Source organism: Phacochoerus africanus, chromosome 10, assembly GCF_016906955.1.
Source record: "Phacochoerus africanus isolate WHEZ1 chromosome 10, ROS_Pafr_v1, whole genome shotgun sequence".
In the NCBI taxonomy this organism is placed as follows: domain Eukaryota; kingdom Metazoa; phylum Chordata; class Mammalia; order Artiodactyla; family Suidae; genus Phacochoerus; species Phacochoerus africanus.
Window position 1 is genome coordinate 71,832,637 of NC_062553.1, and position 576,716 is coordinate 72,409,352.

At 44.1% G+C, this 576,716-nt stretch overlaps 4 protein-coding genes, 1 non-coding gene and 1 pseudogene across 12 annotated transcripts; 2 read left to right on the forward strand and 4 right to left on the reverse strand.

Annotated features, from left to right (window-relative positions):
• The first annotated feature begins 12,068 nt into the window (after positions 1–12,068).
• On the forward strand, positions 12,069–15,208 carry STBD1 (starch binding domain 1). Its single transcript, XM_047799160.1, has 2 exons — positions 12,069–12,369; positions 14,244–15,208. Exons 1-2 carry the CDS (start codon positions 12,162–12,164, stop codon positions 15,101–15,103), a joined length of 1,068 nt encoding a protein of 355 aa, XP_047655116.1. The 5' UTR covers positions 12,069–12,161; the 3' UTR covers positions 15,104–15,208.
• A 3,460-nt stretch (positions 15,209–18,668) lies between these two features.
• Positions 18,669–104,603, reverse strand: CCDC158 (coiled-coil domain containing 158). The gene is given in 23 exon segments (XM_047799399.1): positions 18,669–18,862; positions 22,396–22,503; positions 24,721–24,879; positions 28,024–28,091; positions 30,599–30,658; positions 33,412–33,569; positions 65,783–65,908; positions 66,703–66,795; positions 68,017–68,058; positions 68,060–68,176; positions 70,462–70,574; positions 75,176–75,328; positions 77,287–77,476; positions 80,471–80,953; positions 82,260–82,457; positions 84,496–84,615; positions 91,219–91,333; positions 91,990–92,100; positions 93,303–93,379; positions 93,734–94,061; positions 94,178–94,287; positions 98,805–99,022; positions 104,468–104,603. Coding segments are annotated over 23 exon segments (3,294 nt in total). The 5' UTR covers positions 104,538–104,603; the 3' UTR covers positions 18,669–18,785.
• Positions 74,450–74,556, reverse strand: LOC125110405 (U6 spliceosomal RNA). The gene has a single exon (XR_007130595.1). It is a non-coding gene; the product is annotated as a U6 spliceosomal RNA (small nuclear RNA).
• Positions 104,604–127,790: 23,187 nt separating the features above from the next.
• SHROOM3 (shroom family member 3) lies at positions 127,791–475,406 on the forward strand. 8 transcript variants are annotated; one of them, XM_047799667.1, is made up of 11 exons: positions 127,791–128,063; positions 246,608–246,762; positions 409,152–409,283; positions 430,321–430,452; positions 436,631–439,856; positions 446,657–446,730; positions 451,739–452,545; positions 454,075–454,578; positions 458,285–458,435; positions 470,469–470,741; positions 473,967–475,406. In XM_047799667.1, the coding sequence occupies exons 1-11, from the start codon at positions 127,899–127,901 to the stop codon at positions 474,333–474,335; spliced, it is 5,988 nt and encodes a 1,995-aa protein (XP_047655623.1). In that variant the 5' UTR covers positions 127,791–127,898; the 3' UTR covers positions 474,336–475,406. The 8 variants fall into 8 exon arrangements, with proteins under 8 accessions (XP_047655623.1, XP_047655622.1, XP_047655626.1 ...); XM_047799666.1 differs by having other exon boundaries at positions 127,792–128,063; positions 454,072–454,578; XM_047799670.1 differs by lacking the exons at positions 127,791–128,063; positions 246,608–246,762 and adding an exon at positions 277,974–278,226 and having other exon boundaries at positions 454,072–454,578.
• LOC125138269 (40S ribosomal protein S3a-like) lies at positions 133,778–134,579 on the reverse strand (annotated as a pseudogene).
• Positions 475,407–569,638: 94,232 nt separating the features above from the next.
• On the reverse strand, positions 569,639–574,270 carry SOWAHB (sosondowah ankyrin repeat domain family member B). Its single transcript, XM_047799319.1, has one exon. It carries the CDS (start codon positions 573,896–573,898, stop codon positions 571,505–571,507), a length of 2,394 nt encoding a protein of 797 aa, XP_047655275.1. The 5' UTR covers positions 573,899–574,270; the 3' UTR covers positions 569,639–571,504.
• Positions 574,271–576,716: the final 2,446 nt, after the last annotated feature.

Below are 576,716 nucleotides of genomic sequence, written 5' to 3' on the forward strand. Positions count from 1 at the left end.
CTTTTCTAGGGCCGCACCCGCGGCAGATAGAGGTTCCCAGGCTAGGGGTCGAATCAGAGCTGTAGCCGCCGGCCTATCCCAGAGCCACAGCAACGCTGGATCCGAGCCACATCTGCAACCTACACCGCAGCTCACGGCAACGCTGGATCCTTAACCCACTGAGTGAGGCCAGGGATTGAACCCACAACCTCATGGTTCCTAGTCGGATTCATTAACCACTGAGCCACGACGGGAACTCCAACCTCAAGATTTCTTTTAATCAAACAATAGAGCATCTAAGAAACTGGAGGCTGTTGTTCCTCAGCAGATTCTCAAGGTAGAGAAGGACTTATCTTAAAGAGATTTGTGGGTTTGGCTTTTGAATAACGATGTGGACCCAATAATATTCACAGGAGACCTGCAACGTTTTTTGAAGAATTATCTTGCAATAAACATTGTCAGCTTGGACTAAAAGGGGGTGTCTAGAATGAGGATACATGTATTTTGCGATGTGAGAGTCATGTAAATAATTTGTGACAGGAGTTCCCGTCGTGGCGCAGTGGTTAACGAATCCGACTAGGAACCATGAGGTTGCGGGTTCGGTCCCTGCCCTTGCTCAGTGGGTTAAGGATCTGGCATTGCCGTGAGCTGTGGTGTAGGTTGCAGACGCGGCTCGGATCCCGTGTTGCTGTGGCTCTGGCATAGGCTGGCGGCTACAGCTCCAATTCGACCCCTAGCCTGGGAACCTCCATGTGCCATGGGAGCGGCCCAAAGAAATAGCAAAAAAAGACCAAAAAAAAAATAATAATTTGTGACTGATGGTTCTGGTCTTAGACCAGGTCCACAAATTATCTGATGCTCTTTCCTTCAAAGGAAATTTGGAGGCGTTTAGTTCTTAGCCGCTTACTCCCAGTGAACAGAAGGTAGCAGAAGTGGTGATAAGTGAGTTCCAACACTAGGTTGTAAAAGGCCTTGTGTTTCCCCTTTGCCTTCTCTTGGATCACATGCTCTAGGGTAGAGCTTTTCAACCACAGAACTCTTGATGTCTGGGGCAGGATTATTCTTTGTTGCGAGGGACTGTCTGTGCATTTTAGGATGTTTGGCAGCATCCCTGGCCTCTACTCATTCAAAATACCTAGAAATTGAATTGCTGTGTCAAAGGGTATTTACATATGTACACACACACACACACACACACACACACACAAAGTTGCTTATTTATTCTGCTTTTTAAATGGCTTTGGATAGCCAAATTGCCCTCCAAAAAGTTTGTATCTTTTCTCATTTTCACAAGTTGAATCTGTGTACCTTTTTCTTCACCTTTGTGCCAATATCAGTTTGGTCTTAAAAAAAAAGTCTTTGCCAATTTAATAGACAAAAATTGGTATCCTGTTTTAATTTGTATCTCTTTTACTATTGGTGACCTTGACCATTTAAGAAATGCTTTTGCAAGAAAAGATGCTCTACATCACTCATTATTAGAGAAATGCAATCAAAACTACCATGAGGTACCACTGCACATCGGTCAGAATGGCCATCATTAAAAAGTCAACAAATAGCAAATGCTGGAGAGGGTGTGGAGAAAAGGGAACCCTCTTTCACTGTTGTGTGGGAATGGAAATTGGTATAAACACTATGGAAGACGGTATGGAGGTTCCTCAGAAAACTAAATACAGAACTACCATATGATCCAGCAATCTCACTGCTGGACATATATCCGGACAAAATTATAATTCAAAAAGATACATGCACCCCTAAGAAATGATTGTGGTTTGCGTATTTCTTTGTGACTTAGCCCATGTTTCTTCTGGGGCATGAGCAAAGGTGCAGGCATAGGAGCTACTTTCTATGTGAGCAGCGCAGTCTCCACATCCTAGTGGAGACTTGGAGAAGCCCTGCTTCCCTCACCAGCCCTCCCAGGCAGGGGCCCAGTGTATGAAATTCTTCTGTTAGAAATCCATTCTTTTAGTTCGTTCTCCCACTAGATCTTTATTTTTATTTTTTTGTCTTTTTTTTTTTTTTTTTTGTCTTTATAGGGCTGCACCTGTGGCATATAGAAGTTCCCAGGCTAGGGGTCCAATCAGCTGTAGCCGCCAGCCTACACCAGAGCCACAGCAACGCGGGATCCGAGCTGAGTCTGTGACCTACACCACAGGTCACACAACACCAGATCCTTAATCCACTGAGTGAGGCCAGGGATCGAACCTGCAAGCTCATGGTTCCTAGTCAGATTTGTTAACCACTGAGCCACGACGGGAACGCCTAGATTTTTAAAATATCAGGCAAATCCACTCTGAGGTATTGGTGACATGTCAACTTTCTTTTTGACACACATTAACAAATAATAAGAGTTAGGTGCCGTGGTTGGATGGGGGGGTGAGATCAGGAAGCAAAATAATACTGAAAAGAGGAAGAAGGCAAAAAACGGGATAATGGTCCCTCAAAATTTGCCCTTGTCATGGTTTTGCTCAGCTACGTCCTCTTCTAATCTACCTCATTCTCTCCCAAGGGTTAGAAAAAAATTTTCGGGGTTCCTGTCATGGCTCAGTGGTTAACGAACTTGGCTAGCATCTGTGGGGATAAGGGTTAGATCCCTGCCCTTACTTAGTGGTTAATGAACCCAATTAGCATCGGTGAGGACGAGGGTTCCATCCCTGCTCTCGCTCAGTGGGTTAAGAATCTGGCGCCACGGGCTGTGATGTAGGTTGTGTAGGTCGAAGACGTGGCTGGGATCCCATGTTGCTGTGGCTCTGGAGTAGGCTGGCAGCTGCAGCTCCCATTAGACTCCTAGCCTGGGAACCTCCATAAGCCACTGGTGTGGCCCTAAAAAGGCAAAAAAAAAAATTTTTTTTTTCTTCTGGACATTTCCCTCTTATATTTGGGTAATACATTGCTTGGTGCTTTACCATTCCTGATATTCATGCATTCATTCATTCAGTCAATAAATGCATAGTTGGACCCTGACTACATAGGACTCTAGACACTTGGCAGGACATTAGGAAAAAGCTACAGATTCCCTGCCCTCATGAGCTTGTACCCTGATGAGCAAAACACACCATTAAGGGGCAATCAAAGATAACATGGTGAGTGCAGGGCAATACAAGGGGCATCATGAGGCTCCAGGACTGAGCATAAGCTGCAGCAGGTCTGCTGGGCTGGTGGCGAGGGCTTGGCTCCGAATAGGGGAGGTGGAGGAAGAATTCTGACCTCACGTGCTCTTTGATATCAGTTTGCACCCGTGGGGAGTGGGCATCTTTTGCTCCTTACTGCAATTCTTTGAATTGTTTCCATAAGGGTGAAGCGTCAGCGTGTGTAGCCCGGCGGATCAGGGGAAGCAGAGAGTGTGTGCTGTTCTTGCCCTTCATGTGTTCTAGATCCGCTGCCCTGCCTTGGATGCTCCCAACACCACTGGCAATTTCCGTTCTTCTCTTCCTGATTGGCTCCTTCCCTCTTTAAACCTAGATCTAAGTTTACTGTACTCTGTAGTCACCCTACTTGTTTAAGTGGGGTCCACACACCTGCAGCATCAGCCTGGACTGGTAGCTTATTCGAAAAGCAGAATCTCTGGAGTTCCTGTCGTGGAATCCGACTAGGAACCATGAGGTTGCAGGTTTGATCCCTGGCCTTGCTCAGTGGGTTAAGGATCCGGCATTGCTGTGAGCTGTGGTATGGGTTGCAGATGCGACTCAGATCCCTCATTGCTGTGGCTCTGGTGTAGGCTGGCGGCTGTAGCTTGGATTAGACCCCTAGCCTGGGACCTCTGTATGCCGAGGGAGCAGCTCAGGAAAAGGCAAAAAGACAAAAAAAAAAAAAAAAGAAGAAGAAAAGCAGACTCCCAGACCTGCTGACTAGAAATCTGCACTTGGCAATATTGTCAGTGCTTCTCTGAGCATTTAAGTTTGGGAAGTTCTAGTTCAAAGCTGCCGTCCTCACTGGTCTGTGAAGGCCTTTCTGTGGCTATTTATTTATTCATTCCCCCTTTACCCAAAGTCCATGCCTATCCTTTTGCCCAACAGACATGCTCTAATCTGTTTAAGAACTGGCCTTAAACATGTATCTTTGAAACCTACGTAGTGTTCGTATAAGTATGTATGTATTTTCAATGTACGTAAATGTTATTGCACTAGAAAACTTGTTTTCACCTTTCAGTCACCCACATGTATTTAAGTTTTTATTACGTTGCCGGGTGTGGGTCAAATTCATTGTTCTAATACTTCACAGTATTTCATAGGCATCCACATGTTTTACTATTTCCCCATGATGGGCAGCTAGGTGGCCTTGAACTTATGTTGCCCAGATAATGCCATGTGTCCCCTTTACAGTCTTGTGCAAAATTTTCTCTGGCCTATACACGCTCAGGAGTAGGATTGCTGGGTCATGCGGTGAATTTGATTTCACCAAATTCTTCCAGCTTGTTTGTACCTGCTTACCTTTCTATCAGCAGCATCACATCTAATATTTATGTGCCTTTCTGGTCAGTATAAAATAGTGTATTATCATTGTTTTAATTTGCCTTTATCTGACTATCAGCGAATTTGAACATTTCTGAATTTTTTCGCTAGCCATCCATTTATTCAACCAAAAATTACCACGAATTCTTAATATGCTCCAGGCATTGTTCTAGGCACTGGGGGAAAGCATGCCCTGTGCATTTTATATTGGATCTCATTTTTTTAAATTTGTACAAGTTCATCATGTATCTACATATTGATGCCTTGTCAGTTTTAACAACAAAACATCTGCCCCCATCTAGATCTACCTGCTAACTCTGTCTACAGCATCATCACTCACCAAGTCGCCTTATTTTGATAAAGTCAAGACATTTTTGGCCTCCTATGTTATTCAGCATCACAGTGAGAGTCTCCTGGATTTTTTTCTACTAGCTCTGTAGTTTTACCATATACTTTTAGGACTTTATTCCACCTGGACTCCATCATTTTATGCGACACAAAATAGTAATCTAATTTTATTTTCCTCTATACAGTGAGCTCCTTCTCCTGACACAGATTTTCCTTTGCTCTAAAGATTTCATCATTCAGTAAGAGATCTTGGGCTTGAGTCTATTCTGGAACTAAGATGAGTCAGAGGTTTGTAAACAGATGCATTTAGAAAATGTCTCTGTGAAATCTGAGGCTGGGCAGCTCCAATGTGACTGCTGTGCTGAAAGGTTTGACTTGTGGTTAATATTATGTGGAGTAGCAGGAGTCAGAGGCTTGACAGCAAGGAACAGGTGCTGGTGGTGAGTGCAGTTCCCTAAGGAGGTGAGGGCTTGCGAAGAGAGGTATTACAAACCAAGAGCAAGGCTGAAATTCATCATAAATGCTGGAATACTACCAGAGGGATTCTCTGGTATCACATCCGAATTTTGCACACTCGCTGTTAAAAGACTTGCTTTGAAATTTGGACATGGTTTAAAGGCCCTGGGATTCAGTGGAGCTCAAGTTTCAAGCATTAAGTCCTGGGAAGTCAGAACACTGGGTTCAAACCCCAACTTGGTCACTCACCAGCAGTATGACCTTCAGCAGATTGCTCACCCTCAGGAATTGACACAAGCTAATCCGGATCAAGCACTGCCTTTAGGGTCAGTGTATATTAGGTATTCAATAAACAAAGGCAAGAAAAAGTCCTATGACACAACAGACTTTGCATTCTGGGGAATGCAAAAAATAAAGAGGTTCTGGCCCTTAAGAGATGTATGATCTAATATGGGCATGAGATGAACTACAAAAATAATTATACCAAAAGAGAAAATCTTGCCTTTTGCTCAAAGAGAGTTTAGAAGTAATATATGCAATTAGAGGTCAAAGAAAAGAATGGCGTATCTATTTGAGGGCTGCGGGCGGGGAGCGGGCTGGGTGTGGGTGGGAAAGTTTCACGGTCGGCAGTGACTTTGGGGAAATGTCGCGAGCAATGAGTGAAGGCTCCAGTGGGAGAGTCCCCTTCCGGCCCGGAGGGCAGATAAATGGTAAGAGAGGCTGATGGGCTTTAGCTTTGAAGGCTAAAATGGGGCTGAATTTAATCCGTAGACAGAGGAGGTGCCCTGCTTGGGGCGGTACTTGGGCAGGACGAAGCCTGGAGCGGTTGCGGAGCGGATCGCAGCCGGAGTGGGGCGCCATGCAGAGGATGGCAGTGTCTGCACAGGGTTAGCGGGGTCTGAAGAGGGGGCGCGCGGGCCCTGGAAGCGACGGAAAGGGAGCAAAGCAACGGCCCGCGATGCAAGAACCCACAGGACCCGGCAGCAGCCTCTTCTCCCAGCGGCCACGTCCTCCCGGCTTGCTCTGCTTTCCTTCAAACCTCAACTTCACTTCCCTTCTCCTCCTCAGTTGATGCATAACCCCACTCCGGGCTCCCTTTGTATCTCCCAATGTTTCTCTTGTTCCCTCCCGTGTCCTTCCCTCTTGCATCCCAGGGCGCCCCTTCCACGGGCTGCTTGACCCACCGCCTCCACTTCCTCCTCCGCGTGGAACCGCCCAGAAGGATTTCCCGTCCTCGCCGCTCCCCGCAGGCCTCCCCGAGCCTTGTGCTCTTCTTAAGCGACACGTCAGTTTCCGCTGCTCACGTTGGCCTCCTCATTTCTCAGGAGAGGGTTCCCTCAACGTTGGCCTTCAGAGCCCTCACCACGCTCCCAGTTCAACCCCAAACGAGCTCCCGCTCCCCCCCACCCACAACACTGCCGAGCCCCTGGGGGCCTCTTATCGAATCCAACCACTTTTTTTCACTTAAACTCTGCTGAGCGTCGCTCCCATTTTTCGCCCCCCGCCACCTTCTCCCACTGTACCTGACTCTGCAGACACATCTCCCGAGGTTTTCTTTGCCGAGCCCTTCCCTCCCACCTCTTCAGTCCCCCTGCCCTGCAAACAAAACTGCAGTTCGTTGTCCCCTCCCTCACCTCCACACCAGGAATAAGCAATCTTTTCTTGCACAATTGAAAGGGGAAAACAATTGCATACAGATACATGTATATTAACGCATGCCCAAGAGTCAGGCCCCAGTAAGGGTCCTTCTGCCCAGTGTTGCAGCCACCAGTAAGACTTTAGCTCAGAAGCAAAGATTTAGTTGAGCAAAGAATGGAGAGAGGTAAACCCCCGCCCTAGAACAAAAACACTCCCCTCCAGGCGGTGGGGCGGGGCTGCTTTATAGGGACTTGATCTTGGGGAGGGGGCGGAGTTCTCCCAAGGTGGCCGCAGCTGTGCAGCTCGCGCTCTGCCTTGAGTTCACAGTGCTGGGTGCAGCGTCTCTGCGCACAGGATCAGGGGCACCATCTTTTTCTTTTCTTTTCTTTTCTTTTCAGGCTCGTACCTGAGGCATATGGAGGTTCCCAGGCCAGGGGTCAAGTTGGAGCTGCAGCTGCTGGCCTGCATCACAGCAATGCCAGATCCAAGCCGGTCTGTGACCTATACCACATCTCATGGCAACTACAGATCTGAGGCATACTGAGCTAGGCCAGGGATCCAACCGCATCCTCATGGATACTAGTTGGGTTCATTCCCACTGCGCCACAATGGGAATGCCATTTTGAATTGAGCGTCTTGCATAGGGCTTCAGCTGGGCCACAGTGGGAACTCCATCTTGAGTGTCTTGCATAGGGCTTCAGCCCAGGGCTGCATGGGAGGTGTCTGGGGCAGCTATTCTGCGCCTGGAACTCTAACCCCACATGTGAGGTGCAGAGGATCTGCAACCTGGCCCTTTATAGGCAAGTGAAACTAGACTGAGCACAAAAGAAGAGGTTAGACTTTATCTTATCACCTGGATTCCATCTTTCTTATTTTTTCTGGACCCCAGTGGGCTTTGCTGGTGGTATATGTACATAATAAACGTATGTAGGCTTAAAATATCCACCCATATCTGTATCTATCTATTTATACTCCACTTAATAGAATAATAAACAGTTAGAAAATGGGCCCTACATTATGGCCCCTAAAATATAACATGAAGACATAATTGCAAATGTAGCAATATGGAGGCAGCTTTCTAGTCTTCCTTGAAGTTATGCCAATGGCTGAAGTTAGGCTCATTCTCGATTTCCCTTTGGAATATTAATTTCTACCACTTTAATTTAATGCCACTTCCTTGTAAGGAATTTCTAATATCTCCAGCCCTGACCTTCTTCTTAAACTATAGATTCCCCAGACCCAACGTCCTGCTAGTGCCTTAAATTAAACCCATACCAGCAGAACTCATTATCTGCTCCTTCATCTCTACTGAGTCTGCTTCCTTTTTGTCTCCATGTTCCTAGGCTCAAAGACCTTCCATATAGAAGCAAAGAACATTATTTGCAATTGTACACTGATAAACACGGTACTGTTAGAGCTATAAGGATGTTTTTAGAATATGTGGGCTGTAGACTTTTAACAAATATAATAGTGAGTGGAGTATTTTTTTTTTTTGAAAGCAGCAGCCCAGAAATCAGTGTGTCAACATTCAAGTTTAGAAAAGCCAAATAAATAATGCTCTTCAAAAATGTTGCATGATAAATCTGAAACAATGTAAAAAGAATTCTAAGTTGGGAAGAATTAAATCTTTGTTATATTTTTAATAAATGAAATAGCAATTGATGACAGTAAATCTTTATGAAGGGCCTTCCAGTTATCAGAATTGAATTGTGGGGTTTTCACTCCAGGATTTTACAGAGCTTCTGGAATTTCATTCATTAGCACGTCGATAAAAAACTTTGCTGAAGCAACAGCTCAAGTTATCAGTAAGGAAATAAAGAGAAATGTTCAAGGATTTTCACATTATTTATATAATCACTCTATTGGCTTTAGAGTTTGTGAAATTTAAGGACACCCTATGTTTGACATTAAGTTTTACTGTGACAAAAGGAGATGAAATAATTCTAAATTTTTCTACAAAATAGAGACTTAAAAAATTGGATCTAGATTTCCTGCTGTGGCGCAGTGGGTTAAGGAGCCACTGTGCCACAACTGCAGTGGCTCGAATTGCTGTGGAGATGAGGGTTCAGTTCCTGGCTTGGTGCAGTGGGTTAAGTATCTGGCATTTCCACAGCTGTGGCTCAGATTCATTCCCTGTGCTGGAAACTTCTATATGCTGTGGGTCTGATTGCAAGTTGCTGTGTCTGTGGCATAGGCTGGCAGCTGCAGCTTCCATTCAGCCCCTAGCCCAGGAACTTCCATATGCCACAGGTGGGGCCCTAAAAAAGAAAAAAAAATAAAGAGAGAGAATGTTATTTTATATAGGGACATTCATTTTTTTAAAAACAGCTTTGCTACCACTTCTTATTTCATTCATACTCATCTCAAGATTAATTTTATTATCATAAAGCTGCCTGGATTGAAATGTACGTCTGGTTGTCAGTGGTTTTAAATTTTAGAGGTCTTTAAAAAGTTCATCGTCAATTCCCTAATTAGTTTAAGAAAAGAAATCTGGGAGTTCCCATTGTGGCTCAGTGGGTTAAGAATCCAACTAGTACCCATGAGGATTTGGGTTCGATCCCTGGCCTTGCTCAGTGGGTTAAGGATCTGGTGGGCATAGGTTGCAGATGCAGCTTGGATCCTGCTTTGTGGTGGCTGTGGTGTAGGTTGGCAGCTGCCGCTCCAATTTGACCCCTAGCCTGGGAACTTCCATATGCCACAGGTTTGGCCCTAAAAAAAAAAAAAAAATTTACTTGACAAAAAAACCCAAATCTGCATCTTCATTGTACTTTAAAAATGCAGGTAAAATCCATATAAAGAGGTTAACAGTACTGCTTCAGACTGGGACCACGTGAAGCTTTTAATTCATTTACTCAATCTGTACTTTTTTTTTTTTTTTTTGCCTTGCCCCCAGAATGTGAAACTTCCTAGCCAGGGATCAAACGTGAGCTACAGCAGTGACCTGAGCCACTGCAGTGACAATTCCAGATCTTTAACCCGCTTCACCGCAAGGGAACTCCTCAACCTGTACTATACTTTTTGAGGGATGGCTTCAGGAGTGTTTCCGGTGCCAGGAATTCAGCAGAAAACAAAGGATAATACATCCTGCTGTCAATAAACCCTGCTTTTACATTTTTCTTTTCTGGCTTCACCCTCAGCATAAGGAATTTTCAGGGCCCGGGACTGAATCTGGATCCTTAACCCATTGCACCAGGCCGGGGATTGAACCGGCAATGCCACAGACACAAGCCAGATCATTTACCCACTGTGCCACAGCAGCAACTCCTAGTACATTGTAAGGAGAGGAAAGAGGAATTAGGCAGAACAAATCCATGGCTTCTACACTGTATTAGATTTGATGTCCTAAATGGTAAGGAGAAAAATAAGGCAGGGAAAGGGCACACGGAGAAGGGGATGTAATTACAATGGGGATTATCAAGGGCAGATGACATTGTGCAAAAAAGAAGAGGGAGAGGGAGAGAGGCTGGATGTCTGGATGGCTATCTGCAGGAAGGATGACTCAGCCAGGGAGGAGGAGATGGAGACGAGCTAGGAGAGGACCTGGGGGACAGATGCTATCTTTCTGAAAGGTTTTTGCTAGGAGATGTAGAGCAATTGGAGAGTCTTGAGCAGAAGCCCAGAAGATGGGAGTGTTTAAGCAGGATCATTCAGACTGCTGCTTTGAAACGATGTAGGGGCTCAAGGGTGGAAGCGGGGAGCCCTGGGCCAGGTGATGGCAGTAATCCAGGAAAAAGATAATGGTGGCAGAGCAGGGTGGCACTTGCTACAGGGAGAAGTAAAATTCTGAATATATTTCGAAGAAACAAGACTAGAATTTGCCACTGCCTACAATGAGTGGGGGTAAAAAGAGGGTCAAGATGACACTTTTTAGCAATGGGAAAGGATGTGGTTGCCACTTCCTGGGATGAAGTGGGAGCAAGGAGCAGTTTTGGGCATGTCGGATTTGAGTGAGCTGGGTTTGAGACGTCTGTTAGCATCGAGAAAGCGGGCCCAGGCTGGCTTGGTCTCCTTCCCCACTTTCCCTCTCCCCCTGCCCTTTTGATGATAGGGGCTGTGACCTGAGCCAAAGCACCAGCATCAGCAACTCTACTGGCCCAGTCTTGCAACCTGTCAGGGACTGCTGTCTGCTCGTGCACGGGGCACATTTGAGTGATCTGTTTTACCAGAGAAGCCATCGTAGTAATTACTCCAAGGCGAATATCTGCCAGCTGTGGCCTTAGCAGTTGGATGTAGGAGCGTGTAGGTCAAGGAAATGGCTCACCCTGCAGATACAAATATGGGGGTCATTAGCTTGAAGCTGGTGGGTAAAGCCACCAGATTGGCAGAAGAGTGAATTTAGAAAGCAATGTATATAATTCTTAGTTCCCAGGGTGGTGGTGGTTGTGTGAGAATCAAACTAAATAAATACATTAACACCAGGCACACCGACAGCACTTAAAAGGCCTTTGCAATTTTTATTAATAAACCCATCTGCAGAAACCTGCCTCCGGGCAACATCCAGTCCAGTCTGGAGGGCGCGCATTTTGTGACAACCACGCACCCCAAAAAGAGGTCGAGGAAGAAGCAATGACTGGATGTGGTTGAGATGACTGGCATTTACTGATGGATGGATCTCAGCCCAATCCCTTCCTTTTCCGGGTGGGAAGGCGGAGGCTTGCGGAGACCAAGTGCAGCTAACGGGCGGCGGAATGGAAGTTCTACCGCACCCGCTGTGCTCTGGATCTACCCCAGCTCACCCGGCCCAGCCCCGCTCGTCTCCGACGCACATCGGCGCTTTCCGCGTCGAAGTTCTAGGAAGCTCCGGCTTCTATGTGGCCGCGCTGCTGCTGAATGTTTGTAAAGAGGAGGCGGCGAGGTGCCCGGAACTGCCCCAAGCAGGGCTGGGCCTGGCGGGCAGCTGCAGCGGGAAGAGCAGGCGGCGTGGCCGGCGCGGGTTGGCGCGCGGAAGCCGTGCGCCCTGGGGTCCTCAGCCATGCGGGACGCACTTGGACCCGGACGCCCAGTGCTCCCGGCCGCCGGCGACCGGCGGGGTCGGGAAGGGAAGAGGTTGGAGAAGGAGGGCGCTCGCGTATCCGCCGGGCTGGAGCCTGGGGCTGCAGCCCCGGGGCGGGGAGTGGGGCGGGGCTGGGAAAGTTGAGTGTTAGTCGCGGAGGGCTGGGCTCCGCGTGGGAGCGCCTGCGGCCAGGGACCGTAAAAGGCTGGAGCGGGTTGGGTAGGTGTGGCTCTGCCTGCGTGACCTGAGCCCCGGCCTTGGTCGCCGTCGTCTCCCGCAGCTGCGGCCTCTCAGCCATGGGCGCCGTCTGGTCTGCCCTGCTGGTCGGAGGGGGTCTGGCCGGAGCGCTTTTCGTTTGGCTGCTGCGGGACACGGGAAAGGAGGGGGACGCGGAGCAGCGGAAGGACGCTCCTTCAGGGGAGGCGGCGGCTCCGGGAGGTGATCAGGGTGGCGGCGGCGGACTGAGCCCTGGACCTTCTAGGCGGGAGCCGGTCACCAAACCAGGTATTCTTCCTCCCTGGTCTTGAGGGCAGATCACCTGGGGGGTTAGAAGTTCCCCGAGGGAAGGAAAACCCCGTCTGGAGTTCCTTGGCGGCCCATACCCGGGGGCTGGCTTCCCCCACCCAGGGGTGGACCCTCCCCGCGGCCCGATTTTCCCCCAGCTGGTGTGCACGCGCCGGGCGGGTTCTCGCCTCCAGCGAGGCAGGGCCCGGGAGATGCCCTGGCGGTTCGTCCAGGACCGCGCCCCGCTGAGTCGCTGCCCTCGGCTCCCGCCCGCGGGGACCTGCCCCTGCCCCTCCGGCGGGGTTGGGTTCCTCCGCTTGGCGGCGCTTGGTGCAGTGCAGGCGGCTGCGGCGGCGGCGGCGGGCCTTCCGGGCCTTCGGAAAGGAATGCTTCGGGTTAGGGGATCCCGCCACCCTCTCCAGTATCTGACGGAGCAGGAACCCAGTCTCAGCCCCAATCCCATAGCCTCATGACCTCCCCTCCTTCGCCTCAAAAGAACCGCGTTTGGGGACGCCAGAGCAGTGAGCAGCCCCCGCTATCTGGATGCTTCTGTTGGGGAGGCAAAGTTCAGGTTGGACTCTGGCCACGAAGGCCTCGGCTTCATGAAGCCCTGAGGCTGCGAGTTGTCCGCCCTTCCCCATGATCACACGAACAGTGCATGGTTGTCTAAAACCCTGGGGAAGAGACACACTTGGCACTGGACCCAGCTCCCAAAAGCAGACCCAAGTCCCATAAGCAGGACTGACGCCTAGGTTTACATCGCCACATTTTAGACCCTGTGCACCAGGCAAAGAGCCCTGGCAGAAAACCTCACCTTCCCGGTGTCTGGACTCCAGCCTAATGGTGAAAATGACATCTGCGAACTTTATTTTTAGTGGAGTGGTGTCTGTGTGTAGCCACTTGAAAGTCGGCCCCTGTGCCTTTCCTGCGATTGGTTTGGGATGAGCAGAGGGCTCATTTATCTTCTTTTTCAGAAAGTCAGCCTCATGTTTCAGGTGGAAAGATTGGGAATTCAGGGTAATATTTGTTTACATTTCACTTCCAACCCCACCATTAAAGAGGCAAAATGAAACAAGACGGCTCTCTTCCCATCCCCACTTCCCCACATCTCCCTCCCCACACCCACACCTCCCATGAGGGCATGGCTTTTGAGATTTTGATCTTGTAGGGAGCTATTTGGACTATTAGGTGGCTAAGAAGGAAAGAGAGTCTTTAGCGAGCTTGATTGTGTACTCTTAAGAATAGTTATTTGGGAGGGGATGTAAAAGGCCTGTGTTTCTTGAAGAGGTTCCTGAGACACCAGGAGGGGTTGGCAAGGAGAATCCAGCCCTCTCCCCCTACCCTCACCCCTATCTCTCTGCTGTGGACCAGCCATACACTGCCTTCCTTTGTAGTCTCCCACAGTGACAGGTGCTCCTGGTCTGTCCGCATCTGTGAGAGCCAATCCCTGGCCTGCACACAGTTCCTGGGAGTACAAATGTCCTCTTCTGGGTTGCAGGGTAACCATGCAGCTCTTCGCCACACAGGCTGGATGACATTTTTTGATGACAGGAGCCAAACAACTTGACTTGGTTGCATGCCAGGGTGGCCTGGACTGCGGAGATCCAGGACCATGGCAGGGTTACACTTCCGCCTCTACAGCTTACCACCTCATTTACACTCCTGTGCTGGTATATTGCACTCCTGCGTGTGCCTTTTACTATTGGATATGCATGCATTATTCTTAGCGCACAGTGTTGGGATTTAAATACCAGATTTAACAAAGACAGATTTTGTGTACTGTGGATAGATTAGCAGCAAAGTCTTTAGTAACTAAAGCTGTTTTCTCACATGAACTGCCTAACACTATTACATTTTTCTTTTTGTTTTTCCAGAGCATCCTCAAGAAAGCAATGGCTGTTTGGTTTCTGAGACCAAAGGCCCTGGTGACCTGCAGGAAGCAGCACAGAGATGGCAGGGTCCTTCTGGAGAAGGTGGTAACTGTGATAGCTCAAGAGCACATGTTCCTTCTGGAAAGTTTCCAGACACAGGATCTCTAACTACCTCTGAGTCTAGTCACGCTGGAAGTTATTCTGACGTTTCAAGCACCGAAAGCCTTGGATCTCCTGTAGGAGCATGGAGATTCCAGAAGGGCCAAGAGACACCCACTAAAGCAGCTCCATGTCTGGCAGAGAAGTTGCCGTCTGGCAATCTCCTCCTGGACAGAGGGAAGGAAGTGAGCCTCGCACAGTCGGACAGTCAGGCCCGGGCTGACCATGAGGACTGGGAGATGGTGGCCCGGCACTCATCTTGGGGAGATGTTGATTTGGGTGGCAGTCTGGAGGCTCCGGTGTTAAGCTCTAATCAGGGAAAGGACTATGGCAGACGCACTCTCGTGGAAGCAAGAGCTCAGGAAGTGGATGTGAAAAGAAAAAAGGTAGCAGGGGTGTCTTGGGAGTCCCGGCAAGTTAGCATCAGGTTCCAGGTCCATTATATCACAGGCACTGGTGTGCAGTTCATTGCAGTAACTGGAGACCATGAGAGCCTTGGGAGATGGAAAGCGTACATCCCACTCCAGTGTAGCCAGGATGGGCTCTGGTCTCGATCGGTGCCCCTGCCGGCAGACACAGGGGTGGAATGGAAGTTTGTGGTGGTGGAGAATGGGGAAGTTACCCGTTGGGAAGAGTGCAGCAATAGATTCTTAGAGACCGGTCACGAAGATCAAGTGGTTCACAAGTGGTGGGGGATTCACTGATTCAGTCTGCAAAGTCTGAAAGAGGCTGTTGCAGAATATGAAAGAGGCCGAGGGTGGGAAGCATCCTGAATAATTTAAAATAAAAGAAGTGTACCTTCAAATCTAGCCATCAGAGTTGTTTCAGATTTGCTGTGGCTTTGGTCTAATGTGTAGATAATGCTTCCAGGGAGCATGGACTTCTTTTCCTGTGGCACCGATGGATGGATTTATCCTGAGCCATCCGTTACTTTGGGGCCTGATGGTGTTCAGGGGGGCTTGGCTGCACTTCAGAGGTGCGCTGGTCAGGGAGCCCAGGAACTAACCATCTGCACAGGGCTCAGGCTTGTGCCTTTGGGTGATCCTTAAACCAGGGGACTAAGACAAGCCAGGTTCAAAAAGAGCTGATTTCCTATTGGTCCAGCTGGAGAAGTGCTCTCTTTACTATATACACACTTTATATTTCAAAATGGTTAATACCATGTGGAACTATGATTAGAAAATCTTTGGTCACTAGATGTGGTTAGCAAGGATATGTGGGAACACATCAAGCCTTCTCACTGTTTTTTGTTTGGTTTTGCCTGCCATGTATAGTCAGTCGGAAGTTAGCAAGTATGTTTTTGTCTCAACGACCAGAGGCTGGTGCAGACCTAAGGGGCCTAAGCAGAGTCTTCCCCCCGGAGCAGCCCAAGAGGGAGGGGATCAGGTGTGGGCTGAGCAGGGTGGCCTGAGTGATTCCTCTTAGAGGACTGGGAGGTGCAGGCCCGGCCCCACGGCCTCTCCCCACTGTCCTGCCTCTCAGACCGGATCTGGGCTGATACGTGGACTGTCCCACAGCAACTGTTTTACCTTCTTCCTTCTCCCTTCCTGCCAGCAGCATCCCTGGTAACAAAATTGTAACAGAATAGTGATACAGAAGTACATCTATGCTTTGGGAAGAAATAAACATTTAAACTTTCCATTATAACTGAAAAAAATAATAAAAACTGAGTTTTAATATCCTTATTAAATGTCTAATTATTTGTACAAATCTTAATAACATAATAGTGTAGACATAAAATAAAATACTAATATTTTTCTCTACTAATGACACAGGAGAAAAGCACACATCAAGAGGCACAGAAATCTGTTCTCTTCCCTTGAGAAGAAAAGGTTTAGACTCTTTCTTTTAAAACTTTTCCTTTGTTTGGAGGGCTATTATGTATATGCTTGTACTTGAAAATTAATCTTATGTTAAAACAACTTTTAATGGGGTAACATCTATGGGCAAAACGACATTTAATCCTGGATTCAGGCAGTCTTGGCTGAAAAGAGCGTAAACCCAACTGAAAATAGAAAGTACATGAACTGTTTTTGGCTCATAGCACTTTGATGTTAAATTCACATACACTTGGCATACTTTGTAATGAATTTTATGTTCTATGGGGGGGGTGGTTCTCGGAAGGCATTTACCATTACTGCACAGAAGGCCCAAGCATTTCTATTAGGTAAAATTAAAGGGAAAACCATTTACAGTAAAACTGTTTAGAGTTCTGCCACTAGGCATTTTATTATTTCTGAATGAAATAGAGATCTTTGAGTGAAAACAGCTGATTTAAGAGATGTATATAACAAAAAGCTTTGCTTTTTTTTTTTTTTTTTTTTTTTTTTTTGCTTTTTAGGGCAGCACCTGTGGCACATGGAGGTTCCCAGGCTAGGGGTCTAATTGAAACTACAGCTGCCGGCCTACACCATAGCCACAGCAATGCCAGGTCCGAGCCACATCTGCCACCCACACCACAGCTCATGGCAACACCAGATCCTTAACCCATTGAGCAAGGCCAGGGATCGAACCTGCAACCTCATAGTTTCTAGTCGGATTCGTTTCCACTGTGCCATGACAGGAACTCCAAGCTTTGTACTATTAAAACTGATTTAAAATCAGATGTGCTTAGAGTGAGGTGCAGGCGGGCCGTGGGAGTACTTATGTCCTACTTAGCACTGGTGGGCCCAGTGCCACCTGCTGCTAGTCACCATCCCTGTGAGAAGGCTGAAGAACAGTGGGTGCTCCTGGCAGGAGGGCAGCCGGCCTTCAGATCATCACCCAGGCTCTGCCATCCCCTAGGACTCACTGTCCCCTGCAGCCAGCCCATCGAAGGGGAAAGAGTTAGGAAAGACAACACTAGAACTTTGGGCCAGAAAGTGCCACATACTGCTGTGTCCCCATGCCATTCCTGAGAACTGGCATGTGGCCACATCCAGGTGTGTGTGGGGGGGGCAGGCAGGCTGGGAAACAGAGCCTTGAGCCGGGTGGCAGTTTCTCAGTGTACAGAACGGAGTACAGACTTTTTTGGACAGCTTGGCTTCTGTGACGTTGTTCCTGTTGTCCTTGGCACGATTTAAACATTTTTATATCTGTTCTTCTGGTCTCCTCTTATTTGGTTCACATCCTGTAGTGTAATAAAGACATTTGGTCTTTGTCCCCGGTTCCTGGCACAGAGCTCCCCAGACCCTGGGCATCTGCTGAAAGACAGGAGTGTCTTTTCTTATCCACAATGAGGCCTTTAGATCACACCCGAGTTTCTGCTAGTGAGGTGACTTAGGTAGGGCCCCTAGAGAGCCTCAGGCTGGGGCTGGCCACCTTCAGCCCTCTACGCTGATCTCAGGGATGGGGAGGGGCTGGAGATGAAGCTCCAGGTGAAGTGATGAGATGGGATGGGCTTCGGGGCTGCTGGGAGCCCTGACGGGGCCTGGGGGCTCCACCCTCACCCCATTCCTCGCTCTGTGCCTCTCTTCCACCTGGCTGGTCCTCAGTTACATCCTTTAAAAGAAACCGTAACAGTGAGCAAAGCGCTGTCCTGAGTTCTGGGAGCAGGCCTAGCAGATTATTACACTTGAGAGGCAGATGTGGGAACCCCCCACTTTATAGCCAGTTGGCCAAAGAGTACAGATGGCCAGGACTGCTGACTGGCATCTGAAGAGGGCAGACTTGGGGGACTGAGCCCTTACATCTGTAGAATCTGACACTAACCCCAGGTAGGTAGCATCAGAACTGCACACGCAGTTGGTGTCCACAGAGAAGTGGTCACTGCAGTTGGAAAACACTCCACATACAAACCTCTCATTCAGGCAGACTGAATCCACCCAATCTGCAGAAGTTACCCACTAGCTGAAGAATAACAAACAGTCTTTCTTTTCTAGTTGTTAATGTGTAAAAAGAGAAACTTTTCGGAAAGTTTTGATTACAGGCCCGGATGTTCTGTTACAAGATTACACTTGCTGATATTGACAGAACAAACAGTTCAGGGTCACAAAAGGAGTCCCTGTCAGTAACCTGGAGTTTGTCCTTCTGTTCAGGGCCTTGGAGCCCATCTTTCACTTTCATGAGAAACAAGTTTTTTAAGCTGAAGAAAAAAAAGAAAAAAAAAAAAAAGACTATTGCCTTAGCACCGATCAAGATAATAAAAAACTCATAATTATTCCAACACACTGGTATTAGCACAATTAAGACCTACAAGGTGTGAATGCTCTCACATCTGGCTAGTGCTGCTTGGGGTTTCACTGTGAAAGCATTCAAGCATAGTTTATTTCAAACTAGAGTTTACAGGACAGGGTATCATTTATTAAATTTTCACATAAAAAGAAAAAAGTACACAGGGCACTAATTATAAGTAACACCACAATTAATTGGGCATCATTTCTCTGTAAAGAATAGGCAAGCAATGTATCATTTTAGTAACATTTTTTCCTGGTCTTTCACTTTCTGTATCCTCTTTTCTTGATTTCTGATCATCGAGGACATTGCTGAAAACATTGATAAAGCAAAGTTAGAAAAGTAACATTTACCAGGCTTATATTCTGTCAGCTTGCTGCTACAGCAGAGACACATTCTGAGCTCAAGAAGTTCTTAAAAATTGCAAAGTAGCAGGTTTTTTAAAAAACTTCAGTCATGGAACAGCTAAGGGTAAGTCTGATTCTTCAGTTGTTTTACATGAGTATGGTAACTATTAAACAGAAGTAACACATACTAACTATAAATAATGAGAACACCTCAGAAGGGTCATGCTTTGTTCCCTGAGTCTGCTGAACGTCTCCCTCCCAGGTCATCACTGTAAACCCCTTGGTGAAAATATTTCCATGTGTACACACACACACACACACACACACACACACACACACACAAACACACATACACACACACACACACACTCTTCTTTACATAAATGGAACTATGTGATTTAAATGGTTCTGTAGCTTGCTTTATTCACTTAACAAAATGTCAACGTCTTTTCTTTTCAGCTCATGTTTGGTTATGACTGCACAGTATTCCATTATGTGGGTGTATCCGTATGTTAGTAAATGAATTTTTTAAATTGCTTTCTTATTTTTATTTATAAACAGTGATATAGGAAATACTTCTGTAAACAGACTTTTATGTGTGTGTGCAACTTTTCTTGCAGAATAAATTGCTAAGAGTGGAGCTAATGGGTTAAAGAATATGTGTACTTTAGAAAAGATGCTCAACATCATTAATTATTGGAGAAATGTAAGTGAAAACTGTAATGAGGTGCCACCACACACCAGTCAGCATTGCCATCACTAAAAAGTCGACAAATAACAAATGCCAGGGAGGGTGTGGAGAAAAGGGAACCCTCCTACAGTCTGTAGGAATGCACAACCACTACAGAAAACAGTATGGAGGTTCCTTAAAAAAACGGAAAATAGAGTTACCACAGGATCTAGCAATCCCACTCCTGGAGAAAACTCTAATTCAAAAAGATACATGCGTCCCAATGTTCACTGTAGCACTGTATACAATAGCCAAGACCCAGAAGTGACTTAAGTGTCCACTGACAGATGAATAGTTAAAGATGTAGTATGTATATACAATGGAATATTACTCAGCCATAAAAAAAGAATGAAATGACACCATTTGCGGCAACATGGATGGATTTAGAGATTATCATACTAAGGGAAGTCAGAGAAAGACCTCATATGTAAAATATCATACGATACCTCATATGTAGAATCTAAAATGACACAAATGAACTTATTTACAAAACAGAAATAGACTCACAGACTTCAAAAACAAACTTAGGGTTACTGAAGGAGAAAAGGGCTGGGGGAGGGATAAATTAGGAGTTGGGGATTAGCAGATACAAATACTATATATAAAGTAGACAACAAGCTCCTACTGTATAGCATAGGAAACCATGTTCAATATTCTGTAATAAACCATAATGGAGAATATGAAAAAGAATATATATATAATATACATATTTTATATATATATATAAAACTGAATCACTCTGCTATACAGCAGAAACTAACACAACACTGTAAATCAACTACACTTTAATAAAATACACTTTAAAAAAGAGTATGTGTACTTTAGGTTGATAAATGTTCTCAAAATTTTCTCCAAAATATTTGTTTTCATAATTTCCAAGATATGTTCCATCCACACTGTACCCAGTAAAAAAGCTTTTAAAAAATTTTTTAAACATTGGAGTTCCCGTTGTGGCACAGTGGTTAACGAATCCGACTAGGAACATGAGGTTGCGGGTTCGATCCCTGGCCTTGCTCAGTGGGTTAAGGATCCGGCTTTGCCGTGAGCTGTGGTGTAGGTTGCAGACATGGCTCAGATCCTGCGTTGCTGTGGCTCTGGCATAGGCTGGTGGCTACAGCTCCGATTAGACCCCTAGCCTGGGAACCGCCATATGCCGCGGGAGCGGCCCAAGAAATGGCAAAAAGACAAAAAAAAAAAAAATGGGGCCAGTATTAAAATCAAATGTTTTTCTTTATGTTTCTATACAGAGGGATATGGAGTTGTCATAAATAATTTATAATTCTCTTTAAAAATAATTCTGCTTAGCTTTAGTACATTAAAAAAAAAAAATGTGCTGACTCACAGACATTGAAAAACTTATGGTCTCCGGAGGAGACAGTTTGGGGGGTGGGGGATGTGCTTGGGCTGTGGGATGGAAATCCTGTGAAATCAGATTGTTATGATCATGATACAACTACAGATGTGATAGATTCATTTGGGTAATAAAAAAAAAAATAAAGTTAAAAAAATGTGGATTTGGAGCCAGAAATTGCAGAGATCAAGTCTCAGCTACCCCACTCAGTGTGTGACTTAGAACTTACTGTCATCTTCAGCTTCCTCATTACCAAATGACATTATGTTAGTACCCACTCCCCCAGTGTAGGGAAGCTCATGAGCAAAGCACTGAGTACAGGGCCTGGGACATGGCTGACGAGGGCCCAATAAATGCTAATAACAACTATTATTATTAATAAGATTAAATTATTTTATAAGGATTTAATTCTGAAAAAAATATTTATTATTCTCCATCTAATAACTTACATTCTCTAGAGATGGAAAGATGAAATAAAAGTAACATGTATATGCCAAAATTAATTTCTCTCTGACAAAGGCTCCCGGATTCAGGAACTTATATCAGAAAATCACAAAACAGAGTTCCTGTCGTGGCACAGAGGAAATGAATCTGACTAGGAACCATGAGGTTGGGGGTTCGATCCCTGGCTTTGCTCAGTGGGTTAAGGATCTGGCATTGCTGTGAGCTGTGGTGTAGGTCGCAGACACAACTTGGATCTGGCGTTGCTGTGGCTCTGGCGCAGGCCAGCAGCAGCAGCTCCAATTAGACCTGGAAACCTCCATATGCTTAAGGTGTGGCTCTAAAAAGACAAAAAAAAAAAAAAAGAAAATCACAAAACATGATAGTTTCCTATATTCCTGGGAACATCCACTTAGACTGTATGCCCCCAAAGTTGCCCATCATCTTGAATGAGAGTACAGCAGTTTCTCATTCAAACAGCTCTAGTATATTTAGAAGTAGTTTATCCTTTTATTTAGTGGTTCACTGGGCGGAACAGTCTCTTAGGGCTCTTGCTAATTTAAATCCTCTGTAAGACTAAATACTGTAACTTTTATTTCTGACTATTAAATTGCAACCTCACCCTGGTTACTGTCATATAAATGCTTGCCACAGACCTACCAGGGACAAGAAAGATAGTGTGCTGGGACATCTCTTGTGAAATCAGCCACTCAAAACATGTGTCCCACTGCGAGCTGGTCAGCGGTATTATCATCCCTATTAGATGAAAGAGGTGAGTAGGGCCCAGGCGACCTGCCCAAGGCCACACTATTAATCCAGGGGTTGGTCATGGTTAGGACTCTCATATTTTGACTAAGGTTTCTGAATTGCTTGTTCAATCCTTTCCAGTATATATACAGATAGGAGGCTTAACCTGAAAAGACAGCTGAGTATTCTTATGAGCAAGTAAGATCTTTCCAAGAATGTACACTGTACCTTGGTTCTTCATCTGTAAATCTTCTACCAGAGTCTGCAAGCTTTCCAGTCTGTTCTGAAGCTTCCTGCATGTTTTTCCGGTTGTTTCTATTGGCTGAGACTGTGAAGCTATTAGAAAATTTCTTAGATGTGGTATTAAAAGTCTAGTCAATACTTCTTTTTAGAAATCTTCCAACTATGGGTTAAACAACCTGTCCTTTGAGACAATGGGAACTTTAAAACACCACTTAAAAATAAAGAAGTGTCGTGTTTAAACACTGTAATACTAGCTCGCGTGATTTTGTTTCAAACCAACCTGATTTACTATTATTTAACTACATGGCATTAAACGGGATGAGCAGGAGGAATACTTCAAGATTAATGATAATCTGCACTACAAATGACAACTTTTTTTTCTCTTTAGGGCCACACCTGCGACATATGGAAGTTCCCAGGCTAGAGGCTGAATTGGAGCTGCAGATGCCGGCCTACACAACACAGCCACAGCAATGCGGGATCCGAGCTGCGTCTGAAACCTACACCAGAGCTCACAGCAATGCTGGATCCTTAATCCATCTAGTGAGGCCAGGGATAGAACGTGCAGCCTCAAGGATACTAGTTGGGTTTGTTACCGCTGAGCCACAACGGGAACTACCTAAATGACAACTTTTTACACCAAACCTGACTAGCTTGGTATTAATTTAGTGTTTGGAAGAGCAAGATGTAATACTGACACTGGCAACATTTTTGAATGTGTGAAAGGCCAATGCCTACTTCAGTTGTCACTGGAATGAAGGGGGAGGGAAGTATGGATGCTGACATGGCTGCAGTGGACACCAAACCTAGAAAAAATGTGGCAGCAACTGAGGAGGGGCTAGAAGCACGTGAGCCATTCTCTAGTAAGTATGTTAGGTTTTGTCAACCTCTAAAAAATACCTGATTGCAATCTCAAGATTATAACTTTGAGCTTAGTCTCTAACTTGCTGTATAATCTTGAAAATATTTTTGATGGCATATCTTCCTATCAAAAATACTCTTAATTAAAGGCAATCATCTAGGAATTATTTTAGTTCAAGGAAATAATTTCTCAGAGAGAGATTTTTAACATAAGTAATGTGAAATATGTGATGTTGATGAGTATCTGACAATAGGGAAAAAAAATACTGTGCTGTGCTGTAACCACAAATTAATAATAAGGTCACCAGCAGCACTGCTCTATTCCTGTAATAATCAATGCTCTAATAAGGAAATAACTTGCTATTCTAAATTTTTTAAAATATCAAATAATAACCTAGAAACACAGGAGATGAAGGAGGACACAAATGCAGAAAAAGATGGTAAAAAAGAAAATGTACTAAAATCTATGATTAGGTGCCAAATCTTTTTTTTTTTTTTTTGGATCTAAAAATATGTTAGGCATAGAATTTCAAGAGGCTAGGAACTAACTTAACAATGATGCAACAAGTTGCCTAATTCATCCGTTATCAAAGGGAATGATGCCACCCAGCCTGGGTCACAGTCTTAGAAGATGAAAAATATTCAAGTTCAACCCAACATATACATATTTAATGTCCACTTATTTATCAGGCATTATTCCAAATCAAACCACTTTCACCATCTGTCTTAGTGAATAACAAATTAATTTAAAATTTTCAAAATGAGAACATTTTCCAAGTTTGTATGATAGATACTTGGACTTACAAAGGCAGAGGCTGAAGAGAGCCATAATTTTAAAGAATGTAAATAAGAAAGAAAAGTCATTCTCAGTATTGAAAAGAAGGCCCAAGGAATTTTCCATTGTGGCTCAGTGGGTTAAGAACCTGACTAGTATCCATGAGGAGGTCTCTTGCTCAGTGGGTTAAGGATGCCATGTTGCCATGAGCTGAGGTATAGGTCACAGACGCAAGGCTCAGATCTAGCATTGCTGTGGCCGTGGTGTAGGTCGGTAGGTGCAGCTCCAATTTGACTCCTAGCCTGGGAACTTCCATATGCCACAAATTTGGCCTTAAAAATAAAAATAAAATTAAATTTAAAAAGGCCCCAAATCTCATAATAGAGAAGATAGTTCATTATTCAAGTCAGAGAAAGAGATAATACTTATCTATAATATCTATGTATATTTACTAAGGGGTGTGTGTTTATGTGTCTACACAATAGCTATCCTATTTAAATAAGACTCACTTAAAACTAATAATAAAAAAGACCCACTTAAGTTACACAGCATCAATCAGAGTATGCATACAGGAATATGTGTAAAACCTTATTAATTCCAATTATGGAAAAGAACTTTTATTTGCCAGAATAGGAAATCAATTAATCTCATCACTAGTATCAAATCACTCTTACCTTTAACAGAATCAGGTGAATGAACAGGCTTGGTGGATCTATATTGTGATGTGGAACCTATAGAGTCTTCAACTGAACTAGTTAGGAGTGAATGAACTGGAGACTTCTTTGGAGAAGAATGGAATGAACGAGGAGCTGAATTTTTTACAGATGGACTTCCTAAAATTTTATAAGAACAGAAGTAAAAGGAGAGAATTTATCAAAAGTAGTATACTGCATCTCTAAGAAAATCAAACTTTCATGAGAAAGTGTTCCCAATGACGGGGGTGGGGTGTGTTCTGGTGAATACTCAAGGCTTTAGGTTGAAACTGAAAAGGGCTATATGTTTTAGGAATAAGAAACAAGAACTTCCCTTGGGCATCCTGAGGTCTATCTTAAAATCATCTTAATTCCTGATTGGATTAAACTGATGTGGGATTGCTGGTGTCCATGGCTTGTGTACTGGAAGCAAGCATGGATGCTCTCTGGAGGAGGGTAACATCATTCTAAGCTGCAAACCATCTGTACAATTTTTCATATATGTTTGTCATACAATAAAAATAACCAGGAGAGTTCCCACTGTGGCACAGAATCAGATTGCAGTGGTTTGCATTGCTGTGGAGGTGCAGGTTTGATCCCTGGCCTGATGCAGTGGGTTAAAGAATCCAGCATCGCCATGGCTGTGGCATGGGTCACAGTTGCAACCCGGATTCAATCCCTGGTCCAAGAACTTCCATATGCCTGGGTGCAGCAATATATAAAATAAAATAAAATAAAAATAAAATAAAATAAAATAAAATAACCAGGCATGTGAGGAGACAAAATGACATAGCATAAAACCAAGAAAAAAAGTACAGATAATAGATATAGAGCCACAAGGTCTGGATAATGGAAGCACAGACTACCACAGATTCAACAGCATTATTCCAAACCCCAAACGAGATCTTCATACCTAGAAAACATATCAATAAAAACTACAAAAGAAAAAAAACAAAACAAAACAACAAACCAACCCAAAGACAAAAACAGTCTTAAAGCTGTCAGAAAGGCAAAAAAGATAGATTACATTTAAATGACCAACAATTAAAGCTGGTTTTCCCTCTGTTTTTTGGCCATGTCTGTGGCATGCAAAAGGCCATGGACTGAATTCATACTACAGCAGTGACCTGAGCCATAGCAGTGACAGTGATGGTTTCTTAACCCCCTGAGAGCTGACTTCTTAATAGAGACAATGGAAGCCAGAAAACAATGGAGTATTTTCAAAGTGAGGGAAAAATATCAGCCTAGAATTCTATACTCAGGAAAAATCATCCTCAAAAATACGGATAAAATATGGAGTTCCCTGGCAGCCTAGTGGTTAAGGATTTGGTATTGTCATTGCTGTGGCTCAGGTTCCATCCCTGGCCCAGGAACTTTTGCATGTCTCAGGTGCAGTCAAAAAACAAGTAAATAAAATAAAATAAACCAAAGACAAGTTCATAAAAACAGAAACTAGGAGAATACATTAAAAGAAACATTAAAGGCAAAAGTAAAATGATACCTGATAGAAAGTAAAGTATGAAAATGTGAGTGTATCTAAGTAAATATTAACTGTACAATACAATGCAAATGGGCCATTATGGTATTTACATTTTTAATTAAAGTAGGTGACAACAACTGGATGTAAGTTGGAAGGAAAGTGGATGGAGTTAACATGTTCCAGGGTACTCATGATTTATGAGAAAAGGTAAAGGCATTCATTTACATTAATCTAATCAAACAAGGAGGTATGTTGTATTCTCTTGGCTAAGCATTAAAACGACAGTATAAAGTAAAGTAAAACCTGAAGGAACTGTTCAACGTCAAATAAATGCTGTTTTCTTTAAAATATTAATTCTTGGAGTTCCCGTCGTGGCTCAGTGGTTAACGAATCTGACTAGGAACCATGAGGTTGTGGGTTCGATCCTTGGCCTTGCTCAGTGGGTTGAGGATTCGGCATTGCCGTGAGCTCTGGTGTGGGTCGCAGACGCGGCTCGGATCCTGCATTGCTGTGGCTGTGGTGTAGGCCGGTGGCTACAGCTCTGATTAGACCCCCAGCCTGGGAACCTCCATATGCCGCAGGATCGGCTCTAGAAAAGGCAAAAAGACAAAAAAAAATATTAATTCTTAAAAGTTTTCCAAGTTAAAGATAATTTAAAAATTAAGATTTTGCATCTATTTTAAGAACATTATGTTGATTTATACATACATACATACACACACACACATATACACACTGAGATTCTTCTACAAAAGATGAGAAAATTTGGAAACTTAACTTCTTCTATCTCTTTTACCTCACACCTCAATTTTCCCTATTTACGCTATTCCTGTCCAGATTTAGCCCTAAACGTGTGTTGAATAACCACCATTTTCACAGTATCATACTGTTCCCTGCATTTGGTTCTCTTCCACAGGAAAGCTGATTATGTGTCTGCTGACTTGCCTTTGCCTTCTAAATCTAACATATTCTCTATCATCTTTCATCTTTCTTAGTTTTAAAAATTCCTTTTCTGTAATTTTCTCCAGGGGTTCATCATGTTCCTGACTATGATTTCAGCCATGTCTATCCTATCCTATCCTATTTTTTATTTTTCTAAGGCTTCCCCCTGAAATATTTTTATTTTTCCTTTTCCATTTCTAATCCGAGTTGTGCCATTTTTCTTTTCGACAGATTCTGTTACCTCTCAATCTCTTCCTTGACCTCCTTGTTTTATAGAGAACATTTTGTTTACTTACAGTCTTTGGAAAATATATGGAAAACCATCTATTTCATTTCTACCCTCCCCTCCATTCAATAAGTACTTATTGAGCCTGGAAGATTCTAGGTCCTGGGATACATCAGGGAACCAAACAATTAAAGACAAAGGTCCTTGTGCAGCTTTTGTCTAGCAGGAGGTGACACACAATGGACCACATAAATTAGGAAGCTACATATATAAAATAATTGCTGGAGTTCCTCTGTGGATAAGTGGGTTTAGGACCCAGTGTTGTCACTGTTGTGGCTTGGGTCACTGCTGTGCCATGGGTTTGATCTCCAGCCTGGGAACTTCCACATGCCTTGGGTGCAGCCCCAGATAAATAAAAAATATGTAAAAATAAGACAAAGATAAGGAAGACTGGGACTATAGGAGGGTTATAATTTTTACATTCAGTGGTTGACAGTAAGTCTCACTGAGAACGCGACATCTAAGCAAAGGCTTTAAAGGAGGTAAAGGCTGAGCAATGCGGAGGAACAGCGAGTGTGAGGGGAGTTGCTGCAGGTTCTACGCAGGCCCCAAGCCTGTGCTTTCACTGAAAACTCACCTGCAGATGGGAATGTGAAGCAACTGGCGGGATCTTCCAACTCTTCTGTGTGTAACGTGACGGGCTCTCTGGAAGCATAAGAATGGTCATACAAACATTCCACTTCCAAACTCATGGCTAAGGTTTACGGACAGAGGTTAGCTAAGAAGGCAAGGATGATGGCTTAAAATAGAAACCCGAGATGGCAGTCATAGCCCTATGCTGCCGAAATCCTAAAACCGTCCCTTGAGGGAGAGCCAAAGTTGCATCAGCTTTATGTATTCAGTGCCCATGAACATTTGGTAGAATGAAATTGTAGTAATATATAATCTTGGTTAGAAAATTTGTTTTTGTGTAGTAATAGCTATGAAACCCAGTATTTCTCTCATGGATTCTAAGAGATGCAATCATAAGGATTCATTTAAAAATGAAAAAAAAAAAAAAAACCAAAGGAATTAAAAAAAATTCTCTTAGCAATAATAAGTATTGCTTTACAAAACTATCAGACCTATTTAAATAAATAAGTTGAGATAAACCACACAGTTCTCTGTGGGTTGGGTATCAGTATGAAAATATTATGACTGTAGTTCTCAAAATGGTGCCTTTGCAACGGGGGTTTGTGAGGTCAATACTAATACTATTTTTATTATAATGCTAAGGTATTTTCTTTTGAACTCTCAGTCTCTCACCAGTGTACAGTGGAATTTCCCAGAGGCTCTGTAATATCTGCTATCACAGCATATAAATGCAGAGTTAGATAGAATCCAGCTATGTTATTAAGTCACAATTAAACTGTAAAACAATGTCTTCTCCATGATTTTTTGTTTGAAAAATATTTTTTCATAATAAAATACATTGTTATGGTTACACGTAATTTCACATGTAACATGTACTTTGTTATTTTTAAGTGAAGAAATACTAAAATCTTTTAAATTTTTTAATGCTTAAAATTCAAACTTACTTTCCAATACTAAAAAATAGAAATGACCTATATAAACAAAGGCTTTTTGGAATCTTCAGTGATATTTGTGAGTGCATAGGGGTCCTGGAAACCAAAAAGTTTGAGAATATTAGGAGAAAAGCCCTGGAAAGGAAGGTCACGACCATACTGTGGCTAGTCTTAATTATCGAGGCAAAGAGTTTGTTCTTGCTACAGGAGGCAATGGGGAGCCTTTTAGGGTTTGAGGGCTGGGAACATAGTCTGAGGTGTGCTTGAGGCTGATCAATTTGAAATTTATTCACAGAAGTGACTGGAACTTGCAAGAGACTGGAGATTTAAAAAATCCATCCTGAACACCGTAGAGGCCACTACAATTGTCCATGAGAATATGGTACCATGGCCGAAAAAGCAATGTGGTAAGATGAACGACGCTGCCAAATATATCTGTGTCCAAATGCCAAGACCCTATGCGTGTGACCTCATATGGTATTAGAGACTTTGCAGATGTGATTAAATCAAGGATCCTGAGGTGGGGAAATTATCCTGGGTTATCTGGAGATATACCTGCATAATCTAAATGCCATCACAAGTCTCTTTATTAGAGGAAGGCAAGGGGAGGTTTCACACAGCAGGGAGAAGGCCATGGAACAAGCAGCAGAAGACTTGAGGATGCTATGTCCTGGGCTGGGAGCTCGGAGGGAGTCACAAATCAAAGAGTGAAAAGAATGAGGCTCTAGAGGCCCAGAAGCTCTAGAAGAGAAGAGAAGAAAATGGGCTAATCCCAAGGGCTTGTGGAGGGAGGGAGTGTAGCCTTGCCAATGTCTTGACTGGGCTCTTTTCCTGGTAGCTCAGTCCAGGTACCCTGAGGCAAAACACAGGAGTGGTTACAAACCTGAGCTCAGGAGCCAGCTAAACCTGAGTTCAAATCTAGCTCCTCTGTTTACAAGCTGTATGATATTGGCAAATTGCTGGACAATCTGTCTTCATTTCTAACCTATATATGGGGATAATAGCGCCTACAGCATAGATTTGATTAGTTAGACTAAATAAGTCTATAACACCCAGATAATAAAAATAAAAATATGCAGTAGTTAGTTACAGGTATTACTATAGGAAAAATGTAATATACACTCAGGTGAGCAGAAAATCAAAAATTGTTTCTTTGAGGCTAAGAGAAAGCTCTATTTAGAAAGATTCCATTTACTGAATATTGATAAAACAGCAGGGACAGAAAGGAAGTATTTATAATCTGTCTTAATTCCCTGAACAGATACTTTCTCAACAGCTAGTATATGGCAGGCAATATGTCTGGTGAAGATACATGCAGCAATGATTAAGTCTTTGACTAACTGGAATTTAAATAGTGGGATTCAGTTTCATATTCTTATGATATGAAGAGAGCTCTCCGTTATCTTTATTTTTCATAAGTGGTAAAAATAGCAAAGATAAAAGCTTTTTTTCCAGGCAGTCAATAAATAGACCCTAGGACTGTAAGCAGCTTGAGGACAGGGCCCACGTCCATCTTGCTCACTGCTGTTACCTCCTCAGGGCCCAGCAGAGTCAGCACATCAGGCAGTTAATGATCTTTTGAATTAATGAATGAACAGCAGTAAAGGGGATGTTTGGAAAGTCAAGGGCTGGTCAGATGTTTCTTACCTGCTAAGAGTTTCACTTGATTTGCTGCCTTCAGTGGATTCCCTTAGTGAGTTGTTGCTTCTGTTGCAGAGGGTTGGAGAAGTTAAAGACTACGTGACATAATTTTAACTCAGTGATAAGACAAAACTGTTCCTCTGACTATAGCTCTTAGACAAAAGCAGATTCAAAGGAATAAGACTGGGCACTGGCTCTTCCAGTGGAGGAAGAAGTATAGAGAAAAGCTTGAAGACAGAAGGAAATGAACTTCTTTTGGGAGTCAGGAGTAGCTTGTCTGGGTTAGAGCACAGCACAGGAGGAGAGCTGTAGGGTGGTGACTGGTTAGGGAGGCTCTTCACTGTCAGCCTGAGACCCACGTACTTAGTGCAGAGACAGTGAGGAGCTACTGCAGGTCTGCAGGCAGTGGCTTCTATGTCTGACACCAGGAACGAATTAATGTGAGTTTTTTCTCTTTTCGGCTAAAGTCAGTTCTCAGAGGCTGTCTTTGTTTAGGGGCTATGGATTTCATTCCTGTATGCTCTTTTTATAATTTCACTAAAAATTCAGCTATTCAATTATTAATAAAAATAAGATTGTTTTCAGTGAGGCTCTCAAAATCCTATATGGGAGTTGTTCTACTTTCCTTTCTGACCACCCTCCTCTCAAAAGTTATGTAAGCTATTGTAAATATATGTAAATATAGAAAAATTCCATTTTTTTGGAATGGCATGCCATATAAATATCTCCATCTGGGTAAACAATGGGAAAATTTAAAATAAACAAAAAAATGCCTATTAAGTTGACTTCTAAAAAATAAATTACTGTAGGATATTTCACTGAAATCCTTTTTGGTTTCAGTTAAACACTGTAACAGTTTTCCATCAACTCCCATGTAAACTGTCCAAAGAGGCTTTCCAAACTACCCAGTCACATATAAAATTCTTGGACAACTGAGATTCAGAATCTCAGATTCTTCTTATCTATGGCATATCTCTAATCTCAGGCCTGACTCATTAATGCAATCTATTATCTCTGCCCAGATAAACAGAACTCTCAGTTAATTATACAAAGAACAATTTGCAGATTCCATGTATTTTTAGAGTAATCAATTGCTCACATGTATTTAACTCTTCTATAAAGTGCAAGAGTAGATTTTAGGCCTCCTAGCAAATTTTGCAAAGGGTTACCCTTGGAGTTCATCAACTTAGAAATACTTTTGTTCCTAAACTCTTAAAAGCTTTAGGCTGAATTTAGACTTAGGTGACAAGGTCATTTGTAGGATTACAGAAAATTAACATAAACCCTCTAAAAGCAGGGATCAAATATATTCATCTTCAGTATGGTCCTTTAAAGTCAATCCCATAATCAGAGGTTGAAGTGATGGACATTTGATGAGGGAAGCCACGGTAATCTTCTGGAATGATCGATCGATTGATTGATAGATCGGACTGGGAGCAGGGGCTCTGATGTTTACTTCTGACTTTGCCTCTTTGCCTCATAGGAGGCAATTCAATCTATGTATAAATCTGTCAAATGAGCTTAATACTACTGCCCTGGCTTAGAAGGCTTATTACAGAGTTATGACAAAAATGAAAGTGCTCTGCACATATAAGTTTTCTTGGATGGAGTGACAATGCAATGTTTTTGACATGTGATTCAGAGACTGCAATGTTATGCTAGCTAGATAACTGTTACTAGTATTTTACTACTACTATTAATAATATTAATACAAAACAGACAAACCCAGCTAACATTTTGCTACCTCAGGTTAATAAACACTAACTGAACATCTTAAGAAACTTCAGATTGTTTATATATAAGTATTATATCAGAAAGCATTATTTCGAGGTATTTGCCATATAGCTAGAAAATAAATATTATAATAATGGGTTGTTATAATACTAACAACATACAATTAGTATTATAATGCTAAGAATATAGTATATACCATGTTAAAACACTCTTAAGTTGGAGTTTCCATAGTGGCGCAGTGGAAATGAATTCGATTAGGAACCATGAGGTTGCAGGTTTGATCTTTGGCCTTGTTCATTGGGTTAAGGATCCGGCATTGCTGTGAGCTGTGGTGTAGGTTGCAGACGCAGCTCGGATCTGGCATTGCTGTGGCTCTGGCGAAGGCCAGCAGCTGTAGCTCGGATTAAACCCCTAGTCTGAGAACCTCCGTATGCCACAGGTACAGCCCTATAAAGACAAAAAGACGAAAAAAAAATATATATATATATATAAATATACACTCTAAGTTAATCTAATAATAGCACAGAATAATAATTTAAAACATTATTTATAAAAGAAAATGAGAATCTCATTGATTTCTGCAGGTACGAACAGGGAGTGGCTGGCAGACTACAGAGTTCTTTTTGGATCTGATCTCTTATTAATTTGATATAAGTCATTGGCATGGATGCCTAGAGAACCAAGGTTTTCCAATTATCTCATACCTGGAGAGGTATGTAGCTCTCTGTGTTCAACCTTTTGGAACTTGTGGTTTGCTCATTTGTAAAATGGAATAAATAAATCCTGCTCTGTCTTGTCTCAAATAGATATGATAATTAAAGAAGACTACGGATGTGAGATCTGTTGGGAACTATAAATTACTACATGAATGTAATTTTGGGTAACACGCTGCCTTAATTTCTGAATAGAACAATTATTATTTTCTCTTGATGTCAAGCTGTTTTACTTTTGCTTAACTCCTCTGTTTTCCTGTTGTCTTCCTGGAGATGTCAGACACCCCTTAAAGTTACTAAAACCTCAGCCTCCCAGAGGTTGTCCCACATAGACAATGTGATGGCCAGCTGCCCTGAAGCACCCAGGCTTACACGGCCACGTAGGAGACACCCAGGGACGGTGCTCTCTCGTCGTCCTCTGTCTTGCCCAGAGGCACGGCCGGCTCCTCGTTGATCACACTTCTCAACTCCTGCAGAAGCTGTTTCAAGTCCCTCGTGGGGTCTTCCTTCGGGTTAGGTTTCAGAGAGTGCTGAATGAAAACAGTTTACAAGACAATGACACTGTGTTTATTCAGGTTCAAATTCCATTTCCTATCATAAAATTAATTCAACCAGTGAACAGAAATCATGGACGAGAAAGAAGCAGAAATAAAAAAACCTGTAATCGTACTACTCGGGGATAATAATAATATATAATATCCAATCAATAATCAACATAGTGTTCTAATTTACAAATATACATATACCTAGTTATACATATATGTAAACATATTTATAAATTAGTACATACATGTAGGATCAGACTATACACATCTATTTTTAAATATTTTTTATTTTTTAACTTTAACAATGTGGTATGGACATCTTATCATGCCATTGAATATTTGCAACTACATCCAGGCAATATAATTTCAATACTTTGATAAGGGCTGAACTAATTTTATAAAGGTATAGAAGCTTAGAAGCATGGAATTCTCTAGTGATGAGTTAATCACACTCCACACTTTACTGATGAGGAAAAAGATTATCCAATATTTTCAAACTATGTTTGTTGGGGAGTAATATAAACAGATTTTCAGATAGGTAGTATTCTTCAATGAATACTTATAATGTAAGAAGGAGTATAGATGTTCCCAATAGGCACAAAAAGAGAGGAAATCTACTGACAGGCAGAAGGTGCCCTGGTGAGCAGGTGGACTTAGTGGAGGATGTTCATGGCTAGAGAGGCAGCGAGCATCATCAGGCTATTGCACCCCAAAGCGTCTGTCCCAATGGAGGGTGAGTTATTTATTTATTTATTTTGTCTTTTTGTCTTTTCTAGGGCCGTTTCCCGTGGCATATGGAGGTTCCCAGGTTAGGGGTAGAATCGGAGCTGTAGCCACCAGCCTACGCCAGAGCCACAGCAATGCAGGATCTGAGCTGCATCTACAACCTACACCACAGCTCATGGCAACGCCAGATCCTTAACCCACTGAGCAAGGCCAGGGATCGAACCCGCACCCTCATGGTTCCTAGTCAGATTCATTAACCACTACACCATGACGGGAACTCCCCAATGGAGAGTTAAAGCTGCCACACAGACTGGCTGCTGAAGGATGAATACGGCATACTTTTTGTTCTTTGGGCTTTACTTTTCTAGGTTCCATGTCGACCAAGTGTCGATGTGACTGGTGACACCCCCACGATCCCCTCCCCTTCCTACTCCCCCTGATAAACCACATAAAATATCCAGCTGAAGATGTCAAGAGCTCTAACAAACTGAATGTGAAGTAAGTATGATCTTTTCAGTTATGATGGGCACCTTACCCCAAAATTACCATGATGAGTCCAGAGTTTCATAAATTAGACTCCATTAAATTATTAAATTTGATGTCATTAATTTAAAACATATGAAGGTATGAACCGTTTTTAAGAGACTTTATTTTTTAGAGTAGTTTTGGGTTCACAGCAAGAATGAGTAACAAAGGTACAGAGATTTCCAATGTATACACACACACTGATCCCTCACATACTGAACTGGTTTGTCTCTGAGCAGATCCAATTTCACCAAACGCCGGTTTTGTTGTGGCCCTAAGCCCTGGTGGGTATCATATTTGATGTGGAATAAAACTTCAAAAACATTATCATACTGCAATATTTGGCCACTTTAGTTTTAACCTTGAAATCTCAATATAACACCTGGAACTTCATATCTTCTGCCCCCTAGAAAGTTTACTTAATAAACTTTGTCAATTATTAAAAAATTTAAGCCTTTGGTATTTATTATAAATTGTCAGTATAATAACCTACAAACAGGAGTTCCCGTCATGGCCCCAGCAGTTAATGAACCCGACTAGCATCCATGAGGCCTTGCTCAGTAGGTTAAAGATCTGGCGTTTCCATGACCTCTGGCGTAGGGTGCAGACATGCCTCGGATTGCTGTGGCTCTGGCGTAGGCCAGTGGCTACAGCTCCCATTTGACCTCTAGCCTGGTAACCTCCACATGCCGCAGGTGCGGCCCTAAAAAAGACAAAAAACAAACAAACAAAACAAACCAGAAAAAAAACCTTACAAACATATACATGTGCTTCCCTCCCACTCCCCAGGATCATGGCACTCAGGTTCTTTGACAGCAACTGGTGCTTTATGTTAAAGGAGGCAAGAATATACAATGGAGAAAAGACAGCCCCTTAAATAAGTGCTGCTGGGAAAAGTGGACAGCCACATGGAAAAGAATGAAATTAGAACACTTCCTAACACCATACACAAAAATAAACTCCAAATGGATTAAAGACCTAAATATAAGACCAGATACTATAAAACTCTTAGAGGAAAACATAGGCCAAATGCTCTCCAACATAAACCACAGCAGTATCTTCTCAGATCCACCTCCTAGAGCAATGACAATAAAAACAAAGATAAACAAATGGGACTTAATTAAACTTAAAAAGTTCCTGTACAGCAAAGGAAACCTAAACAAAACGAAAAGACAATCTATATATAATGGGAGAAAATATTTGCAAATGAAGCGACTGACAAGGGATTAATCTCCAAACTTTATGAACACCTTCTACAGCTCAATACTAAAAAAACAAACAAGCCTACCAAAAAACAGCCAGAAAATCTAAACAGACAATTCTCCAAAGAAGACATACAGATGGCCAAAAAACACATGAAAAGATGTTCAACATCATTAATTATTAGAGAAATGCAAATCAAAACCACTATGAGGTACCACCTTACACCGGCCAGAATGGCCATCATCAAAATGTCTACAAACAATAAATGCTGGAGATGGTGTGGAGAAAAGGGAACCCTCATACACTGTTGGTGGGAATGTAATTTGGTGCAATCACTGTGTAAAACAGTATGGATTCCTCAGAAAACTAAAAACAGAATTGCCGTTTGATCCAGCAATCCCACTCCTGGGCATCTATCCAGAGAAAACCATGACTCGAAAAGATACATCCATGACTCAAAATGATACATCCAGTTGGATCCTGGCCTAGCACAGTGGGTTAAAAGATGGGTCGTACTCCAATGTTAACTGCAGCACTATAATACAATAGCCAAGACATGGAAACAACCTAAATGTCCATCGGCAGAAGAGTAGATCAAGAAGGTGTGGTACATATACACAATGGAATATTACTCAGCCATTAAAAGGAAAGAAATAATGGCATTTGCAGCAATATGGATGGGCCTAGAAATTATCATGCTAAGTGAAGTTAGTCAGACAGTGAGACACCAACATCAAATACTATCACTTACATGTGGAACCTAAAAAAAGGATACAAAGAACTTCTTTGCAGAACAGACACTACTCACAGACTTTGAAAAACTTATTGTTTCCAAATGAGACAAGTTGGGGGGTGGGGGGATGTGCTGGGGGTTTGGGATGGAAATGCTATAAAATTGGGTTGTGATGATCATTATACAACTATAAATGTAACTGAGTAATAAAAAATGCTATAAAAAGGAAAAAAGAAAACAGAAATATAAAAAAAATATGTAAAAGCTTGAAAAGCATTCAATTAATATCAAGATTCATTTAACAATTGATCATAATCAGCCCCATGATATTCTCTTACTGTGATTTCATCCTAATATTCTTTAAAACTTTAAAATTTGTGTTGTTCCTTCAATTAAAATGTAAATTTCATATAGACAAGGACTGGTTTATCACTGTCTTTATATACTGAATTTCAAATAACCCATTCTTGGCTTGTGTATAAAACCATGAAAATATAAAGTTGGAGGGGTCTCTAAGATCAATTAGTACTAGTCCCATCTCCAGTCAGAAACGATGATGAATTTTCTCTACGGGATCCCAGCAATATACTTATCAGTATATTGGGATCCCTTGCTTGTTCACCAAAAGCCAAGGAAGGCAGTTTAATTTTTATATGGTTTTAATCCTTTGCAAGAAAGGCTTAAACTGCATCTTCCTTCATACAAATTTCATCCCCCTCATGAAGGAACAAGTCTAACACCATAACCCTTTAGAAACAGATACTTATTGCATTACTCCAACTTCCCCTCCCCAACTACACTTTCTAACACACACCCAGGCTATAGCTTCTCAATTTATTAACGCTTTGAAATGACTTGGGGGTGTTCCCACTGTGGCTCAGTGGGTTAAGAATCTGACTGCATCAGCCTGTGTTGCTGTAGAGGCAGGGGTTTGATCCCGGGCAAGCACAGTGGGTTAAAGGATGGGTCGTTGCCACAGTAGCAGTGAATGTTGCACATTGTAACTCAGATTCAATCCCTGGCCTGGGAACTTCCATATGCCTTGAGTGTGGCCATAAAATAAATAAATAAATAAATAAAAATTAAAAGCAATGACATGGGCTCACAATTTCTCACCACTTGGCTGTGCTTCTTTTTGCCAGACTTTGGTTAGTTGATGATTCTCTTAAATGCTCATGTCCGAAAATGAAATAGAGAATCCAGCGAGAGTCTGAGCAGAGCAGAAGGGAGGAGAGCTGTCTCCTTCCTTGATCCGACACTATCCTTAAAACCTTTCCTGCTGCAATGTAACACTGCTGACTCAGACTGAGCAGGTAGTCAGCTAGGCTCTGTTGCAAGACATGTTTCCTTGAAAACTCCATCTTGTCCTTCTTTACTTTATCCCATCTTCTTGTCTTACTTTATCCCATCTTCCTTCTTGGAGAAACAGTCACAGTGCTGGTAAATGACTTAAGCTTAAGAGCAAAGACCTAAAGGCATAAGTGACTTAAGCTTAAGAACTGTTATGTGCCTAGAGGTCAGAGTAAGAGCTTAACCCTTTACCACCTAAGTGGCTTTCTAAATAGTAAAAGAACATATAATAGTAAACAAACCCTGTATCAACCACCCATAGCGACTCCTCACTTGATCTCAGAATAAAAGCAGTGTGGTTTCTTGAGGCAGGGCGCTCTTGGTCCCTGGGACCTTGAGTTCCCTGGCTCCCACCTTTACTTAAGATAAATGTCTCTGTGTCTTGTTTTGTGTTAACTATTTTTCCTTAAGTTCCACAGCACCCGTTCTCCAGCTCCATCCTGCTGAGCTGGCCCCGGCAGGCTCCCCAGGTCTTTTCCACAAATTATTGATGAGCCACATTTTCCATGTCCTGTAACTTTGTATTTTGTGTATTTAGTATCAAGTTCAAGACTACACCTATCCCAACCAAACCTTCTCTCATAGACTTGGCCCATAATTTCAACTATCATGATAAATAAATAGAGGCACCATTTATCAAGTGCTTGTCATGTACTAGGCACTCCATATATGATTTCATTTAAACTTTAATCTTCAAACCACCCAATAAGGTAGAAATCATCACCTCCACTTTAGAAATGAGAAAACTGATGTACAGAGAGGTTAAACAACTTGCTCGAAATCACACAAGGGGTAAATGGCAAAACTGGGATAAAAAACACCATCTGTTTGTCTTGAAAGTCCATGATCTTCCTAATGTGATACACTGACTAATTCTCACTGGTATAATTATTAGAAAATATGATCAGTTTCTAATGAGATGTCCAAATATAGGGTCATAAAAATCACAAAATTACAGAATATGGACAAGGATTAAACTATATAGCTGAGCATCTGACCTCAACATACTTACAGTCTAGTTATTACTACAAAGAGCAAATTAGATCCAAAACAAGCAAAGAAAATAGATAATAAAATTTAAAGCTGAATTCAAAATGGAATTGAAAACCGATAGAGATAATCAATGACCCAAAAGCAGGTTCTTTGGAAAGATCAATAAAATTAGTAAGCCTCTAGCCAGGCTAAGAAAAAAGAGAATACAAAAATTACTAACATCAGAAATGAAAGAGAAGTTTTAACATTAAAAGCATAGTAAATGAATATTATGAACAACTCTGTATACACAACTTTGAAAACCTAGATGAAATGGATCAATGCCTTCAAAGACATAATTGCCAAAACTTATATAAGAAGAAATAGATAATTTGACTAGGTTTCTATTATAGACATTAAATCAGTAATTGATGATCTTTTAAAACAGAAAGCACCAGGCCTAACTGGGTTCACTGCTAAACTCTAACAAACATTTAAGGAAAAAATTACACCAATTCTTTATAATTTCTTCCAGAAAACAGATGTAGAGGAAATATTTCCTAATTCATTCTATGAGACCAGCATTACCCTGATACCAAGGCCAAAACACTGTAAGAAAACTATAGCCCACTATCTCTTGTTAACATCGACATAAAAATATTCAACAAAATATCGGCAAATACAATCCAACAATTTATTTTAAAAATTATATCCCACAATCAATTGGGATTTATACCAGCTATACAAAGCTAGTTCAACATTCAAAAATCAATTAGTATAGGAGTTCCAATTGTGGCACACTGGGTTAAGAATCCAACTGCAGCAGTTTGGGTTGCTGTGGAGGTGTGGGTTTGATCCCCAACCTGGTACAGTGGGTTAAAGGATCTGGTGTTGCTACAGCTACAGCACAGGTCACAGCTACAGCTCAGATTCACTCCCTGGCTTGGGAACTTCCATATGCCACAGGTGCGGCCATAAAAAAAATTACTATAATCTATCATCATCAACAGGCTAAATCACATGATCATTCAATTGATGCAGAAAATGCATCTGACAAAATCCAACATTCACTCATGATAAAAACTCTCAGCAAAGGGCCACTTACGACAAACCCATAGACAACATGATACTCAACAGTGAAAAGCTAAAAGCCTTCCCACTAAATTCAGTAACAACACAAGGCTGCCCACTCTTGCCACTTCCATTTAGCATAGTATTGGAAGTCCTAGCCATAGCAATTAGATAAGGAAAAGAAATAAAATGTATCCAAAAAACCAAATTCGAAGAGAAGAGGTAAAACTGTCACCATGTGCAGATGACATGATACTCTATATGAAGAACCCTAAAGTCTCTACCCAAAAACTGTCAAAATAAATTAATTCAGCAAGGTTGTGGGATACAAGATTAATATACAAAAATAATTCCATTTCTATACATTAATAATGAAATACCAAAAAGAGAAAGTAAATAAAAACAACTCCATTTAAAATTGCATCCTTGGGAGTTCCTGTTGTGGTGGAGTGGAAATGAATCAGACTAGCATTCATGAGGATGCGGGTTTGATCTCTAACCTTACTCAGTGGGTCAGGGATCCAGTGTTGCTGTGAGCTGTGGTGTAGGTCGCAAATGCAGCTTGCATCCCACATTGCTGTGGCTGTAGTGTAGGCCAGCGGCTGTAGCTACTATTTGACCCTTAGTCTGGGAACTTCCATATGCTATGAGTGTGGCCCTAAAAAGCAAAAACAAAACAAAACAAAACAAAATATATATATATAAACACACACACATATAAACATATACATACATAAAAACATATATACAAACACAAAAACATATATATACACACACACAAATATATATATATATATCCTCCCAAATAAATACCTGGGAATAAACTTAACCAAGGATGTGAAAGACCTATACTCTGAAAACTATAAAACATTGATGAAGAGATTTAAGATGATTCAGATACAGAGTTCCTGTTGTGACTCAGTTGGTTAAGGACCTGACATTATCTCTGTGAGGATATGGGTTTGATTCATAGCCTTCGTTAGTGGGTTAAGGATCCTGCAAGCTACTGCATAGGTCGCAGCTGCGGCTCAGATCTGGTGTTGCCATAGCTGTGGTGCAGGCTTCAGCTGCTGCTCCAATTTGACCCCTAGTCCGGGAACTTCCATATGCTGCAGGTGCGGCCATAAAAATTAAAAAAAAAAAGATTCAAAAAAATGTAAATGGTCTTGGAATGCTCTTGGAATGGAAGAATTAATGTTATTAAAATGGCTATACTATCCAAAGCAAAGGAGATTTAAAGCAATTGCTATTAAAATACTCATAACAGTTTTCACAGAACTAGAATGAATAATCCTAATATTTATATGGAAACACAAAAGACTCCTAATTGCCAAGGCAATTCTGAGAAAAAACTACTATAAAGCTATCAAAACAAATCAAAACAGTGTGACGCTGGTACAAAAAAAGGCACATAGATCGATATAACAGAATACAGCCCAGAAATAAACCCATGCACCTATGTCAATTAATCTACAACAAAGGAAGCTAGAATACACAATGGAGGAGCTCCTGCTGTGGCGCAGTGGGTTAAGAATCCAAATGCAGCAGCATGGTTGCTGAAGAGGCATGGGTTCAGTGGGTTAAGGATCTAGCATTGATGTGAGCTATGGTGTAGGTCACAGATACAGCTCAGTTCTGGCATTGCTGTGAATGTGGTGTAGGCTGGCAGCTGAGGCTTCAATTTGATCCCTAGCCTGGGAACTTCCATATGCCTCAAGTGCAGCATTGAGAAAAAATAAAATAAAATATAAAGTTCATATGGGAAGGCAAAAAGTCCAGAATAGCTAAGACAACACTAAAGGCCAACAGGGTTTGAGAACTGGCACTACCCAAGTTAAAGATTTACTGTAATAAGATACTGGTAAAAGAATAGACAAGTAGATCAACGGAACAGAATAAATAAAGAGCCCAGAAATAGTCCCGTACAAATACAGTCCACTCATCTTCAACAAAAGGGCAAAGATAATTCAATAGAGAAAGGGCAATATTTTCAACAAGTGGTGCTGGAACAACTGGACATTGACATGTAGGAAAAAAAAAGAAACCAGATGCTGGCCTTATATCTTTCACAAAAATTAACTCCAAGTGAACCACAGACTTAAATGTAAAATTCAAGACTGTAAAACTCCTAGAAGATAACACAGGAGAAAATTTAGATGACTGGGGTTTAGTGATGGTTTTTTTAAATTTATTTTTTATTAGGGTATAGTTGATTTACAGTGTTGAGCCAATTTCTGTTGTACAGCATAGTGGCCCAGTCATACATATATATATATATATATATACATTATTTTTCTCACATTATCTTTCATTATGGTCTATCCCAAGAGACTGGATATAGTACATTGTGCTATACAGTAGGACCTCATCACATATCCATTCTAAATGTAATAGTTTGCAACTACCAACCCCAAACTCCCCATCCATCTCACTTCTTCCCCTGCCCCTACTCCACCCCTTGGCAAGCATGAGTCATGAAATAAAAATAGTAAGTTGGATTTTATTAATCTTAAAAACTTTTTTTTTCTTTAGAATGATAATGTTAAAAATGGAAACGTAAACCATAGACTGGCAGAACATCTTTTCAAAACACATAACTGATGAAGGACTGGGTCACAAAAAACAACAAAAAAAGAGACTCTTATAACTCAAGAGTAAGAAAACAACTCAATTTTAAAAATGGGCAAATGTTTGGAACAGACATCTCACCATAGAAAATATGCAGATGGTAAATAAACATGAAAATATGCTTAACACCATCTTTCACTAAGGAGTTTCAAATTAAAATGACAAGAAATCACACTTTACTCCTATTAGAATGGCTAAAATCCAGACACTAACCAAATGCTGATAAGCATGGGGAGCAACAAGAACTCTCATTCACTGCTGGTGAGATTGCAAAAATGGTACAGTCACTTTGGAAGACTGCTTGGTAGTTTCTTACAAAACTAAACATGCTTGGAGTTCCCATCGTGGCTCAGTGGTTAACGAATCCGACTAGGAACCATGAGGTTGTGGGTTCAATCCCTGGCCTTGCTCAGTGGATTAAGGATCCAGCGTTGCCATGAACTGTGGTGTAGGTCGCAGAAGTGGTTCGGATCCCGCGTTGCTGTGGCTCTGGCATAGGCTGGTGGCTACAGCTCCGATTAGAACCCTAGCCTGGGAATCTCCATATGCCGCGGGAGCGGCTCAAGAAAGCAAAAACAAAAAACAAAAAAAACCCTAAACAAGCTCTTACTATACAATCCAGCAATCATGCTCTGTAGTATTTATCTCACAGAGTTGAAAACGTGATACCCAGGCAAAACCCGCACACAGATGTTTATGGCAGCTTTATTTATAATTTGCCAAAACTTGGAAGCAATCAGGATGTCCTTCGACAGGTGAATGGATAAACTGTGGTACATTTGTATTATGGAATGTTATTCAGTGAAAAAGAAATGAGCTATTAAAGGATGAAAAGATATGAAGGACTCTCGCAAGCATATTGCTAAGTGAAAGAAGCCTATCTGAAAAGACTGTACTCCATGGTTCCAATTACATAACATTTTGGAAAAGACAAAACTATGAAGACAGCAAAAAGATCACTCATTGACAGGGGTTCAGGGGAAGGGAAGCAGAGAAGAACACATGAAGCACAGGGCATTTTTAGAGCAGTGAAATTATTCCGTATAAACCTGTAATGGTGAATACATATCACTACACCTCTGTCAAATCCCACAGAATGTATAACACAAGGAATGAATCCCAATGTAAACTATAGACTTTAGTTAATCATGGCGTACCAATAATGGCTCTCTCAACTGTAACAATGTACCACACCAGTGCCTAGTGTGAGCTGCTGGTAATAGGGGAACAGGTGAGGGAGGGGCAGAGCAGAGGGATCTCTGGGAGCACTCTAACTTCTGCTCAATTTTCTGTAAAGCTAAAATTATCCTTAAAAAATAAAGTATATTAATTTAAAAGGAAGAAAGAGAAACTGTGAACTTTGGAAGCAAAAATGACAACAAAAGTCTTATCAAATTTATGTATTTATCAGTAGGGTACGACACAAGAGTGGTCATTATGCTACACTCTTCCCATTACCATTTGACCATCTTATACACAAAATTGGCAGTATGTTTTTGCTTTAATATGTAGTTATTTTTTATTTATAAATGAGTTTGAACATTTTTTCATGTTTACTGGCTATCTCCATTTCTTACGTGAATTTTGTATCCATAGCTTTACTATACTTTTCCAGTATATGCTATCTTCATCCAGGTATATTAAAACTCTCCATATTATATGTTAACCCTTTATTTACTAGAAATATTTTCTAGTATGTGATTTCATTTTGTTTGTGGTGGTTTTGTGATTTAAGAAGTCTATTTAGGAGTTTCATCTTGGCTCAGGGGAAACAATCTGAATAGCATCCATGAGGAGGCAGGTTCGATCCCTGGGCTCGCTCAGTGCATTAAGGATTTGGCATTGCTATGAGCTGTGCTGTAGGTCACAGATGTAGCTCAGATCCTGTGTTGCTGTGGCTGTGGTGCAGGACAACAGTTGCATTTCCGATTCAACCTCTAGCCTGGGAACTTCCATATGTGGCTGGTGAGGCCCTAAAAAGACAAAAAACCAACCAAACAACAAGCAAAAAATATATTTTTTTGTCTTTTTTGTTGTTGTTGTTGTTGCTATTTCTTGGGCCGCTCCCTCGGCATATGGAGGTTCCCAGGCTAGGGGTTGAATCAGAGCTGTAGCCACCGGCCTACGCCAGAGCCACAGCAACGCGGGATCTGAGCCGCGTCTGCAACCTACACCACAGCTCACGGCAATGCCGAATCCTTAACCCACTGAGCAAGGGCAGGGACCGAACCCGCAACCTCATGGTTCCTAGTCGGATTCGTTAACCACTGCGCCACGACGGGAACTCCCAAAAAATATGCTTTATATACAACTCTTGTCTGGCTGGTAAAGAAAGAGTGACATACAGTTCTTCCTGAAGTTACTGGAACCCGTTCAAAGGATCTTGCTTTTCCCGACTCCAACCCTTTGACTCTCAGGATACACAATGAGGCTATTTCTAGGGGACACATATTTTCAAGTCAAAACTTCTACAGGCTTTTTGGTTTTAAGGGAAGAATATAACCTTATACTGGTGTTATTAAACTTAGGGTTTACTTTGTGATTTTATTAGCTTCCTATTACATTCTGACTCTGAAATTTGTTTCCGAAATAATTTGCAAATTATATCTCTAATGCACCTCCATCTTCTCCAAATACTGCTCTCTAATGGCCTTGAGGCCATTACAGGCAAACCATGAGTTACAATGTAAGATAAGTAATGTCTAGGGAGAGTGTGGCCTTCTCCGCTGGTCCCACCTCCGTTCTCCAAAGATAGAAGATAAATGTAAAAGCTAAAAATAAAAGCTTGATCTCATTCAGTTTGAATTAGACTATTCTATTTTGAGAATGTCTGACCAAATCCATCTCTTATAGTACTTATATTCCTGTCAGAGGACTGTAATAAAAATGGAATATAAATATACTATTTGAAATATAAATATATTATTCATATTGCGTACTAAAATGGTTGAGTAGGAAATAAGACAAAGGTTATAAAGTCTTGTTGAAAATTCTGTTCACATTATAGGTACTTCAGTGACAAAGATCAAGCACAACTAGTAAATTACAGTGCAAGCGAATAGAATCTGATATATAAATAAAATAAATTATATTATCCTGGAAAAATTTTATTGTCATATGCTAAAATACCCTTTAGCTGAAACATTAATCTAAAATACTTCTACATCAAGCTACCAATTATATGCATGTGTACCAATGTATATATGTGTATATACATATACAGACATATATGTACATGTTGTAGGTGTTTGAACTTGGACCAAATCATATAATACAATTTTTCTGGTTCTACCATTTTCTCACCTATAAACACTAGAGTAATCAACTGGATAATTTTTAACGCCTCTGGACCTCCAAAACACTATGATCCTCATTTACAAAGACCTTATTCACTATTAGTTAAGGTAGAGTATCTATTTACATCATTTATTCATTTTTTTATGATCAGCACTCAACAATGTGGTGTAGAGAATCGGTATGTATAACTGGTTAAGAAGACAGGTTCTAGGCTCAGGCTGTGTTGGTTAAGTCTTGGCACAAACACGTTCTGGGGGTGTGAGCTCTGTAAGTCACTTATTTAGCTTCTCTAAGCTTCGGTTTCTTCCACTGTAAAATAGGTATAATGCCAGCACTTACCTCGTGTGGGCAGTTGTGAGGAATAAATTCTATAATCTATGGAAAGTACATTGTCCAGTGCCTGGTGTTTAGTAAATAATGACTATCAGTACAATCACAGAACAAGATGACTAAACTGAAACGAGATAAATGAAGGGACAACGCAGAACGATGCACACAGGAACATTCTTTTTTTTCATTTTTTTATTACTCAATTACATTTATAGTTGTACACTGATCATCACAACCAAATTTTCTAGCATTTCCAACCCAAACCCCCAGGAACATTCTACTTTTAAACATAAGACTTGACATTTATTTCTGCTCTGAGGCCCCACTAAAATGACACTAAAGAAATGAACAAGGATAAAGAGGAAAGGAGAGATAAGATTAGATGAGTAATGATGATAATATTTTGGGAGATGGAAAGCAAATGGGTAATTCACAACTAGTTTAGCAGAACAAAGAAAGCTACAACATCAAGTACCTGCACAGAAGCAGCCAAGAAGCAGCAAGCTGTTCTGCAAGAGTATTCCAGCAAGACTGAGGACATGGAGGCCTGGGTATTTTCAAAGGCCGGGGCAAGACTGGGTGGCAAAGGGGAGGATTGGCTAACAGTTTATGGCAGAAGCTGTGAGAATCCCAGATATGTTCCCCATGTAGTCAGGTTAGAGTTCATTCTTTTCCCCTAAATAAATTTATAATCTCTGGGTGAGGTTGAACCAAAGGATGTTAGGTTCCAGGATATCTGGTACAGCAGGAGTAAGACTGCAAACTGAAAATACAAGCATTAAGTAAGAATGTTACCCCAGATTCCCTGCCCGACTCACCCCTCAGAATACTGGCAAATATTTATACCTGTTAGCCAGTAGTAAGAGAATCACTCTTTAAGGGAACTGACGGAACCGAGAAAAAAAAATCTAGAGATAATTTTTGGGTTCCTCAGTTAAAAAGTAATATCTAACCATCTACTAGTTGACAAATCCTATGAACCTTACAAAGTGCTTTTAAGTGGCTTTTTAGGGCCTCAATCTTAAATATGAATGGACAGCCAATAATCACTAAACACTGAAGGTAAATCTCCAACATAAAAGACAGATATCAAAACAAACAGAAAAAATGAATTTAAAGGAGCTCCTGCTGTATGTAGCACAGTGGGTTAAAGATCTGGAGTTGCTGCAGGTGCAAAATGGATTCAACCCCTGGCCTGAGAATTTCCATATGCAGCAGGTGCAGCCAAAAAAGAAGAAGAAGAAGAAAAAAAAAAAAGAATTGAAAGAAATAGCAATAATTCAGGTAATAGAGGAAATTTTGAAAAACTGAAGTTAATAATTATCCTTAAATGGAAATGAAAATATAATGTATCCACAAAAGAACATAAAACAATACGAAGAGAAGATTTAAAAAGAACAATAACAAAAAAGCCTTCTGGAAATTAAAAAAATATATGATATCAGAAAAAAAAATTCAATAGATGTTTGGGAGACAGAGTTGAATTTTCTTAAAAGGTGGAAAGAAAATATGAGAAGATGGAGATTAGAAGTCAAAATTAAAGAGCAGTTCCCTGGTGGTGCAGCAGCAGGGAAACAATTCAGCACTGTCACTGCAGTGGCTCAGGTCAATGCTGTGGCACAGGTTTGACCCCTGGTCTAGGAACTTCCACATGCCACAGGCAGACCAAAAAAAAAAAAAAAAAGAGAGAGAGAGAGAGTAAAGAATAAATCGAGGAGTTCCCGTCGTGGCGCAGTGGTTAACTAATCCGACTAGGAACCACAAGGTTGCGGGTTCGATCCCTGGCCTTGCTCAGTGGGTTAACGATCTGGCGTTGCCGGGAGCTGTGGTGTAGGTCGCAGACATGGCTTGGATCCTGCGTTGCTGTGGCTGTGGTATAGGCCGGCAGCTACAGCTCCAATTAGACCCCTAGCCTGGGAACCGCCATATGCCGCGGGAGCGGCCCAAGAAACGGCAGAAAGACAAAAAAAAAAAAAAAATCAAGGAGGCCTAACAGGTGACTTGACTGGAATTCCAGATTGGAAAAACTGAAAAAAAATGGAGGGAGAAAACAATCAAATAAATGATATAAGAGAATTACTGAGAAAGAACTTAAGCTCCTACACAATGAAGGGAAAAAGGCCCCCTAGCAGAAATCACCCTGAAATGAATACCAGGGATTAAAAAAAAAAAAGACTCTCAAAGCTTTGAGAAACAAATTAGTCACATAAAAAGGTCTTAGAATCAAAATAGCACAATAGCAACAACATTTCATGCACCAATCAAACATAGTGAAGAGTAAAGATATTTTCAGACATGCAAGGTTTTAAAACACTTAATGAAATGCACCTTCACGGTAACTACTACAGTATATGTGCCACCAAAAAAGAGCAATAAAGCAAAAAAGGGAATTAAACCTAAAAAGCAGAAAACAAAATGAAAGGAATTCCCTTGATTGCAGTAAAAGGAAAATCACAGAAGGTAAGCAGGCAGTAGTCCTAGAGAACAACCAATGGGAATGGGGAGAGGAGGGCTCCAGAACAGACTGATAACATATTATATACACAAAGAAAGCAACTGATAAAGTATGACTATGCCACGCCAAACTGTGCCACTTTGGTATGTGGATTATTTTGAGCTGAAGGCAATCAAGACCCAGTAGACTCAGTAAAAACTTACATCGTTCCCTTAACCGCCTAAAAGAATTTAGATAGAGAGCCTGTACCAGAGAGTTATTAACAGATAACCTTTTTTTTTTTTTAATCTGAAAGACTTACCCACATGGCTGGGAAACTGATTACCAAACATCTGCTCTTCTAGACTCCTCGGGAATGATTCCCCTCCCCTAAAGCCCCAGGCCCGATTCCATTCCTCAGCACAGGATGGAATATAAACCTCAACTGCCTGACCTGCTCTTGAGTCTCATTGTCTTTGTGGGGCTCCCATACACACAAAAGGAAATTTGTTCTTCTCCTTTTTTTTTTTGGCCACACCCGTGGCATGGTGGAAGTTCCTGGGCCAGGGATGGAAGCCGAGCTGCAGTTGGGACCTAAGCCACTGCTGCAGTTCACTCTGCCACACGGGAACTTTTTGTTTTTCTCCTGTTTTCTTTCTGTTTTCTCCTGTTAATCTGTCTTATGCCAATTTAATTATTAGACCAACCAAAGGACTTCGAAGAGAGGAAATTTTTCACCCCCACACTTTGCTCACAGCAAAAGTTTTATAGTTTTTTGGGGAGAATTTTAAGGGATAATTCTAGATATCACAGTTTTACATATGTAGAAAATAAACAGTAAAACAAAACCATTACTAAATCTAAGGGCAAAGAGGAAATATAGTTACAGTTCACTGTACAATTCAGCTAGGGAATATTTATACAGTTAAAATAATTTGAACACTCAATATGACTTCACCAAAAGATATGATTATACAGAGGGAATTAAATAGGGATTGTGTGTGTGTGGTGTGCATGCACATGTGTGAGGTAAAAGAAAGGCTACATTTTTATGTTTTATAGTAGTTTACAGATACTATCTAAAACTGTATGAGCAAGGAATAACAGTAGAAGAGTTCTTTTTCTAGTAATGGCAGACAAACCCTTCTTTCAGAATCACTAGAAAGTACACAAAATATATTTGTAAGTATTTCTGACAATATCAGAGAATTACCAACACAGTAAAGAATTACGGGGCCAAAGTCTGGACAACAGAAAACCCAGAGAAGGCAGGCATTTGGGCCATTTTTTCTGTAGAAACATTTGCCAATTCTAAAAGCAGCAGCTGAAAGGCTAACAAGGTGAAATTTTGGCAGAATCAAGGAGCTAGAGGGATAAAAACTGGAACTGTATCAAAGAAGTGGAGAATAACTGGTAAACTAGAGACTCTAGGATAAGAGCCTTGGTCCAAATAACCTCAATCTTCAGATAAATTAGGGTGATGTGGGACTGTTACTGGCCTTAACATAGCTACCATCCAGGAGAAAATGAAACTCCTCTATGAAGGAAGAAAAATCACCTAGAATCCAAAATTATCTCTGTAATTTTTCACAGTCAATTACCAGAAATTAATTATTTAAAAAGGAAGCAAATGATGGCGTTCTCTTGTGGTGCAGCAGGTTAAGGATCTAGTGTTGTCACTGTAGCAGTTTGGGTTGCCACTGTGGCATGGGTTTAATCCTTGGCCTAGGAACTTCCACTTGCTGTAGCCATGGCCAAAAAAAAAAAAAAGCAGCAGCAGCAAATGATTTAAAAATGGGCCAAAGACCTTAACAGACACCTCACCAAAGAAGATATGTAGATGGTAAACAGTGTAGGAAAAGGTGCTCTGCAGCATATGTCATTAGGTAAATGTAAATTAAAACAATGAGATACCACTACATATCTATTCAAATGGCCAAAATCCAGAACAAAGGCACCATCAAATAAATGCTAGTGAGACCATGCAGCAACAGAACTCTCATTCATTGCTGGTGGGAGTGCAAAATGGAAGACAGTTTGGTAGTTTCTTCAAAACTAAACATATTCTTACCAAATGACCCAGAAATCATGTGCTTAATATTTGCCCAAGACATTGAAAACATGTCCACCCAAACACCTACACATGGCTGTTTACAGCAGCTTTATTTACAATTACCAAAACTTGAAAGCAACCAACATGCCTTTCAGTAGATAAGCAGATAAACTGTGGTATCTCCAAACAATGAATTACTATTCAGTGCTAAAAAGAAATGAGCAATCAAGTCATGAAAAAACATGGAGGAAACAATACACATTATTTAAGTGAAAGAAGCCCAGCTGAAATGGCTACATACTATATGATTCCAACTCAGTGATATTCTGGAAAAGTAAACCAGGAGACAATAAGATCAGCGGTTGTCAGGAGTGGAAGAGGGGGCAAGGATCAACAGGTGTAGCACAGACTTTTAGGGAAGTGAAAATACTGTGTATGATATGGTAATGATAGATGTATGTCAATAAAGACATACACACAAACGCTTGTCCAAACCCATGGAATGTACCACACCAAGAGCAAACTCCAAGGCAAACCACAGACTCTGGGTGGTTATCATGTGTCACTGCAGTTTCATCCTTGATAAACATGTATCATTCTCATGGATCAAGATGGTGGAGGAGTAAGACATGGCACTCACCTTCTCCCACAAACACATCAAAATAAACCATTTATATGAGGAATGATTCGCACAGAATATCTACTGAATGCTGGTAGAAGACATTAAACCTACAAAAAGGGCAAGAAACACTCCACATAACTGGGTAGAACAAAAGGAAAAAAGAGAAAAAGAGAGAGAAGAGAAAAAGAAAAAAGGGAATCTGGATGGAACCAGCACTCCTGAGGGGGAGCTGTTAAAGAGGAAAGGAACCCAAACCCTGGGGAGGCACCTAACTGATAGGGAGGATCAGCCAAGATGGAGGGATCTCAAAGTCTTGGGACGAGCACAGCAGCTGGACTGAGAAGGGCAAAGCAGACAGAGAGCTGCACAGACCATCAGTACCACCTCCCCAGACACCACAGCCTGGATGCTTGGGCAGGGGCTGGGCACTGAGACTCAGCCACTGGAGGTCAGTTCTGGGGAGAAGACTAAGGTTGGCTATGTGGACACAGCCTGAGGGTCTAGGGAGCAGTATGGGCTGGGCGTGGAGTGCGACAGCTGAGGAAACTCGGGAGGAGGTCTGGGCCTGCAGAAGAAGCAAGGTGCCACTGTTGGGGAGGGCAAGAGGAGGAGGGGTGGACCACCATGGAAACATCTTTCTCTGTGCACATGTGGGCTCTCGGCTGCGGGGGACCTCTTGAGTGGGCTACAGGCAGCTGGGGCAAATCGCCACAGCCATCTCAGATTCCAGAGGTGGGTGTGGTCTGCCATCACTAGTTGTATGAGAAAGGCACCACCTACAGTCCCAGTCATATCAGAGGTTTGCACAGATGAGGGCACAGCAATTGAGTGCCCCTCGTTGTTGCTCTCACTTCCCTTGGAATGCACATGCTCTGCGACTACCACTGCCAAATGCTCTGGGTGCTGCATACACCTGCCTGAGGATAACTGCCACTTCCCAGAGCCCTGCAATCTGGAGCTGCCTGCACCACCTCCCCGCAGGTCCTTGCCACTGTCAAGGGCCCAGCAACGAGGCACTGGCTACTATCCCCGCCCACTGCCTCCATCTCCCTGGAAGCATGGGCAGGCTGTACACCAGCACCCCCTATCGAGGGGATAAGAGCCTGCACACACTGAGGAAAGAGTCAGCAAGCATCTAAACCAAAAGCAGTCCTCATTCCAAAGTAAATAGTAAGCCTTCACAAAATACCTAGGGGTAGTCTTGCATATAAATAGCCCTATAAGACGACAGCAGTTGTTCTCCCTAAACTCATAAAATAAGAAAAATATAAGCAAAATGAAGAAAGAACCATTCCCAGTTAAAAGAACAGGAAAATTCCCCTGAATGAGCAAACAATGAAACAGACCTCTGCAGTCTAACTGACACTGAGTTCAAAAAGGAGACAGTGAAAATACTGAAGGAATTAAGAGTGAATATGAAGGAATTAAGAGTGGATATATGAACAGTAATGCATATTACTTTAGAAAGGAACTAGAAAATATAAGGAGGAGCCAAGAAAAATTATAAAATTCATTTACAGAAATGCAAGCTGAATTAAAGGCACTGAAGAGCAGAATGAACAATGCAGAGAAACAAATTAGTGACCTGGAAGACAAAATAATGGAAATCACCCAATTAGCAGACAGAAAACCAAATGGAAAAAAAATGAAAGCAATATAAGAGATCTATGGGATAAAGTAAAGCAGGCCAAGCTACATATAATAGCGATTCCAGAAGGAGAAGAAAAAGAAATGGGGATTTAAAATATAGTTGAAGAAATCATGGCTGAAAAGCTTTCCAAATCTTAATGGAAACAGGTATCAAGATACAGGAAGCACAGAGGGCCCCAAACAAGTTGAACCCAAACAGGCCTGAACCAAGACATAATACAAATGGCAAAAGTTAAAGAGATGATTCTAATGGCTGCAAGAAAAAAACAAAAGACTTAATTATAAGGGAACCCCTGATCCCGACTAGGATCCATGAGGACATGGGATCAACCCCCGGCCTCGCTAAGTGGGTTAAAGATCTGGTGTTGCCATGAGCTGTGGTGGAGGTCACAGACACAGCTTGGATCCAGTGTTGCTGTGGCTGCAGTGTAGGCTGGCAGTTCCAGTCCAGCCTAATGATTTCCCAACTAACCTGGTCTGGAGTGGCTGTCTTCATTCTTAACTGTGTTGTCTTCTGTAGGGCTGGCAGCCATATGAAAAGCTGAAGTTCCCAACATCATCTTCCTGCAAATTATTACACTGACTTATCTTTCTCTTTGCTGCTGTTATCCTCAGGCAGGGCAAAGTTGTGATTTGTTTAGACCCTTTGTGCTTGCAGACCCCCCTGGAGCTCAGTAGTAGAGTACCTTATAGAACCACAGCAGTGGCAAAGTGTCCACTTTCCCCCTTATTTCTGAAGATGGAGTAACTGCAAAAACTCCCTTTTCCTGCCCCCACCTTTCGGCCTGCACTAGACCTGGGAGCCCTCATTCTCTCTCCATAGTGGGCCTTGATTTATGCTCAGGGTCAGCTTTTGGCTTCTTTTTCCTAAGACAGAGGAAACAATGCCAGCTCTGTGGTCACTCCATGGGGATTGGGAGTGGGGCTTTGGGTAGCCACTGCCTGAGGGTTGTTGGCTTAAAGGAAAATTCTATTCATTGGTCAGAGCCCAGGGTCTTTGGCACCCACACAGTGTAACTGAAAGAAGAGAGGTGGGGGTAGAGGAGAATTAGCTTGTACTGGATGGAGTGAGATAAAGAGGGTAAGTTGGCTCTTGGAGCAGGTACTTTGTGGGGGGAGAAGATATATAGCTTTTGATGCAAGAAGAAGATCTGGAAAATGATGGTTGAACCTATTAAGGGTTGTTTCTCTTCTTTACATTTCTAGAAAAACTAAGGCTCATATGTTTTCTTTTTTTTTTTTTTTTTTTGGTCTTTTGCCTCTTCTAGGGCTGCACCCGCAGCATATGAAGGTTCCCAGGCTAGGGGTCTAATTGGAGCTATAGCTGCCGGCCTATGCCACAGCCACAGTAATACCAGATCCAAGCCGCATCTTCGACCTACACCACAGCTCACGGCAATGTCAGATCCTTAACCCACTGAGCAAGGAAGGCCAGGGATCAAACCCACAACCTCATGGTTCCTAGCCAGATTCGTTTCCGCTGTGCCATGACAGGAACTCCTCATATGTTTGTTTGTTTCTTTCTTTCCTTCCTTCTTTTTATTACTCAAATGAATTTATCACATCTGTAGTTGTATAATGATCATAACAATCTGATTTCACAGGATTTCCATCCACAGCCCAAGCACATCCCCCCACTCCTCAAACTGTCTCCTCCAGAGACCATAAGTTTTTCAACGTCTGTGAGTCAGCTTCTGTTCTGCAAAGAAGTTCAGTCTGTCCTTTTTTCAGATTCCACATGTCAGTGAAAGCATTTGATGTTGGTGTCTCATTGTATGGCTGACTTCACTTAGCATGATAGTTTCTAGGTCCATCCATGTTGCTAAAAATGCTGGTATTTCATTCTTCTTAATGGCTGAGTAATATTCCATTGTGGATATGTACCACATCTTCTTGATCCACTCCTCTGTCGATGGACATTTAGGTTGTTTCCATGTCTGGCTATTGCAAATAGTGCTGCAATGAACATCGGAGTACATGCGTCTTTGCGAGTCGTAGTTTCTCTGGGTAGATGCCCAGGAGTGGGATTGCTGGATCAAATGGTAGTTCTATGTTTAGTTTTCTGAGGAATCTCCATATTGCTTTCCACAGTGGTTGCACCAATTTACAATCCCACCAACAGTGTACTAGGGTTCCTTTTTCTCCACATCCTCTCCAGCACTTATTGATTGTAGACTTTTGGATGATGGCCATTCTGGCTGGTGTAAGGTGGTACCTCAGAGTGGTTTTGATTTGCATTTCTCTAATAATGAGTGATGTTGAACATCTTTTTATGTGTTTCTTGGCCATCTGTATGTCTTTTTTGGAGAACTGTCTGTTTAGATATTCTGCTCATTTTTTGATAGGCTTGTTTTTTTTTTCTTTTTTCTTTTGGTATGGAGCTGCAGAAGGTGTTTATAAATTTTGGAGATTAATCCCTTGTCAGTCGATTCACTTGCAAAGATTTTCTCCCATTCTGTGGGTTGTCATTTTGTGTTGTTAGGGTTTCCTTTGCTGTGCAGAAACTTTGAAGTTGAGTAGGTCCCATTTGTTTATTTTGTTTTTGTTGTCAATACTCTGATAGATGGATATGAGAAGATGCTGCTGTCATTAATGTCAGAGTGTTTGGCCTATGTTTTCCCCTAGGAGTTTGATAGTGTCTGGTCTTATATCTAGGTCTTTAATCCATTTGGACTTTATTTTTGTGTATGGTGTTAGGGAGTGTTCTAATTTCATTCTTTTCCAGTGGCTGTCCAGTTTTCCCAGCACCACTTATTGAACAAGCTGTCCTTTCTCCACTGTATATTCTTGCCTCCTTTGTCATAGATTAGTTGGCTGTAAGTGCATGGGTTGAATTCTGGGCTTTCTATCCTGTTCCACTGATCTATATTTCTGTCTTTGTGTTGGTACCATGTGGTTTTGATGACTGTTGCTTTGTAGTATAGTCTGAAGTCCAGGAGCTTGATTCCTCCAGCTCCATTTTTCTTCTTCAGGATGTCTTAGGCTATTCTGGGTCTTTTGTGCTTCCAAACAAACTTTAAAATATTTTGTTCGAGTTCTGTGAAAAATGTCCTTGGTAATTTGATACAGATTGCATTGAATCTGTAGACTGCCTTAGGCAGTATAGTCATTTTGATAATATTAACTCTTCCAATCCACGAGCATGATATATCTTTCCATCTATTTGTGTCATCTTTGATTTCTTTCATCAGTGTCTTATAGTTTTCAGAGTACAGGTCTTTTGTCTCTTTAGGTAGGTTTACTCCCAGGTATTTTATTTTTTTTTGGATGCAATGGTAAATGGGATTGCTTCCCTAATTTCTTTTTCTGCTCTTTCATTGTTAGTGTATAGAAATGCCATCGATTTCTTTAGGATTCTCTAGGTATAGTATCATGTCATCTGCAAATAGCGATAGTTTTACTTCTTCCTTTCCAATTTGGATTCCTTTTATGTCTTTTACTTCTCTGATTGCTGTGGCTAGGACTTCCAGAACTATGTTGAAGAGTAGTGGCGAGAGCGGACATCCTTGTCTTGTTCCCGATCTCAATAGGAATTCTTTCAGCTTTTCACCATTGAGAATGATGTTAGCTGTGGGTTTGTCATATATGGCCTTTATCATGTTGAGGGTAGGTTCCTGTTATGCCCACTTTCTGAAGGATTTTTATCAGAAATGGGTGTTGGATTTTGTCAAAGGCTTTTTCCGCGTCTATTGAGAGGATCATGTGTTTTTTATCCTTCAGTTTGTTAATGTGGCATATCACACTGATGGATTTGCAGATATTGAAGAATCCTTGCATCCCTGGGATAAATCCCACTTGATCATGATGTATAATCCTTTTAATGTATTGTTGGATGCAGTTTGCTAGTATTTTGTTAAGGATTTTTGCATCGATGTTCATCAGTGAAATTGGCCTGTAGTTTTCTTTTTTTTTTTTTTTTGTGGCATCTTTGTCTGGTTTTGGTACCAGGGTGATGGTGGCCTCCTAGAATGAGTTTGGGAGTGTTTCTTCCTCTGAAATTTTTTGAAATAGTTTCAGAAGGAGACGTGTTAGCTCTTCTCTAAATGTTTGATAGAATTTGCCTGTGAAGCGATCTGGTCCTGGACTTTTGTTTGTTGGAAGTTTTTTAATCACAGTTTCAATTTAAGTTCTTATGATGGGTCCATTCATCTTTTCTATTTCATCTTGGTTTAGTCTTGGAAGATTGTATTTTTCTAAGAATTTGTCCATTTCTTCTAGCTTTTCCATTTTACTGGCATATAGTTGCATATAGTAGTCTCTTATGATCCTTTGTATTTCTGGGATGTCCGTTGTTACTTCTCCTTTTTCATTTCTAATTTTATTGATTTGAGTCCTCTCTCTTTTGCTTGATAAGTCTGGCTAGGGGTTGATCAATTTTGTTGATCTTTTCAAAGAACCAGCTTTTTGTTTCATTGATCTTTTCTATGGTTTTCTTTGTTTCTAGTTCATTGATTCCTACTCTGATCTTTATGATTTCTTTCCTTCTACTAACTATAGGTCTTGTCTGTTCTTCTCTCTCAAGCTGCTTTAGATGTAAAGTTAGCTTGTTTATTTGGGCTTTTTCTTGTTTCCTGAGGTGGGCTTGTATTGCTATAAACTTTCCTCTTAGAAGGGCTTTTGCTGCATCCCATAGGTTTTGGAGTGTTGTATCTTCCTTGTCATTTGCTGCTAGGTATTTTTTAACTTCCTCTTTGATTTCTTCAGTGATCCATTGGTTGTTTAGTAGCATGTTGTTTAGTCTCCACGTGTTCGTGTTTTTTGAAGTTTTTTTCTTGTTGACTTCCAGTCTTATAGCGTCATGGTCGGAAAAGATGATTGATATGATTTCAACTTTCTTAAAGTTACGGAGGTTGGATTTGTAGCCCAGGATATGATCAAACTTTGAGAATGTTCCATGTGTACTTGAGAAGAATGTGTATTCTGTTGCTTTTGGATGAATTGTCCTATAAATATCTATTAAGTCCATCTGGTTTAATGCATCATTCAGGGCCTATGTTTCCTTATTGATTTTCTGTCTGGTTGATCTGTCCATTGCTGTAAGTGGGGTGTTAAAGTCCCCCATTATGATTGTGTTATTGTCGATTTCTCCTTGTCAGGTTGTTAGCAGTTGCCTTATATATTGTGGTGAACCTGTGTTGGGTGCGTAGATATTTTAAATTGTTATATCATCTTCTTGGATTGATCCTTTGATCATTACGTAATGTCCTTCTTTGTCCCTTAAAATATTCTTCATTTTAAAGTCTATTTTGTCTGATATGAGTATTGCTACTCCAGCTTTCTTTTGATCCCCATTTGCATGAAATATTTTCTTCCATCCTCTCACTTTCAATTTGTATGTGTCCCTAGAAGTGAAGTACTCCTGATAATGTTTTCTAATCCAAATTCATGTGACAGCTTCTTCTGAAACTAAAATTATCATTTTGACTCTCTTTGAAAAAACAAATAAATAATTTTTTTTTGTCTTTTTGCCTTTTCTAGGGCCGCTTCCTGAGGCATATGGAGGTTCCCAGGCTAGGGGTCCAATTGGAGCTATAGCTGCTGGCCAGAGCCGAGCCAGAGCAACACGGGATCTGAGTTACGTCTGCAACCTACACCACAGCTCTCAGCAATGCTGGACCCTTAACCCACTGAGCAAGGCCAGGGATCAAACCTGCAATCTCATGGTTCCTAGTCAGATTCGTTAGCCACTGAGCCACAATGGGAACTCCTCAATAAATAAATTTTTAAAAATACCTCAAAACAAATGATAATGAAAACACAACCATTCAAAAAAAATCTATGGGATACTGCAAAAGCAGTGCTTAGAGGGATGTTCATAGCAATATAGGCCTTCCTCAGAAGAGAAGAAAATTCTCAAATCAACAACTTAACCTACCACCTAAAAGAATTAGAAAAAGAACAAACAAAACCTAAAGTCAGCAGTGTTGCAAGACATGTTTCTTTGATAACTCCATCTTGTCCTTCTTTACTTTATCCCATCTTCCTGCTTGAAAAACAGTCACAGTGCTGGTAAATGACTTAAGCTTAAGAACTGTTATGTGCCTAGAGGTCAGAGTAAGAGCTTAACCTTTTACCAGCTAAGTGGCTTTTAAAATAGTAAAAGAACTTATATAATAGCAAACAAACCCTATATTATCCACCCATAGCCACTCCTCACTTAATCTCATCTAAAAGCACAATAAAAGCAGTGTGGTTTATTGAGGCAGGGCTCTTGGTCCCTGAGACCTTGAGTCCCACAGTTCCCACCTTTACTTAAGATAAATGTCTCTGTGACTTGTTTTATGTTAACTTCAGCCCCATCCTGCTGAGCTGGCCTCGCACAGCAGAATACAGGAAATCAATAAAGTAGAGATTCAAAAAACAATAGAAAAAAATCAATAAAACCAAGAGCTGATTCTTTGAGAGGGTAAACAAAATTGACAAACCTCTGGCCAGACTCACCTAGAGGAAGAGAGAAAGAACTCAAATAAACAAACTAAAAAATGAAAAAGGAGAAATCTCAACTGCAGAAATACAAAAAAACACAATGGAATACTATGAACCACTGCATGCCAACAAATTTGATGACTGAGAAGAAATGGTAAGTTTCAAGAGACAGCCTGCCAAAACTGAATCAAGAAGAAACATATCAACTGAACAGACTGATCACTAGAAATGAAATTGAATAGATAATAAAAACACTCCCTACAAACAAAAGTCCAGTCAGGACCAGATGGCTTCACAGGAAAATTCTACCAAACATGCAAAGAGGAACTCACACCATCCTTCTTAAACTTTTCCAAAAGGCTGAAGAAGGAACACTCCCAAAAACATTCTATGAAGTCATCATCACCCCTAATAACAAAACCAGACAAAGATACCACCAAAAAAGAAAGTTACAGGCCAATATCTTTGATAAATATAGATGCAAAAATTCTCAACAAAATTTTAGCCACCAAATCTAACAACACATACAAAAGATCACACACCATGACAAAGTGGTATTCATTCAACCACAAGTATGGTTCAGCATATGCAAATCAATGTCATACACTACATTAACAAAAGAAAAGTCCAAAACTACATGCTCATCTCAATAGATACAGAAAAAGCGTTTGACAAAGTCCAACAACCATTCATTTATAAAAATTCTCACCAAAGTGGGTACAGAGGAAACATACCTTAACATAATAAGCCATATATGACAAACCCACAGCCAATACAATACTCAATAGAGAAAAGCTGAAAAGCCTTCCCACTAAAATCTGGAATAAGACAAGGATGCTCACTCTCCCCACTTTTTCTTTTTTGGTCTTTTCTAGGGCCACACCCTCGGCATATGGAGGTTCCCAGGCTAGGGGTCTAATTGGAGCTGTAGCCACTGGCCTACCCAGAGCCACAGCAACACTGGATCCAAGCTGCGTCTATGACCTATACCACAGCTCACGACAACACCAGATCCTTAACCCACTGAGCGAGGCCAGGGATTGAACCCACAACCTCATGGTCCCTAGTTGGATTAGTTAACCACTGAGCCACAATGGGAACTCACTTTTATTCAACATAGTGTCGAAAGTCCTAGCCACAGCAATCAGACAAACAAAAGAAATGAGGTATCCAAATTGGAAGGGAAAAGGTAAAATTGATACTGTATGCAGATAACATGATACTATATACAGAAAATCCTAAGGACTCCACACAAAAATTACTCCAATTGATCAATGAATTCAGCAAAGTAGCAGGATATAAGATTAACGTTCAGAAATAGGTTACATTTCTGTATAATAACAATGAAATCTTAGAAAAGGAATATAAAAATACAATACTTTTAATATCACGCCCCAAAAATTAAACACTTAGGAAAAGCCTGATCAAGCAGATCAAAGACTTATATGCTGAGAACTATAGAAATTAAGGAAATTGAAGGGGATTCAAAGAAATGGAGAAATATTCCATGCTCCTGGATTGGAAAAATTAATATTGCTAAAATGGCCATACTACCCAAGCCATCTACAGATTTAATGCAATCCCTATCAAATTACCCATGACATTTTTCACAGAACTAGAACAAACAATTCAAAAACTTATATGGAACCATTAAGGCCCCAGAATTGCCAAAGCTATCCTGAGGAAAAAAAACCCAAGCAGGAGGCATAACTCTCCCAGACTTCAGACATTACTGCAAAACTACAGTAATCAAAATAGTGTGGTACTGGTAGAAGAACAGACTTACAGACTGATGGAACAGAACAGAGAACCAGAAATAAACCCAGACACCTGTGGTCAATTAATCTTCCAAAAAGAAGGCAAGAATATAAAAGGGGAAAAAGATAGTTTCTTCAGCAAGTGGTGCTGGGAAAACTGGACAGCTGCATGTAAATCAATGAAACTAGAACATACCCTCACACCATGCACAAAAATAAACTCGAAATGGCTTAAAGACTTAAACATAAGACACCATCAAACTCCTTGAAGGGAACATGGGCAAACATTCTCTGACATTAACTGTACAAATGTTTTCTTAGGTCAGTCTCCCAAGGCAACAGAAATAAAAACAAACATAAACCACTGGGACCTAATCAAACTGGCAAGCTTTTGCACAGAAAAGGAAACCATAAAAAAAAAAACAACCAACAACCAAAAAGACAACCTATGAAATGGGAGAAAATAGTTTCAAACAATGCAACTGACAGGGCTCAATCTCCCGAATATACAAACAATTCGTACAACTCAACAGCAAAAAAACAAACAACCCAATTGAAAACTTGACAGAAGACCTGAATAGACATTTCTCCAACAAAGACACACAGATGGTCAACAGTCACATACAAAAATGCTCAACATCACAAATTGTTAGAAAAATGAAAATCAAACTACACTGAGGTACCACCTCACACTAGTCAGAATGGGTATCATTAGTAAGTCTGCAAATAACAGATGCTGGAGGGGGTGTGGAGAAAAGAGAACCCTCCTATGGTGTTGGAATGTAAATTGGTACAGCCACTATGGAAAACAGTATGGAGGTACCATAGAAAACAAAATATAGAACTACCATATGATCCAGAAATCCCATTCCTAGGCATATATTCAGACAAAACTTTCACTGAAAAAGTAAACATGCACCCATATGTTCACTGCAGCGCTATTCACAATAGCCAAGACATGGAACAACCTAAATGTCCACTGACAGATGAATGGATTAAGAACATGTGTTATATATACACGGTGGAATACTACTCAGTCATAAAAAGAACAAGATAATGCCATTTGTGCCATTTGCGGCATCATAGATGGAACTATGGATTCTCATGCTAAGTGAAGTCAGAAAGAAAAAGACAAATACCATATGATATCCCTTTTATCTGAAATCTAATATATGGCACAAATGAACCTATCTATAGAAAAGGAACAAACTCATGGACATGGAAAATGGAACCTGTTGTTGCCAAGAGGGAGGGGGAGGTGGGGGATGGACTGGGAGTTTGGGGCTAGTAGATGCATTTGAAGTGGAAAAGCAATGAGATCCTGCTGTCAGCACAGGGAACTATATCCAATCACTTGTGATGGAACATGATGGAGAATAATGTGAGAAAAACTTGGTGACTTTGCTGTACAGCAGAAATTGACAGAACATTATAAATCAACTATAATAAAATTTTAACAAAAATCTATGCAAAAAAAAAACCCATGTATTATTCTGGTGACTAATGTTGATAATGGGAAGGCTGTGCATGTATGGCGGCAGAGAGTACAATGAAATGAAATCTCTGCATCTTCTCAATTTTAGAGTGAATCTGAAACTACTCTAAAAAATAAAGTCTTTTAAAAAAGGAAGCAAAATGACCAGATGGAAAAATGACTAGAAACCAAGAAAACAACAGTGACAGGTCCATAGGGGATTCAGATAATGGAGTTATCATATACCAACTAAAAAAATAAAGTTTCTTAATAATGCAAGTCTCAGAAGGAAATAAGAGAATGGGATAGAAAAAAATAATAGAGAATATAAAAGATAAAAAATTTTCCAAAATTGATGAAAGATATCAATCCATACATCCAAGAAGATCAGTAAATCCCAGGAAAGATAAATACAAAGAGGACCATATGTAGGCACATTACACTCAACCTACTTAAACCAAAACAAAGAGAAAATCTTTCAAGTGATCAGAGAAAAAAATCACCTCCGAAAAAGCAACAGTAAGATTTAAAACTGACTTGTCAGTAGAAACAAAGAAAATCTGAACACAATGTTCTACAAGAAATTCATTCACCCATTAGGCAAATATGCACTAGATACCCACCATATGCTAGATACTGTTCTAGTACTTAGAACATATCAGTGAACAAAACAAAGAATGCATATGACATTTAATGTGCAAAATTATATAATAAAACATTTTTAAGGGAAGAAAGTAATTGTGTATAACATGTTTAATGTTCAATTTAAAAAATACACTTCATTACTGCTGTTAGAATTATAATTAAAATTTTTAATTTAATAGATTTATGACTTAGTACTTTTTCAGTGATGGAGACAAATATTTATAATCAGTCTATGTATTAAGAGCCTATTTACTATGCTGGCTTTTGGGTAACGGCAAGTCATGGAATTTCAACGCTGGTTTTCTAGACAACCCTAGAGCTGGATCTACAGTCCAGACTCCTTATTAGAGATGAAAAGGTGCAATACACTTAACTCATTTTCCAAGATCACACAAATAAGTCCCAAAGACCCCTGGTCAAATGTTCTTTGTTGGTGTTCCTTCTTTGCTGTTTGGTTCATGGGGTATTTTGGGAAGAGGGGTTTAATTTACTTTTATCAGTGTAATATGCATATAGTTTTAAAGGTAAAATGACTTTATAACACTTAAAACAAAAAGCAGTGGCCTCCTGCCCTTCCTCTGCCCAAGTCTCCAAGTTCCAGTCTCCAGAGAGAACCACGTAGAACTTCTAGTATGAATATTATTCTTTCGTTTGCTAGAATATTATTTGTTGTATGATAGGTAGCTTACTAGTGCACATATCTTATGCGTGTAAGAGGACTCCATTTCAAGTTTTACATTTTGTAGTACCTGCTTTTATTTAAATGCACAAGCAGAATAACTGGTAGGTTACTGGCAACGCTGATGTAATACATACAATAAGACCATTAACTAATGAAATTGACTTTCATGTGTGATTTATGAAATAAGTCTCATTTCTTTAGCATTGGCACTGAATACTAGTTGCAGGGGATTAGTGGTTCCATAAATACATACAACTTCAGAAGAGATAAAACCTGAATTTTAAATTGCACATACTTTTCCCCTGTCTTAAAAGTATGAAAGTCTAAACTAAAATTTTTCCAAAGTCTCCAATATTTTAAAGTGAATAAAAAATTTAAATATTAATAAAGTCTGTGATTATAAATAAGTCCACATATAGTTCATGAAGAGACAATAAACAGGAAATCATTTTCATCTTGGCAGAGAACTAAATATACAGGTAATTTGCCTTTGGCATCTGAGGCTTATTTTTAGCCATCTTAACATTTGCTTTGTCAAGTGAAAATGCTTATAGTGGAAAAAAATGAATATAGGGCTATTAATATATATATATATATTTTGGTCTTTTTGTGATTTCTTGGGCCGCTGTCGCGGCATATGGAGGTTCCCAGGCTAGGGGTCTAATCGGAGCTGCAGCCACCGGCCTACGCCAGAGTCACAGCAATGCGGGATCCGAGCCGCGTCTGTGACCTACACCACAGCTCCCGGCAACGCCGGATCCTTAACCCACTGAGCAAGGGCAGGGATCGAACCCGCAACCTCATGGTTCCTACTCAGATTCGTTAACCACTGCACCATGACAGGAACTCCAGGCTATTAAGTAACTTACCCTAACAATTATTGTTAATATTAATCTCATTGAGTATTTCAATTTGTTTTTCCCAGAGAAAACACCAAACAGGGAAGAAAAACATTTTCATTCACCTGGTCTGTATAAACTAAAGTCCAGTGATTGAAAATATCATAACTATAGAAATATTTTAAAAATGAAATTTTTGGAGTTCCTATTGTGGCTCAGCGGAAACAAACCCAACTAGCATCCATGAGGATGTGGGTTCAATCCCTGGCCCCACTCAGTGGGTTAATAAGGTTCTGACATTGCTGTGAGCTGTGGTGTAGGTGGCAGACATGGCTCCGATCTGGCATTGCTGTGGTTGTGCTGCAGGCTGGAAGCTGCAGCCCTGATTCAACCCCTAGCCTGGGAACCCCCATATGCCACACCTGTGCTCCTCCCACCCCCCAAAAAAGAAAGAAAAAAGAAATTCTTCTCAATTTAAAATTATTTACCTATGAGTTCCCATTTGTGGCTCAGTGGAAACAAACCTGACTAGTATCCATGAGGATGCAGGTTTGATCCTGGGCCTTGCTCACTGGGTTAAGAGCGGTGAGCTGTGGTGTAGGTCACAGATGCGGGTTGGATACCACATTGCTGTAAGTGTGGTGTAGGCTGGAGGCTACAGCTCCAATCTGACGCTTAGCCTGGGAATCTTCACATGCCATGGGTGTGGCCCTAAAAAAAAGACCAAAAAAATTTATCTATTATGCTATTTGCATCATAGAACATATGGCCAGTTACTTACATGAGACAGGAAGCTGGCTGTGGATTGGGAAGATGGTATATTAGAATGAGAACGGGCAGCAGATGACGGCTGTAGAAGGCGTGGTTTCACAGAAGAATTTGAGGTATATCCAGGGCCCTGAAGCTCCTGGAAGACGATATACATGTAAGCAAAACAACTGTCAATGTATAGTAAGAACTGTGAAATCCAAATGTACTTTTGCAAGTACAATTTCGGTGTTACATGTTGAATTTCTACAAAGTTATAGGCCAAAGATTTAAGCCAGATGATTCTGGATGCATGCTATTACTCTCTGGGGACTAATCATGGGGCTGGAAAATGCCTTCACACTTCCGACTGATAAAAGCATTCCAGAGGTGAAAACGCACCTAGATAGGATGCTAATAGGTTGGTTTCTCACTTTGCCAGAGACTGCACGCTGGTTCTGACATCCTACAGAGAAAGATCCTCTCTACCTAGAGAGTGCTCCTGCCTGTGAAAGTCGCCAGGACTGAGGCTTTAGTGTGTGTCTGAAATTTTAAAATATACTCAAAAAATAGACACATACTTCAGCGGAAAATATACTATTTTTAAAGAACACGTTTTGCCATGCAAACTAAATCGTTTTTGTTATTACCCAAAGAAGCCAAACATACTTTGGGCTGGCCTGACCCCTTCCTGTATGCAAACCCCCAGTCCCCCAACTTAGGTACTTCTGTGTTTCCCTCACTCAATGTAAATTTAACCTAAAGCACATGGTGCTTCAATTTGTTACCATGCACGAAAAGGACAGGTATGCTATGTAACAATGTTTGTGTAGATTTGTAAATAGCTAATATCAGATAACGTCAATGTGTCTAAAGTACATGAGGAAAATATAAAATATCTCAAAGGTATAATTTTTGCTTAAACTACTATTTATGATGGAAAAAAGACCTTACTTTTACATCCAAAGTGTGTTGAAGTTTCAGGCGCACAGATTCTTGCTCCTGACGCTGTATTATATCCTGACATTCTGCAAACTGCAAAGATGCCTACAATCAAGCAACCACATGTGGTTTATCCTCCACTCTTTATGCAAGTTTATTTTATCAACCTATAATGCAGAGTCACCGTCTCTTCAAGGAAACTTGTCCCATTCTTGGCACGCTTGGCATTTATCTATTTATCTGTTTTATTCAGGAAACAGAGTAATTGGAGGCCATGTCTTTATCCTCCACAGCCCCAGCATCTACATGGCATTTAGTATGTGGAAAGCACTCAAAAGAATGAATGAATTACGGAAGAAATGAACAACAGTTTTAGCAACGTAAAAACACTTACATAAAAATAACCACAACTGAAAATCTCTGATTCAAACTTCGGATTGAAGTTTGCATAGCTGGGATCACAGATCATTTTGATTACGGCGAAGGCTCTGATTTCTCAAGAATCAAGGACTAGCTTTGGTATACGTTCAGGATTCTAGAGTTTTCAAGTGACACAAAGAGAGATTTACTCCTCTACAATAAATGTTAATGACAAATATAGTGCCGTTGATCCTTCTCATTCTTAAGCTGTATTTTCTACCTGTACTTTCTGGACTCCACAAAGTGCTGGACTTTAGCATTACTTAATCTTTTTATTGATATTATTAACAGACTACATTCTACCTAGTATTCAAGTCCTTTGATGCTAAGTTAAATTGGTGGCATTTTTAATTATTCAGGCTGTGAAACATCTTACATCATGTATCTTACAGCCCTTGTGACCATGTCAGCCTGAAAAAAAGATAATTTTGGAGTTCCCGTTGTGGCACAGTGGTTAACGAATCCGACTAGGAACCACGAGGTTGTGGGTTCGATCCCTGCCCTTGCTCAGTGGGTTAAGGATCCGGCGTTGCCGGGAGCTGTGGTGTAGGTTGCAGACGCGGCTTGGATCCCATGTTGCTGTGGCTCTGGCGTAGGCCGGTGGCTACGGCTCTGATTAGACCTCTAGCCTGGGAACTCCATATGCCGCGGGAGCGGCCCGAGAAATGGCAAAAAAGACAAAAAAAAAAAAAGATAATTTTGTACAAAGTATGCATCATGACTAAGTTTTTAAAGCTCAGTCTTCTCTACAGGACACAGTACTTTCTTTCCTGTGTGAGGGGACTGGGATACAATACAATTTGACAGATTTTGTTCCTATCAACATGGAGCTTTCATTCAGAACAATTCTACTAGGTTAATAACTATTTAGTTGATAATTACTTTATGTATTTAGTTAATAACCACCTTATCAAGAGCAACTTCCATATTAGCAACCTTTTCTTTCAAAACGGCGTTCCTGGGATCTCAGGACCTCTAGTTCTCCAGCCATCTTGTTTTTCTCTGTTGCAACAGTACTCAATTCCTGGCTTAATTTAGTCTTCTCTTCTTTTAGAAAATGCTTTTCCTACAATTATAAAGGAGCAAATATGAGAAATAATATGCTGATGTAGATGCTGCGTTGTAATGGAAATACAAAACTATTACATAAAGATCTGGACTATAGTTTTACTTGATACGACATTTAATTTCTTCTGAGTTGGAGTTGGAAGCTGCTAGAATTATGTTACCATGTACTCTCTTTTTTTATCACTACTAGTACAATTACTTCTTTCTACACTCAATACATCTTTGATAAAATCTATGAAATATATAATAACTATGTTGTCATAAAAACAGACGTATATGGTGACTGAAATTGAGTAATCATATTCCAAATATTATTAAAACTTGTTTAAAATGACAAAAGAAATTTAAAGAACATGCATTTAGCTTCCCTGTCAAGACTCTGCAGGTTAAAGACCTGATGTTGTGTCTGTGAGGATGTGGGTTTGATCCCTGGCCGCGCTCAGTGGGTAAGGATCCGGCATTACTGTGACCTATGGCATAAGTCATAGATGTGGCCTGGATCCTATGTTGCTGTGGCTGTGGTACAGGCCAGCAGCTGCAGCTCCAATTTGACCCCTAGCCTGGGAACCTCCATATGCCACAGGTGCGGCTGTAAAAAAAAAATAATAATAATAGATAAAAATGAAGAAGATGCATTTGAAAGCTTTGTGGGCTTTCTATTTTGTTTCAAGGTTGAATGTTCATATCACAAATGCCTACTGTAGAGTCCTCCGGCATAAAAGAAATAGGACACACGATTCCTGGTTTTTATAAAGAAAATGTTTAAGGTAAACCAGGCAGTAGTTACTGCCACTGTGTAACACATTTCAATGCCAAGAATTGTTCCTTTTCTGATTAGTTAGGCAGAGGAGGCTTAAGAAATTAATTCCACAAGTTGCATTGTTCCTATCTGAGGAAGTGTCATTGAGCTTTGATGAACACCTTCCTTCAAGGGGGCAGGGGTTTCTGATGCCAGCAGGCAGTAACATCTTAATGCTTTAGATTCCAAATAGGCAAATAATGGACGTAAAAGACAAAGGGCTGCTGTGGCACAATAGGTTAAGGCTCTGACTGCAGCGGCTCCGGTTACTGTGGAGGTGCAGGTTTGATCCCGGCCTAGTGTAGTGGGTTAAGGATCTGGCATTGTGGCAGGTGTGGCACAGGTCACAGCTGCAGCTCAGATTCACTCTATGGTCTGGGAAATTCTATATGCTGTGGGTATGGCAAAAAGAAAAAAAAAGAAAAAAAGAAAAATTTAGAATAAGAGAAATGGATGGGAGAAAAAAATGGGAACGAACAAAACCAGAATAAATAAATAAGTCCTTGTGATGAGGGGTATGTACATTTTTGCTAATATTTAGCCTCATTATAAAAAAGTATTTCAGCAGCTCATTTTGGATATGGGGAAAGCAATTACTTTAGTTGTACTTATTTTCTGTTTATGCTTTTTATCTTCTCATCTCCATTATAGTCAGTTCTGTTATACCTCTTCTTCTGAAAGTGCAAATTTGTTCCAAAGTGATTGATACATGAGAGAACATCAGAGCATGACACAAATTTCATATTTACTTATGCACAGTTTCATTGATGAGAAATACCAGGTCAATTCAAAAAACTATACCCAGCTCAGCAGAGCTGCACAGAAATACACAAAAAGCACACAGGCACACTCTTCAAACAGCTCTGGTTTGCTCTGCGTTAGGAGCCACGTGCATGCACACTAGCTGTTATAGAAAGATCACCTTCTGCTCCTTCTTAACGACTCCCACACCGCAGCTCTTTCACGCACACATCAACAAGCAAACTTCAGGTCTTGTTTAAGATAAAGGGCCATCTTCATTGCAGTATTTATGTATCTCTTAAGCATTTAATGTGTGTAAAACTGTGCTACCATTTTCATTAGGTTCCTGTTTTTCTTGTGTCACTGATGAAGTTCCTTTGTGTGGTGCTCCTAATTCCGTTGTTGCCATAACCCTGTGGTGGTTTCTACTGAACAATTTTGCATAGCACAGTGCTTTTAGGAACACATATCTTGCATGAAACAGAACTAAATATGCTTTCTTTAAAACCATTCTGTCTTTACAAAGAATAGCCTTTGCCCACTTCCTGGACTTTTAAAATACTAGCTCTTTTGAGGTCCTGCTCAAATGTTTCTTCAGGAACTTCCCCCTCATTCTCTCAGTCAGAAATAACATCTTGTCTTTTCTCTACTGTACCTTGTATCTCTGCTAGGTTTCATCCTTTCTTGTAGTTTATTAATGAGTGACCATATCAGCCTCCCCCACCTGGAGGACAGGCACTCACCTTGTTTGCGTTTGTCATTGCCTCTTCCAAAAACTGTATCTTGCTCTGAAGGGCATCTATCTGACCTCTTTTAGCTGTAATTTGCTTTTGCATCCCCATTGCCACTTTCATAGCTGTAAAAAAAAAGAAGTAAATTGGGCCTTAGGTTTTACAGTTTTTAAATTTTTAGGGGTGACTATAATTTGATGGAAAACATGAGAGGATGACAAGTAAGATTCCTCCAAGGCACTCGGACAGTTTCAAGGAAGCATTCACACACACAGAAAAGGTCTTCAGATTTCACAATACTGGGATATAACAATTTTCAGCAAGTACTCAAAGATTTTGAGCTGAGAAATGAATGTATATATGATGATGTTTTGTGATTCCATGATGTAATTAATTTCATTGCCCTTTGTAATCTGCCACATCTCCAATGGTAGTAACTAATACTGACCAAATCCATACTTGCACACATAGGAAATATACGCGCAAAAATATAGAGTCATACAATGAAAAATGTGTATAGAATTTTTACTAAAATAATTTTTCTAGAAACCCATATATAAAATATCACATAATGCAGATGACCTGATACTATATATAGAAAACCCTAAGGACTCAACCCAAAAACTACTCGAACTGATCAACAAATTCAGCAAAGTAGCAGGATTTAATAAGATTAACATTCAAAAATCAGTTGCATTTCTGTACACTAACAATGAAATATTACAAAAGGAATAAAAAAATATAATACCTTTTAAAATTACACCTTAGTCAGGTGTAATAAACCTGACTAAGGAGGTGAAAGACTTATATGCTGAGAAATATAAAACATTATTCAAGGAAATTAAAGTGGATGCAAAGAAACAGAAAGATATTCCAAGCTCCTGGGTTGGAAAAATTAATATTGTAAAAATGGCCATACTACCCAAAGCAATCTACAGATTCTATGCAATCCTTACCAAATTACCCATGACATTTTTCACAGAACTAGAACAATCCAAAAATTTATATGAAACCACAAAAGACCCAGAATTGCCAAAGCAATCCTGAGGAACAAAACCAAGCAGGAGGCATAACTCTCCCAGAAGTCAGGCAATATTACAGAGCCACAGTCATCAAGACAGTGTGGTACTGGTACCAAAACAGGCATACAGACCAGTGGAACAGAATAGAGAACCCAAAAATAAACCCAGACACCTATGGTCAATTAATTTTTTTTTTTTTGTCTTTTTGCCATTTCTTGGGCCGCTCCCACGGCATATGGAGGTTCCCAGGCTAGGGGTCTAACCAGAGCTGCAGCCGCCGGCCTACGCCAGAGCCACAGCAACGCGGGATCCGAGCCGCACCTGCAACCCACACCACAGCTCATGGCAACACCGGATCATTAACCCACTGAGCAAGGCCAGGGATTGAACCCGCAACCTCATGGTTCCCAGTCGGATCCGTCAACCACTGTGCCACGACAGGAACTCCTATGGTCAATTAATTTTTGACACAGGAGGCAAGAATAAAAAAAATGGGAAAAAGACAGTCTTTTCAATAAGTGGTGCTGGGAAAACTGGACAGCCACATGTAAATCAATGAAACTGGAACACACCCTCACACCATGCACAAAAATAAACTCAAAATGGCTTAAAGACTTAAATGTAAGATAAGATACCATCAAACTCCTAGAAAAGAACATAGGCAAAACATTCTCTGATATCAACCTTACAAATGTTTTCTCAGGTCAGTCTTCCAAAGCAACAGAAATAAAAGCAAAAATAAACCAATGGGACCTAATCAAACTGACAAGCTTTTGCACAGCAAAGGAAACCATTAGAAACAAACAAACAAACAAAACCAAAAAAAACCACACACATACACACACACCAAAAGGACAACTTACAGAATGGGAGAAAATAGTTTCAAATGATGCAACTGACAAGGGCTTAATCTCTAAAATATACAAACTTATATATAACTCAATAGCACAAAAGCCAACAACCCAGTTGAAAAATGGGCAAAAGACCTGAATAGACATTTCTCCAAAGAAGATATACAGATGGCCAACAAACACTTGAAACAATGCTCAACATAACTAATTATTAGAGAAATGCAAATCAAAACTACTATGAAGCATCACCTCACACCAGTCAGAATGGCCATCATTCATAAATCCACAAATAACAAATGCTGGAGGGGGTGTGGAGAAAAGGGAACCCTCCTGCACTGTTGGTGGGAATGTAAATTGGTACAACCACTATGGAAAACAGTATGGAGGTACCTTAGAAAACTATATATAGAACTACCATATGACCCAGCAATCCCACTCTTGGGCATATACCCAGACAAAACTTTCCTTGAAAAAGACACAAGCACTCGCACGTTCACTGCAGCACTGTTCACAGTAGCCAAGACATGGAAACAACCTAAATGTCCATTGACAGATGATTGGATTAAGAAGATGTATGTATACACAATGGAATACTACTCAGTCATAAAAAGAACAAAATAATGCCATTTGCAGCAACACGGATGGAACTAGAGACTCTCATATTAAGTGAAGTGAGTCAGAAAGAGAAAGACAAATACTATATGATATCATTTATATCTGGAATCTAATATATGGCACAAATGAACCTTTCCACAGAAAATTATGGACATGGAGAACAGACCTGGGGTTGCCAAGGGGGAGGTGGAGGGAGTAGGAGGGACTGGGAATTTGGGGTTAATAGATACAAACTATTGCCTTTGGAATGGATAAGCAATGGGATCCTGCTGTATAGCACTGGGAACTATAGTCACTTGTGATGGAGCATGATAATGCGAGAAAAAAGAATGTATACATGTATGTGTGACTGGGTGCAGTAGAAAATTGACAGAACACTGTAAATTAGTTATAATGGAAAAAATAAAAATCATTTTAAAAATAAATAAATAAGTAAATAAATAAATAAAATACCGTATAAGACATCTATTATTAGTGATTTTTTTAAAGATACCAGTGATATCAACAAGCCATTCAATTTCCATTCTCATGGGTTGTCATGTGCTAGGAATTCACTACTGTTTCAATAGTCAAAATGGCAATGTAAGCATATATGTAATTATTTTACTGAAACTGGTGACAGGATGAGAATGTTCTAGACAGTGAGTAGGCACTGAATACTTAGGACATGGCAGGCCACTGAAAAGATAAAGCTCATCCTTGCTTGGAAATTCAGAGACCCTGTGTTGTTTATCATAGTCAGCAGAGAAAAGAGGTTTGAAAACACCATTAAGAAAAAGAAAATGTGTCATTCTTTAAAATCAAACTATCAGAGACTGAAAGATCTAACTTCTTGCTAACAAGATATAGTTCCTACAGCTAAACTGTCAAAAACAGAGTTAATACAGATACAATACACCGATCTATTAACAGATTAAAAGTCTTACTCACCACTCAAGAATTCTGCTCTGATTAAGTGGATCATGTTTGGCCCAGAGGTAATTTTCTTAATATATATATATATTTTTGTCTTTTTGCTATTTCTTGGGCCGCTCCCGCGGCATATGGAGGTTCCCAGGCTAGGGGTCTAATCGAAGCTGTAGCCACCGGCCTACACCAGAGCCACAACAACGCGGGATCCGAGCCCGCGTCTGCAACCTACACCACAGCTCACGGCAACGCTGGATCGTTAACCCACTGAGCAAGGGCAGGGATCGAACCCGCAACCTCATGGTTCCTAGTCGGATTCGTTAACCACTGCGCCACGACGGGAACTCTCTTAATAATTTTGAAAAAAATTTAGATGATTTTAATCAATGAATACACATTTGGAAGCAAATACAGGATTGCCTAGTTAATTTAACAACTTCTGTGACTGGGGCAGTTGTGGAGTAACCTGGAGAGCAGAACAAGGATCTCTGCCTGGTGGAGGGGGAAGAGGGAACAGACCCCAAATGGGTCTGAGGGCCCTCTCCAAGCCCCACTGTTTTCTTAGTGTTAACCAGGAAGAAAGAGCTCAACCTCTAGAACTGCACAAAATACGGATGCTTCAAGAATCTGTGTGCCACCTTTGTGCAGGGGCCATGATTATCTTTTCAGTATCATGCCAATTCTGGTACACATGCTGCTGAAGTGAGCACTCTTTTGACATTGAAAAATATTGAGAGATAGAAAAATGCAGACTTTAGTTAAGTATTTATTCTCACAGTCAGCTAATATAGCCATACCAACAATGATATGAATAATATGAAACAGCAACTTCCTTCTCCTTCCAAATAACTATGGGCAGCAAGCTGGGAACAGAGTGGTGAGAAGGGACTCCTCCCTGAGCAGTTTGTTTCCCGGGACTCCCTCCCATTTTTATCTCAGAGAAGGAATCAGGAACTGGTAAATAGCCACAGACACACAGTTTACGTAGATAATGAACATGTGAAAAATAAGGGGATGAATGAAAATGATTAGTAACCAGTACTTGTATCACCATTTCCTTAAAAACAATTAATTGGCATTGAGGTCTATTAGAAATTATTAAAATAGCTACAGAAAAGGAAAGATGCAGATATTTCAGAAGTAAAGTAAGCAAATGGCAATTTCTCTCAGGAAAAAAAAAAGAGAACTACTGCTATATAATACTGACTGTTGTATGTCTCTCACATTATGTGCACTGGGAGGAGGTGAAAGGCAGTGTTCGTTCTGGGTTTTATTAAATCTAGAACAAGAGAATTAAAAATAAAAGGAAAAAAATCTACTAAAGCATACCATGACCATCAGATCCTTCCATGGACTTTAATGTATTTCTTGTTTGTTCTAGCTCAGACTGTGCAGATTTTAATTGCATTTTCAGCTTATTTGTCGTAGTTTCCATTTCTTCACTTTTGTTTCGAAAATTCCTTTTTAAGACTTCATAGTCCTCTGTGCAACGTGATAACAGACAGTTACTCCTTTCTATCCCATTGTTATACAATATATTTTATTTGTAATTCATGATCACAGGACTCTATTTGCTATATCATCATTTGTTACAGAACTCACATGTATGTACGTATTTCTGGGGATATGACTCTTTTAAATCTGCTTGGGTGGGTCCTCCTCTTTATTACTTATTAGTCACTGCTTTCTCCCAGCCAGTGTAATTGGCTCTTATGGATTTCATCTTAAACCTTCCTGGATAATCACATCCACCTCAACAGGTTTAATCATCCTCAGCAGGAAGATGAGTCTCCATAACACTCCACGTAACTTGAGACTGCTATGTGTCTTACCTGATTTTTTATCTCCACTAACTATCAAAACACCTGACATTCACCATTCACATACAAGAATACACACATCAGAGTTCCTGTCACGGCTCAGTGTTTAACGAACACGACTAGCATCCATGAGGACAAGGGTTCAATCCCTGGCCTCGCTCAGTGGGTTAAGGACCCAGTGTTGCCGTGAGCTGTGGTGTAGGTCAAAGAGGCGGCTCGGATTTGGCGTTGCTGTGGCTGTGGTGTAGGCTGGTGGCTACAGCTCCAAATTCAACCTCTAGACTGGGAACCTCCATATGTCATGGGTTCGGCCCTTAAAAGACAAAAGACACACACTTACTCAACTAGCTACTTATTTACATTTAGATGTTGATATATGATAGGCTTACATATAAAGGGAACAGAGACAAGACCTCTGTGCTGAGCTCTAACTGCCTATCCAGACACTTCACATGCACGTCCAGGGGCCCCGAGACCAACCGTCTCACACGGACATCTCGCCCTCCCGCCCTCAAGCCTTCCTGTCCTGCTTTTTCGGCTCTCAGGTGTTCTCTTCTCCCAACACTGCAAATTTAAAGCCTGGAACACACACAACCCCTCTATTCATCAAGTACTGCTGATTCAATCTCCAAAAACATTCTTAATTCTTCCCTCTCTTCTCATTCACTGCCACTGCCTAGTTAAAATTCTCACCAGCTTCCCCTGGGACCACTGCAAAATCTTCCTTAAGTGGCTGGCCTCGTCCCTTTAGGCTGGCCTCTTTTCACCTGCTGACACTGTCCTTCTAAAATGTAAATTTGGTGACATCAATCTCACAATACCTTTTGCTGGCTCCACATTGTCCAGCTCTGCCTCGCACTCTGCCTCATTTCTCAGTGCTCACAAGTACTCCTGAGGTCACATCATGTTATTTGTGCCTTCGTGCTCTGCACACCATGTTCTCCCCACCTGGATTGCCCTTCTACCTCTTTTTCACCTGCTAAATTCCTTTTTCTCATCAAACCTGGTACAGATGTCACCTCCCATGGGAGGCTGATACTCCATCCTCTCCCACGTCTGCATACAGCACTCGTCCACTGTCCCACCCACTGTACTGTTTCCCCAGCTCTGACTCCCAACCAGTCAGGAGCCTCACTGTTGTTTCTAGGGCCTGTCTTGGCCTGTGGCATAGTATGTGCTCAGGAATCAATGATGGGGTGGTGTGTGTGTGTATGTGTGTGGCATACTCATGGTGAACTCGGAGAGTTTCATTTTAAAATTTAAGGTCTTGGATTCCTCCATTTCAAGAAGCTTGCATAAGCCTGTTGACAGGTGCTGCTTCATTATTAACCCTAATCAAGCTACTTGACTCAAAGGACTCAAGGTTTCCGCTTCCCTCGCCCTTCTCATGGACCCTGAAGGCTGACTAAAGCCAGTGGTGAGTGAGCCCAAGCCACGGAAGCATTGCACAGAGCAGTATCAGCATGTCACATGATGAACCGTCCCCACCCAGGCAGCATCATTATCCACATCTGTAATGTGGGATTAGGAGCCATTCTGCTGTGATGGTTCTACCATCCGCAGTGAACTCCACTCATAGCACTCTGATGTTTCAGCAGAGTTTGAACTGGAGCAACATACCTGTAAGATTGTTTAACTCATTCCTACTGGTTTTCACCTCACTTAATAAATGATCTCTCTCTTGTTTGATGTCCTTCACTGCACGGAGCCGCTCAGAACCTGCATTCACCAGCTTCACCTTTTCCAGCTCCAGGTCACTCACTCTGGCCTCAAGCTCCCGTATCTTTGCATCTTTTTTATCTTTCAAAATCTAAATATAGGGATAAATACAAAGGATGGAGTAAGAAAAACATGTAGCCTTAAATGCAATACCAGCTAATGCAGTTTATTTATTTATTTTTTTGTTTTGTTTTTTTTTTGTCTTTTGTCTTTTTGTTGTTGTTGTTGTTGCTATTTCTTGGGCCGCTTCCGCGGCATATGGAGGTTCCCAGGCTAGGGGTTGAATTGGAGCTGTACCCACCGGCCTACGCCAGAGCCACAGCAACGCAGGATCCTAGCCGCGTCTGCAACCTACACCACAGCTCACGGCAACGCCGGATCGTTGACCCACTGGGCAAGGGCAGGGACTGAACCCGCCACCTCATGGTTCCTAGTTGGATTCGTTAACCACTGCGCCACGACGGGAACTCCCCTAATGCAGTTTAAATACACAGGCCAAGGCTATATTTGAAATGTAACACATGACAAGCTTTTGGCTGTTTCAGAAAGGACTGGTGGAGCGCTGTGGGCTTGTCTCACTCTCACCTGTGATGGGCTTGGGCGGGAAAGGCCCTAAATATGGCCCTGATTCCTGCTCATCAAGCCACTCCTGCTGTCACCCTAGATCCAGCTGGTGTCATGGGGTGTGGGAAGGGAATGGGGCCTCCTGGGACAGGCTGTGCTGGGCATATGCTACTCCTGTCCTCTCAGCGGGGGGAGAGGGGGGAAAGGCAGCTCATGCACCTGGCAGCTCATGCACGTGGATGGGGTATTAAAGCTCAAGTGTTTAACTCACAGCCTTTGCATCTGTGTGAGGCTCTTCTCACCTAGGTTGACCTTTGCCTGAAGCTGCTCTGTATCTGGGAAGCGAAAATTAGTTTCTACCCTCTCCAATCTGTTTTTGCATTCTTTATCCAAACTTCCTCAGATCAACCTACCCCCAATGCTGCCTTTTTCGTGTCACCTCCTCCTCTCTACCCCAAACCTGTCATGGCTCCCACACCATCTCCAGGATAAAATACAAACTGAGCCTTCCCAAGATAGGAATGCCTTCTTTCCTCCTCTTTGCCTAGTTTTACCCATTTCAAGTCCCCACTTCTCTATGAAGTCTTCACGGGCCACTCTAGTCACAGGAACCCTTACTACTCTGGGGCGTGCTCTCCAGACCAGCATCAGATGGAGACTTGTTCAGAAACACTAACTCTCAGGCCCCATCCCAGACCAACTGAATCGGAAACCCTGGGGCTGGGGCCCAGGGTTAAAACACGCGGTCTGTGTTTTAACAAGCTCTCCAGCTGATTCTGGTTCTCAGTCCAAGTGATTGAGATCCACTACACTATAATATTTACTTGTACGCTGCCTAGGGTCAGATCCCAAGGCAGTGGTGCTCTCAGGCAGAGCTACGGTCTGTTTCCTCTTCTGCAAAATGTACCCACCTCATCAGGTTTTCGTGAAGGTCAAATTATTTAATTTCTGGAATATAAAACTCAAAAGAGTCTTGCATTTGTTTATACTCTTAACAATACCAGAAATCCATCTCTTTTAACAAGAACGTTGAATAACCGCTTTTATCCTCTAACATGTTCTACAAACCTATTCTAAAGTTTCTATGGTAAGGACTGGCCACCAAGAAGCCTTTTAAAGGCTTTTAAAGTCTCTTTCATGGTGACTTTGGCTATTTAAAAAATTATGATATAATCAAGTAAAACTTAAGCACTAGAAAATTCCAGTTCTTTAGGCAATGAACTTGTATGTCTCCATAGGATAGGTAATAATCCATCGGCCTGATTTTTAGAAGGAGCAAACACGACCATCCAAAGTTTATTCAAGATATGTGGTTCTCAGAGGCAGGGAAAGGAGGGGGGGGGGGAATTGGCTGAAGGTAGTCAAAAGGTACAAAGTTCCAGTTACAGGCTAAATCATTACTAGTGATGGAATGTACCACGTGATGACTACAGTTACTACTGCTGTATGCTGACAGAGTAGATCCTCGAAGTTCTCATCTTAAGGGAAAAGACATTGTTTTATTTATTTTTTGTACCTATATGAGATGATGGATGTTAACTTAGTGGTAATCATGGCACAATATATGTAAGTCAAGCAATTACACTGTATACCTTAAACTTACACAGTGCTATATGTCAATTTTATCTCAATAAAACTGAAAGAAAAAATGGTATATGATTTGTCTCCTACTAGTTACTAGAGAAGATACAGGTGATATAAAGCTTAGGAAATCAAATTTTTAAAAGTTAGTTCAATAATTTAAAATTTTGAGAAATATTTACTGAGCACCTGCTGGGTGCAAGGCACAAGGTCATGGGGCAGGGGTGCAAAGATGAATAAGATGTGTACCTGCTTGAAGAAGTCTGCAGTCTCACAGGGAAGAGGAGGCACTGGCATTCACATAAGAACACACATACACCCACACCCACACACACGCTGCGATACAGAACGGGATCCAGGTTAGAACAGGTACAAATAAAGTGTGATAAAGTGCGGGTGGAGAACAGAACTGATATTTTCTAAACATCTTCTACAGGCCAGGAACCAGGCTAAGTCCTCAGTATATATTTTCTCATTTAAGCCTCAAGTAACCCAATAAGGTTTTGAGATGTTTTTTGTTTTGGTGTTTGGTTTGGTTTTGGTTTACAGACCTTGAAGCCACCATTCAGCAAACGGTCCAGTGTTTTACAATTACTGAGTGGTAAGAGATGGGGATGAAATTTAGGTCTGCCTGAAAAGGGAGAAAACACTTTTTCAAACTGTGGGTCAGGAAAGGCTTCAAGAAGAAGCTGGGCTTTCTGATTTTTCTCTTCCGAATCATCAGTTCTGAACCATTTGGGAGCCACGTCTTTTGGAATCTAATCAAAAGATGGATCCTTTCTTACAAACACACACACATGCGCACTGACATAAACATTTTCCAACCATTTCCGAGGGTCCACAGTCTTCCTTGCAGGAGCCCTGTCCAGTAAATCAGGTCGTCCTTGCTCCTAGGAACACAGCTATTTCTGAAGCTAGACTGCCGAGGGAGCCCACAGACCTTCAGCTCCTGCAGCTCCAGCCTCCGGTCGCCGACCTCCTTCTCCAGCCGGGCCTTCTCCACCTGCATGGCGCCAGCCGTCCGGCCGTGCTGGCCCACCAGCTGGGTCATGTTCTCAATCTGCTGCCGCAGGATCTCGATGACTTTGTCCTTCTCTGCCATCTGCAGCTTGAGGGCCTCGCACTCGGTCTGCACGTCTCGGAGGTGATCCCCCTCATTCTTCAGGTGCTGCAGCTCCTGCAGCTTCAGGTCCACCCGGGAGCGCAGCTTCAGGATCTCCGAGTTGGTGGCCTCGATGGCCCTCTCTTTTTCCTGCAGAGAAGCTGTCAGGTCGGACACGGTCCTCTCGGAGCTCTCCAGGGTCATCTTCTTGGCTGTCAACTCTTCCACTACTTTGCGGAGCATCTCTTTGGTGGATTCCAGTTGGGCAGTCAAGGAGGACACTTTCTCTAGACTTTCATTCTTTCCCTGAATTGCTGCCATCTGATTGTTAAAGAAGAGAGAATTTCGTGGATTTGGGCAGACAGATCTGAGACAGAACAAGTTAGCTCAAGAACATGCAATCATGAATCTGATAGGACCTCAAATTGTTTTGCTGGCAGAGCTTCATACATACCAGAGATTGATATCTGCTAATTAGACCAAGGTGGAGAGGCCTTAATTAAATAATAATGTTTCTCCGGAGTGGCTTTCTGGGAGGGGGAGGAGCTTGGCAAGTTTCCCCTGGGGCTGTTTTCTCTATCAATTTAAGCCAGGATGACAATGGCAACAGGGGAAGCATGGCAGGGTTGAAGATAACTGCCCTATTTCCTTCCAACCAGCCCATTAATTCTGCTTCTGAGGGAAAAATGACTTTTATCCAACGTACTTTCATATTCTCTGGTCGTTGTTTGGAAAAGAGTAAGATTTTAACATCCAATTACTTCTTTCATCTTTCTTCCCATCCTGGTTGCACCAGAGAATAGGAAAATGATTCCGCCTGGTCTAAACCAAGACTGGCCCTTTGGTTTGATTTCTCATCCTGGGAAGCTTATTTTTTTTGTGGGATGCTTTTTTTTTTTTTTCTTTTCTTTTTAGGGCCACACCCTTGGCATATGGAAATTTCCAGACTAGGGGTCGAATCAGAGCTGTAGCTGCTGGCCTACACTACAGCTACAGTGACACCAGATCTGAGATGCATCTGTGACCTATACCACAGCTCAAGGCAATACCAGATCCTTAACCCACTGATCGGGGGCAGGGCGGCATCCTCATGGATACTAGTCGGGTTCTTAACCCACCGAGCCACAATGGGAACTCCCTGTGGGATGCTTTTATGTCTGTATGGCGACTACCGGCACTGGAACCATGTTCTTGCAGGACTGAGGCTACACTGCTGTTAGCAGAGCCCTCCACGGGGTTCACTACCAGTGCCCTGAAAAGGAGGGCACCCCACCTGCATATATATCAGTCCTAACAGGCCTGGGGGGAGTGGAGGGGAAAGCCTCTTTCATAGGAAAAACAAAAACAAAAAAACCTCTGTCAGAAACTTCCATCCCTCTGTTCCTCAGCTCTCCCTATGGTTTGATGCTTTTCTGAAACAAGCAATCATTAGGTGACCCATTTCTAGGTTGAGAACGAATAGGCAATTGGACGGGAGCTTCGTTACTCAATGATGGACAAAAGTGAGATAAAGCGTAGTGTTTTACATTCAGCAAATGGTCAGAAATACAGAAATCAGCAGCAGGTTCTGAGCTCGCTCAGAGAACCCCCACAGCTCTGCTCTGGGAGAGGCCGCCCCCTGCCTGACCTGCCGCTCCATCTGGCCCTGGCACTCGCTCTTCATGGCCTTGAGAAGGGCCTCCAGGCGCTGCACCTCCATGTTCCTGTCGTCCAGCTCCCGCCGCAGGTGGTCAATGGTGATGCTGTTGCCTGTGTCCCGGTCCCACAGACGCTTGTTCTGCTCCTTCTCCAGACTCAGCTCCTTCTCTCGCTTATGCAGATCAGCCTACAAGAAGTGAGGCAAGCTCTCTTTATCCTTGGTATTCAATAATGAAAATAAAACTCCTCTCTTCGTTGCATCATCTTTGGAGTTTTTACGTAATTTGAGAAGCCTTTGATTTTTGGAATCTGACTCCTTTATAAAGGTATGATTAGGAACAATGACTTCCTAGAAAAATAACAGCTTACTTGTAATTTCTAGCTTTACAAGTAAATTTCAACGGACCAGACCCTGAAACTATATAATGAAAAGGAAACTACAAATCATCCTTTTTTTTTTTTAGTTTTAAATTTTCTAACGAAGGTATTATGCATCACATCAGGTGCGCTCCTGTGATAAGGAAACGCTCAAAAGCTTAAAGGAATAGTAACAATAAGCTGGACTTCTACTTCAGAAAAGGCAGAAGAGAGTCAGGACTGGGCCTGGAGCAGCCATGGGGCTGTGGATAGAATGACCTCCCTCTTCAGTCACTCAAAAAATACACTGTGAGTGTTCACTGCTGGCAAAAACTCCTTAGTCAGAGAAAGACAAAGGCACAAAGGTCTTCAGAGGGCTTCTCACTCCAAGAGAAAGATAACACACAGACACAAATAACTGGAGGTGGCTTTTCATTAAAGAGACAGAGCTGACGAACAGCAGAGAGAAATCACTGAGATCAAAACGCTTTAAGGTGGCATTTGAGTTGGACCTTGCGAACAGCTTGGAGATGCAGGAATTAGCAAAAAGAGACTAGAAAAGGGCACCCGTGGCTTGCCTGGAGCACTGGGTGTGTGGCGGGGGGAGAGGAAAGATTGGAGAGGTAAGGTGAAGCCGGGTCAGGAACGGTCTCGAAAGATAGGGAGTCAGACTTTATGGGAGAGTAATTTTTCAGTGGAAAAGAGAGATAATCAGAGCTATACTTTAGAAATATGAATAGAGGCTGGGCTGAAGTGGGGAGAAACTGGAGTGGGAACTGAGTGAGGAGACGCTGCCATGCTGCAGGTGGAATGAGGGGCCTGGATGAAGGGCAGTGGCAAGAATGAAAAGGTGGGGACAGGTCTGAGGATCTTTCAGACATTTAATCTCTGAAATTTTTCTTCCTTTCTTTTTTTTTTTTTTTTTTCTTTTTCTTTTTAGGGCCACACTCAAGGCATATGGAAGTTCCCAGGCTGAGGGTTGAATGTGAGCTACAGCTGCTGGCCTACACCACAGCCACAGTAACGCCAGATCAGAACCATGTCTGGGAACTACATCACAGCTCACAGCAACACCAGATCCTTAACCTGCTGAGCAAGCCCAGGGATTGAACCTGTGTCCTCATGGGAACTCCCTGAGCCACGATGGGAACTCCCTCTCTGAACTTTTTAAGTGAGATGTGTGGACACTGGGGCACCTGTAATCAGAGGGAAAGAAGTGAAGGACTATCCCAAGGTTTTAAGCTTGTCTCACAGCTGCAAACTCTCCCTTTTGCGCAGGCTCCTCAAGCCCCTTGTAGCCTACAGAGGGAGCTCTAGCACAGCGAGCACTGTGCCCAGGGATGGGGTTTGGGGGGAGAGAGAAGCCTATTTTACAGTACCTCTAATAAATATCACACCAAGGGTACCGAACACTTCCTGGCCTAAATTTCTCATCTTATAATACCTCTAACAGAAGACAAAAGCTGGTTCACTACTAACAGAATCCTATTTTTTTTTTCTAAATTTTTTTTACCTGAACTTGCATTTAAATTTTCTTTATACATAGTTTGTCTGTATTTTGGATGTAATTTGGCTTTAAAACAAAGTCAATACTACTTCAATTTAGCAGAACACAGTATGTAACTGAAAGACTATCAGCTTCACCTAACTTTTAAGCCATAACAGTTCTGCTTAGGAAAAAAGAGGTAAAGTGTAAAATATTATATTTTATATGCAAAACTGGAATCGTGTCTAGATATTGTGTCATGTATATATGTACAGATATGTTTTAAGATTTGTTAATTTTATAAATGAAACTAATTTTATGAAATACTGTGGTAAAAAATCTTCTCAGTTAATCTCATTCATATCTTAGAGCATCACCTTACCAAGAGCTTTTGAAGTTGATCGTCCAGATTTCCAGATTCCTGACTGAACTGATCACGCTCTGTCCGTGCTTCTGTTAGCTCTGAGTTCGCAAGAACTAACTGCTTCTCCAGCTCTTCTATCTAAAAGGAAAGCACAATCAGTCTATGTCAGTGAGTCATAGAAAATACCGTCTTTGGAAAACAAATGGTATTATGATGGGACAAGGGTATCATTGGGGGGGGCAAAAATAAAATATTGTGATGTTTTGCAAAGTTTTCTAAACTTAAGATCTACATAGAACTTAGCCAGAGAAACTAAGATGAAATACTTGGTCCTGTTTGATTTGGCCACTGTCTGTAATGTGTTGCTCTCATTTTCACATTATTCAAGATTTATCTTCTGTGAGTATCTGTTTTATAATCTGGTAGCTAAAGACGCCTGATGTGGCATAAATAACATTCTGCAGAGCCTACAGAAATGAACTATATTGTACTGAGAAGAGCTATTTTGTTTCAGCATTATCAGTTTCAATAATAAAAGGCAATGAATAGAAAAGAATGAATGGCAAATTTATAGCTGTCATTATTATATAGTTACTCCATTTTGAAAGGGTGAGTTTATATATATGTATTATACATATATTAAATATATTAACATATTTAATACATATTATATATTACAATCCTCATTTTCTTCCAACTATAAAACGGAATGAGACTACCAATTTTAAAGGACTGTCATGGGTGTAGTTTTCTCTTACAGACAGGGCAGCTGTATGATCTGTGTGACCGTGTATTTTTATGACACATGCCAGAAGGGCCATCGCTGGTAACAGTGTTCCTACAGCTCTTAAACTGTAGGTGCAGGTAGGCTAAGAGGTTAAGATCTCAGTTAGTGGAGATTCTGGGCTTGGATTTAAGCACAGCTATACAACTGAAGAGCTTAGACACAAATATTAAAATGATGAAAAACTACTGATCCTTAGTGTTGTGCAGTGATGCCTGATCTTTAATGCGATACCTACAATATTTCATCATCTACTTTCTAGTAATAAGAAATCTGTCATGTCTCTATAAATGCTACATATTTCTTTTTAGGCATCTATTCAACAGGCTTCCAAATATACTACCAAGACTTACTGATTGATCTGGAGGATTAAACCTTCTTAGAGAACATATGAGCAAAGCTAACTTTTCCTTGATGACTATTCCAAATTGGACTAAGTTCATCTGAGATCTTCATTTATTAATTCAACACATATTTATTAACCATATTGTATACAAACGTATATATATAACCATCTCATTGATAAATGCTAAGAATGAATACATAGAAGTTATATATATATATATCTTTATCTAAATATACATATGTAACTTAAGAAAATACTAATATAGGCCTATCAGTTTCACATTTATCAACAGAGGAGTATCATAGCCTATAGGAATATAAAGTTTAATATTCACACTGGATGTATATTAAAACTGATTTTGTATTTGTGTTATATATTTTAAAACTATTTCACAGGAATTAGATAAAATAAAACATCAGATGACTGATAAAAATGTGCTCATAGAGTCTAATAATCCTGTAAGGACTCTTGTGCCGCTCTGGGGCACAGACAGAAAAAAACCCTAGAACAACTCAACCTCTGTAGCACAGATAGTCTCCGAAGAAAAATGACTGAATAATATCAGTTGATACAACCTCTTTAGCTCTGCTATTACTGGGAAAGACTAAGTCAGAACACTCGGTAAGGACAGTAGGAATACTTAAGAAAAGCCCAGAAACTTTTTTTGACCAGAGAGGTGATGTGATCAGGCTGAGTCAAACACTGCGTTCTGAACTAGCTTCTATCACATAAGCGGAGTCTATAATTTGAGTCTAAATTATAATTTTTTCATCTATAATTTGAAAAGAGTATTCTACATGATCCTTCAAATTCCTTTCAATTCTGCCTGTAAGCCTTTTTTACACCAGATGATCCGTATTAATGAGCTGAAATTCTATATTTTCCACCTGTCTTTGGAAATAAAATATGGTCAAAGAAACTATATTTTGAGCTATAAATTTAATAAGAACACTTTCTTTTTTGATTTTATTTTATTGATTTTTTAGGGCCGCACTCGTGGCATATGGAAGTTCCCAGGCTAGGGGCTGAATCTCAACTAGAGCTGCCGGCCTACACCACGGCCACAGCAATGCAGGAGCTGAGCCGTGTCTGTGACCTACACCACAGCTCACAGCAACACCGGATCCTTAACCCAGTGAGCGAGGCCAGGGATCAAACCCGCATTCTTATGTATCCTAGCCCGGCTCACCAACTGCTGAGTCATGAAGGGAACTCCAAATTTAGCAAGAATACTTTCAATTTGAAAAGTTACTCATATGACTAAAACAGACATTTTCTACTCCTAATCTGGCATAAAACCATTTGTCTTTGAGCAAAATATTTGCAGATGAGCTTTAAAAGTCTAAATTAAGACTTGTTACTTTATGTCTGTTTTCACTTTTTTAAAACATTCTGGATAACCATTTGATGTTAAAATTAATGAAACCAAAATTTCAAAAACAAAAAAAAAAAAGAAAAGGAAAAAGAAAAAGAGGGAACTCTTATCTTTCCGTCTAAGTGTCAGAAGTTCCTCCAGACCCCTGCAGGAACATGTTTTGTAGTTGTCAGTACTGACTCAACTGCTATAGCTCTGCTTTTACCTTTCACTTTTTAGAATAAAAATATTTATATCAATTAATCAATCAAAAAGATAAATGGAGAGTGAAAGGGAAAACCATTGAAGTAGCAGCTGAGCTGATACAAACAGCTGTAAAAGACAGTATGAAGAAAATGTCCAGAATAAATAATGACATCTGAGATAACATAAAGGTTTTTTTCTTTTTCTTTTCTTTTAAAAATAGCAGCACTGGTTTTCCCTTTCACCATCTATGAATCGACTTTTTGTTGTGGATCACTGAACAAGTAAGTACTGGGATTGCATTCTAATCTTACAGTGATTTTAGATATTACCCATCATGCCAAATTGAATCTTTTGCATTCTGTGCTCAGATAGACACAGTTATGGAATAACAAGAGATGCCGCAGGTCAGCACAGAGGTGCATGGGCAGCACTATGCAGAGGTTTGCACAGAATCTTCCCGCAGAGCATATGGCTCCAGCCAGTGCTACTAAATCTTCACTTTTGAGTATGAAATTCAGCCCCAAAGTCTTTCAAAGTAGGAAAAATAAACTTAAAATCAAGATCATGACATATTTTTGTTGTCAAAAAGCGAAAGTTAAGAGTAAAGCCAAATCTACAGAGCCAATAGTGACAGCTTCTACTGGTCCAAATTCGTAAAGGGGAATTCTGGAGGTTCTCCTAAAATGGAAAGAGAAGAATAGAAAAAAACATTACAGTAAAACACTTTTGTATGTCAAAAAGCTATCTCTAAAATCTTCTTTGAAACACAATTTCTATTTTCATCAATATGAAAATACTTTTGTTTACAGGAAGAGAAACACTGCCTTCCTAAACCAATTTTCTCTTAATTTCTGCATTCTGGCTGGGAAAGTTTTGTTCAGACTTGCCATGTCATCAGTTTTTAAAAATAATAAATACTTTTTTCCTCAAGGAATATGACCCCAGAAGAAAATACTAATGTTGCCTGCCTCTCATAAAAGATGCTGATATATATTATCAACGGACCCTCTTAAGTTTCTTTCCCCCAAGTCTCACTTTTAATCACAGCTTTTAAGTAATTTTTCCTTACTGTTATTTGAACAGTATACACTAAAATGTACACTGAAGCAGTGGACAATAGATTTAAAAATTTTAATAAGCTTTAGCAATGTAAAGTCAAGGTACATGAAAATGAAAGAAATTAAACAGAAGAATCTTGTATTTTAGATTCTATATTCAATTTATTCAACACAAACACTTCATAACAATAGAAGTTTTCATGAACGCAAAATGCAATCCTTTTGTTAACCTGCTTGGTTTTCGATGGTATTTCCCCATGTATTGATACCTTTCAGGCCAAAGTAATCCACAGTAACATGGCAGGTTAATGATCTCTTAGTGCTCCTTGACTAAAGGGAGTCACTATTATGAGAGCCTAGTTAACATAAACTAGGTGCCAACTCAGTTAGGTTCAACATGCTTTATTACAAGTCTCACTGATCTGGATTAAAATTAATTAAACTAATATGCTCCTCTTATTTCCATTAAATGTTGCCTGTTGAAGACTGTCGAAATTCTTGGTGATCCATTGTTTACATCAGAGCAAATAAAACAATAATCATCGTATTGTATCTGAATCTATACGACCTCAAAACACTCATATAAAAGGTTTGCAGTCATTTGTCTGGTTGCTCATGCTTACACAATGCTAAAGAGATAGATGTTTATAAAAACAAAAACAATTTTTGTATTGCTTAGATGTATTTGTTAAAATTTCCCACCATGCCCAAAATCTAGAGTTGATTAGCACAATGCACATGTAGATAAGCAAACAGTGGGTGACAGTTTATGAAAGGGTAATTTTTTCCAAGCAACGTTACAATGGAAAGCCATAGCAATTTCAAATTGCATAAGACAAAAAGGTGAGCCAAATTTTATTCAGTAGTTCATGGCTTTTCAAAGGGTTTAATTTGTCAATAAACAATCAAAATTTAGTTGTTCCAAAATGGTTTAAGTTGTGATGAGTATCAGTTACAGCACTGGACTATAATACAGCAGCTCTCCTGGTTCCTGTCTCACTGTCAGCACTCAGGTCTGCCAAGAAGCCTGCCTCCACTAAACCTGAGGAAGAAAGCATCTTTCTCCCCTGTGCTGTACTGAAATCATGACCATCCTGCAGGGTGAGATCAGGCCTTTTGTGGGGCATGATCTGCTCCAAATGGGGTGGATATTCCTGATGCCAATCTTCAGGGAGAAAGCTCATCCTGAGCAAAGAAACTAGAACACAAACAGGAGGCCTCTGAGAAGCAAGAAAGAAGAAATGTTTCTCTCTGGGCTTTTGTTTCTTGAGTTTAGCCTTTAAGAAGTCTGTGGTTCCTTAAAGCTGCTTCTGGGTGGCAGTGGCTGATATGACCTTTGACCCAAGGATCTAGGCCAACAGCCAAGGAAGAGGTTTTGGAGGGCAGTGTTATTCATGCTGCAACCCACTAATGAAACATGAAATCAGCTCAGTGAGCATCAGATCAGTATCTGGAGAGAACAGAAAAGAGCCAGCATCATAAGCGATACAGGTAAACACTGTTTTGTGAAGCGTGCTTGGGCGGTATGTGTGTAGTCGGCAGATGTAGTGTATGTAAACTGCATTTCCTGCTGTGGGTGGTGATCAAAAGTGTTTGAAAGCCCCTGTAGATGATACAGGTCTTGTAACTGAGGTTATATAGTTTCACGTCACTCTTTATTGTTTAGACTTTTATAGCAAAGTCATACCTTAATTTTTCATTCTAGGAGTTTCCCGTCGTGGCTCAGTTGTTAACAAATCTGACTAGGAACCATGAGGTTGTGGGTTCGATCCCTGGCCTCACTCGGTGGGTTAGGATCCGGCTTTGCCGTGAGCTGTGGTATAGGTCGCAGACGCAGCTCAGATCCAGTGTTGCTGTGTCTGTGACATAGGCTGGCAGCTACGGGTCTGATTAGACCCCTAGCCTGGGAACCTCCATATGCCGTGGGTGTGGCCCTAGAAAAGGCAAAAAGACCAAAAAAAAAAAATTTTCCATTCTTTCAGCTGTACCACAACAAACTGAAGTTGAGGTCTTATAGTCCATGCTTAAATTAGAGGATAAAGGAGAAAGAGCCCCCTCCTGTGGCCAGCATAGTGGTCCTTATAGGAGGGGTTGCCCAAAGGCAGGAAAACAACTGGAAGAAGTAGTGCTGCAATATTCAACTGCCTCTTTCTATAAGGAGCTTTTTTCTTATACTATTACCCTGTAAAATTAGGTTATTTTATAAAGAAAATCTGGCATCTTTCCTAAACTCTATTTTTTCCTAATTAATTAAGGTGTAAGAAATTGGCTACAAGTGGTTAGAACTGTAGGTTTTCTTGGAGGTAAGATGGTTATATGCGGATTTTGTCTTCCAAACTAGGATATTTTAAAGACGAAAGGTGGCATTCATAAAATAGGATACTGTTTTGTGCCCTAGAAATTAACAAAAACCTAAGCTCTGGAAAGACGGTTGATAATGAATAGCTTTGGACAAGAGGACAGGATACAACAGTAAATATTAATACCTGGTTTTAATAGGACCTGTGTGATGAGAGATGAAAATTTACGTCCTCAATTATGTCTTATTTAGACTAACCTTAAAGTGAATTTAGTTTGCTAGTCATACAATGATTAGAAGTAGGAGTTGAAGTAAGAGAAGAAGTAGGCCCTAAAGTATTCATTGGGGGGTGGGGGGAACCAGCTGGTCCCAAATTACTTGCTAAGGGTGAGCCTTGTAAAAGTCATTAAAATGACCTTATTCTTCATTTTTAGAAACTTACTTGAAGTTTTCTAAGAATGAATTAATTTGAGCAAACAACTTAAAAACTGTTTATAATTTAACATAAAAAATATTTAGCATCTATCTTATAAAATGCTTTTAATTTTAAATAATTGCTTTGATTCTTTATTTTCAAATAAACTATATAATTTATATAAACTATGTAATATATACACTATATAAACTATATAAAAAACTACATAATTGATTCTGTGTATAATAATCTCTGGAAGCAGCAAAAAATAAACTCACCTTGTCTTCATACATCCTTTTGGCTTCTCTTAATTCAGAACGTAGTTGAGAAACAGTAGATTCTAGGTCACTGAGTTGACGCATATACATTGAATTTTGGTTTCTTGCTTGTTCTCTAAGAACGGTTAAAGGGGGAATAAGAGCAAATAGCAAACTATGAATAAATGTGATTGCCTAAGGGTGCTCCAGCTTTAGATACTTCCACTAATTATTTAATATGGCATTAGTAGACCAATAGTCTTTTATTTTCCAAAACTGCTTCTTAATAGCTTAAGTTCAAAAATGTTAACTATTAAAGGTAGGTGATAAATACACAGGGGTTCATTATATAATTTTCTTCTCTACTTTTGGATATGACTGAAAATGTCCACATAAAACACAAGAGCTCAATTTATTAAATTAAATTATTTATATGATATATATACATAATATATATTATATATATAATATTGTACATTGTATATATATACACATAATTTATATATATTTACACACACATATATAGTGTTTTATCAACTGAAATATAAAAAATATTTGAAACATCCAATCCCAAGAGACCCAAATACTTGCAGTAATATTTCTGATAGGGTTATAAGTTATTACCTACTATATGTTAAATAATCTTTTTTGTTCATTTGAATGTTAGAAAAGTTTTACCTTCTTGTAGAATCAATTATGAAGCAATTTTTAAAAAGATTTTAGAACGAAAAATTAATTTAAAAAAAATGATGCCAAGTGACTATCCATTTCAAAGCACCAGGACACACATACTGAATGATTTCCAGTTGACTCTGGATACTATTAGCTTGGCTCCGAGCACTGCTGGCTTTCTCAGTAAGTCCTGTTATTTCAATTTCATGTTCATTTATTAACTGCTCAATCCTACAAAAAGAATTGTTATTATGATTGTTATTTGATACAGATTGTGCCTCACAATGAATTATTCTAAAAATTAATGATTTTCAAACTCTCAAATTTAATGTCTTGTTTTGGCTTTTTGGTCAGGGGGAGCTATATCTGCAGCAGATGGAAGTTCCCAGGTTGGTTCCTACACCACAGCAGTGACAACAGTGGATCCTTAACCCACTGTGCCATGAGACAACTCCCTTGTTTTGGCTTTGAGTATGCTACTCTTTTTTTTTTTTTTTTGGTCTTTTTAGGGCTGCACCCATAGCATATGGAGGTTCCCAGGCTAGGGGTCAAATTGAAGCTGTTGCCGCTGGCCTATAAAACAGCCAGATCCAAGCCAAGTCTGTGACCTACACCACAGGTCACAGCAACATCAGATATTTTAACCCACTGAGCGAGGCCAGGGATCAAACCTGCATCTTCATGGATACTAGTCAGATTAACTTCCGCTGAGCCATAACAGGAACTCCATGCTAATCTTTTTTTTTTCTGACAAGTATCTAAGTTAGATCCAGAAGCCTTCATCCAAATCCTCTGGGGGCCAGTTAGGTTTTGGAATTCAGAATTTTTAAAAAATATTTAATAACAGTCCTAAACATCATGCGACAGCTCCAGAGAGCTCTAGGAAAGTGTCCCATACTAATGCAATATTTTTAAATAGACACAGTAAATGACAACGACTATAAAAAGCTTTATGTTAGTTCAGATCAGGTTTTGCCAACAAATGAGGGACAAAAGACTCTCATCTTGATGGAACTTTAGTCAGACGTCTCTTGGCGATCCCCCCACCCCCCGCCACAGTAAGAAGCTTAGGCTTAGTAAGACTCTCCTAAGTCAGCTAGTGAGAGTCCCCCCACCCTCTTGCCTCCTAGGCATTTTGCGGCACTGACCCCCTCATCCTGCTTCTTGGCTATGAATCCCCATCTGTCCTTGTGTTGAGAGTTGAGTCTGATCACTTTTCATTCAAACTCCTACCCAACAGACTTGAATCAAGTCTTCCCTACTTTTTAAACAAATGTCAGAATAATTTTTCTTTAACATAAGTTTGTCACAAACCTACGAAAAAAAAAATTCTGCGTTTTAGAGCTTTTTAGATTTTGGAATTGCTAATGAGACTGCAGACTTGTGATATAGTTTCACTATGACCAATTTCTATTCCTCAGTGTGGAACCTACCTATCTTGATGTTGTTGAAGAAGTAGTTCCATTTTGTTCTGTGATTCAGATTTCAGCGCTTCGAGCTGATCCTCTACCTGAGTATAAAAAAAGAGTCATTGATTTAGGAACTGGCAAATCTAAAGCTTAGAAAATTTAAAGATTTTCTAACAATGGGAATGCTTTAGAAAGACAAATACAACTAATACTAAAGTCGAATATATTCTATCACAGTATTTTATTAGGTCTTTCATTTTGGCTATATTCTGATGAAACTATACAGGTAAGTCAGGTTTGTTCCCTTTATTGAGAGTACACTGTAGAAGTTCCTTTGTTATTTTAGAGAAAAATGAGAACCTGGCTTACTGTGAAGAGTATTAAAAATTACATGCCTAATACTACTGTCTTAATGAATTTTAATATAAAGCTGATGTAGTGTTCTCACCACTTACTGGAAATATCCTCCCTTTAAGATAAGAAATCTCTGTGTCTAATTCTCTTAGGATTTTACTAATAGCTGAGCCCATGCTGCGGAAGTGGAGGGTAGACATGCTGTCGTGTTCATATATTTTCTTGCCTGAGGCCTCTTCAAAGTCAACTAGGATTGATCGGATTTCTTGAAGCACTCCCTCATGACCAAGCATCATCTTTCTCAGCTGCTCTATCTGGGTGTTGCTATCTTTCAGCATATCCTCCTTAAGGCATTTGGCAGCTTCGAGTTCATGAACTGTATTTTGAAGCTGATTTCTTAAATCCTCCTGGGACTGACTCTCCCTTCGTCTATGAAATAAATGACAGAGAAGAAAGAAATAATGTGGATAAAACTCAGATTCACACAAGTGATTTTACACTTCACAGAGTACAGCCTAAGATACTTTTAGGTAAGGAATTCCAACCTGATGTCAGCCATGGCATCCCTCTCCATCTGCATCTCTTGAAGTTTTGTTTGCAAATCAATGACTGACTGTCTTAAGTAAAACTTTTGTTTCTCATGCAATTCATTGCTCTGGAAAAAAAAAAAAAAGTCCTGCAAATTAGTCTTCATCAGAGGAACATATTTCCTTACAGGTAATAATTTCCAAATATCTACATATCGATGATTTATTTTTATGTACACTTGCCTCCCCTTCACCATTGTTCAAGGCCTACTTAGTTATTTCTCACCTAGATTTCTGGAATACCAGAGTTTCACAGTCTCAAACTTTCAATCTCAAACTTTACAACTAAAACATTGTTTCTCAAACAAATCTGACTTCTGGCTCAAGACAGACATAAGAATAAACTCTATTCCCGAAGACAGGAAAATTGGTTAAAATTATGTATATAGAAAAGTCAACCCCCCACCTTCAACTGACTTAAAAAATTTGGCAGCAGACAACCACCATTCAAAAATCAAGGTGCTCTACTACAAATGAAGTCACAAAGATCTCTAAAATCAGGCACTGAGAGATTTCCCAGCCTAACAGTTGATGCCCCACCTAATTATTCCAAAGTAAAGCCACTACGTGCTGCCCACAGAGAGACTGCCATCTGTTTTGTTGTTGTTCATCCTTGAGTGTGAACAAAAGGCCAAAAACCATCGAACACTTGAGGGAATGTTACAAAATAAAAAAAAGAGACCAAGATTAAACAAATGAGCAAATATCCAGAAAAAAAGACCTAGAGAAACAAAATGAGGGAAGAGACAGATGGGCTCCAGGACAGTCACTTATAACCAGACACCTGTTTGTACTTCAAGATAGAAATAACAACAGGAACAAGGTAAGTACCTGGAATTCATCTTCTGTGGACACTTTAAACAAAGGTACTGGCAGGGGCAGAGAGGGCTAGGCCCTGCTTAGGGAAAAGATCAGGGGTCTTTTGGGGTCAGGGTGACCCCCAACTCCACATGTGCAGAGAGACCCCTCTGGGTCAGAAAGGGAGGGGGTGCCAGGCCATAATAGGTCCTGATAACTGTCCCAAAACCCTTTGCTCTGGAATCCGTCTTGGTCAAAAGATGCACACACATATCAGGGAGGGCCCTGGGTCGGATCAGGGATGAGAAATAAAACAAGATAACCGGCCAAAGGGAAACAAAGGCCCAGAACTGCCCCATAGAAGTGGTTTAATCACTTCTCTGCTGAGCTCCTCATTCAGGAGAACACCTGCACCTGCTCTCCTCCTTTGGGTGTGTATTCCTGCTTTTAGCCTCTGTCTGGTCTAGTGGCTAGGATTCTTGGTTTTCACCCAGGCTGCCCAGGTTCAACTCCTGAGCAGAGAATCAAGATCTCGCTTCAAACCAAGACTCACCGCTGTCTCTCTGAAATCCAAAAGAGATAACATAACAATAGAAGAACATTTCCAAAACTTGTATTACAGAGAAAATTGAGAGATCTTTTAGCTCTAACAGACACCATGACAAAGAAATGATCAGAGGAGAAGAAAGAGTTCTTAGAAATTAAAAATATGGTTGCAAACTAAAAAGTTGCAATAGAAATCATGGAAGTCAGGAAAGAAAGGCACCTGACTGAAGACAAAGTAGACAAAAATTTTGAAAGTAAAGGTAAGAGATTTAGAGGTTCAACCTAGGAGATAATATTTAACTAAGAGGAGATTCAGAAAGAGAAAACTAAGAAAACAGAGAAAAAAAGAAAAAAACAAAGCAAAACCCCCACACGACCAAATTCCTCGGAGCTGAAAGGCACAAATCTCAGACTACAAGGGTCCACTGAGTCTCTGGCAAAGTGAATGAAAAAACAAAAATCCACACTTATGTACATTATAGTGGAATTTCAGAGGTAAAGACCCTAAAGTTTCCAAGGTGAAGCCTTAATTAAGTACAGATACACCATCTACAAAGGAACATGGGTCCAGTTGACATCCGACATCTTCTTAGCAGCAGTGCTGGGTGCAAGGACATGATATTTCAAAGGATTGAGAGGAAATGACTTTCAACTTACCCAGTGGTTTTTTTTTTTTTTTTTTTTTTTGGCTGTACCCATAGCATGAAAAAGTTCCTGGGCCACGGATTGAACCCAAGCCATTGTGGTGACAATAAGGCACAGCAGGGACAATTCCAAATCCTTAACCACTAGGCCACAAGGAACTCCTCAACTTTACCCAACTTAAGTCATTCTCAGGAAGAAAAAATTCATAAAATGTATGTTCCATATACTCTTTAAGAAGCTCCTGAGGATGTGTTTTGACTAAATGAATCCTGGAAATCATGGATCCAACCAAGAAAGCAGTGATAGGAGTCTCAAGAAAACAGTTGTACAACAGGCCTAAGAAGAAAATCATCTAGACTAGATAAAAGAAGTCCTGGGTTAAAGCAGAGTTTCACAGAAAACCTACATGATAATTTTTAAAGTGAGTATATGATGAAGATAAATAGTATAAGGAAAAAGAAAGGCAATTAGGAAGCACAGGAAAAACAAAAACTACTCAAGAAAGGAAATATAATAGGATAGAGAAGAGGACGGACCTGGGCAAAGGCATGAAGGTCTAGAAAAGTATGGCACATCAGGGATGAGCAAGCAGCTTGATATTGTGGGATGGAGGGTATGTATAGGAACAGGTAGCAGAAGAGGCTACAATGCGCAGGGAAAGATCAGATCACAAAGGCCCTTGTTTAAGTACGACTTTTAGGCTATAGACTATGAGGATCCAACATGCAAGGGCAAAGCTGACTAAAGACAGCCTGGTTCTACATAAGGTACACTTGAAATTTTTATCAATTAATTTCTGTACACCATTTAGTCATCATGCATACACATACACCTAAAAGCTTACTCTCTTAACACTGCTTTGTAAAGAAAAACTAGGTATCATGATAGGAGAGCAGCCCTGAACTAATTATTAATTATAATTACAGATGAGTATAATTAATTATAACATTTTCAGCTACTCCAGTTTCCCCAAGATTATATCAAAAACACAGCAAAAGAAACAATTAATAAAACAAACAAAAAAAACCTATGGAATGGGAAAAAAATGGTATGTGCACCTCATATATCTGATAAGGGGTATATTCAAAATATATTTTAAAAACTCAATAGTAAAAAAAAAACAAATAATCCAATTAAAAATGGGCAAGGGACCTGACATTTTCCCAAAGATGATATACATGAATGACCAACAGGTACATGAAAACATGCTCAATATCACTAATCATCAGGGAAATGCAAATCAAAACCACAATGAGACGTCACCTCACACCTGTTAGAATGGCTAGCATGAAAAAAATAAGAGAAAACAAATGCTAGATGTAGAGAAAAGGGAACGTTGTCCACTGTTGATGGAACTGTTAACTGATGCAGCCACTATGAAAAATAGTATGGAGGACCCTCAAAAAATCAAAAATAGAACTACCATGTAATCAGGCAATTCCACTTCTGGGAATATAGGCAAAGGAACTGAAAATACATCAAAGAGATATCTGTGCAAAGGACCATTCTTCATAACAGCCGAGACATGGAAACAACCCATCCATTGACAGGAGAATGGATAAAGTTGTGATGTATGCATATATATTCTGCCATTTATGACATCATGGATGCAAAATGAGGGCATTATGCTAAGAGAAATAAGTTAGACCGAGAAACACAAGTACCATATGATGATCTCACTTATATATGGAATCTAAAAAACCAAAAAAACTCACAGAAAAGGAGGTCGTATTTGTCATTACCAAAGGCGGGGTAGGGAGAGGGGGAACTGGATGAACGTGGTCAAAGGTACAACCTAAGCCCTGGGATGTAATGTACAACATGATGACAACAGTTAACACTCTGTGTGATATGTCACAGTTGTTAAGAGAGGAATCCTAAGAGTTCTCATGACAAGTAAATTTTTTTTTCTTTTTCTTTTTTTAATCTATATGAGACAATAAATGTTAACTAAACATATCACGGTAAACATTTCATGATATATTTAAGTCAAATCATTATGCAGTACACCTTGAATGCACACAGTGCTGTATGTTAATTATACCTCAATAAAACCGGGGAGTTCCCATTGTGGCTCAGCAGTTAACGAATCCGACTAGGAACCATGAGGTTGCGGGTTCGATCCCTGGCCTTGCTCAGTGGGTTAAGGATCTGGCTTTGCCGTGAGCTGTGGTGTGGGTCGCAGACGCGGCTCGGATCCCCCATTGCTGTGGCTCTGGCATAGGCCAGTGGCTGCAGCTCTGATTGGACCCCTAGCCTGGGAACCTCCATATGTCGCAGGAGCGGCCCTAGAAAAGGCAAAAAGACAAAAAGACAAAACAAAACAAAAAAATAAAATAAAATAAAGCCGAGAAAAAATTACACCATTAACCAAAGGCATTATGACTAATTATTAACAAAAGATAAATAGGTATGTAGGCTTTTCATCAGCCCAATATGGAATACTGAAATAAAAGGCACAGGCCAAATTAACACGTTTAACCAATGAATCCACTATTAACTCTCTTCCAGAAAGTCTAGGTTCTGTTCCAAGGCACCATGCCATACTGTCTTCCCAAAATGGCAGCAGGAACCAGAGGAAAAGAATGCAACTCACTTCATTTAGTCTTCTCTGCAAATCTTTGACTTGATGTGAATATTCTTCCAAAACACGTTCAATGTGTTCTTTTCCAGGGTAAGGAATGACTTTTCTGTGAGAATCAAGTTCCACCTCATATTTAGGGAAAAAAGGAATTTGCGTCAAAGTCCCGGTTGAAGATGTGTTTTCAATTATTGTTCCACGGATAGATGGCATAAAAAATGGACCTGAAGAACCTAAAGATTAAAGGATTAACTAATTAATTACCTAAACAAAATAATCTTGTGGCACACATTATCCCAGGTAATTCCCTTTTCGAACCCCAAAGGAGCTCAAGGTCTCACGGGGAGAGAGGCAGTCTCTGGGAGGAGGCACAAGGTAAAGGGAGAGCAGGTTAGGGAGGCTAGTGACCGAGGGACACTTGAGCTGACAGAGCCTCGCAGCATCTATGACCAAGACGGCTTCATCTGGAAGATGGGAGGAAGGAAGGACATTGCAGGCAGAGGGAGTGCCATCATCACGAGTGAGGAGCCTTGAAGTGGCAGGGCTTATGCTGGATGGAAGGAAAGTAGTGCCCAGATAGGAGATTAAGCCTTGTGGTCATGCCAAGGAGCTTGGACTTCACCTTGGAAGCTCTAGGGAATTATGGGAGGGGGTATCTAGCACTTGAAGGGAGGGGATAGTAATGACCAGGTCTGGGTTCTGGAAAGGTTCCCTGGCTTCTATGGGGAGAAAGCACTGGATGGGGGTAGAGGAGGAAGAGAACCCAAGTAGGAGAAGGCCCTTCCCAGTGCAGCAGGACAGGGTGAGGGCCTGCCCTAGGGCAAAGGCCAGGAAGACAGAAACAAAGGCCTGGATTTAAGCAACGTATGTGTAAGTAACAGAGAGGGGCCGTCAAAGATTGCTCTTCAGTTTGGGCCTGCAGAAACATCCAAGTAATGATGTCGACTTGCAAATACTGTACAAGGACTTGAAGTCTGGGAGAGGGCTTTGCTTTAGGAATAGGACCTGGGAATGAGCAGCATGAGAGTTCCAGTGATGCCCTGGAGTCAACGGGACCATCAGGGGTAAGGAACAGAGTGAAAGGAGAAGAGGGCCAGGAAGAGCACTCTGGGCAAATATTAATGCTTACAAGGAAGGCAAGAAAGTGAAACCCAGTGAGAGTCATGGAAGGCTCCCAGAGAGTACTACATTCAAGCCCGCACTGGCTCAGACTGAGGAACAGAGGTGGTGAGAGAGAGAGAGAGAGCAAGGCTTTTTCACGAGCAGCCTGAAAGAAGCCCCTCAGATAAGAACATGTGCCACCTTTCAGGCACAAGGAGGAACTTGAAGTCAGACCCAAGGGTCCAGCAGCTGGTACCAGGGGCTGTAGGTAATGTAGTGCTGAGCTGTCAACCAGTGCTCAGCTCATTTCAGAATTGTGATGGACACGTGCGCCTGTTTATCACTTTCTGAATAGGCATGTGCCTGCCCACCATTGTACCCTGGGTGTCACAGGCCTTCTGAGTGTCCTCACACTTGAACCTAATGTACATAAAAAGACACAGCATTTTATGTGTCTTTTCCTGTCGTGGTGCAGTGGAAATGAATCTGACTAGGAACCATGAGGTTGCAGGTTTGATCCCTGGCCTTGCTCAGTGGGTTAAGGATCCGGCATTGCCATGAGCTGTGGTGTAGGTCACAGACACAGCTTTTTATGTGTCTTTCCATGGCCTTTTCATGGCCTTTCCATGAATGCTGTGTTGGATCAGACTGTTAGAGGCCTTCTTAGCAGAGTGAGTGTACTTTTTATGTGAGAGAAATACAAATATAGAAGACAAACTGTAGAGGTTTTAAAACATGCTCACAAATTCTTTGATACTCCTTCCTTTAATAGGTGGCGGTTAATTTCCCTTGCTGTAAGAGAGGAGAAACAAGAGTGTCTGCGCATATCTATGTGTGTATGTGTGTGGCATCTGCTTAATTTTGCATAAAGGAAACACTGGAAGAATAAGACAGACTCCCATGACAACTGCCATCAACAGAGGTACAGGGATGTGTGGCAACAGAACAGGAAGGACACATGGCAGCAAGAATCCACTGATTACACCTTTTTATGAAGGGTTCGCTTTTGAAGCATATACATGTTATACATATTCAAAGATAAAATGAAATTGAATGCCAACAGAAACAAGCAAATCGAAGTGTACAGTAAGTTGACAACATAACTTCAAGGAGAAAACCGTTTTGTCAAATAACTTTAGAACACAACTCCTGACAGCACGTGAACTTTACTTAGTAGGTAAGTGGTTAATGTAACAGTGTTGCTGTGACGCTGGAATGATTTTGTGTGTACTGTAGAACAGAGGAAATAAGTGAACACACGGAAGTTTCTGGAAACTTGAGTTTTCACTGTAAGGGAAATACAGATATGAAATGGGAAGATAAGGAAGAACTCGATGGTACTGGATTTGAATTTGAGTTACTAGTGTGAACTTAAGATAAAAAAAAAACTAATTCCTTGGAGTTCCTGTCGTGGTGCAGTGGAAACGAATCTGACTAGGAACCATGAGGTTGCAGGTTTGATCCCTGGCCTTGCTCAGTGGGTTAAGGATCCGGCATTGCCATGAGCTGTGGTGTAGGTCACAGACACAGCTCGGATCTAGTGTTGCTGTGGCTGTGGTGCAGGTTGGCGGCTACAGCTTCAATTTGACCCCTAGCCTGGGAACCTACATATACTTGGGGTGCAGCCCTAAAAAGAAAAACAAACAAACAAAAAATCTAATTCCAAGCTTTAGACACTGAACACTCCTAGACACACCCAAATACACTTTAAAAACAATATGCACTCAAGATCTGGTGTCTGAGTACTATTTACTACTAAAAGGAACCAGGCTCCTTAGCCAATTGATTCTAGGCCTGGAGGAATAGGAGGACAACATGAGCTTAGAACATTCTGTTGTGCCAGAAAGCAGTGAAGTGGGCTTATGTTTTAAAAAGACACAGAAAGAGTTCCCTGATGGCCTAGTGATTAAGGATTCAGTGCTGTCACTGCTGTAGCTCAGGTTCAATCCCTGGCCCAGGAACTTCTGCGTGTTGCATGTGTGGCAAAAGAAAAAAAAAAAAAGATAAAAGACATAGAAATTGGCTTAAAGTGGCTGGCCAAATTTGGTACAATTGAGCATCAAAAGCAAAGTGACTACAATGCATTATAGCACTTTGAATTTAAAAGCAATCTATGGATCTATAGTGATAATAATAAAAGTTTTTCTTTCGTGAAAAATAGAAGCTAATAACTATGGCAAAACTAGAAAATCATCAATGTAATAATTGATTTAGGCAAGGAATGTCAATGCTAAAACTACTGAGTGAAAGATTATTTAGTACTAGGACATTCAGTAGGTCTCAGTAGGGCCAGCCTGGTAATTGATAGGTTACATATTAATTGTAAAGGGGAAAGTCTAACTTTAAATCAGCAGGATCTGGCAATGTGTGCTCCCTAAAGTTTGATGTAAAAATAGACAATGTCACTTAACGTAAAACTTGCCCAATTATTTTAATTCGAATCTAAACACAACAATCGGAAAAGTCTAGAAGGTGCAACGTTCTACAACACAACAGGTCTGGACTCAAAGAAATGCCATCAGAAACAACAGCAAAAGGACAGAGGCTGCTTACAGATTTAAAGAGAGTAAAGGGACCAGACAACCAAATACAGTACATGATCTCTGACTGGATTCTTTGAAAAGTTTACTAACTTTTTTTGGGAACAACTGGGAAATTTAAACATGAATGCAAATTAGATGATAGTGCACTGACAGTAATTTTCTTAGATCCAATGATGTGGCCATGTATAAAATCACCCTTATTCTAAGATGATGCACATTTAGGTTTTGAGGCAAGAATCATGATGCCTTCAACTTCAGCAAAATGAAATATAAATTGTAGGTATAGAGATAAAGAAAATACAGTAAAATTCCGACAACTGGTGTCTCAGTTGAAAGGTATTTAAGGTCTTCAGAGTACTATTTTTTTCAATTTTTCTGCCATTTTGGAAAAATTCAAAATAAAATGTTGGGCAGGGGGAGAGGTCACTGGAGTCAGCAAAAAAGAGAAAATCTAATCGTTTGGGCCAGAGTGATTTCCTTGGAACACTAGGTTCAAATGTCCGAGGGCAATGGTGTTACGGGATGATGATGATGTGTCTGGAGAGGGAGTGACAGCCCCTGAGCTCAGGGCCTGTGCCCCTGATGAGAATGAGGGAGAGAGGGCAGGCGGGAGGTGAGCGAGGGCTGATGGCTATAGCAGGGCGGAGGTGACGATGACATGAGCATCCTAATGAGCAGAAGCTTTTACAAAACAAGGGTGCTAACATAAAGATTTTTCAGCAGGCTGGTGAAACCACAGGCCTGGAACTGAGAATGAACTTGGGATGCTTTCTTCCCGAGGAGAGAGACAAGGTAGGGGAAGCAGGCAGGGTACAGGTCACCTGCCCAATGGCAGGATAATCCTGCCTCCTCTGTGCTGCCCTGTTCTGGTTCTGTCGTGTGGTAGAGAACTAGTCTTCCCAGGCTCTGTTCCTTCCGGTTTCCTGGCAGGTTCCCAATGGGAGGTGCTGGTGAAAGGTCAGAGGCAGGAGGCAGCATCGAGAGGTTACAGAAGGATGGCTCCTCTCCCAGGCCCTTGGTCTGTCTCCAGCTGCTCCTCTCCCAGCCTTGGAAGGGCTGCTGGCAGTGAGTGGTGGCTCCTGCAGGCAGCTCTCTCCGTGGTTCTATGACAGTTTCTGTTTTCAGGGTCCTTCTAGTCCCAATCTGGTAGCAGCTTCCTGCAGTGTCTAATCTCTGAGTTGTCTCATCTCCTGTGAGGCTTCTCAGCTTTTTTTTTTTTTTTTTTGTCTTTTTAGGGCCAAACTCATGGCATATGGAGATTCCCAGGCTAGGGGTTGAATCAGAGCTGCAGCTGCCGGCCTATACCACAGCCACAGCAACAGCAACATGGGATCCAAGCCGTGTCTGTGACCTACACCAGAGCTCACGGCAACACTGGATCCTTAACCTACTGAGTGAGGCCAGGGATCGAACCTGAATCCTCATGGATACTAGTCGGGTTCGTTAACCTCTGAGCCATGACAGGAATTCCCTCCTCAGCTCTTTCAACACCCGTGTCACCAATTCCCTGTATTAAGTGCCACCTATTTATTACACCTGTTTCTGTTTTCCTACCTGCTGTTGACTGAATTAATTTCCATCAGTGTTGATGGGAGCCTGAACTAAGACAGTGGCAAGGGGATGGAAAGAGAAGATGCATTCAGGAGACATTTCTGACAATGGAGGGAGCAGAGGGTACCTGACTGGACCTGGAGGTATAGGGGAGGGGATTTAAGGTAAAAGAAGTCAAATGATGTGGAATTCGGTCTCGGAGAGGACAGAGGAAGAGAAGGCATTTAGAGAAACATGGCCTGTGCTGAAGGGCCGCAACATGGAAATGATCTTGAAACCAAACAAGTAAACATCTGCTAAAAAACAGATATGCTATTTTAAAAGACTAAAAAAAGCAGAATTATAAATAATCTGGTAAACATTCATGACCAAGGTCTGTACCCTGCAGAGTTAAAACTAAAACAAAAATAGGAGCTTGAACAAATACATGATGACTGCATATTTCTCATTTTTTTCCCATTTTGTTTTATAAAAAACACATACCTGCATTGGATGTGATGCCACTACCTGACAAGAGCTCTTCATTATTTGATTCACAAGGTTTTTGTTCCATATTAAATATGTGCTACCTCTTCTTAGAGATCTTGAAATATGAATGCTTCCCTATTTAGGCTTTTTGTTCTTATCTATAAAAGACAAGGATTAAAAAAATTTTAATTAAAAAAATAAAAGACAGGGATTCAATCTTTATTAATAAGGTATTACATGCAAAAAGTTCATAGAGGAAGAATTGACTTTGTTCATATTTGAAATTCAGTAATAACTTTTCACTTAGGAAATACACAGAAATATATTACCTAAAATTAATAAGTGAATAGAATCTTACTGTATAACTTGTTGATTTGAATAGCCAAGTGGCTTATTAAAGACAATCTGAAAATAAAAAATGAATACTTTATTTATTTATTTTTTTTGTCTTTTTGCTATTTTTTGGGCCGCTCCCGCGGCATATGGAGATTCCCAGGCTAGGGGTCTAATCTGAGCTGTAGCCACTGGCCTATGCCAGAGCCACAGCAACGCGGGATTGGGATCCGAGCCGAGTCTGCAACCTACACCACAGTTCACGGCAAAGCGGGATCATTAACCCACTGAGCAAGGGCAGGGACCGAACCCGCAACCTCATGGTTCCTAGTTGGATTCGTTAACCACTGCGCCACGACGGGAACTCCAAAAAATGAATACTTTAATCACTATGACTATTAGCACTCTGATTTGGGACAGAGTTTTTTTTTTGTTTTGTTTTGTTTTTTTGTCTTTTCAGGGCCACGCCCGTGGCATATGGAGATTCCCAGGCTAGGGGTCTAAGTGGAGCTGTAGCCACTGGACTATGCCACAGCCACAGCAACTCGGGATCTGAGCCACGTCTGTGACCTACACCACAGCTCCCGGCAACGCTGGATCCTTAACCCACTGAGCAAGGCCAGGGATCGAACCCACAACCTCATGGTTCTTAGTCTGATTCGTTTCTGCTGCGCCATGATGGGAACTCCTGGGGCAGAGTTTTTTTTTTTCCCTCTTTTGTTTCTCTCAGAAAATTACATTGTCAAATAATGGAGAAAATATTTCCTCAGTAAAATTACCACAATTTATGAAAAAAGAATCACAAACCAGCAAATTGGGAATCACTAGCAAAAGTTATAAAACCTCTTTGATATCAAACAGTGCTCATAATTTCAGGTTAGGCCAAGTGGGAACTTCTGGGTTTGGATAACAATGCGGTGGCCTGATTCCAAACCTCCCTTCATCCTCTGAATATCCGTAAAGTCAACAAGAACAACAAATAAATAAAACCACGTGGGCTCCCAGCCTTCAGCATTGCCAGGAGACAGAGAATGCTGCAATTGTCCAATCACCTGGAAGTAGAGGAAAATGTTTTTCCAAAAGGGCTCCCACCTTCTACTGGCCAGCACTGCAGGCCCGTGGGGATGCATGACGGGAAAGAGATTGAAAGGATTGAAAGGGAGCAGAGGGCTGAGGACAAGCACAAGGTCACCCCAGAAAGTAAACAGAAAAAGCTGGCTACTCAGAACAGGCTGGAACTTGACAGTCTGCAGCCTTGGATGTGCAGAGAGGATGTCAACGTGGGCGTGGACCAGAAGAATCAGCCTCCGAGAGGGGCTTCCGGGGAGAACTGGATGTGGGGGGAAGAGGTGGGCTCCCCTGGAGGTGGGAATCAAAGGAAGAAGGAAGGGAGAGAGGAAAACTCAGGAGCCGCAGAACCAAAGGGAAGCAAGATGCGCCAACGCTCCTTTCACCCTCATCACCTGCCACTTCCATCGTAAGAGAGAACAAAGAGAATGCACAGAAGACGGCTCTCTCAGACCCGGAATCTGCCCACGAAATGAACAGGACAAGATAAAAGGAGCCCTCATCCACACAAAACTATCACAAAATGTCAGACAATGTGAATAAAATCTTTTCTGCTCCTGAAGTCTCCCTCAAGCCTTCCCCCCAACAAATACAAAGTCAAAGAAACCTGAAACGCCACCCTCCAAATGGAACTAAATATTCTCAAAACAGGCATTTGGGGATAATGACAAATCACCCTTGACTCAGAATTGTAAAATACAACAACAGAAGCAGAAAGAGAAATAAAACAAGCAAACAAACAGGAAGAAATGAAAGAAGAGGTGATACAAGTCAGGAATGAATGAAAAGAAAAAGATAAACTTCTATGAGAAATGAAGAGCAAATTACAAAGTGCCCAGGGAGGACAGACTATAATGTGAACTTCGTGAAGGCACTGAGGAAAATCAGGAAAACATCCAAGAGAAGGAAAACAAGCGAGAAGGGCGAGAACGAGAAAGTGAAGGAGATGGAAGACAGGCACAGGGAGTGGAGCACACCTGAAGACGAAGTCTACACCCAACAATGAAATAGAACTATTACTTAAAACCATAATCCAAGGAAGTCTCCTAGGAATAAGGTAAGACCCAAATTATACATTTTTCCTACTAGGGAAGATCAAGAGTGATCAACTCTGAAATATATCCTAATAAAACAATACTAAGAGACTTTAAAGATTATGAAAAAAATCCAAGGCCTTCAGGGGAAAAAGGATGAAATAATTTACAAAGGCAAGAGGATCAGAATGGCAATAGATTATTCAAAAACAGCATACAAAGCAAGGCAACAGTACAGCAGCATTTTCAAGAAATATAAGGAAAGTACAAACCAAAGATATTATATCTAGCTAAGACCTCCTTCAAAAGAGCCAAAGGCACAGAAAAGCAGTTCTGAACCTGCCAGAACACTGCACACATGTGTACCCTCTGAGGAAGCTACTACCAGGGGTGAAGCTTTGTCCAACCAGCAAAGGTGGCAAAGGGGTAACAACTGATGAAAAGCTTTGGCTTTTCTGTAGGTTTTATTTTTTAATTTTTAAATTTTTTTTGCTTTTTAAGCCACACCCACGGCATATGTAGGTTCCCAGGCTACCGCTGCCAGCCTATACCACAGCCATAGCAACGCAGGTTCCGAGCTGTGTCTGCGACCTGCACCACAGCTCACGGCAACACGGGATCCTCAACCCACTGAGCGAGGCCAGGGATTGAACCCACAACCTTGTGGTTTCTAGTTGGATTCATTTCCACTGTGCCACAATGGGAACTCCCAGGTTTCAAAGATTTCAAAATAAAATCTGGGGAAAAGGTAAGGATGAACATTTTTTTAAAAGGTGACTAGGAACACTGAAAAAAGACTGATGTAAACATTTAAATATTCAACTGCAGGGCTGAGACTAAAATATGGGTGCAGTAATACCATTAAAGAACAATATATAAATATTATATGTGTGACAAAGGAGAACAGATTAACCAAAGATGGGAAGAGAGAAAAAAAGGGAAAGTAGAAGACCACTGGTTGTACCATTTAAATCTGACAAAAAGCAAAAGGTTAAGTAAGAAAAAAAGGGGTTTATAGGTACAGTACAGAAAGCATTTAGGCAAAGCTAACCACTTTGAATAAAAATGCAAATCAAGTGACAAAAGAATTTTAAAAAGAAAAAGAATATCAAATAAACAGAGTAGACATAATACATGGAGTAATTACACCACAAGACGACAATGTAATTATTGTAATTATAACGTGACAAAATTTAGAGCAAACACAACAGTCTTGTCATTAAACCTGAAGGGACTTAACTTGCTTATTCAAAGAAAAGGATTTTCTAACTGGCTCTCAGAAAATTCAGCTCTGGGAGTTCTCACTTTGGCACAATATGTTAAGGATCTGGCATTGTCTCTGTGGCAGCTCAGGTTCGATCCCCGGCCCTGCACAGTGGGTTAATGATCCAGTATTGCCGCAACTGCAATGCAGCTACAGCTCAGATATGATCCCTGGCCTCAACACCTCCATATGCCATTGAGGCAGCAAAAAAAAAAAAAAAAAAAATCAACTCTGTGCTGTACCCAAGAGGACTAAAGGCACCAATTTTAAAAGACTATAAATAATGTCACGGACAAAGATTCACTAAGCAAATGAAGCAATAAGAAAGCATGGGTTAGGAGTTCCTACTGCGGCTCAGCAGTAAGGAACCAACTGCTATCCATGAGAAAGAATGGATTAAAATCCTGATCCCAGACTAAGTCGTTTTCAAGCCAAAGAGTATTAAATAAGACAAAGGGCACTTAAAGTAAAAAACAAAAAAAAAAGCAAAAAAACAAAAAACAAACAAACAAAAAAAAAACCAACTGACAATATGGTTCCACTCTTCTGTATAAAACAAAAAATGTTCTGTCACCTATTTTATGATGGTTTGGTATTTCCTTACCTTTTAATTATAATAAATGACCTCTAACATGTTTTTTAAAAAAATAAAAAGCAACATTCCACAATAAAGATATAGTATCTCTGACTCTGTGTACTGTGTAACACAGCAACCACTTAGATAAAACATAAGTTATAGGAGATGCAATAAGAACTATAGAAACAGGGAGTTCCCATAGTGGCCCAGTGGTTAACAAATCCGACTGGGAACCATGAGGCTACGGGTTCAATCCCTGGCCTTGGTCAGTGGGCTAAGGATCCGGCATTGCCGTGAGCTGTGGTGTAGGCCAGTAGCTACAGCTCTGATTAGATCCCTAGCCTGGGAACCTCCATATGCTGCAGGTGCAGCCTTAGAAAAGACAAAAAAAAAAAAAACTATAGAAACAGCAATGAGAGACTTTAATAGGCCGCTCAGTATGAGATAAGTCAAGTGGCCAAAAAATAAATAAGGATATAAAATATTTAGGTGAAACAATCATTAGGGTAGAATTTTTGGATAAATATTGAACATTACATTTTGATAACAGAGAATGTACCTGCCTCTCAAGTGCACATGGAAGAGTAACAAACCCAATCACACCCTAGGACACAAATAAAAGATCAGTAGGTTCCATAAAGTGGAAATGTTATAAACATCCCCCTCTGGTCACAATGTAATAAAACTAAAAATTAAAAGTAAAACCCCAAAGCAAAAAGGCCCTTCCAATTGGAAATTAAAAGGCCTTCTATTAAATAACTCTTGTGTGATAAGAAAAATACAAACAGAAATTTTAAAAATAATGACAATGAAAGCACTACATATCAGAATCTGAGATATATTAAGGCAATTCAAAGAGAAAAATTCCTAGCCTCAAACACCTATTTCGATTTTTAAAAAAGAATGAAAATGAGTGGATTAGATTTCTAACACAAAAAGGGAGGGGACAAAAATTATAAGAAAGGAAGCGCCTGGTAGGAAATAAAGTTAAAAGCAGAAATTAATGAAGGAAACAGAAAAACGATAGATCAAATAAATGAATCAGAATCCTTATTCTTAAAAAAAATAGACATAGACAAGGACCATCAAAATGATGGAAAGAGAAAGATCACATAAAACATAGTGCTTATCATTTCTATATTAATTCACAATGTAAGTATAGTGTTAGAATTTTTTTCTGAAAATTTTGAAGGTAAAAACAATTTTTGTCGAACAGAATTCCTTTTTATTTCACTCACAGTTTCTCCCTTTAGATTACTGAGGCTCCATGTGTCAAAACTACAATTAGATAAACTCTACCTTAACATGTTTAGGTAGTAGGGTAGAGAGATTCCATAAAGAATGATAACAAATGGAATGTTACCCAAGATTGCTAGGCAATATAAATGTTCTAAATAGAACAAAATTGCTATTTGGAAAAAAAAAACCTCATTTAAACAAGTTTTATCATGGATGTTTCCTGTAGGACTTAACTTACACACTAAAATGATGCATTTGGGGATTCTTTAGAGTGGTGAAAGACACTCAGAAAGTATAAATTACTGAGTAATGTTATTATCATAAATTACGGCTAGATTGAAAGCATGAAGGAATGAGCAGGACAGGGGGAATCAAAGCCCATCACCAGGAGATCACACACTAATCACTCTGCTTGGTACCAGAGGTTTTAGTATCAAGAAGGAAACAGAACCTACAAGCAAGATAAGCAGAATGGGTACAAGAAGTTGGAGAAGAGAAAAGAGAAGGTTTGACTTTAGAATATTCTGATATGGAAACCATGTTTTACTTTGGCATAAGGTGATGATAATAAACTCATTCATCAGTATCCACTGATTGGTGGTAAGTCACTGAAGAGCCACAGTGCTTCAGAGGGAAATTATTTTTTTAGAAAATTAACAGTTTAGGAGTTCCCGTCATGGATCAGTGGTTGACGGATCCGACTAGGAACCATGAGGTTGCGGGTTCGACCCCTGGCCTTGCTCAGTGGGTTGAGGATCCGGCATTGCCATAAGCTGTAGGTTGCAGATGCGGCTCGGATCCCGCGTTGCTGTGGCTCTGGTGTAGGCCAGTGGCTACAGCTCTGATTCGACCCCTAGCTTGGGAACCTCCATATGCCGCAGGAGCGGCCCACAAAATGGCAAAAGAACAACAACAACAACAACAACAACAAAATTAACAGTTTAAAGAGAGCATAAGTTTACTTACACAAGCATTTTAAAAACAACAATTTATTTGTAAAGATGCTTAGCACTTCCGTTTGCCAGTGCAGCTAGTTATTTTATGTACCTTAGAGTAATGAAATCCATCTTTTAAAAAATATTTGTAATCTAGATGTTCATTATTTTAGACTGACTATATAGTCAAATCATTCAGTGTTCCTCTACTTCCATTACATTGTAAGAATTGCAGCATTATTCCTATTTTCAGGCATAAAACTTAAGGTATATGGATTCCTGGGAAAACAGAGGGGTTTTCTGCCTCGATAAGTCATAAAATCGTGAAAATGCTGCACTTTGTTGGTTTGGGGATCATAGCATGAACTTGTATGTGTTTGATTTAAATCTCTGAGTAAAGTACACGGATGAGACCTCGGCCTCTTCTAGTGTGCCCGAGATTTATTAAGAACATCTCTGCCTGATTTAAAATCATGAACGGGTTCACATGGAAAGCAGCCTCAACCTTCGGACAAGTAATAGCTAGGTAACGATTCTACTCTGGATATTTAATCGGAATGTTGCAGAGAAGACCTTAGAAACCATAGGCTACAAAAAGATGCCTTTTGAAGAAAAATAGTTTATAGGCTTTAGTTTTTGTTACACCAAATAAACTGAAGCTAAAGGGCTTAAAAAGTGTCTCCTGGGTTCTTATACCTTCTCCTTGGCTCCCAAAAGGCCAAGGTGATGTGTGCCTATACCTTCCCTAACACGACCAGCCCTCAGCTTGATTTTTTTCCTCACGGCTACGTAATGTGAGCTCTCCTACGACTGGAAGGATGTAACTGTCTCCACAATAAGCTAATTTAGAACCCATACTCTATTTTAATTGGGAAAGGCTACTTATAATCTATGTTAGATTACTGGATTCATCAACTAATGACTCAAGCCTCCAGGATGCTACCTTTCGCAGAAGCCTGAGACTGAAAATTTTATAAAACTGGTCCACACTCACAGAATCAGTCTGCGGGTATAAGTTTTCCTTAGGAAATTCTAAGGTACCCCAAGATTGATCCAAGGACCACATATATGGGCCAGTACAGTCTCTGAACACAATGAGAAAGCAGGTATTACTGAACAACCCTTTCCTGCCTGAGTTATTGTTAATTGTTAGTATTAACTTCACTAAATCACATTCTCTCTGGATGTCATCATTGACTCTCAGGGCTCCAGTCCTACTAGTTCTGTGATCTACCACCCGTGTGGCCTTGAGAACAATATTTAACCTCTGTAAGACTATAAGATGGACAAAGAGCACATACCTCAAAGGAATAAGAGTTAACTGAGATAACTCAGACTTACCATAGAGTACATAGTGCCACGTAACAGGAGAGTAAAACATGGGTAACAATACTGTCTTTTTAATTTAAGCAGTGTATGCCAGCTCACTTTTCCGTAATAAATGCCTGTATCTTTCTATTTATCTAGAAATAAGATATAAGTTGCATATAGGTCCACTAGCACAAGAGAAAGTGGCTTTAAACTGCATTGAGTAAATACAGAGACCATTGCAATGTAATGTCGAATTAAGCCATTTAAGATCATTTAAGATCATCCTCTACCAGCACACAATACCATCTTGTAGGGAGAAACTATGCACAAAGTACAGAACCTAGAATCAGGACATGTAATTCTGTTCACTGGTTCCCTATGAACGCATGGCCAAATCTTTTCTGAGCCTCAATTTCCACCATTACTAAAATGAGATGACAATTGTGTTTTCCAAACCTTATGGAGTGGAAGCCTTTCTTTGAATATTCAGACCCCTGACTACACACCCTCCTCTCTGCCCTCCAAACACCTTTACGGGATGCAGAAGGCTCCACTGAGCAGAGTTTGAAAATGACAGAGATAAACCCCATGTTAACTTTATTATCTTAGATATTCCAGCCTAGGCATTCATCAAGTTTAAGACTTCAGGCTCTAATATTAGATAGAGATATAATAAATTAGTGTTACCAGTTGTATATATCCACAATTCTTAAATATAACTCAAACTACCTTAATATCTGGATATTCTTATTTTCATTTATCCTATGAAGACCTGAAAAAAATAAAATACTTTAAAATCTGCTTTTACTATATAATATTTCATTATCCAAAATTTATTATTTCTAAAAAGTTCAATTCGCAAGTTCACTTTCATCACTTAAGATCTTGACAACACCTAAAACATACACACACAACAACAACAGCAACAACAAAAAAACTTTAAATTCTTTTTCCTTTGGGCTTATATTGTAAAGCATATTTTTAACTTTAGCCTATGGAATTTATCTAGGCTATGTTTATACAACAGAACATGTTTGATTATATGCTCTGCATTGGTCCAGTGCTAATCTTTTCGGTACAGGTCTCACTGACATTATCAAGATAACATGGCAAGTAAACTTACAGGTGCCCCCCAGCTGGTATCTACAAACCCAGGCCTGATCTTTCTCCAGAGACAGTCCCAACTGACCTAAATGGACCCCCTGCATGTCTTCTGACCATTGAAACTGCTTTTTACTGCTTGGAGATGCTCTGATCAGGTAATAGCTCTTGTGCTCAGTTAGAAAAGTTACTGAGTAGAGGAACTTCTGTCTATAAATCAGAAATAGGTCTATAAATCTTAAGCAATGGAGCTGAGATAAACAACTAGGATTTTTGGAATAGCTCAGTGGAATCTAAGTGAGCGGTTGCCTGACTGGAAAAATGAATGACAATACAAATATAAAATCATTATGGGAGTTCCTGTTGTGGCTCAGCAGAAGTGAACCTGGCTAGCATCCATGAGGACGCAGGTTCAATCCCTGGCTTTGCTCAATGGGTTAGGGATTCCAAGTTGCTGTGGCTGTGGTGTATGTCAGCAGCTGCAGCTCCAAGTGGACCCCCTAGCCTGGGAACTTCCATATGATGTGGGTGTGGCCCTAAAAAGACAAAAGACAAAAAAAATCATTATGTAATACCCCTTAAACTAATATAATGTTTTATGTCTATTATGCCTCAACTAAAAAAAAACAAAAACAAAAACAAAAAAAACTTCTATGTGCAGAATTAGGACTAATGAACAGAAAGAAAGGGAGGCGGGTTCTAGCTCAGGATGGAGATGGACATTCTAAAAACCAGAGCACCTTAAATATATATAGGGTGGCCTTCCCTGAGAGGCGCTCAGGCTGAGAGTGGCTGAGCATTTGTTGGGATGGCACCTGCTACTGGCTGTTCTCTTAGGCAGAGTGCTGGAAAGATCTGTAAAACTGTCTCCAACCTGGACATTGTATGATTTTGTATGAAGAATATTCAGCAAAAAGATGACCAGAAATACAATGACTCACAGGTGATTTCAGTCAATAGCAAAGGGACAATTCTATTGCTTACAACAAGTTTCACACTCTTCTGTTCAAAAATTTTGGTTGTAGATAAATTTTGGTGAGTATTTGTTCCTGTAACACCTCTGCGTATATGTTTACAGTCACCTTAAGTTCATCTTGTCCCGAATCTGGTCTCTTCACATTTCCACCTAAACTGCTGTCTAGGGTTAAATACAGTGACACACACCAGTTTCCCAAGTCAGACATTTCATTTCAGTGTCCTCAGCTGTTACTCATCTATTCAAACTCAACATCCTGTTGGAGTCTATCTCTGAATACCTTTTAACTCAGTGGAGGAGACTTCGACTGGTCATAAGTCATAAGGAAGGAATCCTTGAATATGTTGTTTAGTTAATTTTAGTCCTATTGTATTCTTTCATGATTTAATCAACTCTTGCTAGAACTATGATCCTTCTAGTTTCTAACACTCTTCCTTTAAAATCAGAGCCATTTTGGAGTTCCCGTTGTGGCACAGTGGTTACTGAATCCAACTAGGAACCATGAGGTTGTGGGTTCGCTCCCTGGCCTTGCTCAGTGGGTTAAGGATCCAGCGTTGCCGTGAGCTGTGGCTCTGGCGTAGGCTGGTGGCTACAGTTCCGATTCAACCCCTAGCCTGGGAACCTCCATATGCCGCAGGAGTGGCCCTAGAAAAGGCAAAAAGACACACACACACACACACACACACACAAATCAGAGCCATTTTGCCATACCTTGTTTGGAGATGAAGGTGTGAACTAAGAGCAGATGAAGGTGTGAACTAAGAGGAGCGGATGAAGGTGTAAACTAAGGGGAGCACTCAAAGCCTTTACAGTCTGCCTGACCAACCTCCCAGCCTCCCCACTCCCCTGACTCACACTGGGCCCCAAGCACATCTGGCTCTTTCAGGATCCTGCTTTTATTTATACTCTTCTTTTTCGTCCTCTTTTCTTTACAGCAAAAAATTCTCCAGTTTAGTTTTTAGGGATGTGAAGAAAGAGATTCAAAACTATGCAGCAATGTGCACTGATCCAGTCTTTAACAATCAATGTTCTAACATTAAGAGAAAGAAAACTCAGTATATCTCCTACCCAGCTGCTGGAGGTCTGCTCATGGACAGCCACCTGTGTACTGAGCCCAAGGAGATGCTGTGCTTATGACCAGTTCCTTTCCTAAATCATCCTGAGAAGTTGCTGGTGACATTGGCAGGGGGTAGAGCTCACAGGACCTTGAAAAGGCCTTGCTAAGGACTTTGGGGTTTTTTCTAATTTCAGGAAAGCTACTGGAGGATTTTAACCAGCTAATCCTCCAGCAGCAGGGTAGGAAATATACTGAGGAGAAGCAGGAGCCAGTTATGGATTGGTGCTGGGGCTAGGAACTGATTACAAATGAGTAAGGGCGATCTTCATGGGGTGATGAAAACGTTCCAAAACTGAATTGTGGTGATGACTGTACAACTCTAAACTACTAAAAAATCACTGGATTTTATACTTAACATTTGTGAATTTTATGGTATACAAGATTTCCCTCAAAAAAGCAGTTCAAAAAGAGAGTGGATTTTTGTGATGTTTTGTGGGGTAAGAACAGGAGAGTGCAAATTAGCTGCCTGGAACCCAGAAGTCAATCAAATAAACCTGAATGCTGGTTTTTATCCTGCACCCCGAAAACTCGAAAGTGTTTTCATTTCCAGTTGACTAGAGGTTGCTTTGAACTTCCCTTCACAAGGAAGTGCTTCTGCATTGCCTCTTTTCCCCTGGATTGAGCCTGGCACTCAGTCCCCAGGTGTCTGCAAATCTGATTTGATATACACGCAATGGAGAGCCAACAATCCAAGTACTGGCAGGGTTGTGCTCCCTCCAGAAGATCTAGAAAAGAACCCATTCCTTGACTTTCCCAGCTTCGGGTGGCTGCTGGCATCTCTTGACCTGGCCCATCACTCCAATCTCTACTTCTGTGGTCCCACTGCATCCACCTCTTCTGTCTGTACTGCACTGCCTCTGCCTCCCTCTTATAAGGACATTTGTGTTCACATTTATTTGTTAATTTTGGGGGTTCTGTTTTTTTGTTTTTGCTGTTCAGGTCCGCACCTGTGGTATATAGGAGTTCCCAGGATAGGCGTCGAACCGAAGCTACAGCTGCCGGCCTATGCCACAGCCACAGTGATGTGGGATCGGAGCCACATATGTGACCTACTCCACAGCTCAGATCCTTAACCCAACAAGCGAGGCCAGGGATCAAACCCGCAACCTCATGGATCCTAGCTGGGTTCGTTAGCCGCTGAGCCACGAAGGAAACTGTTTATTTTTTAGGGCCACACCTGCAGCATATGGAAGTTCCCAGACTAGGGGTCAAATCAGAGCTGCAGCTGAGGCCTACACCACAGCCACAGCAATGTCAGAGGTGAGCCCCATCTGCGACAGCTTGTGGCTACACCAGAACCTTAACCCACTGAAGGAGGCCAGGGATCGAACCCACATCCTCACAGATACTAGCCGGCTTAAGCCACTGAACCAAAATAGGACCTCCTGTGTTCACATTTAGAACCTACTCAGATAACCTCCCCATTTCAACAGCCTTCACTTGATCAGATAAGCAAAGACCCTTTTCCTTAAGCCATTTACAGGTTCCAGGGATTAGGCATGTGATGTTTTGGGTGGCCCTTATTCTGCCTACCATACCATATGATTTGGGGCCATCTAGTTTGGGAACAGGTGGTTCACAGAGGCCCTATTTAATGAACTGTGGATTATTACAGTGAGTGACCCTAACACACCAGATAGACAACATTGAGTTCTCTTTGTAAAACACAATATAAGAAGCTTTGCACATACCAAATAAATTGTCAATTTCTGCCTTCAATTGAATGGAGCCTAATACTATCTCTATGGCATAAAGCCCATTTTATCCACAATACAAAGATCACTGTATAAGTTTAAAAAGAATAAAAGTGGTACAGAGATGGGAGGACCAGACCTCTCCACCATTCCTCTACCCCACCTTCGGGACTTTACAGAGAAACCGTCCTGCCTCGCTGGTCTCTGGGACGGTGGAAAGCTCTGGCCCTTTCTTTCCTGAATCGGCTGCCAGTCCAGTCAAAAACAAAAACAAAAACATAAAAAAAACCCCTGAGAAATAGCCAACTCCACTTTTCTTCGACTTTCCCTTGCCCTTAAGTACATCAAGATGCACCGGACAAAAACCTGGAACAGCCTCTATGGGGACTTAAGAGTTTTGTGAAAAAGAATCGACTCAGCTGAGAAACTGTTTCTGATGGATGCTGACAACATGCAGAACCAGACCGCTCACGTAACAGGAAGGGCTCCAGCTGAAAAGGCCCTTGCACAGCATTTAATACAATCTCATTCAGGCTGAGGCTGCCCAAAGGCACACGTTTCTCTTTATCTCCGTGTCTTCCCCATCCCTCCCCCAACTCGCCGGAAGCAGGGTAGGAACAGGAGTTGTTGGTAAAGTCGGGACAGGATTGCCTGTTATATTTCTAAACAGCTGTCCATACCGGCATACAATTTATTGGGCATCTACCATGTGCAAAACACACAGAAAGGTCTGGAAGGTTCCAGAAGTGAAGACGCACTGCTCCGGGTCAGCCGGAGAATGACCCACGCCCTCGCCCCGTCCCCGAGTCACGCCTGCCCCAGTACCTGCGACCAACGCCTCATCCTAAGAGACCGGCCCCATCCCCGCGGGGGCGCCGGCGGGCGCGGCGGCCGCACCTGCGTCTACCAGGCGGCGGCGGCGGCGGAGACGGGGGCGGCTCCTACTCGGTGGCGGCAGCGACAGCGCCCGACGCTGCCCCGCCCACGCCCGCTCCTCGGGCCCCGGGTCTCTGGCCGCCGCTGCTCCACGCGAGCCGCGCCAGCAACCGTTGGGCACCTGGGAGAGGCGTGAGGAGGAGGAGGAAGAGAAGGAGGAGGTGGGTGGGGCAGGGCTCCCCGCGGGGGCCGACTCCGCCCCCAGACTCCGTCGCCTGGGCAACGGAGCGCATTCCCCCCCACCCCAAGAGCCCCGCCTGAGGGGGGCTTTCACCCCGCAGACATCAGATCCTACCAGCCCTACCCCAGAAACGACACCGATTCTGGTCTCCACCAGTACTCTCTGCCACCAAAGGCCTCTTCCTTTTTTCCTCGGCCTGCTAACCGGTCTCCGCGTCCTACTCTTGCCCCCGACCCCAACACCCCAGGCTATTCTTGAAGTTGTTTCTCAGATGATTTTCCCCCACTCTTAGCGACCCGCACACATTCTATCTCTACCTGCTCTCTAAGAGTCAAGCCCAGTCTTGGTGTTGCCAGTCAGCCTTCCCACGCCCCCCACGATCCGCCTTCTGTCGGTGTCCCCACCTCTACCCTCAAGTCCCCCCTGCTGTCTCACTTAACAGAATACACACGTTGCAGCTCTGCCTTGGCTTCTGTCGTTCCTCTACCTGGAATGTTTTCAGGGGTCAGACGTGTTCTCATCAGGGTTGCTGACTCTCTTGCCTCCGGAGAGTTGTTTCTTCCGCTGGGCTTCAGTTGCTGTCATCATCTCCAATGTAGAATTTATCAGATTGCGTGGTTACCCAGACCTCTGGGGGCCGCCCAGATTGGTGCTCAAATGGAAGGAATCCAGAAAGGCCTGAGTGTAATAGATGCGACCAGTCGTGTTAATACTATTAGCAGTCGAGTTCTGCTGACACCTAGAGCAAATAACTATGTGTAAATTGGAAATATTAATAAAACCTACCTTATATAATGTAGTTATGTTTTGATAAAACTAGCATTAAAGACCACTAAAGATTCCCTTTTCCATGCCTATAATTTAAATTAATCCGTTTATTGACTCGGAAGATATAAGACTGCCTGCCTATAGAATCAAGTACCTTAACAGAGAATGAACTAAGCATTAAATGGGAAGGTGAATGGTTTTAAGGTTTGTGGCTAGACAGAAAGCAAATTTTAATTATTTTGTATTAAACTTCGATTCTATCAAACGGTGAGTGTGTTCCTATGGCAAGAAAATATTTTAGTTAGCTAATACGTGATTTCCATTGGTGTCTCAATATTTGTAGTGTGGGACCTGAGAACCAAGAAAGTTCTTTTTTCTTTTCTTTTCGAAGTCTTTAATTAAAATGTTAATGAAAATACTATAAAACTATTTAAACCCACATATATGTGTGAAAGTTAGTCTTTTATTATAATTTTATTATAAAATTCTTTGTATTTTGAAGTGTCTTGCAGTTTTACTTTATGGTATTTAAAAAAAAAATACTGAATTAAATGGAATTTCCATCGTGGCGCAGCAGAAATGAATCTAACTAGGAGTCAGAAGGCTACGGGTTCGATCCCTGGCCTTGCTCAGTGGGTTAAGGATCTGGCGTTGCCGTGAACTGTGGTGTAGGTTGCAGACACCTCTCAGATCTGGCGTTGCTGTGCCTGTGGCATAGGCCAGCAGCAATAGCTCCAATTAGACCCCTAGCCTGAGAACCTCCATATGCCGTGGGTGCGGCCCTAAAAAGACAGGAAAAAAAAAAAAGCTGAATTAAAAAGAGCTTTTTAGGAGTTCCCGTTGTGGCGCAGTGGTTAACGAATCCGACTAGGAACCATGAGGTTGCGGGTTCGATCCCTGCCCTTGCTCAGTGGGTTAACGATCCGGCGTTGCCGTGAGCTGTGGTGTAGGTTGCAGACACGGCTTGGATCCCGCGTTGCTGTGGCTCTGGTGTAGGCCAGTGGCTACAGCTCCGATTAGACCCCTAGCCTGGGAATCTCCATATGCCGTGGGAGCGGCCCAAGACCAAAGAAATAGCAAAAAGACCAAAAAAAAAAAAAAAAAGAGCTTTTTAGCTTTTAAAATAAAAAATTGAGAGATAAAGGAAGGGGTCCAGAGTTCCTTTACCATTTATGCAGTCATTTCACATTATTTATAGAGCACCTGACATATGACTTGCAAAGGTGTCAAAACCAAAAAAGTTCCCTACCTTCATAGAGTTTACATTCTTGTAGAAGATGAGCAATGTGCAGAGAGACAAATCCAAGTATGTCAGGTGGGGACAAGCGTTTTGGAGACAGGGAAAGGAGCTTGGGGAGTGTGGGTAGCATATCACAGTGTGGTTGAGGAGGCCTCCTTGATAAAGTGACCTTGAGCAGCAGCCTGGAGGACTGGAGGGAGGGTGCATATGGATGTTGTAGAACAGAGCTTCCCAAGCCAAGTACCTGGTGTATTTAAGAATCAGCCAAAAGGCCAGTGAAGCCTGAGCAGGGTGGACCAGGGAGATGAGGTTGGGGGCTCTGGTCCCAGAGGGCCCAAGTCACCAAGAGCTCGTTAGAAAGAGTCATGCCTGGATCCAGGGTTTTTATTTGTCTCCCTCCCTTAGGTTCTTCCTCTGGACCAGACTGGGCACCGGGAGAGAGGCAAAGAAGCTCCAGTTTCTGCTCTCAAAACCCCCTTCTTATATTTGTCAGTGCAATTGGCTGCTGGCCTTTATGAGGTGCAGTTAAGGGCAAGTGGTTGATTAGAGGATGGTTTAGGAATAAGGAACCCAGGTCTGCTCTGAGCTTTGTTACAAACTATACAGCCTTGGCCAAGCCATTTAACATTTCAGAGCGTTTTGTATTTTCATTTGCACAATGTTAGATGTGGGAACTATCACAAAAAATATTTTTTTCTGACTGAAAAAAAAAAAAACTAAAAAACTATGAGTCTATAAAACTAAAGACTAGAACTTTATCTTAGTACAAAAGCATATGTTAAAAGTGTGGCAGGAGGAGTTCCCATCATGGTTTAGTGGAAATGAATCTGACTAGCATCCATGAGGACGCAGTTTCGATCCCCGGCCTCACTCAGTGGGTTAAGGATCCCGGGTTGCTGTGGCTGTGGTATAGGCTGGCAGCTACAACTCTGATTGGATCCCTAGCCTAGGAACCTCCATATGTCGAGAGTGTGGCCATAAAAAGACCAAAAAAAAAAAAAATGTACAAGGAAAGCACTCCAGACATCACATACATGATGCAGGGACTCTACTCTCAGTTTAATTCAACCATTTGCTTAGTTTAAAAAAATCTTGTTTCACCCAACGCAATTTTGTGAATGAGTAATAGAAAAAAATACGTCAAGTCAGATCTGAGCCATGTCTGCCACCTACACCACAGCTCACAGCATTGCCAGATCCTTAACCCACTGAACACGGCCAGGGATGGAACCAGAAACCTCATGGTTCCTAGTCAGATTCGTTAACCACTGAACCACAACAGGAACTCCTATATGAAAAAATTTAACCATGGGGTTTCCCTTATAACTTAAACTTCAAAAATCTTTTTGCCAAAGATCTTCAAAACTAAATGCAATGCTAAATCAGACTTAGAGAAGCCTGGATTTTTAAATTTTCTATTATAATTGTGATATGATGGCCATATTTCCCCAGAACCTGGTGGAATGCAGACAGAGAAGTGACTCAATATATATTGGGGAGGAAATAAATGGTAAATCACCTCCAATAATTTTGCAAGGAGATAGGGCATAAAACATTACAAACTGTATAGTTAACGTTCTAACATTTTCTTTCCACCAAGACTATGAGAAAAGAAATATATTTAATAAGGAAGTTTGAATTCATTCAACAAATACTTATTAAATGCCTACTATGTACCAGAAACATCAGTGAACAAAACAGACAAATCCTGCCCTCATTGGACTTATTCTAGTTGGAAGAGACAGATCATAAATCATCATTTGTCCTAATTAACATATTAAAACTTAGTAGATGCTGTATAGCACAGGGAACTCTACTCAATATTCTGTAATAACTTATACATGAAAAAATCTGAAAAAGAACGGATTGTGGTTAAAATGTACAAAACATAAAATTGACCATTTTGACCCTTTTAAATGGATAGTTCAGTTATATTCACTTTGTTTTACAACTGTCATCACCATCCATCTCTATAACTTTTCCCCAAACTGAACTCTGTACCCATTAAACTCTAACTCTCCCTGCAGCCCCTAGCAACTACCATTCTACTGTCTCTACAAATTTAACTCTTCAAGGTACCTCATACAAGACTAATTATAACGTATTTATGAACAGCTTATTTCACTTAGCATAATGTCCTCAAGTTTCATCTATTTGGAATATGTGGCAGAATTTCCTTCCTTTTAAAGGCTGAATAGTATTCAATTGCTATGCTATATATGTGTTTGTGTATGTGTATACATATATGCTCATATTTTGTTTATCCATTCATCTATCAATGGAATTCTTGAGTATTTTTTTTTTTTTAGACTAACTTTATTGGAGTTCCCGTCGTGGCTCAGTAGTTAACGAATCCGACTAGGAACCATGAGGTTGCAGGTTCGATTCCTGGCCTCGCTCAGTGGGTTAAGGATCCGGTGCTGCCGTGAGCTATGGTGTAAGTAGAAGATGCAGTTCAGATCTGGTGTTGCTGTGGCTGTGGTGTAGGCCGGCGGCTGCGTCTCAGATTCGACTCCTAGCCCAGGAACCTCCATATGCTGTGGGTACGGCCCTAGAAAAAGACAACAAACAAACAAACAAAAAACAACAAGAAAAACAAATGCATTAGACTAACTTTATTGAGGCATAACTTCTGTTAATTAAACGGCATCTGTTTAAAGTGTCCCATTTGATGTGTTTCGGTATACAAACACTTGAACAACAAGGATTTAAACTGTGAGAGTCCATTTATTCACAGATTTTTAAAAAAATAGTAAATTCTACAATACCACACCATCTGCGGTTGGTTAAGTCCTCAATGCAAAGTCAGGGAAACAGAGGGCTGACTATAAAGTTACATATAGCTTTTTCAACTTAATGGATTGGGGGGAATCTGTGCCCCTAACCTTCATGTTGTCAAGGATCAACTATATACACCTGTGAAACTACAGCCTCAATCAAGACATAACATTTTCATCATTCCCAAAAGATTTGAATTGCTTGTGCTCTGATAGTTTTGTGATAGTCCTTATGATAGTGAAGCAGATGCTGGAAACTGCATCCCCAGCGTTCCCCCTTTTTCAGAGAATCCCACTTTGTAGATTCAACATAACCCTTCTACAGAGCCTTGACCTTGTTCAGGAGGAGTTCTAGCAGATGCATCCTGATGATTTTAAACTACTCTTTGGGCTTTCAATCCTCTTTCAAGCGACTGTTTTCAGGTGAGACTTCTTGGCATTTAGCAGCGAGGGAAGGTGGGCTTGGAAGTTTTCCTCACTCTTAAGGAGACACATGAAGAGATGATTCTTTTTGCCTCTGAAAGGTGGCCCCAAGAGGGTGTGCAAACTTTAAATTAAGGTTGATTTTTATCGGAATGGTTCCGAGACATTCTTTCTAAGAAAGACTAAGTAAACTTCCAAGCCTACAATTTAACAATTTATTGTCTAGTTACTTTAATGATTATTTAGTGAGCCAGAAGAGCCACTAGATGTCACTCTGACTTTGTTGTTTTTCAGAGCCGATCGAGTGATGTTTTCAATCTTTGAAATATTCGATTTAAAGGCATTCAAAAAATCCAGTAAACTAAAAATCACATTTAAGATGCTTAAAAAGATGAAAAGAAAGACATACATGTTGCTATGAAAAACTCAAATTAAATCAGAATTTTGAAAAGAACAAATTTTTCCTTAAGTGATGTTAAATAGAGTAATACATGATTTCTAAGAAGTCATAACAGTGATTAGGCAAATGATATTTAAGCGAATGTTTGGGAGTTCCCTTTGTGGCTCAGCGGAAATGAATCTAACTAGCATCCATGAGGTTGCAGTTTCAATCTCTGGCCTCATACAGTGGGTTAAGGATCAGGCATTGCCATGAGCTGGGGTGCAGGACACAGACGTGGATCAGATCTGGCATTGTTAATGGCTGTGGCATAGGCCAGTGGCTACAGCTCCAAATGGACCCCTAGCCTGGCAACCTCCCTAGGCTGTGGGTGCGGCCCTAAAAAGACAAAAAATAAAAGAGCGATTGATATAAGCATTCCGGTAGAATAGGAGAGTCAATATGGTTGAATATTTTTTATGCTCTGGGATCATCTTCACAGTAACAGAACAAAATGAACTCAGTTACAACACTGGGGATTTTTTTCATATAAAGAATGTAAAGTTGTAAGCTGTGTTGGATCTATTTGTCACACAGGGAAGAACTTAATAAGAAAGTAGGAGTAATTCTAAATTAGAGGTAGAAGGAAGAAGGGAAGAGGAAACAAAGAGAGGGAACAAGATTTGAAGCCACTGCTATGAGACTGCACTAAGCTTCCCTAAAATGTTTCCTGAATCAGGAAGAACCATCAAGGATGTCACTGTGTTTACTTAAAATTCTTTCAGGAGTTCCTGTTGTGACGCAGTGGAAACAAATCCAACTAGGAACCAAGAGGTTGCAGGTTCAATCCCTGGCCTTGCTCAGTGGGTTAAGGATCCGGCGTTGCCATGAGCTGTGGTGTAGGTCGCAGACTCGGCTTGGATTTGGTGTTGCTGTGGCTGTGGTGTAGGCCGGCAGCAACAGCTACGATTAGACCCCTAGCCTGGGAACCTCCATATGCTGCAGATATGGCCCTAAAAAGACAAAAGACAAAAATACAAAAACAAAACAAAAAAAACTTTCAATTGCAAGTAACAGAAACCCCACTCTAGCTGTTTAAGGAAAAAATACACATGTGTTTATAGGCTCAACAAACTGGTAAGAGTGGGATAGCTTTAGATATCTGGTTAAGGATAGCAATTCTCAAAGTGGGATCTGGGGATCTTGGTCTCTGAGACCCTTTTGGGTTTGCAAGGTCAAAGCCATTTTCATAATAATACTAAGATGTAGTCTTAGTCCCTCCTACTAGCAACACCTTGAGACAACAGAGTTGTCTTTCTCTCCCTGGGGAGGAGAGAGAGTCCAATTTCATCCTCTAATTAGAATTTGGGTCAAATCACAGGCCCTAACAGAGGTTATCCTTATGAATTAGCAATGCTGGCCACATAGAAAGTTTGCCATAAATTATGCAATCTGAGATTCCATTCCTAACAATGGAATCTGACAATTTTAAATCTATGCCCATTTAGGCTGCTTGCAAGATGACTCTGGTCAGATTATTTAGGCTTCTCATGGCCTCTGTGCCCTTCCCTCTGAAAACAAGGATACATTCTTTGATTGTGAGCAATGTAAAATGGGGAAAATTATATTCTAACCCCGATCTATCAGTTGCTACACTGAATAGCCACCAAATGAAGTTCTATATGTTTTTTTTTCAGATTATATATTATTTTTCATTAAAATATTTTGATGATACAATGAAATAGAGGTTTCTTTGGTCCGCGAGCCCTGACTTCTATTCACTGCTTACCTTGTTCTTTACTTTGCCTTTTGTTTGAGCTTCATTACTTTTCATATTTTTTAAAATTTATTTTTTGACTAAAGTATAGTTGATTTACAGTGTTGTACCAATTTCTGCTCTACAGCAAAGTGGCCCAGCCGTATATCCTTTTTGCTTTTAATATTAAATGTTGATTCTGTGAAATCTCATTTTTTACAAAATGAATTAGGAGCAAAATCACAAGTCCCACAAAAAAAAAATTTTCAGAAAAAAAACCTCTTCATCTATTTACGATTTTATTTAAATACTGGAGTGAAAGAAAAGCCAAGGTTTTGCCTTTATTCTTAATTTATAAACTAGGCTGCAAAAGGAAGCCCCAATAAAAATTGCACAAATTACTTCTTGAGAATCAGACAATATTTACCTTATGCTTTTATTTTGTACACATTTGTTTCCACTAAAGTACTATCATTACATTAAAATGACTTTTTACAATTTTTTTTTTTTCAATCTCTGAGCCCTATGGATGGAGTTACTACTGAAAAGCAAATAACACTTGTCAGGTGTTGTACATTAAATATTGTCATGACTTCTTTGCATGGTATATCTCTTCTCTATTATTTAACTTTTCATTAACTATAGGCACAAACACCAAAATTAAATTGATAGCAAAACCTCAGTTTCCAGCATAATTCACATTATCATGTATTTTTAAACAGAAAGCATTTCAGCAAAATATCCTTTGAAAGTGATTCTAAAAAAATAAAAAAATAAAAACAAACAGAAGAAGAAAGTAATTCTAAATTGTTCCAATAACTTGATAGCTAAGGCTTCCGGGTAAAAGATACAGTTTTCTCAGCACTGTTTAAATTTATAACAGAGATTATTCCTGTGAGATGTTATATAACATTATTACAAAATTCCATTACTAACCTGAAATCAGAACAACATTCTGCCTGGCGTGCCTACTGTTTGCCAGGCATTAAATATTTCTTTTCATTTGAAGAATGGATAACACACAGGTTTGAAATAGATAACAATTAAAATATAGAAGAAAGTCTGCCTCTTGTTTGTATTGAATCCAACAAGCAGAAATTTGATCGGATGATTTCCAGATGAGAAGCTGGACATTTATTCTATTGGCATTTTCTAATGAACAAAATAAAGCCCTTGTGCCACCACCTTGACTCCTACTTAAATGTTTACCAAAACCGCTCAGGGCACTACTTCGCGAACTTGGCTGCACAGCAGCATTGCCCTGCATTTTAGAAAAATGTCAATACCTACGGCTCGCCCTCAAGGATTCTGCTTTAATTGGAACAAGGTGGGGCTCGTGCGGCAACTATTTTCTGCTCCTTGCTAATTAGCCATCTGTATGGTATTTTTAACTGTCTACCTTTTATCAACTGTAAGGCTGTTTTGATTGGTCAGGTCTTTGTGGTGAGCTGAATTCCGCAGAGGACTGCTTACTGTGCAGAAAGGTTGCGGTGCCTCTGTTTGCCTTAATCCATTTCCTCTCACTTCCTTACTCTTTCTTCTCAGAGGAGGCAAGTGGCTGCCTGGGTAGCAGCGGTGGCTGATCATCCCTGAAAATACCGAAGAACTGAGCTGCCTCCTGGATCTTTTTTCCCACCGATGGTTAATTTCCTATGTTTTTTTTTTTTTTCTTCCCCTTACATTCTGCAAAAACTTATTTTTCCTTTTTGCAAGAAACAAACTATGAACTTATTGCTGGAAAACCTGGGCCAGAAGTGTTAGCGCAGCTTCTCTGTCTTTGGGACATGTTAGAAAATTCTGAAGCCAGCAGAAGCATAGTAAGTGCTTTCTTTCTTTTAAAGCTACTTCTGGGACTAGGGGAGGCTATTGTAATGGTAAATTTCACTCGGGGGAGGAAGAAAGGGTTGATAATCAATCAAAACTGAGGTATTCAGTTGAGTTTTGGCAATTTTCTTACTATTTGTAAGGTGATTTTTAAGTTTCTCTGTAAAATGTACAGGAAAAGTTTGGGTGTGTGTAGGTGTGAAATAAAAGCGGTCTTGAGAGTGACTCTGAAAGAAGTTTTTTGAACAGAATGGAGAAACATAACACCAGTTGGGGGCTTCAGTGAGAACCAGGAATTCCAGGAGGAGAGGTTACATTCAGAAATGTTGAAATGAGAAATTCTGGCTCAGCATCTTGGCGTTAAGGTCGGAAGAACATTTTCCATCGGAAAGAAACAGTTTCTGAAAACTTTTCTTTTGCCAGCGTGGGTCCCAAAGGATGGCATAATGTACTCTAGAAGAAGCGCCTGCCTGAATCTGTTTAAAATTTAACTCTCCGGCTCATGTATTTGGCATGATGACCAAGGAGAACTTCGAGGAAACCAGTGCCACCCTGAACCCGAACAGGCCCCCCAGGGCCAGGTACATTTATCTGGAAGCTTTCCTGCAGGGAGGAGCTCCTTGGGGTTTTACTTTGAAAGGTGGCCTGGAGCACGGAGAACCATTAATCATCTCTAAGGTATGCTTCTTTTTCCAGTATTGTCTTTATTCAAATTGCTTTTGTTCACCTTTTGCCAGATCTGTCAAAAACACAAAAATAAGGCCAAGGAGTGCCTGAAGAGTGCCTGCTTTGCTGTTTCGTGACCTTTCTGATTCTATCTGGAAATATTTTGCCTGGCTTGGCATGTGAAAGAAAAATGTGTCTAGCGCCTTTATTTGGTGAAATCCCAGAGGAAAATGTGCTTGTTTGATGGCTAATCTCTTTTTGTGAATGAAATAGTATCAAACAAGCTACCACATGATCTTTTCAGTTATGAATCAGATTAAAGATTAACAGCACAGCTAAGGTGGTGGCAGACTGGGTATCTGTATATGTGCACCTTTATTTGGCATATGGCTAGAGAAATATCTACTCTTTCTCCTTTCAACTGAAAATATCTAGCATTCTAAAATATTTTAGAATTTGTAATTCTGGATCATCGATTGCATCAATATTATTTTTTGCTTTTTGCACATTCAGAGAGGAGAATTAAATCAGCCTTCAGTATGATTCCAGGGCAAAACAGCATTTTTGCCTCTCTTCTTTATCTATGCATTTAAGCCAATTTTTAAACCTTAGCCATCCTGCAGCGTGCCTTGGTTCTTCATTTCTCTTGGTGAGGATACGTACGCCCATTGCATGAATCCATTTTATGCCGTAGGTTTAGTGTTTCTGTTTTTCTCTGAAACTACAGAGATTAAGAAACCGTGCAGAGATTTCTTTTAAAATTTCAGAATATTAGCAATCAAAAATAATGGAATATAAGTGCATTACTCAAGAAACACTGGTAATTGAGGGGAAAATTTTTTTCTGGTTTGAAGGTGGGAAAGAGTTAAATATGCATTTTGCCTGAGTTTGGTTACCTATTTAAGGTTAGTTTTCATATTCCACCAAATGCGTGTTTTAGGGGAGTCTGAAATGATTCTTATTGTGGGTGAGCCAGTGGGAATTGGTTTCTAGCAGTGAGCCAAGAGTGTGCAGGTTATTACTGTAAGCTGTGTGACTTTTCCTTGTCTTTCCTAAGAAAACAAGATATGTTTACATATATGTGTATTCATAAGGAAAGCTTCCACCTATAAGTAACTGGAAACCCAACTGATAGTAGCCTAAGTAAATGGGCTTAGTTTTTCTCCTGTTACAAGATATCTAGGAGTTCCCTTATGGTTTAGTGGGTTAAGGTGTTTCTGTTGCTGTGGCTCTGGTTATAACTGTGGTGTGGGTTCGATCCCTGGCCTGGGAACTTCTGCATGCCATGGGCACAGCCAAAACAAATGAACAAACAAAAACAAAAGCAGTCTGGAGTTAGGCTGTCCAAGCGAGGAGAGGCAGCTTAATAAAGCCGAGAACGTCCCTTCTGTCTTTTTATGATGTTGGCTTTTGTCTTCATGGTTGCAAGATGGATGCCACACCTCCAGCATTGCATCTTCATTCTGGGCAGGATTTGGAATTTTTATTTGAAGAGGGACAACCTCCCTGTGAAACTCGTGCTTACATCTCATTGACCAGAACTGTGTCGTATAACTATCCTTAGACCAATTACTGGCCAAGGGAATGATATTACCATGACTAGTTTAGACCAGTCAGGATTTCTCTCCTGGGTTTTGTAGTAGAAACTCAGCCTTCCTGATGTCAAGGAAACCTCTACCCACTATTTGAACGAATCGAGGGTCTGTTTCAGGAAGAAAGAGGGAATGAGTATTAGGTAAACAGCTGAGAATATCTGCCACAGACATAAATAACATCTCTGCATTTTAAAACTCTGATTTATATTCAGTTTGCCTGGTCTTTAATAGGATTTTATGTATCTGTTCACGTGCATACAGTTTGCTGTCAGACAGGCCTAATCCTACCACTAATGAGCCGCTGTGCTAAGGCTCCATTTTATCTGCAGAAAGAGGGTAAACAATTATTTCCCTTATTGGAATGTGTGGGGATTGAATGATACTGTGGATTTAGAATAGTTAGCATAGGATCTGATACACAGAAAAAGCTCAAAAATCTCTGCAAAGATTATGACGTTGCTTTTCTTTTCTTTCTTTCTTTCTTTCTTTTTTTTTTTTTGATGCCTGCACCTGAGGTTGAATTGGAGCTGTAGCCACCTGCCATAGCCACAGCCACAGCAATGCCAGATCTGAGCCGGGTCTGAGACCCACACCATGGCGCACGGCAACACTGCATCCTTAACCCACTGAGCGAGGCCAGGGATTGAAGCTGAGTCCTCATGGATGCTGATCAGATTCGTTTCCTTGATGAGAACTCAGCTTTTCATTATTCTAAGAGATGCTGTATTAGGATACAGGCTATACAAAGATCCAAAATAACAACAGCTTAAACAATATAGGAATTTTTCTCTCTCTCACATGACAAACCTGAATGTAAGCCAAACTGAAAGATGACCACATGGGTCAGGGACCCTAGTCCCTTCTACTTTCTTACTTCCATCCCTGGAGTGATGCCCTGTCTGCCTGGTCCATGGCGATTTGTCATAACATCAGCTTTCCAGACAGTAAGAAGTGAAAAAAAGAGGAAGCAGAAGGCAATCTCTTTCCTTTCAAGGATGTAATCTGGGGCAGTCTGCTCTCTCCAGCATAGTAGCCACCAGCCACATATGGCTATTTCCATTTCAATTAAAAGTAACTAAAAGGGGAGTTCCCGTTGTGGCTCAGGGGGTTAAGAACCCCAGCTGGTCTCCTTGAGGATGCAGGTCTAGAGCAGTGGGTTAAAGGATCAGTGTTGTCACACCTGAGGCATAGGTTGCAGCTGAGGCTCAGATCTAGTCCCTGGCCCAGGAACTTCCATGTGCCAAGGATGCAGCCATTAAAAAATAAAAAACTAGAGGAGTTCCCGTTGTGGTTCAGCAGTAACGAAACTGACTAGTATCCATGAGGATTTGGGTTTGATCCCTGGCCCTGGTCAGTGGGTTAAGAATCCAGCATTGCCCTGAGCTGTGGTGTAGGTTGCACATGCAGCTTGGACCTGGCGTTGCTGTGGCTGTGGCATAGGCTGGCAGTTGTAGCTCTGATTTGACCCCTAGCCTGGGAACTTCCATACGCTGTATGTGCAGCCCTAGAAAGAAAAAAAATAAATACCTGAAAGGAAATATACTTTTAAATTCTGTTTCTCATATCCATTAGCTAGATTTCAAGTGCTGCATTGCTTTAAAGTTCTTGAATCTCTCCCCTCATCCCGTCTGTCTGGAAAACTCATATTCATCCAAGCTCTATTTCTTCTTCTCGCTGAAGTTTTCCTGACTTCATCAAGCTGGGTTAGGTGGCCTAGCTTATTCTTTTTTTTCTCTTTACAGCCACACCTGCTGCACATGGAAGTTCCAAGGCTAGGGTTTGAATTTGAGCTGCAGCTGCCGGCCTACACCACAGCCGTAGCAACACCAGACCGGAACTGCATCTTTGACCTACACCATGGCTCATGGCAACGCCAGATCCTTAACCCACTGAGTGAGGGCAGGGATCAAACTCACTTCCTCACCGTCACTATATAGGGTTCTTAACCCACTGAGCCACAATGGGAACTCCTGGTCTGTCTTCAATACTCATGTAACCCACATTTATCACATAGAATCATGATTTTTTTATGTTGACTGTCTTCTAAGCAGTCTAAGAGCCTCTTGAAAGGCTAGGATTATTTTCATCTCTACCTCAGCTAACTCAGAGCCTGGGTACACAAATATTTGTTGAGTAAATGAAAAGGCACAGGTTCTGTGTTATTTATCTTGCATTTCCAAGACCCAGCAGAGTGCCTGGCACAGAATAGGTGCTCGATAACTTCTATTGAATGAATAAGCAGAGAAAAAAACAGAAAAAGGGGCAGTGTCAGAAGAGAAGCAGGGTCCTATGAGATGAGATGCCAGGAAGATCTCCTGAGATGGACCACGTATCCGTTGCCCCTGGCTCCTGTCAAAAGGACCACAAACCTAGTGGCTTAAACAAAACAAACTTCCCTTTTTTTTTTGCTTTTTAGGGCCGCACCTTGCACATGGAGGTTCTCAGACTACGGTTCTAATTGGAGCTGTAGCCCCTGGCCTACACCACAGCCACAACAATGCAGGATCTGAGCCTCATCTGCAACCTATACCACAGCTCATGGCAATGCCAGATCCTTAACCCACTGAGTGAGGCCAGGGATCGAACCTACCACCTCATGGTTCCTAGGCGGCATCGTTTCTGCTGTGCCACGAGGGGAACTCCCAACACAAGCTTCTTATAGTTCTGTAGGTCAGAAGTCTAACACAGGTCTCACTGGCCTCACATCCAGCTGTCAGCAAGGCTGTGTTCCTTTTGGAGGCTGTCAGGGAGAAGCACTTTCCCTGCCCTTTCCCTGCCCTTTCCGTCTTCTAAAGGCTGTCTGCCTTCCCTGGCTCATGGTCCTGGCTTCCTCTGTCTTCGAAACCACCAATGGCAGGTTGAGTCCCTCTCGCACTGCATTATTCAGCTCTCTGACTTCTGCCTCCCTCTTCCGATGCTGGGGGTTTACTGGGATAATATCCCGATTTTAAGATCAGTTGAGTAATGACCTTAAGTCTCTCCGCAACCTTGATTCCCCTTTGCCACGTCATCTAAAGTATTCACAGGTTCCAGGGATTAGAATGTGGATGTCTTTGGGGAAGGGGAGAAGGCATCATTCTGTCAACCCACGGGGCATTTGAACAAGGATGAACATCCGCATAATTAAGATAGTCCCAGGGATGAGACAAAAGTAAACTTTAGTTGCTGGTTGTGTGTATCCCAGATCTTCTTTCTAAGATGATGAAACAAGTGCACCTTAGCTCATATGCTGCTAGCCCAAAGGTCACTATTCCCCTAATGTAGGGTGACTCCCATTGTAAATGAAGCAAAGGGATGGCACACATTGAGCCTTACATTTGAAAGGCACGTACACTTATACAAAGCAGTTTAAGCTGCCAGGTATAGATGACAATACCATGAATGAAGTATCGTTTTTCTTTAGGTACAAATGAGGCAGGAGAATGAATGGGGAAAAGGAGTATAAAAGGGTGGCAATAAAAGAAATCCTTTCCAAATTGCCTTCTTTGGGATTTGATGTCTTTGAAAAGGAAAGGTGGAGTGGAGGAAACAGCCTCTGTAATCTACGAACTTCAAAAAGAAAGGGTAACTTAAAAAAAAAAATAGGGATCGTAATTCAATAGTTCAGGAAGTTGGCAGCATGATTTTATTATGACTCAGATGTGTTTTGTGGCTGAGGAAAGCAGTTCCACCTGCAGTTGGGATACACCTGCCCTTAGGATTCATAAATCAGGTAACAGCTACACCAACAAGAAGCAACAACAACCAGTAACAACCAGCAGTAAATGCTGGCACTTGCGAAGTGCTTTCTATGTACCAAGCTCTATTCTAAGAGATCCACGCGTGTTCTCTTTTTAATTTCCACAGCTCCATGATGAAGGTAATATTATTATTGTCAGGTTTTTAACATCACATTTTAATTTCCACAACTCCATGGAAGGTGATATTATGATTGTCAGGTTTTTAAAATCACAAATGAGATCTCTTGTCACCATTAAAGGTCTGATTTTTTTTGGCTGTGCCCATGGCATATAGAAGTTCCCAGGCCAGGGATCAGAACCTCCACAGCAGCAGCAGTGACCTGAGCCACTGCAGTGACAATGCTGGATCCTTAACCTCCTGTACCACCAGGGAACTCCAAAAGTCTGAATTTTAAACAGATTCTTGGACTGGTGGCTTATATCCATCAGCTTGCTCGACTTGAACACCTGTCTCATCCCCAGTAGCTCTTCCAGAACTTCACCATGTTGCTCCGCGAGTTTTCCCAAATCAAACCTGGTGGTCTTTAGCATTTTTTCTTCTCTAATAAAGACATCATGCAGAGGATAAATAGATTGGCAAGCCTTTTCTATGTCTTTTCTAATGTTGTCTGGTATCAATTTAATGACCACCTCTTTCAAGTCGTTTGTGTGCACCTCCTCTTGGATCAGGATTTCCACCATCTTTTTTTCAGCTTTGGAGGATCTGTTTCTGTTTGGGCATAAGACATCTTTTGAATTTGATTGTTGAATTTTTTTAGGAAAGCCCTCACAGAATAGACAAAGCAAATAACCATCATTAGTCTTGACATCAACAAGAGCTTCAATCATGGTCTGCCATTTTTGGCCAGGGAGCACATTTTGTCATGGCTATGAACTGTGCCGTGGAAATTAGGCAGTTTTTGCTTTGAGCATCTTCAGTAATTAGCTTGAATTTTCAAATGCAACTTCATCATTCTGCACATCAGCAATGAATGCGATGCGTCCCATCACTTCAAAAACATGACTCTTGAGGCCGTCAGGTGCAGTTTTGATTCTTTGACCTCTTGTGACTAGTGTTTTCCTGGTATTTCTTACGTTGAACATAGCAGGTGCTTCACCTCATACCAATCTTTCTTAGAACGTGGGTCAACCACTTTCTTCTTGGCTCCCTTTTGGCCACCTTTTGTAAGCTGCTTATTCTTGCCAATCTCCATGGTGCTGCTCAGGGAGCCAAAAGGGTTTATGCCAGTTTTATACTTGAGAAACCAAGACCCAGAGTTTGGGTAGCTTTCAGAAGCTCTCATAGCCAGTAGGAAGTGCTAGCGTTGGGTTTTGAATCCAGACATCTTGATTCTCCAGAGTCCACCTACTTGGCACACTCTGCCACCCTATTACCCTCACCTACCAAATATTTGATTCTGTCTAGATTCTGGAGCTATTATCTGGGTAAAATATGGGATTAATCCTTTGCTATGTATGTTTTAAATTTGTGTGTGTTAAAAAGGAAAAATCCTGGGCTTCAGAATTGAAGGTAAGCCGTTGTCTCTTACGGTACTTACGTCATTGACACTCAGAGCACGTATTCCTGGTTCCTACCTGCCGCTCCCCCCAGAGGTATCTTTGGCCTGGCTGGACTCTGTTTTGTGCCATCTCATGTATAAATCCTGCTGGTTCCAACTTTCACACCGTTACCCCTCCCTCTCTGAAACTGCTTCTACCACCCATAACACCATCATCCTCTTCCCGTCAATCCAAATCACAGCCTTCCCTACCAAGACTTGGCTCACTGCCCCATCCCAGCCCCAACTTTCCATTCTTTATCTATAAGCAGGTGGGTCTGCTAGGGCACATCAGAGGTTAACCTCAAACACACGTGTCCTGACTTCTTGCTGGCTGACACCACTCAGATTTTAGAATGGATTCTTTCACTGGGTTCTTCTAGCCTCCATGATATGAGCTAATCCCTGAGTCCTCTTCATAACTCTTCCTCTCAAGAGAATCATCCAAAGCTCCCCATCAACCTGCCATCTCAAGATGAAATGTACTGCCTTACTGCATTGTGAGATGCCTTGAAGATAGAAACAGTCCATAGATGAGGAAATGACTCATTTGGAACATACTTAGATTGTCTGGATGACCATGATGGCATTTCCTCACCTCTGGATTTTCTATTTCCATCTGTCCACATGGAGCAGTTTCTAACCTTCTGGCTTTCTTAGTGATCCTTGGTTTCAACGTACCAACATCAGCCATACACTCTCTCTTGGCCCATTTCTTCTGCACTGAAACAAAGATTATTTTATGAGCTGATGAGCCATGGTTTCTGAGTTCAATGTGAAATTTACTTTTGGGAAGTTTCCTAAAACCTTGAGCTGGTTGAATGAGTTCATCCCGAAATCATCTTTTTCATCTCCTTCCAAGAACCAAGCTAGATCAGCCTACTATTGACCCTTTAAAATAGCCAGTTCTGAGAATTCCCTTGTGGCTTAGTGGGATAATGATCTGGCATTGTCACTGCTGTGGCTCTGGTTGCTGCTGTGGCACAGGTTAAATCCCTGGCCTGGGAACTTCTACATGCCATGGGCGTGGCCAAAAAGAATAAAATAAAATGAAACAGCCAGTTCTTTCTGAGGCTCTCTCCTTTTTTGTTGTTGTTGTTTCTTGTTTGGTTGGTTTTGTTTTGTTTTGTTTTGGCTATGCCCATGGAAAGCAGAAGTTTCTGGGCCAGGGATCAAACCTGAGCCACAGCTGCAGCCCAAGTTACAGCAGTGACAACGCTGGGTCCTTAATCCACTGAGCCACCAGGGAAGTCTTCTCCCTGCCTTTCTTGCTCTTTCCTTTAACAGCCTGTGCCCTTCATACCAGGGTAGCCTCACGTCTCTGCTGTCCTTAAACTGCTTTGTTTGGTCCCCTACTATTCCGTCCCCCTCTGTCCTGTGTTTGCATCAAGTCTTCCTTCCTCTCGTGTCCCCAGCACCTTTTATTCATGCCGTCTTCCAGTGCGAGTAGGTGTTTGCATTTGACCATTAAATCCGTTAAATTGTAATCACTTTAAAGCCAAATGAGTTTTATTCAGGCTGTCCAACCTGCTTCTCCTAGCAAAATACTTCTCATTTCTCACACAATAAATGCTCAATAAATGTTGAATGACGTAAAGGATGTTAGCGCTATAAAGACTCAGCAATTATCTAATCTGACTTCATTACACAGAGAGAAATCTGAGACACAATGACGCTCATCTATTTGCCAAGATGTTTTCTGCCATAGCAAACAAGTTGTGTGTGTGTGTGTGTGTGTGTGTGTGTGTGTGTGTGTAAAGCTCAGCTAGTGAGAGAATAATTGCTTTCTGGATGGGCCATTTATACTTTTCCTAGCTCCCTGTTAGTCTGTTAACTTCTGGAAGCTAAGAACCTTTCCTCCCTCCTTTCCTTTCTTCTTTTTTTTCTCTTATCCGCAATGCATAACTGATGAAAATGAAAATGTATTAGTGAAGGAAGACAAACGAACATTAAATAGGAGTTCTTTAAAGTCTTTGTTAGAAAGATGCCGAGGGCAGTGTGCAATTATGATACTAGAAAACCCTGCTTAGGAGTTCCTGTCATGGTGCAACAGTAACAAATCCGACTAGGAACCAAGAGGTTGCGGATTCGATACCTGGCCTTGCTTGGTGGGTTAAGCAGCTGGTGTTGCCGTGAGCTGTTGGTGTAGATCACAGATGCGGCTGGGATCTGGCGTTGCTGTGGCTGTGGCCAGCAGCTGTAGCTCCGATTCTACCCCTAGCCTGGGAACCTCCATATGCCACAGGTGTGGCCCTAAAAAACAAAAAAACAAAAACAAAAATCCCTGCTTAAAAAATTAATGTAGGAGTTCCCTGGTGGTACAGCAGGTGAATGATCTGGTGCTGCCACTGCTGTGGCTTGGGTTGCTGCTATGGCATGGGTTTGAGCCCTGGCCTGGGAACTTCTGTGTGCTGTGCAGCCAGAAAGAAAACACATTTTTTAAAATTAATTTTAATTTTAATAAATTAACTAGTAAGTAGGTTAAGTTTGACTCTCAATTTGTTGATGTCTTGAATATATAAAATGTTTGGTAACTGTCTGTTGAATTGTATTGATTGAGAAATAAAGGAAATTCCTGTTTTTAATTTAACCTTTAAAAAACCATCCTAACTTAAAGTGCTATGTGTTTTTAGACAAAAACTAAGCTTGCAATGCTATCAATGTTGTTGGAAATAACTTTTATTTATGTAGCATGCTGAGACAGTGTGCCAGATGGCTTTTAGCATCAGTAAGAACTCACTTTCTTTTCCAGCTAATAGATGCCTAAGTCACTGCCTCCACTGCAGGGAATACAACTTAAGAAATATTTGTCTCATTGTAGTGAACCCACAATGTGATTGGAGACACACTGTGAGAGACTTTCTATCAATCTTTGAAAAAGACAAAACCCCAAGAGACATCCTGGCTTTTAACTAACCCGCAGACAGAATCTTCCAGTCTCTCCCTTTGATGTACTTTCGAACAGTGAACACTGTGATCCCAAGAGCTGCAGACTCTCTGTTCTCCCACTTGGTCTGTCTCAGGCATCCATCCGTCTCTTATGCTGTGACTTTCCGGCCTTTCAGTGACTCGGCTAAGTCTAAGCAGTTTCGTTCTCTAGTCTAATGACTATCCCCACAAAAGAAAACTTGTATATCCATCTGTAGAATGGAAGTGACGATCTTTCCTGCCTTCAGAGGAGGCATTTCTAACTTGACTGATGTGCAGAACTTGCTGCCCGGGGATCTGAGCCTGAATTAACTCTTAAGTCAACTGCATTTTTTCATTCCCCAGCCATTCATGCCATTTATTCATTTTATTCTTCTTCATCTCAAACTGCATTTTACCTTAGAGATTCAAATGATCTAGCTAAATAACGTCTTTATTTTTCAATGTCTTTGTTTTGTCTGTATTGATTTAGGGTTGCAGTTCTGTTCTTTTCTTTTTAGGTCTGCACCCCTGGCATATGGAGGTCCCCAGGCTAGGAGTCAATCTGGAGCTGCAGTTGCTGGCCTACACCACGGCCACAGCTATGCAGGATCTGAGCCACCTCTGTGACCTACACCGAAGCTCACGGCAACACCACATCCTTAACCTACTGAGCAAGGCCAGGAATCCAACCAGCACCCTCAAGGATTCTAGTCAGGTTTGTTACCACTGAGCCATGATATGTATTCCATAGGGTCGTAATTTCTATGTTATCTTTTTCCCTTTCATTTTAGGTAAGCCTGTCCAAAATATATATCCCAGACACTATAGGACTTAGAGTGAAAACAAATAACTTTCATTTCTACCATTTATTAACTGGCCGGGTCTGCAATGGGCCATGGCCTTCCAGAAGACAATTCTCAAAATTCATTGTGATTTAAGTGATGCAGTGAATATTCTTTCTGATGAGTTGGGAGACCGTTCTCCCCCTCCACCCCATAACTGTTGATTTGTTGGTTTATTTTTCACTTGAAAACAATAAGATTTCCTGGGGTTGCTTTTGTCATAGCAGGATGACTCACGTTCCTGAGGTCTAGCATGTAATTGGCACACTGGCTCACACAGGCTTCACAAAACTCTGTGAGGTACAGGTGCAATTATTATTCCCACTTTATAGATTCCAGTTTAAGAAACTGGAGTCATAAAAGTGGCTAGAGCCTGATCCAAGACTTTTTAAACTTTTTTTTTTAATCTTTTCCCAGGGCCACACCCTTGGCACATGGAGACTCCCAGGCTAGGGGTCTAATCAGAGCTGTAGCCACCAGCCTACGCCACAGCCACAGCAACATGGGATCCGAGCTGCGTCTGTGACCCACACCACAGCTTACGGCAACACTGGATCCTTAACCCACTGAGTGAGGCCAGGGATGGAACCCAAAACCTCATGGTTCCTAGTTGGATTCGTTAACCACTGTGCCACGACGGGAACTCCAAAGACTTTTTAAACTTTAAGCCTGAGAAGTACCTTTTAAAGTTACTGTGTTGTCCTTGTATAGTTCCAAAGAATACCCCCAAAGAATACTTCCAAAGAATACTCCAGTCTGCTTTGCCCCGTCTGATGAGGAACTGGGGGAAGAAGTGGGCTGTGTGAACTGTGGGAAAGTCAGACAGCTCAATGGCATCTTGAAGGTCACTTGTGCGGTGAAATGAGGAGTGTGCCTGAAATGTCAACCTTAAGAATTAAATTGGGGAGTTCCCATCATGGTGCAGTGGTTAACGAATCTGACTAGGAACCATGAGGTTGTGGGTTCGATCCCTGGCCTTGCTCAGTGGGTTAAGGATCTGGCGTTGCTGTGAGCTGCGGTGTAGGTCGAAGACGCGGCTCGGATCCCGTGTTGCTGTGGCTGTGGCGTAGGCCTGTGGCTACAGCTCCGATTAGACCCTTAGCCTGGTAACCTCCATATGCTGTGGGTGCGGCCCTAAAAAAGGCAAAAAGAAAAAAAAAAGAATTAAATTGGATTCCCTGAAACTTCCCAAGCCCTGTTTTTCTGCTGTTTTACTTCTGCCAGGTTCTTTTTTCTTTTTAGGGCTGCACCCACTGCATATGGAGATTCCCAGGCCAGGGGTCTAATCGAGCTGTTGCTGCCGGCCTATACCACAGCCACAGCAACGCCAGATCCGAGCCGCGTCTGCCACCTACAGCACAGCTCACAGCCACACGGACCTTCCTTAACCCACTGAGCGAGGCCAGGGATCGAAACCACATCCTCATGGATGCTAGTCAGTTTCATTAACCACTGAGCCACGATGGGAGCTCCTATTTTTGCCAGATTCTAACCTTGGTCTCAGTTCACCTCTCTGTGTGATTTTTCAGCTGAGCTCCTGTGTTTCCAGCTCCATGCCCAGTCATCCTCTTGACCCTTTGTTTTTCTCTCCTGCCCTCCTCTCCTCAATTGCCCTAAACTGGCCCCTCCCCAGCAGCCTAAACCCTAGGGCTTACTTCTTGGGCCGGATACGCTCCATCACATGCTTAAGCCATGGTAAAACCTTAACCCTCAAATCAGACCCATTACCCAAGGAGAAACACTAATTGATGAAATGAACACTAAACAGGTTAAAGCTAACAGGGGCTGGATCCAGTTAATACAGGGATCAGACGTGTCAGGAAGGAGTGAGATGGAAGCAGAGGTCAGAATGATGTAGGGCACAAGTCAAGGAATGCAGGGAGTTCCCGTCGTGGCGCAGTGGTTGATGAATCCGACTAGGAACCATGAGGTTGCGGGTTCGATCCCTGGCCTCACTCAGTGGGTTAAGGATCCGGCGTTGCCATGAGCTGTGGTATAAGTCGCAGACTCGGCTTGGATCCCACGTTGCTATGGCTCTGGTGTAGACCGGTGGCTTCAGCTCCGATTAGACCCCTAGCCTGGGAACTCCATTTGCCATGGGAGCGGCCCTAGAAAAAGGTAAAAAGACAAAAAAAAAAAAGTCAGGGAATGCAGGTGACCCTGAGAAGCCAGAGCGGGCAAGACAACAATGTCCCTCTGGAGCTTCCAAAAGGAATATAACTCTGCCGAAATCATAGGCATCTATCAGTCCAGTAAAATCCATTTTGGACTCTGACCTCCAGTGCTGTCAGATGATAAATTTCCATTGTTTGAACCCCCAAGTCTATGGTCATTTGTTACAGCAGCGATAGGAAACTAACTCACTGCATTATTTAGCCCACTGAGCTTTTCAGAATTATAGAGAATAAAATATCACACTGAAAGGGAAAGTGAAGAAGGAGAGGCTGCAAAGAGTGAACAGCAGTGGAGGAAAAATCACCCAGTTTGACCCCAGGTAAGGTCAGTGATCAAAGCCTATGTTTGAGTCACAATCAGACTTGAGCTTCAAACTGATAGAGCATTGCTTTTTCTGGAGACTTCAAGTTCATGGCTCCCCCGGCCCAGCTTGGTGAAGAGACCTTGTTATGTGCTCAGTAACACAACAGATGGTCTTTCAAGAAGGAATGTCCACGTACCAAACTTGGTCTCATTTAGTTTGTTCGTTTCTAGCTGTTGCTTGTCACAGCATAGTACATCCACTCAGCTCTCGCAGCTTGTCTACTGCTTAGCTGACAATACGTGCATTCAACTATCAGCTCTGGAAAAAAAAAAAAAAAAAGGAGTTCCCGTCGTGGCGCAGTGGTTAACGAATCCGACTAGGAACCATGAGGTTGCGGGTTCGGTCCCTGCCCTTGCTCAGTGGGTTAACGATCCGGCGTTGCCGTGAGCTGTGGTGTAGGTTGCAGACGCAGCTCGGATCCTGTATTGATGTGGCTCTGGCGTAGGCCGGTGGCTACAGCTCCAATTGGACCCCTAGCCTGGGAACCTCCATATGCCGCGGGAGCGGCCCAAGAAATAGCAACAACAACAACAACAAAAGACAAAAAACAACAACAACAACAAAAAAAAAACAAAAAAACCTATCAGCTCTGGTCCCATGACTTGCACCTACCTTCCCTGAAAGGCGTGGTTTCTGGGTCTCCTAACAGAGCCTCTACTTGGCATAATCCTGAGACCTCCACATACAGTGGTTACCCTCAGAGCCACTGCCACCCGGTAGGGTCCTGGTTTAGCTGGCCTCATCCCTCACCCAGTCTTGGCACCTGGAAACCTGGTTCAGACAGATTCTCGGATTCTGAGATCTCAAACATTGTAAAAAGATCTCAAAACACAGGCCATTTAAGTGGAGTAAGCATTCTTCAGGTTTAGTTGGACCAGGTACCTAGTACTTTGGGTGTTAAATTATATCCTGAGCCACACATTTGCTAGAAGGTAAGAAGAAAGATAGCCTTTCTGGAGTTGTCTTATTCTTCTCCTTTGAAAAGTTAAAAAAAACTTTTTTAAATGAAGCATAGTTTATTTATAATGTTTCGGATGTACAGCAAACTGTTTTTTATGCATATATAAACAAGATATTATTGCAAGATGTTGAATATAGTTCCCTGTGCTATACAGTAGATCCTTGTTTATCTATTTCATATATAATAGTGTGTATCTGTTAATCCCAACCGTCCCCTTTGGTAACCACAAGTTGTTTTAAAAGTTAATTTTTTTTTTTTTTTTTTTTTTTTGCTTTTTAGGGCTGCACCTGAAGCATTTGGAGGTTCCCAGGCTAGGGGGAGAATCAGAGCTACAGCTGCCAGCCTAAGCCACAGCCACAGCACGCCAGATCTGAGTCACATCTTCGACCTACACCACAGCTCACAGTAACACGGGATGTGTAACCCACTGAGCGAGGCCAGGGGTTGAACCCGCAACCTCATGGTTTGTAGTTGGATTCATTTCCACTGCACCACGACGGAACTCCTAAAAGTTAAAATTTTTAATGGAGGAAGTTGTATGGGTATAATTTAAGATTTTCTCATCTTGTGTGTGCAGTCTTCTGAGAAGTTCACATTTTTCAGGTCTTGTCTCATGGAAACTAGGAAATGAGCTGCTGGAATTCAGACCTGGGACCTGGCTGGGTTCTGGAAATAAATACATATGTTGGGTGTTGAGATAAAGCATTAAAAGAGGAGAAGGACTAGACTTGTGGGATGCAAAGGCAGAAAATAAGTTGTTATTTTTGATTTTTTTCATATTTTCACTTTGGAGTAATTACTGATGAACTGCAGATCAAAAAAAAAAAAAAAGGTCAAAAAAGGAGCCACTGACCTCAGTATAAACTGCAGGCAGGTTAAAAGAATTAGTCTTGTTCTTCAGGATTGCATTCATAGTTGCCTAGTGGGTGCTCTTGGCTTAAAACTTACAATTAAATAAGCGGTTGGGGAGTTCCTGTCGTGGCACAGCGGAAACGAATCTGGCTAGGAACCATGAGGTTGCAAGTTTGATCCCTGGCCTTGCTCAGTGGGTTAAGGATCCAGTGCTGCTGTGAGCTGTGGTGTAGGTAGATGAGGCTTGGATCTGCTGTGGCTGTGGCTGTGGTGTAGGCCGGCAGCTGTAGCTCCAATTGGATCCCTAGCCTAGGAACCTCCAAACGCCGTGGGTGTGGCCCTAAAAGGACAAAAGACAAATAAATAAATAAATAAGAGGTTGGGCTTTCTCTTAAACAATTGCTATCACAGCTTCCACTACATATGCAAGTTAATGCATTTAACCTTTAAGAAGCAGCCGTTGGGGTGGGCCCTTCCAGTGAGCCAAGACTTATTGCAGATTTCTGAATGTGGCACCATCAAGGGCTATAGCCAACTTTTCTCCCTGTCAGGGAAGCAAACTAAAGAAGGGAGGACATGGATACATAATATCAATATTTATACTTAGTCAGTTCTGGCTGTGGGTCTGGCACTATGTTAGATTCTTTCATTTATTATTTCACAGAATGAGATTTGGTTTTGTATATGAGAAAAGAGATTTTTCACAAAAGATGGAGTCAGGATGTAAAGCTAAATTATTTCATACATTCGGTAGCACATTATTTAAACTTTATATTTATTGAATGACAGAATTGGAGAAACAACAGCAAACAAGATTCTTGCACCCAAAAGATGAAATATATTGCCTGTTTCTTTCTCTCTCTCTCTTTTTCCTTTTCAGCTGCATATGTGGCATAAGGAAATTCCCAGGCTAGGGGTCAAATTAGAGCTGCAGCTGCTGGCCTATGCCACAGCCATAGCAATGCAGGGATCTGAGCCATGTATGCCACCTACACCCCAGCTCATGGCAACATGATATCCTTAATGCACTGAGCAAGGCCAGGGGTCAAACCCATGTCCTCATGGATACTAGTCAGGTTCGTTACCACTGAGCCACAGTGGGAGCTCCCATCCCTGTTTCTTTTTATATCACTTGAAACTGATCTAGCTGCCGTTACACACCTTTCACTGCTCTGCAAAAAGATTAGACTTCTGGTACAATTGTCAGCATCACCTTTTTTTTTTTTTTTTTTTTTTGCTTAGGGACTTTATTTTGCCTCCCCTTTGGTTAATGACTCTGGGAGTGACCCTCAACCCATGACCGAGGGGAGTCAGAAGATGGACAGCCTAGCCCTTTCATCCTTTGGGTGGGCTAAGCCCACGAGCTCCTGCAGCTCCAATTTGACCCCTAGCCTGCGAATTGCCTTATGCACCCCTTATAGCTGCCTTGATAATGCGTCTGTCTTCCTTTTCCTGCTTCTTTTGCCCACTTTCCTTTCAGTTTTCTTTACTTCCCAGAGAAACTCCTTGCTTTTGATTCTTGTCTCAGAGTCTGCTTCGGGGAAACCCAAACCCAGATAACCACCAAGTAGAGAATGCTTACTGAGTGAAAGCCAGAACCTAAGATCTAATGTAGAAGTTGCCGTCATGGCTCAGCAGGTTAAGAACCCGACACAGTGTCCGTGAGAATGTGGGTTTGATCTTTGGACTCACTCAGTGGGCTAAGGATCTGGTGTTGCAGTGGCTGTGGGGTAGGCTGGTAGCTGCAACTCTGATTCAACCCCTGGCCCAAGAACTTCCATCTGCCACAGGTGCCGCCCTAAAAAAGAAGAAAAAAAATCTAATGTAGATCTGTTCCCAAAGCCTATGGTCTTTCCACTCTGCTCTGGAATTCAAGCAGGAGGAATCCCATAGTTTCTTAGACCTTGCATGTCCTTGGATACTAAGAAAAGGAGAAATTTATCTTTTGTGTTTTTGTCTTTTGTCTCTTGTTGTTGTTGCTATTTCTTGGGCCTCTCCTGCGGCATATGGAGGTTCCCAGGCTAGGGGTTGAATCGGAGCTGTAGCCACCGGCCTACGCCAGAGCCACAGCAACGCTGGATCCGAGCCGCGTCTGCAACCCACACCACAGCTCATGGCAATGCCGGATCGTTAACCCACTGAGCAAGGGCAGGGACCGAACCCGCAACCTCATGGCTCCTAGTCGGATTCGTTAACCACTGCGCCACGACGGGAACTCCCAGAAAAGGAGAAATTTATTCTTAGGTATGATGTTTTGTAATTCTCTCTTTCATCCTCTACCCTCTCAGTGATGGGCCTGCCTTTCTGTTTTTTTTCCCTCCATCAAATGCTTTGTTGAGCCTCATTGTTTTTATCCTTGCTTCATTTTTCTGTATCAGTCAAGCACCATGAGACTTTCCCCTCCCCTCTGAGAGGCAGATCCAGTCTCTCTTGTGTTCCATAGGTTCCTTTATTCCATAGGTTCTGTAAGTTAATGGTTAAGGAAAATGTGGCCCCCTGAGCAGAACAGAGAAAATTATATCTGGTGTGGGGAGGGCTCTCAGAGCATAGTTTCTTTTCTAGAATTTTATGTTCTTTTTATTTCTCAATTCATTCTGTAAACATAAAATGTGAAGAAAAGTAAACAACATACTATTTTTTTTTCGTCGTTTGTCTTTTTTAGGGCCGCACCCCCGGCATATGGAGTTTCCCAGGCTGGGGGTCAAATCAGAGCCCACAACCACAGCAACGTGGGATCCAAGCTGCATCTGCGACCTACACCACAGCTCAGGGCAACGCTGGATCCTTAACTCACTGAGCGAGGCCAGGGATTGAACTCACAACCCATGGTTCCTAGTTGGATTCATTTCCGCTGCGTCACGATGGGAATTCCTGTACTATTTTTTAGTCTAAGATATTTGACAGTATAACCTGGCAGTGGTGTGAAGTTTGGCACCTAAGCAAGCAATGAAATAGAACATACTCTATCTCAACCCCCAAATAACAGAATAACTTTTCAACACTGAAATGTAGTTTGCTGGTATAACTGGTGCCACTGCCAAATTCCATACAAGAAGCTTCTTTTCTTGTGGAGCCATTTCCCCACAGTATGAATTCTTTGACTCCCTATGTTGTCTCTTCCCAATTTCCTTGTTTTTTGCTTGACTTCACTGAAGACTGACACACAGTAGGTTCATGTGACGGCCATTAGTCTCTCTTAAACTTCAACTTTATCTTGAATGGATAGGATAATGGATACATTTTATGTGATATAATCCATGTTGTCAGCTATATGAAACTGGCAACTCCAGAGAAACTGGTCTTCTCTTTATTGTGTTTCTATTTGAATATAATAATGCAAAAGGCATTGTTCCTTCCTCCAGAAAAAGCACTTTTATAGCAGTCTGAACTCTAAGTAATAGAGCAATAAGCATATTTTCTATTAAAAAAGAGAGAGAGAGAGAAGATGGGAATTCCCTGGTGGTGTAGTGGATAGGATTTGGTGCTTTCACTGCTGTGGCCTGGGTTCAATCTCTGGTCTTGGAACTGAGATCCCACATCAAGCTGCTGCATGCCTGGGGTGGAGTCGGCTGGGGGGGGGAATGGCAAAAAAAAAATTTTTAAATCCCGACACAATTAGCTTATAAAATAAAGAAAAAAATCTTAAAAAAAAAAAAAGGAATTGTCCTATGGAGCAGCAGGTTGAGGATCCAGCATTGTCACTGCAGTGGCTTGAGCTGCTGCTGTGGCATGGGTTTGATCCCTGGCCTTGGAACTTCCACATGCCATGGGTGTGGCCAAAATGAATAGGTGAAAATAAAAGAGAAGCTAAGGAAGATAAGTATTCACTTCTTTGTGTTAGTGGGAAATAAGCATTTTCTTAAAATTGTGTGGTTGGAGTTCCCGTGGTGGCAGGGTGGTTAACAAATCCAACTAGGAACCATGAGGTTGTGGGTTCTATCCCTGGCCTTGCTCAGCAGGTTAAAGATCCAGTGTTGCCCTGAGCTGTGGTGTAGGTCGCAGACGTGGCTCGGATCCTGTGTTGCTGTGGCTCTGGCGCAGGCCAGCGGCTACAGGTCCTCTTAGACCCCTAGCCTGGGAACTTCCATAGGCCACGGGAGCAGCCCTAGAAAAGGCAAAAAGGCAACAAAACAAAACAAACAAACAAAAAAACCCTGTGTGTTTCTGCGTGAGTGTGCGTACGGCGTACGCGCATAGGGAGGAACATTTCATCGTAATAATGGAGATCTTGGCGAGTCAGTGTCCATTTGAACCTCATGACGTTGATTGCCGAGCACATTCATGCCCATTCTCGCTCCAGGGAGCCTAAGGAACAGAAAATAGATTCAGAAAGTATATAGAAGAAAAGCATCTCTCAATCTCCCACCTCTCAAGCAAGGGAAAGGATGCATTCTTCAGTCAAAAGTTCCTTAGTTGGTCCTATTTATGCTGTCATTTCGTGGAGGTTAGAAATCAACCTGTCCAGACACTGCTAGTGGGAATGTAAAATGATGAAGCCACTTTGGAAAAACAGATGGCAGTTTCTTCAAATGTTAAACATGGAGTGACCATATTACCCAACAATTATGTTTCTAAAAGACATCCAGGAGAAATGAAAATGTATGTCCATACAAAGACACACTCAGATGTTTGTAGCTGCATTGTTCATAATAGGCATGAAGTGGAAAAAAATCCCAATGCTTATCAACTGGTTAAACAAAACGTGGTATAGCCATCTGATAGACTACTATTTAGCAATAAAAAGGAACTGAATCCTGATTCCTGATACATGTTACAACATGAATTCATCTCAGAAATTAACAGATTTTCAGTTACAACAGTTGATACATGTTACAACAGAAAGTAATCTCAGAAATTAATAGATTCTCAGTTAAAGAAGACAGACACGGAGTTCCTGTCATGGCTCAGCAGAAATGAATCTGCCTAGCATCCATGAGGACGCGGGTTCAATCCCTGGCCTTACTCAGTGGGTTGAGAATCCGGCGTTGCCATGAGCTAAAAAAAAAAAAAAAGAAAAGAAAAAGAGATTTAAAAAAAAGTAGCCAGACACAATAAAGCACATATTATGTAATTCCATTCATGTGAGATGTCCCCAAGAGGCAGATCTACAGAGACAGAAAGTGGATTATCCCCTTGTCTAAGGCTAGGGATGGGAATGGAGAGTAACCCTAAATGGAGAGAAACTCTAAAATTTCTTTTTGAAGTGATGAACTGAGTGCTCTGAAAGTAGATCAAAGTGATGGATGCACAATTTTCCATTAAAAATCATTGAATTGTAAAGGGAAAAAAACCCACTTTTATTCTGGCAATAAAAAGTAGAAGAAAAATTAAAAAAGGGAAAGAAAATAAAAAAGAATCACAAAGTAGCTATTACCAGGGTAAGCATTCATAGTGATTTAATGAACTTAAATTTAAAGTGGTAGAAGAGAACAACCAAAATGAAGCTCTAAAAACCATGGCAGGGAGTTCCCCTTGTGGTTCTTCGGAAATGAACCTGACTAGGATCCATGAGGATGTGGTTTCGATTCCTAGCCCTGCTCAGAGGCAGCTCTGATCCTGCATTGCTGTGGCTGCGGCATAGGCCGGCAGCTGCAACTCCAATTTGACCTCTAGCCTGGGTGTGGCCCTAAAAAGCAAAACAAAACCAAAAAAACCAAAACCCAAAAATCCACGGTAGAGCCCAATTAGTTAGGGAATCGGGATAATCTAAAAAGTTGCTTATAAGACCACTTCAGAAATGAGACCGAGTATGGCACATTTAGAGGACCCTAAGCTCTTCTCTGAAGGAAGAGTGCCTTCCTTGTCAGATATCGGGGTCTAGAATCTCTATATTTAATTCTGCCCATATTTTGAGAAATGAACTTTCAGGGTTCTGGGAAAGCAGGATATGTAAACTAGGGAAGTTTTTGCTACTTCGCTGAGGATAGGATTTCATTCTTCAGTGGAGTCCGAGGACAGAAATGCATTTAACATCTTAACAGAACACAGACTGACACTGCAGAAGAGCAGGGGTGCTGGCGATTCAAGTTTGAGAAATTTTTGTTCATTGAGAAATGGAAATCAGTGATGTCTCCCCACTTCAGAGGTTGTGCAGGTGAGTAAGCTGCTGAACTGGTTAGATTACAAAGAGGGAAAAGAAGCGTGTCAGACAGAGGGGTGAGGCAGCGTTTCACAAGGGCCACCTTACAATTTTCGAAGCCATGTAGGGGGATGGGCCACCTGTGAGCAGGAGCCTCTCGAACCCTGATGATGCTGGTTGCTCCCTCTGCCCCCTGGTATCTACTCTGGCTGTCCACCCTGACTTCTCCTGGGGACCTGTGGCGTTTGGGAGAAGAGGGAGAAGGGTCTCTCCAGTGTCTCCAGTCCCTTGGTGTCCTCCATTCCAGTATCTGCTGATCAAAATGGTCTCAGATCCAAAGGATCTCTAGAAAAATAGAACTACCATTTGATCCAGCAATCCCACTCCTGGACATCTATCCAGAGAAAACCATGACTCGAACAGACACATGTACTCCAATGTTCATTGCAGCACAATTTTCAATAGCCAAGACACGGAAACAGGAGATCCTGTTGTGGCGCAGTGGTTAACAAATCCGACTACGAACCATGAGGTTGTGGGTTCAATCCCTGGCCTCATTCAGTGGGTTAAGGATCCAGCGTTGCTGTGAGCTGTGGTGTGGGTCACAGACTCGGCTCAGATCCTGCATTGCTGTGGCTCTGGTGTAGGCCAGCAGCTACAGCTCTGATTCGACCCTTAGCCTGGGAACCTCCATATGCCGAGGGAAGCAGCCCTAGAAAAGGCAAAAAGACAGAAAAAAAAAAAAAGAGATATGGAAACAACCTAAATGCCCATCAACAGAGGAGTGGATCAAGAAGATGTGGTACCTATACACAATGGAATATTACTCAGCCATTAAAAAGAACGAAATACTGGCATTTTTAGCAACATGGATGGACCTAGAAATTATCATGCTAAGTGAAGTCAGAATGAGACACCAACATCAAATGCTATCACTTACATATGGAATCTGAAAAAAGGATACAATGAACTTCTTTGCAGAGCAGATATTGACTCACAGACTTTGAAAAACTTATGGTTTCCAAAGGAGAGAGGTTGGGGGGTGGGGGATGTGCTGGGGGTGTGGGATGGAAATCTTATAGAATTGGATTGTGATGATCCTTGTACAAACATAAATGTAATAAATTCATTGATTAATAACAAAATAAAAAAACCCCCAAACCAAAGGATCTATAGAGGATGTTTGTGTAGGTGGCTGCTGCTTTATGTGTAGTGGCTGCTTCTTTATGGAAAAAGATGATTGATACTTGTGTGACTAACGAGTCAATAACAACCCTGTTGTTGCTGTTGTTGTTACGGTCTTTTTCATCCTTGACTGGTGTTAAGTTGCACTTGCCTATTCTCTCCTATTGACAGTTGACTTCTCTAAAGTTTTGTAATTGACACAAGAGAAAGGAGTTCCGGGTTGGAGTTGTTGGTAGGCAAATCACTGATTATAAGGGAATGTGGCCATGAAAGCGGGATTGGAAAGCATTCCAGTGAGGCTTTAGAAAAATACAATTTTCCTTGCATTTTCTTCTGAGAAAAAAAATCTTCCACAAAGTAAATGTTTAAAATAGTTTGTAATAGATGAACTAGAAAAGGGAGTTCCCATTGTGGTGCAGCAGAAACGAATCTGACTAGTATCCATGAGAGAACTCCTTAGGCACATAAAGTCTTCTTTTATGTTACTCAATAAAATGTTTTCATTTGTATCAAAAAGTGTTGCACATTTCTAACTAATTTGTAGGTAGTTTGATTTCCTATTACTACTGAAATTGGCACCTACCCCCAGCCACTGAGCAGAGCCAGGGATGGAACCCACATTTCATGAGTTCCTGATGTGGCTCAGTTGGTTAAAAACCCAACATAGTATCCGTGAGGATGAACATTCGATCCCTGGCCTCACTCAGTGGGTTAAGGATCTGGTGTTGCTGCGTGTGGCAGATGCGGCTCAGATTCCTGCTGAAGCTGTGATGTAGGCTGCAGCTGCAGCTCCGATTCACCTCCTAGCCCCTGGAAGTTCCATATGCCCTAGGTGAGGACTTAAAAAAAAAAAAAAAAAAGAACAGCTGACCAAATGGAAAAATGTAACATGTTTGTTTTGGAATGGGAAGACTAAATGTTATCAAGACGTTAAGATGTTAGTTTTTCTTAAATTAATCTATCTAATTCCAAAATTCCCAAAGACATGTTTTGGCAGAATAATGAAAAATAGCCCATTTTAGAAAAGAAAATTTAAAATGATGGGTGAAGAATGTCCAGAGTAAATCTCAATGCTTATTATAAAACTAAAGTAATTTAAAAGTGTGGTTCTCAAAGGAAAATGAAAATACTTGTTCATAAGGAGACTTATGTACAGGAACGTTTGTAGCAGTTGTATTCATAATAGCTCTAAGCTGAAAATAATCTAAATGTCTGACAATAGAGAATGGGTAACGAAACTGTGGCATATCCACAGGAGGAAATACAGCTCATTCATAAAAAGGAATAAACTACTGGTACAGGCAGCAACATGGATCAACTGCAGAAACACTGTGCTGAGTCACAGAAGGTAGAATGCAGTGAGTACATACTGGATTATTCCAATTACATGAAGTTTTAGAACAGGCAAAGCGAATCAGTGGTGAAGGAAATCAGAAAAATTGTTGCTTCTGTGATGGGGGTGAGTGTCGGGGATTGACTGAGGCACAAGGCATCATTCTGGGTGATTGAAATGTTTGCTATCTGAATAGCAGTATGAGGTATCTGGATGTATGCATTTGTCAAAATGCATTGAATTTCATCCTTAGGTCCTGTGCATTTTACTTCGTATAAATTATACCTTAAGTGTGAGGCAGGAACAAATTGACTGGCCAATGGAACAAAGTAGAAAATTTAGAAATGGATCCACTACATAGATAAGACTTTAGGTTATGATGAAAGTGACACTTAAATTCAATAGGGTGGAGGTGGGTGGGAGGGGAAGGATTATTTAGTAATAATATTGTGACCAGAAAAGATAAAAGCTGGCTCCACTTCATTCCTAACACCAAAATAAAGCCAGATGAATTCAAGATGTACATAACAATAGTGAAATACATTTACTCCATTTATATCTGCATTATTTGAATTCTTTTAGCAAGCACAGAGTTCAAAAATTTTTTGAACGTGATCCAAATATACAGAACCCAGAATTTACCATTTTAAGTATATATTTCAGTGGCATTAAGTATACTCACCTTGTGCAACTATCACCACCATCCAGTTCCAGAATTTTTTATGTTCCCAAATTGAAACTCTACCCATTAGCCAGCTCGCCATTCTTCTTGTGCCCGAAATCTACTTTCGGGCTCTAAATGGTTTATTCCTCTCGCTATATAACTAGAATCCTACAGTGTTTGTGTTCTGTGGCTTATTTCACTTGACGTTAATGTCTTCACAGGCCATCCATGTTGTAGCATGTGGCAGTGTTTCCTTCCTTTTTAAGGCTGCGTAATATTCCATTGTAGTTTATCTGCTCATGTATTGAAGGACAGGTGGGTTGTTTCCACCTTTTAGCTATTGTGAATAATGCTGCTATGAACATAGGTGTGCAGATATTTCTCGAGTACCTTTTGTCTTGGCTTGGATGGCCATAACAAAATACTTGTTGGCTTAAACTACAATAATCTATTTTCTCACAATGCTTTGAGGCTAGAACCTGGAACTTGATCAGTTCCAAGATCAAGTTTCTGGCTGATGTGGTTTCTGGTGAAAGCTCTCCTCCTGGCTTACAGATAAGGATTGGCTAGAGAGTGGTTGACGGGGAGCTCCCTGACTGATGATAGGCTGAACCTGCAGATGTGAAAGGCCCACTGTACCTGTAAATCAGTTTGTCTGTCTGTCTATCTATCTATCATCTAAGCATAGAAAGATATATGTATTTTTTTGAGTGAGAAGCAGATTGCTAAATAGTATACCCAGTCCAATTCCAGTTTTATTTACTTATACATTTTTGACAAAATTTGGGAGGCTATATATATAGAAAAGTATTAAAAATGGTTGTGTCCAGGTTGTGTCCTTTGTGGCCTAAAGTTTAAGGATTCGGTGTTGTCACCGCCATGGCTTGTTGTCACTGCTGTGACTTGGGTTCAATCCCTGGCCTGGGAACTTCTGCATGCTGTGGGTGTGACTAAAAAAAAAAAAAAAGTGTGTTCAGATAGCGGGATTTAGGTGATTTATAGTTTCCTCTGCTTCTCATTTCTTTTTCCAAGGTGTCTACGACAAACACATAATCTTAAGTAATGGTTTTCGTTAATTAAAAACAGCAATGGCTTTTTTTTTTTTATTGTGGTAAAATATACAACACATTTGGTTTACCATTTTAACCAATTTTTAGGTATATAATTCAGTGGCATTAAGTACATTTGTGTTGTTATGCAGCCATCACCACTATCCATCTCTAGAACTTTTTCATTTATCTAAATTGCCCCTGTACTGATTAAGCAATAACTTCCCATTATCCCCTTCCTTAGTGATGTCTTTTAAAAACAGGAGTATTCTGTATTCAGTCATGTTTATCCATTCTTTTCCCTTCCTAGCTACACATATACTTTTAAAAAAATTAACAATTTTATTGAGATATAATTCAAATACCATACAGAGCTCCCAGCACACGTATACTGTTGAAGTATTTTAGCCCTCTTTGTTTGTTTTGTTTTTTTTTTAAATCAGAAACATTTTAATCGTGCATGAAGTACAAAGTTGGAGGTGAATGCTCTTGAACTCCTTTGGGAGAAATTATAGAGGAAAAAAAATATAAGTGAATTTTACCTGCCAGAAACCCATGCACTGTGTTTGGAAAGGACCTCTGGGTACCTTCAAAAACTGTTTCAAACTGGGTTCAGGCCCAGCTCCCCTCTGAAAGTTGAGTTAAGCTCGAGAGCAGGAATCCATTAATAGGTCAACAGCAGGAGAGGGAGGGGGGATTGGAAGGGCCCTGGAGCAGCTGCGGTTCATTCAGTAGTTTAAATTTGGCTTTTCTTTGATTCTCTTATCCCTGCTACCCCCATAGAATCCACGAAGAATAGGGATGTTTTCTCCTGCACATTTGATTATAATAACAGGCCAAGATCTCTTTGAACATACCAGTAAAGAAAAGAAGCATCTGTGGCCATCAAAACTGGGTAAAATAGTAACATAATCTCTGGTTTGTAGTTTGAATCCTATTAATGATAATGGTGTAGAATTGTACAGTGAAAATGCTTTGGGAGTTTTTAAAGCTCCATCTTTCAAAGGCTGCATTCCTCATTAGACCTTCCCCATTAAGGCATGCTTGAATGATGCTACACAGCCACATAGTTGGGATTTTTTTCCACTCTTGTCATGGTCTGAAGACAAAGGATTCTTCCGCTTGCCCAAGTTCCCGGGAGCCTAGGTTGAGCGGCTGTGACAGCGCGTCAGCAGGGAGCTTTTTATGCAGGCTTCGGTTTGCCCGTCAGGCCTCATTCACTAAACAGGATCAAGTTGGAGCAGTAGACGGAGAGAGGAAAAAAAAAAAAAATCAATGGAGGAAAATCATGCAGCCAGATATGGTGCCTCGATCCACTTTCCTTTTTCACTGATGCTGAGTCATGATGGCGTCTGGGCCAAGGCACAGAAAACCGTCAAATCCTCCTTCTAACTGCATTGCGTCTTCTTGGAGCTTTGGCGAAAGTGCTGTCACCATAATTGAACAAATGCTGGTACTGGTCTTGCAGCTTACGTGCCTCCTCTGAGCGGCATTAAGAGTGGTGTAAAGGAGCTGGGGGCCCTGCTTGGACACCCCAGGGTCCTGCTCATGGCCTTGCAGTCTAGCTGGTCCTCAGTGCCTCCTGGCCTCGATGTCCTCATCTGCAAAGAATGGATGTATACATTCGCCTTCGAATGCACAAGGTTCCTGTGCGGATCAAGGAGGAGTAACTCACACGTTTGTTGTAAGAGTGAGGCATGCTTCCAGCCATTAAGAAGAATGAAATACCTGCATTTTTAGCCACGTGGACGGACCTTGAAATTATCATGCTACGTGAAGTCAGCCAGACAATGAGACACCAACATCAAATGATTTCACTGACATGTGGAATCTGAAAAAAAGGACAGACAGAACTTCTTTGCAGAACAGATGCTGACTCACAGACTGAAAAACTTAAGGTCTCCTGAGCAGACAGTTTGGGGGGTGGGGGGATGTGCATGGACTGTGGGATGGAAATCCTGTGAAATTAGATTGTGATGATCATTATACAACCACAGATGTGATAGATTCATTTGAGTAATTAAAAAAACTAAAAAAAAGAAAAAGAAAAAAGAAAAAAATAGAGTGAGGTATGCGTCTAACTCATTATCATTTGAATTTAGAAGTTGTGTGGACCTGACTCTTCTGAATTATGTGTATATTGTCTTTATGCCAAAAAAAACCAACTTTGTAAAATTACCCAAGGAAAAGTGTTGAGGTCTCTGTAAGTTCCAAAGTGACTATAACTGAGGTACTGAGATATAAAATGCTCTCTGCAATTGTCTTTGATTCAGTAAAAGGAGCGTATTTAGGAACGGATATATCCACAGGCATCCTTCTCTTTTACGTGAAATCTAGCACAGAATGGTGATTACGAGCCCTGGCTCTAGAGCCAGAATTTGGGGGCTCAAATTTGAGCTCTGTCACCCGCTAACCATGTGCCTTGGACGGGTCATTTAGCCTCTCTGTCCCTCTATTTCCCCATGTATAAAACAGAGATAAAATGTGGTAATTTATGAAGTCCTTGTAGGGTTTTAATGAGTTAATAGACATAAACTCTTTAAACAGTGATTAACAGAGTAAGGATCGTTACTAGTACCTAGTTAATTGGAAGAGAGTTTGGGGAAAGAAAAGAGAAAGATGGGGTCACATAAAACCCTTTCTTCCCCAGCAAACAAACAAACAAAAAAAAACAAAACTGAAAAGAATCATCCAGAGAGGGAAAGACAGTGGAGAGTTAGGGATCCTGATAGAGACATAGATGCACAAAGAAACCAAACCAAAGACAAGACATTTTCACCCTTGTCTTGTGACCTTTATGTCTCATACTACTGAAAGTTTTAAAAGCCATATTATGTCTTTACGCCACAGGCTGGGTCTTAGTTTGCTTGGGCTGCCTTAACAAAATACCACACACAGAATGGTTGGCTTGACAACAGACATTTTTCTTACAGTTCTGGAGTCTTGAAATCTGAAACCAAGGTGTTAGCAGGTGGTTTCTTCTGAGGCCTCTCCCCTTGGTTTACAGACAGCCATCTGCCTGTGTCCTCACGTGGTCGTGTGTGTGTGTGTGTGTGTGTGTGTGTGCGCCGGCGCGGGTGCTCACATATTCTTGACGCCTCTGTCTGTGTCCAAATTTCCTCTTCTTAAAAGGCACCAGTCATATTGGATTAGGACTCATTCTAACAACCTCATTCTAACTTAATCATCTCTTTAAAGGTCCTACTTCCAAATATGGTTATATTCTGAGGTGTTTGGGGTTAGGGCTTCAACATATGAATAGCAGTCGGATATAGTTCAGCCTATACCATGCTTTTGCTTTATGGACAATGAGAAATTTGCCAAAGGATCAGGACTTACTCCAGTATTTTATAAAAGAATCAAAGGAGTTGTGAAGCCAGTTGTGAAATTTGTCTGAGTATCTCCTGTGATCCTTATAACAATCCTATGCAGTATATCTGATGTTTATGGAGAAACTCAGCCTTTCATGGAAAAATAAAAGACACTTGGCAATCATTTTTGTTTGGTTTAGATGTTTGGCCCACAAGTTTTGGTTTGGAAAGTGGAATTTGGAGTTGTGTCAGACAGGAAAATAGAATCTGCTCTCGTTATGTCTACAGAGGACATTTAACATAGGGAATAAGCATAAAGATATCTGCTCATGAGGGTCAATTTAGCATGATGTCATCAGTGATGGAAACACACGTGATGTTGTGTGTGATGTCAAGATAGGTAAGACCTCTGGGGACTATGACACAGACCACGACAGAGAGCAGAACGATTGACATAGCCCCAAGGTGAGACAGTGACGGGGTACTGTTGTCCCCCTCAGGAGACAGCAAAAGACTTAGGATCCTTGAAGACTGTTTGAAGGAGAAAAAAATTAGATCAACAGCTGTGTACCAGTTGCCAGATACTTGGGTTAATTTGCCCAAGGTATCACATCAGAAATAGCAGTGCTAATTGGTATCGCCTGATGAATTTTACAGTAATTCATCATCATTATCCAAGAGGAGTACAGCTTCTGCACGGACCACACAGGTAAGTTGAAGGGAAATGTTAGGAATTGCCACACCTGCATCTTTGAAGTTACTGGTGACAGCATGTGCGTCTTGACAATTCTCCTAAGGATGTGGTATTGCTTTTAGCCGGCTGTTGGGGATGGGGTGGAGGGAATGTCAAGAGCTTCCACTTGGCCTTCCTACAGCATTTTGCCACATTCCAGTTTCCAAGCACGTCTCCATCAATCACACATTTTAGAACTAAGGAAATAACCATAGGGTGGATCCTGTCAGGCAGACTTGAGCTCAAATCTCACGTATCACCTGAGTACCATAAGTCTTCTCTTTGACTACTGATCTCCAGTGGCGTTTTGAGTCCCCAGGAATTAGCCTCCATTCTGAACTCGTATGTGGAAATTTTCAAAGCTTTATAGACGCTTCCACGTCCCTCAGTGAAAAGGCTGAGACTTCACTTGAATCTTATTAGCAAAGTTGATCCACATCACTTGTTCATCCAAGCTACTGTGTATACTAGCTGATGTCTGATGCCGCTATGACAGGTGATCTTTGCTCTGGGGCTCCCCATCAGGCTGGCCAAGACCTGCTCAGAACTGCACTGCAGGCTGAAGCGCCTCCTACTTGGCCTCCCTCCTTCCTGCTCTCCGTTCACAGGTGTCAGACCTGCACTGTGGTCAGAAGGCTCTTCCCTCCTCTTCCCGATCCCTCTCCTCTTTATCTGCCACAGGTGTGTCCCCCAAGCATCTGTCACAACTTGTTCCTCAAGAGGACATTTGTTTCTCAGAAGACCCAAGTGGACACAAAAACCAACTAATCATGCAAAAAAGCCTGTAGTCCACTGAATATTAGATTGTTGACATGTATAAGGTTTCTGGGCCTTAGGGAGCATAATTTTACTTTTTCCTAATAACTAAAAGTTAAAAAATTAAATATGCCAAACACAAAAGGCTTGAATAGAGTTGGTTTCTTCCCCCCTAGAAAAATATCCATTCCCTAGGTGAAAAAGTGTTGCTTTTGGAAATAAAGGATTTTAAAGTGGATCCAGGAAGATTAAATTCCTGGGACTGGGAGCAGAAATTGGGAACTTGGGTAGTCTTTAGACGTTTGTCTATCTCTGCTTTGTATTTTTCTTTCTATTTTATATCATGAACTGTTCACCCAAGATCTCACGTGCCAAAAATGAAAAATGTGGGCTTCGTGTGGTGCTCTCAACAGGCTCCTTGCAGAATATTTTTTCCTTCTGTCAAGGATCAGCTCAAATTGAATTTGGCATTGTTTGTCCTTTGTCGCCCAGGCACTGGGGTCAGACTCTCGTCTGACCTCTGTGAGGCAGTGATGGACAGTTCTGTAGAGGGCATTATCACAGCCTAATCAGATAAACTGAAAGCAAAATTGTCTTTCTCTTCTCCCACGGCATCTGCTTCTTCATGCTCTTCCTCTTTCACGTTCTAGTCTGCCTTGTGAATTTTCAAGGCATGGTACCCTTCATTGTTATTGGCAAGGCAGAGATCTCGGTTACAGCAGCAGCTGTAGGAGTCAGTGTCTTCTGCCTTGTAGACCAGCTCCCGTCGGGAGCAGAGCTGCCTTGGGAAGCCTTGGCCACCGAGGCACCACCAAGTCTAATATTTTTTACATAATGCAGAAAGCGGGGCGGGTGGCTGCTCTTTCCTGGATGTTTTAGGCTTTCAGTCAATTGTGATTTAATCTTAAGAGAGTCTAAAACATTCACCTTGTAATAGTAACAGTGAAGTCTAGTATTAGTAGAAGCCTGGCACAAAAATAATCAAACTAAATAAAACAAACAACAACAAAGACCAAGCCCTAAGGGCCATAAAATAGTCTCTTTTGGAGTTCCCTTTGTGACTTGGTGGGTTAAGGACCCGATGTTGTCTCTGTGGGGATGCAGGCTGGATCCCTGGCCTTGCTCAGTGGGTTAAGGATCCAGTATTGGTGCAGGCTGTGGCATAGTTTGCAGATGTGGTTTAGATCTGGTGTTGCTGTGGCTGTGGCATCGGCCCTGGTTCCAGCTCCAATTCAACCCCTAGCCTGGGACCTCCCATATGCTGCAAGTGTGGCTGTAAAAAGAAAAAACAAAATCCCTTTTTTAAATTTGTTTGCTTGCTTAATTTTATATTTTAGCAATAATAAGAGATAAAGAAGAAGTGCCTAGGTTTGGGGCTGCAGAGGCAATGACAATATATTTTAAGAGAGTAAAATATTGCGAAAATAGTATTTTGCTTCTCTGCCAGGGCTGTCATAGAAGGAAATAATTATTTGTTGCATCGGCGCTTTGTGCCAACACTTGCACTTTATAGGTGATCTAAATGGGCACATACTTGTTATCTTTGTCCTCTCCAGAAGTCAGAAAGGGAAGCATGTCACCTCCATTTTATTGAGGTGTAAACAGAGGGTTAGAGATGTTAAATTTTCCCACGATCACATGGCCTGTTAGTGGTCCCTCTGAGATTCGAACCCAGGCCTGTCTGACTGTATATTATGGATGAAGGAGAATTATGCTGGAGCACCAAAGGACAGAACAAATGCTGGTAAGAGGGACTAATGCCCGAGGCAGCTAAGTAATGGGTTCCAGTCTGTCACAAGCTGTGATGTGACGGCCCTCCATGTGCTTGGCTAATCTAGCCGGGGTCTGAGAGACCTGGCAAGTGAAGACACTGAAGCTTCAACTGGTGATCTTCAAGAGGAAGCCTAGGAAGACTAGCGTTGAAGATATGTAGTCCCCAACATACATAAACCCAGTCATACTTCGAATTTTTTTTTTTGTCTTTTCCAGGGCTGCACTTGTGGCATATAGAGGTTCCCAGGCTAGGGGTCTAATAGGAGCTGTAGCCACCGGCCTACGCCAGAGCCACAGCAATGCGGGATCCGAGCTGCGTCTGCAACCTACACACCACAGCTCACGGCAATGCCGGATCCTTAACCCACTGAGCAAGGCCAGGGACCGAACCGGCAACCTCATGGTTCCTAGTTGGATCTGTTAACCACTGCACCACAACGGGAACTCCCAATTTGAATAATTTTGATTAGCTCTGAGGCACGCTAAACCCTCATTTGTACTGGCTTGAGGAAGTTAGAACACACACACTCTACTGTACATAAAATAAATAATTAACCAGGGCCTATGGCATAGCACAGGGAAATCTACTCAGGAGTCTGTAATAACCTATATGGGAAAAAAAGAATGGGTATATGTATTTGCATAACTGATTCACTGTTGCTGCACACCTGAAACGCATAAAACATTGTAAGTCAACTCTAGTCCAAAAAAAAAAAAAGAACCAGAACGTAGAGCGATGATTCGGTTATAAGGCTGACTTCCTGAAAGTACACCATATTTTCTAATACCCAATGTAAAAAAAGGGAAATGAGTTGAGGCTTGATTTGGGCCAACTCCCTTATTCTGGAAAGTGGGACATGAGGAAATACAGATAATGGACAGTATTTGAACTGACATGAAGAAGCACAAAGAGACGCCCTTGACAGCTTAGAGGACCAGATTCAGCCCCTAGAAGAGTGAGCTTTCAAATACGATGTTCCCTCCAAAGAGCTGGGCTTAATTCTTACCTGTCCTGTTGGCTGAGATCTGGCAAGAGCAGGGGAAAACATTCTACATATAGGGGACATTCCTGCATACGGCTAGCGGAGATGTAAGTGGGTGCAACATCCACAGAGAGAGCATTTTGGAAGCATCTACTGGAATTACAAATTCACATTTCTGGGTCTGGATTTAAAGAAATATTCATGCATGTTCATAGTGGTATGTGTACAAGGCCTTTAACTGCAGCGTTCTTGGAAAGAGGCAACAAAGAGGAAAATTTCTCTAGGATTATTTGCATAATTTTGATAAGTCTCACTTGGGACTTTCAATAGCCTTCACAGAGCTATTATTTTCTGTTATGAACTTGGGTTCATTTAAGTATTACTAGGAGTTCCCGTCGTGGCTTAGAGGTTAATAAATCTGCCTAGCATCCATGAAGATGCAGGTTCGATCCCTGGCCTCACTCAGTGGGTTAAGGATCTGGCATTGTCTCTGCTGTGGTGCTGAGTATAGCTGTGGTGCAGGTTTGATCCTCGCCTGGGAATTTCCGCATGACATAGGCATGGCCCCCCCCAAAATTACTAGGTTGACTCATAATTATTATGATAATTAAAGCCAAAACAGTGTATATATATGTGTGTGTGTGTATACAAATTATATACACACACAAATATGTAAAAATAATAAACATATATGCATTAAATGCACATATTGTATTAATGAGTACTGTTAAAAGCTGTTTCTAATTTCAAGTGGGTCGGGGTTCTGTTTGTCATGATGATCCAATGTAGGGAATAGCATAAGAAGCATTGCAATATATAATAAAAGAAATGGTGGTTGGGCAAATAGGTCATGATCCACTCCTTCCAGAAGTGACAAGGCCAACCCACGTGCCATCCGCTAGGTATGGGAAGGTGGGGAGTAAGTAAAGGACTGCTGATCGGAGGCTGTGTGCAAAGCTATTAGGGGCACATCCTCCCAGGTCTCCCATTTAAATTCCCAATCACCTGCATTCGCTTTTTTTCTCTTTTGCTCCCAATCTCTTACCTTAGTGCTCTCGCTGAGTTGAGGGGATTGGGGTTAGGAAAGATTCCAGTAGGGTTGGAATTCCCATCATGGCGCAGCATAAATGAATCTGACTAGGAACCATGAGGTTGCAGGTCCAATCCCTGGCCTTGCTCAGTGGGTTAAGAACCCAGCATTGCCATGAGCTGTGGTGTAGGTTACAGATGCGGCTCGGATCTGGCATAGTTGTGGCTGTGGTGGAGGAGGCTGGCAGCTATAGCTCCAATTTGACCTGTAGCCTGGGAACTTCTATATGCTGCAGGAGCAGCCCTAACAAGCAAAAAAAAAAAAAAAAAAGTGTCAGCAAAGATTATTTACTTATATTTTCTACTGCGGTATAGTTGCTGTACAGTATTATATGTTACAGATGTACAATATAGTGAGTGACAATTTTAAAGGTTATACTCCACTCATAGCTATTATAAAATATTGCCTATATTCCCTATGTTATATAATACATTCTTGTATAATACATTCTTTATACCTAATAGTTTATACCTCTTACTCCTTTACCCCTATAATGCTCCTTCCACCTCCCCTCTCCTTACTGTAACCACTAGTTTTTTCTCTGTATCTGCGAGTCTGCTTCTTACTATATTCATTAGTTTGTTATATTTTCTAGATTCCATACATAAGTAATGTCATATAGTATTTGTCTTTCCCTGTCTGACTTATTTCACTTAGAAAAATGCCCTCCAAAGCCATCCATGTCGCTACAGATGACAAAATTTCATTGTTTGGTATGGCTTAGTGTTTCATTGTATACATACGCCACAGCTTCTTTATTCATTTATCTGTTGATGGACACTTAGGTTGCTTCCCTCTCTTGGCTATTGTAAATAATGCTGCTATGAGCATTGATAAACTACCTACCTTACACCCAAAGCAACTAGAGAAAGAAGAACAAACAAAACCCAAAGTTAGTAGAAAGAAAGAAATCATAAAGCTCAGAGCAGAAATAAATGAAATAGAGACAAAAAAAAAAAGATCAATGAAATGAAATGCTGATTCCTTGAAAGCCTAGGCAAAAGTGATAAAACTTTATAGTCATACTCAAGAAAAGAAGGGAGAGAGTCCAAGCCGATGAAATCAGAAATGAAAAAGGACAAGTTACAACTGCCACCACAGAGACACAAAGGATCATAAGAGACTATTACGAACAACAATATGCCAGTAAAACAGACAACCTAGAAGTGGACAAATTCTTAGAAAGATGTAATCTCCCAAGACTGAACCAGGAAGAAGTAGAAAATATGAACAGAACAGTTACCAGTAATGAAATTGAATCAGTAATTTAAAAACTCCCAACAAACAAAAGTCCAGGACCAGATGGCTCCACAGCTGAATTCTACCAAACACTTAGAGAAGAGTTAACAGCTATCCTTCCCAAATGATTCCAAAAAATTGTAGAGGAAGGAATACCTCCCAACTCATTCTGTGAAGCCAGCATCACTTAGCTAAGGTTTATCTGGTAAGACTCTTAAAAGACCTTATTTAAGCCTCACTCTTCATTGACACACACATTTTAAAATAAAAAATTATAGCTAACTTGTAATTAGTCCTTATATGTACCTGAACTCAATATTCTATATGAACTCATTTATTCTTTATGACACATCTATGTAGTAGGTCCTATTATATACCACATTTTGCAGTGGTGGAAAGAAATTTAGACTAAGTGATCTGACCCTGGACTCAGGACTCTTCACTGCACTGTGTCTCTCTGTCTACTTCATAGGGTTTCTGTGAGAATCAAGTGAGTTTCTGGGTGTGAAAGTACTTTGAAAAACAACAAAGCACCAGGAGCTCCTGTAGTAGCTCTGTGATTAACGAATCCGACTAGGAGCAATGAGCTTTCGGGTTGGATCCCCGGCCTCGATCAATGGGTTAAGGATCCGGCGTTGCCGTAAGCTGTGGTGTAGGTCGAAGATGCGGCTCAGATCCCACATTGCTGTGGCTCTGGCGAAGGCCAGCACCTACAGCTCAGGTTAGACGCCTACCCTGGGAACCTCCATATGCTGCAGGTGCGGCCCTAGAAAAGACAAAAAGACAAAAAAGAAAAAAGAAGAAAAATAAACTCCACAAAGCACTAGATACTTGAAAGCCAGTTCCAAGCGACAGAAAATGTTATTCAGTCTACTCTGTGGAACAATCCTTTTAATACCATACTTGGAAAGCAAGTTACTATCAAAACTAAATTAAAATTAACCAGAGGTTAGAGGACCTTTCTTTTTTTTAATGGCTGCACTTGGGGCATATGGAAATTTCCTGCCAGGGATTGAATTTGAGCCACAATTACAACCTACACTGTGGCTGGGGCTTCCATGGACCCTTTAACCCACTGCACCAGCGGGGTTTCAAACCTGCACCTCAGCAGCAACCTGAGCCAATGCAGTCAGATTCTTACCCCACTGAGCCACAGCAGGAACTCCCTAGAGGAACACTTGTGGATGGAAAAGTGCTAAGAAAAACTAAAGGCTAAAAAAGAAAATATGACATATAATTAAAATAAATTGTAATAACAAAAAATAACCTTTTTGGATGAGGTGAGAGTTTTTCACAGAGCTGAGAGCTGTGATTGCATTGCCACATGGTGTAGGACCGTCTCTGGAACAGGACCTGACCTGGCGAAGAGGGGAAAATTGCACGGCCTGATAGATTGTTCCCACCTTCCACTGCTAATGAAGCTCTTGGAACATGTATCCTCACTTAACAAATGAGGCTGAAAATGCCAAGAAGCCTTTTTCCAGGGATGTGTTCTCCAGGCCCAGACTGAATTCATGACTTTGTTAGAGGACTGCCACCAAGCCAGCCATGGGCAATTTAGCACGCAACGTTTCAAGCAGAATTTAATTCATCTAATACCGTCCCTTTTGTGGGCCGTAAATGAGACAAATACCCTGTGCTCACATGACAGCCTGTGGGTAATGCTGTACACACAAAGCGGTGATTCGCAGAGAATTCTTCTGTCCCATCTTGGTTATACTCCTGATGAAAGCTGGTCCAAAAATTTGCCAAGGATATTGGGTTCCTATCTTGTGCTCTGTCTTTCCTTTTTTTCTTTTTTCTTTTCTTTTTTTGGCTGCATCCACAGCATTACAGGAGCTCCCGGGCCAGGGATCAAGCCCAGGCCACAGCAGTGACAATGCTGGAGCCTTCACTGGGGAACTCCTAATTTTCTGTGCCTTTTTAAGAGGACGAGGTAAAAGGTTGTGTGTGTGTGTGTGTGTGTGTGTGTGTACTACCTTTTTATGAAATATCACTTATCTTCACACCAAAACAAGGACAGTTAAAAGGTCTTGACCAAAGAAAGCAGTATTTCTGAGTGACCCTTGAACTGCTATCTTTTTGTTGTTGTTTTTAGGGCTGCAGGTGCAGCATATGGAAATTCCTAGGCTAGGGGGTCAGATTGGAGCTACAGCTGCTCTGGCCAGTGCCACAGCCACAGCAACAAGGGATCCTTAACCCACTGAGCGAGGCCAGGGATTGAATCCTCATTCTCATGGATACTAGTCGGGTTTGTAACCTGCTGAGCCACAACAGGAATTGCTATGGTTATCTTATCATAAAATCATACAGCTCTAAGTTTACCTGAAGATAATGCTCTCTTAGAAGTACTTGCTCCTTCTTTCTTTATGGCCACATGCTTTCCCTTATGTAGCAAATCTAAAACAGTTGGAATGTTACAGTAGGAGAGGCCTTGCTCAGTCCTAGCGCTCATAGAGCCTGCTAGCCCAGTCAGGAAGTGATACATGGAGGCATCAAGAATGGGCCCAAGGGAGTTCCCGTCATGGCGCAGTGGTTAACGAATCTGACTAGGAACCATGAGGTTGCGGGTTCGATCCCTGGCCTCACTCAGTGGGTTAAGGATCCGGCGTTGCCGTGAACTGTGGTGTAGGTTGCAGACTCAGCTCGGATCCCGCGTTGCTGTGGCTCTGGCGTAGGCCAGTGGCTATGGCTCCGATTAGACCCCTAGCCTGGGAACCTCCATATGCCGAGGGAGCGGCCCTAGAAAAAAAGACAAAAAAAAAAAGAATGGGTCCAAGATCGCAATAAGAAAATGTATTACAGGAGTTCCCGTCGTAAGGATCTGGCATTGCCATGAGCTGTGGTGTAGGTCGAAGATGCTGCTTGGATCTGTCATTGCTATGGCTGTGGCACAGGCCGACAGCTATAGCTCTGATTACCCCTAGCCTGGGAACCTCCATATGCTGCGGGTATGGCCCCAAAAAGCAAAAACAATCAAACAAAAAGAACGAAAATGTGTTACAGTACACACCATTTATTGAACACTTTGTCTTCCAAGGATATGTACATCTGGAAGTACATCTGAGAAAGACATCAGGGGTCTGTCCAGTGAGCATCTTTATTCCTAAACAGATTTAAGGGCAGCTCTCAAGTGTTTTGGGAATTAGAATTACAGGAAGAGTTGACAGTTGCCTCATGTAGGCTCTGGAGTCAGATGGTTTGATTTTGCTGGCTTTCTCTGCTGTTTGAGAGCTCTGTGACTTGGGGCAGTTTTCTTACTAGTAAGCCTTGGCGCTTCTGTTGGTAAAAATGAAAGAGTGAGGAGTGGAGCACAGGGAGGGGAGGAGGGGAGAGAGAAAAAAATATATATCTCATTAAAGATGTTGCATTCCCGTTTCGGCTCGGTAGGTTAGGAACCCGATCAGTATCCATGAGGACATGGGTGTGAATCCCTGGCCTCACTCAGTGAGTTAAGGATGATCCCACTTTGCTGCAAACTGCAGGGTAGGTCACAGATAGTGGCATGGATCCAGCATTGTTGTTGCTGTGGCTGTGGTGTAGGCTGATAGCTGCAGCTCTGAATGACCCCTAGCCTGGGAACTTCCATATATCACAGCTGAAACCCTAGGAAGGAAGGAAAGAATTAAGGAAAAAAAATTAAGATGTAAAAGATTGACATAATGCTTGGCATAGTTTCAGCCTTATGGTAAACATGCCATCAATAACTATTAGCTTTTTTTTTTTCTCGCTTTTTTTTTTATTACTCAAATGAATTGATCACATCTGTAGTTGTATAATGATTAGCTATTTTATTATTGATATTACTACATTCCTTGACCTACCTAGAGTAAACCAATCAATTATTCAAAATGTGTCATGTACCTAAGATGGATTGGGGCAAAACAAACAAAAAACAAAAACAGATTGGAGTTGCTGTCGTGGCAGCAGCAGAGGCAAATCTTGCTAGGAGCCATGAGGTTTCTGGTTCAATCCCTGGCCTCACGCAGTAGGTTAGGGATCCGGCGTTGCCGTGAGCTGTGGTGTAGGTCAAAGACGAGGCTTGGATCCTGTGTTGCTGTGGCTCTGGCATAGGCTGGCAGCTGTAGCTCTGATTCAACCCCTAGCCTGGGAACCTCCATATGTTGAGGGCGCAGCCCTAAAAAGGACAAAAAGACAAGAAACAAAACAAAACCAACAACAACAACAGATTGAGAAATGCAGCTTTTTGCAATATTCTAAACCTCTCCACCAATCAAAAATTCACAGGAAATAGTAAAATTAACTGAATCCATTTTTGCTAATTCATTCAATAATATTTGCTATCAAGTACTATTACAAATTCCATTTGAACACAGAGGTGGATCTGTTTTGGAACTTGCCTTCAAGAACCATAAGCTTGCCATGGAGATGAGAGGGTGTTTTGATAGGAAAGCAGTGAGTTATATTCACAATAAAAAAGTCTAAGAATGGCATGTGAATTATATTTCAATTAAAAAATTATTAGATATTCCTGTGTTACTGAGTGGTTTCTTAGATGGGCACCCAAAGCACAAGTAAGCAAACGAGAAAAATAGATAAATTCATTTAATCGAAATTAAAGTTTTTGGTAAGTTCCCATTGTGGCGCAGAGGTAAGGAGCCTGACCAGTATCCATGAGGTCATGGGTTCAATCCCTGGCCTCAGTCAGTGCGTTAAGGATCCAGCATTGACCTGAGCTGTGGTGTAGGTCACAGACGAGGCTCGGATCCTGCATTGCTGTGGCTCTGGTGTGGGCTGGCAGCCACAGATCCGATTAGACCCCTAGCCTGGGAAACTCCATATGCTGCAGGAGCAGCCCTAGAAAAGGCAAAAAGACAAAAGACAAGAGACAAATAACTCCATCAAAAATGAGCAAAAGATTTGAAGATATATCTCCCCAAAAGATATACAAATGGACAAAAACCACACAAAAAGATATTCAACATCATTAGTCATCAAAGAAATGCAAATTAAAACCATAGACGTACCACTTCACACCCCCCTAGGATGACTATAATGAAAGAGGCAGACAATAGCAAGTGTTGACGAAGATGTGGAGAAATTGTAGCAGTCATACATTGCTGGTGGGAATATAAAATGGTGCAGCCACTTTGGAAATCATTGGGTAATTCCTCAAAACGTTCAACCTGGAGTTAGCACATGACGCAGAAATCCCACTAGAGGTATTTACTCAAGAGAAATGAAAGTGTAAGTCCACACAAAATCTTGTACATGAATGTTTATAGCAGCACTATTCCAAACAGTCAAGAAAGTGGGGGAGAAATCTCATCTGTTCCTCAACTGATGGATAAACAAAATATGGTACATTCACACAATTGATTATTATTGAATCATTTAAAGAATGATGTTCTGATTTCAGCTGCAACATGCATGACCCTTGAAAACATTATACTAAGTGAAAGAAGCTGGTCACAAAAGACCACATGTTGTATGATCCCATTTATATGGAATGTCCAAAATAGAAAGAGAAAGCAGATTAGTGGTTGCCAGAGGGTGAGAGGAGAGGAGGCTGGGGAGTGATTACGGATGAGTATGGAATTTCTTTGGGGGGGGGGTAATAAAAAATGTTATGGCCTTAGATGGTGATAATGGTTGCAAAACTCTGTAAATATACTCAGTCAAAATCACTGACTTGTACATCCCAATAAGGTGGGTATCATAGTAGGTGAATAATATCTCAATAAAATAAATAAAATTTAAAGGATGGGGCAGGTCAATGCTTTGCAATGGTTATATTTGTCTAAATTGTAGCATGTATAAAGGGAGTAATAGGAAATAAATTGGAAAATATTAATTAGGCTGAAATTATAAAGGGCGTTGATTGTTGGGAAGCTGGCCATGGAGAACCATTAAAGGTTATTTAGAGTAAGTAATGTGATTAGAAATGGTTCAGGAAATTTATTTATATATTTATTTTTTATCTTTTGTCTTTTAGGGCTGCACCTGTGGCACATGGAGGTTCCCAGGCTAGGGGTCTGACTGGAGCTACAGCTGCTGGCCTACACCACAGCCATGGTAATGCTGGATCCTTAACCCACTGAGCAAGGCCAGGGATTGAACTTGAAACCCCATGGTTCTTAGATTCATTTCTGTTGTGCCACAACAGGAACTCCTGGTTCAGGAAATTTAGTCCTGCATCATTTTCACCGTCATCCTTGCATCTCTCCTAGGCTTTGTACTGGTAAGTACAAGGGATTTTGTACTTGGTAGTTTAGTTTTGTGTTAGGAATAGATATGATTTTAGAAATTTTTCCTCAATCAAGAACTTAACCATATTAGCCTGGTAAATTCAATGATATAAAACTTCATATTAATGTAAAGCATTATGGATATATGTATGGGAATATAGAACATAAAGCATGACTTTCATAGGAAAAAGTGACAGAAGATGAAGACAAGATTTCTGTCCTGTTCCCTAATACGCATCCCTGACTTAGAGACTAGGAAAGGGAAAATATATTAGTGTATCAGTCCAGGTCTCAACAAGACATTTATATAATGATAATTTGATGAGAGGTGTCAAGAACTGAGAAGGGTCTGAGAATTTACCCTACTAACAAGCTAACCTAATAGATGCTTGCAGAAGACGTAAGACTCCTGGGGCAGAGGCAAAGGACTTTTGCACTCTGTGTTTTACCATCGACACATAGACAATCGTGGAAGAATTAATGATGTACAGAAGATTTTTTAAAAAATCAAGTTAGTTTTTGGAAGCTCTAATAAAAGTAAAATAAAAAGTTATATCAGAAGATGTATAAAATCCATTTCCAACATGGCTTTTTGAGTATATGTTTACTGGACATTTTGAAAGCTTGTAAGGCAAATGTTGGCTTTTTGGAAAACTATAAGCTGAAAAAGAATGTTAAGGAATCCAAAGCAAATTGCTTGAACTTTTGCATAGCACAAAACTTTCTCAATGAAGTTTTTCAGAAGGACAGATTCAGTCAAATATGTTAACTGCAAATTCATTGTTCACACCAGCCATCTTTAATATTCCGTGGTGGGAAAAAATTTTATAATAAATGAGGAAACATTGAGTAGTGCATTCTCTTAGAGGTTTCTACAATATTCTCTAGGATCTAGGTGGTTTAATCAGCACAAAACAATACTGCTCTTTTTTTTTTAATCCCCTCATTCTAGAAATCGCATGAAACAATCTCACCTGTATTACAATTATATTTTATTTTATTTAAACCTATTGAACTGCACAGGCACACAAAACAATCTTAAAGCAGCTATGCCAGCAGAATATCTCTATGAGTCAGGTAGTACGCCGAGGACAAACATATCAAGGAAAATGAGACTTTGGTGGGATCTGAATGTGGAGGCAGCAGTTTTCTTCGAGTAATTTGAAAACTCTTGGTTTTGAAGGAATCAGTTACCTAATTAGGTTAGAGAAGCATGTGTGTTTTATATACAGGGAGAGTTGATCTCTTTACCCTTGTGCTAGACTCTCAAAGCCATTTGCTTCAAGAATATGACCTCTGATATGGACCGAAGGTCTGACCTAGGATCTGCTTCCTATAGTTTTCTAAATGCTGATCCGTCCATTACTAGAGAGACTTGGCCTCTGAGTATCAGATTACTGCATTCTCGTAAACCGGCTTAGTGGCAACAGAATCCAATTTATCTCTAGACATTGGGCTTTTTTACCTGAGCCCTTCTGCTTTTTTGTTTGTTTCTCGGTTAAAGAGCTGCATATAAGTCCATGGACCTTTTGGTTATCAACTTTACCTACTTTCAAAGATCTGTCCTGTCTTAGATGTCTGCTGTATGTGACTTTTTAAAATTTGTATTTCGTTTTTGTTCTATTGCAATGTCTGTCTTTTTCTTAAGCAGAAAGAGCAGAAGATTAAGAATTAGGCTCTGTAGCCACTCCTTTCATCTCTTAATCCCCTGTAGAACCTATTGCATTGAGATAATGCTTCTGGGAATGTGCCATGGGCTTCCAAGTGTGTGACTGCTGATGCGCTGGGGTAGGCTTGGCTACAAGTTCTGAGTCTGGAGTTCCTGTGCGTTTGGAAAAGTAAGTAAGGATTAAAGATATAAGAGAATGCTCGTAACATATATCTTAACTAGTTCATGTGGCTGAAATAAGACAGAGAGACTGGGAGCAACATTTCCTAAACCAAAGAAGATTTGGTTCAACTTGATGTGTGAAAAGAGGAAAGAGCAGCCCCTTTAGGGTAACTCAGACCATTGCCCGTTGCTATAAGACTACGCCTAACTTGACATTTTTTCTGTTTTTGCCTTGAAATGTCTGGAGGCCCCCAACCATTCTTTTTTTTTTTTTTTTGTCTTTTTGCCATTTCTTGGGCCGTTCCTGTGGCATATGGAGGTTCCCAGGCTAGGGGCTGAATCGGAGTCGTAGCCACCAGCCTACTCCAGAGCCACAGCAATGCAGGATCCGAGCCGCGTCTGTGACCTACACCACAGCTCACAGCAACTCCGGATCCTTAACCCACTGAGCAAGGCCAGGGATCGAACCCACAACCTCATGGTTCCTAGTTGGATTCGCTAACCACTGAGCCACAACGGGAACTCCCATTCTTAATGCTCAGTTACAGTAACTGTATTAAGTTTAAAAATTTTAAATCATTGCCAAGATTTTTTTCTTTCTAGTTTATCATATGTGTATAATTTATACATGCGTGAGTGTGTATACAGATATGTATATATTTGTATATGTATACATATATTTTTTCTTTCTTATAAAGTCATCTATAATTATTTTTGGAAAGAAGTGAGAAATGAATGTGTGATAAAGAACACATGAGGCAGGCCAGATGGTTCTTTTTCTGTCCATAACCTCTAGTTAGCATTTTCTTTTATATCAGGGGGACACGAAAACTCATTTGAATAGGGCACACAGAAAGATGACACAGAACAAAAAGCAAATTAAAAAAACAAAAAACAAACAAACAAACAAAAAAAACAGGTCTTGGGATTTCCCACTGTGGCACAGCAGAAATGAATCCAACTAGTATCCATGAGGATGCGGGCGGGTTCTATCCCTTGCCTCGCTCAGTGGGTTGGGGATCTGGTGTTGTCATGAGCTGTGGTGTAGGTGGCAGATGAGGCTTGGATCCCCTGTTGCTGTGGCTGTGGTGAGGGTTAGCCTGGGAACTTCCATATGCTGCAGAAACAAACTTCCATATGCGGCCAGAAACGAACGAACAAACAAACAAACAAACAAACAAATAGGTCTTGGGAGAGTTGGTTATGGTTTAAGAGGAGCAGCTTTCAACCTTCCTTTCTTTCTAATACCAAGGATTCTACTCAAACTGCAAAACTGGTTGAGCTGTTTTGTAGTAAGCAAGGGGGCTGTGATTACAGTTGACGTTTCGGAGCCTGGGTGGTGGGCCTGGCATCTGAGAAAACAGACAGAACCAGCCTTTTGTCTCCCTGCCCTGCCCCCCACTTCCCTCTCTAGGACCAGCTTCTCATGCTGCCCAGCCAGGCCTGTCACTGCTGAGAAAGCCCTCAAGCCCTTGACTCCTTCTTCTCCATTCACTGACTAGAATCTAACTGGTCAGTGTCCTGTTCCCTCAGGTCTGTTAGGAGAGAGAATCTAATGCGATAAGGACATTCATAGTGAATATCAGAGAATTAAAGAGCTCTCAGATCACATAGGAAATCCCTGGTAATGACCTTCCCATAGTGTGTCAATGTCCTGTGGGTCCTTGGAATTTTAGAATTCGGTAGAATTGGGAGTCAAACATCTCTTGCTCCCCCTATTTTATGTCCTCATCTTCCTGCCTGCAAATACCCTGGTCTCTGAGGTTTTTTTGTTTTTGTTTATTCCACATGAAAAGGAAGATTTAAAGCTCTCTGTGGCTAGAGTTGGTAAGATGGATTGGAAAGTAGATAAGCCCCAATCATGAGGGTTTTTTTTCTAAGATATAAATAGAAAAATTGATAAACCCACTCCTTCTTTCTTTCTGTCTGTCTGTCTGTCTGTTTTTTTAGGGCTGCCCGGTAGCACATGGAGGTGCCCAGGCTAGGGGTCAAATCAGAGCTGCAGCTGCCACCCTACGCCACAGTTATAGTAACTCGGTATCCGAGTCACGTCTGACCTACACCACAGTTCACAGCAATGCTGGATCCTTAACCCACTGCGAGGCCAGGGATAGAACCCGAATTCTCATGGATGCCAGTCAGCTCGTTACCACTGAGCCACGATGGGAACTCCTGATAGACCATTTCTGAGAGAAGAGTTCTATGTTTGGAACATTTTGTTTCAGAAATTGGAGTTCCCTGGTGGCCTGGCAGCTAAGGATCCAGTGTTGTCACTGCTGTGGCTTGGGTCACTGCTGCGGCGAGGATTTGATCTCAGGACTAGGAAATTCTGCATGCTGTGGGTGCAGTGTGAAAAAATAAGAATATTCAGAAATAGAGCCATTCATGGTATTTTTCTGGAGCTTCCACTATGCAGGGTGCTTGTTCATCTCTGCATAGAAACTTTGATGCTTTAGCTTAAAAGAGGAAGTAGTGGTGAGCAGTGGAGATAGCTGGCAGTGTGGATTCAGGGCAGCAGGGCTCACTTTGGCCAGGTAATCCCTTTGTATCAGACTATAAGGGCAGTATCATCACAGAATGTTGGCCTGGCTGAGACCCATGTTTTGCCCTGCAGTTCTTGAGTAGGTTTTATGCATCACCTTTTTGTCCTTTCCTAAGTCATTTGAAAATAAATAGCAGAGAGAATAATGTGATAGGGGCTCCAATTGCATTTATTGCTTATGTAGGATTATGGTAAAGCAATGAGATGCTTCTTTATGCCTTATGCCTTATATGTCAGAAATGTATCATAATAGTTAAATGTTTGTAAAAAAGAAATAGAACAAATGGTTTTGGGAAATTAGTCCCACAGAGTCAAAAGATTCATTTGCACAGATACTAGCATGGTAACGGTTTGCCCATTTCCATTCTTTTCTGCTTTTTTTTTTGTCTTTTTGCCTTTTCTAGGGCCACTCCCTTGGCATATGGAGGTTCCCAGGCTAGGGGTCTAACCAGAGCTGTAGCTACCGGCCTACACCACAGCCACAGCCATGCCAGATCCGAGCCACATCTGCGACCTACACTACAGCTCATGGCAACGCCACATCCTTAACCCACTGAGCAAGGGCAGGGATGCTAGTCAGATTCGTTAACCACTGAGCCACGACGGGAACTCCTTTTCTGCTGTCTTACTCCTTAAACAAACACACATGGAATGTTATGGATGTGACTAGTTGCACTCTCTCTGATTTACAGAATATATGTGTGCACTGCCATTTGCTTGAAGATCAGCAGCTTCCATCTCTGCGGGCTGGGGTGGAAGTGAGTTCAAATGCGTTTGATGAGTATGTCTAAGTGTTGCAATGCCAACTATGTCCACTGCAATAGCACAGCAAGGTGTGTATTTAATTGGAAATTCAAAAAGGCCAGAACAGACAGTGGATGGTAACTAGTATATTTTAAAAAGGATGTTTCAGGAATTCCTGTTGTGGTGCAGCTGAAATGAATCCGACTAGGAACCATGAGGTTGCGGGTTTGATCCCTGGCCTCGCTCAGTGGGTTAAGGATCCGGCATTGCCATGAGCTGTGGTGTAGGTCGAAGATGCAGCTCGAATCTGGCATTGCTGTGGCTACAGCTCCAATTGGACCCCTGGCCTGGGAATTTCCATATGCCTCAGGTGCCGCCCTAAAAAGACAAAAGACAAAAAAAAAAAAAAAAACCAAAAAACCAGCAAATTAAAAAGGATGTCTAAAATATGCAGAAAAAAATCATTTGCCTGTAAATAAGATGAACAGTTCATAACCACATGGTTGGTACCTCTTTCATAAACATTTGGAGGAGATGGGGTTGAGACAGGAGGGCCGACGATAGAAATCGAAGATCTTCATGAGTGCTAGGAATAAACCTTATCACCTGGCTGACCAGCCACTATCTGTATCCCAAGCCATTGGCATATAATCAGTAATTCTTGTAAAGTGAAACCAAAGGACGGTTCTTTGGTGGTGTTGGGAGGGGAAGGTCCGGGGAAAGAAAGCTACATTCTAGCGTCTTATTGGTAGCCAGGACCACCCTGTATGGCCATGCAGATTTTGCTCTGCTGGACTCCTGGGGTCACCTTTCACGGAGATTCCCACATGAATGACACCCCCCTGTAGTTGTGCAATGTCATGGCCCTGGTGCTAATCATTTATTTGGCGATTTGGAAATGTTTCCAGAGTATCCTTTGTGAAGGACAAAGGTCTCCTGAGTATCTTATAGACTTCACCATTAGCCCTGTAACTTGGACTGAGTAATTAATAAATATCTACTTGGTGAAGAAATGTGAGAAAAGCTACTTTAAAAAGAGCAGATTTAGGAGTTTCTGTTGTGGCTCAGTGGTTAAAGAATCCCACTAGTATCCATGAGGATGCAGATTGGATCTGTGACCTTGCTCAGTGGATTAAGAATCCAGCATTGCCGTGAGCTGTGGTGTAGGTCGCAGATGAGGCTTGGATCCCACATTGCTTTGGCTGTGGTGTAGGCCAGCGGCCGTAGCTCCAATTCCATCCCTAGCCTGGCAACCTCCATATGCCTCGGGTGCAGACCTAAAAAAAGAAAAAAAAAAAAAGAAGATTTATTTAAATATAATTTGCATATCATAACATTCACCCATTTAAAATATACGATTCAGTCATTTTTAGTATATTTATGGAATAGTACAACCACCACCATAATCGATTTATAAACATCTCATTACGCTCGCTGCCAAATCCCCTTGCTGTCATTATTCGCCCCCTATTCTGGAGTTCCGGTTATGGCTTTCCTGGTTCCCTCCTTCTCCCAGATCCTGGAAACCATGAATCTACCTTCTGTCCCTACGGATGTGCCTATTCTGGACAGATCATGTAAAGAGAACAGCACATAATGTGACCGTTTATGACCAGCTACGTTCACTTAGTATAATGTTTTCAGGGTCCATCCATGTTGTAGCATGTGTCAGTGCTGCATTTGTTTTTATTGCCAAATATACTTTTGCACATTGTATGGATGTGGCACTTTTTTTATATACATTCATTAGTGGATATCTGAGCTATTTCCACTTTTTGGCTCTTATGAAGAATAATGTTATAGACATTCATGTGCAGATTGTGTGGGCATATATTCTCAGTTCTCTTGGATGTGGCACAGTGGGTTAAGAATCTGCAGTGGCTCAGATTGTGCGGAGGTGTGGGTTCCATCCCAGCCAGCACAGTGGGTTAAAGGATCTGACGTTATAGCTGCAGCATAGGTTGCAGCTGCGGCTCAGAGTCAGTCCCTGGCCTGAGAACTTCCATATGACACAAATGTGGCCAAAAGAAAAAAATAACACCTCTCCATTATTAACTGTTTTATTAAAAGTCATGTTATTAAAGTTATGTGTCTGGCTTGACTAATAGTTCTCGTCCTACGACAAACTTTCACCCTCTGCCCCCACACATGCTGAGAACCCGTAGGTTAACCACAGATATTTGAATGTACTGAATGTTTGGTCTCTGCACACAGGGTCATACTTACATTGAATTCACTTTGATTTCTTATTTTCTGCTGCACCTGGAACACAGACAGTATTCATCAAGAACTGGAAGGAACTGTAGGAGTTCCCATAACGGTGCAGTGGAAACAAATCTGACTAGGAACCATGAGTTGCAGGTTCGATCCCTGGCCTCGCTCAGTGGGTTAAGGATCCTGTGTTGCTGTGGCTGTGGCTGTGGCTGGCAGCTGTAGCTCTGACTCAGCAACCCCTAGCCTGGGAACCTCTACATGCTGCCGGTGTGCCCCTAAAAGAACAAAAAAGACAAAAAAAAAAAAAAGAATTGGAACTATAGAGTGAAAACTGGGGTTCCCTGATTCCATCAGGCAACTCTCAAAGGGTGGCTGGAGCCAATTTCAGATTATTCTGTGGCTTTTGCTCTCTTAGTTCCTTGCCATCCTTTTATCTTTCAGTCTTTTTGCTTTTCATTAGTGCCGTTTAGTGAACTAAGAGGCCTGAAAAACAAGTAACTCAGCCAAAGTGTTTTTAATAGTCTTTAGGTGAAAAGAACTTTTACTAGGTTTGTCATCATGGGTTTTTATGGGCCTTGTAAATTGTTTTGTTGATCCCCAAACTATGAAGACGGCACAGTCTGCTTCTTTCAACCTATTCTTAGTGTACCATATTGTGCTGTTTAGAGTTATTGTTATGGTAAAAAGAACTTACAGTACCGGAGGCAAATTGTTTCAGTGTATACATTATAGTATTTATTTTTTTAAGTGAGAAAAAGGACCACCAGAAAGGCTTTTTAAAATAGACCGCATTTTCATCATAATAGTAACTTTATACAGAGGGGTTCTAGTTGTGACTTGGCAAATTGAGCACTACCTTAGGACTGAGATCCTTGGATTAATGGACTTGTCAAAAGTCTGGTTTTTAAGCAGCCAAAGCTCTTTGAACTGTGCAGACATTCACAGTGTCCTTAGTGCATGTATATCTGAGTAGGCGCTCATAGGAGAAGGCAGTGAGAAAGATGCTGTTTGACTTTTAAGGAGAACATTGTTTCGTGGGAGAGGAATAAAATATGGACTCCCTTCAAGCAAAGCAGTTTGCATTTATTTCTGTTGTTCAGATTTCTTAAGAACCTAATAAAGCATCTGCCCCACCGTATCCAGCATGACCCATTTATCCTTCTTGGACTCCTTTCTACAGAATGAACTTGGTTGATTCATAGGCTGGCTTGAGGTTTTGAATAGAGAGCTTTGGGGAATGTTTAGGAAGGGTTCCAGCAAGCCATCAAGACTGTTGATAGGTGGCCAAGCCAAGGGAAAGAGTATTAGTAAAGACAACAGCTCACACGTACGGAGCTCTTAATCATACGACAGACAGGGCCCTAAGCACGTTATGTGCATTAATTCTCGTGATTCTCACAATACTTCCTATGAGGTCAGTTGGTTTTTATCCTCAATTTAAATGAGGGAACTCAGGCACAAATAAGTGAGCGAATTGCCCAAAGTTGCACGACCATGATGTAATGTGAGCCCACGTGGTGTAGTTCCAGAGCCAGTGTCCTTAACCACGTGGTGTTCCTGCATAGACCGGAAACCTGGAGGAACTCATGCCTGCCCCTGGAGGAAGGAGGTAGGGGGGGCAGGGCTCAGTTCTCTGCCAGCACTTTGCCAGAGTCAACTGGTAAACTGAGGAATTCTCCTGGCCTTTCACTGCTTGGAGAATTTCAGAGGCAAGAGAAGCATTAGTTGTATGGAATTGTCTCATGGCCAGAAGGTATCAGCAGAGTATGGATCTAGCTTAGCTTTAAAGAGACACCCTTACACACACACAATGAGTGTACAACACTGTCTTTTATTGTGGCTGGTTTGTGGAAACTGGCAAAAGAATCAAGTTAAGAGGAGTTGAAATGTAAAGGTGAAAAAGGTAAGTCACAAGAATGTAATTGGCGGGTCCATTTGATTCCTGGTGTGACTTTTTCATCTCTGGGACTTAAAATTTGCAGCAACAATCTAGTGGTGGCCTAATGAAATAAAGAGCCATCATGTCTTTCCATTTCTGGTTTTTGAAGTTGCACAGATATCAGATGAAGATAAATAAAGACTGTTACCAGCTTCTGGTGGGAAGCATAATGTGCATTGAGAGAATGAATCAAGGCATGAGCCAGGGGTTATGGCTTCAGAGTGAATGAAGATCTTCTTGTGGACAAAATAATTGTTTACAGGATGCTTTCTTGAAGAACAAGTAAGCCCAAAGTGGTGCTGCCCCTGGGACTCTCCTGAGTAACACAGAGGAAGACAAAGAGTCAGCTTAGAAAATGGATATTAAATGGTGGATTAGAGGTGCACTCAGCCAATGGAATGGTTGAATTTTATTTCAGCAATTGAAATTAGCTCACTGAGGGCAGCCACCGCATATATACATATATCCCACCTTTTTTCTTTTCTTTTCTTTTTTAGGGCCACACCCACAGCATAGGGCAGTTCTCAGGGTAGAGGTCAAATTGGAGCTCTAGCTGTCGGCCACAGCCACAGCCACAGCAACACTGGATCTGAACCTCGTCTATGACCTACACCTCAAATCACAGCAACGCTGGATCCTTAATCCACTGAGCAAGGCCAGGGATTGAACCCATATCCTCATGGATACTAACTGGGTTCTTAACCTGCTGAGCCACAACAGGAATTCTCTGCCCCACATCCAAATACACAGTAGAGCACCTGCTACTTAAGAACAAGAACAAAAATAACTGTCTTTATTCATTCATTCATTAATATTTACCATGCATGCTAAATGTTATTCTCACATCTATTTTATGGATGAATAAATGGAATCTTGAAGAGTTAAGTCAATAGCCAAGTATCACACAAGTCACTTAACTACAGAGTCTGTTTTTCTTAACCACAGCAGCCCACCATGGCTGACTTTAAGGATTAAGCTAAAGTTTTTGGAATATCTTCTGTGGTTAATGGGGGAATTATTTTTTTTTAAGGGCCACACCCTCGGCAAATGGAAGTTCCCAGGCTAGGAGTTGAGTCAGAGCTGCAGCTGCTGGCCTACACCACAGCTCATGGCAACACCAGATCCTGAATGATGGCAGGGAAGAAACTCGTGTCCTCATGGATACTAGTCAGGTACATTACCGCTGAGCCACAACAGGAACTCCTTAATGGGGAATTCGTGAAAGTTTTCTCAACAGGAAACTTATGAAGAAGTGGTATCTGGGATGAAGGCAGAATTAATCTGACTGTGAAGTGAGTAGAACCAAAAGAAGAAGAGAGAGAGAAGACCTCCTGAGAAGTAATGGATGATCTTTGCGACATGCAGACAGATTGGCTGTGGGAATTAGGGAAAGGAAGGAGTCCAGATGAATCTGAGGTCTCCAAAGTAGTGACAGAAAAATTGCTGGTGTCATGAATAGACATCAGGAGTTCCCGTTGTGGCTCAGTGGTTTAAGACACCAACATAGTGTCCATGAGGATTTGGGTTCAATCTCTGGCCTAGTTCAGTGGGTTATGGATCTGGCATTGTCACAGCTGCATTGTAGGTTGAAGATGCAGCTCAGATCCAACTTTGCTGTGGCTGTGGTGTAGGCTGGCAGCTGCAGCTCCAATTCAGCCCCTAGCCTGAGAACTTCCATATGCTACAGGTGTGGCCCTAAAAATATAGGAAAAAAAGCAAGCATGCAAGCAAGCAAGCAAATCAAGAGATGAAGCTGTTTGCAAAGACATCCAGGCCTGTGGGGATGCTTTGGGCCTGTGGTGATCGTGGGCTGCTAATGTGCAATTAATCTTTCCTTGACGTCATAGCCTTCATCTCCCTACAAAGAAGCTAAACATTCTGGATTCTTGCTTTCCTAGACTCCCTTGCATGTGACCCAGCTTTGTTTCACGAGACACAAGCAGATACCTGCTGGGAATTTCTAGGAAAGATTTTTCTCTTCAATGATAAGGAATCTAGTAAGGAAAATCTCTTTCTGCTTTGGATTTCAAGTGCAAGTTTATCACACGGGGAGCTGCTGCAGCCATCTTGTAGTCCTGAGGCACAGGTGGAGAAAACAAGTGGGAAGTTGACTCAGAGCTCTGACATTGGGAAGCTCCTGAAACATCACCCAGACCATCCTTCTCTCAACTTATCATGAAAAAACTTATTTTTCAAGCCACTTTTGGATGGGTGTCTTGCTATTTGTAGCCACAGCATCAGACCTTGTGCGGGTCCCAGATTACCTTGGGATCTGAAACTGGCTATATTTTCTCTTTTGGACATTAATTTGGGGGAAAACTCCATTTGGGGGGGGGTGAGCATAGGAACTGACCACTGAAGCCTTTAAAATAGTAGGAGTTCCTTAAAACAAGAATGCACTTTGGATCCCATTTCTAGAAAATGAGGGCATTTTAACAAAAGTCTCTAAAGGTCCAACAATCTGGCCCAGTTTGCTGCTAGGTGAGAGTCCCTGTTAGGTTTCAGTGTTGCAATGTGCTTTTCAAATGACAACAGGGATCATTACAAATCGAAGCATTCCCATAGCCCCTAGATACATACTGGGCGAAAGAAGCATCTTCGTTTTCAGAGATGCTGCTCTTTTCATTCGCTTCCTCCCACCTTTGTAGCATTGCTGGTATCTGCTGGCAGGGAGGCATGCTTGGCCCAGTGATAGATATGCTAAGAAGAATTAAGCTGCTTCATGGAGCTTTCAAATTGGAGCAAGTGTTTTCTGGATGACCAATTGGAAAGAAATTAATTACAGAATTTCAAAATAAGATTCAAAATGTACATTACAGGAGTTCCCATCGTGGCTCAGTGGTTAATGAATCCGACTAGGAACCATGAGGTTGTGGGTTCAATCCCTGGCCTTGCTCAGTGGGTTAAGGATCTGGTGTTGCCCTGAGCTGTGGTGTAGGTCGCAGACGCGGCTTGGAGATCCCCCGTTGCTGCGGCTCTGGTGTAGGCCGGTGGCTACAGATCTGATTTGACCCCTAGCCTGGGAACCTCCATATGCCACAGGTGTGGCCCTAGGAAAAAAAAAAAAGTACATTGCAAAGTTAGATTTCACAAAGGCCAACTCTTTCTTTATTATGCTATTCTTTTTACTCATTTTGTTCCTTTTTATTTTTTTCTTTTGACCATGCCCATGGCATTTCCTGGGCCAGGGATTGAACCTGTGCCACAGCAATGACCCAAGCCATAGTAGTGACAATCCTGCAACCCTGGATCCTTAACCGCTAGGCCACCAGGGAACTCCCATTTTCTTCTTTTTAAGTTGGCAAAGTTATTTTGGAATTAGTACCCACTTCATCAATTGGCTCCTGAAGTTTTGTGTGTTATATATAAAGTTCATGACAAGAAAATTCTTGTCAGGGAGGAAGCGGGGAAAACATACTATTCTAGTCTTGATTCTGCCACTTAGGAGGGAAAATTATTTAATCTTTCCAGGCTTCCATATTTGCCAATAAAAATATTTGACTAAATCTTGTGTAAGATCTTGTCCATGTGAGCTTAGAGTTTCTGCTGTTTAAGCCATGATCTACCCCAAGGGTGGGATGAAATACGCCTCTCACACACCTCTGAGAGATCACGCCTGGAGACAAATCTTTCTAGAAGTATTATGTCAACAAAATTTGGTTCTGATGCTAGAATTTTGGGTGGACATGCCAGATAAAGTACAGGATACTTAAATTTGAATTTTAGTGAAGAAAAAAAAAATATATATATTTTTTAGTATAAGTATATCCCAAATATCATATGGGATATACTTATACTAAAAATATCTAAGATCTTATTTGAAATTCAGATTTAACTGGGAGTCTTTAATTTGGATTTGCTAAACCTGGCAACGTGAATTCTGCTGGAAGTCACTGATGTAATGACATCAGCCTAAATTACTCAAGAGAGGATAAAGGCAGCACTCCAGGAGGATTCTGTAGGTCTCATAGATCTGTGGTCCCTGCAGAGGGCTGAGTAGGTTCAGCCAAAGGTGAGGGGAGTGAAAAGCCTGAGGTATATGTCAGGAACTGGGAGATAGAGAGCCCTCTCTCTCCTGATTCCTCAGTTACTCTAAAAAAAAAATACTAAGAATGCAAATAAGTAAGTTAGATCCCTTTGGCCTCCCTCCTCTTTTTAGTGATTTTTATTTTTTCCATTGTAGTTGGTTTACAGTGTTCTGTCAATTTTCTACTGCACAGCAAAGTGACCCAGTCACATATACATATATACATTCTTTTTCTCACATTATCCTCCATCATGCTCCATCATAAGTGACTTAGATATAGTTCTCAGTGCTATACAGAGGATCTCATTGCTTATCTATTCTAAAGGCAAAAGTTTGCATCTATTAACCCCAGACTCCCAGTCCATCCCACTCCCTCCCCCTCCCCTTGGCAACCACAAGTCTGTTCTCCAAGTCCATGAGTTTCTTTTCTGTGAAGGTTCATTTGTGCTGTATATTAGATTCCAGATATAAGTGACATCATATGGTATTTGTCTTTCTCTTTCTGACTTCACACAGTAGGAGAGTCTCTAATTCCATCCATGTTGCTGCAAATGGTATTATTTTGTTCTTTTTTATGGCTGAGTAGTGTTCCATTGTGTGTATATATCACATCTTCCTAATCCATTCATCTGTCAATTGATATTTAGGTTGTTTCCACGTCTTGGCTATTGTGAATAGTGCTGCAATGAACATGCGAGTGCATGTGTCTTTTTTAAGGAAAGTTTTGTCGGCATATATGCCCAAGAGTGGGATTGCTGGGTCATATGGTAGTTCTATATTTAGTTTTCTGAGGTACCTCCATATTGTTTTCCATTGTGGTTGTATCAATTTACATTGCCATCAACAGTGCAGGAGGGTTCCCTTTTCTCCACAACCCCTCCAGCATTTGTTACTTTGTGGACTTATTAATGATGGCCATTCTGACTGGTGTGAGGTGGTATCTCATGGTTGTTTTGATTTGCATTTCTCTAATAATCAGTGATGTTGAGCATTTTTTTTCATGTGGTTGTTGGCCATCTGTATATCTTCTTTGGAGAAATGTCTATTCAGGTCTTTTGCCCACCTGTGGCCGCATCTACAGCATATGGAAATTCCCAGGCTTGGGGTATAATTGGAGCTGTAGCTGCTGGCCACAGCCACAGCCACAGAAATGAGGGATCTGGGATCCCTCGAATCCTCATGGGTACTAGTTGTGTTCATTTCCACTGAACCACAGTGGGAACTCCAATCCTTGAACATTTTTTCAGTCCCCTTTCCCTTTCTCACCCTTAATTGATTTTCACAAAAATGAAAATATTAACTTTCACGATAGGCTGTGTTATGACATCCCTTTTCTGGTCCTTGTTCTGAATTTTGATTTGAGTGGGTGGGCCTTGGTTTATTTGTCACATTCCCTGTGCTCAGCGCCCCCCTCCCTATTAAATTGATTTCCGCTAGCGTGTGTGTTCCAGATTGATTCCTCCCTGCCCCCATTGTGGGCTAGCTCTTTCTCAATAGAGAAATGATTGCCACATTTCTCAAACTCTCTTCTAAATTTCCAAGCCTTTTCAGATTTTATTTCTACTCATCCTTCAAATGTCTGTACACTCTTTGCCCAATTGTCTGTCTTTAAGGAAGCAAAAGGCATGAGTCCACAGAGGATAGAGGGACAGCCTTGCTCTTGGGTTGTGACCCCATGTGTAGGTAGCTGCCTTCGGCACTGCAGAGGCACAGTCAACATTGCACACTGCTTGTTTGTTCCTGCTGGTCTGACCACTTAACACATGTGGGTTCGGTAACCGTGCTTCCCCATGAAGTGAGTGGATGGCTGAGCTGGAGGCCACCTCTCCCAGATGCTCAGCATCTCAGGGCCCTTTATGTTAAAAGCAGCAAATAAATTAACAGGGAAGAGAACCTGCTGAGTACCGCTACACACATGGTACAAGAAATGGCTGGGATGAGAGGATGATGCTAAGGGGATGTGCCCACCCCCGAATACCAGCACAGAGCACACACCTTGGCTTTTCAGTGATTTACCCTGAGGATGGTGGCGGGAGGGACTCTTTGGGGTGCCCTCTGTGCGGTGCTCTCAGGGGGTCCTTGGGTTTTAGGCTTTGGTGCCCGACATGCCAGCTATGGAATTTGGTAAATGGAGATCAGGGGTCAAGGCCACTTCTGAAGGGGCTGCTTAAATTTGTCACCTGTGCCACCTGAGGGTGATCCAGAGGATGAGGAAGGTTCTTCTCTTTCAGCTTCGGCCTGATTAAAGGTCCTGCTACTAGAACCACCAAGGAAGCTAAAGCCTTTGCTCAGGACAGCTTTCTTCCGCGTACTAGGCACCAGGGAAACAGAGAAGAGCGAATGCCCCTGCTGTCTGGGAGCTTAGCAAACGAAGGAAGCTGATGGGGGCACTAGAAGGTCCTGAGTGCTATGGGGCTAGTTCACACTGGGTCAGGCTGTGCTACGGGTGGGGACCCTGAGGAATTCAGGGAGAGGAAGATGATAGATGTAAGGAAGCCCGTGGGCTAGGGCACCGCAGGAGCTGCTGGTGGTGTGGTGCCCAGATCCCCTTGACAGGACTGGTGTCTCTAACCCTGAGCTGCTGGGAGCACTGGCTGTCAGGCTGCCCTGCTGCCCTCTCTCAGGATAGACTGCCCTCTGCTGAAAGGAGCAGAAATGGCCCAGGGCTGGAGTTCCCGTTGTGGCAAAGTGGATTACGAACTAGTATTCATGAGGATGTGGGTTCCATCCCTGGCCTCGCTCAGTGGGTTAAGGATCTGGCGTTGCTGCACGCTGAGGCCTAGGTTGCAAACATGGCTTGGATCAGGCGTGGCTGTGGTGGCTGTGGCCAGCTGCTGCAGCTCAGATTCAACCCCTAGCCTGGGAACTTCCATATGTCATGGGTGCAGTCCTAAAAAGCAAAAAAAAAAAAAAAAAGAAAGAAAAAACTTGCCCAGGGGCTATGTATGCTTCCCCAGGAACAGCCTATAGCCAATGGCTGATTGATGAGAGAGGACAAGACTCTGACCTCCTTGGCTCCAAGTGGACAGCTCTGTGCTATTCCTGCTCCAGAGTTCCCGGGGCATCAGCCTGAAAACAGGCTTCAGCTGCAACCACATCCTGACTTCTGTGCCATCCTGCCTCCCTCACTTCCTTATAGTTTTCTCAGCACATCACTTTGCATGTGAATCCATCTCTGGCTGTACATCTAGGAAGCCCCATCTGATAGCAGAGGAGCAGAAAGTTGATGTGGTTCTGACATTGCAGGCGTTTATTTTCAGTGACGTGAGAGAAAGGGCAGACAAGCTGGCTGGTGAGCGTTGATGTGGCGAGTGTGTGGCGCGTGTGGGGAATAGGGGCAGCGTTGATTGTCAGCTTAGAAGAGAGACCATGATACTTTTGGGGCATCATCTGCATGGTGGTATCATTATCGTCAGCACCCAGCAGCCTGGATACTCAAACAGAAGCAGATGGCTCGCGGCTGCAGTGATGACAAATGGACCCCATAGAAAGACCAGGCGTGATGAGAGAGGACTTGAAGCTAGGCAGGAATGACTCCTTTGGGAGACAATAGAGGTGTCAATGGAGCAAAGGTATTAAGACTGAAGACTGTGTGATGAGCACAACAACAGAGAACATGTGGCAAGATTAGGAGGCTTGGAGGATGTGTTCAGAGTCTGGGATGCAAAAGATTTAAGTTTAGAGCCCTTTTGCCTAATGACAGGTTTAGATCTGCTAAGGGCACAGGTGTCTGAGAATTAAGCGGATGGGACATTTCCGGGGTAAGGAGGGCAAAGCCCTGCAGGGTCCGGGAGCTGGATGAGCCATCCTCAGGGAACTTGTGGCCCTGAGGTGTGGTAGTGGCCCCAGAAATTTACATGAACTTGCCGTGATCACCTGCCCCAAGCCCCAGAGAGGTAGGCGCGTCCCTAATGAAGGCACTAGACACAGACAAGTTATTGGAGCTTCAGGAATTCCCAGTGAGACCCTTTTTCCTGGTGGTTTTTGACCCAAACCATGGGTTAACAGCTTCAATAGTTCCCATCTTTCCATTGTCATGGCGTCCCACACCCTCTTGGACCAGTTGGCCTTCAGTTATGTCTCTCAAGTAGGAAAACTCTACTCTTACTGATTTCTCTCTCTCTTCCTTTTCTGTGTATTTCCACTTGCTAGTCTTATCTCCTGATTATCTTGCTAACCGAGGAATTTTTTTTTTTTTTTGTCTTTATGCCTTTTCTAGGGCCGCTTCCCACGGCATATGGAGGTTCCCAGGCTAGGAGTCTAATCGGAGCTGTAGCCGCCAGCCTACACCACAGCCACAGCAATGTGGGATCCAAGCCACGTCTGCAACCTACACCACAACTCACGGCAACGCCAGATCCTTAACCCACTGAGCAAGGGCAGGGATCGAACCCACAACCTCATGGTTCCTAGTCAGATTTGTTAACCACTGCGCCACGATGGGAACTCCTGACCCAAGAATCTTGCTGGGATTCTAGAGTCAGGAACACCATGATATATGACAAGCAGTTGATGTAGCGGAAAGGGTTGGTGCCTTTAGTTCTACCTGAAATCTTTCCTTCCCGTCATTGCAGTTCATTTTTACTTGTCCTTTGGGTGCAGCTTAACTGTCGCTGTTCTCTCCCGACTATTTCAGAGCCCCTCCCCCACCCAAGCGCCCTATTCCCCTTCGTGACTCTTATCACAGTTGTAATTAAGCAAACAAAAAAGTCAAGTAGGTCATTGCCTAAGGTTAGTGTCACCTGATGGAATGTAACCTCTCTAAGGACAAGGACCATCACTGCATCCCCAGCTCCTGGCATAGTGCCTTACACAAAGAATGCGCTCGATAAATATTTGTAGAATAAATAAATATATGATGAGCTGAGAGTTAGGGAAGCTCCAGTTCTATTCCTAGATTTGTTCCTATTCACTGTGTGATTTTGGACAAGTCATTTCAATTTGACCTGATCAAAGTACTTTTTTACTCATTCAACATTGTTGTGATTAAAAAAAAATTTTTTTTGTCTTTTTGTCTTTTGAGGGCCACAAAAAATGGAGGTTCCCAGGCTAGGGGTCTAATCGGAGCTATATCTTCTGGCCCACACCTCAGCCACAGCCACGCCAGATCCAAGCCGCGTTTGCAAACTATACCACAGCTCATGGCAACCCTGGATCCTTAACCCATTGAGCGAGGCCAGGGATCGAACCTGCAACCTCATGGTTCCTAGATGAATTCATTTCTGCTCTGCCATGACAGGAACTCTAATATTGTATGATTTTTGATTCCGCATCATATCAGCCAAACGCTTTAACTCCTATTCACCCCAGCACTATGTCTTGGCTAACTAAAACTTCTGGAACTTCTTCAAGTAGCTCATTTGCAGAGAATCTGTTTTCCTTTGTGTTTCAGTAACCTATTACTACGTAACAAGTAATTCCTCTATATTGTGACTTTCACAATGATTTGTATTTCAAAGTAAGTAGGAAAAAAGTCATAACAAAGATCGTAGTGAAAAATCAATTAATTAGAAAGACAAAAGGGAGGGAGTTCCTGTCATGGCGCAGTGGTTAACGAATCTGACTAGGAACCATGAGGTTGCGGGTTCGATCCTTGCCCTTGCTCAGTGGGTTAATGATCCGGCTTTGCCATGAGCTGTGGTGTAGGTCGCAGCCGTGGCTTGGATCCTGCGTTGCTGTGGCTCTGGCATAGGCTGGAGGCTACAGCTCCAATTAGACCCCTAGCCTGGGAACCTCCATATGCCGTGGGAGCAGCCCTAGAAAAGGCATAAAGACAAAAAAAAAAAAAAAAGAAAGAAAGAAAAAAAGACAGGGAGATAAGGCAGTGGACCAGGGGGCATTTGAGGAAAGGTGTTCAAGGCAGAGGGCACTGCTAGTTCAAGGTCCTACAGTGGGACCTGCCAGGCATGTGAGAAGATCAGGAAAGAGGCCCTGAGTGGTGGAGCACAGCAAGCAGGGGGGATGGCAGTGAGCAGCCAGATCACGCTGGGAACTTGGCCAACGCAAGGACTTAGGCTTTTCCCCTGAGGGAGATGGGGAACCACTGGGGGGCTTTGAACAAAGTGGTGTAACTTGCAGTCTTCAGTCCTTTCCTCTATATGAATTCCAGTTTGTTCTCTTGACTCTGATCATGCAGATGTGTATTTTCCAGGGTCAGGAGACAGAACAATCTGATTTTATACGATCAGATATAGGCTGCTTCCTTGGGCAGGTTTTTAGTTTTATGTTTGTGGGTTAAGAGTTTGTATTTTCAATTCCCAGGGAGTTCACACAGGGGTGACTGCTTTGTCCTAATTGTAGTTTTCCAGCTGTCTGCCTACAGTCTTTTTGAGCTGGACTCAGGCTCAAGTTGATAAGTCAAGGAAGATAGATAGATAGATACATACATGCATATAAACGTATACATATATATATATGCATAGATTGGCAGATGGATATGGAAATGGATGGATGTTTGGTTGGGTGGAAGGATAGATGGATGGAGAAAAAGAGGCTTCCTCTTTTAGGCAGCATATAAGAAGGACTGGTGAACGTTTTCTTTCTTTGGGTACAAACACGGAGTTCAGAAATTGCATCGTTATCTTAATTTCTCCTCCTGAATCATCAACATTATCTTAATTAACATTATCTTGGTTTCTCCTCCTTAATCATCAGATATATCTAGTTTAACGAAGTAGTAATTGTGTTTCCCCTTATCTCCCTTAAGCAGTGGGAACATTAGAGAGATTTGGCCCTGGGATATTACCAGAGGCATATTTGCTGAATAGTGAGAGTAACTAACAAAACTGAACTTCGCCCTTTCGGTATGGGAATGCTCCATAATGCCTGGATCTTTTCTTTTGTGCTCTGGTTTTATGCAAACACAAATTACACTCTTGTTGACTTCACTATAACCCATGAAACTGAAGAAGGGGAAATTTGAGTCCCATCAAAGGCAGTTTCACCAAACCTGCCTCTTGCATTCGTGTGATGGAAATTGAGAACACCTGTGTTTTCTAACAGATTTTTTTTTTTTTTTCTGAAAGAAGAAATGTCCCCAGCAGTAATCAGAAGCCACATGATAGGAACAGACAAAACTACTTCACTAAAATCATACAGTGTAGGGCGTTCCTGTCCCAGCTCAGCAGGTTACGAACCCATCTGTTATCTATGAGGATGTGGGTTCAATCCCCAGCCTGGTGCAGTGAATTAAAGGATCCTGTGTTCCCACAGCTGCAGCTCAGATTCAGTCCCCGGCCCCAGAACTTCCATATCCCCAGGGAAAAGAAAAACCATCTCAACAGATACTCAGTGTAACTACAGGATTTTTAAATATCAATGAGGAGTTCCCATTGTGGCTTAGTGAGTTAGGAGCCAGACTAGTACCCATGAGGATGTGGGTTGGATTCCTGGCCTTGCTCAGTGAATTAAAGGATCTGGTGTTGCTGTGAGCTGCTGTGTAGGTCTCAGACTCAGCTGGGATCCTGTGTTGCTGTGGCCATGCTGGGACGGGCAGCTGCAGCTCCTCTTCAACCCCTAGCCTGGGAACTTCCACATGCTGCAGGTGCGGCCCTGAATTTAACAAAAATAATTAAATAAATAAAATAAAATGTCAAACAGCAGTGAACTTGTTTCAAGCCATATTCAAAACACTACAATTTCAATATAATTCAGGGCAATAAATGTTTGTACATATAAAGTACAGTGTTGGGCACTATAGTTATTTCAAAAATAAATAAGGAGGGAGTTCCTGTTGTGGCTCAGTGGAAACAAGCCCGTCAAGAACCCATGAAGATGCAGGTTGGATCCCTGGCCTCTCTCAGTGGGTTAAGGATCTGGCATTTCTGTGAACTGTGGCGTAGGTTGCAGATGCTGTGAGCTGTGGTGTAGTTTGAAGATGCAGCTTGGATCCTGTGTTGCTGCGGCTGTGGTGTAGGCTGGCAGCTGTGGCTCTGATTAGACCCCTAGCCTGGAACTTCCATATGCCCTGGGTGCAGCCCTAAAAGACGTAAATAAATAAATAAATAAATAAGGAGTTATGATTCCTGGTTTTAAGGAAATGAGAAGAGCCATATGTACCCTAGTCATATATATTTTGGTGAGGACTGTGGTAGCCACTAGAGGGGAGTGGACACAGGTGTCTGGAGGCACAGAAGAGGCTCCTTCTGCATGAGGGGCTCAGGGAAGTCTTCATGGAGAAAGTCACATTTCGAGGACTTCTTGGAAGGTTCTGGAAGAGATTGGGGAACATTCCTATTTGAAATTTCTTAAGTGTAGACACAACATAGGATATATTTAGATTTTATAAACTCTTGTTTAAATGAGCAGAGAATATAGAAGGGAATTAAAAAAAATTTTTTTTTGGTCTTTTGTCTTTTTTTAGGGCCCATCTGTGGCATTTGGAGGTTCCCAGGGTAGGGGTCAAATCAGAGCTATAGCTGCCAGCCTACACCACAGTCACAGCAATGCTGGATCCTTAACCCACTGAGCAAGGCCAGGGATTAAATAGTGTCCTCATGGATGCTAGTTAACCACTAGCATCAGAGGTTCATTAACCGCTAAGCCAAGATGGGAACTCCTAAAAATTATTTTATTCTTATTATTTGGTCATGGTGTGCAGCAGCTTGATGTGGGACCTCAGTTTCCAGACCAGGGATTGAACCCAGGCTGCTGTGGTGAAAGCACCAAATCCTAACCACTAGACCACCAGGAAACTCCCAGGAAAGTTTAAAACAATATAGTAGTTACCACTTATGAAACACTTGCTACATACTAAATACTTCTCATGTATTTATTTTCTTGCTTATTGAGCAACTCTGAGGTAGATATTATTATCTCCACTTTAAAGATGAGGAAACTGAGGCATCGAGGGGCTAAGCCTATTGCCCAAAGGCCTCCTAGCTGGGGCATGGCAGATTCAACCTTGGACCCAAGTCATCTGGCTCCAGAGTTCATGCTTCAGTTTTGGCATTAGACAGTGCACTCAGCTTTCTCCTTTTGTTCCTCCACATCCATGCTCTGCCCCTGGGGGCTGAGCCATGTGGGTTCTATCAACCAGCTCCTTTGCTCTCTGGTTTCCAGTTGCAATAATGGAAAGGATATTGCAGGGCAAATCTCAGCTTTGCTGGGGCTGCTTTCCTCAATGGAAGACCGCATCTCCTGAGCACTGGTTTCTCCCATAGCTTCACAAACCATCCCCTCTTCTTGTTCCTGGACAGCTATTGCTGATCCCAGGGTGCTTCATCTTCTCTTATTTGTTCCCTCAAATCTGTCTCTATCTTTGCAGAGAATGGAATTTTGGAGTCCGGATAATCATATGTTCATCTTTTTTTCTTTTTTCTTTTTTTTTTTTTCATTTGGCCACTCTGCAGTAAATGGAGCTCCCAGGGTAGGTATCAGATCTGAGCCTCATTCTCGATCTAAGCTGCAGCTGGAGCAACAGCAGATCCTTAACCCACTGTGCTGGGCTGAGGGTCCAACCCGTGTCCCAGCCCTCCCAAGACGCTTCCAATCCCGTGGCATCACAGCAGGAGCTCCAATGTTCATCTTTAATAGATACTGCCAGGTAGTTTTCCAAAGTGGTTATGCCAATTTATAGTCTCACTGTGTATGAGAGTTCCAGCTATTCTACACCCTTGTAAACACTTGGTATTTTCTGTCCTTTCATTTTAGCCATTCTGGTGATTATATATAGTGGTATCTCATTGTGGTTTTAATTTGCATTTCTCTGAACTACAGAAGTTGGATACCTTTTCTTGTGTTTTTTGGCCATTTAGATATCTTCTGCAGTGAAGTGTCCAGGTCATTCCCCCTTTCTAAACTGAGTTACCTGTTTCTTATCTATTGATTTGTGAAAAAAATTTAATATGTTATGGGTACAAATCCTTTGTCAGAGATATGTTTTGCAAATATCTTTTCTCATTCTGGGGCTTGCTTTTTCATTCACTTAATGATATCTTTTAAGGAACAGATAGCCTTAATTTTAATATATTTTAACTTATAAATTTTCATATTTATGCTTTCTACTTTTTTATCATTTTTAAAGATATGTTTGCTACTCTAGTATCATAAGGGTATTTTTCTATGCTTTCTTCTAAATATTTTGTGGTCTTATCTTTTACATCAGGATATGCAATTTATCTGGAATTGGTCTTTCTGTGTGATGTAACAGAAACCTGATACCTTTCTTCTCATATGTCTATCCAGTGGACCCAGAACCTTTCTTCTTAGTTCACTGCAATATCACCCTTCTAATAAATTAAGTGACTGTATATGTGTGGTTTTATTTTCAGACTCTACAGTATTCTTCTCCATTGGTCCACTTCCTTATGCCAATATAGCACAATCTTGATTGCTATAGCTTTATAATGCGTCTTGACATCTGGAAGTGGAAGTCTCCCAGCTTTGTTCTTCTTTAAGATTGTCTGCTTAAGATTGCCTCAGGTATTCTTAGTCCTTTGCATTTTCATATGTATTTTAAAATCAGCTCGTCAATTTCCACAAAAAGTATGCTTGAATTTTGATTGAATCTGTAGATTAATTCATGGAAAATCAACATCTTAGCATTATTGAGTCTCTCAATCCATGACCATAGTGTACCTCTCCATATATTTGGGTCTTCTTTAATTGTGCCCAATAATATTTTGTAGTAATCATCGTCGAGGTCTTCAACATATTTTGACAGATTTATTCCTACATGTTTAACTTGCTATAATAAGTAGTATTATGTTAAAAAATTGGTTCCAAATAAAATAAAAATTTGTTCCGTTTGTTGCTAATTTATAGACACATAATTGAATTTTGTATATTGACTCTAGTGATCTTGTAAGTTCAATAAAGTATGATATTTATAGAAGACTTTTTGTAGATATCCTTTATTAGTTTGAGAAAGTACATTTCTATTCCTAGTTTCCTAAGATGTAGTTTAAAACTGAGAGGGTGCTGAGCTTTAGCAAATGATTTTTCTGCTTCTGTTAAGATGTCCACTTCTGTTTTGACTCAGCTCTAGAACCCAATACTAAATTCCTTTCCATGGGCTTGGATCTACATCCTACATTCACAAAACATAGTGAATAGAAACTGGACAGACAAGGACTTGTGCCAGGGAAATGGCAATAAACCTGGAAAGGAGGTGAATGAGAGAGATCTTGATGCTCTATAACATAAATATTTTGTACAGTTGCAAAGGGGTTTGGATGAGATAAAGCGAGACTTCTCAATTTTTTAAAACTCCTTTTGATAGACATGAAAAACCTCACACTTTTGTCTATTATTTGCATTATAGAAACAATAAGCAATTTTCCAAGTATAAAATTTTATATGGATTATGTTTTTTTCAAATTTTATACCCAATATTCCCCCATACCCAACGTCTAATCCATTCTTCCTGGAAGAGTAGATTTCCTCACCACTCTCTTCCTGTTGCAAATCATTGAAATAGCAGCCATAAAATACTCCCACATGAAAGAGGTGCCAATCAGCTGGTTGTGCCATCTATCGTCAGTATGGCATCAATGTCCCTGGATAGTTTGGATAGGGAGAACTATCTGAAGACTATTAGTAATGAGATTTTATTATTGAAAGGTACAGAGTTCTGGCCCAAGTTGTAAATAGACCCTGTAGAATACACGCCTTAGGGATTTCCAATTTTACTAATATTTAAACAGCTTGAGGAGTTCCCTGGTGGCTCAGCTGGTTAAGGTTCTGGAGTTATAATTGCTGTGGATCCAGTCACTATTGCGGCATGGGTTTAATCCCTGGCCTGGGAACTTATGCATGCCATGGGTGAGGCCAAAGAAATAATAATAATGACAACAATAATAAACACTTTGATACTGTACAATTACTTCGTTCTTTCAACAGCTGCTGTAAAGTTGACGTTACATGATCCCTAGCGCCCTCTTGTGGACATGAGCGAATGTATGCAGCGTGTAGCAGTTATCACTCCAAGGATTACTTTATGTATTTGTGTCCCTCTTCTTGAAGGTGAACTTCATGGTAGAAAGATCTCCAGTCATGGAGACAAGCAGTGCCTTGCCACTTACAAGCCCTATGGATGTAAGATTCCCTAGCTGGTAAATGGCAGTACTAATAGTGCTTACCTTACTGAGGTTCTAGTGTATATTAGAGGAGGTTTAAGGAAGTCTCCTTCCATTTCTGGTTTCCTAAGATTTGGTTTGGAAGTGTGAATGAATGGGTGTTGAATTTCATCAAATGCTTTTTCTGGATCTTTCAAGATGTCCACTTCTGTTTTGATTCTATGACCCAACACTACAGCCCTTTCCCAGAGCTTGGCTTTATCTCCATTGTATATACATATAATACTTGGCCTGACACATAGTAGGTGCTCAATGAATGTCACCTGTGAATATTATCAAAAATCTTAACAGTGAACCCAGAGGGCAGGGAAAAGTAATAGAGCACAGTATCCTAAAAACCTTGGCTACAAATACTAGTACCTTCTCCTTCCCTAATCCCTTCCTACCTCATTCTTGATTCCCTGAGGCCACAACTCAACTCTTACCTATTTCTTTCTGCATTTGTGGCTGCATTTTTAACAACATGCCTATATGGCTTTTTCTTGAATTTTTTTTTTTTGTCTTTTTGCTATTTCTTGGGCCGCTCCCGCGGCTTATGGAGATTCCCAGGCTAGGAGTCGAATTGGAGCTGTAGCCACCGGCCTACGCCAGAGCCACAGCAACATTGGATCCGAGCCGTGTCTGCAACCTACACCACAGCTCACGGCAACGCCGGATCCTTAACCCACTGAGCAAGGCCAGGGACCGAACCCGCAAACTCATGGTTCCTAGTCGGATTCGTTAACCACTGCGCCACGACGGGAACTCCTCGAATATTTTCAGATGTAGGTACTTTCTATGGACTTTCTATTACGGAAGTTGAAAACAGCTTTCTTCGTAGTACTCCACCCATCCTCCCCACTCTTCCCCATTTATGATCCCACGTATGGAAACATTATTTAATTATAATTTGTATATTTTGCCTTCTCCACAATAACTAAAATAATGAATAAAGGCACAGAAAGTGAGTATGAAGAGAAGAGATCCAGATTCACCTGATTACTGTTGGACAAGACTGAACTTGAGTCTTAAATGAGTCAAAGAGATAAGTTTTTAAGGAATATATAATGTATATAATTTTAAGAGAAATTTGTAGTGTTGTGAATTTATAGAAAATTATACTGTTGTGGCTCAGCAGTTATGAACCTGGCTAGTGTCCATGAGGAAGCAGGTTTGGTCCCTGGCCTCGCTCAATGGGTTAAGGATTCAGCATTGCAATGAGCTGTGGTGTAGGTAACGGATGCAGCTCGGATCCCACGTTGCTGTGGCTGTGGTGTAGGCCAAGAGCTACAGCTCCAGTTTGACCCCTAGCCTGGGAAATTCCATATGCTGCAGATGCAGCCCTAAAAGAATAAAATAAACTAAAATATCTTATGATGGAGAATAATGTGAGAAAAAGAATGTGTGTGTGTGTGTGTGTGTGTGTGTGACTGGGTCACTTTGCTGTACAGTAGAAAATTGACAGAACACTGTAAACCAACTATAATGGGAAAAATAAAAATAAAGGTATCTTCATGCAATAATAGGAAGAATAAAAGAAGATTTTATACAGCTGTTAGTCCATATCTGATCCAACAGAGGCGAATGAAAATTTACTTCATTTTCTTTATTTTTAAATTTTTTTTGGCAGCACCCATGGCATACAGAAGATCTTAGACCAGGGGTTGAATTGGTACTACAGCGGTAACCAGAGCCACAGCAGTGACAACACTAGATCCTTAACCCACTGAGCCACCAGGGAACTCATAAAAAACTTTATAGTTTTAATGCTTACATTTAGGTCTTTGATATTTTGAGGTAATTTTTAAAAAACAAATTTTGATGGAGTATAGTTGACTTACAAAGTTGTGTTAGTTTCGGGTATACAGCAAAGTGAATTAGCTATACATACATCCATTCCTTTTCAGATTCTTTTCTCATATAGGTTATTACACAGTGTTGAGTAAATTTTCCTGTGCTATACAGTTGGTCCTTGTTACCCATCTATTTTATATATAGTAGTATGTACATATAATCCCAACCTCCTGAATTATCCCTCCCCACTCCTGTTTCCCCTTTGGTAACCTTAAGTTTTTGTATTTCTCTAATAATTAATGATGTTGAAAATCTGGAGGAGTTCCCATCGTGGCACAGCAGAAATGAATCCAACCAGAAACCGTGAGGTTGGGAGTTCAATCCCTGGCCTTGCTCAGTGGGTTAAGGATCCGGCATTGCTGTGAGCTGTGGTGTAGGTTGCAGACGTGGCTCGGATCCCATGTTGCTGGGCTCTGGCATGGGCTGGCAACTGTAGCTCTGATTTCAACCCCTAGTCTGGGAACCTCCATATGCCGTGGGTATGGCCCTGAAAAGCCAAAAAAAAAAAAAAAAAGACAATAAAGAATCTGAAAAAAAACAATGTTGAAAATCTTTTCATTTGTTTTTTGGCCAGCTGTCTGTATTCTTTGGAGAAATGTCTATTTTTTGTCTTTTTACCTTTTCTAAGGCTGCTTCCTGCGGCACATGGAGGTTCCCAGGCTCGGGGTCTAATCTGAGCTGTAGCCACCGGCCTATGCCAGAGCCACAGCAACGCGGGATCCAAGCCACATCTGCGACCTACACCACAGCTCATGGCACCACTGGATCCTTAACCCATTGAGCAAGGCCAGGGATCAAACCCATAGATCTTCTGACTATTTTTTAATTGGGTTTTTTGTTTGTTTGGTATAAAGTTGTATGAAATGTTTGTATATTTTGAAGATTAATCCCTCGTCAGTTGCTTCTTTTGCAAAGATTTTCTCCCATTCTGTGGGTTGTCTTTTTGTTTTGTTTATGGTTGCCTTTGCTATGCAAAAGTTTTAAGTTTAATTAGGTCCCATTTGTTTACTTTTGTTTTTATTTTCATTTCTCTAGGAGGTGAATCGAAAAAATATATTTCTGCAAATTATGTCAAAAAGTGTTCACCTATGTTTTCCTCTTAGAGTTTTAAAGTATCTGTCCTTAGATTTAAGTCTGTAATTCATTTTGAGTTGATTTTGTATAGGGTGTTAGAGAGTGTTCTAATTTCATTCTTTTATGTAAAACTGTCTAGTTTTCCCAGCACTACTTATTAAAGAGGCTGTCTTTTCTCCATTGTTTATTCTTGGCCCCTCTGTCATACATTAATTGACCATAGGTGCCTGAGTTTATTTCTGGGCTTTCTATGCTGTTCCACTGATCTATATTTCTGTTTTTGTGCCAGTACCATACTGTTTTGATTACAGTAGCTTTGTAATTAAGTCTGAAGGTGGGGAGTCTGATTCCTCCAGTTCTGTTTTTCTTTCTCGATTGCTCTAGCTATACAAGGTCCTTTGTGTTTCCAAAAAATCTGAAGATATTTTATTCTATGTCTGTGAAAAGTGCCATTGGTAATTTGATAGGGATTGTGCTGAATGTATAGATTGCCTTGGTCAAATGCATAGTCATTTTGACAATGTTGATTCTTCTGATCCAAGAGCATGGTATATCTTCCCATCTGTGTTATCTTTGATTTCCTTCATCAATGTTTTATAGTTTTCAGAGTACAGGTCTTTTACCTCTTTAGTTAGGTTTATTCCCAGGTATTTTATTCTCTTCAATGTGATGGTAAATGGGACTGTTTCCTTAATTTCTCTTTCTGATCTTTTGTTGTTAGTGTATAGGAACACAAGAGATTTCTGTGTATTAATTTTGTATCCTGCAATGTCACTAAATTCATTGGTGAGTTCTAGTGGTTTTCTGGTAGCATCTTTAGGATTTTTCTATGTATTGGGTCATGTCATCTGCAAACAATGACAGTTTTACCTCTTTTTTCCCAGTCTTGATTCCTTGAGTTAATTTTTGTATATGGAGTGAAATAAGGGTCCAAGGTCTTTCGTCATGGAGACACAATTGTCCCAGCACTATTTGTAGGGGCGTTACTTTGGTGCTGCTGAACACCAGACCGAGGATGGGGGTTTGGCTTCTCTTCTGTTGGTTCCACCAGTGCCCAGAGGCAGCGCTTCCTTTTCTGCTTCTCTTAGTGGGTGGCAGACCCTTGTCTCTACAGGCCTAAAGGTGAGGAGTCAAGGGGGATTTGGAAGGAACTACAAAAATTGCAGAGACTTTCCCTCTAGCTAAATAAGATTAGAGCTTGGCCTCACCTAAATTAAATAGGCACTCTCTGTTTTCAGTTATTAGACAGAGACCTAAATTCCTGTCTATTCTTTCTTTGACATCAAGCCGTTGTTGAAGGACCTAGATATCCTCTAGCAGTGGATCACACACTTGAGCAGCCTCAGAATACCCTGAGGGTCTCTTCAGACCGGGAGGTCCAGCCTCTAGATTTTCTGATTCAGTTGGGCTGGGATGCTGGCTGAGAATTTTGCATTCCCAAATGAAGCTGCTGGTCTGAGGACCACAGGGCAGGAGAGCCAAAGGAAGGAAGATGACAGGATGCAGACAAAGAAAGGTAGAAAGTGAGCAAGGGCTCTCTCCTTGTGTGAACCTTTCTTGTGATGTGAAGCCAATGTGATGAATATTGGTAAAAGGTTAAAAGCATAGATTTTGTACTGCATGGATCTGAATTTGAAGTCTCTCTCTGCCAAATGTGGCTGTGTGACTTTGGGCAAGTTACTTAACCATTCAGTTTCCTTAAGTGTAAGATGGGGATAAAATAGTTGTGGCTTCATAGGGTGCCTGGAAGCATTAAGTGAGATGATGGGCACAGCGCTTCACACAGTACCTGATCCCTCCCTGGTGTTCTCGAAACGTTACCTCTTGGTATTGCTTACCTGGCCCTGTCACACATGACTGCAATCCCATGGGAATATATTTACTGAATGTACAGATTTGCTCACACTGGGTTTTGCGGCCACATGCATCTATGATCTGAGTCGCTGAGGACTTGAGTACTTTGCAGTGAGTGTAATTGTCCAGAGAAGTGGGGGATGGCGCAGGGGACGGGGAGGGGCCCTTGTTCCAGTCTGAGTCTCAAGTTCCTTATCTGTGACTTGAAGGGATTGGACTAGAGAATTGCTAAAGTCTCTTCCAGCTCTGAAATGCTGGTTTCTCATCGCCAGACCAACCAGGAATTTAGACTTTCTTCTCTTAAACAGCAGGTGGCAGCAGAAGACAAGACTCCTGGCTGCCAGTCTGCTCCCACCAGGAGGATAGGTTGTAATTTAAAGGATGCAGATGCCTGAAGATCACCACCTGCTCCTAAGAGGCCCAGGTTTCATATCCCTAGAATAACGCTTATGTCACTAAAATCAGGATTTTCCTGTTTTTCCAATATGTCCACAGAAGGTGTGCAGCAACTACTCTCAGCACTGGGCCCCCCCTCCCGCCCCCCGCGCGCGCACTCCCCCCCCCCCATTCACCAAGGCTTTTTCCATCATGGCTGCCAAGTCCTCGCCTGTGATAAGCTGGGGGCTGCATGGCAGGGTGGCAGCTGCGTGCTTTACGAGATGCAAACAAAAACTTCTTTCTTCCAGGATCTGGGAGGATTTGAGGTACAAGGGCCTGGCAGTGGCCACCCAGGAAAATAAATTTCAAATAAAACAACACCCTTGTGTTACTGCTCCGTTCCAGGGTGTCCCGGTTACCAATGGTGGCAGAAGAGGCAGAGCGGGGGGTTGGGACACCAGGATCCTTGGTTGTCTGGTGGCCCCTGGCCAGGTGGGCTGGGAAAGAGACAGGAGGCAGACCGTGGAATGAGATGGGCAACCCTGTTGCTGAAACAGAGTAAAGGACCTGTCCACAGAAACTAGATAAGAGGCTTCCAAGAACTCCTGGGGGCAGAGGCCAGGGACCTGCTTCACATGCAGGCTGGGTGACCTTTAGCCAAAGAATTTCCACCTGAGGCCAAAGGGAATGGCTTGAGGCCTAAATAGGAAGCTCCCCCTTCTCTAAGGACCTAGAAGACATCAAGACAGAGGTTGGCTTAAGCGGGGCAGGTGGAGGTAGAATGGAAGGGCTAAAAAGATAGGGTCATGGGTCAAGTGAAAGAGCTGTCCTCAGGACTGGAAGGAAGTGACATATAAATACCGGGATGAAGTCAATCAGTGGGTTAAGCCTGTTCCGTAGGATTCGAGCAGCTCGAGGCTGGGTTCATCATCCCCATCACTGGCGCTCAGCTCCTTCCTGAGATTCACCTCCAACAATGGCAGAGTGATTGGTGGTGAACTTTGCAGATTCTTGGGATGCCGCAGGTCTTCCTGGGGACCAGGGGGTGGGAGGGAGGGGGACGTCTCCACGCGAGAGAGCAGAGTATGGGCCGTGAGCTGAGTTTTGATTCTCAGAGAAAATCCTTTTCCTTCTTGCCTTTTCTTCCTACTAAACGGTAGGAACAGAATAATGAAGGAAAGCAGCAGCTTTTTTAAACTGGTAGATTTGGGGAGTTCCTGCTGTGGCTCAGCGGGTTAGGAACCCAGCGTAAGAACGTGCCCCTCAGGATTCAGGTTCGATCCCTGGCCTCGCTCAGTGGGTTAAGGATCCAGTGTTTCCACAAGCTCTGGCATAGGCCTCAGCTGCAGCTCCCATTCGGCCCCTAGCCTGGGAACTTCCTTATGACACAGTGTGGCCATAAAAAAAAAGAAAAGGAAAAAAACTGGTAGATTCAGAATGTGGACTGTTTTCTTAGAATTCCCTCATTTGCCATCTTCCCAGGCCTGCTCTAGAGGTCATACACTTTGCAGGGTGCTTGGGGATCGAGGGTCAAATTGGGAAAATGTTTAACCTTTGAATTTGGTGGGCTTTGGGAAGCCATTTCCCAAATTACCTCCAAAATGAGTTGGGGTAGGGTGCCTGGAAGAATGGAAGAAAGGAAACCTAATGTGGCCTTGAGGGGCTGGTGGAGGGAGCGCTGCCAGGACATTGAGGCATAGGTTCTCTTATAACTTGACAATCCCAGGCAGGGAAAAGAAGCAGAAAATTCTGTTAAAGACCTTCTCACAGACCTGAATTGTGACTAACTGGGGAGAGCTTTAGGCAGGGCCCAGGGTGGAATATGCTTCATATTTTGCTAAAACACAGAAAAGAGAGAAGGGGGATTGATCATAATTGACGTTGTTGACAACTTCATAAAAGTGCCCAAACCGTACGCGCACCCACATCTGGGTGAACAAGTCCTATAAAGTGCTCCGAGGCTTTGCAGGGCACCACCCTCCTCGGGCCAGCCTGCTGCTAGGCTCCCCGTACGATGCTGGGCCCCCAGCTCCCATCTGCAGAGCCGGAGCAGGTGGCTGACCTGTGTCCAGAGCTCGCCCTGGAGTTCCACAGACCTCAGAGGACCCTCCATGGAACGGTTGTATGGTCGGGCCTTTCGTGGTTCCCCAACAGATGTTTTTGTCTGTGCTGTAGCCTCTAAGGGAGAGAGCCCTGGCTCAACACAAGAAAAAGCTGTACAGGCTGGCTGTGGGGAGAAGAGGAAGCTGGTGGTTAATTGTAATTCTAACGTTTGCAGGGAAGACAATATTTCTACCTTGCTGATCACATTTATGGGTACTCGCTTCGAGGGGGAAAGGAGAGCTGAGTAATTGCTAAAGTAAGGCTTTTATTTTATTATTTTATTTATTTATTTATTTAATTTTTGTCTTTTTTTTTTTTTGCTATATCTTTGGGCCGCTTCTGCGGCATATGGAGGTTCCCAGGCCAGGGGTCCAATCGGAGCTGTAGCCGCCGGCCTACACCAGAGCCACAGCAACGTGGGATCCGAGCCGCGTCTGCAACCTACACCACAGCTCACGGCAACGCCGGATCGTCAACCCACTGAGCAAGGGCAGGGACTGAATCCGCAACCTCATGGTTCCTAGTCAAATTCGTTAACCACTGTGCCACGACGGGAACTCCCTATTTTATTTTTTAAATGTTGGCTGCACCTATGGCATCATGTGGAAGTTCCCCGGCCAGGGATCGAACCCACCACGGCTGTAACCAGAACCACAGCAGTGACAACACTTGGATCCTTAACCCGCTGAGCCAGAGAACTCCTAACGTAAAGGCTTTAAAGGAAAATGACTTCATTGTCTTTAGCAAACATCCACAGGGACAAGTCTCTGTCCTCACCTGGGAGGCACTGAGAAAATGCTGAGGATAAGGGGGAAATTTGGAAGACTTGGGGACTTTGCTTTTTCTTATCTGGGTCAGCCATTGATCTTTGAGAAATGATCCACTATTGTTTAGTCATTAACTGATCATTTCAAAACTGCTGCTGCAACTCCTGGAGCAGGGGTGCAAAACTTGAGTGGATGGAAGACCAGTGACCCACATTCAAAATCAGTCTATGGAGTTCCCGTAGTCGCACAGTAACAAATCCAACTAGGAACCATGAGGTTGCGGGTTCCATCCCTGGCCCCACTCAGTGGGTTAAGGATCTGGTGTTGCCATGAGCTGTGGTGTAGGTCACAGACTCAGCTCGGATCTAGCATTGCTGTGGCTCTGGTGTAGGCTGGCAGCTGTAGCTCAGATTAGACCCCTAGCCTGGGAACCTCCATGTGCCTCGGGTGAGGCCCTAAAAAGACAAAAAAAAAAAAAAAAAAAATCAGTCTAAGGCTGATGGAAAGCCAGAGGCAACTTAATTGACTTTTTTTTTTTTTCTAAAAGCCATTCACTGACTAAATACTTAAGGGGAAAATATGAAGCATAGCCACATTTTGCAGCCACTTTGGAAAACTGCTTGAAAGTTCCTCCAAAAATTAAGTGACCATATGACCAAGAATTCCACTCTTAGAAATTTACCCAAGAGAAATGAAGACATGTATCCACACAAATGCTCGTGTGAGTATTTATAGCAGCATTATTCATAATTCCCCCAAAGTAGGGGGAACCCCGATGTCTGTTGACTGTTGATAGATCAACTAAATGTGGTATACCCATACAATGGAACGTTATTCGGCCATAAAAATAAGAATGAAGTATGGGAGTTCCTGCTGTGGCGAAGCAGGTTAAGGATCTGGCATTGTTTCTGCAGCAGCTCAGATATGATCCCTGGCCGAGGAGCTTCTATATGCTGCAGGTGTGGCTGGAAAATAAAGGATGAAGTACTGGCACATACTATAACACGGATGAACCTTGAAAACATGCTAAGTGAAAGAAGCTAGGTACCAAAGATCACATATTGTTTGGTTTCATTTACGTGGGAGGTCCAGAATAGACAAATCCATAGAAATGGAAAGGAGATTGGTGATTGCCAGGTGCTGGGTGTGGGAGAGAATGGGGAGCGACCCCTAGTGGATACGGTGATGAAATGTTCCCAAATTAGACAGGATGGCTGCACAACAATGTGAAGATACTGAATTGTACAATTAAAGAAGGTGAATTTTATGGCACTTGAAAACTTTTATGGTATGTAAATTATACCACAATAAAATATGAAGCTTTATTTAAAATACAAAGCTCTATTCAAAAAAATACATTAAACATTTAAAGTATAACCCAGAGCTCCAGTCATGGCTCAGCGGTTAACGAACCTGATTAGCATCCATGAGGATGCAGGTTTGATCCCTGGCCTTGCTCAGTGGGTTAAGGATCCGGCGTTGCCATGAGCTGTGGTGTAGGTCACAGATGCGGCTTGGATCTTGTGTTGCTGTGGCTCTGGTGTAGGCTGGCGGCTACAGCTCCATTTTGACCCCTAGCCTGGGAACTTCCATATGCCATGGGTGTGACCCTAAAATAGCAAATAAATAAATAAATGAATGAATAAATAAAATATAACCCAATTATAATTAAAGGGAAGCATGGGGGAGGATGGAAAAGAAAACCCTTGGCACAAGAACAAAATGAGAACAAAAGAGGAGGCTGATTCTCTGATTTTTTGACATAATAGAAAATTTCTTTCATTGTTCTCTGAGGGTCATTTGAGCTTTCAACTTATTGCTATTTATTATTGCCCTTTGAACTTCTAAATAATACATTGACCGTTGTTTCCAGCTCTTCGAATTGTCCTTTGCCTTTAAATTCTTCAGCAGCTTGGCTCTTATTCCAGTAGAGTTCATGAACTGAGGATATGAAACCTGTCTTGATTTTTGCAGTATGAGTCAGTGACCGGAGTTGAATATTATATTGAAAAACCATATAAACTCAAGCCAAGAATGTCTGGATAAAACTTCTCCATTGCCAAATTTGATTTGACTATTTGTGGTCCAATTAAGAAGTCCTATAGGTGGTCTTCTGACCTAGGGCTGTTAATTTTATGAGGTCTCGAGTGTGAATTGGTCTTGACCTATTTTCAAACACCAGATGGGTAGGAACCTCAGCTTTTTGATATAGGGACATGGGACATGATTCAACATAGGTCACTTCTAATCATTAGAAATGATACTTCATAACGAAACAAAGACAGTGAGAGAGCTTGGGAAAGACTCGGATTAGTGAAAAATTAAGGAAACTAACAGTGGGCCAAGAGGGGGTGTGGGTTTGGGTCCTTCTGAGAAGTCACCATGGGGTCCCCTTCTCCTTCACCCTCTGTGGTCCATCGGGCACCATGGCTGCTGATGGTACTTCCTTCAATTACTCGGATTTCTTCCCTTCCTCTCTGTCTTTTCTCTCACTCAGTCTTGCTTCATCTCTACCTCAATCAATTACAATAGCTTCGTAACAAATTTTCTCCTGTCTAATCATGCTCCCCTAAAATCCATCCCTCATCTTACAAAAATAATATTTCTGAAATCCAAATCATGCTATGTCCCTGCCTGTCAGTTCCCCGTGTTGAGAGTAGATGAAGCTGTAAGCTGAGATGCTTAGGGTGAGAAGGACTGCAGTTCCCATGCAGAGCCGTCAAATTTTACCATATCTCAAGCCCCCACCCAGGCATGAGGAGAAGTGCCTGCACTCAATGGCCCAGGTCAGCTGACACTCTCCAGTTATAGCACTCTGATCACACTACATGAAAAAAGGAGTATGATTTTTTTGAAAAGGAACCCAAAACCATGGGCTAGTAGCTATTACACAAGAAGAACATCTCGGAAACACAAAGCCCAGTGTCCATTCTCAGTGCCCATCCCTGGAGAAAGTCCAGTTGATAAATGCACTTGTGTTTGGTCTCTCATCCTGGTTGTCTGAGTTTCTGGTCCTGGTCCTTTCATGAATTCCATCTGCTCCTTCCAGTGCCAGCCCCAGTCTCATGATCACTGGGGCAACCTGTGAAAAGTTTTACAGGAAAGCTGGGGAACCTCCTTGGAGCTAGCCAACGCCGAGGTTTATTTCCAGCCAAACTCCATATACTCAGAATTCAGTGATGGGGAGTTCCCATTGTGGCTCAGTGGTAATGTATCTGACTAGTATCCACGAGGATGCAGATTTGGTCCCTGGCCTTGCTAAGTGGGTTAAGGATCTGGCGTTGCCGTGAGCGGTGGCATAGGCTGGCAGCTACAGCTCCGATTGGACCCCTAGTCTGGGAACTTCCATATGCTGCGGGTGCGGCCCTAAAAATGTGACTTTTTCACCTCCAGTTGTACAAAAGGAGTAGATATTTAGTGCTCAGAGGACCATTCCAAGGGTATCAATGAAGTTTCTTCTAAGTCTTCCCCGCTGTAAAAGGCATCTGAGCTTCAATGTGTGGAAACTGCCAGTCATGGGCACAGGTGGAGAAGGGTTTGTGTATTTGCCTATCCTGCGCCACACCCTCATTGTCTAGGGGCTGGCAGTTACCCCAGTTTCCTTGCGCTGGGCATTGAATAGGTGTAGGCAAATTACCTGAACTCTTAGAAACAGGCTGTCCCCAGAGGCTCACACCCTCCCCCACTCCCAGCAGGAAAACTGCGTCCCAAGTACAACACGTCCCTACCCCTGGTGGACTGTCCTCAGCCCTGCGACTCTAAGCCCTGACTGGGTGGCATCTCAGAATTCCTCTCTGGCTAACATGTCATTTTCTCAGATGATGTACTAGGGAGATAAGATTTAAGATTCCTGTCCATGCCAAGGACATGGGAAGCATTTCTCTTGGGTAGATTGCCGAGGTACCAGAGAATTCTTAGGGTTTATTTTTGGACATTATGGTTTCAGTCCGTGGCTAAGTCAACTTGGAAACTTCCTAAACACCCTGGGATCTGTTCTGCTAATGCTCAGGTCAACGAGGGCTTGTGTTTGCTGGCAGAGGGAGGAAAAGGCCAAGAGTTTGCAGAGCAGAACTTGGGGTCAGGACTTATAATCATGCAACCTTGGACCAATCACTGAACCTGAGGCCTCCCAGTCCCACATCCTGACAAAGGTGTTGGGGCCGAAGATCTACTTCCTTGCATGTAGGGGGGACACCAAGCCTTTTCCCTTCCAAAGTAAAGGCTATGCATTGGTGGTGGTAAATTTCTTTAACTTAGAGTTTTTTGGTTTTTTTTTTTTTGTGTGTGTAATCCAGAGGATTTTTTTTTCTTTTTTCCCCTAAAGGATAACTGCAAACATGAGAGATTTATTTATGTTACAAGGAAATGTCCCCTCGAATAATTCTCAGAAATTGCGAGATAGTTATTTTGTTATCGTGTGTATGTTCCTACTGAAGAGTGAGAGCTAGACTCTTAAGATTCATATCAAATATCAACTTATCTCAATCTCTGATAAATAGGGGGAAAGAATCAATGGACCTATTAAAGGTAAATTTGGGGGAGGCTCAAACTCAAGAATCCTTTGGGGGCTGAGTCCTCAAGGGTGGGGGCGGGCATATATTCATGTGTCTCGTCTCCTCCATCCGACAGCAGCATCTGCACAGAACAGGCGCTCAGGAAATGTTTGCTGGGGTTAAATAAGAGCCTTTTTTCCGAAGACGTTGAAAGACAGAAGCAGAGTGGACTCTCATTAAGGCGGAGGGCTTCCTTTCATTTCCCCTCACTCCTTCCTTTTTTCTTTCCCTCCCTCCTTCCCTCCCTTCCTGCCATGTACTAGATGATCTAAATAATTTGGAAGGATTTAAAACTTCGCTTTATGCTTGGTCGGCTCTGTGGAGCCTGCCTAAAAATGAACATGTTCCCGAGCTTGTGCTGTAGCAAGAACGGGACATGGCATCCACGTTTCTCTCCATGTTCCCTCTCATTTACCCAGAAAATATTGAGATTGGTGCAGGTCAAGGAATCAAATTCTTGAGGCCTGGATTAAAAGTCCTTTTACTGGAAATGGTGTAAGCGCAATTAAGCAAAAAGGAGGCTTTTATTGGGTCATTACGAGAAGGGCAGGGGCATGCGGGACCCTAGCGATTATTGGAATGAGGACAGAAATGGAGCTTGGCACCCTCTCTCCATCTCTCCACACTACCTCTCTCTTTTGTCCTGGTTGTCTTCTAAAACCCGGAGGCTGAGAGCTGGTCTCTGGTTGCAGGTGCAGAAATCCCAGGGCAGGCTTCTGATTGGCCCAACTTGGGTCACATGTTGATTGTGTGGCCAGTGAGGCCCTGTGGTTGGCTGCAGTGGGGAAGGTGCGGCCCCCCTCAGAGAAGAGATGTCTTTCCTGGAAGAAAGGAGGGCGCTGGATAAGCAATGGGGTGTGTTTCCAGGGGCTGGGCGGTGGAGGGGGGGGGGGCGGGGGAAATAGTCATAGAGACCGTGAACTTAAAGAGAACGATGGCTCATTCAGAAGCTCTGGCTTGCTCCTGAGTGTTCAGAGGAATGCATTTAACTTCATCAACATCAACTCTGTGCACTTGTATAAATAGAAAAAAAGAAAGGGAATAGAAAAATAGCAGTATAAATGATGCAACGCTTTCCACTTGCTGTTCCACTCACAGGGTATTACGTCCCAAGGTGAGAATATATGGGCGACATGAGTCTCCTTGGTCTCATCTGGTCTCATCTCCCCACACAACAAATATCTCTTCCCCCTGACTACGAGTCCTGCTTAAGCATGTATTTCATAGAACTTGGCACTGAAATCGAAGCCAAGTCCTTTACTGGGTGTTGAACCAGAAAAGCAGAAATCAGTTCCAGCACTGAAGGGACACTCTCAGTGCTGGGCTTTCAAAGAGGCAGCAGCCACGGTGGTGCCTTCCTGGATTCCTCAGGGCAATTTTGTCTATACGTGATTTTTACCATATACACTGATGATCTTAGAAATTAAACTCCTGCAAAGTGCTTCTTATGTTTTTTCGGGGTTTTTTTTGTTGCTGTTGTTTTGTTTTTATTTTTGTTTTTTTTTGTTTTTTTTGCTTTTTAGGGCCTCACTCGCAGCATAATGAGGTTCCCAGGCTAGGGGTCAAATAGGAGCCATAGCTGTCGGCCACAGTGTCTTTGACCTACACTATAGCTCACCGCAACACCGGGTCCCCAACCCACTGAGCAAGGCCAGGGATCAAACCCACATCCTTGTGGATACTAGTCGGATTCATTTCCATTGAGCCATGACGTAGATTCCATTATTTTTTTTTAATTTTTTTCACTTCTTATGGTTTTGTATGTGCATCTGAGTATTATTCAGATGAAATCTCTTTATTGCTTCTCTTTTCCTCTTTGGGTGGGTATTGGATAGAAATGGGAAGAATGACTAATGAGTAGGTTTGAGACTTGTAAGGTGTGACAGTGTTGCAACATAGGAGTTCTTATTTGTGCAGAGCTTCTTATATTTTGGTCAGGCTTTAAGATCTTGCTTGATGCTTTAACGGTGTATCTAAGGATAGAGTCACAGGGCTGAGTTCCCTTGGACCATCTGATTGAATCTTCCAGCTGATTCTTAAATCCCAAAGGACCATCCAGATGGGAGTGACAACCAGGACCCCTCTCACTCCAAGCAAAAGCCGCAGATCTGCAGACTATTATCACCGCTAAAGCGATCTTCTCCATATATTAAGCCCAATGTTGAATTCCTGGAATTTATACCCTTTGATATAGTATATGGGTTCCCAGAGGCACATGCAAATCATCTGATCCCTCTGCCTCTTGGCAGCATTTCAAGCCTTTGAAGAGACCAGTCATGTCCCTACATGTCTCCTTTTTATCGGCCCTTGCTTTCTTCTCATCAGCTGTTCTTTTTTTTTTTTTTTTGCATTTTCTTGAGCCGCTTCCGCAGCATATGGAGGTTCCCAGGCTAGGGGTGGAATCGGAGCTGTAGCTGCCGGCCTACACCACAGCCACAGCAACGCAGGATCTGAGCCGTGTCTGTGACCCACACCACAGTCCATGGCAATGCCAGACCCTTAACCCACTGAGCAAGGCCATAGATCGAACCTGCGTTCTCCTGGATGCTAGTCAGATTCGTTAACCACTGAACCACAATGGGAACTCCAGATCTGGTGAACTCTGCACCTAATTGCTTCCATCTTACATAATTATGGTACATTATCAAAGCCAGGAATTTGACATTGGTACAAATGCACGTGTAAAAGTCCATGCCATTTTATCACATGTGTAAAATCATGTAATCACAAATGCAATCAGAATACAGGACTATTCTGTGACCACAAAATCCCCCTCATTCTACCCCGGTGTAGTCATATTACTCCCCCCTCCTCCCCCCACCATCCCTAACCCCTGCAACCACTAATCTGGTCTTCATTTCTAATGCTGTCATTTTAAGAATGTTCTATGAAGGTCATTCCCTTTTATTGTTGAAGAGTAGTCCCTGGTATGGACTGTTGGCCTAAAAGAAAAAGACTGCCAGATATTTCTCCAGCAAAGATGGATTTCTTGGGGATCAGTAGAGAATTGCATTTCAGGGTCAGCAACCACAGGGAGCCACGTGCAAGTCCCCACAGAACAAGGGAGGAGAACACTTTCAGACGGAAGAGGAAGTTGGGAGGCTTCACATACAAAGAGTCTTTGGCTTTTCATTGGCTGAGTCCTTGCCAGGAAAGAAAGGAGTTTTTCTCCTTCCTATTGGGCTCCGCCATCATCTCAGAGTGCGAGAGCTCCCTCTCCTGGGCTCTGTTTAATTGAGGTTTCTGTTTCATTTTTTAACTGAAATGTACCACAGTTTTGTTTAACCACTCAGCTTTTGAGGGTTATTTTGGTTGAAGCCAGTTATGGGCTACTACAGATAAAGTTGCTGTGAGCAATTGGAGTTCCTGTTGTGGCTCAGCTGAAATGCACCTGACTAGTATCCTTGAGGTTGAATTCCTGGCCTCTGTCAGTGGGTTAAGGATCCAGCGTTGCCGTGAGCGGTGATGTAGTTCGGAAGACGTGGCTCAGATCTCGTGCTGCTGTGGCTGTGGCTGTGGCCGGCAGCTGTAGCTTGGATTCAACCCCTAGCCTGGGAACCTCCATATGCTGCACCTTAGGCCCTACCAAAAGAAAGAAAAAAAAAAAAAAGCTGCTGTGAACAATTGCATGTACAAGTTACTATTGGACGTAAATTTTCATTTCCCTGGGAGAGATGCCCGGGAGTGCAATTGCTGGGTCACATGGCAAGGGTATGTTTAGTTTTAAAAGAAACTTATAGGAGTTCCTGTTGTGGTTCAGTGGTTAACGAATCCGACTAGGAACCATGAGGTTGCGGGTTTGATCCCTGGCCTCACTCAGTGGGTTAAGGATTGAGTGTTGCCGTGAGCCATGGTATAGGTTGCAGATGAGGCTCGGATCTGGTGTGGCTGTGGCTGTGGTGTAGGTTGGCAGCTGAAGCTCTGATTTGACCCCTAGCCTGGGAACCTCGACATGCCTCAGGTGCAGCCCTAGAAAAGACAAAAAAAAAAAAGAAAAAAGAAAGAAAAAAAGAAACTTTCACACGATTTTCCAGAGAGGCTGAAGCATTTTAAGTTCCTCGCCCCCCTGGCCGGCTAAGTATGAAAGATCAAGAAGTTTCTCCAGATCCTCATCAGCATTGGCATTATTACGGTTTTTTATTTCAGTTAGCTAAATAATATTATCTCACTGCGGTCTTAATTTGCATCTCTCTACTGGTTAGTGAGGTTGAACACCTTTTCATGTGCTTATTTGCCATCCTATATCCTCTTCCTCCGCGTGTCTCTTCATGTCTTTTGCCTACTTTCCAGTTGAGTTGTTTGTTTTTTTTAACACAGAGTTTTGAGAGGTCTTTCAGTAGAGTTCTTCAAGGTTCTCGAATATCATTTTTCCAAGCACAGAGCCTATTCTAAAATTTAGCGCTTTGCAGCAGGGTATTGACTCTAAACACCTTTGCTTCAACATGGATGCAAGGATCCAGTCTTTTATTATTTAACGGGCATCTCCCCCATGTCACATTTGATAACTTTTTTGTGTGTGTGTCTTTTTAGGGCCGAACTGCAGCATATGAAGGTTCCCAGGCTAGAGGTTGACTCGGAGCTACAGCTGCCGGCCTACACCACAGCCATAGGAACATGGGATCCAACCCTCAACTGTGACATACACCACAGCTCATGGCAATGCCGGATCCTCAACCCACTGAGCGAGGCCAAAGATCGAACGTGCATCCTTGTGGATACTTGTGGATACTAGTCAGATTCATTTCTGCTGCCCCATGAAGGGAACTCTCCCCCCATGTCACATTTGAAAAGAGTCTGCTGCCTCCTCTGATCTTTGCTGGCCATGGCCTGACTGTGCCCTACCTTTGTGCTGCCTGAATGGCAAGCAGCCTGGACCTGACTTCATTGTTGGCTTTGTGAGCTGAAACCAAGCCTTGGGAATGATGCCTCTTTTCCAGGATCCACATGCCTCTGGATGCAAAAACGAATGGATGGATGAATGAATGAATGCATGCATGCTAGTAGGTTCCTGTGTACTGCTCCTCTCTGCACCAGCCAGGTTGGGATTTGTCTGCTAGCCCCAAAGACAAAGAGTAAATGGGAAAGGGCAGAAACTAAAAAAAAATCTGACATCCTAAAGACACTGCCCTCTTTGAATCTTGTCAATCTGCAGCCACAGAAAGGAAACAGAATGTGCATTACTAAGCGAAGGAAGCCAGACAGGGAAAGACAAATCCCGCATGATATCATTTATATGTGGAATCTAAAATAGGACACACACGAACCTATGTACAAAGCAGAAGCAGATTCAGAGACAGAAAACTAATGGTCACCAAAGGGGAAAGGGTGGGGAGAGAGAAATTAGGAGTTTGGGATGAAAAGATACACACCACTCTACATAAAACAGAGAAACAACAAGGACCTACTCAGCACAGGGAACTGTGTTCAGTATCCTGTAATAACCTATAATGGAAAAGAGTCAGAAAGAATATAATCTGTATACAAAACTGAACCTCTTTGCGGTCCACTTAAAACTAACACAACGTCCTCAATCAACTATACTTTAATCAATCAATACGTACAAAAGAAGAAGGTGGGAGGGAGGCCTTGGGGAGGAAGTCTTGGGCACACCACACACCCCAGGGGACAATGGCCTTCCCTGACGCACTCTGAGCCTCTGGCAGGTTATTTTTAACTGCCACCTTGTAAAGTCAATGTTTGCCCTTTGATAAGTGTCCCGTCCAGTGGCTTGTTGTTGGGAGGTGCCTGGAAGGGTCTAGAAGTGGTATGTGAGAGGGCAGTGGGGCGAGTGAAAGGTAACAGTCTCAGAGCCGCCAGCCCTGATCCCCGATCCCCGATCCCCGATCCCCACGACAGATCAAACCAGCTCGGGGCATCGCGTCCCCCCGGCTTGCATCACCTGGTCACGAGCTGCTGGTGGAATGTGTGGAATGGATTGTTCTCCCGGAGTCTGGAGTCACCCAACACCCCTGAACAATGAGCGCTCACATTCTTCGTTTTATGTAAGAGCACATAAGGAATGTTCCAGCGGCCTGGACCAAAAGCAGGAAGCTGGTGCCGCCTCCCCCTCCCCCGCTTCTCCCCCCTTCTCCCCCTTCCCTCTCGCCCTCCCTTCCCGTCTTGAAGGATGAAAAGCCGAGGGAGGAGGGGAAAGCGAGAGAGAGGTCTGTGGCTCCAGGCCCCTGGGAGAATGAAGTCGCAGGTCGGAGGGCAGTGCATTGAAAATTCGGAGCGCAGAACGTCCTCTGTTGCAGCCACGGCATTTCAGGGGGTTTTGGTCGCACAGAACACAGAGCCCACCTCAAACTGGGTTGAACAATCCAAGAGCTGGATGACTGCCTCGGCCCTGGAAACCCCAGAGGGTCTCAGCGTTGGTGAGACTGAGTAACTGGCCAGGCGTTTGTTCTTTGTTCTTTACCTTCAATGGTGTTAATTTCAAACTTAAGGCCTTTGCCACTTCTCCTTGTCCATCTCCAGAGAGAGGAGGTCTGTCCCGAGCACTGGCTGATACCCTTGCCCCAACTGTGACTGAGGCCTCTGATCTGAGAAATGTCATGTGCGGACTGGCTGAGGCTAGGGGTCTCTGTGGGTGGCTCGGGGCTCACTTGGAGATGCAGTCACCACAGCTGCTTCAAGGGTGCAGTGGATGCTGGACGACAATCGCCAGGCCCACTGATACACCCTTTAGAACAGTCCCTCTAATTCTTACACTGAGGATTAAAACTCTTTTATGAGGGCATCAAACCTCTAATTCTGAAAGGTGAGATAAAATTGAAACAGTGGGAGTTCCCCGTCGTGCCCCAGCAGGAACAAACCAGACTAGTATCCGTAAGGATGTAGTTCCCTCCCAGGCCTCACTCAGTGGGTTAAGGATCTGGTATTGCCATGAGCTGTGGTGTAGATCGCAGACATGACTTGGATCTGGCATTGCTGCGGCTGTGGTGTAGACCAGCAGCTGCAGCTCTGACTACCCCTAGCCTGGGAACCTCCATATTCCTCGTGTGTGGCCCTAAAAAAAAAAAAATAAAAAAATAAAAAAAAATTGAAATAGTAGCAGTGAATTTACTTGAAAATGTACAGAGAGGGAGTTCCCTGGTAGTCTAGCAATTAAACATCTGGCATTGTCACTGCTATAGCTCGGTCGCTGCTGTGGCACAGGTTCCATCCGTGGCCCAGGAACTACTGCACACCATGGACATGGCCAAAAAAAAAAAAAAAATTCTGAGAGAGTAAATTTTTATTAACACAAATGTCAAGTGAGCTGAGAAGTAATTTTATTTTTCTATAATTGAATTAAATTAACTCATGAGCCCTAATTTCTACTTGGTAATAGAAAACTAAATCTTTCTAATTCAAGATAAATCCAATTACTTCTGGTTTAAACCCTGGTCTTTTTTAAGCATTTAAATATAACTTCTTTGAAATTTCCCACTGTGGCTCAGTGGTAACGAACCTGACTAGCATCCATGAGGATTCAGGTTCGATCCCTGTCCTCGCTCAGTGGGTTAAGAATCCTGCATTGCTGTGAGCTGTGGTGTAGATTGCAGATGTGGCTCGGATCCAGTGTTACCACATGGCTGTGGTGTAAGCCAGCAGATCCAGCTCCAATTTGACCCCTATCCTGGGAATTTCCATACACTGCAGGTGTGGCTCTAAAAGAAAAAAAAAATTAAAAAACCCCCCCAAAAACTCTTCTCCCACATGACTTCAAGCCCCCATCCCTACCCTTAATCTCAGCTCTTCTGCAGGAGAATTTGCCGTTGGCCATGATGGTCTGCTTTGGGAGCACTGCCTTCCCGGGAATTTTGTAGCAGCTGTAGCAGAAAGAGAAAAGGGCGTATAATACACCATGGCAGGTACCGACTCCCCGAGGGGTATGAGGGAAGATGCCTGCCAACCTGCTCTGTCCAGAAGCCAGCAAGTGTGTGTTTCTGATCTGAGCATTGCTGAGGGGCACCGATTTCCCTTGTCAGTGAAGCCAGACCAGCAGACGCTCTCTGAGGATGCCAGCATACCAGGGCGAGAGCTGTTGGGATGTGACTCTAGATGCTGGAAACCCAGTCCTTCTTGAGTAACTCTTAGTCAAGATTTTTCTTTTCCTCTCTTTTTCTTTCTTTTTTTTTTTTTTTTTTGGTTCTTGGTGTTCTTATGATGACCTTGACATTTAAGGGGTATAAAACTGGTTCTTGAGACGAACCTCTTCTGGGCTGACTTTGACTTTTGACTGCTGTCCTCCCTGTCCCCCAGGGCTGATGTCCATAGCCCGCCCCTGCCCTGTGGCTGCCAGGTTCATACACAATAAGGCTATTCCTAGTCCACTGTTTCTCTCAGGCAAACCCTTGCCCCATCTCAGAGAACAGGTGGGAGGGAAACCACGGGGAAGACACCCACGGCTCTCCTGGGCTGCTGTGATGCTGCAGGAAGCGTGGAGGTGGGGTGGAGTGTCTGTCTGGCTGGACCTACCCTGTGGCCATTGCTCTCTGCTCTAGCCTACACGCTGGCCCAGGGCTCTGGGTGAGAATGTTCCCTTGCAGGATTCTTGCTGGGGAGGGAGGGCCCAAGCCCTCCTGTTCCCAGCTCTCTTGTCTCCCTGCTGCTCCCAGGGTTGGACATCAGCCATCCTCACCAAGGACTTGCTCTCTTGTTCTTTTTCTTCTAGCCCAAAAGAATTTTTTTTTTTTTTAAATCTCCTTTCTCAGATTTCCCATTGTGGCTCAGTGGGTTAAGGACCTAATATGAGGATGCGGGTTCAATCTCTGGCCTAAGGATCTGGCATTGCTGCAAGCTGTGGCATAGGTCGAAGATGGGGCTCAGATCCAGTGTTGCTGTGGCTGTGGTGTAAATGGCAGCTGCAGCTCTGATTCGACCCCTAGCCTGGAAACCTCCATATTCCACAGGTGCATGGATAAAAAGAAAAAAAATCCCCTTTCTCTCAAGTTTGAAGGAAGGTTTACATAATTTTCATTATTTTATTTTTAAATTATTTTTCATTTATTAAGCTCTTTTTTTTTCTTTGTCTTTTTAGGGCCACACCTGAAGCATATGGATGTTCCCAGGCTAGCAGTCAAATTGGAGCTGTAGTTGCCAGCCTACACCACAGCCATGGCAAAACAGCAATGCTGCTTGGATCCGAGCCACATCTAGCAACTACATCACAGCTCACAGCAATGCTGGATTCTTAACCCATTGAGTGGGACCAGGAATCGAACCCGAGTCTTCATGGATACTAGTCAGGTTTGTTACCACTGAGCCTTGATGGGAACTCCTAAGCTCTTTTTATATTTGTTTGTTTTCACTTTCAATGTTGTATTAGTTTCAGGTGTACAGCAAAGTGAATCAGTCACACATATAAATATATCCATTCTTTTTTCCCATAGAGGTTATCACAAACTATTGATTTGTTAATCATCTATTTTATACAATAGGGTGTGTATGTTATTCCCACTTTCCCAATTCTCCCCTCCTCTGCAATGGTTTCGCCTACGGTAACTGTAAGATTGGTTTTGAAATCTGTGAGTTTGTTTCTGATTTACAAATTGTTCTTTCGTATCCTTTATTCAAGCAGATTCCACATAGAAGTGGTGTAATTTTCATTCTTTTAAATCTCTTGGTTATGGGGTGAACCCTACGCTTTAGTAGTTTTACTTCAAATCTGGACCTTGACAGCAAGCCTGTGATTGGGAACCATCTTCTCGGCTTTAGCAATGCAGCAGAACTTTCTCACAAATCCAACAGGATGAGAGACTCGAATGTATTTCTCATTGGGTTTGTTCTTGGAAGCATATTTGACACAATTTCCCCTTGGCTGGGGAAATTCTTTTGGGGTGAGTGGTGATATACAGAGATCTGATATTCACCTTTTTCTTCAGGGATTTTCTTTTTTAACACTAAAAAAAAAAAAAAAAACCCCAAAAACAAAAACAAACAAACAAAAAACAGGTCTTTTCTGAAAACTCTCTTGCTTACAAGGCAAACAGGAAGGCATTTAGTAGCAAAGAACTGTTGCTGCTACAGGTAATGGGCTGGTTTTCTCAGGCACAGATTAACCAGGTGTTGGGTAAACACTGTGTTAAAGCTGGCTGAATACTTTTAGTGGGTGGTGTTGCAACTTTGGGTCCATTTCCCTTTTTCTCTTGAGGAATCTGCTTCATGAAGAGGCACCTGCAAATTCTAGGCTCCTAGGACAAGGTCTAGATCAGTTGCTGTGATGGGCAGCTCCCAGCCACAGCCTGACTCTTCATCTTCCACCGTCTTGTTATTAGACCCACACCTCTTGCTTCCTTTAAGGCTTAACTGAGAGTAAATACCCCTGAAAAACGATGTGTGTTTCTTTAGGATTAAGACGTGTTGATAGTTCTCTTATCCTCAATATATGTAGTTGCTTTTCCTCTTTTCTCAGTTGATACTGAGTCTAACTTCTGGGTGAGTAAGCAATGAATGTTCATTGCTTCATTGTGAATGTTCACAAGAAGATAAATAAAACTTGGAGGAAGAAAACCCAGGGAAGGTATTTTGTCTCCAGGTAGAGGGGCAGAGCCCATGAGATCTTTAACTCTCACACCCATGCAGAGCTTCTAATCAACTGAATGCAGAGCAGGGAGGACCAGATTAACAAGTAACACTGAGATATCACCTACTCAACTTTTGCATCTGTGTCTTGTGGATGGAGAGGTCAGATATGGACTAGCTGGTCTTTAGAACGATATCCTCCTACTAGTTTCTCAGTGGATTCAGACATACAAAAAAGAACAATTGCCAAGGAATGTACTTGCTTTCCCAGATTCCCCTGGGGTGCGTTAAATTAGCCTGAAAGAGTGGTTCCCCTGTCTTTCTAGGGTAGTAATAGCTATTCTGTTTGCTTGGCTTTCCAATTTCCATGTCCAACACCCTCCCACTCAGAGCATAGAGTAGAATCTTCTTACAAGGGAGCCAATGAGATGACAGGATTTCCATCAAAACATCAGGCAAATGGTAACCCTAAAAGCACAGGACATTGAAAATACAATGTGGAGTTCCTGTCATGGCTCAGCAGTTAACAAACCTAACTAGTAACCATGAGGATATGGGTTTGATCCCTGGCCTTGCTCAGTGGGTTAAGGATCCAGCATTGCTATGGCTGCGGTGTAGGCCTGCAGCTACAGCTCCGGTTCAAACCCTAGCCTGGGAACCTCCATATGCCACGAGTGCAACCCTAAAAAGACAAAAAATTAAAAAATTAAAAAAATAAAAACACAATGTAGTAGAATAACCCCATAAAGTGAGGGCTTGGCCAATGTCGCAATGCTGGCATCATACAGGGACTCAGCTATATTCCCTCTTAAAAGAAAGACAAATACAATTCACCTTTGGGGGTGTTTGTGAGTTTTACAGCACCACACATATAACTGGATGGTACACTGTAGTATAAAGTAGTGATTAAGAGCCCAGTTTTTGAGTCACAGCCTTGGATTTAAAACTCAGCCACTTTCTCGCCCCAGGCAAGATGCTTAGCCCTGTCCAAATTCGAGCCCTCCTTCCAGTGCACCATGAACGGTGGACGCATGAGCTGAGGGCTTGGTCCTGTTGGCCCTCAAGGAGGTGCCGTGTTGGGAAAAAGATTGGAAACATCACCCAAATCTGAGCTTCCACATCTTTCAGTCATAACTGTGTTATCTTCATGGGGTTGTTCTGAGGATTAAATGCAGACCCACCCAAAGTGTTCAGTACAGCTCTTAGTAAACAATTACCGAAGGACAGCGTGCCCTGTCCATGCAGTCATCCAGTTGAGCCAGCATTTCAAAAATGTCTCAAGGGGGATTACCTCCCACTCCATTGCACAGAAAGCATCCTGAAAGCCATGAGCAAGGCCCTCAAAGGAATCATTCCTTTCCAGGAAGGTCAGTGTTGATGGCCTTTGGAACCAACCCCCAAGCTCCCTGTCCACTTGATCTTGAAGGCTTCCTTCTTTTACAGTAAGTAGCTGGAAAGCATGAACGCTTCAACCTCCTGTTCCATTGGGAATGAAATAATTTCCTCAAATAGGAGGCCCTGCTGCAGTTGATTTTGAACACACAGGAAGAATGAGGGCCCAGCTTTATCTTTCCTCATATAGCGGGTCTTGATGAGCTATCATCTTGTTTTGTTTCACTTAGGAACAGCTTATAATAATTTCCTTCATGACTCTGTGCTTTCTGTAGGGGCATTATTAGGGTCGGGGAGGTGGCAGGACGGTCTACATAAGGCAGAAGCAAAGTTAACTTGAAATGAATATTCGAAAAACCTAAGGGAGGTTTAGTGATCTCCCAGAAAAAACTCAAGGGCAGATGACCGTGGAGTCAGAAACCATTATTCCCATCACACTAAACCCTGTTTCTGTGGAGGTCCCATTGTGGCTCAGTGGTAATGAACCCAACTAGTATGCAAGAGGATGCAGGTTTGATCCTTGGCCTTGCTCAATGGGTTAAGATCTGGTGTTGCTTCGAGCTGTGGTGTAGGTTGCAGACATGGCTTGGATCCTGCGTTGCTGTGGCTGTGGCGTAGGCCTGCAGCTGCAGCTCTGATTTGGCCCCTAGCCTGGGAATCTCCATATGCTGCAGGTGCGGTCCTAAAAAATAAAATAAAATAAAACCTGTTTCTTGACTGTTCCTATTTGTCTCCAAGGGGCCGGCTGCTTCAGTAGCTCAGCAGGTAGGTGACTGGGGGTGAGGTGAAGGGTCTCTGGGCATCACCTTAGAGAATGCTGTTATAGAAAAGCCAAGAATGAGCTCCCAACTAGCACAGGATTTTAAAAATAACACATCCTGCCCAGGTTTTATATTTAACAAAGTGCTAAATGTATAAAATGACCACCCTTTCTTCTTGATCCAGCCAGCTATTTGGGTGTTAAAAAAAAAAATCATAACCCAATAGATGCACTTAATTGTTTTAAAAGGAGTTTGCACGCAATCTGGGAAGCTGTTAATTAAGCGGACATTTAAGGAGCCTTACTTTAGCTGAGTTTTTGTTTTTTTGGGTTTTTTTTTTTTGTCTTTTTGTCTTTTTGCTATTTCTTGGGCTGCTCCCACAGCATATGGAGGTTCCCAGGCTAGGGGTCCAATCGGAGCTGTAGTCTCCGGCCTATGCCAGAGCCACAGCAATGCGGGATCCGAGCCACATCTGCAACCTACACCACAGCTCACGGCAACGCCAGATCGTTAACCCACTGAGCAAGTGCAGGGACCGAACCCGCAACCTCATGGTTCCTAGGCGGATTCGTTAACCACTGCGCCACGACGGGAACTCCTAGCTGAATTTTATTTTTGCAGCTGCAGAACACACTCCTGTGCCGGGGTAGTTAGTGTCTTAGAGCAGAGACGGGTATCTGGAGACAGAGGTACCAAAGCCGGCTCTGCAGCTATTTGGCTCTCGGACCCTGGGCAGGATAAAGAAGCTCTCACATCATTTTTCACCTGTAAAATGATTATTTATAAGGTTCAAGTGTCTGTGGAGTAAAACTCAGAGACTGGGGGAGTTAATACAGAGATTACGTGTGGAAAGACCTGGCCCAGTGCCTGGGATACAGTGGATGTGCCATGAGGTGGCCTTCTGGTGAGTGTGTGCAGAGCACAGAAGGCCAGGATTTCAGAGCTGGGCGTTCAGCCTTAGGGGTTATTCCATTGCCTGCATTTGTCTTTGCTTATCTACTCTGAGCCCTTGCACATGGATTTTGTAGTTTAAACTCTCATAAAAGAATCTCTTTCTTGCATTTCCAAGCTCTTGGGGGTAAGGCGAGACCCTCGTTGGGGCTCCCAAGTTCAAATATAGGTACATGCTTGCTGTGGTCATGGCCCTTCCCACGTGGCAGAGGAATTGTCTGCTTAGTTGTCTCTGTCCCCTTGGCTGAGAATTCCTTGCCATCCTGGGTGTCTCCCTTTTGGAGTTCTTTCTCCCGGGGACCTAGCAGATGTCTGATGCAAAGCAGATGCTTAGTAAGTATTTCCTGTTGTCATTGTCAGTGGAAACATAAAGAAGGATGGCGCCCATTTGAATTTAGACTCACCTGGAGACAGTAGGTTGGCAGAAGAGTGGGGTCCCTGTGGAACCTAGACAGTGGTGGGACACTACGCTTAAGCACTTGTCACCATTACCTGGCACTGCAGGGACAGTCAGCATCCTTAGCCCACAGTTTCTCATGATGGTCCTAAGAGAAGCGCAATCTCTGATAGGCACTCTGTCCCCTGTCCTGGGTCTTTGTGCCCCTAAAGCCCATCCTGGCCCCTTTCCCAGGAGGCTGACCCCTGCGGGCTTCTTCTCTGTCTTCCCAGTCAGGTGGCTTCTGGCAGCGTTTGGCCGATGGGAGATGGATGACTGGACAGAGGGAGAGAGGAGGGCAGGGCCAGGGCTTGTCTCCTGTCCCTTGATCTGAGACATGTCTGTGACAACGTTTTGTCTTTTCCACTTGATCAAGCCTGCTTGGGCTCCCCTGGCAGAACTTCTGCCCCTGGGGGTGAGGGTGGGGGTGGCTTCCCGCCGTGCCGGGGGACCTCATTCTCTGTCTACACAGCCAAGTGTCTCTGTTCTATCCCCTCCCCTTTTTTTTTTCTTTTTAGGGCCACACCCTTGGCATATGGAGGTCCCCAGGCTAGGGGTCAAATCAGAGGTGCAGCTGCCGGCCTACACCACAGCTACAGCAATGCTGGATCTGAGCTGCATCTGCAACCTACACCACAGCTCATGGCAACGCTGGATCCTTAACCCACTGAGCAGGGCCAGGGATCAAACCCACATCCTCATGGATACTAGTTGGGTTCTTAAACAGCTGAGCCACAACAGGAACTCCTATTCCCTCTCTTTTAAATACTTAAGCATCATTTCTGTTTTCCTAGATCACCTCTGACTGATACCTGAACCATTCTTGCTTCTCACAACAGGCATGAAATCCATCCAGCAAGGTGTATCGCATGTGTACTTTATGCCACAAGCTGTGCTAGGCGCTGAGGACACATTAATGAGTAAGGCATCATCCCTGCCCTGGAGGAGCTTATGGTCTGATTGAGGAGACAGATGTGTAAGCCAAGAATCTGCGAGACAGTGAAACAAAATCACTACTGATGTCTACAAAGTTCACGGCGGCATAGGAGCCTGGAGGGGGACATGCCTAACTTGTAGGAGGGGAGAGTCAAGCAGGGGGTGGTTAAAGAGAAGGTAGTTTAATGGAGGGTTAAGACACTATACAGGTTTGGAAAACTGCTAGATTCAAATCCTGCCTCCAGGATTTTTTTGGCTACTCCCGAGGCAAGCGGAAGTTCCTGGACCAGGGATTGAACCTGAACCACAGCAGTGACAAAGCTGAGTCCTTAACCACTGAGCCACCAGGGAACTCCTGTTTGTTAGTTTTTTTAACTCCATTGCGGCTCAATGTCCTTACTGGTCAATGTGAATAATAATAGTAAATACATCAGAGTGTTATGTGAAGATGAAATAACTTAATAGACTACTTGTGACAAGTCCCCCCACATATTAGCTATAATCATGATTATTGATGCTTGAACACTGAGGGAAGTGTAGGTGTTCAGCTCCCAGTACAGTACCTGGCACACAGTAGGTGCTCAGCAGATAGTGACTGATTCAACAAATGAGCTGAATAAATAAATAAATAAATAATTAAGTTTACTAAGCAAGTGATGAGAGATGGTTAGAAGGGCATTCCAGGCACTGGGCAAAAGCATGGTGGCCTGGAACACCCCAAGTCTGCACAGTTCAAGTGCAGATGTCAGTCTCTCATGAGTTTGATTCCTGCGAGGGTCCCCTGCTGAACTCACCTCTGGCTGCAATGACCAAATCAAGGTCCCAGCCTGCAAAGCTGAACCATCGCCTTCCCCTTTCCAAAGGTTCTTCTTTCCAAAGTCAATTGAAAAAACATTCAGTGAAGGCAGTCCTGAAGCAGGTGTCGTGGTGAGAATAGGGTTGCCAGATTTAGCAAATAAAAATATTGGATATTGAATTAATGTTGACTTCCAAATAAACAACAAATAATATCTAGATATTAAGAAAGGTGTTTTGGAGTTCCCATCGTGGCGCAGTGGTTAACAAATCTGACTAGGAACCATGAGGTTGCGGGTTCGGTCCCTGCCCTTGCTCAGTGGGTTAACGATCCGGCGTTGCTGTGGCTCTGGTGTAGGCCGGTGGCTACAGCTCTGATTCAACCCCTAGCCTGGGAACCTCCATATGCCGCGGGAGCGGCCCAAGAAATAGCAATAACAACAACAACAACAAAAAGACAAAAGACAAAAAAAAAAAAAAAAGAAAGGTGTTTTGAAGTCTGTGCCAGGCATGCACAGTCCATGACCACCAGCATGTTTCTAAGGGGGAAAATTGGCCCTTAATATGACCCATGCTCCATCGTCCTTGTTTAAATTTCCTCCTTGGGGACCAGAGAAAAGACTTATTCTCTGGCTCAAGTTTTATGTAATTCAAGAACACTCAGGGAGTTCCCATCCTGGCTCAGTGGTTAATGAATCTGGCTAGGAACCATGAGGTTTCGGGTTCAATCCCTGGCCTCATTCAGTGGGTTAAGGATCCGGCATTGCCATGAGCTGTGGTGTAGGTGGCAGACTCAGCTTGGATCCTGCTTTGCTGGGGCTGTGGTGTAGGCTGGTGGCTACAGCTCTTATTGGACCCATAGCCTGGGAACCTCCATATGCTTCGGGTGCGGCCCTAGAAAAGACAAAAAAAGACAAAAAGAACTCTCTAGCAAATGGCCTAAAAGGTTTCCAGTCCTAGGTCAGTACCCCTTCTCCATAAAAGACCATTCTAGTCCTGCACTGCCTCAGTGGTTTCTCTCTGATTGGAAAACACACACAGTGGACTTTGTTTCTAATTCATGTTTGCGCCTGGATATACCACCTTGCAATGCTAGTTATCTTTCTTTTCTTTTCTTTTTATGGCTGCACCTGCAGCATATAGAGTTCCCAAGCTAGGGGTCGAACTGGAGCTGTAACTGCCAGCCTACATCACAGTCACAGCGACACCAGATCCTTAACCCACTGAGCGAGGCTAGGGATTGAACCTGCATCCTCACGGACACTATGTCAGGTTCTTAACCTGCTGAGCCACAATGGGAACTCCATCTTTCTTTTTTATAGGTCTTTCATTTTCCTTTAGATTACAAGGGAGTGAAAATTTTTTTGTCTCTTCTGAGCCCAGGACAGAGCAGTTTCTCTTTCTCTCTTTCTATGCGCACGCACGCATGTGTGTGTGTGTGTACACAAGAACATATACAAATGTATATACACACATATACACATACATATGTATATATTGACAGGTATTTATATAGTATATATTTTATATACTTATATGTATGCTTGTATCTATACTTAGATATATACTTACATTTCTATGTATGTATATAAACCAGTACATGTAGAAATAAATTAATTTTTTCATTGGATGCTGCCAGCCATTGAGAGGTGTGTTGTCTAATGGACTTTGAGTTAAACTGAGTCTAAATTCCACATATTTAATATTGGACTTTGAGGCAAGTTTTTTCATGTGCCTTCTTTGTAAAATGGATACAATACTAATTGACTTCTCAAGATCATTATTTGCATGAAATTGATCAACTTTAGACTAAATAGCCCCTGGGAAATATTTCCAACTGGAAGTTATAGTTATACTGATGGCAATTTAATAAATTTAGAGGACTGCTCCATAGTCTTCTGGCCACCATTTAATTCCCAAACTTCAGCTGTAGGAAGTAGAAACCAGAATGGATAAGACATTTTATTTATTTATATATTTTTATTACTCAATGAATTTATTATATTTATAGTTGCCCAATGATCATCACAACACAATTATATAGCATTTCTATCCCAAACCCCTAGCACATCCCCCACCTCCCAACCTGTGTCTCCTTTGGAAACCATAAGTTTTTCAAAGTTTGTGAGTCAGTATCTGTTCTGCAAAGAAGTTCATTGGGTCCTTTTGTCCGATTCCACGTGTAAGTGATAGCATTTGATGTTGGTGTCTCGTTGTCTGACTGACTTCTCTTAGCATGATAATTTCTAGGTTCATCCATGTTGCAAAAATGCCATTATTTCATTCCTTTTAATGACTGAGTGATATTCCATTGTGTGTATGTCCCACATCTTCTTGATCCACTCCTCTGTTGATGGACATTTAGGTTGTTTCCACGTCTTGGCTGTTGCAAATAATGCTGCAACAAACATTGGAGTACATGTGTCTTTTCGAGTCATGGTTTTCTCTGGACAGATACCCAGGAGTGGGATTGCTGGATCAAATAGTAGTTCTACTTTTAGTTTTCTGAGGACTCTCCATACTGTTTTCCACAGTGGTTGTACCAGTTTACATTCCCACCAACAGTGTAATAGGGTTCCCTTTTGTCCACACCCTCTCCAGCACTGATTGTTTGTAGACTTTTTGATGATGGCCATTCTGGCTGGTGTAAGGTGGTACCTCAAAGTGGTTTTGATTTGTATTTCTCTCGTAATGAGTGATGTTGAACATCTTTTCATGTGTTTTTTGGCCATCCGTATGTCTTCTTTGGTGAATTGTCTGTTTAGATCTTCTGCCCATTTTTTGATAGAGTTGTTTGTTTTTTGGTATTGAGTGACTGGGGGTGTTTATAAATTTTGGAGATTAATCCCTTGTCAGTTGATTCATTTGAAAAGATCTTCTCCCATACTATAAGTTGTCTTTTTGTTTTGTTTAGGGTTTCCTTTGCTGTACAGGAACTTTTAAGTTTAATTAAGTCCCATTTGTTTATTTTTGTTTTTAACGTCATTAGTCTAGGCAGTGGATCTGAGAAGATATTGCTGTGGTTTATGTCAGAGAGTGTTCAGCCTATGTTTTCCTCTAAGAGTTTTATAGTATCTGGTCTTACATCTAGGTCTTTAATCCATTTGGAGTTTATTTTTGTATATGGTGTTAGGGAGTGTTCTAATTTCATTCTTTTCCATGTGGCTGTCCAGTTTTCCCAGCACCACTTATTGGAGGGACTGTCTTTTCTCCATTGTATATTCTTGCCTCCTTTGTCATAGATTAGTTGGCTGTAGGTGTATGGGTTTAATTCTGGGCTTTCTATCCTGTTCCACTGATCTATATTTTTGTCTTTGTGCCAGTACCATATGGTTTTGATGACTGTTGCTTTGTAGTAGAGTCTGAAGTCCAGGAGCCTGATTCCTCCAACTCCATTTTTCTTTTTCAGGATGTCTTTGGCTATTCTGGGCCTTTTGTGCCTCCAAACAAACTTTAAAATATTTTGTTTGAGTTCTGTGAAAAATGTCCTTGGTAATTTGATACGGATTGCATTGAATCTGCAGATTGCCTTGGGTAGTATAGTCATTTTGATAATATTGACTCTTCCAATCCAAGAGCATGGTATGTCTTTCCATCTATTTGTGGCATCTTTGATTTCTTTCATCAGTGTCATATAGTTTTCAGAGTACAGGTATTTTGTCTCTTTAGGTAGGTTTACTCCTAGGTATTTTATTCTTTTGGATGCGATGATAAATGGGATTGCTAATTTCTCTTTCTGATCTTTCACTGTTAATATATAGAAATGCAGTCGATTTCTGTGTATTAACTCTGTATTCTGCGACTTTGCCAAATTCATGGATGAGCTCTAACAGTTTTCTGGTAGATTCTTTAGGATTCTCTAGGTACAGTATCATGTCATCTGCAAATAGTGACAGTTTTACTTCTTCCTTTACAATTTGGATTCCTTTTATCTCTTTTACTTCTCTGATTGCTGTGGCTAGGACTTCCAAAACTATGTTGAAGAGTAGTGGCGAGAGCAGACATCCTTGTCTTGTTCCTGATCTCAGCGGGAATTCTTTCAGCTTTTCACCATTGAGAATGATGTTTGCTGTGGGTTTGTCATATGTGGCCTTTATTATGTTGTGGTAGGTTCCCTCTATGCCCACTTTCTGAAGGGTTTCTATCAGAAATGGGTGTTGGCAGAATGGATAAGACATTTTAAATTGACTATTTTATGGGGCTGATTTAAGGTCTATAGAAAACCAAGGTAAAGGAGTTCCCACTGTGGCTCAGTGGGTTAAGAACCCAACTAGAATCCATGAAGATTTGGGTTTGACCTCTGGCCTCGCTCAGTGCGTTCAGGATCCAGCGCTGCTGTGGCTGTGGTGTAGGCCAGCAGCTCTAGCTCCAATTTGACTCCTAGCCTAGGAACGTCCATATGCTGCAGGTGCGGCCTTAAAAAGCAAAAAAGAAAAAGAAAACCAACATACAATAGAAACCAGCCTCTCACTGATGGTTCATGGTCATTTAATGAATAACCCATCACCATTAAATAAGGAGGGAGAGGCTTGCCAGAAGGCACGGCGCAAACAAATCCACATAAGTCACTTGGTTGTCACTGCTCCCCCACATTCATCTCCCCCCTCAAAGCACAGGGTTTGAGTGATTAAAGTTGGTTTGAGCAAGGATTCCAGACAGGGAAAAGCAAATACATAAGTCAGAGGTCAGAGGAGAAGAATAGGCCAGCGAGGGGGGAAGAAATGCTGAGCCGATAATTGAAAGATAATGAATGTGGGGGTGGCTTACAGCAGCACAGTACCAGGGGATGCTGGACACCCCAAGATTTCTCAGGCATCTTCACAAGGCCCAGGGTTAGAGCTCATCTGAAAAGGTCTACAGAGCATGGATTTCTAAATCTTTGGGCCACCCAGGATGGACTTTTGCACTGTTGAGTAAAGCCATTAACAAATTACTTTTCATTTCCTTCCCCGCCAGGACCTTCAGTTTATGCCTCCTTAGCAGCAACTGGAAGGAGCAAATTTGCTGACAAGCATCCCTGTGCAGTGGGCCACCTGAGGGAATTTTTATCATGCAAAAGTGATCCTAGGTGATTAGTTGAGAGATTGCCAGGAATCTCTGGAATCTAATTAACCTGCAGTTGAGCACACAGAAGTTTCATTTTAGGGTAGAGTCAAGGCGAAGAATTTGTAAAAATAAGCCATATTGATTTCTTGACTACTGCAAATATTTGAGTTTTGTAATGGATCCGCATTCCCAACTTGCTGTCAACTAAATAGGAAGCTGGATTATCTGTGAGGTAGTGGGCCAGGGATAAGTTTTGAGGTTAGATTTTTTTTTTTTTGATTGGACCCTAAGCACCACCATTTACTAGAGATTTGTTAGGGTTATGGCTTAATCCCTCTGCACCTCTGTTATCTCATCTGTACAGCGGGTATATAATCATCCTTACTCTGCAGGATGTGAAGATTAAACCAAATAATAAGCAATTAGCCCCTGGCCTTTAAGGGATCCTCAACATCAAACTGTCTTTTTTCTTTTCTCTTCTTTCTCTTATTCCAGTCCCCTCTAACCCTGCCCTGGCAATTTTCTGACTTGGAACAGCCTTTGCTCAGCTTCTGAAAAATGCAGGAGACCCGAAGGAGGAGAAGGTGTGAGCCACGTGCCTGCCTGGGGAAAGGTGTTCCAAACAAAAATCCATCAAGTGCAAGGACCACGCGGTAGATGTGTCCTTGGGCAGTTCAGGGGATCTCAGCAAAGCCAGGGTGGCTGAAGGAGAGTAACCCCAAGGGGGAGGGATTGGAGAAAGGTCCAGGAGATTCAGAGGGGCAGATGGTGTGACTGTGTAGGGCCTCGAAGACCATTAAGAGGACTTGAGCTTTTATTCTAAGTGGGCTGGAAAGCCATGTGATGATGCTAAACTGAAGAGCGACATGTTCGACTTGGTTTTAAAATGGTCACTTTGGCTGCTGTGCTGAAAATGTGCTAACAGGACATGTATGAAATCATTGCAGTGGATGCCTTAAACTTATATATGTTCTATGCCAATAACATCTCAACAAAGCTGGGAAAAATGAAAAAGAAAGGAAGAAAGAAAATACAGTCTGGAGTAGGGATGGGGAATGAGTAGAAGGGGCATGTGGGCAGAAGTAGAAATAGCCATTTAGGATCCTACTAAAGATCCAGGTGAGGAGTTCCCATCATGGCGAAGTGGTTAATGAATCCGACTAGGAACCATGAGGTTGCAGGTTCGATCCCTGGCCTTGCTCAGTGGGTTAAGCATCTGGTGTTGTGGTGACCTGTGGTGTAGGTCGCAGATGTGGCTCAGATCCCGCGTTGCTGTGGCTCTGGCGTAGGCCGGCGGCTACAGCTGTGATTAGACCCCTAGCCTGGGAACCTCCATATGCCGCGGGTGCAGCCCTAGAAAAGGCAAAAAATAAAAATAAAAAAGATCCAGGTGAGAGAGGGTCAGAGCAGGTCAGTAGTGTAGGTGGACAGAAGTGGTCAGATTCTGAATATATCTTTGAGGTAGTGATTTAGGCTTTGCTGATAGAGTCAATGTGTAATGTGAGAGAGACTTCTTAAGATTTGTAGTCTAAGAAATCGGGAGATGGTGATGCCATTTGCCGTAAAAGAGCAGGTTTGTGGGGGTCAGGAGGAGCTTAATTTTAGCCTTGTTAAACTCAAGATGCCAAAAAAACCATCCCACAGCAGGCAATTAAATATATGAGCCTGGAGTTCAGCTGAGATACAGGCTAGGGAGAGAAAGGCTGGAGGAAGATGTAAGATTGGAAGGTTTGCTTTGGTTAATAGATGGGGGAAATAATAGACTGTTTTTCAGTAATGAGAATAATACAATAGAATGGGAACATGTGATAGTTCCTGAGAGGGGACAATTGCTGGAGTAAAGTATATGAGCAGATGATAAAAGAATGGATGTTGGGCACAAATGGGACCATTGCTATAGCTGGTCCAAGCCTAGAAACAGAAAGGAGGATAAAGCAGAGAGGTCCATGTGGCAGTACGAATTTGAGGAGTTGTCTTCTGATTGAATCTCTTTCCTTGATGAAGTAGGAAGCAGAGCCAGCATGAGGATGGTGGTGAAGTTGACCAAGCTATGAAATTGACCAGGGAAATGGAAGAAAGAATGGCTTTGAGTTTGCCAAGTGAATAGATTTAGAATGGCCAAGAAGTGTTAAGGTCTGATATGGGGTCGAAGGTCATGGATTTAAACTGGGACCAGCTACTTTTAGCCATGCAGGTAAAAGTGTGGAGGAGGTGGAAAGCTTGAGTCAACTAAAACTGGGGTTTTGCCAGTTGAGTGTAAGGAAGAATTAGAGCCAAAGAGCTGAGAATCTGTGCAAATAATTGATTATAATGACAGTCCATGGACATTAAGATGTGTAAGGAAGGAATCAAGCACTTCCTAGAAATGGGTGAGAAGCAGTGAAAAAGCCTTAGGACAAATGAATGGAATAAAACAAAAAAATCTGTTAGAGTCAGAGTATTAGAACAAATGAATTGAAAAGAGAGGAGGGGAAACTGCGAAATGAAACCACACTGAGACATCATTTCTCACCCACCAGGATGTCTGTGATAACAGAAAAAGATAACAACAAGAGTTGAGGAGGAAGTAGAGAAATTGGAATCCTCATTCACAGCTGACGTGAATTATAAAAGGCTACAGTGACTCTGGAAAACAGTCTGGCAATTCCTCACAATGTTAATACAGAGTTGCCATATGACCCAGCAATTCCACTCCTAGGGGTAGATAAACCCAAGGGAAGTGAAAGCTTGTATCACATAAAAAGTTGCACATAAATGTCCATCAATCAATGAAGGGATAAAGAAATGAACATATCCATACACTTGAGCATGACTTGGCAATAAAAAGGAATACATTTCTGGTATTTCATTCTGCTACAATTTAGATTAAAATAGAAAATATGCTGAGAAACTAGGAATAAAAGGTCATGTATTGTATGATATGAAATATTCAAAATAGATAAACACATAGAAACACCAAGTAAACGGGTGGTGGCCTAGACTGGGAGCAAAAGGAGAATTGGGAGGGGCCGTGAAGACTAATAGGTCTAGTGGATTTTTTGGGGGGGAGGGTAGCGATTCAAATATTCTACAGTTGATTGTGGTAACTGTTGTATAACTCTGTACCTACACAAAAAACCACTGAATCGATCACTTTAAAGGGCTAAATGTAATAGTATATGAGTTATATCTCAATAAAGCTGTTAGGAAGAAGAAAGACAGGAGGAGGTGGTCAGAGTGGGATGCTTGAGGCTGCAATTATGGAGGGTGTGCCCATTACAACACGGCTGGGGGCTGACTGTGGACGCAGTAGCCACGATGGCTTGGAGGCGGGAGTTAAGGCAGACAGAGTATCTTCTGAGGTTCTGGGCATCACATGTGCCCGTGCTGAGAAGCTGACAGTGAGCCTGGGGTAAAGACCTTCATGGAGTGAGGAGGAGTAAGCTGAGGGTTTGCAGATGCCTATAGCAAGGAAGCCTCATGCTAAGTGGGAATCTGATAGCAGGCAGCTCAAAGCTGGGCTGTGGCTGGAGGGGGAGGGGGGTTAGAAAGACCGTTCTGGGAGTTTCCTACTGGCACAGCTGGTTAAGGATCCAACATTGTCACTGCAGCAGCCGGCTCACTGCTGTGGCTCTATTGGGATGCCTGGCCTGGGAACTTCCACATGCCTTGGGCTTGGCCAAAAATAAAAAAAATAAAAAAGGAAGACTGTTCTGGCATCTGGCTATTTGTGAAGGACAAAAGATCCCTTAGTATTCAGGGCCTGCTGCACTTTTCCTTCACTCGTGGATTCATTCCTGCAACACATTCTCTTTCTGGCCCCACGATCTAGTCACTTGGCCATGTCTGAGGATGCAGCCAGACGTGGCAGAGCTGACCCTTGGGAGCACAGCAGTGTCCCGGTTGCTGCGTGATGATCTCCTTTCACTGAGTTTCCCCAGAACCTACTGTGCGCTGGTGGAAGGGAGGCCTATTGTACGATTAGGATGTAACTTGCCCTGATCGCTGTCATCACGTGGGCCTTCTCTGTTGTTCAGTTACACAAACACAACGAGTGGCTTTATTTATTTATTTATTTATTTTGAAGGGGGTGGGGTGCTGCCTGTGTTATAGCTGGGTGGAGGATGTTTGATTGGTTTTGGCTTTGGCCAGAGCTGTGTTTGGATTCTGGCTCTGCTATTTATACCTCTGTGACCTTGGGCAGCTTATTTAATCCTCTAGGTCTTAGCTTTGTTGTCGACAAAGCACCTACCTCATAAGTGCTGGTGAGAATTAAATTATGTTCTACGTGTCAAGCTCCTGGCAGATAGCAAGCAGACCTTCTGTTTTTCCTTCTCTTGCTTTTCTGCTGATGTTGCTGCTTCTGTTTGATTTCTAGCTTTTAGCAGCTCTATTGTCTGCCTTCTAATCAGAGGCCTTCTTCCAGGGATGGTTGTAATTTACAAGCCAACTTCCAGATTGGCCGTAGAGTCCCTCTCATAGTTGACTTTAGAGAACCAGGTTTTGCATCTCAAAATGTTTTGTTAAATGCCTCTAATCTTAATCTTTAAAATAACCTGTGAGGTATATGAAAGAGATATAAGTATTGCTAATTTTTGGAGGAGAATATAAGGTACTGAGAGAAACTAACATTTACTGGGTATTTACTGAATGGCATTTTTCTAAACACTCTCGCATTAACTTAATCCTCACACCCATCCTGGGAAGGGTATTATTAACCTTATCTCACAGAAGGGGAGACAGGCACAGCGAGGTCAAATAACTTGTCGAAGGTCACATAGCTTCTAAGAGTGGGGGCAGGATTTGAACCCAGGCAGTCTGGTTCCAGAGCTTAACCACTATATGGCTCTGCTGGGAAGATAAATAAATACATCATTGTTCAGAAATCCCGGATGAAGAAATCTTTTCGCCAGTCCCCATTCAGGTATCTTTCTGGCCTTGGAATGCCATGCAGCTTGAAAATGCCGGTAGTTCACAGCAGTGACTAATAGAATACTATTATTATCCTGCACTGGAGGTGGGTCTGTGTGAGTTTTATTACCCAGTATCCTTCTAGCTCAACCACCCTGAGAATTCTTTTGCAGAGACAAAGAAGTCAGTCCTTCTGAGATAACCGCAATAAGAACAGCCCCGCTGGTCACACGGTTCTGCTTGTTGCAAGCTAAACTTTCTTTCTTTCTCTCTCTTTTTTTGCTTTTTGTTTTTTCGGGCCGAACCCACAGCATATGGAGGTTGCCAGGCTAGGGGTCCGATCGGAGCTGCAACTGCTGGCCTACACCACAGTCACAGCAATGCAGGATCTGAGCTGCGTCTGCGACCTACACCACAGCTCACGGCAACGCTGGATCCTTTGAGGTCTGGGACTGAATCCGCATCCTCATGGATACTAGTCAGGTTCATTACCTCTGAGCCACAACAGGAACTCCAAAAGCTTTCTTGATGCCATAAATCTAAAAACCTGTGGGAAACTTTGGAAAGCATTGGGAAACAGTTCATGAGGTTAAAAGGAAGGTCCTGTTGCTTCTCTGGCTCAAGTGGACTTTTCCTTAGGAAGCAGGAGGATTTTTGCCTAAGGGTGACCCAATAGGCACCCACTCCAGTCATCCTAGAGCAGTAGAACGAAGACATCTTAACTACACACTAGAGGTATGATAGCAAAGGCAATTTAAGGAGTGGATGGTCAAACATTCAAAACATCTCAAGATTTGTCATTTTTCTTCTTGCTGCCACTGGTTTTAGGTTTTGAGGACTCTCCCAGAGCAGGAATAGGGAAAACAAAGAGAGAGAGAGAAGAGGAAACTCAATCCTGGTCATTTTAGTAGGTCAGAAAGTTTGATATAAATTTGATAAGGGGAGAGTTGGAAATTGTCCTCTAAAATGAGATGAAGCATGTATGTTTCAGGTGTGTGTTCGGTTGTCTATGTCCTATGATTCCTATTCCTATTTTATTGGTCACAAGAAGTGATCTTACTGGGTGTACTTAGGAAATACATGAAATACACATGTGACTTGTGGGTTTTATCTACTTTCCAAAAATCCAGGTTCTCCACTGATGTGGCTACGAAAAGAAGTTCTCCTTCTTTCACGTGGAAAACGGTTTAAATATACATTCTCTATGTATGTGTGTTTTAATACATGTCCTATACGGATAGATACATAATGTAGTAGATTTCCATGAATAAATACAGCAGGACCAGTCTAATGAATGAAAACCACTATGACTTGAACAAATGGGGCAACTGAAAGGGTCTTCCTTAGGAACGAGGAATAACCGTGCTAAGACGTCTGAAATCATGTAAAGGATGGAGTAAAATACAAACACCTTTAAGTTTAAAGAAAGTGTTTGTCCAAGGCTTTACTCTGAATGGAGCAGAATCTGAGCGTAGAGGCCCAGCTGGCGTCCAGGGAGCCTCGGCCTCTCGTCCTCTGAACCGGCCCAGCCCCTCCCTTCTTTGAGGTTCAGTGGGGTTCCCTGGGGTCTGGCACATAATGATGGAGAGGCTCAGGGACTCCACCGAGAGGGAAAACAGCAGGAGCCCACGCTCTCCGCGAAGGCAGGGGTCCACCCAGCGGGCGCATACAGCCACAGGGACAGCCTCTGCCCCACACTGGCGAGTCTTGCCTTTGTTACCCCCTAAGGAATCCCAGGGCTCCTCCACGCATGCAGAGGACCCTGAGAAGCTGGTCTGGAGCCAGACCTACCTCTCAAGTCTTTTTCGAAGACAAGAGAGCAGACTTAGTGAGTTCAAACACCAGGAGCTCAAAGGGCTCAACTTGGAGGGCATGGTCCCTTGTGTGTCAATCACGGTTGTGGGCACTTGCCCCTGTTCAAAGTCCCAAAACAGGGGTGGGCAAAGGAAGGATGGAGAAAAGGCAGGAGGGCCCCTATAGTGATGCTCCTTCTACTGCAGGAGATACGGGGTGGAGGATCGAGTGTGTATAACTTCTCCCCCTCCCCCCGCCCCGTAAATGGTGATGGTGATAGAGGCAATTTTCACTGACCCCTTACTCTCCGTCAGGGACGGAGCTGTGCTTTTCATTCATTATCATCATTGGCTTTCATGCTCTCAACAATCCCCATGGGTAGGCGCTCTTATCATCACCCTCCCTGTGTTTGTTTTTGTTTTTTTTTTTTTTTGTCTTTTTACTATTTCTTGGGCCGCTCCCGCGGCATATGGAGGTTCCCAGGCTGGGGGTCCAATCGAAGCTGTAGCCGCTGGCCTACGCCAGAGCCACAGCAACTCGGGATCCGAGCCGCATCTGCCACCTACACCACAGCTCACGGCAACACCGGATCCTTAACCCACTGAGCAAGGCCAGGGACCGAACCCACAACCTCATGGTTCCTAGTCAGATTTGTTAACCACTGCGCCACGACGGGAACTCCCAGTTTACTTTTCAGGAAAGTAAACTGAGGCTGAGAGGAAGGGAATAACTGCCTAACAGCTCACAGCTAGTGAGTGGTTATGGCAGGTTGCATGTCTCCTCCCCAGAGTTCTCCACATCTTCATCTTGGGAGCCTGGGAATATGTTGCCTGGCAAAGGGGAATTAAGGGTGCAGATGGAATTAAGGGTACTAATCAGCTGACCTTGAGATGGGGAGGGTCTCCTGAACTCTCTGGCTGGCCTCAATGTAATCAAAGGGCCCTCGTCATAAACGAAAAGAGGCAGGTAAGAGAGTAAGTCTCGGACGGAGACTCCAGGGGCCATCGCTGGCGTTGGAAGGTGGAGGAAAGGGGCCACGGGCCACTGGGCAGCCTCTAGAGGCTACAAAAGGCAACAGAACAGATTCTTTCTCGAGCCCCGGAAAGACCACAGCTATGAGACCCCTTCAGGGTCAGCCCCGTGAGGCCCATTTTAGACTTGTGACCTCCACAACTGCGAGATCATGGTTAGTTGAGTGGCTGAGGTGGCTTCAGCGAAGCTTGACGTTTATCTTACCTTTGAGATCAGTTCCGCCTGCCCAGTGAGCAGGAAATCAAAAACCGGGGGCACTTCTAGGTGTCCGGGGGCTGCAGCTCCTTTGGATGGTCCATAAGGTGTTACTGGATAATTTCCTGTCCTGGGACCACTTTGTGAAATAAAAACTTCCCTCCAAAGGAGAGACTATCTCCTATTTCACTTATAAATCAAGTAAACTCCTGTTCTTTGACTTGAAGTAAATAACCTCTCTCCTCCTCTCTGCAAATGTCTTCCTCTTGGTCTCTGCTGTTGCCACCACCTTTTGACAGTCAGAAAAATATTAAGCTTATTTTTTTTTCCCTTTTCTTTTTCTTTCTTTCTTTTCTTTTTTTTTTTTTTTAAATGGGTCCACCTGCATCACATGAAGTTCCAGGGCCAGGGGTTGAATTGTATCTGCATCATCGGCCTACACCACAGCCACAGCAATGCAGGATCTGAGCTGCATCTGCGGAAAGCTACACTGCAGCTTCTGGCAATGCCAGATCCTTAACACACTGAGCGAGGCCAAGGATTGAACCCACATCCTCATGGACACCATGTCAGGTTCTTAACTCGCGGAGCCACCACAAAAACTCCCAAATGTATTAAATAAAACCACAAAACCCCGTAATCCAGGAAACACTTTTATGGAGCCCTTACTATGTGTAAGGAAACTTCAACATGTTAGTTCTTGTAATCCCCACACTGACTCTGTGTCATTAGTCTTCTTCTTCCCATATTGAGGCTAAAGGGATGGATGCTCAGAGATGATGCATATTTTGCCCAAGATCGCCCAGGACTGGAAGTGAGAGTCTTACCCACGTTGGTCTGATGCTAGAGCTCCCTGTGTTTACACACCACACTGCTACTGCTTTCACCTCTGTTCTTGGACTTTCCATCTAGATTATGAACCTTGGAAAAGAAACAACTTACCTCTTATTTAGAAAATAGCAAAAGAAGGTGACTACATAATTTTAAATAGTAATTGTTGTATACGTATTTCAATTTAAAACAGAACTGTGGAGGGAGTTCCCATTGTGGCTCAACAGGTTAAGGACCTGACATAGTGTCTTTGAGGACGTGGCTTCGATCCCTGGCCTTGCTCAGTAAGTTACGGATCTGGTGTTGCCAAAAACTATGGCGCAGATCAAAGGCGTGGCTCGGATCTGGTGCTGCTGTGGTTGTGGCGTAGGCCTGCAGCTACAGCTCCAATTCGACCTCTGGCCTGGGAACCTCCATATGCCGCAGGTGTGGCTGCAAAAAGAAAAAAATAAAATATAAATAAGGACTGTGGAATTTTCCTTGTTGGTCATCTTAAGTGGGTACAGATGACCAACAGCTCATGTTATAAACTAGAGACCCATCCGAGGCCTTACATAGAAAAGGGGCCAGAGTTGGAATGAGGCCCCAGGATTCCTACCTCTTAATCTTGTGTTCTTTCTTCTACTACAATACACATCATTCAATTTATGACCCGAAAAAAGGAGTTTTCAACAGTCTAAACCTAACAGTGTGAGGTCAGATGAGAAGCAGATGGTGACAAAGAACGCCTCCTCTCTGTACCTTCTTGTCACTCAGCACAACCCATGGGGATGTTTCTCTGTTTTGTTTAGCATTCAGCAGTTCGTTCTGGGTTCCCAGAAATGCTTATTCATTTCGCCAGACCTGAGAGCCAGATATAGTTCATGGGAGGACATTTTATTAATTTTCCTTTATTTCTTTGTCCCTGCTTAATGTACAGTTTGAGAACAAGAATGCTCATCAGGTTGTAATGCCTAACTGAATAAAAAGCAGCACTCCAGACCGCTTTGGTTGAAAGCTTCTTAATATGTTTACCTACTTAGCTTTTAAATCTTTCCGTATTTTCTTATTCCTTCAATACAGTTTTTGCAGGTACGGAGTCTATTTCTCCTCAAGTCACCAACCGCACAATTCAGCAAACCAATTGTATGTTTTGTTGGCCTGACTGTGGGTGATCGAATTACCCTTTGTTCCCCATTCTCCTCCCTTGGTATCGACCAGGAAGGAAAGTAGTCGGGAAAAGAAAGCACTCAAGAATTCAGACATTAAAAGTTCCCTGGTTAAAAAAGAAACAACAGCAACAACAAAAACCAGAAAGAGTTTCCTGGTGGCTCAGTAGGTTAAGGATCCAGCATTGCTACTGCCGTGGCTCATATCCCTGCTGTGGTGCATGTTTCAGGGCCAAGAAACCCAAACCAAACATTATAAAAGAGAGAGACAGAGAGAGAATTCAGGGAGCTCCCGTTGAGGTTCAGTGGGTTACGAACCCAACTAGCATCCGAGAGAATGCAGGCTCAATCCCTGGCCCTGCTCAGTGTGCTAGGGATCTGGCATTGCTGTGAGCTGTAGTTTAGGTCGTAGATGTGGCTTGGATCCTGCGTGGCTGTGGCTGTAGGGCAGGCTGGCAGCTGCAACTCTGACATAACTCTTAGCCTGGGAACTTCCATATGCCTCCGGTGCAGCCTTATAAAGAAAAAAAAAGAGAGACAGAATTCAGACATGAGAATGCAGGGGATATTCAATGGCAGTAGATGTCTACAGGCTGAATGCGATTTTCATGAAAACTGCAGGCAGAACTGCACATGGAAACCATGTTCGGCTTTACTTGGCCAGGCATCTCCCTGCCCCATGGCACTGCAAGGTCAACTTTTTCTCACATGTGAGCTGTGAATTCTGTTGAGCCTGGGAGCTCATATCATAGCTCGAGTTCTCAGGGTCCCTGAAAGGGAAGGATCTGAACTCAGGTGTGATAGGTGTCAGGTTTCTTGGGCACGGGAAGGATCAGGGAGACAGGTGGAGAGCTGACCTGGGGACCTGGCGGCAACAGGTTGCAGAGTGAGGGCTTGGACTTCCAGCCCAAAACTCCCTGTTTTATTGACCCTGCAACCCTGAGCCCGTCATTTGACCCTCTGAGCCTTGCTGTTTAGAACAAGATGATAATGTCTTACAGAGGCTCTGTGACTTTTCAGATGATGAAGTCAAGTTCCTGAAACACAGAAGGCACTCAGCTGATGGCAGTGATGATGACGATTCGTTCACTCATAACAATACATATGAGTGGCTCTAGGTGACCCCACGCTGTCCTGGGCACTGGGGACACAGCAGTGAACGAAAGGGATCCAAGTCCCTGTCCCCATGGGGCTGACCTTCCAGTGAGACAGATGATAAAGTATAAAATATGTAAGTAAAAACATAGTGAGGTAGATCGTGGTTGAGGTGCTAAAGAGAAAAGTTAAAGACGGAAAGAAAAGAGGCTGAAAATTTAGAGGGGTGGGCAGGAAAAGCCTCCTCTGGAAACTGACTTTGTATAAAAACCTGGAGGAGGTGAGGGAGCAGGGCAAGTGGTTACCTGCGGGAAAAGCATTCCAGGCTGAGGGAACAGCAGGTGCAAGTGGCTGCCTGAGGCGAGAGCGCGCCTAGCAAACTCCTCTATGCCATGGGGTGGCTGGGGGGTCTGGGTTGAATTGGCCGAGAGGGGAGCAGAGGGAGGGGGAGAAGTGAGGCGCCAAATCCTGCAGGGTCCTTGGTGCCCAGGGAAGACTTGGTTTCTGATCAGAGTGTGGAGAGGAGGAGCAGCTGGACGTGATCTAACTGAAGTGGCAGCGGGATCACTAGCTTGCTTCCAATGACATGCTTCTGATCATGGCAGAGCAGATGCTGTAATGAGGACAGAAGATGGGGAGCAGCGCTCACGGCAGGGCATCAAGGCATTTGGGTTTGGAGGGTGAAGCACACATCCCTAAAATGGCAGCTGCATGCGCCCTCTTTTTTGTTTGTTTTTTGGTCATGCCTTCAGCATGAAGCAAGAAGTTCCCAGGCCAGGGATCCAACCCACACCTCAGCAGTGACAATGCCAGATCCTTAGCCCACTAGGCCGCAAAGGAACTCCACATGCCCTCATTTAGACTGGGCAGGGGCTTCAGGGAGAGGGAAAGAGACAGACCTGACTTCTTCCTCCTCCACACATCACGCCCCGCTGCTGACATGGACATAGAACTCACCCCTTTACCCATATTTGGAATGTACTTCTAGTGTAGCATATATCACCCAGTACTGTAAAAAGCCAGCTTCCCCAGATTTTTATTGTTTTATGGCTGCACCCGTGGCATATGGAAGTTCCCAGGCCAAGGACTGACTCCAAGCCACAGCTTCAACCTAAGCCACAGCTGTGGCAACACCGGATTCTTTAACCCACTGCACTGGGCGGGGAATTGATCCCTCACCTCCAGAGAGACCCAAGCCACTGCCGTGGGATTCTTAACCCACTGCACCACAGCAGGAACTCCAGCTTCCCCCGATTTGCTCAACAAGTGTTTTATCGATCACATATGTGCAGGCACTAGGTCAGGTGCGAAATGTACTGTGATGTAAAAACTATAAATGATTCAAAACCCAACCCTTCCCATGGTCATCAGAGAAAAATCAACTCAATCCAATAGGTGTGGATGCACTTTGGATTTGAGAAGGGAAGGAGCACGCTAATTTTGCAGGTGTATAATCGCCTTCTCCCTAGTTTGTTAGCTTAGGGATTTCCCACCCAGTTGTACATGGTTCATTATCTGAAGTCATTTAACCTGTGGACAATCACATTCTTGGAATAAGTGAATTCTCTGCAGGTGAAATTGGACAAACAGCGCCAGTGACCTCTTTAGCTGTTCAAGTGTTGGTCCAAAGGTTTGACATAATAAGCTTCATTTTTCACTGAGTCTTGTTGACAGACAGTATCGGCAGCGCTTGGGGTTAGAAGCAGCGTAATCCTCTTTGATGAATAGTTCAAGAGAATTATTGGTAAGCCTTTTGTAAATGTGAGTTCTTTTCAAGTCCTAATAATGATTTTTAGATAAACAGTGAGAATAATTGGCATTATTAAGACTTAAGCGTTTAGTTGGCCGCAGTGGGTGGAAATCAGTCATGTCGTTACCAGGGCATCAGCAAAGGCGTCTCAATATCTTAATTTCTCATTTTGATAATAAACAGAGACAGTAACACAGGTTAGATCACGTCCAGCTGCTCCTCCTCTCCACATTCAGATCAGGGAGAGGGAAGGAGACGGACCTGACTTCTTGCCCGTCCACACATCACACCCTGCTGCTGACATGGACACAGAACTCAAGGCTGTGTAAGTCACAGCCTTGTTTGAGCCAGTAGCTTCAACATACTGGGCCGCCAGGTTTACCACCTGAGAGCCCAACAGAGAGGACATTCACTGACACCGATGCTACCAAACAGGAAGGCGGCCGAAGGACAAGCAGCAGAGGAGGAGGGGAATGTGAGGTCCCTGGTAAATCCACACATGGGCACTACGGCTGCCCTTCATCTGGTTAGCTGAAACCGTGTGGGATGAGGGCTTGTATCTACACTTGTATCCAACTGGCTGGGCCTACTGGGACTCCACATTTCAGAGTGGAGCCCTGGGGTGAATCCTAGCCCTAAGCCGACCTCCCAGGACTCTGCTGATTCACTAGAAATTGTCTGACCTCCCAGGGAGAGTAGTGCGTGTGGATGAATGAAGGCCCCTAAGAACAGAAAGAACTCCAGAGTTCCCTTTGTAGCTCAGTGGGTTATGAACCCAACTAGTATCCATGAGGATTTTTTTTTTTTTTTTATCTTTTTGCCATTTCTTGGGCCGCTCCTGTGGCATATGGAGATTCCCAGGCTAGGGGTCGAATCAGAGCTATAGCCATCAGCCTACGCCAGAGCCACAGCAACTCGGGATCTGAGCCGCATCTGCAACCTACACCACAGCTCACAGCCAACGCCAGATCCTTAAGCCACTGAGCAAGGCCAGGGATTGAACCCGCAACTTCATGGTTCCTAGTCGGATTCGTTAACCACTGACCCACGACGGGAACTCCATGAGGATTTGGGTTTGATCCCTGGTTCATTCAGTGGGTGAAGGTTCTGGTGTTGCTTCAAGCTATGGTGTAGGTCACAGAAGAGGCTCAGATCTGGTGTTGCTGTGGCTGTGAGGTAGGCTGGCAGCTATAGCTCTGATTCGACCCCTAGCCTGGGAACCTCCATAGGCCGAGGATGTGGCCATTAAAAAACAAACAAACAAACAAAACCCCAGAAAGAACCCTGCCTTGTTTGGATCGCTGTAGGCTCTCCCAGCTGCCTCCATGAATGTGCAAGTTTTTACTTATTTATTTACTTATTTGGCATGTGGGAGTTTCCAGGCCAGAGATTAAACCCGCACCACAGCAGTGACCCAAGCCACAGTAAAGACAAAACTGGATCCTTAGCCTGCTGCACTACAAGGGAACTCTGGGTGCAAGATTTTTTGTTGTTGTTGGTTTTTTTTTTTTTCCCCAGGGCCACACCCACAGCACATGGAAGTTCCTGGGCTAGGGGTTAAATTGGAGCCTGCCTACACCACAGCCACAGCAATGCCAGATCCAAGCTGTGTCTGTGAACTACACCACAGCTCATGGTAACACTGGATCCTTAACCCACTAAGTGAGGCCAGGGATGGAACCTGCATCCTCATGGATATTAGGTTCGTAACCCACTGAACCACAAACGGGAACTCCCTGAATGCAAATTTTAATTTTTAAAAAACTTTTATTTATTTATTTTTTTCTTTTTCTGGCCTCACCTGTGGCATGTGGAAGTTCCCCAGCTAGGGGCTGAATCTGAGCTATAGCTGAGGCGTATGCCATGGTCACAGCAACACCGGACCCATAACACCCTTCGTGGGGCCAGGGATTGAACTCATATCCTCATGGACACTAACCTGCTGAGCCACTATGGGAATTCTTGAGTGCAAGTATTTTAACAAAAAGATATGAAATGTATTAAAAAATATGTTAGAATATAAACTCCAAGAAAGGAGAGCATGAAGTTGTTTTCTGCCTTGACATTTCCCCAGAAAATGTCTGACTCATGGGAGATGCTCAAAAGATACTTGTGGACAAAAGAGTTTCTGACCTCCAGGAGTTTAAAACCTAAAAGAGGGCATGGGGCATGGTCAGACATACCCACAACAAAGACATTGCTGTGGCTTGTCTCAAGGCAGGGAGAAATGGTTTAGAGAAGAAAGAGAGATGCTATCTGGGTTGATAAGGAGAAGTTTCATAATGGAGGAGGCATATTTGAAGGAAAAATGAGGAACAAGAAAAAAGAAAATGAAAATGTAGGATAAGGGTTTATGAAAAAGACTCCTGTTAGAGGAAAGGTCTAAAAGTCATCTCTGGGAGTTCTCGTCATGGCTCAGTGGTTAACAAAACCAACTAGTATACATGAGGATGCGGGTTCGATCCCTGGCCTTTCTCAGCAGGTTAAGGATCTGGCGTTGCCATGAGCTGTGGTGTGGGTCACAGACGCAGCTTGGATCCTGCATTGCTGTGGCTGTGGCATAGGCTGGCAGCTGCAGCACCAGTTTGACCCCTAGCCTGGGAACCTCCATCTGCTGCAGGACTGGCCCTAGAAAAGGCAAAAAAAAAGACAAATAAATAAATAAAAATAATTGAAGTATTAGTTTTAGCATATATTATTTTAATGATTAAAAATAGGAGTTGCCACTGCAGCAAAACAGGATTGGCGGCATCTCTGGAGAGCTGGGACACAGGTTGGCTGGGACCTGTCCCACCCCAGTCGATTAAGAATCTGTTCTTTCGGGGTTCCCATGGTGGTGCAGTGGTTAATGAATCCGACTAGGGATCATGAGGTTGCGGGTTTGATCCCTGGCCTTGCTCAGTGGCTTAAGGATCTGGTGTTGCCATGAGCTATGGTGTAGGTCGCAGACTCGGCTCGGATCCTGTGTTGCTGTGGCTCTGGTGTAGGCCGGTGGCTACGGCTCCGATTAGACCCCTAGCCTGGGAATCTCCATATGCCTTGGGAGCAGCCCTAGAAAGGGCAAAAAGAAGAAGAAGAAGAAGAAAAAAGAATCTGTTGTTTCAACACCTGTAGCATAGGTCGAAACTGTGGCTCAGATCTGATTCCTGGCCTGGGCACTCCATATGCTGCCGGGCGGCCAAAAAATAAAAATAAATAAATGAATGAATAAATAAAATAAAAGCCAGCAAGGACCAACTTTACAAATTCATTATAGGAATTTGGTTTATTTTATGTACGTTAAGACCTATTGAAGGTTTTTGAACATGTGGGCAATTCTGGGGAGCAATTATTGAAAGAAGAGAAAATATGGGTCAGGTTTTTTACTTGTTTTTTGTTCTGTTTTATTTTGTTTTGTTGCTGTGCCCAAGGCATAAGGAAGTTCCTGGGCCAGGGATCGAACCCAAGCTGCAACTGTGACCTATGCTCCAGCTGCAGCAATGCTGGATCCTTTAACCAATTGCACCGGGCCAGGCATTGAACCCGTATTCTCTGCAGCTGGCGGGAACTCCTCCCTGTTATCACTGACATGCCACAAGCATCCACTGGCATATGACACTGGATGGGGCATTATTTTGCTCTGCTGAAATGTCCAAAGCACTTCATCAACTGCTAACATAATGTATCAGTTACTTGTTTGTTAAGGTTTGTCTCCTGCCTCTGCTCTAAGTACCAGAAGAGCAAGGATTTCGGTCTGGTTTGTCCACTGTTCCAGCCTTAGCCCCTGGAACAATTTCTGGCATAAAGCAAGTGTTGAATCACTTTGTTGAATGAATTACAGTTATTAATAGACGTGTTTTTTAATAATAGCAGTTTAGGTTCAAAGCAACATTGAGCAGGAAGCAGAGAGCATCTCCAAATACTTCCTGCGCCTCGATTCCTTGCATGGCCTCCCCCATTATCAACTTCTCTACCAGACTGTACATTTGTTACAGCTGATGAGCCTATGATGACACCTCATCATCACTGAAGTCCATAGTTTGTTAGGGTTCACTCTTGGTCTTATACGTTCTATGATATAATGTCATGTATCTAACCTTAAAGTATCACACAGAGTAGTTTCACTGTCCTAAACTTCACTCTGTGCTCTGCCTATGCATCCTTCCCATCTGTCTAACCCTAACCCTGGCCGCCACTGATCTTGCCACTGTTCCCATAGGCTTGCCTTTTCCAGAGTTAGAATCCTTCAGTGTGTAGCCTTTTCACACTGGCTTCTTTGCTGTAATCTCTGCATGGAAAATTTTCCCACGCCTTTTCTTCCTTCCTTCCGTTCGTTTTCTTTCTTTCCTTCCTTCCTTCCTTCCTTCCTTCCTTCCTTCCTTCCTTCCTTCCTTCCTTCCTTCCTTCCTTCCTTCCTTCCTTCCTTTCTTCTTTCTTTCTCTTCCTTCCTTCCTTTCCAGATTGAATAATTTTATTTCTAAAATAAGTTCTTTCTTTTTTTATTTATGTATTTATTTTTTCGCTGTTGCAAAGATGATTTTATTTTTAATTTTCTTCTTTTCTCTTAGCCTAACTTTATTTGTTTATTGTTTTGCTGAATTATAGTTGATGTACATGCCGTGTCCCATGACTTTTCACGGTCTCTTATTTCATTTTCTTTTTCTTTCTTTCTTTCTTTCTCTCTCTCTCTCTCTTTCTTTCTTTCTTTCTTTCTTTTTTTCTTTCTTTCTCTCTCTCTCTCTCTCTCTTCTTTCTTTCTTTATTTCCTTATTATTCTTTCTTTCTCTCTTTTGCTTTTTAGGAATGCATCTGTGGTATATGGAGGTTCCCGGGCTAGGGATGGAATCAGAGCTGCAGCTGCTGGCTTGTGCCACATTCACAGCAACATGGGATCTGAGCCTCATCTCTGAACTACACACAGCTCACGGCGTTGCAGGATCCTTAACCCACTAAGCGAGGCCAGGGATCAAACCTCATCCTGGTAGATCCCAGCCAGATTCATTTCCTTGTTTTCTTTATTTAGTGCTGAATAATATTTCATTGTCTGAATGTTCCACAGTTAATTTACCCAGTGAGTTATAATTTTAGAGCAAAAAATGAAATCAGAAGAACACAGCTTCTAAAGAAATAAAACAGTTGCTTTGGGGAGTTCCCGTCCTGGCTCAGTGGTTAATGAACCTGACTAGGGACCATAAGGTTACCGGTTTGATCCCTGGCCTTGCTCAGTGGGTTAAGGATCCGGCGTTACCATGAGCTGTGGTGTAGGTCACAGATGCAACTCGGATCCCACGTTGCTGTCTGTGGCTCTGGCCTAAGCCGGCGGCTACAGCTCCGATTGGACCTCTAACCTGGGAACATCCATATGCGGGGGAGCGGCCCTAGAAAAGGCAAAAAGCCAAAACAAAAAAATCAGTTGCTTTGAGGGAACTTTGGGAGTTTAACACTCCCAAGGGGTGGTCGTCTTGAGTGGCCTTTGGATGGAAACCAAGTTCCTTCCTCCCTTCGGCTAATATTCCCCAGCACCCTCTGTGGGCAGGTGGGGGGGCCTGGGCGCTGGAAGGTGTGGTGCCTGCTGGAAGTTTACGGTGGATACGGGGCGTGGCCACGGCCGCTGGGGCGGGCTCTGAGCGAGTTCCAGGCCGGGGGTGGGGGGCTTACCTGTGGCAGCTCACCTGTGGCTGTCTCATTTTTCCGAGCAGATCGAAGAAGGGGGCAAAGCGGACCTGGGGAGCGCCAAGCTGCGGGCCGGGGACGAGGTGCTGCACATCAACGAGGTGGCGCTGAGCAGCTCCAGGAGCGAGGCCGTTTGCCTGGTGAAAGGTTCCTACCAGACCCTGCGGCTACTGGTGCGCAGGTAGGCGGGGCGGGCGCGGGGTTCCTGCTCCACCTGCCTTCCCCCCCCCCCGCCCCGCCCCCGGGGAATGGGCTTGAGCTTTCAACAGAGCCGGTGGATTCTTAAGTTCCTCCCCGCCCCACCCCTCTTTGCCTTTTTTCTTGCCCATCTTGTGGCATGTGAAGGCATTTCAGAGATGATCGTCTGGTGAAACACGGGCTTTCCCAGCAGGAATTGGCTTGGCGGGGTTCACTGTACTTCTTCCTGTGTTTGGGGGCTTGATGAAAAGTGATGCTCATCCCGGCGGTGGTCAGAATTCTATGAAGTGTCCTCTCCCTGTGGGACGGGAACGTGATGGGCGTGGAGCTAGGTGGCATTCCAAGGACCTCATCTACCCCAGGGGAAGTCATCAAAACAAGTGAATTCCTGCTTTGGTTTGGTTTGGTTTGTTTTTTCTGGTTGTGATAACGGTGGTTCCTCTGTTGAAAAAGGTTTGGCTTGTGGTTGGTTATAATGCCCTCAAGGAAGACATGCCCACGTCCCAGGAAAAATAACCTGTGGTGGTGTGGGCACTACTTAAGGAAAGGGGAGGGGAGTTACATGTTTTAAAAAATCCTAATTACAAAGTTTTACATGCGTTAGTGCATCTGGCTGTACAAGCACTTGGTGAGATGTCTCTCACGTTCCCCATTTTATAGTCAAGAAGTTAAGTAAGTTACTGAAGCAGGGGTGTGTGTGTGTGCGTGTGCACGCTGGTAAGTGGAAGAGCCGGTAGGGGTGTCTAGACACCCCTGGTTCCACTTCACGGAGCCACTTGACCTACTAAGTCCTGGGCTTACCTATTTTGTTTATTTGGGTATATCTTCATTAAGCAGGTTTCAGCTGCCTCATGTGGCAACTAAGTGTTATATTTGAAGATGTTCGGGTTGGCTGGAACTTGAGACATTCATCAAACCACCTCGTTTTTAAGATGTGAAAAGTAAGGTGGTCTTATGCTCCAGATCATTTCTTAGGGGACAATTCACTTCTGCATTCAGTTGACTGGGTGAGGCCTTGCTCTAGGGAATGGCAGCTCCTCCCAACCACAAAAACACAGCCCTGGGTGTGGTGCCACCATGTCCCCAGGCTCTAGGGACTCTCCTCTGCGTGCTTGGCTGTGTCCCTTCAGGGCCATCTCTCCAGACCTTGCTTCTCTGGTGGCCAGTGATGCAGAGTGGCTCAAAGGACAGGCACCAGAGTCAGAGCTGACCAGAGTTCAAATTCTAGGGCTGCCATCCTCTAGCTGAGTGATCTCGGACAAATTATTTACTCTTATTGAAGATTCAATTTCCTTATCTTTAAATGGAGATTAAAATGCCTACTTCCCAAAATAATTAGAACAACTAAATACTCCGTGTGGTAACTCTTGGTAACAGATGCTGCTGCTATTATAATTTTTATTATTATGGGCAAACTCTAGGAATACTCTCATTACTTGTGGGTCAAGATTTGAGCAAAGCAAGCAATCATCCCAAACACAGTGGCTTGATTTTGCAAACAGATGGCTCAGAACCATTAAGTCTATTCCACATGTCCAGAAGCACACTGAAGGTTTTGAACCACTTCTGCATTGGAACTCAAAGCCCACCTTGAGAACGAACACTGGCATTTATCTGTTGCAAGCTGACAGCTGAATCCACACTCCTGATGTGTTTCGATGGGACTTGGGTGACTGATTAACCTCTGGAGAGGGCTGCCCTGTTTCCTGCTATGAAAAGTAGTTGTGCTGTCTTCCGGTTATGCCTTCTAGTTGATGGTGACAAGAGATTTGAATTCCTCTGTCTCAAGAGGCAACGGTCAGCGCTGGGGTTGAAATCTGGCGTTGCCATTTGCAAATTATTTGTGTGACTTTGGGCCTCTTTAAGCTTCAGTTTTCTCATTTACAAAATAATAATAGGAAATAATTCCTACCTTAAAAGGGCATTATGAAGATTTAACATAAAGGATAAGTGCATTGTATATGTGCAGTATTTGATTATTGTTCTGGATTAGGTTAGAGAGGCATGTGGCCATATAGAGAAGTATTGCCATATTACATACACTGGGTGCCCGGTCATTGAGAAGCTCCCTAAGCCCCTTTATTGCCTTGGTGAATTTATCACCAATAAGGGGCTGGTCCCCAGGCTTACAGGTACAGAACTGATCATCACAGTGCCCGGGATCTCCTGGAATTTAGGAATGTTAATTCACATCATCCAAACTCACAGGAAATTGAAGGATGTAGACCAGGATGTCAACATGTTAAGCCACTTAGAAAAAGACACCTCTGGGAGTTTCCATCGTGGTTCAGTGGTTAACGAATCCGACTAGGAACCATGAGGTTACGGGTTTGATCCCTGGCCTTGCTCAGTGGGTTAACGATCCGGCGTTGCCATGAGATGTTGTGTAGGTCGCAGATGCGGCTCGGATCCTGCGTTGCTGTGGCTCTGGCGTAGGCTGGCAGCTACAGCTCTGATTGGACCCCTAGCCTGGGAACCTCCATATGCCATAGGAGTGGCCCTAGAAAAGACGACCAAAAAAAAAAAAAGGACACCTCTAAGTGGAACAAGGGTACTTTATCCCCAGAGGAAAACAAAATAGAAAGTCTGAGCTTCACTAGGTCAGGAGGTCACGAGCTGATCTCAGACTGAGTGCTGGCATTGGCGCTGGAGGCCAGATGGCCCAGGTTTCCATGAGAGATGTGTCTGCTGGCTGGCCAGACGCTCATGCTGCTGAACCTGGGCCCTGTCCCCCTGGACCATGGGGAGCCATTCTGCCAAAGATCCTCTCCGATCTCATTTCTCCTCTGCCCCTCACCCCCTTTCTGATTGACACATTCCTTCTTTAGATATGCTAATGTGATCGATAAGGTTATGGAAGATCCCTGCACTTTCTGCCTCTTTGCTGTGGGAGACGTTTGTCTCTCAGATGCCTTTTGAATATGTTTTATCTCATCTGTTATGTGTTCATTTTTATAGTTGAACTTTGGGAGTTGAGGAGAAGGAAGCAGTCTTCACCGCTCATGTACGTTTAGAGATGGGGATTCATGACCTTGCCTTAGCAGACGTGCGTGGACATTCCTCCCCTGCCGTTCAGAGAAGTGGGTGGAAGCCCCTGGGGTCTGGAATAATCTGGCTTTGTATTTACTTTTTAATTTATTTTTGTCTTTTTAGGGCCGCACCCACGGCATATGGAAGTTCCCAGGCTAGGGGTCGAATTGGAGCTGTAGCCGCTGGCCTACACCACAGCCACAGCAGTGGTAACACAGGATCTGAGCTGCATCTGCAGCCTACACCACAGCTCACAGCAACGCCAGATCCTTAACTTGCTGAGCAAGGCCAGGGATTGAACACCTGACCTCATGGATGCTAGTCAGATTCATTTCCACTGAGCCATGACAGGAACTCCTGGGTTTGTATTGTGCACAACTGTCACTTTCCTGAGAAGTTTTATCTTTATACCCTGGCACATGTCACATCCAGAGATTTCATTTCCTTCCACTTGATTCTGACAGGGTAACTTGTGATATTTCATTTGCTGGGGTTCCTTTTTTTCCTCAGTGATTTCTATACTTTTTAAAAAGATTGAAGTAGCTTCCAGGAAGTATAATTGGGGGGTCTGTTTCCAGGAGAAATCATTTGCATAATGAAAATGTATATCTGCTGGTAGCTTCATCTATCTCTGCCTCCTGTTCTCTTAAAGTTAGTTTTGGATGGGTGAGGGCTACACCTCGTGTTGATAGGCTTCCTCATCCATCATAAATATGCCAAGAATGCTGAGTCGAGTGATGGTGTTTATATAAGTTTGGAGGGTATCTTACTCAGTGATCAAAAACAATCAAAAGTAAAAACACCTTCTTAAAAGGCTACAGTGACAAGAGAAATGCAAAGTCTCAAGTAAGTTGTGGGTCAGTGACCTTAGAAGATCTGCTGACCCATGAAGAAGGCAGAGTTTAGTTGTTTGGGAGGGGGTGTGAAGGGGGTGCCATGGATGTCGCAAGAACAGAGAATGTGCCTGTGCCTGCTGCTGAGTAAGCGAGGGGTGGATAAAATGGAGAAGAAACGATAAAATGAGAGGTGAACCAAAGAAAAGACCTTCGAAACGGAAAACAAACATCTCCCAGTTGAAGGGAAATTGAAGAAGGAAACCTTCGTGGAATTCAAGGACAGTACAAAAGATATAAATTAGGAACACAGACCTGTACCCAAATCAGAGAGAATACTCCCAACCCTCTCTGAATCAACCAAGACTTTATTTGGCAGAGAGGTGTAAAATGCCCGCCCTAGCACCAGTAATATTTAGAATGGAAACTAAGGACAAAGGAAAGGGTTTGCTTTAAATCCCTGAGAATCATGCAAAGTGCTCTGAGTACAGAGAGTACCCTCTGCTCTTCACAGATAACCTAAAACTTAAATTAAAAAAATCAGAGGCTAAACCCCATCAAAAAATGGGCAGAAGATCTAAACAGACAGTTCTCCAAAGAAGACATACAGATGCCCAAAAAACACATGAAAAGATGTTCAACATCACTCATCATGAGAGAAATGCAAATCAAAACCACTCTGAGGTACCACCTTACACCAGCCAGAATGGCCATTATCAAAAAGTCTAGGAACAATCAGTGCTGGAGAGGGTGTGGACAAAAGGGAACCCTATTACACTGTTGGTGGGAATATAAACTGGTACAACCACTGTGGAAAACAGTATGGAGAGTCCTCAGAAATCTAAAAATAGAACTACCATTTGATCCAGTAATCCCACTCCTGGGTATCTATCCAGAGAAAACCATGACTCAAAAAGACACATGTACTCCAATGTTTGTTGCAGCATTATTTGCAACAGCCAAGACGTGGAAACAACCTAAATGTCCATCGACAGAGGAGTGGATCAAGAAGATGTGGTACATACACACAATGGAATATCACTCAGCCATTAAAAGGAATGAAATAATGGCATTTTTGCAACATGGATGGACCTAGAAATTGTCATGCTAAGAGAAGTCGGTCAGACAATGAGACACCAACATCAAATGCTATCACTTACACATGGAATCGGGAAAAAGGACCCAATGAACTTCTTTGCAGAACAGATACTGACTCACAAACTTTGAAAAACTTACGGTTTCCAAATGAGACAAGTTGGGGGTGGGGGGATGCGCTGGGGGTTTGGGATGGAAATCCTATAAAACTGGATTGTGATGATCATTGTACAACTATGAATGTAATAAATTCATAGAGTAATAAAAAACAAAAACAAAAACAAAAGTCAGAGGCTACATTTCCTTTTCAGAACAGACTGTTGTGGTTAATTTCTGGGGGGTATACATCTAACCTCATGTACTGAACCTCAGTCCCTCTGAGTTGGGACTCAGATTCCTGTCCTGAATCGGATCATCAGAAAGGCACTGTAACCAATGGACCTGTAAGCACAATAAGATTGCCCCTAACCCCCATTTTTTTTTTTTTTTTTGACAAATCCAACCTTCCTAACTTCTGCATCAAGATGCTACCTTGGCAAATACTGTCCTATTCCTAAGTTTGGTATCAATGGTTAATTTTGCAAAGAAAAGTTCTGGGGTATCTTTCAGGGTAAATGTTTTAAACATTTTTGCAAGGCTCATGGAAGCCATTTGAAAGTTAGATTCATTCTTTGTAGGAGAAAAGATATGTGAGATGGTGATGCAGGTTTGCCACTGCCTGGAAAGCAAATCTATTTGGTTATTGCCTCAAAGGATTGTTGTGAGAATCGAGAAATATGTACAGTCAGTATATAGTGTGGTGATCAAAGCACGAACACTCCTGAAAATAAATTTCGTATTTTTGAAGTAACTTGCCTCTTGAAAGAAACCCTTGTTTAAAAATTATTTATTTATTTATTTATTTATTTATTTATTTATTTAATTTCTTTGGAGTATAGTTGCTTTACAATGTTGTGTTAGTTTCAGGTGTGATTCAAAGTGATTCAGTTATACATATACATATATTGGTTCTTTTGCAGATTCTTTCCTCATGTAAGTTATTACACAATGTTGAGTAAAGTTCCCTGTGCCTCATAGTAGGACCTTCCTTGTTAGTTATGTATTTTATATATAGCAGTGTGTATCTGTTAATCCCAAACTCCTAATTAATTGCTCCCCCAACCCCGCATTTCCCCTTTGGTAACCCAACGTTTGTTTTCTAAATCTGTGAGTCTGTTTCTGTTTTGTAATTAAGTTCATTTGGGGAGTTCCTGTCGTGGCTCAGTGGTAAACAAACCTGACTAGTATCCATGAGGATGCAGGTTTGATCCCTGGCCTTGCTCAGTGGGTTAAGGATCTGGCATTGCCACGAGCTGTGGTGTTGGTCGCAGACATGGTTCAGATCCAGCGTTGCTGTGGCTGTGGTGTAGGCTGGCACCTGCAGCTCTGATTTGACCCCTAGCCTGGGAACCTTTACATGCCGGGGGTGAGGCCCTAAAGGGACAATAAATAAATAAATTCGTTTGTATGTTTTAAAAATTAGATTCCACATATAAATAGCATCACATGATACTTCTCTTTCTCCATCTAACTTCACTTAGTATGATCATCTCTGAGTCCATCCATGTTGCTGTAGATGGTATTGTTTGGTTCTTTTTTTGGCTTAGTAGTATTCCATTGTGTATATGCACCACATCTTCTTTAGCCACTCCTCTGTTGATGGCCCTTTAGGTTGTTTCCATGTCTTGGCTATTGTGCATAGTGCTGCAGTGAACCTTGGGGTGCAAGTATCATTTTGAATTATGGTGAAAGGAATCTGTTTTAATCTCTAGAGCATAGTCCATGATTGGAATCCCAACAAATGAGAAAGCTGTGTGGGGTAATGGTCTTTCTGGGCACAGGAAGCAGTGTGTCTGGTTCAGAGCAGTAAATAGAGGGTGGGGAAAGTGAGCCCCCTTTCAGAATGAAATCTTACTCCTGAACCTTCCCGCCATCCCTGCCAATTAGACACGGCGTCTTCCCTTCCCATTCATTTAGTCCGAGTTGACATGTTGCAAGGGAATGCTGATTTTTCACTTAAATATACGTGTTTGTGTGTGAGGAGATGGGGGGGTAAATGTAGATCACATTTTACTGGGGAAAATGAGATGGAGGAGAAAGGAGGGTTGAATTAGTAAAAATCAACAACAACAAGCCTTTGCCTAAAATATGTGCACTCCCAGGCTTCCTGACTTGCCTTGTGTTCAAACTCAGCTTCCTGTCCCGGACAGATCATCAAAATTAGTGGGGGCCAGAGGGAGAATCTAAGTCTCGTCACTTCCAGCCCACGGCTCTGCCTGAGGCGGAAATGCGGGAACTTCATCCAAAGATGGAGGGTGACTTGCCCAAGGCCCGTGCTGAGAGCCAGAATGAGAATGGAGGTCTCGGAGAAGCAGGTCTTGGAGCCTCTTGGCATCTCAAGCAGTGAGCTGGTGCTTTCCGCCCAGCTGCCTCCTTCATTGAGAAGTATTTGTGGAGGGGTTCCCCCTGTGCAGTGGAAACGAATCCGACTCGTATCCATGAGGACGCAGGTTCAATCCCTGGCCTTGCTCAGTGGGTTAAGGATCCGGCGTTGCTGTGAGCTGGGCTATAGGCATGCAGACATGGCTCAGATTCTGTGTTGCTGTGGCTGTGGTGTAGGCTGGCAGCTGTAGCTCTGATTTGCCCCCTAGCCTGGGAACTTCCACAGGCTGCGGGTGAAGCCCTAAAAAAGCAAAAAAGAAAAAAAAAAGAAAAAGAAAAAAAGAAATATTCGAGACACTTAAAAAAATGGACAAAAACAAAACAAAACCAAGAAAAGCAGATGAACTGATTTTCAATTTATCTGGGAGAAACTAGAATGAGAGGCGATTCCCCACTGACATTGAACTTCCCGGGACCCTTCAGAGGAAATGCATTTCACTGCTTTGTGCCCGGAGCTGACGCCAGGGTCTCCACCAGCCTCTGGATAAAACTGTTGCCTCACAGCTGTTTCCTCCCTCCTGACCAAAAAAATGGTGATGAAATTAAGTTCGCCACCACCCTTGGCCCACGCTCCCCGAATAGACTATCCCACATTTCTGAGGGTTAGCAGACTAGTTCTTTTCATAAACAGGCAGGATGACATTATTGGAATGGAATGGATGGGGGCGGCACGCACACTTCCTACCTCCGTGTCAGGTTTCTGTGACCTTTTTATGTCCAGATTGAGTTGTGAGACCGGAACTCGCCCAGGATTTGCAAGTTTAGTGATCTTGTAAGAAGTACCTGGCAGTGAATGGAATGCTTTTAAGGGCCTCTTAAAGGATACAGAATTAACTCTAATAACTATTCGCAAAAAAGGATTCTGCAGGAGTTCCTGTCGTGGCAAAACGGAACTGAATCCGACTAGTATCCATGAGGATGCAGGCCTCGCTCAGTGGGTTAAGGATCTGGCGCCGCTGTGAGCTGTGGTGTAGGTCACAGACGCGGCTTGGATCCTGTGTTGCCGTGGAAAAAAAAAAAAGGATTTTGCATAATCATTTCCTTTTCCAACTCGTGGTTACACTTTATAAAAGGACACAATGTCATAGATTTTATCTCTATCTCCCTCCCACATCCTCCACACTTTTTGCCCCCGCCCCTGCACCTGCCTGACTAAAAAGCATCTATATGTTAAAGCATCTTCCTCTGGTTAACCATGTACTGTCTCTTTTAAACTATTTTAAAGCAGTTTAAAGAAACTGTTCACTAAGAGCTTTCAGGAGTAAGTTGAACAGAACGCCTTTTCTCTTTTCTTTTTTTCCTTTTTAGGGCCAAGCCTACAGCATATGGAAGTCCAGCTATAGCTGCCAGCCTACACCACAGCCACACCAACTCAGGATCTGAGCCGAGTCTGCAACCTTCACCACAGCTCATGGCAACGCCGGATCCCTGACACACTCTGAACAAGGCCAAGGATCAAACCCGCATCCTCATGGATACTAGTCGGATTAATTTCCTCTGGACCACAATGGGAATTCCAGAACCCCTTATTTTTAAAGCAACAAAATTTGAAGGGAGGGTTGAAACTTTTCTAGAACATAAAAAGCATCTGTTGGTTTCTCCTTAAAGTATAGAAAGTAGGGGTTCCCTGGTGGCTCAGCAGATTAACAATCCAGTGTTGTCAGCTTGGGTAGCTGTGCCTCCAGTTTGGTCCCTGGCCCAGGAACTTCCGCATGCTGTGGGCCTGGCCAACAAAACAAAACAAGGCTGTAAGGATGAAATAAGATTGCGTATATGAAAAGGGTTCATTAGGATAAGATACTGAGTCATGATTCCATGAGAAACTTCTGGGCACAGTCTCAGCTCACGAAAATTTACCTGACTGCATACTCTTATGATTGTTCCATTTAATGTGCTAATTTGACTGTTGGTATAAATGAGAACATAAGAGTTTTTTAAGTTTGCGATTATAGCCTGTTTGCTAGGAGGAAGCTCGTTGGAAAGACAATACCAACGAGGCCCAAGTTCAGAATGGGGGTTTAAAGAAAAAGACCATGTTCTCTGGAGTACGTGAGTAGGAGGCCTTCTGATTCTGAAAAAAGTTGAAGCCCCTTGGTAGGAAGCTGGGCTACAGAAAAGGACTCTCTGATTGCTGAAGCAGGCTCTCAAGGCGAGTGTCTTTCATCTCCTGGTACATCTTTGTTCCACTGGATTAAATGGTTAGGTTGATTATATGGGCATATGTATGTGGCATAGGCTGAGCGATTTGGAAAGAGAGTGCTCTTGAGCACAAGATGCAGCCTTTGCGGAAATGACGTGGAAAGGTAACTGTCAAGTTGGCAGGCAGGAGCTAAGGACAAATAGAAAAGGAACGGTAGGAGTTTCTGCTGTGGCTCAGGGTAATAAATCCAACTAGTATCCATGAGGTTTCAGGTTTGATTCCTGGCCTCACTCAGTGGGTTAAGGACCTGGTGTTGCCATGAGTTGTGGTGTAGGTCACAGACAAGGCTCAGATCTGGCGTTGCTGTGGCTACAGTTCCAATTCAGCCCCTAGCCTGGGAACCGCCATATGCCATGGGTGTGGCCCTTAAAAAAAAGACACACCAAAAAAAAAGAAAAAAGAAAGAAAGAAAAAGAACAATAACCTTATGATAAGCAGGTGCAAAGCTGTTCTTGAAGTTCCAAACACTCAGTAGGCATCAAATGCAGTGGCTTCCCCAACCTTGCCTGGACACCCAAGACACATGAGAAAGATTTTTGCCCCCTGGAAGTTCCAACAATTGCCTCTGGAGATATGAAAAGGGCCCCCTGCGATGCTCTGTGGCTGAGCCCTCTCTGGAGGCGCAGGAAGGGGTGCGGGGACCAGCGCCCTCTGAGGAGATTCCCGAAGCCAATATGGAGGCAGTGTGACTGCGAGCGTCTCCCACCCCACCTGCCTCTCTAACGCTTGTGATGACCCTCTTGCCTCTCACCCCGCTGCCCCCCACCATTGCCTCACTTGTCCTTTCGCTCTGCGGCTCTCTGCCTTTCTTCATCTGAGCTCAGGCTGCTGAATACCTGGGACACAAGTACAAATCCCAAGCTGCAGTATGGTTTGCACCCCCTCTGAGGGCCCAAGGCTAGACTTCCCCACAGGGGGCATCGGGATAACTGAGAACTGTGGTCATGTACCCTTGAAACATTTTTTCCACTTGAGCAAGTGGTTGAGAGGAGGGGAAGGAGGCAGCTGCAGTGGCCTTCCACCCCCAGGAACTCTTCCAGGAGGCCTGGCATCATGGGAATTTGCTCAGTGTGCTTTGCGGAGGTATTTCAATCCTGCTGGGACCAGCCTTGGAGCAGTTCTGGGCTTCCCTGGGGTCTTAGGCTTGAATGTCAGCGTCTAGAAGTATAGGATTTGATTTCCTAACCAGTTGTTCCTTCCCGTGGAAAATGCATGTAACACATTATTAGGTTTCCTAAGAGGTATGCAATGAGACTCTCTTACTGTGATGAGAAAAGGAGCGTTTTTCCTGTAGCGCATACTGATGACAGCTATTTTTATTCGGTGGGCTGCATATGCTCACTGGCTATGCACTCAACACAAGCCCCATACAAAGGAATGCCCTATTGTTCCCCAGGAAGGAGGTTTGATGATAAAAGACCTCGTTTCATTCCTGGGATAACACGGTTTTTCTTCAGACAAATGTGTATTCCAAGCAGGAGTCACCAGTCCGTGCCCAGCCACTAAGGAATGGCCCTCAGATAGCTGAGTCTTTATAGAGGATATAAAATCTGAATGCTGAGATCACACAAAAGTTATGGTGGAAGCCTTCCCCCATTCTAAATGTAGGAGTGTTAATCTGAACAAAGAAGTTTGGATGCTTCTGATAAAGAAGATGTGCCAATCTCTGCATCCTTGCATCAAAGTGGCTTAAAGCTGGTCCATCTCAAGCTTGGCTCCACAATGGGCTTAACTAGGGAGTTAATAATAAACAGATGCCTGGCTCCCACCCCTAAAGAGTCTCCTTTAATTGGTATAGGGTGTAGCCTGGTGTTGGGCGTTTTTATTGATTCTAATGAGCAGTGAAGTTTGAGAACCACTGGTTTCAGCTGGAAGTTGAAGTGACAGAAAAAAAGGGGAGGTGGAAACTAAGATGGGGAGAAAGACCCGCAGATTAGAAGATCCGGCATAAGGACAGTAGCGGGAGGAGAGTCAAGAAGGCCAATCAAGGAGTTCTCATTGTGACTCTGTGGGTTAAGAACCTGACATAGTGTCTGTGAGGATGCAGGTTCGATCCCTGGCCTTGCTCAGTGGGTTAAGGATCCAGCAGTTGCTGGGAGCTATGGTGTAGGTTGCAGATGTGGCTTGGATCCCGTGTTGCTTTGGCTGTGTTGTAGGCCAGCAGCTGCAGCTCCAATTTGACCCCTAGCCTGTGAACCTCCACATGCCACAAGTGAGACCCTAAAAAGACAAAAAAAGAAAAGAAGAAAGCAAATCAAAAGAGGCAATGAGTAGAGGAGAACCTTGTGAATGGGGGCCGCTAAGCTACCAAAACGGAGCCCCTGCTGAGGTCTCCCTACCGCCCAGGACCCACAGGGGCCTGCAGGGCAGGGCCGCTCCAGCAGTAGCTCTGCTCTCACATTCTATGAGATCTGTTTCACATTACGGCTGTATGGAGGTGTCACTTTTAAAAAGCTCATGGAATGATGTAACTACTGCCAGATAGGCATGGGCAGAAAGCACTTGTCTGGCCCTCTCTGGGCCACCTGTGACCTGAGCTGGTGTCACATGCCATTCTCTGGGAGTTCATCGGTGTTGGTGCCCTCGAGCCATTTTGAGTAGGTAGGACCACACCCATCATACTGCAGTTGCCATGTTCACTCTGATGCCATTTCTGGATGGCACCCCCAAGACACAAACCATGAAAGAAAGATGGCTTGATGCCATTGAATTCATTCAGTCTAATGGGATATATGACAAGAAGACAGACAAGGCCGGTGAAACAAGCGTAGGAGCGGAGTTCCTGTCATGGCACAGTGGTTAGCAAATCCGACTAGGAACCATGGGGTTGCGGGTTTGATCCCTGGCCTTGTTTAGTGGGTTAAGGATCCAGCATTGCCATGAAGGCCGGTAGCTACAGCTACGATTGGATCCTTAGCCTGGGAACCTCCATATGCCATGGGATGCAGCCCTAGAAAAGGCAAAAAGACAAAAAAACAAGTGTAGGAGCATCTTTAGGGAATATTCATTGACTTCATCCATCCCTGGTTTCTAAAAACCATACTTTGTCTAGCTGTAGAACCACCCCTCCATTTCTAGGACCCAGGGATAGAGAAATGCATTGCACGCGTCCTTCATGGGTCATCAGAGCTTTGAAGATCCTGGCAGTTTTGTCCTCTTCTAGATAATTCCACCTTTTGATGACCCCTTTCCTTTTGGATTATACATTTTCGTATCTTATTTAATTATAACTGCTGCACGATGACAGGTGTCCTAGCAAGGACCTGGCAAGAGGCTTAAAGTGTAGGGCTGGGAACCCCAAGTGAGACCCTGGGTGGATGGCTTAGCCTCCCGGAGCTGGAGAAGCCCTGATCCGGCTGATGTGCCATGACCCCTAAGGTCCTGTTCTCTTTGACCGTTGCTAATTAACGTGGCCACCTCAAACACGTGTTTGTGTTTGTCACCACCTGTCTTATGGTTCTGATACCTCTGGCATCCTCACGTGTGGCAGTTTTGAAGAAGCCGGTGTGTCCTTGGTAAAAGTTTACCTCCAAGACCAGCCTGTTTCTGCCTTTGCCTCTGTCACTAAAATGTTTGTTCCACTGCCCTCTTGTCTAGAGTCCACGTCACTCTCCACCAGCTGCCGGATCAGCACACGTGTAAAGTGCAGTTTCTCCCCTCCTGCCTCACCCTTCTGTCAAACTCCGGGCTGATGCTGTGTTTGCTTAATAACTGGAAGGTGTGAAATTATCCTCCAGCCGGTTGTTTGATGCATGTGTTCCTTGTTTATGTGGGAAGGCTGCTGGGTTGTTTTCATGAAGACTGATTCGAAGGAGCATTTTGAAAGGGTTCTTTGGGATGCTTCTTTAAAGGTGTCTCTTAGGAATCAGCCGTTCTCATACATTGATTGTAAATAAGCAGGGCCTGCAAGCCATGGCCACCTAAGAAGTCTTTCACTGTTGTCACTAGAGTGAGATGTTTTCCTAACCTTCCATCCTTCACCCTCAAAACTTAAAGGAGGAGCAGATGAAAGAGCATCTTTGTTTTTCACTTGTGGCTGCGTATCACTTAAGTGTTTTTTTGTTGTTGTTGTTGTTTTTTTTTTCTTTTTAGGGCCGCACTCATGGCACATGGAAGTTCTCAGGCTAGGGGTCGAATCAGAACTGCAGCTGCCAGCCTACACCATAGTCACAGCAATGCAGGATCCAAGCTGCGTCTGCGGCTTACACTGCAGCTCACAGCAAGGCCAGATCCTTAACCCACTGAGCAGGGCCAGGGATCGAACCTGCATCCTCATGAATACTAGTTGGGTTTGTTTCCACTGTGCCACAACGGGAACTCCTTTTTTTTAAAGTAAGTAATTTTTTTTTAATCAATTATACCCTTGGACTTGCTCCCTGGCTTCCTTCAGTTATTTGCTCAAACGTCAGTCTTCTCTGCACAGTCAATTAAAAGCTGCAGCCCCCTTCCTACCATATCCCCAATGCTGGTTATTTTTTATTTTTCACCTGTGAGAGCTACGCTCTTGAAGTTATTCGTTCTGTTTCCTCGCACTGGACTGTAAACTCCTCTATGGCAGAAATTTTCCTCAATGTGGTGTCCCCAGTGCCTGGAATGGCTCCTGGCACGTGAAATGTGCTCACTGAATGGTTGTGATGGAAAACATTCCCAATGAAAACAAAAACAGACCTAATAGCAGCTGCATGGCAGGCGGATGGGAGCCCAGGCCCTGAGCCAGGCAGTCTGACTTTGAATCCCACCTTTAGCATTGGCTGGTCGAGTACCTTAACCTCCAACATAGTTTTATCATCCATAAAATGGGTGCAATAACAATATCTCCCTCACTGGTGTCGTAAGTTGCCCTCTAAACGTTGGCTGTTAGGAACTGTGTTGCTGGACAGGGTTAGTTTTTCCCCCGAGTTGAGTTCACTGGGGACACTCTCTCCGCTGAGGTTTTCAAGCTGGTCCCCTCAAGTCTGCCAGCCAGGAGCCATCTTCATCATCACATGGGGACTCCCCCTCCCCCGTCTGGGAGTGAAGGCAACTCAGAGGGACGCCAGAGGGACGCCATACCAAGGATGGAGGAAGATTCCTGATGACATTGTCTGAGCCTCTGGATCCAGCCAGATCCAGTCAGACCCTAGTCTTTTCGGTTGTGTGAGCCAATAAACCGCCTCTGTGCTTAAAAAAAAAAAAAAAAAAAAAAGAGTTTATTGGGATGGGTCCGGCTGGGCTCCTCCTCACTGCTCTCTCTTGTCAAGAGTCTTATGATCAGAGTTCCCATTGTGGCTCAGCGGTAACGAACCCAACTAGTATCCATGATGATGCAGGTTTGATCCCTGGCCTCGCTCGGTGGGCTAAGGATCTGGTGTTTCCATGAACTGTGGTGTAGGTCGAAGACGAGGCCTGGATCCCACGTTGCTGTGGCTGTGGTGTAGGCCAGGAGCTGCAGCTCCGATTCAGCCCCTAGCCTGGGAACCTCCATATGCAGTGGGTGCGGCCCTAAAAAATTAAAAAAAAAGTCTTATGGTCAAAAGCCTCATCACCAACCAGAGTTCCCACTGTGGTGCAATGCGATCAGCAGCGTCTTGGGAGCGCTGGGATGCAGATTCGATCCTCAGCCGGGCACAGAGGGTTAGGGATCCAGTGATGCTGCAGCTGCGACTTAGGTTGCAACTATGTCTGGGATCTGATCCCTGGGACAGGAATTCCATCTGCCACAGGGCAGCCAAAAAAGAATTTAAAAAAAAGAGTTTGGTCATCACCGAACTGACCGCTTTTCACCTGTATCCCCCACAAAGAAGGACCCTGTTGGAAGGTGAGCTCTTCTTCCCTTTTATCTTAACGGCTTTTCTTTCTCCTTAGTGGCAGGAACTGACAGTTTGGCCTGCTCATGGTTTTTTTGGTGTTTCTACCTTCTCACTCTTCAGCATCTTTCATGTTTCATGTTCTCTTCTTCCTATGTCAGTTTTTCCTCAATGTGGGAACTTTGAACAACTTTAATCACAATCGGCTGTGGTGCCTGCTCCCCCATCAGACTCTCTTGTGGGGGCGGGGCACCTGCTCTTTAGCAAACTTGCCGACTGATTCTAATGCCACGGAGGCAGCAGCCCGAAGCCCGGAAGATGGGCCTCAGCCTTCCTCTGGCTGGGAGGTCATTCCTGTGGATATTTCGTGTCTCTGGCCCACGTAAGACCTCAAATAACGGGCTCAGTGTCAACTGAAGCAAGCCTGTGGTTATTCCTGGAGAAATTAGCTCCATGCCTCTCCTTAGCTGTGATGCATAAGTGAAATTCAAATTCACATTTTCACCTTTTTTTTTTGTTTTGGCAGCGCCTGTGGCATACGGAAAATTCCTGAGCCAGGGAGCAAACCTGTGCCACAGCAGTGAACTGAGCCACAGCAGATTTTCAACTTTAGATGGATATCATGGATGGTTCTTGTCTTCTCGAAGCTCCTTCACAAACACAACCCCAGTGCACAGAAATGTTCGAAAATAGCAATAGTGTGTGGCCTGCCTTCTTTCCAAGGGCATAAGAGTTTGCAGCAGTTTCTAAAAATAGACCTTCCTGGTACAGGTCACTAAGCAAGAATGGCCTCTGCGTCACTCTGTTTACCATTTCATGTCTGACACCTTCAGAACAACAGTGAGGCCTGAGGGCCTGCTTAGGTCCATGGGGATTCTGGGTGTGTGCGAGCTGGAGCTGCAGCCTGGGAGGGTCAGGCTCCCTCCCCGAGAGGCCAGTGGTGTTTGGATTCAGGGCCCTTTCGACCTTCGCTTCATGATCCCTCCCTCCCTCTCCATCACTGCCTCCAAGTCAGGGCAGAGGTCAGAAGCTCCAAGTCACTCCACGAGATACTGGTGAACAGAAAAAGAAGCTCACGTCCAGGAATGTAAGACCCCCCCATGTTTGATTTTGTTTAATCTCTCTTGCATTTTTCCTTTTGGTACACGTGTAAGTTTACGAGGCATCATATGCAAACGTAACTTGAAAGCCTTTTAGCAAAATGTTCAGAAAAGGCCTGTCTTTGTTTTTGCCTTTTTTTTTGGAACAGCTTTGCAGTAGTGAGAGGTCTCTTCTTTTTGTGTAATTATTCCTGGCACCCATAACCTAGTCCCTAAATGCAGATGATGTAGGTGGTATTAGAATGAAAATTTCTTGGGCTTAACAGTCTAAAATTAAGGAAATAGAGTAAAGGAATGGGGGCACTTGACATTGAATATACATGAGACGGAGTTCCCGTGGTGGCTCAGTGGAAACCAATGTGACTAGCATCGGTTAGGATGCAGGTTTGATCCCTGGCCTCGATCAGTGGGTGAAGGATCCGTTGTTGCCATGAGCTGTGGTGTAGGTCACAGATGTGGCTCGGATCTATTGTTGCTGTGGCTCTGGTGTAGGCCGGCAGCCACAGCTCCAGTTCAACCCCTAGCCTGGGAACTTCCGTGGGCTGTGGATTCAGCCCTAAAAAGATAAAAGACAACAACAACAACAAAAAACTAGAGTATACATGAGGTGATTGAACTTGTCCACTGGGCATTCACATGCATAAGATTTATAGCAGTTTCTAAAAAACGATTAATTTGGATCAAATGGAGACTCATCTCTAGGAATCAGTTTTGCTTTATGAGTTAGCCGGCCACCTCTAAAGAAATAGTTCTAGGAAGCTCTCACCCCTGAGCTTTGGGTCTTCTAAACATTTCACTCTCCTATTTGATTCTCATAACAACCCCAGGAAACAGGTATTCTTATTCCTCTGGTTTGCAAATGAGGAAGCAGACTTTTAATAGGGCAGCCCGGCCAAGGGGACACATCTCTTAAGTGTGGATTTGAACTCTAATCTGTCTTACACAAAAGCCCAGGCTCTTAAGTCAGTAGCTGTTCAGACAGCTGGTTTTCTGCGGTTGCCCAAACGCCAAACCAGCGTGGGTTCTTCAGCCTCTGGGGGACCACAGTTTGGATTCCATCAAAGCTTTTATTTGTTTTGATTTAAAGACAGTACTCACTTGGTGCCTTTTGTTTTCCCAGGAGTGTTGATTCACATTCCCTGAAATAAAATTAACCCTCCCATCTTGTCTGGCTCACTTGATGGGCTCAAGTCACGTGTCAAAGAAAATAGGAGAAATAACGCAGCAAGAAGGGAGAGGTGACAGAGGGTTTTATTGTTCTGAAGATATGAATACAGGCTCCTCATTTTCTACTCTCCCCCCAAACAATACAAAAAACCTCCACAACTTGATTCCCATCAGTTTGTTCTGTAATTTTTTTTTTGTCTTTTTTTTTTGCTATTTCTTGGGCCGCTCCCTCGGCATATGGAGGGTCCCTGGCTAGGGATCTAATCAGAGCTGTAGCCACCGGCCTACGCCAGAGCCACAGCAACGCGGGATCCGAGCCGAGCCTGCAACCTACACCACAGCTCACGGCAACGCCGGATTGTTAACCCACTAAGCAAGGGCAGGGACCAAACCCGCAACCTCATGGTTCCTAGTCGGATTCGTTAACCAATGCACCACGACGGGAACTCCTGTAATTTTTAAATGGTTGAAATACCTGATTAATATTGAGATGCTGGAACATTCATTGTTTTGTAAGAGAACATTTGAGCTTTTATCTCTTCTCGCCCAAATAGCAGACGCTTGATAAACGATGTTGAGCGTAAGTGCTGGACTTTGGAGAGCTTACCCTTGGCCCTGGAAGACTCTTTGTTCGTAGCAGGACGGACGCATCCAGCTTCTAAGAGGATGCAGTTGTCTTTGTGCTCTGCCATAGCCGGGACCCTAATGAAGCCCCCTGGCTTCTCCCCAGCTCAGCACCTGCTGCTCTCTTCAGAGCCCACCCCATCTCCCTCAAAGCTCTCCCCTTCTAGAAATTGTTCCTCCATACCCATCTCTTTGCTGGTTCCTCATCCAAACCCACCTCTCCGTTTCTCCCTCCCTCGGAACCTTGCTGGGGAATGACTTGCAAATCTCTGAAGACGTGGCTGGGAATAGCTGACGTCCTTTGAGAGCAATATGATCTAACACTAATATAAAAACAGCAGTAATAGGAGTTCCTGTCGTGGCTCAGTGGTTAACGAATCCGACTAGGAACCATGAGGTTGTGGGTTCGGTCCTTGGCCTTGCTCAGTGGGTTAAGGATCCAAGGATCCGGCGTTGCCGTGAGCTGTGGTGTAGGTCGCAGATGCAGCTTGGATCGCCTGTTGCTGTGGCTCTGGTGTAGGCCGGTTGCTACAGCTCCGATCCCAGGCTACAGATCCTAACCTGGGATCCTCCATATGCTGTGGGAGCGGCCCTAGAAAAGGCAAAAAGAGGCAGTAATAGAGCTATTATTTATATGTTTAAAAGTGATTTTTGCAGATTATTGATCTCTAACCCTGAAGGAATGTGCTTCCAGCAGTGTTGTAAGAGATTACTTGGAGGTATCTGTGGATAGGTAGGTCTTGTCATTAGAAGCCTTCGAGTCATAGACAGAAGGTGACCTTGGCCTTTCGGCTGTGTGGCTGACACAGTCCCCTGAGGATGCCTCTGTACAGTCAGCAGGGAGCCTAAGCAGCCAGCGATGGTGAGCCCTGGGGACGAGGGATTGAAGATGCATCAGCTGTCTTGACAGCATAATTAAAATGATCCTTTCTCAATTTGGGAAGTGATCCAAAAGGTGCGTCGTGATAGTTCAAATGTGAATATCCGTGTCTGAAGGTACTGAAAAGAAAGCACCTGGTATCCAACAGGTGTGGATTCGCCCCTTTGTAGAATTGTCTGCAGGGAGTGTTTTGTTTTATTTTTTAATTTTTGTTTTCTTTTTCTGGCCACAGCTGTGGCCTATGGAAGTTCCCAGGCTAGCAGTTGAATTGGCGCTACAGCTGCCGGCCTCCACCACAGCTCACGGCAACGCCTGATCCTTAACCCGCTGAGCGAGGCCAGGGATGGAACCCACATCCTCACCGACACTATGTCAGGTTCTTAATCCACTGAACCACAACAGGAACTCCAGTAGGGCGGGTTTTATCCTGAGGTAGTTTTCCTCTGCGACCTGTTTCTGAACTAGTACTGCAGCTTGAAACCCAGTATGTGGCAGTTGGGGTTCCCCTCTGTCAATTGCCTTCAGTTGGCACAGTAATGGGACCATTACCGTTGGGATTTGGGGAAATGAAGGGTTACCCTGGTAACTTTATCGCCATATGTACACATACAATAGTCAGCCCATGTCAGATTGCCAGATTTAGCACATCAAAAAGCAGGATGCCCACTTATATTTGAATTTCAGTGGGCAAATAATTTTTTAGTGAACGTATGTCCCTGATTCTAACAACCCTCATCACATGACAACTGAGATATACAAGAGAAAACGTAGTTTCTTTATTTTACCTAAAAAAAATTTTTAACGGCCACACCCATGGCATATAAACGTTCTCGGGCCAGGTATTGAATCTGAGCTACAGCTGCGACCTATGCCACAGCTGCGGCAAAGTCAGAGGCTTAACCCCCTGCACCAGCCCAGGATCAAACCTGAGCTGTTACAGTCAGATTCTTAACCCACTGTACCACAGCGGGAACTCCTATCTAAACTGAAAAAAAATTGAAGAGTTCCCTTGTGGCTCAGCAGGTTAACGATCCAGTGTTGTCACTGCTGTGGCTCTGGTTACTTTGGTGGTATGGGTTTGATCCCTGGCCCAGGAACTTCTGCATGCCATGAGTGCAGCCCCCAAACAAACCCCCCCCTCCCCGCCGCCAAAACAAACAAAAAACAGCTCCAGTCCAAGTAAAAACAGTGAACGATATTTCCTCTGCAGAACATAGCTTCAGGGCAACTTCTCTGCAACTCCCGCACAATCTAGTTGCCACCACTCTTATGGCAAATTCTGAAGCCACCACTGTTCTAATTCCATTTCCACGCTGCACAAATGTCCTGGGAGAGAGAAACATCTTTAAACATCCAAATCTACCTCCTCTCTCAGAACTATGTTCATACAAGAAGTGTTCTCATAAGCCTCAGGAAATCAGGTAAAGATGGGTAAGACCTTTGCTAAATATATACATATATATATATATATTTTTTTTGTCCACTGTGTTCATTAAGTTGCTTTCAATTTTATTTTATTTTGATGGATGAAGATGTGTTTTTCCAATTTGTGAATACTATATCATCACAAAGGAAGGCTAGATTATGAAATGATGTCGTGTTTTTTCTTTTCCTTTTTCTTTTTTTCTTCTTTTGGGGGCACTCGTGGCCTGCAGAAGTTCCCAGGCCAGGGATCAAACCTGCACTACTGCAGTGACCAGAGCCGCAGCAGTGACAATGCCAGAACCTTAACCAGCTGAGCCACCAGAGAAGTCTGATTTTTTTTTTTTCCTTAAATAAGATATTACCATGACTTGCTCTGAGTAAGCCCAAGGTGGCTTCTAGTGACCACGGATGACTTTCTGGGTGTTTATGAACCATCAAATTAATCTCCTACAGTTTTTTTTTTTCTGAAGATCTATATGAAATCCACATAGCCACTGTTTCTAGACTCTATTGCCATCTAACTCCTCCACTTAAAAAAAAAAATCATATTTTCCCAGACTCTCATATTTTCCCAGACTCTCATATTTTCCATTATTTCTTGATTATTGTTCATCCATGATGTTCCAGCATCATATCTTCAAATTGTTTCAATATCCTGGGAAGTTAATTTTGTTGGGCCTTGTAATCAGATTTGTTTTAAATATCTAATCAGCATCATATTAACATTTATGAATTTTGTAATGTGTCAGACATTGAGTGCTTTTTTAAAATTACAGAGTTGAATGAAAATGTTATTTTGGTTTCAGGTATATAGCAAAATGTTTCAGATACACACACACACACAAACACATATATATTCTCATTAAGTAGTTTTAAAAAATAAGAATACTCTAAATAATGAAGATCAGTTTTCAATACCTCTACTATCACCACTAATCCTTATATGTGAAGCATGAACTCCTATCAGATACTAAATTCAGTAAGGGTCACTATGCTCCTGGCTAAGAACTGATTTTTTTTTTTTTTGTCATTTTTGGCTGCCCATGGCATATGGAGTTCCTGGGCCAGGGCTCAGATCTGAGCTGTAGCCGAGACCTAAGCCACAACTGTGGCAATGCTGGATCTTTTTTTTTGTCTTTTCTAGGGCTGCACCCTGCGGCATATGGAGGTTCCCAGGCTAGAGGTCCAATTGGAGCTGTAGCTGCTGGCCTATTCCAGAGCCACAGCAACGTGGGATTCAAGCCGTGTTTGTGACCTACACCACAGCTCCTAGCAACGCCGGATCCTTAACCCACTGAGCAAGGCCAGGGATCGAACCTGCATCCCAGCGTTCCCAGGATGCCGCCGATTCCATCATGCCATAGTGGGAACTCCAAGAACTGAAATGTATCATATTCTTGTGGAAGGGTAAAGAAAACATACCATTTGCTAATTTTATGAGGAGGCCATGTGGTCCAATGGAAAAGTACCTGGGCTTTGTAATAGCCCTTCCCGTGAACTAGATATTGCAGGAATTGTCTTTGTGGGTCTAGCTGCCGAATCACCACAGGTCTGGTTTTCTTTAGCTGTACGATTGGAATAAATTTTATCTAAGTGTGCATCTCAGAGGGTTTTTGTGATGCTTGAATGAGGTACTCTACGCAGAGTGACAAGTATATAGCTGGCGTATGTTATTCGCTCAGGAAATGAAAGAACAGGTGCCTGAAAGTCAGAAGCATCAGAAGCTGAGGCACTGGGCCAGGTGCATGGCTCTCACGGTGCTGAGTGTGGTGTTGGGTTTACTGCGACTCTTTGCTTGGGCCCTTATTTGTTTAAACGCAGTTTTCTTTCTTCTTTCAGACCTGAGGCTGCTACATCTGGTATCAATTTCTTGTGATTAAGATTTGAACTAGGCAACAACAGGCAAAGCTAATTGATCGTGGAGGTCAAAGTAGGGGTGGGGATTTGGACTAGGCTGGAAAAGTCTGAAAGGGGCCTCAAGTAGATGTTAGAAATAGTCTATATTGTTTTTGCTGTTTCCATATGATTATAATGCACCTTATACACTCTCTGGATTTTACATCTTAATAAAAAATTTAAAATAATTTGGACTTGGTGGACATAAGGATCTGAATGTCAACATATACCAAATCCACAATTAAAGCTAGTTGATTTTTTTTTTGTCTTTTTGCTATTTCTTTGGGCCGCTCCTGCGGCATATGGAGGTTCCCAGGCTAGGGGTCGAATCGGAGCTGTAGCTGCCAGCCTACGCCGAAGCCACAGCAACGCGGGATCCAAGCCGTGTCTGCAACCTACACCACAGCTCACGGCAACGCCGGATCGTTAACCCACTGAGCAAGGGCAGGGATCGAACCCCCAACCTCATGGTTCCTAGTCGGATTCGTTAACCACTGCGCCACGACGGGAACTCCGGTTGATTTTTTAAAAAAATTTTTTAATTTCTTTGTCTTTTTAGGGCCGTACCCGCGGCATATGGAGGTTCCCAGGCTAGGGGTTGAATCGGAGCTACAGCTGCTGGCCTACACCACAGCCATAGCGACACAGGATCTGAGCCTTGTCTATGACCTACACCACAGCTCACGGCAACACCAGATCCTTAGCCCACTGAGCAAGGCCAGGGATAGAACCCATGTCCTGATGGATACTAGTTGGGTTCGTAAACCACGGAGACATGATGGGAGCTCCTAGTCAATTTTATTTTTAAAAAGTCAACTCTGTGAATTTCATAAAGCTCTTTGACTGAACTTCAAAACAAAATTTGAAAACTACATCTCAGAGAAGTAGTTAGCCTGCAGACATTTGTTTGATCTAGAAGTATTTGGCCTGCAAACATTTGTTTAATCCTCATTTAAAATCTGGAAGTTTTACACAAGAATCTGGCTTCTGGAAAAATCAGTTGATATGACAGCAGTAGGTTGGAGCCGTGTGTACCCGCATCAGGTGTGGTGTGCTCTCTCGTTCGCTTTGGGGCTCTGCTGCTTCCCGGGGTCTTACACCTGCCCCCACCCCCTGCCCCTTTACCCTGCCTGCCCGGCCCAGTAGGCACTTGAGTTCGCTAGCCTGGTAGCTCAAACACTGATTGTTCAGTTGTCTTATTCCATCTCCAATCAGTTGTCAGGCTGAGTCTTTCTTTTCTTTTTGTAGCTTTTCTTTCTTTCCTTTCTTTTGTTGTTATTGTTGTTGTTTAGGGCCGTGCCTGTGGCATATGGAAGTTCCCAGGCTAAGGGTTGAATCAGAGCTGCAGCTGCAGCTGCCTGTCTGCACCACAGCCACAGCAACATGGAATCCTTAAACCACATCCTCATGGATACTAGTTGGATTTGTTACTGCTGAGCCACACTGGGAACTCCCAGACTGTGTCTGTTCTAGTAAACCATTTCCAGTACTGAACTGGGACAGGAAATCACCATGTCTCAGCCTCTCTGATCTTCCTAGCGCTCCTCATAGCCAGCGCTCAGTGTTTGCTGACTGGGTGAAAAGTCCACGCACTGTGCCAACAGCCTGTTTGTGTCTCCTATCACACTGCTTTTCCAGGAATGTGAGTGTGCTAGCTCCACTGCGAGGCCACCTGCCTTTTTATTTTTTTTATTTTTATGCCTTTTTTTTTTTTTTTTTGGTCTTTTCTAGGGCTGCTCCCACGGCACATGGAGGGTCCCAGGCTAGGGGTCTCATTGGAGCTGTAGCCACCTGCCTTTGCCAGAGCCACAGCAACGCGGGATCCAAGCCACGTCTGCAACCTACACCACAGCTCACGACAACGCCGGATCCTTAACCCACTGAGCAAGGTCAGGGATCGAACCCCCAACCTCATGGTTCCTAGTCGGATTCGTTAACCACTGCGCCACGACAGGAACTCTGCAACTGCCTTTTTAGACCATAGACAAGATGGAGGGTTAGAAAATCAAAAGGAAGAATGTTCTCCACACTGTCTGCTTAAATTATGATTTGAAGCAGGTTTGATTATGGCAAATTATCATCAGGCTAATTGCTTGACAGCCTCTCTCGTTACTGCTTTGCTGGCGCCATTCAGCTGATCTATTCTGCTGATATGGGGCTGGGGGCTGTGTGGCATGTTCTCCCTAGGGAGAAATCTGCCAGCTGGAAAAATACCCCAAAGTCCTAAACATCCTGCATGCCAGACACATCCCGTTTCTAAGTCACAACCAATCTAGCATAGACTGTATTATTTAAGAGCGTAGTCTTTGAAATCAGGCTGCTGGGGTTCACATCCTGTTACCATCACTTGCTAGTTTCGCGATCTTGGGCAAGGTTTTAATCTCTCTGTGCCTGAGAGTCTTCAGCCGTGAAATGGGTGTAATATAGCACTTCCCTAGCAGAGCTGTCGGAACAGTTAAAACAAAATATATGCAGTACTGAGTATACGACCTGATACAGAATAAACACCCTGCTAAGAAACTTAGCAGGTGTATAAGTCTACACGTGTACCTGCTTTTTGTTGTTACCTTCCCTCTTTATGCATTTTTATATTAGCTGTGTCATTTTCCTAGAGAATGAGTCACCAAGAATAATACTGTCACTTGTGTTTCACAATGCTTTCTCCTGAGTTTTCTTTTTATCCCCAAGGGTAGAACGTGAACACAAACATAATTCCTCTAACTCTTACCCTTGGCATCAATTGCCAACTTGGGGTCCCCATCTGGGATGCTGGGACTTGGAAGGGATGACCGAACTCCATGTCTTTGTTTGCTACCTTCTGGCCACTAAGATTCTTGTGAAGAAATACTTTGGTTTCCCTCAAAGAATTAGAGAATATGAAGAGAGAAAAAGAACAGGCGTGCTACAATTCCTTTAGGTCTGTGAGTCTCTGTGGTCCGAGCACAAAAGGGGCAGAATTTAAGTGGAAGAAGTGTGACTCATCAGTAATGTTAGCAATGAGAAAAATATTATGCTGTCGGATTTCTGTATCATAAATGGTTTATGACCTGCAACTGTTATATGGGAAAGGTATTGTGGAATAATACTTTGGACATAACTGTCTTCTTTTATGACACTCAGAGCCCTGTGGCATTACTCATCAACCTTCCTGTCAACATCTGGTCAGACTGGGATTAAGAAATAGTCACTTGAACACAAAGAGAGCGTGGCTCAGCGGCTCTCATCTCCACTTTCCTTGCAGTGTCCTCAAGGATCTGACCCCTTTAGACACATTTGGAGTTCTCAGCCAAATACAATTTCCCATGAAATGGAAGGAAAATGGACCGGAAAAGAGAAACGGAGCTTACTAAGTTTCTTCCTAGGTTCACTGCCTGGTTTTCTTTCAGCCTAGAACCTCTATGTGGGAATTTGCAGAGTTAGGCTAAACTACTTCTTTTTTTTTTTTCCTTCCTTTTCTAGGGCCACTCCTGCAGCATATGGAGGTTCCCAGGCTAGGGTTCTAACTGGTGCTGTAGCTGCTGGCCTACACCAGAGCCACAGCAATGTGGGATCCGAGCCGCGATGCCGGATCCTTAACCCACTGAGCAAGGCCAGGGATCGAAGCTGCAACCTCATGGTTCCTAGTTGGATTCGTTAACCACTGAGCCACGATGGGAACTCCGAGGCTAAACTACTTCTGAACCCACGTGTTATTTACACACCATCATCACCTCGGTCATTATCACTGTCCTTTCTACAATGCCTCTTCTTCCTGAGGACCCGGTGTGATCTCTCAAAGTGAGATGTGTAGGCTCCCATTCTACCGAAATCGTTTACATGATTTTACAAAGTTTAGTTTATTTCCTGAGCGTCTAATATACGCCAGTCATTGCTTTAGGTGTTTGGGCCTCAGCCATGGTCTGACACATCTCTGTCCTCAAGGAGCTGACATTCTTGGAAGGGGAGGAAATGTGTGGTGAACACAGTACCTATGTAAGTTACACACTGTGGGCAAAGGGCAAAGTGCAAAGGTGGTGAGTGCTTTATGGAAAGAAAGCAGATCAGAGGCAAGAGGCTCTTTCCATCTCCTCCATTCCTAAAATTCTCTTAATTCCTCCTGGGAGTATTGAGGCCAAACTTGTAATTTTAAAAAATGGACTCTGTGAAAGTCCTTTGAGCTTCTGGAGCGTGCCATGGAAATACAAATCCTGGCAAGGAAGCGTGCTACAGACGTCCAGACCCAGCTTACACAGTGGCCGAGTCAGTCTGACAACTGCTGGAGAACAGAGGCCGTCTTATGCACGGACACAGACACAAAGTCATCGAAAAGGAGGAAGGACACACCACATCTTCTTTCCTGTGTGAGGCTTTCTCTCCACAGCCCCCATCTCTAACCACAAACAAGCCCCCCACGATGACATGTGCAAATCATTAAATACCAGTGGACGTCCGGGGCTCTGAAATCAAGGCTATCTTTCTTGGTCTGCAGTCTATCAGCAGAATAACATCAAACTCTCCTGCCTCTAGGCTTGTTTTCTAAAAGGTCATCAGGGGAGTTGCTGTGGCTCTGGTGTAGGCCGGCGACTACAGCTCCGATGAGACCCCTAGCCTGGGAACCTCCATGTGCCGCGGGAGCGGCCCAAGAAGTGACAAATAAATAAATAAATAAATAAATAAATAAATAGTCATCAGAAGAAAACAGGATGTGTCTGAGTAGGTGAACTACTAGCTTTTAGAGAAAAGGAAAAAGAAAAGCCCCACATTTCTTCAAAAACTCAAATGGTTTATTCTTTTTCCCCTCTTTGCCACAGATATGAGGACTGAGAAGAAACTTAGTGATGCTCTGGATTAGAGTGAGGACTAGAGCCCAGAGATGTTCAGGGACTTGTTCAAGGTCACCCAGCAGGTTAGCAGCAGAACCAGAAGGAAGTCAAGCCTCCCACCTCCTGGTCCAGTGCTGTGGGTGGCCCAGCTCTGCTTCCGCATTAGATCATCAATGCGTCTTCAGACATGGGTTGATGGCCATTTAGAAGCTAGGCAGTGGTTAACGAGACGTCGAAGGTGTTGGTGAAAGTATTGCAGATTCTCAGTAGAAATCTAAAGTAGAGCGAGCAGGAAATAAAAGATGGGGGTGAGGGCAGAATTGGGGGGCAGCCTGGCATGGAAGGTCTCTCTTCTCGATGAGGGGGAGCTGCTGGCCCTTCCAGTGGGAAGAACTTGCTATGCACCAAAGTGACCATCTCTGACTCCCAAGAGTATCACTTCCAGACTTGAGGACCCCACACTGCATTGTCCTTCTGCCCATGAGTGGCCGCTGCACCACCACAAGGTGGTGGGAACATGCCATGGGCTGTCACTTCAGGTCCTGGTGAAGGTGGAAGAGTGACGGTCCTGCCCATACCACCACTATTAGGTGACATTTGAACTCTTCCCCTGGCCCACGCCCTGAGCTACGTGCATTGCTTACGTCATCACGTCCGGTCTTCATATCGGGTAGGTTCTATTATCAATCCCATTTCAGAGGTAAGAAAACTGAGGCTCGGAGAAGTTTCGTAATCGGCCCAGAGTCACAGAGCTAGTGAATGCCAAAGTCAGAATTCAAATTCTCCTTTCTAGAGAAGGGTGGCTCAAATCATGGGTTCTGGTGTCCGATTGTCTGGATGTGAACCCTGGGTCCCTGCTCGCTAGCTGTGAGGTGTTTAACACAATACATAACCTCCCCCAGCCGCCCTTTCTTCATCTGTAAGGTTGTAACAGTAATTACAGTATTTAGCTTATAGGTTTGTGATGATTAGAGAATATAACATAGTCACTATTGACACATAGTTAATTACTAGTTGTGAAGGAGTTAACTATAGTTCATCTACAGGTTGACTCCCATGACATTGCTCTTGTGGTAGACTGAGAATGGTCAAATATTGACATTTCATATGATTCACTCTAATACCACGTAGGCATATTCATTTTTGGTAAATATAACGACGGTTCCCTTATTCATCTCATAATTTGTGAAAGGACAGGTGTTTAATGGCTTCAGTACACTTTTTTTTTTTCTCTTGACTTTCCTGCTCATTGTACTTTCTCTAAAGAACCACATGGAGGGAGTTCCCGTCATGGCGCAGCGGAAAATGAATCCAACTAGGAAACTTGAGGTTGCGGGTTTGATCCCTGGCCTTGCTCAGTGGGTTGAGGCTCCGGCATTGCCATGAACTGTGGTGTAGGTCACAGATGCATCTCAGATATGGAGTTGCTGTGGCTGTGGTGTAGGCCGGCAGCAACAGCTCCAATTAGACCCCTAGCCTGGGAACCTCCATGTGCCGGGGATGCAGCCCTAAAAAAAAAAATAATAAAATAAAATAAAAAGAACCACATGGGAAGAATCTTCTCCTATGTAACACAGCACACCCATGAGGACATACACAGTGAGGAGGTTCCCCGGGCCACTGATCTGTTGAGGATGTTGTCACAGGGAGCTTGGAGGGAAGCAGATTTGAAGTGAGCTTGGATTGCGCAGAGCTGGACCATGAGGAAATGACTGGGGAATCCAGAGGGGGGTAGATCCTGGCTCCTTTAAGCCCCTGGGAATGTTCTGCTGGCTGAGGGAGTGGCGTTCCCATGCTAGGGGGCTGATGGTGATAAACAGATGTCAAGCAGAGCCATTTGTCATTGTGCACTGTGGTGACCAGCTCCTGGCCAGCAGCGGGAGGTTGTTAAATTTGACATCTCCAAAATGCATTTTGTGGCCTGGCTGCCCTTGAACTCTGATTTGGGGAGAATAGCCTGTGAGATGGAGGGGCTCGCAACTCAGTTGCGGTGTCTCAGGAGGCTACAGGGTGGGGCTGGGAGGAACATAATGCTGGGATAAGAATTTGCCTTCCTTAGAGGAGAGAAGGCCTCTTTTGAAAGAGTACATCTGGAGTTCCCATCATGGCTCAGTGGTTAACGAATCCAACTAGCAACCATGAGGTCGTGGGTTCGATCCCTGGCCTTGCTCAGTGGGTTTATGGATCCGGCGTTGCCATGAGCTGTGGTGTAGGTTGCAGACGTGGCTCAGATCCTGTGTTGCTATGGCTCTGGAGTATGCCGGCGGCTACAGCTCTGATTAGACCCCTAGCCTAGGAACCTCTATATGCTGCAGGAGCAGCCCTAAAAAAGGCAAAAAGACAAAACAAAAACAAAAACAAAAAAAACAAAAAACAAAAAGAAAGACTACATCTATGGTGCATGATGGGGGGGGGGCGCTTTTGCTGCTCAAAGAGGATTCTCAGCCCCACCCCCATCACCGCTCCCAGCATATGTTGGCCTCAGTCCTCTTTCCTTAGATTTCATATTTATAAGAATACAAATAGTACTGGAATTCAAGGGAAGCACTCAGGAGAGACAGCCTTGCTAGTTAATACAGGAATAATCTTTCACTAAAATTAGTCTCACCAATGAAATGGACTGACATCTCCAGGGAAGCTTCAGACTTTCTTGGTGTCTGGAATGGAGATTACTACTGGGTTTAGAGTATAATGCCCCCTGTGATGTCAGAATTCTGTTCTGTGTGTGTGTGTGTGTGTGTGTGTGTGTGTGTGCGTGAGTGTGTGTATGTGTGTGTGTGTCTGTGTGTCTGGGGCTATGTTCTTTTCTTTCTTTCCACATTTAACAAAATAGTCTCGAAGTCTTTTAAAGCATCTATGGCAAGGAGGTTTCCAGATTATGCGTGGATCCCATGATTTGATCCCAAGATTTGTTTTTTCCCACCATGGCGCCTGTTAACCCGATGAAAATGCATTTGCATACCCATGAACGCAGACACACTTGGAGTCGTTTTTTTTCTCTGTGCCCTATTCCTTTTCTCCTCTTTGTGTCTATGGTTACTGTTAAACTGACCCCTACAGTCTGGGGCAAATACCAAGCACCACTTCTCCATACAGCTGCAAAGGCTGCAGTCTCAGGGGCTCAGATGACAGTTTAAGGTGAAATTCCTTTATCCTGTTGCAGTTCGGGAAACTTGTCAGGATTCCATGCACAAGGTGAGCTGCTTAGGACTCCCCGTGCTGAATTTTCAAAACGGTGTCTTGCTGTTATTTTTGTGTGGTTTTGTTTTACAAGCACGACTTTTATGAACTTTTTTGTCTGGGGGTGAGTAGGATGGGGTTGTTATAATATTGAACCTTATCCTTGGAAACAATGACAGTAGAAAGATTTTCTCTTTTATTTGACTCTCCCTTCTTCTGGTTTCTGTGAGAAGCTATTGCTTGCAAAAACCATAGCGAATTAAAAAATTGCACTTATTCAGCTGCACAGAAGCAGGAGTGGGGGCTGGCTAGGGGCGGGAGGAAGAGCCAGCGCCCCCGGAGTGCTCCCTCGCCTCATTCATGCTGCCTTCGTCCTTCCCTTCGCTTTAAGCGTCATCCCGTCATCCCGGGGCTCCGTGCTTTTGTGTCAGCGGGCCCTAGAGTGATCTGGGGCTGGGAGACGGACAGGAGAGGGCTTACCCGTTGCCACGGGCTCTGCTTACAACAGCCCGACAAACAGCTTCCGCGGGCCGGGTGCACGGGGCTGGCGTGCCTGCGGCCGCCGCAGAAACCGGTTCTCGGGTCTGGCCGCGTGTACTTCCCCTTACATCAGGGGCCGGCCGCTGTCAGGCAGGCCGGCCTGCGATTGGTTGGGAGGAGGGCAGTAATCCGAACTGCCTTTTGTACTTGGCTAATCAGGGCAGCCGTTTGATTGCAGGTTGCGAGCCGAGGTGCCTGGGTGGTGTCTGACACCTGTGTCTTAGCTCTCACTTCCCGGGCTGCCTCCCGGGGATTCTTTCCCGGCCCGGAATCGGAATCGTGCCCCCAGCCACCGCCCCCAAGCCCCTGAGCCCCCTCGATGGGCCGGCTTGGCCCAGTGTCATGCTGGACAGAGATGCCCAACAGATAGCGGAGGACAGTGGAAATGCAGGCTTAGACTTCCTTAAGGTAAGACCATTTCCCACCGGATTGTTTCTCGATGTGATTTCTGCGTTTGTCTCCACAGAAATGCTGGCATCGCAGAAGATAAACTACAGGGAGGCAGGGAAATTGTTTAGTTAGGCCTTCATGATGAATTCCTACGTGATTTGGCTGTCAGATGTGCTGGTAGAATGATTCCAAGGCATAAATAAAGATGTACAACGGGAAGGGTGGACAAAGGCCTGTGGTCCTTGCGGGCAGTCGGCACTTCTCTGCGCGCTCCTTCCTGTGTGAGAGAAGCTGAAGTGATGCCAAGTGACCCTTCACTAGGACCAGCAAATATATATATGTGCTTGTGCAGAAGGTTCCTTCCAGCCATGCAACCCCAGGATTTACCATCTGATTCTAATTACCACTTCTTTTTAAAGCTCCCTTTAATTTTTTATCTTGTGATATGAAAGCAGTTTTTTCCTTTGAGGGTCTGCCCAGCTTAGGGGAGTCAGTGGTGCACAGGCTTTGATGGCCCTGCTTGGCTCACTTCCCTCCACCCTTGCGGTCAAGAGAGAGTCAGATTCTAGGTGGAAGCATCCAGATTTGAGCAGCAGTGAGATGCTTAGGAATATGGGGCCACGATCCTGATTAAGCTTCAGCTCTTCTCTGATTTCATTTTATGTACCTTTAAGTTGATTGAGAAGTAACTTTGGGGACCATCCTGACTTCCCGTGGGGACCTCTCCTTGGACTGCTGTCAGCATGCTTTCATTCCAGGGTCGAGGCACCCAGGGGTGGTGAGAGGACTCGTGGTTTGGACTTACAGCTTTGCTTGTTTGTACTGACAGGGAGGAGACAATTTGTGTGTGTGTGGTTTTTTTAATGAAAATTGTCTGTAAATGGGTAAAGATCCATTTATAAATCCAAAGAGGTTCTGAGACTTTACCCACCATGTTAATTGCAAAGGTAATACAGAGGTGTTCCTCAATTCTAAATGATTCAATTCAAGTAATAAACAGTAAGGGACAGACAGCAGTGGTGAAAACCAGGCAATAAGCCTTCAGAAGCCGTATGCTTGCAATCTGTTAATCCTGAAATGTGTGTTTGTCTTCCAATATTTATAGCCAGTTGGAAATCTCCATCTTTCTCAGCCGTTAGCTAACTCTTCTTGATAAAGACATTTTCCTGTAATAAGAGCAATGTATTGGTAATCCTAACTATAAATATTTAAATGACTGTTTTGATGAATGAAAGTGTCAGAAATGACATTGCCCATGAGAAGAAATGTGGTCATTACACACATCGACAGAAATCCTTTAAATTATAACGTGGGTGCAAATAGTACAGATGATGGTGATCATTGAAAAATTAGATCTCTTGCTAGGTAGATACTAAGTGAATTTATTTTATTTTTATTTTTTATTTTTATTTTTTTGGTCTTTTTGCCTTTTCTGGGGCCGCTCCCGCAGCATATGGAGGTTCCCAGGCTGGGGGTCGAATCGGAGCTGTAGCCACTGGCCTACACCACAGCTCACAGCAACGCTGGATCCTTAACCCACTGAGCAAGGCCAGGGATCGAACCCGCAACCTCATGGTTCCTAGTCAGATTCGTTAACCACTGAGCCACGACGGGAACTCCCCATTAAGTGAATTTATTAATGTCGAGGGAGTTAAAAAGGAGGAATGAATGTTGGAAAACTAAACAAATGTTGACTTATTTAGCACTGATGGAAATTTCACAATTCTACCTTTGCTTACAACCTAGAGTGTATACATCAAAAATGATTTCCTGGGTTAAGGATAAGTTACCATTGTATGGGGGAGGAATAAATACCATTTGAGCCGGAATCACTATCCTAAAAAAAAAAAAAAAAAATCACTATCCATTAAAAAATCTCATTAAACTGAAAAGGTAGAGAGGAAGTGAGGGCTAGTTGAAAAACCTTTATTTCTAGTCAAAAAGGAAATAAAGTCATTTCATATTGAGTGTAGAAAACCCTGTACCTATCTGCAGAGTACAAGGGCCTCCCCCAAAGGTGTAATTTAACACAGTTATTAATGAATAAAATGCTCACACACACACACACAAACACACACCCGCATTCCATCCTAAGAACAATATCATTAGAGATGGACTGGAGCAGGGGATTAAGTATCTTAAATTTGGTGTTCCTATCATGGTTCATCGAAACAAATTTGATTAGTATCTGTGAGGATGTAGGTGCAATCCCTGGCCTCGATCAGTGGGTTAAGAATACGACGGCGTTGCCATGAGCTGTGATGTAGGTCGATGATTCGGCTAAGATCTGGGGTGGCTGTGGCTGTGCATAGGCCCGTGGCTAAAGCTCCGATTCAACCCCTAGCCTGGGAACCTCCATATGCCCTGGGTGTGGCCCTAAAAAGACAAAACAACAAAAGTATGTTAAATACGTTTTTCCCCAGTGACAATTTTCCAGTCTCCTTTCTGGAGCTGTGGAGTACCTGCCCAGCTCCCTTGTCAGCAGCGTGGTGATGGCCCCCTCTGGTGTCGTGGGGAGCTCACGATGGGGCACAGTGGAGGGCACTCAGTCTCACCCTCCCAGACCCACACTGCGGGCCCCTCTGGCTTTGCCTGAAAGGTCCAGCCGTGCAAATGATGCATCCGTGTCAGACCTGGCCCTCCCCTTCCTCCTCCCACCAAACAGCCCCGGATTCCAGCCTTTGCCCCAGACTTTTCTGAGTGTGCGTGGGGGTGGAGCTCTGTGAGCTCTGGAGCTGAACCACTGAGCTGGACCTCCCTTGGCTGGATGTGCCACGTCCGTAGGGACCAGCCAAGCAAACTGGGGTTCTGTAGCCCCAGACAGATGGAAAAAGAAGCTTTCTCATCTCCACCCCTCTTATGGCTTCATCAAATGGCCCTGGTTAGGAGTTCCCGTCGTGGCTCAGTGGTTAACGAATCTGACTAGGAACCATGAGGTTGCGGGTTTGATCCCTGGCCTCGATCAGTGGGTTAAAGATCCAGTGTTGCCATGAGCTGTGGTGTAGGTCACAGACGTGGCTTGGATCCCCGCTGTGGCTCTGGCGTAGGCCGATGGCTACAGCTCCGATTCGGCCCCTAGCCTGGGAACCTCCATATGCCGCAGGTGTGGCCCTAGAAAAAACAAAAAAAGCAAAAACAAAACAAACAAACAAACAAAAAATGGCTCTGCTTAGTAGGAAAAGGCTGGCACTCCTTGTTAGGCCAAACTTCTAAAAGGCATTTAAAAAAAACAAACAAAAACAAAAAAACCTTCCAGCAATCCTAATGCTCACATTTCAGAGACTAGAGGGAAGATTTACGTCAGAACAAATGGGTGCTTTTGGAAGGCGGGATCCTAAGCCGTCTCAGGTTATTGTGCCCGTCATTGGACAGACTAGAGTCAAAACCACGAGCGTCACATGATGGTGGCCGTGCGATATTTGTGCAACATCATCTGATATCATCAGATATCCTTGGGAGAAAAGCTTTTAAGGAAGTCCGTGACCTGAAACTGGTAGGTTTGCTTGGACGGTCCTATCAGGTGATCGAGCGAGTGAGCGCCAGGCATCAGACACTTCAGTAGGACTTTGCTGGTATACTCCAGGCCTGGTTTTGTAGCCAAAGCTCAGGGGATGGAATTTAAATGAGCCCCACCCTGAAAAGCTCCAGTGTAGAGCCACTTGTTTTTTTCCAAGTCCCAAAGCTCCTTAGTGACCAATAAAGCTACCGGTAGGCCTTGCCCACCAAAACCTGTGGTCAGCCTTCCAGACTGGCCCTCCAGGGGCGGTGGTCCCCATCATGAGACCCTCAGGGGTCTGCCTCCAAGCTCCTCCCGGCAGCAGTGGAGGCTGGTCCCCAGGACTTGATATTTAGGCGGCGAGTTCACAGTCGTGTATCAGTCATGGTTCATCAGTTCCTCTATCTGATGCACGTAGGTCAGTGTCATTATCCCGGTTCGGAGGAGCAAGAAAGGTGGGGACATGGAGTGATTCGGCCGGAAAGTTAGTGGGAAAGTGGAACCTGACCAATGCCCTGCTTATTTCCTTTCCTTTCTGTCTTTCTGGCAAAAGAGAAACCAGCAATTCTTAAACCGCTCCCCCAGCAACTCTGGGCACCATAGGAAGCCTCTGTCCATAAATGCGTTGCTCTCTTAACTTCATCACCCTGTGCCTGGGAAGGGGTCAGAAGCTTACAAATGATGAAATGAATCGGCTGTGGAGTGCAGTGTGTGTGCCTGAGTGTGTGCGTGTGTGCACACGCGTTTGCGTGTCTGCATGCACTCATGTGCCCACCTGCTCCACTAAAGGACTCCAAACCCCAGGGTAAAGGCTTAAACTGAGAAAGATGGCAACGTCTGGGCTGTGGCCTTTTCCTAGAGAGGCCTGATCATTCATTTATAACAAATTTCAACCCAAGCCCCTTGACCAGGAGGCCAGCCCGGAGCTGCGGGTGAGCTAGTCTGAAGGCGGCCAGCCCGCATTTGCCTCCAGAAGTATTTCAGGAATGTTAATGGCATGCGTGAGTGGAGGGCTTCAGAGCCCAAGCTGGGGCTGAGAGCTGCTCTGGGGCCATCTGTTGAGGCCGGGGAAGTCTCATAGCAACAGCTTCTCAAGAATGGTGCCTTTTTTTTTTTTTTTTAAATTAAAATTAACCCCAAACCAAAAACTGCTCCACTGCTCAGGAAAAATCAGGACTGGGTTCGGATTCTTTCTGCAGAGTGATGAGCTTTTAAGGAAGAAGAGCCCCCGCATCCTTAATTCCAGTTCTTTAAATGAGCAATTTGTCCTGGGTTTTGAGGTCTTCATTTTTGTTTTTCCCCCTGGGGTGAGGATGATCTTTTGGAAAAGGGGAGAGGTGAGAACAAGTTTCCAAAGCGGTGGAGAAATCATTGGCAAAACTCCAGTTGAGAAAAAAGTGGTCAGAGTTTTGAGACTTTCCTGGTATTTGTTGCTCTTAGCGATCCTGTCAGCAGCTGCATTTTTTTTTTTTCCTCTGTAATAATGTGACCTTTATAAACCTGGATGTGTAGTTAGTGAAATGACAAAGACACTGATTTTACTGTGCCGATTGTGGGCCCTCCAGCATGAATCTCTTGAGTTTGTGCAAGAGCAGATCTTAGAAAAAGAGAGGGGTATTGTTCCCTTGTGGAGCCGCAGGTTAAGGATCTGGCATTGTCACTGTAGCAGCTCAGGTTCGAACCCTGGCCCAGGAACTTCCACATGCTGTGGGAACAACCAAAACCAAAACAAACAAACAGAGAGAGGCAAAGTAATATTTGTAGCACTGAAATTTTCAGTTGATGGGACATTAAGTTCGCCATTTATCAAAACTGACTTCCTTCCTCGGGATAGAAGATCCCGTAAGATGATTAGCACCTGAAACTGAACAGCAGCTGCGTGTACAGGTGGGATTCTAAATGGAGCCAAAAGAATTATATTCTGTTCCAAATTCTCCCCCATACTGGGCTATTTTAGGAAGGCACATAACCTCTTAGAACATACATAGTTCCTCATCTGCAAATTGGATTTCTGCGTTATTAGGAAGGTTAAATACAGTCACATAATAGGAAATCGGGAAATGACCCTTGAATCTGAGTGGCATCTATAAAGGAGTGTTATGGGCTGTCGTTCTTGCTATTGTACAACCCTGGGAAAACATTTTCACTTGTGTGTGTGTGTATATACAAATTTTTATATATTTAAATATTTATATTTTAATTTAAAAAAACCTGAAGAAGTTACAGCAGAAACTGGCACAGCATGTGAATCAACTATACTTTAATGAAAAAAAAAAAAAACACACAAAAATCTAATGTATGGCACATGTGGACCTTTCCACAGAAAAGGAAGTCATGGCCTTGGAGAACAGACTTGTGGTTGTCAAGGGGGAGGGGGAGGGAGTGGGATGGACTGGGAGTCTGGGGTTAAGAGATGCAAACTATTGCCTTTGGAATGGATAAGCAATGAGATCCTGCTGTATAGCATGGGAACTATATCTAGTCACTGCTGATGGAGCATGATGGAGGATAATGTAAGAAAAAGCATGTATGTTTATATAGATGTGTGTGTGACTGGGTCACTTTGCTGTTCAGTAGAAAATTGATAGAACACTGTAAACCAACTATAATGGAAAAAATAAAAATCATTATAAAAAAAATACACACACATCAAAAAAAAGCCCTGAACAGGGGAGTTCCCCAGTGGCCTTGTGGTTAAGGATTTGGTGTTGTCACTGCTGTGGCTCAGGTTTGATCCCTGGCCTAAGAATTTCTGCACACCATGGGCTTAGCCCAGATTTTTTTTTTTTTTTTGTCTTTTTGCCATTTCTAGGGCCGCTCCCTTGGCATATGGAGGTTCCCAGGCTAGGGGTCTAATTGGAACTGTAGCCACCGGCCTACACCAGAGCCACAGCAACACGGGATCCAAGCCGCGTCTGTGACCTACACCACAGCTCACCGAAATGCCAGATCCTTAAACCACTGAGCGAGGCCAGGGATCGAACCTGCAACCTCATGGTTCCTAGTCGGATTTGTTAACCACTGCGCCACAACGGGAACTTCCCAAAATTTTTTTTAAAAAACTGAAGAGGATATAAATATATATCCTCAAATCTTGTCAAATACAATTTTCCTATAGAGTCAAAAACTATTCTGACAAGTAACTGCACCTACACATATATAATTCTTGAATACAGTACACAAGTGGAAGACTTCTTTACATTTTTGGTTGGTAGTATTTTTCAGAAGTCCTATTCATATCTAACATATTGCCCCAATGGTTGAAAGTTATGTCACCAACTCTCAAGAAAAGGATGTGTGCTCTAAGTTTGGTTTTGGAACATGGGCCCCTAATGAAGTCTTTCTATGAAAATCACAACCGCTTACCCTCTCTGTAGCTGTTGCCTCTTGTATAAAGTTTAAGTGATGTGTATATATGGAGTCTACCTGTGCCAGCATGGTTTCTACATGCTGGGTTTAGGGTTGTGAACAAAAGCAGATAAAAACCCTTGCATACATTCTGGTCAAGGGAGACAGATAAATAAGTCGATTGTGTTGTAGGTTATAAAGTGATAATTGCTATGGAAAAACCTGAAGCAAAGGAATATGATGGCAGAGGGGATTACTGCAATTTTCTAAATGGGGGTGGGAGAGGGCATCATGAAGAAGATATTCGAAGGAGGACTAAGACTTGAAGGAGGTGAGAGACTGAGCCTTGGGGTGAGGAGGAGGAGGCTAGAGGCAGAGAGAACAGCAAGTGCAAAGGCCCTGGGGTGGGGGAGTGCGGCGAGGAAGAACCAGATAAGTGTGTGGGGTGTGAGGTGGGGGGGAGTGGGGGGATACAGGTCAGGGCCTCTGGATGCCTGGAAGGTGTTTGACTTTTACTCTGAATGAACCCGCTGAGAACTTCTTTCACAGAGCGACTGCAAGGTTTAAATGAAATAATTTACTTAAAGCCTTTAAGCATCATGCCGACCACATAAAAAATCTACAGTTGGTTGCTATTGTTTGCTCATTTATTACCACTACCTAAGATTTAAAGATAGCATACAGAAGAGAGCTTTGTTCTCATTAAAGCTGATTGTTCTTATGAGAATTAAACTCCCAGCTTTGGCCCCGTATAGATTCAATTCTTATACCTAAGCAGGTCCCAATTCTCTATCTTCATGCTTAAAAAGGAAGAGCTTACTTTAAAAAAACTGGCCTTGTTTAAGCTACCCCATTGTCTCTAGTCCCACAGCACTGAGCCCATACTCTCTAGAGACAGATGTATTTTGATACATTGGGTGTAAGTTTCAGCTGCAAACGCCCTGTTGAAGTCCACTGAATTCACCTGCTCTCACTGGGTACTTGTGTTTGAGTTTTGATGTGGATCCTCTTCTCCAGGGCGCAGGATTCCGGGTGGGGGAAGAACCTACCGCAGAGGTGATGAAAACGAGGTATCCATGTCTTTCCTTCTCTCGAGGGCCCAGAAGCACGATCGGCTTTCCTGGGCACTTGGAGAGCCCTCTCTCAAAATGATCTTCTAGGATGCCCCTCTGTGTCCCCTCCTTTGATCTTGAAGGATTTTGGTCTGAACTCTTGTCAGGTAATGACTTGCTCAGAACCTAGAAGGGGGGGAACCCCTTTCTCCAGGCGTTTCAAGACATCCTTTAGAGTCAGGGCGATCCTTGCTCTAGCACCAGGAAAGGTGGTTTGGGAGCAATAAAAGTACTTGATGATAACCAGAGATGACCAATAAGGGAAAGGCTAACTGAAAATGTGCGCCCTCATCAGCAGAAATGTGCCAGCAGAGGCAGGGTTATCAAACAATTGGGTGATGCTTGGCTCCCAAGATTCTTCCAAATCGGTGGTTCTGCTTCTTTCCAAGTTATGCCTCTGGAAAACAAATTCTGCAGGAAAAGTCACCTTAAATTTTAGCAACACCTTGATTTGGGGATTCTGAGAGAGCAAGAGACAACTGACTGTGGGGGCTCTGTTTTGCTTGGTGTTAGTGGGGGGGTGGCGCGCAGCGGGTCATCTTCCACAGGGGTGACTCTGGGCCCGGCGCCTGGAGCCCCAGTTCTCCCCAACACTGACCATGCTGTGCTCCTGTTTGCAGATTCCAAGATCAGCGTGTTGTCCCATTGCACTACTTGCAGCATAGTTGCTTCCTTATGATCAGTGGGTGGAACATGCTATAGCTCCCTTTCCCTTTTGAACAAATACTTGTACGTGTTTTGTTCTAAAAGACTTATAAAGATGCTCTCACAAAAAGCCTACTGACAAAGCTATGATTTTAATCCCCATTGAACAGGTAATTAAACAATTGAGACGCCAGTTCAGTAACTAAGCCAAGGTCATGCAGCGAGAGAGCTAGGATTTGAGCCCCGGCAGTCAGCCAGCAGGATCTGCGCTCCTCACTCCCATTTGTTTGGTTGTGCCCACAAACTGCTTTGTCTACTCCTATAACCTTTCTCATTTGTGGTAGTTCTCCTGTTGATTTAGAGAGAGAGGGGGAAAGAAAAAAAAAAACCATCTGGCCTATCATTGCACTTTATTGCCCTCTGTGAGGGCAGAGAACAACTATTGATACCCAGCACCTAGCATAGTGCCTGGGGCATGGCAGATACTCAAATATTTGTTGAATGAATGAGGGAGTAAGGGTGTGACATGAATAAACAGTAGTAAGGCCATAGGGATGCCTTCCTGATCCCACAGAGCCACAGGGATACATGTGAATGCAGGATGTCACTTACTGCAAAAACTTTGACTTTGAAAAGTTAAAAACCAGATGAATATAATGGCACAGTGTCAACAGCTTCATCTCTTGTGAAGTGCTCGTTAATATTTTAATTAATGAGTCATCTCACACTAGAGAGGCCGATGAAAAACCCCAAACTAACATTGGCCACGTGACAGTTGGGGAAGGAGCCAAACAAGGAATCACAGATTCCACCAAATTAGAGTTTTAATGTGGGATCTGGACTCAGTGCATTTGACAAACGGACACTGAGACTCACAGATTTATTAAGGGACCCGAGAAAGGAAGCCTGAGTTTGGCCAGTGCCGGAGCCTAAGGGGACATATGGGTGCAGTGAAATTAAACTGGCTCAAACCAGCCGAAATAAAAAGAGGGTTCTTTGAAAAGAAGGGAGGGAAGCTTGAGGAATCCAACTGCGGCCAGCCAGGAGCACGTCCAAGATAACCTAATGACTAAGTCAGAAGGAGTCAGAAGGGTGAGAGAAATCCCCCCCTGGCATTGCTGAGTTTGTGTCCTTGGATAAATTCCTTGATGTTTCTGGACCTTGTTTGCCTATCTGAAAAGCAGGGAATAATGAAAGGATCTACCTTGTTGGGTTGTTGTATTGATGAAATGAGGTAATGAATTTACAGCACGTGGAGCACTGCCTGACACATACAGAGTCAATGGTCAGTAACCACTAGCCTTTATTATGATTTTTTTTTTGGCTTTTTGGCTTTTTTAGGGCTGCACCTGTGGCATATGGAGGTTCCCAGGCTAGGGGTATAATCGGAGCTGTAGCCACCAGCCTACACCAGAGCCACATCAACTTGGGATCTGAGCCACGTCTGCGACCTACACCACAGCTCACGGCAACGCCAGATCCTTAACCCACTGAGCAAGGCCAGGGATTGAACCCGAAACCTCATGGTTCCAAGTCGGATTCGTTAACCACTGAGCCACGACGGGAACTCCTATTATGATTTTTGTAGGCAGCTATTCGCTTTATCCTTGGGCTGAATAGTCCCTCCTTTCAGCTGGCTTTGAACATCAGTTCTGTTATTCTCCCTGCAGACTGGCTTCCTGAAGAACAGGGTCCTGGGGTTAATGGGATGGCATAGTGATGTCATCGGGGTTCCAGGTTGATTTGTTTCCATTCTACCATCCTCAGCGTGATGGTTGAAATCTCCAGATTTGTCCCTCATGATTACAAGATGGCTCAGGCATCATATCTTTTTTTTTTTAAATATAGGTTTAATTTTTTTTTTTTGCCTTTCTCTAAGGCTGCACCCGTGACATATGGAGGGTCCCAGGCTAGAGGTCTAAGGGGAGCTGTAGCCACCAGCCTACGCCAGAGCCCCAGCAAGGCCAGTTCTGAGCCGCATCTGCGACCTACACCACAGCTCACGGCAGTGCCGGGTCCTTAACCCGCTGAGTGAGGCAAGGGATTGAACCTGCAACCTCATGCTTCCTAGGCAGATTCCTTAACCACTGAGCCATGATGGGAACCCCGCAGGCATCATATCTTTGCACAACTCTATCCAGAGGCTGGAAGGAGTCCCAGTTTGATGTATTTTATCAAGAATGAGGGACAAAAACTCTCCTACAAACTTTCCTTTGGATTGGAGCTCGTTAGCCAGGGCTGTCCTGTCCCTGTGCCCAGACTAGTACCCGGCAAGGGAGTCAGAGTGTCTTGACTGGTGTGGATGAAGAATGATTTCTCTCTTGGGGCTGTGGAAGTCTCTGCCTTCCCGAGCACACAGGGCACGGATACTGCAGTGGGATCAGATCTGTTTGTGAGGAAGCCCAAGGACGGGCACCACTGAGTAAACAGGGCTAAGGACCATCATAGATAAGCAGGTATCCAAGCCACACAGACCAGGGTTCTCTTCTGAGGGTCTATATACAGTCCACGAGAAGCCAGAACGTTCTGTCTTTTGAAGTGGCTAATATGGGATGAAATAAACCTGACGTTCTCTGCTCTGTGATTGCTTTCTGCATCCCCACCCCCATGCACACACACACAGAAGAGTCCTGTTTACTGTAGGAAAAAGTATATCTACGATCTGGAAAGAGAGAGAAAATACATAGAAACTGAGACACACGCACGCATCCTCTCACTCACGCACTGAAGGAGAGTCCTGTTTCCTGTAGAAAAAAGTATGTATGTGATATGGAAAGAGAGAGAAAAAGATGTAGAAACTGAGACAGACAGACACGCACACACACACACACGTGCATGCACTCGAGCACACACATCCAAAGAGATGGTGCCTGATAGGAAGGGGGTGAAGGAGAGTCCCTGAGGCCATCCTCATCCTGGGCCGCCCCAAGGAATTCCCATTTTTGCTTAAATGTCTTTGAAGGTTCGATGTCACTTGTGTCATTTGCAGCAACAACAAGATCCTGTCTGCTGAATTCCCCCACCCCCACCCCCCGCCTTCTGGGTTTCCATCCGCCTGGTCCCCCTCGTGAGTGGCCCTGGCCCTGGGGGGCACTGGCCCTCCACGAAGCTGTGGGCTCCCCCATGTGTCCTCCCAGCTCCCCAGCTTTTGTCACCTCATTAACTCATTGTCTCTGGGCCCCAGTACCTCAATCCACAGGCAGCAAGCTGAAGGGTTCTGTTGTCACCTTCAGCGGGGGCTGGGGCAGGGTGGCACGCCTTGGCGTCCTGGTGAGCAGAGAGGCTGTAACATCTCTGACTAAATCCCTGAGGTATTGGCCCAGTCTTTCCTCCAAATGGCTCACACCCAACTGACAAGTACATTTTTCCCAAGTAAAATAGCTCGATTTCAGATACACAGGTGCTTTGAACAGGGACTTAAAAGTCTGGGGGCTCCGCTTCCTTTAGCCTGGCATGAATCGAGAAGAGAATTCTGGATTTGTGTCAGGAGGGAATTGGCAAATCCCAAGAAAGACAGGTGTAGAAGAGCGCCGGCCTGTGCTTCAGGAAGTAGGGCTAACTCTTTATTTTTTAATATTGGAGTTTCCGTTGTGGCTCAGTGGTAATGAACCCCACTAGTATCCATCAGGATGCGGGTTTGATCCCTGGCCTCTCAGTGGGTTAAGGATCTGGTGTGGCTGTGGCTATGGTGGAGGCCAGCAGCTGCAGCTCCTATTTCACCTCTAGCCTGGAAACCTCCATATGCCACGTGTGCAGCTCTAAAAAGCAATACATAAATAAAATGTTTGTTCTTCTTAATCATAGGTTAATGAAATGATTGCTCAATGAAACTTGGCTTCTGGTTATCTGAGTGGGGATTATGTAATTTGAGAAACAGCACCCCCCTCCCAGTGGCCCCATCTCCAAACTGCTGGGGATCTTACATGGTGACCATATAAGCAAGTGGCATCGTTTGTTTGACATTCAGCAACGATGGGTCTGCAGCCTCCCAGGCGCTGTGCTGGGCTCTACAGGCACACAGATCTGAAAGACAGGGTCCTTATGGTCACAGAATGCTACATCTAGTGGGGGAAATGGATGGAAAAATCTGTGACAGGCACACTGTGACAAGGGTTTTCTGGTAGCATAGAGTAGGTGGGTGCCTCTTGGAGGAGAATGATTGCTTTGACGTTTAGAAGGATGAATAGGAGTTAGGTAGGGGGATTTAGTGGGTAAAGGTGTTCTAGACAAGTAGACAAAGAGGTGCTTGATGAGAACCTTAAGTTAGGGCTGCAGGGCTGGTTGAGCACTTGTGACCTTTCAAAAAGGGTGGGCAGAGATGGGGTGAGAGCAGGGCTGAAATCCTGCCTGGGCTTGGCTCCTCGGAGCACCTGTAGTAGGAAGTGCCTTTGTCTAATTTGCACAAGGTGCCACATGGGCTGGAGGTAGCCCTGTCTGAAGGTATTTTTTTTTCTTCTCCCTCTTATTAGGGCCCCATCTGCAGCATATGGAGGTTCCCAGGCTACGGGTTGAATCAGAGCTGCAGCTTCTGGCCTGCGCCACAGCCACAGCAATGCCAGATCCGAGCCTCATCTGTGACCTGCACCACAGCTCATGGCAACGCTGGATCCTTAACCCATTGAATGAGGCCAGGAATTGAACCCACATACTTCTCAATACTGGTCGGGTTCTGAACCCACTGAGCCATGATGGGAACTCGTATTTGGTATTTTTTGATTGGAAAGCGTATGTGAGGATGCTCATAAGATTGAACAGGACCCTGAAGGTGATAGGGAGTTACTGAGGAATTTAAAAGGCAGATCAGGAGTGAATGAAATAATGCCATTTGTCCATCATGGATGGACCTGGAGATTATCATACTAAGCGAAGTATGTCAGAGAAAGACAAATACCATATATCACTTATATGTGGAATCTAAAAAAAAAAAAAAGATACGAATCAACTTATTTACAAAACAGAAATAGACTCGCAGACATATTTAAACAAACTTCTGGTTACCGAAAGGGTAAGGCAGGGGGAGGGATGGATTAGGAGTTTGGGATTAACGTATACACACTACTATATATAAAATAGAAAACCAACAAGGACCTACTGAACAGCACGGGGAGTAATAATATCTTGTGTCATTCCTTGGTGGCCTAGCTATTAAAGATCCAGCATTGGAGTTCCTGTCGTGGCTCAGCAGAAATGAATCTGACTCGCATCCATGAGGACACAGGTTCAGTCCCTGGCCTTACTTAACTGGGTTAAGGATCTGGTGTTGCCATGAGCTGTGGTGTAGGTCGCAGACACGGCTCAGATCTGGCATTGCTGTGGCTGTGGTGTAGGCCAGCAGCTACAGTTCTGCTTTGACTCCTAGCCTGGGAATCTTCATGTGCTGTGGGTGCAGCCCTAAAAGACATATATATATATATATCTCCAGCATTGTTACAGCTGTGGCTCGGGTTCTATCCCTGGCTCGGGAACTTCTGCACGCCATGGGCATGGCCAAAAAAATCTTATGATAACCGATATTGGAAAAGAATCTGAAAAGTTGTGTGTGTGTGTGTGTGTGTCAGTAAAAGGGGAGGACATGTGGGTTTAGTATCTAGAAGGGGAGTAGGTGGATGTGATAGCAGGAGGAGGCTATCAGAATGACTCCCAGATTTTTCACTTTGGCAGCTCAGCAGAAGGTTTGGCTTCCCAGCAAAGGCTGATAAACCTGAGAACTTTGACACAGAGAAAGGCGTTAACTCGTGAATAACAATCAAAAGTTTGTCATGGAAGCCTGCAGTTAAGGATTAAAAGGAAGGCTTTATTAGTTGCTTTTGAGATACAGGGAAACATGGGTCTTAAATTGTGACCCTTCAGAAAACGGCCAACTGATATTAAAGGAAATTGTTACGCCCCCTTTCAAGTACAGTAAAATTTCCTGCGGTGGATAATGGGTCTTTACCAGATAGTGCTGCCCAGCTGCAGACAGCTAGTTCCTCACCCTTCTTCTTTCTTTCAAGAGTAAAAGAGGCTTGGGTCACTGTGGAGGCTTGGGTTCAATCCCCAGCCCAGGAACCTCCATATGCCACAGGTGCGGCCATTAAAAAACAAAAACAAACAAACCACCCCTCCAAAAAAACAATTGAAAACCAACACAGCCTTGGGTCCCAGGTGCACTTTGGCTTTTGTCCGCATAATATACCTATCACTCTGGTTATCTTTCTTACATAAAATTTTTTTTAAAAGAGTAAAATGATATAAACCTAGAGTCTCCCAAACCCTCTCCCCGTTCTTTTGGAGAAAGCATTTTTTTGTATTGTTCATGGTAGTGCACAGCTAGGGTTTTTTCTGTCTTGCTGTGCTTGTCATGATAGGATAATTGTTCAGGCTTTCAAGGTGAATTGTCCCTGGTTTGAACATCGACTTCAATTCCTTCCATCGCTTTGGGCAGGATACTTACTTTTGTGAACCTCATCTGTAAAGTGGGGGAGCTATGACCCAGCTCACAGAGCTGTCACGAGGGTTAAGGGGCAATGAAAGTGAAGTGCTTGACGTGGGGCTGGCAGGTAGCATGCTGGTCACAGTGGTGCTGGTAGCAGGGGCTGTCGTTGCTCTTCTTGTTATCAATGCCGATGTGGAGACGTTAAGAAATGATACAATGTGCTTTTGCCAACTTTGATTATTCCTTGAGCAGGCATCTGCTGGATGGCAAACATTATGCAATGCTGCCTTCTTGATGGATGGGGCCATGGGAAAGAGGTGCATGCCCCATGAATCAGAGAGAAGGTTCCGTACATACTCCACTCTTTCCTGGGCGCCTTGGGAGATGAGGCTGGTTATGCTGGGATAGAGAAGCATACCATTAGACTACAGAAACCGCTGAAAGAAGGCAGAGAACGATGGTCCTTTTTTTTTTTCCTGCCACTCCCACATATGCGGAAGTTCCCCAGGCAGGGATCGAAACTGCGCCACAGCATTGACGCCAGATCCTTAACCACTAGGCCACCAGGGAACTCCCAGAACTATGGTACTCCTGGTTTTCACATGCCTGAGATGTTTTTCTAGGATACAGTCGAGCACTGAAGCTATGTTTGATATTTTATGTTTAATAATTCAATGAAGAAAATTTCTTGATAAATATTAGCGTGTGTGGTTTTATCAGCCAGTTGCACTGAAAGAAAGTGTGATTAACTTTCCTTATCAAGAAACGGTCTCGATAAGATACTCAGTGACTGTAACCCTGGTCATTGCTCTGGAATGTCCCTGATGGTCCTGCCAGTTTTCATTGCCCATAGGTGTGATATTTTTGTAAATGCCTCCATTTAATGCTTTTGCATATTAGAAATATTTTATGGGAGTGCCCGTCATGGCTCAGTGGTAGCAAACCTGACTAGTATCCATGAGGACATGGGTTCAATCCTTGGCCTCGCTCAGTGAGTTAAGGATCCTGCGTTGATGTGGCTCTGGTGTAGGTCTCAGCTGAGGCTTGGATCTGGCATTGCTGGGGCTGTGGTGTAGGCCGGCAGCTGCAGCTCTGATTCGACCCCTGGCCTGGGAACCTCCATATGCCTCGGGTGCGGCCCTTAAAAAAAAAAAAAAATTATGCTGCACTATAACTGAAAGTAAACAACTAGTGTGTTTCTACCTCACTGGTAAAAAGGGGAGTGGTGAGAATTCAGGAGAAAATATTGTTAAAGTGCATGGGATAAGAAATACATATTTAAGCATCAAGAATCATTGTTCCTGATTGTCACTGAATCTTTGTGAAGCAACCCTGACTATCAGAATCAGAGACCAGGAAAAGTGGAAAGCCTGTTTTTTTTTTTAGCACTACTCTGAAATCTATTATGCCTTTGAGGAAGAAAACTTTCAAGATGTTTAAAAAGAACCATCCATAATATGTTTGTTATGACAGAGAAGGCAGAAATGCTGGTGATAGTTAAATATTTAAATTATTGGTTCTCAACTGGAAGTGGGTTTGCCTTTAGCCAAGTCTGGAGATTTTTTTGGTTGTCATGCTGGGGAAGTTGTGCTACTGGTTCTATAGGGCAGAGGGCAGGTCGTCCGGTGCCCAGGACGGCCTCCACAACAAGGCATTATCTGGCCCACGTGGTGCAAGTTTGAGAAATCCTGGGTTACATAATGACTGCTGAGAGCAACAGGTGATTACTTTTCAAAACTGGACTGTCTCTTTCAGCAAGAACGTAGCCTTCCAGTTGCTAAGTGAAATTCTTTTCTTCTGTCTATATAGGGAAACAATTGCTAATCCTTCCTATAGGTTTAGTAGCCTGGGCTGTCTTCTTTCTGTGTAACTCTCAAATTATCCAACACTTCAGTCCAAAAGAATCATCAGGCCATGGAGTTCCCGTCGTGGCGCAGTGGTTAACGAATCCGACTAGGAGCCATGAGGTTGCGGGTTCGATCCCTGGCCTTGCTCGGTGGGTTAAGGATCCGGCGTTGCCATGAGCTATGGCGTAGGTTGCAGATGCGGCTCGGAGCCTGAGTGGCTATGTGTGGTGTAGGCAGGCAGCTACAGCTCCGATTCGACCCCTAGCCCGGGAACTTCCATATGCCGGAGGAGCAGCCCAAGAAATGGCAAAAAGACCAAAAAAAAAAAAAATCATCAGGCCAGTTTCTTGGGAGATTGTGGGTGGGAAAAAAAGAAGCCATGACCAGATTGACTAAGTGTTCACCTTCCAACGAATGAGGTTTAGCCCTCTGCGGACACATGGCTGTCCCGTGGCCATCCATGGAGGGGATGGAGAGAGGTTGGATGAGGAATGCCTTCACATTTCAACACTTTCCTTCAAGGAAAGGGAAAGCCGGCCAAAAGCCGGCCAAGGGTGAGACCATCCTGGAGCAATCACAGAACTTTCTTTTGGTTCGCTGTTCTCTGTTCTCCTTGGTTATCTTTAGTTCACAAATGACTGATTGCGTGTTTTCCAACCCAACTCTGGTGAGAAGGGCTGCTCATGATACAGAAGGACCCCGTGGGTCTAAGAATAGCTAAAAGAAATCACAAAGTCCTCTAGGTAATCACATCATTTCAAAAAGAAAGAATTGGACAATGGGCTTTCTCCCCCAGATTTTATGCATTTCTGTCTTGCAAAGTGTATGGTTAATCCACATTCTGCTATGCATTTGTCTTTATTGAAAACTGTAAAATTGCATAAATTCCTGACAAATGATGGCTGCAGACCTATGTCACGCTGCATTTCCTGCATTTGTTCTGTGCTGAAAGCCTTTGCTTCGTCTTTGAAAGACTACCCACTTGTACCTAGGTTGACTAGTGGAGGTAGATTGGTAAATAGTAGGCAAAAGTAAAATGAGTTACCATAAATAAACTTTAGTCAATGCTACGAAATGGTTTTTAAATTGAATCCCTCTTGGTTGCCCTGCAGGAGAACAAATTACTTTGCACGGTGATAGCTGTGAGTACATCTTCGGATTCTTCCGTGGATCTCACTGTGCAATGTGGTATTTAGAGTTTAGAAAGAGAAGAGCCTCTTGAGCCAGACTGGCTGTGTTCAGATGCTGGCTTGTCACTGACTCTGGGGCCCTGGAACTTTGGATAGATCACTTCTCTCCTCAGCTTCCTTGTCTTCCAAAAGAGGATGGGAGTGGGAGTTCCCATCGTGGCTCAGTGGTTAATGAATCCGACTAGGAACCATGAGGTTTCGGGTTCGATCTCTGGCCTTGCTCAGTGGGTTAAGGATCCAGCGTTGCTGTGAGCTGTGGTGTAGATCGCAGACGCGGTTCGGATCCCGAATTGCTGTGGCTGTGGCTGTGGCCGGTGGCTACAGCTCTGATTAGACCCCTAGCCTGGGAACTTCCACACGCTGTGGGTGCGGCCCTAGAAAAGGCAAAAAAGACCCCCCCCCCAAAAAAAAGAGGATGGGAGTGTTTTCCCCAAAAGGTGATTGTGAGGATTAAATGGGCTAAGGCGTGTAACTAGCATAAAGTAAGTGCTCAATAACTGTTAGTTATTTTTATTGTCCTCATTCGCATTGTTACATTGTATTTTATTATTCTGCATTTATACTAAGAGGTAGAGGGATGGAACACTGATGGGTGGGGCCCCTGCAGCTTGCCTAAATCTAATGTGGTGTAAATGGCCCAGGTCTCTATCACCTCCTGTTTCTTCAGATGGCCATCTTCTAAAAACATATACTTTTAAAAATATGCTCTGGGGAGTTCTTGTTGTGGCTCAGCGGTACTGAACCCCACAGTATCCATGAGGATTCGGGTTCAATCCCTGGTCTTGATCAGTGGGTTAAGGATCTGGTGTTGCCATGAACTGTGGTGTAGGTCGCAGATTGCAGCTCGGATCTGACATTGCTATGGCTGTGGTGTAGACTGGCAATGCTACAGCTCCAGTTCGACCCCTAGCCTGGGACTTCCATATGCTGCAGTTGTGGCCCTAAAAAGACAATAAAATAAAATAAAATAAAAATAAAGAAAAGAAAAGCAACAAACAAAAGCATATACTTTGGAACTGACAAGGCAGAGATGTATTGACTTATGACCACATCCTCTGGCTTTTTATGCAGTATGGCCATATGAAACACTAGGCTAAGGCCAGCATCCTGGATTCCCAAATCTTAAGTGCCTCCTAGTCTTCAGGTAACAGGGGCCACATACTAGAATTTGAGCTGCAGGTTGCCTTGAAAGAGGATGCTCTCAGCCCTTTTAGCCTGGGTAAGACTTGGAGGTTTGGATGATTGTGGTCTAAGGGATGTTGATATCAAATATATTCTGGCTCTATTTTTGCCAAGTTGCCGACATGTTGTATTTATTGTCCCGAAAGGATCAAAATGCTGTGCAGTAACAGGTGGAGATGATTTCATAGCTTTGGTTTTTCCATTTATTTCCTAGAAACAGATCTCATTTGTTCTCCTAAGTAAAGACATACAGTTGCCTTTAAGCTTAACTACATCCTGTAGGTATGTACTTCCTTCTTAGCATGGCATCTAAGTCGCCTGCATGTTATTCCAGTAAATAAAGGCACTTGATCAAAACGATCTCTCGAAAGTCTAAGTTTTTTTCTTAAAATGGTAACACAAGAACCATCCATCTAAGGAATGCCTTGAAAATATTAGAAACCATTGTTTCTCGAGGCTTAATGTTAGTAATTTTCAGATAGTGTCTGAAACTTGAAATCATAACCCCCTCCAGCAGCAGTGAGAAGGGAGAAGAGTAAGGATGTAGAAACACTAAAATTGTACGTTTTATAAGACAAAGGTGATAGTGCATTTCAAATCAGAGATCTGAGAGTTATATTCTATTCATTCTAGATTGAATTTTGAATAAATGACTAACTACTTGAATGTGTAAAGCTAAGGATTTACTCATCTTTATATTTAAAATATGAACTAGAGGAGTTCCCTTCGTGGTGCAGTGGTTAACGAATCTGACTAGGAACCATGAGGTTGCGGGTTCAATCCCTGGCTTTGCTCGGTGGGTTAAGGATCCGGTGTTGCTGTGAGCTGTGGTGTAGGTTGCAGATGCGGCTTGTATCTGGCGTTGCTGTGGCTGTGGCTGTGGCCAGCAGCAACAGCTCTGATTAGACGCCTAGCCGGGGAACCTCTATATTCCGCAGGAGCGGCCCTAGAAAAGGCAAAAAGACCAAAAAAAACAAAAAAACAAAACAACAACTAGATGTCTCAGGTACATTTTGTCTCTAAAATGTCAAAATCAATGTAATGTGGCTTTTGGATTGCACTCCTTCAGGGGTACAGTAGATGCATATTTTTTTAAGGAATTTCTTTTCTGGGGGGGCAAGCCTGTGGCATGTAGAAATTCCCCGCCAGGGATCGAACCCATGCCACATCAGCAATTGGAGCCACTGCAGTGACAATGCCAGATGCTTAACCCCCTGTGCCACCAGGGACCTGCAAGCAGATGCATATTTGATTCAGTGCTAAACAAAGCCTTACTAGTAAACATTAAACTGATGGGGATTTAAATACGCTCTTCAACAGCTGAAACATGGGCTGTAAAAGTGATGTCCCCATGGTGATCAGAGCATCAGTACGAGGGTATGTGTGGAAAGACTGCTATGGAAGGTAAGCTGGCCCTATTTCATGCTGACTGCAGCTGAGTGGGCGCAGCCGCAGAGGTGGTGGCCTGGACAGCATTATCAGAGTAAACTTTAATTAAAAACATGAGTGGAGAGATTGAGAGCCGAGATTTACCCAGGAAACGACGTGTTGGTGACATTCAGCTCAGCAGAGAGGTTTCTGAAGCCCCGTTTTATTGCCTGTTAGTGGGAAAGAATAGGTCTCATTATAGAAATTCTAGGAAGAGTTGGAAAAATAATGAATACCTTAAATTAGATTTGAATTTGACCAGCACCGTAACCTCAAATTCTGCATCCTGTTAGCGATTGTGTATCCCTTTGAGCTCTCACTTGCTGTCAGAGAGCAAGTGAGTGTAATCCATCGCTCTAACTTGGGAAAGCAGAAAGTATAACAATCCAGTCTAAGATATAACTAGCAAAGAGAAGAACTAATATGGAAATGATCAAATGGAACTATGCATGTGTGTGGTTGAGGACTTATGCAACTCAGCTCAGTGACATTAATGGGAAAACCTAATGGCATGGCTGAAGAAAGAAAAACTGTATTTTCAGTGGCCTAAATCCTAGAGCCCAGAAAAAATAAGGAAAAGAAATGGGATTTTAAATAGATGGAAAATCCTTGTTTTCTAAAGTGTGTCTTTACAGACGTTCAGTGGAAATTCTAAGAGCTACAGCTAAATTTTGTTCCAATAATACAATTTTAGATACAGGCTCATAATTTATCATTTCAGATTTCCAAAATTTTGTCAACTTTGGCATGATACTGCATATTTTCAATAAGCTAGTATTTTTAAGTGTCATGCCTACTGCTGGCTTTGGTGCTCACCAGTGTGGTGCAAGATAACTGCTCCGAATCTCAGTTTTCTTATCTGTAAAATGAGGGTTAAAAATCTCTGCCTGCAGAGTTTCCCACATTATTAATTACATACATATACATTAAATTAAATACATCATGGAGTTTCCGTGGTGGCTCAGTGGTTAACGAATCTGACTAGGAAGCATGAGGTTGCGGGTTCAATCCCTGGGCTCACTCAGTGGGTTAAGGATCCGGCATTGCCATGAGCTGTGGTGTAGGCCGGTGGCTACAGCTCTGATTGGACCCCTAGCCTGGGAACCTCCATATGCCACGGGAGTGGCCCTAGAAAAGGCAAAAAGACAAAATAAATTAATTAATTAATTAAATACATCATATTGGACTGGGTAGCTGGCAAGAGTCCAATAAATGCTAGAGGGACACGCTGAGGTGGGTTTTCGTACCTTAAATTCTATCTGGACTCTGACTTGATTTGCACATATTTTTACCAAATCAGTTCATTGCGTCTCAGTTTCAGAATCTGCAAAAACGGAGAGGAAAACTCCATGGTGTGTGTGTGTGTGTGTGTGTGTGTGTGTGTGTGTGTGTATCTGTGTGTGTATGTGAAACATTGGAGTTTTGAAATCTCATGAATATAAAACATCTTGGAAAAAAAAAGATGCCGCTCAGATAGAAAGGATTACTTGTCACGTCCCCCAGTTTTGTTGATTAAAAAACATCAGTTGCAACATCTCATCATAATCTTATCCATTTCTGTCTTACGGAATTTAAAACTTGGATCCAGGCATGTTTTGCGGTCTCTCTGGGTCGAGAAGATGAACAGGCCCAACTGGAAATAAACAGGGCCAGGAATCTTAAGCAAGAGAGTAGAGACCTATTCCCTCCCACTGCCTGAGGAATTTAGGACCAGTAAGTTGTCCTCTAATGAGCACAGGAGGAGAGCATTGCATCTTCTCTTAATTAGTTTGACAGATATTCATTTAAATTTGAAAAGATTCCCAGGCTTGGGATAGCCTAGGAAGGTTCTGAATTCCTTTTGCATCTTAATTCTGTTTTTGTTGTGGTGGCTCTGGGGAATGTCAACATCTGAAGACAAATAAAGGCTGTGTCTTCATCCAGGGACCTCTGTGTTTTCCCTTTAGAAGCGCCTGTGAGGCTCCTCCGCACTTTGGCTTCGCAGCTGTGAAGTCCAGCACAAAGCATCAGGTTCTACTAGGATACCGTGGGGCTCGGGGTCTGGGAGGGGTGGATTTCTTTTTTTTTTTTTATTCTCAGGCTTAATAAGGGTTAGAGTTTGCAGGCTGGTCTTACATAGCCAGCTTTACATCAGAATAGGTCACTGATTTGGGCTGAAGGACTCAAAGTACACACCAAAGCTGATGAATTCCCTAAAGTTTGAATTGTTTTTACTCTCGATACTTAAAACCTTCATGGCTATTAGGTTACCACTGGCCCTTGGTTATCCAAAGAAGTGAGTAATCAGGGGGCCATATCGTCCTCTCTCTCTTTTAACCGGTAGTAACGCTAACCTTTATCTGGGCTGTCTCTCTCTACCTTGTCACACATCATCTCTGGCTGCTCACTGGGCAGTGAGTCATTAAAGAGGATGCAGGGCTGGCCAGGCACTGTGGTGCTGGCTGCACTGCTCTGGGTGGGGGGGAGATGGGCAGGGAGGGGCTTTTCCCCACGCATCCAAAGAAAGGCCCCTATGGGCTAGTTGTGGTCCTGACTGAAGGCTGCTATCAGGAAAATGTCTAAACACAGACAGCTTTGGGGGAAGGCACAACACTCACCTAATCTACCAAAGTCAAACACTTGGCTCTTGAGTGAGTTCATTCATCAGGTCAGTCTGGTCCAGCTGTGCTTGGGCGGTGTGACCCACGCCTGCCTCCCATCACCACCCTTTTCCTCCCTGCCTTAAAGCAGATTCCTTTGGCTTTACCAATGTATCTTTTTTTTTTTTTAAGTTTATTTTATTGAAGTATTGTTGATTTACAATGTTGTGTTAATTTCTGCTATACAGCAAAGTGACTCTGTGATACATATACATATATAGTTAGTCTTTTTCATATTCTTTTCCATTATGGTTTATTATAGGATATTAAATGTAGGGCCTAATTCATCGGAATGATGCCAGAACATAACATCCAAGGAAAGGGGCCCAGAGCTTTAGTCCTGACTGCAGCAAAGAGAGATGGAACTTGCAAAGCATTGCCTGTCCTCAAGTCCACTGCCTTGGTCATTGGAACATATTTTCAGTGCACTTTATTTGATTCAATGTGGCAGAGATGGGGCAGTGTGATGCCAGGTTGAGAGGACTGGGTCACAGTCCCTGCATTACCACTTATTAGTCGAATAACCTTGAATAAGTTTTATCTCTTGGAGTATCCATTTCATCTTCTGTAAAACAAAAATGATCATGAGCAGTTTAGGTGAGATGACATATGTAAAGTCCTTAATACTCTTGCCTTGGAGCAGGTGCTCTCAAAGTGGGGGGCCACGGATTATCAGCATCACCTGGGGACTTAGTAGAAATGCAAATTCTCAGGGCCCTATAGACAATCAGGGAAGCAGGAGAAAATATTTGCAAATCATATATCTGCTAAGGGGTTACTATCCAGAACATATATGTAAAACTCCTAAATAGCAACCACAAAACACACAATCTGATTTTTAAAACACGCAAAGGACGTGAATGGACATTTCTCCAAAGATGATCTACAAGTGGTCAGTAAACACATGAAAAGCTGCTCAACATCACTAATCCTCTGGAAAATGCAAATCAAAATCACAATGAAATACCACCTCACAACCGTTAATAACACAGCTGCTATCAAAAAAAAAAAATAAGAGGATGTGGGATTGGAATGCTTGTACGCTGTTGGTGAGAATGCAGAATTGTACAGCTGCTATGGGAAACAGTACGGTAGTTCCTCAAAAAGTTAAACATAGGATTACTGTACAATCCAGCAATTCAACTTCTTGGTTTATACCCCAAGTAATTGAAAATAGGGCCTTAAAAGAGATGTTTGTCCACCTATGTTCATAGCAGCATTATTCCTAATAGCCAAAAGATGGAAGCAACTGAGATGCTCAACCATGGATAAATGGATAAACAAAAATATGTAGACAGTGGAATATCAGTCAGGCTTTATGTATTGATTTGTTATCTGTTGTCTTTTTATGGCCGCACCCATGGCATATGGAGGTTCCCAGGCTAGGGGTCTCATCAGAGCTATAGCTGCTGGCCTGCACCACAGCCATAGCAAAGCAGGATCCAAGCCTCATCTGCAACCTACACCACAGTTCACGGCAAGGCCAGATCCTTAACCCACTGGGTGAGGCCAGGGATCGAACCCGAAACCTTGTGGTTCCTAGTCGGATTCGTTTCCACTGCGCCACGACAGGAACTCCTAGTCAGCCTTTAAAAGGAAGGAGATTCTGACCCATGCTACAATTGGGGCGGACCTTGAGGACATTATGTTAAGTGAAATAAGCTACTCGCAAAAAGAGAAATACTATGATTCCACATGTATGAGGTACCTAGGTTAGTAGTCTAACTTATAGAGAGACAGGAAATTGATAGGTGATTGCCAGGGGATGAGGGGAGGGACAGATGCAATGCGGAGCTATTGTTTCATGGGTATAGAGTTTCAGTTTTGTAAGACGAAAGTAGTTTTGGAGATGAGTTGCACGACAGTGTAAATGAACTTAACACTGCTGAACAATGCACTTACAAATAGTTAAGATGGTGAAAATTATTTCACCATAATTTTAAAAAGTAACTCAAGGTGGAGCCCGGTGATCTGAGTTTTAATAAGTCCTCCATGTGGTTCTAATGCTTGCTCAAGTTTGGGAACCACTGATATTGAACAAATATTTAATAAATGGTGGCTGCTATAATAATAATAGTAATAGTTATTGTTATCATCATTATTATAATATCATCAGTAGGATATAAATAATGTTCAATGGAGTTCCCATTGTGGCTTAGCAGTTTAAGGACCTGATGTAGTCTCTGTGCAGATGCAGGTTCAATCCCTGGCCTCACTCAGCGGTCTCATGATCCTGCGTTGCCACAAGCTGCAGTATAGGTTGCAGACATGGCTCGGATCTGGCGTCGCTGTGACTGTGGCCTAAGTGGGCAGCTGCAGCTCTGATTCAACTCCTACCCTGGGAGGTGCGGGCCACAGGTGTGGCTGTAAAAAGAAAGACAAAATACAACACCTCCTGATATTTTAATTTTTGAAAATTGTATTTGGAAAAATCTTACTAAGTGCATGACGATGTGCAATTAACAAGAACACGCCCCTCCCCTGAGCATCTTACTTTAGGATGTGCGGATAGTGTCCTGAGAGCTGATGGAGAAGGCAGTCATTTCATTGCTGGAGGACAGGTTCGGCCTTGTGAAGCCAAAGGATCATTTCTCCAGGCTCTCAGGACCTCCCAGTGCATGTACAGCTTTCTAGAGTCTGGTTCTAACCATTATTTTCTTCAGAATCACAATCCTACTTTCTTTTTTTATATATATATATGTGCAAAGCCAAACAGTGTTGTAAACTTTTCCTTTCCTTTCAAATGGCCCCGTCAGGATGGGACGAGAGGGTAGGTAGGGGCTGTGAGGAGAGTCTGCTCAGCTACAACTTCCTAACCCTTGGCTAAAAAGAGTGAGTCTAGAATATTCAAATAGCCACACCATTCAAGGGTCTGACTGACATTAACAATGGAAGAGACAGGGCTAATTTACTTTTTCAGTAGATTCTACCAAGCTGTAAACATCTTACTGGTCTTACGTTTAGATTCTCAGACTTGCTTCTGGCAGCTTTTGCCACCTGCTCCCCGTTTTGCTTCATTTTTATTTATCTGTTGGAGGGCAGAGGGTAAAGGGTTTTGAAGAATGCCCCAGACAGGCAGGGCATTTTTTTGTTTTTTTTTTTTTTTTTGACTTTTTGCTTTTTCTAGGGCTGCACCCGTGGCATATGGAGGTTCCCAGGCTAGGGATCTAATCAGAGCTGTAGCTGCCAAGCCTACGCCAGAGCCACAGCAACACAGCTGCATCTGTGACCTACACCACAGCTCACAGCAACGCCGGATCCTTAACCCACTGAGTGAGGCCAGGGATCGAACCCACAACCTCATGGTTCCTAGTCAGATTCGTTAACCACTGAGCCACAATGGGAACTCCGATGGGGTCTCCAGGCAGGGCATTTTGATGCCGTGTTGTCTTCCTTTACAAAGAGTACTGGGAATGTAATCTCAGTGGTACCCTTAACCATCGTCTGTCAAACCAAAGCAACAAAGCCAGGGTAGTCTTTCACTATTGTAAATCCAGGACGGAAAATGACCCCCATATGGTGGTTGTCTGAGCAAAGAAAACCACCCTTGTTTCAAAAATATTTACATTCTGCTCTCGTTGAGTGACGTGGCATCAAGGTATGAGTTAAGTTACAGCATTTTGTGAAAAGGTTTCATGTGTTGAGCAGTCTCACAGCTTTTGAGTTTTGGTGATTTGGGCTTCCTGAAGAGGTAACAGTAGATTCTGAGGATTTTTCTGCTTCGACAATGAGGAACTTGAAGCACCAAAAGAAAAAAAGAAACGAAAAAACAAGAGTAGAGTGGTTAGTGTTATATGTATGAATGTGAAATTTGGAGATGAAACATCCCCTTTTGCAGAAATCATGGCATCTTCTTGTTTTATGTCAGCCACTTTTGTGTATTTTTTTCAAATAGCTACGTATCTCGACATACTCTTGCAGTGACTCCTGTTCTGTTTGAATGTGTATTTTTCCCAGTGGGATCCGCCCCCACTCGAATCCATCTTTAACTTTCCCATGTTATTCTCTGTAATCTGGGGTTTTATTTTAACATGATTTTGCTGTAGTGTCCCCATAGACGAATTCTGGTGTCTGTCCCTCCTGCCCAAGCCCTCCTTGTTGACTGAGAGATCCAGGTTTTAAGGTGGGCAGGGATGTTTCCAGCAACTTCTTGCACGTGGACGAGCTGCTCCAGATCCAGCTCAGAGGGGGCTAAGATTCTGCTGCTTGGTGATGTGCAGTGTTACTCTCCACCCCTCAACCCCCGGTTGGTAGCCCTTGTTCAGCTGGGCACTATTAAGAGGTTTTACCATCTCTACAACAGAAACTGACACAACATTGTAAATCCACTATAGTTTAATAAAAACATTTTTTTTTAAACTAGGAGAATATTTTAAAAAAAAGAGAGAGAGGTGTCACTTTACCATCTCAACCTGTTTGTCCTCCTCTGTGGATGGAGATGGGAGAAGGATTTGTCTGAGGGTGGTTTTTCCCCTATTTAAAAAAATTGTGGGAGTGCCTGTTGTGGCTCAGCAGTAACAAACTCCACTAGTATCCATGAGGATGAGAGTTCAATCCCTGGCCTTGCTCAGTGGGCTAAGGATCCGGTGTTGTCATGAGATGTGGTGTAGGGTCATAGACGTGGCTTGGATCAGGCATTGCTGTGGCTGTGGCCGGCAGCTGTAGCTTGGATTCGACCCCTAGCCTGGGAACCTCCATATGCCATGGGTGTGGCCCTAAAAAGACCAAGAAAAAAAAAAATCGTGGTGACATATACTGACATAGATTGAATTCCTCTTTTGAAATTTAATTCCCAGTGTGTTGGTGTTAGGAGGTGAGGTCTTTGGGAGGTGATTAGGGCGTGGGGGTGGAGCCCTCTTGAATGGGATTAGTGCCCTTATAGAGGAGACCCTTCTGCTCTGCTCCCTTCTGCTCCCTTCTGCCACGTGAGGGTAAAGGGAGAAGAGGGCAAAGGGAGAAGACAGCCGTCTGGGATCCAGGAAGTGAGTGCTCATGGGACATAGAATCTGCTGGTGCCTTCATCTTGACTTCCCAGCCTCCAGACTATGAGAAATAAATTCTCTTGTTTATATGCCATCCAGCCTATGATATTTTGTTAGACATATATATAAAACGTAAAATTGGCCACTGTAACCATTTTTAAGTGTACAATTCATTGTCATCAAGCACGTTTACATGGCTGTGCAACCACCACTGCTCTCCATCTTCAGAACTCCAAGGGGATTTTTAAAGCCCGCTCTGGCCTCAGCCCCCAAATTCCAGTTAACTTTGCGTATGCTCCTCTCTAAGTCTGTGTTCCTGTCCTGATTATTTTGCTTGGAGCGTGGGGAGGGTTTCTTTTTGAGCACTCCATGATAAATTGGTTTCAGTGGAATTCAGAGGATCTTGTTGTTTGGGTTACTTCTTATCGGGAATGCTGACTTTTTTCTCTAAGAACGATGGCCGGGGTGAAGAGGCAAAAGGGAGGAACCTCTTCTGCGAGTCAGTTTAGCAAAAGAGAGGAAATGGTGAGTTGACGTTAAACCACTCCTGGGGAGTTCCCTTCGTGGCTCAGTGGTTAATGAACCTGACTACCATCCCTGAGGACGTGGGTTCGATCCCTGGCCTTACTCAGTGGGCTAAGGATCCAGCATTGCCATGAGCTGTGGTATAGGCTGCAGACGCAGCTCGGGTCTGCATTGCTGTGGCTGTGGCGTACGCCAGCAGCTACAGCTCTGATTAGCCCCCTGGCCTGGGAACCTCCATATGCGGTGGTGCTGCCCTAAAATCACACAAACGCGCGCGCGCGTGCGCACACACACACACACACACACGCACACACTCTCTCTCTCTCTCACTCTCCTGGAAACAGAGTCTGAGTGCTCTTGGGGCATGCTGGCCTTCTCAAAGAACTGAGACTCCCAGCTTGTACCTAGGAAGCTTTGTGGCTGGATCTTAGGGCAACCTCCTTAGTGTTTTGATATTTGCTGCCCGTTGATAAGCATTCCTCTAAGGTCAGGGTGCCCTTGGGTTCCCATGAAGCCAGTGGAGGGAAGTGCTTTAATGTTTGCTTAGCAGGCACCGCATACCAGGATCTCGGCCACAGACACACAGGACGTGCCAGCCTCCAGCATCGAGCTGACGAGGGAAGACCTCCTTGTAGGCGCGCCTCTGCTGCTCCCGTTTTTCTGAGTCTTGGGGGATCCCTGAAGGAATGATGACTTTCTTCACCCCGTGTCAGGATTATTGGCCGTGGACGTGTGTTTGTACAGCACAGGCTGAATCAGTCGCACGCTGAGTAAGATACACTCTGCTTCCTGGAATATTCTTGGTACAAGTTAATTGCATTTTGCCCAAAGAGAAACTTGCTCAGACACATTGCTTTTTGCTCCAAACACCTTGCCCTCCTCCGCCTCCTTCCTGCCCCTTTGTTGTTCATACGTTTCTGTCTGCTCGAAACCTTCTCCAAGGGAATTCTCCTTTTTGTTTCGCGAGTATTTTTTCTTCCAGATATGGCCGTGTCCAGGAAGATGACATCTCAAGTTGGCAGCAGGATGTAATCCGTGTGTGGCTGCCTCAACATCTTTGTCTCCTGAGGCAGGAGTTGCAAGTTATATCTCTGGCTAATTAAGGTGATAATCTTAGGTATGGAACTAGTTTTCTTAGTCAAACAAGAAAAATACGAGTGGAAGCAGTGCTTGTGTTATAGGAGTATTTAAAGATTTGTGGAGCCAAGCTGAAAACCTAACAGTGTTAGCTAGTGAATTTTAATTTCCTTTATTATTACTTTTTTGCTTTTTTTGGGGGGGGGCGCACCTATGGCATATGAAAATTCCCAGGCTAGGGGTCTAATAGGAGCTGTAGCTGCCAGCTTGCACCACAGCCACAGCAACGCTGGCTCCAAGCCACATCTGCGACCTACAGCACAGCTCACGGCAACCCCGGATCCTTAACCCATTGAGTGAGGCCAGGGATTGAACCCGCAACCTCATGGTTCCTAGTCGGATTCATTTCCACTGTGCCATGACAGGAACTCCTTAATTTCTTTTATAACTGCTAATCAATCCAAGGTTCAGCTTGGGAGCCGCTGAGTCACCTCTAAAGGGGTTATCATCAGGGAGTTCCCATCTTGGCTCAGGGGTAATGAACCTGACTAGTAGCCATTGGGACTCGAGTTCAATCCCTGGCCTCGCTCAGTGGGTTAAGGATCTGGCGTTGCTGTGAGCTGTGGTGTAGATTACAGACACGACTCGGATCCCACATTGCTCTGGCTGTGGTGTAGGCTGGTATCTGTAGCTCTGATTCGACCCCTAGCCTGGAGACTTCCATATGTCATGGGTGCGGCCCTGAAAAGACAAAAAATTAAAAATTAAAAAATTAAAAAATAAAGGTGTTACCATCAGGCTTAAACATGTTTATTTTTTGCCAGAGCTTTAGTGAGCTTCATATTTTACACCAGTTGCCGTTATTAAATTTTCTTTACTGAAAAATAATTCGGTATAGTAATGACATTTATGTCAGGCAAGATTTAGTCACATGTCACAAATACTCTGAAACATACAACGCTGTACATTTAGGTTCTTAAAACAAACACTGCTGAATCACCGACCAAGCTGGAGCCTAATCCACATAATAACAGTCACCCTAGCATCTTGCGAGGTGGGCGAACACTAAATCAGTGGGCTTCTAAGTTATAGAGAAGAAAGAAGAAAAAAAATCCACTGACACAGGAAGACGTCCCAGCATAAGGAGTCAGAGGGATGGGCAGGCCAGTGTTGCCCCTCCCCCAATTCCTACCCCCGTGCCCAACGCAGGCACCTCCTACAGTATCTAGGACAGAGGCTCATCCAGCCTCTCCCTGCACAGTTTCAGAGTCAGAGAAGCCAGTACCTGACAAGCCAGCTCATTCCTCGTTGCATGGCTCTCACTGCTAGAAAGTTGAGCCGACCCCAAGTCCTCACCTCTCTGCACTAATTCACCCCTGACCATACTCCTTGCCTAGGGAAGGTGTTACTTCATGCTGCTCTATATGTCTTATGAACACATGTGCATAACTCACATAGAGCATTTAGCACGGATGTATTATTATTTCAGCTCGTTGTGACGTGGCAGGGAGTCAGACAGCACGGTGACAGAGAAATGTCTGATCCGTTTCACCAATGGCTCTCCTTGGCTTTGCTAAGAAGCCCTCAGGTGCTCCTGGGAACACACTACAGATGGGCAAGTTGGCATGGAAGTTAGAGGCATCAGATTGGACTATGATAGGCGTCACCATTCAAACCTGAACTTCCTCTTCAACATCCATTTGGCTCCTTTTGTTGTTGTTGCATTTTTTTGTTTTTTTTAGGGCTGCACCTGCAGCATATGGAGGTTCCCAGGCTAGGGATCAAATCGGAACAGTAGCTGCTGGCCTACGCCAGAGCCACAGCAATGCAGGATCTGAGCTGTGTCTGTGACCTATACCACGGTTCATGGCAACGCTGGATCCTTAACCCACTGAGAGAGGCCAAGAGTTGAACCATCGTCCTCATGGATGCTAGTCAGATTTGTTTCTGCTGAGCCATGACAGGAACTCCTGTTTGGCTCCTCTTCTTTTGACATTGATGACAAGGAATAGAGGGGCCGTACTGGGTTCGAGTAAAAGCCATATCTGAGAGAAGGGCTGGGGGAGTAGATGGTCCCTCAGTCACAGCTGTCACTGGTCATGCACTTGCTACTGAGAAAATGGGATCAACAACAAACAGCACGATCTCACTTTTGCTCAGCAAGCCACTAAATTCTATAATCTTGGAGTAGAAGGCCACCCCTCCGTATTTTGTATATAGGAAAACAGATCAAATAGTTGTCCGTAGTAGCATCTCTACCAGGCTTGAAAACGCGCATGGCTGTAGGACCAAGGAAGAAACACAAATGAGTGAAGCGGGCAAGGACCACAACGTAAATTGTGCTTTTTCTAACGGCACAGCAGAGCATGGTGAGGAACGGGGCAGTCACGCCCTGTCCAAAGGGAGCAGCAATTTCTCACCCGCAGTGGGGAATTATCATGAAGGCATGCAGACCTGGCATTGCCAGAAATCTGGATTTTTATGTGAAAGATCCCAAATGATTAAATGCTCAACTGGACAGCCCTGTGTGCACTAGCACAGTGCCAGATCACCCGAAACAGGCCCGTGAGCCAAATTCTGTTTGCAGATGCTGGTCGAGGGTTTGGGAAGCTCCTGGGCAGGTCGTGTCCTGAGTGAAGGGCACCCAGGCATGGGGCCATGAGTGGACCCAGATGGTTTTCTGCAGTTGACCTTTGCCAGTCCCCCTCCCCCGACCCCCTTCTCCAGAAAAGATTGAGTCAGCTCTGTGTCACCCCTAGTGAAATGCCTGGTTGCCCCCCTGAGATCAGTTGACCTTATGCGGGCGCAAAGGAAGAAACTGGCTGAGAAGGGGAACAGCGTGGGCAGCGACTGCCCAATAAGGGAGAAAAGAGCAGGAACCCAGGAGGCCAGCGAAAGCTGTCTAAACTTTCCTCTTCCCTAAAAAAGGCCCTTGACTTGGTACAGATTGCAAGTAGCACTTTCAACCACAAGAGCAGTTAATGGATTTGAAACCTGTGTTGTCTAGTCCGGGACACAGTGACAGGCCAGTTACCTGTAATTTGGGTTGACACGAGCTCTTCAGGGGTTCAGTTGAGAAAGGTGCCTGATAGAAAGGCTGGGGGGCGGGGGGAGTTCAGCCCTGATTTGAAATGAATGATTTATGCCAACTGATGCTGAGATGCAGGATGTTTCCATTTAAGAGGACCCGCTAGAGGAATGCAGCTTTGGGGCCTCATTTATCATGGTGTTTACAAATCCTGTTTGAGGTTGAAAGTAAATCATCATCCTGCTGCTTTGCGGCTGTTTTACGGCTAAGAATTTTAGAGGTGATGGAGCATGAATGCATTGGTGGCATCACGTGGAGGAGGGGGGAAAGGGGGCCATGGAGAGGTATGTAGGACCCTTAACCAAGGAAAGATGCTGACGGCCAAGTCCTGAAAGCGAGGAAGCCTTCTTCTTCTTCCAGGAATTACGGAGCCGATGGGATGGCATCGGCTACATAAAATGAATTGAGTTGAATCTATAAAATGCAGGATTAGCTGGGATTTGGATCAGGTGATAGAATCCAAGTGCAATCTTGACCTCAGGTTCACCTGTAAATATAGTGTGAGTGATACATCAAGGGAAGAAGGTAAAGCCTTCACATTATGAACCTCGTGCTCGCTTAACTCTGCGGCTGCATAGTTGTCACAGCTGGGTGTATTTTATCTGAGTGAACACTCGGGTCTCCCTCACAGTATGTCAAAGATCATGATGCAAAAGCTGGATTAGACTCGGAGTTCCCGTCGTGGCTCAGTGGTCAACGAATCCAACTAGGAACCATGAGGTTGCGGGTTCGATCCCTGGCCTTGCTCAGTGGGTTGGGGATCCGGTGTTGCCATGAGCTGTGGTGTAGGTCACCGATGCAGCTGGGATCCCGTGTTGCTGTTGGCGGCTACAGCTCCAATTCGATCCCTAGCCTGGGAACCTCCATATGCTGCGGGAGCGACCCAAGAAATAGCAAAAAGACAAAAAAAAAAGCAAAAAAATAAAAAAAGCTGGATTAGGTTCTAGAGGACAGAATCATTGCCAATGGGTGGAGGTGAAAGGGAGGCAGACATCAGATTTTTTTCAAACAAAACAGAAGAAGCCTTGAGCCAGGGCCAAACCATGGCTTGGTGGCTGTTCCCAAGGAGATTTAGGTATCTAACAGGGGCCAGGTAAGATGAGGTCTCTGTTCTTATCTAACCTTGAGAGTCTGTGATTCTAATTATCTGGCTTGGAATCCTGAAAGGATCGACATTCTTGCGTTTCCTGCTTCCTGGGTCATAAATCATGTTTTAAAAACAACAATTCAGGGAGTTCCTGTTGAGGCGCAGCAGAAATGAATCTGACGAGTGTGCATGAGGATGCGGGTTTGATCCCTGGCCTCCCTCAGTGGGTTGGGGATCTGGCATTGCTGTGAGCTGTGGTATAGGTCACAAACTGGGCTCAGATCTGGCGTTGCTGTGACTGTGGCGTAGGCCAGCAGCGACAGCTCCGATTGGACCCCTAGCCTGGGAACCTCCATATGCTGTGGGTGTGGCCCTAAGAAGCAAAAATAAAAATAAAAATAATAATTCACTTTCTTTGCCTATCAACCGGGTTTCCCTAATGCATAAATTAGCATACAATGGAGAGTGAAGTTAATGAAATAGGTCATATAAGCAGTATGAACTGGGAGAGGAGCTCAGAAAGTCAAAGCCAGGTGAATGCATAAAAAATCAACTTCACGGTGAAAAGCGGCATCGGGACGGGTTTATCAAATAGATGCAAGTAGCAATTAAGAGCACACTCTGGAGCCAGATGGGCAATATTCAAGACCTACCTCTACTTTAGATCTTGAGCAAATCACCTAACCCCTCAGTGAATGCCTCTGTTTCATCATCTGTGCAGTGGTATTAATGATAGTACCTAATCTCATAGAATCTGCAGGAAAACTAAGAGGGTTGAGGGCATATAAATGTTGAGAACTGAGCATGAACATTGAGAACCAAGCGTGGCACGTAGCGTGAGATCCAAAGCCATCTGTGCCACTGTCACCCAGCTGTTTATAGAGCTGACTTGATGGACTAAATTTTACTTTTTTCCCTAAAGAATGTATTTGCTTCAAATAATAGCCCATGTTGGCATTTGAATGATATGTAATTTATTTTTAATTTTTTAGCCGAGCCCTTGGCATGCAGAAATTCCCAAGCCAGGGATTCAACCCAAGCCACAGCAGTGACCGAGCTGCTGTAGTGACACCACCAGATCCTTAGCCTACTGCACCACAAGAGACCTCCTTAAATATTTTGACTGAATGCTTTCCCAGTCGAGCTGGTGATATTATGAGGGCTCTTTGTCAGAGTAATGATGCATCGATAAAAGGATTAAAGAAAGTTTTTGTTATCTAGAGAAATTTCCCTTTGACTACAGTCAGATATTTTTCAGACTGCAACCTTATAGACCTGTAGGAATATGTTTGACACCCTCACTGCATTCCAGAAATAGAAATGAACACATTTGGGGCCTTTTGTTTGTTAATCATCAAAGAATTTAGTTCTCTAAGATGCAGTCCCAGCCTAATGATGCTTTCTGAGTTACAGAAATTGGCCCATGTTTATTCTGTCTAACCAGCAATTACCACATAAAATCTTTAAATTGATAGCTAAGTGGACAATACCAGGACCAATTCTAGTCCTGTGGAATGCTGATTTTTTTTCACACTAAAATAATGAAATGTTGGAGTTCCCATCGTGGCTCAGTAGTTAATGAATCCGACTAGGAACCATGAGGTTGCGGGTTCGATCCCTGGCCTTGCTCAGTGGGGTTAAGGATCCAGCATTGCCCTGAGCTGTGGTGTGGGTCGCAGACGCAACTCGGATCCCGCATTGCTGTGGCTCTGGTGTAGGCTGGCGGCTACAGCTCTGATTGGACCCCTAGCCTGGGGAACCTCCATATGCTGCGGGAGCGGCCCAAGAAATGGCAAAAAGACAAAAAAATAAGTAAATAAATAAAATATGAAATGTTAGAATGACAATTTGACGGAAACACATACATGTTTGTATACATATGTTGTATTTTGTGTACTATTTGTATACATATATGTTGTATTATGGAATCCTCAAATTTATCTTCACATGTGTGTAATTTGAGCTGAATTTAGAATAAGATGTTGGGAAGTCTGGAAAGGTGAATTCCATGAACATGAATGTTACCCAAGTAGGTGCTAATTCAAGAAGGTTTGGAGATTCCCTGGTGGTCTGTGGTTAGGACTCAACGCTTTCACCGTTGTGGCCCGGGTTCAAACCTTTGTCTGAGAACTAAAATCCCACATCAAGCTGCTGCAACCTTCCCCAACAACACAATATTAGACTTGAATATGGGCTCAGTTACTCACCCACTGTGTGCCTTGAGCAAATGCTTTAACCCCTGTGGGCCTCCGTTTCCTAATATATAAAGTAGAAATGAAAAATCACCCATTTTTCGGAGTTCCCATCGTGGCTCAGTGGTTAACGAATCCGACTAGGAACTGTGAGGTTGCGGGTTCGATCCCTGACCTTGCTCAGTGGGTTAAGGACCCGGCGTTGCCCTGAGCTGTGGTGTAGGTCGCAGACTCGGCTCGGATCCCATGTTGCTGTGGCTCTGGCGTAAGCCGGTGGCTACAGCTCCCACTAGACCCCTGGCCTGGGAATCTCCATATGCCACGGGAGCAGCCCTAGAAAAGGCAAAAAGACCAAAAAAAAAAAAAAATTTATCCATTTTACAGGGACATTAGAAGGAGCCAACAGTAAAGTTTCAGTTAGCCGAAATAAGTTCTGGAGATACGCTACACAGCCTTGTGCCTGGAGAGAGCACTGAGGCATTGCACCCCTCAAAATGTGTTAAAGAAGCAGACCTGATATTAAGTGTCCTTTACCATGATACAACAAAAAGAATTTTTTAAAAAGGCGTATTCATTGGATATTCATTCCTCATATATTGTTTGATTTTATGCAACTTGCAGAGCTTCCCTGCTTATCAATAATATAGATATGAGGACTTAATTCTTTAAAGTCCTTTAACTTTTTATTTGCAACTAATTTCAAAATTATAGAGAAGTTGCAAGAACAAGAATAGCTCACAAAACACTCATGTATCCTTCACCCAGATTCACATATTACTTGCTTTATCATGTGGGCCATCTAAGTGTGATTTTTTTTTTGTTTTCTTTTTAGGGCAGCTCCTGCAGCATATGGAAGTTCCCAGGTCGAATCAGAGCTGCAGCTGCCGGCCTACACCACAGCCACAGCAACGCAGGATCCGAGCTGCATTTATGACCTACACCACAGCTCATGGCAACACTGGATCCTTAACCCACTGAGTGAGGCCAGGGATCGAACCTGCATCCTCATGGATACTAGTCAGGTTTGTTACTGCTGGGCCACGACGGGAACTCCTAACTCTGACATTTTTTGAACCACTTGAGGGTAAATTATAGAGGACCCTTTTACTGCTAAATACTTCAGTGTATTCCTAAAAAATAGGAATATTCTCTTTCATCACTACAGTTCGATTATCAACATTAGTCGTTGGAAGACGGATACAGCACTTTACTGTTTGTACTTCAGTTTTAGCAAGAGGCCCAGTAATGACCTTGCCAGCATTTTTTTCCTTCCAGTGCTAGATCCAGTCCTGGGCCAGGTACAGCAGTTAGTTAGCTTGTCTTTTTATCTGGATCACGTGCACAGCCTCTCTTTGTCTTCAATGAAATTGTCATTTTTGAAGAATATACTCTTCCTTTTTTCCAGTAAAACATGGCAGACCCTTCATTTGACCTTGGGACCGGCCTTGTGTTTGAACTCAACTTACTCTGTTGAGTTCTCAGGCTGAGCCCTGCGATCCCAGGGTGAATCCCCGTGTCTGGTGCTTGGACCTATTTGATGACGGGTATGGACCAACCCAGTCTTGGGAGAGCAGCCTGCCCCAGGAGAGGTTTAATGAAGCCACTAACCAAATGGCCTCACATCTTAGTGAAATTTGTAAACATGACAAGCGTTGGTCTATTTTAACATCTCCTTTGTTTTTGGTCTCTTGTTCATTTATTTTCTTTCATAGACGTGTGGAGCAGGTGCTGAAAGACCCAACGTGTGGGAAGAAGCTTGTTGGAAACGTGGAGATGGGTGCGGCTGAGGAATGGCAGTGAGAGGGCGAGCTGGTCCTTTTATCTGATGAGAAAGACACATAGTTTGGGGAGAAGGTCACGAAGACCTGAGTGGTGGTGACACGAGGAAGGAAAGGCACGGGATGGTCAGAGTGGGCCTGGATTTGATCTTAACTGGAAGAGATGTTTGAAAACATTGCCTTGTGGAGTTGGGAGGTGATTAGTAAAAATGGGCCACTCAGGATGGTGATCTGGGACTTTTTTGTTTGGAAAAAGATGATGAATTGGGGGGATTATCTACACAAAGGTGAGACTGTTAAGGATGAGGATGATGAGAGCCTGAGGAAGACAGCAGAGGCAGCCGAGAGAGGCGGGCCCTGTGCCTTGGTGCTTAGAGGAAAGAAACAGTAAAGCAAAAGTGAGTGCCAAGGGGAGGAGTGATGAGAAGACGCTGTTCTGGAAGGCAGGGAGAAAGACTGAAGGGGAGGGAGGATTAGCGATGCCAGCATTGAAGCGGGGAGGGGGCTGCTGCTAAGGAGAGGTGGCCGGGTTTGGCCATCGAGGGGGAGCAGTTTGGTGCCCTGGGCTATGGTGGGGGTAGGGATCAGGGTTAGGTTTTTACAGGTTGCCGGATTACCTACCTCGCGAGTGGGAGGATTATGCTATTTTGGAGAAAGGGTGGAAATTTTGAGGAATTGGGCCACCGCCTACATTCTGGCCTCTTAGGGAACTGTCATGGGTGTATCATTTAGCTACTGTACTACGGTGGGCGGATAAGGAGGCTTGAGGTCTCCTGGGAGTGGAGTCTTCCGCCATCTTGGGCCTAGTTGGTTCTAACTAGTTTTTGTTGTATCCTCAATGGCTGTGTCTTTCTTTTCATGCTTGTGCCCTGCCCCCTTCCTTTCCATTTCAGTTTGAGTGAAGCTTTATTTCCTCCCTACTCACCCCCTCATTCCAATTCCTTCTTTTTCCTTCCATCTTGAGTGGGATGCAGGTCCCAGTTGCCTAAAGAGTAGAGTTCCGGTGTTTTGTTTAAGTCTGATATTATTTAGACCATCTTACATTCTTTGTATCCGGTTTAGTCTTGGAAGATGGATGAGCAGACTGTTGAGTTTTCTCAGGGCACCCCCTGCACTTGATGTCAAAATGATCCTTTGTTTTTCCTAGACGTTTTCTTCTTTGTGAGTGTGTTGTTTATAGGGCAGCTGCGGAGTTCTCGTGGCTCAGCGGTTAGTGAACCTGACTAGCATCCATGAGGACAGGGGTTCAATCCCTGGCCTCACTCTGTGGGCAGTGGTGTAGGTCACAGATGTGGCTTGGATCCTGCGTTGCTGTGGCTGTAGCATAAACCGGCAGCTATAGCTCAGATTGGACCCCCAGCCTGGGAACCTCCATATGCCACAGGAGTGGCCCTAGAAAAGACAAAGACAAAATAAAATAAAATGAAATGATAAAATGAAATAAAATGAAATGAAATGAATAGAGTAGAGTAGAGTAGAATAGAATAGAATAGAATAGAATAGAATAGAATAGAATAGAATAGAATAGAATAGAATAAAAAAGACAGCTGCATCTCAATGAACTCATCTATTACCATACCGGTTTGCAGTACTGGTTTGCCAAACTGTAGTTCCCATGCTCACTCCTACCCTCTTTTCCTGGAGTCAGTTCTTACTTGAATGTCAGTAAAATGGCAGGCTCTCAGCAAGGGAACATTCTTGATTCCTGAGGCAGGGAATGAAGCCAGGCACTTGTCCATTTGCTTTCAAATGAGCTGGTTCTTAGGTAGTAGGTAGTAAATATTTAACTATTCACTGGAGGATTCCTACCAAAGTTTCCATTAGGTTTTCAGCTAATTCCACTTCCTACAGGCCGATAAAGTGTCTCTAGCTTTCCAGAACCTTCTTCAAGCAAAGAGAGATTATATTATATTCCAAGGGAGTTTGGTTTGAGAAGGAACCAAAAAAAAAAAAGGGGGGGGGGATGTGGAAGGCATATTTTCCCTTGATGGAGGCAAGAACTACGTCTGCCAGCAGAGCATGGCTCTACTGGTGAATCTCATTGATGGCTCTGAATGCTTTGTCATTCCCAATGCTGTCTTTGCTTCAGTTGCAGGTAGTACTGGCTAAAAGCAAAGGGGTTTTTCCTTCTCAGTTATGACTTTGAGACTCAGAATCAGATGGAGGGCCATTAGCTATTAAAGCTACTGAAGAGGCCCGGGTGATCTTATCTCTGTAATGAAAGTGTCTAGGGAAGCCTGCCCTAACCTCTGTGTCGTCATCTGGTTCCTGAACACCAATTTCTCAGTGGCACTTGCTCTCCGGAAGAACCTCCAGGAATGCATTAGGCAGAGGATTTTGATTTACAGTTCACCTTGTTTATTCTCTGGGCACACTCTTTGTTTATTTGAGGGGGAAAGAGCTCCCCATAAGATCTATTTTTATGCTTTTGACTCCTTTTCTGACTCAAGTTTGCGATAGTTTTGCCTTCAAGAAATATATCGTGGTTGTTTTCTTTCTTCCCCTTTCCTCTTCCGTCCTTCTTTTTCTACCACACACATGTCACTCGCTGTCCCAAGGCTGCAGACAGCAAGGGAAGAAGCCAGCTCGAGTCTGAATGACGAAGCTTTTCCCTCGCTGCGCCACCCACCCTTCAGAATGTCGATGGCTCTTGGACCACAATGACTGCTAAGGTCAAAGACCATATGCTTGAGTCAAATTGGAAACATTACCTTGCAGAGCCGGTCTGTCTGTCTGGTCACTTAGCAGTTATAAACCTTGACTCCTAGCTGGAAAGCTACCTGCCAGGGGTAGGAGAGGGAGGAAAAGCACTGGGCTCCTGCTCAGGACACTTCAGGTCCATTGTGGCCCAAACACTGACCTTTCCAAGCACTTAGCAAGAACATTCTACATTTTCTCATCCAACTGACACAAATTTCTTTTCAGAAAGGTGATGCTTAAAAAATTCTTATTTGCCAGCTATTGCATTTGGAGGGGATCAGCAATGAAATCCTGCTGTCTAGCATGGGGAACTGTTATCTGATCACTTGTGATGGAACATGATGGAGGATAATGGGAGAAAAAGAATGTCTATGGAAGTATGACTGGATCACTTTGCTGTGCAGCAGAAATTGACAGGACATTGTCAATCAACTGGAATAAGAAGAAAATTTTAAAAAGAAGCCCTCAATAAGGGCTACAGGGAGTAACATCCCCACAGGCCTTGTTTACTCTAGGGAGTGTACCTACGCCCAGATGGACATGAATCCCTAACCCCCTGTGACTCAGTTTACAGGAGAAAAAGGTCAAAGAGACTATGAGACTTATGGGACATTTCCACCGCTAAGACCCCGTTGGACAAGGACTGATATAGGTAACTAAGCAAGGCCAATGGGAGAAGACCACATCTCTCTGGACCCCACGTTGGTACCACCCCCAACTTTAAGGAATAAAAACCCCTATAAGGACAATAGAGAAAGGGGCTCTTCTCCCCCCTCCCGTAGCCCTGGGAGCTATCTGCTTTCCTTTAATAAAAACTTCGCTTGCAAAAAAAAAAAGAAAAAAAAAAAGAAGCCCTCAAATTCTTTAAAAAAAAGTATTATTCAGTTGGACATTTCTTAAATAAAGGTCTTTTTTCCAGATAACTGACAAACGGATACAGAATCATGTTCTTTCAAGATTATTATGCTTCAAAACCTTTACTGCCTCTTTCCTGTTTAGCTTTGGATTTGCATGGGACACCAAAGTATTTTTCGGCAGCGAGTGTGAAACTGAAAGAACTATCTTGGAATCTGAAATAAGAGACCTTAGGGGGAACAGGGGAGCAAATAAACTCCCTGCACCCTCCAATGTCCCGATAACTGAGGAGTCTGCATTTTCTTTCTAGATCATTCCATGGAGGAAGTTCAGGTCCAGTTCTGAGAGAAACTCTTGTTTAGTTTAGTTTTGTTTCTAATTCCCAGCATGTCGATATTTGTAGTTCATATACATGGGTTTTTAAATTTAGGTTATTTCCAATGTCCTCATCAAATATTTTTTAAATCTCTATTTTTTTTTTAAATCTCTATTGATGTAGAAGAGAAACGACCCTCTAAAAAAGAGTTACCTGGTAGTTTTAACATAGAAATGTAATTCTTATAAAAACCTTCATATCTCCCTGTTTATTTCTCATGAAATGCCAGAGTGACAAACATTTGCGGGCGATGCTCTCTATTGAGACGGCTCAGCAGGCTCTGCTTCTGCCCTCTCGTCCGGGCCACCTGTCTGTGACCAGTTTTGTGTGTCCTGATAGAGGCTTTCTTCTGGATGCCGTGCCAGAAGGATTTCTGCTCGCCTGTGGTCTTGTGGCTTTGACACTGAAGCGCTGTTGTCTGCAAAAGACTGTATGTTACAGCTCCTGGGTTCACCCAGCTGCCTGCTTTGCCACGTAACTTCATTCTTGGGAAGTTTCTGGGTTTCCCGGGAGACAAAGTGTGAGCGGTGTTGGCTCCAGCCTGAGTAACTTTGGGAGCCTGGCGTCTGTTTTGTTATTCAGGTTTCCAAGAGTGGATGTGGGGCATGAGAATTCCCAGCCAGGGCCATTAACACTACATGTTAAAATTTGGTGCCTGGCACCCCCTCCTCTATCACCTTTTTGTAAAAAGTGGTTATTGTGGTGTTTCATGCTTGAAGAACCCAGACAGAAATGAAAACAAGCTGTCTGACATGAATCAGTGTGTTAAAAGCACATCTAAACCATTGTAGAGTAAGCCTGTACATTGCATCTTTCAGAGCCACTTCAAATCCTTTCTGGATGTAATAATAGCATTGAACATTAGAACGACTGTTTGAATTCAAGCCAGGTGAGAGTTGGCATATTTGCAAAAAAAAAAAAAAAAAAAAGTTGAGGTCATCTGTAATGGATTTTAATCATTTTCTGAGTTAAAAGGAATAATAGCATATGATTTATATTTTTTGCCTTTATGACCTGTTGTCCCTTCATTAACCTCAGTGTAATGATCTTACATAAAACATTATCGTTGGAGGCGAAAAGGTCCCTGTGTGCAAAGCTGATATGTAAGCCTTGCCCAGTAATTCAGGCACCCTTGAATTGTATAAAAGAACAGAAATAGTTTCAGGTCATACTCCTAGCTTATTCAGTGCCTTTGGGATGTGATTCCTATATTAAATGAGATGATCAGCTAAATTCCGCCTTCCCAGGAGGCCAAAGTAATTCCCAAACTGCAATGGCACTGTGGCTCCAGTTTCAGCCTCATTCCCCCCCCCCCAGAGTAAATTCTAATAGGGGCTATCAAACATATGGTTTAAAATTTCCTGATAAAAAACTATAGGCCTGACATTTTTCTGTCTTTAAAAAAAAAGCAAAACCCAAGTAACCCCAGAGAGCTAGCTACTTGGTGATGCAGCTATGCCAAAATGAAATATAAGAGAACATTCTTCTTGGGGACCTGAGACAAATCTTTCCATTTTCCACAAGGATAACCTCCCTCTCCCCTCTCCCTCCTTCTCCCCCCTCCCTCCCTTCTCCCCTCCTCCTTTTCCTTCTGTCTGTCCTCTCTCTCTCTCTCTCTTTTTTTTTTTTTGTCTTTTCTAGGTCCGCACCCATGGCATGTGGAGGTTCCCAGGCTAGGGGTCTAATCGGAGCTCTAGCCATTGGCCTACACCACAGCCACAGCAATACCAGATCTGATCTGCATCTGTGACCTACACCACAGCTCACGGCAACGCCAGATCCTTAACCCACTGAGTGAGGCCAGGGATCAAACCCGCGACCTCATAGTTCCTAGTCAGATTCGTTAACCACTGAGCCATGACAGGAACTCATGTCTGTCCTCTCTTGAATGACTTAAAGCCCTCATTGCTCCACATTGCCTGCAGGATAAGAGTCCAGATTTATACACAGTGAGCAGGGTTTCCTTCTCTAACCTCACACCTGACCAGGGAGGACCCGCTTCTTTTCCAGTTTCACCCTCCGTGCACTTCCAGTGGCTGAGCAGAGCATGCTCTCTCTGTCCCCCACCTTGGCACAGGGTACTGCTCAAGAATGTCCGTCCTCCCCTCCCTAAAGCTGGTGGCTATTCTGGTAACATCATATCTTTGTTTACCCCATAGCTAACTGCATGGTTATTGTTAACTTATTCATCTTCTGTGGCCATTAAAAAGAAAAAGAAAAGAAACTGCTGGAACTTAGACATATAATCTTAGTATAACCTGGGGTAAAATTACCTAAAGTAGCTTCCATTTATGCAGAGTTGATGTCAGGCGTCTTATCTGCATCATCTCTGATCATCTCAACAATGACAGATGGTACTTCCCTCTTTACAGATAAAGAAGCTGAAGCTCAGAGAGGTGAATCTTGATTCCAAGATTACATAGAATGTGACGTATCTGGGCTTTGAAATTCTGTTGGTCTGCCCCTAAACCCCTATCTCTGCTATATATTTTTCCTTTATAATAAGGGTGCTCTTGTTTTCCCAGACATTAGGTGCCTTCTGCAAAGATATGGGCAAACACCTACACACTGCCCTTTGTATGTACCATGATGACACAGTGGCTGATGGTGGCCACCTCAGCAGTATTGTCTCATCATTCTCGAATTTGTAATCACAGACAGTGTTTGCAGAGCTTTGGGATTCTAATTCAAACTGTTGGGAGTCTGTCCAAAAAGCTCAAGTGACTAGTCATTGCCTGGCTAACGAGTTTTTGATTATGTTTCCCGGAATTACATAGACATGTCACAGTATGTAGGCTTGTCCGTGTTACGTTATTGGTTATTATTTGTTAAACCCACATAACTTTTGGGGATGCTAGCATGGGGTTTTTCTCTAATGTTTTTCTCAGACGTTCTCCCAACTTCTTGGCCAGTCCCAGGAGGTAAATCAAGGAGTTTCTGGAGAGCAATCTGCAGAGGGGGAGATCCTGGGGTTGTATAAAGCTTAAGAATAGTCTAAAACCTGGGCTGTGAGTCAGACCCTCTGGAATAAGATACAATCCAGGAGCCCTGTCTTCAGGGACTTAATGAATGAACTAGTTCTAATGTGTTAAAACCCCCAAGTTTCAGATTTCACAGTTATGCCAGAGAAGTTTACACTGGGTTGAGATTCTGTCCAGGGTAGCGTTCTCTATTGTTTATATTCTGTGTGTGATGATGGTGGCAACAGGATTTAGGGAGACTACTTGTTTCAAGCTCTGTGAAAGTCAACTGCTGGGAAAGTCAGCAATCTTTCCTAAATTCTCATAGCCCTGTGATTATCATACCTTTAAGGGCATATACATTCCAGTGTTTTGCAAAAGTCTTACTATTGCTTTTCCTTCACAAAGGAAATTCAGAAGATGGGGTATTGACTGCAACCTATTGAAGCTGTAAATATCAGAACAAATGAATAACTCTAATTTAACACTGGCAACTCGCCTTTGATGGGAATGTCCTTTCAATCAATTCCACCTCCTTTCTCGTTGGATGAACAGACAGGCCTTTTGGAATTACAAATCCTGCTTTATGATAGTTGGGAAGACTGACAGGTCTATTCTATACAAAAAGGCATTGGAAATATAGCTATTATTTACCCAAAGAAATGTAAACATGGCTTTAAATATTTTAAGATGGTAAGATATAAAAAAATTGTAGGAGTTCCTGTTGTGGCTCAGCGAGTTAAGAGCCCAACATAGTATCTATGAGGATGTGGGTTTGATCCTTGGCCTTGCTCAATGCGTTAAGGATCTGGCATTGCCACAAGCTGTGGTGTAGGTTGTAGATGCGGCTCAGACCCGGTGTTTCTGTGGCTGTGGTGTAGGCTGGCAGCTGCAGCTCTGAATTGATCCCTAACCTGGGAACCTCCATATGCTGCAGGTGTGGCCCTAAAAAGAAAAAAATAATTGTAGAGTTATAATTGATGTTAGACAGAGAGGAGAAAGTGGGGCTGGGAATTCTCCTTGTGGCTCAGCAGGCTAAGAACCAAACATGTATCCATGAGGATGTGGGTTCAATCCCTGGCCTCGCTCAGTGGGTTAAAGATCTGGTATTGGGAGTTTCCATTGTGGCACAGTGGAAACAATCCGAACAGTAACCATGAGGTTGCAGGTTGGATCCCTGGCCTCGCTCAATGAGTTAAGGATCTGGCGTTGCCATGAGCTGTGGTGTAGTTCACTGACACGGCTTGAATCTGGCGTTTGCTGTGGCTGTGGCATAGGCTGGCAGCTGTAGCTCAGATTTGACCCCTAACCTGGGAGCTTCCATATGCTTTGAGTGTGGCCCTGAAAAGCAAAAAAGGCAAAAAAAAAAAAGGAGGCTGAATCTTACATTAGCATGGTATTTGGGGACTTTTTTCACTATTAGCAAATTAATCAATTATGGATCACTGAATTTTTCCCTATTTCTGAAATCCATGGTTCAGTGGAGGAAATAGCCTTAAAATTAAAGAAAGCAGACTTGCATTATGTGCCATTGTGATTCAGTGAACAGGTTGGATCCATGAGATTCTTGATAATAGGATGGGATCAACCAAGAGGACAGCACAAAGTAAACCTTAACAAGCTTTTTGAGGAAGTGGGTGCAGTAAGGGCACAGGCATTGGGACACTCCTAACCCGTGATTCTTGTTCATTTCCTCAACATATATTTTACTGAGTGTCTGTTTGTTCCAGGCACAAAACATACCAGGATCCTTGCCTTTATTGAGATTATCCTTAGGGCATGAGTATAGGCAATAAACATTAAACAGAATACTTAATTACATTATAAACAATATTGAATGATTAGTGCATGGGGAGAAAATGGATTAGAATTTCTAGGGTAGGGAGGAGGGGAGCAGGTGGTAATTCCAAAGGGGGTGATAGAGTGAGCCTCAATTCAAAAGTGACATTTGAGGGAGTGAGGAGGAAGTCATGGGAACCCTGAGCAGAGGGAATTTCCTGCGCTCACTTAGTGTGTTCAGAATAGCAGGGTGGCCACTGTGGCTGGAGCAGAATGGGAGGGGAGAGCAGTGTGGACCAGGTGAAGATATGATGGGTGGGTCAGGGGCAGTAGAGCATATGCAGACCATGGACCATCGTCAGGACCTCTGCTTTTGTCTGAGTGACATGGAGAAATCCTACAGGGTCTTGAGCAGAAGACTGACATGATTTGAATCATGTTTCAAAAGAATCACCAAAAAGACTGGGATGGGAGGCAAGGACAAAAGAAATTCCAGTGAGGAGGCTCAATAATAATCCAGGAACAAGATGATCATGGGGCCTAGATGATAGTAGTGGAAATGGTGAAATGCTATTGGATTCTGGATTTATTTTGCAGGTCAAAGTAACACGATCTTCTTGTTAGATGTGGAGTGAGAGAAAGAAAGGAGTAAAGGTTTAGGCTTGAGCAGCAGGTGGATGGTATTGCTATCCACTGAGACGGAGAAGATGACAAGTTGAATAGGCTCTGGAGAGAGATTTTAAACATTTTAAATCAAATACACCTATTGACATCAGATGAAGGTGTTGACTAGGTAGTTGGGTATATGCATCTGGTGTTTAGAATGGGGAAGTGGGCTGAAGATGGAAATTTGGGGGTTTTTGGAATATATATGGGTCTTAAAGCTATAAAGCGTCCCAAGGGAAGTTACTCATTCCTGGAAATCCCATCTCTAGAAGCTGTAGTCATTCCGATCCTCTGGGCCAAGATGACCCCGCCTTCTGTTGTCTTTTGACCCCAATCCTATCCAGGATGACCCCCAATCCTATCCAGGGACATCGATTCGTTTAATTGTTTTGTGTATTTCCTGGATGCGAAACATTCCCACCCCAGGCACAGTTAGGGCTGGAGGTCATCTACTCAAGTTTCTCATTTTACAGATAAAGAAGAGATGCTCAGAGGAGGTAAATGATTTGCCCAACATTATAGTCAGTGGTTACAGCAGAGTCAGCAGTAGGCCTGCCCTCGAGCTCAGTACGACTCTCCAGTTCCCTCTGATGAAACAGGCAAGGTGATGAGAGAGAGGTAAAGATCGTTCTGCCACCAGCTGTTTGCTTTAGGGCAGAATCGGGGGGTGGAGCTCTCCTGTGCTCGAGCTCCAGCAGCACCTACATCCCTGACTGTAAAAGCCACAGAGCCTGTGAGAGACCTGACGCCTCTCAGAGGGAGAGTTGGAAAGCACCCTCGGAGGAGGAGCTCAGGCCAGGTTTCAAATAAAACAGGGCATTATTTTTGGACTATAGGGAGCTGGGGTGCAGAAAGAATAATTTCTTTCATCTGATTGGTCCGAATAAATTATTCTTCTCCTGTTAGACTTGGAAACTAGAGGGGGAAGAAGGAAAGCGAATGTGGGGAGCTGCCGTCAGCTTGGCATCCAAAGCTGATGATGAATTGGAGGAAAACCTGGAAAGGACCAAAAGAACAGCATTGAACATAATTTTTATATGACTAGGGACTGTGATTAGATATATACTCCAATTCAATCTGCCCCTGGTCCCAGCCCTTTCTCAGCTATTGGTGAATTAGTTAGATTGGCTGTTGAATTCTAATGGGTCATTAAATATAATGTGCAAACTGCAATTACACTTAGGGATCATTCATTCATTCAACAGACATTTACCGAGTACCCACCAAATGGCAGTCCTTTCCCTCGATATGGAAAAAGCAGTGGTAAGTAAGACAGGCGAGCTATTTGTTTTCATGGAATGGTTTTTTTTTTGTTTTTTTTTTTTTGGTCTTTTTGCCTTTTCTAGGGCCGCACCCATGGCATATGGAGGTTCCCAGGCTAGGGGTCTAATTGGAACTGTAGCCGCTGGCCTACTCCACAGCCACAGCAATGCCGGATCCGAGCTGCGTCTGAGACCTACACCAGAGCTCACAGTAACACCGGATCTTTAACCCACTGAGCGAGGCCAGGGATCGAACCTGCAACCTCATGGTTCCTAGTTGGATTCGTTAACCACTGAGCCGCGACAGGAACTCCATGTTTTCATGGACTTTATATTTTTGTAGGGTCACACAGATAAAAAAATGAACACATAAGTGAAGGAAATTCCAGATAGTAATAAGTGCTATGAGGAAAACAGAACAGGTAGGAGGGTCTGAGAGCATCAGGTGATTTTTGAACCTCAATTATAAGGATTCTGCCACATAGGGGCGTGGAGCATTCCAGGCAGAGGGAAAATTCCAGAGCAAAGGATCAATCTTGGGATGATGAAGGAAATAGAAGGAAGCCAGTATGGCTGAAGCATAAGGAACAAGGTAGCTGAGGCCACATCGTGTGGGCCTCCCAGGCCAGAGTCAGGGGACTGGATTCCAGTCAAAGTGTAGCATGAGGCCATTGGAGGATTTTTAAGCGAGGGAACAATGTCATCAAATTCATTTCTTTGAAAGAGGAAGAGCGTCTGTAAGGGCAAGAGTGGGAGTAGGGAGACCAGGGAGGAAGCTCTTATGCCAACCTGAGGATGTGATAGCTTGTTCTAGGATGGGAGCCGTGGAGATGGTGAGCTGATGGGGTTTGAGACAGATTTCTGAGACGGCGTCAACTGACTCACTGATAGATTGAAGAGAAGATTAAGAGAAAGAATAATGGAGGTGACTGTTGGGTTGGGAGCTGTGCAGTTGGGGTGATGGAAGCATTAGTTAGGCTGGGGGAAAACAGGGCAGTGAGTTTGGGATGTGGGGGTGGAGGGAGCTTGGGCTGTGGGGGAGTAACAGAGGCCAGAGTTCTATTTCAGACACATCACCTGGAGTTCCCGTCGTGGTTCAGCAGTTAATGGACCCGGCTAGGATCCATGAGGATGCGGGTTTGATCCCTGGCCTCGCTCAGTGGGGTAAGGATCTAGCATGGCTACGAGCTGTGGTGTAGGTCACAGACGAGGCTCAGATCCGGTGTGGCTGTGGCTGTGGTGTAGGCCAGCAGCTGTAGCTCCGATTCGACTCCTAACCTGGGAACCTCCATATGGCACGGGTGCAGCCCTAAAAAGAAAAAGAAAAAAAATCGCAAACACATCATGTTTGATAAGCCAATCAGGTATCTGAGTAGGTAGCTGTACATCAAAGTTTGGACTCCAGGGAGAGATGAGACCTAGGGAGAGAAAGTTGAGAGTCATCAACATATAAACAGTATTTAAGGTCACAGGACCTGATTTACTCACCAGAGAGAGCGTAACTAGAGAAAAGACATGAAGACCAAGCCCTGGGGCACATGAGCCTTGAGAGGAGGAAGGAGGACCCAGCAAAGGCAGCTGAGAAGCATCTGTCAGGGAGTTGGGGGGTGGGTGTGCTATCATCGTGGAAGTCAGGAAAAGAAAGTGTTTCTTAGGGAACAGTAACCTGGGGTGAATGCTGCTGCTGACGGATCCCGGGAGACGATCGCAAACCACTGCCCTTGGCACAGAGAGAACTTTGACGGGAGCAGCTGCCAAGGAGTGTTGGGGATGGAAGCTGGACTGCAGTGGGTTGAAGAGAGAACGGGTCATGATACAATGGAGACAAGTGCAGATAATTTAGCAACACGTATGGTTTCTATCACCCTCGTAACTAGGGACGTGGTGATGAGGCAGGACCATAACCAGAGGTGCTAGGAAGTCTCTCCTAATCTTAGGTTTTAGAATGATGAATTTGAACTAATATACATTCCTAGGAAATTTGATCTGCTGTGTCTGCTTGGGGGGGATTAAGCTTCCCCAGAGTCACCCTGATGTTTATCCCTGCTGCTTCTAATCATTCTTTGACACCAGTTCCTTGCGTCTGTTTCCCATAGCAAAACCCAAGTAGAACATAAAGCAATAATAATTTAAAATCAGCTTTTACGGAGCCCTTAGTGTGCTGTTTAGAGCTGTCATCACTCACTGATTCCTGACCTTGTGTGGCAGGGACTGTCAGAGTCCTTTTCGGTAAGGTCTCACTGTGCTCTCTAAAATCCAGGTGATTAACTTGTAATTGACAGCTTGCAACACGGCTTGCCCTTAAGTTGGGAAATGCTTATAGTTCAGCACAATTTTAAATTGTATCGCTCTCCTTCTCACCCAGATACCAAAACTCATGCTTACATGGCAGTTTGGGACTGGAATTCAGTCAGTCTGGGAACTCCAGGATCCTGCTCCTCAACCATCACCCTTTATCTCAAGGCATGGGGAAAGAGATTCCAGAAAGGAAAAGCAGATGACATCTGATAAAAACAGTGTTGGTACAACACTGCATAAAAGTAATAAAGCATAAGTATGGGGCTAGAAAGGAAAGAGGATGCTATTTCTAGAATTAATGGATAGTCCAGGGTGTGGAATTGTCACAGAAAGACTCTTAAAGGAAACCTGCGCTGTCAGCTCTACTTTTGTTTTGGCGCGCGTGTGTGTGTGTGTGTGTGTGTGTGTGTGTGTGTGTACATAATCTCTATCACAGTCACAGAGACTTTTTTTCTGATTATATAATAATACACAGTTGTTTTTATTTTAAAAAATTTGGAAAATAACAAAGCCTTTGAAGAACAAGTGAGCACACACATGAGGTGTGGTTGGAAATGGTCTTTAATCACTTTGGAATTTGGGGATGCTTTCTCTTTTAGCATCACTGCAGATGCAGAGCTTAGAATTTGATAAATTCGAAAGCTAATGAGGCTTCTAACTCCTCTAGCCAGTCATTAGCTGCCAGGAAATGATCATTGTTACTTAATTATACGATGAAACTAAACATTGAGAAACGTCGAAAGTGATCTGATTGGCTGGTGCTCCCAGGACTAATTCCACAGGCATGCCTTCTACATACCAATTTAAAGCTGCATCACCCATAATAAAATGCCATTGGCTGTGTTCTATGTTGTCATTTTCAGATGAGAACAACAAAAACAATTCCAGTCTAGGGCACTTCCAGTGACTGCTAGGCTTTTCTAATTGAAAGGATAAGAACTCCTCCTAAGGGCTGGTTACTCCTCAGGAAATGCCTATATTCTCACTTTGAACCGCACCCCAAAGAAGATTCTGTCTTACTGAAGATAAAAGCAGTCAATCATCTAATGTACTAGATGTCTGGGAGACAAATATCAAAAAGGAAAGTGTAGATGTATGACATGATTTTTTTCTTGGTCTTTTTTTGTTATTTCTTGGGCCGCTCCCACAGCATATGGAGGTTCCCAGGCTAGGAGTTGAATCGGAGCTGCAGCCACCAGCCTACGCCAGAGCCACAGCAACGCTGGATCCGAGCCGCGTCTGTGACCTACACCACAGCTCATGGCAACGCCGGATCGTTAACCCACTGAGCAAGGCCAGGGACCGAACCCGCAACCTCATGGTTCCTAGTCGGATTCGTTAACCACTGAGCCACGGCGGGAACTCCGACATGTGATTTTGATTTTGATTTTAATTTTGAATGGTCTTCCTGTTTAAAAAGTGTCCCAACCATTTAAGAACCTGAGGGAAAACATGTTGGCAATGGTTTAATGGACATCCTGTGTAACTATGTTCACATAAAGTACAGATAGGGACTCAGAAGCAGGCTTTGACTTCATCTTCGATATTACTATTAATTTAAAGTCGCTTTTCCTGATGTGTCTAGCAATCCCATTTGCCTATAATTTCCAGAGAATTATTGTTATTGAATTCACTCCTAGTTGGGAGAAAAGACAGTGCTATGTAATATACAATTTTACCTAAGTAACCTGTAGTTTTCAAAAGAAAGAAAATATTGCAGGGCTTTTCTGAATGGGCATCTGATGTCATGGAAAATAGGCTTGGAGAGCTTGCACCCAAACCCTTGCACATGCACCAGACAGAGAAAGCCTCTCTGTTTTGCGCTGTTTTTCTAGGTCTAATGAAAACATAAGGATTGAGTGCTTGGCCTCACCCTGGTAATATAATCAGGATCGGAACTTCGGTGGCCAAAAACTAGGACAACAGAAGAATCGTTATATTTAGGGGAAGGAAAGGTCTCAAAAAACAGAGAATACTCTGAATAACTCAGGCTCCTTCTCTCTTTTTCTTCTTTAAAATTCCACGTTATGTTTCTCCTGGCAGCCTCTGCAGAGGGTGATGCTCTTTGGAGAAGAAGGGTTTGGTCAAAAGCTGACAGTAACCTGACTGTTGCTGGCTCCCCTGGCCAACGAGAGACTTGCTAAAGGGGAAACAAACTATGAAGGTGGAAAATTCTGCCCCGAATGACAAATCTATGTATTCTTTTTTTTTTTTTTTGCTTTTTAGGGCCATACCTGCAGCATATGAAAGTTCCCAGTGTATGGTCAAATTGGAGCTGCCCCAGGATCCAAGCCACATCTACGACCTATGCTGTATCTGGAGGCAACGCCAGATCCTTAAGCCACTGAGTGAGGCCAGGGATGGAACCCACATCCTCAGGGAGACTAGTCAGGTTCGTAACCTGCTGAGCCACAATGGGAACTCCGAATCTATGTATTCTAAGGATGATTCCAGGCGTTAGAGGTTGTGGGAATGTCCTTGGTCAGAAGTGAAACAAAACTCTTTCAATTGTTTGCATTAGGGAAACACCCTCCTTATGAGACCTAGGGATCATGAGCCAAAGCCAAGGGCTGGAAACTTTGCTAAGTCTGTGTGTGCTCTTGAGCCTTGGAAGGAGTAAGCCAGGTTCTGGGTTCAGCCCTTGTCTCTAATGCCTTTCCCCTCCCAGGTCTCCAGGTCAGGTCTGGCAGGATTTAATGACTCCAAATCTCTGCAATGAGTGGCATCTGAATAGCCCAGGGGAACTAAGCAACACTACTCAAGCCGCCCTGAGTTTGGAGGGTGGGTGGAGTGGCTGGGAGCTGGATACCTAAGACGTTGTCTTCTTGGGAACGTCAAAGAAAAAGCTTTCGCCAAGCCTGTTAGGCAAGTCAACAAGAGACTTCAAGCTCTGCTTTTGTCTATCTGAATTTTTTTCAGAGCACGGAATGTATAGAAATGTCAGAAATGAATTCTCTGATATTGCCTGGTTGGTTGATTGATTACTCATTATTTTCAGTCCTTGAGTTGCCCTTATACTCTGGCCAGAAGTGTTAAAGAAATCAAAACTATTTTTAGTCAAAATCTGCTTTCAAAGGTCCTAAAGATTACGTGTCTAGCATTCAGTGGGACCAGGAGCAGGAGGCTCAACACTTTAAATACCGTGAGTCGTCCATGGAGGCCATGCCTTCTCATTTTCTTTTTTTTTTTCTTTTAAATTTTATTTTATTGGAGTGTAACTTTGACTTACGATGTTGTGTTAGTTTTGGGCACAGCAAAGCGATTCAATTATACATATACATATATTCTTTCTCTTTCAGATTCTTTTCCCATGTAGGCTATTACGCAGTATTGAGTGGAGTTCCTCGTGCTCTATAGCGGGTCCTTGGTACCCATCTATTTCTAATAGCAGTGTGTATATGTTAATCCCAAACTCTTTTTTTTTTTTTTTTTGTCTTTCTGCCTTTTCTAAGACCGCTCCCGAGGCACATGGAGGTTCCCAGGTTAGGGGTCCAATTGGAACTGTATTCTCCGGCCTACACCACAGCCACAGCAAACACAGGATCCGAGCCGTGTCTGTGACCTACACCACAGCTCACGGCAATGCCGGATCCTTAACCCACTGAGCAAGGCCAGGGATCGGACCCGCAACCTCATGGTTCTTAGTTGGGTTCATTAACCACTGAGCCACGACGGGAACTCCTAAACTCCTAATTTATCCCTCCCCCTACCCCATGTTTTCTCTTTGGTCACCATAAATTGGTTTTCTATGTCTGTGGGTCAGTTTCTGTTTTGTAAATAAGTTCATTTGTGTCATTTTTTTTTCTTCTCATTTTCTTGAGTCTTCATCTGCAAAGCTTTAAAATTATCTCGAGAAATAAGGTGATATAGCTGATTTTTTTTTTAAAACAAATTTAAAAAGATAGACATCTTGGAGTTCCTGTTTCAGCTCAAAAGGTTAAGAACCTGACATTATGTCCGTGAGGATGTGGGTTCAATCCCTGGCCTCGCTCAGTGGGCTAAGGATCTGGCATTGCAGCAAGCTACAGTGTAGGTTGCAGATGTGGCTGGGATCCAGCAGCCACAACTGTGAGTCAACCCCTAGCTCGGGGAACTTCCATATGCCACGGGTGTGGCCTTGAAAAGAAAAAGAAAAGAAAAGAAAGATCTGTGCTACCCTGTAGTCTGACCCTAGGAATGAGCCTCCATGGATCAGATCAAGAGAGGTGGTGTGTTTTCTACTCTGAGGACTCTACAGTGTTTGCCAACCCCCAGAAGTGACCTAACCTCTTGGGGAGGGATGGGCTTTAGGTCATGAGTAACAGACCAACCCACAAATCTAGGAGCCCTTGCATCTGTGGAAACTGGAGTGGGCTTTGGGGGAAGAGAGGCAAAGCCTGGAGAATTACCATCCCTCTGCCTCCACCCCCCAGACACACACATTTCTAAGACGGTACCCTTGTGGCCGCCAGAAGCCAGATCTTTGCCAGGGTCTCAGAAACTGCCTTAACTTGAATCTCAGAGAACTGCTCACACCTTTGGCAGGAGGTTCTGCTTATTGGGAGGTGTTCCAAACAGGAGCCCAAAGCCATTTGCTGAGTCCCTAATAAATCCACGTGTAACTCCGTGGTCCCTGCGCTCGAAGGATGTGCCTTTTGTTGCTGATCCCCAGAAGCACCAAGCCCCCACTGAAATGAACGTTTCTCTGAGCAGCAGAGTCTTGGGGTATCTGGTCTGTGTCCCCTCCTCCAGCTCTCTCTGCTCACATGCCTGCAGCACAGCCTATGACCGCAGGTTGGTGACAGGCAGGGTGGCGGGAGGTGCTCCTGCGTGGGGGAGTTCTGCTGTTTTTACAACCGGAGCCAGCTCTGAGTGGATGGTGAGTAAGAGTAAGCCAGCTCTTCCTCTTCCCCCTGGGCTGCCTGTCCTCCCCGCCCTCCTGCCCGCCTGTCCGCCTGCACCAACCTTGTCGCTGGCCTGTTTCGGATATGGTGCTAAGCAAGGGCGGCTGCTTGGCTCGGATGTTCCCCAGGCTTGGGACCCAAACTCAAGAAGGCAGCAAAATCCGTAAGTGTGGGCGACACTGGCCTGTGTTTCCTTGTAGCCCACCTTCCTGCGTGAGGGCCTTTTGGGAGAGGTGGCAAATGTAAAGGCAGGGGTCCAGCCCTTGGTACTTTTACTTCCTGCATCAGGTAAATGGAAAGCGGTGTGTGGCACGCGAGCACAGCACGGATGTTGCCTGCATCTTCCAGCAACCGAGGGCGGGGGGCGGGGGTGGTGGTGGTGCTGGTTTTAGATGAAAAGGCCTTTTCTCTAAGAGAATCCTATTTCTGGCCAATTTCTTTTTTTTCAAGTAGAAAGAGCAGCTGCTTGCTTATTCTTATGTTTGAACATTATAATATAAGAACAATTGGGATTATCCACCCTTTAGTGGACATTGATTTTGCCATTTTTATGTTCAGCTTATGAGAGTGGTGTTTGTTTTGGATTTAAGCTGCTCTTTTGTGTGCATCGCTAACATATTTGTCAGCTGCCAGATGATTACAAGCAGCTATAAAGGAGAGTTTTCTTCTAGAGGGACTTCCACAGTCCATGCTCAAAGAATTGGTTGTGTATCGTCCGTAGGGGGAAAAAAAAATAATTCATTGGTGTCTTTGTGTGTGTCTGTGTGTGGTTTCTTTCTTTCTCGGTAGCTGTAGTCTGCAAGTTGGGCATCTTTAAGCGTAAGAATTGATTTCTCATTTTGTAACATGAGTTCGTCTCAAACTTCCAGTTCAGTGGAATCCAGCTTTACATGAAACTTTAGAAAAATGCTCTCGTGCATCAGAAGTGCCTCTCCAAGCCAGGTGCACTTCGTGCTCACCTGCTGGCAGTGTGTGATTAGCAGCCAGCTACCCTCTGGTGTTCTGATTTGTGCCAAATGCATTCTGCGTGTGGGAGTCTGTGCTTGGGAAGACAGTCATGCTCATTATGCGACCTCTTCCTTAGAAGTAATGTGCCAAAATCGCAGAGGCAGAAAAGCCAGAAACAGTGTGAGGCTTGGTATTGATGAACCATAAAAATCAGAATTTCACCTCATAACGTTGCTTTGTTCTTGGATACATCATGCCTTCCAGCTATGAGCTCACCAACCCTTGCTCTATCTCTGGGCCAGTTGGCATCACTGCCCATCCGCAGACGGAGAATGGGAGATGCGGCTGGACCAGCCAAATTGCCCCCAAGCCAGGTGATCTATCGAGAACTGGGAGCCAACTCCCTTGATGCCTCTCCAGCCCCTCGCTGTCTGAGACAACGGGGCTTAGAAGAGAGAGCTAGAGACAAGTTGAAACTGCCAGGGAAGCCTGAAAGCAATCTGTCCTTGAATTATCATCTAGAAGCCAGGAGACACCAAATAGCGGGTCAAACAGTGGAATCCTAAGTGGAGATTGGGAGAAGACAGCAGGGAGAAGGTTAAACATGAAGCATTTGGAGATCTAAGTTCAAGACTGGAAGGAATATGCTGGCAGATCCTTTTAGTGCTGGCTGAAATGCCTCTCTTCCTGTGGGCTGAAATGTGCTAGATAATATCTGTCATCCAGAAAGTACAGAATGTTCTCCAGTAGGAAATGATAATCAAAGGAAAGCTAATGCATACACTTTAATTGCTAATTCTGTAAATATTTATCAAGTATCTTGCATGAACCAGATCCTATGACATTCATCTTTGCAGCCTCACTGCCCATCCCATGGTAGATAGATAAGGGATGAACTGATCAATGCGCGGACATGTGCTGTCCATGAAAGTTTATTATAAGGACTTCCTGTCTCCTCCCTGAGCTTCTTCCCTGGGAACTGCCCATATAATCCAACAGAGTCTCCTGCCTCACCCCTCCCAGAACCACCCACTCGCAGGAAGGAGAATCTCCTTAATGAAGGCAATACCGGTCTGTGTGCTCATAGGGAGGAAGGCTCTTTGCACTTTTACCCAGATTGAATCTGGGAAAACCGTGTCAGGAAGGTCACACCCTCACCAACTCAGTGCAGTAACATTTGCATGTCATCGACTTCACTACAGCAAGCCCGCCAGGTGCATAATCTCTGGGTGGGGGCAATCAGAGCAGATTTGCCTTCGTGGTCTCCAGAGCCCTCACCTTTCATCCACTGACTCTTTCCTCGTAGGATCCCAGCCTCGTCTCAGACCTGGGCAGCTGGGATCTAGGAAAGGCACATCAGGTGCCATTATTGATTGAACGCCCTCCATGCATTGGCCTCAGACCATATGCAGAATTCGACTACTGCACCTGACCAGTTGGTTCACATTTTAAACAAATAAATAGGCAGCTAGAGTTGAACTAAGTGGCAGGGAAAGTGGAAATATACTCCGGAGAGAGGCTGGTGTGCCAGAGAGGGGAAACCGGTTAGAGCCTGTCATTTGGGGATCTTGAGTAGGACAGGATCTTGAAATATCTCAGCTCCAGCTCCATGTTTGTGACCAGCCAGAGGAAAGGCAAATTTGCTTGGTAGAAAGTTGAGCCACATACTTCAAGCCCTTAATCTAGATTCATTCTTTTGTCATTGTTTCTGTCTTTGGATCACCACCATACCTTGTCTGCGCTTCTGACAAGGCATGTGGCCAGCTGTGGCCAAGGAATCGTTTGTTTACTTTCTTCTCTAGTAGGACGTGGGATCCATAAGAATAGCGACTTTGTGTTGTTCATCTCTGAATTCCCAAAGCCTGATCAATAAATGTTTGTTGAATGAGCTTATCTATGAAACAGAAACAGACTCATAGACACAGGGAACAGACTGGTTGTTGCCAAGGGAGGATTGGGGAGGGATGGACTGGGGATTTGGGATTAGCAGGTGCAAACTATTATATAGAGAATGGATAAACAATAAGGTCCTCTGTATAGCATAAGAGACTATATTTAATAACCTGTGATATGGAGTTCCCGTCATGGCTCAGTGGTTAACGAATCCGACTAGGAACCATGAGGTTGAGGGTTCGATCCCTGGCCTCGATCAGTGGGTTAAAGATCCGGTGTTGCTGTGGGTGTAAGTCACAGACATGGCTCAGATCCTGCATTGCTACGTCTACGGCGTAGGCTGGCAGCTGTAGCTCCAATTCGACCCCTAGCCTGGGAACCTCCATATGCCACAGGAGCGGCCCAAGAAATGGCAAAAAGACAAAAAACAAAACAAAACAAAAACAAACAAACAAAACTGTGATAAATTATAATGGAAAAGAGTATGAAAAAGAATGTATACCACTTAGGTGCACAGCAGCAATTAACCCAACATTGTAAATCAACTATACTTCAGTAAAATAAATTTTTAAAAAATTATTGAGTTTACACATGATACCTGCCTCAGGGACAATAACTGAGTCTCAAGTGAGAGGTTGGCCTGGGATATCAGATGCTCTAGGATTTCAAAGTGGATGCTCACAGGATTTCACTGTGGACCTGAGTGGTCAGACAGCTTTCTTGAATATGGTGTTACTGACTGAGATCTTGAGCTGAGGGGATTAAGAGGTGAGAGTGGTGAGTTCCCATCATGGCTCAGCGGAAACAAATCTGACGAGCATTCTTGAGAAGGCAAGTTTGATCCCTGGCCTTGCTCAGTGGGTTAAGGCTCTGGCGTTGCTGTTGCTGTGACCTGTGATGTAGGTCGCAGACACTGCTCGGATCTGGAGTGGCTGTGGTGTAGGCCAGCACCTACAGCTCCTATTTGACCCCTAGCCTGGGAACCTCCATATGCCATGGGTTCGGCCCTAAAAAGACAAAAAAAAAAAAAAGAAAAGAAAAAGAGTTGTGGGGGTGGGCAACGGCCGGAGGCAGAGGCTCAGAATTAAGGATGCTCTAGTGGCTCTCAGGAAACAGTGAGGCTGAGGCAGAGGGTTTGTGTTTGAAATCCCGTGTCACATATAAGAAAGGTAGGATGAAGCCAGTGTTGTGAAGGGACAGGCAAAGATGTTTGACGTGGAGACTTTCAATAGGAGAAACCACTGAGGCCATTTAAGCCAAACTCTAAAGGATAAAAGGAAAGCCCCAAAGAGCTGGACCCAGCAGTTCCTGGCAAGGTGGGTTGGAGCAAGCTGCCTGCTCAGGAAGGTACAGCAACCATCTATGAGTTATGTAATCAAATCCTGGTCTTAGAGAGGCAGCAGTGGGAGTGAATTCCAAGATTTGGAGGAGGTGGTTGTTTCATTTTGAGATCAAGGTATCATTTGGATCCAGTTTTCTCTAAATGCGGATGAAAATAGTGCTTACTGGACTCTTTATTAAGTGCTTACTATATGGCAGTCATTGTTCTAAGCATTTTACATATAGTATCTCAATTCATCCTCACATCCTCTTTGAGGTCAGTTAACTGAAGCAAAGAAACTTGCGATCAAGAAACTTGACCAAGGTCGTATGGTTAGGAAGAGCCAGGATTCAGACCAGGACGTCAGGCAGCACAGCTCAGAATGTTAACCACAAATGCCTACTTCTGCAGGCTCATGGGAGGGTTTATGGTTTGATGAGAGGTTCTAGAATGCAATGTGTTCTCATTTGAAAGGAGAACTGAGAAGCATTTTCTGCATCTGCTTAGCACTCATCATTATTCATTGCCTGCTCCCAGGTAAGGTGATCCATATACAATGCGATGTAAAAATCTATAATTGCATAATATGCTTTTTCTTTTTACACATTTCTTTTCTTTTTTTTTGTTGTTTGTTTGTTTGTTTGTTTGTTTAGGGCTGCACCCACAGCATGCAGATGTTCTCAGAGTAAGGGTTGAATCAGAGCTGCAGCCGCTGGCCTATACCACAGGCACAGCTACACCAGATCTGAGCTGAGTCTGTGACCTACACTGCAGCTTACAGCAATGCCAGATCCTTAACCCACTGGGCAAGGCCAGGGATCGAACCTACATCCTCGTGGATACTAGTTGGGCTGGTTACCGCTGAGCCACAATAAGAACTCCTGATTTTCCTAATTTTAAAATGAGTAATAGGAGTTCCCTGGTGGCTCATCAGGTTAAGGATCATGTATTTTCACTGCTGTGGCTCTGGTTACAGCTTTGGTGTGGGTTCAATTCCTGGCCTTGGGAACTTCCACCTGCCTTGGATGAGGCCCCCCAAAAAGAGAATCATATTCTTTTTTTTTTTTGTCTTTTCTATGGCTGCACCCGTGGCATATGGAGGTTCCTAGGCTAGGGGTCTAAACGGAGCTGTAGCCGCCGGCCTACACCACAGCCACGGCAACACCGGATCCTTAATCCACTGAGTGAGGCCAGGGATCAAACCCACAACCTCATGGTTCCTAGTCGGATTCGTTAACCACTGAGCCACGACAAGATCTCCAAGAATCATATTCTTTATAAACATCCAAATATTATAGAAATAACAGCTATAGAGTGACTGTCCCATGCAATCCTAATTGCCCCCTAAATCATTGTCCATTATTGGGTGGAAATTCCTCCAGCTCTTCTCTTTTATGTATGCTGACATATTATCATCATGGATGTCGATAGTAATCTTTTTTCCCCCGTAGGCAATCATAGTTTTTCATTTAATGTATTTCGGACATCTCTCCATGTCAGAAAATACAGTTTCATTTTATTTCCTTTAAAAGTTGTGTAGGGCTCATGTTCACGTTCAGCATTCCCCAGTGTGGGTTCAGGTTCTTTTCCAATCAGCAGAGCCACAGGTGTGACGTGACCTAAATTCTTACCTCAATGCCCCGCTTGTTCCTTTTGGGTCTTGGACCCGACTCAAGGAGAAGCAAGCTCAGGAGGGACTCAGCTTTTGGTTTCTGTGACCATAAGAGACCCTCGCATTTCTCTCGTCCTCACCATGAGCCAGGTACGGTTCCCAGCCCCATTTTCTGGGTGAGGCGACGGAGACTTAGAGAGGTGACGTTAACTTGCTTGCTCAAGTCCATATGGTTAGAAATTAGAAAGGTGGAATTCAAACCCTGGCTCCATGATTCCAAAGCCTGTGTATTTAGCACCACACTCTCTCCTTATCTCTTTCGAGAGTCTTTTTACCTAAAGATGAGGTGGTCTCCGCAGCGTGTCATGTTGGGGTCGATTGTGGAGGAAGAGTTAGTGCGTAAGAGGGGCTCTGCCCCTTCTCCTTCTGGAGCACATCACAAACACCAGCATGTAAAGGAGGACTTGTCCCAAGAAGCACCTTCCTGGAGTTCCACTGTGGCTCAGCGGTGATGAACCTGACTAGTATCGTGAGGATGAAGGTTCGATCCCTGGCCTCATTCAGTGGGTCAGCTTCAGCTCCAGTTCAACCCCTAGCCTGGGAATTTCTATATACCACAGGAGCAGCCTTAAAAAAAAAAAAAAAGAGAGATGAAGCACCTTCCTTTCTGCTGTTACTCTCTTCATCCCCTCCCTGTAGGTCTCTTGTTAGTCTGGAGTTTGACCCACTGCCTCTCAACAGTCCCAGACGATGCCTCGAACCTCGTTTAGTCTCCTCCCTGCTGGCGGAGGCTAAGGGAAAAGCCGCTGAAGTTCCTGGGGAGAGTGGGGGGAACCCCTCCACATCCCAGCTAGGTGACATGACAGCTGCAGAAAATCCACATCCAGCCACCCAGCCCAGCCCAGCCCAGCCCACTCGGGAATTTCAAAAGAGCCAGTTTACGTAGATGAGTGTAGATACACAATCTCGGTGGAGGACTTAGTGGTTTTGTTTTGTTATCTAAGTGAACTAGACTGGTTTGCTATACAGCCTCTTTTTTATTTTATTTATTTATTTATTTATTTATTTATTTATTCCTTTGTACAGCATGGGGACCAAGTTACACATACACGTGCACATAATTTTTCCTCCCATTGTTGTGTTGAGATGTCAGTATCTAGACATGGTTCTCAATGCTACACCCCGGGATCTCATTGTAAATCCATTCCAAGAGCAATAGTTTGCATCCGTTGATCCTAAGCTCCCGATCCCTCCCACTCCCTCCCTCTACCTCTGGGCAGCCACAAGTCTATTTTCCAAGTCCATGATTTTCTTTTCTGTGGAAATATTCATTTGTGCTGTATATTAGATTCCAATTATAAATGATATCATATGGTATTTGTCTTTCTCTTTCTGACTTATTTCACTCAGTATGAGTCTTTAGTTCCATCCATGTTGCTGCAAATGGCACTATGTTGTTCTTTTTTATGGCTGAGTAGTATTCCATTGTGTATATATACCACATCTTCTTAATCCAATCGTCTGTCAATGGACATTTGGGTTGTTTCCATGTCTGGGCTATTGTGAATAGTGCTGCAGTGAACATGCAGGTGCATGTGTCTTTTTTAAGGAAAGTTTTGTCAGGATATATGCCCAAGAGTGGGATTGTGTACAGCCTCTTTTAATGGAATAAATTAACCCCTTAGCTTTGTGTTAGGAAAGGCTACCAAAGACCATACAAGATAAATTCTATGTCCTAGATCCTGGAAACCATTAATTTTTGAATTATTTTTGTTTTACCTAATTTTGTGGCATTGAATAATTTCACCCCAAACTGGGCATTTTTATAGAACTCCAGGGTTAGAAGGGGAACTGAAAATCCAAGTGGTTCAGTTTCTTGTCTCTTATGTTTTATAACAGCTCCCTAGAGTGATCCCCCAGCCTCCATTTGAACACTGTTATAGAGAGTAAACTCCCTGGAGTTCCTGTTGTGGCTCAGTGAGTTAAAAATCTAACTAGTATCCATAAGGATGTGGGTTCGATCCTTGACCTCGCTCAGTAGATTAAGGATCCAGCGTTACAATGAGCTTTGGTGTTGATGGGATCTGGCGTTGCTGTGGCGCAGGCTGGCAGGTGCAGCTCTGATTTGATCCCTAGCCTGGGAACTTCCATATGCCACAGGTGTGGCCCTAAAAAGAAAAAGAAAAAAGAAAAAAGAAAAGAAAGAAAATGAATTCCCTAAAGCAGACAACCTCATTTGCAGAGCATTTCAAATTACAGTGTTCTTCTTTATACTAATTCTATCCTAACTTCAGTCCTTTCATCCTTCTCGGACCAAGCAGAAGATACTGAATGGTTTTTTTCACTTTACCACCTTCCGATTTTTGAGAACAGTTACCATATTTCTGCTAAATCTTCCCTTTTCCAAGTTAGTTGTTTAATTCCTTCACCTGTTATTTGCATGTTGTGATCCAAAATCCTGGGCTGTTAAGTCCCTCTACCTTGATTGGGTTCTGATTTGTCCCTGTCCCTCTCACGTGAGTGACATCTAACTTAGAACACAGCGCTTCCGGGAAGATGAGATGAGGACCTCATCCTCGATGCTCTACTTCTATTACGTGCATAAACTTAGACTTTCATCCCATTCATCAAAAGAAGGGGAAACTAAGGAACTCCATCCTGGGAGGTTTGTACAACAAACCACAAAACCACTTCATCAATTTCTTTTTCTTCAGGCAATAGTTTCGGAAAAATCTGTGGACCTAGACTTTTTTTATTTTGAGTATCGTAGCATCTTTCTGATATGCCATTTTTTCATAATATTTATCCATGGTCCATCCATAAGATAGGAATTGTGTGGAAATAACAATGTTTAACTTTTCATTAGTGTCTGAGTAACACCTCCTAAGGTACCAAATACTGAGGCTTCCTAAAGGTGTCTTTAAACAGATGAAATATTGAAGACTGAGACTTTATGTCAGTGATTCTTTGGAGTGGATGGCTAACCCCTTAAAGACTAGATGTTTTTTGTTTTGTTTTGTTTTGGCTGCTCTCCCCACCCCCTTTACTGCTGCCCTGATGGCGTCAAGTTTCTGTGAATTCTTTCAGATCCTTGAAAGGTTTACTGCTTCCCTCCTCTGCTGCAGGATTTAGGTACCCACTCCAGATCCCGATTAGTTTTTGTAACACTAGAAGAAAGTGAAGTAATAGAGTAGCTTTCCCTCAAAAAGCTTTCTTTGATTATAAACTGTGTCCATGTCTATATAAGATCTGATTACACTTTAGACTTCCTTAGAGACATCAATGCTAGAATATACAAGACAGCATGTGGTCGGGGAGGTGGGAGAAGACGTTAGATGCCCTCGTATCATTTTCTAAAAAGCATCTGATTGGGGCATCTGTACAGGAGAGTGTCACCAAAGGTCATTACATATAAGGCAACCACCATCCAAATTATACTGCCTCTCAGCCATTGGCTAAATTTAAAACAGAAGACAAAGTCTTAAAGCCAAATGATTTTTTTTTTTTTTGGTCTTTTTTTAGGGCTGCACCCACGATGTACGGAAGTTCCCAGGCTAGGGGTCCAATTGGAGCTGTAGCCACCACCCTACACCACAGCCACAGCAACATGGGATCTGAGGCTCATCTGTGGCCTATACCACAGCTCACGTCAATGCCAGATCCTTAACCCACCAATCAAGGCCAGGGATCGAACCCGCATCCTCATGGATGCTAGTCAGTTTTGTTAACCACTGAGCCGCAATGGAACTCCAAAGCCAAATGAATTTTATTTTATTTTATTTTATTTTTTGCCTTTTCTAGGGCCGAATCCATGGCATGTGGAGGTTCCCAGGCTAGGGGTCTAATCGGAGCTGTAGCCGCTGGCCTATGCCAGAGTCACAGCAACACAGGATCCGAGCCGCATCTGCAACCTACACCACAGCTCCTGGCAACGCCAGATCCTTAACCCACTGAGTGAGGCTAAGAATCAAACCCGCGACCTCATGGTTCCTAGTCGGGTTCATTAACCACTGCACCACGGCAGGAACTCCCCAAATGAATTTTAAATAAAGGCCAATTACCTATACCTGGGCATGTGTTGGCTAAGAGTGGGTATATGTAGTTACATGGAAGATTATGTTGGAAATGTTTAGGAGGGAGTTCCAAATCCAACTAGAATCCGTGAGGATGCAGGTTAGATCCCTGGCCTCAAACAGTGGGTTAAGGATCCGGTGTTGCAGTGAGCTGTGGTGTAGGCCAGCAGCCGTAGCTCTGATTCCACCCCTAACCTGGGAACCTCCATACGCCGCAAGTGCAGCCCTAAAAAGACAAAAAAGAAAAGGGAAAAAAGAAATGTCTAGGAGAGTCAGCACATGCCACCCAAGCGTTGCTGGGATGAGTCCACCGCCTGCCACCATCCCTTTCTGATCTCAAAGGCCCACACTGACTCTGTAAAATGTTCAGTATGATTTCCTCTTCTTAAAACGGTGACCTTTTCCAGGCCAATTAAAAGGTGCTGCTTTGAGGACATTGGAACCCAGGCTCAAGGGGATAAAAGGAAATCGAAACTTCTATTAAAAAGAGCTAATGATGCCTGGAGCAGTTGGGATTAAAAAAGAACAAAGTCAATTTTAAAAAGATCCCCAAATCAAAGAGCTGCTTTTCTCACCAAATACGGAGGGAAAGCAAAATGATTTTCAGTGAAAAATGGGGCAGTGGAATCAGCCTTTTGCCTCTAGATCCTGGGGCTTGAATCAAAACCAGTGAGCGGTTTTGAGCAAACTCCTTTGAACTTCTTGGGGAAAATGTGCTGCATAAATTTAAGATCGTATGATAAACTAAACTAGCTTTTCTCCCAAATTAGATAAAATGATCCAGGAAGATGTTAAAAAGTCATGTATATGTAGGATTCGTTTATAATTGATTCTCCGTCTGACATAAAACAAATCCTGGTTTAAAACGATTGCCTTTGGAGTAGATAAGCAATGAGATCCTGCTGTGGGGCACTGGGAACTATATCTAGTCACTTATGATGGAGCATGATGGAGGAAAATGTGAGAAAAAGAATGTATATATGTACAAATATACATTTATATATGTATAAATGTCTCTTTAGTGTACGGTAGAAAATTGACAAAACACTGTATACCAGCTATAATGGAAAAAATAAAAATCTTTTAAAAATAAAATAAAAAAATAAAATTTGGCATTTAAAACAATTGAGATATAATAGACAAATAATATTATATTAGTTTTAGGTGTACAACCATGATTTGATATGCATATATGTTGTGAAATGATTACCACAGTAAGTTTAGTTGACATTCATCACCACACATTGTTAAAATTTTTTTATGATGAGAACTTTTAAGATTCTCTTAGCGACTTTTATTTATTTCCTTTTCTTAGGGCTGCGCATGTGGCATATGGAGGTTCCCAGGCTAGGGGTCGAATCAGAGCTGCAGCTGCCAGCCTACACCACAGCCACAGCAACGCCAGATCCTTAACCCACTGAGAGAGTCCAGGGATTGAATCCACATCCTCTAGATACTAGTTGGGTTCGTTACCTCTGAGCCACAGGGGGAATTCCTCTTAGCAACTTTTAAAAATATGATACAGTAAAAAAAAAAAAAAAGGGATTAGGCCCCTAGCCTGGGAACCTCCATATGTCACAGGAATCGGCCCTAGAAAAGACAATATATATATATGTGATAAGTCTTATTATCTATCTATCTATCTATCTATCTATTTTTTTTTGGACTTTTTGCCTTTTCTTGGGTCACTCCCACGGCATATAGAGGTTCCCAGGCTAGGGGTCCAATCAGAGCTGCAGCCACCAGCCTACGCCAGAGCCATAGCAACGCAGGATCCCAGCCGCGTCTGCAACCTACACCACAGCTCACGGCAACACCAGATCCATAACCCACTGAGCAAGGCCAGGGACCGAACCTGCAACCTCATGGCTTCTAGTCGGATTCATTAACCACTGTGCCATGACAGGAACTCCTCTTGTTATCTATAGTCCCATCTCCAGCACTCATGTCTCATATCTGGAAGTTCGTACCTTTTGTCCACCTTCACCCATTTTGCCTGCTCCCCATCTCCCATTCCCTGCATATAGTAATCACCAGTGTGTTCTCTGTATCTATGAAGTTGGTTTTTTTCTTTTTTTCCAGATTACACATGTAAATGAGATTATGCAGAATTTGTCTTTGGCTAATTTCACTTGGCATATAATTCCCTCAAGGTCCCTCCATGTTGTCGCAAATGGCAGGTTTTCCTTCTTTTTATGGCTGAATCATATTCCAGTGTGTATATGTACCACAGCGTCTTTATCCACTCATCCACCAGTGGACACGTAGGTTGTTTTCGTCTTTTGGCTATTGTAAATAATGCTACAGTGAACATGGAAATGCAGATATCTTTTCAAGTTAGTGTCTTCATTTCCTTCTGATAAATACCCAGAAGTGGAATTGCTGGATTATATGGTAATTCTATTTAAAAAATGTAAAGGAACCTCCATGATCTTTTCCTTAGTGGCTGCATCAATTTATATTCCTACCAGCACTTCATGAGGGTTCCCTTTTCTCCAGTCCTTGCCAATATTTAATATTTCTTGTTTTTTGCTAATAGCTCTTCTACCAGTTGTGAAGTGATATCTCACTGTGGTTCTGATTCACATTTTCCTGACAATTAGTGACACTTAGTACTTTTTCATATACTTATTGGCCATCTGACTGTCTTCTTTAGAAAAATGTCTATTCAGTTCCTCTGCCCATTTTTGAGCTGTTTGGGCCTTCTGCTATTGAGTTGTATGAGTTCTTTATATATTTTGCATATTAACTTATTGGATATAAGATTTGCAAATATTTTTTCCCATTCTATAGGTTGCCATTGATTTTATTGATGGTTTCCTTTGCTATACAGAAGATTTTTAGTTTGATGTAGTTCCACTTGTTTATGTCTGCTTTTGGTGTTAAATTTAAAAATTGTTGCCAGGGAGTTCCCTTGTGGCACAGTGGGTTAAGGATCCAGCATTGTCACTGCAGCGGCTCAGGGGACTGCTGTGGTGCAAGTTCGATCCCTGGCTGGGGAACTTCCACATGCCACAGGCACAGCCCACCCAAAAAATTCATTGCCAAGATGGATGTAAAGGAGCTTACCTTCTATGTTTTCTTCTAGGAGTTTTATGGTTTCAGGTCTGGGTTCAAGTTTAATCCATTTCAAGTTGATTTTTGTGTATGGTGTTAAGATACTGGTCCAGTTTTATTCCTTTGCATAAACCTGGCCCATTTTCTCAATACCATTTATTAAAGAGACTGTCCTTTCCTCATTGTATATTCATGACTCTTTTTTTGCAAATTAATTGTCCATATATGCATGGATTTATTTCTGGGCCTTCTGTTCTGTTCCTTTGATTTTTGTGTCTGTTTTTATGCCAATACCATACTGTTTTGACTAGAGTATATTATGTGCTATAGTAATAGCTTTGTAATATAGTTTGAAATCAGAAAGTGTGAAGTCTCCAGCTTTGTTTTTCTCAAGATTGCTTTGGCTATCTAGGGTCTCCTGTGGTTCAACACAAATTTTAGGATTGTTTGTTCCATTTGTAAAAAATGCCAATCGAATTTCAATAGGGACTGCATTGAATCTATAGATTGCTTTAGGTGATGGGGGCATTTTAACAATATTCATCCTTGCCATCCATGAGTATAGAATATCTTACCATTTATTTGTGTTTTCTACAATTTCTTTCATCAGTGTCTATAATTTTTCAGTGTACAAGTCTTCCACCTCCTTGGTTAAATTTATTGCTGGATATTTTATTCTTTTGAATGCAGTTGCAAATGGAATTATTTTCTTAATTTCTAAAATCTTGCATTTTGATGACTTGTAATGTACACAGGAACAGATGTTAGGTGATTGCTGTGGATGATAATTGTTATAACCATGGTAGATTTTTCACTTCTTAATACAGTTTATAATAACCATCTGCATTAGTCTGCTCAATCTGCCATGACAGAATACAATGGCCTGCATGGCTTAAACAATAGAAATGTGTTTTCTCACAGTTCTGGAGGCTGGAAAGTCCACAATCAAGATCAGGTTTCCAGCAGGCCTTGACTTCTGGTGAGAGCGCTGTTCCTGGCTTGCAGATGGCCACCTTCTCATTGCATGCTCTCATGGCCTTTCCTGGGTGCCTGCAAAAGTATAGCAGAAAGAAAGGGGGAAAATGAGCTCTTTGGTGTCTCTTATAAGAACATTAATCTTCTTAAAGCAGAGCCTCACCCTTCTGATGTCATTTAACCTTACTTTTTTAGAGGCCCTTATCTCCAAATATAGCCATATTGGGGGTTAGCATATGAACATGTGAATTTGGTGGAGGAACACAAACATTCAGTCTCTAACACCATGTAACAATAACTAAGAGGTCAGGGAACTCCTGGGTTTGGAAAGGGGCTAGGGCCTTGCACATCAGTAGGTAATACCTTCGCCACTTAGAGGATATTTGGGTGGGTAGCTGGAAAGCCATTGGGTAACCTAAGAGCAGGCTTGTATTGCATTTTCTTTTCTTGTTTTGTTTTTGTTTTTGGTCTTTTTAGGGCCACACCCACAGCATACGGAAGCTCCCAGGCTAGGGGTCGAATTGGAGCTGTAGCTGCTGACCTATGCCACAGCCACACCAATGCCAGATCTGAACCACATTTGTGACCTATACCACAGCTAATGGCATAGTGTTGTATTTTCTGTTCATTTACATTTAAATGAACTAATTGCCCAAGCCAAGGAGCACCACAACTGTACCACAACCAGCAGGAGCCTCTTCACTACACATTTAGTGGAACTCCCTTAAAGTATATTTAATGGCACTGTAGCCAATGGGAAATTCTCTATCAGAACCCATCATTTTGGGATATTGGTTATCCATCCGGCAAATCAGGACCTTGGCAAAGGAAGCTTTGCAGAGTCCAACTTCATTACTCTGAACTTCTACCTGGGTGTGGTTTCAATGATGGGTAAAACCATTGTTGTTGGGAGTTCCTGTCGTGGCGCAGTGGTTAAGGAATCCGACTAGGAACCATGAAGTTGCGGGTTCGATCCCCAGCCTTGCTCAGTGGGTTAAGGATCCGGCATTGCCGTGAGCTGTGGTGTAGGTCGCAGATGCGGCTCGGATCCTGCGTTGCTCTGGCTCTGGCATAGGCCGGCGGCTACAGTTCTGATTAGACCTCTAGCCTGGGAACCTCCATATGCTGTGAGAGTGGCCCAAGAAATGGCAAAAAGACACACACACACACAAAACCATTGTTGTTGAATTAAAAAGGTTTTCTAAAGTAAAGAAAATCACTCCTACTTATACTAGGACTCAAAGCTACTTTATTGGCCTTTAGGGTTTCAACATAACGGGGTTGGGGGGGGGGACTGCGTCATCTCAGCTTAGAAGTTCTAGGATGAATTAAGTGTAAAATTTAATTGCAAAAAGAAGTACACAGGCACTTGTGTGCCAGTGTGTATTAAGCCAAGGCCAACATGTGCAGTGCTGGCCATCAGTTTTAGCAGTTTAATAATTCGAGTTAGATAAGGAGAAAGGGGAGTTGCTGAGACAGGGAAGATGGCTCTTCTCAAAAGCAAAAAGACATCTGGCCTGATAAGAGGACAGCTGAAAGAGGAGCTGAAGATAACCAGGAGAAACTGATCATAAATTTACCACAGGGTTCAGACAGGGTCAGGCTGCTGAATTACAGACCGGGGTCCCTTTGTTGAATTTAGAACTTCCATCCTGGTTTCGGTACCTCTAGGCAGCCTTCTTCTCCAGACAGTAGGTGGTGGGATGTGCACGGATGAGAAGAATCACCCGGATGAATAGCTTTTCTGGATTACGCATAGTTGATGGAACCGCACGTTCCCTGCAAAGTGGATCAGCCCATGTTCCATTCCACAGGCCACTGCCTGAGCTGTGCTATGTCAAGTGGGTAATAAAAAACTCACCTGACAGCTTAAAAGTTTTAATTATTACATTTCTCTTATGATCCCTGAGAGGCCAGGCCTTCCTGGAGAGGGTGTTTGAGTTATGAGTTTTCATAAGGTATGAAATACATTTGAGTGTGTAGTATGGTGTGTGTGTGTGTGTTTGTATATATATGTGTGTGTGAGTGTGTGTGTGTGAGTGTGTGTGTGTGTGTGTGTGTGTGTGTCTGTGTTCCAGCAACACCATAGCTGGTGAGCTAAGCGACTTACCCGTGTGGTCTGGGCATTCTAGCGGGTCGTTCAGGGATGCAGACCGGAGCAGGTGGATTGGGTGTGGGAGGAGAGCAGTGGGAGGAGTGGGCCACACGTCATACTCCACCCATCCTCCTTTCTGCTTCATGGAAAGCTTGACTGTGAAAGTAGAACTGAACACCCTCAGGTCTGCTGCTGTGAAATGAGCGAATGTCTTACGGAACTGCTTGATGCACTGAAAACAGTGTCCTGTACAATTACATGATGTGTCTCAAGCATGATTGTCATTTCTGCCACTAGTGCCACTAGGCTGCCAGCAATAGGAATCCCTTCTTGAGGTCTTCCATGTACCAGACCCTGTTCTAAATCAGGATTTTTCTTTTTCTTTTTTTCTTTTTAGGGCTATCCCTGCGACATATGGGAGTTCCCGGGCTAGGGGTTGAATGGAAGCTGTAGCTGCCACCTACTCTGTAGCTGGTGTCAACACTGGATCCTTAAGCCACTGAGTGAGGCCAGGGAAGGGATTGAACCTGCATCTTCACAGACATTATGTTAGGTTCTTAACACGCTGAGCTACAACAGGAACTCTTAGATCAGGAGTTTTCAGTCTTGGCTCTTTTTAACCTCTGGGGCTATGCAATTCTTTGAGCTGGGGCTGTCCTGGGGCTGTCTTGTAGGCAGTGTCCCTGGGCCCTTCCACCAGGTGTTAGAAGCACACTCCCTTTCCCCCTCATTGTGACAACCTGAAGGTTACCAGACATTGTGAAATGTCCTCTGGGAGCAAAATTGCCCCTGGTTGAGAACCAGTGTTCCAGACACACAACCTGTTTGCGATGGGGTGTGGTGTCTGCAAAGAGCATGAGCTTGGTGTCACACCACTGTCTCCGTTCCTGCATTCACTTTAGTTCCTGAGCTCTGTCCGTGTGCCAGCAACCGTGCCAGCTGATGGGGAGAAAAGGGTGAAAATTCTAGGGTTTTCTCTTTAAGGAGAAGCATCTGCTAAGCTGGAAATACTCATAAATAAATAAATTGCCGGGAGTTCCCGTTGTGACTCAGTGGTTAACGAACCCTACTAGGAACCATGAGGTTACGGGTTCGTTCCCTGGCCTTGCTCAGTGGATTGAGGATCTGGCATTGTCGAGAGCTGTGATGTAGGTTGCAGATGCGGCTTGGATCCCGCGTTGCTGTGGCTCTGACGTAGGCCGGTGGCTACAGCTCTGATTCGACCCCTAGCCTGGGAACCTCCATATGCTGCGGGAACAGCCCTAGAAAAGGCAAAAAGTCATAAATAAATAAATAAATAAATAAATTGCCAACAATGGGGCAAATGCTGTGAACTCCATGTGCTCAGGAACTGGGAGCACATGGTAGCGGTCTGGGAGGGAGCATTCTCAGCAGCTTGGGAAGCAGCCCAAGAAGACTGGCAGCATCAGGGAAGGCTTCCCTCCATTGTCTAGTCTGGACTGAGTCTTCAAAGACAAGTCAAATGCAGGAGATGAGAATCCTGAACAGAGGCATAGTTCAGTGTTGCAACATGGATGCCTAAGACAAGATGTGGAGATGACAAAAGCCTACAGTGTGTGTATGTGCTGGGCAGGAAAATGCAAAAGTCTGAAGGGGTCCACAGATGACCCTGTGTGCTGTTCTAAGAGCTTGTGCTTGATTGTAGGAGGTGAGGAGCCATTGACGGGCCTTAAGTCGGGAGCGGAATGGGTTTTTTAACACCAATTGCTTTGGTCGGTATGCATAGAATGGATTTAAGGGACGCAAGAGTCAAAGCAGGGAGTCTGATTTAGGCTGCTAGGAGATAATAACGGCCTGAACGAGGGCCAAGGAAGGAGGGGAGGGATTTGAGAATGCTCTCAAAGATAAGAAGGCGTGACTTAGTGACTCTTTGGATGTGAGAGATGAGGAAGAAGGAGCACTCTGGGATGACAGCCTGTCACACTTGTTCTAAGGCATCGCTCTCCATGTCTAGCATGCAGGAAATCCTCAGAGAGGGTAAGCAATGTATTATGCTATCCGACCAGCTTCTTCTTATCATCATTTTGCAGATGAGAAAATTGAAGCTCAGAGGAAATTGAAGCTTTGGGTTAGCCCTAAGTCACACAGCTAGTGACCCGAGCCCTTTTTTTTTTTTCCTTTTTTTTTGGCCATCGCGTGGCATATGGAGTTCCCCAGCCAGGAATCAGGTCTGAGCCACAGTTGTGACCTATACCACAGCTGTGGCAAGACCAGATCCTTAACCCACTGCGCCGGGCCAGAGATCAAACCTGTGTCCCAGTGCTCCAGAGACACCGCTGATCCCTTTGCGCCACAGCAGGAGCTCCTGACTGTCCGACTTCTTCTCTCTTCTACTGTGTGACTCTGGCTAAGTGTAGATTAAACTGGTGCAAATGGCATCACTCCAAAAGAAGCAGACTCAGTTACCACTGGCTTTTTTTTTTTTTTTTGCCTTTTTGCCTTTTTGCCATTTCTAGGGCCACTCCTGCAGCATATAGAGGTTCCCAGGCTAGGGGTCCAATCGGAGCTGCAGCCGCCGGCCTACACCAGAGCCACAGCAACGCAGGATCCGAGCCACATCTGCAACCTACACCACAGCTCACAGCAACGCCGGATCCTTAACCCACTGAGCAAGGCCAGGGATCAAACCCGAAACCTCATAGTTCCTCATCGGATTCGTTAACCACTGAGCCACGACGGGAACTCCAGTTACCACTGGCTTTTTTGTTAAGTTTTATTGAAGTATCGTTGATTTGCAAGGTTGTGAGAATTTCCACTGTACACCATTGGCTTTTATCCTTGGTACGTGCTATTTACTGAATGGAGGAATGATTAATGTTAATGAAAATTAAGCCAATATCACCATATCATTTTCATGCATTCCAAACTGTTGAGTGGCTCACCAAATATTACATGCAAAGAGCAGCCACCTGGGTGGCTTTAGTCCCTTCTCAGGTTCCTGGCACCAACTGGTGAAGTCTTTGGTCCCGTAGTGCATTGTTCTGCCTCTTCAGACACATAGTCGGGGACATGAGGATAGCTAAAATTATTTGGTAATTGATATTATTTTTTTTCTCGGCCTCACCATTAAATTCTGGGTCAATTAGAGGATCTCTAGTCCTATTGTTGTTTCTGTCCAAAAATGTTAAATGTGACCAAGACCAAGAATGGATGTTGGGCAGGAAGGGGGATGATGGTCACTGTGCTACATGATGGATCTTATGGGTGTCGTTAAGATAAACACAAAGGAATTCCTGTGGGTCTTCTCTCTAGGATTGCTCCCTTAACTCTTCCATCTCCAAAGCTAGACTTCAAAGCTCCAAGAGGACCCAAGACACAGACATGTAGGATTAGTTGCCCAATTTACTTATATTTTAAGAAAGTGTCCAAAAAAGCCAGTTAAGCCTGCTTGACAGCAGTGACAACTCTTGACGTCAGAAAATCCAAGAATGATTGTAGCCTGTGACCTATGACAGCTCTAAAGGACTGTCACTGAGATTTCTTTCTTGGGCCGTTGGAAAGCGCAGGGGCTTTGCAGGACAGGGGACGTGGGTTTGCATCCGTGTTGTCCCTTAGCAGCTACAAACTGGAACCATCACTTACTCTGGCTCGCCCCCAACTTCTTCATATGAAAAGTGGGAATAATACTTACAGAGTTGTGAAAAGTCTAACACAGTTCCTGGCACAGAATGAGTGCTTAATAAATGTACTGATTCCTTTGACCGTTATACAGACTGACGATTAGAAGTTCTTTCCAAAACGTTTATGCCAGGCCATTGATACAGTGAGAGGTCTGACTCCAAGTATTAGCATATGTATTTTTAAAATAATTTTGCAAATCGGAGTTCCTGTCGTGGTTCATTGGAAACAAATGTGACTAGCATCTGTGAGGACGCAAGTTTGATCCTTGGCCTCGCCCAATGGGTTAAGGATCTGGTGTTGCCGTGAGTTGTGGTGTAGGTCGCAGACATGGCTCGGATCCAGAGTTGCGGTGGCTGTGGTGTAAGCTGGCAGCTGTAGCTCCGATTTGACCCCTGGCCTGGGAATCTCTGTATGCTGTGTGTGGCCCTAAAAGACAAATAAATAAATAAATAAATAAATAAATAAATAAATAAATAAATAAATAAATAAAATAAACAGAATTAAATAAAAATAAAATAAATTTGCACATTGTCTGTGAAAGATAGTCATGTATAGTGGGAGAAACGCAATATTTGAAGTCAAAGGACTTGGCTTGATTAATTTTCTCAGCTTTTCCCCTGATAGGTGACAGACAGAGGTCACTATGGCTCTCCACACTGTCCAAAGCTATTTGTCTTAACCTGAGTGATTCACCTTCACTTAACCTGAATGTACTTGCTCTAAAAATTAAAAATGGGAGTTCCCATCATGGCTCAGTGATTAACGAATCTGACTAGGTACCATGAGGTTGCAGGTTCAATCCCTGGCCTTGCTCAGTGGGTTAAGGATCCAGCGTTGCCATGAGCTTGTGGTGTAGGTTACAGACGCAGCCAGATCTGGTGTTGCTATGGCTGTGGTGTAGGCTGGCAGCAACAGCTCCGATTAGACCCCTAGCCTGGGAATCTCCATATGCCGCAGGTGCAGACCTCGAAAGGACAAAAGACAAATAAATAAATAAATAAATAAAAATTTTAAATGGAGGAATTCTCTTGCAGCACAGTGGGTTAAGGATCTGGGATTGTCACTGCTGTGACTTGGGTTGCTGCTGTGGCGCAGGTTTGATCCTTGGCCCAGGAACTTGCACATGCCGCGGGCACACCCAGAAAAAAAAAATTAAAAATGGAATGAATATTAATTACCATCTCTTTTGGCATTCTGACCCCAATTTCAATGCATTTGGGCCACTCAATCCCCAGCAGGGTGTCTGAGAATTCAACTCCACTCTGACACTATCTACCCAAAGATAGCATCGGATTCCACAGGTTAAGAGTTCACTCGTACAAGACTGAACACACACACTTCAGAACTAGACACAGCCCAGGTAGTTACCTGTGCTTCTGACCTGCAGACTACAAACTGGGTGTTCTGATGACACTCCCCACCCCGCTCCCTACCGCCCAGCTCAGGATGCCCATCACGAGTGTAACTTGTTACCTGGACTTCTGGCCAACTGGCTGTAAATCAGAGGTACCCAAGCCTCTTCCTTGGGCTCAGTTCATTTGCTAGAGTGCTCCCAGAACTCAGGACAACATTTTAGTTGTTAGATCACCAGTTTATTTTGAAGTCAGGAACGACCCAATGGAAAAGAGGCACAGGGCAAAGGGCATGGCGCTTCTATGCCCGCCCAGGCGCTCCACCTTCCCTAGTCTCCTGTGTTCACCAGCCCGGAAGCCCTCTGAACTCTGTCCTTATGGGGTTTTATGGAGGCTTTATTGCATAGGCACAATTGCATGGCTCTTGGTAATTGAAGTCAACCTCTTCCCTTGGGTTTGCAGGCAAAACTGAAAGTTCCAACCCTCTAATCACAAGGTTGGCTCCACTGGCAACCAGCCCCCACCCATAGGTGCTTTCTCCAAGTCACCTCACTGAGAGTTAACTGACCTAACAAAAGACATCTCATAGGAAATTCGAAGGGTTTGGGAGCTGTGAACCTGGAGCTGTGGATGGAAGATCTGAATGACCAAATGTAGATAAATCACAGTATCATACCATCCCACGTAAAATAGTTTCCCATTGATTCAAGGTGCACTCTGCTCTGTTAAAGCAATCTAGCAGTGAGTGCGTTGCTGTTCAAAGTCCCCTTGGGGTTGAGATTCTGCTTCTATGGTGCAACAGTGACATCCATTGGTCTGTTGCACTAATTAGAGAGGAAACCTGCTTCTCAGCTCTGCGAGCACTGGGTTTCCTGATAGAGACAGACAAGAAAACAGACTGTCTCTGGGCCCACCAAGTTAGTCAAGCTTGTGGTCAGTGCCTGGTCCCCTGCAGAGTGGGCTGGTTTCAGGACCCTTGCCAAGGACACGTGTGCTCAGATGGGTGCCACCTGGGTCCTCCATGGCCATGCGGGGCAGTCCTGCAATTGGTCCTGTCTTTGCAGAGTTTGGCACATTCATGGGGCATGTGGGGAAACCATTGGTTTGGGATCCAGATGGGTTACTGCATGCATCACCCGGGCAGCTCCCATTACCTCTGGTCCTTCCCCCCATAGATGAAGTGAAGCTGATAACCAGACCTGTTTCGCAGTACCAAGGCTTCTTCCACACATGTCATAATAAATCCCCACAATCCCACCCCAGCTGTGAAAATTAGAAAAGCATAGTCACGTCTGCTTAGCACCCACCAGACTGTGAGGATGGGGAGCTGCCCACCAAATGACAGGTGTTAAACCCCGGCCTCGGTGACTTGTGTTCCCTGCCCTAGTTGGAATTCACCAGGTTATTCAGAAACTCTTGCTTCATTTCTGAAAGAACCCTGGGGAGACGTTCTAAAGATAACAAAGCAAAGGAAAGGTTATATAGTTGGATCCTCTGAAACTGAGCCGTGAGTGTGTATCTCCAGGTAGAAAAGAAAAAAAAAACAGGGCTGGCTTTCTATCTACCCAGGGAATGGAACAGGAAATTGCAAGATTAAAAATACTTATTTCCATCGACTGTGTGTCGGATACTTGTTGGGCATTCAGGCAAATAAGACAAACCAGTGCGTGCCCCTAAAGACCTCGTGTTCAGATGAGGGACAAACCAGGAACAGTGACTTCCGATAGTGTGGTGAGAGAGGCATTAAGCGCTCCTTCAGGATGCTATGGGAACCCCTTCCAGACTCTCATCCCGATGTGTGGATTCGATGGGTAGGATCCAAGGAGTATCTAACATGGGCACCTGTGGCTGGAAAACAGGTCAAGTCTCAGTTCCACACAAAGCCAAACTAGCAAACACTTCTCAGTATCAGAGTCAAGCAGATTGCAAAACTGACAAGTCAGATACACAAAACTTACAAAAAAAGAGCAAAACCTATGGATTCAATGGCACTTGCATCATTTCCAAGTAAAACTTTTTTAGAAATAATTAGGGGAGTTCCCATTATGGCTCAGCCGTAACGAGCCCGACTAGTATCCATGAGGATGTGGGTGTGATCCCTGGCCTTGCTCAGTGGGTTAAGGATCATTGCTGTAAGCTGTGGTGTAGGTTGCAGATGTGGCTCAAATCCTGAGTTGCTATGGCTGTGGTATAGGTGGCAGCTGCAGCTCTGATTTGACCCCTAGCCTGGGAACCTCCACATGCCGTGGGTGCAGCCCTAAAAAAATTTTTTTTTAAAAAGAAGAAGAAAGAAAAAAAAAGAAAAAATTAGGAAATTTGTAACTAATTTATGGTGTATGTAGCCAAACCCATTCCTGACTCACTGGTAAACCTTTTTCAAACCACTGTTCTTATTAAACAAACCAAAAAAATTAGTCAAGACTCACATAAGAAAGAATTTCATTGAGATTCTATTCTTTCTTCTCCAGTTGGCTACCTAACAGGAGAGTTGATTCCAGTGTCCCCCTCCTTTTTTTTTGGCCACACCCGTGGCATGCAGAAATTCCTGGGCCAGGGATCAAACCTGTACCACAGCAGTGACGATGCTGGATCCTTAGCCACTGGGCAACAAGGAAACTCCCTAAATTGTCTCATTTTAACTCTCATTGTAAATCCTCAAGGCCCACCCTTTCCCACCTCTCCTGGCCCTATAGCCACAGCTTCCCGGATGTGGATATGACCTGACTTTTCACCTCCCGAGAGGGCCAAGTACCTGTCACTTTCCATTTACTGGCGGAACTTTCTAAGGACAGAGGCCAACAGACCCAAGACTCCTTGCCAAACAGGTGGCGTCTCTACATTAGATCCTCCACCCTCACCACTGTCTAACCATTACAGCTCCTTAGAAAAAAGTGCAGCCCGCATTTTACTTTTATTTTTTATTTTAGTTTATTCATATTTTTGGCCACTCCCGAGGCATGTGGAAGTTTCCAGGTTAGATATGGAACCTGCACCACAGCAGTGGCCTGAGTTGCTACAGTGATCATGTGCAGATCTGGAACCTGCTAAGCCACACGGGAACTCCAAAAAATGCAGCCCACATTTTAAAGCGCCACCTTTCCTATCCATCGTTTTGGTTTAGAACCACAACAGTCAGGAGTTCCCGTCGTGGTGCAGTGGTTAACGAATCCGACTAGGAACCATGAGGTTGCAGGTTTGATCCCTGGCCTTGCTCAGTGGGTTAAGGATCCGGCATTGCCATGAGCTGTGGTGTAGGTCGCAGATGCAGCTTGGATGCCGAGTTGCTGTGGCTCTGGCGTAGGCTGGTGGCTCCAGCTCCGATTCGACCCCTAGCCTGGGAACTTTCATATGCCGAGGGAGCGGCCCTAGAAGAGGCAAAAAGACAAAAAAAAAAAAAAAAGAACCATGTCGGTAAAACTGAGAAAAATTTTAGCCTTCAATTGTTGGCTCTGTTTAGGGTCCCTTCACAAGCACCAAAGTATAAGCCTGTGGAATCCAGTGAAATCTCTACGGGCTTTGAGAAGCCTCTTTCGCCAAGTAAAAAAGCTGAGTTTACAAAGATGTAGAGAACAATGCTGTGCTCACCAGTGGGAAGGATGAGATGGGGGTGGAGGATTAAGAGGTACAAACTGTTGTGTTTAAAAGAAGCCACATGGATATCTTGTACAACACAGGGAATATAGCCAACAGTTTATATTAACTACAGATGCAGTATAACCTTTAAAACCTGTGACTCACTAAGTCAGACACCTGTAACTTACATGGTCCATCAGCTATGCTTCAGTACAAAGAGTTTAACTGAAACACCCCATCCCTAGTGTGTATGTGTTCCCCAGTTGTTAACGCTAAAGAAACCAGGGATGTGGCTGCACAGCAGTATCTCCAGAGGCCATCAAGGCTCAGCATGCTGGGTGTCACCTAGAGGCCACACCTGTGGGTTGCCGTCCCTGGGCCATCTGACCTGAGAGCTTGCAGCTCCTACGCCTTCTTCCTCCTGCAGGAGTCTCAGGGCACTGCCGCTTGCCCCTGGGCCCCGGGCCCCCAGCCCCCGGCCCCCTTCAGAGCCCTTCTTACTTGGTGGCTGCAGCCTCTTCAGCAACTTCACCAGTCACCTTTTAGCATGTTGGACCTGAGCATAAATTAAACTTAGGGCAGTTTTTGGCAGGATGACTCGAGTAAGTATGAGAGTGAATTGAGGTCCTCTGGACAGTCCACAGTGCCCAACAGTTTTTCATGTGGCTGCTCAGGGGCCCACATGCCCTCAGCCCTGGGTTAACTATTGCCCTGTCTTCTTTTCAGTGGACACTCCTAAGAGAGTCATGCACGTCTTAGTCATAGCTAGTCTGCAGGACACAGGCTTGAATTATTATTTTTTTTTATTTTTTATTTTTTGTCTTTTTGCCTTTTCTTGGGCCGCTCCTATGGCATATGGAGGTCCCCAGGTGAGGGGTCGAATCGGAGCTGTAGCTGCCGGCCTACGCCAGAGCCACAGCAATGCAGGATCTGAGCCACATCTGCGACCCACACCACAGCTTACGGCAATGCCAGATCCTTAACCCACTGAGCAAGGCCAGGGATCGAACCCGCAACCTCATGGTTCCTAGTCGGATTCGTTAACCACCGTGCCACTACGGGAACTCCTTAAATTACTTCTTTAATTCATTTTTCAATATATTTTTATTGAGATCATTTACAAACTGACATATAAGCTTAAATATCACAGTTCCACAAGTCCTGATAAATGTATACACCTGTGTGACCTACCCTTTATCAAGACATGCATCCCTTTCCTCATTCCCAAAAGATCCATGACCCTTCTCAGTCCACCCCCAACCCTGAGCCATCCAGCATTCTGATTTATTTCACCATCAATTAGTTTTGCCGATTCTAGAACTTCTTATAAATGAAATAACACAGTATGTACTTTTTTCTTTTCTTTTCTTTTCTTTTTTTTTTTTTGTGGTCTTTTTGCCTTTTCTGAGGCCGCTCCCGCGGCACATGTTGGTTCCCGGGCTAGGGGTCTAATCAGAGCTGTTGCTGCTGGCCTACACCACAGCCACAGCAACGTGGGATTCGAGCCGTGTCCGAAACCTACACCACAGCTCACGGCGATGCCAGATCCTTAACCCACTGAGAGAGGCCAGGGATCGAACCCACAACCTCATGGTTCCTAGTCGGATTCCTTAACCACTGTGCCAAGACAGGAACTCCCATAGTATGTACTCTTCTGTATGATTTTTTTTACTCAACATAATGGTTTTCACTTCATCCATGTTGGTGCGTATGCTCTTTGCTGATTCGTCCTCCTGTTGATGGGCATTTGTGCTGTGTCTGGTATGGAGCTGTTATGAATAAAGCTACTACGGGTATTAGTGCGCACAAGTCTTTTTGTAGACATGTATTTTCATTCTCTTGGGTGAATATTTAGGAGTGAGATGCTGGATCATACGGTAGATGTGCATTTGTCTAATAAGAAATGTCCATGCATTTTCCAGGGCGGTTGTACCACCTTACTACTCAGTTCCAGTTGCTTCACAACCTTCAGTGTTTGTTGCTGGCAGTTGTGTTAGTTTTCTATGGCTGTGTAAGAAATTACTGCAAACCTAGCATCTGAAAGCAGCACGCATGTATTAGCTCACAGTTCTCCAGGTCAGAAGTCTTGTATGACTCAGCTGAGTTCCACGTTTAAGGTCACAGGCTGAAACGGAGTGGCACCTGGGCTGGGTTCTTATCTAGAGGCTGTTGGGAAGAATCCACCTTCTGACTCACACAGATTGTTGGTTCAGGTCAGTTCCTGTGGTTTCCTTACTGGCTGTCACTTGGAGCAGCTCTCTGCTCTGGAGGCAGCGGGCATCTTTTCCTCAATGCAGCCCCCTCTGTTTTTAAGCCTGCAAAACACCTTGACCCCTCCCCCAACCCCCTGCTCTGAGGTTCAAATTTGTCTTCCTTACTGCTTTTAAAAAGATTCACCTGGAGTTCCCATCGTGGCACAGTGGAAATGAATCCAACTAGGAACCATGAGGTTGCGGGTTCAATCCCTGGCCTCACTCAGTGCGTTAACGATCCGGCTTTGTCATGAGCTGTGGTGTGGGTCGCAGACGCAACTCGGATCCCGCATTGCTGTGGCTCTGGTGTAGGCCAGCAGCTACAGCTCCGACTGGACCTCTAGCCTGGGAACCTCCATATGCCGTGGGTGCGGCCCTAAAAATGACACACACACACACACACACACACACAAAAAAAAAAAAAGACTCACCTGGTTGGGTCATGCTTACCTGGATAATCTCTTATCTTAAGGTCAATCGACTTGGAACTATAATTGCACCTGCAGACTCCCTTCTCAGTAGTACATAAATTAATGTTTGTAACCAGGGGACAGGAATCTCAAGGCTATCTTTAGAATTCTGCCAACCACAGCAGTCCATGGTGAAGCTTGAAAACCAGCATCCCTTTTCATTATCCAGTTGTTTTCAAAGCTTGATATTTCTTTTCTTTTTTGTCGGTCTTTTTGTCTTTTAGGTCCGTACCCGCAGCATATGGAGGTTCCCAGACTAGGGGTCCATTTGGGGCTATACTCGCCGGCCTATACCAGAGCCACAGCAATGCGGGATCTGAGTAATGTCTGTGACCTATACCACAGCTATTCATGTATGAAACTCCCTGCATTTGAAAGCAGCTAAGTGCTTCCCCAGCATTGAGTTTGACAGTCCATCTAACACGACCAAGCTCACTAGCCAGCAGTATTAAGACTAGGAAACTTAGACATAGGAGTGACTTGACCAAGTTGATGGCGTCTCTTATAACTGGTTGCAGAATTGAGAAGTGATATTTTAATTTTGGTAGCTAGAATAATAGAATAGAGGGTTGAAAAGTCCTGAGGTCTTCAGAGTCCAACTGAAGACTGGAGAAAGGATTCACGGGGTTGGCCACTCAGAGATGAGCTCAGAGCCATGTCCCTAGATTCCTGGGCAGAGCGCGCTTCACTGCCTTCCAGTGACTCTTTGCTTCTTGAGAGGTGTCTGGTCCTGAGAGAGGACTTTGAGGTTTGTTGATTTAAGCCACGATAGAAATCTCTGGCCATCTAGAGAACATTTAGTGAAAACCAGGCATAGATGACATTATCTTTCTTAGTTCCAAATCAACATTTTTAGATTAGCCAGATCTATTCCAGAAAACTTAACTTCTGAGTTCCCTCGTGGCTCGGCAGGTTAAGGATCCGGCATTGCCGCTGCTGCGGCTCTGGTTACAGCCATGGTGTGGGTTTGATCCCTAGCCTGGGAACTGTGCCGTGGCCGTGGTCCCAAAAAACTCCAAACAAACAAACAAAAAGTTATCTTCTATCAGCTTGAAACTAGCTGAAGGAGGCAAAGAGCTGGTGGAATTGACCTGCTCCTGTTTAGATGCTGGGGTCTTAGGAGTCCTTGAGTCTGTGCTGGAAATCTCACTGGACCTGGGGACTCTGCATTTCCTCCAATAGAAAATAACAGAATTGTGTCCCTGACTTTCACTTTCGCTAAACTCACCCAAAGCCCCCTTACTTTTCTTTTCTTTCTTTATTCCCTTTTTTTTTTTTTTTTTTGGCTTTTTAGGGCTGCACTCACAGCACATGGGCATTCCCAGGCTAGGGGTAGAATCGGAGCTACAGTTGCCCGCCTACACCACAGCCACAGCAAAGCGGGATCCCAGCCGTGCCTGTGACCTACAACCCAGCTCACAGCCACACCAGATCCTTAACCCACTGAGTGAGACCAGGGTTCGAACCTGTGTCCTCACAGATACGAGTCGGGTTCGTTACTGCTGAGCCACAACGGGAGCTCCCGCCTTACTTTTCAAGATGAATTCCAGACAGGCTAGCGTAGTGACAAAGTCCAACAACTTGCCAAATTCAGATTCAAACCCAGGTGACCCCTTGGCTTTACACCAGAGGCAATGACCAGCGGCAGACCAGCCCAGCCACTCCTGGAAAAGTGTTTTATTTGGCCCGCAGGATGGTGACTTTTTTATTTGAATTAATTTCCAACACTTAAAAATGGGAAATTTTTGCATGAAAATCCAGATGTCGAGCGCTTTTTTTTGGAAGTTGGGAGCTCAGGTAAGAGTTGACTCACTTTGTGTAAGGCCCTTGAACCAGGGCACGAGTATTCCAGGCGTGAACAGGCCCTTGAATCACAGCATGAGTCTGCCTGGTTCGCTTCATCCCTTTACCTTCTCAGTTTCTGTAGGAATCTGAGTCATGACGCCTGCCTCACCCCAGGCTGCAGTTTTGAGACACCTTGCCTGACTATTCAATTTATTTTCTGGGCGATACCTACCAAATACACTTGGCTCTCATTTCCTAGCTATTGAAGATAATGAGCCAGATTTTTAAAATAGGTGAGCTACTTCCTGGCCTTAATTCTGGCCATTTAAAAGAGCATTTTCTCTGCTCAGCATTCACATCGTTTCAAAAAAGTACTCTTTTCCTAATGGGCTTGCTTAGTCATTGGGAAATTATTACTTTAAGGAAATGAAACATTTGCTGTTTGTGAAATCAGAGAATTTATCCAAGAAAGCCACCCTGTCATCTAAAGGACTTTTTCTATGTATGAGTTCCCGCTGTGGTGCAGTGGGTTAAGAAACGGGTGTTGCCACAGCTGTGGTGGAGGTTGAAGGTGCGGCTTGGATTCAAACCCTGGCCTGGGAACTTCAATATGCCACGGGTGTGGCTGAAAAAGAGAAACATAAGTGAACATCTTATGTATGGGAGTTCCCATTGTGGCTCAGCGGTAACCTGACTGGTATCCATGAGGACATGGATTCAATCCCTGGTCTCACTCAGTGGGTTAAGGATCCAGCATCGCCAGGAGCTGTGGTATAGGCTGTGAACGCAGCTCGGATCCTGCATTGCTAAGGCTGTGGTATAGGCTGGCAGCTGCAGCTATGATTCGACCCCTAGCCTGGGAACTTCCATATACTGAGGGTTCAGCACCATAAGCTCCCCCCACCCCCAACAAGAAGATGTTATGTATGGACTGAATTGTGTCCCACCCCAACCTCCAAATTCATGTTGAAGCTTTAACCCCCAATATCTCAGAATGTGACTGTATTTGGAGATAGGGCCTTTAAATTGATGCTTAAATTAAAAACGAGACCCTTAGGGTGACCCACAAAGAGGGATTAGGGATGTGCACAGAGGAGAGGCCACATGAGGACACAGTGACAAGACGGCCACCTGCAAGCTGGGGAGAGACCTTAGGAGAAAACAAACCTGTTGACATCTCGATTTTGAATTTCCAGCCCCCAGAACTGTGAGAAAATTCATCTCTGTTGTTTAAGCCAGGTGTTTTTTATGGTAGCCCAGGCTAACTCATACCACGTCCTAAGGTGTGTTTCTCTGGAGGAACTTCTGTGTCACCTTTTGAAATGTATGCAGTAAGTTAGTTGATAATGCTTAAGTTTATGCGCTAGAATCCTAGTGACTGACAGCTGTGATTATTTAGCTGCACCTGAGAATCATCTGTGGAGCTTTTAAAATTAGCAAGAGGTTCATCCCCCAAAATTCTGATTCGGTTAGTTTAGGGTGCGTCCTGGGCCTCTGGCTTTGTTTTATTTTATTTTATTTTATTTCTTGGCCGCACCCATGGCATGCAAAACTTACTGGGCCAGGGATCAAACCCAAGCCACAGCAATGACAGTGCCTGATCCTTAACTTGTTAGGCCACCTGGGAACTCCCCTGGGCCTCTGGTTTTATAAGCCTCCCAAGTGGTTTGCAGGTGCAGCCGAGAGTGAGAATTACTGACTAGAGGCAAAGACCCCCTTCTCTAAAAGGGGGCCAAGGCTTCTGCAGTTCTTACCTCGGGTTCCATAGCTGCTGGTGCCATCCAGCCATAGGTGGGAGGGGTTTACTGCCTATATAACAGGATCTTTTCCAGCCTTGAGTCAAAATGAGCCTCTGCCCTTGGGCCTCATATTGATAGAAGCCCTTCAAGTCTGCAAGTGGCTATGGCCTGGCCTATGAGACATGTACTATGGTCGGGCTGGGATCCTTTTTTTTTTCCTCCCAGGCTAGGAGTCAAATTGGACCTGCAGCTACCAGCCTACACCACAGCCACAGCCACACCAGATCTGAGACCATCTGTGACCTACACTACAGCTCATGGCAACACCGGATCCTTAACCCCATGAGTGGGGCCAGGGATCGAATCCATGTCCTCATGGATACGAGTCCGGTTTGTTGCCACTGAGCCACAACAGGAACTCCATTTTATCTCTTTCTCCCTGCCATTGCTATGCTGTGTTTAATTTCTTGTCCCGCCTTCCATACCAGTTGAGGGTGGGCCATCTGGGAGGGTGTTCCAGGAAGCTGGATCCTTCCCTCTGCACCCTGGGCACAGAGCCTGGAGTCTGACAGAAGAAACGGCCGTTCAGAGGAGCAGGGCCTACTCCCAGACCCGTGTGTCTTTCCTTTCCAGCAGTGGCCAGTCCAGGGCTTTCCCCGGTGCTGGACCCATCTGTGGATTTGGCTACTCTTTCCTACGTTGCTTACAATTACAATGGTGCTTGCTGACGTTTATGGCTATTTAACCTGGCTGATTATATTCATTTACCTTCTGGCACTTCTCAGAGGCCTCTCATGAGCCTGGTAAAATGAAAACATTGCCCCGTCCTGGTATTTTCTGTGAACTGCCTGCTCTCTTCGTGTGTGGAGAGTGTTAGTGTTTCCAAACCTCTCCCTGCTGTTTGCTGGTGTGTGTCTAATTTTTCTCTCTTCCATCAAGTATGACATCCTGGCCCCATGTCATAACTTCATTCCCCAATAAGTGCTGTCCTGGGACATTTAATTATGTCAGCACAGACCTGCCTGACCTGATGCACCACAGAACGTGACATAAGTGCATTACGAGGCTTCTACTTTCATCACAGAAACAAACAGAACTGGGTCACTTTCAGGACCCCAGAGATCATCCAGAAAATAAAGGATCTTTTTTTTAACCTTTTAGGGCTACACCCTTGGCATATGGAGGTTCCCAGGCTAGGGGTCGAATCGGAGCTACGGCTGCCGGCCTATATCACAGGCGCAAAAACGCAGGATCCGAGCTGCATCTGCGACCTACACCACAGCTCACGGCAACGCGGGATCCTTAACCCACTGAGCAAGGCCAGGGATCAAACCTGCAACCTCGTGGTTCCTAGTCGTATTCGTTTCTGCTGCACCACAACGGGAACTCCAAGATAAAGAATTTTATAAAGGCTTGGGTCTCAAGTTTTGGTTGATTTAAGGTGGTATCACCAAAATCCTAAAAAATGGGGGGAAAGAATAATTTGTTGCCTTGTAGATCTAAAGTGTCAGAAAAGCCCAGTGACACCCAGTGTCTCTGTAAGCTGGGGAGAGTTCTGGCCTCATTCGGTGCACGTGGGTAATTGTAATTACGATTTTAAACTGATCATGGGGAGTTCCCATCGTGGCTCAGTGGTTAACGAATCCGACTAGGAACCATGAGGTTGCAGGTTTGATCCCTGGCCTTGCTCAGTGGGTTAAGGATCCAGTGCTGCTGTGAGTTGTGGTGTAGGTCGCAGACGCGGCTCGGATCCCGCGTTGCTGTGGCTCTGGTGTAGGCCGATGGGTACAGCTCCAATTCGACCCCTCACCTGGGAACCTCCATGTGCCGCGGGTGCAGCCCTAAAAGGCAAAATTAAAAAGAAAGAAAGAAAAGATGAAAGAGTTTTGGAGATGGGTGGTGGTGATAGCAGGACAATAATGTGAATGTACTTAATGCCACCAAGCTATACACTTAAAAATGGTGACGATAGTAAAGTGTGTGTTTTACCAACATTTAAAAAAAATACTGAACAGATAGAAGGTATTATTATAATGATTATGCAGACCGAAATGAGTATTTGATGTGATGTCTTCTGAATTTCTTCTTTGGTCGAGTTAGTAGAAAGATGAGTCGCGGTTACAGAGAATTGCTTTTATTATGCCTGAAAAATAAATCTTAAACATGAAACAGGCTGCTCAGATTAAATGGGCCTTTCGTGGACAGTTTGAAGAAGCTAACCCTCCAGATCCTCCTGTCACCTGCCTCCTGGGCCTTCCCATCTTGGGCTCCCAGGCACTTGACCAAAATGGAGGTCACCTTGCCATCAAAGCTGCTTCTCATCTGCTCTTCCCCATTTCAGTGAATTGTATCACCATCCACCCAGTTGCCCAAGCTTGAAATCTGTGCCTCTTCCTTGAGCCCTCCAGTTGTCTCAGCACCTCCTATATTTAATGCTCATTAGCAGGGCCTCTGTCTGGCCACTCAAAAGACTTGCGCACAGATGTTCATAGCAGAACCCCAGGAACATGCTAAGTGAAAGAAACCAGGCCTAAAAGATTACATCGTATATGAGTCCATGTATTTGAAATATCTAGAAAAGGCAAAGCTGTAGAGATAAACAGCAGATCAGGAGTTGCCTGAAGTTGGGGGCGAGAGCAGGGCCTAGGCATAAGGGGACATTCTGAGGTGATGAAAATGTCCTAAAACTGGATTATGGCTATGGCTGCACAACTCTGTGAATTTACCAAAAATCATTGATTTATACAAAGTTAGCATCTTATTTTAGAAAGTAACTTAGATATTTTATATTGAATCAAATGGATTTATTTTGGAAAGGATGCAAAGAGGCCTGACTATTTATATCAAGAAAGAGATTTTAAAGGTTTTGCAGGAGTTCCCTGGGGTGCAGTGTGTTTAGGATTGGGCTTTGTCATGGCTGTGGTGCTGGTTCAATCCCTGGCCTAGGGGCATGACTGAAAAAACTAACAACAAATTTCACAAAGATTAGCAAGGCTACTCTGCTTCCTAATTTTTCTCCCCATCTACCCTTCTCTTAAATCCTCTCTGGCATTACTCTATTTCAGACTATTTATTTGTTCAACAAATATTATGTGGCACCCACTCTTCTAGGTGCTGGTTACATAGTGAGTAAACTGAACAAAAAGCCCTGCCCTCATGGAGCTTGCTTTCTAGGGTGAAAGGACGACCCTTAGGCTGCATTCCTGTGGTCACATCCTAACTGGTCCACTGGCCTTGCTCCTCTCCCATCCGTGGCCACTGCAGGCAAAGTGATCTTTCTGAAGTGCAAATCTGACCCCATTGGTTTGCTTAAAAACTTGCAACGCCTTCCCATAGCTTTGTATATAAACTTCAAACTCCTGAAATTCCCTTCGTGGCTCAGAGGTTAACAAACCTGACTAGTATCCATGAAGTTGCAGGTTCGATCCCTGGCCTCCCTCAGTAGGTTAAGGATCTGGTGTTGCTATGAGCTGTGGTGTAGGTCACAGACACAGCTCGGATCCTGCTTTGCTCTGGCTGTGGTGTAGGCTGGCAGCTGTAGCTCCAATTTGACCCCTAGCCTCGGAATTTCCACGTGCCGCAGGTGTGGCCCTAAAAAACAAAACAAAAACAAAAAAACTTCCAACTCCTGACCAGGACGTGACCAGACCTTCATGTCCAGTGTCTGCCCAAGCCTTTGTGTCCAGCCCTCTTTGCCACTTCTTTTTTATGCTCTACTCCAGCCATACCGATCTCTTTCCATGCCTAGGTTTTGCTGGGTTCTCTTCCCTCCATTCTCTTTGCCCAGCTAACGCCCATTCATTTCCCGGCCCACAGCTTAGAATCCTTTCCTAATCCCTCAGTTCTGGTTCAGGATGCTTTCCCGTGGTTCTCCAGCTTGACAGACAGATTCCATCACACAGTGCCCATGGCATAGTAGTTGCTCAATAAAACATGCATTTTAGACGAATGAACACCCAGAAAGGAACATCATGGGGAGACAGGTTTAGCTGGTATTGACTTCTCTTATTTATGTGATGCCATGGTCTCCACACTTAAGGGAAAGAGTGTTTTTCAGAGTTCTGATCTAGGACATAGAAGCTGTATGTACTATTTCCATTAATGATGCTGTGAGAAAGTCAAGATGGTTTGTCCCTCTTAAAAAAATAAAACATAGCAAAATTTTCTAGTCTCATTGTATACATGGGACTAATATTAATGAAGTGGTATTTGCACAAAGTTCTGAGCTCATTAAGTAATACATTTTCAGAGAGTTCTCTTGTGCCTCAGTGGGTTAAGGATTTGGTATTGTCACTGCAGCGGCTAAGATCACTGCTGTGGCATGGGTTCAGTCCCTGGCTTGGAAACTTGCACATACCATGGGCATGGCTTAAAAATGAAATATATTTACATATATTTATATTTTTTTCAGAGAAATAAAAAAGAAAAAAATTCTGTTCCTGCTATTGGCATTTAAGATTATTGCTTTAGCAAGCATATGTCTTAAATGTTTTGATCAGATTCTTCTTGCTGTAAATTATTGCTACTTCAAGTTTGGGAAAAAAAAAAGAAAGAAAGAAAGGAAAGAAAAGAAAGAAAATATCCTCGTATCCCCTTCCCAAGCCTGTATTGATAGGAACAGCAAGCTCAAACTGTGTGGGAAGTTTCTTACTTTAAAATTTATTTGCTTCCCGAAGAAAAGCTACTTTTATTTCATTATTTTTTAAAAAGCATACATGGGTTTTAATTTGGTGAGAAAATATCCTTGCCATTAAGAGGATTCTGCCTCATTACCTCTTATAAAAAAGTCCTCCTCCCCAAATTTGCAGAACTAAAGGAAGCATAAATTAAAACAACACTGTTGTTTGTCGCTTTGATCAACAAACACCCATCTCCAAAAGAGAAAAACTGCAAACCAGGCCAGATTCAAAAACAGTCCCTTCCCTAAATTAAATCAGTCAATATAAACAGCTCAGCCTCCCAACTGGATGAGAATGAAAACAACGGGATGGGCCGAGGGAGAGGAAGAAGAATTAGGAAGGCGATTGCATCAGTCCTGATTTTGCCTGTTGGCATGACTGTCCACGGTTGTTAACTTTCCAAATCTCTATGAGACTTTTGATTGGGAATTGAGTAGCAAGGACTTAATGTAGCCTATTCTTTGGACTTCAGACACTTCTTTGCTGTTTGTTACCCAGTATACACATGCAATTTCAAAAACATCATATTGGTCAGTGGTTCAAAGAGAACCACAGAAAGAGGAAGATCCACAATTGCCCTCTCTGCTTCTGCAGATACTGAGGTATTTCTCTTTTTCCCCCTTTTGTCCACATAAAGAGAAAGAATATTTATGTATAACACGAGATGACTCACTAAGGGAATAAGGGTTGGGGGGGGCAAAAGAAGAGTAATGCATTTTCATCTTTGGAATAGAATTGGTTATTTTTCTTTTTTGTTCTTTCATTTTTTTTAAGTTTTCAAAAAAATTTAATTGTGGTTTAAAAAAAAAAAAAAACCCAAATAACACGAACTTTACCATCTTAGCCATTATAAAGCGCCAAGTAGATGCACATGGTTGTGCGACAGATCTCGGAATGTCATTTTGCAAAACTGAAACTCTCTGCCCATGAAACGACACCTCCCCTTTTTCCCCCCTTTACTGTCGTTTTACAAATTGCAATTAATCAGACGAAGTCTTTGGATGTCCTCATTACCTCATCTGTCAGGAAGTCAAATTTGAAGTGTTTCTCATGTCATGGAAAAGCTATCTGTTTTCCGTGCACAGTGATCTCCTGTTTGCATTTCTCTCGATTACTCATCTTTTCCTCTCTCCTACACATTCTAAGATAGGTGAAGGAGGAAACAGATCCTGCCCTTGAACCCTTGGTAGACTGGCCTCCCTGACTCCCCCCTTATGCAGGGATCAGGGGTGAGTTGTCCTCTAACCACATAGAACCATCCTTCTTACCGGGAGCACAGGTACATTTACAGAAGCCATTTCCTCCCTCCAACCTCCCCAGCCTCCTCGTCACCCCCCCGACCCCCAACTCTTAGCCACTGTGACTTTCTGGTCTCTGGTCTCACGCTTCACACCAGCTGCCAGGATCCCCACTTGGGTTGGCTCCAGTTTTCCGAAACCTGGCAGTTAGTTAATAAGAAAACTAGGATGTAAATCACGGGCTTAGACAGTTTCCTGTGGGGGAGCTTTTAAGTTCCCATCAGATCTTTTCATTCCAGCTCATGAAGAGGAGACCAGTGCTCTCTTTAGACACAAATAGGAGTACAGACCAGAGATAAACAAGGCGGGGTGCGGGCAGGGAGCAGGAGGGAAGCTTGCAGTCAAGATTCTTAGCACAGCCTTTCATGCTTTTGCCTAAAACTCATCCATTTAATGGAGAGTGGGGATCTCAGGATTTTTTTTTTTTTTTAATAGTAGAATTCTTAATCTGGCAGTTCCCATACTGATAGGGGACCAGTTCTCACTCGATAATTATGAAATGTCCACTGGTATTTCTTTGTTTGGTCTTTTTTATGGCCGCAGCCACGGCCTATGAAAGTTCCCAGGCTAGGGGTCAAACCGGAGCCGTGTCTGCGACCCACACCACAGCTCATGGCAACGCCAGATCCTTAACCCCCTGCTCAGGGTTAGGGATTGAACCCGCATCCTCATGGACGCTAGTCAGCTTTGTTAACCACTGAGCCACGACGGGAACTCCCCCTCTGCTGGTATTTCTAAAAACAGGTTTTAAAGCACTCTTTGTTTTGTGAACTCAGTATAACTCCAGCACTCCGATGGAACGTGTTTTGGGGATTTGTTCTCTGCCAGGCACTGCAATAGACATGAGTAAGAAAGATGCCGTCTCTACCTCCTAGTGTCTTACCGTCTGTCTGGTTGTCAGAACCTGGAGTGCATTCCACTAGAGAAGGCTGCAGGCTGATACAGGCCAAGGAACAAAGTCAGGGCCCCTGAAGTTCTGTAAGGAACAGGATAAGGTAAATGAAGCATTCAGCAGAGCCTGAGACACAGTGTTTGTTAAATGAAAATCATTCATAGCAGGAATAATAGCATCACCCAGACAGACACAAGCCCCAGAAATACATATCATAAGGAAATACAGGGCACATGAAGCATGAACATAATAAAACAAATCGTGCTTCAACGCAGTATAGAAGCACTAAGAATTTAGTTCATAAATTCCCCGGGTTGGGTAGGGGAAGGCTACAGTGAATGGGGAAAGGTCTTATAAGAATAGGACCGACATTAGGAGTTCCCATCATGGCTCAGTGGTTAACGAATCCGACTAGGAACCAAGAGGTTGCAGGTTCGATACCTGGCCTCACTCAGTGGGTTAGGGATCCGGCGTTGCCGTGAGCTGTGGTGTAGGTCACAGATGCAGCTCAGATCTGGCGTTGCTGTGGCTGTGGTGTAGGCCAGTGGCTACAGCTCCAATTAGACTCCTAGCCTGGGAACCTCCGTATGCCACAGGATCGGCCCTAGAAAAGACAAAAAAAAAAAAAAAAAAGGAAAGAAAAGAATAGGACTGACATAAACAAAGGGGGACAAAAACCACCTGGACTCATTAAAATGAGATGCTGGGCATGGGTGTAATGGCCTGCAAACATTAATTCACCACGTACTGTCATGTGTTGTGCACCTTGGACGTCAGAGACGAAGGAAGCATCATCTCCGCTCTTAAACATCTAGTCTGGGAAGGGAGAGTTTTGTCTTAATGGCATCAGGTGGTCTCTTCCAGGTGAAATGTGATACGGGCTATAGACGATGGCTGAGTGATGTGCTTTGGAACATTCCGAGGAGGAGAACTTGCTTTTGGTGAAGGATCAGAGAACTTTCCTTGAGGAAGGAATACATCTTGCAGGTCCTTGGAAGTTGGCTAGAATACCCTTAGCAGAGATCAGGGTCGAGGAAGGAATCTCCACCCAAAGGAAGATGCTGGTAAGGCACCAAGGAGGGAAACCCAGGCCTGCTCGCCAAACGCTAGTTACTGGGCTCGTTAGAGGCAACTAGGAAAACTCTGTCCCTTACAGCCACGTCGATATGAATGGAATCAGGCCAAGTGAAGTGCCCTTCACTGGGAAAAGGCACAATTTTGGAGGGAAAGATGTAGTCACTTTCTATTTAAGGAAAAAGAGCATTCTGGAGAGATCTGGGGCTTTGCACCCCCTTCATTAGACGTATAGACAAAAAAGGGTTTTTAAGAGGCTGTTTTTTGGAGTTCCCTTCATGGCTCAGTGGTTAATGAATCCGACTAGAAACCATGAGGTTGCAGGTTCGATCCCTGGCCCTGCTCAGTGGGTTAAGGATCCGGCGTTGCCATGAGCTGTGGTGTAGGTCACAGACACAGCTCAGATCCCACATTGCTGTGGCTGTGGTGTAGGCCAGTGGCTCCAGCTCCGATTTGTCCCCTAGCTTGGGAACCTCCATATACCGAGAAAGTGGCCCAAGAAATGGCCAAAAAATAAATAAATAAATAAAAGAGGCTGTTTTTTTTTCCTGGGTGCTCGGAATGACAATGAAGTCTGCTGACAGAGAATAGATATACCCACTTTCCTTCACCTTCTGGGAGCCAGCAAAACCTCGCCCCTGATGAAAGTGGTGTAACCTGAGTGTCCTCTTGGTCATGCAGGATAGTGTGAGAGCGAGGCCTGGGCTGTGGAGTCTGGTTCTTCATTCTGCCCCTTCTACGGTTGGCTTTGGCAAGTTCTGTAAAATCTGAGCTTCCTTTTCTCTTCTATGAAATGAGACTAGAAATAGCTACCTCGGGGCATTACTGTCATTGGAAATAAGGTATGTAAATCCTCAGGCATCTGCTACACTAACACTGAGCACAAAATAAATGTTACGATTCCTGTTACTATTACTGATAGGCTATGCTCGGTTCTTTGAGTCTCCCACGGAGAAATGGCAGCCAACAGCCTACGAGAGTCTGCCTGGGACTCTGCACCTAATTGCCTTTGGCCAATATAAGCACACTTTGGACACCTCCCAAAGGTGCTGATTACAAGAACTTTAAAAATAAATTGTCTCTCCCATCTTATCTTCTGGTTCCTAGGCGAGAGCCCTAAAGTATGTGGAATAACACTGACATCTGGCTTGGGCTGGGACTCTTTCCTGAACACCTCCTGGGAGAAAGTTGTGCTCAGAAGCAAATAAGCTGGAAAGGCAAGGAAAATTTTCCCCTTGCTGGAATCTGCATGTGAAAGTAGAAAACAAAACTGTGTCATGTGAGGCAAATGAAAAAGATCCTAGAAAATGAATTATTATTGGTGCTTGGTGGCTGGAATCTTTTTTTTATTTTTTTAAAGCACATTGTTTGTGAGTTTTTAAAAAAATAAGGAGAGACTAATAGGCTTCTTTAAGCCAATAGAGTGAGACTGCCAAAAAAGTAAACAGCAGCTACCTTTAATTTTTTTTTTTTTTTTTGGTCTTTTCTAGGGCCACACCCATGACATATGGAGGTTCCCAGGCTAGGGGTCTAATAGGAGCTGTAGCTGCTGGCCTACGCCATAGCCACAGCAATGCCAGATCCAAGCCGTGTCTGCGACCTCTACAACAGCTCACAGCAATGCCAGATCCTTAACCCACTGAGCAAGGCTGGGGATCAAACCTGCAACCTCATGGTTCTTAGATTCATTAACCACTGAGCCACGATGGGAACTCCTTTAATTTTTGTTTTTATTTCAAGAGCCAGAGATGTTAATACTTCAAGACCAGTGAAACTGACAACTAGCTAGTGGAATATTGGATTTTCAAAATTAAGTTTACAAATGAAGATAAGGTGATTTTTTTTTTTAAACCTAAAGCACTAAAGAGGATGCAACTCCTTTTGAAAAACATGTAGACGGTAAATACCACGTTGTCTAAACCTCAGTGGCAGTAAATTATCAAAGCAAGTCCTCTACATTTCAGAAATCCCAGTTGTTTTTATTTGAGCAACTTTCTTGTTATTATCTCTTGAAGATACACTTCTGTACCATTTGGGTTGTTTGTAAAGCATTATATGCCATATTGATGTCATTTACATACTTATGTGTATTCAAGACTTCATATAACTCAATCTTAGGATGAAAACCCAGTTGGGAGAATAGATGTCAGTGCCATGAATAAGATTAATAAGACGTCCTTTTTGGAAGGTCTAAAATTCTGATATAATGGAAAGACCAGAAGTACCAAATCAATGAGCTATTTTATTTTATTTTGCCTCTTCTAGAGCTGTACCTGCGGCATATGGAGGTTCCCAGGCTAGGGTCAAATCAGAGCTGTAGCCACCGGCCTACACCACAGCCACAGCAACGCCAGAGCCAAGCTTTGTCTGCGACCTACACCACAGCTCGTGGCAATGCATGGATCCTTGACCATCTGAGTGAGGCCAGGGATTGAACCCGAAACCTCATGGTTCCTAGTTGGAATTGTTTCCACTGAGCCACGACAGGAACTCCTGAATGAGCAATTTTGAAAAATCGTTTTGATTTTGTCGATGCTTTGGGTCATTGTGAACAAATCGTTGATGGTGTCTTTGATGAATTCTCTTGGTCAGGGAAGCAGTTCTTTATAAGTAATAAGAGGTTTGCAAGAAGTGGAATAACATGATACTTGTAGACTTTAAGACAGACTTCTGTAGGAGTTCCTGCTATGGTGCAGTGGGTTAAGTGTCTGGTGTGGTCTTTGGGCAGCGCAGGTTTGATCCCTGGCCCGGTGCAATGGGTTAAGGATCTGGCATTGCTGCAGCTCTGGTGTAGGTTGCAGCTGCGCTCAGATTCAACCCCTAGCCCAGGAATTTCCATATGCCAAGGGTCTGGCAAAAAAAAAAAAAAAAAAAAAAAAGGCAGATTTCTGTAAACCATTTGTTCAGTTTGTATGCCAGTTTATAACAGTATCACCCATCTGCATTTCCAATTCTGCTTTCTCCTTATGTATTACATAGGATTAGATTCAGATACCTCCATTTGGCTTTAAACCCTCCACCTACAGCCCTCCAGGAGTGCAGCTCTTTTCATCGCAAGTCAGCTCTGCCTAATTTTTCTCCCTTTTGATCTCCCATCTCCCGCCCAGTCTCAGTGGCTCTTTTCCCTCACCCGGCACCAGGCGGGTTCTCAGACAAGGAAGCAGTTCTTATTAAAAATACAAGCTGCAAACCAGTGACAGAAATCGCACTGAATTCCATCCCTAAATTGGTTATGTTTCCCTTCCTTACCTCCCCCCGCCCCGCCTCCAGTCCTTATTTATCTCCATCTATATTTTCAGAAACTTACGAATATTTTTCTGGAAAGGAAGAAAAAAAAAAAAAAACAGGGTTTACAGCTTGCATCAAAACATTTTGGATGATGTCCCAGAAAATTACGGTCCTCTGTTCTTAGGCTTCTTGGCCACCGTCAGCTCAGACATGCACTTGCCTTGACGGCAATTCACATTCATGCTTCTGCGCAGGCGCAGGTTAGATTGTTGCTGGCTGGCTTAGCCCTGAACGCCCTTGTCCAGCCGCCCCACTTCCCTGGCGACAAGGACATTCCAGTATTTGAATGTACTCCAGGTGAACCCACGCTCTGAAGGACCTGTCACTTCTGGGGTTTTACCTTTCAGGATTCTGGGCGGTCAGCACTCATTGTCACCTAGGTCACATGTCTTTTCCAGGAGTCATATGCCCTTCACATACCAAGCACACAGTCACCTTCTTCTGGAAGGTGGTTGCTGCTGATGGGAGGTTGGCAGCTATAGTTCACATCAACCCTGCTCAGAGCTTCAGGGTTGAAAAGGAAAAACCCTTTCTCCAACACAAACAGGTACAGTCACTTTTAAGCTGATGAGATTTCATTGTTTGAACTGTGCTTGACCTGGACTCTTTACAAGTGAATTTAGAAAGTGGATTTTTCTGGGAGTTCTTGTCTTGGCTCAGTGGTAACAAACCCGTCTAGCATCCATGAGGTTGTGGGTTCGATCCCTGGCCTTGCTCAGTGGGTTAAGGGTCTGACATTGCTGGGAGCTGTGGTATAGGTCACAGACTGAGCTTGGATATGGCATTGCTGTGGCTGTGGTGTAGTCTGGCAGCTATAGCTCCAATTAGACCCCCTAGCCTGGGAATTTCTGTAGGCTGCAGGTGTGGCCCTAAAAAAGAGAAAGAAAGAAAGAGAGAGAGAGAGAGAGAAAGAAAGAAAGAAAGATTGACTATAGTTTCTCTTTTGAGTCCTCATTCAGCAGGGAGACAGAAACTCAGTTCAGAGTCTCCTCCAGCTCCTGGGGTTTCAGCTGAGTTGTGAGGGGCTTAGTCAGAGTCCACGTGTGTGTGTGTGTGTGTGTGTGTGTGTGTGTGTGTGTGTGTTGCAGGAAAATCGGGTAAAGTTGCACCTTTGGCTTCCACGTCACCATCTCCCCGTGCTGGTGTCTGACACGTCTGGTCACCACACAAACTGGGATGGTGGTATCTGCAGGCTCCCCAGATCCATCAGGCATCTGTGCCCTCTGGGCTTTACCAGAAACACTGCCTCTCCTGGACCACGCTGGGCTGGGCACTGGTGAATGTGTGAGCCACTCTACTACCAAGGTGTGCCATGCAGACGTTTCTTTGACTCCTGCTCTGTGCTGAGTTCCCAGCCACTCTGGGGCTAAGCCAGTTCTCCAAACTCTTGCTTGGAGGCAGGACCCATAGACTTGCTGCTCTCAGATCCCCAAGCCTATCTGGAGCTTTGGTCTTATGTTGTATAGGACTCAGAGGTTGTTCCAGCTTCTGTCTCCCCTTCCCTTCTGACTCTCCTTGCCCTGTTTGGTCAGTCCTGGAACGCTGTAATGTCTGTTGAAGAAATCCTGGCTCTAATAGAGTATTCGCTCAAATCTTAAGCCTGGATTCTTTCGTTATAAAAATGCTGCTGAGTCATCCCTGCCTTGATCAATGAGTGACACCACCTGGGAGGAAAGACGGGACTCTGAGGAAATTCAATGGGGCGAATAAGAACCATTAATATCTCACTATTAGCCCTGCCCTCCAGATACACACCCTTGTGATTCGTTCATATAGATCTTCGCAAAAACCTATGGGAGGTCTAATTATTCTTATTTTAAACTGAGGCTTGGTGAGATCAGTAGAGGCACACCCCCAGCCAGCTCTTGAATCCAATCCTTGCTCTTGCCCAATAGCCGAAACTATTCTTATCACACGGTACTGAAATCAATTTTTTCTTTTTTGTCTTTTGTCATTTTAGGGCCTCACCCATGGCACATGGAAGTTCCCAGGCTAGGGGTCCAATCAGGGCTGTAGCCACTGGGCTACACCACAGCCACAGCAATGTGGGATCCGAGCAGTGTCTGCAACCCACACCACAGCTCATGGCAATGCTGGATCCTTAACCCACTGAGTGAGGCCAGGGATCAAACCCTCATCCTCATGGAGGCTAGTTGGTTCGTTAACCACTGAGCCACGACTGAAACTCCGAAATAATTTCTTTAGATATGTTTTCCACTGAACTGAGCTCCTTGAAGTCAGAGCTCAAGCCTCATCCATCCTGATATCTTCAGTGCTCTGCACTTAGCAGGTGCTCAGTAGGTGGTATTTGAATTGAAATGGGTCAAGGAAAAAGAAGGAAATACAGAAGGAAGAGGAGGGACAGGCGAGTGGGAAAGTTCCTGTACCTAAGCTCTTCTGAAACTTTCTGAATGATATTCTGCCAACTAAAATATAAGTGCAATTGAAAGTTTAATGGTATCACCTAAATCATGTCCAGAACTAGACTCTCCCTGCATTATAGTCGGATTATTGTAGGTATAGAAATTAATTCCTGGTTCCAGAAAAGGGTGTAATGGCATCAGTGACACAGCAATAATAAGTGGAGACTGCGTGCATATGTGAGCAGTGACCAGAACTGCTGACAGTTATCAGCCAGTGAAGTCCTGGTTGATTTTTATTTAATTTCTTGACATGGCCATCCAAGATGCTGGTGGGATAGAAATCTGGTCACTTCTAGAATTGCATACCTTTCTATTCAGTTTTTCTCTGACAGCTCTTATTATTTCACATTAGATAAACTCCTCTGATAACAAATATCATATTTGTTAGACGATTCATCTAGGTGGAGGGTAAAGGTTTGAGGCTGTGACATGCCCAAGTTGCAGTCAAAGGTGGGTTTGCTAAAGTTTTTTTCTTCTTCATAGTTGTCCGTTTCTTTATTTTTTTCATTTTATTATTTGATCTTGTAACAAATCCTACAACACAATGAAAGTAAAATGAAAAAGTTAGTATTTCCCCTTCCCACCTCTCCCAGGTAACTTTGGTTAACAACCTCGTGAACGTGCTCCCTTGTGTCTCACACATGTGTTCAAGCACATCTTCATGTTTGGGAAGTTGGTTTAAAAAAAATTTTTTTTTTAATCAGAGTTGATTGGGAGTGGATTTAGTTTTTGGCCACGCCCATGGCGTGTGGAATTTCCTGGGCCAAGAATCAAACCCAAGCTACAGCTGCAACCAGAGCTGCTGCAGTGACCATGCTGGATCCTTAACCTGCTGCGCCAAAAGCAAACCCCAGATGTTTCCATTTATTTCTCTCCTGCCCTCCCCTTGTTTCGCTTTCTAGTAGCTACCGTCTCTCGTTCTTTCACCCTTTTCTCTTCCCAACTCTTTTTTCTCTCTTTCTTCCGCTTCTCTATTTTTTTCTTTTGTCTTTTTAGGGTCGCACCCATGGCATGTGGAAGTTCCCAGGCTCAGAGCCGAATTGGAGCTACAGCTGCCAGCCTACACCACAGCCACAGCCACAGCCACGCCAGATCCAAGCCATGTCTGCGACCTACACTACAGCTCACAGATCCTGAACCTACTGAGCAAGACCAGGGATTGAACCCTCATCATAATGGATACTAGTTGAGTTCGTTATTGCTGAGCCACAATGGGAACGCCTCTCTGTCTCTATTTTTCATTTTCCACCTTCTCTTCTGTCTTTCCACATTAGCCTTGGAGCACCCAGGCTCTCAGGAAATTGGATTCAGCTGAAGCTTCATGTTCAAACTGTGTTTCCTGGGTTGCCTCGCTGTCTTACAAAGCCTCAGCCTAAGAACGCACAGAGGAAAGGAGGGAGCAGAAAGTCATATTCCGTTAATCAAAAATAACTTACATGGTCGAAAGATTTCAGAACACAAGGTGCTTTTTAAATTAGTCAAATCTTTATTGCATACGTTTAATTCAAAGGGTCAATCATGCTTCTGGTTTTCTAAAAAATGCCCAGACGCTATAGAAGTGTTTGAAAGCAGAAGGTAAATTTGTGTTTTTCCCCACAGGTCCTCACCCTGCAGTCCCACACCCCAGGAATAGCTCTGCCTTTCCTTCCAGAAGTTTTTCTGGCCTTTCATAAAACATGTACTAAATATTGTGTTTAATATGTATGTACACAGACAATGGGAAGCTTTTGTACTTAATGTTCTGGCCCTTGCTCCATGTCACTACATGTAGGTCCATCTCTTTCCTATTAAATGCTGCACAATTAATTTTAGTGTTTTTTTTTGTTTGTTTGTTTTGTTTTGTCTTGTCTTTTTGCCTTTTCTAGGGCCACTCATGGGCCATTCCCATGGCATATAGAGGTTCCCAGGCTAGGGGTCCAATCGGAGCTGTAGCCACCGGCCTACACCAGAGCCACAGCAACACATGATCCAAGCCACGTCTGCAACCTACACCACAGCTCACGGCAATGCTGGATCTTTTAACCCACTGAGCAAGGCCAGGGATCGAACCTGCAACCTCACGGTTCCTAGTCGGATTCGTTAACCACCGTGCCACGACGGGAACTCCAATTTAAGCATTTTCTATATGAACATTTAGGTTGTTTCCAATCTTCAGGATGCATTTCTAGTCTTTCAAGCAAGACTTTCCAAAGAGAAGGCTGTCAGTCCTTGTCTCCTGAATGACTTGAGGCTGCTGACCTGAGTGATGGTTCTTAGTGACCTCTCCCCTCTATAGCATTGAAAATGACCTTTGTCTCCTGCATGTCAGGAGGACAAAAACTTGCTATACCTTCACCATCGAAGGCTGTTCCTTCAAGTCTGACTCTGCTAGGTCTGTTGTTGTTCTGTCCTTCCTTTTTGCTTCTGTTTAGACCTACACAGGTTTCATGCAGGGTCCCAAATCTGACCCACAAAGCCATGCGTGCTGCCATTGAGTGCTGTACCAACATGCATTTGTAGTGACACACACGGCAAGTGAACTTCTGCCTACCTAGTCCTCCCCTCTCTTTTCCTTGGGTTCTAACCTCTGCAAGATTCTAAGTAGCTTTCTGGATAATAACGAGGTTGCATAGAGGCCCTTTACTTGGGGCCCTGGTCCTGAGGCTACAAAGAACAGCAGAAAACAAAGGTGCCCTGGTCAATGTGAATCAGCCGCTAGAGGCAGCAGATGCCTTCAGTAGGGAGAGAGAGTGAAGGAGGTGTCGCTCAGAGGACTTGGGGGCTTGCTGAGTATTTATGGGAAGAGCCTGTGGTAGAGGGGTAACTAGTGCTGAAAAGCTCAAGAAATGATAGAGTTTTCCCCTTTCATGTTCCAATCACCACTTTATGAAATCAATTCCTCCCCAGGTTTGGAGCTGTCTTTGGTGTGTTTCCTTACTTTCAATTTCCATTTTAATATTTTATTTGGTAGGGTGGCTGTTTATTTATTTTTCACATTTCGCTGTGAGTCGTTCAAAAAATCAAAATATTTATTGAAGGGAATATGACATTAGAAGTTATAAACTAGAGTTCCAGCTGTGGCTCAGTGGTTAACGAACCCGACTAGCATCCATGACTTGGGTTTGATCCCTGGCCTCACTCAGTGGGTTAAAGATCCGGTGTTGCCGTGAGCTGCGATATAGGTTGTAGATGTGGCTTGGATCCCCAGCTGCTGTGGCTGTAGTGTAGGCCAGCAGCTGCAGCTCCAATTCAGCCCCTAGCCTGGGAGCGTCCATATGCCATGGGTGTGGCCCTAAAAGACCAAAAAAAAAAAAAAAAGTTATATACCCAAATACCCTTTTGAGAAGGAAGCACGTCATATGTTCTTTCCTAATATTTTCTCTCTGAAGCAAACAATTTGTTTCCAGTATATTCTTTCTTGGTTGTGCTTATACTGACCATTAAACAGTCCATAGAATTTTTCAATATTTAATGGATATTGACATTGTTTTTCTAAGGTGTCCACATCCAAAATAAGAGGACAGATGAACCAGGGAACCAGGGAATTTATTGCATAGCTATGGCAAAGGCAGTCTATTTAGCAAAGACTCATGTTTCAAGTAGTTATATTTTTCACATAACAGCTAAATTTATGTTTCTTTGGAAAAATAGAAAGGTGCAAAACTGAATTGGTAAGAAGTAATGTTGATTATTTCTAGGTGAAGTTTAGTTTCATATTCTAAAGTATAAAAGTAATGGTAGACTATTTATAAGTGAAATTTAACCAAGTACAACATATAAAACTTACTATCATAATACAGAAAAGAAGTTAATTTGTTAAAGAAAATTCAGGAGTTCCTGTCATGGCTCAGTGGTTAACGAATCTGACTAGGAACCATGAGGTTGCAGGTTCGATCCCTGGCCTTGCTCAGTGGATTAAGGATCTGGCGTTGCCGTGAGCTGTGGTGTAGGTCGCAGACGTGGCTCGGATCCCGCGTTGCTGTGGCTCTGGCATAGGCCGGCGGCTACAGCTCCGATTGGACCCCTAGCCTGGGAACCTCCATATGCCATGGGTGCAATCCTAGAAAAGACAAAAAGACACACACACACAAATTCAGAACCTGAATGATGTATATGATTTCTATATGCAGTTTCTTTAAAGATATAATTAATTAAATGTATTAGAACGATTAAAATTAAATAATCAAAGAATCATTGCTGAGGCAGAAATTTAGAGATATATGGAAATAATCTGAAATCTCTTAAGCTTTTTGTTTGAAAAAGATTATTTTGTTCTCAGGTTTCTCCTTAGTAACAAGACCTGACAATTGTAGTAGAAAAAACACGTCTAAATGTATATATAGTATAAACCAGACGATTCTGAATTATGCTAGATCCTCAGGCTAATACGATTTAAATTTTTAGGTTGTCATATTTAACTCACACTGAAATTTGGGTCTGTAGGTTGAACTATTTAAGCGAGATGGGAGGAAAATGATTGGACCCATAAGCGCATACAGAGCTTGTGCCGGCTGCCTCAGCGCCACTAGCTCCTGTCACCACCCCTGCTTTGGACTCATGACCCCCCCACCCCCACCCCCACCTGGCTGCACCTTCCACACCCTGGCTGATGTTTCTCTGTGTAGGTGGGCGCTGTGGTTCCCCAGGCTGTCAGAGACCCAATCTGGCCCCTGGTCTTTTCCTCCCACTACCAACTCCAGAATCAGAGAAGGCCGTTTGGGGGGGTGCCAGGGGGGCAGGCTCTTTCCAAGTGGTACAAGAATTATTTCTCAATAAAGGTGTTTTACAAAACAATCATGACTTAGAAAAAGCATTCAAAGAGCAGTTTGCTGCATGTGTACTTTCCTATTTGTTACCTCCTCATAAATGATTTTTTCTTTTTTTTTAAGCTTTATTTCTTGAAAGATAGCTGTTTTCATGTGAAAAAATAAAATGCTTTGTTTTCTAGTGGGATGCACCATTTCTAAGAGTAGTCCTGGTACAGGAACGAAAGGGCAGCATGACTTGACAAAAAACATCTTGGCATTTATCCATATGTCCACTTGACACATGTGGCTGTTTCACAGTCATTTATCATGTATGCTTTGTGAGGAAGGGATGGACCATTTTGCAGAAGAACTGAGGCACCAGGTGAGGGAACTTGTCCCTAGCTCATGCAGAGAGAATTTTGAATGACTCTGTATTGCAGTGGAGAATTTCTCATTTCCAGTTCACCTTTGATCCCATGAGACAGTTTGTTTTCCTTTCATCTACAAGCCTCTAAATTACAGATACAAGTAAAAAGTATTTTTCCAGAGTCGGTGATACAGTGGAAGCTCAGGGAGCTCCAATCATAGTGATGGATTTCACTGGTATAATACAGGTTTTGTGAGAGGTAAAATTTGGATCCCAAGTATTTTTTTTTTTAACTTTTAAAATTGAATTATAGTTGTGTTAGTTTCTGATGGACAACACAGTGATTCAGTTACACATATGTGTGTGTGTGCATGTATAAACATTATGCACATGTATACATATATATTCTTTTTCAGTTTTTTCCCTTATAGGTTATTACAAGATACTAAATATAGTTCCCTGTGCTATATAGTGTAGCACCTTATTGTTTATCTGTTTTATTTATAGTAATTTGTATCTGCTAACTTCAAACTCCTAATTGATTCCTTCCCTACCCCCTTTCCTCTTTGGTAATCATAAATTTGTTTTCAGTATCCAAAGTGTATTTTTAATCACCAATTCAAAGTGATGTTTCACACAGGAATAGAGGGATCTGGTCCACCCTTAGGAGATTTCACCTGACCCTGAGCACTTAGAAAACAAGATAAAGCAGCAGCAGGAGAGGAGGTCTCATCTCTTCTGCCTACAGAGCTCCTGGCTGTGTCCTTAGCTAATTCTTATTTCATCAGCATTGTGGCAGAGGCAATGTCCTTTCTAAGCTATAAGGACATGACCATTTCTTTCAGTTCTGAGCATCCACTACTTCCCCTAAAACTAGATTCCCACAGGACATTAGTGCACAAGACAGGCAACATCGGCCTCCTTGCTTCCAACAGCTAGCAACAACGTGTGTGGGTACTTCACTGACCGTGTGTGTGTGTGTGTGTGTGTGTGTGTGTGTGTGTGTGTGTGTGTGTGTGTATTACCATAGTAATAACAAAATGCAATTTTAAGGGGGGTAATACCTTGGGGAAATGGGGGAGCCTGCCCATGAAGATATCAGTAAAGAGGTTTATTTAGTTTTTGCTGTAGCCCCTGATACTTCTGCATTCTGCCAGAATATTACATAGAGCACAGCCACATAAAGGCAAATAGTGTTAATGCTATGGGAACTGAGACTTCTAATTCCTACCTCTTTAGGCATTCTTTTTTCTGTGTTTCTATGGGTATTTACTGCCTTAAATACAGAACCTGAAATTTTAACAGAAATTCTGCTTGAGTGAGAAAAAATAAAGCCAATTTCAAACCTTACTGTTATTTTCATCTCTGGAGATGACATGTGAAAGCAATTAAGAAAGGTATTCTCTAGGGAAAAAAAATCTTACCTCAGTTGAAAGAGGCTGGAAGAGCTTTTGAAGAACGATGAAATGGAAAATAGCACCATACCTTCTTTAAGCAAATTAAGTGGGCACCTCTATCATATCATAATGCAAGACTGATGCAAATATGTGCATTGCCTGAGATGCCAAAGTTTGCAACGCTGAATCCAAAATCTCCTGAAAGATCACGCTCATAACCACTGAAATAACCACCTGTCCCTCATCTAGAGATGATGCTCGTGGAAACAAAAGAACTTGGAAGGGAGGTTTCAACAGCATTAGAGATCAGCAATAACCTGAATCTCTCTGGTTGATTTATACTGAAAAAGGACACCTGGAGAAAAAGGATGGTTATTTTCCTTGTAACGTGAGCTTTTTTTTTTTTTTTAAGCTGTGAACTTTTTACCTTGCTTCATTCATGCTTCATTTGATCAATTACAAACTGTATAGCCCCTAAAAAGCCAGCGCGGGCTTCTTGAAGTTGATATTGTGCTTTGCGATTCATCTTCATTTCAAAACGGGCGGGGAGGTGGAGTTAAGACACCTATCGGACTGTGAACCGGTAAAGCAGAGGCTGGGAGTGTGTGCGTCGGTCCCCTTAACACCACGAGGACCCGAGGACCTTAACTGCGGAGGGACGAGCGGAGCCCGGCTCTCGCAGCCCAGAATCCGCTTTCAAACCTTAGGGAGCCAGCGCTGCCATTGAAATGCAAATCCGGTCCTGAGCAGCCGGGCCAATCCGGGAGGCTTCCTGTGGGATTACCTGGTGGCGAGCGCCGAGCCCGCGCGGACCCTCCGGCGCGGCCCCCGCGGCCGGGGAGGCGTGGTGGTCGGGCGCCCCCGCACCCTCCGAGCCCGGAGCCCGGCTTCACCCGCCGCAGCCGCGCACCCCGGGCCCGCCGCGCCGCAGCCTCTGTAGCCCCGGCGCAGGGCGCGGCCGAGCGGCCCATTGTTGAGCGCGGCCGAGCTCCGCCGGCGATGCCCCTCGCCGCCTCCTCCGAGCCGTGGTGAGGTTTGAACTTGGCGTCGGCCGGGATCCCTACGCGGCCCCGCGAGCGCGATGGTGAGTGCGGGGCTGGGGTCCTCTTTCCCTGGCCCGTGGCCGGGGCGGCGGGGTGCATTGCCGCCTTTGGGGAGGGAGGGCGGGTGACCTGCCGTCTGCTTTCTAAAGGGTGTCTATGTGGGTCCCTGCGGCGACTCTGGATCCGTGAGGATGGGCCCCCGGGCGGGCTTCCTTTGCCAGCAGCTGCCTGCTGGGAGGAGGGGGAGGGTGGCGCGCCCCGAGGGTCTCCTCACACTCTGGGCCTTCGCTTTTTTTTTTTTTTTTATTTTAATTTATTAGGAAGGCAGAAACTGCCACTCCAAGAGCGAAAGAATTGCGGATTATTGACAGCCTGAAAACTTTTCAGAAGAAATGATCTGTGAAATATTTTAATTTTGATAAATTGCTTCCCCCAAGGGCTCCTACTGCGTTCAGAACGACTTGCCTTTCTTAATTTTACAGGATTTGTTTCTGTAGGAAAGAGCCCAAGTGTGCTTTTGAGGGGCATGCCTGCCCCTCCCCCCTTCCACTTGTTCCAGATCTTAAGGCAGGTTTTTTTTTTTTAAGGTGTGTTCCACTGTCATGGAGCAAACGTTAAATCATGAAAATGAAACTATACCTGACACGTGCTTGACTGAGTTGCGGGAGAGATAAAAATGCTTTGCTGAAGGGTGGGGGCGAGGTTATAAAATTTCAATACATCCAGCTTCCGGTGGGGGTGGGGTGTGACCGTCTCTTGCTAATGTGTTTTGGCATTTTTTTTTTTTTAAATCATAGCGTGATGCGCTTCTGTGGTCGGAAGCTTTTGAGAGGACAGGACTGGGCGCCCACATACGTATAATTTCTATGGAGGGAGTACTATGAGAAGTCCCGGTGCAACAGGACCTCTTCTGTTTTTAATCAGTTAATATTTAAAGACTGGTTAAATGATCGTTTCTGATTAAATAAAAGTACCTTGGTCAGACATATGGTGAAATCTTCCTTCCAATAATCTCGCCACAAGTTGGTTTACATTTTAATTAATTTTGATGGTTCTTTTTGTCTTTTAAAAGTCTTTTCCGTGTGACTCTAAAAATATTACATGATCATTGTAGAAAAGGTGGACTATATACAACTAAGAAAGAAGAAAACTGTTTCTATCCCTAACATTTACATTCTGTTTGCTAAGGCCTTGTTTTTCTTGGAAGCTTAGGCAGTTGAAAACTTTGCAGCTATGGACGTTTAAAGATTGCTTACAAACCTGGTTTAGGAGCTAAAACTAGCAATTGAAAGGGAAATGAATTTGTGCTTTAGAAAACCATTATAACCAATGATAACTTATTCACATGGTTTATGGGACAGAATTTACTGTGGCAGTTTCTCTTGAGTCCCTTCCCACATCTGCTCCTGACAAATGGTTTCTGTTTGTAGAGCCTGTTTTGTAAATACGTCTCTACCATGAAGGCAAAGTGCCCGAACACATGTCCCTTTCCGGTGCTTGTAACTAAGCTCATAGAGTTAATATTTTTATTGGTTTCTGCATCAGAACTTCCTCTCCGTACGCTTGATAAAACCCTGGAGAAGGTTACCAGGGGAGGCTGGAGAGCATTTACTTCCCTGGAGATTTTCAGAATAGGATAAACATCCATCTGCCTAGGATGGCTTCAGTGCTGAACAGTCTGGAAAAAGGAAGGCTGGGTCATCTCTCAGGTCCCCCCAATGGAGGAATTCTAAACAAGTTTCAGTTCTCAATAACCTGGGACCAAAGGAAATAAAGATTGCCTTGAATGTACCTGAGCCCAGGATGAGGTGAAGCCAGCCCTATTTTGATTTAGGTAAAAGATTCTCCTTTGGTAAGAAAGATTTTAAAATATCCCCAGGACTTGCCGATCCTTTTCTATTGGTGGTTTTTTTTGCTAAGAAGTTCTCAAATTGGAAGTTCTGGGAGTTCCCATCGTGGCGCAGCGGAAACGAATCTGACTAGGAACCACGAGGTTGCAGGTTTGATCCCTGGCCTCACTCAGTGGGTTAAGGATCCGGCATTGCCATGAGCTGTGGTGTAGGTTGCAGACAAAGGTCGGATCTGGCATTGCTGTGTCTGTGGTGTAGGCCAGCAGCTGTAGCTCCGATTAGACCCCTAGCCTGGGAACCTCCGTATGCCGCAGGTGCTGCCCTAAAAAGGACAAAAATAAATGAAGTTCTGTTACTTAAGTAAATGAATGTATGGATTCATGGAAATTAAAAGTTCTGCCTCCTAAAACAGGAAGGGGTGTGTATGTGTGTGTGTGCGCGCTTTTCAGTCTCTCACTTTGGGTATTCAGTCTGGTTTCTTTACATTAGCATTCTACTTTGTCCTCAAAACTTATTTCTTGGCTTGGAGTTCCTGTGGTGGCTCAGTAGTTAACAAATCCGACTAGGAACCATGAGGTTTTGAGTTCGATCCCTGGCCTTGCTCAGTGGGTTAAGGATCTGGCGTTGCCGTGACCTGTGGTGTAGGTCGCAGATGCAGCTCAGATCCCGCATTGCTGTGGCTCTGATGTAGGCCGACGGCTACAGCTCCGACTAGACCCCCTAGCCTGGGAACCTCCATATGCCTTGGGAAGTGGGCCTAGAAAAGGCAAAAAGACAAAAAAAAAAAATGAACAAACTTATTCTTGGCTTTCCATTTCCAATGTAGAAACCATGGTAGTACTTTGACCAAAACCAAGTATTCCTGTCTCTTCTGTGGAAGGCTATTCCGTGCTGCTGTTTTGCTGGGGACCAAAGAGGTTGGGGTTTCATGGTTTGCTGCTTCCTCCGCCCTCCTGCGTGATGGAAGTATCCTGTAATTCTAACCATTGCGTGACCTCCGTTGCAGCAACACCTTCCTCCCTGTCCATAGTGTCACTCGATCAGGAGCAACACCCCTCCCTCTCCCTCCAGGGTCACTGGGAGGGGTTCACTTTCTAGGAAAGGTCCTGTCAAAAAGAAAATGGGGAAGCCAGAGTCTCCTGGCTGCGCAGTTTTTTTTTTTTATCCCCACCTCACACCCTTCAGCTCACCGTATTTCTCCATGCATGCCAAGCGTGTTTTCTTAGGCTATGGTAACACCCAAAGAAGGAACAGGAGTGTGAACAATGGTCGTTCATTTGTTCAGCAAACATTTGTTATGTGGGAGGTAGCCCAGCGACTGGAAATGGGTCCTCTGCCCTCAAGGAACTTGTCCTATAAGAGGAGAAGTCAAACATGTTAATAAGCTAGTGCCATTCTGAGGGAGTAGAGTACAGGGGTTAAGAACTTGTGTTTGTTGTAAAGTTAAACATACATCAACCCTATGACTCAACATATCCACGCCTAGCTGTTTATCCAAGTTGATGAAAACAAATGTAATGTTCACAAAGAGACTGGTACGGAGTGGCCACCCCAACCTTACATATAATTGCCAACAACTGGGAACAACCCTATGCCCATCGACAAGAAAACGGGTGGGTCAACTGTACAGATGTACGAATGGAATTCAGAAGTTAGTGGTTGCTTTGACAGGGGGCAGGGTGGGGAGATGGACAGGAAAGAGGTCAGGAGAGACTAGGAGATCTAGGAGCCCTGGAGAGCCTGGAGATCTAGGTCTTGATTTGGGTGATGCTTATCAGACTCTACCAAACAGCACTTGAGACATATGTGTTATTACATGCAAAGCATTAACTCAGTTAGAACTTAGCTTCTATGGTAGACAAGGGTATATACATCCCATCTCTGCCTCTAGTTGTAAGTTTCTGAGAGCAAGTTATTCAATGTCTCTGATCTCAGAAACATCGGACAGTAATAAAACATCTCCTTCCTAGGGTGGTGGCAAGGATTGAGTTAGATAATGAAAGTATTTAGCTTGGTAAGAACGTATTAAGTAATTCCATGGACCGTGATAAATATGTGGGTTTGGTGTTGATGCTGGAGTTACTTGCCCTTTTTCGTGAACGCCGTCTCATTTAGATGATCAAGGATCTTGTCACATATTGAACCGGTATCCATAGGATTCTATGTGTCTTCATTGTAAGGGGCTCTTTTTCCAGACTGCGGGGAATTTGAAGTTCTTATCTACCTGATCAAAATACCATTGGGGCTTAGCTTTGCCAACTGAGGTAGACCTCAAAGAGAGGAAATATCTGCTAAGCAACTCCTCTTTTTTTTTTTGAGGACTGATTTAATGATAGTTGAAGCTGAACTCCCAGACTGGGTTCACAGAATTCACAGAATTCAGGTGAAAGGCTTACAGGTTATCTCCTCTTTCCAAAGATGTAGGTGGAAAAGGAAAACTCTTGATGTCTGTATCAAATTACTATCGTGCTTTTTCTTAAAGGGACATAGTAACTTGAATTTTCAGTAAAATATCTTGCACAGAGTGATAAATGTAATGATAGTCCATCTATTAAGCTTCAGTTTACTTAGGTTCAAAAAAGTGTTTGGAAAAGATACACTTTGCCAACTTTGCCAACTCCAGTGGAGGCATTTTAGTGTTGGATTGGTTTAATTCATTCACAAAACAATTATCAAACATTTACTGAGAACATATTAGCCTCTGGGAATTCAGTGATGAATAATAATATGTTTTATAAGGAAGGGCTCGTAGCTGCCCTGACTGTGAGTGGGAATGTGTCATTTCTCTTGGAATTTTTTTCAGAGCAGGGGGCTCTGTCTTAGACTAGTCTTGCTGGCTTTTTAAAAAGCTTATTGCGGAGTTCCTGTCATGATGCGGTGGTTAACGAATCTGACTAGGAACCATGAGGTTGCAGGTTCGAGCCCTGGCCTTGCTCAGTGGGTTAAGGATCTGGCGTTGCCACGAGCTGTGATGTAGGTTGCAGACACAGCTCAGATCCCGCATTGCTATGGCTCTGGCGTAGGCTGGTGACTGCAGCTCCGATTAGACCCCCGGTCTGGGAACCTCCATGTGTCGTGGGAGCAGCCCTAGAAAAGGCAAAAAAAAAAAAAAAAAAAAAAAAAAGCTTATTGCTTAAGGCAGAGGTTTAAAATCCTGGTCCTCCCTGCCCCATTGGTGCTATTTTTTTAAACAGCAGAATTTCTTCTTCTTATCCTTACTAGAAAGAACAACTAAATAGCATTTTGTAAAGACAATGAGGTGTCATGGAAAAGTCTTAGACTCTGGAGACAGAACAAGCTGCAGTTGAATCTGCTCCCTACTAGTAATTGAGAGGAAGTTCTTAAATTTTTTTTTATTACTCAGTGAATTTATTACATTTGTAGTTGTACAGTGATCATCACAATCCAATTTTATAGGATTTCCATCCCACAACCCTGAGGAAGTTCTTAAATTCTTTAAGCCTGAGTTCCCTCATCTGCAAAATGGGTGTAATAATACCTTGAAAGACATATTAATATGTATTAGATTAGTCTGTGATAAGGATTAAATGAAAATGACAAAATACATGTAACAATAGGCTGGCACCTGGTGGGTATATTCATTTCTTTCTTTTTTTTTTCTTTTTTTTGTCTTTGATCTTTTTAGGGCTGCACCTGCAGCATATGGAGGTTCCCAGGCTAGGGGTCTAATCGGAGCTGTTGCTGCCAGCCTACACCAGAGCCACAGCAGCGCCAGATCCGAGCTGCATCTGTGACCTACACCACAGCTCATGGCAATGCTGGATCCTTAACCCACTGAGCAAGGCCAGGGATTGAACCCGCAACCTCATGGTTCCTTAGTTGGATTCGTGTCCACTGAACAATGATGGGAACTCCAGGTATTCCTTTCTGATATTTAGCCAGTGCTTGCTAAGAGTCCAGCACTGTTTGAAACTCTTCTTGTATCTTCCTCACACTCCTATGAGGGAGGCATTGTTATTGTCTCTTTTCAAAGGTGAGGAGCCCAAAACACAGAAGAGATGGACTAGCTTGCCCAGGGCATGGACATGGAACAGGATCTTGCCTACAACTAAGGAGGTTCATAAAAGCTGTCACTTTTAGGTAAATTTTTTTTTTTTTTTTTGCCATTTCTTGGGCCGCTCCTGCAGCATATGGAGGTTCCCAGGCTAGGGGTTTAATTGGAGCTATAGCCACCAGCCTACGCCACAGCCACAGCAATGCAGGATCCAAGCCACATCTTCAACCTACACCACAGCTCACGGCAACGCTGGATCCTTAAGCCACTGAGCAAGGCTAGGGATCGAACCCGCAACCTCATGGTTCCTAGTTGGATTCGTTAACCACTGAGCCATGACAGGAACTCCTTAGGTAAATTATTTTTAAGATTGAATGACTGCAGGAGAAAGTAACACCAATACATGGCGCCAGGGCCACCATTACGGGCTTCATACACCTGAACGCTGGGGCTGGAGTTGGTGTGCTCCTAAGCTGTTAGAAGGTCTCCTTTCTGCTTTGTGGGGGGGCCCTGAGGACAGGCACTTGTGAGCATGTCAGGTCTCTCCCCAGTTCCTCAAAAGTCTTCCTGTCAGTGGCCCTCTCTGACTGATGAACAGAAAATGTGGATTTGGCCTTGACTTTGCTGAGTCCACGTAGGGATTGACATAGAGGTGATGTTATCTTGGTCTCTACCAGGAAGGCAGGGGGAGAAGTGTATTCCAGAGCCTAGGAAATAAGAGAAACAGTTAGGTCTTTGCTGTTTATATGTTTTGTGTATAGTGGTGTGTATCTGTTTTATATATGTGTGTGTGTGTATGTAAACACACACATACGCATACACACATAACTGAATTTATATATATAACTGAATTTATATGTATATATCTGAATCACTTTGCTGTACTATACTAAAAAAGAGACAGAGAGGAGTTCCCATTGTGGCTCAGCAGACATGAACCCGACCTGTAGGGTTCAATCCCTGGCCTCACTCAGTGGGTTAAGGATCCGGCATTGCTGTGAGCTGTAGTGTAGGTCCCAGATGGTGGCTCGGATTGGATCTGGCGTGGCTGTGGCTGTGGTGTAGGCTGGCAGCTGCGGCTCCAACTTGACTCCTAGCCTGAGAGCCTCCATATGCCGCGGGTGCGGCCATAAAAAGCAGAGGAAAAAAAAGGGGGGAGGGATGGGGACCGGGACAGTAAACTATTACCCTGGGATATTTTGTATCCCCCATTTCCTGGACATTTCCTCAACTGCTAGATTCTGGAGTTAGAACTTTAAATAAGAATAAAGATCCCAGTGGTGGTTTGAGAACCCTACTGATTTGATGAAGACGTTAGGAGTCACCTTGGCCAGTTTATTAAAGTAATGTGTGGATGCCTCGGGGGGCAATTGTACACACCCGATTTTCTGTTTAGGCATGAGCCTTGCCGCCTGATACCCACCCCGTTCCACCAAAGTGCAGGTTTTTTTGCAAGATGCTCTGTGTTACCTTTCTCGACATCCACGCCTCTCCTTTGCGATGTAGCTTAACAGCTGAAATTTCAGGACCATTTCCTCCACCACCCAGTGAGCCAGGTCTGTTTAAGACCCACCAAGAGAAGCCTCCCAGCAGGCAGAGTGGGTGCCGCTGGAGGCAGTGGGCTGAAGCTGGGGTGGGGGTGGTGGCGTAGGGAGGAGCCCCTTTGCAAAGTGCTTTTTAAATTTATTTATGTATTTGCTTTCTAGGGCCATATTTGCGCCATATAGACGTTCCCAGGCTAGGGATTGAATTGGAGCTACAGCTCTGGCCTACACCATAGCAACATGGGATCCCAGCCGCACCTGCGACCTACACCATAGCTCATGGCCATGCCGGATCCTTATCCCACTGAGAAAGGCCAGGGATTGAACTCTAGTCTTCATGGATGCTAGTTGGATTCGTTACCCCTGAGCCACAATGGGAACTCCTGCTGCTTGTACTTAGAGGAATGTCATCGGGTATTGGTTTTGTCTCCCCAAGTGAGCCATGTTATCTCAGGGCAAATTTCCTGGCAGATGAAACTTTTGGGGGCTCCGCTCTCTGAAGGGGAGAAAAGAAATCTGGGGAAAGGACCCCCAGGGATCTTGGCTCCCTGGTTGTCCCCGACCCCTCAAGGCTGCTTGGCTGTGTGCAGGCTCCACTTGTCTTTAAGTCTGATCCCCAGTAGCCATTCGCGGCTAAAGTTAGGAGAATGGCAGGACTGTCACTTGAAGTCCCCTCTGCCTCTTCACCATCGCCTCCAGCCTCTTGTCCTCAACTTTAAGCCCTTTGTGTCTGTTCCCATGGTTACCTCTTCACCACCAGCAGCTGGAATTCTGCAGTGAGAGGAGGCTGTCTCCCACTGAGCCAGGTCTGGCTGGGCCGGAGGCCATTGATCCGCCGCTGGATTGTGACATAGGGTCGCAGTCCAGTACCTTCGCTTTGTCATGGATGCTGTACCTTTCCCAGGCTTGGCATGCTGGCGTTTTAGTGGGAGGAGAGACCAGGGCTGATGTATGGCTCACGGGATTTCCTGCCCTGGGCTGGCCCGGCCGTCCCGTGACCTGCTATGCTCCTGCCTGCTGCCACCTCCTCCTGTGTGTTGGTGCCCAGAGAAAGCCAGGGGACCTGCCCTGCCCAGTCAGATAAAGATGACCCCTCCTTCCCTACCTGCTTTCCCTTCAGCTTTGGTGCCAGGACCATCTGTGTTGGTACTAGACAGGGCCAGGCTCTGGTCTGGAAGGAATTGACATCTAGCCTGGAGGACCAGGTTGGCTCAGGGAACCGGGGGATGGTGTGAGGACCTGAGGGTCGAGATGAGGGAGTTCCCATCGTGGCGCAGCGGAAATGAATCTGACTAGGAACCATGAGGTTGCAGGTTTGATCCCTGGCCTCGCTCAATGGGTTAAGGATCCGGCGTTGCCGTGAGCTGTGGTGTAGGTCACAGACATGGCTCTGATCTGGCATTGCTGTGGCTGTGGTGTAGGCTGGCAGCTACAGCTCCAATTGAACCCCTAACCTGGGAACCTCCCTATGCTGCATGTGCAGCCCTGGAAAAGGCAAAAAGACAAAAAAAAAAAAAGATGAGAACACAGGAGTTCCTGTTGTGGTTCAGCGGTAATGAACCTGACTAGTATCCATGAGGATGCGGGTTCAATCCCTGACCTCACTCAGTGGGTTAAGGATCTGGCGTTGCCATGAGCTGTGGTGTAGGTCACAGTTGAGGCTTGGATACCAGGTTGCTGTGGCTGTGGTGTAGCCTGGCAGGTGCAGCTCCTATTGAACCCCTCACCTGAGAACTGCCCTGAAAACAAAACAAAACAAAACAAAACAAAAATATGAGAACACAACTAGCTCAGAGTTTGCCCTGGAGCTCTTGTCTCAGATACTGTTTGAGGCCCAAGTGCCTTCTCCCTGGGAGTCCCATTGGCCCCAGAGCTAAATCATGAATTGCAACTACAGGTGGAAATTAAGTGGCCTGGGTGCCAAGAGCGAGAAGCAGTTTCCAATAGAAGGCAGCGCAGACCACGATGCTGAGGATGCAGTTCTGGAAGAATTGCCATGCTCTTCCTGTGATCAGGCAGCTCGTTTTCTAGAGCTCGTTCAGCCAGCAGGTACCCGAGCCCTTAGGTGACAGAGCCGTTGTAGAACCTGGCTGAGGCCGTGCTTTGGAGCCTTATAATGTGCTGGGTCCTGGCTTTACCACTTTGTGACCTCAAGCAACTTACTGAAATTACCCGTGCCTCGGTTTCCTTTCCTGTAAAAGAGGAAGAACACTTCATAAGGTTATTACAAACACTGAATTTGTTATGTGAAATACTTTGTACATGGTAAAGCCCAATAAGGGTGCCCATTTATAATATTTTTGTTATTTTTTTGTCTTTTTGCCTTTTCTAGGGCTGCTCCCCCAGCTTATGGAGGTTCCCAGGCTGGGGGTCTAATCGGAGCTGTAGCCACCGGCCTACGCCACAGCCACAGTCACACGGGATCCAAGCCGCGTCTGCAACCTACGCCACAGCCACAGCAACGCGGGATCCGAGCCGCGTCTGCGACCTACACCACAGCTCACTGCAACGCTGGATCCTTAACCCACCGAGCAAGGCCAGGGATCGAACCCGCCACCTCGTGGTTACTAGTTGGACTCGTTAACCACTGAGCTATGATGGGAACTCCTGTCATATTTTTAAAGGATGTTTTGAGAGCGCCATGTAAGCTACAGATTTTTGTTAGTCCACTTTTGTGTTACATATGTCAGTGGGTCCAGAATTCCCTGGACAAGAGAGGGTTGTGCTGTAATAAGTAGGAACATCAGGATTGGAAAAACAAGAAAAAAAAAAGGAAAGGAAAAGAGCTCGGGACGGTATTATAACCCTATAGTAACCAAGGGAAGGGAAAAATGAGGGGGCTAAGTAGAAACTGAGCCAGTGGAACCACAGTTACAGTCACCTTGACAAGGTATATTGTTAACCACAATTACTTTTCCACAAATCGGCTGTAGTTTGGTACCTTGGCTTCCACTGAAAACCCTGCTTCCCAAGAATATGAAGCAATAGCCAGGAGACAGTTTAGGAGAGCCAGAGTCCCACTTGGGGTGATAGGGAAGGTTGGAAACATTTAGGTTTGAGATTTGGAGGCATTTAAATAGCATGGAATGTCTATTATCCACCCTAAAAAGTAGAACGAATCTTGGATATTGTGGACACAAATGCATTTGGCACAAGCTTTAAAAAAAAAAGTGCATATGAGCTTCTTTCTAAGACCCAATAATCCTCTTGGGCAAAGTAAGGATTAAGCCTCCCTCACAAACAAGGAGGGGGGAGTTCATTTTTGCTAAGATTCCTCAGCCGATGCCAAATTTAGCAAGGGACCTATTTTCTCCCAATGAATGACCATCGCCATTTACATTTTTAATGTCCATCCCTCTTCTCCAGGCAGGTCTAGGACTGGAGCAGCTTATTTTGCATGTAGATGGGAGAGAGAAAATCCCGGCTCCCATAGACTACACTAGGATCCTAGGAACCTTCCAGAGCCAGAGTCCCCACACACACTGACACCTGCAGGAGGGCAGGGGTCCTCTCCCCAGAGCCTGAGGTGGGAGGACTCCAGGGGCTCAAAAAACTTGTGCATTAAAAACACATTATGTTTTTATGTATCATTATTTTATTAAAGTATAGTTGATATACAATGTTGTACCAATTTCCACTGTAAACATTATGTTTTTATTTAAAAATTTTTTTTTTGCTTTTTTTAGGGTTGCACCTGCAGCATATGGAAGTTCCAAAGCTAGGGGTCCAGTCAGGGCTGTAGCCGCCAGCCTACATCACAGCCACAGCAACACAGGATCTGAGCCCCATCTGTGACCTACACCACAGCTCATGGCAACGCCGGATCCTTAACCTGTTGAGCGAGACCAGGAATCAAACTCACATCCTCATGGATACTAGTCGGGTTCTTTGTTACCACTGAGCCACAACAGGAATTCCAGCATTATGTTTTTAATGCAGATACTGAGTGCCATTCCTGCCCAGTGCCTGGGGCTCCTCTGGTGAGAGGAGGCCTCTGGAAGAATTCCTCAGGCTAATTATCAGCCCTTGATGCTCCAGGAGCATTTCTTTTATTTTTATGGCCACACCCACGGCACATGGAAGTTCCCCGGCCAGAGATTGAATCCGAGCCAGCAGCTATAGCAATGCCAGATGGTTTACCTGCTGCCCCAGGCCTGGGAAGGAACCTGTGCCTCTGCAGTGACCTAAGCCACTGCAGTCAGATTCTTAACACTGGGCCACAGCAGAAACTCCTCCAGGAGCATTTCTTTCACCCAGATGGTGGGGTCCCCTGTGCCAATCTCTTCCTTGGGGCGCAGATAATGGCCCATATTTCCTGTTCACACACACAACAGTTAAATATTTATATCCCTTGCCAAATGCTTTGGTCATTTGCAGTTTACCTTTTTAAGGAATTAAAGAGCCCGTCCTTACTCCAGTATCTGTCACACCCCTTGGGCAATTCCTTATGTTCTTCCTCTCCTAGGCCACTTGGATTAAATGATAATCGCTCCCGTCTAGTAGTGGTTTTCACCTGCCAGGTCATCTCGGCCAGCTCACCAGACACATAGTACTTCGTTCCCTTTTTATAGATGAGGTCCTGAGGGTCAGACTAGTGGCCAGGGACTGGCAGACCCCAGCTTGATCAGGCTGGACCCCAGCTTGATCCGGCACCAAATTCTGGGTGTCTCTCTCCAGCAAGACTAGAGATCAGCAATTGTCTTTTCTTCCATAACGTTTCCTACTTGGATCCTGCACATAGAAAGTGCTCGTCGCAGTTCCCACTGTGGCCCAACAGAAACGAACCCAGCTAGTATCCATGAGGACGTGAGTTCGATCCCTGGCCTCGCTCAGTGGGTTAAGAATCCCGTGTTGCCATGAGCTGTGGTGTAGGTCGCAGATGTGGCTTGGATCTCACATTGCTGTGGCTGTGGTGTAGGCCGGCAGTTGCAGTTCCGATTTGACCTCTAGTCTGGGAACTTCCATATGTCGCAGGTGTAGCCCTAAACACACACACACACACACGAAAGAAAGAGAGTGCTTGTCACTTGTGGATGGAGGTAGCTCAAGAAATTGTTTTCTCACTTGGAAAGGATTTGTCATTTATGTCCTTTTTCCACCTTAGCTCATAGACTGGTAAAAGGAAAAGGAACCTGAAAACCTCAAAAACTCATGAAAACCCACCTAGTTCGAGTCTTCTGGCTGCTCATCCAGTACTGGTTCCCTCTATAATGGTGCATATGCAGGTACGGCCATTTTTGGTGTCTACTTAGCCATCTAAATACCTTTTTCCTTATGTTTTGTGGAAATAAGGAAAGAAAGTATTATCAGATCTATTTTCCTGTGTTCTACCATATCCCTTTTTTTTTTCTTCATAATTGAGATTTTATTGGTTGTTTTGAGGACCAGGTACAGACATTTCAACTTGTACACAATTCTTTATGTATCAAAAATATAAAAAAATCATGCTGTGGTGATTCTCTTCTGTATAGTTATTCCAATGACTTTCCAGCTTAACACTTGGAGGCAAAGTTTCCTTCACAAGATAACATCAAATACCAATATATTTAAATGTTGATATGCTGTTAGATCGTTAACAGATATGATTTACCATCATATCCACTACATATTCAAATTTTCAGTGGTTCACAGCAATATTAGCAAAGTTAATAGGAAAATTGGATTAGCATGACCAAAACTGTTACGGGGTGCACAGAATTCTGACCAAGAGAGCCAAGATCACAGTGGTTTGCTTTAGGAGCCAATTCTACCAAAAATAACATCAGAAGTCATTTAACGTGTGTGTTCAAGGGATTTCCTGTCGTGGCTCAGCGGAAATGAATCTGACTAGCATCTGACTAGCAGGTTCGATCCTTGGCCTTGCTCAGCGGGTTAAGGATCTGGCATTGTTGTGGTGTGGGTCGCAGACGTGGCTCTGTGGTATGGCTGTGGCTGGCAGCTGCAGCTCTGATTCTACCCCTAGCCTGGGCACTTCCATAAGCCAGAGGTGTGGCCCTAAAAAGACCAAAAAAAAAAAAAAATGAACCACCAGCAACTGATTTCACCTCTTTAAATGCTTTAAAAAGCATTTACACTTAAAAAGTGGGATGAGGTGGGATTCCCTCCTTAAAAATGTTTCTAGAGCTACTATAAAACCTGCATTTACAAAACAGTGGATAAAAGTGTTCCTCTGGGTTGTAGGAGAAGGGAGACAGGGACCAGTGACAGGACTGGGCGTAGGGTACTCTTCAGACTTGGCTTCTTTCTCTGCTGCTTCATCAGAGGCCGGGCTGCCCTCATTTGTGGCCTCTCTGTTTTCTGCAGGTGAATCTTCTTTCGTCTCTGAGGTAGACGCTTTGACCTGTTTCCCCTTTGCTTCCTTTTCCCCTGTTGTTTGCACTTCTTTGTTTGAAGATCTATCCTTTCCTGCCACCTTTTTGGCTTCGTTTCCACTTTCGCAGGCACAGATCTCCTCTTGGGCATTGTGGCAGTAGGATGGATGTGTGCTGGCATGCCAAGAGCCTGTGCTAAGCTGGATTGCCTGACCTCTGCCACCTGCCCATCACCGCCTGAGCTGCTGGGACCCCTGCCGTGTTGCTTCCTGTCCTCTGTCTCTCGTGCTCTTCCCACCTCTAGCAAATCCTCTCGGGAGTTCCCGTTGTGGCTCAGTGGGTGAGGAACCCAACATGGTATTCATGAGGTTGTGGGTTCTATCCCTGGCCTCGCTCAGTGGGTTAAGGATCGGACATTGCCTCAAGCTGTGGCGTAGATCTGCAGCTGCTGCTCTTATGTGACCCTTAGTGCAGTGTGCTCTGGGAGAGGCAGGTCTGTGAGGCTGTCTCACCTTCTGTTAAATGGGGATAAATAATACCTGCTCTGCTTGCCCTCTGGGATTAGTATTAGGGCCAGGTGGACTAATGCACAGGAGGTACGTTCAGGCTATAATGGATGACATTAAAGTGAGGAATTATGATTTTTTAGGGAACTAGGGAGAGCAGGGAGAGGGAAGGATGGAGGCCTCACTTGCTCGAGACCAATTCACACCCATCTGCTGATCCTGCTTCCTGAGCCCTCCTCTGAGTATTTTCAATGGTCGCTGGAGATCCCAAAGGAAAACCGCCACCAGCGTGAAGTCTTCCCGCTGCCCAAACTTGCTCCTGGGATAGATACATCCACTGCCATTTCCCAGCATAGAATTTCCTTTTAAAATATGGGGAAACTAGACTGAGACTCACTCAAATAAGAAAAAAAAAGTAAGACGTGGGAGTTCCCGTCGTGGCTCAGTGGTTAGCGAATCCGACTAGGAACCATGAGGTTGCGGGTTTGATCCCTGGCCTTGCTCAGCGGCTTAAGGATCCGGCTTAAGGATCCAACTAGGAATCATGAGGTTGCGGGTTTGATCCCTGGCCTTGCTCAGTGGCTTAAGGATCCAGTGAGCTGTGGTGTAGGTCGCAGACGCGGCTCGGATCCTGGGTTGCTGTGGCTGTGGTGTAGGCCAGCGGGTACAACTCCGATTCGACCCCTAGCCTGGGAACCTCCATATGCCGCGAGAGCGGCCCTACAAAAGGCAAAAAGACAAAAAGAAAGAAAAAAGAAAGACTAATTTCACCTTTTCTAATAATTAAAATAATAATCATCAATTGGAAACAATCTGCATGATATAGAAAAAGAGAAGAAAAATATCACCCATACTCCTGTCACTAAGTAGTAACATTTTGGTACATTTGCTCGTCTTTTGTCTTCATTCATATCTTTTTGTCTCATGTGAATGGGAAGCATGCATAGCTTGGGATGTGGCTGATGGTTAAGCAAAAATGGAAAGCCCAGGGATCCTCAGTGGCATTTAATGAGGGGTGGCGTGGTCTCTAGCCAGACATCTTTCTGCTTGTTTTATTTCATTTTGTATTTTCTCTCTGTAAAATGAGGATCATCACTGTCTCAAATGATGAGAAGATAAGTGAATGACTTTTTCAAGGACAGTATCTGGTACTTACCATGTGCCCAATAAATGTAAGTTTCCATTCTCTTGGTAAGAAATGAACTCTGATTGGGAGTTCCCGTCGTGGCTTAGTGGAAACGAATCCGACTGGTATCCATGAGGATGTGGGTTTGATCCCTGGCCTTGCTCAGCGGGTTAGAACTGGCGTCGCCATGAGCTGTGGTATAGTTCGCAGACATGGCTTAGATCTGGCATTACTGTGGCTGTGGTGTAGACCAGCAGCTACAGCTCCCATTCGACCCCTAGCCTGGGAACCTCCATGTGCCGTGAGTACAGCTCTAAAAAGCAAAAAAAAAAAAAAAAAAAAGAAAAAGAAAAAAGAAATGAACCCTGATTGCCAGGTACCAACCGTTCTGAGTGCTTTACACATATTAATTTATTCAAGCCTCACAACCCCCCTTTGATGAAGGAGCGGCAATTATCCTTATTTTATAGACAAAGAACCTGAGGCATGAGTGGTTGAGTGACCTGCCCAAAGTCAAACACCTGCGAGGTGATTGGCTGGACCAGGAGCCCAAGCAGCTGGCTGTGGAATCGACATTGGTTATTCAGGTTATGCAGCCTGCCACGTGCTAGAGTTGATTTAAGCTCAGGCTCTGAGTGTGTAGTTGGGCCACACAGTCCACCGGGGACAATGTCACCAGTTTAAGCCTGTGCGTGAGGGCACTTGGCTTTCTTCTGCACGTGCTCCACGCTGGCTAAGTCCTCGGCCCCGTGGGTGGGGGGTTTTGAGTCAAAAGTAAATTTGGAGCAGATTAAATATTTATTTATTTATTTTTCTTTTTGTCTTTTCTAGGGCCGCATCCACGGCATATGGAGGTTCCCAGGCTTGGGGTCCAATCAGAACTGTAGCCACCAGCCTACACCAGAGCCATAGCAACTTGGGATTTGAGCCGTGTCTGCAACCTACACCACAGCTCATGACAATGCTGGATCCTTAACCCACTGAGCGAGGCCAGGGATTGAACCCACAACCTCATGGTTCCTAGTTGGATTCATTAATCACTGAGCCACGACAAGAACTCCAGATTACATATTTAATAGTTAGGTTAAAAGTTCTGGCTAGTCATTTGGCTCTTTCCCCTATCCACCCTTTGCCAGTCTTTCTGCAGGGTTGACAGAGAGGTCACTGGCTGAGATCTGCAGATAGTTAGGCTTCTGGTTTCAGAAAGAATCAGAAACATGCTGAATGTCAGTGGTATAAGTTGCACACGTGGTCCATTTGGGAGGGCGAGGACAAGCGTCAGCCAGAGGAGCAGGAAGTACAAACACACTGGGCCGAGCCGTACAGAGCGCACCTGTGCGTGGCTAAAGGGTTAGGTAGGGACCCTTTGTCATAACGAAGCTGCCTCACAAGGTGGGTGAGCAGGAAGAGAAGGGTTTTAAGGACAAGTAGATGGCATGCCTGTGATGGAACATGCCAGATACAATACGGGACTGAGGGAATGCAGAGTGAGCTTCCTAGATGGTAAATAATGAGTGAAAAAGCAAAAAAAAAGGAAAATGATGAAAGGATAGTGACTCGAAAGATTAGATCTAAGTATGTGGGTACCAAGAGGTCAGCAGTAGGGACAAGGGGTTTTCAAGAAAGGGCGCTTCCCTGAGAATGTCCGCGAAACCTTCCAGAAACGTCCAGTCATCGGAAAATGAAGAAGAGCTTGTTAGACCAAGAACAGAAATCTGAACCTAAGGACATCAGTTCTTAAAATCTTCCTCCACAAGCCAAGGAAGCCGAGAATGCAGGCCCTCTCCACCTCCAGGTGACAAAGGGGCAAGTGCTGGGAGCCGCTGGCAGTGACAGCAGAGGCCCTCTCACAGGATGGGAAGAGCCGTGCGTGACAGACATGAGTAGGGACAAGAAGAAAACAGAAACAGAAAACCATGGACATGACTTTCCACGAAGCCAGTTATGAAAATGAATACACACGAGCACCCAGCCTCAATCCAAGGAGTTTCTCCAAAGGGTTCTGAGGACAGCTTTGCCCTGTATCAGTGCACTTCTGTCTGCTTAATCTCAAAATGCTGCTCCTTCGAAACATAAGGCAGCAAAGCTGCCCTGAGCTATGCCAACTGTTTGTTGAAAGGCTTGGCCAAGAGTCCCCCAACATGGGTCCTCTCTACTCCATGAAAGCAGCTGCTGATGACAGGGAACAAGAGTTAGGGCTGAATTCTCCTTTCCAAACTGTCTCCCAACCTTATATAGAAAGTGACTAAAAGAAGGCGTTCCCGTTGTGTCTCAGCAGGTTAAGAAACTGACTGGTATCCATGAGGATGTGGGTTTGATCCCTGGTCTTGCTCAGTGGGTTAAGGATCTGGCGTTGCCGTGAGCTGTGGTGTAGGTCGCAGATGTGGCTAGGATGCCAAGTTGCTGTGTCTTTGGCGTAGGCCGGTGGCTACAGCTAGGATTCGACCCCTAGCCTGGGAACCTCCATATGCCGCAGGAGCCGCCCTAGAAAAGGCAAAAAGACCAAAAAAAAAAATCAGTAAAGATTAGCTTTGGATTCATAAATTATAGATAAAACTATTTTATTATCCAATGTTACTGAAAAATAAAAAGAGTTTAAAGTTGGGAGTTCCCAACGTGGCTTGGTGGTAACCTGACTAGGATCCATGAAGATGTGGGTTTGACCCCTGGCCTCACTCAGTGGGTTAAGGATCTGGCATTGCCATGAGCTGTGGTGTAGGTTGCAGACACAGCTTGGATCCTCTGTTGCTGTGGCTGTGGTGTAGGCCGGCAGCTATAGCTCCGATTCAACCTGTAGCGTGTGAACCTCCATATGCTGCAGGAGCAGCCCTAGAAAAGGCAAAAAGACCAAAAAAAAAAAATCAGTAAAGATTAGCTTTGGATTCATAAATTATAGATAAAACTATTTTATTATCCAATGTTACTGAAAAATAAAAAGAGTTTAAAGTTGGGAGTTCCCAACGTGGCTCGGTGGTAACCTGACTAGGATCCATGAAGATGTGGGTTTGACCCCTGGCCTCACTCAGTGGGTTAAGGATCTGGCATTGCCATGAGCTGTGGTGTAGGTCACAGATGTGGCTCTGATCCCAGGTTGCTGTGGCTGTGACGTAGGCCAGCAGCGGTAGCTCCGATTCGACCCCTAGCCTGGGAGCTTCCATATGCTGCAAGTGCGGCCCTAAAAAGAAAAAAAAAGAGCTTAAGGTCATCGAGCTCCATTTTAGGTGCATCGCACAACTTTCCCCTTTATAATCAACGGTGATTTGACAAATCTGTACGGTGTGCCTACCATGAGCCACTCACTGTCTGAGGACCTGAGGATATAGTGCTTTAAAAGCACAAAACTGAAGAAGAGCTGGCCGTGGGCCTTGACCTTGCTGAGCTCACTGTCCCTTAAAGGGAGCCGACCATGCACGTGAACATTTGCTGGTGGTCCTGAGTGCCCTGAAGGGAAGGCCCAGGTGCAGGAAGAACCTGTGTGTGGTAGATGAGGCCGTCTCGGAGGAGGTAAGGTTCTACTTGGGACCAGAAGGTGGAGGAAGAGCCAGCCAAGCGCAGAAGCATCAGGAGTGCATTCCAGGTGGAGAGAACTGCATGGGCGAGAGCGGAGAGCTTGGCGGGCTCCAGGTGCCCAGGGCAGGCTAGTGGGGACGTGGGGAGCAAAGGGAGAGATGCTGAAGGGTGGGTGTGCAGGCGCCAGGTCCCTTGAGGCTTTGCAGCCAAGCTATTAGCAACTTGGATTTTCTCCAGAGTGCATGGTTTTATTAGATGACATAATTCATTTTCTTTTCTTTTTTTTTTTTTTTTTGCTTTTTTAGGGCCACACCCAAGGCATATGGAAGTTCCCAGGCTAGGGGTGGAATCAGAGCTGCAGCTGCTGGCCTACACCACAGCCATAACAACGCAGGATCCCAGTCACGTCTGCAACCTATACCATAGCTCATGGCAATGCCGGATCCTTAAGCCACTGAGCAAGGCCAGGGCTCGAACCAGCATCCTCATGGATACTAGTCGGTTCGTTACCGCTGAGCCACAACAGGAACTCGTTTACTTTTTTAAAAAGGTGATGCTGGCTCCTGGGTTGCAGGGGACAGGAGTGGCTGTGGCCAGAGAGGAAGCTGTTCCCTCCTGGACAAAACACAACAAAAAAGGGCGAAACAGTTGATTCTCAGAACTAGGTTCTTCCTGAGGTTGTAACCTGCTGAGGAGATGGGAGCTCCCTCTCCTCATCCGCATTTAAACTCAGTAGGAACCACAATCTAAAAGGATCTGGGGAGACAGGATTATCAGGCCCGGCCCAGCTCTCTGCATCTTTTGCTCCAGCTTCCCATCCTTCCCCAGCTTTCGTGGTGTTCAGGGGAGCTACCGGAACAGGACGATCTGGAACTTTTTCTCCAGTATTGGTTGAAACTCACTTCAGAAAGCAGTTAAAGACTCTATTGAAATACCAAACAGTAAAGCAGTCAGTATATATTCATGAGTTGTTAATATGAGGGGTGGAATATGAATGTAGGTATCGTAGGAAGTAGAAATACGTAGGTGGTTGGCCTGGATTTCTTAACTATTTGGCAAAGAAAGATGATACTGGGGTAGTGGGTCCCCCCCTCCTTTTTTTTTTTTTTCAGTTGTTTGCTATGGGGTTTTTTTTTTTCTTTCATTTTTTAACTTCTTTTAAAAGTATAGTTGGTTTACAATGTTGTACCAATTTCTGCTGTACAGCAACCACGGTCATTTTTTTTAGCCGCTGCTAAATCTTCTCAAGTCAGCTTCACTTTGTTTCCTCATTCAGTTTGTGATACCATGACTGGAGAACAGCAAGAAATAGTCTTAAAAAAACAGCCGTCAAAAATGGCTCATTAGTTTTGCCAGCAAGCGTCACTGTGGAATTTCTTTTCATTAGGACATGTGAATTTTAAAATGTTTATTAGCTGTCCAGGTTCTTCCAGAAAGAGAATTACGGCAGAAAAAGTGTGCTCTGGTGGTTGGTGATTTTTCCTGCATTCCTTCCAGCCTGCTTCCTCCTTGGTGTCGGGCATCCGGAAAAACCCACTCAGGAGGAGTTCCTGTCGTGGCTCAGTGGTTAACTAGGAACCATGAGGTTGCAGGTTCGATCCCTGGCCTCACTCAGTTAAGGATCCGGCGTTGCCGTGAGCTGTGGTGTAGGTCGCAGACACAACTTGGATCTGGCGCTGCTATGGCTGTGGTGTAGGCCGAACGGCTACAGCTCCGACTAGACCCCCTAGCCTGGGAACCTCCATATGCTGTGGGAGCAGCCCTAGAAATGGCAAAAAAGACAAACAAATGAAAAAACAAACCCACTCACGAGTCCCGGGAACCAGCCCACCCAGGGTGGGGGGAGGCGAGGGTGAGTGGGGAGGCTGTGCTATGACTTAGCCTGGGGGCCACATCAGCAACTGGCTACAAGCAACAAGTTTTACAAACCCTCACCCCCAGTTGTTACCCTCAGCTGGTCTCCTGGAGAGCACGGCTGAGCTGCTGATCTCCGCTGGGATTGAGAACCATGCTTTGCAGATCCTTAAAAAGATGAGCTTGTCTCATATTCGCCATGCTTCCATCTCTATCCCGTTTGCCTGCTCTTCCTACCAGCCCTTCACTCCAGCAGCCCGCACCCTGGACCATCTGTTTGTGGTACCTCCTGGGGGGGGGCACGCAGAACGAGAAAGGGGCTCAGCCACTGTGCCAAAGAGACAGAGCCAGCGGTTGTGGTTTAGGCAAAACAGTGAGGAAGTTATTAAGTGCCACAAAGGTTTTGTGAAAGCTCGGACCTGGTCTTTATTGTTTTCCCCCCAACAGACAGCATCAGGATCTAGAGGAGACAGGGAAAGGCAAGCTTGCTGTCAGAATGGATTCTCCCAGGGGGTAGTCTTGGATGTGCTGTATACATTTGTGTTCTCTTTATGTTCGTGGGTTTGATGATGAGATAGCTTTGAGTATACTTTCCACCTGAGCTTAAGCCAGATGGCCATTGGGGTTGGTGCTGCTGAGAATTGTAGGAGAAATTGGAGACTGCATGATGAATTCTGCAAAAGGCTTTGATATGCTAACTCTGGGCAAGGCTCTTGCTATTACTTCCTGCGTAAATTACTTGTGTCTGTTTTACGTGAAAAAAAGAGAGCTCAGAGAAGCTCTAAAATGAAGGTACCGTTGAAGACAAACATGAAAATGATTTGTTCATTAAGCACTTACCCCGTGTGCAGGCAGCATGCTTGAGTCACTAGACATTATCTAGAAATTTGATAGCAACCCTAAAGGCTACGTATAAATAGCAGCAGTTTGCTGAGTGCTGAATATATGCCAGATTCTATTCTGAGTACTTTACCTGAATTAGCTTATTTATGCTTCTCGACAACCCAATGAAAGCCATTGGTCCTTTGCACCCATTTCAGAGATGGGAGAATGGAGGTGCAGAGAGGACCAGGTCACAGAGCTGGTTCACCGGCAGGGGCAGGACTCCAACTCAGAGCAGCAGACCCTAGAGCCAGGCTCCTGACATGGTGTGTCCTGCCTCTTATTCTCATGTTTCCATGGAGGAACCTAAAGCTTTTGGCATCTACCTGCCCAGCATCATTCAGCTCACAAGTGACAGCTCCGCAGCCAGGTCTTCAGATGTCAAGTCTAGAGGAATATTGAATATCTTCAAAGCCAGGAATCCCAAATTTGGTGAGAAAAGTAATGTAACAAAGGCGGTGATGGTGCTTAGGTAAAACTAAGGCAAAGATGAAAACTTGACCTTAGACGTGGATACTCCCAGCTGACTCCCTGGTCTCCTCCCTCCTTGTCCTGAAATACAAAGACATCAACACCATTCATAATCCCACCGCTTCTCAGCTCAGGCCTTTGCAGATGAGAAACAGAAGGCATTTGCACCTTCTCCTGCTCAAAGGACACGGTGCAGGGGCTACCCATCAACTCTCAGAGGCTTAGAAAGATCCTCAGAGACAGACATTGAAAACACACCACTGTCACCCAGCGCGACAAACCCACTTCAAAGTCTTCAGTCCCATTAAGAGGAGGCCTCGAAGGTACAGTCAGGGGGTTTGGAAATTCAGGAGCCAAGGCTCTCCCAGGGAGAAGAAATGCATCTGTTTCTGCGGCAGAACACATGGACCACTCAGAGCTTAACATTTTTCTGTGCCTCCCTGGGTGTGTAGAGGAAAAGAGTTTATGGGAATGATGTTGGGGACTGGGGGTGAGGGTGGAGGGTGGATTTCAACGAACACACAAAAGGCTTGCCTCCAGCGCAGTGGAATCTAAACAATCTGAAATAGCTTGGGCTCAAAGTTGGCCTGTGCCCCTCTGAGCTCCCACCCACTGGACAGAGCCAGGGCTGCCGCCCTCGGAGATGGCGCTCTTTACAGCGACACTGGGAAACGGAGACGAGAGACAGTGCAATCAGTGGGGGCTTGTCTCGGGGGCCACCTCCTTTGACAGTGGCTTTAGAGACCCTGGTTTTCACTTACTCACCGATGGATACTGACTTCTAGGAGGGTTCAGCTTCATGATAGGCAGTATACCTTTCGTTCCCTTTGGTGGGGAAAATCTGGTCCCCTCAGATTGAGAAGTGCACGTTATTGCTTCACAGAAACACAGCATCCACCTTGCAGAGTAGCGCATCCACCTTGCTCTGGGCAAAGCACCTGGTTGAGGGGCTGGCTTTGCCCTCTGCGCGCCGCTGCGCTGCCTGCTCTCGCTGTGGGGTTGAGTCTCACGCATCCCCATGTGGACGTATTTGTGCACCTGCCCGGGAACAGCATCACGCTTGACTTCCTGTGTTCTTGTTTTTGCCAGAGATGTGTATGCAGACCCGGGCCCTGCGGATACTGGCGCCTCTGACTCCTTTGGCCCGGAGCACCTCACCTCTGATCCACAGCACCGGAAAGCAGCATGGTCAGGAGCCGCTAAACTTCGGCTGAAGCACAGGTAAGAGGCACAGAGGGCTGTGCCGAGCGGTTCAGCAGAGGGACTTGGAGCGAGGCTGGACAAGGTTCAGGCTGATGAGTGAGGTGAGGAGGGGCTGAATGGCGAGGTCAGATGGGAGCTTAGAGTTCAGAAGAAAACACTTTAAGGACAGCTTTCTTTTCTTTTTAATTTTGCCTTTTAGGGCCACACCTGTGGCATATGAAGGTTCCCAGGCTAGGGGTCGAATCGGAGCTATAGCCGCCGGCCTACACCACAGCTCACAGCAACACTGGACCCTTAAGCCACTGAGCAAGGCCAGGGATTGAACCCACGACCTCATGGTTCCTAGTCAGATTCGTTTCCATTGCGCCATGACGGGAACTTCTAAGGGCAGCTTTCAAACTAGGTTCTGAAGAAGCATAAAGTTCCTTGAAGGTAATCGGCGGGGGGTGGGGGGGGAAGGGGTCCCTCAAATCATTTGATGCAAATATCTTTTAAAAAAAGCATACACCTTCAGAGAGGAGTTCCCGCTGTGGCGCAACGGGATTGTCAATGTCTCTGGAGCACTGGGATGCAGGTTCGATCCCCAGCCTGGCACAGTGGGTTAAAGGACCTTGCATTGCCACAGCTGTGGCGTAATTTACAACTGGGGCTCAGATCTGAACCCTGGCCCAGGAACCCTATGTGCTGTGGGGTGGCCAAAAAAGAAAAAAAAAACTATGTTCAGGGAGTTTCCGCTGTGGTTCAGCGGGTTAAGAATCCAGCTGCAGCAGCTCAGGTCCCTGCAGAGGCACAGGCTTGATCCCTGGTGGCACAGTGGGTTAAACGATCTGGTATTGCCAAAGCTGCTTGGTAGGTCCCAACTGTGGCTTGGATTCAGTCCCTGGCCCAGGAACTTCCATATGGCTCAGTATGCCATAAAAAAGAGCTAAATAAAAATAAAAAAACACTCAGAAGTGTTTTTAAAACTGTAATTAAAAACAGTTGAGTTTCAGTCCTTGCTTAGCAGTTAACGAACCCGACTGGCCTGGCCTTGCTCAGTGGGTTAAGGATCTGGTGTTGCTGTGGCTGTGATGTAGGCCAGCAGCTATAGCTCCGACTAGACCCCTAGCCTGGGAACCTCCATATGCTTAGGGTGTGGCCCTAAAAAGCAAAAAAAAAAAAAAAAAGGCTGCAGCTGGAGTTCCCGTCATGGCTCAGCGGTTAACGAACCCGACTAGGATCCATGAGGATGTGGGTTCGATCTCTTGCCTTGTTCAGTGGGTTAAGGATCCAGCGTTGCCGTGAGTTGCTACGTAGGTTGCAGATGAGGCTTGGATCCTGCATCAGCTCCAATTTGACCTCTAGCCTGGGAACCTCCATATGCCGCAGGTGTGCCCTAAAAAGCAAAACAAACAAACAAAACCAAACCCAGCTGGTGCTGGCGTTCTCAGCATGGTCGAGGCCCCTGGTGCTGTCTGCGTGAAGGAGACTGGAAGGGGCAGACAGGCAAGCTGTGTCCTTTTGAAAAAGTCAGGCACTGGATGTTGCAAACATCACACCTGCTCACATCCTACTGGCTGGAATTTCTACTCTACTTACACTCTAAGAACTTTACAGGTGTCTCGTCTCCAGAACTGTATTGTGAGCCCCTGCAATAGTCCCCCTCTTTCCTCTCCTCTGGGGTCTCTGCAACCCGGGTTTCACTGATGTGGGGCTGCACTTGGAAATTGGCGTGGTTCTCATCCAATTATGTTCAGATCCTGAATCCTGCCTGTTCTGTTTTTTACTTTTTATTTGGAAATACTTTCAAAGTCGCAAAAATAGTATCGAAATTTCTCATACATCCATCATGTCACTTTCCCTAATGTTAAGATCTCTTACAGCTATGGTATAAATATTAAAACTAAGAGGAGTTCCTGCTGTGGCACAGGGGGTTAGGAATCCAACTGTAGCAGCTTGGGTGCTCTGCAGAGGCACGGGTTCCATCCCTGGCCCGGTGCAGTGTGTTAAAGGATCTGGTGTTGGCCGGGACTGCTGTGTAGGTTGCAGCTGCAGCTCATTTGTAATCTCTGGCCTGGGAAATTCCATATGCTGCAGATGCAGCTATAAAAGATAATAATAGTAAAATAAAACTAAGAAATTAGCATTAGTTAACAACAAGTTCCTACTGTATAGCACAGGGAGCTATAGTCAATGTCCTGTGATAAACCATAATGGAATAGAATTTGAAAAAGGATGTGTGTATATGTGTAACTGAATCACTTTGCTGTACAGCAGAAATTGACACATTGTAAAATCAACTATACTCCAGTAAAATAAATAAACAAAAAAAGAAACTAGCGTTGGTGTAATCCTTTTTTTTTGACTACACCCCCAGCATGTGGAAGTTCCCAGGCTAGGGATCGAAACTGTGCCACAGCCGCAACCTGCACCACAGCTGCAGCAACGCCAGAGCCTTAACCTGCTGTGCCACATGGGAGCTTCCAGTGTAACACTATTCACTACAGCCTGTAAGACTTTTATAGACTTTATTCAGATTTCATCTTTTTTTTTAACCTGCTAATGTCCCTTTTCCATTCCTATGTTGTGTTTAATCATCACATTTCCTTAGTCTCCTCGAATCTGTGCTGCTTCTTCCATCTTTCCTTGTCCTCTATGACCTTGATGCTTTTGAAGAGTATGGACCAGCTATCTGGTAGAATGCCTTCTATCTTGGTTTGTCTGATATTGTCTCACGATCGGATTGAGGTTATGCATTTTTGGCAAACATACCACAAAAGTGACGTGACCGTCTTGGTGTGTCCTCTCTGGGGTCACATGGTGTCAATATGTGTTATTACTGGTGATGTTAACCTTTGATTGCCTGGTTAAGGTGAGGTCAGCCAGGTTTCTTCACTCTCAAGTTGTTACGTGTATCTTGTAATAGGTATGTATTTTGGTGGGCGATAGCTTTGAGGCTATGCAAACATTCTTCCTCCTCAGGCTTTCTCCTGCTGATTTCAGCAGCCATGGAAAGATATTTGCCTGCGGTAGTTATTACTGAAACGTTCTGAATATGAGTCTGTATTTCTTTTATTCCTTCCTCGTTTATTCATTGGAAGTCTTCCATCAGGAAGAGCTGTCTCTTTCCCCCACTTATTTGTCCAGCTATTTATATCAGTAAGGAGTCCTTCGTATTATTTTATTCTGCAGGTTATAATCCAAGACTGTTATTTACACTATTGCTCACTTTGTTCCAGCTTTGGCCGTCTTTGTCCTTTAAGCTGGCTGTGGTCTAAATCCTGTTTTGCAGTGTGGGAGGGGGTGAAGTGCGGATGTCTTTAGGGAGAGCAGGCACGATGTGCTTAGTGTCTTGGGAGTCTTACAGGTATGGATGTGGGAGGCTAGTAGTGGGCAGTGAGCAAGTCTAATTCATGACAGGTCATGACCCCTATACTGATTTTGGAATTGCAAAGGGCTTGGATCACCTTGTAAGCCAATTCCAAGTCCAATGGGGCATGGGTGTATGTAGCTCCTTTTTCATGGAGTAACTAACCAGAAAGGAGTTTTTCACTTATACATAAGGAAAAGGAAAGAGCAGAAGGAAGAAACTCCATCCTTGCCTCCCCCCACCCCAAGGTCTATACAGGGACCAGCCAAACCACCAAGCTACAGAGAGAAACTCTTAGTGGTCCAGGGCTTAATATTCTCATACCTCCAACCCTTCCTTTCCTGCTCAGATCCCTGAATTCTCTCTCGTCTAACTTGTCAGTAGGAATCCTATGATCTAGGACTCATATGATCTAGGACTCCTATGAAGTTGTCTTGGCAGAACTTCTCCCTAAAATCTGTCAAGCCTCAGGCTAGGGTAGTTCAATGAGTTAAATAGACCGAAATGTTTCACCTAAAAAACAAACAAACAAACAAAAAACAACAACACCTCAGGGAGTTCCCATCGTGACTCAGTGGTTAACGAATCTGACTAGGAACCATGACGTTGCAGGTTTGATCCCTGGCCTTGCTCAGTGGGTTTAGGAGCCAGCGTTGCCATGGGCTGTGGTGTGGGTTGCAGATGCGGCTCGGATCTCTGAGTTGCTGTGGCTGTGGTGTAGGCCTGCGGCTACAGCTCCTATTTGACCCCTAGCCTGGGAATCTCCATATGCCGCAGGAACAGCCCTAGAAAACACCAAAAAAAACACCAAAAAACAAAAAAACAAAAAACAAAAAAAAACTCAGAGATTTTCCCCAGCCAGTGCTTCCTCCGTGAAGTTCTCATCCCTTCCTCACCCGCCACTGAGGGTCACCATCATTATAAGGACTTTCCCATCTCATCAGGAAGCACTTACCCATACGTGGCCATGTGGGCTCTAGAAAGGGAATTGAGGTGAATGGGTAATAGACGCTCAGGCTTTGACTTCATTCATTCTCACGTGGGCAGCAAGGTGAGCTCAGCTGGCACTTGCATTTCTATTGGCAGTGAGTTCTGTCCCTGTACTGCCGCCCCGGTGTGTCAGGGAGCCTCAGTGGATGTTGGTGTAGGACCGCCTTCAGTCGCCTCGCCCACTGTGGGAAGCTTCAAGCCATTAACAGACATTTTTGCAGACAGCGGCATTTTTGCCTGTGGAGGAGGACGTGGGTTTAGCAGAGGAGATCAATTAAAAAGAAAACTTCCTGATTGCAGTTTGATGCATTTTTTCCACAGATGATTTTCCTTCCTTGCCTCCTCCTCCTCCTGCCCACAGCCTAGAATTCTGGCCTTTCCAAGCTGTGTGTTGTTGTCTGATGATGCTGGCTCTTCTCAGAGAGTTACCAAGTGTCTCTTTCTCTCCTTTCCTCTTAGAGAGCAGGAGTTGACTTTTACTGGGCGATTTACAGAAGTGGCTGGCAATGAGCCCCTCCCACGTACGTGAAGCTTAGTGTGTTCCAGTCAGTTCAGGCCCCCTGAGGGGAGGCGCATGGAACCGCCTGGAATCGTTGAGAATCGAGGAGCAGATAGAGCAGTCACAGGGTGAAATGGCTTTTTATCCCACTCCTGAGTATGACTTGCAGTTGGCCAGAGGGTTGTTATCTAGGATGTTCCTCTTTGCCACCAGGTAAGCCCGCTCTTCTGTTAGAATGAATCTTGAGTGGCAGGATTCTCCCCTGCCAAGCCTTTTACATGTGTCTTTTTGATGGGGTGCCGTATCTATTTATTAAGCCAAATTAATAACCAACCGCTTGTTAAGTTCAAGCCCATTTCTCTTCAGTGTCACGGAAGGTCACATGATTTGAGCACCTTGGGAAATTCTTTGTGCTGTTAATATGTGGGAATTGTCAGTCATTCTCTCTGATACATAGAGTTGCCGTATTTCTTATGATGTACTATTTAGAGTGGCTTTTGATCTCATTCATGTTAGCAGTTGCTTTTTGTGTCGTGTGCCTTGTGGTTTTGCTTCCCTATTTCCCCAGGGAATTTCAGGGTAGCAGTTTCTCTTTCTCTGGAGGAACTGGTACTTATCTGTGTCCTAGGAGCCAAGTTCTCTATTCTTATTGCCAATGTTTGTGTAAAAAAAAGGAACCTGCAACTGTCTTCTCAATTTTGAAGACAAGGTGTGGTCTTCTCGTTTAACTTTGAGTTTACCTGAAAAGAAGTGTTTGTACCTTATTTAACTCCATCACCATGGAAGGCTTAAATACTTGATTATCCTTGCTTTGCAGGAGTTTGAATGCAGCTCTTATCCTTATCATCGCTGATATGAAATTTTTGTTCAGAGCTATGCTTAATGCCACTCTTTATGTCTAGGGATGCTTTTACTTAAAACATGATATGGCAGAGAACAGGTGGCCGTGCCGTTGAAGTCAGGCACTAGAATTCAAGGTGACTTGAGTATTTATTCTGACAGGCATTCATCTTATTGGTATACCATGTGCCAGGTAAAAAAGAAAATATGAACTGCTTAAATTATAAAACACACATACATAGAGATCCTGGGCTGGTTTTTCAAGTTTGCTTTGGCCATCTTTCATGTGAAGGTGAATAAGAGAGAGCATTCTTCTGAGTTGTGTTATTTTTTCCCCAACAGTGTCACGTTGGGTGTGAATGGTGGTGGCTGGTAAACTCCTCCTTGTTGTAAAATTCATTCTGGAGATATTGGTACATAGGAACTGTGGGACTGGGGTTCTCTACCTTAAAACCCTCACTATTCTTTTCATTCCGGTTTTGGTAATATTTGAAAACTTTATTTCAGTGAATAATTCTTTTTCCAGTATGATTTTAAAATGTAGATTCTTCTTTTGCCCATCGATTAAGGTTCTTATCTAAAATTAATGCTTTCTGTCCTCTCCCTTGTTTTCTTGCTGCCTTTAATTTCTCATTTGCCGCCTCTTCCTTTGAATGAGGAGAAAGTGAAATAGAGAAAAGAAAAACACAATCAGATGCATCAGACTCGCTCCAAAAGAGAACTTAGTGTCTTTGGCGTTGGACGTTTGGGGAGCATGTATTTGTTTTTGTTGAATGGGATGGTGTTTAGAAAAAAATCACGACCAAGAGGTAAGGCTTCTACCACACACACACACACACACACACACACACACACACACACACACAAAAAACCTTTCTATACTTGTCTTGGCAAATGAAATGCAGTCTGTGCACTGGCATTGTATAAAAATTAATTAGCTTGATTTTGAAATATCCTGGCTGGTATTTGTTTTAAAGGGCATCCTTTAAACCCTCAAGGATGTTCTTCTGTGGATTTACACCTTGGGAAGGGGGTGTATCCCCTGTTGTGGTGGGGCCCTGCCCTTCCTGCCCTCAGCTGGCAGCCCCTGCCCTGGGTGGAGGGGGAGAGCCCGCCCACCTTCCCCTGTGCTGCTGAGCTGCTCCTGATCTGGGCGAGCCTCGGGTGATGCCGGGGCACACACTGCGTTTCTAGTTCTCTGCAACTATTTGATCCCCTCTGAGATCCATGAGAGTGTGTTTATGAGTGTCTGTGTGTGGAAGGTCAAAACAAATAGCAGGGAGGTGATTTCTCTCCCCAAATCCAGCAACAGATTCTGTGGCACAGAGAAATAGTAAAGAAGAAAATTTTATTTACTTTTGGCGGTACCCGTGACATGCTGAAGTGCCCAGGCCAGGCATCAAACCCGTGCCACAGCATTGACAACACCAGTCCTTAACCCACTGAGCCACCAGTCCTTAACACGTGGGAACTCCCAAGAGTTTTAAAGTTGTAATATCTGATATCTGAAGACATCAGTACAGCCAGTCTCTCCTTCCTTCTTCCAGCAAATAAAACGTCCAGTTCAAAACTGATAGTTGAGGAGTTCCTATCATGGCGCAGTGGTTAACGAATCCGACTAGGAACCATGAGATTGTGGGTTTGATCCCTGGCCTTGCTCAGTGGGTTAAGGATCCGGTGTTGCCGAGTTGCTGTGGCTGTGGTGTAGACCGGCGGCTACAGCTCCGATTCAACCCCTAGCCTGAGAACCTCCATATGCTGCAGGAAGCGGCCCAAGAAAAGGCAAAAAGACCAAAAAAAAAATTGATAGTTGAGAAGAAATTGTTGATAATCAGAGCATATGGTAGTCTATGTATGCTTTGCTAGCCTATTGTAATTGAATTTGCAAGTCAAAGAAAGATGAAGGTGGATGTTGTTACAGAGCAAAGATGTTAAGAGTGTCGCCATCACTTCTGCCATGACTCCCAGGCAGACATCGAAGTGTCGGGAGGAGAGTTGACTATTCTGATTCCTCAGTAGCCATCAGAGTTGAGGGGAGGAGTGTAGAAAGAGGGGAATATTGAGAAAAAGATATTTCAGCATCATCCCCCCATTGGTGACTAAGTGAAAAACGCCTATCCCCATGGCTGGTCCCCTCTTTTTTATGGTTATCAATAAAACTTAATCCTTAAGAAATGTTTCAAAACAGAGGACTAGGATGAGATAAACTTCCAGTGAAAGCTGTTGAAACAGGTGTGGAAGAATGGGGTAAACTGTCTTACAAGGAAAGGGATGTGTGTGGTTTTCTTAACTCTTTATGCAAATTTTAGGTGGCAGAGTCTTATTTTGTCTGGTAGCTGATTTCACTCTTACTTGTAATTCAGTTGCCAAAGCCAGAAGTCCCTGGGGCATATTATCAGGATGTGACATTTAAAAAGAACTTCTCTTTCCAGAAAGGACTGTGTGTTGCTATGGGGTTATATTACCTAATGCACATACCTTTCTATCCACTGAACCACTTTTTAAAGACACAGATGTTATTAGTGAGGGCAATTATAAAAGCCTTGGAAATGTTAGCTTGTTAGATTTTTCTGTGGATCCAAAAAAGTCTGGGGAGTCCCTGTCGTGGCTCAGTGGTAACAAACCTGACTAGTATCCATGAGGATGTGGGTTTGAGACCCCTGGGCTCTCTCAATGGGTTAAGGATCTGGTGTTGCCATGAGATGTTAGTGTAGGTCGCAGATGCAGCTTGGATCCTGCGTTGCTGTGACTGCGGCGTAGGCTGGCGGCTACAACTCTGATTGGACCCCTAGACTGGGAACTTCCATATGCCACAGGTGCAGCCCTAAAATGACCCCCCCCCCCCCCAAAATCTGAAGTATAGCCTCGAGGAGCCCAGTAGTCATAGAAACTAGAGGTTAGATGTGCTGAAAATGGCTAAGAGGGTGAACACACACAATCAGAAGTATGTTAAAGAACAATCACTACCTTTTTCTACATTTTGGAGGATGATTTTTTTTTCAACTCTAAAAATTCTCGAGAGCTTCTCTGTCTCCTGTGAACATGTAGAAAACATATCTCAATAAAGGGTGTTTTGGGTTTTTTTTTGTCTTTTTGCCATTTCTTGGGCCACTTCCTCGGCATATGGAGGTTCCCAGGCTAGGGGTTGAATCGGAGCTGCAGCTGCCGGCCTACACCACAGCTCATGGCAATGCCAGATCCTTAACCCACTGAGCGAGGCCAGGGATCAAACCCAAAACCTCATCGTTCCTAGTCGGATTTGTTAACCACTGAGCCACCACGGGAACTCCTAGGGTGATTTTTTTTTTTTATTCCAGAGAGAATTCCATCTGGATCTATAAATAAAACAGTGTTATGAGTGCAGCCCAGTGCAGCTTGACTTAGTCATAATTTTTTTCCTTCCTTCCTTCCTTCCTTCCTTCCTTTCTTACTTTTTCTCCTTTATTTTCTTTTTCATTTCTTTTTAGGGCCACACCTGCAGCCCATGGAGGTTCCCGGGCTAAGGGCCGCACTAGATCTGAGCCCATCTATGACCTACCCTTCAGCTTTCGGCAGTGCCGAATCTTTAACCCACTGAGTAAGGCCAGAGATTGATCTTGCATCCTCACAGACACTAGCTGGGTTCTTAACTGCTGAGCCACAGCAGGAACCCCGGTTGTAGTTTTCATGGTCTGTGTATTTCTGTCATCAGGGTTTGGGGGTGCGTCGTTTTCCTATAAACAGGAAATGTCTAAAAAGTCATTGTTGTCCACGTCCGAATCAGTTCTTCTGTACTAAAGGTAGAGTTGTAATGCCCCCTAATTACTTGCACAGTGACGTTTAACATCCATGTTAAGTTTGTTTCTCCTTTAAAGCATGAAAGGGGCAATTTAGCCATAAGTACCAGAATTGCACGTACATTTTATTTTGAGCCAGCAATCCCCCTTATTTTGAGCCGGCAGATATGTCGGCATAAATAGAAAACAGTGTATGGACATGGTTCTTCATTGAAGTATTATTTGTAATAACAAAAAATGTCTACAGAAAGGGTTTGGTTAAATAAATACGGTATACGCCCCCAGCGGAATACCAGGAGGCTAAAAGGAAAAGCCAGACTGTGAGGAAGCTCTGTAAATACCGATCGAGAATGATCTCCAGTATGTGTTGTTAAGTTCAAAAATGCAAGGGGTTGACCACCACACAGCTTTCCTTTTGTGAAGGGGTGAAACGAGATCTGTTCATATTTGCTTATATTTGCATAACAAAGCACTGGGGAAAATATATAAGAAAATAACCACAAACGTTCCCTGTAGGGAGAAGAGAAATGGTTCGTGGAAGGGGCTGGGAAGCAGGGAAAGTAAGATTTCTCAATGACTTCTTTTTTTAACTCAATGAATTTATCACATCTGTAGTTGTATAATGATCATCACAATCCAATTTCACAGGATTTCCATCCCACAACCCAATTTCTCAATGATTTTGATCTTTTAAAAAAAACTGTATGAATGAATTACCTATTCAAAACAATACCAGCAATAAAATAGGGAAAATACTAAGATTTGGTCCATTTTGGTAATAAGTACATGAGTGTTTTTAATCTTCATTTGCATGCATTTATGGATGTTCGAAGTATTTCATAATGTTTTTAAAAGCGGAAGAGAAATAGGGACAAAAATAATAGCAAGGTGCAAAAAGAACCTTAAGGAAGATGCTTTATCCTCTGCTAATAAGCACGTGGTGTTCAGTAAGTATATCATGAAGACCCTCAACCCAAATCCAGGACATGTTAATTCTAATATATTGGTATTATTGTATTTTCTTTCTTTTTTGGGGGGGAGGTTAGACTAGAACCTTGTTATGATGGACTTAGCTGCGTTGTGCACTAAACAAATGATGGCAAGGAGTGGTTTGTAAATGGATGAAGAATTTGATGTTTTATTTGGTCATGCTGGTAGTCGGCATATATTTGATATTCTCACCCATTCAGCTCACATCCAGTTCATAACTGGCATGGTTTACAATGTTACTGCGCCCAGAAGAGCCCAAGCAAAGTCTCCGTTGTAACAGCTCATCAAGGAATAGCATCAACCAACGAATTAACTCCCACTGCTTAGAACTGCTTATGTTCCAAGTTGTGTTGTCTCCTTCTCCATTCATCCCAAGCATACCAATCCTGCCAGGTCATTGAAAGTCGCAGTCTTGTTACCAGGCCTTTTGACCAGCTGCAGACCCCATTCTTGATCACTGGCAGCTCGTGTGCTTTGGGGTACCAACACCAAAATTCTCAGAGCCTACCTGGCCCAAGGTGATCTCCTGACTTTCCTCCCTTCTGTCCCTCATGCACAAGGCTCTGGCTCTGCTCTCTTCTGCTCCTTGGAAACCTCCAATTCATTACTGCAAAACCTCCCTTTCCTCTCCCCTACCCCCCGGGCTCTTTGCATGGTTAATTCTTTCCCATCATTTAGATCTGGTTTGCATGTCACCCTCTCGAAGAGGCCATCCCTCACCCAAAGCAGGACCCTCATCACATTCTCACATGCCCCAGTTTTATTTCCTCCAGAGACCTTCTGACTCCAGGAAAGCACCCTGTTTATTTGCTTTCTTGCTAATTGTCTGTCTCTCTGCTCTGCCCACCTCACCTCATTTATGCTGCTCATTGCTCGGAAGTTAAGAACACTGGCTCTGGGGACAGATGCGTGAGTCGAAATAGCAGCTCTGCTCCTCACAACCCTCGAGACGGGGGACAGGTTGCCCACTCGCTCCTGATGACCTCATTTTCTCATTAATGGCCCTACATCGATCGTAAGGATAGAGTATGAAATTTAAGTGCAAGAACACGTGTCAATTTTCTAGAATGATGCTTGGCACTCAGTAGGACTTCAAAGAGTTTTCGAGTGAATGAGTTAATACCTTGAGGCTGTTGAATACTTTTTCTTGCATCTGAGGGTCCCCGGTAAGATTATAAACTCCTTGAGGCCATCTGTAACCCTCCCCCTTACCCCCACTCCCATCCCAGAGCTCCATTGGTATTTGAACAAGGCAGAAGACACATGGCAGATGATGGGTGAATACTGCTCGAAGGACCTGAGCTGCTTTATTGTAGGTTTCTCCAAAAGTTGCTTTGCATTCCGGAATCTCTGTGTTCAGGCAAAATCATCTGAGGACATCGTGTCACTTGCTAATTCCAGTTTCATCAGCCTGCCCATCCCACGCAGTCAGGCTTCCTTGTTTGCGGTTAGGAAGACAACAAAAGGGCTGTGTTTGAATTACACCCACACACCAAACTTTGTTTGCTCAGTTTTAAAATTAAGTCGTCTTCTGACTCTTATCGATAGGCTCATGACGAAATGTGCTTTGGGAACATATCTCCCTTATCTTCTTTTAGATCAAAGCGATCCTAAAAGCTAAAAGCATGCTGTACTCTTGAGGAATGCTTATGAAATTACTGGCATCCTTGCAAAAGTCGGTAAACAGCTGCTTGACTTTTTTGGTTATCTCAAGGTACAGGGAACTATATTTTTTAAAATGGGATGCTATTTTAAAAATAATTTGCTTTTTTATAGGTAACACATGTACACGGCACACAAATCAAAAGTTAAAGAAAGGAAATAGAGTGAAAAAGAAGTTTTCCTCCCCAGAGGCAGTCACTGGTTCTGGTTCCTCAAGTATTCTCCTAAAATATTCTTTACATGAATAAATGTAAGTGATTATCATGCCTCCCCCCACACACACACACATATACACGGCAGGATAATGTAGGCACCATTCTGCATCGTAGTGTTGTCCTTTTTTTTTTTTTCTTTTTAGGGCTGCACTCACGGCATATGGAAGTTCCCCGGGCTAGGAGCTGCAAATCGGAGCTACAGCTGCTGGCCTACACCACAGCCATAACAACACCGGATCCTTAACCCACTGACTGAGGCCAGGGACCAGACTCGCATCCTCATGCATACTAGTTGGGTTCTTAACCCGCCGAGCCACAACAGGAACTCCCTTACTGTTGTCCTCTAACTGTACACTTGGAGATATTTTCATATCATTATGTATAGAACTACTCAGTGTTTTTTTGTTTGTTGTTTGTTTGCTTTTTAGGGCTGCACCTGCAGTGTATGGAAGTTCCCAGGCTAGGGGTCAAAGCAGAGCTGCAGCTGCCAGCCTACACCACAGCCCTAACAATGCCAGATCTGAGCTGTGCTTGCGACCTACACCACAGCTGACAGCAACGCTGGATCCTAAACTCACTGAGCTAGGCCAGGGATTGAACCTGTGTCCTCATGGATCCTAGTTGGGTTTGTTAACCACTGAGCCACAGAGGGAACTCCTACTCAGTTCTTTCAGTGGCCACACAAGTATCCCATCCTGTGGAGGTACCACACTGGCTCAACTGGTCTGCTGTTGCTGAGCATTGGGTTTTTGTCTTTTGATGGATATGTCATTTAAAAGTTATTCTACTGAATGTTGCCAAACTGCTCTTTATTGAGGTTGTACTCATTTATAAGAGTTGGGCTATATTTTGGTCATCATTTGCATTATTCTTTTCCTCATTTCATCACTTAACTGTACATATCAGAAGAATCTTATAAAAGAAAGATTTATCTCTGAAACCTTCTCCCAACAGCTGTTCTGCATCCAAGAGAAAAGGCGGATGTTTTTCAGAACCTGTGATGAAGTCTGCCCCCACCTCCTACCCCAGGGCAAATAGTTCCCTCTGCAGTCTGCTCCGCAAGCAGCTCCCCACGTGGGGTGTCCCCGCTTGGCATTGCCAGTCTTGGGCACTTACCTCATCTTTTCTGTAGGAATTACTTCTTTATGATTTTCTATTTACTAGAGAATTACTACTCCATTTGGTCTTCCCACCAGAATATAAGCCCCTTAAGGGGGGAGACCATGTCTTCGTTATTTAAAATCTTTTTTTTTTTTTTGATAGGCAAGAAATAGATTTATTAGGCTAGGACGCTTGTGAGATGCAAGTGGGTAGGCACGGAAGCTCTGCTAAAATCTTTTAAATATCTCTCTGGTCAGTTTCAGCTCCTCAGTCCTCATCTATCATGTCCCTTGAGCCCCACCCTCCACATCAAGTCCTCTCACTCTTCCTTTTGGGGCTTTATAATGAAAATAGGGGTCAACGGGGATGAAGTCCCTACACTGTCCCCGACTTGCTCCCTTTCATACTGGGGAGCATCAACCTCTCACCTCCTGATTTCTTCTCGTCTCAGCAGAACTGGCCTCCTTCCCGTAGATGGCCATGCCTGCCACGTGCCCTAGAATGCCATCTTTTGCCGTTTCCTCATGAGTCCTAAGGACTGTTAGCCTCTCTCCATTCCATGTCTTCAGCGCGTGCTTGCCCTCCCTGTCTCCGACAGATTTGCTCCTACTTCTCATTATTTAAAACAACACAGCAAGCATGAACCCTTCACACTGCCTAGCTCCCTCTCGTCTTCTAGTTCAAGTTCCCTTTCTCTCCTTTAGAGCCAAGTTCTTGAAAGACTCACCTGCCCTTGGAGTTCCCATTGTGGCGCAGTGGTTGGCAAATCTGACTAGGAACCATGAGGTGGCGGGTTCGATCCCTGGCCCTGCTAAGTGGGCTAAAGATCCGGTGTTGCTCTGAGCTGTGGTATGGGTCGCAGATGCGGCTCGGATCCCCTGTTGCTGTGGCTGTGGTGTAGGCCGGCAGCTACAGCTCCAATTAGACCCCTGGCCTGGGAACCTCCATATGCCACAGGAGCGGCCCTAGAAAAGGCAAAAAGCCAAAAAAAAAAAAAAAAAAGAAGCACCTGCTCTTGCTCTTCCCATCTTCTCTTTCATTCCCCTCTCACCCCATCCTAATCTGGCCTCTGCCCATCATTCCATGGCCATGACTTACCAGTCATCAGATCTGGTGGACGTGCCTCCGCCCGCATCAGACTGATCTCTCTGTAGTGGCCGGGATGGATGTTGACAGTTCTCCTTGTTCTGTGAAGCTCCCACATTCTCCTCCTTTTCCTCCTTCTCTGGAAGCTTCTTGGACTCCCTGCAGCCCCACTCCACCTAGTACCCCCCAAATTGTGATAGTTCTCAGAGACCCCTCCTTAAAGTACTTCCTTTCTGTCTCCCTGCGCAAGGAAAGCAACTTGATTTTCCTCAAAGGCCGTGTGTTTTGTGACTCCAGAATTTCTTTTTTTTTTTTTTTTCTTTTTTGTCTTTTCTGGGCCACTCCCGCGGCACATGGAGGTTCCCAGGCTAGGGGTCTAATCGGAGCTGTAGCCACTAGCCTATGCCAGAGCCACCAGCAATGCGGGATCCGAGCCGCGTCTACAACCTACACCACAGCTCACGGCAACGCCGGATCCTCACCCCACTGAGCAAGGCCAGGGATTGAACCCGCAACCTCATGGTTCCTAGTCGGATTCGTTAACCACTGAGCCACGATGGGAACACCCAATTAAATGTATTGTATTGATGGATAGTTGATTTACAGTGTTGGGTTAATTTCTGCTGTGTAGCAAAGTGATGCACTTTTATTTACATACACATGGGTATGTGTGTGTACGATATACATTCTTTTTCACATTCTTTTCCATTATGGTTTATTACAGGATAGTGAATATAGTTCCCTGCGCTGTCCAGTAGGACCTTGTTTTTATGCATTCTATGTATAATGGTTTGCCTCTGCTAACCCCAAACTCCCAATCCACCCCTCCCCCCTGGCAGCCACAAGTCAGTTCTCTGTGTCTGAGTGACTCGTTCTCAGTTCGGTGAGCACCTTGTACAGGTCTCTGTACCATCTCGCTGGATGACCATTGACTTGGCTGTCTCTTCTACTGGACTGTGAATTGTTTGGGCCTGATGACACTTGGTTCTCCTTTGCATCCGCAGTGCCAGCAGAGTGGCTGGCATGCAGGGAGCCTGGATGGACACCCTTGAACAAGCGGGAAGGAATGAGTGGATAGGGTAGATGTAAAAGCAAGCCTTGCTGTTGTCTTTGAGCCCAAAGAGAAGTTTTCTTCACTTAATTTTGGTGAAACAGCTCCATGTGTCTTCACTGTTCTCTGCACAGCCTTCTTTTATATGTTAGAGTCTGATTCAGAATGTTCAGCAAGGGGTCTGATCGTGAAGGGGCTGGACCATCAAACAGAAGCCCGGGCGGCTCTATTCTACTTCAGGGTACCTCCTCTCCTCTCTCCATTGAGGTTTCAGACAAGAGGGCTTCTCAGGAATCCCTGAAGTTACTCGTAAACATCATCTCATACCTAGTCTCCTTGATGGGAAGAGGGATCTTCTTTCTGTATCGTTGTAGGGTTTTTCAGGCCCTGTCCGTTTGCCTTGGATGGGGAAAGTTTCGCAGCACTGGTGTTTTTAGCTGGGGGTGAGCAGATACTGCTGGGCTATAAAGCTGCTGAAGAGCCATCCTCGGCATTAGCATCCTCAGGGGTGTGGCTGAGTTCACTCTTTGCCTTGCTCCATCGGCTTCTCAAGGCCAATGCCTGTCCAGGGCTAGCATCCTACTACTGAGAGGGGTCCTGCCAACTCCTCTTACCAGGTGGCCAGACCAGGGGGCAGGAAGATGACGAGTGGTTTTTTCTCCTTATGTATTCTGGACCCTTTGTGTCCAAAATGGTACGCATATGAACGGTCTTCAGGTGCCTTAGGCTAAAGAGACTTTATATTTTTTTAAGTTCTGGGCTTTTGCCGTATGTAAGCCACAGCATTTATTGAGCCTAAAGTCATTGGCCTGGGTGTCAACACTGACTCTGGGATTTACAGGCTGCGGGATTCGGGCCAATCCTTGAGGGGCTTGGAGTATCAGGAAGGATTTCTCATCACTAGATGGAACTGGCTGATAAAGTGGGACTCTTAAGTCAGTGAGGAGCTGGAGGTCAGGGAAGCAGCCTGGCTTCGAGGAACTGGTTGAAGAGTCATCACCCTATTTTTGAAGGAGCAGGGTGCAAAGGTCAAAGTGGGGCTAATAGCAAGAACACCGGACTGCTACGAAACGGAGGCTTTAACCTAGGGCTCCCTGAATGCCCCCTCTGCGAAATGGCTCATCGAACTTGGGGGCAGTGCTGAACCCCGAGGAACGGGTTAGCTGGGACCTGCTATGAGGCTTAGAGACGTATGGGGCAAGGAGCCAAGCAGGTTGTCATTTATTGGCTTCTGTGGTTGGTTTCTTGTTTTGCATCCTGCTTCATTGCTTGAACCCAAAGCTGGGTTCCTATTCCTCAACCAAACTTGAGTTCTCTTGCCTGTGCCCGGGTAAAGCCAGTCTCCTGGCACCAGTGGTGGTGAAGGAGAGCACAGCGTTTCCTGCAGGCACCAAGCAAGGAGCCCAGGCAGCTAGCACTCAAAATACCAGAATGCCGGACTTCCTGTCATGGCTCAACGGGTTAAGAACCCAACTAGTATCCATGAAGATGTGGGTTTGAGCGCTGGGCTCGCTCAGTGGGTTGGGGATCTGGCATTGCTGTGAGCTGTGGTGTAGGTCACAGATGCAGCTCAGATCCCGTTTTGCTGTGGCTGTGGCATAGGCCGGCAGCTGTAACTCCAGTTTGACCCCTAGCCTGGGAACATCCATATGTCTCATGCGTGGCCCTAAAAACAAACAAACAAAAAAACCCAATAGATTTCAGCAAAGCAATTTTTTTAATTTGAATTTTTATTCTTCTTGCTTATTAGGGCTGCACATGCAGTATATGGAGGTTCCCAGGCTAGGGATCAACCTGGAGCTGTAGCTGTCAGCCTACACCACAGCCACAGCAACTCGGGATCCTCAAGGATACTAGTCGGACTCATTTCTGCTGTGCCACAACAGGAATTCCCAGCAACGCATTTTTAAAGGCAAAGTGAGGTAGGGCTGTCCCACCATATATGATGAGCTGGTGCCTAGTGCTCCTATTAGCTGATGGAGAGATAACAGCGTGGAGTCACAGGAGTTAACATTATCAGTCCTTAGGCACCAGTGGGTCTGGGGGCTACAGGCTTGAGGTCATCCAGTAGATCGTTTCTTCCACTTGCTGGGGGCTTAGCATCTGTAAAACAACTCAGGACGTGTGCATCAGAGGCCCTTACCTGGACACCCAGACAGGAGCTGCAGCAGAGGATGTGGGGGTGGGGCCTGTCTCAGGAAGGTGCCACGGGTTCTGCTCCATTACACTGCCACTTCCTTGAGTTCTTTCCCAGGTTCCAGGTAGGCAAGATCTATCCTTCCTGGCCTGCGTTTACCTCCCTGACTAGAGGTCACAGTCACTGTCCTGGCAGTACGGTGGCCAAGGTCCTTCAGGCTGTGATCACAGTAAGCCTCAGTGCCGTTTCTGCCCCAGTTACCAACCCAGTACCGTAGTGGGAAGGTCCGAGCTGGGCCACCAACCACCCCGGTTCCTGTCCCTTCCCCTCGCCTCCTCATTCCCTCAGCCCCTTTCTCTCCTTTTCTGTCCTTCCTCTCAAATCTCTCTGATGGGCTTGTCTCTACTCTTTGTCAATTCATTAATAATGAACGACTGATGATAATTATATTTAACATGTATTGAGCTCTTACTGTGCGCCGGGTACATCATCTCATTGTTAATCTCACGTAAAACCCTATCTAGGAATAGGTTCGGTTATAATCTGCCTTTTACGATGAGGAAACTCAGAGCAGTTTAAGAAATGTAACTAAAATCTAAAGGCTAAACACCGGTGGTATGAGGATTAGAACTCAGGTCTATCAGACCTCAGAGCTGAGACTTTTAGCCACATTGCAGCCTTTCTCCATCCCCAGAAAAAAAATTTTTTTTTGTCTTTTTGCCTTTTTCTTGAGCCGCTCTCGCGGCATATGGAGGTTCCCAGGCTAGGGGTCTAATCGGAGCTATAGCCACTGGCCTACGCCAGAGCCACAGCAACACAGGATCCAAGCTGCATCTGCGACCTACACCACAGCTCACAGCAACACCGGATCCTTAACCCACTGAGCAAGGCCAGGGATCGAACCCACAACCTCATGGTTCCTAGTTGGATTCGTTAACCACTGAGCCACGATGGGAACTCCCAACCCCAGAATTTTATCAAAAGAGATTTCAACTGTTTTCACTTTGCCTGGCCTATGTCACAGCCCAGAAGTTGGTCCACCTGACTAGCGGGTCCCTCCACCCAGTATTTTTTGACTCATTGCTAAAACCTTGCTTGCTCCAGATCCTTGGCTTCACACAAGACCATTTTCCTATCACCATATCCTCTCTTCAGAGAGTTGAAATGTATGTATTTTTGGGAAATCGTTATCTCTTAAGTCCTTCAGGGTCTCTTACACATTCTAAAAGTTGCTTCAGATGAAAATGAGATTAATCCAGGCTCTTTGATTAATGTCTTTAGTTTTTAGGCAAACAAAAGTCCTTGAGTGGAAAAGCAACTTCTACTTACTTGCCTAAACAGCAAGTTAATAACAAAGCAGGGGTGAGAACCCACATCTCCTGACACCTGGGCTATTATTATTCTGATGTACGTAACACTCTTGAAATGGTACTGGCAGACTAGCAAAGGAATAGGTACTAGTAGCTTTACTTTCTGCACATCAAAGTGGATTCTTGGATCTCAAAAAAGTGTTTCTAAGCCGCAGAAAGATTCCCCTACAGTCTTACTGTTCAAAAGTTCTCAGCGTAAAATACATGATAACTCACCTCCCTTTTTTGCCAAAAATGAAGCACAACTACTCCCCTGACTCTGCCCTTCTAGAGCAGTGTAATCCTTGTTACCAAGTTCATTCTTTAGTTTCACAGCCTGAAGGACACCCACGGTTTCCCTTTGGCTTTGTCAGTTCTTTGTGTTATAAGGGCAGGATAGTAAGAAGTAAAGGCACTGACTTGCAAAGTGAAAAACTGTTTTGGAGAGCATCTCGTTTATATCCTGCAGCTTAGGGCAGTGTTAACACCAAGGTAGCTGCTAATTTTTATGTATTTATTACGAAGATATTAAAAGAATAGCATTTATTCAGCATCAGGATATGACAGAGGACTTCAGAATCCCCAGAAAGCTTTAAGCCATAGAGCCACACAAAGTCCCTTGGGAGGTGGGCAGGGATTATTGCTCCCTGTTATATTATATCGTATCATATAATAAGTAGTACAAAGAAAGACCAAGACAACTTCATGTGCTTTAAATCAATAAACCAAAAAAATATTAACATGTTACAAGAGCTAGGTGAAGATTATGTGGGATTTTTTTTTCCAGCCTTATTGAAATACAATTGATATACAATATTGTATAAGTTTAAAATGTAGAGCATCTTTATTTGATACATTTATAAATTGCAAAGTGATTATCACCATTGTATTAATTAGCACCTCTATTCAGTCACAGAGTTACTGTTTCTTTTTTTGTGGTGAGAACACTTAAAGTCTATTCCCATTCGAGAATGTATATGAGGAGTTCCTGTTGTGGTGCAATAGAAACGAATCTGACTAGCATCCATGAGGACATAGCTTCGATCCCTGGCCTCTCTCAGTGGGTTAAGGATCCAGCGTTGCCGTGAGCTGTGGTGTAGGTTGAAGATGTGGCTCGGATCTGGCGTTGCTGTGGCTGGGGTGTAGGCCGGAGGCTACAGCTCCGATGGGACCCCTAGCGTGGGAACCTCCCTATGCCGTGGGTGTAGCCCCAAAAAGCCAAAACATAAAAATAAAAAGAATGCATGTGATATAGTATTATTAGCTCTAATCACCCTGTTGTACTTTAGTTCCCCAGAACTTGTTAATCTTATAACTTAATGTTTGCACCCTTTGACCCAAATCCCCGCCTCCTCCCTTACACACAACCCATGGTAACCACCACTCTACTCCATTTTTCTGAGTTTGTCCTTTTTAGATTTTACATATACATGAGATCACGCAATATGTGTCTTTCTTTATCTGGCCTGTTTCACTTGGCATAATGCATCCAAGTTGTGGCACATGGCAAGATTTCCTTCTTTCCCATGCAATGTACATATTCCATTGTATGTACATTGCATGTGTTCTTTATCCGTTCCGTGTCTTGGCTGTTGTGAGTGATGCTGCAGTGAACGTGGGAGTGCAGATACCTCTTCAAGATCCTGATTTTGTTTCCTTTGGCTAGATACCCAGGAATGAGATCACTGGATCATATTAATAGCTCTGTTTTTAATTTTTTAGAGGAAATTCCACACTATTTTCCATAGTAGCCATACCGATTAGCATTCTCACCAACAGTGCCCTAAGATTTATGAGGGAATTCTGTAAACTAAGTTTGCAATATTTTTCTGTCAGAATAAAAATAAAAATAAAGCAGAGAATAACAATGGCTACTAAGAGTATTTCCTTGATTGTTTTCAATCTCTGAGGATACAGCAGGCTCTGCTTCAAAGTCCATAAATCTCATTGATGAAGCGATCAGCTGAGATTGTTCCTCATGCTGGGGGTCCCTTTCCCGTGTCTCCCCAGGCGCAGTGAACCTGCAGGCCGACCTCACTCTTGGCATTCAACCAAATTTGGCGAAAACCAACCCGATGCCAGCATGATGCAGATATCTCAGGGCTCGATCGGCACTCCTTGGCCCCAAAGCTACCACTCCAGGTAAGTGGCCATGACTGAGACCCAGGGCTTCCTACTCTAAGATGTCCTGTTCCCAGAAAAGACTATTTTCTTTTTTTCTTCCTTTTTTTTTTCTTTTTTCTTTTCCATGTGCACCTTCGGCATATGGAAGTTCCTGGGCTAGAGTTTGAATCTGAGCTGCAGCTGCCAGAGTACACTGCAGCTTGTGGCAGTGCCAGATCCTTAACTCACTGAACAAAGCCAGGGATCGAACCTGCATCCTCACAGCCGCTATGTTGGGTCCTTAACCCTCTGAGCCACAACAGGAACTCCTAGACTATCTGCTTATACTTCTGCTGAGTATTATATCTCTCTACCCACTAGCCTCATCCTCTCAAAACCCCTAACATGTCTGAGTCATCTTCACATCCTGGGCTAGAGTGGCGTGAAGGGAGGCCAGGATTATTTTGGGCGCTGACTGGCCATTTGAGATCCTTGTGGGGTCTGTCGATTCTCCGTCAGACAGACATTTCTCAATTACACGTTATAACCTGTGCTGGAAGCAGCGACATCCCCTTCCCTTCATGCCTCACGTCCTTCTTTCTGTAGTCACATATGTCTGTTTTTTTATCGGAATGATCAAATTCTGTATTTGAACTTCACACTTGGTTTTTCTCCCTCTCTTAAGGCGAGTTAACAACTTAGCTCCCACAGAAGCAGTGTGCACCCCGATCACTGCTGTGTGCACTTCATCTTGGGTGATCCTTACCTACTCCCTCAAAACAGATACAGTGTCCTTAACCCCCTTTCACAGGACAGGACAGTGAGGCTGGAGAGACAGACTTGGCCAAGGTCAAACATCTGACCAGCCCCCAAGTCAAGACTCACATCCAGCCCCCAAGTCAGGTTTCAGAGCTGTGGCATGTAACCAGTAGCTAACATTCCTCTACAGTAGTTATTTTATTTATTTATTTATTTATTTTTTGTCTTTTTGCCTTTTCTGGGGCTGCTCCCGCAGCATATGGAGGTTCCCAGGCTGGGGGTCCAATTGGAGCTGTAGCCGCCAGCCTATGCCAGAGCCACAGCAACACGGGATCCCAGCCGCATCTGCCACCTACACCACAGCTCATGGCAACGCCGGATCCTTAACCCACTGAGCGAGGCCAGGAATCGGACCCACATCCTCATTGTTCCTAGTCGGGTTCGTTAACCACTGAGCCACGTCGGGAACTCCAGACCTCAGTTAAATCTCAAGTTCCCCTCCTGTTACTTAAGCTTGAGTAAATCACTTTACCTCTTTGATCTCAGTTTCCTTGTCTGCAAAATAAAATTAATAATACATACTTAATTGGATCGTAGTGAGGACTAAGCAGGATAACATATGTAAAACATTTAGTTTAGTTCCTGGAACGTAGGAGGCACTCAATAATTATGAAAACCAATTATGATAATTAGGCTGAAGACTTATCCGAAGCACCGTGAAACCTAGCTTTGAGTTGGGTTGATGCCATAAACTTACACAGTGCAGGTGTGTATCACTGAGTACCCCTCAGCAATGGGGCCCTTTGGAGCCTCCTAACCCCCTAGCCTTAGGAGACCCTAAATCTGATGTCATACTGTGCCCTAAAAAACACACTGGCCCAAAGAGAAAAATGAGGCAGCTGCAATCTGTGTTAGAGTAACTGCTCGCAGTAACTATGGGGAGCTCCCCAGGGCCCCAGGAGAAGGCGGCGCTGGCTTCAGAAATACGTAATACCGTATTTAAAAAAAAAAAACAATTTATTTGAAAAGTAGGAAATAAACAGTGTGATTTTAACATATATTTAGAATATGTACAAAGCTAGAAAAAGTTAAACTACAGAAAAGAAGGCAGAGAGAGAAGTACGATATTTTGAAGGCTGTGCCATTCCTCCTCCGCGTCCCAGCCTCCAGAGGGGTGTGGATCTTGACCCTCTAATTCAGGCTTCAGAACAGCCTCCCCCGACAGAGTGACTGGCAGGGCAAGAGCTCTGTGTGGGGTGCAGAGGGAGATAGGAAGCTCAGGTCACCCCGGATGACACAGCACAGAGATTCTTTTCTGCCCCCGCATGCACGTAGCGTCCTATGGTCTGTTCAGCCGCCCGCTGGCAGCTCTGGCAGAAGCTCTGCATCACGTTTCCGAGGAGCACAGTGGCATCTAGTGGCCTGGTGCTCCACACCCCTGGGACAGCCTTCCTTTAGCTCCAGAAACCCAGTCCCTGTCCTAAATGTGTGGCTCTGTTTCTCATTCTTCTTAAAGCAGGAGGAGGGAGCTTGGGCCTGGGCAGAAGCCAGAGAGAGGGAGAGAGTGGTTCAAAGAGGCTGAAGACACGTCATTGGCACTGTCTGCTGGCTCCCATCGGGAATTTCACTGCAATCGTACTTCAGCTGCTTTTGTCAGACCCTCATCACTGTCTTTTTGCTGTCCCCTGGAAGTCCCACAGTGGCCCTAAAGTATCAGAACTTCTAAAGGCCTGGGACTTTAGAAGAAGCCTTGAAAAGTCATGTGATCTGGTTCCCTCCCGAGAGGCTGAAAGAACAGTCTTAAAATATTGAAGAAGCCGTACGTGTTCATCAATTCATTCTTTCAGCAAATATGCCTGGAATACTCTCTATGTCATGGATGATTTCCAGTTACTGAGGGCAGAGGGCTGAAGAAGACATAAAACCCCCTACCCCAGAATATTTATTGTTTCCCCAGATGCAGTCCTTGGAATAATCATCCATTAGGTGCTCCTTAGAGAAAAGTTTCTGGGATCATTTAAGTTGAGAAAACACTGCTTAGTGGAGTTCCCGTCGTGGCTCAGTGGTTAACAAATCTGACTGGGAACCATGAGGTTGCAGGTTTGATCCCTGGCCTCACTCAGTGGGTTAAGGATCCGGTGTTGCCATGAGCTGTGGTGTAGGTTGCAGACTCGGCTCAGATCCTGCATTGCTGTGGCTGTGGTGTAGGCCGGCAGCTACAGCTCCGATTCGACCCCTATCCTGGGAACCTCCATATGCCACGGGAGCGGCCCAAGAAATGGCAGAAAAGACAAAAAAAAAGAAGAAGAAAAGAAAGAAAACACTGCTTTGTATATTTTCCTTTAAGCATATCACATAAGCAACAGTGTATGACGGACTCTGACATCTTAAAGTAACTACCAAGTATTGGGGAAATAACTATTAAAAAATAATAAAATTGGGGAAATAACTATTAAAAACAATAAAAATAAAAGTATTGGGGAAATAACTACTAAAAAATAAGAATAATAAAAAATAAAAATAAAGAATTAAAGTAACTACAGTTATTCAACTTGTTTAGCTCAGTATTATCCAAACATATCTGATCGTCTAAGGAATTCAGGTTCCGGATGTACCTTTAGGCAATGTTGTCATACACATGTTTTGTGCTCTTTGCTGTGTTTTAAGTATTTAGAAAGTACTTTTAAGCAGATAGGATGTCATGTCAAATGGTACATGTCCATGAAGAAAAAAATAAAGCAGAGGCACAGGGAGGAAGGAGGGGAGAGGTACGTTTTCGAGAGTGAGGTCCAGGAAGTCCTCGCTGATGCAGAGACTTAAATAAAGGAAGGGAGTGAGCTGGCGTAGAGCGTTTCTTGTGGTGGGAACCATGAGGATGAACTCCCAAGACCCTGACGTTTGAGGCTGTAAGTTGCCCACTAACCTGGAGTGCAGCGAGCAAGAAGGAGGGTGAAAATGAGGTTGAAGTCGCCAGACCACAGTAAGAAGTCTGACACACTCGGTGTGCTCCTCTTGAGCATGAGGCTATCTCTGCGTGGGCTGAAACTATTCAGGGGTCGCAGACCTTCATGCCAAGTTCTTCTCGACCATCACTAAGCGTGCCATCTTGGAAGCAGGAATGGCAAGGGTAATCAGAAGGACGGCCTCCAGAACATGGTAGGAGAACTTGTTCCTAGAAGGCCATGTCAGGGCACTCAGTGGCACAGCATAGGTCTATTTGTCATAGTCCCCAGTCTGCTTGGGAATGGGAATTCCAAGGGACAGAGCCCTCTCTGAGTGGCAGGGAGAAGCATGCGTGTGTCACATTCCATCGGAGGCTGGTGGGTTGCATTTCCTTTGGCTCTGAGATGGACCCCACTCTACCCTTTCTGCCTGGAGCAGTGTATACCAGTGATTTCATATTTCTAAATATCATCTGTATTTTGAGATCTGAGGAGATGGCATTTCCTCCGACTTGGTAGTTGTTTCAGTTAACCCACTGGTTTATGCACTTTGAGGTTTTTTTGTTTTGTTTTTTGTTTTGTTTTTTTTTTGTTTTGTTTTGTTTTGTTTTTTTGCATGTTCCTCAGTTAGATTTGAGTTATCCTTTTAGCAAAAGACTGCTAACATTCTTAGCAGTTGGGAGGAGAATTAAGCAGTGTCTGCCACCTGCATAGTGAGCAAAACAGCTCTTGTGGGATCTACTGCTTCCTTGTCCCCTCAGAGTGGCAGCTCTGAATCTTCTGTTGGAGGAGCTAAAGGGAAGCACGAGTGGATCATGTGGGATCAAGCTCACCTGAGCCATGTCAGGTGCATTTTCAACACAGCCTCTTCATGCAAAGGGGAACATGGTGGCAAAAGCTGGCAGTGACATATGGCCATGGCCCTGAGTGCCAGATCTGATTTCCCTAATCTGCCTCAGGAGCTCTTCTCTTCGTTTCTCTCTTGAATTTACACCTGTCTGCCCCAAAGCGGGCTGCTCCCTTCAGTGAGTTCACTTGCCCTGATAGAGAAAGATTACCTTCTGGAGGGGAGTGGCCGAAAATGTGGCCTTCCTTTCCTTGAATTCCAGCACCAGTTTTGACTCCGATTATGTTCCTTCTGGTCACTTCCCATGTGCTCTGAAGACAGTCCAGCCGTAAAGCATTATCACACACGCGGCCAGTAAGACACCGTATTTACTTAGATGGAATCTAGAAAAACAGTAATAAGTCCATGACTTTTCATAGCACTTAGGTGCCTATTCATTTAACAATGAAAAACCTGGAGTTCCCGTTGTGGCTCAGTGATTAACGAATCCAACTGGGAACCATGAGGTTGCGGGTCCGATCCCTGGCCTTGCTCAGTGGCTTAAGGATCTGGCTTTGCCATGAGCTGTGGTGTAGGTTGCAGATGCAGCTCAGATCCTGCATTGCTGTGGCTGTGGTGTAGGCTGGCAGCTGTAGCTCTGATTAGACCCCTAGCCTGGGAACCTCCATATGCTGCGGGAGTGGCCCTAGAAAAGGCAAAAAGACAAAAAACAAAAAAAAAAAAAGGAAAACTTTAGGCAAGAACTCTTGGTTCTTCTTTAAAAAGCAGTGAGTCTCAAGTGTTTGAACTATGGAGACTGCGCTTTGGTTATTGAACTGCTTATTCCTTCCTATGTCTATATCCTCCCTCCCCCAGGATGCTGGGGAAGTGTATTTTGAGTTTATAATTAAGGCTAATTATAAGGAGCTCTGTGTCATGGCACTTTCTGGGATGTACCCTGCCAGGAGTGAGGTCCCTCCCCTGCCCCAGCAGGCTCTGAGGGTCACTGGAGGAGCTTGTGAAGGAGAAGGTGTCACCCTCCAGTGTACGACGCCGGGAGGTCATCTGTGGGTGATGGGCTCCGGTGTTGGAGACTTCTTACCGAGCCTCTCTGTATTCCTTTCATCCAGTTTTGTGTTGGGCTTTCTCACCACAAACAAGATTGTCTGTTGTACAGTTGAGATTCCAGGAAGATTGCCAGGGAGTAGCCCTTTAATTCCATAAAAAGGAAAGATGTCAACTAAAGCCATGGACATGTACAGAGTGTCCCTCAGCCAGTTGCATGCCTGGTCTCTTACTAAGCGGTGCCCTTCTTCCCACAGGAGACACAAAATGTCAGTCTCCATCACTCCCCTCCCCCCCTTTGCTTGCCCACCTCTCTCATTTCTTGGCATGTGCAGAATGTCGTAGCAGATCACATCAGTGTGCTGCGTGGCCTCTGCGTGCCCCCTGCTTCTCCCCTGGCGAGCCTGGGTGATTAATTAGAGGCACGTTGGTGACAGTCTTGGGCAGTCACTCCTAGTGACGACATGTGGGGAGGCCGAGCAAGGCCCAAATATGGCCCTTTCACCCACCCTTCCAGAAACCAAACATCTTGCACAAGAGTACATTTATAAGCTGGGTGCTGTGCCTGGACACCGCCCGATTGATGAGGGCTCGGTGCTGACTGCTTTGCCTGCCTTTCTTGCAGCTCCTCCACCAGTGACCTCTCCAGCTACGACCATGCTTATCTGAGGCGGAGCCCTGACCAGTGCAGCTCCCAGGGGAGCATGGAAAGCCTGGAGCCCAGCGGGGGATACCCAGCCTGCCACCTTCTCTCCCCGGCCAAGTCCACCAGCAGCATCGACCAGCTCGGCCACCTCCATAACAAGAGAGACTCGGCGTACAGCTCCTTCTCCACCAGTTCTAGCATCCTCGAGTATCCACCTCCTGGCATGTCTGGCCGGGAGCGTTCAGGCTCCACGGATGCCACTTCTGCTCGAGGTGGCCTCCTGGAAGGAATGAGGCAGGCAGACATCCGCTACGTCAAGACAGTCTATGATCCCCGGAGGGGGGTCTCAGCAGAGTATGAGGTGAACTCGGCAGCACTGCTGCTGCCCGGGAGGGAGGCCCGAGCCTCAACAGATGGTCAGAGCTATGAGAAATGGCATAATGTTCCCCGGAGCAAGGGCACAATACCCTCCTCTTGGAGCCAGCAGTGCCCCAGTTCCCTGGAGACTGCCACTGACAACTTGCCTCCTAAAGTGGCCGCACCCTTGCCCCCAGCTCGGAGTGACAGTTATGCAGCCTTTCGGCAGCGAGAGCGGCCCAGCTCTTGGTCTAGCCTGGATCAGAAACGGTTCTGCCGGCCTCTGGCAAATTCAGCAGGTGCCCTGAAATCCGCCTTCCCAGAGGAACAGCTGCATACCGTGCTAGAGAAGAGTCCAGAAAACAGCCCCCCCATGAAACCCAAGCATAATTACACCCAGAAAGCCCAGCCTGGCCAACCTCTGCTGCCAACTGGCATCTACCCGGTACCTTCCCTGGAGCCGCACTTTGCCCAGGTGCCCCGGGCTTCCGTGAGCAGTAACGGCACCCTCTACCCTGCGCTGGCCAAGGAGGGTGGGTACACAGCTCCCCAGGGGGCTGGCAACAAGGTGGCTGCCCTTGATGAGAACGGGAACCAGAACGGATCCAGCAGGCCTGGCTTTGCCTTCTGCCAGCCCCTAGACTATGACTCAGTGTCCCCAGTAGAGAGGAAACCTGAGACGTCAGCCAAATGTGTCCCCTACAAAGTTCATTTCCCCTCGGTGCCTGAAAACGAAGAGGATCCCTCCCTGAAGAGGCATCTCATGCCTCTCCACGGCAACAGCCCCCATCCCGGTGAGAGAAAAAGCACCCATGGCAACAAATATTCTCATTACCCCGGTCCCCACTCCCCCGAGGCTCAGGCCTGGGAGGTGGGTGATGACAGATCTTTCCTGCCCCCAGAGCCTTGGGACGGAGATTTCCATGAAGACCACAACGCCAACCTCCGGGGTAGGCCCGACAGAGGCAGCCTAGGCCAGAGCATGCCAGGCAACTTTGGCAAGACCAAATCTGCCTTCTCCTCCCTCCAGAACATTCCCGAGGATCTAAGGGGGCAGAGCGGCCTGGATCTAGGCCGGGGAGCCCAGCAGATGTACCTGGAGGGCCCAGCCCCCTGTGTAGTCAACAGCAAGGCAGAAGACTGTGGAAGGAAAGTTGCTCCCAATCACAGGAGCCAACTGGACAGGTCAGGTTCCTATCTAAGGCCCGAGGGGAGAACTGGTGCCTTGGCTTCTTTCCACAGTTCAGACCCAAGATGTGAAGAGCCGCCCTCCCCACCCCCCCAGGAGACAGCCAGTCTAGGCCGTAGGAGGCTCAGTTCCAGCAGCGCCTCGGCTCTGCAGGGCTTTCAGTACGAGAAGCCCCACTGCTCGGTGCTCGAGAAGGTTTTCAAGATCGAGCAACGAGAGCAAGGGAGCCAGAGACCCCCGAGTGCGGGCAGCTCTAGTTACGGCCATAACTACAGGCCCAGTAGGACACTCCCGACGTCCAGTACTGTGGGGAATGACTTGGAGGAGACAAAAGCCCACATCCGTTTTTCCGAAGGCGCAGAAGCGCTAGGCAATGGGGAACTGCACGTCAAAAACGGGGATCCCAAGTCGGAAGAGATGTCCTGGCAGCCGTGTGGTCAGCAGCCAAGACGTGGTGCCGAGGTTGGCTGGGGCCCCTCGCTGCGGGCCGGTGAGCCCCTGAGGCGGGACGCTCGCCTGCTCCGCAGCCAGAGCACCTTCCAGCTCTTTAGCGAGGCCGAGGAGGCCGCTTGGCGGGACGACAGGCCTGGGTCGCCCGAGTCACCCGTGCTGGACGCCCCCTTCAGCCGCGCCTACCGGAACAGCATCAAGGATGCGCAGTCCCGCGTCCTGGGGGCCACCTCCTTTCGGCGCCGGGACCTCGAGCTGGGGACGTCCTCGACTTCCAGACCGAGGGGGCCACGACCCGCCTCAGCCCACGTGGGGCTGCGCAGCCCGGAGGCGCCGGCTGCCGCCTCCCCGCACACCCCGCGCGAGCGGCACAGCGTGACCCCTGCGGAGAGCGACCCGGCCCGGCCCGCACTGCCCACCGCCCGGAGGGGCCCGCGCCGGCGCCTGACCCCCGAGCAGAAGAAGCGATCATATTCAGAGCCCGAGAAGATGCACGAGGTGGGGGTCTCAGAGGAGGCCGACCCGGAGCCGCCGGGCCCGCCTAGGAAGGGGCCACCTGGCCTGGAGAACTCGATGGCCGACCGCCGCCTCATCTTCGAGCGCGATGGCAGGGCCTGCTCGACCCTCAGCCTGTCGGGGCCCGAGCTGAAGCAGTTCCAGCAGAGCGCCCTGGCCGACTACATTCAGCGCAAGACCGGCAAGCGGCCCGCCACCGCCACCGCCACCGCCACCACCGCCTGCAGCCTCCAGGAGCCCGGGCCGCTGCGGGAGCGCGCCCAGAGTGTTTACTTCCAGCCCGCGCTGGAGGGCCCGGGCCTGGCTGCGGCCTCCAGCCTCTCCTCGCTGCGGGAGCCCAGCCTGCCCCCACGCCGGGAGGCCACCCTCCTGCCGGCCACTGCGGCGGGGGGTGGCGGGGAGCCCCCGCGGGCCTCCCGAGATCGCAGCAGCTCCTTCGCCGGCAGCCGCCTCCTCGTCGGGGAACGGCGCCGCGGGGACCAAGCCCCGAGAGAGCTGCCTGGTGGCGCCAACAGTGGGCCAAAAGGCCCCCAAAGGCTGGACAGGACCCCTGGAGAGCCCTCCCCCTGGGGGGCTGCGGCCGGGAGGGCCGCGAAGTCCATGTCCGCCGAGGACCTGCTAGAGCGCCTGGACGTCCGCGCTGTCCCAGTCCACGTGAGGTCACGGTCATCTCCCACTGCAGACAAACGCCAGGTACGTGCGGGCCGCAGGGCCTAGGACTGCCCCGTCCATCCTGGAAGCTTTAGTGCTCCTCCAAGCCCACCTCCTCCCTTCTTTTTCCTTTTACGTGCAAGAGACTAGTATTTGTTTTCGTAAAGTGATGTCTTTCTCAATGTCCCTCTGGGATGAGATCCTTAGGAGATACAGCTCCACCGCGAAATCTATACAGCTGTATAGATAGCTTATGTAGATACATATGTATACATGTAGCTATCTGTATACGTGTATCTATGCCTATAGACATACCACACACAATAAGCCCCATATCCCTGGTTAGGCACAGGAATGGAAAATATTTGGAAAAATCCCAGAAAGTTTCATAAAGCAAAACTTGAATTTGCCAGCACACTGGCAACTCTTTACATGGTGTTTACATTATAGGTGATCTAAAGATGATTTAAAGTATACAGGAAGATGTATGTAGGTTATATGCAATACTATGACACTTTGTATAGCATCAGGCAGATTTTGGTATCCATCCCTAGGTCCTAGCGTGTACATGTTATATAGTGTGTGGTGTGTGTGTATACATACATGTATATATATGTGATGACTTCATTTTAATGTCACCCAGTTCTCAGTGTAAGAATTAGGTTAGGAAAAGTTAGGGATTAATTTTTCTAATCTGAGTTTTTGGCTTTTTTTCTGCGTTTTGCTTTTTTGGTCTTTTTTAAACAATCATGTAATGGAGGCTGTGTTTCATTTTAAAGATTTTAGCTTCACACTCACTTTGTTTCTATTAGACTTTTGCGTTTACAAAATAGGTACAGTTACTGGCTTTGATAATTGCTGGTTATTGAGTTTCAGGCCCTCAACTAAGTATGCCTTTACATCTCATCAATCCTCATAAGTATCCTGTGCAATAGAATATATTATCCATATCAAACCCATGTCTCTCTGACTTTTATCTGAGCTCTTTCTGTGCACTACCTTGGCAAGATGGAAGAATGTCAGACTTTTAAATTCTGACATAAAGGAACTTTCTAACAGAGGCTCCAACCATGCCAAGATCATGAGGCGCTTTCCACTGGAAATTTTAGGCAGAGCTAGAAATAAAACCCAAGCCCTGTGACTCCCAGGAGTCCATTAATTTCAGTTCTTAGACCGTCCTTAAGCTTCACTTGCACTGCAGATCAGCATCCTGCCTTGTGGTTCCCTACCCAGGTAAGAAGGATAGGAGGAGTCCATGTATATGGAACCACAGGTTACAACACCCCTCAGATTCTCTTTTCCCTGGCAGAGAATTCAATCACTCAGCAAGCATTTGTAGAATGTCTGTTCTATGAAAAGGACTATAGCTTTGAAAGAGATGTGAAGGAGAATAAGCCTCATGCCTTGCCGGGGTTCACAACTAAGCACAGAATATGAATTTTTCTAGAATGAACACACAATAAGAATTTTTCTAGAACTAAGATGAAAGCTTTAGTGGTGGTCAAAAGTAACATGCTATGGGAGGGAAAGTGATTCATTCTGACTGATGGGATCTGAGAGCGCCTCTCTTGCAGGAGATGGGATTTGAGCCAGGCTGTCAAGGATGGGAAGGACGTTGACAGAGGTTTGGGGGTTGTGTGTGGGAGGCAGAGGAAGCAGCTTCAGACAAAGAGAGATTAGCCATTACTGCCTAAGAAATGCACTTGCTGCACTGCTTCTGAAACACATACACAGCCTTCTGAGAGATGACCCGGCTCCCTTCCAGCTATATTCAGTTCAGAAATATTTTCTCCCTGGTATGCACACACGCATACAAAAATCTATAGAAGCAATCCTCCGAGAGCTGTTTTCCTCCCCTTAGAATGAAGAACAGGGCTAATTTCCTCTTTACCCTGCCCCTAAAACGCTTTTAAATCCATATTTGTAACATGCCATTCTGGCTAGTTTGGTGGGCTTTAGAAGCTTACTGCCTAGCAAAGCAAAACATTTCCTTCATTTCTCTCCCCATGTTCTAAAGAAGATAGAAATGTTTAGGTGAAAACCAAGCCACCTTCTGTTGTTTATTCCCCACTAGATGTCATTATTCTCTTTGGGGGAATTGGTTGGATGGTTATGAATGTTATTTTGCCTTCCCTTCCAAATATTTCTCAAGCCTGGTAAGCTGGGAAATAGAGCTCAACCGTAAGTGGTAGAGAGCACTGGTCCCAGTTACATCCCAATTCTTTGTTTTTATTAAAAAGCACTTTGTAGGGAGTTCCCACCGTGGAACAGCGGAAATGAATCTGACGAGGAACCATGAGGTTGCGGGTTTGATCCCTGGCCTTGCTCAGTGGGTTAAGGATCCGGTGTTGCCGTGAGCTGTGGTGTAGGTTGCAGATGCAGCTCAGATCCTGCATTGCTGTGGCTCTGGCATAGGCCAGCGGCTACAGCTCCAATTAGACCCCTAGCCTGGGAACCTCCATATGCCATGGGAGCAGCCCTAGGAAAAAAAAAAAAAAAGGGCAAAAAATAAATAAATAAACAAATAAATAACCCCCTAGCCTGGTGCGGCATGTGATTACACGTCCATATGCCTCGGGTGTGGCCATAAAAAGCAAAAACAAAACAAAACAAAAAAAACGTTTTGTAGACAGGCACTAAATACAGAACATTTTTTAATGTTCTCTTCAATAGAGTACCACATTTAGAAATTATTTAACTTGGGGAATATCTTGCCAGAGGGAGGAACATCTTTCAATGTGAAATACTTTGCTGCTTTGCTCGGACAAATTCTGAAAATAGGTTATCATCTCTCAGATTGCCATTGCACCAAGGCTGTGTTCTTGGGCTTCCTCTTCCATTCCCTCACACAGCAGCCACACTGCACCTACCCTGAGACCTGGTCCACGGCAAGGTCAGCCCCTCGATCTTCTTCATACATCCGTTATCTACCTTGGTTGTAGAACTAGTTAAAAACAAGATAAAACCAGTCTCCACACAATTCTTGTGGTTATTATTTCAACATACTTTTTTTTTTTAATTTGAATAAATTCTGGGAACTTTACCATTACCCAGTCAAGCTTTGGGGAAGGTGTTAAATATGAATTTTTCGCATCTCAGCTTTAGAGAACTCCAAGAAATGAAGTGTCTCTGAGGAGACTAGCCTGCCCCCTGAATTAAACCTAAAATACAGAGTCTATTTCCAGTGCTGGCTCAGCCCAGGGCATCCTCAACAGATGCTGCTTGCTCCTGCCAGCTGGATGCTAACAGAGCAGGATTTTACAAGCTTTTGACAAAGATTCGGCTCCTTTTTAAAAGTCCATTAGTGAGGAGAGTTTCTGCTTCCAAAACAAGGTCAGCATGGAAATCAATTTCTCTTTATAAAAATTGATCATTCTTGGGCCTGATGATGACTGCAGAAAGCTGCCACTGTTCAGAGCCTGAGAGCAGCTCAGACACTCCCAGGCCTGCCCCTCTCCAGAGCCAGCTGTGGTCTGTCTCTGAGCAGGCAGCCTCCCGTTGCCTCTTCTTTAATCCCTCTTCATTGGAAAGGGGAAATTGCAGAACAAATGGATAATAGTGATGGAGCAGAAGGGCACATCAAATTCTTGGCTATCTCCTCCTTTCTATGAGATTTTGGAAAACTTAACTTCTTGAAAGTAGGTAGGCCCTGCCTGCAAAGCTACAAAAACAAATCCAAACATTTTTCTACCTTGGATATTGGAAATTCACACCTCTTCATTGCATAGTTCTAAAATATAGCAGAGGCTATAAAAAGAAACCTTTTGAAGAAAGGTTTCCTGATCGGGTCTTGTTTTTTTCCAGATGCTGAGTTAGGGTCCTCTGTGGTTCCCCCTGTGTCTTCAGAGATCTTCAGTTCTGACATGTAACACATTCATCGTATGATGATGTGACATACACTTAACTGCTGAGGAAATTGCTGTGTGCAAGGAGCCCCACAGGGTTCGATGTAGGCTGGAGTCTGTAAGAGGCAGCTTGTAAATCATCTTTAGCACCTCTCCACAGGCCCTTTGGCACTTGGGGATAAGTAACAGAATCAGCTTTCCACAAAGTGTGAAGTTACAAATAGCTACTAATAATCAAATGTGTATTATGTGCCAGTCATTGTACTGTGTTTTATAGGCATAAACTTAATCCTACCTGTGTGCCAAGAAGGAGATACTGTTGTTACCTCTATATTACAGAGGAGGGAAATGAGGCACAGAAGGGGTGAGAAATATGCCCAAGGTAATGGATCAAGCTTTTGACCCCATATTGTCCAACTCCAGAAGTCTGAAGTCACTATACCATACTGCTTCTTAGGATCAGAAAAGACTGGGGCTGGGTGGGTGGGAGGGACATGAAGTTAAACATCTTACATCTGAAAACTCCAGCCAGTGAATTGATTGCACTTTAACAGTAATCAATTACTGTCATTTACATGTAAATAACATTTTTAAATTTTTCAAATAAATTTCTAGGGAGTTCCCATTGTGGCTCAGTGGGTTGAGAACCCGACTAGTATCCATGAGGATGTGGGTTTGATCCTAGGCCTTGCTCAGTGGGTTAAGAATCTGGCATTGCTGTGAGCTGTGGTGTAGGTCACAGATGTGGCTTGGCTCCAGTGCAGCTGTGGCTGTGATGTAGGCCGGCAGCTGCAGCTCCAGTTCCATCCCTAGCCTGGGAACTTCTATATGCCACAGGTTCGGCCCTTAAAAGCAGATAGATAGATAGATAGATAGATAGATAGATAGATAGATAGATAGACAGACAGACAGACAGACAGACAGACAGACAGATAGATAAAATGAATTTCTAATTCCTTTTAGCAGATACTTGAAGCTGATATTCCAAAGTAGATGAATATTGTCTTCATATTTCACTGGTTACAGAGCTATTAGGATACCTAACTCAGAACTCAAAAGTAAGAGTGAGAATTCAGATTTGAAAGGATGGATGATTTTAAATGTGCTGCGACTCATGAAGAATAAGAACAAGTGTGTTTTTAAGTCAATGACAATTAGCAAAAACAGACACTTAACAACAGCCTCTGTTGGTCTAAGCCTATACCTAGGTTTTCTCACACAGCCGCTGCTTTTTCATAAACTGCCAAAATAATTTGTACTTCCTACCACTTTATAGAAAATGAAGTCTTCAGCCGTGCATATATGTCCAAACAAAGCAAATAAATGCAACAAGAGGCTTTCTACTAGAAGGGGAAGGCATTATCCTTCTGCCCAGATGGTGCTTCCATTGATAGGAGATTTGGAAGCGTCTCTCAATGGCCTATTACTGGGTCTAACTCCCATTATTTTATTGACGCCCACATAAATATCAAGCTCACGCTGTAATTCAAAGGAAATAATAGAATGGAAAGATATATATTTGAACATTTCTAGATTAGGAGCTTTAAAGGGACCTAGAGACTTTTCCAGTTAATTGCTGGCAAAGCTGAACATTCAGGTCCACAGAGGGGGTGGGGTGGAGAAAGACTTTAAAGGGACCCTAAAGTGTCATGGAGACGAGGAATTCCCATTCCCTCTGGTGATAACTGAGCAAGTCCGCGGCACAGGGAATTCCTTTCTCTCAAAGCACGGCCATCTGATTGCGTCCAGCTCAGCCACCACTCCCCTTGCCATCCCAGGGGTAAACCTTAGGCTCTGAGGAGATCAGCATTTGAATCCTAGCTCCTCCTCCATTTACTTAACTAGGTAAGATACTTATCTTCTCTGGGCACAGTTACCGCCCTGTCCCCATTGTCACAGATTAAATTACAGGAGAAATATCACAAATTATCCAGGCACATAATTTGAGGTTTGTAAAGAACTTGGCCGAGTGTCTGGCACACAGTAAATGCCCACTAAGAGGTGGCTGCAGTTACTAGCAATATTCAGGGTTGTTTGTTCTTTGGCCCTATGCCCACCTTTGCCTTTTCATTGCTTTTTAGTACCTTTACTGCTGATTGGGCGGGGTGGGGCTGGGGGGCGAGAGAGAAAGCGGGTGAAAAGCAATTAGTCCTTGTTCAAGTGAACTGAATTTTATACTGTCAAAAACTGACCTACAGCCCTTTCAGGAAACCTATATATACCCTTATTAAAAATAAAAACAGGGAGTTCCTGCTGTGGCTCAGTGGTAACAAACTTGACTAGTATCCATGAGGATGTGGGTTTTGATCCCTGGCCTTGCTCAGTGGGTTAAGGATCTGGCGTTGCTGTGCACTGTGGTGTAGGTAGGTGGCAGACATGGCTCAGATCCTGTGTTGCTGTGGCTGTGGTGTAGGCTGGCAGCTGCAGCTCTGATTCGACTCCTAGCCTGGGAATTTCCATGTGCTGCAGGTGCAGCCCTAAAAAGACAAAATTAATTAATCAAATCAGTGTCTGCCCGATTATAAACCAGATTCATATCTAATTCTTGACATTTTTGCTGAATTCAGTAACCTATCCTTTTCCTGTCATCTCCCATATTTCCCTATTGCTGTTTCAAAACTTGGCCCTTTGAAATAATTTGCATCATATTTCAGGTATAGCAGTTGTTTTTTGAAACCTAGAGATAATTGTTGTCAAACTTCTCTTGCTTAGCAAATATCTTTATTAGGAGAGGCACCTGGTGAGATAGACTGAGGTTCTGCCACTTGTGACCTTGGGGGCTAACCACTTGGGGCCCGTGTCCTCTTCCACGCGGTGGAGTTAGCAATACTTCTGGGGGCTTTTAGGATAAAGTGGGTTAGTATGTAAGAGTGCCGCCATGGTGCCTAACAGTAAATAGTAGACCTCCAAAACATGTTCCTTTTCCTTTCTACCTCCTCCCCTTGGTAAATTTAAATACCTGTCTGTTGGTAATAACACTGTGGCTTATGTTTTAAGGATGTGCTTTTGGGGGAAGACAATGGCTTTGGTCTTGTGAAGGATCCATGCTACTTGGCTGGCCCAGGATCCAGGTATGTATGTGTGTTTATGATGCCCTCTGCCTTATGAATGCTGCAGGAGTTAAATATTTCTGTTCTCTCTACCAGAAATTAAGATGTGGTATTATGATGTTTTATAGTATCGCGTGCTGCCATTTCAGTTTGTCTCAGCCCTGGGGAACTTTATTTTTTTATTTATATATGGCTTTTCCTAAGAATATTATTTAAAATAGGTTTTTGGAGTTTCCACTGTGGCACAGTGGGTTAAGGACCTAGCGTTGTTTCTGTGGCCCCATGGGTTACTGCTGAGGCGCGGGTTTGATCCCTGGCCCAGTGTTGCTGCAGCTGTGGCTCACATGTGATCCCTGGCCCAGGAACTTCCATGAGCTGAGGGTGCGGCAGAAAAGGAAAATGAACAATTAAAATAAAGTAGGTTGGAGACGTGCACTATTGAGGCAGTGGTTGAATTCTAGTAAGTTGAGTATCCAAATGGTTGGCAGATGTGCTCTTCTCAAATATATCCTCCGACTCTCACACGCAGGGCCTCTCTTCTGGCTCTGTGCCAAAGGATCAGGTCTGCAGAAAAAAGCACAAGGGGAAGAATGTGAGTTTCATGAATAGCTTCAAAGAGCAAAATAAACTCACAGGAAGCACCAGAATAAATAAATAATAATAATTAATAATATGAATAATAAATGAAGCTCTAAAATCGTTATTTTAGGCACTTAGATATACAAAATAGCAAGGAAGCCCTTTTTAAAAGATTGCCGTCAAAATCATTTCTCCTTGGTAGAAAGATATAACTATAGGACAATTTTTAGAATTTGAATTGTTGAACTAGTCACTTGGAGCTAAACAAGCAGAAATTTCCAAAGAGAGTTTCCCCTGGACCACATGCCTGTGTATCATTTTATCGCAGCGTTACAGGGCTATCTATCTACTGTAATCTTTTATGTAATATAGTTAGACCCTCCCTACTAGCTCCATGTTTTTTCAAGGCATTTCCTCAATTTTCGTGGTGTTTCATTTAGTCGTCGTTCCTCTCTTTTTCTGTATTCACCTTCTCAATAGCTCAACCTAATACCGCCAGCACGATCAGGAAGTGGGTATTGAGTTACCTCCCTCACTGCCAAGAGCAGCCATCTCTAGTTCCGTGCTCTTGCTCCTGTAGCTATGCCTAAAGTGAACAAAGTAGTCAAGGTGAGGCTGAGGACTTTAGTTAGTTTGGGTGCATTAAATAAAAGCTTGAGACAGAAGAAGACTAACAACAGTAAACCAGAGCTCTGCCGAAAGAGAATTGATCTGAAGTCTTCGGGTGAAACTAACGTCAACTACAAAAAAAATCAAATAGCTCGATTACAAAAAGGACTTGAATAGACATTTCTCCAAATGGCCAACAGGACCTGAAAAGACACTCCACATCAGCAGAGACATGCATATCAAAATCACACTCATTGGGATGACTGCTATCAAAAAAACCCTAAAAGAACAAGTGTTGGTGAGAATGTGGAGAAACTGGAACCCTTGTGCACTGCTGGTGGGATTCCAAAATGGTGAGGCTGCCATGGGAAACATTATGAAGGTTCCTCAAAAACTTAAAAATCTGCTGTGTATCCCACTTCTGAGCATAAACCCAAAAGAATAGAAAGCAGTGTCTTGAAGAGATATTTTCACACCCATGTTTGCAGCAGCACTGTTCCAAGTAGCAAAGAAGTGAAAGCAACCTAGATGTCCACTGATGGATGGATAAACAGAAGGTGCTGTGTGCATTCAGTGGAATATTATTTAGCCTTCAAAAAGAAGGAGATGCTGTCACATGCTACAACATCGATGAACCTTGAGGACGTTATGCCAAGCAAAATAAGCTGGTCATGCATACTTTATAATTCCACTTGTATGAGGTATCTAAAGTGGTTGAATTTATAGAAAGTAGAATGGTGGTTACAAGGACTGGAGAAGGGAGAAAAGAGAAGTTGTTGCTGTGGCCCTTAAAAGACAAAAGACTAAAAAAAAAAAGAAAAAGAATTTCAAATTGAAATGAATTTAAATTTAAAGTAGTAAATTTTATGTTTGTAAATTTTAGGTTTTTTAACATTTAAAAAATGCTATGAAGGGAAGAAATGAGACTAACAAAACTTCATTCTTGAATATTAAGATTCCTGGATACGTATCAGCAGATGTTTGACTGTTACACTCTATTCTTAAAGAGACTAAAACAGTCTGTCACTGGACCAGAGCATGGAAGCAGAGCTAGGTGACAGGATGTCAAACCCAGGGGACCTTTCAAAAGCTTAAAAAAAAAAAAAAAATCCCTGAGTTCCCTTTGGCTCAGTGATTAACGAACCCGACTAGGATCCATGAGGATGTGGGTTTGATCCCTGGTCTCGCTCTGTGGGTTAAGGATCCAGCATTGCTGTGAGCTATGGTGTAGGTCGAAGACACACTTGGATCCTGCGTGGCTGTGGCTGCAGTGTAGGCCAGCAGCTGTATCTCCGATTCAGCCCCTAGCCCGGGAGCGTCCATATGCCGCAGGTGCGCCCCCCCCCAAAAAAATCCACTTTGTGGATGTGTAATTTATTTACAATAAAGTCTACCCATCTTAAAAAAAAAAAAAAAAAGAGAGAGAGAGAGACTGAAACAAATTTTTGGGGGTTTTTGTTTTGCTTTTTAGGGCTGCACCCAAGGCATATGGAGATTCCCAGGCCAGGGGTCCAATCAGAGCTACAGCTGATGGCCTAAACCACAGCCACAGCAGTGCCAGATCCTTAACCCACTAAGGGAGGCCAGAGATCGAACCACAACCTCATGGTTCCTAGTGGATTCATTTCCCCTGAGCCATGACAGGAACTCCAGAAACAAAAATCTTTTTGTCTCTATTCTTTATTCTTGGAAAACAATCACCAGGGAAAAATAATCTCAGCCAAACTAAACTCTGTTACATTGAAGAAAATGCAGTTTAAGTATGGTTCCTATAAACCTATAAATGAGGAATATTATATCAAGGTTTATTTAGGCTAGATCTTTAAAAGATAACTACGATTTTACTGTGTGTTTTAGTGATGGCTCCCCTTTTTAAAAAGCAAAATGAAGATGCCTGAATTAGTCCTTAAAGCATCAGAGTCCAGTTTACCCCCTGTCCTCTTAGAGGATGCTGAGTTTAAAAACAGTTCACCGTGTACAGTCTAAACAGCAGTTGGGCAGAAGAGAAATAATTTGTTCAGCAGACATTTACTGAGACGGTACCTCTTGTCCCGATCTGGGGGTACCAAAATGAACAAGACACGGGAATAAAGAGCAGCCTGGGCAAATCTCCTGCCGCTGGGTTTCCATTTAGTTACCGCCAGGAAGGACAGAATAGCACCCTTGGATATTTGGTTCCTGGTAAAGAAACTGCCTCTAAACGAAAAGGATCTGCAATGGGAGGGGAAGGTTTGCATCTGAGTGGGAAATGCCTGGACCCCTTGCTCAGTTGTCGGCATTTAGAGTAAAGAAAAAAGAATGGCACAAGAAGAGCTAATTTGTTGCTTCATGGCCTTTTTCCTCTGTTTGCTGTCTTACCCTCACCTGGCATGTAGATGATTTTGTGGCAGGCCTGTGCTGGGGCTCCTACTAGGGACTGAGTGGGTCTATCAAACAAAAAGTGCCATCTGCCCTCCAGATTCATTCCCTCACTAGTCAGAGAGCTACAAATGGGGATTTGCATATTATGATGGTTTGCTGGAGACTTTTTTTTTTTTGTCTTTTTGCCTTTTCTTGAGCCGCTCCCGAGGCATATGGAGGTTCCCAGGCTAGGGGTTGAATTGGAGCTGTAGCCACTGGCCTACACCAGAGCCACAGCAACTCGGGATCCGAGCCATGTCTTCAACCTACACCACAGCTCACGGCAACGCCGGATCGTTAACCCACTGAGCAAGGGCAGGGACCGAACCCGCAACCTCATGGTTCCTAGTTGGATTCGTCAACTACCCGCGCCACGACGGGAACTCCTGCTGCAGACTTTTTTTATCCTCACATTCACTCTTGCCTGGCAGGCAGGCAGTGCTGCAGACATGTGTCTTACTTTGGCCTCCTTTTGAACACAATACCAAAAGTATCAGAAATTGTTGGGTTTTTCCTTGAAGCCTAGAGGACCACTTTTTAAACCACCATGCACCTGTTTGCCCATTATTGTCTGTCTCTTTCTTCAGCGGTAACTGCTTATTAGCTCCTTAGGTGAGACTCCCTTTTCTTTCTACGTTCCTTTTTAAGAAATGGAAACACTGGGAGAGGAAGAGAAAGTTGTAAATAAAACCTTTGGTGTCAGCAGCCCACACACGTTTTCCAAACAGACTGTCCCCCCCTCCCCCATGAGAGTGGCACCTAGAGAGAATGAGGCAGCATTCTTTTTTTTTTTTGCCTTTTTCTAGGGCCACTTCCTGCAGCATATGGAGGTTCCCAAGGCTAGGGGTCAAATCTGAGCTGTAGCCGCTGGCCTACACTAGAGCCACAGCAACTCAGGATCTGAGCTGTGTCTGCAACCTATACCACAGCTCACGGCAATGCCGGATCCTTAACCCACTGAGCAAGGCCAGGGACGGAACCCGCAACCTCATGGTTCCTAGTCAGATTCTTTAACCACTGCGCCATGATGGGAACTCCGAGGCAGCATTCTTTTCCCAAGTCAGGAGCTGGTTCCCAAACTAGTCCTAAAAGAAGCTGAAGAAATGCCCTTGCTAGTTTTAGCCTTTTATATCCTGGAGCCTCTCCTTAAAAGCGGGACGGGGGGTGGTGTTTGTCCACGCAGGGGGGCCCTGAGAGAGGGTTAATAAAAGGAAATGCTTGTGACCCAGGCTTGCCCTGTGACATTTTGCTGTAGGAGTTTATGCCCACCTGGTATTTCATTTAAGCTTGTTCTTTGTATGAGCAGCCAGGGGGAAGACAGTGTGCAGCTTCTCCAGGGTCCCTCTCTCCCGCAAATGCTTTTCTGCTCTGAGTTACGCACCTTGGGCTCAATGTTTGCGCTTTTCTGCAGAGCTAACCCTCCTGTCTGTATCTGCTGCAGGCCCTTCACTTGTTCCGAAAGAGGCCGTGAAGAGATGCTGTCGCTCCAACACCATCCCAACCCTCGTTGGGGGGGTTCGGGCTGCAAAGCAGGTGGTGGTGCCTCTGTCCCTGGCGGGGGTCCTGGACCCCTGGACCCTCTGAGACAGCCCAGCAGAACGCCTTGCCCCCGGCCGCTGCCCACCGGAGCGCAAGGACCTCTCCCAGACGCCGGCGCGATGCCTGTGACCCTGCTCGGCCCCGCCCCGCCTGCCCCTGGCCCCTCGAGCTACTGCTTTCAGCCCCCGACCCCAGCCGGGACCCCCAGAAGCTGCAGCCACAGCCCGGCCGGGCCTCCTAGCCCCGAGCGCGGGCTGGAGGAGGGGGCGAGGAGGCAGGCCTCGCAGGCCTGGCTGAAGCTGCCCCTCGCCACCAGCTGGGAGGACAGCCTCCCCGAGGGCCCCCAGCGCTCCCCCAGGCCGCACGACCTGCCCGCTTCCAGCAGCACTTCAGACCCAGACACGCCACCCCGGGCCGCGGGCGCTCCGGGCAGGATCTCCCTGCGGATTTCCGAGTCGGCCCTGCTGGCCTCCCCGCCGCCTCGGGAGGACGACGACGACGATGTGTTTGTGGGGGACCCGTGCCCCACATCCACAGCCAGCCCTGCCCACGAAGCACCGCCCAGCAGGGAGGCCCCGGCCCGGATCCTGACCCCCAGCAGGGACCTGGCCCTGGACCTCTTCCCCCCGCCCCCTCCCCACGTGTGCCCGGCGCCGCCACCGCCACCGCCACCGCAGGACAGTGAGGGCTGCCAGGACTCCCAGGCCAGGTGAGAGCAGGAAGAGACTCCCATGCCCCAGGCTTTCCCGCAGCGCCTCTGCCCACCACCTACCTGAGAGCCCGGTGGAGGGTTTTTATGCCAGCCCAGCTCCTGAAGCTGGCACCGCTGTTTCATTTGTTGACCTTGGTGGTTGTTATGCCAGTTGTCCTTGAGCACCAAGGAGTGAAACTAGGGGAGACAGAAGCCAGGACCCAAGAGGAGAAGTTCACTTCTGTGGACATGGCAGTTCAAAGGGTCCAAATAAACAGCATCTCTCTTCCCTGCCTGAGTTCTGAATCAGTCAAGAAATAAGGCAAAAGAAGAAGGCGTACAGAAAGCAAAAATGCCACTTTTATTACTGAGGGAGCTGATAGTGAGAATATGGCTTCTGAGGATAAATGGGCCTTGTGATACCAAGCCCCAAATTAAACAGGGTTTTGTTTTTTGTTTTCTGTTTTTTCTTGGTCTTTTTGCCTTTTCTAGGGCCACTCCTGTGGCATATGGAGGTTCCCAGGCTAGGGGTCTAAACGGAGCAACAGCCACCGGCCTACACTAGAGCCACAGCAACTCGGGATCCAAGCAGAGTCTGCAACCTACACCACAGCTCATGGCAATGCCAGATCACCCACTGAGCAAAGCCAGGGATCGAACCCTCAACCTCATGGTTCCTAGTCAGATCCGTTAACCACTGCGCCATGATGGAAACTCCTAAACAGGGTTGTTTGGAGTTCCTGGCGTGGCTCAGTAGAAACGAATCTGACTAGCATCTGTAAGGACGCAGGTTCGATCCCTAGCCTCGCTCCGTGAGTTAAGGATCTGGCGTTGCCTTGAGCTGTGATGTAGGTTGCAGAGGCAGCTCAGATCTGGCTCTGGCATAGGCCGGCAGTTACAGCTCCAATTAGATCCCTTGCCTGGAAACTTCCTTATGTCCCAGGTGGGGTGCTAAAAAAGACTAAATAAATAAATAAATAGAAATAAACAGTCATCTGTGCTAGACACACAAACATGCAAGAAGCAGCCTTATTCTCTAAAGGAGGAGGCTGGACTAGGAATGGGCTGTGGTCAGCCTCTCTATCCAGAGTCACTCCCTGTCCACAGAAAGGAATAAAGAGTAAGGCTAAAGGCTAGTAGTGTTTAGGGAAGACCTCTTCTTGGAACCAGGAGGATGGGGAAGAAGCCTTCCCGACGCATATTCCCTAGCACAGCACTAAAAATGCACTGCCTGATAGGACTTTGTGGGAACTTCCTTGATAAACACCACCACTACCCTTCACTTTCATAAAGCTCTGGAATCTGACAGCAGCACTCGCCAAAACTGAATTCCTACTAGATCCATCCCCCTTACAAAGTTACACAACCTCCCTGTGACCAGCTGGTGGGCGTGGTTGAAGATCCCTTTGACCCCTGAAGTTTGTGGGGAATGACAGCCCAGAAACTCCTGATGTGTGGGCAGCTACAGCCCCAGTATGCAGGTGTTTCCCCGTCTTCCCTTTTGCTGACTCTCCTCTTGCCACCCTCTTTTTTAATATCCCTAGCAGCTCCAGCAAGCTTGCCAAGGTGACTGTTGCCAAGGAAAGGCCCATGCCTGCTCCAGCCCATTTGACTGATAGTCAGATACTGGCGTCCAGATCCCAACCTTCTATCAAGAGTTCAGAGGCCGAGACCAACCCGCCCACCCCCACGAGTGCCCTGGCCCAACCCCCGGGGTCTCTTTGCAAGCAGCCAAGCCCAGGGCAGTCACCTCCCATCCAGCCCCAAAGCCTCATGCACGACCCAGTCAGTGGGACTCAAGATTTAGAAAAGAATGTCAACTCTGGTCCTCAGAAGACCTCCGAAGACATCAGAACAGAGGCTCTGGCCAAGGAAATTGTCCACCAAGACAAATCTCTGGCAGACATTTTAGATCCAGACTCCAAAATGAAGACAACCATGGACCTGATGGAAGGTTTGTTCCCCCCAGATGTAGATTTGCTGAAGGAAAACAGCATGAAGAGGAAAGCTATGCAGAGAACTGTCAGCTTCCCAGGATGCATAGCCAAGAGGTAAGTCTCTGCTCATGTCCCTAAAGAGACTTAAAACTGAACTCCTTCCACATGGGTGATGATAAGCCTAGAACCACTCAGCTGAGGTTTTCCTGCTTCCAAAGATCCTGACCCCAGAATGACATTCCATCTCAGCCTTAGGGGAATGGCTCTGACCTACCTTGAGTTATTTGCCCAACACCAAAAATAATAATATAATAAGAATTGCTGTTAATTTCTACGTTCATGTTCTGTGTGTCAAGCATTGTGTTAATTCCTCTGTATAAACATTGTCTCATTTAATCTTCACAAGAACCTTCTGAGATAGCTACCAGTTTTATCTCCATTTTACAAATGAGGCAACTGGCACACAGAGACATTAAGAACATGCCCAACCGAAATCATACCACATGTGAGTGACAGCATCTGGGTGCTCTCTGTGTTTAGTGCCCCCATCTCCGCTCAGGTGCAGTTGCCCTTTCTGCCTGGGCTGCTCTTACAGAGCGCTCCACAGGGGGGCAGTGCTGAGGCAGGAGAGGCAGGCAGATGGGGTGCTTGAGAGGCCCTTCCCCCAGCCTAGCCCAGGGGAAGATGGTTTTCTGAAGAGGGTGAGAGCTTGGAGAAACATACTGACCTACCCCACCTTTGAAAAGGTAGGTTTGACGTCTGCTCAAGTCCTGAAAATCAAAGGAGATCTGAATAGGAGTACACTGGTGGTTTTGTTCAGCCTTAGGCCTCCTGCCGGAAGCTCCTTGAGCAGCGGGTTCCCTGCCCCATGACATGTGTCCTGGAGCTCGTCCATGGCCAGTGAGAGGACTAGGAGCAGTCTGTTTTTCCTTTCTTTTTTCATTTTTTAAAGTTTTATTGAGATACAGTTGATTAACAGTTGATACAGTTGAGATCATTTCTGCTGGGACAGCAAAGTGATTCAGTTATACATGTACACACATCCATTCTTTTTCAGATTCTTTTCCCATGGAGATTATCCCAGAATATTGGGTAGAGTTTCCTGTGCTGTGCAGCAGGTTTCCATTGGCCAGTCATTCCCTACATCTCAGTGGCATGTGCCAATCCCAAACCCCTAGTCCACCCCTCCCCCACTCTTTTTCCTTCTTTTGATTTCTCCTAGGTTATTGCAATATTTTCTTGCATGTTTGATGTCCTTAAGGGACCACTAGAGGAAACATTTTTTTTATTTTCTTTTAAATTTTCAAAGAAAGCTATATGGATCAACAGACTGGAGCTCCAGTCGGTAGCTTCCAGATTAAATAAAATCAGAGCATTTCACCTACATTTGGGCTTGCATTTTAGAAATTTCCAACTGATCCTAACTAAACTGCTTCCAGGAACCCTATGTTTTGAGTAGCAGGGGAGGGGAGCGAGAAGAGAACTGTGTGGCACTTACAGTTTCTCCGATGTTATCAGAGGCCCTCCTGATACAGGGCCTCAGCAGTCACCTTGTCCAACCCCTCCTTTTTCAGATTTGGCAGAAAGAGACTAATTTAGGAGAAGTGACTTATCCAGGGTCATGTGTTTAGCAAACATTTCCTGAGCACCTACAACGTGCAAGGCAGTTCGCTGGGCATCCACAAATGAGTTTTCGTGGACAAGCCAGGCAGTTACTATAAGTGGTTGTCCTTGACCACGCACCATAGGTACATCCTGTAGTACCTATACTGTACCTATTGCAGTACCTGTTACCGTAAAGCAATGTAGAGGTACACCCTTAGAAAAGCATTTCCTGGAGTTTCCATCGTGGCTCAGTGGTTAACGAATCCGACTAGGAACCATGAGGTTGTAGGTGCCATCCCTGGCCTTGCTCAGTGGGTTCAGGATTCGGCATTGCTGTGAGCTGTGGTGTAGGTCACAGACGCGGCTTGGATCCCGAGTTGCTGTGGCTCTGGCGTAGGCTGGTGGCTACAGCTCCGATTCGACCCCTAGCCTGGGAACCTCCATATGCCACAGGAGCAGCCCTCAAAAGGCAAAAAGACAGGGAAAAAAAGAAAGAAAGAAAGAAAAGAAAAGAAAAGTATTTCCTAGCATTAGCATTGAGAACTTCAAAGTTTAGAAGTGAAGTGGACATGTAGCTTCTGTAGTACTGAGAGCTTCCTGAGAACTTTCAGAAGGATGACCTGTGCCACCTTCTGGTAAAAGGGAGCGTGGTCCTGTTGTGCCTGAGACTGGCAAGAGCTGCCATGAGGTTTACTTAATCAGTGGCCAAGAAGCTCATTTGTAAGGTGATGAATCTATCTGGGGAGAAGACATGTATCAGACCTTCTCCCCATTTTTTCAATTAACTGGATTAAGGTAACTATATTTTGTTTTTTTGTCTTTTTGCCTTTTCTAGGGCTGCTTCCCGTGGTATATGGAGGTTCCCAGGCTAGGGGTCTAAATGGAGCTGTAGCCGCTGGCCTACGCCACAGCCACAACCACAGCAACTCAGGATCCGAGCCGTGTCTGCGACCTACACCACAGCTCACGGCAACACCGGATCGTTAACCCACTGAACAAGGCCAGGGATCGAACCCGCAACCTCATGGTTTCTAGTCGGATTCATTAATCACTGCGCCACGACAGGAACTCCAACTGTATTGTTTAGAGGAATAACCCCATTTAGCAGGAAACTAGTAAAAATGACTTTGGTGATTCTTTGTTCCGTAGTAAAATGACAGTCTAGATGTTAAATAATGGAAATTGACAGAACAATGGAAGTCAACTGTAATAAAAAAAAAAATAAGAAAAAAAAAGTCACAAGATTACCTCTCCAAAAGAACTTATTATGCCCTGATGACATCGTCCAAAAAGCAGTCTGATTATAGCAACACAAAGAACACCAGTTATCAGATTCCCAATTTCTCCAGTCTTGAAGCCCTGCCCCTGTTGTGTCATCAGTGAGTAGATTTTACATCTTGTATTGGTTCACTGTTGGCCAGCAAGTCCAGATCTCGCAGGGTTACACAGAGCCTCCGGCTCAGAGAAGGAAAAGGAAAATTGGTAAGTGTGCAAGCAGCAATTACAGTGGGCATCGGAGCAGTTTTGGGTAACGTGGATGAGTAGGAAATAGTTGACCTAAAACCTGAGATTTGTACAGCACCTTAAAAATACTTTCACATCAACTAAGTCATGGCTCCCTGTTGCCTTTCTGTGAAACAGGGAATATCATTCTGCTGTGTATCACAAAAGGACAAACACGAAGAGAGGTGAAGGGTCATCCAGCACATCCACAGTCCTGACTCCTGCTAGCCTACCCTTACTGCCCTGGTGGTTTTCCATCCCAAGTATGCTGGCTTCAAGAGCCCCAGACATAGTCATCAGTCACTAATAAATATTCATTTTCAGGAGTTCCTGTCGTGGCTCAGGGGAAACGAATCTGACTAGCATCTATAAGGACGCAGGTTCGATCCCTGGCTTCGCTCAGTGGGTGAAGGATCCGGCCTGGCCGTGAGCTATGGTGTAGGTCCCAGACATGGCCCAGATCCCACGTTGCTGTGGCTGCGGTGTAGACCAGCAGCTGTAGCTCTGATTCAACCCCTAGCCTGGGAACCTCCATATGCCGCAGGTGTGGCCCTAAAGAGACCAAAAAAAAAAAAATTCATTTTCCCTCGAACTTCTAGGAAGATATTGAATAGGATTTTTCTTACACATTTCTGAATGGACAGACATGTGGTGAAATGAAGCCTCTTTTATGTGCTGTGTGTGGCTGTACTCTTTGTTCCTTCTGGCCTAGGAGTGAAGACAAGGACGCGGTGGGCGTGTTGGTCAGCTGTCCTGCCTACTACAGTGTGTCTGCTCCCAAGGCTGAGCTTCTGAACAAAATCAAAGATATGCCAGAAGAGGTGAATGAGGAAGAGGAGCAGGCAGATGTCAACGAAAAGAAGGTAAAGAGAGAATGGGGTTCTGCTCCCCCTAGAAAGCCAGTCACGGTCCTGCAGGGTTCCCAGCCCCTTATAGCCGGAGGGGACCAACCCCGCTGACCAGGACATTCCCGATTTGCAAGGCACCAGGAGCAATTGCCTCACAGCTCTCCTGTGGTTTTTTGTTTTTTATGAATGACAAAAGTAAAGGTGAGGTGTTCCCTGCAGGCCTAGCAGCTAAGGATCTGGTGGTGTCACCGCAGCCGTCAAGTCACTACTCTGGCACGGGTTCGATCCCCGGCCTGGCAACTTCCACCTGCTGCAGGAGCAGCCAAAAAAAAAAAACAAAAAAAAAGTGACGGTTAGAGGCATGAAGGTATTTCCTATAAGTCACGTAGCTGGGATGAGAACCCAGGTCCCCTGTTCCTGGTCTCACACAGGGACCCCAACACTGTTCCGAGCAGTGACCAGCCAATGCCAGTGGTTTCTACAATTTTCATTTCCTGTTTCATTGTCAAGAAACACTAGAAGATCTAGAAACTTTAAGGAAAGAGACACTGATGTTAAAAGACACTTTTGAGGCAAGGAAGTGTGACACCAGGTTCCCCACCTCTCTTTGCCACACCCCAGTGAACAGCTTGAAAGCACAGTGTTGGAATTTAGTCGTTAGCATGTGCTGCTCCTACAGAACTTTGCATGTAGAGCATTTTAAGCACAACGGAGATGCTTCTAAGCCCGGCCTGTGCCTGCAGGGGAGAAAGTTCTTGCCCATCTGCTCCTGTTCCAGCCCCAGAAGCCGAGCTTACGGCTCTCACACAGCTCGGGCCTGCTGCTTTTTGAAAAGGACTTTTGGGGGAGTTCCCGTCGTGGCGCAGTGGTTAATGAATCTGACTAGGAACCATGAGGTTGCGAGTTTGATCCCTGGCCTTGCTCAGTGGGTTAAGGATCCGGCATTGCCGTGAGCTGTGGTGTAGGTCTCCGATGTGGCTCGGATCCCACGTTGCTAGGCTGGTGGCTACAGCTCTGATTGGACCCCTAGCCTGGGAACCTCCATATGCCACGGGAGCAGCCCTAGAAAAGGCAAAAAGACAAAACAAAAAAAAAAGAAAGAAAAGAAAAGAAAAGGACTTTTGTTAGAGCGTGCCTTATGCTGAGCCTGGAACGTAAGTGCTTCTCAGTGGTATCAATTCCAGGAGAAACTTTCTTACGTGATCCTGTCTCATTTCCTCTCTAACAAGAGTCCTAAGCTCTATTGTTTAAGTGTTTGAATGAGACTGTGGTTGCGAGGAGCAGTGGGCCAGGAGGGTTTGGGGAGCTGAGCAGCACCTGTCAGTGGCACTCTTCTGTCTTCCACCAGCGCATGGCTGATGTGCTGTGTGATGCAGCTGCTGTAGTTACCTGGGTGCTCCCAGCTCTGGCTTTGCCCAGGTACAGTGGGAATGGGGAGAAAACCACCTTGCTGGAAGTGACTATATTATCTCCAAAACCCGGGAGCTATAAAAACACCGCTCTAAGTACCAAGTTGCCATGATCTCTTTCACCGAACATTTCGTGGGGCTTTTGTTGCGCTGTTTTTGCACGTAGACATACCCTGTGCTACAGGAGCGGTGTGGCAGGTCACCCTGTCCCCATCTTTACTGCTTTTTCATCACCTTGCTCTCCCTCTCACTCTGAGGAGTGCGTGGCCAGAAGTGTTCTTAGGCTGAGAGCATGAAGGAATAGAGGATTGGTCCTCAAAGGAAATACCATTAGGTGCCATTTGTTGAGCATTTCTTTTTCTTTTCTTTTTTTTCTTTTCTTTTTTTTTGTCTTTTTTGTCTTTTTGCCTTTTCTAGGGCGGCTCCTGCAGCATATGGAGGTTCCCAGGCTAGGGGTAGAATCCTAGCTGTAGCCACCGGCCTAAGCCAAGACACAGCAACTTGGCATCCTAGCCACATCTGCGACCTACACCACAGCTCACGGCAACGCCAGATCCCTAACCCACTGAGCGAGGCCAGGGATCAAACCCACAACCTCATGGTTCCTAGTCGGATTCGTTAACCACTGAGCCACGACGGGAACTCCCTGTTGAGCATTTCTTAGTTCCAGATGTGGTTCTTTTTACCTATTGCTTTATTCATTTACACAAAACTGCTCTGGTGCCTTGCTTGTCACATGTTACATGGAGTAATCAGCATGAATCAGGAGATGAGAAGGGCACTGGAGGTATGCAGGCGAAGGTGTGGAAAAAACCATGGGGAGTGCGTGTGGGTTGAAGAAGGCTCATTCCAGGAGGCTTTGATATTTGGGAATGTAAAAATAAAAAGGCTGGTAATTCCATTAGAAATTACCAAATTTAGGGAATAACAAAGAAGAGTCATGAATGGCAGGAGATGCGGCCGGGACGATCCATGGGGGCAGAAGGTCCTGGAGGTCCTGAGGGGCTTTGTGTGCAATGCTAGCGTTTGGGTTTGACTGTGTGGCAGTGGAGAACCCTGTGAGACTTTTTTGTTTTAATGAACTGCAAGTTCCTAAATGTGGAATAGAATGTGTGTGTCACTCCGAGTTACATATCCAATCTGGAAACAGAGAAAATATGTCAGTTTTTAGTTAATGTCGCTGAAGCATCTGTTAATATGTGCAGCATGGTGTTGTTTTCTTGATGTACAAGAAGCTTTTCTAAGGATGGTGTTACAACATGACGCTTGGTCTAGGTCATTCTGAGGCAAGAATGTAGTCTTCCCCCAACTTCTGCAATGTAATCATTTGTTGCCTAATATATTAAAGTTATGAATAACCTAAGATGCATTTCTAGGCATGAAAATCACTAACAATGGAAACCAGAGTCCTGATTTGTTAACAATTTAAAACCTGAAACTAGGAGTTTCCGTCATGGCTCAGTGGTTAACGAATCTGACTAAGAACCATGAGGTTGCAGGTTCGATCCCTGGCCTCGCTCAGTAGGTTAAGGATCCGGTGTTGCCATGAGCTGTGGTGTAGGTCACAGACATGGCTCAGATCCCGTGTTGCTATGGCTATGGTGTAGGCTGGTGGCTATAGCTCCGATAGGACCCCTAGCCTGGGAACCTCCATATGCCGCAGAAAAGGCAAAAAGACAAAAAACAAACAAACAAAAAACCTTGAAACTAGCATTTTAAAAATCAATTCTACTTTCATATGTATTCTATTTCTATATCCTAGATGATGAAGTATAATATCCCAAGTAACTAGAAGTATTAGTGAAAATATAAAACCGTCTGAACTTCTGACATATATAAAGTCTAAAGACAGTTGAATAATGAGAGCCTTCACTTCTTTGGCTAACCCCTGCCATATCTATTAGGCAAAAATCTGCTTAACTAGATCCCATGATTCCTTATTCTGAAGGCTTGGCTTGGAGATTTAGTGGAATATTTCAAAAGGCAAAAAGAATCTGCTGTTTCTCAGAACTGGCTTTGCCCAAGAGATCATCAGTGACCCCGATGGTTCCCAGCTGCCCGTTTCTGTTGCTCTTGCTTCATTCTTAAAGTTCCAAGTTTCCCTTTGGTCTGTCTTCCTTTCAGCCTGAAAAACACATCCTTTAGCATTCTTTTTTTTTTTTTTTTTTTTTTTAGCATCTGTCTGCTGGTGACAAATTCTTGTAGTTTTCCTTAGTCTAGGAATGTCTGTATTCTGTCATTCCTACAGAATCTTCACTGGATATGGAATTCTGAATATGACTCTTCTTTTTCTTTCAACTTTAAAAATGTCCCATTTCTCGCTTCCATGGTCTCTGATGAGAAATGCACAGCTGTTTAAGTATTCGTTCCTTGGAGTTCCTATCGTGGCGCAGCAGAAATGAATCTGACTAGGAACCATGAGGTTGCAGGTTCAATCCCTGGCCTCGCTCAGTGGGTTAAGGATCCGGCGTTGCCATGAGCTGCGGTGTAGGTCGCAGAAAAGGCTCAGATCCGGTGTTGCTGTTGCTGTGGCTGTGGTGTAGGCCAGCAGCGGCAGCTCCGATTAGACCCCTGGCCTGGGAACATCCATGTGTTAAAGGTGTGTCCCTAAAAAAAATAAAATTAAGCAAAAAAATAAAAATAAATAAATACTTGTTCCTCCTATAGGCAATGCCATGTCTTCCTTTTGCTGCTTTCAAATTTTTTTATCTTTGATTTTCAGCAGGTTGGTTATGATGCATATGGGCCTGATTTTCTTAGGTTTATCCTGCTGGAGTTCGCTGAGCTTCTTGATAAATTTTTGTCTTTCACCAAATTGAAGAAGTGTTTAGCCATTATGTCTTCAAATCCTTTCTTATGCACTAATCTCTTTCTCTTACCTTTCTCTCCAGTGACACAGATGTTAGGCCTTTTGTTACTCCCCTGCAAGTCTCTGAAACTTTGTTCAGTTTTTAAAGTTTTTTGTCAGTTTATTCTGTTGGATCATTTCTATTAATCTGTCTTCAGTTTTAGTGACTTTGCTGCCTCCATTCTGCCAGTGATTTTTTTTTTTTAAGTATCAAATATATTTTTCACTTCTAGAATTTCCACTCAGTTTTTTGTGGTGTCCATTCATTTCCAGAGTCTTTACTTTTACTGTGGAGCATGGTTATAAAAGCTGTTTTGTTTTGTTTCATTTCATCAATACATTTGGTCAATACATGATTTTTTTTCTTTTTTTTAATTTAATTAATGAATTTTATTATGTTTATAGTTGTACAACAACCACCATAACCCAATTTTATAGCATTTCCATCCCAAACCCCCAGCACATCCCTCCACCCCCCAACCCTTCTCATTTGGAAACCATAAATTTTTCAAAGTCTGTGAGTCAGTATCTCTTCTGCAAAGAAGTTCATTGGGTCCTTTTTTTAGATTCCACATGTAAGTGAGAGCATATGATGTTGGTGTCTCACTGTTTGACTAACTTAGCATGTAATTTCTAGGTCCATCTATGTTGCTAAAAATGCCAACATTTCATTCCTTTTAATGGCTGAGCAGTATTCCACTGTGTATATTCCACTGTGTATATGTACCACATCTTCTTTATCTACTCCTCTGTTGATGGACATTTAGGTTGTTTCCATGTCTTGGTTATTGAAAAGAGTGCTGCAATGAACATCGGAGTACATGTGTCTTTGCGAGTCATGGTTTTCTCTGGATAGACGCCCAGGAGTGGGATTGCTGGATCAAATGGTAGTTCTATGTTTAGTTTTCTGAGGCATCTCCATACTATTTTCCACAGTGGTTGCACCAATTTACATTGCCACCAACAGTGTACTAGGGTTCCTTTTTCTCCACACCCTCTCCAGCATTTATTGTTTGTAGACTTTTTGATGAGGGCCATTCTGGCTGGTGTAAGGTGGCATCTCATAGTGGTTTTGATTTGCATTTCTCTAGCAATGAGTGATGGTGAACATCTTTTCATGTGTTTTTTGGCCATCTGTATGTCTTCTTTGGAGAATTGTCTGTTTAGATCTTCTGCCCATTTTTTGATGGGGTTGTTTGTTTTTTTTGGTATTGAGCTACAGAAGGTGTTTAAATTTTGGAGATTAATCCCTTGTCAGTTGATTCATTTGCAAATATTTTCTCCCATTCATGTGGGTTGTCTTTTCATTTTGTTTAGGGTTTCTTTTGCTGTGCAGAAACTTAAGTTCAATTTGTTTATTTTTGTTTTGTCATTACTCTAGGAGATGGATCTGACAAAAGCTCTTTTAAAGGCTTTGATGGTCCCAACGTTGGGGTTATCTCAGGCTGAGATAGCTCTGAGTTGCTTGTGTTTTACTGGTTCTCTTCATGTCAGGTAACATTGTAATCTGAACATTTCGAGTATTATGAGACTCTGGGTTCTGTTAAAATCTTCTGAAGAATGTAGACTTATTGTTTGGCTTTAGCAGGCAGTCAACCTAGTTAGGTTTAGGCTACAAGTTCTGTCCCACCTGTGGGTGTTGGTACCAGGGTCAATTTGGTTTTCAGAGCCTTTGCTGCATTCTACATTGCATGTGTCTGTCTTACACAGGCACCTTATGGGGGTGAGTCTGGGACAGGGTTGAGTTCAGTTCTCAAAGCCTTTGCGGTTCGGCCTGAGGTCGGTCCCCCACATGTACAGTTTGAGGGTGAGCCAGGACCTAAGGCAGTGCACGCATAGAGTTAGGGGGGCTTCTTTTCCTGCTCTCTCCTGTCCAGTATCCCCCCACCTTTTTCCTGGGCTTCTGGACAAAGTTTTCTTGGTGTCACAGCAGCCTGCACAGCTGTGCTGTCCTGTATGGCTGAGATGCTCTCATAAAAGAATGGTCAGCAGTCCCCTCGCTGTCAGCAGACCCCTGAGGTCCTTTTCCTCAGTTCCTCTGAACAGGAAGAGGGGTTTTCTCTTTAAATGCCTGTGTCACCACTGTGCTGGGCAGCTCTGCAAGGAGAGTTGCCTTGGGGGCAGTGTGGGAGAGGTGGGGGGAGAAAGAGAAGGGGCGGAAGCAGGACCTCCCTGCCCTGCCCGCTTTATGGCTTAGCATTTAGTCCTGGCTCCTGACAGTGTTTCTGCTGCCACGTCCCCTGCGTGGTTCAGCCCTGGCTATTCCCCGGCCAGACAGAGCTGGAGCATAAAAGGGGGAGGAAATAGAAAGCTCACCCTGTTTGGGGTCACACTGCAGGCTCGGCCCCATCCCCGACGCATGCAACTGGTAACCTCACAGAGCCCTCTGCGGCCAGGATGCTCGCTGCAGTGAGTTGGGGCGGCCGCGGTGGGCTCCTGCCTCTGGCCATCAGTCCCCCTCCCTGTGTTTATCCGCAGGGCGGGTGACCTGCCTTTCAGAAGGTGTCTGTGTGTGCAGTCAGACAGGGAAGAGGGGGTGCTGGAGGGGGTTGCAGCCGCCCCGGCAAGTCTGCAGGAGCAGCCAGGAACAGATGGGTTTACATGTTTTAAAAAGGGATGTAAAATAGAACCTAAGAGCAGATTAGACATGGAGCAGACGAGAGAGGTGAGCCAGAGCTGAAGGGGACTGTCCTGTAGGAACAGGGAAAATGAGAGGTCATCCGGGGAGGGAGGAGGAGGATGGTGGCTGAATGCAAAGAGAAGGAAAGAGTCCTCATCCCTGGAACCCAGACACCAGGCTAAGCAAACCTGACAGCCTCCTGCTCAGGAGCCTTCCCGCGAGGAAGTGGCAAAGAGCCTGTCTGGACAGGGAATGTGCTGGAGGCCATCAGACGTGGCCGTCGGGTCCCCATGACCTGCTTGGATGAGGTTGCACAGCGTGGGACGCGGTGGCTCAGGGCAGAAGACAGTCTCATGCTGCAGCCTGGATCCTCCCATTGAGGGCCTTCCCTAGTCCTGGTTTCACCCCAGGAGCCTGAATTCCGCTCCTCCCCAAACCCTGGCCACGCGGCTAGGAGCCCCAAGTTCCTCATGTAGGTGAAGACAGGCCAGCACTAGAGGCCAGCTGTGTGTATGTAGTGACGTTAGTGGCATCCCTGTCAGAGCAGAAGGGGAAGCCGTGTTGTTGGGGGTGGGGGGGGCATGCTCCCCCACCGGCCTCTACCCAAGCAACTGGTGTGCATGCTTCAGGTTGTTGCCTCATCTTAATGACAGCACAAAACAGTGACGGCTTGCATGTGTCTAATACTTTTATATTTTCCCAAGACCCCACACCTGCTTTATTTTATCTGAACCCCACAACATTCCTCTGAGCTCTTTTAACGTAGCAATGAAAGGCCTGAACCCTGCAGCCAAAGGACCTGGATTTCAGCCTGGGGCTGCCACCTTCTAGCGGCCTGAGCTTGGGCAAGGGAAATAACCTCTATCCGCCTCACTTTCCTCATCAGTAAAAGGGGGGTGATAACAGCACCCATCTCATCAGGTGGTTGCGAGTAGTAATTGAATGGGAAAACACTTAAGAAATGCCTGGCCGGGGAAAGAGCTCAGACACCCAACGTTACTCTTCGTTTTAGGCAGGCATTAGAGTGCTCTTGGTGTGCGTGGGGACAGCACGCCGAAGGTCAAGTGACTGGCCTGATGGCGAGCTTTCAGTGAAAGCTGGGTCTCCTGACTTCTGGACCAGGGTTCGAGCTGGTGCTGGAGCAGCGAGGAGGTGGGCAGGGCCCAGCAAGATTTCTGCCTACAGGTGGTGAGGTGGGTGGGTGGGAGGGTCTGTTAAACTATGTTTACCGAAAGAGCCCTTAGAAATAGTACCTCATGCAGGGTGAGCTAACAGTTTATGCCAGAAGAGAAATGGAGAAATGTCAATGATTTTGCAAATTCATTAGCTCCTGAGAGACTGGTGAGTTGTTTTTTTAAAAAAAGAATCAAAACACTTCTCTCTCCCCCACTGAATGCTGTGGGTATGGGTTGGCAATTTTTTAAGAGAGCTGCCAAGCAGAGAAATGGCTATCTAGTACTGCCAACTTTCCTTTGTTTCCTTCAGTTACTCAAATCCCTCTTAACCATATTTTAAAAAGTAGGAGTTCCCGTTGTGCCGCAGTAGGTTTAGGGAGCTGGTGTTGCCTGCGTGGGTTCAATCCCCAGCCCTGCACAGTGGGTTAAGGATCCAGCATTGTTGCAGCTGCAGCTCAGGTTCTGTCCCTGGCCTGGGAACTTCCATATGCTGTGAATGCAACTAAAAAAGAAGTAAAATAAAATTCAAATCTCTAATACTTCCAAGGATTGGTGAAATTAAAATTTTAAATACCATCCAAACGTGCAGCCTCTGGGCCAGGAGTGACTGATGGATTGCTCAGTAACACTGGTGTCAGCAGGTGTGGGCGGGCTGTGAGGTGTCACATTGCAGCCCAGCCAGCAGCCTTCAGAAATCAGAACTCCACGTCATGCGTATTGGGTCTTCCCACATCAGCCTCCGTGTATCATTCCTATTCATCTCTGTTCTTCCTTGTCCCATGAAGCCCGGAGGACACATCAGCTCCCGTACACATAAGCTTGCAGTTCTGCCAGCATTGATGGTTTTGAAAACCAAACAGGGTCTGCAGAGGAAAGACAGAGAGGGAGCTGGACTCTGAGCCTCGTGGCTGTGGAGCGCTGTCAGCTTCTTTGCTCTGTCCTTACCCATTGAACCGTGCCTCACTTGGTGGCTGCCCCTACATCGCTGCTGACCTGTCCCCTTCAATTAAAGCCATAATGTGGACAGGTCAAGGACGTGATGGGCCCTACTTAGATAGAAGGAGCCTGCAAAACAAGTGAGCCACATTCAGCAGGAACTCGGGGGAAGGGTTCTCCTGTCTTCCCCACTCGTCCCCACGTGTGAGCAGAGACTTCGCTTTACTGGTTCCTGCTCATTTGTGAACTAAAAATCATCATACCTGTCCCTTAAGATGCCAGCTGCTGAAAGCCTTGAGCGTTGTAAAAATCATCTCGATTTCATCGTTGATAAAAGTCCTTTGAGTCCCTTCCAGAAATGACATAAATGACAGCATTGGTTTCACAGGAAGTCATATTCATAGGAATAACGGAAAACATGAGGCTCTTCCCTTTTCTTTCTACACTGGTTTTTTAAAAGCCTTTTCCAGAAAATATCCTTTTCAAGATGTGAGGTTGAAATGGCTCCCAAAACATTTGAATAAGCAGGTGGCCCTTCCCTGAGGTTGAAGTGATAAGAATGATGATGCTCAGTTAATGTTGGTGCTCTCCGGATTCGGTAAACCTGGTTTTCTATCAGAAAGTACCGTCTGGTTAACATCGAGAGTGGCAAGCCTGGGAAATGCAAGCTCCACCTCCTGGGCCAACGTCTCATAGATGTCAGTCTTTCTCACTATCCACCTGAAAGACGGGAATGGTGCCATTTGACTTGTCGTAACCCTGTCCAGCAGGGATGTTGGGAGATGTGACAGCAGCAGCGTTTATGGTCCCTCCTGCTCTCCATTCCAGTAACCTTGCCACTCCCTTTGTAGGAGCAGAGAGCACGGTGCAAGAGCGACAGCCCCGCTGGGCATTTTGCTGGAGGTCTCCCACAGGTTATCTTGCAAATACCATAGTTGCCAGCCAGCATAGTTTTTCAGAAAAGGAAGAGTTTTCCAGGGGAATATAAGGAAAATTAAACAACATTAAGCAATATTCTCTCCAACCTGCATGTTTCTGGCTCAGACTCTTCCTTAGGGGAGTGATACACACTGTACATTTTTCTTCCCACTATAAAACCATCATTTGTATCCACTTTGTCTTAACTAAACTGCCTGTTGAAAGCCATGTCAAGGAGTTCCCATCATGGCTCAGTGATAATGAACCTGACTAGGATCCATGAGGACACAAAGGGTCAGTCCCTGGCCTCACTTACTTGGTTAAGGATCCAGCATTATCATGAGCTATGGTGTAGGCTGGCAGCTGTAGCTCTGATGCAACCCCTAGCCTGGGAACCTCCATAAGCCATGGGCATGGCCCTAAAAAGACAAAAAAAAAAAAAAAAAAACAAGAAAGAAAGCCATGGCGAGTCACTGCCACAGGTGAGACAGCTTCAGTCTGGGATTGGGAGGGTTGAGAAGCCAGAGCCAAAACTGGGACATGTTGAGGACATTATGAACCTCGATTAGACTGAAGTACCTCTGGGGTCCAGCTCCCAGACAGGCAGATTGGGAAGAAATTGATGTTCTCCTATATCATTGTGATTCTTGTATTCTCTGGTGCTCATGCTGAAGAAATAGTACGCAGAGTCCTCAGTACCCTTCAATTCTGTTAGTCAAAAATATTTTTTTCTCTTCCTTTAAAATGAAGACTTACACTAGCACAGAAACTGTGACCCTTTTTTACAAAGTTTCCAACAGACAGCTCAGTTTTATGTATATATACACATAAATATATATACACATATATATAAATGTTGAGCTGGAACCTTTTTAGTGCTAAAGAAATAGGTTATTAACCAAAGGGGGAAAAAATGTTCTTTTTCCATCTTGCCACCTCGGGCAAAGAGAAAAATGAAAGACTAATTTAAAAAGCCATGGAGGATTTCCCATCGTGGCACAGCGGAAATGAATCCGACTAGGAACCATGAGGTTTCGGGTTCGATCCATGGCCTTGCTCAGTGGGTTAAGGATCCAGCGTTGCTGTGAGCTGTGGTGTAGGTCGAAGACACGACTTGGATCTGGCGTTGCTGTGGCTGTGGTGTAGGCTGGCAGCAACAGCTCTGATTAAACCCCTAGCCTGGGAGCCTCTATATGCCGCAGGTGCAGCCCTAAAAACACACAAAAAAAGACAAAAAATTAAAAAATAGAAAGCCTGGAGTCATTTTCTTTTGCAGCAAAGTAGCAGTAGATGGTTCCTATAAACGAAGTCCAACGTGAAACCACTAAGACCTTCACTTCATTCTTCAGTTAAATGTATTGGATATTTGTGCATTTGTTATCTATATAGAAATTTGTAAGTAAGATGGCAGATCACACAGCTCTGGTAACTGGAGGCAGTGGGAGCCGTGGCCAGAACAAGGGACTGGATTCTGGTGACAGTATCGGTGTGACTATGTACAGTGATGGTCCAAGGGTGGCCCTGGAGTCAAGCCGACCTGCGTTCAGCCCCACCCAGTGGTCATGTGTCGTCCTTACCTCGTGCTCTCTGGGGACAGAGGAGTATCTACTACAAAACTGTGGGGGAGGCTGAGGGAGATGGTCCCTAGACTTTTCTCGCACAGTGTCTGGCTCACAGTAATGGCTCTACAGATGGTATCAGTGATTAATAGTCAACTCAGCTCTGTGATCGTGGGCAGGTCCCTGACTCTTCGCTTCTCTGTTCGTAAAATAAGAATAGTTACCCTGCCTACCTGTGGTATTGTTGTGAGGATCACATGAGAACATGGCTCAGAAAGACTTGTCAAAGTGAGTGGTTAGCAAACCAGTTGGGAAGGCAGGGCTACGCCCAGCACGACACACTTGGAAAACATTCCCAGGCCATGTGTATTGAGTGTTGGCCTGTGAAGACTGGGCAGGTTCAGAGAAAGGCATTTGTAGACATTTCAGGGAAAGGAAACGCTGGGGAGGTGGGAGGGGGCAGTCCCTACAGAGCAGGAGGCCCTTTACCTGAGCCTCCAAGCAAAGGCAGGAAGGCGCGGCTGGGAGGAGAGATGCTGCTTCTTTCCACTGATCCCGCTCTGTCGCTCCTCTCTCGTCGCAGGCGGAGCTGATCGGAAGCCTCACCCACAAGCTGGAGACCCTGCAGGAGGCGAAGGGCAGCCTGCTGATGGACATCAAGCTCAATAACGCCCTGGGGGAAGAGGTGGAGGCCTGGATCAGCGAGCTCTGCAAGCCCAACGAGATTGACAAGTACAAGATGTTCATCGGGGACCTGGACAAGGTGGTGAACCTGCTGCTGTCCCTCTCGGGGCGCCTGGCCCGCGTGGAGAACGTCCTCAGCGGCCTTGGCCAAGACGCCAGTGACGAGGAAAGGGTAGGTGGCCTCGTGGTTCCATTCAACAGCTCGTCCCTCTGCGCCCATGCGCGCAGAGAAGTCTGATTCGACAGGAGCCCTTCCCGAGAAGATGACCGTCTCTGGGCAGGGACAGTTCAGTGGGCAGATGAGCAGGGAACAGGGGTGATGCTGTCTTCCATGCCAAGATACCATGCTGATACTTCTGCCTGGGCAGTGCTTAGGGAAGTAAAAACGTGGTGCCAGAGTCTCTTTCCTTCCGTCCTACCCAGAAAAAGAAAAGGTGGGAGTTGCCCAGTGGTCTAGTGGTTTGGATTCCACACTTTCACCACTGCAGCTTGGGTTCAGTCCTTGGTCTGGGAAGTGAGATCCCACATTAAGTTGCTGCATGCTGCAGCCAAAAAAAAAAAAAAAAAAAAAGGAAAGGTAAAAAGCATGATGAGGGTTGACATTAAAAAAGAGAGGGGCGGGACTTCCTGTTGTGGCTCAGCAGGTTAAGAACTCTTCTAGTATTCATGAAGATGCAGGTTTGATCCCTGGCCTCACTCAGTGGGTTAAGGATCCAGTGTTGCCGTGAGCTGTGGCGTAGGTTGCGGACGCAGCTCAGATCCCGTGTTGCTGTGTCTGTAGCGTAGGCAGAGCAGCTATAGCTCCCACTGGACCCCTAGCCTGGGAACGTCTGTATGCTATGGGTGTGGCCCTAAGAAAAAAAAGAAACTAAAAGTATATATGAGAATGAGGAAAGGAGAATAAATGGTCAATGCCAAACAGGATCAGAGTTACCAATGGGAGGGGTGGGGGATGGGGAAGGGAATTAGGGGAAGTATATCAACTGAATATACAAGGCTTCAACTGAATCTCTTACTTTTGTTTGTTTGTTTGTTTGTTTTGGTGTTTTTGTCTTTTTGCCACTTCTTGGGCTGCTCCCGCGGCATATGGAGTTTCCCAGGATAGGGGTCCAATCAGAGCTGTAGCCGCCAGCCTACGCCAGAGCCACAGCAATGGGGGATCCGAGCTATGCCTGCAACTTACACCACAGCTCACGGCAACACCAGATCCCCAACCCACTGAGCAAGGCCAGGGATTGAACCCACAACCTCATGGTTCCTAGTCGGATTTGCTAACCACTGAGCCATGACGGGAACTCCTCTCTTGTTTTTAATCTGAAATATGAAAAATGTTCATGCTAAGATTTAGCACTGTTAGTGATGGGTATACAGGTATTCTACTGCTCTCAATGCAAGGCTGATGTTTAAAATAATTCATCATTTTTTTAAAGATGACGAGGAGGTTCTTACTTTTTAACGTATTTCTCTACAGTATTTTAAAAGATGTCTTCATGCAAATTCAGCCCCTAAAGGGTTCTTTTTAAGATGAGTTTTTCTGCTTAAGGGAAGGAAGTCTATGAAAACGGAGCTATGTGTAAGATAAACCTTTAACTTTGTACTCTTCCTCTAGGAAAATGGATCTAACAGGCTAGTTTAAGGGGAGTTAGAGCAAAGACACATGAGCCTTTTATAACCCCACATAAGCTAATTTATAATGAGGTATATATTTAAGTAATCTGATTTCTTGATTAATTTCCACTTTAAAGATTCTCACTTTGGGGAGTTCCCATCATGGCCCAGTGGTTAATGAATCCGACTAGGAACCATGAGGTTGCAGGTTCGGTCCCTGCCCTTGCTCAGTGGGTTAACGATCCGGCGTTGCCGTGAGCTGTGGTGTAGGTTGCAGACGCGGCTCGGATCCCGCGTTGCTGTGGCTCTGGCGTAGGCCGGTGGCTACAGCTCCGATTCGACCCCTAGCCTGGGAACCTCCATATGCCGCAAGAGCGGCCCGAAGAAATAGCAAAAAGACAAAAAAAAAAAAAGATTCTCACTTTGGCCTGAAGAATCTGGTTAAATATAAAATTGTTTAAAATTTTAAAATGAAAAGAAAATTTGTAATGATGCTAATAATATATAACTATACACACGCATACATATAGATAGATCGATCAGCATATTGGGTCAAAAGCCACATTAAAGGTTTTTATCTAGTAAATTGGCCCTAAAGATAATATGCTCCCTTACCATTGGGTCTGTATAAGAAACTCTCAGAATATGAAATTGCCATCATTGTTAAAATGAATTTCTCTCATGTTGGATTCAGAGGCTTGAAAAATGAAAACAGATTTTTTTTCAGAGATATTCCCATTGTTGATTACGGATTAGGGCACTTGTTCTCAGCCTTCAGCTGCAAACGAATCACCTGGAAGGTTTATTCAATCCCAGATCTCTGGGCCCTGCCTCCAGAGCTTTGGATTCTGTAGGTAGAAGAGGGCTAGAACTTTTGCATTTCTTTCTTTTTTTTTTTTTTTTCCCCTCCCCTTTTCTTGAGCCGCTCCCGCAGCATGTGGAGGTTCCCAGGGTAGGGGTCTAATCAGAGCTACAGCTGCCGGCTTACACCACAGCCACTGAAACGCAGTGACCTACACCACAGCTCACGGCAACACTGGATCCTTAACCCACTGAGCAAGGCCAGGGATCGAACCCACAACCTCATGGTTCCTAGTCAGATTCATTAACCACTGAGCCACGATGGGAACTCCAACTTTTGCATTTCTAACAAATTCCCAGGCAATGCTGCTGGGCTACACTTTGGGAACCACTATAAATGTAAATACTTGCAAATACTCAAGGTACCCTGATAACTGGCTTTTTTTCCCTTCACTGTTTTTATGGTGGTAGACTACATATAACATAAAATTTCCCGTCTTAACCATTTTTAGGTACAATTCAGTAGTGCTTAGTTCAGTAGCGCTAAGTATATATTTACAGAACTTTTTCATCTTATGAAACTAAAACACTAAACCTATCAAAACAAGCAACTCCCCTCCGTTCTCTGCTCTGCCCAGGTCCTGGCAACAACCACTCTCCTTTGTGTCTCTGTGACCTGGACCACTTTAAGTGGCATCCTGGATCATCCTTTTAAGTCTAGAAGCCTAAAGTAAAGCCATTACCCCAGCCAATTTAACATCATCTCCCTCAAATCAAAGCTGTCACGTGACACGTCAGCGACCTCTATATATGCATCCTCAGGGTAATAACCTGATTTTCCAAAAAACCGAGTCTCCTTACTTTGGAGTGACAATCAAAATAGGATCTTAAGTTGCCTCCCGGTCCCATAAAAGGTCGCTCTGCAGGCAGTTGGGCTCTTTCCCCCTTCCTGTGGCCCTTGGCTGACCTGCCTGTCTCGCCCCGGCAGAGCTCTCTCAACGAGAAGAGGAAGGTCCTGGCTGGCCAGCACGAGGACGCCCGGGAGCTCAAGGAGAACCTGGATCGAAGGGAGCGCGTGGTGTTGGACATCCTGGCCAACTACCTCTCTGAGGAGCAGCTCCAGGACTACCAGCACTTTGTGAAGATGAAGTCCACCCTCCTCATCGAGCAGCGGAAGCTGGACGACAAGATCAAGCTGGGCCAGGAGCAGGTCAAGTGTCTGCTGGAGAGTCTTCCCTCGGATTTTGTTCCCAAGGCGGGGGCCCTGGCGCTGCCCCCAGACCTCGCCGGCGACGTGACCGCTCTGGCGGGATGTGCTGTCAGCAGTCTCTTCCCAGCAGTGACCTCTCCACTTTAACCTCTTCGCCAGAACCCAAACCAACACGTCACCCTGTCTCTCTCCACACTGTGTAATCTGAAAAATGTCTCAGTCCAAGCCACCCTTTACACTGGATGGGTTATTTGGGGGGTGGGGGTGGGGGCGGTTTCTGGACAAAAGGAAAAAATTCTCTCCAGGAAAAAGCCTGTCCTTTCCTTCTTGCCTTCATGATTGATCTTCTGAGAGCCTGAATGCTGCTGAGAACTCACCCCCTTTCTATTGTTATTTCGTAGGAGGAAGAAATCAGGGCAACCATGAGACCTGGCTGGAGGGTGATTGATGGTTTAGTTGTTCACAGGCTGAGGCAACGTGGGTCAGTGTGTGTCCCCTTCAGGAATCTAGGCACAGTGGCCCTCCTTGCTTGCGGATGGCAGGTACTGGTTCTTATTCCTGAAGGGCCTGCGGCATAAAGCCTTACAGAGAAACACACATGGAGGGGAAAACTGTCAAACCTTGAACACTGTTATTTATATTTTTAACAATGAAAAAGATCATTGTCGGTGTGCTAACCATTTATTTGCTCCTCCCTCTTGTGTTGGATGTAGACAGGTTACGTTTGAGCTGTTTTGTGAGACCCTTAATGAAATGAAGAATTCCAAAGACAGTCACATTGCGTGTGGGAACTTTTTTTTCCATAAACACAGACTGAGTAGCCCTTCTACGCTTGTGCTCAGCCGAGCGTGGGGGAGGCCCTACTGCCACCGCTGCCCGACTCACCGCCTTCCTCCTGCAACAACCGCCTTCCCAGGAAGAAGGCGTCATGCGCCATGGTTACGACGTCATTTCAAGGGGTTCCTGTCACTATCACGGGGGTGGAGAGAAAGCTGAATTTTATTCACAAGGACAACTCTCCAACCTCTTGACAAGGGGAGGAGGCCAGGACCCAAGTCCATTTGAAACGGAACTCATGTGTCCTACTGTATGAGATTTGACCTGACACTGGCTTCTGCAGTGAGATACATTATCAGGCTGTTTTATGGATGCTTTTCAAAGTTTCTTTTCCCAAACTGTCAAACTTAACCACACTTTTATTAAAGACTCCCTCCTTAATATCTGCAGAATGATTTTGCACAATTATGCTTCAGTAAGAACACCTTAGAGGGTACTCAGGCACATGCTTTAAGTCTATTAAAATAGACCAGAAGGGTGTTCCTATTGTTGCACAGTGGAAACGAATCCGACTAGTATCCCTGAGAATGTGGGGTTCGATCCCCGGCCTTGCTTAGTGGGTTAAGGATCCGGTTTTGCTGTGAGTTTTGGTGTAGATTGCAGACGAGTCTTGGATCCTTCATTCCTATGGCTGTGGTGTAGGCGGGTGGCTATAGCTCCAGTTGGACCCCTAGCCTGGAACTTCCATATGCTACGGGTGTGGCCCTAAAAAGCAAAAATGATGAACAGAAGATGGGAGGAGGTGATGGGCCAGTGACCAGGCTATGTTGTCAGTGGCCAGGGAGGGCAACAGCCTGGTACTTGGAGCAGGTGGCACACCCCAGGCTGTGCTTTAGTTCTGATGTTCTCACGTGGGTTTAATCCTTGGCTGGTGGCCACCTGTGCTGATGCGGGCTCCACGTACTACAGCAGCCAGTCCTAGAGAAGCAAGAGAGGGTACCCAATGCCCTTTTTCTTTCGTATATTTTAATGAATGAAATTTTTCTAGATAAGAACCTCAAAAGTGTAGTTTTGGTCCCAATACAGATGTGTCTGGATGAACTTAGAACCAGTAGGCCCCCCCAGAAATTTCTTATGAGCCATCAACGAAACGCATTGCTTCCTTCTCTGGAAGTTTTACACTGTCTGACTGCAGCTCAGGTTCCCAGAAATGGCTTCAAAAGCTTCTCTCTCACATCTAGAGGTTCCATCTCCCAGGGACTCAGTAGAACCAGTGATGGCATTCAGCAGCCACATGGCATGGTCATGGTCATTTTAAAGTCAAGAAAAAAGTGTGCCTCTTTGACATTTCCTCAGACTTAGGCCCACACAGGAGCCTAAGATCAAGTCCAATCAGGAACTGACCACCTGACTTGCTGATACTTGCTGTGCCTTGGGGTCAGAGCAGGTGGAAGCTGGCCAGCTAATGTCTTCAGCACTTTTTTTTTTTTTTTTGTCTTTTTGCCATTTCTTGGGCTGCTCCCGCAGCATATGGAGGTTCCTAGGCTAGGGACTGAATTGGAGCTGCAGCCTCCGGCCTACACCAGAGCCGCAGTAACGCAGGATACGAGCCGTGTCTGCAACCTACACCACAGCTCACGGCACCGCCGGATCCTTAACCCACTGAGCGAGACCAGGGATCGAACCCGAAACCTCATGATTCCTAGTTGGATTCGTTAACCACTAAGCCATGACGGGAACTCCCTGTCTTCAGCAGTTCTTAGTGAAGTTCCTCAGGGTATTCCGGGGCGCCCAGTTCCCAGCACTCTTCGAAATTACCCTTAAGGATTTGACTGGGAACATTTTACACATGCAGTCTTTTTCAACCACTTTTCTAACCTCTGCATGTCAGAGTAGTGAGCCCCGTGGTGGAGCAGCAGCTAATGCTTCAAGGCGCCACAAGCACCTGCAAGCTGGGACACTGAGGACAGTATCCTTTTGCTCCGTTGAAACACTGTCCTCTCATGTGAAACGAGTGAGGTACCATGTGTGATCTGTTGAATCTTCAGGTGACATGATATTTCTAACAGGACTTGACCTCTGGGTTCTGGGGAGTGGAAACCACTAACCTAATTTGCATTGTTCACTTTCACTAGAAAATAAGCCTGTTCTTTATCCCTTTCCTCTTTTGCATTCTTTTCCTTGACTCAAAAAAGCTACAGTAGAAGCCACCTTTTCCCTCCAAACAATATCTTGAGCCAAAATCATGAGCCTAGCAACCATGGCCAAGTTGTTGGTCCTGATTTCAGAACACCCATGACGTCCTCAGGAATGTTCCTTCAGGCAGTAAGCATCCCCGTGGTGGGATCATTTCAGAGATACCCCCTCCCGTGAGAAGTCAGGTGGGAGGGAAACGGCCTTCTGCTGATGCACCGGCAACCTCTTGAAGGTCCAAGAAAAGCTGATGCCCTCTGGCAGACCTGGGAGGCCTCCGGAGAAGTTCCTGGGCGTGTGGCTACATGTTGCCTGACTCAGCCTTTTCTCAGGCTGTTTTGCTTCTTGTGGTGGCTACTTAACCCCAAAGAATGCAGGGAGGATCCACTGTGAACGTGTCTTGAGTTTCTCCCCGAAGCATTGTCGAAACAAAACCTTTTTTTCCTTTGCTCCAGGGGATCATTTTAGGTTCTGTTTTGCACCATGGTTTTCAGACTTGTGGATTGGGTAAGTTTGGGTCAGCTCCCAGGAGTCTGTTGAAGTGAGGATGGAGGGCTTACATGAGGTATGTGGGGGCTTATAAAACAGAAACTAGCCCGGAACATCCAGTTTTCCTAGTACTCCATCTGATCCAAATCCAAAGTCACTTCTGAGTTTAAAAGTAGATCACAGTCATGCCTAGTATGAGTTCTACTTTTTTTTTTTTTTTTTTTTTTTGGTCTTTTTAGGGCCGCACCCAAGGCATATGGAGGTTCCCAGGTTAGGGCTCCAGTAGGAGCTACAGCTGCCGGCCTACACCACAGCCACAGCAACACAGGATCCAAGCCGTGTCTTCGACCTACACCACAGCTCACAGAGACACCGGATCCTCAACCCACTGAGTGAGGCCAGGGATCAAACCTGCAACCTCGTGGTTCCTAGTCAGATTCGTTAACCACTGAGCCACTACAGCAACTCCCGAGTTCTGCTTTTAAGTTTGCATTTTAATCAAGCATCTTTTTTTCCTGAGTACTTTGGGAAATGCTGGCTCGTTATTCTTACATGATTCCAAAATTTTCTCTTGAGGTTTCCATGATATTATTGGCTTTATTCTGTTAGGTTGGAACTGTTTTCCCTTTCTTAGAACAAAATGAGTTTTATTCACCTTACTGCTAGGAGGGAAAAAGGAAGAACCTCAGCCAGATACGATTTTTCCATCTCCCGAAAGAGGTAGCTGGATGAATGTGAAGGGGCTTTTCTACATAAAGTAGACTATTAGGGACAGGGTGTTCATTGCTGCCGAAACTCTGGGATGAAGCATGGGGTAAAATGATAAAGACCATTTTAGTATCGGAAAGGAACACATTAACAGTGTTCTAGTTTATTCTCATTTCTTTTTGTGTTGTTTGTTCGTTGACGCCATATGGAAGTTCCCAGACCAAGGATTGAATCCAAGTTCCATTGCAACTTCTGCCACAGCTGCAGCAACACTGCATCCTTAACCCACTGCACCACAGCAGGAACTCCAACTCTTACTTCCAAATAAAGCCTCACTTTTTTTTGGGGGGGGGGTCTTTTTTCTTTTTCTAGGGCTGCTTCCTATAGCATATGGAGGTTCCCAGGCTAGGGGTCTAATCAGAACTGTAGCCACCAGCCTATGCCACAGCAATGCAGGATCCAATCCAAGACTGCAACCTACACCACAGCTCACGGCAATGCCAGATCCTTAACCCACTGAGCAAGGCCAGGGATCGAACCTGCAACCTCATGGTTCCCAGTCGGATTCGTTAACCACTGCGCCATGACGGGAACTCCAAAGCCTCACTTTTCTTAAGGGAGCTCATTCAGACATGAAATCATTTTGTCTCAAAGGGCAGTCGAGATGCCACCTACGTCAGAATCACGAGTGCTTGTGAAAGATGCCAGTTTCCTGGACACAACCAGCTAGGCTGGGAACTTGCATCTTAACAAGCTCCCCGATTTATCTGATGTGCTCTGACATCTGGGAGCCTCGTTTGTACAGTTTCTGTTGTTAGGATCACAACTGGACTAGCATGAATGTGTGTCATGGCAATCTCATGTTCAAAGCCCCATCACATTTACTCTCATTAAGCACATTATTATGAGTTGATATCATCCCCACGATTATATAATCCCAGAGGTTGTGTGGTTCCGGGTCCCCTCCACCCACCACTCTCTCTCTCCAAGATCTGTTTTAAATTTAAACACGCTAAGTCTTTATTCAGGCCCAAATGTGCTCATTATTTCTTCCCTAAAGGAATCGGCGTATCACACAGTGTCATCTGAAAGGCTGCCATGATGGCTGTGCTGACCTGAAATCTATGACTGGCCGTTTCAGTGGGGACCAGAAATTCTGATTTCTGTTGCTTCATCACATGTCTCGTGCTACATATAAGTTAGAATTTCTCTTGGCTTGGAATTGACAGTCTAGCTAGTGAAACAAAAATGTGTTCATTTCCTTTAAGAAATGAAAGGAGCCACTACCCAACTTTAAGAGCCTAAAATCAAACTTAGGCAAAAAAAAAAAAAAGTGTGAATGAAGAAACTGGTTCCCTTATTCCTACTTCATTCCATAAATTCCTCTCAAATTTTCTGAGTGGAAAAGCAGTTGCATTTCTTGCTGAAACATCAATATTGCTATTACTTTACATAATGGAAGTTTAATACAAGAAGTTATAAAATTCTTATTTTTTTTTTTATGGCCACACCCATGGTATAATGGAAGTTCACGGGTCAGGGATTGAATCTGAGCTGCAGCTTGGACCTACACTGCAACTGTGGCAATGCCAGATTCTTTAACCCACTGTGCCTCTCGGGGGATAGAACCCGCAGCTCCACAGCAACCCAAGATGCTGCAATCAGATTCTTACTTAACCCACGGGAACTCCAGCAATTACTAAATTCTGATAAACAAGCATCTAGAGAATATTAGGAGATTCTATGTGATATCTGCCGGCTGAGGAGTCCTGGAGGAAAGATAAGCTTGGAAAGGGCCCTCTCCCCATGGCTGGGGTCCAGAGCTCCTTGGGGAACTCAGCCCACCAATAGCTGAGCAGGCTGCTGGTCTGCTCAGGCCAGAGCTTGCTCTGCAGTTCCCAGGGCAAGCAGGAAGCGACCCTTTGGAGTGCAAGCCGGGTAAGGTGAAGTCACTCCCACAGCACAGACTGGGGGTGGCAGTGGGGGGGCAGTGCTGGGAGCGGGTGGCCGCTCAGTGGAAAGCCTCTGAGTCACAGGTTATCCGCATGGGGTCTGGAGGAGCGAGTGTTGGCAGTTTCTCAGGGGTGTGGATGCAAGCAGGAATCCTTCTGGTTCACAGAGTTGGGAGGAGGTTATCACCGGCTGAGGCCAGCCGGTGGTTGGGCCAGAACGTCCTCGGATGTCCTCACACCCACACCAAACAGCGATGCAATCCTTACCTTCCACCCTGCCCTCCAGCGCCCTCTACTGAGAAAGCCTAACATCACATGCATTGTGAAGGAGATGAACGCGACTGTCCACAGCCACAGAGCATAGACCGAAGAAGGGTGAATGCGGAGCCAGGAGGCAATAAACTGACCACTGGCACAGATTTACTCGTCTAGATTTTTACCCAAGCATTAACTTCTGGTATCATATAGGATTTTTTAGCTGTTGCTTCTGTAAGATCTCTTTTCTCCGATAGTAACAAAAAAAAAAAACCTATCAAGTGGCCAATTTCTATCTCTTGAAGGAGAAACCATCAAAGGAAAGCAGTTTCTCATATTTTCTTTAAATGTGCTTCATTACTCATATTCTTCAAAGCACCTGAAGCAGTGGTTTTAGAAGGAGGCCTATTTAAGAGGATATGTAAGTTTAATACCCATCCACCCCTGTCTCTGCCTAGCTCTGCCTCTGTGTACCTGTGTCTGTCTCCTGGCGTCTCCACAAGGTATGCCTTTCTATCCATTGTGTGTGTGTGTGTTTGTCCACCTCACTCTACAGTTGTCATCCTGGTTTTCTTCATTTCCCAAAGGGTTCCATTTATATTTTATCTTTCCTCGGGGTGGCGGGGAGAGGGGCTGTGACTTAGAAAGGATAAAGTGGGAATGAGTAACGAGCTAGAAGGGAAGACAACCTTTGAGTAAAGTCAAGAATCTGCTTTTCAGGAGTTCCTGTCGTGGCTCAGTGGTTAATGAATCCGACTAGGAACCATGAGGTTGCGGGTTCGATCCCTGCCCTTGCTCAGTGGGTTAACGATCCAGGATCCAGCGTTGCCGTGAGCTGTGGTGTAGGTTGCAGACGAGGCTCGGATCCTGCATTGCTGTGGCTCTGGTGTAGGCTGGCAGCTACCACTCTGATTAGACCCCTAGCCTGGGAACCTCCATATGCTGCGGGAGCAGCCCAAGAAATGGTTAAAAAAAAAAAGAATGTGCTTTTCTTTTCAATTTAGGGAAAAATTCATCGCATTCAAGCTCATTCAAAAAAAAGAGAGAAACAGGTAAAGGAAGACTTTGCAAATGTTGCGACATGTATAAGTAGACATGAGAGTGAACGAGAGCTAATTCTCTTCTCTGATTAGAAGAGAATACAGGCATCACTTGATTTTTCAGTAGCAGGAATTGAGTGGGTAAGAACAACCAACAAAGACAATTCACAAGCTCTGGATGAAGAACTTAAGAACACTAACCTTCTTCACAATTAAAAGAAAAAAAATGGAATACAGGTCCACCTGGTATGAAATGATTTGGAAGCAGATTTAGTAAAAGGCAGGAAGATAGTCTGATAGCGCATCCAGGGCTATGGTGCTCAGCAGGTAGATGGGCAGCTTAGGCCATCAACAGGCATTTTCCAAGTTTATTCAAAAAGTTTCATAATGATTTTAATAATAAACTCAGCTTAATAACACATCTTTAGATGGGTTTTGGTATTATTATTTAATACTGAGGCAACTTTCCCCAAGTCAAGGAATAATTACTTTACTCCATATTTAAGCCTGAATAAACAGATTTTTTTGCAATGAGAATGCAAATCCTTTTCATCCTCCATCCTTTCCTGATCTTTTCCACAAACCTTACCGAAGCCTTCTTGGTTTTGAACAATAAATATTGGAGGTGATATAACAGAGTTTAAGAAGAAATTGTAAGACCATCTTGCAAATGTGAGTTAAAAGCTACCTAAGGAATAATATGCTTATTCCTTAACAAGAAACTAAGGAAATAATTTCAAGATGTGGTTAAACTATCTCCCTCCACAGGTAGGAAGAAAGCAGCACATTTGGGAAGTAGAGCAGGAAATGCGCATGTTTACATTACTCTCAACTTTGTTTTTTTTGCTTTTTTTTTTTTGCTTTTTAGGGCCACACCCGCAGCACATGGAGGTTCCCAGGCAAGGGGTCAAATCGGAGCTACAGCTGCCAGGCCAGCCACAGCCACAGCCACATGGGATCTGAGCCGCCTCTGTGACCTACACCACAGTTCACGGCAACACTGGATCCTCAACCTGCTGAGCGAGGCCAGGGATTGAACCCACATCCTCGTGGGTCCTAGTGGGATTCATTAACCGCTGAGCCACAGAGGGAACTCCTTTAAATATTCTTAAATATTCTCATTGGCATGGCTAACTGAGAAGGGATTATCACAAGCCTGCTAACACAAGTAGAACCACAGCTCTCTAGATTGAATTGATCAGAAATCAGGAGGAGGTAGCTAAGAAAAGGATTTATCTCCATAATGCATAAATATGGATGACACACAAATACAAATCTGCAATAGAAATAACCCAGTTTTAACATCTTGGCAAAAAAAAAAAAAAAAAAATTTAAAGGGACCTCCCAGACATAGAAAACATAGCTACCAAAGGGGAAAGGTGGGAGGAATAAATTGAATTTAAGAGTAACATATATACACTACTATGATAAAATAGATAAAACAGTAAGGTCCCACCATATAGCACAGGGAACTATACCCAATATTTTGTAACAACTTATATGGGAAAAGAATCTGAACTATGTATGCACGCACACACACGTATATACACATATACGTGTGTGTGTGTAACTGAATTGCTTTGCTGTACACAACATTGTAAATCAGCTATACTTCCATTAAAAAAAATTAAAAGTGACATTTCACAAAAGAAGATAAACAAATTGCCAATCAGCACATGGAAAGGCAATGGACAGTTTTATGTGATCAGAGAAATACAAATTTAAACCACAATGAGGTTCCATAACCCACTCGTTGAAATGACTAAAATCAAGTGTTGGCGAGTACGTGGAACAAATGGAGTCCTTATGCACTCGGGTGAGCAAGGAAGCCACTTCAGAGAACTGCTCAGTAGTTCTTTACAAAACAAAGTATGTATTTACCCTATGATCTAGCACTTCCACTTTTAGGTTAGTTGCTCTAGAGAAATTAAAATATTATCTACACACACACACACACACACAGCTTGAATCACGACAGACAACTGAAAACAACTCAAATCTCTATCAACAGGTAAGCAGATTAAATTACAGTACATCAATACAGTGAAATACCCTTAATGTCTTTGTTTTACTACACCTGAGGCATATGGACGTTCCTGGGCTAGGGGTCAAATTGGAGCTGCAGCTGCAGACCTATGCCACAGCCATAGCAATAGCAGATCCAAGCCACATCTGCAACCTACACCGCTGCTTGTGGCAATGCCAGATCCTTAACCCACTGAGCGAGGCCAGGGATCAAACCCGAATCCTCACAGACACTGTCACGTTCTTAATCAGTAATGAACTCAACTAGTATCCATGAGGACATGGATTCCATCCCAGGCCTTGCTCAGTGGGTTAAGGATGGGGCATTGGAATGAGCTGTGGTGTACATCACAGACAGGGCTCAGATCCCGTGTTGCAGTGGCCATGGTGTAGGCTGGCAGCTGCAGCTCTGCTTTGACCCCTAGCCTGGGAACTTCCATATATTGCAGGCACAGCACTAAAAATACAAAAAAAGGCAATATGGGAGGCTCCTGAAATCACCTCCTCCCACCAAATCTACAGCTACACATAGAACAATTCCCTCTGAAAAATATCCAGAAACTAGCCGAGCAACTCCTATACACTGGGTGAAAAAGACAAAGTCTCTTGTATGTAGTATGGAGTTGGGTCTTGTTTTATAAATTCATCCAGCTGCTCTATGTCTTGATTGGAGAATTTAGTCCAGTTACTTACATTTATTTAGTGACAGATGTGGACTTATTATTGCCATTTGATTTTCTGGCCGTTTTATAATTCAGTCCCTTTCTTCTTCTCTTGCTCTCTTCCTTGTGCTTTGATGATTTTTCCATAGCAGTGGGCTTAGATTCTTTTTAATCTTTTCTGGGTCTACTATAGGTTTTTTTACTTTGGGTACCATGAGCTTTACATAAAAACATCTTAGAATTCTAACAGTCTATTTTAAGGTGATAACTTAAATGCATTCTAAAGCTCTGCATTGTTATTCCCCTTGCCAACATTTAACATTTTTTTGTTTTGTTTTGTTTTGTTTTCTGATTCTTTTTTTTTTTAATTTATTTTTTCCGCTGTACAGCATGGGAACCAAGTTACACAAACATGTATACATTTTTTTCCTCCCATTGTTCTGTTGCGATGTGAGTATCTAGACATAGTTCTCACATTTAATGTTTTTGATGTCACAGTTTACATCTTTTCATCTTTTTTATACACTAACAAATTACTGTAGTTATAGTTATTCTTACTACTTCTGTCTTTTAACCTTCATGGTAGACTTATGAATGATGAACCTACCACCATTACAGTATTTTATTATTCTGAATTTGACTATTTATTTACCTTTATCAGAGAGATTTAGACTTGGATATGTTTTCTTTTACTAATTAGCACCCTTTCGTTTCAGCTTAAAGAAGCCCCTTTAACATTTCTTATGAGACTAGTTTAGTGGACTATGCTGGCCCAGGGATTAAACCCATGCCACAGCAGCAAGCCACTGCAGTGACAATGCCAGATCCTTAACTGCTATGCCACAAGGGAGCTCTCAAGCTAGATATTTTTAGGGGCATGGAGGTCTTACAAGTTGGGGCACCAGATATGTATTCCAGACTCTTTACTCCTGAGGGAGGAGCTGGGAGTTACAACTTCCCTCCCAGTTGTTGTCAGCTACACCCAGGGTGGGGTTTGGTGAGATTGCATCTCAACCTTTCCTACCTTTTTTTTTTTTTGTCTTTTTTCTATCTCTTGGGCCGCTCCCGAGGCATATGGAGGTTCCCAGGCTAGGGGTCGAATCAGAGCTGTAGCCACAGGCCTACGCCAGAGCCACAGCAACTCGGGATCCGAGCCGCGTCTGCAACCTACACCACAGCTCACGGCAACGCCGGATCATTAACCCACTGAGCAAGGGCAGGGACCGAACCCGCAACCTCATGGTTCCTAGTCGGATTCGTTAACCACTGCGCCACAACGGGAACTCCGTCTCCTACCTGTTTTATGTGGGCTTTGTCTTTTTCTGTAGACTGGCAGCTGCAGCTCCTGTTCAACCCCTATCCTGGGAACCTCCATTTGCTGCATGCATGCCCCCCCCCCAAAAAATCTGATACCACAGAAATACAAAGGGTCATAAAAGACTACAATGAGCAGTTATGTGCTAACAAATTGGACAACCTAGAAGAAATGAATGCCTGCCTAGAAACATATAGCCTATAAAGACTGGATCATGAAGAAATAGAAAATCTGAACAGAGCAACTACTAGTAAGGAGATTGAATCAGTAATCAAAAACCTCCCAACAAACAAAAAGCCAGGACCAGATGGCTTCACGAATGCATTCTATGAAATATTTAAAGACTAATACAAATCTTTCTCAAATTCTTCCAAAAAATAGGAGGGAATACCTCCAAACTCATCTTAGGAAACCAGCATTATCCTGATCCCAAAACCAGACATGGACACTACAGTAAAAGAAAATTACAGTCGCTATCCCTCATGAACATAGTTGCAAAAATCCTCAACCAAATATTAGTAAACTCAATCCAACAACACAGTAAAAGGAACATACACCATGATCAAGTGGAATTTATTTCAAGGAGGCAACATCCACAAATAAAATAAATGTGACACATCACCTTAACAAAATGTAGGCTAAAAATCATATAATCATCTCAACAGGTGCAGAAAAAGTATCTTACAAAATTCAACATCAATTCATGATAAAAACTCGCAACAAAATGGGTTGAGTGGGAACATATCTCAACATAATAAAGGCCATATATGACAAGCCCACAGCCAGCATTATACTCAATGGTGAAAAGCCAAAGCTTTTCCTTTAGTATCGGGAACAAGACAAGGATATACACTCTCACCATGTTTATTCAAATAGTATCGGAAGCCCTAGCTACAGCAATCAGACCAGAAAAAGTAAAAATATACATCCAAATCAGAAAAAAAAAATAGAAGAGTCTGTTTGCAGAGATAATAGGATATCAGATAGAGAAAAACTCTAAAGACTCCACCAAAATACTGTTAGAACAAAGAAACAAAGGTAGCAAAGGTGCAGGACACAAAACCAATATAGGAAAAAAGTTGCATTTCTATACACTAAAATGAACTATTGGAGAAACCAGGCAAACAATTCCAATTACAACCGCTTCAAAACAATAAAATACTTAGGATAAATTCAAAGAAATGAAATACCTGTACACTGAAAACTATAAGATACTGATGAAAGATACTGAAGATGACACAAAAAAAGACATTCCATGCTCATGGATTACAAAAATTAATATTAAATGTCCAGACACCCAAAACAATCTACAGATTCAGTGCAACTGCTATCAAAATTCCAATGGCATTTTTCACAGACATAGAACAAACAACCCTAAAATTTGTATGGAACCACAAAAGACCCCAAATAGCCAAAATAATTTTGAGAAAGAATAATACAGCCACGCTGGATGCATCATACTTCTTGATGTCAAACTATATTACAAAGCTATAGCAATCAAGACAGTATGCTATTGGCAAAAAAACAGACACATACATCAGTGGTACAGAATAGAGAGCCCAGAAATAAACCCAGACACTTAATGTCAATAATTCTTCAGCAAAGGAAACAAGAATATGAAATGGGAAAAGATAGTCTCTTCAGCATGTGGTGTTGGGACAACTGGACAGCTTCATGTTAATCAGTGATACTAGAGCATAACCTCACACCAGGCACAAAAATAAACTCAAAATGGCTTAAAGACTTAAACAAAGACAAAACCATCAAACTCCTAGAAGAGAACCCTGGCCTTGCTCAGTGGGTTCTCTGACATAAACCGTCCAAATGTTTTCTTAGGTCAGTCTCCCCAGGCAATAGAAATAAAAGCAAAAATAAACCAGTGAAACCTAATCAAACTTACAAGCTTTTGCACAGCAAAGGAAACCATGAAAAAACTGAAAAGACAACCTTTGGAATGAGAGTAAATAGTTGCAAGTGATGCAACCAATGAGAGCTTAATCTCCAAAATATACAGACAACTCATACCACCCAAATATACAAAGAACGCATACCAATCAAGGGAAAAAAGAAACAGCCCAACCAAAAAAGTCCGAAGATCTAAATAGACATTTCTCTAAAGAAGACATATGGATGGCCAACAGGCACATGAAAAAAATGTTCAACATCACTAACTATTAGAGAAACGCAAATCAGAACTACAAGGGGAGTTCCTGTCGTGGCTCAGTGGTTAAAGAATCCGACTAGGAACCATGAGGTTGCAGGTTCGATTCCTGGCCTTGCTCAGTGGGTTAAGGATCCAGCATTGCTGTGGGCTGTGGTATAGGTCGCAGACATGGCTCGGATTCCTAGTTGCTGTGGCTGTGGCGTAGGCCGGTGGCTACAGCTCCAATTCGACCCCTAGCCTGGGAACCTCCATATGCTGAGGAAAGCAGCCCTAGAAAAGGCAAAAAGACAAAAAAAAAAAAAAACTACAACAAGGTACCACCTCACACCAGTCAGAATGGCTATCATTAGTAAGTCTACAAATAACAAATGCTGGAGAAGGTGTGGAGAAAAGGGAACCCTCTTACACTGTTTGTGGGGATGCAAATTTGTAAACCACAATGGAAAACAGTATGGAAGCTTCTCAGCAAACAATACAGAACTACCATATTATCCAGTTATCCCACTCCTGGGCATACATCCAGACAAAACTTTCATTGAAAAAGATACATTCGCTCCAATGTTTATTGCAGCAATATTCACAATAGCCAAGGCATGGAAACAACCTAAATGTCCATTGACAGATGAATGGGTTACAAAGATGTACATATACACAATGGAATACCACTCAGCCATAAAAAAGAACAAAATACTGCCATTTGCAGTAACATGGATGGAACCAGAGACTCTCAAACTAGGTGGAGTTAAGTCAGAAAGAGAAAGACAAATATCATATGACATCACCTATATATGGAATCTAAAATATAGCACAGATGAATCTATCAACAGAACAGAAAAGGACTCACTGGCATGGTGAGCAGACTTATGTTGCCAAGGGGGAAGGAGTCAGGTAGACTGGTAGTTTGAGGTTAGTAGATGAAAACTATTACATTTAGATTGGATAAGCAGGAGTTCCCATCATGGCTCAGTGGTTAGTGACCCTGACTAGCATCCATGAGGACATGTGTTTGATCCCTGGCCTCGCTCAGTGGGTTAAGGGTCCGGCGTTGCCATGAGTTATGGTATAGGTTGCAGACACGGCTCAGATCCTGAGTTACTGTGGCTCTGGCAAAGGCTGGTGGCTTCAGTTCTGATTCGATCCCCAGCTTGGGAACCTCCATATGCTGCAGGTGCGGGCCTAAAAGACAAAAAAGACAAAAAAAAATAAATAGAATGGATAAGCAATGAGGTCCTGCTGTATAGCACAGGAACTATATATCAAATCATTTGTGATAGGAGTTCCCATCGTGGCTAAGTGGGTAACAAATCTGACTGGGAACCATGAGGTTGTGAGTTCAATCCCTGGCCTTGCTCAGTGGGTTAAGGATCCGGCATTGCCATGAGCTGCAGTATAGGTTGCAGACACAGCTCGGATCCCACCTTGCTGTGGCTCTGGTGTAGGCCGGCAGCTGCAGCTCCAATTGGACCCCTAGCCTAGGAACCTTCATGTGCCACGGGAGCAGCCCTAGAAAAGGCAAAAAGACCGGAAAAAAAAAATCACTTGTGATGGAACATGATAGAAGATAATGAGTAAAAGAATGTATTTATATGTATGACTGGGTCACTTTGCTGTAGAGCAGAACTAGAACATGGTAAATCAACTATAATAAACATTTTTAAAAAAAATAAGTAGGAGTTCCCATCATGGCTCAGTGAAAGCGAATCTGACTAGCCTCCATGAGGACACAGATTCAATCCCTGCCCTTGCTCAGTGGGTCAGGGACCCAGCATTGTCGTGAGCTGTGGGTCACAGACACGGCTCAGACCTGCTGTGGCTGTGGCACAGGCTGGCAGCTGTAGCTCCGATTTGACCCCTAGCCTGGGAACCTCCATATGCTGCATGTATGGCACTAAAAAGACCAAAACAAACAAAAAAAAGTAAAATGAAGATGCAATAATAACTGAGCTAAGATTTGAACTGCTGTCCCAAAAACGGAGCTTGAAATATGATTCCAGTTACATTAGTTGGCTCATCAAAACAAAAATATCAACTCTCTAGAGAAATGTATAACAGAATACAGTTTTCAGGATGTAATATTTACATCATCCAGCTTACAATCTAAAATTGCTGGAGTGCCAGTTGTGGCTCGGCAATAACCAACCCAACTAGTATCAATGAGGATGTGCTTTCAATCCCTGGCCCCACTCAGAGGGTTAAGGATCCAGCATTTCTGTGAGCTATGGTGTAGGTTGCACAAGAGGCTTAGATCTGGCATTGCTGTGGCTGTGGTGTAGGGTAGCAACTGCAGCTCTGATTCAGCCCCTAACCTGGGAACTTCATAAGCTGTGGGTGCAGCCCTAAAAATAAATACATAGATAAATAAGTATATAAATAAATAAAATAAAACTGCTTAGCACAGGAGGAAGCAGGAATTGTGACTCGATCTCGAGAGAAGAGATAATCAGCAAAAACCAATCCTGAAATGACCCAGAAGCTGGAATTAGCAAACACCAAAAATTATGCCAGCTACTGTAACCAGGCTCAGTTAGTTAAAGGAAAATGTTCATTAATAAAAGCTCATTATGAGAAACACACAGCCCACCAAAACTGAATCAAAAGAAATATTTTTGAGGTTTTTTTGGGGGGGTGGGGGTGCAGTTCTGGCAGCACCTGTGTCGTATGGAAGTTCCTGGCCTCGGGATTGAACCTGCACGGCGGCAGTGACCTGGGCTGCCACAGTAACACCACCAGGTCCTTAATCCACTGCACCACAGGGAGCTCCAAGAAGAAATACTCTGAACAGTCCAATCACTAGCAGTGAAATAGAATCTGTAATAAAAAACAATCCCTGCAAACAAAAGTCCAAGACAAAAATGGCTCCATTGGGGAGTTCTACCAAACATACAAAGAATACCTTATACCAATTGCTCAATTAATCTACAACTAAGGAGGCAAGAATACGCAGTGGAGAAAAGACATCTCTTCAACATGTGATGCTGGGAAAACTGGACAGATAAATGTAAAAGAAGGAAATCAGAACATTCTCTAAAACCATACACAAAAATAAACTCAAAACGGATTGAAGACCTAAATGTAAAACGTTATACAATAAAACTCTTAGAGGAAAACATAGGCAGAACACTCTTGAACATTAAGTGCAGCAATATCTTTTTGGATCCATCTTCTAGAGTAATGAAAATAAAAACAAATATAAACAAGTGGAACCTAATTAAACTTAAAAGCTTCTGCACATCAAAGGAAACCATTTAATAAAAGAAAGAAAGAAAAGACAACCCACAGGCTGGGAGAAAATATTTGCAAATGAAGTAACTCACAAGGGATTAATCTCTGTCCAAAATATATAATTTATGCAGGTTGATATCAAAACACAAATAACCCAATTGAAAAATGGGCAAAAGGGAGTTCCCATTGTGGCTCAGTGGTTAACGAATCCGACTAGGAACCATGAGCTTGCAGGTTCAATCCCTGGCCTTGCTCAGTGGGTTAAGGATCCGGCATTGCTGTGAGCTGTGGTGTAGGCCAGCGGCTACGGCTCTGATTAGATCCCTAGCCTGGGAATCTCCATATGCCGCGGGAGCGCCCCTAGAAAAGGCAAAAAGACAAAAAGAAAAAAAAAGGAAAAGAAAAGAAAAATGGGCAGAAGACTTAAATAGACATTTCTCCAAAGAAATACAGACGGCCAAAAAATACATGTAAGGATACTCAACATTGCTAAGTATTAGAGAAATACCAACCAAGTCTACTATCACTTCACACCAGTCAGAATGCCCATCATCAAAAGTCTACAAACAATAAATACTGGAGATGGTGTAGAGAAAAGGGAACCCTCCTACATTGTTGGTGGAAATGTAAACTGGTATAACCACATGGGAAACAGTATGGAAGTTCCTCAGAAAACTAAATACAGAACTACCAGATGATCTAGAAATCCCATTCCTGGGCATATATCCTGAGAAAATCATAATTCAAAAAGATACACGCACCGCCAGTGTTCACTGCAGCACTATTTACATTAGCCAAGACATGGAAGCAACCTAAATGCCCATCGACAGAGGAATGGATAAAAAAAATATGGAATAGATATACAATGGAATACTACTCAGCCATAAAAAGAATGAAATCATGCCATTTGCAATAACATAGATGGACCTAGAGATTATCACACTAATGAAGTCAGTCAGAAAAACAAATACCATATGCTATCACTTATATGTGGAATCTGAAACATGACAAAAATGAACTTATTTATGAAATAGAAACAGACTCACAGACGTGGAGAAGAGACTTATGATAACCAAAGGGGGAAAGGGGATGTGGGAGTTTGGGACTAGCAGATACAAACTACTATATATTAAATAGATAAATAACAAGGTTCTACTGTATAGCACAGAGAACTGTATTCTGTATCATGTAATAAACCATAATGGAAAAGAATATGAAAAAGAATATACATGTATATATGTATAACTGAATCATTTTGCTGGTCAACACTATAAATCAACTATACTTCAGTTTTTTTAAAAATGAAACTTATAAGGAACAAAGAGATAGGAGATTTCAGCAAATAAAAATTGTAAAGAAAAAAATAGAAATGACAAAACCAAAATATACAATATCTGAAAGTTTAAAATACATTGAATGAAAGACAAAAAAAAAAGGGAGTTCCTGTCGTGGCACAGTGGTTAACGAATCCGACTAGGAACCATGAGGTTGTGGGTTCGGTCCCTGCCCTTGCTCAGTGGGTTAATGATCCGGTGTTGCCGTGAGCTGTGGTGTAGGTTGCAGACGCGGCTCGGATCCCGAGTTGCTGTGGCTCTGGCGTAGGCTGGCAGCTACAGCTCCGATTCGACCCCTAGCCTGGGAACCTCCATATGCCGCGGGAGTGGCCCAAGAAATAGCAAAAAGACAAAAAAAAAAGAAAAAAGAAAAAAAGAAAAAAAGAAAAGGCAAAAAGACCAAAAAAAAATTTTTAAAAAAATAAATAAAATACATTGAATGAATTTAAAAGCACAATAGGGATGAAGTGTCAGTGGTGGCTACAGCTCCTATTCGACCCCTAGCCTGGGAACCTCCATATGCCTCGGAAGTGGCCCTAGAAAAGGCAAAAAGACCAAAAAAAAAAATAAAAAATAAAATAAAATAAAATACATTGAATGAATTTGAAAGCACAATAGGGATAAGAGTCAGTAAACTTAGAAATAGAGCAATAGAAGTTATCCAACTTTTATGACGAAAAATAAGGATTTTAACACATTATGGAACATCAGGATTTGTAACTGTAGTCCCTAGACTGTCAATTTTTTAAAAAAGCTCTAACTACATAACCAATTCACAAGTTAAAGTGCAGTTTTTCAGTGTACTAGAACAACCCAAAACAAGTCAGGAAAGAAAGAAAAAGAAACAAAACAGAAAACAACAAAGAGAAAACAAATAACATGGTAGCCCTACATGTTATCTATGAATAATTACTTTATAGTTTAATAGCCTCAAGAATCCAATTTAAAAGCAGAAATTGTCCAAATAAATTATAAAAATCAAGACCCAACTTTATGTTTTCTACAAGACACATTTCAATATACAGAAAAACCCAGTAATTTGAAAGTAGTTTAAAAAAGAAGTCATAGCAACACTAATCATAAAACCAGAGTGGCTGTATTAATAATATCATATAAAATAGACTTTAAGATGAAAAGTATCAACTATCATAGAAAAAAATCAGACTTCCCATGTGGCTCACAACTATCATAGAAAAAATAAAAATCTTGCCAAAAAAAACCATTAAAATTATTACCACAGATAAAGAGGGACATTTTATAATAATAAAAGTGTCAAAAAAGGCGTCAATTCACCAAAAGGTAATAATCATAAATACGTCTACACCTATTTGAAGAACAAAATACAAAAAGCAAAAACAGACAAAATTTAAGAGAGAATACAAATCCATAATCATGACATCTCTCCCTCATCAACTGACAGAAAAACCACATAAAAAATTCTCAGTAAAAGCATAGATAATTTGGGAGTTCCCACTGTGGCTCAGTGGTATTGAAGCCGACTAATATCCATGAGGATGCAGGTTCCATCCCTGAGCTTGCTCACTCAGTGGGTTAAGGATCTGGCACTGCTGTGAGCTGTGGCATAGGTGGAAGATGGAGCTCAAATCTGGTCTGGCTGTGGTATAGACTGGCAGCTTTAACTCTGATTTGACCCCTAGCCTGGGAACTTCCATATACTGCAGGTTCAGCCATAAAAAGCAAAAAAAAAAAAAAAGTAATTTGAATACTACCAACCATCTTGACCTAATTGCTATTTCTACATATTACAACTAGCAATAGAAGAGTATGATTCTTTTTTAATTACATATGATATATATACCAAGATAGAATATATATATGGCCATAAAGCAAGTTTCAATAAAATTAAAAGGGTTAAAACCATAGAGATTAATTCAACTGTGAAAGAACATAAATTAGAAATTAATAGCAATAAGACACTTATGAAAACCCCTAATATTTATAAATTAAACAACACACTTCTATCTTATACCTGGGTCTTTTTATTACTCTGGTTGATTTATAATGTTCTGTCAATGTCTCACTGCACAGTGATGTGGTCATACATATACATACATTCTTTTCCTCATCTTACCTTCTATCATGTTCTATCACAAGAGATTGGTTATAGTTCCCGGTGCTGTACAGCAGAACCTCACTGCCTATCCATTCTAAATGTAATAGTTTGCATCTATCAACCCCAATCCCCTAATATTTGTAAATTCAACAATGCACTCCTATATTTTACCTGGGTCAAAAAAGAAATCACAAGAAAATATTTTAAATTGTATGATAGTGAAACATTAAAAAATCATGTAATATATTGAAAGAAGTGAATACGGGGAAATTTACTTTAATGCTTTAAATGCTTTTGTTAGAAAAAAAAAAAAAGGACGGTCTTAAATACTTAAGTTTCTACTGTAAAAGCTAAAGAGCAACATATAGTAAAAGTAAGGAGAGGGAAGAGTTCTCATTGTGGAGCAGCAGAAATGAATCCCAACTAGGAACCATGAGGTTGCAGGTTCGATCCCTGGCCTCACTCAAGCAGGTTAAGGATCCGGTGTTGCCATGAGCTGTGGTGTAGGTCACAGATGCAGCTCTCATCCGGAGTTGCTGTGAATCTGGCTTAGGCCAGCAGCTGTAGCTCCCATTTGGCCCCTAGCCTGGGAACCTTCATATGCTGGAGGTGGGGCCCTAAAAAGCAAAAAAAAAAAAAAAACAAACAACTGAGGAAACTAACAAAGGCAAAAGGCAACAAATTTACTAATTCCCCTAGTAATCTGATCCAGAAAAAAGTGAGAATACAAATTACGTATGTCAGGAAAGATCTATAGATCCTATAAATATTAAAAGGATAATTAAGAGAATATTATGAATAACTTTATGCCAAAGAGTTTAACAACACAGATGAAATGTACACTTATGAAAAATATAACTTACCCAAAGATCTATATTTACATCATGTTTAATGGTGAAATTTTGAATATTCTTCCTAAAACTAGGATTGAGGCAAGGATATGCCCTCTATTTTTTATTATTATTAATTACTATATTTTATTTATTTATTTTGCTGCACTCATGACATACAAAAGCTCCTAGGCCAGGGATCAAACCAGCCACAGCAATGATAACACCAGATCCTTAGCCACTAGACAACTAGGGAAATTAATTTTTTTTGAATCATCTCTATTTTAGATTATGCTGGAGGGCCTAGTCTTTGTCATGAAGCAAAAATAAAAGGAAAATTTTGCAAAGAAAGAAGTAAAATTCTATTTGCATGTGACAAAATTATTAAAAAAAAAAACCTAAGCAATCTATAAACAGTTCCGAAAACTAAGAAGTGAATTTAACAGGGTTTCAGGATACATGGTAAATATATAAAACTGTATTCTTTTGTTTTTTTGTTTTGTTTGTCTTTTTGCCTTTTCTAGGGCCACTCCCATGGCATATGGAGGCTCCCAGGCTAGGGGTCTAATCGGAGCCATAGCCACGGATCTATACCAGAGCCACAGCAACAGGGGATCCAAGCCATGTCTGCGACCTACACCATAGCTCACAGCAACGCTGGATCCTTAACCTGCTGAGCAAGGCCAGGGATCGAACCCACAGCCTCATGGTTCCTAGTTGGATTTGTTAACCACTGAGCCATGAGGGGAACTCCCTGTATTCTTATATAATAGCAAACAATCAAAAATTGAACTAGAACTAGTAGATAAATAGGTCCTGAGGGGCTAATGCGTGATATAGTGATTATAGACAATGGTACTATATTATAAACCTCGAACTTGCTGCTCTTAAGTGTTCCTTCTACAAAAATGAAAAAAATAATTATATGATGTGATAGAGGTGTTGGCTAATGCTACAATGGCAACCCTAATGCAGTATATAAATAAAAATGTTATATGTCAATTATATCTCAAGAAAAAGAAAACTGAACTAGAATTATTATTATTATTATTATTATGGTCTTTTTGTCTTTTTAGGGCTGCATCCAGGGCATGTGGAGGTTCCCAGGCTAGGGGTTGAATCGGAGCTGTAGCCGCCGGCCTGTGCCAGAGTCACAGCAACGCAGGATCTGAGCCTCATTTGCGACCTACACCACAGCTCATGGCAACACTGGATCCTTAACCTGCTGAGCAAGGCCAGGGATCAAACCTACAACCTCATTGTTCCTAGTTGGATTCATTTCTGCTGAGCTACTACAGGAACTCCCTGAACTAGAAATTTAATTTATAATTACAATTTATAATTGTGTAAGAAACAGACTGGGAATAAATTTAGCCAAAGGCATAAAGACCTCTATACTTATAACTATAAAACATTGCTGAGAGAAATTAAAGAAGTTTAAAATAATGGAAAATGTCAGTTCTCCCCAAACTGATCATAGATTCAATATAAACTAATCATAATCCTAGGAAACTTTTTGCTTTTTAGGGCCATGTCTGTGACCTACACAACAGCTTCTTAACCCACTGAGTAAGGCCAGGGATTGAACTCGTGTGTCCTAGTTTGGTCAATTAACTAGAAGACAGTGTTAACAGACTTGTAAACCACACACAGCCATTTCTTTTTTCTTTTTCCTTTTTTTGCTTTTTAGGGCTGTACCCAAGTCGTATATGGAGGTTCCCAGGCTAGCGGTTGAATTGGAGCTACAGCTGCCGGCCTACACCACTGCCACAGCAACACAGCATCCGAGTTGTGTCTGTAACCTACACCACAGCTCACAGCAACACCGGATCCTTAACCCGCTGAGCGAGGCCAGGGATCAAACCCACAACCTCATGGTTCCTAGTCGGATTTGTTTCTGCTGCGCCACTCGGGAACTCGAGACATTTTTTTTTTTGTCCTTTTTTTGTCATTGTTGTTTTTGTTGTTGCTATATGGAGGTTCCCAGGCTAGGGGTTGAATCGGAGCTGTAGCCACCGGCCAACGCCAGAGCCACAGCAACTCGGGATCCGAGCCGCGTCTGCAACCTACACCACAGCTCACGGCAACGCCGGATCGTTAACCCACTGAGCAAGGGCAGGGATCGAACCCGCAACCTCATGGTTCCTAGTCGGATTCGTTAACCACTGCGCCACAACGGGAACTCCTTGAGACATTTCTAATCTGAGCACTTCCTATTCAGTGTGAGCCAGCAGAGCCACTCCTTCCAGAATCTCTTTCTAATCCCAAGGTTCAGGAAGCAATACTCCGCCTCTGCTCCTCCAAAGGGGACTGTCTGTCCCTAGGGCATTTCCTTTTCCTACCAGTCTGGACATTCCGACATAAAAGCCAAAAGGAGCTGCAGCCTCCTCCTAGTTTCCACAGGCAGCCACATCCCTTGCCTTTGGATGGGGGAAGGAATACAATACAGAGAAAGGAAAAGGACCAGACTTAGGGTCTCAAAATACTATCCCAGAGTTAGAACGCAGTTTCTTGTATATGTGCTTTATTTCTTCTAATGACTAAAAGCTCTCCAGTGACAAAGATCTATCTCACTACTTTTTTTTTAAAACCAGTATTCCCTCCTGCCCTTTTCGATATGGTAATCAAGGCTTTGAAATGTTTTGAACATACAACAAAAAATAAAGAATTTTATGGAGAAATAACTATTAAAAATAGTAAAATTTAAATAAATAAAAATTTTAAAAAAGAATTTTATAGTGAAAACACATACGCTCACTACCTAGATTCCACCACTAACATTTTACTATTTATTATTATTTGCTTTTTAAGGCCACACCTGCGGCATATGGAAGTTCCCAGGCTAGGGTTCGAATCAGAGCTACAGCTGCTGGTCTATACCACAGCCCCAGCAACGACAGATCCTTAACCCACTGGCCGAGGCCAGGGATCGAACCCACATCCTCTTGGATACTAGTCGGGTTCTTAACCCAATGAGCCACAACAGGAACTCCAACATTTTACAATCTTCGCTTTATCCCTAATCTACCCATTCTACCTATTCATCTACTTATTTTGCGGGATAGGTTCATCAAATGCTTGTTGAAGATTAAATGCTATTATCTTTTTACAACTAAGTATGAATGAGTTACAGTTCTTTTTCCAAGTATAGATCTAGACAGAGGGGAAGAAAGCAATGAGGTATGTAAGAGATTCGAAAGATCTAGTGGGAATGACTGACCAATGGGGACCTGCTGTATAGCACAGGGAACGCTACCTTATATTCTATGATGGTCTATGGGGGAAAAAGAGCTGAAAAAGATGTTTGTTTTTTTTTTTTTTTGTCTTTTTGCCATTTCTTGGGCCGCTCCTGTGGCACATGGAGGTTCCCAGACTAGGGGTCCAATCGGAGCTGTAGCTGCTGGCCTACGTCAGAGCCACAGCAACGCAGGATCTGAGCCTCGTCTGTGACCTACACCACAGCTCATGGCAATGCCGGTTCCTTAACCCACTGAGTAAGGCCAGGGATCGAACCCAAAACCTCATGGTTCCTAGTCGGATTCGTTAACCACTGCGCCACGACGGGACTCCTGAAAACAATGGATTATGCACATGTATACCTGAATCACTTTGTTGTACAACAGAAATTATCTCGACAGTGTAAATCGACTATACTTCATTAAAACTTTAAAAATGAAAGAAGAAAAAAAAAAGATCTAGTGAGGAAATGTCGACAACTCCAGGGGGCAAACACAACTCCACTTGGTTCTTCTTTGTCCAACTGAATGTGGCCCTACCTCTTCATTTTGCTCAGAATATAATTCTGCACAAAGATACCAGAACTTAATTTTCCCCTTTTTATTCACTCGCCGCCTCACTGCACCAGGAACAACAGTGCCTGAGCCACCTGCTCCAAATTCAGTCAGTTAGGCAATTGGCCCAGTGGTGGTGAATACAAAACATGAAGGATCCTTCACCCTAAGAAAAACCCTCCTGGATCCAGAATAGAACGCTACTCAATCAGTGAAGGCTTTCAAGTCTCCCCAGTAAATCAATTTCTCATTTCAAAGTATTTCTCATTTACAGAACTATGATTTAAAACATAGGTTCTTGGGAGTTCCCGTCGTGGCTCAGTGGTTAACAAATCCAACTAGGAACCATGAGGTTTTGGGTTCGATCCCTGGCCTTGCTCAGTGGGTTAAGGAACCGGCATTGCCGTGAGCTGTGGTGTAGGCCCGGCTTGGATCCCACGTTGCTATGGCTGTGGTATAGGCTGGCAGCTACAGCTCCGATTAGACTGCTAGCCTGGGAACCTCCATATGCCGCGGGAGCGGCCCTAGAAAAGGCAAAAAGACATAAAACATAGGTTCTGTAGCCAAATCAGCCTATATTCCAACCCAGATTCGCTATGTAACTGTGCAAGCTACTCTATCATCCCATGTCTTAGTTTGATCACCAGCAAAATGGGGCTAATATCTCATAGGATTAGGCTGAGGATCAGATGACTTCATACATGTAAAGTGTGTCCACATACACATCCACTTTACATACATATAGAGGTAATATCCATATATACATTATATAGCTTATGGGCACTTAGTCAGTGGACGCTCTCATTCTATGTCCCAGCAGTTATTCTAGGTGAGGGTGATAGAGCAGCAGCAAGACAGACGCATTTGGACCCTGCCCTCCTCCAGGTGCTTGCAGCCTTCCAAAATAATAATAGTAAACATTAAATAATTGCAGCAGCATTGACTTCACCTGCCCTGCGCTGTGACTGCCCGCTGTAAATAGGTCTAGCGTAAATAACCCTGGTGTCACTCTCTTCCCACAGCCCATCTCCCTCCAGAACTCCAGGCCCTGGGTACCAAGACCCCAAGTTCCTTACCTTTGCATCCATCCTCTAGCGCGGCGCCGGAACTGGGAAGCCCCTCAGGCCTAGGGGACGATCTTCGATGACCACAGGAGGGAGGCTGGGGCGGAGGCACCAACAGCGGACGGAGGCGGCTGGACCTTCCCCTCCGCCGGCTTGAGTCTCCGTGGAGTCCCCTCCACCGTCAATAGCCAATCCGTCTGCTCCCGCCCTGACCCCTTCTCCTCTCGGTTTGCTCTCGAGCAGCCCAAAGAGGAAAAACCTCTAATTAGCGTCCCCAACCTCCTTTTCCTTTTTGACTTGCCCGCATTTCCTCCCAGCCGGCGGGGTCTGGGTGGCCAGCACCGTCTCCCTCCAGCCCCCGCTTTAAACTCCTCGCCAGTTTGGCACCTCCCCCGGGCGCGGGCATTATCTCCAAGGGGAAGCAGCCGTGCTTAATTACGTTTCCTTTTAACAGTGAACATCTGCTGGGCAGCTCGCCTTGGAGGAGGGAGCAGAGCGAGGAAAACCCACGCCTGGGACGCTAGGAGGAGGGAACCTGTAGGTGGGGGCCAGGGCGCCTGGAGCTGCGCGACTTTCTGCTTCTGCCTCACCTCCACCTGGAACCCACAGATTCCACTGGCAGCTGAGGAGAAAGCAGTGAAAACGGGGCGGAGGGGGGGATCTTCCAGAAGACCAAGGGTGTCCCTACGATGTAGACTCTGTCATCTTGCCCTTGGCTTCTTAGTGGAGCGACCGCATCAGGCGGAGAACATACACCCTCCAATTTTCAAGGATGACCCTATTTGCAGAAAAGACGACTCTCTGCTTGTGTGCGTTTGATAACAGCGCATTCAAGTCTTCTCAGAAGGTGCAAGAGGCCTGGATGACTTCCGTTGACATTCTGAACTTACTTTTGAAATGAAAGCATGCAAAAACAGCTCCAATATACTTAGAGCTTCATTGGGGTGTATTTTGAAGGTCCTTTAATAAGCCAATGCTCTTGGCATGCATGCACCTGTAATACAACTGCTGCATGTGTAAGCTCATCTGGAGTTAATTCCAAAAGGCCATATTTCAGACCCCTGATACCACGATGCCAGAACTAAATGTCCCTTCTGCTCCTCTCCCCCCCCCCCCCCATCGGCTCTATGCCTGCAAACACCCAGGAATGGGAGAGAAAGTTCGGGGCGGGGGGGGCTGGGAATTAAGCCTGTGCCAGGGATCGCAAGCTCTAAAGAAATTCTACTTAACTAGGTTCAGGTTGAGACTCAGTTTGGATGTTTCACTCTCTTCGTGCCTCCTCACCCACTCTGTAAGCAGAAAAATGTTGAAAGAAGCTATAAGGAGAACAAAGATAAAAATAGAGTTGTTAAGAAGAAAGATGCCCAACAATCGGGAGGTGGGGATGCATTCTGCCTGCACCCCAAAGAGTTTCCTTCTTGCCCCTCTCTCTCTCCCCCTCCCTCCCCTCCTTCCTGAGTTGGAATCAAAATGCTTCAGCAGGCAGTTGGCAAAGAACGGCATTCATCCCAAACAAGTACTTTAGTTTTTCCTGTTTGGTGTATATTACAGCTTTGGAATCCCATGCCTCATCCACATTTCCATGTGGCTTCTCTTTATGCAGAAACAGAACGGATACAGCTTTGTGAATATCCTTTACATGCAACACACACATACAACATATGAGCTTGCTGCATGGTACTTAGACTGCAAATCCTAGCTTCTCTTTTCTCCTTATGGGGGGGGCGCGGTGTAAGACACCCAAGAGCATGTGTTCATCCACTCCCAAGAGCCCTGCCCAGCTTATAACCAATCAACTTAATGAGGCGGTGCAAGTCAAAACTAGTTTTGCCATATTAATCATTAAATCTGTAACCAAATCACTTCAATTTTCGATTTCCCAGAAATGCATGGCTGAGGTGTCACGGTTCATGCTCTCCATGCCTGCTAACTAGAAAAGAAAGGGAAAAAAAAGTCTACCCACCACACCCTCCCCGGGGAATCAGGTGCAGAGAAAACCATCAGGATTGCGTGCTGCTTGGCTCTCTATCCTTCAGCTGTGTGAACAGCTCCTCCCCTGACACACTTGCCTGTCTTTGAACCTGCCTGGATGGATGAGCTCATTAGCGAGCCACCCCAGGGGCCCTGTCTGTTGGCTGTTCTCCCAGATGCTAGTTCCTTTTCCCGCGCCACCCAGCAGCCCTCACTGCCAAGGTCGAAAGGCCCTCCCTGGGTGGTGCAGCGAGCCCTCCCCTTGTGCATCCGTCCCCTTCCTGGGGGAGAACGTGGGAGGGGCGGTCGGGAGCGTCATTCCTGGCATCCAGCTGACCCTGCAGTGTTCACAAAGGCCACCCTTTCTCCAGGACGCCACTGGCTCTACAGAGCCTTTCCCCTTTCCTAGGGATGGAGGGTCAACCGACTCAGCAATTCTTACTCCCCGCTCTGCCGCAGGGCTGCTTTTCCGGCACCTACTAGAAACTCTGAATTCCTCTCCTGGTTCCCCTGACCTTGAAGCTGGGCAGCCTCGCCAAAGATCTGCAAGGGATCTGGCAGAGCCTCCCGCCGGCCAGGGTGGGAGAGAGAGAAGCCTCAGGCATTCTTTTCTCTCAAGACCAAGGAATTCAGGCTCTCCCTGAGGCTCCCTCTAAGATGGGCATCTGGAATTTTCCTTCCAGTTAAAAAAATTTATCATGAAGACCCGGGTATTTTTTTGTTTGTTTGTTTTGTTTTGTTTTGTTTTTTGCTCTGGTTTCTCCTTTCTAAGAAAGGCAGAAACACTTGGATTAAATAAAAGTCCAAGTTTGTGATTTTGGACCCAGAGACCATGAGGGGCCTCCCCTCTCACAGATCTGGTCTTGGTATTTCTCATCTTTCTCTTATTATTTCCTTGCTGCCGTCTCCAAGCAAACATCTTCCGCCTCCTTACCCACCGGCTTCTTGGCCTTTTTCCCTTTTCGTTGCCTCCCTCTGATGCAATTCTCACCTTGGCACTATTTCCATCAGCTTCAGACAGGAGCCACTTGTGAAGAAAACTCGGGGCAGCACTGAAGAGAGCAATGTTTTTTCTTTGCCTTTTTCTTTTTAGGGCCTCATGGGTGGCATATGGAGGCTTCCAGGCTAGGGGTCGAATTAGAGCTACAGCTGCTAACCTACACCTCAGCCACAGCAATATGGGATCCAAGCCATGCCTGCAACCTACACCGCAAGTCATGGTAACGCCAGATCCTTAACCCATTGAGCGAGGCCAGGGCTCGAACCCACAACCTCATGGTTCCTAGTCAGATTCTTTTCCGCTGCACCACGACAGGAACTTGGGGAACAATGTTTCCTGAATCCTTCTATCCTCCACCAGAGGTTTGCAGAGGTCAACATCTCAGTCTTCTTCCATTTGCTGGGGTTCCCAGAATACTGTGTTCAAATTTGACAAATGCCAATAAAGCCAACCTGTACACTATTTAATTAATTTATTTTTGTCTTTTTAGGGCCGCACCCAAGGCATATGGCGGTTCCCAAGCTGGGGATCGAATCAGAACTACAGCAACTGGCCACAGCCACAGCCACGCCAGATCCTTAACCCACTGAGTGAGGCCAGGGATGGAACCTGCGTCCTCATGGATGCTAGTTGGGTTCATTACCACTGAGCCATGATGGGAACTCCCACTGTTGACTATTTTAAGTGTTTCCGTTAAACAAATGACTCCTAAATACGTACTCATAAAACAATATGATTAAACTGTTTCCAAAACACAATCACCTAAAGTCTAAATGTAGGACTCGCCCGTGAATTTGTGACCCCAGTCAAAACCTTTGATATCCATTTCCCTTCAGAGAAAGTTCTGGCCCAATTATCGTCACCCCTCCTTACTAGCTTTCAACCAGCTACTAGGAAATTTGAGCAGAAAATCGAGAGTATCTGATTGCCCCGGCTGTCAGCCCAAGCCCCAGGCCAGGGTGGTCTGAGACCCCTCTGCACTCCTCTCCAGCACAGGATGCTCAGAGTGGGAAACTGCATTCCTGCCTTGAGCACTTGAGGTGTTCACCACGGATGAGGTGATTAGATGATAGCTATTCATGTCATCTTTTTAAACCATGGCTGGTTTTGCAACATCACACAGAGGGGTATGTTTAAATTAACTTAATTGCTTTCAGCTCTTTGTTTTGAATTTTTTTTTTTTTTTTTTTTTTTAGGGCTGCACCTGCGGCACATGGAGGTTCCCAGGCTAGGGGTCCAATCGGAGCTACAGCTGCTGGCCTACACCACAGCCAGAAGAACGCCAGATCCTTACCCCACTTAGCAAGGCCAGCGATCAAACCTGCAACCTCCTGGATCCTAGTCGGATTAGTTCCCGCTGTGCCACAATGGCACCTCCTCTCTGTTTTTTAATTAATAAAAGTATTTTAGGAGTTCCCATTGTGGCTCAATGGAAACTAACCCGACTAGTAACCATGAGGTTGTGGGTTCTATCCCTGGCCTCGCTCAGTGGGTTAAGGATCTGGCGTTGCTGTGGCTGTGGTGTAAGCTGGCAACTGTAGCTCTGATTTGACCTCTAGCCTGGGAACCTCCGTATGCCCCAGGTGCGGCCCTAAAGGGAAAAAAAAAAGTATTTTAGAACATTTGAAAGAACAGCAGAATGTTGGTAATTGTTGGAGCTAGTCAATAGGTCAAGGAATTGGTGTGATGGTCTCTACTTTTGTATATATTTGAATTTTCCGTAATAAAATTAGAAACAAGTAAATGTCCATGAATCTATGTGTATTCCAAATACTAGCATTTAGAATAAACTATTTTAAATTTCCCTTTATAAGTTGAAAAACAATTTTTACCTCATCCTGTTTCCTGATTTTAAGTGTCTTGCTTTGCGATTGTATGGAGTTGTTTTTGTTTTTTTTTTTAGTATAATCTGAGATATAAGACCTAATTTATTATTAAATTATGATTTTTACATTAGAACTATTATTGGAATTTCCATTGTGGTGCAACGGAAATGAATCCCACTAGGAACCGTGAGGTTGCAGGTTCAATCCCTGGGCCTTGCTCAGTGGGTTAAGGATCTGGCGTTGCCGTGAGCTGTGGTGTAGGTCGCAGATGCGGCTCAGATCTGGAGTTGCTGTGGCTGTGGTGTAGGTCAGCAACTGTAGCTCTGATTTGACCCCTAGCCTGGGAACTTCCATATGCTGTGGGTGCTGGCCTAAAAAGCAAAAAAAAAAAAAAAAAAAACCCAAAAAACCAAAAGCAAAAACATTAGAACTATTATTGTTTTAAAGCATTTGACTTTATTGAAAAACGTATTAAAACTTACTAAGAGTTACCTGGTGGCCTAGTGAGTTAAGGATCCAGCGTTGTTACTGCTGTGGCTCAGATTCAATCCCTGACCTGGGAACTATCATATGCTGCTGGTGCAGCCAAAAACAAACACAAACTTACTAAGGTACAAACTTCTAAACTTCTGGTGATAAAATAAGTAAGTCAGGGATGCAATGTAGAGATAGCGACAGTTAATAATACTATTATTGCATATTTAAGTTGCTAAGAGAGTACATCTCAAAAGTCCTCATCACAAGAAAAAAATAAGTCTTTGTAACCAACTGGAGACAGATGTTAACTAGACTTATTTGGGGGATTGAATACAGGTCTCAAATCATTATGTTGTACACCTGCATCTAATATGTTTTAGATATCAATTACATCTAAAAGAAACAATAAAAACTTACCAAATGCCCTACTGAGGTCACAGCAAGTGAGAAAAATGATAATAAAGACATAAAAAAAAGCAACAGATTTATTGGTAAGTGTGGCGTAGCGCTAACAGTGAAATACAAAGTAAAACTCTGAAAAGCATCCTCCAATTGAGGAAGAGGCAACAGGAAAGTTTTCTCTGAGAAGCTGGCTTTTAAACTGGGCCTTGGAGTCCTCGTCGTGGCTCAGTGGTTAATGAATTCAACTAGTAACCATGAGGTTGCAGGTTCGATCCCTGGCCTTGCTCAGTGGGTTAAGGATCCCACGTTGCCCTGAGCTGTGGTGGAGGTTGCAGATGCGGCTTGGATCCCGTGTTGCTGTGGCTGTGGTGTAGGCTGGTGGCTACAGCTCCAATTAGACCCCTAGCCTGGGAACCTCCATATGCTTCGGGAGTGGCCCAAGAAATGGCAAAAAGACAAAAACAAAAAAAAACAAAACAAAAAAAAACAAAACCCTGGGCCTTGAAGGATGAAAGGAGTTTCAGTGGGCTGCACAAGTGGGCGGAAGGGAAGTGAAGCTGTTCTAAGAAGGGATGTGAGAGTGCAGGTTCCCAGTGAGAACCAGCATCCGAGGGTGTGTGGAGTCCTGCCGCATGGATTTGTAGTGTGTGCCTTTGTGTGCGGGCACAGCGGGGGAAGTGGAGAGGACAAGCCAGGGTGAAACAAGAGAGGGGGGCAGAGGCCAAATTATGAGAAACCTAGTGAATCATGCCAAGAAGATCAAGCTTTAGTAAGTCTGGGATGGGGCCCAGAACTCTGCATTTTAACAAGGACCTCAGATGATTTTGATGCAGCTGGTCCAGAGAGTTCACTGTGAGAAATACCACTCAGAGGATGCCTGACATGTGCTTTGGAGGCAAACAGATCTGACTGCCAGTTTTTGTTTTGTTTTGTTTTGCTTTTCAGGGCCGCACCCATGGCATATGGAGATTCCCAGGCTAGGGGTCAAATCAGAGCTGTAGCTGCCAGCCTACACCACAGCTCACAGCAACGCCAGATCCAAGCTGTGTCTGTGACCTATACCACGGCTCACAGCAACACCAGATCCATAACCCACTGAGCGAGGCCAGGGATCAAACCTGTGTCCTCATGGCTGCCAGTCAGATTTGTCTCTGCTGAGCCACGATGGGAACTCCCTGAGTGCCAGTTTTACTGTTATTGTACTAGCTGTGTGATTTGTGGCACAATATGTCTAAATCATAGTTTTCTCACGTATAAAATGGGAATAATAAAGATGCTGGTTCCCCAAAGTTATTGAGTATTAAATGAGATACTTGTGCTTGCTTTGGCAGCACATATACTAAAATAAAATAAAATAAGATAGATACTTAGCACAGTGCCTGGAACATTAAAAGGGCTCAGAATATATTATTTGCTAATTGTTATTTTGCTTAAAAAGTTAAGGGCAGCTCGATGGTCGGCAAATGGAATTTGGAGAAAATGACAGAAGACATGTATTTATAAATGTCAGGCATGATATTAAGTGTGAAGGGGCAAAACCACATAAACCTTGAACCTAACCCTCACAACAAAGTGGGCTAAGACTTATTAGAGCCTCTGGGCACGGTTGTGCAGTTTGCGCACTGGACCATGATGCCACATCTAAAAGGCTACCACTCCATTTTGGACATCATAAGCTTGCATATTTATTATAACACTTTTTTATTTAGATGACTGTCAAGGGTCTTGTTCTAATAGTATGAGTATACTATATACACTACTATGTATCCTATATACAATTTTCCAAGAGATGGAAATAAAATGAGAAAGGGGATGGCAAACTGTTATATTAATGACTCCAAAGAATCATGTTTCCTGGTATCCATACCATTGTGTAGTTCTCTGCCATGTTGATTTTGAGCTTGGCTTTAGCCATCGGGACATCAGCAAATGTGGCATGAGTAGAGTTTACGGAACTTCCAATTATCAGAGCCAGCATCTCTGATTTTCCCTCATCATCAAAATATGGCTGCTGCAGATCCAAATAGCTATAGGCATCACATCTTCATTCAAAGCACAAAGGAGTAGTATAGGCAACGCCAACCAGAGTGCCTTTTACTAGAAAAGCAAACATTTTTCCAGCAATATTTGAGCAGACTCTCACTTATATCTCATTGGCCAGATCCATGTCACATGGTCATCCTTAGCTGCAAGGGAGTCTGGAGAGTGGACTACTTAGCTTTTCCAGGCTCTTTAGTAAAATATGGCAAACAACTATGAGTCTGGGAGAGTCTGTTGGCTAAACAGCCATGTCTGCCATAGAACTTTTTTGTTCTATTAAAGGATAGTTGATTTACAATGTTGTGCTAATTTCTACCATACTGCAAAGTGACTTAGTTACACATATATATACATTATTTTAAAAAATATTTCTTCCCATTATGGTTTATCCCAGGAGATTGGATAGAGTTCCCTGTGCTATACAATATGACTACATTGCTTATCCATTCTAAACGTAATAGTTTGCATCTACCAACCCCAAAGTCCCCGTCCACCCTTTTCCCTCCCCGCCCACCCTCTTGGCAACCACAAGTCTGTTCTCTGTGTCTGGGAGTCTGTTTCTGTTTTGTAGATAGGTTCGCTGGTGCCATATTTTAGATAACACACATAAATGATATCATATGGTGCTATAGAACTTTTAATCATGGATCCCACATGCAGCAATTCTCCTATTAATACCATAAAGGCATGCACCATGGAGACAAGAACAGTCTTAACCAATCTTCAAGTGTACATGAAGACTTTTTAAGATTGGTTAATTGGTTATTAATTATCTTTGAGGCTAGGCTCAAATCCATTTCTTTTTTTTTTCTTTTTTTTTTTTTTTTTAGGGCCATACCTGCAGTCTATGGAGGTTCCCAGGATAGGGGTGGAATCAGAGCTACAGCTGCTGGCCAACCCCACAGCCACAGCAATGCCAGATCCAAGCCTCATCTGCAACCTACACCATAGCTCACAGCAATGCTGGATCTTTAACCCACTGAGCAAGGCCAGGGATCGAACCGGCATCCTCATGGATACTAATCAGATTCGTTTCTACTGAGCTACAATGGGAACTCCAGACTCAAATCATTTTTTTCAGACATTCATAGAAGTGCCTCTACAAGGAGATCAGAAAGGTGACCCCTAATAGGAAAAAAATTAAAAAGTCTGAGTTATGCAGCATCAACTCCTAAGCCAGTACCTTTAAGAGTACCCACATGAGTATTTCAAAAACAATATCTATCGTTATATGGTCTATTTTCTAGTATATCAAATACATCTATTTTCTCTCTTTTTTTTTTGTCTTTTTCTAGGGCCGCACCAGAGGTATATGGAGGTTCCCAGGCTAGGGGTCTAATCGGAGCTGTTGCTGCCGGCCTATGCCACAGCCATAGCAACACAGGATCCAAGTTGAGTCTGTGACCTACACCACAGCTCAGGGCAACGTCAGATCCTTAACCCACTGAGCAAGGCCAGGGGTCAAACCCGCAACCTCATGGTTCCTAGTCAGATTCATTTCCACTGCGCCATGACAGGAACTCCACGAATATATCTATTTTCTACTATGTTTAATTTTTTTAAGTTGGTTACGACCCACTAAATTAATTTCACTAATGGATTTTGACCTGTAGTTTGAAAAGTACTATCACAAGCAGAGGCCAGAGACATTTTTCTTCTTTCTTTTTTTTGACACGCCCACAGCATGTGTAAGTTCCTGGGCCAGGGATCAAACCTGCACCACAGCAGTGACCTGAGCCACTGCAGTGCTAATGCCAGACTCTTAACCCACTGCACCACAGGGGAACTCCCATAAACAACACTTTTCTAGACAAAGGGAAGAGCAGATTCAATGGCCCTGAGTGTGGAGTTTGTAGAATCTAAGAAGGCCAGCAGGGCTAGAGCCTATGGGGTGGGAAACAGAGTGGGAACTGCCAGCAGAGACCTGTCATGAAGTCTTCAGGCCATGGCAGGAAGTTTGGGATTTACTTTAATTCTTTTTTTTTGTCTGTTTTTAGGGCTGCACCTGTGGTATATGGAGGTTCCCAGGCTAGGGGTCTAATCGGAGCTGCAGCTGCCGGCCTACACCACAGCCACAGCAATGCCAGAGCTGAGCTGTGTCTGCGACCCACATCACAGCTCATGGCAATGCCAGATCCTTAACCCACTGAGCGAGGCCAGGGATCGAACCTGCATCCTCATGGCTACTAGTCGGGTTTGTTATTGCTGAACCACAACGGGAACTCCAGGATTTCCTTTTATTCTAACAGAAGCTCCCAATGGTTATAAGCAGGGAAGCAACATGATATAATCTATTTTCTAAAATAGTTTCCTCTGATCTCATGCACAGACCGAGGATGACTCCAGAATGACTTGATTTTCTCTAAATTTAAAACAAGCCTGAAGTTCCCGTCGTGGCGCAGTAGTTAACAAATCCGACTAGGAACTATGAGGTTGCAGGTTCAATCCCTGGCCTTGCTCAGTGGGAATCTCCATATGTCGCGGGACCCTAGAAAAGGCAAAAAGACAAAAAAAAAAAAAGCCTGGAATGACTTTAAGAGCCTCCGCAGAGGACTCGCTCACTGGCCCCACATTCATTTCACCAAACTCCTTTCCTGGTTCCTCCCCTCACACAAGGGCTCCTGCCCTCTGCGGAGCTCCTCTGAAGACCAGAGTCTCACGGAGATACTGAAGTTTTAAAATTCTCTAACCTAGTTTAAAATATGGCACAAAAGAACCTATATACAGAACAGAAACAGACTCACAGACATAGAGAACAGACCTGTGGTTGTCAAGGGGGAGGAGGAGGGAGTGGGATGGAGGGGAGTGTGGGGTTAATAGATGCGAACTATTACATTTTAGAATGAATAAGCAATGAGATCCTGCTATATAGCAGGGAACTATATCCAGTCTCTTGGGATAGACCATGATGGAAGATAGTATGAGAAAAAGAATGTATATATATATATAGAGAGAGAGAGAGTGGGTAACTTTGTTGTACAGTAGTTGATACAACACTGTAAATCAACTATAATTGAGGTCAAATCGGAGCTACAGCTGCCGGTCTACACCACAGCCACAGCAGTGCCAGATCCAAGCTGTGTCTGCGACCCACACCATAGCTCACGGCAACACTGATCCTTAACCCACTGAGCGAGGCCAGGGATGGAACCGGAAACCTCATGTTTCCTAGTCGGATTTGTTTCCGCTGCGCCATGATGGGAACTCCCATAAAAATTTTAAAAATAAAATTCTAAAAAAAAAAGGGGGGGGGAGTTCCCATTGTGGCTCAGTAGTAACACACCTGACTAGTATTCATGGAGACATGTGTTCGATTCCTGGCCTTGCTCAGTGGGTTAAGGATTCAGCATTGCCATGAGCTGTGGTGTAAGTGGAAGACTCAGCTGGGATCCCGGGTTGCAGGGTAGGCCAGCAGCTGCAGCTGATTCCACCCCAACCCGGGAAGTTCCATATGTCAGGGGTGCAGCCATAAAAAGACACAAATGAAACAAAATGAAATGAAATCTTCCTTCTGTCAAGATCAGTACCTTTATTGTCCTCCCATCACTAAATGTCCCAGCCTCACTGGCCACACGGCCTTGCTGACTGGAGTCTTGCCCACCTGGAGACTTTATTTTCTGATTTACAACGTTGACACCGGGAAGGACATTGCTCCATTCTGGCCACGGGCTCCTTGCCGCATGGAAGCACATCTCCTCTCCCAGTGGGGGTCTCCACGCTGCCAGGACGTCTGTGGTGCTTTCTATTGGGAGCTGCCACCAGTGGGCTAAGTCCTTGTGTCCCACAGACTGAAGAGGAAGCTGGAAGGGAGTGCATCGTGGGAGACGAAAGGTTTCCCCAGGCTTGGGCCTCCTTCTTGGCCAGACCCCAGGAGATGAGTTCCAGCTGCTTTTCTCAGTCTTCCTCCTCTCCTTAACCCCCTCTCTGGCTGGGCCCCCCTCTCTCTCTCCTCTGGCCAGACCCCAAGCCGTCCAAGATGCGGGATGTAAAGCAGGACTGTCAAAAGAGAGGGGTCCGGGGACTGGGCAGCTGCAAGCAGTGGGGGATCCTCGCCACCTCTAGAGACTGGTTCCCCGACTCAGGCTAAAGAGGATGCATGCGGTGCAGTCAATGTTCTCCTTCGGCCAGTTACCCCCTCACCTCCCTCTGGCCCCACCTCCGCATCCCACACTCGAGACTGGCCCCAAGCCTGGGGAGAACATAACATCCAAGCAGATTTCTTTTGTTTACTTGTGGTTTCCAAAATAGGCATTTTTGAGGCCTGGAAGTAAAGATAGTTTTAGGAAGGAAGGAGAGGGAGACAGAGGAAGAAGGAAATTAGAGGCGACTCTGACAAGTGGAGAGCCAGGTGACTCAGTAAATCGTAAAGGCTCAGGGCAGAAGCCCAGATTCACATCAGATCTGGTTTACAATCCTGTCTCTGCCACCAATTCATTATGTGCAGTACGGTTGGCTAGTTCCACCTCCCCAGGCCTCTGTTTCCTTACCTGTAAAATGGGCATATTTGTACCTGCTTTCAAGACTGAAAACTAAATGAGGATTCTTTTTTTTTTTTTTTTTTTTCGTCTTTTTAGGGCTGCACCCGTGGCATATGGAGGTTCCCAGGCTAGGGGTCGAACTGGAGCTGTAGCCGCTGGCCTACACCACAGCCACAGCAACGCCTGATCCAAACCACATTTGTGACCTACATTGCAGCTCATGGCAATGCCAGATCCTTAACCCACTGAGCAAGGCCAGGGATTGAATCCACAACTTCATGGTTCCTAGTCGGATTCGTTTCTGCTGCAGGACAACGGGAACTCCTACTTAATGGGGATTCTTAATGCAGTTACTACCTACCCTGGTAAGAGCTTGATAAATGGTAGCTTTATTTTAATTAAGATAATTCATATAAAAAGAGCATTGGGAGTTCCTGTTGTGGCTCAGTGGGTTAAGAACCCAACATAGTGACTGTGAGAATGCAGGATCCATCCCAGACCTTGTTCAGTGGGCTTAGAATCCAGCATTGCCAAAAGCTGTGGTGTAGGTCACAGATGCAGCTCGGATCTGGTGTTGCTATGGCTGTAGTGCAGGCCAGCGGCTGCCGCTCTGATTTGACCCCTAGCCTGGGAACTTCCATATGCTGTATGTGTGGCCTCATTTAACCAAAAAAAAAAAAAAACAAAAAAAAACAAAACAAACAAACAAACAAAAAAGCATTGGAATAGGAGCTGGCAGGTACTTTTGCTGGAAAGAAAACCAGGAGAGTAACGGTTAGGAGTTTCCAAAAAACAGGCTGTAAGTTTAAGATTGTAAATATTTTTAAAATAGATTTGGTCATTTCCCACAGATTCTGTATCTCTTATCCATCCTGATCTTTGCAAGTGTTGTGGTGGATGAAAGATGAGTAGATATGTTTCTCCCCATTTCACAGCTGAAAAAACTGAGGCCTAGGAGGTGATGATAAGATGATGAATGTTGAAGTACCCGGTGCACTGTAAGACAGTACACTGATTGGGTTTTTTTTTTTCTTTCTTTTTTTGCTGTCACACGAACTGACAAACAATGGGACAGTGTCCAAAACCCAAGCATCATCCATATTTGGTCTTTGCTGCACTGACTCTCTAAAGAGGAAGGAAAACTAGGCAAATGTGTGAAGAGAAACTGTCCCAAGTTTAGGCAGATGGAGGGAGGCCTCAGACAGGAGGTCAGCGATGTACCTGGTTGCATCTCCAAGGCTCTGAGAGCCGTGAGAAAAAGTAAGAACAGGCAGGAAAAGCCGAGGCCAATCCGTGTGCCCAGGCGTAATGTGTGACGTTTGCATCGGCAGTGATGATACATGTAAAAGGGGAGGTAAATATTATCTAAAAACAAAGCAAAATAAGGAGTTCCCGTCGTGGTTCAACGGTAACAAACTCGACCAGTATCCATGAGGACAAGGGTTTGATCCCTAGCCTCGCTCAGTGGGTGAAGGATCCCATGTTGCTGTGAGCTGTGGGTGTAGACCAATAGCTCCAGCTTCAATTCGACCCCTCGTGTAGCCCTAAAAAAAAAGCAAAGGAAATAATAGAGCTATCTCTCCAGTGAAAATCCTTTTATCCTTTTGAAGGCAAGTCAAGCTTAGAAACAAAGAAACCGTTTCCAATGACATAAAAGTAGGGGGTTGCATTGTATAATACTGAAAAATTAAGGGTCTTATTCTTTCCTTTCAAGTCCTGGAAACTGTGACTTGGATTTCAACCAGGAAGACCACAGAGCTGGTGCTGGATCCTCATCAGTGAGTTTGCTAACGAGAACCAAGAGAAGCGAACTGAGTGTGGGTTACTTGTGGAAAATAAACATAAATCAGACTTGCACTGGAAGATACCAAAATTCTGCAGGCTGCACCCTGGTCCTGTATTCTCTTTGGATGTTTTCTGAACACTGCTTGTGTGTGTGTGTGTGTGTGTGTGTGTGTGTGTGTGTGTGTTTCAATCTCAATCTGTTCCTCTAATGAATCCCCCTGAGTCTTCTTTACATAAACTTTTTTTTTTCCTTTTTATTGCTGAACCTGCGGCATATGGAAGTTTCCATGCTAGGGGTCTAACCCGGAGCTGCAGCTGCCAGCTTACACCACAGTCATAGCAGTGCCGAATCTGAGCCGCATCTGTGACCTACCTGCAGCTCCCAGGCAACCCCATGATCACTGACCCACTGAGCAAGGCCAGAGATGGAACTTGCATCCTCATGGACGCTATGCTGGGTTCTTAACCTGCTGGGTCACAACCTGAACTCTTCTTTGTATGAATTTAAAACTGATATTTCCTTTAGGGTAAATGGCTACTGGGATATCTTGCAAACCTCTTAAAGTCAGCATGTCCAGAAATAGAAACCAGACGTCACTATTTCCAACAAACACATCCGCCCCCCTCTATTCCCTTTTCAGGAACAGCTCTCCCATCCACCTCCTGGTCCAAACCGGAAAGCCGGCTGTCCTCCCTGAGTGCTCTTCTACCCACGCTGCTCTGCCTTTAGACCACTAGCAACACTCTTTTTTTTTTTTTTTTGTCTTTTTGCCATTTTCTTGGGCCGCTCCCGCGGCATATGGAGGTTCCCAGGCTAGGGGTTGAATCGGAGCTGTAGCCACCGGCCTAAACTAGAGCCACAGCAACGCCAGATCCGAGCCGCGTCTGCAACCTACACTACAGCTCAGGGCAACGCTGGATCCTGAACCCACTGAACAAGGCCAGGGATCAAACCTGCAACCTCATGGTTCCTAGTGGGATTCGTTAACCACTGAGCCACGACGGGAACTCCAATGCTTCTCAAATCCCTGTGCTTCCCTCTGTCTCTTCTCACCCCATTTGACACAGGCGCCCACCTTCACTCACCTAGATTTGCCCATTGACAGCCAGAAAGGCTTCCGCCTCAGCCACTATGCCCTAGACGCCCTGAGCTTTGCCCCGGTCCAGACCTCAGCAACCCGCATGCGCCCGGTAGGATTCGGCAGCACCCAGCATCACCGGGCTGCCCTGCCCGGCTGCTCCCCGTCCCCTACGGGTTCCCAGAGCGCCAATCCATGCTGAAGGCCAAGAGAGGGGAATGCGTTCAGACCAGCCAAAGAAAAGGGGCTGAGGAGACAAGGAAAGCTATCCTGGTGACCTGACAGATGATCAGGTGGAGTTGCCCAGGTCACCTACCTCCACTCTGCAGCCTCTCGAAATTATAGTCATTTTTAAGGGTACAGTTCAGTGACTTTGATACGTTCCTATGCTTGTGCAGGGAATCAGCACCGTCCACCTCCAGAGCTTTTCAAACTTCCCAAACTGAAACTACACGCGCATTAAACACTAACTTCCCCTTTCTGCCTTCCCCCAGCTCCCAGCAACTCCCATGCTACTCTGTCTCTGAACTTGACTCCTCTGTGTGCTTCGTCTCTAGGTACTTCATATAAGTGGAATCACACTACACTGTTTTGTTGTTTTTTTTTCCCTTGACTTAATTCATAATCCATGTTGCAGCATGTACCAGAATTTCCTCCCTTTTAAAGTTTGAGTAGTATTTCTTTTCTTTTCTTTTTTTTTTTTTTTTTTTTGGTCTTTTCAAGGCCTCACTTGCGGCATATGGAGGTTCCCAGGCTAGGGGTCACATTGGAGCTACAGCTGCTGGCCTACTCCACAGATACAGACACATGGATCCGAGCTGCATCTGCAGCCTACACCACAGCTCACAGCCAGGCTGGATCCTTAACCCACTGAGCAAGGCCAGGGATGGAACCTGGGTCCTCATGGATATTAGTCGGGTTCGTTACCACTGAGCCACGACGGGAACTCCTGAGTAGTATTTCATTGTATGTATATTGCATATTTTGTTTATCCATTCACCTGTCAGTGGACACGGGTTGTTTCCACTCTTTGGCTATTGTGAATAATGCTGCTATGAACGTGGATGTACAAAGATCTATTCAAGTCTATGCTTTCAATTCTTTGGGCTATATGCTCAGAAGTACAGTTCCTGAATCATAGGTGTAATTGTCTTTTAACTTCTTATCTCCCCTCCAAAGACTGTTAAAGCGACAGAGACTCAATCCTGACACAAATATTTGTTGAATAACTGATCATTAACCCAAGTAAAAACAATTTTGTAAGAGACTGAAAGTGACAAAGAAGATAAAGGATGGGGAGGGTGGGAGAGGTTGAGGGCTTTCAAAAGGTTCCCATCCTGGCAAAATTTACAAATCTTTAACCATGATCTTAAGCAGATAAAAGGGTGGGTGTGGGGCTCCCACGGAGGCCTTAGCATTTGCTGTTAAGTTCACAGACTTTGGAGCCAGACTACCTAGACCCATAGCCTAGCTCTGCCACTTGTTTAAAGAATTTCAGGAGTTCCCATCGTGGAGCAGTGGTTGACGAATCCGACTAGGAACCATGAGGTTGCAGGTTTGATCCCTGGCCTTGCTCAGTGGGTTAAGGATACAGCTTTGCCGTGAGCTGTGGTGTAGGTCGCAGACGCGGCTCAGATCCCGCATTGCTGTGGCTCTGGCATAGGCTGGCAGCTACAGCTCCGATTCGACCCCTAGCCTGGGAACCTCCATATGCTGAGGGAGCGGCCCTAAAGGCAAAAAGACAAAAAAAAAAAAAAAAGAAAAAAGAAAAAAGAATTTCAGCGCATTGCTTAACTTTGCCCTGTCAAGTGGGCATAGCAATGGTGAGTTCATAGGCTTGTTGGGAGGTGTAAATGCGTCAACACACACAACTTAGAATAGTGTCTGGCACAAAGCACACGCTGCATAGACTCTGGCATTACTAACAAAATCAGAATTGGATAAAGATTAGCATATGGATTAAGTTTGGGATATCTCAGGAAGATGCTGATTTTTCGGGGGGTGGGGAGGGGATGAGAGTGTCTGCTTTCACATGGCCCATTTGGTTGGGAAAGTAAGCTGACATTCTATCAGGCCTTATTTTCATTTTTATGTATTATTATTATAGATTATTAATATTTCAGCAGTATGGAAAACGAGGTGCAGGGTGTTCGATAACTTGCCCAACATTACATGTTTATCGAGTGCCTGAGCCTAGTTTCAAATCTAATCTCAAGAATGGTCAAGGGGTGAAGCAAAGGGACCCAACATCTCAGTTGCATTCAGAAAAGATCCAGACAGAAAACAAAAGAGTTCCCATAGTGGCGCAGCAGAAACGAATCTGACTAGGAACCATGAGGTTTCAGGTTCGATCCCTGGCTTCCTTCAGTGGGTTTAGGATCCGGCATTGCTGTGAGCTGTGATGTAGGTCACAGATGAGGCTCAGATCTGGCGTTTTTGTTATGGCTTTGGCATAGGCTAGCAGCTACAGTTCCCATTAGACTCCTAGCCTGGGAACCTCTATATGACATGGGCGCAGCCCTAAAAAGACGAAAAACAAAAACAACATCAAAAATAGAAGAGATCCTAGGGTGAATGTGGGGGCTTGCACGGGATGGGGGGTACTTATGAACCTTTCTTATTGGGAGGGGAGCTGCTAACTTCCAGGATGGGTCTGTTACCCAACAGAGCTTTCCTGGGGGACTGACCACCCTCTCTGTCCCAGCCACACCCACCCTAACACTCACGGGCATGTATGTATTGGGACCCTTGCGGCAGAGACAGCTACTTGCTGCCCCTATAGTCATCTTTCCTCCTTCTTGGTAAATGAACTGTGGGGTTGTTTTGTTTTGTTTTGTTTTGTTTTTGTCTTTTTAGGCCCGCACCCTTGGCATATGGAGGTTCCCAGGCTAGGGGTCGAGTCGAAGCTACAGCTACCGGCCTACGGCACAGCTACAGCAACGCAGGATCTAAGCCGCATCTGTGACTTACACCACAGCTCACAGAAACCCTGGATCCTTAACTCACTGAGCAAGGCCAGGGATCGAAGCTGCGTCTTCATGGATGCTAGTCAGATTCGCTTCCACTGAGCCACAAGGGGAACTCCTGAATGGTGATTTTTACCTGGCACCTGATCACCTAGAATAAAGACTACATTTCCCAGCCTCCTTTGGAGCCTGGTATTGCCATGATTATATCTGGTCAAGGCACTATTTTTATTTATTTATTTATTTAGTCTTTTTACCATTTCTTGGGCAGCTCCCGAGGCATATGGAGGTTCCAGGCTAGGGGTCTAATCGGAGCCTGTAGCCCCTGGCCTATGCCACAGCCACAGCAATGTGGGATCCAAGTCGCATCTGCAACCTACATCACAGCTCATGGCAATGCCGGATCCTTAACCCACTGAGCAAGGCCAGGGATCAAACCCGCAACCTCATGGTTCCTAGTCGGATTCGTAACCACTGCACCAGTGGTTAACGGGAACTCCTGGTCAAGGCACTATTAAGGAGTCATTTGCTCTGCCTCCCAGGGGAGAGAACACAGATTCACTTTCCAAAAATGCTTCTTGGCTTTATGCATCTTCCATCATCCTCTTTTAGACATAGGTTGGTAGCCAAGGGACTAACGACTTTATTAGCCTTCTACTTAACATCACTTCCCACCCAGGTGTCCACCATGCTTATTAGGAAGGAAGGCAACTATATAAACCCAATCATTCTAGCCCTGCTGATTGAACAGTGATATGAGCAATTTTTTTTTTTTCTCCTTTTCTAGGGCTGCTTCCATGGTGTACAGAGATTCCCAGGCTAGGGGTCAAATCGGAGCCGCAGCCGCCGGCCTAGGCCAGAGCCACAGCAACACGGGATCTGAGCCGAGTCTGCAACCTACACCACAGGTCACGGCAATGCTGGATCCTTAACCCACTGAGCAAGGCCAGGGGTCAAACTCGCAACCTCATGGTTCCTAGTCAGATTCGTTAACCACTGTGCCACGATGGGAACCCCACGAGCAAAATATTTCTCATAAAACCAAAAAACTGAACAAATGAGGACAATTCTTTTAGCTTTCATCTCTACCTGATTTTCCCCTTAGGAAAGAAAGGCAATTTTTTCTTTTGAGGAGTCCATTGTTATAGTCCACCCTGGAACCACTTGTCAGTTACTGGAATCATTATTCACTTAAAATACAGTGATTCTTTCTTTCATTCAACAACTCTTGTTAATATTTCAAAATAAAAGTTAAAAATAAAAACCACAACACTTATATAGAACTCCTTTGCCCATCATGCTAGACACTTGAGGAATAAAAATGCAGAAACCTCAGCCCCTGACAGTCCAGAGAAAGTACAGCTTGTTGAGAGGAGAAAAATAATACACAGGAAGGAACCAGAGCTTATGATCTAGACGGGGCGGAGATTTTCCTGCTAAGAGCTGTTCAAATACAGGGCAGAGTTTACATATATAAATATAAAGGCTCCATGAAAATAACAAAGTGGCTGCCCACGGGGAGGAAAAAAGGAGGGCCAGTAGGCTGGGCTAGAGGAACAGCCCATCTTACTTAGTGAAAATTCTTGGCTTATTTTAACATCTCCCTTCCTTCTAATGCCTCCCCTTCAGGAAGCCTGCTCCTACCTCCTCCACCCAGCGGCTCCACCTAGTGTTTGGATCCTAAGGCAATTAGTTGTATGGGGGGGAGGGTTGATTAAGTAATTTCTAAAATCCCCTGGTGTTCCCATCATGGCTCAGTGGTTAACGAACCCAACTAGTATCCGTGAGGACACGGGTTTGAGCCCTTGCACTGCTCAGTGGGTTAAGGATCTGGTGTTACTGTGAGCTGCAGTGTAGGTTGCAGGTGGGGCTTGGATCCTACGTGCTACGGCTGTGGTGTAGGCTGGCAGCTACAGCTCTGAGTCATCCCTGGGAACTTCTAAATGCCTCCGGTGCAACCCCAAAAGACACACACACACACACACAAATCCCCAAAGGTTTAATGATCTAAAATTCACAAGAATAAAATCATCCTTTATTTGAGCACCTACTAATACGCCAGATGTTTTGCACTCATTGTCTCATTTGATTCTTACAACAACTGTAAGAGATACATATTTTTTTAAATATCCATTGTACAGATAAAGAAATGCAACCATGGAAAGTTCAGTATCATGGCCTAGTTCACAGGGAAGTGGCGAAAGCCAGGACTGCCAGAATGTAAAACCCATATTCTTTTTCTTTTTTTTTTTTTAGTTTATTTGTGCTCAACTAACACTCACATATGCCTAGATTCATATAATCAGCATGTTGTTAAACCACTCCTTGTACCCCAAAGGTTTTCATATAGCAACAAATAATAGTCTCTGATGAAGTTTTGATTCAGTTATTAGTACAGCAAAAAGGTTGTGGTTTTTGTTGTTGTTGTTGTTGTTGTTGTTTTTGGCTCTGTCCCTTCAGTAAATTGTGATGTGACACATATTTGCCTTTACTCAGCAGTGCTGGTTTTTGGGAAAAGCCCATATTCTAAATGCCTAAGAGTTAAGTACGAATGCCCCCTCTAAATAGCTTCCTCTACCTCTGTCTCAGCATCAGCAGCGCCTACAGCATGCATCCATCCTCCGTGTTGTATAACCATTGATATAAATGTCTTTCCAAGATATGAGTTCCTTGGGAGAGGGAGCATGTCATGACCACCTTTATAACACTCTCTGCTTGGAACATCGAACCTGGCACTGAGCAGGTGCTCAAATGTTTAGTTAATTAATGATCTCAATCACCAGAAACTTAACAATCATAAGCACACTGTATGCTCCCCAAGTGTGCATGAAGATTTTGCACTTTTCTCCTGCTCTGCTCTGCCCTGGTGCTGTTGGAGACTCTGTCTCTGAATATAACATTAGCTCTTTTTCATATTTATTGAGCACTTGCTGAAAGCCAAGTACTGTGGATACATAGTACAAGGATACATAGCTGCTATCCTTCCAGAGTCTATAGTTTATGAGTGAGCGAGACTCATAAACATGAGTTGGCTGCAAAGCAGATGTGATAGGAAGTAAGGCACAGATATAAATATAACATTGCATTGAATTTGAAACCCTTGCTTAGAAGATGCATCCTTATTTTAGGTATTACTAAAAGAAAAAAGCTACTGATAATTAACCCATGTGCACCACTGGTCTCAGGATGCATCCTTAACTCAGAGACAGTAAAGTGTTTTTTATTTTTTAATTTTTTTTATGCTAAGTTCAAATGTATTTTTTGATAATACAAAAAAGTAATCCTTGATAATCAGAATACGTAACAGAAAAGAGCACAGTAGCTTAAATATTAAACATCTGTATGAAATAACTGTTGCAAAGTTTGACAAGAATGCACACTTAGAACAAGCGGTTATTAAAAAACAAAACAAACCAACAAAACAAAAAACCACCACATGATTCTGAAGAACCAATGCTATGTCACCACCAGGAGAGTACCAAGCAAGGCACCATTGGAAAGACAACATACTTGCAAAGTCTCTATAAATAAAGTAAATGCTAATCTGGTCGAAAAACCAGTGTCTTGGGTAAAAATTCTATGAGGATGACATATTCCATCATGGTAAAGCGTTTTTTAAATGCGCCTCTTGAATGCAGGACTGCTGTTACAACTAACAGTGTGGATGAACCCTGAAAACATTACTTTAAAGGAAGCTGGTCACAAAGACCACATACGGTATGATTCCATTTACGTGAAATGTTCTGAATAGCAACTCTATAGAGACAGAAAGTAGATTCGTGGAGAAGATCTGGGAAAAGGGGAGTGGGGTGCAGATTGCTGAGTGATGGCTATAGAGTATGGAATGAAGGGGGGTGATGAAAACAGTCTAGAATTGATTATGGGGACAGTTACACAATTCTGTGACTATCCTAAAAGCTACTGAACTGTATACCTTAAGCAGATGAATTGTATGGTATGTGAATTATATCTCAATATAAAGCTGTATCCATAGAGCTATATCTCAAAATAGCACAACGGGGGGACAGGGGCTGGAGGGAGAGGTTAAGTCAGATGAGAAAGGACCGAGGGAAGCTGTTGGGTGTTGGCATTGACACTTAGGATCAGGCAGGAATCGTGCCAGGCAGAAATAGAAAGCGGAGTGATCCAGGCAGAGGAAACAGCTTAGGCAAAGTCCAAGAGGCCAGGGAACTAGATAAAGTGCACGTCTCAGCTGAGGGAGAGGAGCCACGGGTGGAGGAAAGGCTCGTCGGGAGGGCGTTGGATACTGGATTGTGGTTTTTTCCAACTTGTAAAAGAAGCCTTGAAATTTTCCCCAAGTGCCAACATTTAAAATGTTGGCAACCTGATACCCAAAGAGAACGTGCTATTAAGGCTTTTCTTCTGGCCCCAGGGCACTACTACTGACCTGACAGGCAGTAAAATCCCCTTTGGAATTTGGAGCCAGATGACCAAAGGGTTAGAAAGGCAAAGGGTACTGCCACCGGAAGTGCAGTGTTTAAACAGATGCTGGGAAGAACCGGGGGTTGTGGCAGGGAGCCATGAAATTCCAAAGGTCACTTCAGCAGAGCCAGGAAGACAAAACAAGAAGTCATCAGTGTGCTAGAAGTCATCCCACAGGGGGAATCAGAATCAGAATCTTCCAAAGAGAGTGAGAAGAGAGAACAGAATGAAATCGGGAGCCCTAGTGTGCTGAGTTAAGGGAACGAGACCCGTTGGCATCTCAGGCTGAGGGGAGCCGGCTAATTGCAGCAGGAGCTCCTGGGCCCATAGACAGTGGTCTGGGAGCCGAAGCCTGAATCTGCTTGCCCTGAGCTAAGTGGCATGAGCCTGGGGCCACGGAGACCCCATGGTTCACAGGGGGCACAGCCCGGGTTTGAAAGGCCCCCTCGCTGAGCAAGTCCCCTGAGCCCTGTGGGTAGGGAGCAGTCCTGGGTACCCCCTTCCTGCCCCTCTTTCTGGGGAGGCCACTCCAGGCAGCTCTGCTAATTCAGCCCAGCTCTGAAGAGGGAGGGAAAGGGGTGTGGAAAGGTGGGATAAGGCTGCAGAAAAGGCCTGAAGCCGAGAACCCAAGAGGGGAGCATGGCTCCAGTGAGCACAGAAAATGGTGACACCCACCTGGTCTGTCTACCCTTTAGCTCATCTCTTCCGTTTCCGGAGTGCGGAGCTTCTCTAAGTTTCCCAGGAGCCAATTACTCAATTTAAATCATATAAACAGTACCACCCACCCTTCTCTTCCCCCAAATGCTGACACAGTTCCCAAAAAGGACAGAGTTCCAGGAACTTGGCAAAGCTACTGGGGAGGGTCTAGAGTGTGGCCAGGCCTCCTTCCTCAGAGGACACAGCCTCTGCCTTAGAGTAACAGTGACCAGGCTGCTCGGTGGCGCAGAGCGAGGCCGGCAGGCAAGAAATGTGAGCCTTTGGCAGTGGGGGCTGAATGGAAGTGTTTATTTACCTGGGGTGTAAACCCACCCACGACTACGAAGTGTTGGAAGCCTGTGAACCGCAGTCTGTGCCTGTGAGCACTCCCTGCCCTGGACATTAAGTGTCGACAGACGTCATGCGGTCTGGGTTTTTCCAAACAAAATCTGAAACCCTCTCTCCTTGGTCTGTACCCATGTCCCCTAAAGAGCCGTCACAGGAAGAACCGCCTGGCTGATCCTGCAGATCCGATAAGGCTCTTGCTTTCTTCCTTAAGGTCAACAGAGACCTGTACCCTGCACCCTACCTGGACACCTAGGCTGTGACACCTGGGCTCTGGTTCCAGCCAAAGTCATAAAGGTAGGGCAGGGCAGAGGAATCTCAGTCCAAAAGGGCAAGGGAGTTGGTACGTGTGACTGGAAGTGGGTAGTCCTGTCAAAACCGGCTAAATGCAGGCTTGGAGGATGTCCTGAAATCCACTTGGGCTTCAGCCCCAAACAAAAAGCATAAGGACCTACTTTCTCAGAGAGTCTGGAATCAGTGCAGACATTGGCATGTTTAAAAGCATCCTGGGAGTTCTGGTTGTAGCTCAGCAGTTAATGAGCCTGACTAGCATCCATGAGGACTCGGGTTCAATCCCTGGCCTTGCTCAGTGGGATCCAGCGTTGACATGAGCTGCCGTGCAGGTTGCAGATGAGTCTAGGATCCTGTGTTGCTGTGGCTATGGTGGAGGCCAGCAGCTGTAGCTCTGATTCGACCCCTAGCCTGGGAACTTCCATATGCCGCAAAAGACCAAAAAAAAAAAAAAAAAAATCCTGGACCACACTTCCAGAAACATTGAAAAAAATGGGACAGCTTCACAACTCCTGAAACTCCTTTATCCTTGATGGGCTGCCCACACCTGCCAGGTAGCACCTGTTCAACCTGACAGTGCTCGGATGTTTCCCACACATTCTGGAGAATTCTGGTAGACCCCAAAAGATGGACCCTCTTTCCTCTTCCCAATCACAGCATGTTCGCTTGTGCAATTCCCTCCCCTGCAGCGTCAGCCCCTCTGTCTCCACCTATCATAACCTATCAGCAACCTGACCTCTCAGAGTTTCCTTGTGGTGCAGTGTGTTAAGGATCCAGTGTCTTCACTGCCTTCGTCACTGCTGTGACATGGGTTCGATCTCTGGCCATAACTCCATTCTCCCTCTGTACTGTTTACATGATACTGACCTTGTTGATTTATTCATTGTGGTCATTGTGCACAGACCTATTCTCCTTGGTAGACTGAGCTCCTGGATGTCAGGCAGAGGCCAAACATTGCATTATCCATACTACCTGTTTTTTGGACATACATAGTACAAAGGAAAGCAACCCCCTAGAACTTGGAGATAAGACAAATCAGGTTACCTCTTCAGTGGAATCTGTTGGTTTTGCTTACCTGGAATCCACCCACCTTCTTCTGGTAACAGCATCATCATATTCCACTCAGTCTCAATTCATGTACAGAAATGAGACCTCAGGAGTGGTCATGGCACCAAGGTCTAGACAATCCATGTATTCTATCTCCAGATACCACGATTGGTGCATTGATGCATCCACAACCCAAGCCAGGCCAAAGAGTTTTAACTATAGGAACTGAAAAGAGGGAAGCTCTTTTTCAATTGGACTTAGAGGGGGGATGTGTGCCTGGAACTCTTAGGGGCCACTGGCAACAGCCTACTTGAGTGAAGCCAACACGGGGTAGAGCAGATCCAAAGGACTAGGTTGATGACATTGAATCCTTGGATCCAGATGCACCAGAAACTTTGAAATTACATAAACCAACAAATTCTGAGTTGGGTTTTCCATTCCTTATAATTCAAAGAACACTGTCTAACGCACCCTTTGAAATTTCAGTCAGTATAATCCACATACTCAAAGTGAATGTGATTAGCTATCGTCCTGCCTAAAAGTGATGGAAGAGTTTGACTCTGCTCCTGACTTCAATGAATGAAAAGTGCATATTTCTAAGGAGTTGTAACTAGAATATCATGGTTGATTTAGTAAGAGGTAGAACATAATGAATTATATAATGGCCCAAATTGTGATCTGTTGTGCGAACAGAAGAAAGGCAAGTAGACTGGAGCATGGAACCCAAAAGTCAGAAATCAGTGTTGCTGTCTATCCTGTGCCCATTATTCTACATATTGATCTTGTTGATTTTTAAGAACTCTTTGTATATTATGGATATTAACCCTTTGTACATTCTGCATCATGGTACAACTACTTCCTCTGGTCTGTTATTTGTCTCTTATCTTCATTTATAAATTATTTTGTCATGCAAAACATATCTTTGTGCAATTAAATCTGTAATTCTTTTCTTAAAAAAAAAAAAGAAATCAGCATTGTCTATTTAAGCTCAGATAAGAAAGAAAGGTGCCCTGGCTTACAGACGTCGAGTACTTCTGGTAGATCTATACTTCTTGTGGCTCAAACAACCACAGCCTCTTGTTGGAATTTCAGTGTTCAACAAACAATTTTGTGATGGTAACTTCCCCTTAAAACAGTGTCCAGGGAGAAAATATGCTTATCCCATGAATATCAAAGCTGCACAATGGTTTGAGATTTCCCTATAAACAAATAAATTAACTTTTGATTTTATATACCAGGCTCCCTAAGCTTGGTTAATTTGAGCTTTCTTCTTGTGCTATGAGAACAAAATTAAATTTCTGGCCCAGAAAACTAACAATCAGATCCCAGAGGATGCTGAGTTCATCCTGCAAGCCCTTTTTGTCCGCAAGTGTTCTAGTGCCTGTAATGTATTTTAAAACATTTCAGCATTTACAATATAATATCACACGTGTGTTTCTCAGGTTAAGTCAAAACCCTGGGACTGACCAAGAAAGCTCCATGAAGCAGCAGGCAGCTAACATTTCATCAGAAAGTGCCTGGCTCCAAGCCAATCTCTGCATTATCACACCTCCACCAACAACCAGTAAGTTTCCAGTAAGTACAGTCAGTATCAGAAGTGGGTTTTTATTGGGAAGCTAGTGACATTTTATTTATTTATTTTTGTTTTTTTAGGGCCGCACCTGCAGCATATGGAGGTTCCCAGGCCAGGCTAGGGGTCCAATTGGACGAATTGGCGCTGTAGCCACTAGTCATAGCCACAGCCACAGCAACAAGGAATCCAAGCCACGTATGTGACCTACACCACAACTCACGGCAACACCGAATCCTTAACCCACTGAGCAAGGCCAGGGACTGAACCCGAGTCCTCATGGATACTAGTCGGGTTTGTTAACCACTGAGCCATGACAGGAACTCTGGAAGCTAGTGACATTTTAATGCATGACTGATATTAGAAAATGGGTTTTTGGTGATGAAATTAAAGGAATTCAAGATAGAGTGGCTAGAAAATATCGTAAAGGTAATTCCTAACAAGGCGTAAAAAGCTGGTGGGGCCTGGAGCCCAAATCTTTAGTGATAGTGACTGAGGCTTGCTCACTGACCAGGGGTTTCTGATAGTCTGATGCCCACTAGAAGCCATAGACGCTTCCTGGAAAAAACCTCTCATGTGGAGTCTGGTGGAAGAACCTCAGCGGGCTGAGATCTAGGATTTATTCTCCCAGAACAGTTGCATGAACTCTGTTGTGCCTGCTGACTAGTGAATATTTATCTACTAATATTTCTATTTTTTTCTGCTTTTTAGGGCCTCACCTGAGGCACATGGAGGTTCCCAGGCTAGAGGTCGAATTGGAGCTGTAGCCACCAGTTACATAGCTCATGGCAATGTTGGATCCTTAATCCACTGAGCAAGGCCAGGGATCGAACCCGCAACCTCAGGGATATTAGTGGGATTCATAACCTGCTGAGCCACAGCAGGAACTTCTATCTACTAATGTCCGTCTATGTGCAGGACTTGGTCTGAAACTTGCTTTCATGATAACCTGGTAGTGAAGCATGGGGAGGTAACCTATCTTTACTTTTCTGAAAACTTCTTTGGGGGCTACCAACAAGAACCTAAAAACTTGCTTGACCAAAGTGCCCTATTTCAGATTTCACCACCAGGCTATAATCCCCATGTCATACCATGACCACAGTACCCTCCGGCCTTTCATGTTATAAGTTAATGGTTGGTACATAGAAAGGCCCTTAGCAAACAATGGTTAATAAATTTGATGAGCAAATAAACCAATAGATGATTTAAGTGAATGAATGGATGGAACTGCAAAGTAGCAGGATGATCATTCCAGTAGTAGAATGAAGCCCTACTCTCAAATTTCTTTTTTTTTTTTTTTTTTTCCTGTCTTTTGTCCTTTTAGGGCTGCACCCATGGCATGTGGAGGTTCCCAGGCTAGGGGTCTAATCAGAGCTGTTGTTGCCAGCCTACACCACAGCCCCAGCTACGCCAGATCCAAGCCATGTCTGCAACCTACACCACAGCTCACGGCAACGCCAGATCCTTAACCCACTGAGCAAGGCCAGGGATTGAACCTGCAACCTCATGATTCCTAGTCAGATTCGTTTCTGATGTGCCACAATGGGAACTCCCTTTTCTGGACTTTTTTTTCAAGTATTTTTGATCCACCATTGGCTGACTGTAGCACAGAATATTTCTATAGTATTCTGTAAAACCCAAAGGGCCAAACAGGATGTGTTTCATGGAGACTGACTGCAGTTGATGTGAGTCTAATAGTCATAATAATAAAAATAGCTAATAATATTAAGTATCTACTCGAGGCCAGGCATTATCCAAGTGCTTTGTAAGTGCTAGGTCATTGTTTCACACAATATCCTTATAAAAGCAGCTTTAGTATTTCCATCTGACCATTGAAAATTCCAAGAAGTGACCTTGTCCAAGGTCACGAGGCTCATGAATTCCAGGGCCTGTGCAGCCCCAAGCCCACCCCCTGGTCATCATGGTTGTGGAATCTCTGGCTATGAGATGTGCACCAGAACACCACTCCAGACCCTAGATCAACCACTGTCCTCCGTCTTAAGGAGTTAGTCAATCCCTGCCCAAATTCTCTGAGGATTTAAAGTGCCTGCCCACAAGATAATATGAGAAAAAGAACGTATATCTATGTATAACTGTGTCACTTTGCTGTATAGCAAAAATTGACAGAACACTAAATCAAATATGAAAATTTTTAAAAAATGAAAAAATGAAAATAAAGATTATATACATATGTGTGTGTGACTGAGTCACTTTGCTGTACAGCAGAAATTGACAGAATATTGCAAATCAACTACAATAAAAAAAAATTTTTTTCTTTAAAGAAAAAAAAGGGGGCTTCCGGTTGTGGCACAGTGGAAACGAATCCAACTAGGAACCATGAGGCTGTGGATTTGATCCCTGGCCTCCTCGCTCAGTGGGTTAAGGACCCAGCATTGCCGTCAGCTGTGGTATAGGTTGCAGACGCAGCTCGGATCTGGCGTTGCTGTGGCTCTGGTGTAGGCTGGCGGCTGCAGCTCCAATTACACCCCCTAGCCTGGGAACCTCCATATACTGTGGAGGTGGCCCTAAAAAGCAAAAAAAAAAAAAAAAAAGAGCAACCTTCATAGACTCTGCCAAGACACCTGTCTGCATGATTTTTAAATGCTGATAATTTGGGGATCCCTCAGGACCCCCAAGGTTCAAAGAGAAGTTCAACTATCCTATCAGAAAAAAACCAACCTTACCTCAAACACTGATGGCTTTTTTTCCCCTCCTAGATTGCTGGGAACTGATTTGGAAAGCTAACAATGCCACACTTTCTGAAGGGCGGTATGTAGGAAACAGATGTTGAAATGCAGCTTGGGTTCATGTTCTTTTGTGATGCATCATTTCTTGGCTCACTTCTCTGCCTCAAGTGCTGCCACCCAGCTGATGGCTGGTGGGGACCAAGTCCCCACAAAGCAAAAGAGGACAAAGCCTTCTGAAAAGGGCATGTGAGGAGACCACCCCCAGCTTCACCAGGCAGCAGGCAGAGGCCCTTAGGAGAAGCCAGCCTCCGCCATCCGTGTGTCACTGGCTGCCAGTCTTGCTGGCGGAGAGCCCCAAGCCTTGTGCCAGGGCTTTCAGCATGATGGATGGTGGCGGGCGGGTGGGCCCACTGTACAGGCATGACCCGAGACTGTCCAAGGCTTGGCTCAGACTCCAGGGCCCATAGAAAGAAGGAAATTGGATGGAAAAGTCACTACCAGTATTTCAGAACTGGGATGCTCTCTTCCTAATTGATCGGAAATGCAGGAGATGAGCTGTTCCCTCCCATCTGCCAGTTGACCCAGGAAGCTCTCCTGCTTCCAGCAGCCGCTTTTAGCTGCTCTGCGACTGCTGCACACACATCTCTCTCCAGACACACCATGAGGTCAACTCTTTAACTCTTGCCCAGAATTATGGGAGGAGGGAATAAGGTCAGGGGCTAGGAGGGTCGTGGCAAAGAGGACTGTTTCACCAGGGTTTGTTTCTTTGCCTTTATCTTTTTCTTTTTGAAGTTGATTGATTTCCTATGTTGAATTTCAACAAACCACCAAGAGACTTTTGAACTGTATGTATGAACTTTATGGCTATATCCATTAATAGTCCCTTTCTTGTTTTGTTTTGTTTTCTAGAGCCACCCCCACAGCATATGGAGGTTCCCAGGCTAGGGGTCTAATTGGAGCTACAGCTGACAGCCCACACCACAGCCACAGCAATGTGGGATCTGAGCCACGTCTTCGACCTACACCACAGCTCACGGCAACACTGGATCCTCAACCCACTGAATGAGGCCAAGGGATGGAACCCCCAACCTCATGGTTACTAGTCGGGTTCATTAACCACTGAGTCATGACGGGAACTCCCTTTTTTTTTTTTTTTTTGCATTCATTTCTAGTACTAGTAACTTGTATTCTCTCCTTCAGTCCAGCTAGAGGTTTATCAACTGTATGAATTTAATCCTTCCAATAAACGAACATTTGTATAACTTGATTTTTGTTCTTTTTCCTTTTCTCTTTTTTTTAGAGCCACACCTGCGTCCTATGGAAGTTCCCAGGCTCGGGGTCAAACTGGAGGCACAGCTGCTGGCCTACACCTCAGCCACAGTAACGCCAGATCCTAAACCCACTGAGGAAGGCCAGGGATTGAACGCAAATCCTCATGGATACTAGTTGGGTTCGTTACCTCTGAGCCACAACGGGAACTCCAGATTTTTTCTATTTTTGCCCAATTTTTGTTTCATTGATTTCTGCTCATATCTTTATGATTTCCTACCTACTTTTAGAATTTTCTTTGTGTCTAATATAAGCATTTAATAGTATAAATTTCCCTCTAAGCACTGCTTTAACTGAATCCCACAAATTCTAATATTTGTACTTGCATTATCATTCAGTTTGAAATTTTTCTAACTTCTCATAATTTCTTCTTTGTCCCATTGGTTGCTTAGAAATGTGTTTAATTTCCAAATATTTGGAGATTTTACAGATATGCTTTTCTCATATAATTACATTAACATAAAAAATACTCATTTTTAACTTACTGAGACAGTTTATAACCTAGCATGTTGTCTCTCTTAGTGTACTTTAAAAGAATATGTATTTGCCACTGCTGGCTGTAATATTTTATCTATGCCAATCAGGTCATATTGAGAGTGTTTTCAAATCTATATCCTTATGTTTGTCTACCTACTTATTTTATGAATTACTGAGGGAGGAGTATTAAAATTTCTTACTATAATTGTGGATTTGTCTATTTTTCCTTTTAATCCTGTCATTTTTTACTTCATGTAGTTTGAAGCTCTGTTACTGAGTACATAAATATTTAGAATTGTTTGTCTTCATAATGAATTCATCCTTTTATCATTATAAAATATCCCTCTGTCATTGATAATGGTCCTTGTCCTGAGGTTCAAATATAGCCTCAATATAGCTTAATTTTGATTAATATTCGCATGGTATATTTTATTTCATTCTTTTATTTTTAAACTCTGTCCTTATATTTAGAGTGTTTCTTTTATTTTTTCTTATTTTTTAAATTTTTTTATTTTTGCCTTTTCTACAGCCACACCCATGGCATATAAGGTTCCCAGGCTAGGGAACTAAAATCAGAGCTGTAGCCACCAGTCACAGCAACGCAGTATCCTTAACCCACTGAGTGAGGCCAGGGATCGAACCCACAACCTCATGGTTCCTAGTCAGATTTGTTAACCACTGAACCATGACAGGAACTCCTATAGTGTTGCTTTTAGACAAACTATATGAATCCTATCTTCTTCCAGAATAACAATCTCTGCTTTTTTTTGGGAGGGGGGGCGCACCCACGGCATATGGAGGTTCCCAGGCTAGGAGTCTAATCAGAGCTACAGCTGCCAGCCTACACCAGAGTCACAGCCACGCCAGATCCGAGCGGAGTCTGTGACCTACACCACAGCTCACAGCAATGCCAGATCCTTAACCCACTGAGCAAGGCCAGGGATCAAACCTGAGTCCCCATGGATACTAATAGGGTTAGTTAACTGCTAAGACACAATGGGAACTCCTAACAATCTCTGCTTTTAATTGATGTGTTTATATATTTATTTGTTCCTTTTTAGGATGGCACCTGCGGCATATAGAAGTTCCCAGGCTAGGGTCGGAATTGGAGCTGCAGCTGCTGGCCTATGACACAGCCATGGCAATCCCAGATCCAGGCCTCATCCTCAACCTGCACCATAGCTTACAACAATGCCGAATCCTTAACCCTCTGAGCAAGGCCAGGGATAGAACTCACAGCCTCATGGGTGTTAGTCGGGTTCTTAACTGACTAAGCCACAGTAAGAACTCCATATTTTCTGGCTCTTTTTATTTCTGAGATTCAGTTTGAATTTTTTTTTTTTTTTTTGGCTACATCTTCAAGTTCTTTCTTTTCTCCTTTCTTTCTGTGCAATCACATGCTAAGCCCATTCTACGAATTAAGTATTTCTGATTTTTAGGCCTACAAATTACATTTGATTGTTTTTATTATAATTTTCCATGTTTCTCATTGAAATCATTGAAGCTTTCTTTAAATCCTTAAACATATTTACAATAGCTCTCTTAAAATCCTTGTCTGCTAATTTCATTTCAGTCATTTATGTATCTGTTTCTACTGTTGGTTGCCTTTTATTTTCCTGGCTAAGGATCATATCTTCATGTTTTCCCACATGTCTGGTAATCTTTTTAACATATTTTGGACATTTGAGGGTCCTGTTGTTGAGTGTCTGATGGTTTTTTTTGTTTTTTTTTTTTTTTTTTCGGTCTTTTTGTCTTTTACTGCCAAGGCCACGGCATATGAAAGTAGGGGTCCAGTGGGAGTTACAGCTGCCAGCCTACATCACAGCCACAGCAACACAGGATCCAAGCCATGTCTGTGACCTGCACCACAGCTCATGGCAACACCGGATCCTTAACCCACTGAGTGAGGACAGGGATCAAACCTGAGTCCTCATGGATGCTAGTCGTGTTTGCTCACCACTGAGCCACAACAGGAACTCTGAGTGTCTGGATTTTTGTTGTTTTCTCTTAGAAGGCACTGAGCTTTCTTCTTATAGGCAGTTAATTTAGTTGGGGATCGGCTTTTGAAGTCTTCTTGAGGTTTATTTTCAAGCTTTTCTTGGAAGGATCTAAAGTATCCTTTATTTTAGGATTACTTTAGCCTTACTCTCAAGCTGTGGCTTCTTTGCAGTCTAATGAACGGCTGGTTGCAACTAGAAGGTCTCTCCAGCCTCTGCAAGCAGCCATTAGTGTTCAGTTTGCAGGTCCCTGAGTTTTCCTTTCTATGATAATTGTTCTACGTGCCCTACTTATGGAATCTCACCTCACAGATGTACAGCGTAATATATGTCCAAAGACTTACGGGAAAGGAGTTCCCACTGTGGCTCAGCAGGTTAAGGGTCCAACATAGTATCCATGAAAATAGAGGTTCAATCCCTGGCCTCGCTCAGTGGGTTAAGGATCCCACGTTGCTGTGGCAGTGGCTGTGGCTGTAGTGTAGGCCGGCAGCTGCAGATCCGATTCAACTCTAGCCTGGGAACGTCCATATGCCACAGGTGCAGCTCTAAAAAGAAAAAAAAAAAAAAGACTTAAGGGGATCCTTTGTATACTTAGAGAGTCCTTTTTTCTGTAAATCTTTTGGTCTGGGAACTTGCCCCACCAATTCCAGGTCCTCAGCCGCCACATACTCTGACCTCTGTCTGTCTCATTTCAGTCATGTCCTTCTTGCCACCTCTCTCCCTATACAATGGTTCAGAAAGCCTGGGAAATCCAAGGAAATCCGAGAACCACGCTGGTTCTTTTCTCTCAGGGGTCAAAGTTCTGCGTACCTGTTGTTCACTGTATGAAGACAGTTGTTTTTTATATTTTGTCCAGTTTTCTAGTTATTTACTGCAGAGGCTAATCAATCCCCAGTTATTCTATCATGACCACAGCAGAAGTCAGACTTGGGTTTTATTAAACTAACATTTACTGAGCCTCACTCCCTATTCGATATCATGTTAAGAGCTTCATCTGCATTATCTAATCTTCATATAAACCCCATAAAGTAGGTAGCATTTTTTTCTTGTTACAGACATAAATCTAAAGCTTAAGAAGGCTAAGAAATTTGCCCCAGGTCATGCAGCCAGTAAGTCATGAACCAGGACTCAGACCTATGGGACTCTCTGTCCTTCTTCTAAAAGGCTCTCCTTTTTTTAAACTTTTCTTTTTTTTTTTTTTGCTGATGATAAAAACATTACATGCTTATTAAGTGGGTGTTTGAAAATAATTAGAAATATAAGAGGAAAAATCTACAGTTTCTATATTTGCACCACCCAGGGATAGCCACTGTTAACATTATATATATATATTTTTTTCAGTATATAAAATGAACAGAAAGGTCTGTTTTATGAGAATCCTATGGAATCCTACCATATATCAATACATACTGTTTGATAATCTGCCTTTTCTCCTTAATAATACCTTACAAGCATTTTCCATTAGATGTAAACATTCTTTGAGAACAATTTTTAGTTTCTATTATCGCGAGTTTCAGTCATACCCCAAGGTATAGAGAATACCATAACTAGCACCTACATGGAACCCTCACTTTAAAATTATTAACATTTTTCAATATTTGAATACAATTTTTAATGGCTACTTCATATTCTAACACATAGATAGAGCATTGTTAATTTAACCAGTCCTGTTGTTAGACATTTGTATTCTTTTTCCTTACTGTAAACAACACTGCAGAGATCTTTCTGAATACGTCTTTGTGCAAATATAAGATTATTTCCTCGGGATAAATTCTTGAAAATAAAATTACTTGATTAAAGAGGATGAACATGTTAAGACTTTTGAAACATGTTGCCAAAATGCATATTAGAAAGTTTGTATGGAGTTTCCATCGTGGCGCATAGGAAACGAATCCAACCAGGAACCATGAGGTTGTGGGTTTGATCCCAGGCCTCGCCGAGTGGGTTAGGGATCCAGTGTTGCCATGAGCTGTGGTGTAGGTTGCAGACGTGGCTCGGATCTGGCGTTGCTGTGGCTCTGGTGTAGGCCGGCGGCTACAGCTGTGATTAGACCCTAGCCTGGGAATCTCCACATGCTGCGGGCGCAGCCCTAAAAAGACAAAAGGCAAAAAAAAAGAAAAAAAAAGTTTGTATTAATTTGCATTACTTCCTCCCAATAACAGTTTCTGAGTGCTATTTCACCACACTCTCAAATAACTAAGCATTAATCTTTAAATACGCATTTGCCACGTGGACAGGTTGACTGATGCACTGGTATTCTCTATGACCACAATTCCCGTCCCTCAAATTAGCTACAGAGAGACTAGCATATCAATCATATTTGCTTTGGGCTGACATCAAAATGGTCACTAGAGACTAGAGAACCAACACTTTTCTTTGTTCCATATTTTTCCCCTATCAAAAAATACACCCTACTTACTGCATACATGTGGTCCTGATGACTGGCATTTGTACCCACTTAGAGAAGCAAGAATCCCTTATTTTGGCAGCAACAGAGGACAGCTGATGAGCCACAGATCCTGGCAAAAGTGGCACTATCCCCCTGTCTGGGACTAGACCAAAGCATTGGGTCCTGGCTAACACTCTGCCCAGATTTGCATGCCTTCCTGTTTTCTTGGCCTGCATCCAGACTCACACATCAAATCTCCAGAAGTTGGCTCCAACACAGCGGACAAATATGTTTCGATGGGCGCAGGGAAGTTCAGAACACAAGGGCGGCTTATGAGAGAGAACCATTCTGAAAGAACTGAAACACCCCTCAAATCTCTTCACCCCCTCCTCTCTGGCCTTGGCAATCAAGACGAAGATCTGAGAGGATGCCAGGGTAAGTCTCACAACGGAAACTGGGCTCCAGACAGCAAGGGCAGGGAAATATACAGAAGCTAAGCTCAAACATGGGGCTAGGTTATGTGACTTTCAAACTTGCATTCTCAGTGAAAAGTAAGCTCCATCAGGACAGAATTTTGTCTTTTTGGTTCACAGATTTACCCCAAAGATAAGAAACACATAATGCCTGACGCATTGTAGGCGCTCGATAAATATTTGTTGAATGGATCATTAAATGGAAAGAAAGAATTGGGAAAACTATACATTCAACAATGATATATTAAAGATATACATACATGTGTGTGTATATACATATATGTGCACATACGCATGTATACACACATGCAACCATACACATATAGTGTGCTATGTACAATATACATATCTGCATGTACACAAATGTGTAATATGCATAGGCACGCAATATATGTATATACATATGGGCATATACATGTGTGGGTGTGTACACATATATACATATGTATACATACATGTTTGTGTGTCTGTACACATAGACATATAGCTGAATTAGGACTCAGCCAAGACTCAAGGAAGGATTAGACAACAAACTTTCTGCCTGGAGAAGCTAACATATACACATGATAAAAACCTGAGTCCTGGCATTCCCATCATGGCTCAGTGGTTACGAATCTGACTGGGAAGGGTGAGATTGCGGGTTCGATCCCTGGCCTCACTCAGGGGATTAAGGATCCCTCATGGCTGTGAGCTGTGGTGTAGGTTGCAGACGTGGCTCGGATCCCGCATTGCTGTGGCTCTGGGGTAGGCTGACGGCTGCAGCTCCAATTAGACCCCTAGCCTGGGAACCTCCATATGCCATGGCAGCAGCCCAAGAAAAGGTAAAAAGCCAAAAAGAAAAAAGAAAAAACCTGAGTCCTGAACTGTGCAGACAGCAAGTACTCCTGAAGTTCAGCAGAGGGAGAAACCCTTATCTCTTAAACGATGAGGGAAAGCCATAGAAAGGAGGTTGATTTGGGACCACGTCTTGAAGGATGGTATATTAGTTTCCTGGGGCTGCGATAACAAATTCCCACAAACTGGGAGACTTAAAACAACAGAAATTTACTTCTCTCTCAGTTCTAGAGTCCAGAACTCTGAAGGAGAGTCCTTTCCTGCCCCTTCCTAGTTCCGGGGGCTCCTTCACTGTGACAGCTCGCGCCAGTCTCTGCCTCCTGCTTCACATGGCCTTTCTCCCTATGCTACTCTGTGTCTTTTTCTGTCTTTTATAAGGACACCGCTCATTGGATTTAGGACCCACCCTAACCCAGTATGATCTCATTTCAAGGCTTATCTTAATTACATCGGCAAAGACCCCATTTCCCAATAAGATCACACCCTGAGGTTCCATGACCTGAGTTTTTGGGTGACACTATTCAACCCACTCCAAATGGGTAGAACACAGTAATGACAAAAAATCTCTAAACTCAAATGGTATTTGAGACCAGGATTCCCCTAAACCAATATTCAGCCAAAGACATAAAACTTTCTGAAGCCAGACTATAGAGCAAGCCCTGATGAATACACAGGAAAAGAGAGAACTTCAAAATCGTAGGGTTCCCAATAGACATCTAATTTTCTGAACTGAATTTTCAAAAACTGAAAATAATTTAAGAAGCACATCGAATGCATAAAATGAGAAATCTTGCTTCAAAATTATATATGAGCTTACAATGAGCTACTTACTATTTAGGAAGATCTAACAATTAAAAGCTGGAAGTCTGATTTAGATTCCTGGTTTCTTAACTTACTTGCTCTGTGATTGGGAGCATATTACGGCCTCGTTTTTCCTCCATCAGTAAAAAAAAAAAAAAAAAAAAAGGGATCACAATACCTCCTGCCTTTTGGGGTTTCCTAAAGAGAACCTCGGTTTTCTTCCTGTATTTCTCCTTTACTCCCATACTAATGCTATACTCAGAACACTTCTGGTACCAGGAGTTCCTGTTGTGGTGCAGCGGAAAAGAATCCGACTAGGAACCATGAGGTTGCGGGTTTGAATCCTGGCCTCGCTCAGTGGGTTAAGGATCCAGTGTTGCTGTGAGCTGTGGTGTAGGTTGCAGATGAGGCTCGGATCTGGTGTTGCTGTGGCTGTGGTGTAGGCTGGCAGCTGTAGCTCCGATTCGACCCCTCTATATGGAAACCTCTATATGCTGCAGGAGTGGCCCTAGAAAAGACAAAAAAAAAAAAAAGAGGAGTTCCTGTCATGGCGCAGTGGTTAACGAATCCGACTAGGAACCATGAGGTTGCGGGTTTGATCCCTGGCCTTGCTCAATGGGTTAAGGATCCGGCGTTGCCATGAGCTGTGGTGTAGGTTGCAGACGTGCCTCGGATCTGGTGTTGCTATAGCTGTGGTGTAGGCCGGCAGCTACAGCTCCGATTTGACTCCTAGCCTGGGAACCTCCATATGCCACAGGAGCAGCCCTAGAAAAGGCAAAAAGACAAAAAAAAAAAAAAAAGGAGAGAGAGAATCCAAATAGTACCCATGAGGATGCAGGTTCGATTCCTGGCCTCACCCAGTGGGTTAAGGTTATGGCGTTACCATGAGCTGCGATGTGTATGTTAGAGACTCAGCTCGGCTCTGGTGTGGCTGTGGTGTAGGCCACCAGCTACAGTTCTAATTCAACTCCTAGCTCGGAAAATTCCATATGCCGTGGGTGCAGCCCTAAAAATATATATATATAAAAAGAAGATGTGATAAAGGAAATTATAAAAGATGAACCAGTATATTACAAAAGGTGAACAGCCAAAAGGAAGAGCTGCACAGGGCAAAGTATGTGGATGCTTCCATGGCCTCTCCAGGTGTGCCCCTCCCCCAGCACCTCCACATGTTCACCAACCTGGAAGCTCCTCTTGGGAATTTTTTTTTTTTTTTTTTTGTCTTTTTGGCATTTCTTGGGCCACTCCCACGGCATATGGAGGTTCCCAGGCTAGGGGTTGAATCGGAGCTGTAGCCACTGGCCTACGCCAGAGCCACAGCAACGTGGGATCTGAGCCGCGTCTGCCACCTACACCACAGCTCACGGCAACGCCGGATCGTTAACCCACTGAGCAAGGGCAGGGACCGAACCCGCAACCTCATGGTTCCTAGTCGGATTCGTTAACCACTGCGCCACGACGAGAACTCCTCCTCTTGGGATTTTTATGGAGGCTCCATTGATGAGGCATGATTGATCAACCCATTTCCAGCCTCTCTCCCTTCTCTGGAGAATGGAGAGTGAGGCTGAAAATTCCAAGCCTCTCATCACAGCCTGATCTTTCTGGTGACCAGCCCCCATGCAGGAGGCCATTCAGAGTCACTCACTGAACAAAAGCCATTGCTATCACCCAGGAAATTCCAAGGGACTTAAGAACTGGGGTCAAAGACCATACGTTAGAACAAAAGATGCTCCTAGTGTTCTGAGTTCTTATCACTTAGGAAATGTCGATGGATTTAGGAGCTTTGTGCCAGGAACCAGAGACAGAGACCAATATATGCATTTTCAAATATTTTACAGGTTGGTATAAAGATAAAAAGAGATATTGCATGTAGAGTGCTTTCTCTAGGAGCTGACACATGGAAATTGCTCAAAAAATGTTAATTCAGGCATTTGCATCGTGGCTCAGTGGAAACGAATCTGACTAGCATCCATGAGGAAGCAGGTTCGATCCTTGGCCTGGCTCATTGGGTTAAGGATCCTGTGTTGCTATGAGCTGTGGTGTAGGTTGCAGACATTGCTCAGATCTGGTGTTGCTGTAATTTGAACCCTAGCCTGGGAAACTCCATATGCCGAGGGCACAGCCCTAAAAAGACCGGAAAAAAAAAAGCTAATTCATTACTTTAAGATGCTATTCTCAGTGGAGAACAAAGTTGATGAGAGGATGGAGAGAGTTTTGAAGCTAGAGACTGAGGATAAGAGCCAAGCAAGAAACTGTTTCCATTTGAGAAAAAAAAAAAAATATATATATATATATATTTTTTTTTTTTTTTCCAAAGCCTGGCCTTTATTCCTACTAACTGCAATATCTAGAGTGACAGTTCTCAGAAGGTAGTTTGGGGACATCTAGGAATTCCCCAAAGCCCTTTGAGGGAGTCTATGAGCCTTTATCATTGTCATTCCCTCTTGAGGTTGCTGTGGAGTTTCCTCCTGCCGACTTCCTGAATGTGGAGTCACAACTGATGGAACCAGAAGCAGGAATGAGAATCCAGTTTTCTCTTATTAAGCCAGACATGAAAGATACTTGCAAAGAATGTCAAACAAGGACACTTCTGTTAGGGAACTGTTGACAGAAACCACCCACCTTGGCCACGCATGATAATAGTCTCCTGCAAGAGTTGTCTCACAACAGGAAGCCCTGATAAGGAACTTCGTGCTGCCCTGAAAACAAACCAGGAGAATTTGAGAGGAGCCAACAGGAGGAAGGAGACAACCAACCTCCCAGAATCCTTGGCGGTGGACTCCATCTTGGCTGAGAGGTGCGGGCGCCACCAAGAAGGACCCTGAGCCAGACCAAGTACGGGCCAAGCAAGATGACTGGCCAGAGACAACCCAGAAACTAACCCCATTCCCGTAAAGCCTGAGACTGAGCCACTTGGCAGAGCAGGTCTCCAAGGTTCCATTTCCCTGCTGCTCTCTGCCCAGCTGCCCCTTCCCAGTAAAGTCTTTTTTGCTTTGTCAGCATGTGTATCTCCTTGGACAATTCATTTCTGAGTGTTAGACAAGAGCTCATTCTCTGGCCCTGGAAGAAAACACTTCTATTGCTGAATTTCTTGGGAAAATATTTATAGCCTATACATTATTATTTTAAAATAAAGAAATTAAAATGTTAAACACTTCTGCTTTATCAATGGATGCAACGCACATAAACAAAAGCTTTTTGGAATTATCAATGATTTTGTAATAGGGCAAAAGAGTCCTAAAACCAAAAAGTTGGAGAATCTGTGGTCTAGAGAGCACCAGACACACCCGCAGGGCCAAAGATCTTGGCAACGCACCAGGCAGCCACTGGACAGAATTGGGCTCCACGTTTATATTTGGAGGTCACTATATCTTTGGCACAACTTTTAGGACTTTTATGGGGAAAGTAATGTAGAATCAAAGTTTCTAAGAAATATCCATCTCCTTTACTTCTGAGCAATTGTTGCATTAGGGCAGAGCTCCATTAGTTGCAAAAATCAGCAATCTACTCATAGTAGTTCAAGCAAAGGGGAATGAAAAGTCTACCCCTGAAAACTCAGAATGTGACCTCTATTTGTGCTCTCAGTTTCTAGCTTAAACTCCCTTTTTTTTTCACATCCTTTCTTACTTCATTTATGTTGGAACTGTCAATTACATTTGCAATAAATGGAAAATCTCTCAAGCCTTTATTCAGATGTTAGATCACATCTTTGCTTTTTGTTGCCATTGTGATGGTCCCAGAGTTCCTGGCATTTTGGGGGCCCGGGGAGAGGGGGTTCCAAACAGTGGGTTTATTTATTTATTTTTTGCTTTTTAGGGCTGCACCCTCAGCATATGGAAGTTCCAGGCTAGAGATCGAATCAGAGCTACAGTTGTTGGTCTATACCACAGCCACAGCAACATGGGATCTGAGCCAAGTCTGCAACCTACACCACAGCTCATGGCAATGCCAGGATCCCTGACCCACTGAGCGAGGCCAGGGATCCAACCCACATCCTCATGGATACTAGTTGGATTCACTTCCGCTGAGCCACAAAGGAAACTCCCTAATAAGTGTTTTTTTTAATTAGCACTTTTTTGTGCTGCACTCACAGCAAGTGGAACTTCCTGGGCCAGGGATCGAACCTAAGCCACAGCAGTGACAACACTGTATCCTTAACCCAGTGAGCCACCAGGGAAGTCCCCGACATTTCTTTCCATGATGTAAATGGTTGTATTTTCTACCATGTGACCCCACTTCAACTGACCACAGCAGATTGAACTGGAGTTGGATCCTAATCCGAAGACAGCAATTTGTGGCTTATCTATGATGTGTGTTCTCTGCGAGTCTGATGGTGGCCTCCCTGTCCTTTTTTTTTTTTTTTAATCACCTAGAAGCATATTCAGACTTCTCTAGTGATACCAAACAACAACAACAAAAGGAGTTTATTAAATAGAGATTCCTAGGCATTCCCACAGTGGTACAGTGGGTCGGGTCACTGTGAAGATGCAGGTTCCATCCCCAGCCTGGTGCTGTGGATTCAAGGAACCAGTGTTGCCACTGCTGTGGCTCGGGTTGCAGCTGCAGCTCAGATTCATTCCCTAGCCTGGGAACTTCCATATAATGCAGGTGCAGCCATTAAAAAAAAGAGAGAGAGAGAGAACAATTCCTAGGCCTCTGTCTTGGAGGTTCTGATTCAGGGGTTTGGATATGGCTTGTGAGTTTGTTTAATGAGGTTCCAGGTATGTCTATCAGCAGGGCAACTTGGAAAACACGTATTGGTTTTATAGAGGCACTAGGAAGTCCCAGGTATGGAAAGAGCAGGGATTTTTGATCTTCAGTGACCCTATCAGCTCCTTAGATCCACCACAGAGAATCTAAGTAGATCTGGCCTGGGACCCAGGAGTCCTCATTTTACCCCCCTAGATGGCTGATCTGTACACTCAATGTTGGCAACAGCCAAGAGTAAGATAGTTTGATCAGATTAAGTCCCTATCATGAAAGAATAAAAAAAAGTTTTAAATGAAAGGTACATGGGAGTTCCCTTCGTGGCTCAGTGGTTAACGAATCCGACTAGGAACCATGAGGTTGCGGGTTCCATCCCTGGTCCCGCTCAGTGGGTTAGGGATCTGGTGTTTGCTGTGAGCTGTGGTGTAGGTTGCAGATGTGGCTCAGATGCTGAGTTGCTGTGGCTCTGGCGTAGGCTGACAGCAACAGCTCCGATTAGACCCCTAGCCTGGGAACCTCCATATGCCACAAGCATGGCCCTGGAAAAGACCCAAAAAAGAAAAAAAAAAAAAAGAAAGGTACATGATTGAGTGAGGACCATTTAGGGGCAAACTCCACGATCCGATCCCTGCTATGGGAGGGAGCACCATGCTGGGGGAACCTAAGGACCGCTCTGGGCTATTTAGGGCTTGAGCTGGGGCAGGGGAGGCAGGAGGGCCGCACGCAGAGCAGCTCCATGTCTTCCCTCCCTTGTGGCAGGGGCTCCGTCTCAACGTTACCAAACACCAGCACCGACTGGGACACTGAGCATGTGCCTGACCAATTCGAACCGCTTGGAACAGCCATGTGACACTGCAAATGCCTTTGTAAACTGCAGTCCAGACTGTCTTGGTGAAGACGGCAAAGCACCCCCGGAGATTTCCTGGAATCTCATCACCTGGCACTTTCCAGTCCTGGGGTCTCATTAAGAGCCATGCACAGGCCACCCCAGCCGGAAATCAGGGCTCCGGTTCTCAGAGAGACACCTATCTTTCCCATCAGCCAGTCCCATCACTCATTTTCCAAGAAGGTCCAATTACACTTTGCTTATTTTCCTTCCTGGAAAGAACTTCATTTCTCAGGCCAGCTGGACATGGTGTAATAGGCATTTGTTTCTCCTGCTGGAAAAGTGTTCTATGCTCAGCTCTCAGGACTCACCATGAACCTCCTTCCACCTCCTGGTTTCTCTTTGTTGCAGTCGCTGCCTCTGGGCTGTGGACCCACAGACTCCACAGAATAAGCTTGATTGTTCTTGGGAGCCATCTCTCCAACTGTCTTTGGCCCATTTCTTTTGCTTTCTGCCTTCCTCTACCAGAAGGCAAGTTCCGTGCTTGAGTGTCGTTTTGGTCTGTTTTGTTCTCTCGATCTAAAACAGTGCCAGATTCTTAGTAGATGCTTAGTAAGTAAATATTGTGGAAGGGATGAAGAAGGGATTTTATTGCAGCCCAGGTGGGGGAGGAGAGGAGAAAAAGGCTGAAGCTTGCTAAGCCAAGGAACAGGAGAGAGTGGTGGGTGCCAGGGTCCAGGGTTAGGCAAGGAATGTTATTTCAGGAGATAAGAGATACTATGGCAAAGACATAATCAGAACTAAAGATCAATGTGGAGGCACTTCAAGGCCCTTCTCTGGGGGGAACACAAAGCACGAAGACCAAAGGGGCCAGTGGACAGGAACTACGGATGGGACCACGGAGCCCAGAGACTGGATGCAAGATCAGCAGGTGAGCAGAGGGCGAGGGCGAGGCAGGAGCATCAGCAGAGCTATACCCGAGCCAAATTCTGCTCACTGGTTCCCCTTGTGAAAGTAGGGCTTTAACAACTGATTCTTGTTTTCATTTTTTAATTTACATTGAGAAGCAGCAAGTTATTACTGGCATGAGATAAATTACCACAGAAACTTCTAAGTGATAAGGAATACAAGACAGGGTAGACTGGGAATCACGTATCATGTTTCCCTGAATTACTGTACCACAAGATCTGACATCTTTTGGGAGTTCCCGTCATGGCTCAGTGGTTAACAAATCTGACTAGGAACCATGAGGTTGCAGGTTCGATCCCTGCCCTTGCTCGGTGGGTTGAGGATCCAGCGTTGCCGTGAGCTGTGGTGTAGGTCGCAGACGTGGCTCGGATCCCGCGTTGCTGTGGCTCTGGTGTAGGCCAGCAGCTACAGCTCTGATTGGACCCCTAGCCTGGGACCCTCCATATGCAGCAGGAGCAGCCCTAGAAAAGGCAAAAAGAAAAAAAAAGAAAAAATCTGACATCTTTGTAACCTTTGTAACACCTAGTTTGAATCTCAAAGTATTTTTTTTAAAGATGTGTTTCACTTTTTATTTTGAAACAATTCCAGACTTAGAGAAAAGTTGCAAAAGAAGAATTTCTGTATACCAGATTCCCCCAGGGACAGCAATTACCCTATTTACATCGCCATCCTCCCCCTGTGTGCTTTTTTCTGAACCATTTGCAAGTGAATTGCGGATATAACATACTTTTTTGTCTCTAAAGATTTCTATATGTATTTCCTGAAAATAAGGACTGTTTTTTGGCCAAGCCCATGGCATGTAGAAGTTCCCAGGCTAGGGACTGAATCCACGCCACAGCAGCTCCCTGAGCCACTGCAGTGACAATGCCAGATCCTTAACCCACTGAGCCACAAAGGGATTCCAAAAAGGACATTTTTTGACATAACCAGGGCACAATGATCAAAATCAAGACATTGACTTTGAGAGTTCCTGTGGGGACAAAGCGGAAACAAATCTGACTAGGAACCATGAGATTGAGGGTTCGATCCCTGCCCCTGCTCAGTGGGTTAAGGATCTGGCGTTGCCGTGAGCTGTGGTGTAGGTCGCAGACGAGGCTCGGATCCCGCATTGCTGTGGCTCTGCCGTAGGCTGGTGGCTACAGCTCCGATCAGACCCCTAGCCTGGGAACCTTCATATGCCTTGGGTCAGGCGCTAAAAAGCAAAAAAAAAAAAAAAGACCTTTAAACCTGATTGACAACTATATTCTAATCCATGGGCCTTATGCAAATGTGGCCAATTGTCCTGCTCCTATCCTTTACAGCAAAGCATCCTGCAGGAATGGCCTGCACTGCAGCCTCACCCCCACCCCCACCCCCATGGTGTCAGTCGCTGGCTGGAAGCCACTCAGTGCACCAAGAACAGTACAGGAGATCCAGACAGTGGACTCTCCTCCATCACTGAGAGCATCTCTACGGCTGCCAGAAGCAGTCTTCTTGTGACAAACAAAGGTAAGAGCATCCCAGGGGTCCAGGCTGAACAGGGCCAGTAACCCTACCTCTAGAGCTCTTGCTAATCCAGGAACATGAACCCCTACACATTTAAGCCACTGTAAACCAAGTCAAAATTGTCCTTATTTATGGCCAAAACATTCCTGACATAACCCTCTAAAAGTGGAAATACCAGATTTTTACACCTACAAGTGCACACATACACACGCATTCAAACTGCCCTCAAAGAAAACCTAACGAATGAGAACGATGAGCGCCCCTGATTTCCCTCAGCATCTCTCATATATTTTATCACTTCAATTTATTTGGATGGGAGTTCCCGTCGTGGTTCAGTGGAAACGCAACTGACTAGCATCCGTGAGGACGCAGGTTCGATTCCTGACCTCGCTCAGTGGGTCAAGGATCCGGCATTGCCGTGAGCCGTGGTGTAGGTCACAGATGCAGCTTGGATCTGACATTGCTGTGGCTGTGGGGTAGGCCAGCGGCTACAACTCCGATTCAACCCCTAGCCTGGAAACTTCCATACGCCATGGGTACGACCCTAAAAAGACAAAAAGGACTTTAAAAATTTTTTATTTGGATGACTTCAATAGGTGTTAACACCTTTCTTTAACAACAAATCTCAGAGGATCACAGAATTTTAGTTAGAAGAAACCTGATTATCTCATCTAAACCCCTTCACAGCACAGCTTTAAGCAATGTGTTTATAAGTGACAGAGGTAGTCATGAAAGGGGAAAGGGTGAGGCGACATGAGCCCAGGTAAAGGGATGTCAATTATGCCAAATGTAAGTCAGTCTATATTCATGGATGTGTTTATTAAACATTTTCTGACAATGTTTGTTTTTTTGGGGGGGGCTCTACCTGCAGCAGGCAGGAGTTCCCAGGCCAGGGATCAACCCCATGCCACAGCGGTGACCCAAGCCACAGCAGTGACAACATCTTAACCCACTGAGCCACTAGGGAACTCCAACAATATTCTCTACAGTCAGAAATAGTAAACTCTTTTTTACAGATAAATCAATAGTAACTTTAAAGATTTACATCAATAAAGTTTGACTATGTCATGATATCAAAAGAGTGTGGTGGGGAGAAGCCAATTCTTTGATATCAGCCTCGATCAATTTTCTTGCCAGCTCTGCTACTTGCTAAAGGTGTAATCTGGGGCAAATGATTTGTCCATCCTTTGCCTCAGTCTCTTCATCTATAACATGGGAATGGCACAGGACCCACTGCCGCTTAAGGTTGTTGTGAGAATTAAGTGAATTAATGTGTAAACACTTAGAACATGTTTTTATTATTATTATTATTACAGTATGGTATGCTAAGCCATATGCATTTGCTTATGTCACAGAAATGAACATGAATCATTAAATAATCCTGGCACTTAGTGTCTACCGCAAGAGGTAATGAACTTTGGTTTCTGCCTTCCCCTGAGTCTGATTAGGTTGCAGCCACCATGCGTGTCCATTATTGGCCAAAGATTAGACCTCAGAACTTTGTACCTGGAGAACCTTTGAACCTGAAACTGCCACAAAGGGAGGGCAGTGTATGGGGGCAGGTTTTACTCATGTTGTCATGGAAATTGATCACTTCCTCCAGTCCAGAGCCCCTATGCCTTAGCAGACAGACTTAAAGACACCAGTAGGTACCCTCAGAAGCATCTAAAACACTTCGACCAGGGCCAGAGGCTTCCTGGGCCATTCCTCTTGTAATCTATACAGAGTCTTTCTTTAGAACCTGTGAAATGTTCGACTCCCTATTGAGCAGTGGAATGTCTGTACCTATATCCACACCTCGAAAGGAAGACGACCTGTGATTCAAGTGTCTATGAGCAGCTGAGGTGTTGCTTATACTAAAAGCCAACAGAAATACATGCTCAGTTATTCAAGGGCCCAGGAAATCTACCACCTCCATGCCGTTCTGAAAAAATTACTCCAAGGCCTACTTAGCAAACTGAGGAATAAAATAACCTTACTGACAAAAATATTGTGGCATAAAAAGCACTAGGGATGAACATTAAAATCAGTGAATTAAGGCCAAATAAGTGTCACACTGGGTCACAAGGTAACTGTGCATTAATTATCTGGACTAGCTGTGCAATAATTCCCACTTTATAGGTCGAAAGGAAACAGTTACTCATACTCCTTGTCTTAGCTTAGCAGCTACAGACTTCCAAGAAAATTTCCTAGTCTGTTTTGTAAATCTCATCGGCAAACTTCAATAAACTAATTAATCAAGAATTTTAAGAAGTCAGATAAGTTCCTTACTTACATTTACTAAGCTGGAACTAGTAATGATTCAATTCTAGATAAAATATTACTTTTATCTTGTGCTTTGGGTCAGATTATCCATCTTTCCCCACTATCTCTAAAAATAATACATAGATGGAGAATGAGTCGTACCAAAAGAACTCTGAGATTCCCACTCCCTAATCTTTGGGGAAATCAAATGACATAATAGAAACAGCAAGTCAGTCAGGTCGGGGAAGCAGTACTGAGCCTACAGATTATTAGCTGTGTCACTGTAGACAGATCACTTTACTGATCTTTGCTTCAAAAATTCCTTTTTTTTTTGTCTTTTCTAGGGCCACACCCATGGCATATGGAGGTTCCCAGGCTAGGAGTCTAATAGGAGCTGTTGCTGCCAGTCTACACCACAGCCACAGCCACAGCAACGGGGGATCCAAGTCACATCTGTGACCTACACCACAGCTCACAGCAACACCAGATCCTTAACCCACTGAGCGAGGCCAGGAATGGAACCCGCAACCTCATGGTTCCTAGTCGGATTCGTTAACCACTGAGCCACGACAGGAACTCCACCACTTGCCCTATTCCTACCCCTTCTCCCCAGCTCTGTAGCAGCCTTGAAACCAAATGGGGAGTTGCTGCTGTGGCTCAGCGGGTTAGGAACCCAACGTAGTGTCCATGAGGATGCAGGTTTGATCCTTGGCCTCGCTCAGTTGGGTTAAGGATCTGGCATTGCTGTGGCTGAGGCATAGGCTGGCAGCTGAAGCTCCTTTTGACCCTTAGCCCAGGAATTTCCATGTCCCTCAGATGTGACTGTAAAAAGAGAAAAAAAAAATAATGAAAGAAATACACATGGAAGGAGTTTTTTTTTTTTGAAAAAGTACCCCCATTCACAGGGAAAACCAGCAGCCTAGTAGCCACTGGCAGGGAAAGAATGGGGTCAGAACTCTCCAGAACACCATTCACAGAGAACTGTCATTATTTGACATGTCAAACCATTTCCTGGAAAACTCTGTTTTAAAGTCTTGTCTATATTTGACCTGACTCAAAACAGCTTTTTCCACAAGAGCATTTATCAAAATGACCAACAGCAGTTAACATCACAACTGCCTCAAGTGGTGAAAACAACTGAGACAAACAAGAAACTGACCAAAAAATTTGGAAGGAAAAGCTGAGGAATAAGATATTCATAGGAGGCTTTGCAACAGTCCAGCGTTTTTCTAGAAATCTAGAAGGATACAAATGGTAGAGTTGGAGTTCCCGTGGTGACACAGCAGAAACGAATCCGACTAGGAACCACAAGGTTGTGGGTTTGAACCCTGGCCTCGCCCAGTGGGTTAAGGATCCAGCGTTGCCATGATCTGTGGTGTAGGTCGCAGACGTGGCTCGGATCTGGCATTGCTGTCATGTGGACTGGCAGCTGTAGCTCTGATTCGACCCCTAGCCTGGGAACCTCCATGTGCCTCAGGTGTGGCCCTAAAAGGCAAAAAAAATAAAAAATAAAAAATAAAATGGTAGGGCTGGTTGCATGTCTAGGAAAGACCTAAATAAATTGAGAGATATTTTTTATTCAGGATGGAAAGATTTAATATTGCGAACGTAGCAATACTTTCCAAATTCAGTCCAATCCTATCAAAATCCTAAGTGCCTTTTTTTTCAGAAATTGACCATTTGATCCTAAAATTCATATGGAAATGCAAGGGACCCAGAAAAGCTAAAACATTCTTGAAAAGGAAGCGCGAAATTGGAATCACTCTTCCCAATTTCAAAAGTTACTACAAAGCTACAGCAGTCCATTCAGTGAGATATTAGCATAAAGACAGATCTATAGATTAATGGAACTGCATTGAGTCCCGAAATCAATGATTACAGTTATGGTCAATTGGTTTCTACAAGTGTCAAGACAACTCAGTAGGAAAATCATAGTCTTTTTAACAAATGGTGCTGGGGCAACTGAATATTTATGTGTAAAAAAATGATGTTGGAACCTTACCTATACTAGTCAGGGTTCTCCAGAGAAACAGAGCCAATATACATGTATAAATATATATCTGATGATATATAGAGACATACAGAAAGAGATTTTTTTTTTTTTTTTTTGCTTTTTAGGGCCACACCTGCAGCATATGAAGGTTCCCAGGCTAGGGGTTGAATCAGAGCTACAGCTGCCGGCCCACACCACAATCACAGCAACATGGGATCCAAGCTCCGTCTGCAACCTACACCACAGCTCACGGCAACGCTAGATCCTTAACCCACTGAGCGAGGCCAGGGATCGAACCCGTAACCTCAAGGTTCCTAGTCGGATTCGTTCCCAGTGTGCCACGATGGGAACTCCACAGAAAGAGATGTATTCTGAAGGATCGGCTCACATGGTCGTAGAGGCCAAGAAGTTACAATCCACTGTCTGCCAGCTGGAGGCCCAGGGAAGTGGTATAATTCTAGTTGAATCGTAAAGGCCTGAGAACCAGGGGAGCCAATGGTGTAAAAAACTCAAAAGTCTGAGACTGGGGGTAGGGTGGGGACTGATAATATAAGTCCATTCTGAGTCCAAAGGCCTGAGATCTAGGAGTGTCAATGTCCAAGGGCCTGAGAAGACAGATGTCCCAGCTTGAACAAAAAAGCAAATTTGCCCTTACTTTGCCTTTTAGTTCTTTTAATTTTTCTTTTCAAGGCTGCACAGGTGGCATATGGCAGTTCCCAGGCTGAGAGGTCAAATTAGAGCTGCAGTTGCCAGCCTACACCACAGCCACAGCAATGCCACAGCTCGAGGCAATGCCGAATCCCTGACCCACTGAGAGAGGCCAGGGATTGAACCTGCATCCTCATGGAGACTAGTGGCATGGTTTCCTGGATGGGAACTCTGCCTTTTTGTTCTATTTAGGGCCTCAGTGGATTGGACAATACCTACCTAAGAGGGTGAGGGTGATCTTTACTCAGCCTACAGATTGAAATGCTAATCACTTTGGATTCACCCTCACAGACACAAGCAGATATAAGGATTTACCAGCTATCTGGATATCCTTCAGCCCAGTCAAGCTGATACATAAAATTAACCATTATATCGTACACAAAGATTAACTCAAAATCAATCAAAGAACTAATTGTAAGATCTAAACTATAAAACTCTTAGAAGAAAACATAGGAGAAAACCTTCATGTGCAATGGTTTCTCAAATGCAACACCAAAAACACAGCAACCAAAGAAAAAGTAAACTGTTCTTTATCCAATGTTAAAACAAATGACACTATCCAGAAAGTGAAAGACAACTGACAGAATGGGAGAAAATATTTTCAAATGATAAATTTGACAATAGATTAGTGTTCAGAATATATAAAGAACTTAAACACCACAATTAAAAAAATAGCCTGATTTTATTTTATTTTTATTTTTTTTTAATTTTTTAATTTTTTTTGCTTTTCAGGGCTGTACCTGCACGGCATAGGGAGGTTCTCAGGCTAGGGGTTGAATTGGAGCTACAGCTGCCAGCCTACGCCAGAGCCACAGCAACACAGGATCCAAGCCGAGTCTGCGACCTACACCACAGCTCATAGCAACACCAGAACCTTAACCCACTGAGCAAGGCCAGGGATCGAACCCGAAACCTCATGGTTCCTAGTCAGATTCATCTTCTGCACCATGATGGGAACTCCAGCAATTGCCTGATTTTAAAATGGATAAAGTATTTGAACAGATAATTTCAATGAATATATACATATAGCCAACAAGTTCTTGAAAAGATGCTCAATATCATTAGTCATTAGGGAAATGCAAATTTAAACCACAAGATACCACTTCATATCCACTAAGACAGCTATATTCAAAAAGATAGATAATAACAAGCATTGGTGAAGAAGGATGTGGAGAAATTGGAATATTTTAAACACTGCTATTGGGAATATAAACGGCTTAGTCACTTCGGAAAATAGTTTGGAGTTCTTAAAAATGTTAGAGTTACCATATGGCCTAGGTCTTCCACTTCTAGGTATACCCAAGAGAAATGAAAATATACGTTCACTCTAAAATTTGTACATGAATGTTCATAGCAGCATAATTCAAACGGCTAAAAAAGAGCCAAGTGTCCATCAATTGATGAATAAACAAAATGTGTGATAGCCAATAACGGAATACTACTAGTCATAAAAAGGAATGAAGTACATGCTATAGCATAGATGAACCTTGAAACATTATGCTAAGTGAAAGAATCCAGACACAAAAAACCATATGTTGTATGGTTTTATTTATATGAAATATCCAGATCAGGTAAATCCATAGGGACTGAAAAGAGATGAGTAACTACCTTGGTTCATGGGATGCTGGGGTGAAATGAGAGTGAATGCTAATGGGTAAAGGGATTATTTCTGGAATAATGAAAGTGTTCTGAAACTAGAAGCTAGTGACGGTACACGACTCTGAATATTTTATTATTTTATTTTATTATTTTTATTTTTTGCTTTTTAGGGCCTCCCCCGCAGCATATGGAAGTTCCCAGGCTAGAGGTCTAATTGGAGCTATAGCCACCGGCCTACACCACAGCCACAGCCACGAAGGATCCGAGACTCGTCTGCAACCTACACCACAGCTCACGGCAATGCCAGATCCTTAACCCACTGAGTGAGGCCAGGGATCAAGCCCGCATCCTCATGGATACTAGTCGTATTTGTTTCCACTGTGCCACAACGGGAACTCCCAGCAGTTTTTATACTGAAAAGAAGTGGGTTTGAAAGTCTTCCCGTGTTATATGACTTATCTGGTTTATTCTAAACTAATCTCTGCGAAAAGTTCTTCCCCAACTTCCAGGCGTGATGCATCAACTGATTTTATAAAGTTTCAGATGGGAAACTCAACCTAAGCTATGTTTACATGAGGAGCTACTCTGCCAAGTATTAAAATACTCTTCTTTCTTTTTTAGGGTTAATTTGGGGCTAAAAATACACATATCAAATACACCATACTGGTTTAAGTGAAACTGCTAACAAAATAAAAATAAGTAAAACAGTAACAGTAATGATCAAGGTTTGTTTCATAATTAGGGACTTTCGTATGGAAATTCTAAGATCTCTGCTTTTTTTTTTTTTTTTTGCTTTTTAGGGCTGCACTCGTGACATATGGAAGTTTCCAGGCTAGGGGTTGATTTGGAGCTGCAGCCACTGGCCTACACCACAGCCACAGCTACGCCAAGTCCAAGCTGCGTCTACAACCTACACCACAGCTCAGGGCAACACCAGATCCTTAACGCACTGAGCGGGGCCACGGATCGAACCCACATCCTCAGGATATTAGTAGGATTTGTTTCCACTGCGCCACAATAAGACCTCCTTAAGATCTTTGCTTCTGTTTGAATAAAAGGGAATTTTTTAGCTTGTTTTGTATTTCAAGTGTTGGTTTATGATAATATTAAATTCACTAAAGATGTTGAATGTCTTCTATGTTCAAAGTACTGTGCTAAGAATGGTAAGATATATAGAAATAGGATAAGGACGTGGGAGACCCTGATGTCAAGAACATTAAAGAATTTTGGTGAGGATTTTCCTAATTGAAAAATTTTAAACTTCACACTGCTCTGACACTCTCCCAGCCCATAACTTTTTTTGTTTTGTTTTGTTTTCTGGAAAAATCTAACATACTGGGTATCTTACCTATCTTTTTGTTTATTGCCTTTTCCCCCCAAATACAATACAAGCTGTAAGATGACAGACATTTTGGAGTTCCTGTTGTGGCTTTGCAGTTACGAACCCAACTAGTACCCATGAGGATGCAGGTTCAATCCCTGGCCTTGCTCAGTGGGTTAAGGACCTATCATTGCCGTGAGCTGTGGTGTAGGTCGCAGATGCAGCTGGGATCTGGCATTGCTGTGACTGTGGTGTAGGCTGGTGGCTACAGCTCTGATTCGACCCCTAGCCCCAAAACTGCCATATGCCGTGAGTGCGGCCCTAAAAAAGCAAAAAAAAAAAAAAAAGATGACATTTTTGTGTGTTTTGTTCACCATTTTATCTCCAATGTCTGTAACGGTGGTTGGTACATGTATCTATAATTAGAGGTGCACATATAAACATCGAATTGGTGATGTTTAGTGATCTAGATAATTCAAGAGTGAGCTAGATAGTTGATGGCTAGTGGATGGAGCAGTGGCTTAGAAATCAGAGGATCGGTCAATCTGTGGTATGGGTGATCTTGGACAAGGCATTTCTCTTCATCTATAAAGTGAAAGAGTTGGCTTATCAGGATTTTCAAATTTTCCTCTTTTTTTTTGGTGTTTTTGTCTTTTCTAGGGCCGCACCCACAGCATATGGAGGTCCCCAAGCTAGGGGTCCAATCGGAACTGCAGCTGCCGGTCTATACAACAGCCACAGCAATACCAGATCCAAGTCACATCTGCAACCTATGCCATAGCTCATGGCAACGCCGGATCCTTAACCTACTGAGCAAGGCCAGGGATCGAACCCACAGCCTCATGGTTCCTAGTCAGATTCGTTTCTGCTGCGCCATGACAGGAACTCCCAATTTTCCCATCTTACAAATCACCAACCACTACACCAAAGAATCTGAGCTCCTCTATGACAGAAACGAAAGCCCGTTATTTCCCAAGGACCACATTACAAGAGTGTCTGCATTCTGTTGCATTTCTCATGTATGACAAATTTTAAGAACATAAAAATTATAATACCATAGGGAGGAGTACATTTCATGGCTAGGATTTATAATATAATAAATAATACTCATCATGATAATAAAGAGTGAAAATTATAGTGGTGCTGCCAAGAGTATTTCATTGAATGCCAACTGGAAAATGAACTCGTGATAAATTAAAAATCGTAGTAATGGTATCAGCAGGAGAGACATCATGCATGTCTTCCGAAAACTCCTGATAGACTCTCACAGTTTACTTGAAAATATTTCATACTGTAGTTATGTAAGATGTCACCACTGGAGGAGATTGTGTGTCTCTCAAGTGAGCCTTTCCTGCAGGGTGGGGCTGAAGTACCTAAAAGAATCAGAGAACTAGGAGCCTCACGGAGCTTACACAACAGGTGGTATAAACTGTATTCTGCTTTTTAATGGTCCTTTCTTCCAAAAAACATGCAGCAGAATTTGGACTGAGGTTGACTTTTGTTATAACTCGCTATTTATGTGTCATGATTGAGTCGGTTGGCAGGTGTGTAACTGCCTATTCCACCCTACACTTTTTGAATAGTTAAAATCATCTTCTTCCAAAAGGAAGCTCAGCCTTGCGACCAAGTTATCTCAAGTCAGTTTGCAACAGTCCTGAAGTGATTGACAGCTTGGGGGTAAATAACCTCTTTGTCCCCTCCCTCTGGAATCAGAAGATACTGGAAAACACACATCATCAGGTCAGATCACTATCCTACAGAATTCCTCCAATGGCATCATTTTGCCCCCAGGATAAAGCCAAAAATCCTTAACATAGTTTTTATGGCCCTTCAAAATCTGGCCCAGTTACCTTTTCAGCTCATGGCTAACCACTCCCCATTCACTCTCCACTGTAATTCAGAGTTTCTTTCAGTTTCTCAAAAGAGCTGACCTCTTGCTCCAGGTTTTTGCTTTTGTTTTTTTTTTCCAATTAAAAAAAATGAGATGAAATTTACAAAACACAAATTTGACCATTTTAAAATGCGTAAGTCAGGATGTCATGCAACCATCATCACTATCTAACACTGAAAGAAATCTCACACCCACCAGCGGTCACTCGGAATTCCTCCCTCCTCGCATCACCCAACCACTACTAATCTACGTTCTCTCTCCCTGGATTTACCTGCTCTGGACATTTCACATAAATGAAATCATACAATATGTGGTCTTCGGTGTCTGCATTCTTTCCGATAGTGTAAAGTTGTCTGCGTTCACCCATGTTGTCACATGTAACAGTGTTTCATTCCTTTTTCATGGCTGAATAACTTTCTATTGTATGGATGGACAAATTTGGTTTATTCATTCATCAGTTGGTGGACATTTGCATTATTTCCATTTCTTTGGCTACTATGAACGATGATGCTATGAATATTTGTGTACCAGTTTGTGTGCGAATGCATATTTTCAATTCTTTTGGGTATATACCCAGGAATGAATTGTACTAAGATGATTAATATTTAGCTTTTTGAAAAAACTGCCCACTTATTTATTTATTTATTTATTTTTGTCTTTTTGCCTTTTCTAGGGCCGCTCCCGTGGCATATGGAGATTCCCAGGCTAGGGGTCCAATTGGAGCTGTAGCCGCCGGCCTACACCAGAGCCACAGCAACACGGGATCCAGAGCCGTGTCTGCAACCTACACCACAGCTCACGGCAATGCCGGATCCTTAACCCACTGAGCAGGCCAGGGATCAAACCCACAACCTCACGGTTCTTAGTTGGATTCGTTAATCACTGAGCCACGACGGGAACTCCCTGCCCACCTATTTTCTTTCCAGGATATTTTCAGTGGACCTTGGGAAAGTGCGAAGGTGCCAGGCCTTAGCATTCATCCTTTCAGGTGCCTGCTTAGACAATACTTTTCTAAGAAGTCTTCTCTGACTTGAAATTAGATGTCCCTAATTCTGAGGTAAAGAATACTATCCCAGCACTCACCATATTCTTTTTTTTTCTTTTTTTTTTTAGGGCCGAACCCCCTGCATATGGAGATTCCCAGGCTAGGGGTCCAATCGGAGCTACAGCTGCCAGCCTACACCACAGCCACAGCCACACCAGATACGAGCCATGCCTACAACCTACACCACAGCACATGGCAACACCAGATCCTTAACCCAGTGACCTAGGCCAGGGATGGAACCTGTGTCCCCATAGTTCCTAGTCGGATTCGTTTCCACTGTGCCACAACAGCAACTTCCCAGCACTCACCATATTATTTCATATTTGTTTTTCTCTACCAGCACACATCTAGTCTATGGATTCTAGGGGTGTAAAGAGGGAACACGTGTATCTTATGCTCTTGTGCAGTGCCTGTTACCTGGGGGCACCCAATGAGAAGCTGTAAGAGTGAATAATCACAGCATAAATTCTATTCAAAGCAACAAAAGTCTCTGCTGCAGGATTCTTCCACTAACAAGTCTACATGAACTGATTCATGGAGTTGTCACTGAAGTTTGGTAATCAGTGAATTATTTATGTACATATACACACATGTATATAAACGTATATCACTAATACTCATGACTATTTTATTGTTTTGCTTTTTTGCTGAGTTGTTTTTTGTTTTTGTTTTTGTCTTTTTAGGGCCATATCTGTGGCATGTGGGTCGAATCGGAGCCGTAGCTGCTGGCCTACTCCACAGCCACAGAAATGCCAGATCCAAGCCACATCTGAGACCTACACCACAGCTCATGGTACCGCTGGATCCTTAACCCACTGAGCGAGGCCAGGGATTGAACCTGCGTCCTTGTGGATATTAGTTGGGTTCGTTAACTGCTGAGTCATGACAGGAACTCTTCATGACTAATTATTTTAGTGACTGTTTTTTTTAAGTGTTTTAAGAATAAAGCTTAGGGATCACTTATTATGGCCAGAGTGAAACTGCATTAATATTTTAGAAAACAACTGTCACTTTTGACCAAGTAATTCCTCATCTGAAAATCCTAAAGGAATAACTCTACATGCATAATGTTTTGCCCGAAGATCTTTTTTTTTAAATAATGTTTTAGAAGAATCTAGTATAATTTGGTAGATACTGTAATATACTATGACCACAACTATTTAAAGAGAGGGGGAAAAATCCCACACCTTTTTAAAAACATATATCAAAATGTTAACACTGAAATGGTTTGTGTGGCGGACGGTGGACAGTTTTTCCCTTCGATTTCATTTTCTAAATTTGTATACGTGATTTTACTACCATAATAGTTTTTTTCTTTTTTCTTTTTTTTTTGTCCCACAGCATATGGAGTTCCTGAGCCAGGGATCAGATCCCAGCCACAGGTGCAACGTACGCCACAGCTGTGGCAAAGCCAGATCTTTAACCGACTGTGCCAGGCCAGGGATCAAACCTGCGTCCCAGTGCTCCTAAAACGCTGCTGATCTCATTGCACCACAGTGGGAACTCTTACCATAAAAATGTTTGAAGTACAGTAAAACAGGGAGTTCCCATCATGGCTCAGTGACAACAAACCTGACTAGGATCCATAAGGACCTGGGTTCGACCCCTGGTCTCGCTCAGTAGGTTAAGGATCTGGCGTTGCCATGAGCTGTGGTGTATGTAGGTCACAGACTGGGCTAATATCTGGTGTTGCTGTGGCTGTGGTGTAGGCTGGCAGCTATAGCTCTGATTCAACCCCTAGCCTGGGAGCCTCCATATGTGGTGGATGTGGCCCTAAAGAGAAAAAAAGTATGATAATCATTGAAGCACGTAACACGAAAAAAAATGTTAAAAGTCCATATGACTAAAAGGGATGGCTCTGATGAAGTTTTTGTTTAGGACTTTCACTTTGAGAGTACAGGGACGGAGATTTATAATGCTTTATGAGATGCTGTAAGGCCCCTGGCAATTCAGAAGAAAGTGGGGGGGTCACTTTCTTCTCCCCACTTGTCTCCAAGGTTACCCGGGACACTGGTGAGGGCAGGGTGTGGTCTCCATTTCCATCCTCAGCAAGAAGCTTGTGTCTGGCAAAGAGCGAGGCAAGACACAAAGACTCAAAAGAGACCCATATTTAGCCCAAATCATCCAAGAAAATTAACTTTCTCCAATACTCACAGAAATATTGGTACTCTTATCTATAATTTTCCACATTTCTAATTATTATGCAATGCCTGGGGAATACAGAGCCAAGCCCAGCCTCAAACTTCAGTGAGCTTAATAATCACCAGAGTGCCTGGATTGAGAGAGATTCCCTAGTCCTGGCCCCAGAGATTCACATTTGCTAAATCTGGGATGGAGTTCAGGCATCAGCCGTTTTTACCTAACAAGCAAAGTAATGATGCAGATGAGCTATAGACCACACGTGAGAAAACATGCTTTCCATCATCTTCCAAGATCTTGACCTGGTTCTAATTCAGAAGTGGCCAATTGTAAAGAGCTCTGCTATAGAAAATGAATGCTGCAACATTCATCAGCCTACAGCACAGCTGACTCCAATGGCCCCAAGTTGGACGTTTTACTGAGCATTTCACCTTAGTTTGCTTGCTCTTAAGGAAAAACAGAAAATAGAAGGAAAAAAAAAAAACACACACACACACACAGAAAATGCCTATGTTTTAAATTTGAACAAATATCCTGTGTCTTGTCACCTTGGGACAATAATACAACAAATGAGCAGTCACTTTTATCATTTCTAAACGGGCTCTTTTGATAGGTTTAACATAAAAAACAAGCTCAAGCACTACTTCAAACCTCCTTTCCTAATTCCAAGAAACTTTGCTAGTCAGTCACTGTTTGCACTTGGACTTTGGATAAACAATGATACTATCTCAGCTGCACTTCAGTGTAATTTTATCATCTTAAAACTTGGAGAGCACCAGCGAGAATCTGGCTGTCTGGCAGGGTTTCTCTCTCCCTGAGATGCCCTAGAGGCGAGAAAGTTGGACAGCCACATACCCCATGTGTTCACAGTTCCAGCCTTTGCCAAGTATATGTCCAATTGCTTGGAGTTGGTGATGAAAGGAAAAGGAAATCTTTGCTGGGAGCATTCACCTAATTCTAAAGGGAATTTTGGTCCATCTGTAGCCAGCCCCGAGTTCTACTTCTCCAGCAGACGCGTAATTAAGGCGCAATGACTGGTTAAGAGTCAGAGCCACAAAAGAGAGAAGAAAAAAAAAGCTTCAACAAACCTGTTAACTGCTCTTCGTTGCTATTGCCGACACTTTTTAAAAAGAGCCCGGGGTCCCTGCGCATACGTCTACCTCTTCCCAGCCCCAGGGAGCACTTCTAAGATATTGGTGGACGGGGGCGTGGTTAGGGGAGGAGACCAGGGGCAGCAGACTTTAGGAAATGAGGGGTCCTTCGAAAACCTGCTACAGGAAGGACGGAGGCTCAAAATACCTTTTAAAACGCACATGGCTGCTGAGCTATACCTGCTGGGTAGCATTTGCACCTTTATTTACCTGGCCAGGAACAGCAGCATCTGGCTGTCCTCGGTCAGCCCTGTTCCCTTCCCGGTTGCCCCAAACCCGAATTTTGCCTAGCAACAGGCCATTTGAGATTCCCATTGGTGGGAACTAAACTTATTTAATAATAACGATAACATCCTCTTATTACATTGCAGGATTAATTGTTGGTGAGCATTTAGGATAGATGTGGTTCGAGAAAGGGATAATCAGTTTTATATTTTTTAAATTTCTAGTTTGAAAAACTTAGAGAAAAGGTGCAAGAACCATACAAGGAACAATTTACCCTTTACTCCTATTTCATGGTAATGTTTTACCATCTTTGCTCTGTACTCCCCTTTCTATCTTTTCTTTTTAAGTTAATAAGCTTTTTAACAACAGTTTTAAATTTGCCCCAAATTTTTTGAGCAGATAGACATAGAGCTAAAATACCACCCCCCAATACACGGTTTCCCCATTAGTGAGATGTTACATAGGTATAGTACATGGGTATAGTACATTTGTTATAATGAACTAACATTGATTCATTATTATCTAAAGTCTATAACTTACTCAGATTTCCTTAGTTTTTACGTCCTTGCTCCTGTCACTTTAATTCGACTCAATCTCTGTGAAGTACAAGCTGGCAAATGTAAGCCGTAAAACTGCACCTGGGAAAATAGCCAAGAAATAAAAAGACCTTGCGATTATTTTTTAAAAGATATTTGAGTATTATTTGTTATAGTGAGAAATACTTAAATGTCAAAGAGTAGAGAAATAGCTAAGGAAACTATTATGCATTAACATAGTGGTATAACTTCTGGCTATTAAAAATATAAACTAGGAAAATTGTTTTAATGTATGGAGTATGCGCTTAATGAAAATAGTGGAAGGTAAAATAAAAGATGCATGCTGGTTAGCATTAGACAGCCCAAAGTTAAAATGAATTTGTGGGATTGGAATGATTAGAACTTATTACTTCCTAGGTCATATCTTTTGTAAGTATGTTTGAATTGGGGTTTTTTATTATTATTAAAATAACTATTATTATTATTATTAAAAAAACCATCAGTAATTTTCATCAAGACATGTTTTAAGATTTATACAATCAGGAAAAAAAAACAAAAACCTTTTAGGCACCTATATTCCCTTCCGCATTCTTTTCTTTTTGTCTTTTTTCTTTTCTTTTCTTTTTAGGCCACTCCCCTGGCATATGGAGGTTCCCAGGCTAGAGGTCCAATAGGAGCTACAGCTGCCAGCCTACACCACAGCCACAACAACGCAGGATCCGAGCCGCGTCTGCAACCTACACCACAGCTCATGGAAACGCTGGCTCCTTAACCCACTGAGCAAGGCCAGGGGGCCAGCTCAAACTCATGGTTCCTAGTCGGATTCAATGCCGCTGCGCCACGACAGGAACTCCTTCTTCCCCATTCTTCAGTTGAATCATAAAGTAGTTCTAAAATATCCTCCCTTGTACACTATAAATGTAATAAAATTCACTGAATAATTAAAAAAATAAAATAAAATATCGTCCCTAGCTATTAAATAAATAAATAAATAAATAAATAAATAAATACCCCAGGTCAATGAAACTGGAAGATCTAGCCCATTTTAAGTTGTAATCAAGCATAGTAAATGTTCTTCAATCATATCTGGCCCACACCTGTCTCCTGTCTCCACTGCCCCCACGAGCAAACAAAACAGCTACAGGTGTGAGATGGGTGTCATAGCTGGGAGTTCCCTCTGTCTGCGGGCCATGAGTGAGAGCAGGCAACCAGTTTGTTCAAGGAGGGGCCTCCTGACTGAAAAGTCATGCACCCAGAACACCAGGCAAAAAAGAAAGGAAAAAAAAAAAGCTGATTAAAAACAAAAGAAAATCATGCTTCAAGTCAAATGAATGCAAAGAATCACTTTTGAAATAGTTCAAAACAATACATTTAGGATCTAGCCCTATGTGGGAAAGGATGTGACACTGAAGCGAAGTCTCTGATGAATTCTGAACCACCCCACCTTCAGCCAACTGGAGACCTAAACTTTGTTTTTTCATTTTGAACTCAATATATAATACTCAATTCAAATGAAAAAATAACAATAAACAACAAAATAGGTTGGAAATTGCTATTCACAGTATGGTTGCACTTTGGGTATAAATTCTGGAAAGATATGCACCAAAACATTATCAGGGTTACCCTAATGTAGTGAAATTAGGGCAGTTTTTGTTTGCTTCTTTTTCATCTATGTTATTTAATTTGTTTACAATAAACAAGTATCACTTGCATAATTTAAAAATTCTTCAAAATATGAAAATAGATGTAAAATTTCTACAACCCAACCTTTCATCAACTGACTTTAGTTCTACATATCTAAATGCAAAGAGAGTTGATATTTATAATAATAATCACAAAGCACTTAAGGCTCTTGTATGGTTTTTTAAAATCATAGATTGGAGTTCCCGTTGCAGCTCAGCGGAAACAAATCTGACCAGCACCCACAAGGATACAGGTTTGATCCCTGGACTAGCTCAGTGGGTTAAGGATCTGGCGTTGCCATGAGCTGTGGTATAGATTGCAGACGTGGCTCAGATCCCGCACTGCTGTGGCTGTGGTATAGGCGGGTGGCTATGGCTCCGATTCAACCCCTAGCCTGGGAACCTCCATATGCTGCAGGTGTGGCCCTAAAAAGATGGAAAATAAATAAAATCATAAATTACTTTGTGTTTAATTTTAGCGGTGAGTATATTTAATTGTAGTTCAATTTTCTTGAACTATTAATCAAGTGAAATACATGTGAGAAATTCCTATTAATTAAATAATTTATTATCTAGAGCAATCCATTTCCCAAACCTTCCAGATAATGGGAGTATATATCATGGCACTTTCTCATATGACAAAATACGGCTTCACTTCTATATAAACTTCCTCTTTTTTGGGGTGGGGTAGGGACACCAAACACTTCGTTACTTCAAAGCCAATTTCCATCACAAGCCAGTATCCAGATGCTGTGGCTTTAAAGTTATAAAGGACCAGGATTTTCTTTTCTCAACTCATAGGAAATGAACAAAGACATACAAAGACAAAGACAGAAGAAGTTTTGAACCTGAGGAGACAGCCCTAAAATGGAATTTGAGTCAAATGCTTACCACAATCAAGAGAAAAGGTTACCTTTGCTAGAATAAGCACTGCCCTGTGCCCATAATGCTGGGTCGTACCTGTCCACCTGTTCTGGTGCTCTTCTCTCCCAGGTGGTCTTGAAGAAGTTTTAACAGGAAAACACCCGGACCCAAGAAACCATAGAATGTGTCAGGTGACACATGTATAAGGGATATAGGGTTATGGTCAGGTGGCACCTAATACAACTTCTGCCTGCAGCTGTTCATCTGTGCCCTGTGTTTAGAGAATTAATCCTTTTCTCAAAGAGTCACAGACTGCTTGCAAGATTAGGAGCTTTTGTAGTCACTCGTGCAGATGCCTTCCTCAGAATCTGGGAGACATCATAAATAAACACAATAAACCTTGTGGTGTAAGAATAGAAACAAAACCAATTTGATTCCCTACTATCCATATTTGAACATACATGGTAGAAGGGGGGTATTTTGGAATAACACAGAATATCAACAACACTCATCACTGAAATTTTCAGACAATTAAAAAATCTTAACAAAGTGCAAGCAGTCATGTTTCAATTCCCTGGTCAGTTCCTGATTGAAAGCTGCAGTTGGTTGGAGCTGCCATGAGGATGCGGGTTCAATGGCTGGCCTCACTCAGTGAGTTAAGATCTGGCATTGCTGAGAGCTATAGTGGAGGTCACAGACGTGGCTCGGATCTGGCGTTGCTGTAGCTGTGGCATAGGCTGGCAGCCGCAGCTCCAATTAGACCCCAGATCTGGCGTTGCTGTAGCTGTGGCATAGGCTGGCAGCTGCAGCTCCGATTAGACCCCTAGCCTGGGAATTTCCATATGCCATACATGTGGCCCTAAAAAGCAAAAAAAAAAAAAAAGAAAGAAACTCCAAATACTCTGATCTAGGCATCCTTTTGCAACTGGACAAGCTCTGTCCTCAAACCACAAAGGAAATGGGACTATTTCTGACCCAGTTGTCCCGAGCCTTAACTTGACCTTGGCCAGGCCCAGACTCATAGGCAGTGAGACCCATGGTGAAATGATGACAGGTCACTTGGTTCTCTACATTCTTGTCCTTGAAGCACTTCTCAGTCAACAAATAAGAGTTCACCAGAAAGATAACTGTATTTGGGGATATAAATATAATAGAGAAATCTTCAAGTTCTATAATAGCTACAGTTACAGGTCCACAAGAGTCATGGCACAGAAATACCCCTTAACAGCTGCTGGACTTGGGAGTAGTCACAAAAGAAGAAATGGAACACAGGAGAGAATTAGACCCTCTAAAAACAGAGTCCTAGCTTTGGCCCCAACAGGCAAGTTGAAAACTATCTTTCTCCTTAGTTGTCTTATGTTCTTATTTAATTGAGGCATAATTTACATACAGTAATTTTTTTTAATCCAAGTCTTAAAAGTAGAAAAGAGGGAGTTCCCTTGTGGCTCAGTGGATTAAGGATCCAGAATGGCCACTGCTTCAGCTCAGGTCACTTCTGTGGCACAAGTCTGATCCTTGGCCCAGGAAATTCTGCATGCCTTGGGTGTGGCGAAAAAACAAACCAAAAAAGAGTTGAACTTGGGAGCTAGGCATCAAGAAGTACTATTCTCACACCAGGGAGGAAAAATATCTCAATACGTCAATAATTTTTACTCTGGTTCAGTGAGACTTCATCTTGACCAAGTTAGTGGAATTTGGGTAAAGTTGACTACATGGCCAAATTTAGATATTTCACATTTCATGAGTGAGAGTGGCTTCACACACACTCCCACACTACCCTTCCCATAAGCCTTCAGAGCTCTGCCTGGGTTTCAATTCTAGGCTAAACCAGAGCTGTTAATTTGACTGGTGTTACTTCACAGGACTTCAATTAGGCCTAATTCTGTTCAATGACATACTATAATAACTCATGATTGATACATATGAGATAATTGAATCATCTTTTTCATTTGAAATTAGAAAAAGGAGCATCTTTTTACGTAGAATCACAAGGGAAAATGTTTGCCTCTATTAGCAAACCTTTCCTGTAGAAACTTTTTGTTTTATTTTATTTTATTTTTAGGGCTGCAGCTGCGGCGTATGGAAGTTCCCAGATTAGGACTTGAATTGGAGCTGCAGCTATAGGCACACATCACAGCCATGCCAGATCCTTAACCCACTAAGTGAAGCCAGGAATCGATCTTGAATCCTCATGAATGCTAGTCGGGTTCTTAACCCACTGGAGCCACAGTGGAAACTCCATTGTAGCACCTTTTTAATCAACTAGAGAACTTCTTTGTCTTCAGCATCAATGAAAACTTAAAAAGTGAACTGTATATTTTGGATGGTGTTTAAAATAATAATAGCTAACATTTTCTGAGGATTTACTGTGTACCAGGCATTTTCTAAGGACTTTGTGTTAATTCACTTGACTAAAAAAATTAAAAAAAAAAAAACACCTTAAAAATGAGAAAACAGAGAAGCCGAAGGTTGTCCAAGCCAAGACAGGAAACCAGGCAGCCTGGGTTATTGCTGAGCCCAAGTACTACACTCTCTTATCACTTCATTACCTGTTTGTAATCATTTATTTGATATCAGCAAACACAAGCACGCCCACTTACAGGGCTGTGCCACACAGCCTGAACAGAGATTGAATTTACACTCTAGATCAGTGCCACCTTGAACCTAGACGGTCATCACTGTAATGATGTGATCTAGTCACTGACCCTGGGCATTAGAGATGAGAGGAAACGGAGAGATCCTTTGGATCTTCCCTAATTCTTTCTGATTTTAGCAGCTATGTAAACTGCTCCAAGTAAAATTTTCTTTCTTCATTGTAGACGTCCAGTCTCATTCACCTGATCCAGCGGCTTGAGACAACGTTCTTATTAATGATACGAAATGGACACTGCAATTACTTAACTGATCTCTGCTTCTACGTTATCTCCCTCAGTGTAGCGAGAGGAAACTTTGTTTCACTGCAGTCTATATATGTCACTCCTCTGCATTAAATTGTCCATGGCTCCCCATTGCCTGGGACAGTAATCCTCAATTGTGTACAGGAATTTATTGTGGTGATGATTGTGCATAGACTCGAAACCTATGAAGTGTGTACTTTAAATAGGTGAATTGTATGGTATGTAAACTATACCTCAATAGAGTTGTTACTTTGAAAAAATTATTGGAGTTCTTTTGTGGCCCAGTGGGTTAAGGATCCAGCCTTGTCACTGCAGCAGCTCAGGTGGCTGCTATGGTGCAGGTTCGATCCCTGGCCCAGGAACTTCCACATGCTGCAGCCGCCACTGGAAAAAAAGAAAATTTATTGAGGAAACAAAGCATCTGGAAGGCATAAGATGCTATGTGTAACATCCTGAAATGCTGAACCCAAAGTGGTTTTAATAGCAGAAAATAAGACTGTGGTAGATATATAAGATCACTACTTTACAACTTTCTCTATAAAAAAGCAAGTGGTTGAGCTAAAACTATCACCAGTTTCTAATGTTTCTCTTTAATGTTAAGTTGTCACGGGTTAAATTATTTTATTGCCTACTGCTATGTGCCAGCAAATAAGCATTAACATCAAAGACAAGGAACAGTTGGAGTTCCCCCAGGGGCTCAGTGGTTAAAGAACCCAACTAGCATACATAAGTATGTGGGTTCGATCCCTAGCCTTGCTTGGTAGTGGGTTAATGATCCCACATTGCTGTGAGCTGTGGTGTAGGTCTCAGACATGTCTCAGATCCTGTGTTGCTATGGCTGTGGTGTAGGCTGGAGGCTGCAGCTCCATTGGACCCCTAGCCTGGGAACCTTCATATGCTGTGAGTGTGGCCCTAAAAAGCCAAATAATTATTTATAATTAAATAATAAATAATTGTATTTAATTTATAATTAAATAATAAATAAACAAATAAAGACAAGGGGCATTTGAAAGGGAGACTTTGAAAATTCAGTACATTCTATGTAATAATACTTTTATCTACTCACTTGCCTTCAGATTAAGACTTTGGGGAGTTCCTCTCATGGCACAGTGGTTAATGAATCCAACTAGGAACCATGAGGTTGCAGGTTCGATCCCTGGCCTTGCTCAGTGGGTTAAGGATCCAGTGTTGCCATGAGCTGTGGTTAGTTCACAGACGCGGCTCGGATCCCACGTTGCTGTGGTGTAGGCCAGTGGCTACAGCTCTGATTCGACCCCTAGCCTGAGAACATCCATATGCTGCAGGAAGCAGCCCTAGAAAAGGCAAAAAGACAAAAAAAAAAAATTTAAGACTTTGGAACTGCACCAAGATTTTCTGGAGGAAATTTGACAGTCCCTGGCTTCCTAGAAGGTGCCTATGTTTCTTGACACATCATAAAAGATCCTTTTTTCAGCCTGGCTTTAAATTCCCTTTCCATCTTTACCTCGTTGTTCCATACGCCCTGGCAGCCGGCATCCAGCATTCACCACGGATCACACCATCAGCCTCGAGCAGTTAAGTATCCCCCAGGCACACCCTGCAGCTTTGCTCATGCTCCTCCTTCTCCTGGAATATTCTTTCCTCCTTTCTCCACTGGACAATTTAACTTACCATTACCTCCCTGACCTCCCCATTAGAAAGAAAGGGTCATGAGAGCAGAGAGCACATGTATGTTCCTTAATGTTGTATTTCCAGCATAAATATAGAGGCTGGTACCTAGAATATTTTTCATCAGTATCCCCTTCTCTGCATCCCCACAGTCTCCAGGCTGATGTCTCTCCTCATTGTGCTGAAATCACTTTTCAGTGACACCACTCCCCTTCATGGAAGATGATGGGTTCTTTTTTTTTTTTTTAATTTTTTGTCTTTTTGTCTTTTCTAGGGCCACACCCACGGCAATATGGAGGTTCCCAGGCTAAGGGTCTAATCGGAGCTGTAGCCGCCGCCCTACGCCACAGCCATAGCAACGTGGGATCCAAGCCGAGTCTGGAACCTACAGCACAGCTCAGGGCAACACCAGATCCTTAACCCACTGACTGAGGCCAGGGATCGAACTGCAACCTCTATGGTTCCTAGTCGGATTTGTTAACCACTGAGCCAAGACAGGAACTCCCAGAAGATGATGGGTTCTTAAAGGCAGGAATTATGTCTATCACATAGCAGATGCTCAATAAGTACCCACTAATTTTTTTTTCCTTTTTTTCTTTTTAGGACCGCACCCACGGCATATGGAAATTCCCAGGCTAGGTGTCAAATCAGAAATGGCAGCTGCCAGCCTACCCCACAGCTAGGGCAACACCAGATTTGAGCTGTATATGCCACCCATGCTGCAGCTTGTGGCAGTGCCCAATCCTTAACCCACTGAGGGAGGCCAGGGATGAACCCGCCTCCTCATGGCTACTAGTCAGGTTCTCAATCCCTGAGTCACAGTGGGAACTCGAATACCCGCTAAATTTAGACGAATTGAAAATTAAATTCTCAGAGTTCCTGTCATAGAGCAGTGTATAGAATCTGACTAGGAACCATGAGGTTGTGGGTTCAATGCCTGGCCTCGATCAGTGGGTTAAGGATCTGGCATTGCCATGAGCTGTGGTGTAGGTCGCAGACACGGCTCAGATCCCACATTGCTATAGCTGTGCCTTAGGCTGGCAGCTGTAGCTCCAATTAGACCCCTAGCCTGGGAACCTCCATATGCCGCAAGATGGGGCCTAGACTATGCAAAAAGACAAAAAAAAAAAAAAGAAAAAAAGAGGTTTTGGTGTTCCTGTGGCTGTGGTGTAGGCTGGCAGCTGCAGCTCTGATGCAACCCCTAGCCTGGGAACTTCCATATGCTGTGGGTGCGGCCCTAAAAAACAAAAAACAAAAAGCCAAAACCAAAACCCAAAAAACAATTTTACTAAAATATTTTGTAGTATTTTGCCACACAAAAGAAAGTGAGGTGTCTACACGGTATTATGAGAATCCTGATGAAGGAATTTAGACGTGTGGACCCTGGAATCCTCACAGACTTAGACACTTGAGCTGTTCCTTGAACAAGAAAAGTCCTCCAGGAAAACAGGAAAGGGAGTGTACGGTGAAGAAATTGAACACCAAGACAGAAACTGAGGGGGAAGGGTGTTCACATCCCAGTGGTTCTGACGAGGCCTCAGTGTGGGGTTCATGGGAGGGAGTGGCTGGCAGCAGGCTGGGCCTGGCAGTAGTCTTAGCCTGTGCCCCAATGACATGAGCAAAAGGGTGACCCATCAGATGTGTGCTCTACGCTGCTCCCGGCACCCCCTTCTGCCTCACCCTTTCCCAACACACATGTTGACCATGTAAGAAAGTGGGCCACCGCCACAGGTATGATATATGGACAAAGGCTGGAGGGACCTGACGGAGCTTCATGAGAATGAACCTGGGACCCAGGATGGTGTCCTAACCACTGAGCAATCAGCCGACACTGTGTTATGCAATCACATGCTGAAGCCAAAGTCAAGAATGTGGCAGAACCAACAAAGCTGGTTTCTGTGGAAAGCCGGCATCATTCATGTAAAGATGCCTGCCTTCCAGAAGCCCGCCCTGATTTCCTTAGCCCAAGGACTCTCTTGTCCAAAACCCTCTGGAGCACTTAATGTTGTACTAACAATACTTTGAAAAAAATTCTTTTCCTGCACAGTTGTTTTGCCCTCATTCCTGGTATCCTTTTGTGTTTTTTTTTTTTTTGGTCTCATTTTAAAGCTTATACCTAATACAATGCAGCTTTAAAAGACACCAGGCAGCAAGATAAGGTATAAATCAATCAACAACAAGCCTTGCTCGATTTTAAGAGGGGAGAAGTCATGTCCCCCTCACCTTATAAATCCCACAGCAAGAAGAAAACATATTTGTTGAATAAATTGACCATTGTGATAACAATATGGTAAAGTAAAAAACATTCTTTGGCTTTTAAAAGTTGACATTTTTACGATTTTTTCCCCCTTGGAAATCACCCCTTTTACTAGAGTATTCGCATACATGTTTATCTTTTATTTAAAAAATGTCATCTCTCCTAAATGTACACTTGCCATCTGTGCTTATAGCTTTTTTTTTAGAAAAGCAGCGTAGATTTCTTTACTCTGCCTAGTTTTTGTTTCCTAACAGAACAGAGATACATTTATTTCAGTAAAACTATACAGAAACGAAAATATTTGACACTCACAGAGATACAGTTTTGCAAAGCGGATTGTTAAAGTAATCAGCATTAAGTACAATAAATTATAAAGAACTATTCATATTTTAATGGGGAAAAAAGCTGAAGAAACATAAAATACTTAAAAAAATACAATATCATTACCACCGCACATGAAACACATTTCCATAACAAGTTAACTATTTGCACATGGACACTTAACTGCTCAGCCCTCTTAGAACTTACATTCTGAAATCCTGATGTTCTATTGCAGTTTCTAAACTAGCCACTCTCTCATTCCAGGGACCCACAAAGATCAGTCCCATCACAAGTAATTAAAAGGAACACTTCCCGTTAGAGCACTTAAAGGCTAATAGTTAATCTTCATTGGCAACAAGTTTAGTGCAAATAAATTATATTTAGCAGCTTAGAAAATTCCTGGTGGGGAGGCATTCACCTCTTACTCCACCGCATCCCCAGAAGAAAACCATTTCTCTCTTTTCATGAGTATGAGCACTGGCCATTCAAATGGACTGAAAGCTACAAATGCTAATTCTGCTGTTTGTTACACAGGGAGTTTCCATGAAAGATGGTTTCAGTCACAGGCAAATGAGCCACACAGTGTTTACATTTGGAAAAGCCCCCTTAGGCTGACTTTTTTTTTTTTAATGGCCCCACGTATGGCACATGAAAGTTCCCAGGCCAGGGATCTAATCTGAGCTGCAGCTGTGACCTATGGGATCCCTGAACCCACTGCCTGGGAGGGGGATCAAACCCATGCCTCTGCAGCAACCTGAGCAGCTGCAGTCAGCCTCTTAACCAGCTGCACGACAGCGGGAACACCTAGATTGATTTTTTTTTTTTTAACAAAAACAGGGCCTGAATGTCCGTCATAACTGGATCTTACCTAACTGCTTCTCTGAAATGAGGCCCTAATGATTTCTTGCATCGGCCACCAAAGGAAGATCTGAGGATGGCACTGAGGAAGCTCTTAAATCAAGTTCTACTCCCCAGTACTAATTTTATTTCACAGATTTGAATGCAAAATAAAGGGGAGGGGGGAGTAGTGGAGTCATCTGATTTCAAACCTGGTGCTTTCCACTCTCAGCCAAGATTTCATGTTCTCCAAATGAATGGAAGCCAGAAAGCTCCTAGCCAGAGAGAGAATGTGAGCTTCCTCGTTCCTTAAATTGCCTCTCTTCTTCTTAGACATCTGTTCCCTCTCTAGCCAAGGCCTGGGAGAGCTGCTTGGGAGCAGAGTGTGGCCTGCTGGCCTGGATCTGCGGTGGCAAGGGACAGAAAGAATGCCTGGGTTTTAAGCACCTGTTCTTCGTCTACATTCATGGGCCCGAGGACTTGAGTCATCAGAAAGCTTGGATGACTTCTGAGGTCCAGGATGTGCTGACACAGAATCCAGGGAGATAAACACTAGGCAGGCCATCTCAGTTGACCAAGTCCTCAGCAATTTTTCCATCGCCCTTGAATCTCCTCACTGAATCGCTCAAAGACAGGGGCGCGGTGGCCATGCTGGAGTTGGGGGGGGGGGCACCTCAGTCACTGTATTCCTCTCTTTCCCTTGGCGTGGGGAATTTCTCATACTGGTTGGCCAACTTCCATTTGTTGTGCTGACTTTTGAGCAGTGCAGCAAAGGAACTCTTTCGGGTGACACTTCTAGATATTTCCCGGCTCTTGGCCTTCCTGGTGGGGGAAGAGCTTCGAACCAAGGGCTGGGTGGGGAAAATGGGCTTGCCCCGTGGGGCTTCCAGTAGCTGCCATATTTCCCCAGAGGTATTACTGGTCAGATACTGCCAAGGCTTCTTCCCACTGCTGTCCCGAACATTCACACGAGACGACAACCTTTGCACTAGCAATCTGATGATTGCCTGGTGGCCGTGGATGGCTGCAAGGTGCAGCGGGGTATACCCACAGCCAGACTTCACATTTACATCAAGAGCAATCCCTGCCTTCTGTGCACCTGAGACCAGGTCCTGAAGGGCCGTGAGGTCACCGTGTTTGGCTATCCAGTGCAAGGCGGTGTACCCAGTCAGAAAGTCTTTGTGCAGCGCTAGCTGGGGGTCCTGCCAGAACAAAGTCAACGCCTGATTCCAAGTGCCACTGGCAAGCTTCACAATCCATTCATGCTCCCTGGCATCGAGGGGAACCAAGGATGACTTGTGCTCAGAAGATCTGTGGTGGACGAAGGCTGCAGGCCTCTCCCCTCCGAGGGCCCATGGGCTGTGTGGAGGACCCTGCTCCGTGGCAGCCTTAATGTCTACAAGTTTGGATGTCAAAGCGGCATCCACCCTTAGGCTGGACACTGCTCCTGCCTTGGAGGGCTTCCTGGACCGGGGTGGGCGCCGGCTCCTTTTCAGCAAATCTTCCTCCAGGCACTCCTCATCAGAGGAGGACAATCTGGCTTTCCCTGCCCTGGAGCTCCTTCTTAGAGACCTTCTTAATCTGGGGACTGGCCAGGGCAAAGGCTGCTGCGGGTGGCCTTCAAGGCCATCAGCTCCTACAGGAAGGGGCTGAGAGGTGTGGCCATCCCCTGTGTTGCCTAGACCCTGGGAGCTGCCGCTGGGGCTGCCCTTCTTTGGAGAGGGGTCCCCAGCTGTATTCCTGAGCCTTCTTCCATCTGGGGCTCCTGGGGCAAGATGCAGCCCTTCGTCAGAACCCCCAGGGGACTCTTTGGGGCCACTGCTGCTCTCTTCACTACCGTGGCTCTCCTGGTCCACGAAGTCCTCCAGATCTTGTAGGGACAACTGACAACGAATGCTCCGAAAGACCGCCAGTGGCGAATTCCCGGGCCAGTTTTCCGAACCAGCAGGCAAAACAGAATGAGAGGAAAGAGGGGGTTCGGGTGGCGCTGACTTAGATTCGAGGACCCAGAGGCCTGGCTCCGGGGGTAGCCGGGGGAAGTCGTCGGGGAGCACCGACCAGGCTCGGATGGGGCCTCGGTCCCGGGCCTCAGGTATCTGGGGGTGTCTCGCCACCCACTCTCGAGTGCGCTGCTGCTGCTGCTGCAGGGTTGAATAAAGCAGAGGGCCGCGAGTCACCAGCTCTGGAGGATCTCCGGGGGCAGGAGGGCAGGACAGGAGAGTAGGCGACAAAGCCCAGCTCTCGGCAGCCTCGACGGTTGTAGAACGCGAGCGGGACGCGGCGGGCACAGGCGGGGGCTCCGCGGGCGCACCTTCCCGCTTCGGCCTGGGAGCCCGGCGGTCGTCCTGGGCTGGCGGAGCCTGCGCTGTCTCCTCCCCGGCGCAGGCGGTGACAGTGGTAGTGGCGGGGTCAGGGAGTGCGGCAGGCAGCGGCTGGCCTGGGAGTCCCCCCAGGCCGTTCTGGAGGCATTCCCAGCAGCAGCGGCCCTGCGTCTCGGCCGCCGCGCACCTCGCTCGGGCCTGGGCAGCCGCAGCCACAGCCGCGGGCACCCGCTCCTGGGGGCCAGAGCTGCCCCTCCGCCCCCCGCCTCCTCGGGGCGCCTCCCCCGAGCCGCTGGCGGGGAATCCATTGCACCCCGCAGCGGGAACAGCGGCTGCGGCACCTGCTGGCTCCTCCTCTGGCTCCTTCTCGCGCCGCCGCCGCCGGGGCTGCTGCGGAGGCAGCGACTCCCCCGGGCGGGCGGGGAGTGGGGAGCTGGGCTCAGCTCCCCCTGCAGGGGCGGCGGTCGCGGGCGGGTCGCTGGGTCGCTGCAGCCCCTCCTCCCCCAAAAGGTCCCTGTACCTCCTCTTGAGCACCACGTACTTGGTGCCGTCGGGGTCCTGGCGCACTGCGGCGACCGAGTTGACAAAGCCCTTGAAAAGCTCGCGGCGGCGCTGGTGCTGGCCGGGGGGCGCGTCGGGGTCTCGGAGGAAGTGCTTGAAGTGGCTCAGCAAGGCGGCATTGGTCACTCGGCCCCCGGCCTGGCACAGAAAGTCCAGTAGTGCCTCCTGGCTCAACTCTCGGGCCATAGCTGCCCTGTGGTCACCTGGCCCCGGAGTGTCTGCGTCTCGCTCTCGCTGAGGTCTCCCCCGCCAGCCGAAACCCTGGCCTGGCGTGTGTCACCTGCGCCCGGGGCGGCGCCAGGCTCCTCCATCAGCCGCGGCCTGCCTGCAGCCCCCGAACGTGCCAGGAGGGCTGCGGGTCCCCCGGGGAGAGGGCGGGGGGCCGAGTCCCCACGCGCAGGCCGGGGGAGAGGGCGGCTCCCAGGCCGCCCCTGCGCGACGCGCTCCTCTTGCAGCGAGTCCCAGGCGGCGAAAGTTGCAGGGATAGGTCGGAGTCGGTTTCACCTGCGCCCTGGCGACGCCTCCTGCCCGGCTTTGGGGGAAGGGCCCGGCCCGCCTCCTCTCGTCCCTCCGCCCTCCGAGGTCTCCCCAACCCCTGCCACCCATCCCAGATGAGTCAGGCTGGTCCGAGCCGGGAGAGCGCTGTAAGGTGAGGTCGGCGGCGAGTGCGAGCCAACAACCAACAGCTCTGTGGGCCACGCAGCCGCTCCCCGCCCGGGGAATGGAAAGCAGGTAGGCGACTCGCGGCTCCTTCGGGTCTCCGCCACGTAGGAAACGAAAACAATAGAAGATCTGTTCCTGGCCTCTCCTTGCACTGCATAGGTCGTGGCTGAAGTCGATGGGTGGAGAAAAAGGAGCACATTAGCCAGCACCCTGCAGTCTCTCCAAAACGTATCTTTATTAACGCTGTAGGGTAGTCATTTCAGATTCCCCGAGGCAGTGCCGAGGTTGAGGAAACTGTTGCATCCCAAACAAACCTATCTTGATCTGGAGATACTGCTGGGGCGGCTCCTCCAGACACTGGCTCCTAAGGGTTCAAATACACCGTTGAAGTCTGTGCTGAAATAACACTCTGAAGGTTACGTTAAGGTGCCAGAAACACCATGATGGTTGAATTCCGGAGCAGCGGAAATGAACAAGTCTTATGTCTGGAGAGTTATGGTATTTGTTGCTTAGTGTTGCTCTGTTTTTATTTACTCCAAAATTAGTGCACAGTAGAGGTTTGTCCAGTCTCTTTTGTGTTGGCATTAAGTGGTGAAGTTGTCCTCCGAATGTAAGGTTTCCAACACAGGCTCAGGGTGTTAAGCATCACAGGCTAGCTTGATTTGCTCCCCACCTTAGAAAGTCTGCTTGACTCACTGAGGGGCTGAGAACTTCCTAATTCCAAGTTCAGTTGTAGATTAGAGCTTGAAAAACTCTAATTTCAAAACACTGGCTTCTTCCAGACTGGGGAATCACAGCACTTTTCTTAACAGCTGCTTTCCCCCTTCATTTTATTTGTCCACATGTGGATCCCACCTGTCCCGTAATACTCCTTCTGTTCTTTTCCTGTGTCTTTATCAGTCCTATCTACATGCCCAAAATACTCTTCTTTTATCTACTCACCTGTCTGGCTCCATGCCCTGTCCCATTCTTTTTTTTTAAGCCTTCCTATTTCTTTCAGTTGTGACTGGTTGTTTATCTTCAGCCCCAACTGTGACAGCAAATATGCTTATTTTTTGGAACCTTCGGTCAGCTACATTTCCAATTACAAGGTGTCTCTTTTCTCCTGCCTTGTCATGGCCAGTCTCCCTTCATGTACTGCCCCTGTCTTTCCCCTTTTCCTTCTTCAGCTTTGCTACTTCCAGTTGTTTCATGACTCCTTGTCCTTTGGGCCAAGTCAGGGGTGGTGGTGTTAAAAGTATCTTGGCCCCTTAATTGTCAACATGTGTTAGCATAAGCCAGTTTTACTGACTGCCATGTAGACCACGTTAGCTGAGCTTTGTTTTATGTCCCCAACAGCACTCTGGTACTTTTCCATGAATGAATTGGAATCCTTGGTTTTAAATTATCTAGGTCAGAAAGAACTGGGAAACATTTTTGTCTACCTTTGGCATTTTCTAGAATCCAAACCCAAGACTGGGTTACAGGGAGGTGGTGGTAAATGTTTTCCACTGAGGCCTCTACATTAACTTTGAGCCTTAAGGAGAGTCATTAAAATGAAGGTTTCATATAAAACTCGAGTGTCCTTTTGTGTTTATTTCCTGGTGGCATCTTGATGGGCTGCCAGGTGTGTCCCCACCTGGGGCAGGAGGGCGACCCAATGGACAGCTCAGGTGGGCACTGTGGAGTGTCAAGTGGAAAAAAGTCCCCTTTGGTACTTTTCAAAAATCTGGTTATGAGATCAGGGACTTTGCAACAAGAGAAGGTGAAGATGTGTTTGAACTTGAAGCACTTAGGACTAGAAAGACAGGAAGGGGTCATTAAGGCCACGGTTGTTGATATCAGCTTATCTTTAGTGGAAGGTGGAATTAGTAGGTCTGGAGGAGTGGAAAGTAGAAAAAGGGGAGATAACCCCTTGCTTTAGCTTTCTGGGTACCCAGGGGGGTTGGCATCCAGACCTTCTTTTTCTCTCTCTTCCCAGGTTAAGGTGAGAGATAATTGGGATGCTCCTCACCTTATCTTAAGGAACATTTTTCTGCTTCTCTCATATAGAGTTCGTTTATTTCCAGAAATATTTATAGGACACCTATATTGCCCTGGCACTGCTGAAAATGAGTATAAAGAATGCATGCTCTGGAGTTCCTGTCGTGGCGCAGGGGAAACGAATCCAACTATGAACCATGAGGTTCCAGGTTTGATCCCTGGCCTCACTCAGTGAGTTAGGGATCCGGCTTTGCCGTGAGCTGTGGTGTAGGTCACAGACGTGGCTCGGATCTGGCATTGCTCTGGCTGTGGTGTAGGCCAGAGGCTGCAGCTCTGATTCAACCCCTAGCCTGGGAACCTCTGTATGCCATGGGTGAGG

Excerpts from the sequence above, each read along its gene's own strand:
- SOWAHB (XM_047799319.1), bottom strand. The coding sequence starts at position 573,898 with ATGGCCCGAGAGTTGAGCCAGGAGGCACTACTGGACTTTCTGTGCCAG.
- STBD1 (XM_047799160.1), top strand. The coding sequence starts at position 12,162 with ATGGGCGCCGTCTGGTCTGCCCTGCTGGTCGGAGGGGGTCTGGCCGGA. Across the intron at positions 12,370-14,243 it reads GGAGCCGGTCACCAAACCAG|AGCATCCTCAAGAAAGCAAT; the intron begins GTATTCTTCCTC and ends TTGTTTTTCCAG.
- SHROOM3 (XM_047799666.1), top strand. The coding sequence starts at position 127,899 with ATGATGACCAAGGAGAACTTCGAGGAAACCAGTGCCACCCTGAACCCG. Across the intron at positions 446,731-451,738 it reads TTGGCTGGCCCAGGATCCAG|GCCCTTCACTTGTTCCGAAA; the intron begins GTATGTATGTGT and ends TATCTGCTGCAG. Across the intron at positions 470,742-473,966 it reads ACGCCAGTGACGAGGAAAGG|AGCTCTCTCAACGAGAAGAG; the intron begins GTAGGTGGCCTC and ends TCGCCCCGGCAG.